The sequence below is a fragment of the Carcharodon carcharias genome, chromosome 10, assembly GCF_017639515.1.
Source record: "Carcharodon carcharias isolate sCarCar2 chromosome 10, sCarCar2.pri, whole genome shotgun sequence".
Lineage (NCBI taxonomy): Eukaryota > Metazoa > Chordata > Chondrichthyes > Lamniformes > Lamnidae > Carcharodon > Carcharodon carcharias.
Window position 1 is genome coordinate 43,532,092 of NC_054476.1, and position 576,716 is coordinate 44,108,807.

Genomic DNA, 576,716 nt, shown 5'->3' on the forward strand with positions numbered 1-576,716 from the left:
AAACATCATTTGTTTCCATCCTTTCTCATATTTCCCATTTTTGACTACCGCCTGTTTAAGTGGCCTCTTCACTTGTGTTAAATGGTAAGACTAGAATTGACATTGGGCCATGGGGGAGCTGAGAAAGATGCTAGGTTCTTTGCAAAACTGCTTTGCTTTGGAGGAAGGAGGAGTAGGATTTGGCTTTTACATGTTACTGACAGATGGATCTATTGATGGAATTGATGTGAACCTTACAAAAATGAGGGCATCCTGGGTAGTAATGTGCACTGTTGTCTGTGCCTTGACCATATCATGTTCTGCCTCCTTCTCCTTGGAGTCATCTGAAGAGGCTCCGTGCTTTGCATCTTGTTTCTTCTGCAGGTCCAAACCTCACAGCTGTGCAATGTTGTGCTGAGAGATACACAACTAAGCTATTCTGGAGACACTGACTAGTGCTTATGGAAGGCCACCTCTTCCCAAGCAGCTGAAGTGCATCTTCAGTGTGCTGATAACTGGCTCAGTGTCACATTTGGTTGTCATTTGCCTTTTAATGTATTGCTCCTTGGCTTCATTGGTTAGGTTTCTCCTGGGTGTCATCAGCAAGTTTTTAAGTTGTAATCCTTTGCCTCAAAGTCTCAAGCCATTAAGTCTGCTTTATGCAGCAAAGAGGTCAGGGAGGGTGGATTGGTGCAGGGTGAAAACATCATGGCATCTGCCTGAGCATCCTGTACACACCTGCATGAACATCATTTTGTAGTTGCATACCAGCTGCACAAGCCCATCACACATTCACTGGGGATGAAGATGTGAAAAGAAAATAGATCAATAAGTACTGAAACCTCACAGCTGCTTTCTTGCCTGCTTGTGTGACAGGTTTTGATCTCAGTACTTGTGCTGAGAGGTCACTTCAACAACTTTGGGGGTTTGTTAATTGGATCTCCACTTTGCTTGATATCTTATCAGATATTAAGACATTATCGTACTCCTAAATCCACATGCTTCTGCACATTAAAATTCAGCCCAAAGTACCACAAATGGGGTAATCAGGCAATAGTTGTTTTGTTTTAAAAGAGAATGTTATAGATAATTCTACAATAATGTCTTGATATCTGATAATATATCAACCAATATTGATATATATTATTAATAATAGATTATGAACATAATCCACCATACTTTGGTCCATTTGTAGGACTACCTACTGACCTATCATTGTCAGCACACTTACTACTCCCTCATTTATGATTTACCTGGCTGTAGAGTGCTTTCCTAAACTGTAGCCCATGCTGTTTCCTGTCCTCTCATTCACTAGAAGGTCATAAATGGAAGCACAGAGCCATAAGGAGCACTAAATGTGCTGAGGGGCAAGTTAATGCAGTTAAGAGGCAGACTTTCTCATTTATACAACTAATGAAAGGTCTTTATTTAAATGGAGCAGCTAGTTAAACTATTGGCTCTACAGGATTTTTGCCCACCCTTTTCTTATGAGGAAGAGCATGTGCACCCCTTCTCCCCCATTAAGATACTCCCCACAGTGGTATAAGTGCAGCCCTGAACCCATGCTGCTACCTCATGTGGCAGTATCCCATAGAGTAAGCCTTAAGCAAAATTTTGGTTGCAATTGTGGCCTTTGACGAAACAAAACTTACATAACACAGTATTAGTGTGTATTGATTCCATAAACAAAGCAAACAAAACCCACCCCAGTCCCCAGAAAACTGTCATTTTAACCTTTAAACTTGATATGAATTCACCAGAATTGGCTTTGTCAGAAATAATGTTTCATGGCGCATAGTCTCAGTCCAAATTTTACCTGGTTCTCAAAGCATTTTCACGTTCCCCCGACACATCCCTCAGACAGGTCAGCCTCTGAATAAAGGAAAGAACATATTGGGATCTCAGGTCAAAGCAACTGTGCGCCACTAATCTATATTATTAGCATGAAGGCACAAGGGAAATTGGAGATTCTTCTGCTTCTAGCCCACTCGCCCTTACAGTTCTTCATCTCAACCTCCTAAACTCCCACGGTGGTGCTTCTCCACATCTAAGTGTAAAATGTCACCACTTTAAAAAAACACTTACATGAACATAGATAATTGCAACAATGAATTAAATCAAACCTGAAATCAGTGTCCTTCCTTATGATCCTAAGATAAGCAGTATTTGCCAGCATGGCTGCATCAAATGTCTCCGTGTAATTGTTTCCAAATATTATTTTTATATATAAATCTAATTTTAATAAGCTAATCCTTTCATTGTCTGGTTCTGGATGAACACACATAAAAGCAAAATGAAGACTAATTAAAGTAGTTATGTGAGAGCTAATTTGTCAAACCCAGCAGCACAGTTCACAGATAAATGCTAATATTTGAAAGTCAAATTAAAGTTGAAAAGGGTTGTAATAACAGTTAATTAACTCTTGGTTTGTGTTTTTCTGCACAGGAATGGTGAACTAACTAAAATATTGCTGGGTCCGTCCTTAACATTTCTTACCAGAGAGATAAAATTCAAAGCTCTGAGAAAAACCTTTGATGTCAGTATTCTCTCCAGATTAGACATTATTTTAGGATCCCTTTGTTTAAAAATTCATTTTTATTATCCCTGCATGAAATGCATGGCAATTCCCCAAATAACTAACCATCAGGGCAATTAACATCTTCGATCGACACCATATTCCTGATAATTAAAACAGACTTTGTACCTCCCCTGTGATGACTGCAAAGGTTTGATTTTTTCAGAGCAACTGTTCATTTAAGGGATCAGCTTCACCCTAATGAAAATGGATTGTGAAACTTTAATGAACAAGACTGTGCTGTCATAATAATAAAGACTTGAAACAAAACCAAGTCCGACTTAACAAGCAGTTGACTAAACTTGTGTAGAAACATCAAACCAATTAGATTTTATGTTGAATATTTACACTGGCCTAAAAAGAACATGACTCGAATGTGGAATCTGGATAAGAGTTTTTTCTAAAATCTGTTGGTTAACACAAGTAAATACTGTCTGATGTTATACTGGAGGATTTGGGTGATTAATGTGCAGCCGCAAAGTTTCAGACTGAGAAGAGTGATTCATGATTGTTGAGAGCGCGTCAGCTTTCGCTTGTTTTAGCATTTCTGCTGTAATGTTCCACCTCCCTGTGATGTGCATTTTTCCAAGTACTTCTTGCCAGTGACAGTTTGTTCCATTCATCAAAAATTCAAATGGGCGTCGTTGTAGTTTTATACTTTGCCCTCAGTTTCTGAAGCCCAGCTCTATCCATGATTTGAGCTTACCTTCCATGTCATGTCCAGTTTAAACAGGATTTCAATCCAATTTGATTCAATAATACCCCATCCCGTCCCCGGTCTGATAGCTCAGATAGCAAATCCACTGTTTGGTGTGATACAAAGCCTTACAAAACAGGAAAATGCCTGTCTATATCCTTGGCCGAGCTAGATCATTAGACCAGCGTTCCAGGCTGGGAGGTGGGTGGAGTGGAGGGGCAGGATAATAGATATCACACCAGACTCCTCCACATTACGACTAGCCAGTGCCTTCTACTGGAAAGCATGCATATGTAGAAAAGGTTTACACTGATCTCCTCCATGGTCAAAGTAACTTATCTAGGTTCACAAGGGAAAAATAAACACTTGGGTAACTCATGTTGAGCAGTCAGCAACATTAGAAAAGTACCCCAGCTATAGTCAATAGTTTTTTGTGAGCAAGAAAGAAGCTTTGAAGGAAAATTAACAACAACATTTATCAAGTGCATTTGACAGAGTAAAACATGCCAAATCCCCTCTACAGAACCATTGTTACACAAAATTTGACACGAGGCTCATAAAGGGATATTAGAACAAGAGGTCAAAAACATGGGGCTGAATGAAACGGGGCCGCGGACAGCTCATCCACGACCACCCCCCACACCCTCAGCCCCCGTCCCCCAGAAGAAAGGTTGGCGTGGAAACAGCCCACTCCATGCCAGCCCGCCTTGCAGCCATAACGCGCTTCAGGCAGGCTAAACAGGGGCACGGTAATACTTCTGCCCCTTCCTGGGGAGGAAAGTCTCACCCTCAGGAGCTTCCATCAGTCCTGGCAGCACCTGGAGAACATTCATGGCCGCTGCCAGAACTGCAAGAAGAGGAGTATAAGAAGGCTCATGGATCCCCGTAGCCGGTAAGTCTGGGGTCTTAGGCAGGGAGGATTTCGGCTGGTCAGGGAGGGAGGCAGGAGGGTGGGGAAGTGTTGTGGGGATTATGAAGGCTGTGGGGTTTAGGAAGAAGTGGGGGTGTTCCATCTTAGTGGGGGGGCTGTCCCCGATCTTCAAAAGGCAGCTCCGAAGATCAAAACCTCCCTTCCTTCCAACACTTTGAAGAACAGAGTTTTAAGAAATCAGTCTGCCCACTTCACCCCGTTGCCCATGGCAAACATTTTATGGAGTGGGCAACATATTATCAGGGTCAATTGGCATGGTAACAAGCCTAATTGACACTTGATTGCTTATTTAAATATGGGCAGGTGGGCTGCTGATTTCAACGCCCGCCCAACTGCCTATTACTGGGGTGAGCTTGAGGGTGGGTGGGAAGGCGGTTGGGGTGGGAACCTGCCCTATGTGCCCCCCCCCCACCAGAAATACGCCTGACAGGGTCACATAAAATACAGCCCATTGTCAAAGAGGTATATTTTAAGGAATGTCATAATGGAGGAGAGAGGAGGGTGGTGAGGTTAAAGGAGTTTTTTAAAAAGTGTATGGTAGATTCATCAACAATCAAAAATACTCATGAATTGAAACTACTGTATATCTAATGGTTGCCTGCCTAATCAGGCCAATCTTAAAAGTGGCATCAATACAAGAAACCACAATAATATTTTACAGAGTCTCAAATATAGTGGCTACAAACAGCTTTCTTTCAGTGGCCAAATGTGGATGTCTGACAGACAAGTAGCTGTTTTATTGACCTTACACTGAGATGCATTGTGTGACATTTTGCTTGTTTTACTAAATGTGATCCATATCAAAATAATATTAAAAGAGTCCAAACCAACACATGATTCCCAAACAATGTAGAATACAGCTGTTTTTTGAAGAGGAGAAAATGGACCTGGATCAAAGGTGCCACTGTAATTTCCATTTATCACGGTGTTAACACATATACGTCAACTAAAATGTCCAGTGGCTAAATTTGATGAATTAAAAGAAAAAACAAAACACTGGACAAAAAGTACAGCAGATGGCCAATGTTTTACAAGAGAGAAGAAACACTCCAAACAATTGCAGATTCTTAAAACTTAAGCTTGCTGACATATTTAGATTACTGAGTAAATAGGTAAGTACTTTAGAGTTTAAAGATTATGGCAGCTCAGAAGGAATTGTTGGGTCCATATAACATAAAACAAAATCTAAAACTATATTCTTTTGCTATGTTTAAAATGAACCAAAAAATATGGCCGATACAAGTCATATGATCACAGGGTTGGACTTTTGTTCTGGGAGCTACCGCCAGGCATTACAAGAACAAAAGGATTCCTCTCTCAGCCTGTGGAATCTCACACCTCATTGTACAGGCCCTTTGTAATCAATGAAAGCAGAGGAAGTGCAGGCGAACTAGCTCCCCCAGTCGGAACTATCACAAGACAAGAGATCGAAACTCATGATATCAGAAGAGATGCTAATAACCACCTCATCTCTCTCTTAAGGAGGAACAATAAAATTCTGGCCAGAAGCACAGAACCTGATTGTTAAGTTGCAATTAACCATTAATGAACCATGTCACATGGCCCAAGCCTTTGACCTTTTGGATAGTTTTAACATTACACCTTTGAGCTTCACAGGCAGTCTGCTGTTTAACATCCAACTGGGGAATCCCCCAAGAAGCAGAACTCCAGGCAGAACAACAGCTTGCTCCTGGAAGCCTGTCATCATTTGCAGAACCAGCCTGGTCTCTATGTGCCTTCTTCACCCATGGTATTAGCACCAGCTCTAAAGTGAACTCTACAACTCCAGTCTTCAGCCAGCTGAACTCAAGCTCCTGCATGAAAGGATTCCTCCTTGGACTCTGACCCCGGACTCTGGAAATCATGTGAACTAATATCCATTTCTGTGGTTCTTGTACTGTTACTATCCATATTTGTAAAACTCCCTTTTGTGTGTGTGTGTGCATGCATGCGTGCGTGCTTGCTTGCTTGCTTACGTGCATGTGTGTGTGTGTATGTGTGTGCATGTATGTGTGTGCACGCATGTGTGTGTGTGCACGCGCGTGTGTGTGTGCGTGTGTGTGTGTGTGACGTGGAGTGCAAAGTTGCAAACGCTCCTCCCTGGCTTTTGAATGTGCAATAAATCAATCTTCTGGGTTAATCATAAAGCTAGTTTGCTTCGGGTTTGGGAAAAGTTGCCACCACATACTTTAAAAATAACTCAAAACACCTTCTGCTTACAGACAGGTGGTGAGATGAAATAAATACAGTTTGCCTGTCACCTTGCTGTCCGTAAGAGAATGTTATACTGCTCAATTCTTTAGATAGATGGTCGTTATATAATCCTAAGCAATTTCTGCTTCTGCCTCTTGTGATTTTTAAATGAATTTTTAATTGATATGTCAATGACAACAGGTGCAAATACAAAAAGTTCTGCGTATCAGCCAAATGAAGGAATTATTTGATAAGGTTTGTTCTAAATGCAAACCAATTTGCAGTAAACTTTCTATAATACATTATGATATATTTCCATGTGGATATCTATCTTGCCACCACAGCACGGTTTCTCTTCCCACAGCTCCCATAAAATTGACACCACCTTTTCTCCTTATAAATCCAATCCCACAGCCACTCCCGTCTATTCCTCCTCATCCTTACAGATTCAAACTACATTAAAATCTCACAAATACCACTTAGGGAAAATACTGGACATTTTTTCTTTGCGCTGTGGCTTTCTGTCCTCCTCCTCCTGGATCAACGACCGATGTTGGGGGTCCAGGTTCTCTAGGTACTGGCTACACATTTCTATCCACCAACTTCCCATTCGTCACATAGACATAAGACAGTGAATGCCAAAGGCTAGTTCAAACTTTCAGGATGTTGTAGTTGCTCTTGTCCTCATCATAAACTAACACAGAATAGAATGAAGACTGCAAACCCTATTTGATACTTTCCCTCCTCATTAACCCAAGGGCATTGAAACCAATCGTGGCACCTCTACGAGGCCTTGTACCTTTTATGCTCTGTAGCATTATATAGGAAAGTCAAGTTAGAGGCGTGTTGCAGAGGAAATTATCCACCACCACAACGTCCCTGCCTTCAGGATTCTAACTTGAAAATGCCTAAAGAAATATCAATTTTCAAACCTAAATTGAAAATTGTGTCCAAGAATGTATTAAGAGACTTCAAAAAATAAAGCATAAAATAAAATTTTACCTAGAACAAAGACTTTGAAACTATGCTGGGTGACATTAGAAGATGAAAAGTTTAATGTATATAGGTGAAATTGCTTTGCCTGTGATTTTAGTGGAGACGTCAATCCAGTTAATTTAAGTGGGTTAACAGCTCCATTAAAATAGGGGACAAAGAATTTGATACAAACAGATTAAGCATTCATTTGCTAATACTGCACAGTTTCAAGGTCAAATAACTTAATACAGAAGATAGATGTAAGTTAGAGTTTAACATTTCTTGTAAAGCCTAATGCACAGAGGCTATTCACCCTCTTGTGGATAAAACACAGCAATACAGTTTGTAAAACAGAGTGATGTTTCATTTGAAAAACAATATGAGCACTTACTTCAGTTTTTTAGGTTGTTTGCAAGTCTTTCAAAAATCACAGCAAATACTTGCAAAAATATGCTTTTGTAAATTTGATAAGAAGTTGAATATATTGCTCCTATTTGTAACTCAGAATATGGATAAAATATAAGAGAATAAATAAATCAAAATGGCAGTTAAAACACAGCTACGTTTAAATAAGAAAGGACCATTCTCTTGATTATATTTGTAAGTAAAAATGTTTTTTTTTCTGTTTAACAGTGGTTTAAACACAAATTTTATTCTCTACAAGATTTTTATTGAAATCATTATGCAAGGTACATTTGTAGGTGTACTTTGGAATTAGATTGGTTCTCGTATTTGTGGTTGAAACTTTGCGTGCTATAGGCAAACAGCAGGAGCTACGCCTTATTTCTCTTTAAGTATAATTATTAGAGATATACATTACCCTGCTCTTTCTATGGCTAAAATGGATACCGTGGTACAGATGCTGATATCTACTGTAATTAAATCTTGCTTTACCTGGTGTGTGTCAGGTACTTTGATAGGTTCAAAGAACTGCTTATGACACTTGCATACTAATGCCTTAAGCTTTGCAGTAATGCACTCACATACAAATTTAATGAAAATTACAGCTCCTTTTTTCTCTCCCTTTAGATAGATATGGTGTGTTTTTGTTAATGCACAAAATAAGAAAATAAATCTAATTTCAATGGTAAAACTAATCAACTCCAAGTATAAATTATTGTGAATGTGCAAAAGACAGGCTTGAAATCAGAAACATATTTCTGCTATACTGTAGGCTAATAGGAAAATACAATGGAAGAAAGTGTACCTACAGAGAAATGGAAAGCAGACATTTAATACAACATTGTAGCTTGGGAGGTTTCAAACCATCATCCAAACTCTGAGAAAATATTACAATCTTGAAATCACTCCCAGTTATTATTTATAATATCTACTCATTTCAACTTTATGTGGGAGTTTGGGAAATTTAGAACCTATTTTTGCTCTGGCAGCAGTCATCCGTGCCAATGTAAACTGTCCATTCGGGCAACAAAACATTAGTGCTCAGCAAGGCAGGTTTATTGTAGAATAGAGGGCAATTTTAACTACCCTCTCTCTCCCACATCCCCCTCCCACCCCGAAGATAGGCTGGAGAGGACAGTGTGCGGGGGTGTTTGGTGGCGGTTAAAACTCCTTCCCAACCATATCTGGTTTTAACCGAGGTGGGTTGGGAGGGAGTGCTAATTTGCTCTCCAGAGGCCAGTCCCTGATTTAAATATGTTTTTGAGGCTGCATGGCTCAAATTTTAACTGTGTTTTAATACCTGTGGGTCAGGTTTCACAGGGCTTGGATAACCTGACAGCTAAAGGACATGTCTGAACAAGTGTAATGTGCAGAAATCAGGACTTACCATAAGGGCCTTGTTCACATCACGGACATCCGAGGAGAAGCCGTGCTGGAGTCCTGCAGCTACCGGACCCTGAGAACATGTGCATCATATTCTGGGTGGATTCTCATGGACATGGCTCCACTGTGAGCAGCTCATGGAAGGTGGGAGGCCTCTGTTGATGTCTGCTTCAGGGCATCATGGTCTCGGCCATGGTTTGCTGCAGATGATCGGCAAGTTGGGGGATGAGGAAGATACAGCTGTGAGTGGGAAAAAAAGGTGTAGATTGGGGGGTGAGGTTGGGAGTGGGGGCGAACAAAGGTGCAGAGGCAAACATCAGCAGCCATGGGGCAGCATTTTCCTGTTGGTGAGCAGCCAGCATGTAAAATGATGTGCAGTGACATCGGGCGGGCGTCCCAACATCACCGCACATCATTTAGATTTTCAGTTCAGTGGGCACACAGCCGAGTTGGCTGCACGCCTGCCGAACTGTCAAAGGCCTATTAAGGCCTATTAAAAAGTAATTAAAGCATTTAAATGAGCTGCCTGTGCAACCTTAAGGTTAGCGGGCAGGCAAAGAGCCCTGGCGGCCTTCGCATATTTTATGGAACTTCATCCACAGGCGGGATGAGGTTTCATGAAGTGTATAAAAAAATCAGTAAGATTTTTTCCAAAATTTTATTATCATGTCCCAGCTCATGCGACACTGTCACATGAGGGGACATGTTTCAAAAGTTTAAAAATCCTTTATTTATAAGTTTAACACTGAAACAAATCTCCCTGAGGCACCTCTGTGCCTCTGGGAGATCTCTGCATCCTTTCGCGTGCATGCGCAAAAGAGCACAGGGAACCATTCAGGGAATCCCCCCAGCCCGCCAACATAAAATAGCGGCATAGACCCGATAGGAGGTACGATCAGGTTCGCACACCCCGCACCCCACCCCCCCCCACCAACCCCCGGCCATGGTCAAATGAAATAAAGTTCTATCTATCTATCACAGCCTTCACTATATATATAAAAAAACACTTTATTGATAAAAGCCCACTCAATATATTTAAAACCTATCAAGTAGTTATACCATTATAAAAACAAACATTTATATTCGTTGCCCCATATCAAAGACAGCTAATCTCTCAATATAATTTTGGAGCTATCAATCAAACTGTGAATTTATAGGCCATCTGCACTGTGATAATGATAGGTTGTGGAAGCAGTCATGCAGTTATCAAGCAATAGTCATACTTTTAGGCCCCAGGCTTATGTCAGCAAACAGCAATTGAAATTACAAGCACCATTTTTTTTCAACTGAGGGACACAGTGGGCTGTTTTTTTCCCTCAAAATTTAAAGAGAAGTGAATTTAAATAACTTGACAGTTTAACAGTTCCATAGACCTTCTCCACATTTTATACACATTCATGTCTACTCTTAAATATTGTAAGTCACACATTGCTGGAAATGGACCTTGCTCCAGCAAAAATTAGGTCTATTTGAACTCAGCTCTAAGTTCAAATGTCCCTGCTGGTTTTGGGTTTCCCATATGTGTGAATCACATCCTGCCTACTCTTTTCCCTACTGGTAAAAATATGATCTTTTGCGATGGGTGCTGGACTTTTGGATGGGTTCCCAATGCCATTTTAACTAAGGCACGGAGTCTCCACAACTCCTTGAAAAACCAAGATGGTCTTTTGGTGGCATATTATACAACACTATTGCAAATAATCTAAAACAAGGAAATAAATGTGATAAAAGGGCATCATTTTTCTAAAATGGTAAACTTATTGACCCAGATCTTCCACAGAGTGTCAGATTGCCATTCCGCTTGAACTTTTCTATGCCTTGCGATGCTCTGCATTTCTTGCCAGATCTACCAAGCACAGCTTCTCCAGAAATGCAGAAGTCCCTCAAAGAGCTGCATTGCAGCATGTAGTGTCATGGTGAAGGGAAGAGATAGGACTTCCTCCTTTTTATGGTGTCATGAAGATGTGCTTTATGCCAAATAATGATTTTTAAATCCACTGCCTGGAAACCTGAACTGACTTTTGAAAGCAGGCTTTTTTAAAACACTGAGGTTAAAGTGACTTCAACTCATATACAAAGATGACTAAACACAATTTGCATTACTGTGCATTCCACATTCCAATTCATTGGAGTGGAGCCAGACTATCTGCAAAACCTATCAAAGACAATGACTCCAGGACAATATGAAGGACTCACACCTCCTGTCTCATTAGCACATTTATGGTTATCATAATATGGCAATTATCTGAGCTATTCAACTGTTGGAGACAGGCCATTAAGACTAATCACTTGGATAATGGGACCCTGGCTAAGTTAGCTTCTAACATGGGATAATCAAACCATCTTTGTAAGAATGTCTTTTTTAAAATTCCCCTGGCAGTTAGGGATGGAAGGTCACGTGAGATGCCAATCCTTTGTATGTTTTAAGCATATGTTTTCTCAGCAGAACTGAGGACAAGCAGCTTAGGGAGAAGACCTAAGTGGGGTCCCTCCAGCCTCCTTTTTTCTCCAACCCACCTGGTAAGCTTTAAGCCCTGTTTGCTGACTGAGATCATCCAGGGACACCCTGTGGTAGATAGAGATTGTTTAAAAGAATCCAACCCAGCACTACCAACTCCCGAAGAACAACCAACTCAGTCATCTACAAGTTTAAATCGGAAGCATCAAGAACATTGAATTCAGCCTGAAGCCAGCCAAGTCATCAAACTACAGGCTGTATACTCTTTTACTTTGTTTGGATGGACTCTAATTTGGCCAACCTACCCTTCCTGACTATGTGCTCTGTATTTGTGTGTGTCTGAACTTGGAGTGTTTGTGCATGCAAAATTCAGTGTGTGTTTTATTATTTTGCTTAGATTAGTTTAAATATAATAAAATTAACCTTTTACTTTGCTAAACTCAAGATAACCTGTCCTACTGGCTCTTTTATGATCACAGCTCGTAAATAGTTAAGCATTCACTGAAATGGGAAGTATATCCTTTTCAAACAAAAAAATCTGTTGCAGCCACATGAGGAGAGGGCAAAGAGGGGAACCATTTGACCCCTCCCCACCTGATCATAACAGAAAGCTGGGGGCTGGGTCCATGATCAAGCCACAGGCAAATAAGAAATTGGGAGCGGTGAGCCAAATTGACCCCTAGAAGTAACCTCAATACAGGTTTTCCTGTGGTTTGCAATGCCAGAGTGCTAAAAATGTCTACAATTGGAGCCACAGCCTTCCTAGGACATAGTGAGGTAACCTGGGATAGTTTAAAAGACCTACCCATTGAAGAGTTAAGAGTATAGCTAGGCATTTAGAGATGGAGATCTGTCCAAAACCTAGGAAACCCAAAATCCTAAAACTTGTGGCCAACCATTCTGAAATTGAAACAAAAGCAAAAATGCTGGAAAAAACTCAGCCAGTCTAACAATCTGTGGAGCTGTGGAGCGAAAAACAGAGTTAACATTTCGAGTCCGTATGACTCTTCTTCAGAAAATGCTTCTTCTTCTGAAATTGAACTTGAAGAACAGGAGACAAGAGTAGAATCTGAAACAAAAAGGCTAGTACTAGCAAAAATACAGCTGGAAGAGCAGATACTAGCAGAGCTAGAATTTCAAAGACAGGAAAGTGAGGGAAGAGAGAGAAAAAAAAGAGAAGGAGGGACAAGAACGGACAGGGGAAAGAGAGACAGGAGAGAATGGAAAAGAAGGCAAGAGAATTCCAAAAAGAGAAGAGGGAGAAAGAAGGAGCTTTCCAGAGAGAGAAGCAAACATGGGATTTAAGGCATTTTGCCTTAAACTGAATAGAGAACGACCCATTGTACTGAGCAAAGGCTAATGAGGAAACTGCCCCTATTTCAGGACCGAGTGTTAAGATATTAAAGTTCTCCCAGTTGATACCATAGTTGGATGAGGGAACTGTTTCATCTCATTTGAAAAGCTTGCAAAGCAGCTGAAGTGGCCAGTGGAGGGCTGGACCCTGCTGCTGCAAGCAAATTAACAGGAAAGATTACTGGGGTTAAATCCCTATTGTCCGATGAGAGCTTGTCAAATTATGAGATGACCAAAGATGCTATTCTGGATGCATATGGGCTCGTACCAGAAGCGTACCGCCAAAACTTCTGAACTCTCCGAAAATGGCCTGAATAAACTTACATCGAGTTTGAAAAGATTAAGCAACTTGCATAGTATGGGCGCTTAAGATAGAGTCAATCTATGAAAGCCTCAGAGAGGTGATCCTCCTCGAGGAGTTCATGAACTTGCTTCCCCTTTCCATTAAAACCCATGTGGTGCAACAAAAAGCTTCAAAAGCCAGGCAGGCAGCCGCTCTGGCTGATGGTTATGAGCTTGTCCAGAAGCCCTTGCCCCAAGGGAAACACTCCCCTAGTCATGCCCCCACAAAACTTGAAAAGGATTGAAGGTGTGAGGGTGAAAGGAGGATAAGCAACCAAAAAGGGAAGGCTGGAAACAAAGGGGGCCTTTCTCAGGCCAAAAAGGAAGGTGTTAAGACTAGGAGTGAAGCCCAAAAGTCTGTGTATTTCCATTGCAACAAGGCAGGTCACATTCAAGCTGACTATTGGAAAAAATCATTGGATTTTTCAGAGTACTGCACATAAAAAAGGCGAAATGCATAGCAGATAGGGCTGTGGCCTTAACTACGGCAGTAAGTCCATGTTGACATGACACTGTGAGATCAGGAGAGTTTAACAAAATCTCTGAGAGTTACCAGGATTTTGTGTCTGAAGGAAAAGTAATCTCATAACCCTTGAGTGAGGCAAGTAAGACTATAGTCGTACTTAAGGATACAGGAGCCACCCAGTCCCTTCTGCTGGGGAAAGGCAAGACCTTTCCACCAGACAGTGAGTTGAATGCCAATATCTTAGTGAACAGTACTGGGGGAAGGTATATGCCCATGCCTTTATATCAGGTGCACCTGTAGTGCGATCTTATTTCAGGGCTGATAACTAAGAGGATTGCCCTGTATCTTCCTGTGGGAGGGGTTGACCCACTCCTTTGTAATGATCCAGCGGAGGCAAAGGTGGTAGCTTACCCAGTGGTCTTAGAGAGACCGAATGAAGCCAGGGAGACAGCACAGTTAGAGGAGAAAAATCACCTAAGAGTACAAAAAATTGGAGCTGGAGTAGATGATATGGCCCAATAAGCCTGATCCGTGCTATTCAATGTGGTCATGGCTGATCATAGGCTTCAAATCCATTTTTCCACCTGCCTTGAGAGGCCAAAAACCTGTCTATCACAGCTTTAAATATATTCAACGATGGGACATCCACAACCCTCTGGGTTAGAGAATTCCAAAGATTCACAACCCTTTGAGTGAAGTAATTGCTCCTCATATCAGTCCTAAATGATCGGCCCCTTATCCTGGGACTGTGCCCCTGTGTTTTAGATTCCCCGACCAATGGAAACAATTTCTTCGTGTCCACCCTGTCAAGCCCCTTCAGGATCTTGTAAGTTTCAATGAGAATGCCTCTCATTCTTCTAAACTCCAGAGAATATAAGCCCAATTTACTTAGCCTCTCATCATAGCACAACCCCCTCATCCCAGGGACCAATTTAGTGAACGTTCACTGTACCGCCTCCAATGCAAGTATGCCCGTTCTAAAACGTGGAGGTCAAAACTGCACTCAATATTCCAGATACAATCTCACCAAAGCCCTGTACAACTGTAGCAAGACATCCTTATTCTTGTACTCCAATCCTCTTGCAATAAAGGCCAACATGCCATTTACCTTCCTAATTGCTCAGAGGCAAAAAATAGTGAAAACTGGGAAATAAGAATACTGGTCCATACTGGTCTTGTATACCTTAAAATGGAACACCCGTAAAACTGGGAATTAAGAGTATTGGTCTGAAATATTTTTGCCTTCTGGGCTGCTGCTAACTTACTGCATTCCTTGTACAAGTGCATCCAAGTCTCTTTGAACATCAACACTTAAAAGTTTCTCACTTTTTAAAAAGCATTCTGCTTTTCTATTCTTGCAACCAAGGTGAATAATTTTATACATCCCTACAGTATGCTTCACCTGCCAACTTGTTGCCCACTCACTTAACCTTTCGATACCTTTTTTCAAACTCTCAGTGTCCCCCTCACAGATTACCTTCCCACCTAGCTTGGTATCATTAGCAAACCTTGATACATTACTCTCTGTCTCTTCAACTAAATTGTAAATAGCTGAGGTCTCAGTGCTGATCCGTGCGACAGTCCACTATTCACTGCCTGCCAACTTGAAAAAGCCCCAACTTGAAAATTCCAGGTCCCTGGCATTTTCCCCAACTGTGTGATGATCCGATTCATGGCCAAACAATTTCTGTCAAAGGAGGCTGAACTGGCACTGCACCCACCATCCAGTTATCTGAAACCTTCTTCGGAAATTTAGATGAGGCAAAGGAAGCGTTAATCAGATCTTCCTTGGTCGAGGCTCAACAAGCTGACTCAGTGTTAATAAAGTTAGCACAGACTTTCCAAACTGAGGCTGAAGCACAGGGAGCTCCAAACAGCTACTATTTAAAAAATGAGGTGCGGATGAGAAAGTGGAGACCTTTCTCACAGACCTGTGGATGAAGAGTGAACAATGGACCACCAGGTAGCAGTGCCGCCAAGGTGCCATAAGGAAAAAAGCAAATACTGTGGATGCTGGACACCTGAAACAAAAACAGAAAATGCTGGAAAAACTCAGCAGGTCTAACAGCATCTATGGAGAGAAAAAAGCAGGGTTAACGTTTTGAGTCTGTATGACTCTTCTTCTTCAGAAGAGTCACATGGACTCAAAATGTTAACTCTTTTTTAACTCTTTGGCTAACCCAAATCTTTACCTGATATGGGCTGCCTGCAAGATTCAGTCAGATCATGGCATGAATATAATGTGCAGTATTTTCAAAAGGTCATGGGTAATCTGGGCATAACCTAGCTAAAGTCCTTAGGCTACCACCAACAGGCCTTGGAATAGTGCCACCAAACATTAAAGACAATGATCATGGCACACTGCTATGAGCACCCTTATGGCTGGAACAAAGCGTGTTTACCATCAAAGACTCACCCAATGAGTCCACCAGCTTTAGACCCTTTGAATTAGTTTAAGGACACAAGGTGGGTCCTCTTAAACTAATCAAGGAGAGGTTTTTAGAGCAAAGGGAAGAATCTTCCATGTTAGACTACATATCCGTGTTCCGGGAGCAGCTCACGAGAGCCTGTGCTGTGGCTCAGGAGCACCACAAAACCTCCCAGACTATGGAAAGGCAGGCAGATAGATATGCCAAGGCCACAACATTTCAGCCAGGAGAGCATGTGTTAGTGTCACTACCAATACAATATATGGTGGTTTCAACGCTACCACATGCTCAGCACACTGCAACCACCACCCCACGACACCTCCGCCAGCCCCCCCGGAACCCAGTCTCACAGACTCAGCAACATCACCACCAACGCCCCCAACCCCCAACTCTGACAGACTCATCCCCACACACACTAGCTGCTGTATGGTAAGTTTAAAGGTCCAGCGCGAATGTTAGTGAATGGATAAATGGATGAATAAGTGAATGGGTAAGGTAGGTAGGTGGATGAGGTAAGTTAGAAAGTTGATATGTTGGGAGGTATGTGGATAGTTTGGCAAGTGGATTAGGTGGTAGTTGGGTATGGTGGCATGTGGGTAGGGTGGCAGATGTGTGAGGTGGCAAGCAGGTGAGGTTGCAGGTGGGTAGAATGGCATGTCAGTTGGGGTTGTCAGTTGGGGGCTAGTCAGGATAGGTCAGGGCACTCAGGTGGTGGGGGATGGTCAGATCTGGTTGGGGGGGTGTAGTCGGATAGTCAAAGGGGGTAGTCAGGCGGTCAGGAAGGGTAGTTGTGAGTGAAGGGGTCAGTGTGAGTGATTGGGGGTCAGTTTCATAATTACCCATGAGTTAGTCTAAGTTTTAATCTGTTTCACGCTTCCTGAGAAACTATCCAGGTAAGTACCACAGAAATGAAGCTCCGACTCTAACACAGAGTCGGAGATATTTGCAGAAGGTCCCGGGCAGCAGGTGAATTGCCCACCAGTGGTTCAAGCTTCATGGACAGTTCCCATGGAGATCAGCACGTTGTGACTTCTGCATGGTTCTAATGCCCATCACGGGTCATACATCCGGCTTCTGACGACCTGGAGACCGGAAGGTCTGGTCCATTGTTTCTTTGCATCTGAGAGCTGTATGGCAGCAAAATGTTGAGTTTTAGCTTATTTGTGTTTTGTCAGACTTTTTGGATTTTAGCTTTTTTAAAATGACATTGTTCAAGTAGGTTTGTAACTAAGAATCTAACTTTCTTTTGAAAAATAGTCCCTGCAAAAAAACCTTCTTAGAATTATTTTTTATGGCACAGTTTTAGCGAACGGAAATCAATTCTTATACACAATAACTCTGGCCCAGTATATAAATTTTTGGCTAGTTCCTGTCTAAAACTGAAGAACTAAAAGAAACCACACAAAGACTGACAGGAAGTCTGAGGGTCACAGAGAAGGCCCTACGAGAACTATTAACCTGTATTTGTCTTTCATGTGCTGACTGACCGACTGGGTAATTCCAATTTCATCGGTAACTTTATCTATTAATTTGAACTGAGTCTCTTTTGACTCCGGAGAAATTATTTATATTTTATGTGCAATCGGTAAAATTAAATGGAAAATGGTAGTCCCGGGAGATATCTATTTGGATTATTATTTTCATATAAAATGGATTGCATGCAACTTTTTTGTGTATATAATATAATTATATAATTATTTTAAAGAAATTAGATAAGAATTCACTCATTATCTTATTTAAAATTCAGCATATGCTCAGTTTGTGGTGGTGGGGGGGGGGTGGATTCTCACTTAGGCCGGAATCTTCAGGCCCTGTTGGCATCGGGCATCATGGCAGATCGGAGTGGGGGAGTACAATATGGCGAGAAGGCCAAAAATCGGTTTTACACCATCGTGAAACCAGTTTTCGATCATCCACTCCACCTTTCATTGACAGGCCACGTTTCCTGCCACTGCACCTTGGGTACATTTATTTAATATGTCTGTATCTAATCATAATCCCTGCTCGCTGGAATCAACCCCCCACGTCAAATTTACCGCCCACATCAATGTGACTTCAGAATGGTGTGCTTCACGACTGCCTTTAAAAAGCGTGCACCTGGCGAGCTGAGCTTCAGGGAGGACCTCGGAGGTGAATGCACACAACCTTGCACAGTGCTCATGAGCATCGCCTGTAGGACATCAAAGAAGAGGCGCTGTGCATTTGCAGGGGGCGCAAGCAAGTCGCTTTTTCCTGACTGACTTTCAGTACGGTGCCGGGATAAGGGCTGCAGTGCAGTGTGGGCGCAGGTGTTGGGGGTAAGGCAGCACACACACAGGCACATTCCATGGTTTGGGGGGAGGGGAAGGGGTGAGGGAAGCAGCCACACACTTGGAAAAGTTTGTCAAAAGTGAGCATTCTTCTGCAGTTGAGACCGTTCAGCAGAAGATCCACTGACATGCTTGGAGTCAGGCCTCTGAAGCTCTTTTGCCTACTCAAGCAACACAAAAGCATGAAAGTGCCATCAAATTCTCCAGAACATTTCAGCCCTCGGGCACAGGCTGTAATTTAATGTGCGTTTTAGGAGGCAGCAGGGCAATTGGCCAACTGGGCAAGTTGTAGAATCCTCTTGCAAAAGGTGGCCATGGCGCAGTTACTGGTGGAGGTGCTCACAGCCCCTTGCAATATCTTTATTAAGGTATGGACCAGTTTCCATTATGTTCAAAGTAACAGTGCAGCCTTGCAGTGCGGGTTAGGAGAATGCCTGTGCCTGAGCTGAGAGCACAGCAGTGGCCAAAGTTGCTGCCAATCAGTCAAGTGGAGTGGTGCAGAGGTGGATGGGATTTCGGACAGCCAATGAACGCACTACACGCTGGCTATCCAAGTGATGGCCAGAACTTTCCTGCATGCGTGAAGGGGTGTTAAGGCTTAAATAAAAGGGTTTCTTCATACACGCATAAGACCATTAGATATAGGAGCAGAAGTAGGCCATTCGGCCCACTGAGTCTACTCTGCCATTCATGGCTGGCCTGATAATCCTCAACTATACTTTTCAGCCTTGTCCCTATAACCCTTGATTCCCTTACTGATTAAAAATCTGTCTATCTCAGCCTTGAATACAATTAACCACCCAACCTCTACAGCGCTCTGTGGTAAAGAATTCTACAGATTCACTACCCACTGAGAGAAGAAATTCTTCCTTACCTCTGTTTTAAATGAGTGCCCCTTACTCTGAGATTATGCCCTCTGGTCCTAGACTCTCCCACAAGGGGGGACATCTACCAGCATCTATAGTTTTTAAACTCCATTCTGTTTGAAATAAAGGCCAACATTCCATTTGCCTTCCCTATTACCTGTTCAAATTATATGTTAGCCTTTTGGAATTCATGCACAAGGACTCCCAAGTCCCTCTGTGCTGCAACTTTCTGCAGTCTTTCTTCATTTAAATAATATTCAGCTCCTCTATTCTTCCCGCCAAAGTGCATAACCTCACATTTTCCTACATTATATTCCATCTGCCCAGTCTTTTCCCACTCACTTAACCTGTTTATATTCCTCTGTAGACTCTTTGTGTCATCCTCACCACTTGCTTTCCCACCTATTTTTGTCACCCGCAAACTTGGTTGTAGTACATTCACTTCCCTCATCTAAGTCATTAATATATATTGTAAATAATTGAGGCCCCAGTACTGATCCCTGTGGCACTCCACTAATTACAGGTTGCCATCCCAAAAATGCCCCGCTTATCCCAACTCTCTGTTTTCTATTAGTTAGCCAATCCTCTATCCATGTTAATATACTATCCCCAACACTATGGGCTCTTATCTTATTAAGTAGCCTTATGCGCGGTACCTTATCAAACACCTTTTGGAAATACAAATATATTACGTCTATTGGTTCCCCTTTATCTATCCTGCTTGTTACCTCCTCAGAATTCTAATAAATTTGTTAGGCATGATTTCCTTCATGAAGCCACGCTGACTCTGCTTGATTAGATTATGTATTTCTAAATGCTCTGCAATTACATCCTTTATAATAGACTCCAACATTTTCTCAATGGCAGATGTTAAGCTAACTGGCCTATAGTTACCTGTTTTTGTCTCCCTCCCTTTTTGAATAAGGGTATTACATTGGCAGTTCTCCAATCCTCAGGAACATTTCCAGAATTTAAGGGTTCTTGGAAGATTACTACCAGTGCATCCATTATCTCTGTAGTTACTTGCTTTAATAGCCTAGGGTGCAATCCATCAGATATAGGGGACCTACCGGCCTTAGCTCCATTAGTTACCCTAATACTTTTTCTCTAGTGATAGCTATTGTATTTATTTCCTCCCTGCTTTTTGCCCCTTGATTATTTAGTATTTTTGGAATGCCATTAGTATCTTCTACCATGAAGACTGATGCAAAGTATTTATTCAACTCCTCTGCCATTTCCTGGTTCCCCATTATTATTTCCCCAGCCTTGTTCTCTAAGGGGCCTATGTTCACTTTGGCCTCTCTCTTCCCTTTTATATATTTAAAGAAGATCTCACTGTCCGTTTTTACATTACTTGCTAGTTTACCCTCAAGGCTTATTGTCTCCCTTTATTTATTTTGGTCATCCTTTGTTGGCTTTTAAAACTTTCCCAATCCGCTGGCTTACCACTAATCTTTGCCACATTGTATGTTTTTTCTTTCAATTTGATACTGTTCTCAACTTCCTTGGTTAACCATGGTTGGTTTATCGCCTTCATTTAATCCTTTTTCCTCACTGGGTTATATCTTTGTTGAGAGTCATGAGCTATTTTCTTAAAAGTCTGCCATTGTTCATCAACCGTCTTTTCTGCTAAACTGCTTTCCCAGTCCACTCCAGTCAACTATGCCTTCATTCCTTTGTAATTACCCTTATTTAAGGTTAGCACAGTTGTTTCCACAAGTTTCTCATTCTCAAACTGAATGCTAAATTCTATCATATTATGGTCACTGTTTCCTTGGGGATCCTTTACTCTGAGCTAATTTATTAAACCTGCTTTATTACCAGATCCAAAATAACCTGATCCCTGGTTGTATTCCCAACATATTGTTCTAAGAAATTATCCCGAATACATTCTATGAGTTCTTGCTCGTCTTGCTTGTCTATACCTGCGAATTGAATTTTCCCAATCTACATGAAGATTAAAGTCACCCGTGATTAATGTACTGCCTTTTTTTACATGCCCTCATTATCTCCTGATTTATTCTCTGTCCTACAGTATAGCTACTGTCAGGGGGCCTATAGACTACTCCCACCAATGTCTTCTTCCCCTTGTTATTTCTTACCTCCACCCATAGGAATTCTATATCTTCCAATCCAAGATCCGTTCTTGCTATCATACATATTCCATCTCATACTAACAAAGCTACCCCAACACCTTCTCCTTCCCGCCTGTCCTTACATAAAGTCACATACACCTGAATGTTAAGTTCCCAGCTTTGATCTCCTTGTAACCATGTCTCCGTAACAGCCAAAAGATCATGCCCATTAACCTCTATTTGTGTTGTTAATTCATTTATTTTGGTCTGAATACAATGTGCATTTAAGTAAAGGTCCATTAGTTTTGCCTTTTTACCAATTTTCCCCCTTTGACCCTATTTGCTGCCTTTTTTTATATATGTTTGCCCTCTCTGTCCCTTCCTATCACACTCTGGGTATCATTACCTAAATAGCTGCCCTACTAGGCTGCCATATCCTTTCGCTTTGTAAGCCTGGATATCCCCTTTCCAGAATCTCCCCCCTTCTATTTAGTTTAAAGCCCTCTCTACAGCATTAGTTATTCAGTTTGCCAGGGCACTGGTTGTGGTATTGTTCAAGTGAAGCCCGTCCCCTCAGAACAGCTTCCTTCTACCCCAGTACTGAGATGCCAGTGCCCCATGAACTGAAACCCATTCCTCCCACACCAATCTCTGAGCCATGCATTTAACTCCTTGACTTTATTTACCCTATGCCAGTTTGCATGTGGCTCAGGTAGCAATCCCGAGATTATTACCTTGGAGGTTCTGCTTTTTAATTTAGCTTCTAACTGTTCAAATTCTTTCAGCAGAACCTCCTTTCTAGTCCTATCAATGTCATTGGTACCAACATGGATGATGACAACTGGATCCCTCCCCTCCCACTCCAATTTCCTCCCTAGCCCTGAGGAGATGTCCTTAACCTTGGCACCAGGCAGGCAACACAGCCTTCAGGACTCACGCTCACAGCTACAGAGAACAGTATCTATCCCCCTAATTATGCTATCTCCTACCAATAGTATGCTCCCATTCCCTCCCCCCACTTGAATGGCTCCCTGTACCATGGTGCCATGGTCAGTTTGCTCTTCCTCTCTGCAGTCCCCGCTCTCATCCACACAGCTCACAAGAACCTTGTAACTGTTGGACAGCTTCAGGGGTTGAGGCTCCTCAAACGCTACCCCCAGGTCCTCAAACCTGCTTACCTGCAGTCACATTTTCCTGTCCCTGATCACAGACCAAATTTGAATTACGTAATCTGAGATGTGTGACTGCCTCCTGGAACAAAATGTCCAGGTAGCTTTCCCCCTCCCTGATGTGGCCCAATGCATGCATCTCAGACTCCGGTTCCTTAACTTGAATCCGAAGTTCCTCGAGTTGCAAACACTTGGTACAGATGTGTTCACTCTGTATCACTTTGGCGTCCAGCAGCTCCCAGATGCTGCAGTAGCAACTCACTGTCCTGCCATCGCTATTGTATTTTATTCAATTAATTAATTAATTACTCTAGCAACCCCACTTTTTACACTTTATTATAATTATTTTTTTATACACACCAGTATCAATCTTATACTTAACAAGCTATCTTTAAGAAAAAGAGAAAAAAAGACTAGAATCCTAAACCCAAACTAAAGATATTACTTTGACTTTAAAGTGTAGAAATACTCACCAACCCCACTCACCAATCAGCCGCTTTCTGCCTTCTTTTCTCTCTCATGCTTTTTAATGGTCCCAAGCTCTTCTCCCACTCTCTCACTGTTAAAGGCTCGGCTCATGTTGCACTTGCTCCCTGTAAATGGCCCCGCTGCTTAACTCACATTCTCGCTAGAAATGGCCCTGCTGTTTCTCTCGCACTCTCTCACTGTAAATGACCCTGCTGTTTCTCTCACTCTCTCACTGTAAATGACCCTGCCGTTTCTCTCACACTCTCTTGCTGCAAATGACCCTGCTGTTTCTCTCACACTCTCTCACTGTAAATGACCCTGCTGTTTCTCTCAGACTCTCACTGTAAATGACCACACTGTTTCTCTCACACTTGCTCACTGTAAATGACCACACTGTTTCTCTCAAATTCTCTCACTGTAAATGACCACACTGTTTCTCTCACACTCTCTCACTGTAAATGACCACACTGTTTCTCTCACACTCTCTCGCTGTGCTAAACCACGTGTTTCTTTTTTTGATCCTGCAGGTGGAAAACATCAGGATCATGGAGCCTGGCGATTTAACGGTGTGCCTCATGGCTTACAGGGAGCAAAGAACAAGAAAACAGTGGAGGCACCTGGCTCGGTAAAGGGAGGAGCACCTTCCTCAAGATGAAGGGGCGTCAGGGCCTGCTGCACAAGCAGCTGAAGATCCAAAGCGAGCTGTCGTTCATAGGCACCTCGCTAGACCCAGGGTCTATAGATGGTGCCTGTCATTCCTGCAGATGTCTGAAAACCAGTGTCACCAAAGATTGCACATGTCTAGGGAACTGGTTGGTACGTATGCCACCTGCAGCAGGATTTGATGCCACAAGGACATGGAGGGCAACCACTGCCAGTGACCCTGAAAGTGACTGCCATGCTAAATGTTTATGCCAGTGGCTCCTTCCAGGGCTCCACAAGTGACAAGCGCGGCATCTCACAAGCCTCCACACACAAGTGTATCCAGAAATCATGGACGCTATCTTCATGAAGGCACAGAACTTTGTGCATTTTGCCCGGGATCAGGAAAGCCAGGAAGCAAGAATGCTGGGATCTGCGCAGATCTCAGGTTTCCCACAGGTACAGGGTGCCATCGACTGCATTCAGGTGGCACTTAGATCTCCATGGCAAAAGGCAGTCAACTACATCAACCGCAAAGGCTTGTACTCGCTGAATGTTCAGTTGGTGTGCTACCACCATGTGCCCATGATTCCCAGGAAGCATCCATGTCTCCTACATCCTTATTAGGTCTCAGATCCTTTACGTCTTCCAGGGTCCAGAGAGGCTGCAGTGTAGGCTCCTCAGGGACAAGGGCTACGCATGAAGGACATTGCAGCATCAAAGCTTGCTGCACACTCCACAGCCTGGCACTGCAAAGGGTGGAGACCTGGCTGAGGAGGAGATGGAGGAGCTGTACATATGATCTGATGAGGAGCACATCAAAGGGAACGACAGAGATGAGGTCCTCAAATGCAAGGATGCTGGCGATGAGGCCATCACATGGCTAGTTGAGGCAGGCACATTCGGGAGGCTCTCAGAGCCACAAGACTTGTGGAGGATGAAGACAAGCTGTAGTGAGGACAATCCTGATATCCTCACCTTGCATCTGTGAACATTTGACTCCTGTGTGGCTGATGGCAGCACACATACCCTCAGTGCTAGGCTTACGTCATGGAGATGCAGTGAAGGCCCTAATCGTAGCTAGATTCCAGGAGGATGATGACAACGTGCAGTGAGGATACACCATGGATCTTCACATTGCTTCTGTGAATGTCTGACTCCTGTCTGACCAAGGGCAGCTCGCTTGCATTCTGTGATCAGGGTCATATCATGGAAGCACAGTCTTGAAACTTTAAATGCACTTGATCCTTTGCCAGCCTTCAGCACCTGACCTGTTCAGGTGCACAGCGTAACCAATCACAGATGCTAAAGAGATGGGGGCCAATCCCACCTTAAAGGTGCTGAAAGCACACAGAGAGAATGGCAAAACTCTGCCCACAACATGCTGTCAGCAATGACAAGCACCATCGAGGTGCAGGCATCATTAATGTGTCCATTGAGTGTGAAGCCAGACCATCACTTTGGTCTGAAGGTTACACACTGCACAGGGAAGAGGCCCTGGACTGAGAAACCTGCCTTTATCTTGTGCAGGAGCCAAGGTTTCACATCTGAGTGACATGAACACTGCTCATCATAACAAGGAACCAAAGGCAGGGAGACATTCTTGGAATTATTTACAATAGTGAACATTATGTACAAGTGATTAACACCTGTGCCCAGGCTGTGCAACTACATCTTCTTAACGACAATGGCCATACTAGTCTGAAAACGCCCGATCTCGTCTGATCTCGGAAGCTAAGCAGACTTAGGCCTGGTTAGTACTTGGATGGGAGACTGCCTGGGAATACCAGGTGCAGTAGGCTTTAAGCTTGGCCTAAATAGCCAAGTGGTTATGGTACTGGGTTTGTAACCCCAAGATCAAGAGTTCAAATCTCACAATGGGAAACAATGTGACTTCATCTGAAACAGATGGGAACGGGTTTGTACTCGAAAGAGTTACATCTTCTTAACCTTTCTAATCCTCCCGCTACATCTTGGTGCTCCCCGGACATCCACAGTGGAGGTGGAGGCAGCCTGCTGAAAGCTACGCCCTGTCTATGATGACTTCTGGACGGCCAAGTCCTGGAGGGCCCCGGCCTGCTTTTGGGGCCCTGCTGTGTGGCAGTGGCCTCCTCCTCAGCCTGTGAAGCTGGAGCTGATGTGGTCATGGGAAGAGGGGATTTGGATGGGTCAGGCACTCACAGAGTCACCTGGATGGATGGCCCTGGGGTGTGCACCTGCTGATCCTCCTCCCTGCCCGAGGGACCCCAGCTGACTCCTTGAGGAGAAGGGAAAGCTGTAGTGAGATCAAGCTTCCCTGCACCCCTCTTGCATTGACACTGCTGGAGGTCAACTATGGCATCAGCAATGGAGTTCAGCCCATGCGGCAGCGCAAGACCGATGTCCTGGACCAAGCTCTGCATGGCGATCACTGTCCTACCAGTGTTGACCTTTATGCATTGGCATGCCAGCGCTTTCACCTCAGACTGAAGGCAAACAAACTCCTCCATCGTGCCTTGCAATCTGAGGAGTGTGGTGGTCATCCCTTCCTGATGTTCCCGATCTTGCCTTTGCAGCTCTAGCGACTAAGGTATGACTGAGTCCAGAGGATCCTCATTTGACTCAGACTCAGCAGATTTCTGGTCTCCAGGAATCTTCCAAGTGCCGAAAACCTGGGAAGTCCCTGCCTCTGCCTCTCTGCCTGCTGTAGATCAGACAGTGTGATGTGCTCACCAGATTGTGACCCCCGAGGCTACTCTAGAACTAGGTCCCACCGAGGTGTGTGCCTCTGCGCTGGTGGAGGGTGTGGGTGAGCGCTGTAACAGGATTTCAGTTAGGGTGTCATCAGATTCTTCTTCTGACATGTCTTCAGGGTTTGCAATCTGAGGAGTGTGGTGGTCATCCCTTCCTGATGTTCTCGATCTTGCCTTTGCAGTCGAGGACCTGGGTTATGGACACCCTCAGCTGCTTCCCAGGTGTGCGTGCAAAAGCAAAGCAAGGAGAGGTAATTTGTGCATGGCTGGGGGCTATGGAACAGGGGAACTGACTCAGAAGTGGATATTGGACTGCTGGATCCTCACCTGGGTGGGAACCATCGACCTGACCATCAGTACAGGAAAGGTCCAAATTGTCACTGGCCAGTTGGATGACTCTATTTTCAAAGTCTGTGAGGACCTTGATGTCAGGCATTCTTCCACTAGTCTGTAATCCCTCCCTTGTATTGTGTGCCAGCTTGTTCTGCATGAATACCGATGGAGAGAGTGTAAGCAGGACACATGCCAGGCCAGATGAGAAGGATGCCTGGCATCTGTGGGTGGTGAGTGCATTGATGGGATGAGGGGCGTGTGAGAGAGCAATGATGATGCCCCTTGAACTGGCAGCAATTGAGATCCCTGTGGATGTGCGATGGGTTTGTGAGTGTGTGAGTTGAGAGTGATGAGAAGAGTGACTTACCCTGTTGGAACCAAAGAGATCATTCATCCTCTTTCGTCACTGGGTGGCTGTCCTCTTTTGCAGGGCATTGGCGTCGACCACTGCTGCCACTACCTCCTATGCTGGATAGGTGACCTTGCTTGATGGTCTTTGCCCAGAGCGGGTGTAGAGGAATTCTTGGCGGCCTCCAAAATGTCCAGTAGGCGCCTGAGGGAGGTGTCGCTAAATTTGAGGGCAGCACGTTTCCTCCCTTTGGCAGCCATGACTTTGCAGCAGCTTCTGGTCCCTTCGAGAGATTACTAGATCTGTGAAGGCCAGGGCATCCTTTAAATATGGCACCCAGATTACTGAAGGCCTGAAGTGACAAGAGGGTGGGTGAACTAGAGGCCGCCCTGCCAGCGACCCAGTGTTTCCTAGAAATGCATTATTAATGAGGCGGCAGGCGCCAGGAATGGGATGATATGGCATGACAGGCCGCCATCGCAGCCGGCGGGTAAAACATCCTTTTTCCCGCCTTTCACCATACTTTGTGCAAATCTGGATGATTCCGCCCTTAAAAACATTCAGTCATAATCCCACAGATGGTAGCTTCACACCTTTGGCTCCTCAGCTAAGCACATGTAGCAAATGTCTCATACTGAGCAGGATTACTTTGAATCAATACAATCAGCAGTGGAGTAACAACTAACTGAATATATTACTGTCCCCGTTATGGCTAGCAATAGGAGACCCAGGGCTAGTAATAGTCAGAAATTTCTGAATAACATCATGTTGTTTTTATTTGATCGTTCATGGGATATGGGCATTGCTGGCCGGGCCAACATGTACTGCCCGTCCCTAGTTATAAAGGTAGACATTTTTAAATGTAGCCACTGCATGTAAACATGTTAGAGGGGAGAAATAGAATCTAGCCTTAGCATTTGATAAATAGTTGGAATGTTATTTACTAAGAAGGCAAATTTAGTTACTGAATTTAATTAAACTCACCGTGGAGAGTGTAAGTTAAGGCAAGCTGCAGTTATATTGGGAGATTTGTGTCAATGCTAAGCAGTTTTGTTTGTATGGCACAAAAATAGCAGCACATGATTCTGGCCCTGATTTGGTTCCGGAGAAAACTAAAACCAAGCAACATGAGATGGCACCATGAAGTATGGGTTAAAAAGTACTCAGGTGGTCTACTGCACCTCTTGAGGGCACTTTATCAACTTCCCACTCCATCTTTTTAATATTATAAGAAGGAAAACACTCCTAGTCACTCTCTGACATTAAAAAAAGCAATCAGATCAGAGTTTGTGCTCAACAGTGACTACAATTAATTGACAGTATAATAGTGCCATATAAGTACAAATTCTTTCGTTCGTGCTTGCTATAACTCTACATGCAGAGAGGTCTTTTCCGATGGAATGGTTTGGATATTAACCCTTCTATGACTACCAGTCAGGGTTCAGCCTAAAAATGCTGTGTAACTGCAAGTAAAGTGAATGGAAAAGCTGACTGTGTTGTGAAGTTGGCATTCCTAATGATGCATGGGTGTTTTTTTGCAAAATATTAACTTATGGCTGTTACTTATCTAACTGTGGATCAGCCTGGCTTTCAACTACCAGGAAATTACTGAAAGGGGAGCAGGACACATTTAAAATACTTACCCATTTCCATTCCTGCTTCTGGACCTCACAATTACTTAGGGATTAATTTTGAAGTTAAGAAAATTTCATCATCAGCCAAGGTAACCTCAGTATTAAAACTATGCCGTGTATCCTACTGCCTGCCTTCAGATGGTTTCATTCCATTGTAAAACACCCAAACCAGTGAAAAGTGAACAAGATTGTGTTGCTGGGAGGCAGATACTATATAACTGCTTTCTGATGCAAAGTTGCAGAATATTAGAAATCTTGCTGCCTCCAATAATCCAGGAATCAGCCACAACATTTTGGATCCTTCCCTTTAAACTGAACTATTTTGCGGTATCAGTGGAGAGACAGCCAAATGCTAGGCTGGATCGGCTTGGGGGGTGGCCCACGAAAGGCATACCTCTCTGGTGACTTCTTAAAAAGGGAACTCAGCTCTTTCAGCTGTTTTATTGGGACCACGTGCCAAACACATTGAAGAAAGCACACAGAACACAATGCAGCCTTTATTCAGTATACACTATTCCTTATTTTTAACAGATTTACATTAAAAAAAAGCCATGACTGAAAATAATACAAGGCTTGCTCAGCATCTGTTTGCACCTGAAAGGAAACTGGTGCATCTTAATAGAAATACTTTGTTGACTTTCCACCACCCTCCCCCCACCGCACAGCACTGGACACCACACCCTCCCCCACCCCCCCTCCAGCCCACGGCGCACCCCACCCCCCCCACCACCACTACCTTTCAATACTGCTTTGTTAATACCTCCAGTATATGCTGACAAAGATCACACTGAATTTTTAGGGGTTGACAACTTCCCTGGAATCTAAAAGAACAGGGTTTGTGAAGCAAAATACATCAGGCAGCAAAAGGTTTTACAAAGGGCCCTGTTCAAAGACAGTAAATTTGGGCTCACTCCAATGTAAGATGTTTGCAGAACTACACTGTAATATAGAATTTAAACTGAAGGCTCAGTAATATTTTTGGAGAATATGCCAAAATTGCAACACTTTGAAAAGGAATCTTATTTTCTAACTCTAAGGGACAAAACAGTTAGGTTGTTTTAAACTCTTATCAACTTTTTAGCTATTTCTGTGATGTTGTTATCACAATAAATGTGGTATGTCAGTACCAGTACTGCCTGCAGTAAGAGAGAAGTCTCCATTCATTAAAACTCTGGAAAACCCCACCTCCAATATTTGGTAAGGGATAACATTAGCATTAATACTGAGGTAATCAGGTGTAGCTTTAAATTATAAATAAATGCACAGCATGGAGAAAATGTATATAGGCACTGTTCATGTTGAAATAAAGACATATAATCGGTGATTTTAATTCTAGCTGCCAAGCAGAAGGTGGGAAGTTAAAATCCTTAAAGTTACTTACCCACGATGCTACCAGGAGCTATTGTCTTCAACAGAGAGCCAGGACAATTGGCCAAAGTTGGCAGCTGGGGCCTTTTTCAGCGTATCAGGCCCTGGTGATGTAATTCAGACCTCATTGCAATATTCACAAGGAGGCCTGGTTGGGAAGCAATAATCAGTTTCCAACCAGTGCAGAACTGGATCAGTGCCAGAGGAATCCCTTAAAGGTAAGTGATTGCATTTTTCCTTCATTTCCTTGTGGGTCCAGGAGGAGTAAGAGTTCCTGCAAATAAATCAGAAGCCTGAATTCATCGAAGATGACAATATCCTCATATCTTCTCACATCTCATTTCCTCCTCATCCCACAGCCTATTCTGATTTACAAGCTCCAGATGCTGTAAGCACATACCTCCTACATTCCTCCCCTCCCACATACATGAACTACTTTTGTGCCTTTCAGGTAGCCAAGGTGGGCAAAATGGCCAGGTCATGGAAGAAGGCCAAGAAGACACTGCGATAATGAAAATACACCATCCCTTGACTTCACACTCACACTACAGCTAGGGCAGGGGGACAAGGATTGTGTAAATGCCAGTTCAACGGAGGTAGAGGCCACACACGAGTTCTGCTGCAGAGGATTTAGGAGATGGATAGAGACCGGTTACAGAAGACGGCTGAGATGTATACACAAAAAAAGCTTGGTGTATTGGGAAGCCTGGCTGAATAGAGGTGCCTGGTACCAACTTGGCAGAGGGCTTTGCACAGAGTGTGGATCCCATCCTTCGCAGCATGGGAGTGGCAGACAACTTCATCAACATACTTATGGAGCCAGCCATTATACAGCTTCTGCTGGCTGATATCACAGCTTCCATATTATAGCACCAGCAACTTCCACCAAAAGAAATTGGGATAAGACTGGATGGCTACATGTTGGCCTCTTCCATGCTGTAAATTTCAATCATTCTTTGATTCTGGCTCTGGGCATGACCATGTGTGAAAGTTTGGTGAGTTTGTGCTTCCAACAAGCCCACTGATTGCCTTGTAGCTCTCTCCTATGGATCCATTATGTCATATGTATTCTCTGTCAATGTAAATATTTAAATATCAATAGTGAAGGAGGCCTTCATTTAGCTCTAACAGAGGCTTAATGTTCAGCATTTACAATTCAAGCTGACAAACTAAACTGAGCAGTTACAACAATGAGGGTCTTTACATTATCATTTACAGATGAAACTGATTGTCTCTACATTGATGCCAGATTAAAGATTGAAATTAGGATATGTGACAGTTCTCATGGAGTCGGATTGAAATGCTTCTAAACTGAGTTGCTGGACACTCAACATGATCTCAGAAAAAGTGGAATGAAAGGTTGAAGTACCAATTAGTTGCCTTGTGACATGATGAGCAAATGCACCATCTAACGCCACATTGACCATAGAAATCAGGAAGGTCCCATGTCTGTTGTGAGTTGGTGACTTTAAAGTTATCACCACCTTTTGCCTTGCACCATTATCCCTTTTGTCATTTTATCATTCATACAAACACACAAACAAGGTGCAGGAGGAGGCCATTCAGCCCCTCGAGCCTGCTCCGCCATTTAATAAGATCATGGCTGATCTGATAGTAACCTGAAATATGCATCCCACCTAGCCCTGATAACCTATCACCCACTTGCTTACCAAGAATCTATCCATCTCTGCCTTAAAAATATTCAAAGACTCTACTTCCACCACCTTTTGAAGAAAAGTTCAAAGGCCCACGAATCTCTGAAAGAAAAATTTCACCTCATCTCTGTTGTAAATGGGTGACCCCATATTATTAAACAGTGACCCTTAGTTCTAGATTCTTCCTCAAGTGGAAACATCGTCTCCACATCCACCCTGTCAAGACCCCTCAGGATCTTAAATGTTTCAATCATGTCACCTCTTACTCTTCTAAACTCCAGTGGATACAAGCCTAACCTGTCCAACCTTTCGTCGTAAGGCATCCCACCCATTCCAGGAATTAGTCTGCTAAATCATCTCTGAACTGCTTCCAATGCATTTACATCTTTCCTTAAATAAGGTGACAAATACTGTACACAATACTCCATATGTGGTCTTACTGGTGCCCTGTACAATTGAAGCATAATCTCCCTACTTTTGTATTCAATTCCCCTCACAATAAATTATGGCATTTTATTACCTTTCCTACTTACTTGCTGTACCTGCATACTAGCTTTTTGTGAATCATGCAGCAGGACCCCCAGATCCCTCTGCACCTCAGAGCTCTGCAATCTCTCACCATTTAGATAATATGCTTCTCTTTTATTCTTCCTGCCAAAATGGACAATTTAACATTTTCCCACATTATACTCCATTTGCCAGGTCTTTGCTCACTCACTTAACCTATTTATATGTTTTTGTAGCCTCCTTATGCCCTCTTCACAACTTCCTTTCCTACATATCTTTGAGCCATAGGCAAATTTGACAACTATCTCATCCATCCCTTCATCAAGTCATTTATATAAACTAAACAGCTGAGGTCCTTGTGGCACACCACTTGCTACATCTTGCCAATCTGAAAAAAACCATTTATGCCTATTCTCTGCTTCCTGTTAGCCAGCCAAACTTCCCATCTTCTCTTTTGTTCTTTTTTCCACCACCCCCTGCCTTTGTACTTGCTTCAAACCTACAACATCTCTAATTTTTTGCCAGTTTTGTTGAAAGGATATTGGCCTGAAACATTGTGGGTAATTATAAGCCCTCAAAAAGAGATGGATTTGGGGTTTTCGGTTCAGGTAGAGGGTTTGAAACCTAAAAATCTGAAACTGGAGCCCAATTCCCCAGGAACCCACTTTCAGTTTTATCAGAATCAGAATGAGGGACAGGTGACTACTTCACTCTCAGGAGTCAGGTTGATCATTGAAATATTAAAATGAGGGCATGGGTTTTCATTTTAACAGTGAGTCTATTTTTAAGTCATGTCATCCAGATTTTCCTGGCCTCAGGAAACCCATTTGTTGTAAGGAGGCAATGAGAGCTGAATCTATTAGGTAGGTGCCTTGACAGCTTTGATAGGAATCAGGAGAAGTAGGAGCATTTTCTCCAAGTCCAACAAACTACCCAGTAAACACCCGCTGCAAAATGTCCACTTCTCCTCAATATCCAAGATTGGACTCCCCAGACCACAACCCATCCCTCTCCCTGACCACTATCTGCGTACTCTCCCCCACACCCCACCCCTCTACACCACTGCAATGTTACATCCTGGACCACCATCTGCCTTCTCCCTGCCTCACCCCCTCCCCCACCCCACAACCATTATATGTCCCCTCCCCCCCCCAACCCCTGCGATGTTATACCCTGGACCACTATCTGCCAGAAAATGCTGGAAAAACTCAGCAGGTCTGGCAGCATTTGTGGAGAGAGAAAAACAGAGTTAACACTTCAAGTCCAATATGAGTTCTTAGAGCCATATTGGATTTGAAACATTATCTCTGGCTGGGATCCTCCATGGCAGGGTCAGAAAATCCCAGCCAGAGATAATGTTTCAAATCCAATATGGCTCTAAGAAGTCATATTGGGCTCGAAACGTTAGCTCTGTTTCTTTCTTCAGAGGTGCTGCCTGTCCTGCTGAGTATTTCCAATATTTTCTGTTCCAGCCTCTGCAGCATTTTGCTTTTGTTATGGTTAAGCTCGTTACAATTACCTCAGGCCTGAAGGAAATAAAAAGCAGTTATTGATTAGTTTATGGCCATTCACAGCCCCATATGGTTGTGAACAATAGCTTTGGGTCAAACTTGGCTTCATTCACGCTCATTGTAAAATAGCCATGGTATGATGTGCTATGTCAGGTGCTTAACTCATTGTTTGCTGATGCTTCATCCCGAGCTCTTTTCCTGGGTAGTTCTTGTCAGTGGCAGTCTGCCATTGCCTTCTGCTCTAAGGGGCAGGTTGAGGAGGCAGGTCCCAAGTGTACCTCAGCCAGAATGGAAAACAAACCTGTGCTGTTGATGTTATTCTGAACCACATGCAAGCCACCTGGCCAACGGAGTTAACTGGCCCCCAAAATAGCCATCAGACTTTAAAAAAAGAACAATTGGACACAACATAAGAACACACGAACATATGTAATAAAAGCAGGAGTATGCTTGCTCCGCTGTTTGATTTTTTTATACGTTCACGAGATATGGGTGTTATGGCTAAGCCAGCATTTATTGCACATCCCTAATTGCCCTTGAGAAGGTAAAGGTGAGCCGCCTTCTTGAATGGCTGTAGTCCATGTGGTGCAGATACACCCACAATGCTGTTAGGAAGGGAGTTCCAGGATTTTGACCATTTTACAGTAAAGGAATGACAATATAGTTTCAAGTCAGGATGGTATGTGACTTGGAGGGTACCTTGCAGGCAGTGGTGTTCCCATGCATCTGCTGCCCGTGTCTTTCTAGGTGGTAAATGTCACAGGTTTGGAAGGTGCTATCAAAGGAGCCTTGGTGAGTTGCTTCATGATCATAAACAGAATTACCTGGAAAAACTCAGCAGGTCTGGCAGCATCGGCGGAGAAGAAAAGAGTTGACGTTTCGAGTCCTCATGACCAAGGGTCATGAGGACTCGAAACGTCAACTCTTTTCTTCTCCGCCGATGCTGCCAGACCTGCTGAGTTTTTCCAGGTAATTCTGTTTTTGTTTTGGATTTCCAGCATCCGCAGTTTTTTTGTTTTTATATTTTTGCTTCATGATCATGGTTGATCTGACCATGCATCCAACTCTACTTTCCTGCCTGACCCATATAACCCTTGACTCCCTTGTAGATCAAAAATCTGTCTAACTCAGTCTTGAATAAATTCAATGACCCAGCCTCCATTGCTTTCTGGGGCAGATAATTGCAAGGATTTATGACCCTTTGAGGGAACAAATTCCTCCTTATCTCTGTCTTAAATGGGACACCCTTATTCTTTAACTGTGCCTCTGTGTTCTGGTTCTCCCACAAGAGGAAATATGCTGTCAGCCTCTAACATGTCAAGCCTCCTCAGAATCTTATATGTTTCAATAAGATCATCTCTCATTCTTATAAACTTCAAAGAGTATAGGCCCAATCTGCTCTAGTTTTCCTCATAAGGTAACCACTTCATCCCAGGAATGAGTCGAGTAAACATTTTCTGAAATGACTCCAGTGCAAGTATATCCCTCCTTAAATAAGGAGACCAAAACTGTACACAGTACTCAGTGTGATCTAACCAAAGCACTGTACAATTGCAGAAAGACTTCACTGCTTATATACTCTATCCCCTTGCAATAAAGGCCAACTTCCCATTTGCCTTTCAAATTATTCGCTGTACCTGCATGCTAACTTTTTGTCAATCATGCACAAAGACACCCAAATCCCTCTATATTGCAGCATTCTGCAGTCTCTCTCCATTTAAATAATTTGCTTTTCTATTTTTCCTAATCAAGTGGGCAACTCACATTTTCTCACATTATACTCCCTCTGCCAAATGTTAACTGAGTCATTTAAACTATCTATATCTGTCTGCAGATTCTTTGGGCCAGATTTTCAAAAATAATTGGCTGCTATGTGGGGTGGCTCGTGGTTCTGCCTCCATTCGCACTCTTGACTACTTTCATGAGGGCAAGGGAGGGATCAGACCCCAGAACCCACCTGCTCCTATAAAGGATGTGACAGGATTGTGGATTAATTGAGACCCTGCCCCAGGTCAAGTTTTTTCTTCATTTTCATGGAGGCAGCCAGACTCTTGAAACTGTTGGATTTCACGCAAGCTGCATGGAGGAATTAATCATGGGTCTGAGGTGGGAAGAGTTTAAAAGGTAAGTAAAATGGTTTTGCCTCCTTTACAGTTAATCATGAAATGCTGTATCATGAGTTATCTGTGTTCAGTAAGGTGAGTTGTGACAGTGCCGTGATTGGAACTACCCCTTAAACAATGTGTTTGCCAGATTGTGACTTCTGCCAACTGGCAAGCTGTCAAGTAAAAGATCAATGTTGTAAATATGGAAAAGCCCCCAGATGAGTAAAAAAAAGTTAATCTAATGATAAAAAGATAGAGTACATTTCATACTATTGAAGGGGTAACCTAGTATGATAACCAATTGTAAATCCCTGAGGATACTGAGGATACCCTCCATCATGTTGTGTAATATGACGACTAAATTGGATAGATTTTGAACAGATCTAGTAAATCAAAACTGGGCATTCATAAGGTGCTGTGAGCCATCAGCAGCAACAGAATTGCATTCAACTACAATCTGTAACCTCATGGCCTGGCATATCCCTCTCTCTACCATTACCATCAAGCTGGTGGATCAACCCTGGTTCAATGAAGAGTGCAGGAGGCCATTCCAGGGCCAGCACCAGGCATACCTAAAAATTAGGTGTCAACCTGGTGAAACTACAACACAGGACTAGTTGCATGTCAAACAGCAGAAGCAGCATGCAATAGATAGGGCTAAGCAATTCCACAGCCAACAGATCAGATCTACGCTCTGAGGTCCTGCAATATCCAGTCATGAATGGTGGTGGACAATTGAACAACTAAATGGAGGAGGAGGAGGCTCCAGAATTATCCCCATCCTCAATGATGGGGGAATCCAGCACATCAGTACAAAAGCTGAAGCTTTTGAAACTATCCTGAGCCAGCAGTGCTGAGTGGATGATCCATCTCGGCCTCTTCCTGAGGTCCCCAGCATCACAGATGCCAGTCTTCAGTCAATTCAATTCACTCCATGTGATATCAAGAAATGCCCCATCAGTATATTCTCGATTGTCAGTAAAGTGATGGAAGGGGTCATTGACAAGGTATCAACCACCACCTACTCAGCAAAAACCTGCTCACTCATGCTCAGTTTTAGGTTCCACCAGGGCCATCCAGCTCCTGACATCACTACAGTCTTGGTCCAAACCTAGACAAAAGAGCTGAGCTCAAGAGATGAGTTGAGAGTCAAGGCGGCACTTGACCAAGTGTGGCATCAAGGACCCCTAGCAAAACTAAAGTCAATGGGAATCAGGGGGATAACCCTCCACTGGCTGGAGTTATATCTGGCCCAAAGGATGATGGTTGTGGTTGTTGGAGGTCAATCATCTCAATCCCAAGACATTGCTGCAGGAGTTCCTCAGGGTAGTGTCCTTGGACAACTATCTTCAGATGCTACATCAATCACCTTCTTTTCATCATAAAGTCAAAATTAGAGATATTCGTTGATGATTTCACAATGTTCAGCACCATCAATGACTCCTCAGATACTGAAGCAGTCCATATTCAAAAGTAGCAAGACCTGGACAATATCCAGGCTTGGGCTGATAAGCAGCAATGAACATTTGTGCCACACAAATGCCTTGCAATGACCAGCTCCAACAAGAGAGAATCCAATCATCTCCCTATGACATTCAATGGCATTGCCATCGTTGAATCCCCCACAATCAACATCCTGGAGTTACTATTGACCAGAAATTGAACTTTCCATGACATGGCAGATGGTGTTTGCCAGGCAGACCAAATCCACAAGGGAAAGCTGGCCAGGCTATCACAATGGTTTTGCAATTTGTGTTTATTACGAAAAAATTTTGCACTGAAGTCAGAAGTAATGATCCCACTAACACCTTTAAAGATTTTAAAAATTAAATTAAAACATTTATTAACAAAAAATGATTTCAAGCACCTACATAAATTACAGTTACTTAATACTACAACAAATCCCAAAATTTCTAATTAACCTGACCCCCAATTACATATCCCCTTTCAGGCAACAGTCCAAAATAGATTTCAAACTTAAATAGCAAGCCAGCAAATTTGCGACAGCACCCACTCGACAGCAGAATTCCAAATGTTTTCTTCCATCTTTGGTTATTGGACACCGCAGACTTCTGCTGAAGTAGCTGGAGGCTTCCCCAAGGTTGGCTTACATAGTCCTCTTAGATCTTACATGGTCTCCCAGCATAGCCTTTCATTCTCTTTATATATGCTTCTCTCCCTTTAAGCTGTAAATTCCATTGCTCCATATGTCTTTGGAAATTTATTTTTCCCATAATATAAAAACCTTGCATGTTGCCAATATGGTCTGTTCCTTGTAGATATCTTATCATCTCTTTGAAACCTAAACAACCCCTTCACTCATCTAAAATTGTAAATTTCCTTCAGACCCTACTTGCTAAGCCCTCATCCATGTTTATTCATTAGCATTTCAAATGCCATTTACCCCTAACTACTTTTGATAATGTCAAGCTTGCAGTCTATCTGACTCTAATTCAATTAAATCATACAGGCAGACCCACCCACACTCACACCCATAAACCTTCTTTACAATAAACTACAATAATATGAAAAAAATCTTAGTTTCATGACAAACTGGGCCAGCCATTTAAATACTGTGGCTACAGGAGTAGGTCATTCTGGGAATTCTGTGGAGAGTTCCTCACCTCCTGACTCCCCAAGGGCAGTCCACCATCTACAAGGCACAAGTCAGGAGTGTGATGGTGTACTCTCCACTTGCCTGTATGAGTTGTTATGATTCCAGCTGAAGTTACCACTGGACAAGCCTGATCCCGGGGTGAAACCCAGCTTGATAGGTCCTAAATTTTATTTGTGGAGAGGGGCTACTGAACAAAGTCACAGGAGTCAGCTGATGAACATTTAACAAAAGCATAAAACATTTATTAAACAACAAAAGATGAACTATATTACAATACTCCTTCACCCACAACTATACCTTTACAGATATATCCAGCTTTGTAAGGATAACACAAGTTACAAAAGCTATCTTATACTCTAATGTTCACAGTAAGTACATAGCCCATGTAAGCACACACACCACATTCTGAAACTAAGTGACAGTTGCCACCTCAACCAGATGTTATGGATCTCTCATCAACTCCCCCTCACACTGTGAGCCAACCAGTCTTACTGAACTCCATCTTTCACACAAGGGTTTCCAATCTGCACTCTCCAAGAACTCACTTTGGAATCTTCTCCCAAACCGATAGTTCTCTTAGATGCCCTCTGCAATCGTTCACCTCCATGGTTTTGAACTCTCCTTCCAATGTTCCTCTCCCCTCGGTCACCACATGCATTCAAGCTTTCCTCCATGCACTCTCTCTCATTGATTCAGCTGTCAACAGTATACCACTCCTTCTCATGCCCATACCAAAGAGTTACAGACCTTCAGTTGCCTGTTTGGACCTTTTGACTTCTCACAAGCCTTTTAGCGCTTTGACTCTGCTTCCTGCAGATTGGAGACTTAAGCTTGCAGTTTGGAGCCTTTTTCTGCTGCTCACTCTTAACTTTACTTAACAGGACCTTTTCTAAGTTCCTGTCCTTCCTTTGACTAGAAGGTCTACTTGGGATTTTCTCCTGTTTCACTCCCCTGGATTCTGGGACTTTGCATTTAGCTTGGGACTTGCTCCCTGTTGCCTTTGCTCCAGTCTCTCCTGGTAACTTTCAGCCAACTTTAGCTTACACCTGGCTAATTCAGCCTTCTAGGCTGCTTCTGTTAGCAGCTATCTGCAAAACCAATTGAATGCATACAGCTTCCAAAGCAAATTGTTGTTTCCTCTGTGTGTTTGTCTGTGGCAGGGACTTGCCTCTCTCGACCCCTGTTACTAGGCAACAGCCCAGTTTTTCTACTTTTGTGTTTACTTAACTTCTCTTACAGTCATAAACTCTCATTGGAAATGCAGGCACATTTTAAAGTGAAACGAAACTCAACTTGACCTTTTCTTAACACACAGGTACAGAAATACAAATCAAATGTCATGAAGAGATATTAGTGTCTATAATGTTACTGGAAATTATTTTCTTAAAATTGGGTTCTAGTGGGGTCTGTGCATATGTGTGTGCATGTCTTAATTGGATTAAAGCCAGCTGGTCTAGAGGCTTTGATGTATAGAAAGAAGTAGGTTTGAAATGTTAATTAGATGAGCATGGGGAAGTTTAGAAACATAGGTGTCAAGGGAGCAATTTGCATTTTTAAACAAACCATTCAAAAGAATGGGTGAAATTTTGCACCTAGCTAGAAGAAGCCAAACAATGTGTTTATTTTTTTTCAGCTTACTAATAAAATTGGTGGAATGGGAGGATGATATTGTTAGAAGAGGTGAAATTAAAAGCCTAGTGATAGAATGGAAAATTTACATTCAAAGAGAAAGATTTGTATAAAGGAAAAAGGAGATTGTGGGTAAGAAGAGGCATTTTAAGATTCAACAAGTGTGAGAAAAGCTGCTGTCTGCAAGGACCCAAAGCTGAAAGAAACTCATTTTGAATGCGACTGTCCAGGTTGTGCTTTGCTATATGTCTCTTTAAACCTATGAGATTTACTGTCGCCTTAACGGGGTTATAACTGAGAGTCAGATTAATTAGGAGCTTTTTGTTGTTACTATAGTAGTAATTATGTAGACATATGCATATGTTTACAATCTTTATTGTATTAATAAATGCTTCATTTAGTTTTATAAAAACCCTCGTGAGACTCAGTGGCCTTATTACTACTGAATTTAAAGCCTGTATCTCTAAACATACAAATTGCAAAAATGGGTTATAACAGTTCTTCAAGTTTCCCTCAGGGATTTGAACAACTCAGCCTTTACCATCGGCTGCATCATAATACAAACTTAAACATTAAGGCTAAAACTCAATCCTAACACCCATAAATACCAAAATAACTTACTTAAACTATTTCTATTTCCTAACAGAATGCAGCTCCAACAACAATCAAGAAGCTTGACACCATCCAGGACAAAACAGACCACTTGGTTGGCACCCTATCCAACACCTTCAACATCCACTCCTACCTTTGACAGCACCATCCAAACCCAGGACCTCTACCATCTAGATGGACAAGGTCAGCAGATCATGGGAACACTATCACCTGCAAGTTCCCTTCCAAGCCACGCACCATCTTGACTCAGAACTACATCACTGTTCTTTCACTGTTGCTGGGTCAAAATCCTCGAACTCCCTCCCTAACAGCATTTGAGTACACCTACACCATGTGATTTGCTGCAGTTCAAGGATGTGGCTCATCACCATCTTTTCAAGGGTAATTAGGGATATAAAGGCAATAGATGCTAGACCACACCCCATGAAAGAATTAAAAAAATGTTTAATATTTTCCCATTGTATTTAGTTTAGACATTTGTTGAAATAGCAGTTGTGAAGTCTATTTGCTTACTCTGGGAGTTTTATGGGCTTTTGGCTGCAATCTAACTGCCTAATCTTTATACAAGTGCTTGAGGAGGGTGAGGGGGTGAGGATGAGGCTGGTGAGGGGGTGAGGATGAGGATGGTGAGGGGCTGAGGGTTTAAATGGTCAGAAGACCAAGTGAGTTGCTGATTGCCTCAGAAGTACCAGGCTAAGGCTTTTTGGGAATGGAGGCAGGCATTTTAGCCTGTCAACTCTGGACACAGCTTATCCATTTCCACTTTGGCAGCAGTCCCAGTGGCCACTTAGGGCCTTGACCCCCCCCCACCCCCCGAAATATACCATCTGCTGGCAGTCTCAAGAAGGAGGCCACAGAAGCTGCAGGGTTGGCTCCTCGGGGACAAGGGCTAGCCGCAGAGGATGTGGCTGATGACACTTGTGCGGCGGCCTCAGACTGCAGCAGAGCAGCACTATAACGAAGCTCATGCTGCAGCTTGCACCTTGGTGGAGCAGAGGACGAGATGTTGAAGATGAAGTTCTGGTGTCTGGACCGGTCTGGTGGAGCCCTGCAACACAGCCTTTAGAGGTTGTCATCGTCTGCTGTGCCCTTTACAGCCTGACACTTTAAAGGGGAGGAGAAGATGGAGGAGCTGCGCATTAGCTCCAATGAGGAGGGCACAGACGGGGATAAGAGTGAGGAGGCCCTTGGAGGTGATGATGATGGGGATGAGGCCCTTGCACTGGCTAGATGTGGCAGGCGCTCTTGGGAGGCCCTAGCTGCTAGATTTGTGGAGGATGATGACGACATGTAGTGAGGTGACCCCATAGATCCTCACATTTCATTTGTGAACGTTTGACTCCAGTTTGGCTTATGGCAGTGCGAATACCCTCTGTGAGAATGCTCCTGTCATGCTGACACAATTGAGGCCCTAATAGGTGCTCGATTGCAGGAGAATGTTGATGACATGCAGTGAGGACACTCCATAAATCTTCACACAGCCTCTGAGAATATCTGACTCCTATCTGGCCGAGGGCAGCTCGCTTGCGCTCCGTGATCTGGGTTATATCATACAGATGCAGCCATGAAACTTTAGAAGCATCTGATGCTGTGTCCACCTTCAGGAGCTGGAGCACAGCATCAGTGGTCACAGATGCTGAAGAGATGAAGGCCAGCCACCTTTTAAAGGTGCTGAGAGCATATCGAGAGAATAAAAGAACTCTGTGACATCTGCCCACTACATTCTGGCAGCAATGAGCAACACCATCGATGTGCAGGAATCAGTAATGTCACCAGGGAGTGTGAGGCTGGACCATCACTTTGGTCTGAAGACTGCACAGAGCACAGAGAAGAGGCCCTGGACTGAGAACCTGCCTTTATCTTGTGCAGAAAGGTTTCACATTTGAGAGACAAGAACACTGCTCACCAGAACAAGGAGCCATAGACAGGTAGACATTCTTGGAAGTTTATTAACAATAGTGAACAGTATGTACAAGTGATTAACACCTGTATCCAAACTGTGCAACTAATTCTTCTTAACTATCCTAACTTTGACGCTACGTCTTGGTGCTCCCTGGCCATCCACAGAGAATGCTGAGGCAGCTGCTGACTGCAATGCTCTGAATGTGATGACTTTGGAGGGCCGAGACTTGGAGGGCCCCAGCCTGCTTTCGAGATCCTGCTGTATGGCAGTTCCACCCTCCTCGGCCTGTGGAGCTAGAGCTGCTGAGGTCACAGGAAGGGAGGAATCGGATTGGCCAGACATTCTTGGAGTCACCTCAATGGATGGGCCCGGAATGTGCACCTGTTGATCCTCCTCCCTCTGGATGATCAGGGGCCTCAGGCTGACTCCTTGAGGTGAAGGGGTAGCTGTAGTGAGATCGAGATGCAAAGCACCCCTCCTGTGTACACACTGTTGGAGGCCAACCTTGGCATCAGTGATGGATTTGAGCCCGCGCAGCAATGTAGGAGTGAAGTCCTGGGCCAAGGTCTCCATGGCGGCTGCCATCCTACCAGGGTTGACTTCAGTGTGTTGACCTGCCAGTGCTATCTCCTCAGCCTGAAGGGAGACAGAATCCTCCATCGTGCCTTGCAATCTGAGAAGTGCAGCAGCCATCACTTACTGATGTTCCTGAGCTTGCCTTTGCAGCTCCAGCAACTATAAGATGACCAAGTCCAGAGGCTCATCATCTGACTTGGACTCAGCAAATTTCTGGCCTCCAGCAGTCCTTCAAGTGCTAGACACCTGGGATGCCTCTGCCTCTGCCTGCTGTGGATCAGACAGTGTGGTGTGCTCACCAGATTGTGACCCCGGGGCTACTCTAAATCTTGGTCACACCAAGGTGTGTATCTTTGTGCTGGTGGAGGATGTGGGTGAGCGCTATGATGGGACTTCATGGAGGGTGACTTCAGATTCTTCTTCAGAGGTTTCTTCAGGGCTTGATTGGAGGCCCTGGGTCATGGACTCTGTTGACTGTTTCCCAGATGTGCCTGGGAAAGCAAGGGGAGATAATTAGTACATGGCAGTGGCCTGTGAAACAGGACACATCACTCACAGCGTGGTTGTCTGATGGATGTTGCACTGCTGGATCCTCACTTGGGTAGAGCAGCGCCGACCTCACCGTCAGCACAGGACTGGTCCAGTTCATTGCCGGCCAGCTGAATGGCTCTGTTTTCAAAATCCATGAGGATCTTGATTTTGGGCATTCTGCTGCTGGTCTGTGACCTCTCTCTCTTGTTTTGTGCCAGCTTGTCCTGCATCGATGGAGATGGAGAAAGTGTAAGCAGGATGCCCGCTGGGCCAGATGATAAATGTGCCTAGCCTGTGTGGGTGGTGAGTGTTCCCATGGATGGGATGAGGACATTGATGGTGAGTGTGAGAGAGTGAATGGTGATATCCCTTGAACTGGCAGTGAGTGAGGGCCCTGTGGATGTGTGCTGGGTTTGTGAGTGTCTGTGCTGAGAGTGATGCAAAGAGTGACTTACCCTGACAGAATGGCGGAGGTCATTAATCCTCTGGTGGAACTGAGGGGCTGTCCTCTTTTGGAGGGCGTTGGCGCTGACCACCGCTGCCATTGCCTCCAAAGCCCGATTAATCACATTGCTGCCCATCTTACGGCCAGAGCAGGGATAAAAGACATCCCAGCGGGCCTCCACAGCATCTAACAGTCGCTCGAGGGACCCGTCATTAAACTGAGGGGCTGCAGTCTTCTTGCCTTTGAGGGCCACATCTCCCAGATAGCAGTATTGAGCTGGAAGCAATGAGTGCTGTGCCTGCGGCGGGCCTTTAAACATGTGCCCAGTGTGATGCAATGGCGGAGTAATGGCTGGCGGGCGAATGAGGAGCCTGCCCACCATGGAAATGGCGTGTCTCTCAGGAGTGCATAAGTAATGACGCGGGTTCAGGATGATACAGCTTGAAAACCCACCATCGCTGTCGGCGGGCTGCAAGCCGTTTTACTTGCCCCCTACTGCACTTAGTGCAAATTTGGGAAAATTCCACCCCAAGCCAAACCAACTGCAAAACTGCCAAGGTCAGCTCTTCCAGAATCACCCAACTTAACAGCCACAATGTTTTGCCACCTACTCCTCATGGAAAAGCCAAAGACTGACTTGTATATATTTTTTAACTTTTATTTAGACTCAACTTCTCATTTCTGACCTGTGTGTACGTGTGTTGTGTTTTTATTATTTTTTCTCGGGTTTTTAGTAACTAATAAACTTACTCTTTCTTTGACTGAAGAAAGCGTGATTAAATTGACTCCTTCTAAACATAAATACACTTGGACTGGGAAAAGGTATCCACCGGGGAAGGTATCACTTTTAAATTAACCTTGTTGTGACCAACTGAGGGGGCTGAATAAAAAAGGAGAGCTAGCTCATTCCTCCTCCCCTGGGAGCATAACAAAATTGGAGTCCCATACAGGCAGTTAACAAATTGGGGGATCTCGTCCTTGGACCAGTCATAACAAATGGTCATAACTTAGGACACTATCCTGAGGAGCTCTTGCAATGAGGTCTAGTGGCTGAGATGATTTGCTTCCAACACCACAACCATTTTCCTTTGTGCTAGGTATTATTCCAAGCAGTGGAGAGTTTTCCCCTTAATTCACAGAATCACAGTGCAGAAGAGGCCATTTGGCCCATTGAGTCTGCACCGACACGTGAGAAATACCTGACCTATCTATCCACCTAATCCCATTTACCAGCACTTGGCTCATAGCCTTGAATGTTATGAAGTGCCAAGTGCTCATCCAGGTACTTTTTAAAGGATGTGAGCTAACCTGCCTCCACCACCCGCCCGGGCAGTGCATTCCAGACCATCACCACCCTCTGGGTAAAAAAGTTTTTCCTCACACCCTCCCTAAACCTCCTACCCCCCACCTTGAACTTATGCCCCCTTGTGACTGACCCTTGAACTAAGGGGAACAGCTGCTCCCTGTCCACCCTGTCCATGCCCCTCATAATCTTGTACGCCTAAATCAGGTCGTCGCTCAGTCTTCTCTGCTCCAACGAAAACAATTCAAGTCTATCCTACCTCTCTTCATATCTTAAATGTTTCATCCCAGGCAACATCCTGGTGAATCTCCTCTGCACCCCCTCCAGTGCAATCACTACCTTCCTATAATGTGGTGACCAGAACTGCACACAGTACTCCAGCTGTGGCCTTACCAAGGTTCTATGCAGCTCCAACAAGACCTCCCTATTTTTGTAATCTATGCCTCGATTGATAAAGGCAAATGTCCCATATGCCTTTTTCACCACCCCACTAATATGCCCCTCTGCCTTCAGAGATCTATGGACACACATGCCAAGGTCCCTTCATTCCTCAGAACTTCCTAGTGCCATGCCATTCATTGAATACTTCCTTGTCAAATTACTCCTTCCAAAGTGTATCACCTCACCGTTTTCAGGGTTAAATTCCATCTGCCACTTATCTGCCCATTTGACCATCCCACCTATACCTTCCTGTAGTCCAAGACTCTCAATCTCACTGTTAACCACCTGGCCAATCTTTGTGTCATCCACAAACTTACTAATCTTACCCCCCACATAGTCATCTATGTCGTTTATATAAATGACAAATAATAGGCGACCGAGCACAGATCCCTGTGGTATGCCACTGGACACTGGCTTCCAGTCACTAAAACATCCTTCTGTCTCCTATTGAATTAATGCCACACTTGTTCAAACGCTGCCTTGATGTCAAGGGCAGTCACTCTTAACTCATCTCTGGAATCCAATGCATTTGTCAATGCTTGGCCTGGCTGGAATGAAGTCTGGAGTGTGTTCTTCCGGTGGAATCTAAATGGAGCATTGTTGATACCATTTCCTGACCATTCCTTCATATGTCAAGCCAGAAATACAACTGAAAGACTAAAAGCCAATTTGTGAAGAGGACACTGTACTCTGTAAATCAGTATTTTAGTATACTTTTAAGTGTCTGCTTCAAGAGAATGGTTGTTGACTCTCTTTGTTATGGGAAGGAGCAGAAGAACATAGAGGAATAGTAGAGATAAAAGGGAACAAAACCCTTCCCCCCAAAAAATGACATGTTCCAGGAAACCACTGCCAAAAGACCTAGCAACGGTTCACATTGCATAAAAGTGTGCCTTGGGGTCTTGAGTTTACAGGAGATACAAATTATTGCAACAAACTTCAGTTTCTGGTAAAAGTTAACACAGATATGTGCTGTCCTTTCACTGAGAGGCATGTTAATGTATGTATTGAAAGAAATCAATCAAACTACCTTCAATAAAAGTATGTTTCTTAATGCGATTGAGAAACTTTGTGGTTTTAATTTAAAATCATAAATCCCTTTGGTATAGTAAAAAATACATACAGCGCTTGACCCTGGAGTGTGATATACTAGTCATTACATAACAGTCTAATGACTAAAAATGCATTAGAATTCATTGATCACTGACCACCCGCACCACCCCCTCTGCTCCCTTACTCCTGCAGTTTTCAGCGCCGCGATTTAAACATTAACTCAGGAGGCATTAGTCAAACTCAGAAATGAGGTCATTCTGCTGGAAAATTCAGGTTAACATCTCTGTACATTTTGTTTAAAACTTAAGTATAATCCTTTTATTTTCATGCAGGGAACAACTTGACATAATTATTTGTTTAATTAATTTAATTGAGGTTAAAATGTGAAAATTAAGTTGTTTCAATTTTAAATGAATAACCATGTGTTTGCATCAGCTACTGAAACAAAACATTCAGGCTCAATTCATCTAAGGTTAATTTGACCTTCTTCCTTATCTTCTTATACCTCTATGACAAATAGCTTGCTGTGACATCTTTGGTAATATGTTGCAGCACAGCCTATATTCCTGAAATTTCCCACCTTGCTGGTTTGGTTTCCACTTTAAATATGATTTGGATCTCTCTTTGCGTAATTGGGGCCTGCTCTAGATTGGGAAGATCACTTATGAGTGATTTAGTTACTCCGATAGATTTCTTCAAAAACTCCTTTGTTTACACTACAGTATATACTAAGTTACTAGGTAAGTATGTCTCTCTTTTGTACAGGCTATTCCATCAGATCTACTCAGTCTCTTGCACATGACTGCTGATGTCACTGTTGCAGCATGGTACACATCACTATCTCATTACCATAGCTATAAACCCATTATTCTATACTTGTCACCAGCCAAGATTGTGTATCAAACACAACATGAGCTCCCCCTACAGTGTGGCCAGCTTATCCAGTGTGTGTATGGCCCAAACAGATGAGGCCAGTCCTAAGTTTCATCCGCAGTCTTATTTTGGTTATCTACTCTCAGTCAGGTAGAGGCAGTCACACCTGACAGGTATGACAATTGTGCTCAGCATCCCTGAACCAGCGATAGAAAAATGGCCTAGGACTCATGCTTCTGTTCATTAACTGGTAACCATTGCTGAAAGCATGCACACGAGAAGGCAGAGATGAATGAGGCTGTAATTTCCCAAACAGTTCAATATGTTATTGACTCTCCTGATTAAGGTTCACTTGGGCAAGGTCATGGAGGATCCAAAGAAAAGAGAAATGGAGAGAAATAACAAGAGATGTGGGAAGAAAAAAAACACACAATCATGGCTTGATTTTTAAAAATTTGTATGCAAAGAAACATTAGGATATTCAAGATATCCATAGAAATCCACACTGATGTCTTGTTAACTAAAGGATTAAAAGGTGAAGATTTTAAAATGTTAATTACAGGCACTGAAGACTTAATGCCAAGACTTAGTCTCGTTCATCGCACATCAGGACAAAGGCTTAATGTTTAAACAGATGTTTTCATTGGATGTCAGGGACAAATATATCTAACTTGCTCCTGTATGCCTGTATTATACAATCCTGGAGTCTGGCGTGAAAGATTAATTGGTTCTAATATCTCATTGGCTTTCTAACATAGAAGAAAATACCAATGATAGGTTTAATAAATATTCATTAAGCCCCTAAGAAAAGGGCTAAAACATACAGGTACAGAAAGGAGGGGGATTAATTTAAACAGCCTTGATTTCTCATCTCATACCCGTCTATAAACAGAGAGGTGTTTTTCATTTACTTCCCTCTTTATAAGCATTGACGTATTTTTCACACCTTGGTTTTGGTGTGATCCAATTTCCATTAACAGCCCCACAGTAAACACATGATGGAAAGAACTCAAGGTGTTAGTTTGTTCGCACATATTCAAACATGGGAGGGGAGTCACAATGTAGCCCCTGTGTACTCAGACAGTAAAAGAGGGATAGAGAAAATAAAGATTTACAGGGCAAAGATCACAGAGAAAATAATTATTCTTTCACGTGGGTCCAGAGTGAAAGTCCAATGAGGTATTCCTTCATGGAGGTCAACAGGCTTAAAACTGATGCTATATAATTCACTTTTCCAGTGGAGTTGATTTCACATGATAAGATAGGTGCACAAAGATGAATCAGTTTTATAGGTGATGGTACAGAAGTTCCAGTAGAAACAGTGTAGATGGGGTCAGGTATTCATAAGATGGCAAAATGGCAGGCTGAGTTTGCAGTACAGCAAGGCAAGTTAACTGGGTCCACCAGCTAGAGGTTCATGTCACATGACTCCGACCTCTCCACATTATGTTTGACAAGGGATATCCTTGTCTGGTTCCCCGAGGTGTTTAATTGTCTCAACCCTGAAGAATTGAAAGGAAGATTGCGGGGTCCTTTGTCCTAGCAGCTGAATAGACTCCAGTTGGTCAGCCTAGTTTATGAAATGCAGATGGCTTTTGCATGGTTCTCTTTGAATTTGGTCTCTGCAGCCCACACTGTGTCATTAGTGTTTATTCAGGGATAACGAGTTATAAGTTTCTTCAAAAACTGCCAGATTGCTCCTTTTGTTCAGGAGTCACAGGCAGACATTGCTTAAGCCATTTTAAAATTTTAGAAATAGCCATGAGGATATCTATACCTGGTTTATAAAAAATATACAGGGTGCAGTCTTAGCCCCTCCGATAGCTATTTCAGGACAAGAAGGAAGTTCAATGAAATCACTGACACAGTCTGATAATCCTTTTATATTGTTCAAAGTTTGAAATCTGCCTGATCCCACTCACCCACTATTAAAATCATCTCATTGTCATATTTCTGGACAGGAAAATGCTCATCATCTAATACGCAATTTCTCATTTCCAGCCCCAACTTGCCAGCCCTCCTGGAGTCTCCTAAAGTGGACAGTTGAGCTGCTAGCGGCCTGGCAAAAGTGCTTCTGCTTCCCGGATAACACATGCGTGCCTCAACAGCTCATCTCGGCAATTCCCAAGAAATCCAGCTGATGTGCATATATGGAGGCCAGCTCTAGGCCCAATTTGAGTAGTGAGAGGCTAGTAGAGTTATATCAGTCACATACAGTGATCCATATTCAGTAGGTTTATTAGGGTACATTTGTTCTTGTTTTCCTACGATATTAATCAATGTTGTAGTTCAATAAACTGAGAAGAAAAGAGCTTTTCTGTTACCCAGCAGGCACTATGTCCACTTGAAAGGTATCTGAAGGTTGGTTTTACTGGTGATATTATAAAAGTAGAGATGTAATAAACTGCCATGCTTCAGACTGTTGTGAATTGTGTTGCAAGAGATCACCTTCATTGTCTGTCTGTTTTTTCCTACCGTTTCCACAGTAACTTATAAGCGCACGCAGTTTGAGGCGACATACCTGGTCTCAGAAACTTGGCCCAGGCCTCTGCAAGTGGTGCTCTATTACCAAATAGGTTACCAAATCTTCTTGGCTTCTCAGATGCCCCAGAATAGATAACCAATCAGCATCCCTGGAGCAAAAGACACCTGCTTTTGTTTTGCTGTAGGGTTCTCCTTGTAGGTTGAACAAGAAATGGTGGCACAGCAGAGCAAAACCAATTATGTTGTGTCAGGATAAATTTCCTCAGGGCATAGAGACTTGACTTATGGTGTTAGAATTGTGAATACAATTCTAACAGATGTGTTACTGGCTCCCTGTTAAATGTTTAGTTTGTAGTCATCTTACAAGTGCTTTCTTTTTGAACTTTTCTGCAGACCGACAATGCTTCGGATCATCTTTTCAGAAGTTTTCAGTGGTGTATCATGACTCTCTTACTGCAGGATAAAATTAAATTCAAACCACGCATTGGGAATACCAATAGAACCAATGAGTAACAGTTTTCATGTAATAAATCAGTGGAAGATGCTTGAGTGTTTGAGGCTATCTGAGCTGTATGCAAATTATTTCATTGTCTTCTGTTGACCCTCTCATGACTGAAGAGTCCGTGACAGGATCAGCATGGACATCTAGAGAACTGGCAGTTCGTATTGTCATTGTTGGTGCTTGAGGAAACTTTTACAGCTCTGGCCAATTTGGATGTTGCAGCTCTGACTTAGATGATCCTCAAAACAATGCTGAACCAAGGGAAAAATAGTCCCCCCTGTCGGGGGGTAAGTATGGGAGCGGGCATGGGAGGCGCGCCTCCGATCGGCGCCCCTGATCGGGGGCGCGCTGCCATTTTACGTGGGGCGGGCCAATTAAGGCCCGCCCAGCGTGACATCTGCCAGGAAGCGCTATACGCTCCCTGTGCGGGCGGGAGGGGAATTCCCTCAGCTGGGAGTGCATGTGCAAAAGAGCGTATTGATCTCCCTCATTGCTGCCTTAGGGAGACAAGCTCCGAATTAAAATTTGCAATACAAACGATGGAAGAATTTCCCTGACATGTCTCATCATGTGACACTGTCACATGAGTTGGGACACGTCCATAACTTTAACTGAAACCTTTATTAAAAATTTAAATACCCTCATGAAACCTCATCCCGTCCATGGATGAGGTTTCATGCTTTTTCTGAAGCCCGCCAGGTCTCCCGGCCTGCCTGCCAACCTTAAGGTTGGGAGTGCCACCCAACGTCATCCTGCATCATTTTATGTGTCAGTGCGGGGGCCCCACCCTCACTCGGAAGATCCCGCCCCAAGTTTCAGTGATTGCCTCCACGTGGGCTGGTTAGCTGCAGACTTTTCCCAAGAGAGATGGTCTGCAATGCAAAAGATCGTAAGGCTTTTTTTAGGCTGTCCTCATATTGTTTGTACTACCTTGGTGTCATTTGCACTGAGGCAGTTGCCTATAAAAGGATTCTACAGTCACCCATATGAAAGACATGGCCTGCCCATCTAAGCTGACTTTTCTGGAGGGTAGTCACCATGCTGTTGAGCCCAGTATGATGAAGGACCTCATTATTTGTGATTTTGCCCAGCCATCAAATTGTCATGATGTTCCTCAGGTTTGTTTGGTGGAAGTGTTCTGGAGCTTTGATGTGGCATCTTTGGCAGGCCCAGGATTCTGTGCCATACAGCAGGTTGGTAAGCATAATAGCCTGGTAAAGTTGGATTTTAGTCTTCTGCTTAATGCCATGCTGCTTCCAGACATCATTATGGAGTCAGCCATAGGCAGAATTTGCTTTCTGGATGCGTGCATAGATATTTTCATCAATAGTGAGATCACTAGAGAGTATACTGCCAAGGTATGAGAATCTTTCTACAGCCTTGAGACTGGTGATGTCAACAGTTATGTCTGGTGCTTCATATGGCACACCTGGTATTGGCTGAAACATAACTGGTTTTGGAGACACTGATCTGGAAACCAAAGTTTTTGGCAGCATTCGAGAATTTATTTGCTTTAATCTGAATGGCTTCCTCACTGTACTCAGCTAGGCCACAGTCACCTGCATACAGAAAACTCTCTGATTACAGCCTTTGTGACTTTGGTGGAGGCACACAGTCTAGAGAGATTGAAGAGCTTCCCTGAATGGAATCTAATGTTGATGCCTGCAGGTATGTCTCCAGTGACATCCTTAAGCATTGCAGAACAGAAGAGGTTGAAGAGTTGGGAAGCCACAGCACATCCCTGCTTTATGCCATTGGTTACCACAGCATTGGACATCTCACCAACAGGCACTGGACATCTCACCAAACATGTTCAACCATGCCAACATGCAGTAGGCACAGGATTTTGACAAGCTTGTTCAGACATCCTAGTTTGAAGAAAAAGTGCTATAGGCAGGTCAACTCATACTGTCAAAACTTAAGAACAGAAGAAAAAGGAGTAGGAGTGGGCCATTTGGCCAATCAAGCCTGCTTCACCATTCAATCACATCATGATTGCTCTGATTGTGGCCTTCACTTTCCTGCCCGCCTCCCATAACCAATGACTACTTTGTAGAGAAACAAAATCGTGTCTAACTCAGTCTTAGATTTCGAATCATAGAGTTGCACAGCACAGGAGGAGGCCATTTGACCTATTGTACCTGTGTCGGCTCTTTGGAAGGGCATTCCAATTAGTCCCATGCTCTTTCTCTGTAGTTCTGAAAAACTTCCATTTTAATTGAATAGCAGAAAAGACTCGCAGGGCTGAATGATGGATATATTCAATGACCCAGCCTTAACTGCTTTTAGTCAAAGAGAATTTCAAAGACTAATGACCGTCTAAGAGAAGAAATACTCCTCATCTCTATTTTAAATGGGTGAGCCCTTATTTTAAACTGTTTCCCCACGTTCTAGGTTCCCCAACAAGAGGAAAAATCCTCTCAGCATCTACTAGGTCAAGTCCCCTCAGAATCTTATATGTTTAAATAAGATCATCTCTCATTCTTCTAAACTCCAATAACTATAGGCCCAATCTGTTCATCCTCTCTTCATAGGGTAACTTTAGTTAGGGCTATCAACAGCATATGTAGATCCTGCAGTAGGTCCCTGCACTTTACCTGTCGTTGTTTTGCTCCAAACACCATATTAGCTGTCCCATAATTAGCCTTAAAGCTACACTGTAATTCTGGGAGAACATCTACAAGGCTGTCTAGTAGACTCTTGTGAGGGTCATTCCTGGATTGAGGGAAGACTTATTCCTCGAAAGTTGCTGCATACATTTTTGGATCCTTTCCATTTCCAGGTGCTGACTATATTGGTATATTGGATGTCCTTGAACTTTTTCCTGATCCCACATAGTCTTGAAGATGGCTGTAAGTTTGATAACAAGCTCTGTATTGTTACACTTTCAAATCTGTGTTGGAATGCTGTCTGGCAAGGGCTTTGCCTTGTTCGGTTGATTTGCATGCCTTAATCACTTCTTCAGTGAAAGGAGGAAGAGGCAGGCTTTCTCTTCCAGGCAACTGCTCAATTTGATGCAGAGAACCTGCTGGGATGTGGGAATCTCTGATGATGAGCTCAGTGCTCACACCATCTTTCCATTGCAGCTTATCAATGATTAGTTCATTTCCATCCATTGTTAGGATAGAGCAAACATCGGGGTGGGTGGGGCCATGTACAGCCTTCATTGTAAAAACACGGATCATGCCTCTCAGTTAGATGTTGCAGCTCATCAGCTTCTGTGTTCCACCAATCATTCTGCATTTCTCTTAAAGCGCACAGGAGCTTGTGTTTAGTATTTTTACAGGCTTGATAGGGATATTGACTGTGGAGCTGCTAGAAGACTTGCATGTATAAGCTGTTTCTGTTTAAGAAGGTGAGAGATGTTTAATAGTTCTCATCAAACCAGTCTTAGTGCTTGCGCTTGCAGTACCCCAGGACATCTATTGAAGTCTTGATCACAAAGCTGTTTCCATTCATCTTAAATACCTACTGATTAAATATCAGGACAGTCACTTGGTGGTTTGGGCATATTTTCATTAAGGTATTCTTTTAGAAATGCATGGAGAGGAAAGATATGGCACTTTCAGACATCTAACCTCTTTAATATAAGTGCAACAACATTTGAAAATTACTGGCAAGTATTATATGACCAAAGCTCTAGGGATATGTCCAAGCAGAGTTGGCAACCTATTCCAGTCTTCAACTTCTTTATAGATATTTTTACTTTGTTTTGAAGCATTGCATCTTGTGGGGGGGGGGGGGGGAGGGTGACAAAATTCCCTGGACTGGGAAAGGTTCCATGTGCTGCTCTCTCATTCGACACATGGGCTGGATTTTCCTCGCTATTCCATCCTGTAACAGAAAGGGGGAAAACGTGGGCAGTGAGGCCTATCGTTCCTTCACCATCCTAAATACATTTCTACATGTCCCTCCATGCCACAGTACCATCTTTGGATATTTCCCCTCATGCAGGGATCTAGAACTAGGGGGCAAAGTTTCAATTTAAGACAGGGAAAAGGAAACATTTCTTCTCTGAGCAGGTAGTTAGTGTTTGGAATTCTCTCCTACAGGGAGCGGTGGAGGCTAGGTCATGGAATATATTCCATGCTGAGTTTGACAGGTTTTTCAATGTCAAGGATTGACAAAGATTTTGGGGGGCAGGCAGGCAGGGGTTAAGGCCACAATCAGATCGCCCATGATCTTATTGAATGGGGGGAGCAGGCTCGAGGGGCTGAATGGCCTACTCTGGCTCCTGTTTCTTATGTACTTCATGAGAGACCATAAGAGTCTCGGAAGAGTGCCCTCTGCAGTCACTGTCGCCGTGAAGCAATCTGGGAAAAGTGTCCTCTGCAGTCATCATCGCCGTGAAGCAGTCTGGGAGGAGTGTCCTCTGCAGTCGCTGCTGGCGAGTGAAAAAAAACAAAGAGTGATATCACAGGAAAACTGTAGGTTCATTGATTGGTAACTAACTGCTGGTTTGAACAACCTATTCTAGGTTGGCTTCAGATTAAAGGTGAGTACTGGGGCCCAGGATCAGAGGCCTAACACTTCAGCTTCAGTTCAGCAGACAGAGCGAGTCCCAATTGATTTTAAAAAGCGTATTTTGAATCTCTATTCTAACTTGCTTTTAGAGTAAAGGTAAATAAGAGAAACATTTTACAGATTGATAAACTGATTGATAAAGACTAGTAGGAAACTTAAAAACAAATTGAAATTCACTACCTCAGAGTGCAGTGGATGCCAGGATGCTGAATAAATTTAAGAAGGAGATAGGCAGATTTTTAATTAGTAACAGGTTGAAAGGTTATCGGGGAAAGGGCGGGAAATTGGTGTTGAGGCCAAAATTAGATCAGCCATGATCGAATTGAATTGCAGGGCAGGCACGAGGGGCTGAATTGCCTATTCCTGCTCCTAGTTCGTATGTTCTTACTTGCTAATAGGAACCCCACCACCACCGCCCCCCCCCATCCCTCCCCACCTCCCCTCCATGAACATATCATCATTTGCTTATTGATCCTCGAGCCAGAAAACTGGGTCACGATAATCGTGGAGTTGAGGCACTGGACAAATATCCCATATCAATCCTTCCAGGCAGGTCGAGCAAAATTCAATCTAGGAGACAATCTCTGTAGGTGGCTTCCACTATTAATAGAGAGAGCAAAACAGCAAATTAAACAGATTGGCTTTGCACATTCACAATTACCTGTGTTTTATTTCAATGGTGATGGTGTTGGCACCTGGACCTAAGCTTCTTTGCACTGCTGAATGTTGCTGTGATGGGGGTGGCATAAAAGAACCTTCTCTTTTCCCTTCTAACCTTTACTGTTACTTTTATTTTTAAAAAAACTAATATGGCCATTGTTCCTTCAATTTGTAACCTCGAATTATGCCCACCTTCCTCTTTATATTCTCAGTGGTAAAATCAGAACTCACTGCAGTACCTCCTGCTCAAATTCATTCTTTATCAGAACTTAAAAATTGGAACTTCTCACCTTCCTTAGCCTTTGTTTCCGCATGGAATCTATAAACTTGTCTCAGCCAACCAGCATTATTTATTTTCTACACTTTAAAACTTCACTGCTATTCTGTACTGTTGTTCTAGGCTTTTTCATCTATGCTTTTCAATAAACTAAAAAAAAGCTTGCACTTACACTCAGCAATCCTTAAGGTTTACATTTTATTGCACCTGTCCAAAATATTCTACAAAAGAGCCTTGTGACCATTCCAATCAAATGAGGGTTTTGAAATATCAGCAAATTTATTGAAAATGCTCAAGAAATGTGTACATTGCAACTATTTATTGCTGAACAGTGCTTTGAGGAATCTAAATTAAGACAATAATAAAGCCATGTTATATGTGTACGCAGCCACTTTTTATCAATGGCAAGGATGTGGCAAGCTGCCATAGCCTCCACCACAGAGGCAAACATAGTTTTTGGTAAAGACAGTGATTTTTATTCGAAGTAATTAAAATCATGGCCAAGATCACATTCACTGTTTTTACTTTGAATATAAATTGATTTATATGACATACCTTCTTGCAGTTATTATTGTAGCACTTAAACTGCTTCTTCAGAATAATTATTACAAATGTACTTCCTTTGAGTGGTTTGGTCAATTTAATGGCACCATTGAAAAGCCTAAGGTAACATTACAGCTCAGACGAATGACTATCATCACTGCTTATGAGTGGAACAGGGAACTTCAAGATTGCTAATTCCATACTTCTCATAATTGGCAATAGTTAGTTAACAGCTTCAAAAACCATATGCCAGACTTTTGCAGTAAGATTCTTTTCTATGCTTTAATACCTCACTGCAATCCTGTACTGTTGTTCTAGCCTTTTTTATCTATGTTTTTCAATAAACCAGAAAAAAGGTTGCACTTGCACTCAGCAATCCTTCAGGTTTACATATTATTGCAGTGTGGGAGAGATCCAACAAGAATACTGTTGATTCTTAGTAATTTTCTTGCTTGGTGCATTTATGTCTCAATAAAGATTCATAGCAATTTCTCCAGTAATCTCTTGTGACAGTTCATTAAATGAGAAATGGGCTGAGTTGAAGAACCACAAAACTATTGAGGATAATGAGACGGTTACACCTTTCTTTATGGTTAGTGAGGATCTGCAAGATTTCACCTCTCCCCAAACACATATGCTGCTTCTGAATAGTGGTCATTGTTATTGAAGCAATACCATCCAATTCCACAAAGGTATTGGATGAGTGCTGTACTTTGACATTGGTGTGCTTATCTAATCTTCCAAATGATAATTTCATTTATCAAAACTGATGTGAATTGCATAGCGTTTGCTTAAATTTAGATTTTGAAATGATTGCAGATATTTAAGATGAAGCGCCTGTATATGTGAATCTAATGGAGTTAATCATTTAAAGGGAGAACAAGTTTTGTTTTCATTGTTTGCAAACACACAACACACCACTCATTGAAACACAACATTGCAGTCTTCTACATTACATATAATTGACGGAAAAAGCACACAGTTCTTCCAACTTCTTTCCTGCCCTTTTTTTAAAAAGTGGTTCCAAACTCTCTCACAACATGGTATTCTGTTGAATAGAATATTCCCGCATTCATACTTATCTGTTCATCTTTTGGCACAATTAATGAATGTTACTGCACTGTAAGTTGGTTTCACACAAAAAAGCTAGTTGTATCTGGTGGGTATCCTTACATTAGATATTCATCTCTAAATTTCTCCAAAACAGTCTTTTAGTTATACATTAACAGCTTCCTATGAAATTAAATTAGTCAGTATTACAGTATAATTTCCTATTCAATTGCTTCTTTCATCTGATTATGCTTCTGTTCTTGACTCTTGTTTAACTTGATATTGTGCAATGTCATTAAACCTTATAGTGTGATATCTTACTCATTTCCCTCAGCTACCTCGATTTTGTACAGATGTCTCATGTGGTTATATTTCCTGGGTCACTGTATATGCTTATTACCTTACTGAATCATTCAACAATACATTCATACCTTAGGAATAATTTCTTTTGGGATTTTACATCATACAAATACAAAACTGTATCTTAGCAATATTGTTTTATTTAAGAATCCATTTTGTGTAGAACTATTGCCTCATGTGTCCTTTCCATAATCTTTCAGAAACATTGTAATTCTTGAAACCGATTTCAGTTTACGAGTTTGGTTGAACTGTTTCATGGTTTGTTTCATGTGACAATGCGAGCAATTGATCATTTGTTTTGGTCAGTATGTCACAAAATAGATTTGGTCAAAGATCTTCCAGTCAATTTGATTTCATCCTTCCAGAGTAGTGCCTTCTTATTATGGTATTCCTCTGTTTCTAAATAAGTCCTTCATTATCTCACCAAGTGTCATTCTTCCTATGTGAGCTTTGACAAAGAACGTTTGCAGGCTATTTGCCAGTGGTAATCATCGCAGCTGAACCCAATCATGTCATAGAATCATGGAATAATACAGCACAGGAGGAGCCAATACGACCTATCTAGACTGCTCTGGCTCATTCAAAGAACAAGCAAGTTAGTACCACTCCCCCACTCTTTCCCCATGTCCCTGCAATATTGTTTTTCCCTATCAGACAGGGCAATCCAAATCCTAACTATTAGTTGTGTAAAAAAGTTTTCCAAATATCGTCTATTATCCTTTTGCCAATCACCTTAAATCTATGCCCTCTGGTTATCAATCCTTCAGCCACTGGAACAGTTTATTTTTATTTACCCTATCTAAATGCTTCATGATTTTAAAACCTATATTAAATTTATTAATTTTCTCTGCTCTAAGGAGAACCCCAGCTTCTCCACTGTACCCAAGCAACTATAAATCCTCATCCTTAGAAACGTTGTAGTAAATCTCATTTATACCCTCTCCAAAGCCTTTACATCCTTCCAAAAGTGTGATGCCCAGAATTGGGCACCAAACCCCACATGGGGCTGAACTAATGTTTTATGTAGGTTATAACTTCCTGGCTTTTGTGCTCTATGTCTCTATTGCAAATCCCAGGGTCCCATATGTTTTTATAACTGCTTTGTTAACAGGCTACCTTCAAACACTTGTGCACAAACACCCCCAAGTCTCACTCATCTTTCACCCCTTTAAAATTGTACCGTTTATCTTGTATGGCCACTCCTTATTCTTCCTATCGAAATGTATCACCTCACACTTTCCTGCATTAAATGTCACCTGCCATGTCTATCCATTCCACCATCCTACATGTTCTTGAAGTCAACTATCTTCCTCAATGTTTACTAAACTTTTAAATTTTTTGTCATCTGCAAATTTCAGAATTGTCCCCTATACCACAGTCAAAAACTTTAATATATATCACAGTCTTAATACCACTGTATCACCTGGGGGACTCCACTGCACACTTCACTATAACTCCACTCCATTATATACCTCTTTCCAGGTTGAAAAACAACCATTCACCACAACTGCATGACCTATCCGTTAGACAATTTTGTATACATGCTGCTACTTCCCCTCTTATTCCATTGTTATGGTCCTCATCTGATATCCATATACATGAACTTGGTCAGTAGACTGCTTGGGCCAACTGTTGCTAGATCAACTAAGTTACCAGAGAGCGGAGATTCCCTGATGTTCCTGGTTCAGTTCAGTACACTAGGCAGTACACTTACCAACTGAGCTATGGGAATGGTGACCCTATTAAGAGAGAAATCAATATGCATAATAATCCCAACATTTTATTTGAATGTGAACATATTTCAAATAAATTGCTGTCAAAGCAGATAAGGCTATCATGTGAAACAGCTTTCATTTCTGAAGATATGTAACTACAGGTAAGATTCATTCATGACTGCCCAATGCTAATCAGTGATTTTAATCTCTCAGGGAGATTGTTGGAATTGCTCACATTATAAACATTACTACACATCATTTTAAATATAGAAAATTAAAAGTAAATTATATTCATTTAATACTTCCACTACATTGGTTATGTTCATCTAGAGTGCATGTTTATATCAGCATAATTAACTAAATGTAATCTATTTTTGTCTGAAAAGAAATTTCTGCAGCAAATTAAAGAAAATCACAAATTAAGTTGTTAAGTGTAATAATTTTCCCATATCCAATAAGATGAAGATGAGGGTTTAAAAACGTGTATATACAGCTCTGTCAATCCATTAATATAATTTGTAATACATACTCAGCAATGAACAACAGTGCCAAACTGCAATATAAAAATTTATCACTCTGGTACAAGTCACATGATATGTTAATCACTTCAGTAATGAGGTCACAGCACAGTAACAGTGAATGTGTTCCCAGATGAAGACAAGAGTCAGTTTTTTCTCCTCCACTCAGGTGCTTCTCAGAGATCCTCTACCATATTCACCATGAAATAAAAAAATATGCTCCAGAACTAGATAGAATGAGTTCTCCAGGCTCTACTTTTAATGAATTAGCTGCTGCATTTTGGATGAAATTCTTGTGTGTGTCTTTTCATTGAATCTGCCAACCCATAAAGAACACTTTAACCACTTAATTAAAATAGCAAAAAAGGCTTTGCTAAAAATAATTTGGAGAATAATTTCTGTCCCTTAATGTTTTATCGATCTCAGCTGAAATCATTACACATTTCCCTCATAACTAATGACATAACCAGGCTTATGGCATAATAAGGTGCAGATATCTGTGCATATTTTTCATGATATTACTACTGGCATGGGTTAAGATAAGCTGATTGCAAGAATGTACATTTCATAATATGAGCAGAAGGGTACCAGAGAATTGGTATTTAAACACAGAGAACGTAAGAATAGTTTTTTGGGTCAATCAGGTGCCTGAAATGCACAGAAACGTGTTGACATATTTGTGATTCTATAACATTTATATAAGTGATTTGTATTTGCCTGATATGTACATTCAATAATTATACACCCAATTTACCTAATTGCAAAGAAGTTAGGTGCATGTTGGCAAATGCCACCTCTTTGAGATGAACAGAGTACTGGTAAATCTTTGTACAGCATATCATTCAAAAATCACCCTATCCATTAGAGCATCGAGTTGAAGGGTTATCTGGAGCTAGGCCTCTGTGATAAATGTGCTCTTCCATGTACCATCAATTTTGTCAGGTTGGGCTGATCAACCAGTTTGGATTCATTGCAGACTGGATAAGTTTCTGAGAAAGGAGAACGTTTCAAGCTATGCAAAGTAAATTGTAGAGTGGCTGAAAATGGGGAGACTCAAAAGTTATCTCTGTCTCTGAGGGTTATGGGGTGGGGTGGAGTGGAATTTCCCCACATCCACAAAGGAATAATGGTTGGCTGATAGATAAGAGCCTGAATTGGTGCACTCCCATCTATTCTAGCCACTGGGAGTCAGATTCATGCATGTAACACTCCGATGCAATCCCAAATAATCAATTGGGATTTGTCAGCTCTAATTAGATGGTTATTCGATTTGTTCTGTTTCATTGATGTCACTTTCAATGTTATGGGAAGCAAAAGTTGGTTGCATTTCAATTTTAACTAGATGACTTCACCTGATGACAGAGGTTATACCAGGCATGGGTGTCATAATGTATCAGTGTCCTTTCAGCACTGGAAATTTGATTCTTATCCAGCTCAGTCAAACAGAATTAAACTCCTCTCTCTTTAATGGTGCTCAGTGCAGCAGTGAGGTTGGCTGATTCCAATCCAGTTGCCAAGACACAAGACTGCAACACTAAATTACTTTCAGTGCATTGCAAACTTTCTGTAAGTAACTTAGTACTTCTTTCAGCGGGATCATCAGGACACAGCAGATGAATGATAAAGTTATTATATTCCATTAAGGAACCATGGTCAGGACAGTAACTCACATACAGTTGTCTGCTGACATTTTGTGCAAGTAATTCATTTCTCCTTTTCCAGGTACAAATGTGAACATTTCCACAAATTGGTTTTGGCTGAACAAACATTGTCTGTAGGCAGTTGTGTATTATTGGTAAATTGTGTGAAGGAACAGTATACTAAAAAGGTGAAATTAATTTTCCAGAAATTAAAAATATTAAGATGAATTAAAATTGAAGACAGACATTACTCTGTAAGAATCAAAAGCCATCGAAATCATAGGCATTCCATTAATGTGCTAATCTGATAGATGCACAGTTAAAGCCAATTGTATGTATTAAATTCCCCCAGAGCTACTTGCTGACAATAAAACTTGAGGAAAATCCGATAGCAGGAATAATATAACAGAATATCCAGTACCTTAAAGAGGCACCCCTCCCCTTGCTTACAACACATGCTCACACTTGTAAGACAATATTCTTTTCTTCATTGTAGTTCAATTTTATACACTCCAAACTGGATTCTGTACAATAAAGGTAACCTTTTTTAAATTAAATTTCTAAGTGTGTATCACCTGTTGGTTAAGATTAACCTTTGATGGCTGAGGCTGAAAAGGGCCTCAAACATTTCCTTCAAGACAGAAATCAGAAGAGTAAAATCCACCTAGTGGACAAATTTAGCAACCACCTTGCACCATAGAAAATACATCCACTGAAGAAGAGTCATTCGGACTCGAAACGTTAACTCTATCTTTCTCTTCACAGATGCTATTAGACCTGCTGAGTTTTTCCAGCCTTTTCTGTTTTTGTTTCAGATTTCCAGCATCCGCAGTATTTTGCTTTTAAATACATTCTCTATTTGGACACACAAAGAACGAAATAGCATATTTATACAGAATGTTTTTGGGTCTTCAGGATGTTACAACATGTTTCATAATCAAGAATTACTTTTGAAGTGTCATTATTGTTATGCAAACACAACAACCAATTTGTACAAAGCAATGTTTCACAAGCAGCAAATTAGATCAAAATCAGAGGCTCTGAAAAGGACCATTAATGCTGAAATCTACAATTACATACATATTTCCTATGCATGATGTTAGATTTTGTTTCTCCTATAGCTAGGTACAATGGGAATATAATAGGGGTGATAATACAAACAGTTCTGACTCAATCCCAGTGAATGACATGAATGACTGGTTAATATGTTTTTTTGTGCAGTGGTGTCCAAGACATTAGTTGGGAGAACCTCCTGTTCCTTTTAAATAATGCTCTGGAATCATTTAAACTCACCTGAATAGGCAGATATGGACTATATAAAATGGCTGCTTACTTCTCTTCTCAGGTAATCTTTAGCCAAGAAATATTCTGATCCTGCAACAGCGCACTTAAGCTGTCAGCTTTAATTGGTTGTACTCTTGCCCGAGTCACAAGATAGTGCATGTGAGACCCACTCCAGGGCATGAACAGACATTCAAGGCTGACATTTAAGTATAGTGCTGAAGGAGTGCTACATGGTCTGTGATGCTGTATTTCAGATGACAATTTAAAGTAAAGCCTTAAATGCCCTATTAGGTAGGTGTAAAAGGTCCTATGAAAATTAAGCAGTTCTGGCTCCATTCTGTGTAATCTCTGCATTGCAAATACAATGTTTGTCTTATAGCACAAAATGCATTTGTCTAAACTGGAGCAACACTATCAAAATGAAAGCTATGAATGATTTTCTTTTTAAAATTCGTTCACAGGATGTTGGTGTCATTGGCAAGGCCACTATTTACAACGCATCCTTAACTGCCCTCAAGAAGGTGGTGGTGCGTCATCTTCTTGAACCGTTGCAATCTGTGGTGAAGGTACTCCCACTCTGATGTTAGGTAGGGAGTTTTCCAAAATTTTGGCCCAGTGATAATGAAAAACAGTGATATAGTTCTGAGTCAGATGGTGTGTGACTTGCAGTAGATGATGTTCCCACATGCTTGCTGCCCTTGTCCGGCTGGATGATGGAAGTTGCAGGTTTGGATGGTGCTGTGAAGAAGCCTTGGCAAGTTCCTGTCATGCATCTTATAGATGGTTTACCCTACAGCCACAGTGTGCCGGTGGTGGGGGACTGCATGTTTAAAGTGTTGGATGGGTTGCCAATCAAGTGGGCTGCTTTGCCTTGCAATTGTTGGCTTTTTTGACTATTGTTAAAATGGCGTTCATCCAGTAAGTGGAGAGTACCCCTTCACACTCCTGAATACATTGTGTTTCATGGCACAGGTGTTTCATGATGCGAACACTGGATATGTGAACAATGCCAGTGTGACCAGGAACTGAAAGATAAAGAGTCTGTGCATTGACTTCTTAGATAACTAAATGTAAAAGAAAATAGCTCTGCATGTACTGTGATTGCAAATAAACAACACCAGAAGTGGCCAAAATGGTTAACTACACCAAAGCTTATCTGCGATAGACAAACAAAATCATGGCTGATGCACACAAGTACCATCAATGATTCCAACATAAACTGTGCAACCAATTTGGAGCCTGTACCAATTGGTTCTAAAGTATTTTCCTACCATTTCAATATTAAAAAGCTGACAACTCAGAATTATGTCAAAAAAAAACTCAAGTTGGATTTTGGGCTTACTCTTGGAATAACAAAATTCATCTTAAAACCTTGGTTGAGTTCCAAATGCATGCCAAATAAAAAGTAACCAAAATGAACTCAGTTGGATTAGTATGCTAGGAAAAGGGCTTAACCCCAGTAGCAATTGGAATGAAGTTTCATGAATGCATTGACCATAGGTTTATGGCAGAGTAATGATAAAACTCAAGCCCAAAGGGTTACACTGATCGGAGTTGCAACCTAACACAACATATATCTACAACATTTTAATCAGTGACCTGTTATTTTATATAAAATATAAGATGCACTGACAGCTTCAGAAGAGCAGCTATGAATGGACAGCATTTTACAGTTTGTGCTACGTACAATTGTGATGAAACACGATACTACTTTTAAATCGGCAGTCAGAGCTTAGGGCCTTCTGCCCATGTGCAGGCTGGGAAGAGGCCGCATGTTTGTACAGTTCGAGTCTTTCATTGTTTTCGTGTTTTCTACACTTGCACCAGTTGGAGAATGGCCGCATGTGCACAGTTTGTTGATTTCACCATCTTCAGGCTGTGGACTGGTCCTGCACACATGCACAGAAGAAAAAGAAAAGTGAAACAGTGCAAAACTGCAGGTCAGGTGACCTGCAGGTGTAGAGAAGTCGTCCCAGGGAGCAGGCAATGCAGAGGGGGACAGCGAAAAGGTCCCAAATAAAGACGACAACTCCACATCAGGATGTGCAGCAAAAACAGCTCCAAGAAGAAAGTTCCAGATAAAGGACAAGGACAGAGATCAGAAACAGATCCTGTTAAGTAAAGTTTAGAAAAAGGAGCAGAGCAATAGGCTCTGAATTAAAGAAAGAAAGCTTTGGGGAGCAGACTTGAAGCAAAGTGGGCTTGAAAGAAGCCTGAAGATCCAAGAGGGCAGCCAAAGATTGGTAACTCTGTGCTGGGGGCTGTAAGTGCAAAGGTACCATTTTGGAACCGTGGTGTTCTGCTTGGCACAGTTGAAGATCCGAAAGTGTGCTTGGAAGGTGAAACATGAGTGTATGCGGAGATCCAGAGGAAAGGAATCTCAGAAGGCAAAATTGAAACCCTGGAGGTGGAACATGGCTGCAGCCATCCGAGTGGGAATGAAGAGAATTTTGAAGAGAATTTCAAGGTGAGTTCTTCAGATGTGGAGATCGGAAACCCTCATAAGACAGAGTTTCAGTGAGACTGGTTGGCTCAGGGTGTGACAAATGTCTGGGTGGATTGTTGAAAAGTCCATAGAATCTGCTTTGGTCGCATTTGTCATTTACTTTGGAGTGTGGAATGTCTGACCACAGTTCGCCAGTTGATTCACATGTACCACATACTACCCTGAATATTAGAGTATACGATAGATATGGTACATTGTTTTATCTTCCTGAATTTGTACGTGTCTGTAAAGATATAGCTGGAGTGAGGGAATAGTGAATATTTGAATTATTTTCATGCGTTTGTATTGAGATCTTTTCAATCCTTTTTCTGGTGTAATATAGTTCATTTCTCTTGTTTAATTATTGTTTTATTCTTTGTGTGAAAAGTTCATCAGCAGACTCCTGTGAATTTATTCAGTACCTTACCTCAATGGTTTCTAAACAAAATAAAAGCTTGGATCTATCAAGCCAGATATTGTCCAGTATTAACATCAGCTGGGATCATATTACTATAAAGGGGAAAAAAGCATTCTTTTCTTTTATAATTTAATTAATGAAAGACTATGGCATGATGTCACTGGCAGTAAGTTATGCATTGGATTATACAGTTCTTCATTACACAAAATACGATTTTAAAATTGGATAATTGGATTGGATAGGCAGTACATTCATACTTTTGGTTATGTTTGCTTTCACCAGATTAAAGAATAAAGATTGCATGTAATTACTTCAACAGTGTTAGGGTACATAAAATGTCTAAAAATATTGTACTAACTGGATTTTAAAGTAAATCAGAGGGATTAACAGATGCAGACACTTTAAAGGGTGAATGGAAACTACTTACAATATATTCTCACCATCAATCCCACCACTATAGTGAAAATCCAGCAGATGTCACTGCACACCCTACAGCATAACCTAAAGGCTAAACCAAGCATTCTCCAGTACACATATATTCCCAAGTTACTGCTGCCAATGGACTAGAAATCATTTAGACATCTGTCTTTAAATGCAATACCACAAAGAGAATATTGCTGCATTTCAGCTGAAACTCTACCACATTCATCGAAGGTTTATTCAACAACTTGTCCACAATAATTAACTCTATGAAAACCACATGATAAAGCATCCAAATTTGTAATTATATAGAAATATGGTTACAGCTGTTGCTTGGAATATATTATCTTCACACTGGAGCTCAGTAAAGTAGAAGAAAGAAATGATTTACAATGAAGTGCTCCACATAGACTTCTATATAAATTATACATAGACTTACTTACAAATTATACTGAATCCTCTGTACAAATTACACAATGACCTCCGTACAAAATCCGCACAGATTTACATATAATTTATGCACAAGCTGCTTTACAAATTTACACTGATATCTATACAAGTTCTATCAAATTCTACACAGACTTCTGTACAAGTCCTGCACAGGCTTCTCCATAAGACATGCACAGACTTCTACATAAATTATTCATAGATATACATACTAATACTACACAGATTTCAACAGAAATTCAATACAAATTCTACACAGGTTTCTATCCAAACTCAACAGAGGCTTCTATATAACTCGACACATACTTCTATACAAATTATACTGAGATCTTTATACATATTCTAAACAGGCTTCTGCAGAAATTATGCAAACTATACACTCTGCACTGACTTCTCTACAAAATTTACACACACATCTTTACATTTTTGCTGTGGACTTCTGTACAAATTTTACACAGACTTTCATATAAATTCTACACAAACTTTTATATTATTCTACATAACCTTCTATGCAAGTTCTGCAGAGACCTCCATAAACACTTTACACAATAAACATTAAATTATGCTCAAACTTCTATACAAAATATATGCAGACTGCCATACAAATTCAAAGCAGAATTCTGTACCAGTTCTATACAAATTTCTATACAGTTTCTGCACAGATTCCAATATAAATTCTACACGGTCTTCTCTACAAATTCTACATTTGCATCTACACAAATTCTATACAGGATTCTATAGAAATTAAGGTCAAACTTCTATACTTCTATACAAGGTATACAAAGACTTCCACACAAATTCTATGCTTACTTCTATATAACTTCTACACAGACCTTAACACAAAATCTTCACAGAAATCTGCATAAAATCTACACAGAGTTTTACAGAAATTATGTACTTTCTGTACAAATTATTTACATACTATGTAAGTTAAGTGCTGAATTCTATATGCATGCACAGACTTCTATGCAAATTCTACACAGAATTCTATGCAAATAGTACGCATACTTCAATACAAGTTATATGCAGATGTCAATACAAATGCCACAGGACTTCTATAGAAATTATGCAGAGACTTCTATACAAATTATACATAGACTCTAAAGTAAATCCTATACAGACTTCTACATAAATTCTGCACAGGTTTCCATGAAAATTTTCCACAGACTGCTATAAAAATAGAACAAAGGAGGCTTCTATAAAAATTATGCACAGGTGTCTATACAAATCCACACCGAATTCAATACAAATTCTACACACACATATCTATACAAAGTTCTTCACAGACATCTGCACAAACACTGCACCAACTTCTATAGTAATTCTGCACAGAGTTCGATGAAAAATCTACATAGGCTTCTTTGTCTTGTGGTAGAATAGATAAACCCAATTAATGGGAGTTCTGCAAGAAGCAATCCGACAAATGAAAAACAACTGTCTGTAGCCCATATGGAATCCCAGCTGAGGTCTTCAAAGTTGGTGAACATTTACTCATACCAAGACTCCATACATTCATCTCACAAATGTGGGCGAAAAATAATTCCCTCTCCGCCCTCCTTCCTGCCCACCAAAACGCCACCCACCCCCCACCCCACCTCACCCCCCACCCACCCCCAGCGAGTTCAGGAATACAACAATTGTATCTATCTGCAAGAAGAGAGATAAATAATGCTGCAGAAACTATGGGTTATTTCCATCTTGTCCGTAGCAGGAAAAACCCTGACATGCATTCTCCTGATCACACTTACTTCTTACGGCTGAGGAAATCTTGCCAGAGACAGTGTAACTTTAGAGCTTCCAGAGGAACCTCTGACATGGTCTTTATTGCCAGACAAATCCAAGAAAAATGTCACAAACAACACCAGGAACTCTTCATTGCGTTCATCAGCTAAACCAAAGTATTTGATTCAGTAAATCACGAGGCTCTGTGGATTGTGCTCCAATGATTTGGAGGCCAAGAAACTTCACCGCAATTCTGAAACTGCTTCATGATGTGGCTGCAACTGTCTTAAGTGGGAGATTTGAAGCAGATGCCTTCATAATCCAAACAGGGTCAGGCAAGGCTGTTGATAGCCTCCATATTGTTTGCAGTCCTGATAGTGGCTATTCAGCTCATCAATCACAGAATCACAGAGTTGTCACAGTGCAGAAGGAAGCCATTCAGCCCATCATGTTTGCACCAGCTCTGATGTGCATTATGACTCAGTGCCATTCTCCTGCCTTTTCCAGTAACTCTGCACATTGTTCCTATTTAAATAATCATCGAATGCCCTCTTGAATGCCTCAATTCAACCTGCTTCCACCACATCTCCAAGCAGTGCATTCCAGACCCAAACCACTCATGGCGTGAAAGAGTTTTTTCTCGCATCGCATTTACTTCATTTGCAAATCACTTTAAATCTGTGCCCTCTCATTCTTGATCCTTTTACGAGCAGGAACAGCTTCTCCCTATCTACTCTGTCCAGCCCCCTTATGATTTTGAATACTTCTATCAAATCTCCTCTTAGTCTACTCTTCTGCAAAGAGAACAGTCCCAACTTCTCCAATTTATCTTCATAACTGAAGTTTCTCACCCCTGGAACCATTTCTGTAAACCTCTTCTGCACTCTCTCCAATGCATTCACATCCTTCTTAAAGTGTGACACCCAGAACTGTACATAATTCTCCAGCTGTCTAACTAGTGTCCTATAGAAGTTCAGCATAGCCTCCTTGCTCTTGTACTCTATGTCCTTATTAATAAAGCCTACGATACCCATAAGCTTTAATAACCACTCGCTCCACCTATCCTGCCACTTTCATTGATCTATGCACATATACACCTAGGTCCCTCTGATCCTGCACACCTTTTAGAGTTGTACCCCTTATTTTATTGTCTCTCCATGTTCTTCTTACCAAAATGAATCACCTCACACTTCCCTGCATTGAACTTCATTTGCCACCTATCTGTCCACTCCACCAACTTGTCTATGTCCTTTTGAAGTTCTACACTCTCTTCCTCAGGTTACAACACTTCCAAGTTTTGTATCATCTGCAAACTGTGAAATTGTCCCCTGCACACCAAGATCTAGATCATTAATATGTATTAGGAAAAGCAAGGGTCCCAACACCGATCTCTGGGGAACTCCACTACAAACCTTCCTCCAGCCTGAAAAATATCTATTAACCGGTACTTGCTGTTTCCTATTACTCAGCCAATTTTGTTTCCACATTGCTACTACCCCTTTTATTCCATGAGCTATAACTTTTCTCACAAGTCTGTTGTGTGGTATTGTGTCGAATGTCTTCTGGAAGTCCATGTACACCACATCAACAGCATTACCCTCATCAACCCTCTCTGTTACCTCTTCAAAAAACTCTAAGAAGTTAGTTAAACACGGTTTTTCCTTAAGAAATCTATGCTGGCTCTTCCTAATTAACCCATATTTTTCCATGTGACCAATAATTCTATTCCAAACAACTGTTTCTAGAAACTTCTCCACTGCTGAAGTTAAACTAACTGGTCTGTAATTGCTGGGCTTATCCTTACAAGCTTTTTTGAATGAGGGCGTAATGTTTGCAATTCTCCAGTCCTCTGGTACCTCCACTGAGTCTAGGGAAGACTGAAAGATTATGGCCAGTGCCCCTGCAATTTCCACTCTCACTTCCTTCAATATCCTTGGATGCAGCTCATTCTATCGCGCTGCCTTGTCAACTTTAAGTACCAACTGTTTATCCAATACCTCCTTCTTATCAATTTTGAACACTTCTAGTGGCAGAGTTTCCTCCTCTGTCACCATGACCTGAGAGAAACTGCTTCCTTGGTAAAGACAGATGCAAGGTATTCATTTAATACCTCAGCCATGACCCCTGCCTCCATGTGTAAATCCTCATTTTGGTCCCTAAACAGCCCTACTCCTCCTTTTACCACCATCAAAGATCAACAATCCTCTGCTGTGAGTATTAAATACCTAATAGATCAAAAACTCTTTAACCTCAGTTGCCTCTTTATCAAAACTAAACTGACCCCCATAGGTATACATGATCTGCATTTTCATGATGACTGCAGTGTCACTGCCCACTCTGTGCCAGATTTGCAAGTCACTGTTAATCTCCTCAACTCTGCATGGAAGAAAATCAGTCTGTCCTTGAATGTTGCCAAAATTGACCCACACCTGATCAACCAAATGTTTCACCTCCCATATATGTTGAAGGGGAGGCTCTGGAATACGTTGAGCACTTTCATACCTTGGCAGCTACCTCTCTCAAAAGTCACCATTGAAAAGGAGATCCAACACCAATTATAGTATAAAAGGTTAATAACTATTAGGCTAATAGCCAATATACAATGGGCAGGATTTTTCAGTCGGTGTGCGTGGGCGGGCCCTGCACACCGACGCGTAAAATGACTCGCGATGACAATGGGCGTGCGTCCTGATATAAAAGCGCTGTCTCATGATGTTTCATTCTGCGGGCGCGCGCCGGAGTTGGCTACGCGCCCACCGATATGTAAATGGCCTATTAAGGAAGTGATGAAAGGAATTGTTAACGCTGCCTGTCCAACCTTATGGTTGGCGGGCAGGCAAAAAGCCAAGTGGCCTTTGTGTTCTTTAGGAAGCCTCATCCACAAGCAGGATGAGGTTTCCTAAATCTTTTATTAATTAAATTTTTTAAATTTCCAAAATATAAAAACATGTCCCATCTCATGTGACACAGTCACATGAGGGGACATGTTTAATAAAATTTTTAAACCATTTATTTAATAATTTCAGTAGGGATTCAATCTCCCTGAGGCAGCTCTGATAATGCTGAGCGCTGTGGCTCACGTCTTACACTGGGCAGTCCTAAATTGGCCCACCCACGTAAAATAGCGGCGTGGAGCTGATTGGGGACGGCAATCGGCTCCACAACTGTCCCCGCCCACTCCTGCTGAGCCTGCCCGCCACCTGAAAAATTCAGGCTAACTGCTAAAAACAGAATTCTATGCAAATTATACACAGACTTACAAACAATTCATGATCAGACTTTTGTGCAAATATTGCTCACTTTTATACAAAATCTACACTGGCTTAACTACAAATGTTATGCAGGCTTCAATGCAAATTCGACATAAATGTTTATACAAACTCTGCACTGACATCTATACAAATTATGCAAAGACTGCTCTAAAAATTCTATACAAACTACTATACAAAATCCATGCAGACCTACAAACAAAGTTATACAGGCTTCTATGCAAATTCTACACAAACATCCAGCACAGGCACAGAGGAGATTGGTGTTTTCCTCCATCAATTGATTTCCTCAGATCTGGGGGCTCATCAATTACACCCATGTAGTCATCGAAGCATCGACGGACCAGCCAGCCAGATTGCAGAACAGAAAAGGCTTCTGCGAACTGAATGTCCAGTAGGAAGTACATCTTACAAGTATGCACTGAGTTCCCTGGGCAGCTTTCATGATTCCTTCATCACTCGTGAGTCCCAAGTGCCGGACATCTTCAGGCCAACATCCAGACTCAGTGGGTAGCTTCTGAGAGCTAAAGGTTATCCTCTGAAGAGATGGTTCCTGTTGCCCATCCAACATTCAGACATGAATGGAGATTGGTGTTATGCCCAGGACCATCTACTAACACAAACCTGCATTAAACAGGCACCTTGAAGATGTGCTTCTATTGCTTTGACCAGTCGGGTGGTATCCTCCAGTCAGACAGGGTGGCTTGTATCGTGCTCACTTGCTGCGCGCTCCACAACTGACTATACAAAGAGGCCTGGAGCTTGATGAAGAGAAGGACCTGGAATGCTAAGATAAAAGCAAAAAACTGCAGATGCTGGAAATCCAAAACAAAAACAAAAATACCTCGAAAAACTCAGCAGGTCTGGCAGCATCTGCGGAGAGGAGCATTGTTAACGTTTTGAGTCCAAATGACCCTTCAACAGAACAGATACGTTAACTGTGCTCCTCTCCGCAGATGCTGCCAGACCTGCTGAATTTTTCGAGGTATTTTTGTTTTTGACCTGGAATGCTACTCTTCTATGAAGGATGATGGAGAGGTGAAAGAAGAAGAGGAAGAGGATGATGAAGGGGTGCAGCAGAGGAGCCTGGGCAATGAAGGAAGACCACTTAGGCTGTCCCAGACCACATGGTGATCAGTAGGTTGGAATGACAGCTAGGACCACACTACTTCAGCAACATTTCACTTGACTGCCTCTCAGCCCAACGACAGATTATTCTGCAAATCACCTGCCAACAGATAAAGAAATTATCCGACAAGCACACCCATTGTGAAGAATCCCATTGCCACCCAAAAACATGAGAATGAGGTCTCCATCACCAACACTCTTCAACATCATAGACCATGAAACCCACCTAGGCACCCCCCCAACAACCCCCCACCACTTAACAATGAACCTGCTGTTCACTTTTGACATCAAGCATTCAAAACACACAAGTCTAATCAAGGTCATAAGCAATTATTATTATTAAAGGAGAAATAAATGACCAAACAAATTCAGAAAACTTCACCCAGGACTCCAGTGCATCTAATGATGTGGCACCTTGCGTTCATGCCCACTCCTATGTGGTGCTTGCCCTGTGGCTGAGGTTGAGGTGGAGGCAGCTTGCTCAATTATGTCATCATTTGGCTGAGATGCCCATGGCTTCTTCATCATGGAGGTGCCCATGGGGTCTGCTCCACAGGATGCTGCGCCTGGATCATTGCAGTGGTGACCTCTGTGACAGGGCTTTGCAGCATGGATGGTTCCTGAGTTGGAGGGGTCGCTGAAGTAAGTGATGACAACGGTGTCCTCTCATCCTCTTACACTGCCTCAGCTCTTTCATGGCACTCTTGCATGTGGCATTAGGCCACAGTCTAGAACACAGCTTGCATCCACTCCTTGCGTCTCTGCTCCATCCATGCTACAGAGAGACTGTTGTACTGGCAGCAATGTCCCTCTGTGCAGATGGCCGCAGCAGGTGGCCATATCCACTGGCTGCAGTGAATGCATGTCCCAACTCAGGAGTTCAGCTGACATTGGAATGAGTGAAAGTTGATTGCATTTTAACAAAGCAAGTCTTTTTGTTAAGATTAGAACTGGATTCAAGCACCAGGTTTAAGTACTGATACTTTGGGAACATGCTAAATGGAATCAACGTACATTCCCATAGGGAAGAATAATTAGATAGCCTTTTTTCTTTTCCTATACTGTAACAATTCCACAAATAATGACATAATGGGAATAATGATATGTTAAAGTAAATGGTCCCGACTCTGAAACCTGGCTGCTGTCCCAAATTCAACAAAGCACCTAGACACAGCATACTAATTGGCTACCTCCAGGGAGATCTACTCGATGGGCACAGCAGTGCCAATGCACGCATTCACCCTCCCAGGCCTTGCCAGCCCTCCTGCTGTGTCATAGTGTCAAGTTTGAACGTTGGTAAATCTAATTCTGGGGGCGACGATATGAGGAGGTTGAGACAAGTGAGAATAGTCTATGATGGTTTCAGCATGAAGCTCAAACTATTATGGATCCTCGTCTCCTCAGATGGACCTCTGTATGAACCTGGCAGAGCACCAAGGAGGCTGGAGTGCAGGAACAATCTCTGGCACTAAGATAAGTGATTAGAGGTGGGTTTCCAGGCTTCATCACAGTCAGTGGAGACAGGGGAGGGTGCATGGGGAAGCTGGTGTAAGGTTTGCTTATGGGGTCTGGAAAAGCACTCCTGCTCCTCCTGGTTCACAAGACAACCCTCAAAAAGATAAATATTTGAACTTTTATGACCCTTTTCTGGCTCATCTGTCTCTGCCTCTCTAGCTCTGCTTCTTAAGCAAAAGGCAACAATGGCTTTATTAGTAAGTTCCATGATTGGCACTTTTTAAATGTCATTTTTATGAATTACTTATTTTTAAATTATCAATTTATTTCTTTGACATCGATTTTTTTTGGCTCAGCAAGTTCTCGATATTTTCTTCGTACTTTAATTTATAACTTGAAATTTATGTACAATGTTGTGCCAAACCCGATCTCAGGCAGCTACTGCGGTGGGAAAAAACTTTTTCACACAGCGAGCAGTTAGGGTTTGGAATGCACTGTCTGGAAGTTCAATTGAAGCATTCAAGAGGGCACTGGATGATTATTTAAATAGAAACAATGTGCAGAGTTATGGGGAAAAGCAGGCGATTGGCACTAAGTTAAAATGCTCAGAGAGCCAGTGTACACATGATGGGCCAAATGGCCTCCTTCTACACTGTAACAATTCTGATTGCTTTTTGGAAGGCTGGCAAAAGGAGTTATTTTTGCTCCAATAAAAACAGGAAACGTTGGAAAAGCTCAGCACATCTGGCAGCATCTGTGCAGAGAGCAACAGAGGTCAGTGACCCATCATCAGAACTAGTGAAGATCATGGATCTGAAGCATTGACTCTGTTTTTCCCTCTCCACAGATGCTGCCAGATGTGCTGAGTATTTCGAGCATTTTCAGTTTATATTTGAGATTTCCAAAATCTGCAGTACTCTGCTCTCCTATTATGTGCTTGATGCTGGGCATTTGTAAGTAAGGTTAGTTTCAATTTAAAATGAGAAAGTATTCATCACTCAATGCAAAGTAATCTTTCTGTTAACAAAGACTTATGTGGATAGATATAGCACATTGTTGCAGGCGAATTTGTTGGTGATAATTTACTGGAAGGTTTTGTCATTTTTAAACTTGGAAGTGAAACTAGGGGCTAATCATTCCATTTTGCATTAATGCAGTGGTGGGTGGGAAAAAGGACTTTGTACTCACCGGGTATAATGGTGGCTCTTCACGCCATATTGTCTCATTCTTGGTGGGTCTTGCCTCATTAATTATGCATTCCCAGGAAACATACCAGGTCATTGTAGGGATGGCCTCTGATTCGCCCACTCCACCATCAATTCAGGCCTTTAGTAAACCAGGCACCATATTTAAAGGCCGCCCATGCACAGAGCTAGCATTCCTCAAGGGATAGGAAGCTGCTGGGAAATGATAGCTGCCAAAGGGAGGAAACATGCTGCCCCTTGATTTAGCAATTTATCTCTTGAGCACCCACTGGACGCACTGGAGGCTTGCCGTGAAGTCCTCTATCCCAGCTGTGGGCGAAGACCAGCAAGAAAGGTCATCAATCCAGCATGGGAGGTGATGGCAGTGGTGGTCAGCACCAATGCCCCGCAAAAGAGGGCAGCCATCCAGTGCAGAAAGAGGATGAATGATCTCCTCTGTTCCGCAAGGGTAAGTCACTCTTCTCATCAATTTCAACTAACTCTCTCACAAGCTCATCACACATCAACAGGGGTCTCAATCACTGCCAATTCAAGGGATATCACCATTCACTCTATAACACACCTTCATTTGTCCTGCGGATTGTGTCCTCATCCCATCCATGGCACCACTCACCACCCACACATGCCAGGCATCCTTATTATCTGGCCTGCCAGGTATCGTGCTCACACTTTCTCCATCTGTATTCATGGCAGGACAAGCTGGCCCACAAAAACAGGGAGAGGTCACAGACTACTGGAGGAATACCTGACACCAAGCCTTTGAAAATAGAGTCATCCAGCTGGCTGGCAACAATTTGGACCATTCCTGTGTTGACAATGGGGTCGGCAGTGCTCAACCAAGTGAGGATCCAGCAGTGCAACATCTATCAGACAACCATGTTGTGAATCAGTTCCCTTGTTCCACAGTCCCATCCATACATTAATTATCTCTCCTTGCTTTCGCAGGCACATCTGGGAAGCAGCCAAGAGGGTCCACAAGACAGGTCTTCAATTGAAGCCTTAAAGACACTTTGGAAGAAGAAACTGATGACACCCAAATTGAAGATCCATCACAGTGCTCACCCACACCCTCCACCAGTGCAGAGACGTGCAGCTTGGTGGGACCTCGCTACAGAATAGCCTCAGGGTGAGCACATCACACCACCTGATCCACAGCAGGCGGCAGTAGGGTTTTCTTAGGTTTCAGGCACTCAGAGGACTGCTGGAGGCCAAAAATCTGCTGAGTCTGAGTCAAATGAGAAGCCTCTGGACTCGGTCATACCTCTGTTGTTGGAGCTGCAAAGGCACAGGAACATCAGGACAGGATGTCCACTGAACTCTGGAGGAGTCCGTCCGCCTTCAGTCTGAGGTGATAGCGCCAACATGACAATGCATCGAGGATGCGTGACACCCTCTGTGGACTGTATTGCAGAGCTCCACCAGATCAGTCCAGGCACTGAAACCTCATTTTTTGCATCCCAATGGTTTGCTCTACCAAAGTGCAAGTTGCAGCTTGAGCCTCATTATACCTTCTCTATGATGCACTATAAAGTTGCCACATTGGTATCATCAGCTGTGCCCTCTGTGTGTAGCCCTTGGTCCCCGAGAGGCAACCCTGCATCCTCTGTGGATCCTGGAAGATGTCAGGGATCTGAGGCCTGCTAAGGATGTAAGAGCTGTGGACACTCCTTGGGAACCATGCACAGACCTGTGGGATGAGTTTGTGGTGGTCACACACCAGCTGAACATTCAGTGACTAGAAGGCCTTTCCTGTTGACGTAGTTGACTGCTTGTTGCCATGGAGATCTAAGCACCATGTAGGTGTAGTCAATGGCACCCTGCACCTGTGGGAAACTTGAGTTCTGCTCAAATCCCAGCGTTCTTGCTTCCTGTCTTTCCTGATCTTGGGTGAAATGCACAAAGTTGTGTACCTTCGTGAACATGGCATCCGTGACCTCCTGGATGCACTTGTGTGTGGAGGCTTGCAAAATCCCGCAGAGGTCACCTGTGGAGCCCTGGAAGGAGCCACTGACATAGAAAGTGAGCGCTGTTGTCACTTTCACAGGGACTTGGATGCCCTCCAAGTCCCCGTGGTGCCAAATTCTGCAGCAGATGGCTGATGTGACCAAACAGTTTCCTGGACATGTGCAGTCTTCAGTAACACAGTTTCTAGGTCATCTGCATGAATGACGAAAGCCACTTGTAGACCTTGGGTCTAGCTAGGTGCTGGCCCGGGACGGCTCGCTGTGGCTTTTCAGCAGCATGCGCAGGAGCCTCAATTGCCACTTCTTCCTGAGGTTGCTGCTCCTCCCTCTGCCCAGCCAGGCACCTCCACCACTCTCTTCTCCTTTGTCTCTGCTCCCTGTAAGCCATGAGGCATACAGCTAAGTCACCAGGCTACATTCTCCTGATGCTTTCCTCCCACAGGATGAAAGAGAGAGATGAGTGGGTTAGCATGGGTGTACTAAGAACCTCCCTTCGTTAAGCCTGAAGTCCCCTTAACGAATTCCAGAGAGTGCTGGCCACCACTTGGATGGCCAGAGTTTATGAGCTGCATGTCTGCCCGAGACCCTGCCCACCTCCACCCCAATCCACCTGACCAATTGGCAGCAGCTTTGCCCATTGGACTGTATGCTGTGCTCTCAGCTCAGGCACAGGCATTCTCCCAACCCAAGCTGCAAGGCTGCACTGTTAGCTTGAACCATGGGGGAGACCGGTCCAAACCTGAATGATGACATTGCAAGGGACTGTGAGTGTCTCCATCAGTGACTGCTCCGTGGCCAGCTTTTGCAAGGAGATTGTACAACGTGCCCAGACGTCCAACTTTTCTGTGGTTCACTAAAGCGCTCATTAATTTGCAGTCTGTGCCTGAGGGGTGAAAAGTTCTGGAGCATTTGGTGGCATTTCCATGCTTCCATGTTGCTTGAGTTTCCCTGAATCTGCCAGAGAGCTCCTTTTGTTTGAGGGCCACAGGCAGGCAAACATAGCTTCAGCCATTTTAATAGGTCTTTGTCTGGTTTTTAACATTTTAGAAATAGTCATGAGGATATATAGATATGTTTTATAAAAATTTACAGAATGAGATCTTAGTCCCCTCACACAAATTATACACATATGTGTATACAAATTATACACCTATGTCTATACAAACTATACACAGACATGTAGGCAAATCCTGCACAGCCTTCTAGATAAATTCTGCATTTACCTCTATACAAGTCATTGGGCCTTTCTAGCCCTTCAGCTTCAACAATTCCATGGAAAAAATGGGTTTCTATCCAAATTCTGCATTTTTAAATATTGTGAATTTGCGTCTGTTTCTGTTTAATATTATTTCATAATGGAAGCGAACAAAAACATTTCCCATAAGTTTAGAAAGCAAATGTCTATTTGCACAAACCAAGTGTGTTCACTAATCAGAGAAATAAACAAATTCATAGCTTCTTCCTCTCCTCTTTTGCATTATTTAAATAGGAACATGGAAGTTCAACACCATTTTTGGCACCTTTCCAAAACCAGGCTATCTTTTTCTTTCAGGCAACAAAATAGGGTTGATGCCTTTCCCACTGATTTTCTCCCTGCACAGAACCCCATCCAGAGATTTCCACAGTAATTTGTCTCTTCCTGCAACCAGCCTAACCCTTATCATGCTCCTTTGTCACAGTTTAAAGAAAATCAGAAAATTAGATTGGTAAGACCTGCCCTTCATGAACACATATTGACTATTCTTTAGGGTTTTATTTCTATTCAGGTGCTCCATGATCTTATCTTTAGTAAGGGCTTCCATGAATTAATCCACAATGGATATCAAACTCACTGATCTTGTTCTTCCCTGGGTCATTTTTGCTACCTTATTCAAAAATAGGAATAACATCTGCCTTTCACCAGTCCCCAGGCATCGCTCCAGCATTCAGTGATTTCTCAAAGATTTGTGCCAGAGTTCCAGCAATTTTCTTCCTTCGTTCCTTAAGAATTGTCAGATGCATTTTATTCAGCCCTCGAGATTTACTTACCTTATGTTTGCACAGCTGTTCAGCAACCATGCTGGCAGTACTTTAAATGGACTCTCAATGTTTCTGCAACACTCCCAGTTCCCCTTCAAAATCAAATAAGTTACCTTTCTCTTTAATGATAAAAGATTCATTTGACACTTTTGCAGCACGTACAGCACCAGTTATCCAGTCCCCATCCAAGTCCAGAATCCCTCATTTTTCACTTTCGCTGAAAATTCCTTTTATTATTAAACTTCACTTTTCTTGTCATATTAAATTCAACATTTTTCTTTGCTATTCTAAACCCTTGTTTTACATTCTTGGCATCCTTTCAGAAGTGAGTCTGCCTTAATTCTATGCCAATTTTCTTCATGACCTTAAATGCTTCTTTTTTTACCCTTTACAAGTTAACCCAGGCAGGTATGCCTTTAAGTTTGGTATCTTTGCCTTGCATGGGTTCACATTGACCCATTACCTTCAGAATTACCTCTCTGAAGGAACTCCATAATTGTGCCACTCCCCGAGACATATTCAAACTTGACAAGACTTCTCAAATACATAAAGCTGACCTTCTTAAAATTCGGCAATTTTGCTTGGGGTCTTTATAACCACTCCAGCTGTTTTCATGAAAAAGGTAATCACATTATGATCACTGGTACTTAAAGCTTCAATTGCCTTTGTGCTGCAGGTTTGCCCCCCTATTACTCAGAATCAAAATCCAAGGACTGAAAAATTTGATATAGCTCATTTGTGGGTGCAGGGAATATAAGGTGTGATCACTCTGCACCCGATCAAGGTGATGCAGGCAGTACGCAAACCTAATGTTGCCTGCTCATCTCCATGATTGTGGCATACGGCCCAGCACTAAATGTGCTGCTCATTGGCAATGCATTCAGCAGGAGGCCCAAGCTTGTGCAAGGCTAGGACAAGTTAAAGCTAGCCTACGCTTCTTAAAGACATCTGCACTTCTTAAAGGGGAGGTGCATTTTTAAAAATTAATTCATGGGATGTGGGCTTCACTGGCTGGACCAGCATTTATTGACCAGCCCTAGTTGCCCTTGAGCAGGTGGTGGTGAGCTGCCTTCTTGAACCGCTGCAGTTCACGTGGTGTAAGTACACCCACAGTGCTGTTAGGAAGGGAGTTCCAGCAACAATGAAGGAATGGTGATATATTTCCAAGTCGGGATGGTGAGCGACTTGGAAGGGAATTTCCAGCTGGTGGTGTTCCCATCTATCTGCTGCCCTTGTCCTTCTAGATGGTAGTGGTCATAGGTTTGGAAGGTGCTGTCTAAGGAGCCTTGATGAATTCCTGCATGTAGATTGTAGATTGTATACACTGCTCCCACTGTGTGTCAGTGGTGGAGGGATTGAATGTTTGTGGATGTGGTGCCAATCAAGCGAGCTGCTTTGTCCTGGATGGTGTCGAGCTTCTTGAGTGTTGTTGCAGCTGCACTCTCCAGGCAAGTGGGGAGTATTCCATCACACTCCTGACTGGTGCCTTGTAGATGGTGGACAGGCTTTGGAGAGTCAGGAGGTGAGTTACTCGTCACATGATTCCTAGCCTCTGACCTGCTCTTGTAGCCACAGTATTTATATGGCCAGTCCAGTTCAGTTTCTGGTCAATGGTAACACCCAGGTTGTTGATAGTGGGGGATTCAGTGATGGTAATGCCATTGAACATCAAGGGGCGATGGTTAGATTCTCACTTGTTGGAGATGGGCATTGCCTGGCACTTCTGTGGCACAAATGTTACTTGCCACTTGTCAGCCCAAGCCTAGATATTGCCCAGGCCTTGCTGCTTTTGGACATGGACTGCTTCAGTATCTGAGGAGTCATGAATGGTGCTGAACATTGTGCAATCATCAGCAAACAACCCCACTTCTGACCTTATGATGGAAGGACGGTCATTGATGAAGCAGCTGAAGATGGCTGGGCCAAGGACACTACTCTGAGGAACTCCTGCAGTGATGTCCTAGAGCCGAGATGATTGATCTCCAAAAATCACAACCATCTTTGTTTGTGCTAGGTATGACTCTAACTAATGGTGAGTTTGCCCCCTGATTCCCATTGACTTCAGTTTTTCTAGGGCTCCTGGATGCTACAATCAGTCAAATGCGGCCTTGATGTCATGCTGAACATTCATAAGGTTCACCTCACACTCATATACTTAACTCTACTGCAAGCCTCACACCCACATCTCACAGCTTCCATGTACTTCCAGCTTTTTGGTCGTGACAGGCTCATCATTCAGACACATTTAAACACACTCACGGCCACTCCACTCCTCCTCACAGATATAGAAGAGAGCGGCAACAGACCAACAGGGGAGAGGTAAGGCTCCACCTCCTGAGTCATTTGGAGCAGATGGTGCTCTGAATTATTGATACAGCTGTCACTGAGGCCATTGCAACTAGCATCACTGAAACCATTCAGGATGACGGTATGTTCCTGCCTTATTCACCTTCTCAAATCCCACTTTATGCTCATCTTGCAATCTAGTCTGATGTACAAAATACAGATGATGTGGCCATGGACCATTTGCTTTTCACCGCAACTTGTTTCCCTCGCCCCAATCCTCCCCTTTTCCATTTGTGCTTTTAGATACCTAAGAAACGCTGCCTGGTCAGCCAGTGCAGCCTGATGATGAAGGGCAAGAAGAAGATCACATGTCTGGTAAACAAATACTGTAACTTGATTTGACACCCGTAGTTACCTCAGATACTGGCACTGTACATATTTTAGATGGTGGTATAGAGGTGGAATCAGCACATGATGAGTCACTGAAAATGAGTGGACTGCAGCAAGGCCAGGGCGGAAGGATAGTGTGTGTGATAACTCCCCAGACAGAAAGGTCTCAGAACAGGACATTGATGGTGAGACTTATCAATAGTGGATGGGCATACACACAGAAATGCTTGGTGCAGTACAGGTCTTCCACAGAGCCTCTCGGCACTCTCAAGGAGAATGCAGGAGTCTTGGCACATAGCTTAATGCCCATCTGGGAGCCCATCCTTCCCAGCATAGAACTGATGACCAACTGCATGGCAGCATCCAAATATCATGCCTCGGTGTCCATTGCAGCACAGGCAGAAGCCACCCAACATCTGACTGCTACAGCAGAAGCTCAGAATGAGCCATGGGATTGTTGTCGTGCAAGGCCAGCTTGGTGTCACGCAGGCTTAGACCAGCTGCAGCTATAAGCGCTCAAAGCAGCTTGAAGGGCATCTGTGTCCCAGCAGATTAATAGGATTGCTGAGGCCTTGAGGAAGCGGCAGCAGCTCTGTGGAGCACAAGCCTGCTGCCCGCTCTCAGGATGACAGCATTCATGCTCTCAACACTGCCGCTCCATCAATGCCCTTGCTCTTGCCTCTCAGCCAGCCAGCCTGGACTGCTGCCACTCAAACCAAGGTGGTGCAACCCAAAGACAAGCTCTCAAGACCCAGTGACCCTTGAGGTTGTCCTGCAAGGCCATCGGCAGCCTTCCATCAGTCATGTTGCAATTGCTAAGGTAGCACTGCATAGGAGCACGAGGGCAGGTAAAGGCAGCTGGAAGATAGGCACAAAGGAAAAGCACAAAAGTGAATATTTAAATTTTGTGTGGATGATTGGAAGTGTTGTCAGATAAAGCTGTAATTGAATTGGCCAAGTTTGTAAATTGTGCATCAAAACAGCTTGAATGGCCCTTCAATGTCACAATCTGGCCAACTGGGAAGTGTACATATGACATGCCCCTGTGAGCGTACCCTCGACATGCCCGTGTCAGCGTACGCTCCACATGCCCATGTCAGCGTACACTCGACATGCCCGTGTCAGCGTACCCTCAACATGCCCCTGTCAGCGTACCCTCAACATGCCCGTGTCAGCATATCCTCGACATGCCCGTGTCAGTGTGTGGCTGACATGCCCTTGTCAGCGTACCCTCAACATGCCCGTGTCAGCATACACTCCACATGCCCGTGTCAGCGTACACTCCACATGCCCCTGTCAGCGTACCCTCAACATGCCCGTGTCAGCATACACTCCACATGCCCGTGTCAGCGTACACTCCACATGCCCCTGTCAGCGTACACTCGACATGCCCCTGTCAGCGTACCCTCAACATGCCCGTGTCAGCATATCCTCGACATGCCCGTGTCAGCGGTGGCTGACACGCCTGTGTCAGCGTACACTCCACATGCCCGTGTCAGCGTACCCTCAACATGCCCGTGTCAGCGTACGCTCCACATGCCTGTTTCAGCATACGCTCCACATGCCCGTGTCAGCGTACACTCGACATGCCCCTGTCAGCGTATCCTCAACACGCCCGTGTCAGCATATCTTCGACATGCCCGTGTCAGTGTATCCTCAACATGCCTGTGTCAGTGTGCGGCTGACATGCCCGTGTCAGCGTACGCTCAACATGCCCGTGTCAGCATATCCTCGACATGCCCGTGTCAGCGTACGCTCCACATGCCCATCAGCGTACCCTCAACATGCCCGTGTCAGCATACACTCCACATGCCCGTGCCAGAGTACACTCCACATGCCCCTGTCAGCGTACACTCGACATGCCCGTCAGCGTACCCTCAACATGCCCGTGTGAGCATATCCTCGACATGCCCATGTCAGCGTGTGGCTGACATGCCTGTGTCAGCGTACACTCCACATGCCCGTGTCAGCGTACCCTCAACATGCCCGTGTCAGCGTACGCTCCACATGCCTGTGTCAGCATACGCTCCACATGCCCGTGTCAGCGTACACTCGACATGCCCCTTCAGCGTACCCTCAACACGCCCGTGTCAGCATATCCTCGACATGCCCGTGTCAGTGTACCCTCAACATGCCTGTGTCAATGTGCGGCTGACATGCCCGTGTCAGCGTACGCTCAACATGCCCGTGTCAGCATATCCTCGACATGCCCCCGTCAGCGTACGCTCCACATGCCCGTGTCAGCGTACACTCGACATGCTCCTGTCAGCGTACCCTCAACATGCCCGTGTCAGCATATCCTCGACATGCCCATGTCAGCGTACCCTCAACATGCCTGTGTCAGTGTGCGGCTGACATGCCCGTGTCAGCGTACGCTCCACACGCCCGTGTCAGCGTGTGGCTGACATGCCCGTGTCATTGTATGCTCCACATGCCCTTGTCAGCGTACGCTCGACAACACTGAAGCTGACTCTATGGCAGCTGCAAGTCCTCCAAATTGGGGGTGCTGCACTTCCAGCTGCTTTCAGTGCAGCCCATGTGGTGCCCAATGCTGGCAGTGGTGCTTGCACAGCTATGTCGAGCTTTTGTGCTTTTCCTCTGTGCCTATCTTCCAGCTGCCTTTACCTGCCCTCGTGCTCCCATGCAGTGCTACCTTAGTAACTGCAACATGACTGATGGAAATTTCATGGCCTCTTATGTTTAGCTTGCACATGTAGAATGGCTGGAATTTGCATTTGCATTCAGAAGGAGCAGATTATCCTGAGGGTTGTTAATTAGAGGTGAATGGAGTATCATGTTTAGCATTAATGTAGATAGAATTAAATTTGACTTGAGTTTCACCACAGAATGGCTTGGTATAGGAAGGGCAACTGGCCAGTATCAATATTTTCAGGAAAGAAAGAAATATGATTGGAGGGGGGAAAATAGAACCGAAGGAATATAAATCATACTGTACTCTGAAAAATTGCTGTATGAGTACTTTTAGCCTGTTCTTATTGAATTCCTCTAACTACTATTTTAATGGAAGTTTTAACTCATTTGTCTTCATGTGCTGATATTATACAGCATAATTTCCATGTTTAAGAGTCATTCAGTGCCCAAAAGGTTAATGACATGTGTAAATAATTCAACTATGTACATTTTTAATTGCTTAATTCTATGCCTATACCTGATACACCTGGCAGTGATTTGCAGCAGAATTTATGCTTGGATCCAGCAATAACATTTTAATAATGTGTAATAAGATGTTGAGTGTATGCTAAACAGTCTTAACTTAGCATTTACCTGAGACACAGAGCCTCATAAAACAGTCTCAGTGTACAGAACAATAAATGTGTAGGAATAATTCTTAGAATGCTTATTTTTGGTTACTTAAAGTTGAATGTAGAAAACAAATATGATAGGCAAACCGATAAAGATGTTACATATCAAAATTTAAAGTTTGGTGAAACTCAAGTCAAATTTAATCCTATCTACATTAATGCTAAACATGATACTCCATGCACTTCTAATTAACAACCCTCAGGATAACCTGCTTCTTCTGAATGCAAATGCAACATTTTCCACTTGTTTTAATTGCCAGCAATAGGAACACTAATCTGAATAGAAATCTGATCAAAAGGGTGAATTTATACAAAAAAGATTTACTTATTCAACATGAATTGATCCATTTTGATAAAATGACTGAACCAAAAAAGCCTTAAAAAGGGCAAGTGCTGAAATTTCTGGCAGGCATGGGCTAACTTTTATTGCAAGGGGATTGGAGTATAGCAGTAAGGCCGCCTCAGTGCAATTATACAGGGATTTGGAGAGACCACACCTGGGGTACCGTTTTTGAGATGGCTTCCTTATCTAAAGCAGTATATATTTGCCTCAGCAGGGGTGCATTGAAAGGTTCACTAGATTGATTCCTGGGATGAGAGCATTGTCCGATGAGCACATATCAAGGAAAATGAGCCAATATTCTCTGGAGTTTAGAAGGACGAGAGGTGACCTGATTGAAATGTATGGAGAGAATTTTCTGCATGTTGGGAGCGGGTGCGGAGCCGATAGCCGCCATTTTAAGTGGGCGGGCCAATTAAGGCTCACCCAGTGTGATGCACCGTTGGTAGTGCTCAGAGCTACCTGTGCGGGCAGGGGGAGGAGGGAGAGTCTGGGCCTGCACTCTTTCGCGCACGCCTACAAAAGAGCGCAGAAATCTCCCTCAAGCACGGAGCTGCCTCAGAGTGATTAAGCCCATAATAAAAGTTCATAAATAATGAAGTTAAAAATGATTTAGACCTGTGGCAGTGTCACATGAGCATGTTTATGAGTTGCGCTAAAATTATTTATTTATTTAATAAAACCTTCAGGAAACCTCATTCCGCCTGTGGATGAGGTTTCCTAAAAACACGAAGGCCGCTTGGGCTCTTCGCCTGCCCGCCAACCTTACGGTTGGATGGGCAGTGTTGATAACTACTTTAATTGTTTTTTTTAATGGCCTTAATAGGCCGTTGACAGTTTGGCAGGCGCCCAGCCGCCTCTGGCGCGCGGCTGCCAAACGTAATATCTAAATGATGTGCACTGATGTCGGGACACACGCCCAACGTCACCGGGCGTCATTTAACGCGTTGGCATGCCAGGACTGCCCCCGCATGCCCACGCCAAAATTCTGGCCATAAATTTCTTAGGGAACTTGAAAGTTTAGATGCTGAGAGGCTGCGATTTTATTGAAAGATGGGGGAGGCTCGGGAAGGAGCGGGGGGCAGATGAACCCCCTCCTGCTCCTATTTCTTTGCCTGAATCTTCTGATGTCCAGAGCAATGAAATCTAGACTTAAGTCTGTGTTGCACATTGGAACCCTGTGGAAATCCTGGTGTGCACGCATGTGCTGTAATTGCCTGGCAAGTTGAAACTTCCAATGGGCTAAACTGTGTTGCCCAGGACCATCTGCAAATATCTCAAGATGCTGAGCTCAGGGTCAGGCCAGATACATGAGACTTACCTAGATACTTACCCTGGAAATGGTTCTAGCTTGGAGATTAACCAACTTAACTGAACTGAGCACCATAAACAACCTCAAAATCACCCTCTAAGACCTGACCCAATTACCCCTCCAACTGACCTAACTACCACTCCAACCCCTTACTCCCACTCCCGTGACCCAACTTGACTATGCCCCCGATCCAACTATATCCCCCGACCCAACTACAGTTTGTCACTGTTGGAAGGGAAAATTTTCATATTCCCTGGTTTACAGTGAATGTGGCAATCCTGAAATTTGTTGAACATTTTGTCTCCTATGACATTGACAGATGCCTCTGTACCTATGAGAGCATCTACATCTGAGCAACCAATGGTCACTGTCACACATGGCTGGCTGCGTTGGCCGAAAGGGAGCGCAAAGGTATATTGAGGGTCATCCACCTCTGCACTGGCAACATACTCTCAATCTTTTGCAGTGGTACGCACACATGGCACCCTTCTGTTGGTATTGGTCTTAGTAGTTGATTTTGCTGATGAGTGACAAACATGAGCAAAGCAGTTGCTTTCCACAAACTTACCAGTAACAGGATACTCTGTTCAGTGTGGATAAGCTCAGTGGAAGCGTTCTTTGGACAAGTTGCAACTCTGTTGTGAAACTAATGTTGTTGCCTTGCAGGTGGTTTCCTGGCACCTGAGTGATGAACAGTGTTCACTGGAGTTGAACTTGGAGTGTAATAGTTATTGTTGGCTAATAGTTATTGTTGGCAGCCTCAACTTCAGTAACTTTGGACTCCGAAAGGGATAGTGATCTTGCTAACTCCAGCAGCTCTGACAGCCTTCTGTTTTTCTTGAGTGCTTTTCAGTGCAGTTGATTAGAAAGACAATCTTGAATTCCCATTTAACATGTTCAACATCACCAAATTCACATTTGGCTGCTAGTTGTGTGCAATATCAGTCAATTGACTTGTTTGCTTCTTGCTTAGGACGTTGGGAGACAATTATTACATATATTGTATATTCCTTGGACATGAAATGTTTTATTCATGCATTTGTTCCTGGAGTTTCAAAAATGGCTTCCAATTCCTCACCTCACAGCAAAGCAAGGACTTTTTGATCCTTTGTTCATCTGTGATTGCAAAACCTGTCATCGCACCTTTGAAAGGTCGCAGCCATATTTGCCAATATTGGAATACAGACGCAAATTAAAACATGGTGGATTGGGCATAGACGCAACCATCGTGCAATGCACAGATAGTGTGTGGCCAAGGATCTGGTATCGTCCCTTTTGAAGAAAATCTTCCTTATAATCCTTACTTCTTTCTGCTTGAATAGTTATTTTTGCAAGATCAGTGTATGTATGTACACTGTAAAGGCCTTCCTGTTGCTAATCCACACTGAAATGCCTCCTAACACAGCTTCAATGTGTTCCATAATCCCCAGTTTAAAATGCTGTCTGCAGGAAGTAGACAAAGACCTTCCAAAAGTTTCATACCTGAAAACAATGTTTCCTATTTTTTACCCTCTTTGTCGTCATTGTGAAGGCCTTGAGAAGAAACAGAATGATTCAGCAAAATGCATTCAGAATCAGAACTGTAGCTGCAGTTAAAACATCGATTCCTTTAATCCTCTTCTGCTGGTATGGCAACCTTAAGTGGACAAAATGCACTAACACAATTTTCAATACACTACATTTGCATTTCTCCAGAGAGGTTGTGACACTCTTCTCAATGAAGCCCTGCAGCCAATACCAATCCAGAGGCATGCATTGCCAGTAACATTGAAGGTCACCATGGCCCTTAAATTCCTTGCCACTAGCTCATTCCAGGGTTCTACAGCCAGTTTGTATGGGATCTCCCAGTCAACTGCACCAGCTGTAAACACACTATGGCCAATGACATTTTCTTTGGAGTCAATAAATTCATTTCCTACAACCGATCTGACCTATCAAACTCAGAGGATGACAGGATTTGTTTCCGTAGCTGGGTTCCCATAGGTCCAGGGCTTGGTTGACTGCATGCATGTTGCAAGAAGGGCTCCCATGTAGAATCCAGAATGTTACATCAACAGGAAGGGCTACCACTCTTTGAATGTTCAGCTGCTTTGCAACCACCACAAGAGGTTCCTTCATGTATGCACCTATTACTCTGGCAATGCCATGATTCTTTGACTCTTTGGGATTTAGGGCTGCTGCTTGGTGAGTTATACAGCTGTGACAGTGTATTCTTGGTCATGTATCCCTCCTCCTGGTGTTCGAGGTTGCTCCAGGGGGTGGGACTGCAATGTCAGGACCTGTAAAAGAAGCACAAGGCAGTCATGTGATGCAGTAATGCAGTGTATCCTCATTCTTACTTGCTCTCCTCCAAAGCTATCCCTATACTCGGTCTGCAGACAGTTGTTGCCTTTCTGGCAGCACACAATCAGACCTTTGAATTACTCAACGGCAGAACCACCCAAGATGCCATCACCCAGTCGCACCCATCCTGTTACCCCAGCAGCCTTCGCCACCATTTGTTTGTGCAATTACTTCAACACCACATTCTTGTGCACCCCTGGGAGGGGGTAATTGGCCATCGCCCACAGATTCCAACAATGGCACTCTCACAATTTGCATTTCCCCCTATTTCTCAGGTTTAATGTCATGGAGCTGTGGGGTCCCAATCCCAGTCTTCTAGAGCTCTCGGGCATTGTGTACCCTCTTCTCTTGAAAGAGCAAGAGGAAAAGGGTGATGTGTGTCTCAGTGAGGCATGGAGATGGGAGAATCCTCCAGGATATCTCCAGGAACATCTCCTCATTGACATCCTTTATCATTCACAATGCTTTCTGTGCCATTGATCTTGGCACATGCCCCGCAATGTTGCTTATAAGTATGCACTCTGTGTCCACCCAAAACCTGACTTGCAGCACGCAGTGATGCCAGACTCCACACTCACCTTGCCGGAGCAGAGGTCATTGATGTCGCAAACAATCACCAACTGAGCTGACCACCTCAGCAACCTGGACCCAGGTGCTTTTTGTGGTGACTGGGGGCAGATTGTGGCCTCTAGGGAAGAGAATATTGTTCCACTTGAACACTTTGCTCACCAGTATATCCAGGCCAAGGCCTGTGAAACGATTCACTGCTGCCTCCCTGGCGTCGCTAGAGGCATCATCCTGAGATAAGAGTAGAAGAGGTATATGGGTCCATCTGTGTGATGCTCATGGTGTGTTTTATCATTAGATTCATGGGATGAAATGCCAGTGATGGGATGGTCTTGCACAGGGTGACATATGAGGGAAGAGTTCACCTTGGACAGGCTTGGTGGCCTCAGCATTGCATGACAAGTGGCAGGGTTGCAAACCATGTTCCACTTTGCCAATGCTTTCAGGGCTTGAGGTCTTGAGGAGCATTCATGCCTTGGTTTGAGGTGTGGCTGGGGGTAAATATGGGAGTGCTCTATATGCTGCCTCTGTGGGGCCATTTGCATTTAGACAGGGGTTGTGAGTGGCAGAGGGTTTGAAATCTGAGGGTGCAGCAGCTGGGCTGTGCTGCAGTACCCACTTGCAGAGCTGTGAGTGCTGTTACATGATGATCTTTTAAAATGCAGGAACTTGCCAGGGTGTGTAGCAAAAGACTGGTGCAACAGAGTGCTCAATGGTAGGAGTAGATTGGCATCATTGGATTTCAACAGTGGACACAACAATGGGTTAGTGAATACATCTCCTCACTGTCCAAGGGCCCAAACACTCCTTTCAAGTGAAGCAGCATTTCACTTGCATTTCCCCCAACTTAGTCTACTGCATTCATTGCTCCCAATGCAGTCTCCTCTACATTGGAGAGACCAGATGTAAACTGGGCGACCGCTTTGCAGAACACCTGTGGTCTGTCCGCAGGAATGACCCAAACTTCCCTGTCGCTTGCCATTTTAACACTCCACCCTGCTTTCTTGCCCACATGTCTGTCCTTGGCTTGCTGCATTGTTCCAGTGAAGCCCAACGCAAACTGGAGGAACAGCACCTCATCTTCCGACTAGGCACTTTACAGCCTTCCGGACTGAATATTGAATTCAACACTTTAGATCTTGAGCTCCCTCCTCCATCCTCACCCCTTCCTGTTTCTTCCCCCTTCCTTTTGTTTTTTTCTAATAATTTATATAGATTTTTCTATTCCCACCTATTTCCATTATTTTTAAATCTTTTATGCCCCCCCACCCCCACTAGAGCTATACCTTGAGTGCCCTACCATCCATTCTTAATTAGCACATTCATTTAGATAATATCACCAACTTCAACACCTCTGTGTTCTTTTGTTTGTGACATCTTTTGATGATCTGCTCCTATCACTGCTTGCTTGTCCCTACAACCACAGCCCCCCCCCCCCACCCCCCCACCCCCGACCTTAAACCACCTTATATTTCACTCCTCTCCTTGGATTCACCTAGTTCTGTTGAAGGATCATGAGGACTCGAAACGTCAACTCTTTTCTTTTTCGCCAATGCTGCCAGACCTGCTGAGTTTTTCCAGGTAATTCTGCTTTTGTTTTGGATTTCCAGCATCCGCAGTTTTTTGTTTTTACATCAAGGAGTGTTCCTAATTGGCCATTTTTCATAGGGCAACAATGTTGCAGCCATCAATGACAGCAACAGTGAGTACTTACAGTGCAAAGGTCAGAGTTCTCTTCCATTGGTCACTCTGGGGTCGTCGCCAGGCAGGTCATTGTAAAAGACGCCATTAACTCCCCTTCTGTTGGGCCCAGGGCGGGAAATGCTCGCCTCCATACTCGACCTCTTCCAGGCATGAACCTGACCCTGCACCCAATCTGAAGATGCCAAATTTGAACCTAGCCTGCCCGTGTCGCTCGGAGATGAAAATAAGGTGCGAATGGGAGGATGTGATGGGTGTGGGTTAGCAAAGTCAGGAACTGCCCACACTCGCATTTCCTGAACTCGAAGTGAAGATCTGACCATCACCTCAATTATCTCTGGGAAGAAAATGTAGCCTTCTGAGTCAATGATAGAGAAATGTAAATAATTCCTTCTCAATCTGTGGCTCCTGGTAAGTGGTATGAGCATGTAGGGAAGAGAAACCATCTATGAAATATGGCTCCAAAAGCTTCCAAACAAACCTCTTCCATGTCTTCATCCTCCTTCACATCATTAGATAAAAATACAGGAATACCTATTGGAAAATCCATATCTCTGATGCATACTAGTGCTTGAGCAGCAAAAGTCCAACCTGAACCACCAAAGCGATTGATATGCTAACAAAATCACACTAACCCTCAATGTCAACAAAAATGGCCTTCTCAATTTGGTTTTCATCTCAAGCATACTTACTTCCAATCATCACTTTAATGTTTGGTGTGGAAGTTGAGAGAAATGAGTCAGATGGTTAGAAACACCCTCTTGACTCCACTTATATGATGGGGAGAGGGGATGATGCAGAATTTTTGAAGTGGATATCAATTCGCAGTCTCCAGGAGCCAATTCCACACAGTTTTATTTCCCAAACTCTGCTTCAAAATCGCAGCACAGAGGAATTCCGAGCTTTGTCTCAGCAAATTCTCAACATTATTTCGTTGTCACTGAGCCAAAGTCCTGAAACTCCCCAAATAACAGCATTCTGCAAGCACCTTTACCACACTTTCATCATGAGGACTGCAACAGTTCAAGATGGACGCCCAATGCCGCCCTCTCCAGGGCAACATAGGAACAGCTGTACATACAAGCTTTGGTGATTTACTGGTCCCTTTACATTGAGATCTTCCAGCATTATAAAGACAACAATCATAGAAATTTCATCCATCAAATAGCCTGCTAATATGCATTTAACTGGCCATGTTGAATTGGGCATGTGGAGGAGGTACCAAAAGATAGTTGGCACTGGTGGGCCTCTGCTCTAGTCAAAAGAGGGAAATAGAGAAAAGGAAATACATACTGTAAATAACCTCAATGTTGGATATAAAAGCAGCATTATAAAGATTGCTGATGATTCCAAGCATGATAAAGTAGTAGATCATGATGGATAGTTCTAGGCTTCAGGATGACATAAACATGATGGTGAAATGGGCAGAACCATAGCAGATGGAGTTCAATGTAGGGAAGTGTGACATGATGCACTTTGGGAAGACTAATATAGAAAGACAGTATTCCATAATGGGCATGATTTTGAAAAGTGTAAATGAGCAGAGTGACCTTGATATGCGTATACACAAATCCTCAAAGGTGTCACCGCAAACTGATAAGATGCTTAAAAAAGCATAAGGGTTACCTGGATTTATAAATAGAGGAATAGAATATAAAGGCCAAGAGGTCATCCTGTAACTGGTTAAGCCTCAGCTAGAGTATCGTGGACAATTTTGGGCACTGCAATTCAGGAACGAAATGTAAAGGCCTTAGAAAGGGATAGAGAGTAAGGTTATTGGGATATTAAGATCAGGGCCTGCAGCTATTAGAAGTTGAAAAGGATGGGACTGCTCTTGCAACAGAGGTGAAGCGGCTTTCGTAAGTAGAGGTTTTCAAAATGATGAGAAAATTTGATAGAGTAATTTTGGCCAGGCCAAAGATTTAAAATCATTTGCAAAAGGTCTAAATTGGGAGAGGAAGAGAATTTTTTTCATTCAGTGAGTTGTCAGGATCTGGAACACTCTACATGAAAAGGTGGAGGATACTGATTCCATAAATAATTTTAAAAGGGAATTGGGCAGGCATTTGAAGATGAGAAACTTACAGGGTTGTAAAGAAAAAGCGGAGACGTGAGACTGAGCACAACTGCTCTTTCAAAGAGTCAGCACAGATTCGATAGACAGAATGACCTCCTTCTATGCTGTAAGTTTCTATGATTCTACATAACTTGCAAAAGCATTGAAACAGGTTCCTTAATCACAGGACTTGGACTATTATAAGAGCTTTGACAAAAGTCCAATTGGAAGAATTATGTTTGAAATGCCGTTCACAATAACCATTCTTACATTAATCACTACAATATGTTATTTTTTTAATATGGTTTTATATCTGAAGGTTAATGAAGCTTTGTAAGTTGACTCTTCCACCATTTACACATGAGCACAAGTCATTAAACTAACTTCCCACACAAATAACAATCTGAATCAAGCATGATTAAAATTCAAGTCAGTGGTTTTATGTTAATGATAAGCTATACTTAACATTAACCTCCTAAAAGGATGGCACAGTAGGGGAACAATGTGAGTGCTCAGCCTTGAGAGAGCACTTGTTAATTATTAACTGTGAACATTGCAGAGATGCAGTGGGATATCATGTGAAGTATCTACAGACTACCAAGAGAGGAAAAAAGTTTTCTCATCAGATAAGATATTACTTATGGTGGATTTTAATTTTTTATCTTGAGATACATGTGATAAAAATGAACCTAAACAAACGGAACAATATTAGCATAAGAAAGATAGAGGACACCAACAATCTTCGCTGGGCCAGGGTTGCAAATCGAAGGGAGGAAAAACAAAATGCTCAGGTACTGAGAGTCACCCAGAGAACTGCTGCTGCTAACTGCTGCGATATAGATAGAGAAAAGAAGGCACTTCAGAGGTTCTTAGAGAAGGTGAAGACAACTAAAGGCTACCTGCAAGAAGAGCTGCACAATGAAATGAGTTCTGATGAAAAGCATTAAGATAACCGTTGGAAGTCACTATTCCATAAATCATTTTAAAAGGGAATTGGACAGTTATTTGAAGATGAGAAATTTACAGGTTTGTAAAGAAAAAGTGGGGTTGTGAGACTGAGCATAACTGCTCTTTTAAAGCACAGATAATGATAACCAGAATGACCTCCTTCTATGCTGTAAGTCTCTGTCATTCTAGGTAACCTGCAAAAGCATTCAAACAGGTTCCTTATTCACAGAACTTGGACTATAATAAGTGCTTTGCCAAAAGTCCAATTGGCAGAATTATGTTTGAAATTCTTGACTTTTCCTCATAATATTGCTGAAAATATAGACATGTTGCTGAAGCTTTGCACCTTGCACTTATCAGAACAAATGTTTTTTATATTCCGACATGAATTATTGCCTCATAAGTGTTGCTTGCTGTTGCTTAACCACTGCTTCTTGATTTATTGTGTCTTGTCTACATTTTGCCTTGGTGATATTCTTCTGCACAAAGACTAGACCCTCAGTCTTCTCAATCAATTATGGAACACAGGAATAGCTCCCAGTGTTACTTGCTGATACAACTTTACTGGGTTAAAGGGCCTGAACGCAAACAATATGTCAGAATGAAAAGGAGCATTTTAATTACTATTAGAATTTTTTTCTTTCTATAGCTTCACGTTCTCACCAAAAATGCTTTTATTAAAAAGAAATTGGAAACATTAAATCAGTTGTGTGCTTTTGCTTTACAGCTGTGTTCATACTGACAATCAGCAGTCTGCTTTGTAGCCCTAGTCTGCAGCCACATTATTAACTGAAGCTCTGGTGAGTTTGGACCTCCACCCACCCAACCCAGTCCATTTGGCTTAGCTTTTAACTTTGTTCAGACCCTCCTTATTCATAATAAACTTCAGCCCTACATTTGGTCTTCATGAGATTTTGTTTTCTTACCTACACAGAAGTATGCAGTTTGTACGAATGGAACTGATGTCCTGCTGACATGCTGCTGATAATGTGCATGACACAAATTAAACTCACCACCCTTTTTTGGAAGGAAGAACCTTGAAGAACTCAGCATGATCAGCTATGATGATTTGGTGACACTGTTATGGTCAGCCTTCATTTGTACATTATTAAAATATGTTAGGAAATAGAAAGAAGCTATCTGATTCAACTCTATTTTGAAGAAAAACTATTCAGTTTCTGTCGATGTTCAGCCATAGTTTTTTTTATTTTGACCATTGTTCATCCTTGGGTGTTTGAGTAATCATGTTTTAAATATAGTTAGTCAGCTGTCAATAAATGAATAATGTTTGATAAGTAACATGGGTCACTATATGGTTTAGAAAAAAATAAGTCTTTAATCAGCTAAGAACCTAATTAGTACAAGGTTTTGAGTGGAGTAACTTAAAGTGATCTATCAGTTTGTTAGATGACAAAAAAGGTAAAAGACAGATATTCCTCCTCACAGAACGTGACAAACTCATTTCCACTGTGTTAAGGAGGGAAAAAAATAGTTGAAGGCCTGCAATATCAGATCTTTACACACTTGACTTTTCCTCATAATATTGCTAAAAAGAGAAGCATGTTGCTGAAGCTTTACACCTTGCACTCGTCAGGACAAATGGAAGAATGCCAAATTTCAAATGATCACGTCAATTTATACTACAGGAGGAAAGGGCACTGATTGTTTGGCAAGTCAATTCTGATTGGCTGGGGCATTGTATGGAGAAAGCAGCAGGGAACAACTAGAGGCTCCCTAAGCTCCTGGGTAATTCAAAAAAGGTGCAAGGCTTGAACATATTCCTTTTGCTTGCTGAGAATGAATCCCGGCATATGAATGTGTGTTGCTTCTAGCAAGCGTAAATGAGCCATGTTATGACCTCAACTGAATATTTTAAATTGGTTGTTAGCACAGTTATTAACACACTCAAGATTGTTCAGCAAATGCTGCCCAATAGCAGAATCACATCTACCAGCTGACGTTTTGTTTTGGGGTTTGCAAGCATGGGCAAGTTGAGCGCAGTCTAAGCTCTGCCTAATAGAAACAACCGGAGGAACATGCTGTTTGATTTCATCAGCCAATCATTGGGACTATGGCCTATGTAGCTCGCATTGTACCGGCACTGAAATTCATGAAATTGTGCAGTAGGAAAAGCATCCTTTTGGACTGAGGGCTGCACCCTGTTAGTGGGAAATATCACTTGCAAAGCCACTGCATAGTAGCAGTGTGAAATGGCTTCCTTAACCTGTTCAAATTTTTGAGATACTTTGCCTTTCCAAGGTAATTTGAGGTAATTGCATAAAATCATGGGCTTTCACCATTAGGCAGATTCTGCATATCCTGGTAAATGAAGCAACAGGTTGTTCCCAAGTCCCTTGCCTCAAAGTCTCCTTGATACAACTATGTGATACCTATTCTTAATGGCATCCCAACGAGCTAGCGATTGGGTTTGTGCCTGGGAACTCTTCAGGTTGAGAGAATTGAGAGAGTAACATAGCAATTTGAAAATGATCCAAAAGGTGCATTTTATCTTTTCTTTTCAAGGATTTACTAGATGCTTGGGTCTGGGGTACTTCTTTTATGCAAAGACAGGCAGAAAATTCTGAGGTTGGTAGTCAGTTCTGCCAGGACTGTGACTGATAGTGCTATTGGTTCACCTTGCCATCTCTGCCAACATGGCATCTTGGAGGGACACCCAGCACTTCTGGTGCACTCTTCCTGCCCATAGCTTGAATAAAGGAGAAGCAATACCTGGACACAGGCCACAAAGTTTGCAAGTTTAACCTGCAATCTGAATTAGCTGATCACAGGTGGATGTAGTAGGATTGCTGTAAGATTTCCCACTCCTGATCACGTTCCAGCAATGCCTGCCAGAAAGTGTCTGTAAGTGGACATCAAAAAACTTTGCTGTGTTGTTCTATGCACTTGAGTAGGTTGCTGATGCTCACTATCAGAGCATACATATAAAAAGGTAACTTAGCAAGGAACCGAATGCAGCCCTTGCTTGTGGAACCAATGGGGGAAAAAGAACATCTTAAGGGGAGGAGGAGGAGGAAGGTAGGAAGCAAAAAGGAGAAAATTGAAAATTTATCTGAAAAAATAGCTAACCATGCAAACGTGATTTTCCTTAAGAAAATGAGATCAAAAGAAATAATTTAACATGGAGCAGAAGATTAGTTGACTGTGGTGCATTCATGTAAAAGAGCCAGTGTTTAATTAGCTTTTAAAGACCTGTGCTTTTGTATTATTTATAAGCAAGCCTTAATCGGCTGAACACAGGAATTGTGATACCACCTGCCGTCAAACAGGTTAATGATAACATTAAATCCTTTTTAAATTTTTAATAGTGTTTTCTTTCAGTTGTCAATCATTTAATGATGTCTACAAATTAACATTGGACAATATATTAAATATATTTTCAATTACATATGGTCACATTTATGCTTTAATCACAGTCAATTATGATACAGTATATGCTTAAATATTAGTCCTGAGCCAATGGGGATTTGAACGCTAGCCAAGAAAACATTAATTTGTATGAATATTTCTGCAGCAATTTAACATCATGCTACCAATGTACCTCACACAGAGCGTGAGAGTGTCAAAGAAATCTTTGAATTTAGATTTTTGGGATTTTTTTAATGATCCTTGGATAAAGGGTTATTGTCCATGTTGGAGAATTTAACTCTTTTATTACTTATTGCATCCACAATCAGCATCAAATGCTCACAGGTGATTGGCAGCATTATATGGTGTAAAGTTGTCTCGCTGGCTCAAGTACAAACTTAGGAGACCCTTCTATAAAATTAGCAAGAACTTTTCAATTATCACTGCAACCATCATTATGGGTTCACTCAGTGAGGAACTCATTTGATGCAGCCAGATGTACACACTATTTGCATCTTCACATGCTTTTTAATTTTCTGGAGCATCAGTGCTGCTCCTCCTGTTCTGGGGGAGGAAACATTCTACTGGGAATTCTTGGCTTTACGAGATCAGGAATGCCAATCTCTCTGAATGATCATGAGAATTCCCACCCACAACTGCGTTTCATCCCTCCAACCTGCGGGAGTGAGGAGCAATGTTTAGAGATGGAATGACAGAAGGGAGATGGGAGGAAAGTGCTAAAATAAACTGAAGGAAGCAGCAAAACACTGATGTTATCTGCTGATCTCAATGTTAACTGCAGGGAGGGAAACAAAGGGCAAAATTTTAACTGCCAGGGGAGGTGATTAAATTCTGAAAAATCCTGTCTGGTCAGAAACCCGCCAGGATCCCATTCACTTTCCTGTTTTATCAGAGTGAGTTCCCAGGCAAGTGGCAACTCCCTGTGTCGGATCTCAGTGATTTAAATATTCAAACAAGCGATTAATTGTGGTCTTAACTCAAGTTTCTGGCTTTAAGAGGCAGTGCATGGATTTTCCAAGCTGCATGGAATTTGCCAGGTGAGATCACAATGGGGAGTCATTGATCAATGAAACAGACAGGCTAGAAAGTCTTTAAGCAGTGAAACTGCATAGAAACTGGCCTGCTTAAGTAAAGGCTTGTGCTTACCACACCTAAGGTCCCACACAGGTTAGTAAATAAAATTAGAGCACTTGGGGTTGGGGGAAATGTACTGGTACGGATTGGGAGTTGGTTAACAGACAGAAAGTAGAGAATGGGATGAAACGGATCATTCTCAGGGTGGCAGAATGTTTCTAGTGGAGCACTGATGCTCAGTCCACAGCTGTTCACAATCTATATAAATGATTTGGATGTGGGGACCAATTGCAATATTTCCAAATTTACTGCTAACACCAAACTGGGCAGGGACTTAAGTTGCAAGGAGGATGCAAGGAGACTTCAAGAGGACTTGGACGGTCTAAGTGAATGGGCTAGAACATGGCAGATGGAATATAATGTGAATAAGTGTGAAGTTATTCGCTTTGGGAGAAAAGACAGAAAGGCAGAATATTTCTTAAATGACGAGAGATTGTGAACTGCAAGTCTCCAAAGGGATCTGGGTGTCCTTGTTCATGAGTCACTAGAAGTTAGTGTGCAGGTGCAGCAAGCAATTAGGATTCATCGGAAGGGGATTTGAGTACATGAGTGAAGATGTCTTGCTGCAGTTGTGTAGAGCCTTGGTGAAACCTCACCTGGAGTATTGTGTACAGTTTTGGTCTTGTTATCTAAGGAGGGATATACTTGCCATAGAGGGAGTGCAATGGAGGTTCACCAGATCAATCCCTGGGATGGTGGGATTGTTTCAATGAGGAGATATTGAGGAGACTGGGTCTATATTCCCTAGAGTTTCAACGAATTAGGGATGACCTCATTGAAAACTACAAAATTCTTACAGGGCATGACCGGGCGGATGTAGATGCTTCCCTTGGTTGGTGAGTCTAAAACCAGGGGAACATATACTCAGGATAGCGTTAGACCATTTAAGAGTGAAATGAGGAGGAATTTCTTCACCCTGAGTGTGGTGAATCTTTGGAACTCTCTACCCCAGAGAGCTGTGGAAGATCAATCATTGAGCATGTTCAAAATTGATAGATTTTGGGAGACTAATGGCGTCAAGGGAAATGAAGGTAGTGCAGGAAAGTTGCATTGAGGTAGAAGAACAGCCATGATCTAATTGGATGGTGGAGCATGCTCAATGGGCTGAATGGCCTACTTCTGTTCCTATGTTCCTTTGTTCTGAGTCTTCAGTACTTCACAGGTGATCTTCAACTTTTGTGAAGTCATTTCAAAGGTAGATATTTTGGACCAAAACATCATCCATGTGGCAGATGACACGTTCCAGGCCTCGCAAAATGGCCAATATCATGTGTTGAAAAATCTTGGGTGCCAAGGTAATGTCAAATGGCAAGCAGTTGAAACTGAATCTGCCAAATGGGGTATTAAATGTAGTCAGCACTCTGGATTTCCTGAGGTTCCAGAAGTTGCTGTTAGCATTGAGCTTTGAAAACATTGTGCTTTTGCACAATTGGTCAGGCTGTCACCCACCAAGGACATTGGGTGGACTTCTCTCACCACAGTCTTATTGAGTTGTGTCAGCTCCACACAGATACAGATGGACCCGTTTGACTTCAGAACTAATACCATCCTGGAACACCATTCAATCGTCTGAGTGACGGGGAGGTGACCTCCATTTTGGTCATCTTGTCCAGTTGTTGCTGCACTTGCTCCATGAGCAGGTGTGGTATTTTCCACAGCGTGAGCAGGCACATGGGCTTAGCACCCTCCTTTAATGTAATATTGTATGTGGCCCTCAGTCGCCCACCATCCAGTGAAGAGTTTGGGAAACTCTTTTTTAAATTTGGAACCAGACCATTGCTGGTTGACCTCGACAACTTTCTGAAGGAGACTGATGTTGACACAGATCTTTCTGCTTAAAGGGAAATTTCTTGATTGTGAACTACAAACAATGTCTCCCCTTCGTTTATATTTGTATTGGTGTATCACTTGCAATGTACCTTTAACTGGGAGCTTGATGCCACCTGGTCCGTACAGCTGTATTGTGGGTGGCATCAGACATTGTGTCACCAGCCATGGTTCCTTGTCTGAGAGCACCATAACACTGGCTCGCGTGTCCAATTTGAAGTTGGTGAAGTGATTGTTTACTGAGATGTCTGCATTCCAAAAGGCAAATCCAGGATCCTTGAACTCACCCAAGAAGCATTGTTGAGTCTCTTCCTGATGTGGTATCTCAATCTCATGGAATGTCTTCAACAGTTGAGGTTGCTCTGTACCACAGCTTGCTTTCACCATGTAAAATGGATTGGTGCAGTTGGCAGATTTTGGACTGTCTAACTATTTGGGTGGCCTTTTCTAGGGTCAGATCTTCCTTAGTCTGTAGTATTTTCTTTAATTTCTTCATGGGATGTGGGCATCAATGGCTAGGCTAGCATTTATTACCTATCCCCAATTTGCCCTTCTGCAGAGGGTATTTAAGGGTCAACCACATTGTTGTGGGTCTGGAGTCACATGTAGGACAGACCAGGTAAGGACAGCAGCAGATTTCCTTCCCTAAAAGACATTAGTGAACCAGATAGGTTTTTACAACAAATGGCAATGGCTTTGTGGTCATCATCACACTTAGATTTTTATTAAATTCAAATTTCACCATCTGCCATGGTGGGATTCACATCCGGATCCCCAGAGCATTACCCTGGGTCTCTGGAATACTTGTCCAGTGATAATACCACTATATCACCGCCTCTCCACTAGTATATCCGAAAGGGTATTGTCAGCCACTCCAACAACAATTCTATCTCTTTTGAGTTTTGACTTAAGGTCACCATAGTCACTGGCTTCACCCAATCTGTATAATTTTTTTTTTAAAGAATCAACCGGTTCTCCAGGTTGTTGGACACATTTGTTGAATTTCACTCTAAAATGTTGTTGCTTCTTTGATTAAAATATCTATCAAATGATTTTAGAGCTTCATCAAATTTATCTGAGGATTTGTTAATTCCTTGCCTTGCAATAATATCATCGGCTATCGGACCTACCGAATAAAGTAATGTGTTCACTTGTTCAGCTTCTGTCTTTTAATCTAATTCTGAAGATATCATGTATCTTAAGAATCTTTTCATCCCAAGTCCACAATATTGTGTTTGGTCTGGCCCTTGGGTCAGTCCAAATTGGTCTGGTAATGTTGAATTGTTTTTTAGCCCATGGTTACTTTAAAGGTCAGGTAGGTATGCCTTTAAACGCCTTGCAGGCTTTAAAGATGGCACTGCAGTAACCATTTCTTCAAAGAGTCTTCCCATGCTTCTCACCTTTTGGCGGGCTTCTGTGGCGATGACAATCCCAACCTCTTTGAAGTTTATTATTTCGCAACGATTTGTTACATCAACGAATTGGGATGGTCCCTGTGACAGAGGATTTTCAAGTGTTTTACAGTTGATTCTCGGTTCTGGCTGAGGTTTTTAAACCTTCCACTTCTATTTTTTCTCACAATGGGTTTGGCAGCCCACATAGTGGCCAATTCTGAACGCGGCTAGCTGTGGCGATTTGCGAAATAGGTTGCCCTATTTTCTTTTCTTTTACACCACTGAAGCTTTTAAAGCTGGCTTAGAACTGAATTTTTTGCTCACCCCTGCTAGGTCCTTTGACTCTGCACTCTGTGGGCATTCACAATGGACCTCCACGAGATTTTGTGGAGTCTTTAGTTGCACAGTGGAGATTTTCCTCTGCCTTTCTGTTTCCAATTGTGCAAAAGAGCTTTTTTCAGATAATCTCCCTTGATGTCTTCACTTCAGGTGATTTTAATCAGGTCAGAATGCTGTTCCTTTGGTTTTCCAGCATTTGAATTTCTGCTCCAGCTCCTCGAAGTGCTGGGTTTTTCCATTAGCTGCCACCATGTTGTATGTTCAATTCAGTAGGTCTCACAAAGAGGTTCTGAGTCTTGTATAGTTGAGCATTAAAGTGTTTATTGATAACACAATACTATGTACATATATACAAGGTATCACCCAAGCTCTGAGCTAACTCCTGTGCTTACTTATACACATGTCTCTGTCCAGTCCACCATTGAGTCTAGTCTCAGATCATATGCCTCTCTATGTCACACTACGGGCAATACTGTTTCCCAGTCCCACATTAACTCTTGCTATACCAGATAGCCTTATACTACAACCACCACCTTCTCAGGGGCAATTAGGAAAGGGCAATAAATGCTGACCTAGCAGCGACACCTTCTTCCCGTGAAAGAATTAAAGAAAATTGGTGGAGCCGGGAATGCTGTGGGGTGTTCGCATGCCACCCTCCCACCTAATTAAATGCCCTCCCCACCAACAAACACGCCACGAGAGAGGCCATAAAATTACCCCTCGTTTTCCATTTCCATTTCTTGTTTTCCATTTTCATAAACTTACACATTCACAAAGCTATCACACATTTACTGGCACCTCACTCACTGCCAGCTCATGGGACATCACCTCTCACTCTCACACACACCCTCACATCCCCATCTGGCCTCATCTCGTCTGGAGACTGCCTCCTTAGCCCTCACCATCTTGAGGCCACTTGCACAGATCAAAATGTGCCTCCACACGCACCCTGTGATACCTCCCTTCCCCAAGCAAGCCTTAGCCCTGCAACTTTTGAAAAGCCATCCCTACCTTACAGCTGGTCTGTTAGATAGAGACCTACCCATGAGCTCGCTAAAGGTGATGTGGTGCTGCCTTCAGAGCCTGGAGCTGAAGACCATGAGTGCTACCCAAAAAAAGATAGGCAACAAACCTCAAAGTCCCGAGCGAAGTGCAGCTCGCAAGGTGCACGTTACTTATGTACAGTTGTGAAACACGTTGGTGTGATTGTCTAGATGATCCAGAGTGGGGGGGATGATCCCGGTGAGCAGAGCTTATAATGAGATGCTAAAGTATTGAAATTTGGCTCCTGACATGCGCCGGCGGGAAACACAGCCCGCTATTGATAGGTGGAGCAGACGGTCGCAAACTGGTTTCACGATGGCATGAAACCAATTTTTGGCCTTCTCGCCATATTGCTCCCCCCAACCCACCATGATGCCCACACCAGTGAGGCTGGAAAATTCCGGCCATTGAATATGTTTCCACCAGCCCTTCTGGCAGCACTTCCTAACCATAGCAATTGCTGCATTAAAAAAAAATGTCTGGTTCTTTGGCCCAATTACTTTAATTTTCATTTAGCAATGCTTCTCACCGGGCACTGCTCTCCACCACCGCCCCCAGCCCCCCTCCCACCCCCCACCACCCCAACTGACCCCCACCCCCCACAATCTTCCCAGCTGTTCTAATGCAAGGGTGACAACCTTTTCGCAAGAGTGGCCACATTTCAATATTTTTCTCACTCAGAGCTGGTGAGAAAATTTCAGAAAGATAAGGCATTAGAAATGTATCTCAACACCCAAAACAACAAATAAGGCGCATTTTTAAAACAAGTTTTAAAACAATGAGAAGACTTATTTATTAGCTTATTTGATGAGAATTTTGAAATCCAGCAGATGCTTGAATGGGAGCCAATGTACGTCAGCGAGTGCAGGAGGTGATGGGTGAATTGGACACGTGCAAGTTAGTCCTAAGATGATGAAAGACATTGTAATTCAAGTTCTTTATTTTTCTTGGCTTTTCCCTTTTTCTGGCGCTGTCCTCTGAGGACTGGGCCAATCTAACGCTCGAACGGAATCCAACTCCATTGGAACATTAATTCTTTAAGAGCGTTTAAAACGGAACAAAGCACCCAGCCAAATGCTGCCATTTCCGTGTTAATGCCCTACTCACAGCTGCCAAGTCCAGCACTTGAACTAACTGTCCACAGTGAGCCTTGAAGGCTGATTTAAGACTTGACCTATCACTGACAGCCCAGACTGACGGTCAGTGATGGTCAGGGAACTCCAGGCTTGCAGCTGTCCACAAAGAAAGGTGCATCTCATGCGCAAATCCGTCACAAACAACAAAGAAACACAGCAGCAATTTGGAAACAAATCTTTGGGCAGAATTTTTAGCTCGGCGTGCGGGCGCGCACCCGACCTGCTCAGGTGTAAAATAGCGTGTGATGACGTCGGGCGAGGTCCCGACATCGTCCCGCACTTGCGCGATATTTCGGTCGGCGGGCACACGCAAAAGTCAGAAGTGAGCCCGCCAACAATTAAGAGGGCAATTAAGTCCGTTAAAGTTCCAATTGACTCTGACTTTTCGTGCTCTATCCAACCTTATGATTGGCAGAAGGGCAAACCTGCCAGGGGGACTTGCATTTTTGATGAAACTTCATCGAAGGGCTGGCTGAGGTTTCTGTTATTAAATTTTCAAAAATAAAAATATGTTCAGGTGACGGATTCTGATGCGTGGACATTTTTTTCTGGATTTTAAAATTTTTATTGATCGATTTTAAATTCTTCAGCTCTCTGCCTTCAGGGAGCTTTCATTCCGTGCTCCCCCGTGCCCACACTTACGTCAGTGCCCACCCTCCTCCCGTAGCGCTGAGCATTTCAGTGCACATTTCACACTAGCTAGCCATTAATTAGCCAGCCAGCATGAAATCGGGGTCGGGGGCAGACTGTGGTCAGCAGTCCATTCCCCAGCCACTCTTGGGCCTGCCAATTGCACACACCCACCGAACTAAAAATGTTGCCCTATGAATTTGCTACTGTCCTGAAACTTGACATTTCCGTTCAGTGCTTGTCCCTCACAGGAAATCAGCAGAATAATTTGAGATTTGTCAGAGCAATTACTTATCAGTTTTAATTCATTCCTAGCAGGCAGACACGCCCTCGTAGCCTCTCTCCCCACCCCCTGTCAGATAGACACTCCCTTGCAGCCTCTCGCACCCATTAGTCTCCCCCGCAAAACTCATTGCTACTGCCAATGCTGATGCTCTGATCTTCAGGTCTCAGGCTGAGCACTGCCACTTCCCACTGCTCACTTCACCTCCAATCACAGATAGGCTTCAGCAGCAAACGCGGGAGGAAAACAGCCTGTGAATGGAGGAGCAGCACCTTACAGAATCTATTACTTCCACTTACGTATATTTTGAACATTTGTTGGCGGAAACCTTTGGCGAACCAGACTCTGGCTCCTGGGCCGTATGTCGGTCAAGCCAGTCTAATGAATGGGTATGTGCAAAGATTGTGAATCAAACCTGTAATTTTCTGATATTCACTGGCTGGATGTAAAATGTGGCCTCAAGTGTTTGTGCTTAATGGATTGTGTTCTAGTGATTGGACACGTGACAAATAAGCATTTGTAAAGATTCAAAGGAATAGCATTCCATTTAAAAATGAACACAACAGAAACCACAGGCCATTAAGCCTTTGCAATTAAAGGGCAGCTTTAAATTTCTAGACTTTATAGATAAAATTTAGAAAGTATGTGGAACTGTTAGTGCATCACCCGTTAAAACACAACTAGCAGCTGTTCATGGCATATTTTCTTCCACTTTAATCATAATTCCACTGGAGATAATTAATGGTTTAAACCAACAGTTCATAGTTCAGTGCGATAAATATCAGCATGTACAGTATCACTGATTACTATCGAGAAACATTGCAACTAATTGCTCTGCTAAATACCACATACTGATAATTTCAGGACAACAGTAGTTGGTGAGACTTCCTTCCTGTACTGATGAGCCATGATCTCACCATATTGCAAAAGCCTTTTCTATTACACATCGCAGCTGATATGCTGCTCTTCCAAAACCGTCACTCAACCCAATTCAACAGTTCCGAGACCCCTGCAAGATTGTGACTAACTGAAACTGCTGAGGGCGCTTGGAGGTGCAAGTGAAACCCTGCTCGTGCAGAAACTTTCAGTGATGAACAGATCGATATTTGTGTTCACCTACACACAGAGTTCCCGCACTCCAAAAAATAATGAGTGCATGCAAGGCTTTGAGCTGAATCACAGTGGTATAAAGCTAAGTAAATGATACCTTATTGTTGTTACTGATATCTGCTATTAATTATTTAACAGATAACCAAGGTGATGGGTCCAGTCCATCAAGGCAGGACACCTGACCAGGTAAAAAAGATTGGGTGAGATGATGAGGTAAATTAAGAAGCAGATTGCTTATGAAACCAAGAATTGTGGGTGGTAAAGAGCCCTACAATTTTAAAGGTCCTGCAAAATAGAACAAATACATAACAAAACTTCTACTTTGAAAGCAACTCACTGAGGCTCTCGAACACCTCAAGTTCTTCACATAGGATGAATTCATTTGAAATGGAGTACGTATCATCACACAGGCAGATATAACAGCCATTTTAGTCACAGCAGGATCCCACAAATGACCACGAGATAAGTGACCAGTTATTCTAGTTTTGAATGGCTTAAAGTGGGTGATAATGCAGCAACCCTTAACGTCACCATGAGGGAGTGGATATAAATAAAGTTTATCAATAAATTCAGATTCTAAATAACCTTCCAGATTTACTCTCAAGTGAATTGTCAAATTAAAAATTCAATTGTCAAATTAAACTGGGATATATCTACGTTAACACAAGTATGTGAATCTGTTTTATAAAATACTCACTGCATTAATTGTCTCTTTTATTTAAGCAATTTTAATAACAGGCAAGAGCAAAAATCTATTTTACATTTTCATTCCCCTTTAACCCATTTGTATTCCATATTATTTTACTGTAAGCCTAAAAGAATGCCATTTTCATTAAAACACCAATGGCCCAAACTTCAAAACAACCCCAGCAAGAAGGAGAGAAATTTGCATGTTGTCCTTTTGGGGATAGGGGCTGTGCCTTTCCACATTCTATGCACTGATATAAGTGTAAAATGCAACTGTGACAATTCCAGTCCAGGGCATGGACAGATGATAGATAAAAATTAGTTCCTTTTCCATCTTTCTCTGCAAAAATCACAGAATTGCATTCTTTTACATGTATATTTGACTATAAGTGAAAGGAACCTGATCTACAGACGGAAAATAGCCCAGAAAGGCCCAATAAAACATGACTCACAATAAAAAATATAAGCAGAGAATATAAGCAATAAGGTCTGTAGTGGACAAACAGTACAAGATCCTAATGGTTCATATACTGAATTAGAAATCCAGGTGATCAAAAGTGTATAAGTCGCACTCATGGCAAGTTGTGAAATTGAGTTCAATAACTCATGGACTAGTACCTGAAAAATAACCCTGAAAGTTACTGGATTTTCATAAAATCCTAACTAGTTCACTAATGTGTCAGCCTGCCACCATACCTACTCTGGCCTACACGTGTCTTGAGGCATATGGCATATGTTTCATATTTAAAGCCAGCAGAGCTTCTCAGTGCTTTCTCATTGTAGATCTTTATCAAACTGAACTTAAGATGGCAGCCTCCACAGAGCTGCCTTATGGTTGAGGTGGGTGGCGGGTCGTCACATGACTATGGACTGTAGGGCATGTAGAACTGATTGTATTTCAACCCCAAATATCCCCCTTTCATACCAAAGATATAAACATCCCCTTTTCCTAGCAAACAAAAGACCAATTTGCATGCACAATCATGTGTAACTGAGAATTATCCAAGTTACCCACTATACACCCACTGTTCTCATGCATTAATAACAGCTTGTTCTACTAGTCAGTCTCTGCATCTGCATTGCATGCATATGTGCAAACCTGGAATGATTCTGCCCAAAGTGCAGTAGCAGGTGGAAAAAAGAACGTTTTACCTGCCCGCCGCAATGGCGGCTTTTCATATCGTATCATAAGAAATAGGAACAGGAGTAGACCATTCGGCCCCTTGAGCCTACTCCACCATTCAATAAGATGATGGCTGATCTTCTTGTGTGTCAATTTCCACACTCCCATCGAACCCGGATAACCTTTGATTCCCTTGCCTAACAAGAATCTACCTCCCTTTGCCTTAAAAATATTCAATGACCCCGCCTCCACTACCCTCTGAAGCAGAGAATTCCAAAGTCACACAGCCCTTAGAGAAAAAAATTCTCCTCATCTCTGTCCTAAAAGGGCGACCCCTAATTTTAAAACACTGCCCCCTCGTTCTGGACTCACTCACAAGAGGAAACATCCTTTCCACATCCACCTTGTCAAGGCCGTTCAGGATCTTCTATATTTCAATCAAATCATCCCTCACTCTTCTAAACTCCAGTGGAAACATGCCCAGTCTGTCCAGCCTTTCCTTATCATTCCGATCCCGTCTCATTAATCAAGCAATCCCAGAAAACCATTTCAATGGTGGGTGAGCTTTCATTAGCCTGCCATGTAGTCACCTCGTTGCTTCCTCACGCCAGGCGCCATATGTAAAGTGCAGCTGCCTAAACACCTCTCAGTGCTTCTAGCCCAGGACTGCTGCACAGAACACAAGGCCCCAAAATGCAGGAAAACTGCAGCCCCCTGATTCAGTGACATATCCTGGGGCACTTTCTGGACACCGTTGGAGCCCGCCGCGATGTCCTCTACCCCCGCTCTGGCCGCTGGAGGCCTTTCAGTGTCACCACTCTGGCTTGGGAGGTGGTCAGTGCCAAAGCTGCACAGAAGAGGTCGGCTGTCCAATGCAGAAAGAAGATGAATGATCTCATCCATGTTGCCATTAGGTTAAGGCAACCATCTCATCACTCTAAACTCACACACTCACAAGCCCATCACACATTCACTGGCACCGCACTCACTGCCAGCTCAAGGGACATCACCATTCACCCTCTCACACAAACTGTCACATCTTCATCCGGCCTCATTTCCTCTGGAGACTGCCTCCTAAGCCCTCACCTTCTTGAGGCCTCTTGCACAAATCCACGTGTCCCCACACATACCCTGAGATACCCCCTTCCCCAGTAATGCCCTAGCCCTGTAGCGTCTTCTCTTTGCCAGTATCCAATTCTCTTCCTTCCCCAGGCAAGCCATAACCCTACCGATGTTGAAAAGCCAACCCCGCCTTACACCTGGTCTCGTAAGTAGAGACCTGCCCGTGAGCCCCCTAAAGGTGATGTATTGCTGCCTGCAAAGCCTGGCACTGAAGATCGCAAATGCTGCACAAAGCAAAGTAGGCAAACAAATCTCAAAATCCCGAGTGAATTACAGCTCACCAAGTGCACATCGTTTCTGTTCAATTGTGAAACACGTCAGCGTGCTTGGATGATCCAGCGCGGAGGGATGATTCCAGCAAGCTAGGCTTATAAAGATATGCAGGTGTATTACAATAATGTTCCTGATGTGCAGCGGCGAGAAACGCTGCCAACCATTGATGAGCACACATTGTTGTGAAACCGATTGTTGGCGTTCCCACCATATTGTCCACTCACACCACCAAACATGCCCTCCACCACTGGGCACTGAAAACTTCACTTTAAATCATTCAGATCCCTTAATGGTATGTGTGCATGTTGACACTGGCTGTTCATCTGGGTGATGTTCCCTCTCTGGGGAGTGTTGTTCCCGTGGCACTTGTTGCCGTGGCAACTATTATGGTTCCTTTGCCGTTCTTGGGGACACTTGGACCTCTGGGATTGATGGTAGTTCTGTACTCATTACAGCTGGTGAGATCCCTTCTTCCTGACTGGCTGATTGCTGTGGAGGAATAGCTTCGCTAGTTTTGTGAATATGCCTCTGGTTGTGCTGGTATATTTGATTGTTAACTTCCACCGTGTACAATCAAGGTGACAATTTCTATTTGTTTGTCCCAAGTTTCCATGTGGGCTGAGTCCTGTTGAGAACGTTGAAGGTTTGCATCCTGATTGGCTCTCCAATGCTCAGCTCTGGCAGTCTTGTCAAACTGAAATTTGGCTTTCTGCCATTTCACATTGATTTTTTTTCAATCATGCTTATTACTACTTCGGGTTTCAATAGTTTTTTTTTGCTATTGGAAGGGTAGTTCGCATGTGTCATGACCTTAGTCTTTAGACTGGAATAATTCCATGCCTTCAGGTGGTGTGTTTTTCCACTCAAGAATTGCCTTATATACAACTGTGCTGGATTTGCTTGATTTCTTGATGATTTCTTTGGCGATTTTCACTGCTGCCTCAGCCTTTCCATTTGACTGGTGATAGTGCGGAGATGATGTGTGGTGTTGAATTTCCCAATTCTTTGTGAAGTGGCCGAATTCTTCACTTGTGAACTGAGGACCATTGTCACTAATCACAATGTCTGGAATGCCATAATGACTAAAGTGTGCTTTCAGGCATTCTACTATTTCTCCTAAGTTAAAAGCAAAACACTGCGGATGCTGGAACTCAGAGCTGAAGAAGGGTCATATGGACTCGAAACATTAACTTTGTTTTTCTCTCCCCCGGATGCTGTCAAACCTGCTGAGTTTTTCCAGCATTTTCTGTTTTTGCTACTATTTCTCCTGTCATTGTTGAAGTCAGCTGGTCTAACTCCCAGTAGTCAGAATATTAATCTACAGTGACAGGATAATCAGTTCCTGCTGTAGTTAGATGGTCTACCTCCAGCTTCATTCATGGTCTGTCTGAGATGTCATGCAGCATCAACAGCTCTCTAGCTTGTTTAGCTTGGTACTCATTCCAAAATTGCACTGGCCAATGTAGTCTTTAATGTAATTGCTCATGTTTGGCCACTAAAGCTGGGGGTTGGAGTTAGAGTTGGGGGAGGCAGCGCCACGGTGGAATTGTCATTGGACGAGTAATCCAGAGACCCAGGATAATGCTTCGGAGACCCGGGTTCAACCTGGGGTCAAATCCCCGGGTTTGAATTCAATAAAAATCTGGAATTAAAAGTCTAATGATGACCATGAAACCATTGTTGATTGTCCTAAAACCCATCTGGTTCACTAATGTCCTTAAGGGAAGGAAATCTGCTGTCCTCGCCTGGTCTGGGCTACATATGAATCCAGACTCACAGCTCTCTGAAACGTGCTAGCAAGCCATGCAGTTGTATCAAATCGCTTTGCAGTCTATAAGAAATGAAACCAGGTAGACCACTCAGCATTGACTTAAACACCGGAAATGACAAAGGCAAACTCAGCCTTGTTGACCCTGCAAAATCCTCCTTACTAACATCTGGGGGCTTGTGCCAAAATTGAGAGAGCTGTCCCACAGACTAGTCTTACCTAGTCATACTCACAGGATCATATCTTACAGATAATGTCCCAGACACCACCATCACCTTCCCTGGGTATGTCCTGTCCCACTAGCAGGACAGACCCAGCAGAGGTGCGACACAGTCAGGAGGGAGTTGCCCTGGGAGTCCTCAACATTGACTCCAGACCCCCTGAAGTCTCATGGCATCTGATCAAACATGGGCAAGGAAACCTCCTGCTGATTACCACATACCGCCCTCCCACTGATGAATCAGTGCTCCCCTATGTCGAACACCACATGGAGGAAGCACTGAGGGTGGCAACAGTGCAGAATGTACTCTGGGTGGGGGACTTCAATGTCCACCACCAAGAGTGGCCCGGTAGCACCACTATTGACTGAGTTGGCCAAGTCCTATAGGACATAGTTGCTAGACTGTAGCAGGTAGTGAGGTGAGGTATCCATCAAGAGGGAAAAACATACTTGACCTCATCCTCAACAACCTGCCTCCCACAGATGCATCTGTCCATGATAGTATCGTTAGGAGTGACCACCACACAGTCACTGTGGAGGCGAAGTCCCGCCTTCAAATTAAGGATACCCTCCATCATGTTCTGTGGCATGACCACTGTGCAAATTGGGATAGGTTTTGAATAGATTGAGTAACTCAAGACTGGGTATCCATGAGGCGCTGTGGGCCATCAGCAGCAGCAGAATTGTACTCAAACACAATCTGAAACCTCATAGCCCGACATATCCCCATTTACCAATACCATTAAGCCAGGAGGGCATGCCAGGTGCAGCATCAGGCATATCTAAAAACGAGGTCTGCACCTAGTGAAGCTACAGCTTAGGACTACTTGCATGCCAAAGAGCATAAGCAGCATACGATAGACAGAGCTAAGTGATTCCACAACCAACGGATCAAATCTATGCTCTGCAGTCCTGCCACATCCAGTCGTGAATGGTGGTGGACAATTAAACAACACACTGGAGGAGGAAGCTCCACAAATGTCCCCATCCTCAATGATGGAGGAGGCCAACATGTCAGTGTAAAACATAAGGCTGAAGCATTTGCAACGATCTTCAGCCAGAAGTGCTGAGTGGATGATCCATCTCAGCCTCCTCCAGAGTCCACAGTATCACAGATGCCAGTATTTAGCAAAATTGATTCACTCCAGGTGATATTAAGAAATGGCTGAAGGCACTGGATACTGCAAAGGCTATGAGCCCTGACAATATTTTGGCAATAATACTGAAGATTTGTGTTCCAGAGCCTGCCACGCTCCTAGCCAAGCTGTTCCAGTACAGCGACAACACTGGCATCTACCCAGCTATGTGGAAAATTGCCCAGGTATGTCCTGTACACAAAAAGCAGGACAAATCCAACCTGGTCAATTACCACCCAATTAGTCTACACTCGATCATTTGTAAAGTGATGGAAGGGGTCATCAACAGGTGCTAACAAGTGGCAGTTGCTTAGAAATAACCTGCTCACTGACGCTCAGTTTGGGTTCCACCAGGATGACTCAGCTTCTGACCTCATTACAGCCTTGGTTCAAACATGGACGAAAGAGCTGAACTCCAGAGGTGAGGTGAGAGTGATTACATTTGACATCAAGGCAGCATTTGACCAGGTGTGGCATCAAGGAGCCCCAGCAAACCTGGAGTCAATGGGAATCAGGGGGAAATCTCTCCACTAGTTGGCGTCATACCTAGCACAAAGAAAGGTGGTTGTGATTGTTGAAAGTCAATCATCTCAGCTCCAGGGTATCATTGCAGGAGTTCCTCAGGGTAGTGTCCTCAGTCCAACCATCTTCAGCTGCTTTGTCAATGACCTTCCTTCCATCATTAAGTCAGAAGTGGGGATGTTTGCTGATGGTTGCACAACGTTCAGCACCATTCGCGACTCCTCATAAGCAGTCCATGTCCAAATGCAACAATATCCAGGCTTGAGTGACAAGTGACAAGTAACATTCACGCCACACAAGCAAGAATCGCCCCTTGGCATTCAATCACATTACCATTGCTGAATCCCCTACTAACAATACCCTGGGGGTTACGATTGACCAGAAACTGAACTGGATCAGCCATATAAATACTGTGGTTCCAAGAGCAGGTCAGAGGCTAGAAATCCTGTGGTGAGTAACTCATCTCCAGACTCCCCAAAGCCTGTCCACTATCTGCAAGTCAAAAGTCAGACATGTGATGGGATGCTCTCCATTGGCCTGGATAAGTATAGCTCCAACAACACACAAGAAGCACGACCCAATCCAGGACAAAGTGGTCTGCTTGATTGGCAGCCCTTCCATAAACATTCACACCCTCCACCACCAATGCACAGTAACAGCATGGTGTACCATCTACAAGATGCACTGCAGGAGCTCACATAGGCTCCTTAGGCAGCACCTTCCAAACCCACCACCGCTACTGTCCAGAATGACAAAGGCAGCAGATGCATAGGAACACCACCACCTGCAAATTGCCCTCCATGCCACTCACAATCCTGACTTGGAAATATATCACCGTTCCTTCACTGTCGCTGGGTCAAAATCCTGGAATTCCCTCCCTAACAGAAGTGTGTGTGTACCTACACCACATGGACTGAGTGGTTCAAGAGGGCAGCCCGACACCACCTTCTCAAGGGCAACTAGGGATAGGCAATGCTGGTCTAGCCAGCGACGTCCACATCCTATGATTGAATTGAAAATATGCACTTCCCTTGCATTTCTTAGACTCGATTCAATTATTTGGTGGCTTACATGGATGCGCTTCAGCATCTCTCCTCTCATCTCCTTAGGGACGATGACTCTATTTCCTTTGTACAAGATGCCATCTTGGGCTGTCAATTCATCTCAGTATGCACAGTATACACAATATGCTCTTGTGACCACAGATGTGCCCTGGATGCTCTCAGGCCTTCTTTTCATCACTACTGCTTGTAGTGCTTGGGGAGTTGCACCTCATTGGGTAGTTCACTTGATCTGAGCAAGGCGCTTGTCCATCAGATTCAATGTCTCTGATGTGTTGATGACTTCCAGAGCATGTTGAGCTGCTTCTTCACATTGAATCTGGAATATTTTTCATTCTGTTGTAGCATTCTCAACTTTCTTCATGGAGATCGCTGCTCTCAACAGCATGTCAGTGATGTACATCTGTTTCCCCTGTTGTATGTTATGTCCAGGTTATATCTTTGTGAATGAAGTAAGATCCTTTGCTGATGCTTTGGAGCAGATACTAGCGGTTTGAAAAAAATGCTTTGAAGTGGCTTGTGGTCAGACTCCACAGTTACTTTGTCTATCCCAAGCAGGCATTGATGAAAATGCTCACAAGCAAAAACAATAGCCATGCACTCTTTCTCAAACTGAGCAAAGTGTCACTGCATTTGCATTAGTGCCCTGGATGCTAAATGCAGCTGGTTGTTGTTGCTGCGTTAGGTTTGCTCCCAGACCTATCTCGTTGGCGTTACACTGCAAGGTGATTTCATCACTGATGTCATTATACTTCAGCACTGGCATTGTTGTCACTAGTCATTTGATTTTAGTGAACACCATTTGCTGTTTTGTTCCCCAATACCACTGCATCTCTTGGCAATGAGCCCGTGTAATTGTTCACGCTCTGATGTCAAATTAGGTAAAAAAATTTGCTATATAGTTTACAAATCCAACAAATTGTTGCACTTCTTTCACACCTGTTGGTTGCTGCATCACTATCACCTCGTCTGGATCTGGGCAAAGACCTTTTGTTGTCAATACATGACTTGTGTACTTGACTCCAGGCATCTTCAGTTGCAATTTTTTCTTGTTCAGCTTCAGGTTCATCTGGTGAGCTCTCTCTAGCAGTCGTATTAAATACTAATCATGGTCAGCTATGGCTACTTCTATTGTACCTCTACATCCACAGACTAGCAGGTCATTGATATGGTTTCCACTCTAGGGAGATCACTGACTATCTCATGCCAGCTGCACTGATACTCTTTTGGAGCCATGGTAATGCCAAACGACATGCACAACTATCTTGTAAATCTCTGTTGGCACGTTCAGGGTTATTAGTCCAAGCATTAGACTTGCTCCAACTGAAATGAGTGGCCACTGCATCCCATCGAAGATCTGAAACTCTAGATCTTCCTTCTTGCCATTGCATTGGGCTCTCAGACTAATTTGTCTTCTCAGTATGAGTAACATGCCATCATATAGCCTCAACCTTACTTTCAAGGGCTTCATTTTTGGATCGCTATGTTGAGCCACTTCACACAGGTCTGTGAAGGCCATGATGTTGCATAACGCACCAGTGTCTATCTGACACTTCTTGTTCACCTGACAATCTCCTTCTGCGGCCATCATAGTAACAGTCACAAACCATTTCCCACCTATAGGCTTGAGGGAAGCAACCTGTTGTATGGTGTATGGTGCTTCATCAGACTCTTCTGCTGATATCTCTCCCATGGCCAGCTGTATAGGCTTATTTTACTTCTTTCTTGCCAAACATTTGGGTGCAAAATTATTCTGTTTCTTGCTGTTAAATCATGGCTTTCCCCATGCTGGGCAATCCTCCTTTTCCTTTGTATGATGTCAACTCGAGTATTTGCATCCTGCCCTTTGCGACTGTTCTGCTTTTTCAGCCTGGAGTCTTTCAGCATAATGTACCCCCTGGTCTGCTCTTCCAAACAAGTGCTCTAACTGACGTTTTACAAGCTCTGCATTTCTACACATGTCTATCACTTTCCTGAGTGCAAATTGTTCCTCTTTAAGTAGATTTGCTCTCACTGAGGAGTCCCTAAGACCTAAAACTATTCCATCTTTAGTCAAATCATCTTTTAGCTATCTGAATTCATGTGATTCTGCAAGCTGTATTACTGCAGTCACATACTGTTCAGTGGTTTACTTTGCGCCTTGGGCTCTAATGCTGAATACATAGCGTTCATATGTAACATTCAGTCAGAGTTCAAAGCGTTCATTCAAGACTTTCAAAATCTCTGCCATCTGTTTTCTTTGTTCTTCGGTTAGATTTAGAGTGGCATACACTTTGTAGCAGTCCCTCCCCAACAGTGTTAGAAGTGTGGCTACTCTTCTTGTTTCTGGCTTGTTAATTAAGTCTGTTGCAATCGCATAGTTTTGCCTTTTCAAGTGGAAAACCTGCCAATTCTACCATGCACCATCTTTCAATTCAACAGGAGCTGGAATTGGAAAGTTTCATGCCATATTCACTTACCTAGTATTTTACTTGCAGCTTTCAGTTTGTTGTTTTTCCTTGTCCTTTCATAGCAGCTTTTAGCAGATTTTAACATTCTTGAGTGCCGGGGTTCTCAGTGTCTTCTCTGCAGCATTTGCAGGATTTCACATCTCTAGTTTAGCTCCACTTCCTGACACCATGTTTTGTTTTTTAAGACAGCAGAGCTTCTCAATGCTTTCTCATTGTAGGTCTTTATTAAACAAAACTTAAGATGGCAGCCTCCAGAGAGCTGCCTCATGGTAGAAGCCACATGAATATGGAAAGCCAGATGGGACTTGTAGAACTGATTGCATTTCAAACCCAAACAGCATACATTATGTGGTTGACTCTTAGAACTGATTGCATTTCAAATCCAAACAGCATACATTATGTGGTTGACTCTTAAAACTGTCTGAAGTTCAATGATAATAATTATAAAATTGGACGAACTAATGTCCCAGACATTTTTCAAGATAAGACTTTGTCAATCTCAACCCAGTCAGCCTTGTAAAGGTTTCTCACTAAAACTTCAGGAAGGACACCCATATTGGGAGAGAGTAATCAAATTACTAAAAGTCCATTAAAACTCATCCATTATTTGATGTATTCTCCTTTCCTGCAGGACTATCATAGCAACAGGAACAGAAGGAAGATGATTGTGATGATGCGGAAGAGCAGGAGGGCAGAAACTTTCTCATCAGCTATACTGATGACAATGAAGTGAAGAAGAGAAGGAAGAAAATTAAGTTGACCAAAGTACACAAGTGTCCTGAGGACAACCCCAGTCCAATTTCCATCTGTGACAAACTGTCCAGTATTACTTCCTGCATTACTTGTTTCCCACTCCTATGTAGAATCTCAAATAATGTCACCCAGAATGTGGTTCGGGGGGAGTCGAGTAGGGTGTCTGCTGCAGGGGTTAAAGAGGAAGTGGCACTGGGTAATTCACAGAGCTTGCAGAAAAAGGAGGATGGGAAAGAAAAATTAAATTACAAAGCAATTATACATGAAGGGTAATTAAAAACCCTATCAGCTAAAACAAGATAAATCACATAATTTTACCCTTAGACATTCTTTGGAATTTGATTTAACTGCTAAATCAGCCTTCCTGGATTGTTCCAATGCACTGCCATTGCAGCATTAGGTGAAATGCATCTTTGGTGGTGCCACAGAACAGCTGTAAATCAACAACTCATTTTATGTTCTACACAATTTTATTTTTCAAATGGGCATCTTGCAGGGTCACTTGTGTAGGCTTTTAAAAGATCATAAAGGCATGGCTGAAGAGCTGAACAGATTCTTTGTTTCTGTTTTCAACTATGAGTAGATTTGAATTGCCTATTCCCTTACAGACAGGGCTATAACCCAGAAATATTGTTTGCAAGTAACAAGAGAAATAGTGTTAACTAATTCAAAAGAGTTCATGGTAATAGATGTAGGCAAGGTTAGATTTAATTTTTCCAATGCTGCTCAAGAAGCCAAGTGCTGCGAGTGTTGTACGATATACTGGCAGATATAGCTTAATTAGAACCAGGGTAGTGCAAGATGATTAAAGGAAAGCACATAAAAGGGAAGAATTGTCTCTGCTCATTCTTTGTTCCCCCTTCGAGGTGCTGCCCCAGTGGCATCAGCAGAGCTATTAATTATTAGGGGGCCCTTGAAATTCTTGTAACTGGTGATTTCTGGAAGTTCAAACTTCTACAGGCTCAGCCAATGGCTGGGGTAAGGGAAAATGGGACAGGTTAGTGTCTGTTTAGCATGATAATGGAAAATGGTATAATGAAGCCTTCTGGTGGGTACGGAGGATGTGATGGAAGGGGGGGAATTATTGAGACTGGTAGGAGCAGGAGGAAAGTACTTCTACAGTGTGCTGTTGAGAGAGCTAGAGAAAATGAAGAGTGTTGCTACCCTTGTGAGGTGATGGAAGCACTTCCTACATTGAATTTAGGTTGCAGGGGAAATGCCCCCAGAACTGACCACCTCAGCAGTCTTACCCTTCCAGGGTAATCTGGGGTAGACTGGGCACTTTTCAGGACTGAAGGTGGTGGCCTTAGGCCCATTCATGACTTTGTGCGAAACACAGCGAGAAATGATCTGATCAGGGTAGCCATTATCCTGCAGGGTGGCTTTGGTATACCCTATTTCTGCATCAAGCTTGCACTGTGACCAAATGGCTCGGGCCCTATTCACAAGGTTGCTGATAAGGCCAATCTTATAGCGCATGGAACTGTAGGAATCTCAAAGCGTGTATTGAACAGTGAAGTTAGCTTGTGCTAGATGGTAGTAGACAGCCCACTGGCAGATTTCTCAATGAGCACATCAGCAAACAGGTGCTCATTTGACTGCCCCATTTCAAAGGTGAATTCAAGCACAGGATGGAGCCCGTTAAAGTGTGTAAGGAAATTCTTACATGCAGCTGTGGATTCAAATATAGCAAATACATTATCTACATATCGGAAATATGTGAGGGGAGGAGATTAGATGTCATTCCATTGAAGGCATCCAACAAAGATATTTGTGAGAGCTAATCCTAGAGGGGACCCCATGGCAACACCATCCATTTGAGCATACATGGTGTTGTTAAAGCTGAACTCAGCTGCGTGAGTTGCTGAGTTCATAAGTTCAATGAATATTAGTTCAGACAATGGCAGCGGATCTAGATCTCCATGATATAGTGCAGCAGTGCAAATGTCTATGGCTTCCTTGAGTGGCACATTGATGAATAGGCTAGTAATGTCAAATGAGCACATGGACACAGCATCGCTATTGATATGAAAGGCCTGTATGGTCTTTGCAAATGTGAAGGAATCTTCACCTTGCATGTGGAAAACTTGCTCAAAACTGGCTGTAGCAACTTGCCCAACCATTTGGCCAATTCATGTTGTGCAGAATCGATCATAGGCAAGATAGGGCATAAAGGACTTTTGTGTGACTTGGGCAGCCATACATACGCGGCTGGAGTGAGTCGTGAGGACGAATCCTCGTTGCTCTTATGCAATGTCAACAAGTGCTTTTTTTAGCTTGCTTTCAAGTAAGACTGTCAAGTCACACTGAAAGGCAGGTCCATGGGTACAAATGTGGATCCATCATTAAGAATGGTGTTCATTTTGCTGATATAGTCACGCTTGTTAAGGGATGATTATTCTAGTTCCTTTGTTGGATTTACATTAATGTATGTGAATTGTGGTTCCCTTTATAATTTGATATTCTTGCGAATTAGCCATGAGTGCAAGATGAAAAGTTTTGGCAGCATGTGACTTTTTTCAGCAATACCCAAGCTCATTACTGCTCCATTGGCAGCTTTTCCCGGCTACTGCTATGGCAGCAGCATGCATGCTGCATTAAAAAATATCAAAAATGGTAACTCTAGTCATATGACCTCTTTCCCAATAATGTGTTCAGAAGGTATTTGCTTAGCTGCTGGCTTTTGTTTCATGGCTGAGGCGATTAGATTCTGTAACATGCCAGCCACTAACTCCTGAATATCCATTATCCATCTTGAGATAGGAAGAATGCCTTTCCATGTAGCTATTGTTCTAATAGACTTTCTGACTTCACTTGAGAGGTGGCCTTATAGAAATGCAAATGTGAGGTCCAGTGCAGCTTCAAAAAATCTCTTGACACTAGCAGGTGTGAAATTCCATAGAAGGATGTTGTGACATATATGAATTCACATTGGAACATTCCAGAAACTTCTCAATTTACAAACCAGATGTTTGGTGACTTTTGGCAGCCACCTTAAGTCAGTGTCTTTCCTTGCTTTTAAAAAGTCCTTGTTAAACAATATATGTTTTATCAACCTATGAACTTAGAGATACCCCTCATGCACAAGTCACATCTTGGTGACACCTTGCATTAGGAGAGTCCAAGCCTCTGCTGGCTACTTTAACTGACCTGCCAGCTCCTGAAAAACTATGAAGGTTTCCACATGAAGAAAAGAGTTGACGTTTCGAGTCCTCATGACCCTTCAACAGAACTGAGTTCTGCTGAAGGGTCATGAGGACTCGAAACGTCAACTCTTTTCTTCTCCGCCGATGCTGCCAGACCTGCTGAGTTTTTCCAGGTAATTCTGTTTTTGTTTTGGATTTCCAGCATCCGCAGTTTTTTGTTTTTATCTCAAGGTTTCCACATCATCATCTTCAAACTTAGGGGCTAATTGGGAATCATTTAAGAAATCAAAGCTGGTCTCGGAGCTTGGGGCAGTTGAATTATTAGCGGCTTCCCCAAAAGGTAAAGACAATTTCTGCCCAGCTGCTTCAATCTGCCTTAGTTCCTTATCCTCTTGTGCTTGCAATTCCTTCTCAAGCCTCTTCAGCTGTAAGACTCACTCCTGCCACTTGTTCCTGAAATTCTCTTTCCTCCCTTTCCTTCTGGCATTCCCATTCTCTTTCTTTTTCCCTTGTCTGAAACTCTAACTCCAGCCTCCTGCTCTTTTAGGTGAATTTTGGCTAAGGTAACCTGCTCAGCTTCAGATTCTATATCTTCTGCCTGTTCCTAATTTGGGGTGAGGCCAAAATGCTCAGCCAGCTTCTTTAGTGCCACAGTGATGCCCGTTTTCTCACCTGATCAGCTATTGCTTTAAAACTGCTATTGCCCTTGTCTCTATTGTCTATTGTTAGGGCTGCTAACTTCTACCATGATAAATCCTCCTGTTAACAAATAGTTTCACAATGAAACTAGCCATTCTGCCTTCTAGTGTTAATACACAAAACCTGCTGCTATAGTCTTTTGTTTTAAAGAAACAACTTCAGCTATTGGACTTTCTCTTCTTATTTCCAATTCATTTTTTAATGTTAGATTCAGCTCATTTTAGTTCAATTGATTAACATCCTGGATGCAGCACCTAATTCCATTATGGATAGGAGAGGAGAAATAACATGAAACGCACAATTCCCTTCCCTTACAGTTCATAATCAGTATTTTCTTTTTGATTTGGAAAGGTAGGTACATGTGATTCTTAACCCCTGGAGGTGTGGTCAATTTAAATAAGAGCAGCAGGCTTTCATGGGTTTAAATAAAGAGGATCATTTATTCACACACTCACCCTAAAAATCTAAACACTACCTCAATCTCACACACAGCACACACTCAAGAAAGATACAGTTAAAGAAGATGGTGCACTTCTACAAAGATTAAACCAAAACAGTAGCGGGAAGTTCATGATTTTAGCTCATTGTAGGAAAAAAAATCATCTTTGCAAGCGTTTTCCACTCTTGAGTTGTAGTTTGGATGACTCCAGATAGCTGGATCAGATGTCAGGAATACTGTAGGTTTCCTTTGAAGAAATGAATGTAAGAAGCTCATGAAGTTATACACTCATAGCTTTTGTATCAGGAGGTCCAATTTCTTTACAGTTGGACTTGGGATTTTGGAATCAGGCTGGGGGGCTTTTAAAAACACTTTACAGCAACCTTGCCCCACTCCCTCCATTTCTTAAAAGGCAAATGACACTGCCTTTTCTGTAGTTGCGGTCTTCTTGAGTGTTTTTCTGAAGACTCCTAAGTTTCTCCCTGGGTCCTTAGATAATTCTTTACCTCAAGCCAGTTTCAATCACATGACCAATACTGTTGTCATCCAACAAGAATGGTTTGGAAGTCCAAAACTATCATTACACAATTGGAGGTGGTCTTTCACACTTAATTTGTGGATAACTGGAATCATTAGCTTTCTTTTCTTAACTTGCCAATTTGGAGGCACAGGATAGGATTTTCTGGTCCTGCCCATGATGATTCCCAGCTGTGGACAGGACAGAAAGTTTGATGGACCAGTCAAAGGCAGGAACAGAAATTCCTAGTCATAGAGATCTATGAGTCTATTGATTTTGAGTTAACTTCAAACAATGGCAGGTGTGAATTCCATATATAACCTTCATCTTGTTATGTCCATTCCTGGGGGAGGAACTCCTACCGAGGGTGATTTGATTGGAACTCTCTGGAAGCATGATAGCTTGTGTTCAATAAGCAAAGGTCACTTGATCCTTTGACAGCTATTTTAACAGTTCATTCTAAACAGATAAAACAGTTCCAGAAGCTCCCATATGAGCTGACATACTGGGCATGACAGGGAACAGATTAGAATCAGATTTACAATGCGAGCAAAAGGCAGAATAAATGGTTAAACATTCACAAACAGTCTTTTACATAACTTCTTTATTACGATTCTTTATGAAAGGCACACACATTGTCATTACACTTGCAGTACTGGAAATAAGGCAAGAATAGACCACTCAGGATGAAAACACCATTACTTGTAAAACTTGTTGAACTTTCAGTTTTTTCTCGTCACACCACTTCAGAACATGAACTTCTGAAAATTTGCCTGTTTAGACAAAGTGGGCAAAATATTAGAAAAGCAAAGATGACAATCATTTTATACACATTCCAGCAGGTGCTTTGGAATAAAGTATAGTGAATTGTTTTAAAAACTGCAAAGCCGTTTAAAAACAAACTATTGGACCTATTGGTAAGGGGTGTGATTGTAGTGTAAACTGACATAATTGCTAGTTTTCAAAGCTGTTATTTTAGAAGTTGTGCCTGGTTCTGAAAAAAAATGAAAAAGCCAGTTTGTATGAAACTCATCTTCTGTTTTTTGAAGCTGTACTTTAATGAATCATCTTTACGATTTTCACCTGTGCCACACATGTTCAAATCTCCCAGTAGATTTTTTTAAGGGACGAGATAGTTCCCTCCTCCTGTATTGTGCACCATCCATGAATGAAAAATATGTGGGTGGCCAGCTACTCCTACTTTTTCATGGATACCTCTCTGCTGCAGGTCAGGTGCGTGCATGTGATCTAGGGACTTTTGTTTAAATTCCCCTTCCCTCCCTATCAGAGGAGCCTGCCTCTGTTTCATATCTCTCTGTGCCACAACAGCTCAAACAGCTCAACCCCTGAGGGATTCTGAGAACTAAACTACAATGGAGCATACTATGGCACATAATAAGTATGGTGCTTCAACTGGTTGTGCCACTATCCCACCCCAAATCTTCAAGCTTCTACCTTTTACATATATCATTGTAAGAACTACAATCAATGCAAACTAACTACATTAAACAACTTCATTTTCTTAAATACCAACAAAGACCTCTGCATGTGTAAACTCTAAAATGTGCTCATTTTTCATATTGTAATAAAATATTGTTATTTGAATGTTGCATATTGTTGAGAAAAAATTGTTGCATTGCCTTAATTGATTTGTTAAAAACTTTGGAATTCATCGAAGTGAAGATATAGTGGTTGTTCATTCATGTACGTTCTAAGTAGAATTGCAGAAATCCACAATTTATGAAGACACTACAGAAAATTGTGCTTTTCCTATAGACTCAAAGCTCCACCAGTACATGCCCAGAAATTTTAGACTGTATGCATACAATAAGTAGATTGCGAGGATACAAACAACTAGCAAGATCATCAAAGCTATTACAAGTTTAATTTTAAAATATTAAGTACAGAAAAACATGTTTCTGTCAGGTAGAAACTTGGACAAAAGGAGAATGTTTTCGTACAGATCATCTTTAGACAGGCTAACCTATTCCCTCTAATAGAATTATTGCTGAGCTTAATACTGTCGAATATCAACCCACCCAGAATCAGGTTGGGAGCTCATCATGCATCGAACGCGACAAGCAAACTTGTGCGGGTTCTTTTTGGTCTCCCCAGCTGGGGGATTGGAGGGATGGGGGGAGGGGGCTCTTCATTCAAAGTCACTCAGTGCCTGATTGAGTGACCCAGCACTGGGATGTGGGGGCCCGCTGAGATCCATCTCCCTGCGCTTGCTGCCAAACCCCCTACACTGCTCTCCCCACAATCCCCACCCTGCAAAACCCATCCCACCATCTCTCACCACCTGACTCCCCAAAGCCTGTCCACCATCTACAAGGCACAGGTCAGGAGTGTGATGCAATACTTTCCACTTGTCTGGATGAGTACAGTTCCAACAACACTCAAGTAGCTTGACACCATCCAGGACAAAGCAACCTGCTTGATTGGCACCCATCCACAAACATCCACTTTCTTTACCACTGATGCACAGCAGCAGCAGTGTGTGCCATCTACAAGATGCACTGCAAGAATTCACCAAGGCTCCTTAGACATCACCTTCCAAACGCATGACCACTACCATCTAGAAGGACAAAGGCAGCAAGTAGATGGGAAAACCACCACCTGCAAATTCCCCTCCTAGTCACTCACCATCCTGACTTGGAAATATATCACAGTTCCTTCGCTGTCTCTGGGTCAAAATCCTGGAACTCCATAACAGCACTGTGGGTATGCCTACACCACATGGACTGCAGCAGTTCAAGAAAGCAGCTCACCACCACCTTCTCAAGGGCAGTTAGGGATGGGCAATAAATGCTGGCCTAGCTAGTGATGCCCACATCCCATGAATGAATAAAGAAAAAGAATAGCCTCTGATCTGGGTCACTCTGCAATCCTGGGCATCATGGGATATTTTTCCAGCAGCAGACACTACTTCTCCAGTGGCGCTGCTGAGCAAAAGAACTGCTGGCTTCTGATTGGTCGGCAGCTCTCAGCAGTTGGAACATCCTGCCCGGGGTCCTTGATCCCATGGAACATCTGCTGATGGCTTGTTAATTGCCTGATTTTGGCAGGCTTTCCCCAAAGGGGGCAACGTAGGTATCTTGCCAGCTCTCCAGCCACTGGCCAAGACCCCTGTTGCTTTCACAAACCACCCCCCCCACTGTAACTACTCTTGTGCCTGCCCTACTATCATGAATATAATGAAGAATTGGCTCACCTTGGTCCCTCTCACATAGTTAGTGTTGGGATTGCCCTAGTCTGGCTGATACGATTACTGCTGGGCAGTACACAGTGTTTCCAATATAGTTAATGTTGGGCTTACTACAGTCATCTTGATATAGCTACTCACTCATCTCTCAATATGGTATTGGGCTTATCTTAGTCTCTCTGTATAGTTACTGCTGGGCAAGCTTAACAGTTACTACATCAGAGTTCCAAACAAACAAAATGGGAGTTTGGTATTTTTCTTTAATTATAATGCAAATGTTTGTTAGTGCATAGAATGCTTTACCAAAAGCATTGGTAGAAGCAAGATCATAGTAGTTTTAAAAAGGAAGGAGAAAATCTGAAAAGTTTATCATGATAAAGCTGGAGAATGGGGCTGTTCAGTGGGGCTAACATGGAGACAATGGATCAAATTTTTCCTCTTATGCCGTGAAAATTGCTTTTACAAGTAAATATTTCCAAAAATATTAAAATGCAGCCTGACCACTGAGGAGGTCCTGCAGTTTTTTGATATTGTCATCCTCACTCTGTCACTTTATTACCAAGAAAAGCTAATGCACAAAATAAAAATTGGCATTTTAAGCTTATACTTGCTTGCCAAGTCTTTGACTACTTCAACCCCTGCCTAGCAAATCAATTTCAGCTAATTATTGATAAGCAAATATTCTGGCAGCCAGATAAACAAGTCCTTTTATTTAATATTGCTGCTTATTAACCATCATTCCCGTTCCCACAAACTCAACCGTCCGCCGCGTTCTCCCCACTTTCTTGTAGTATTCTTTAGGTACAGTTTCAGCAAACTTTCAAGTTAATTTAACTTTTTGTGTCATGGACAGCAATGCTTTAAAGAATAAACGATTGAAAGTATTTGTCATGATAGGTAAAGAGAAAAGGTCGCTGATTCCTGCCCCCTCACTAAAAGAGCCAGTTAAAAGATCACAGATAATTTTTGGCTAGGTATACTGGAAAAGCATTCTATGTGAGCTTGGACTTTATTTTATATAGATATATTTCTTTAATTCTTTTAGTTCCAAATGTTGTTGGTTCTCATTTTGGAAAACTTGCTATTACCATGTGACAATCTTTGACCTGGAAGCAGCACGGTAAAGAAAATTTGTAATTTCTTGAAAAGGTCTGTGGAAGCTGTAATTGTTTTAAGAATGTTTGAAAAAGATGTTTAAGAATTTGCATCAATTGTAAAGGGATCACTTGTAATTGTCTTGGATGATAAGAAAAATTTGTTCACATAACCTGATGACCCTTGACCTGGAAGCAGTACAAACAGGAAGGAAGTTAAGAAAGAAACCATGTGCCTGGCAGACACAAAGGAGAGCTACAAACAGAGGAGCTGCAGGGTGAAGGCCCAGTTGCAGACACAAAGAGAAAGCAGACAGAGACACAAAGAGGGACACATTGAATTCTTTTCAGGAGAAGAAGGAAGAGGTCAGTTTTTGTGTTAGGCCGAAAAGGAGACAGGAGCTCTTGGAGGCAATATGTGAATTGTCTAAAAAGGTTAGAAAGCTGTGTGAATAGTTCAGAGATCCTACAGAGCTGGGTATTTCCCCAGAACTGTAAACCAGGGTGTTCTTGGTTGGTCAGTTAGAAAGGAACATTGGAAAGCCATGCCATCAGGATTGTCATGACCCAAGGGAGAGAGGGTTCATAGAAGTGTGCTTTGCTGATGATCATCATACCTGTGAAACTTGAAGGTGAAAGCTGTCATTGGATAAGACTTCTGACCAGTGCCATATATGCTGAAGGGGAATACTTGTCGTGTGTAAAACTCTACTGTATCGACTATTTAAAGTGAAATTTACCTTTGGAAGTGTCATTCACCTGTTAATTCATGTTTAATCTCTGTTGATTCTGAATCATGTTAATAACTATTACAAAAAGTGAAATCTTGTTGGTAATTTCTTCCTTGGAGGTCATTTGGTAAATTCAGTTATTTTGGTTTAAGTTTTCCTCATGGGGATTGTAACAACAGCTCTTTCGTATAATACATAATTCCACTGCTCCCATTATAGAGGGAATTGTACTGTAATATTTTATGCATGAGATAACTTCCAAAAATAAAGAATCTTTGAAGGATCAATGGGGTATTTTTTAACCTCACAGCCTGGGCGGTAACATGGCAGAGTGAATCATCCATTCGTCTATTCAAGAAGCAGCCCAATTCTCCTTCCATTGAGGCCAATGGAAGTTGAAAATTACACCAGTATATTTTTCTTAATTGTTTATCCCCAAACAACAGTTTTCTTTATGTGATAGCGGTAGTGACTGTGGAAACCCAATATAGGGAATGATTTTATTGCACCTAATGCAGTCAAGGGATGTTCCATACAAGCATATGAATGCTAAGTCAGTCTCTGGTCATTATGTACTAACTTTTAGTCCACTGGGAAACAAATTATGGAAACAATTTTTTTACAATTTTAAATGTCGATGTCATATTGCAGAAGTGAACAGTACTGTATAGTATTGAGCCTTTGAATGAGGTTTGACTGCAGATACATTCTTTGAAGATGTTCAACAGTGTGAAGCATTGCAGCATCTCCCATTGATGTGCAATAGCTTTTGCTTCATGTTTTATGAATGAAAGTATTAAAACATAGCACTTTCCTTCAGCACTGGTGATTAAGTCCAGGGTCTCATGTGCTCTTCAGACTTTTCAGATAATTTTCAGACAAAACTTTCTTCCATATTTGAGCAGAGTAGGAAAGAATCTACAAGCCGAGGTTTAATTAACTGTTGGTAATCTGTGTCCGTAAAGCTTTGTGGACAGGAAGCTGCCAGTCTCCTCAATGCTGCCTAGAATAGACAGAGAGCTATGGATCAGAAAAAATCATATTGGCATACCAACAGAATCAATGAAGTGCTAATACATGTCAGAACCTCTGAACCAAAGTAAAGGGAATTGTACTTCCCAGTGCTTAACCTACACTTCTTTATTTATTATAAATTTATTTGTTCTGAAGAGTGAGGCATTTGATGTTTGGTGTTACATTTCTTTTATGTTAACCTTATCCCTTTAACTATTCCATTTGTGAAACTACGTTCTTAATATTTTAATAATATCATATATTGCCAATTCTATTTTTACATTTATTTCTCATGCCATATTTTTTTTTACCTTTGATGGTTCTAAGAGATGCGAAAGATCCAACTGCATGATTAATAGCAAAACAGGAATTTCCCATGGTGCCCAGGGTAACATTCTTTCCCCTAGTCTTTTTTTAATTCTTTCATGGAATGTGGGTGTTGCTGGCCAGGCCAGTATTTGTTGCCCATCCCTAACTGCATTTGAACGGAATGGCTTGACAGACCATTTCAGAGGGCAGTTAAGAGTCAACCACATTGCTGTGGCTCTGGAGTCACATGTTGGCCAGGCCAGGTAAGCATGGCAGATCTCCTTTCCTAAAAGATATTAGTGAACCAGATGGGTTTTTACAACAATTGATGATGGTTTCATGGTGACCATTACCGAGACTAGGGGCGGAATTTACCGGTCCCGTTTCAGCGGGGACGGGGCCATAAAACCGTTATAAATCCCAATGATGACAGCAGGAACGTAAAATCCCGCTGTCATAAAATTCCACCCTAGCTTTCAGTTCCAGATTTTATTAATTGGATTTAACTTAATTATTTTGGTGTGATTTGAACCCAGGTCCCCAGGCCCTTGGATGACTCATCTAGTGACATTACCACTACACCACCATCTTCCCCTAATTTCATTTAATTTGCTGGCTGCTGTGCACAAACTGATTGCTGCTTTAAAAGTTATTCAGTAAAAGTAAAAGCAATTCTGAAATCTTGACGTCGGGAAAGGCACCACATGAGTACGAGTTCTTTCTTCTTCTTCTTGACCAATTTTCTCTCTTTTTTTCTGAAAGGCATCGATTCATGCTTGAATATAGTTCAAAATTTGCCAGCAGCTCTCATTACAAGGCATCCAAATAGCTATTTACATGTAAGCCTTCACAATGAGTGGCTGCAGGCTTTTTGGCGAATACATTTTCCAATTTGCATCACTGTTTAGGAGTGGGAACCCTTAATCATTTTTTCCCACTGGAACAAAGGCAATAAAACTTTTCATACTGTGAAGCATTCATCTGTATCAGTTTTGAAAATCCTGGTGCTTACTATGCTACTACTATGTTATTATCTATGATATATCATATTACATATCTTGTAAATGCCTGTGCTTCCTGCCTGAAAAGTATGGTTTTGAATGCTGTTTTTGTGAGAACAAAATCAGCTTTTAAAATGGGAATTCATTGTGAAATGTGATAACAATGGGCTTTCCTAATTCAAGTTTCGAGCCAGTAGCTGCTGTCCATCTCAGTAATTTTGCTTTTTAGCACCAACGCTTCTCAAGCTTGTCAAAGCTGACTGTAGCTTTTTCTTTTGAAGTTCCTGTAAGTTATGAAAGTTTAGGATGATTGCTTGAACTTTTTATGGCTAATTATTACTATAGAACTACGTAAGTTTACAATCATAGAAGGAGGCCATATAGCCTTTTGTATCTGCATCCAACAGAGGTGAGAAGTGACTGAAGCATTCTGGGAGCAGTCACTACAGCCACCGCAACTCAGGAGGGAATTGAGGAGGACCCACTGTCAAAGAACGGAATAGCCACAAACATTACATTGCTGTAGTGTTTCCGTCCCTCCCTCCTCCTCAAACCTAAAAAATAAGAGAGGAAGAGGCAGTGCTTCAGGAGTGCACCAGACCTGCGAGGAACACTCTTCTGAAAGTGGAATTTAAAGAAAAAGCAGCTGATTGGTGAGTAAATCCTGGGAGCAGACTCGGAGGGAGGAGCACTGGTGTTGGTGAGTATAAATCTAGCTTACCTCGGGGATTGGCGGCCTTGTCTCCAGGGAGCAGACTCAGAAGGAGGAGCAGTGACCTCGGGGCACAGAGTAACTGAAGCCAAAACTGGAAATGTGACATCACAGGAAAGCTGTGACCTGATTGGTTGGTAGGAAATCTGCACCAAATTTGAAAGAAAACACTGCAAAGCTAATTATTAAATTAATTATCTAAGTCAAGATGGCTGGGCAGGTGATGTGCTGTAGCTGTAAGCTATGGGAGCTAGCAGATCCCATTGCGAGCCACAGTGACCACATCTGCAGCAAGTGTTGGATGCTGGAGGAACTCCAGCTCAGAATTGATGAGCAGGAGCCCGAGCTCCAGACGCTGCGGCACATCCGAGAGGGGGAGAGTTACCTGGACGCTTTGTTTCAGGAGGCGGTCACACCCGGTAGATTAAGTACCTCAAGTTCGGTCAGGGTCAGCAGGTGTGACTCTGCAAGTGAGGCAGGTAGAGGGATCCTGTGTTCAGGAACAGAGGAGCCTCAGCTCTTGACCTTGTCCAACAGGTACGAGGTACTTGCTTCCTGTGTGGATGAGGAACAGGGCTGTAGGGAGAATGAGCCTGCTGACCACCGCACCGTGGCACAGGAAGCCATTCAACAGGGGGGAGCAAAAAGACAAGTAGTAGTTGTAGGAGATTCTATAATTAGGAGAATTGATAGCATCCTTTGTAAGCAGGATCGAGAGTCCCGCATGGTATGTTGCCTGCCTGATGCAAGGGTGAGGGACATCTCTGACCGGCTTGAAAGGATATTGGAGAGGGAGGGGCAGAATCTGGTTGTTGTGGTCCACGTGGGGACAAATAACATAGGTAAGACTAGGAAAGAGGACCTGTTTGGGGTTTATCAGGAACTAGGAACTAAATTAAAGAACAGGTCCTCAAGGGTTATAGTCTCCAGATTACTACCCGAGCCATGTGCAAATTGGCATAGGGACGCAAGAATAAGGGAAGTAAACACGTGGCTAAAGGGGTGGTGCGGGAAAGAGGGGTTCCATTTCGTGGGGCATTGGCATCAGTATTGGAACAGGAGGGATCTGTACCATTGGGACGATCTCCACCTGAACAGATCTGGGACCAATGTTCTAGCAAAAAGGGTGGTCAACAGGACTTTAAACAAGAAAGTGGGGGGGGAGGGGGTAAAGGGTAAAACTTCAAGAAGTATGACTAATGGGAAACAAAGCAGCAGGTTAGCGTGTGGGGGGATGGATTCAACTTCATAGAAAATTATGAAAAATCTGAAAAGAAAGGAGAGCCCAGGAGAGGCTACTAAAGTCCCCAGAACACAAAATAGGACAGAGTGTTTGGAAAGGGCTAGGTATCTAACTTCAAGCACATCAGATAAAGGGAAGACAATGAGAAAGGGGAAGGGAAATACAGGACTGAAGGTGTTGTATCTGAATGCACGCAGTATACGAAATAAGGTAAATGAGCTTGTGGCGCAGATTGAAATTGGCAGGTATGATTTGTTGGGCATCACGGAGACATGGCTGCAAGGGGATCAGGACTGGGAGCTAAATATCCAAGGATATACATCCTATCGAAAAGATAGGCAGGTTGGCAGAGGGGGTGGGGTTGCTTTGTTAGTAAGAAATGAAATTAAATCGATAGCAAGAAATGACATAGGGTCAAATGATGTAGAATCTGTGTGGGTAGAATTGAGGAACTGCACAGGTAAAAAATCCATAATGGGAGTTATGTTCAGGCCTCCAAACAGTAGTCAGGATGTGGGGCACAAGATACACCAGGAGATAGAAAAGGCGTGTAAGAAAGGCAAGGTTACAGTGATCATGGGGGATTTCAATATGCAGGTAGGCTGGGAAAATCAGGTTGGTAGTGGATCCCAAGAAAAGGAATTTGTGGAATGTCTACGAGATGGCTTTTCAGAGCAGCTTGTGGTGGAACCCACTAGGGAACAGGCAATTCTAGATTTAGTGATGTGTATTGAGGCAGATTTGATAAGGGAGCTTAAGATGAAGGAACGCTTAGGAGGAAGTGACCATAATATGATAGAATTTACCCTGCAATTTGAGAGGAAAAAGCTGGAATCAGATGTAATGATATTACAATTGAATAAAGGCAACTACAGAGGCATGAGGGAGGAGCTGGCCAGAATTGACTGGGAAATGAGCCTAACAGGAAAGACAGTGGAACAGCAATGGCAGGAGTTTCTGGGAGTAATTTGGGAGACACAGCAAAAATTCATCCCTAGGAAGAAGAAGAATACTAAAGGGAGGACGAGGCAACTATGACTGACAGGGGAAGTCAGGGACAGCATAAAAGCTAAAGAGAAAGCATACAATGCAGCGAAGAGCAGTGGGAAACCAGGGGATTGGGAAGCCTACAAAGACCAACAGAGGACAAATAAAAAAGAAATAAGGAGGGAGAAGATTAAATATGAGGGTAAACTAGCCAGTAATATAAAAGAAGATTGCACGAGTTTTTGTAGAAAAATAAAAGGTAAGAGAGAGGCAAAAGTGGACATTGGGCCACTGGAAAATGACGCTGGAGAAGTAGTAGTGGGGAACAAAGAAATGGCAGAGGAACTGAATAGGTGAAAGACACGAGTAACATCGCCAAAGTTCAAGAAAGTTGGGGGGCAGAGGTGAGTATGGTGGCCATTACCAAGGAGAAGGTGCTAGGAAAACTGAAAGGTCTGAAGGTGGATAAATCACCTGGACCAGATGGATTACACCCCAGAGTTCTGAAGGAGATAGTTGAAGAGATAGTGGAGGCATTAGTGGTGATCTTTCAGGAATCACTTGAGTCAGGGAGGGTCCCAGAGGACTGGAAAATCGCTAATGTAACCCCCCTGTTTAAGAAGGGAGTGAGGCAAAAGACGGGAAATTACAGGCCAATTAGCCTGACCTCGGTCGTTGGTAAGATTTTAGAGTCCATTATTAAGGATGAAATTTCAGAATACTTTGGAAGTGCATGGTAAAATAGGGCAAAGTCAGCATGGTTTCATCAAAGGGAGGTCATGCCTGACAAATCTGTTAGAATTCTTTGAGGAGGTAACGAGCAGTTTAGACATAGGAGAGTCAATGGATGTTATCTATTTGGACTTCCAGAAGGCCTTTGACAAGGTGCCACACAGGAGGCTGCTCAGTAAGATAAGAGCCCATGGTGTTAGAGGCAAGGTACCAGCACGGATAGAAGATTGGCTGTCTGGCAGGAGACAGAGAGTGGGGATAAGGGGGTCCTTCTCAGGATGGCGGCCGGTGACTAGTGGAGTTCTGCAGGGGTCAGTTTTGGGACCACAACTTTTCACTTTATACATTAATGATCTAGATGAAGGAACTGAGGGCATCCTGGCTAAGTTTGCAGATGATACAAAGATAGGTGGAGGGACAGGTAGTATTGAGGAGGTGGGGACGCTGCAGAAGGATTTGGACAGGTTAGGAGAATGGGCAAAGAAGTGGCAGATGGAATACAACGTGGGCAAGTGTGAGGTCATGCACTTTGGTAGGAAAAATAGAGGCATAGACTATTTTCTAAATGGGGAGAGAATTCAGAAATCTGGAGTGCAAAGGGACTTGGGAGTCCTAGTCCAGGATTCTCTTAAGGTTGACTTGCAGGTTGAGTCAGTTGTTAGGAAGGCAAATGCAATGTTGGCATTTATTTCGAGAGGACTAGAATATAAAAGCAGGGATGTGCTGCTGAGGCTTTATAAGATTCTGGTCAGAGCACATTTAGAATATTGTGAGCAATTTTGGGCCCCATATCTCAGGAAGGATGTTCTGGCCCTGGAGAGGGTCCAGAGGAGGTTCACGAAAACGATCTCAGGAATAAAAAGCTTAACATATGAGGAACGTTTGAGGACTCTGGGTCTATACTTGATGGAGTTTAGAAGGATGAGGGGAGATATGATTGAAACTTACAAAATACTGAAAGGCCTGGATAAAACGGACGTGGGGAAGATGTTTCCATTAGTAGGAGAGACTAGGACCCGAGGGCACAGCCTCAGAGTAAAGGGAAGACCTTTTAGAACAAAGATGAGGAGCAACTTCTTTAGCCAGAGAGTGGTGAATCTATGGAATTCATTGCCATAGAAGGCTGTGGAGGACAGGTCATTGAGTGTATCTAAGACCGAGATAGACAGGTTCTTGATTGGTAAGGGGATCAAAGGTTACGGGGAGAAGGCGGGAGAATGGGGTTGAGAAACTTATCAGCCATGATTGAATGACAGAGCAGACTCGATGGGCCGAATGGCCTAATTTCTGTTCCTATGTCTTATGGTCTTATGTGCTGATGCTTGGCTTGAACAAACTGAAACTAATCCCACTGCTCCACACACTCCTCATTTCTCAAATATTTATCCAATTTTTCTTTAAAAGATGCAATGGTGTCTGCCTAATTAATTATTCTTCTGGAAAAGCATTCAATATGCCAATAATCTGCTCTACAAAGTAACTTCTCCTAACCCCGCTTCCTCACTCTCACAGTGACAACTTTAAATTGATGGTTCCTCATCACTGACTCCCCATCCAGAAAAAATTGTCTTTTCTTACTCACTCTATCATGTCAAAACTGTACAATATTTTACAGACCTCTACTAAATTATTCCTTGCCTTTCCTGCACTGGTGGAATTTAAAAAGTGGGTGAAATCTTTCATTCTGGAGACTAAGTTCAGTGTCCGACAGGAAACTGGGCGTGATTCCCTCTAGGTGGTGGGACAGCTGAATATGCGTGGTCTTCCGTTTGTCAGCTCATTAATTGTGCATCAATGAATCTTATGGCTGGGCTGGCAAGAAGTCACCTGCCCAGCCGAAGATCCTGGCGCCATATCTAAATGGCACCCAGATAACCACTGATTCACTGCAGGCCAGGCGCTGTGGATAAGATGTACGTGAGGGCACCGAAATGTAAGAAACCTTCAGCCCCATGGTTCAGCTAAGCCTCCCTGGGAATCTCCTCCAGGTTGTCCAGGGAAGGCAGAACGTCCTCCTTCCTCAGGATAGAAGCAGGAGACCCGCCCACCTGACCACGCCCACCTGGGTGGAGGTCACCAGGGAGGTTAGCGCCTGTGGAGCCCAAAAAAGTACCAGCCTGCTGTGCAGGAAATGCACAGATGGTCTGCTGCACTCCGCCAGGGTTAAGTGTAACGTCTACTCACTGCAAACGTATACTCTCATAAGGGCATCAGGCAATCTAAGGGTTAGAGTACACAGGGTTGTCACACACGACTGGCAGATGGGACATCAGCAATGAATGTGTGCCAGCCACTTTATGCTCACCATCTCTTGTAAGGTCCTGGACAAACGGCATCTTCATCCCTCACTGGGGAGGGCTCAGCAAAGACAATAGGCATGCATGCTTCAGAACTGCTCATTTATCCATAGGGTTCACAATCAATCCTTCCATCTTTATGCAGGACAAGGTTGCCCATAACTAAAGATAGCCTGCAAAGACCAGAGGGGGTGCCCTTGAGATCCGGGCCCTATCAAATTTTGAAGAGCAGGTCACGGAGCTTACAGGAGAGGAGAGACATCATTCCTGCATGGAAGATGAGATCAGCCTCCCTTATCAAGCCTGTGAGGATGCATCCTGTATCCATCTACAAAATGCAAGCAATGGCTGTGAGTGATCTTAGATGAATGAGCCTGCTTAGTCAATCACTAATTCTCTCTTCTCTCTATTCCAGGTACCAGCAAGAAAGGGGGAGGACGTCATCCTCCGTACACCACAGACCCAGCCCCCAGACCACCTCTGAAGCCGAAGCAGCAGTATCCTTAGAGGAAGGACCATCATTTGTTCATCTGCACCCTCCACTTGCACAGATACATACACCTTGGTGGGACCTGGTTCTAGAGTAGGCTCGAGTTCACCATCTGGTCAGCACCAGTCCACAGCTGGCAGAGGCAGTGACAACTGAGGTCTCTGACAATTGGAGCACTGCTGGAGACCAGGTCCCTGCTGAGACCGAGTCTGATGACCAGCCTCTGGATTTGGCCCTAGCAGACTTTTTGGAGATACAGAGACAGGCAGGGGAACATCAGGCAGAACTGTCAAAGGCTGTTCACAGACTGGGCTGAGTCTATCTGCAGTTGTGGCTCTGGAATGCGAGTGCATCAAAGCCTCCATTGGAAGGATGGCAGCTGCCTTGGAGGCCCAAGACCAGCAGTTTCTCTTGGATTTGCTCTCAGACCGGTGCACCATTGGTGCTTTTCAGAAGCAGCTAGTTGTGAGGGGACGAGCCACCTTGACCTCCATTCCAGGTGCCCCCTCTCCTCAAGGAGTCGGTGTGGGGCCATCAGGAATAAAAAAGGAGCAGAAGTGCCAGCCAGGCACCCACACCCACCCAGGGCACTCAAAGGGTGACCTGCCGCTCCAACTCCCTTCTGTCAGTGACCCCATCAACTGCAGCAGATCAGGCTGAGCAGGGTGTACCTGCACCTGAGCAGGAAACTCATAGGCAGGGTGGCGCCCTTAAGACCTCGGGCCATCAGAGGAGACCAGGCAAAGTTATCTCAGGCAACAGGGCATTGCAGTCAACAGGCTGCCTCCACCTCAACTTTGGATATCAGGGCTGCACCCAAACATAGCGGTAGGGTTAGAAAGATTAAGAAATTACTCATTGCGTAGACTTTTCACTTTTATAAATATATTTTGAATCTATCCTTCTCCAAGTTCCATGGATTCAATTTATACTTAATTTGCTTCTACATTTCGCTGTGATTTAAGGTCCAAAATTTACCCCTCACCAATGAAACCCCATCTGTATTTTCAGTTGCATAAATTCTCTCACACTTTCAGCATGGTGAGCAACCTTTAATTTCACATCCACGACATCAGGAATTATCATTTATGACACTGATGCCCGGCCAATATACCTGTCAGCCTCTATTCTCAGCCAAATATGCCTTGAGGTTGGGAGAAGTGCTCATCAAGCTTATTGACTTAACTGCTGCTGTTGCACTGATATCTGTTGCTTGTGGATGGCACAATTACTCATCGCAACTCATGTTATAATTGTATGTCCAATGTGTTGTTTACATTAGCCAATGTGTCATTTACAATGGCAGCTAATTTATGAGAACCAGTTTATGAAAAATGTACTGGAAACTCGAAACCCATAGACTTCCATGCTTCTCTGCAGGAAGATGTAGTGTCCGCATTTAAAGTTGAACATTATTCCTTACTGAGTTCCTACTCTCTTCATGCATGACACTGAACTAGGCAAGTAAGGATCCATTAGGAATCTTATGCTTGACTGCAGGAGCGGTTAGAGTGTGCAATGTAAGAGGTGTGTTCATCTTGATGAAGCCATTTCCTTAACTCCAACGATCTTTAATTGGACTGGCACAGCTTCACATGCTCCTTGAGTAAAGGCACAAGCACACAACTCATCTGGAATTCATTGCATGACAGTGCTATCATCGACTGAGGGTATGTAGACTGGAATAGGCTTTGGGAACTGTACCGTGTTGAGGATTGTGATACTCCCAAAACAATGCATATGCAACTCTCCTAAGGCCTCAGCAGGGTCTATGAAGGAAAGATTTAGTCATTGGCTGTTGTATCAATAATGACTGTTCAAGGTTTTGCCCTAATGCAAAGGTCATTTAGGCCAGAGACTTGTCAGGCTTCTGGCTATGGCAGAGTCCCGAGTGGTTGCACCTCAGCAAACCATTGTCCTGGTGAATTACTCTCAGTGAGGACGACACAAACAAACTCGAAACTTTACTGCATGATCAACATGTTAATGATTACTGCTTCATGTTGTGCAAATGGCGATTGGCAGGCAGTAGTAAGATGATGCCTCAGCATTCTGCATTGAGGATGCTGTGGAGCTTTCATGATGCTGCTCCCCATTCAGCCATATAAGCGGTAATGCACGCAAGAGTGAAATGTGTATTCGGGCCACCTTATTGAGCTGGTGTCAAACTGACATGATTGTATCCCCGTGTAATTTGGATTTGCAGTTGCTTCTAAGATGGCATGTGCACTGACTTGTTGAGGTCATGAGTGAAAGGACTATACTATGTGGAGTTGCTTAAGTACGTGCACGAAGGGAGTACTAATCAGATTCCACAGTGATCATATGTTGCCAAGGCTACTCATTAAGGTGTGGTTTAATCCTTTCCAAGGATGATCCCATCTTGAGGGCATACGATGAGTACTGATATTTCCATAATCGTTATGAGAGCATTGAAATGTCGAGAGATTTTCTCACTGAGATTGAAGGTGATGGAGAATTACATGCAGCAAAGGCTGAAGAAAATATCTATTGTGAGAACTGGTTAGCACTTTACTCCTTCTGGAATCTTGTAGCTATCAGGTTTATATGCACGTCTGCTGCCTCATTCCAGTGCAATGGCCTCCTTGTGTGGCTTGTTTTAATTCTCGGCCATTTCAGATCTATCCCCTTCAACATCCTCCTTGTGTGAGGAGACAGCTCACTCCTCTTATTACTTCCTCAGTTCATGACCATAATCAGCAAGACCTGGACAATATCCAGGCTTTGGATGATAAGCCACAAGGAATATTCATGTCAAACAAGTGCCAGGCAATGATCAATTCCAACAAAAGACAATCCATCTATCACCTTTTGATGTTCAATGGCATTACCATCGATGAATCACCCACTATCAAAATCATGGGAGTTATCATTGACCAGAAACTGAACTGGATCAGCCATATAAATACTGTGACTACAATAGCAGGTCAGAGGTTGGGATTTCTGTGGAAGGGAGCTCAACTCCTTTCTCCCCAAAGCCTGTCCATCATCTACAACGCACAAGTCAGGAGCGTGATGTAATACTCTCCAGTTGCCTGGATGAGCGCGGCTCCAATAACACACATGAAGCATGATACCATCGAGGTCAAAGTAACCTGCTTAATTGGCCCATCATCTACCAACTTCAACATCCGCTCCCTCCACCAACGACACACAGTGACAAAAGTATGTACTATCTACAAAATGCACAGTAGCAACTCACGAAAGCTCCTCCGACAGCACCTTCCAAACACGCAACATTTTTAAAAATGTATTCATCCATGGAGTGTGGGTGTTGCTGGCTGGGCCAGCATTTATTGCCCATCCCTAATTGCCCTTGAGAAAGTGGTAGTGAGCTGCCTTCTTGAATTGCTGCAGTACATGTGGTGTAGGTACAACCACAGTGCTGTTAGGAAGGGAATTCCAGGATTTTGACCCAGTGACAGTGAAGGAATGGCGATATGTTTCCATATGGTGAGTGACTTGGAGAAGAAATTCCAGATTGGCAGGGGGATGTTCCCATGTGCCTGCTGCCCTTGGCCTTCTAGATGGCAGCGGTCATGGGTTAGGAAGGTGCTGTTTAAGGAGCCTTGATGAGTTCCTGCAGTGCTATAAATGGTACACACTACTACCACTGTGCATCAGTGGTGGAAGGAATGAATGTTTGTAGATGGGGTGCTAATCAAGTGGGCTGCTTTGTCCTGGATGGTGTCAAGCTTCTTAAGTGTTGTTGCAGCTGCACTCATCCAGGCAAGTGGGGAGTATTCCATCACACTCCAGACCTGTGCCTTGTAGATGGTGGACAGGCTTTGGGGAGTCAGGAGGATTCCTAGCCTCTGACCTGCTCTTGTAACCACAGTTTATATAGCTAGTCCAATTCAGTTTCTGGTCAATGGTAACCCCCAGGATGTTGCTGGTGGGGGATTCAGTGATGGTAATGCAATTGAATGTCAAGTAGTGATTATTAGGTTCTCTTTTGTTGGAGATGGTCATTGCCTGGCACTTGTGTGGCGTGAATGTTACTTGCCACTTGTCAGCCCAAGCCTGGACTTGTCCAGGTTTTGCTACATTTGGAGATGGATTGCTTTAGTATCTGAGGAGTTGCAAGTGATGCTGAACATTGTGCAATCATCAGCAACATCCCCATTCCTGATCATATGATGGAAGGAAGGTCATTGATGAAGCAACTGAAGATGGTTGGGCTGAGGACACTACCCTGAGGAATTCTTGCAGTGATGTCCTGGAGCTGAGATGATTGACCTCCAACAACCACAACCATCTTCCTTTGTGCTAGTTATGACTCCAACTAGCGCAGAGTTTTTCCCCTGATTTCAATTGACTCCAGTTTTGTTAGGGTTCCTTGATGCCACACTCGGTCAAATGTGGCCTTGATGTCAAGCGCTGTCACTCCCACCTCACCTCTAGAGTTCAGCTCTTTTGGCCATGTTTAAACCAAGGCTGTAATGAGGGCAGGAGCTGAATGGCACTGGCAGAACCCAAACTGAGCATCAGTGAGCAGGTTATTGCTAAGTGCCTTGATAGCACTGTTGATGATCCCTTCCATCACTTTACTGATGATTAAGAGTAGACTGATGGGCGCTAATTGACCGGATTGGATTTGTCCTGCTTTTGTGTGTGTACAGGACATACCTGGGCAATTTTCCACATAGCCAGGTAGATGTCAATGTTGTACTGGAACAGTTTGGCTCAGGATGTGGCAAGTTCTGGAGCAGAAGTCTTCAGTACTCTTTTCAAAATATTTTCAGGGCCCATAGCCTTTGTTGTGTCCAGTGCCTTCAGCAGTTCCTTGATATCATGTGAAGTGAATCAAATTGGCTGAAAATTGGTATCTGTGATGCTGGGGACCTCCAGAGGAGGCCAAGATGGATCATCCACTCGGCACGTCTGGCTGAAGATTGTTGCAAATGCTTCAGCCTTATTTTTTGCACTGATATGCTGGGCTCCCCCATCATTGAGGATGGGGATATTTGTGGAGCCTCCTCCTCCAGTGAGTCATTTAATTGTTCACCACCATTTGCGAATAGATGTGGCAGGACTGCAGACCTTAGATCTGATCTGTTGGTTCTGGAATTGTTTAGCTCTGTCCATCACTTGCTGCTAATACTGTTTGGCATGCAAGTAGTCCTGTGTTGTAATTTCACCAGGTTGAGGTCTCAATTTTAGTTATGCCTGGTGCTGCTCCTGGCATGCCCTCCTGCACTCTTCATTGAACCAGGGTTGATCTCCTGGCTTGGCGGCAATGGTAGGGCCAGGCCACGCAGATTGTTCAAGTATAGTTATGCTATTGCTAATAGCCCACAGCTCAATCTGTTCAAAACCTATCCCATTTAGCATAGTGGTAGTACCACACCAGATAATGGAGGGTATCCGCAACGTGAAAACGGGACTTCATCTCCACAACAGCAGTGCATGGCCACTCCTACCAATACTGTCATGGACAGGTGCATCTGTGGCAGGCAGGTTGGTGAGGATGAGGTCAAGTATGTTTTTCCCTCTTGTTGGTTCCCTCACCACCTGCCGCAGACCCAGTCTAGCATCTATGTCCTTTAGGACTCGACCAGATTAGTCTGTAGTGGTGCTACTGAGCCACTCTTGGTGATGGACATTGAAGTCCCCTGCCCAGGGTGCATTCTGTGCCCTTGCTTCCTCCAAGTGGTGTTCAACACAGAGGAGTTCTGATTCATCAGCTGAGGCCGTGGTTTGGGGGGGGAGGGGGGTGGTCAGTATGTGGTAATCAAAAAAAGGTTTCCTTGCCCATGTTTAACCTGATGCCATGAGACCTCATGGGGTCTGGAATCGACGTTGAGGACTCCCAGGGCAACTCCCGCTTGACTGTATACCACTGTGCCCCCACAGTTCTGGGTCTGTCCTGCCGGTGGGACAGTGATGGTGATGGTAATGCCTGGGACACTGTAAGGTATGATTCCTTGAGTATGAGTATTCCAGGCTGTTTGCTTGACTAGTCTGTGAAACAGCTCTCCTAATTTTGGCACTAGCCCCCAGATGTTAGTGAGAAGGGCTTTGCAGGGTCAAAAGTGCTGAGTTTGGTGTTGTTGTTTCCAGTGCCTTGGTTGATGCCAGGTGCTCCCTCTGGTTCCAATCTTCTTAGGCTTTCTAACAGTTTGATATGACTGAGTGGCTTGCTAGGCCATTTCAGAGGGCATTGAAGAGTAAACCACATTTCTGTGGACCTGGAGTCACATGTAGGCCAGACCAGGTAAGGATGGCAGATTTCCTTCCTTCAAGAACATCAGTGAACCAGATGGGTTTATATGACAATCGATAATGGTTTCGTGGTGGTCATTAGACTTTGAATTCCAGATTTTTACTGAATGCAAATTTCATCATGGTGGGATTTGAACCCAGGTCCCCAGATCATTACACTTGGTCTCTGGATTACTGATCCAGCGATAATACCACACCACCGCCCCTTCCCCCCACCTAGAAGGACAAAGACAACAGATGCAAAGGAATATCATCACACGCAAATTCCCCTCCAAGACACATACCATCCTGACTTGGTACTATATAGCCGTTCCTTCACTGTTGCTGGGTCAATATCCTGGAACTCCCTCCCTAACAGCACTGTGGGTGTACCTACACCCCATGCATTGAGGCAGTTCAAGAAAGCGGCTCACCACCACCATCTCAAGGGCAATTAGGGATGGCAATATGTGACACCCATGTCCTGTGAATGAATAATTTTAAAAAGCCCCCATTTGCAGCACTATGTTGTACAGGGCACAGCAGACAATGATGATGGGTGACTCCAAGGTGAGTCCTGAAAAGCCCTGCCTGACCGGTCTAAACATCGGAAATGCATCTTCAGAAGGCCAATCGTTTGCTCTATCAAGGACCTTGTGATGGAAGGTGCAGTTTTGAATCTCTCTTCAGCAGCACTGTGTAGACGGCGAATGGGCATTGTCAGTCAGATCTGAGGGTACCCTTTGTCCCTGAGGAACCAGCCCTGCAAACGCTAACGTCCTTCAAAGACCTCTGGGACTTGCAAATGCATCAACATGTAAAAGTTGTGAGAGTTACTTGGTACCTGGCACAAACTTGGAGGATCTGCTTTCTGTGATCACAAATTAACTGAATGTTCAGAGAGTGAAATACTCTTTGACTCATAAATCTCACTGGCTGCTGCCAGGGAGCTCTCAAGGCCACATGTCTGCAATTGATTGCACCCTGCACTTGTGGGAGACCTGAGATCACTGTGAATCTAACAGCTCTGGCAGCTTGGTTTGCAGCATCCATGAGGAACTGGATGCAATGGTGAGCTTTTTGAAAATGGCATCTGTCACTTCCCTTCTGCATTTGTGATTGCTGATTGTGATATTCCGCAAAGGACTTGCTGACAAAAAAGTTCAGTGCATCAATCGCCTTCAAAGCCACCAGCAGGGAATGCCCTCCAATTCCTTGCGGCATTAGTTCTTCACGGAGAAGGTGGCAAATGTGAGTTACCCTTGACAAGCAAATGCGCCCATGGCATTGTCTTTTACTCATCTCCATATATGAGCTGTGACATCCATATATCCTTAGTTGCGCCATACAGCTTAGTGTATTTTGCCCTGCTTCGAGAGCATCCAGAACTTCCTGGGGCCCTGCTCCCTCTTGCTACTCAGGCTGATGCTCCTGCCAGACCTGTGCCAATCAATGATGGGGCCCTTCTTCTCCTAATTCAAATTACAGCAAGCAACAAGACAGTGTTGCCTGCAGCTTGCATTCTCCACTTCTCCTTGTATCTGCAAACAAATAGATTTGAGATGCATTGCAACTTCCCCTTAAATACTCTCCCTCCATTTCCAAGCCAGAAAACCAGTGTCAAGCCCTTGGTCTGCCATCAGTCTAGACATGGCAACCCCAGGCTACATCTTGCAGATGAAGCACATCCTGGAGGTCCACAGGTAGCTTAGCATCCTCCTCAGACATGATTGTGCATTCATAATGAGTGTCTTGATCAAGGTGAATACAGCCATGTGCTATGACCCTTAGTCAGGTTATTGTCAGCTTGCCTCCGTTAGCCCAGAAATTATCGATATCCTAGCCTTAAACTAATGCCATGACTGTAAGCATGGTGTCTAGTAAGCCATAACCTTACAATAGGAATATTGAAGCTTGTATAGCACACGTAGATTCTGTCCAGCAGCCATGGCCCTTGATTGTTTGATCCTCTTTCCCTTTTTACACACCTCTGTAAGGAACAGATGGCCATTCAAGCCAACTCAAATGTAGCCCCAAAACCTAATGGATTCTCGCATGAATGCACACCTTTGGTAAAGGAACAATGCTCCTTCAAGGGGTATTTGACCCTTGAAACCAGTACTCAGCTTGTGTCCCGTCTCCGATTCACCACTCCCCTCTGGTCCTTGTCCCTCCCCAATCCTGCCACTGTCTCACCCCTCCATTTTCATCTTTAACCTCCTTGGTCCTGCCACCATCTCACCCCTCCCGTCTGGTCTTGGCCACCCCATCCCCAGTCCTGCCTCCGCATCACCCCTCCCCGCTGTTCATGCCTCCTGCACCTGGCCTTGATGCAATTTGTGCCTCAGGCACCTGATATGTTTCAGTGACGGTCTGAAAGGAAGGTGAAAGCAGTGTCTACAGATCTCCAAGTCATGGATTAAGTTAAGCTGGCCAGGTGCGCACCGCTTGTATACAGTCATAAAACAAAACATTCTAAACAGCCGCAGACAGGACACTTAATTTGTGGGGGGAAACGCGATTCCGACAAGCTGGCCTTTTAATGAGCATTCACGAGATGCTAACAAATGCAAATGGGAATCCTGACATTGTTTGGCAGGAAACTTGATCCACCTTTAACCTGCCTTGAAAGTCAGGATAGCAAAATTCCAAACTATTTTTCAGCTGGTGGGAAACGGATTTTATTCATTCGCATCAAATTAAATGCCCCCCACCCACCATGATTCCCGCTGCGAGTGGGAGCAGAAGATTCCACCCAGTATCTCACATTGCTCCTCAAACTATAATTGCCCATCTCAGGTTTCATTTTAGTGACTCTTTCTTCTAATTTTTATATGCCAGCATTATTTCCTTTTGTATTATTCAGTAGCCTTTTCTCAGATTCTGTTTTAAACTTCTAATCGTGCTCTAGACTTTAATCATTATCATGAGTTTCTTTAGCATTGTTAGTCCTAATTTCATCACATATCTCTTAAGTTTTATTTTACCTCCTTCTATTTATCCACAGAACTCTGTTCCTTGATGCACTGACTTTTTATCATGGTAGAATATATTTATTTTATACGCCATCTATCTCATATTTGAAGATTTTCCACTGCTGATCCATTGATGTGTTCTTCTGCCCCATTTACTTTAGATCAGATCATTTCTTATCTCACCGAACTTCATTTCTCTTATAGTCCAGCAAGCTTATTGTTGACTCTTTGCTCTATTCTTACATTGAAATGTTATGGTCAATGGTTCTACAAATTTAACATTGGTTATTTGACCCATTTCGTTCCCAGAATTAAATCAAACAACAATTCTTCCATTGTTGGGATCAGGGCAACAATAACTTGTATTTATGCAGTACTTATAGTAAAACATTCCAAGGTGTTTCACAAGAGTATTGTCAAATAAGATCTGACATTGATTCATATAAGGAGATATAGGACAGATGACCAACAGCTTGGCCAAAGAAGTAGCCTTTAAGGAACCTCTTGAAAGAAGAGAGGCTGAGAGGTTTCGTGAGGGAATTCCTGAGCATGTGGTCCAGGTAGCTGAAGACACGGTTGCCAATGGTGGAGTGATTAAAATTGCAGGATACACAAGAGGCCAGAATTGGGTGAGTGCAGAGATCTCCAATGTTAGTAGGGCTGGAGAAAGTTACGGACATAGAGAGAGACAAATAACTCTTTTCTTCTCCGCCGATGCTGCCAGACCTGCTGAGTTTTTCCAGGTAATTCTGTTTTTGTTTTAGGGAGAGACAAGGCCTGGATGGATACGAAGACAAGGATGAAAATTTATAATTGAGGTGTTGCTGGACGTGGAACCATTGTAAATACAAGGATGGGCTGAAAGGCGAATGGGACTTGGTTCAGAAACCCAACTGAAGGGATTCAAACATGATGCCGTGGGAAAGATGCACACAGGTTTGAGAGGTGACAGCATGTTCAAGGATTTTGAGGAGGAAAGGGAAGATGTAGGTGGGGCAACAGTTTATAAGGACAGAGCATACTGATGTAGGAAGCTGTCCTGGATGAATTCTAAAAAGAGTTTCTCACATTGAACACATGCATTACCTTTATTCCAATCAATATTGGGACAGTTAAAAAATTGTCCGGTATTATTGTCCTGTTGTTCTTACGCTCTTCTCACCTACCTGATTTTCACTGGGATCCACTTTAGGCTGAGTAATGTGCAATTTCCTCTCCTATTTCTTAATTCAATTGGAATCTATTATAATCCAACTCCTAATTTTTTGGCGTGCACATTTAAATTTTGATATTCTATACTCCTGTAGTAATGTTGTTAAACTCTAACTATCTCCGAGCTTCCAATTGGCATTTCCTCTGCTCCCTGGATCCCTCCGCAAATGTCTCCAACTCTCAGCTAGAGTTGGAGACTTTGGACAGTTCAGACTTACTTACCTGGATAGTTACCCAGGAAATGGTAGGCTGAAAAATCTTAGTCTAACTCCTCCTCCTCACATAATGATCCACCCCTTGACTACCCAGCCTGGCACCCCACCTCACCTGACGACACCCCCATCAGACCCAGATAGCACTCCCCCTGCCCCGCACCCCCCGCCCCACCTGCCCCCTCCCCCTCCACGACAACCCCCCCCGCAAAGGCTACCCCCACTACCCATCCCCCACTCAACCTGACTAGCCCCGACCTGACTTCTCCCAACCTCAATGTGAAGGCAGGACTTGGTCTCCACAAGGACTACGCGGTGGTCACTGCCACCAATACTGTCATGGACAGATGTATCTGCAGCAGGCAGGTTGGTGAGGATGAGATCAACTACACTTTCCCCTCTTGTTGGTTCCCTCATCACCTGCCGCTGACCCAGTCTAGCAGCTACGTCATTTAGGACTTGGCTATCTCGGTCAGTAGTGGTGCTACCGAGCCACTCTTGGTGACTTACATTGAAGTCCCCCAACCAGAGTACATTCTGTGTCCTTGCTACCCTTAATGCTTCCTCCAAATGGTGTTCAACATGGAGGAGCACTGATTCATCAGCTGAGGGAGGGCAGTATGTGGTAATCAGCAGGATGTTTCCTTGCCCATGTTTGACCTGATGCCATGAGACTTGATGGGAGTCCGGAGTCGATGTTCAGGAGTCCCACGGCAACTCCCCCCTGACTGTGTACCACTGTGCTGCCACCTCTGCTGGGCCTGTCCTGCCGGTGGGACAGGGCATACTCAGGGATGGTGTTGGTGGCATCTGGGACATTAACTGTAAGGTTTGATTCCGTGAGGATGACTAGGTCTGGCTGTTGCTTGACTAGTCTGTGAGTCAGCTCTCCCAATTTTGTCACTAGCCCCTAGATGTTAGTAAAGAGAACTTGGCAGGATCGACAGGGCTGAGATTGTCATTGTCCTTTCTGATGCCTAGGTCAATGCCAGGTGGTCCATCCGGTTTCACTCCTTTTTTGTGATTTTGTAGCGGTTTGTTACAACTGAGCGGCTTGCTGAATGCATTTCCACAAATAAACCAGTGAAGGGGTAAGATTAACAAAATAAATTTAACATCCAACATCAAAAGTCACTCATCAAAAAAAAAGGCTCACACTAAATAAGGAAGTAAAGATGAGCAGGAAGTCAGATTCCATCAATTACAATCTTAGAGTGTCTTATGGAAAAAATAGTACCGGTTAAGAACTTCCACAAAGACACAAGATCACGAATAATGCAGCATTTTTTAAATGGAGCTTACCTGAATACCTGCAGCCTCACAACCACTCCCATTTCTTCTTCCCCAAATTCCATATTTGATTTTCAAGCAAGGTACTTTCTCACCTCCCCATCCTCAGGCTATTTCCCAGCACTTACCCATATTGTTCACTCGACCTTTCTACCTGCTGAGGTAGTTTATTTGCTGTGCCCTCTCTGAAGTCTTTATTTTCTTCCTCCTAACTTTAACCCCCTAAAGGATTATGCCTGAAGCCTGTTTCTTCCTTTCCTCTCCCACTGAATTGGTTTTCTTGCCTCCCTTCATCACTGAGGGCAGTGTATCACTCCCCACTGCTGAGAGTATTTGGACCTCCCTGTTGAGAAAGAACACCATTTTCTCCCTCCCTACCTCCACACCATCCGTTGAGAGTACCCTTGAGGTACTTTGTGTTGTGTTTTATGTCTTAGAGATATGCAGAAATGACACACCAGCTTCTATAGCTAAACAGGAGCTTTATTTACAGTGTTTTCAAAATGTCTGCATATAAGCTTCCAGCTGTTTGCTTTCAGTTTAGTTTCTGCTTCTCTCTATAACCACTCCCGGGCTTGACTAACAACATAGAGATCAGTCAACAGACACACACAATCAAACACCGAACAACTGAACACTATACTTTCCTTCTCTTTCCACTGAGTTGGTTTACTTGCACCTCTTTTGCAATTCTCACTGCCAGTTGAGATAGTTTCCTTGCCCCACAGCACAGTTATTTCCCTAATTTATAGCTGTGGTGGTTTCCTTGCTTCCCACCCTCAGCTGACTTATGTCTTTGGCTTACTTTTGCTTTTCAAATTAATTTGCCAGAACAGTTAGGAAAAGGGGATAAAGGAAAGGATTTCTTACAAGGTGTACAGAGCTCCTTTCTAACCCAATACGTAAATAGCACAACAATGAAGGATTGGCTACTGAATCTAGTAGTGGGGAATGAGACAGATCAGCTAAAATAAGTAAAAATAGACAAACATCTAGGCAATAGTGACCATAATAGTGCTTGAAGATAAAGATTGATAAGGACATATTGACAAAGTAAAATATTGGAGAAAAACCAGTTTTGAGAGACTGAGAATTGAACTTGGATAAATAGAATAGACAGCGATATTAGCAAATCATGATGTACAACAGCAATGGGAAATATTTAAAATGTTGTTCTGGAAAAATATATTTCACTAACAACAAGAACAAGCTAAACAACACTAATGAGTCACCATGAATAAATAAAGATAAAAGGGAAAAACTCAGGGTTAGAAACGAGGCAAATGCTAAGTACACGGACAGCAGGGGAGAACATGACAAGGGAGAATACAAAGAGATTAAAAGAGAAGAAAAAACAACAATTAGGAGGGCAAAGAAGAACTATGGAATTAAACTATCAAGAAAAATAAGACGAAATAGTAAAATATCTTTCAGGCACATAGAAAAAGGAAAGTTGTGATGGGAATAGAGCCACCTAATGACAGACAATATAATATCACAGGCAACAATAGAGAAATGGCAGAAATATAAGTAATTACTTTGCTTCAGCATTTACCAGGGAAGCAGAGCGGTAATCATGATATTGCATTTTAAAAAAAAAGAGGCAAAATATCAAATAAATTAATCAAACTTAAAGAGGATAAAATCCCTGGTCTGGATGGATCGCATCCACACATTTTAAAATAATCTAGGGAAGTGACAGCAGAGACATTGCTGTGCATTTTTACTAATTTGTTAATGAAAGTTGTTGTGCCAGAAGACTTGCAGATAACTGACGTTATACCTATATTTAAGAAGGGAAATAGAGCATGTTCAAGGAACCATAGACCATCAGCTTAACATCAATGGTAGGAAAAATAATGGGATCCCTACTAAAGAAGAAAATAGAAGAACATCTAGAAATCAAAAATATAATAATAGACAGTGTGGATTTCAAAAGGGAAGTTTTGTTTGATTAGCCGTATTGAATTTTTTGAAGAGGTAACACAGAGAGTAGGCAAGAGTAGTACAGCAGATGTAATCTATCTAGATTTTCAATATGCTTTTAAGGTACCACATAACAAACTAGAATAAGGACAGAAAATGTGAAGAGTGGGGACAGTCCATGTCCACATACAGCAAGACTTAGACAACATGTAGGCTTGGGCTAATAAATGCCAAGGAACAGTCCAACCACAGAAGTGTTAGCCAATGACCTAGCACGTCAACTTTCCAACAAGAGAGAATCTAATCATCTCCCCTTGACATTCAATGGTATTACCATCACTGAATCCCCCAATAACAACTTCATGGCGGGGGGGTTATCATTGACCAGACTCTGAACTGGATTAGTCATGTAAATACTGTGGCTACAAGAGTAAGCTAGGAATTCTGCAGCGAATAACTTATCTCCTGACTCCCCAAAAGCTGTCCACCATTTACAAGGCACAAGTCAGGAATATGATGGAATACTCTCCACTTGCCTGAATGAGTGTGATTCCAACAACACTTGACACCATCCAGAACAAAGCAGCCGCTTAATTGGCACGCCATTCACCACCTTAAACATTCATTGCCACCACCATCAATGCACAGTGGCAACAATGTGTGCACCATCTACAAGATGCACTGCAGCAACTCAGCAAGTCATCTTCGACCTTCCAAACCCGCGACCTCTAGCACCTAGAAGGACAAGGGTAGCAGATGCATGGGAACACCACCACCTGCAAGTTTCCCTTCAAGCCACACACCATCCTGACTTGGAAATACATCACCGTTTCTTCACTAGATCAAAATCCTGGAACTCCCTTTCCAACAGCACTATAGGTGTACATACGCTGGATGGACTACAGCGGTTTAAGAAGGCGGCTTACCACCATCTTCTTAAGGGCAATTAGGGATGACCAATGATGCTCACATCCCGCAAATGAATAAAAAGTCAGCCAGTCCGCTGTCTTTCAGCCATCATCATGAACCAGAGATTGGTTGCTTAGAGATGAGGAATTTCCCCTGTACATATGGATTATGACTTCCCTGTGAGGACAATGTATCTATTGCAAGAGCTATGCAACCACAAGAAACATTGTGGAGCAGAACTTCTCCATCCTTAATCAATGGTTCCGCTGCTCAGGTACTCATCAGAGCCCATGTCTAAGTTTGTGGAAGTCTGCTGTGTTCTCTACAACATTGCATATCATGAGGTCACATCCCCTACCAACAGGCATCAGAAAGCCACCTCAGAGGAAGAGGAAGGAGGAAGTGGAGGAGGAAGCAAGGAGGTGGCAGCCAAAATCCCTTGGCGTCTGACCGGCTGTCCGTGACTGCCTACTGAGGCTTCATTATCTTGAAGAATTCATGCCATCATCCCATTGCCCTTGACCAAAATCCTGAAATAAAAGTCGCCAAAGAAAAAACTTTCCATTACAACTTTATCCATCAATACATCCTAAGATACGTACACAACTGATCTATTCACTCTTGCACATCCCCTTAGTGCCTCCCTTGCATGTGTCTAAGTGCTCCTTCATAGTGCTGTCCCAGTGGCTGCAACATGGCTGCCAACTTTCACTGAGGGAGACTGCAAATGACCTTGCAGGATGACCTCAAGTAGCTCTGGGCCTTGAGGGATCAGCATTGGGGGAAGAAGTCTGGACTGGCTTAATAAGAGCACTGGTGGAGTGGCAGTGGTGGGAGCAAAAACACTGTCATCATAAGAAAGGACAACAGGTGTGTACACCTCACTGCTACTCCCCAGGACGGCACCTCAGCAATCCTAGCAATCTGCTGCAGGACAAATTGTTGGAATGCTGTGAGAGCATGCCTGTTCCTCTGAGTACTGAGATCTTGGCAACAGTCTGAACCTGCGCAGCAGCAAGCATGGATCTCATAATCCCAGCCTGAGCTTCCAGTATGGCATTGAGATGGTGGGTGCCTTCCGCCTACTGCTGTGGAAGCTGAGACAGCAGCCATCACACTCTTCATCATGGCTGGGTCCACAAGGACTGTCACAAAGCTGGTCACCACTTCCATGTTAAAAAGGTGAGCTCCAAACTCTGTATGATGCCCTGTGAATGATGGAACTGGATTCCTCCAGGCATGACAGTAACAACAGGCTGTCTCCTGCTGCAGAACTCTATTGCAAACTCATCCTCCAGAGTGTTTGCACATGAATGATCATTTCCCCGGGCATGGCTGCAGGCCACATGCAGATTCTCGGTCTACTCTAGCCTTTAACGTACAGACCATCCCAATATCTGAGCTGGTGGCTGCAAGGATCAGATCAAATGATGGTGCTTCTTCCTCAGAGATCTGTAGCAGCTCTCCCCTTCCTAATCAGAATGAAGTGACTGCCCAAGCAACAGTTTTTGACTTCCAAAAATAATAAATGCAGATGGAGAATTAGAGTGAGGGGAGGGGTGTGAGATGAAAAGCACTACGGTCACACAATCCACAGTTTATAGTTCATGCTAGATCACAGGATGAGGATGAGGTGGGAGTTGAGAACAGGCGGAAAACAGGAACATACTGCGATTTTGAATATTCATGGCAATGCCAGGTTCAATGGGCTTGGTCACAGCCATCCACACGATGTGAAGCATCATCTCCTCCAGAAGGATCAGATGATCAAACTTGTCCGTGCCCTTCCATTTCTGGTCTATTCCCTCCTGTTATGGGCCACCTTTTAAGGGAGAAAGTCAGTGGCTGTGTTCAGGTGATGTGCCTGCCGTAGTTGAATAGCTGGAGGTACGTGGAAGCAGGGAATGAGCCTGGCAGCATTAGAAGATGTGTGAGGGTAAGGTGGAGTACATAGGACTGAGTCTATGAGTGCCAGGCACTGCTGCTGGGTGAGCGATGGGGGTGTGGTGCATTGAGCAGTGTGAGATGTTGGTGGTCTGGTGGGTAGGGCATGTCCTTTTGAAAATGCATTCACTGACCTTCACCATTCCTGTGAAGTCATTAAAATTCTTACTGCACTACAGCCAGGCCCTTGAGCATGACTCCAGCAACTGACCTCCTTGACACCTGCTCCCATTCCCTTAGGAGGGTTTCCTTTGAAGGCCTTCCGGTCTCCCGAGGAAACATTGCTTCTCTCCCCCTTTTGACCTTGCGTGCTAATGCCTCCAGTGCCACATCAAAAAACCTGGGAACCGCTTCTCTTGGCTGTTGCTGCAATTGGGGTATTTCTCCTTGCAGTCACTTCATGCACGGACAGCCAGCAGCAGCTTCCTTGTGACAAATGCAGCTCCCCCTTTATGAGGGGCAGGCTGCCTTTAAGAGGCGTTCGTTCGCTTAAACACATGCGAGCCCTGAGCCCCTGTTGAGCACTAAACCATCCAGCAGCATGATTCACATTTAGAGTAACACCACAACCGTTCAAATGAGGAGGCAGTGCAAAACTTATCTGCTACCTGTCTCAACGGGACCGGGCACAGGCTAATCGTGAATCACGACTCCTGCACCCAAAAATGGAGGCAATCCAATTTTCCTTCCTACAGGTCTTGGGATTAGCTAAATAAAAGTGAAGTTAGATGGTACTGTGTAATCGGTAGGGATTTTAAATATGATTAGCTTTGCTGCTTTCTATATTTGGAAAGAAAACTGTCCTCTAAAAAAAAGTGACATCCAAAATAGACTTCTTACTGTAGCTTCAAAACATCACACATATCCTTCTGCAATTTACATCAAAACACAGGGGGGACAATGGATCAGCATTCACATCGCGCACCATGTTTAATACACAGGCACCCCCGGAAGCTAATGATTCTGCCAGCAGACTGCATTCCAAGAGAAAATTAAAGGACTCTGAAAAAGGCCCCTTGCAGAATCCCAGACTCCCCTGAGCCTCCAGAGCAGCCCTCTGGCTTTATGGCAATAGGGAATACTCTCCGAATCTTACAACTTAATGTTGAGGGCCTGTCGGCCATCAAACGAAACCTCATTGGATGTCTTACCATCCTACACTCCACTGATATTGTTTGCCTACAAGAGACCCATATTGGAACCAAAGAAGCAGGTCGCTATTATATCAAAGACTTTGACCTACTGAACTACTCCCCTCATTACAAAACACAGTCATGCCCCCTATGTCCAGTCTGACAGTGCCAATGCAGCCACCTTGTCATCAAACAGATTCTGTGACACAATTTGGGCTGGTGGTTTCCATATTGCAAATGTGTATAAGCCTCCAAGTGCCAACTGGGAACAGCAAATCCTGCCAATATTGCCTCATCTAGCCACCCGCATGTGAGACTTCACCAGCCACCACTCTGACTGGGAGTAATCAGCACCAGACAGTGATGATGAACAGCTCCTAGAGTGGGCCTCCAGAAATGGCCTCACCCTGATAAACAACCCCCAGTAATAAGGAATGTTCAGCCAGATGGAATCAATAATACTCACCTGACCTGTGCTGGATCAGTTTCCTTGATGGTCACTCCCAACCAGCACTGTCAACACAGGCTATTGCTCATTCACATTGGCATTTGCTTTCCCATCATCAACAGTGCAAAGAAATTGTGATGGAATTTCCGTTAGGCAGATAAGCCAAAATGCAGTGAGACCTTGAACTGCATCATTGCAACCATACCTATTCATAATATATTTGTGGAGGAATCATATAACCGTTTTTGTGGCGCCATTGGCAAAGCTGCTTGCACAGCCATCCCTTATGGCTGTTGACTGGTCTATATCCCATGCCTTGATACAGAGTGTGCAGCACTCCTAAAGGAATATGAATCATCCGGCGACCCTGATATAGCAGACCACCTCATCGAATCTCTCAATGCGCCATTGCACCAGATGGGAGGAAACGACAGCAGGGCTCAATTTCAGTCATTCAAGTCAGAAGTGCTGGAGCCTGATTCGCCACTTTACAGCAGCGCAAAAATCATCTACACTAAATCGCCCATCAGTTACCCCAAACCAAATTGCCAGTTGATAAAAACAAAAAACTGCGGATGCTGGAAATCCAAAACAAAAACAGAATTACCTGGAAAAACTCAGCAGGTCTGGCAGCATCGGCAGAGAAGAAAAGAGTTGATGTTTCGAGTCCTCATGACCCTTCAGCAGAACCAGTTGGCTGCTCCATGTAGTGAGGACACCGTTGGAAAAGAAAATAAAACGCATCACCCAAAATGAACTGAGAAAACAAAACACCAACAACATGCAGAACATGGCAGTCCTGATCCCTTCAACACCACAGAACTGGAGAAAGCATTTAGGTACCTGAAAGCAATGGAATAGGACAACATCGCATCTGAATTCCTGAAACAACTTGCTTCCTGCTTGTGCCTGGCTGACTCAGTTCTACACAAGAATCATCAGCTCAAACTAGCTTCCGAAAGTATGGCTTATGGCAAAATCATTGCTACTCCAAAATCTAGAGAAGATCTCATATTGGCGACTAGCTATCAATCAATTTCTCTACTTTTTGTGTGATTTAAGATTTTCAAGTGTCCCATCCTGCAACGTACATCCCTGGAAGTAGAGACCATCCTTAATGTCAACCAAGTTGGTTTCCAACTTGGTTGACATTAGGATCACAGCACATGATCAAATTCTGGCACTCACCACCTACATTGCAAATGGCTTCCAAAAGAATCTGAAGACAGGCATTGTGCTACTGGACCTCACAGCTGCCTACGATACAGTGTGGCACACTGGCCTGCTCCTAAAGTTGTCCATAGTGCTTCCAGTCTGGGTTGGAACACCTGTTGAAGCACTCCATCACAACAGGTGATTCAAAGTCCTCCTTAGGCAAGGGGGGAGTGCATGGAGAAGATAGGCCAATGCACTACCACAGGGTTTAGTGCTAGCCCCAACCCTGTTCAACATATATACAAATCACCCGTCAACATCGACATCCCACAAGTTCACCTATGCTAATGACATCTTTTGGGCCACCCAAGCTCCATCCTTCTGCACGCTGGACCAGGTCCTTAATGAAGACGTTACAAAGTCAATTGACTACTGCAGCACATGGCATCTCATGCCAAATCCCTCTAAAGCCATAAACAGTGTATCCTACCTCCCTGCCGGTGGCAAAATATAATTGCATATCTACATGGATGGCCAGAGATTAAAGCATGATCCCAACCCAACATAATTGGGAGTGACACTAGACAAGACTCTGTCCTTCTGGGAACATTAGAAGAAAACAGCAGCAAAGGTCAAAATCAGAAACAACCTGCTGACCAAACTTTCTGGACCTATGTGTGGTGCTGCTGCCACAACACTCTGGACCTCAGCACTTGCCCTATCATACTCGGCAGCAGAGTACTGTGCACCTGTCTGGCAAAGGTCATCACACACGTATCTTGTTCACATTCAACTGAATGCAACAATGTGCATCAAAACTGGAACTCTCCGCCCAACACCCTCAACACCCAACCGCCGGCTTCTTGTCCTTGCAAACATCACTCCCCACACATCTGCCGACTGACAAAAACCTACAAGCTGGCTGGAACCATCTGTGCTGCACTTCACTTTTCACGCCTTGAAAATCTGTTCAACACACCTACTGCCCACCTTCAAACTCAGCCTTCCCTTCCTGAGCAAGATCTATCAGCAGACATTCTTTGGATCAAAGAATGTGAAACACAGGAAGTCACTAACAAGTTCCTTGTGACAAACCACATCTGTCGAATGGCAGGCTTTGAACTACCACTGTGCGAGTGGTCCTTGCCAAACAGGCTCAAGACAGGCGAGGACCCCAAGTACAGCCAACCTCCACCACTGGGGCCTCAGCACAAACTCCTTACAGATACAAGCAATGCTGCACATTGCCGACTAGTCCCCTCTACAGACAAAGTGATGGACTACTCACCTTAAACTCAGCAAATGAGGAAGCAATCACATATCTTCAGGGATTTACATTCACTAAATAAAATAATCAAAAAACTTTTTTCATTTATTTCAAGTTTCTGCCCCATGTAAACTCAATATTGTTTGTTAATCCATTAGGAAATTAAACTTAAAGCCAACTAAAGTTTGGGCCACCAATCATATACTGTGAAGAACTAATTCATTAAAATGATATTCCAACAGACCAATAATTTCTCCATTAGAAAGGTTTTGGAAAGTTTGAAATTTTACTGTGGCCCATTAATAGAGAAGCCATCACAAATCATCAAAATAACCAATTGTGTTACTAAAATTATCACTCACCAGACATGCCACTAATACTGAATCACTGTTGTTCCGCTCAGAGGGGGATCGGCAGAGTTCGATCAGACGAGGAATACCTACATACCAGATTAATAGAAAACCATGCGATATTTTAAAACACCATAAGAGCAACAATTAATATATTTCTAATTCCCATGTTCTCTATAAATCTCAAGCCTATGTTTTTGAGCAAGTTTTAAATATTGTAAAACAATTCATACATCTTTTATTTCCCTTCTTTTTCACTCCTGTTTTCAAGATGTTAACTCTTCTTGTGATACATTTCCACAAGTGGTGCCAACTCCACAGCACTTTGCCTAAGTGGCCATTCTTCATTTCTGAGACTGACACTAAGAGTTGACAAATTATTGAATTGTGAAAGGTGATACAACTGAGTCCTATCCCGGGTTCACTCTCTGTCCACATATCGATACTTTCAAGCAAGATTCACAAATTAGTGAGCAGGAACTGGGACCATGACTGAGATCTAGCTTGTCAAAAGTACTTAGACCAACTTTTGGGCCTGAGTGAGATCAGTTGGTTCAGTGCAGGCCAATTTTGATCCTTGGCTCAATGCCATACTGAATATTCATTTACCCATCGGCATGGTGGAGTTGTTGTAGTTTTTCCAATCAATTGGATTTACAGGACTACCTAGCAAAGTATGTCTATTACATAAAACACTATCCAGTGAATTACAAAATGTGTCAACACATTGTAGGAAACATATATTATGTTTCAATGCATGTTGCTCTTACAGTTCAGGCTTGTGGCAATTTGGGTTATGTCCGGCTCTCTGCTTAGACGGGCTAATGTCACTGCAGACTTCTGTAACACTCTTTCCAATGCTGCACCCTCTGCAGAAATTCCAGGTGAGATTTTCTCATGGAGAAATTCCAGCAAAAGCTCCACACCTTAAAATAATACAAACAAAATCTCAAATTTTTAAAATATGTAATAACCCAGTCCAACTTTCTCTCTCTGTAACAACGCAGTCTGAAAGCTAGCATGCAGGTGCAGCAAGCAATTAAGAAGACAAATGGTATATTGGCCTTTATTCCAAAAGGATTTGAGTACAGGTATAAAGAAGTCTTGCTGCAATTGTATAGAGTCTTGGTGAGACTGCAACTTTTGAGTATTGTGTATAGTTTTAATCCCCTTACTTAAGACAGGATATACTTGTCATAGAGGGGGTGCAACAAAGGTTTACCAGACTTATCCCTGGGGTGGCAGGACTGTCCTATGAGGAGCGATTGAGGAGACTGGGCCTACATTCTCTAGAGTTTAGAAGAATGAGAGGTGAGCTCATTGGAACTTACAAAATTCTTACAGGGCAGAATTTTACAACAGCGAGATTTTACGTTCCCGCTGTCATCAATGGGATTTATAACGGCTTGCCACATTTTACGGCCCTGTCCCCGCCAAAACAGGGCCATAAAATTCTACCCACAGGGTTCAACAGGGTAGATGCTGGAAGGATGTTACCTTGGCTGGTGGTGTTTAGAATCAGGGGACACAGCCTCAGAATAAGAAGTAGGCCATTTCTTCACTCAGAGGTGGTGAAACTTTGGAACTCTCTACCCCAGATAGAGAGTGGAGGTTCAGTCATTGAATATATTCAGTACAGAGATTCACATATTTCCAGATATTAAAAATATCAAGGGAGATGGGGATAGTGTGGGAAAATGGTGTTGAGGTGGAAGATTAATCATGATCTACTTGAATGGTGGTGCAGGCTCGACGAGTGAAATGGCCTTCCCCTGCTCATATTTCCTATGTTCCTATATCACTTTTATACATTCTGTAGGCATTACGTCCATCATTCTGGTTTAACTTTGACAAACTTTGATCTACTTTTCATCAGAATTTAAATAATCCTGCTTCACATGCATTATAGCCAACATTGATGCTTCATGCAGTGGTAAAAGGGCACTGTGCTATGAGAATCATCATCATTTTGAGGAGATGTTCAACTGGGGTCCCCTCTACCTAATATGATAGATACTATGAAAAGGGGGCTGTTGCCCCAGTGCCAAAAGATAACATTCCTGCTATTTGTTTTCCTCAGAACTCCCAGCACAAATTGCTGTTAGTGGCATCGCAAGGTCCACTCTGTGACACCTAATGCCATTTGATCCGAATGTCTAGTCGCAAGCATTCAACTCAACATTAACAATGGTGAGACTGGGCAAAGCTGTAGGCCAGATGCACTGTAAATTACTAGTAACATATTGCCATGAATCAGAAATTGCACTCAAGGCAGAAAGATAAAAGGTAGGGTTCAGTGATCACCCACACAGAGTACAGATGACTAACTGAGTGAAGAGTTTGATGAGGGGGGAGTTTTAAGTGTTAATTTTGCTCATAAATTTTGCTCTTAAAATCTAATCCAGTCTGTAATTAGTAGTAACTGGAAAGTACTCTGAATGCAGGCTAAGTTCTTTCTTTCTTGCAGTTTCGACAGGGTAAACTCACTCTCAGTTGAAGGAGCTAAGTGGTTAATTAGCTAACTGGTTGAATCTGGTTACTGTAGCCCCAGTTCAGTTCACAATAAATTCAGGGTCCTTTAGTGCAGCCATGGCAAATGGAGTACAGCTGATTAACTGAGCAAAGACTTAGAGTTTGGTGAGAGGATAGTTGTTTGTTTCCTCTTTCTAACCCCCATACAAATTGGTTCTTGCTCTACTACAGGGAAAGGAGCTAGCTGTTTTGCGATTATCTGGTAAGTTCTATTCTATCCCTAAGGTTTAAAATAGTACACAATTTGATGGTAAAGTTAATAAAATATATAAGAAAGCAACATAAATAAGTGATTAATATGATTAAGTAATGAATATAATTAAGTAATTATTTAAAACACATTAAGGATGGCAGGACAGGTCAAGACTGCAGCATGTGGGAGCTCCTGGATAACATTGTGATCCAGGGCAAACACGTCTGCAGTAAGTGTTTGCAGCTTGAGGAACTTCAGCTCAGAGTCATTGAGCTGGAGTCTGAGCTGCAGACTCTGTGACATGTCAGGGAGGGGGAAAGTTCCCTGGATGCTTTATACTTGGAGGCAGTCACACCACTTAGGACAAGGTTTTCTGATTTGGTCATGTGCCAGGGACAGGATGCGAGTGAGGTGTGATTGCAAGTGAGACAGGTAAGGGGACCCAGAGGGCAGGAGTGTGAGCCTCTGCAATTGTCCAACAGGTTTGAGATTCTCTTAGCTTGTTTGGATGAAAGTGAGGGCTGCAGAGTGGATGTGCAAACTGACCATGGCACCTTGGACAGGAAGCCATCAATGTGGGGGGAGCATAAAGGAATGTGGTGGTAGTAGGGGACATTGTAGTGAGGGGGATTGACGCTGTTCTCTGTAGCAAAGAGCGAGAGTCCAGATGGCTTTGTTGCCTGCCTGCTGCCAGGATTCAGGACATCTGCTCAGGGCTGGAGAGGAATTTGCAGTGGGAGGGGGAGGACCAGTGGTCATGGTCCATGTAGGTACAACGACATAGGCAGGATGAAGAAGGAGGCTCTGCATAGTCAGTATGAGGAGTTAGGCACCAAATTAATAAGCTAAACCTCAAAGGTAGTAATTTTTGGATTATTACCTGAGCCACGTCCAAATTGGCATAGGACAAATAAGATTAGAGAAATGAATGCATGGCACCAAGACTGGTGTGAGAGAAGTGGGTTCCAGTTTGTGGGGCACTGGCATCAGTATTGGGGAAAGTGGGACCTGTATTGTTCAGATGATTTACATTTAAACTGTTCTGGGGCTGGTGCCCTCATGAGCCACCTAACTAGAAATGGAGAAGGTTTTAAACTGAATAGTGCGGGGAAGGGATCAAATTTGGGAAGGTGTGGTAAACAAAGAGTAGAGACAAGGCAAGTGAGACAGGTATAAATATGGGAAATGATAGCAGACTGTGACAGGAAGGGACCGATACAAACCTAAGAGTCAATCAGCAGATAAGGCTAGACGCTACAAAAATAACAAAAGGACAAAACTAAAGGCGCTGTATCTAAATGTACGTAGCATTCGAAACAAAACAGATGAACTGATAGCACAAATAGAAAAAAATAAGTATAATCTGATGGCCATTACAGAGACAAGGCTACAGGATGAGATAGATTGGAACCTGAATATTGAAGGGTATGTGACATTTAGGAAAGACAGGAAATGAGGAAAAGGTGGAGGGGTGGCTCTGTCAATTAATGATGGTATTAGCACATTAGAGACGGTTGACCTAAGTTCAGGAAACCAAGATGTAGAAGTGGTTTGGATTGAAATGAAGAATGATAAAGGCAAGAAGTTACTTGTGGGAGTGCTGTTCAGGTCCCTAATTGTAACTACACAGAAGGACAGAGTATAAGAGAAGAGATAATGGGAGCTTGCCAGAAAGGTACAGCAATAATCATGGGTGATTTTAATCTACTAGTCCAAGACTAGTATTTTAAACTTAAATAAGGACAATTATGAGGGCATGAAAGCAGATCTAGCTAAAGTGAGCTAGTAAATGAGATTAAGGGATATGTCACTAGATGTTCAGTGGGAGACATTTAAAGGGATATCTCAGAATACACAGAATATTTACATTCCAATGTGAAAAATTCCAAGGGGAGGGCCCACCATCCGTGGTTAACTAAAAATGTTAAAAGTAGTATCAACTTAAAGAAAAAGTATATAAAGGCGAGTGGCAGCTCAGGAGATTGGAAAGAATATGCATGAATCACAAAGTTAGTATGCAGGTACAGCAGGTAATTAGAAAAGCTAATAGAACGTTATAATTTACTGTGAGGGGAATTAGTTACAAAAGTAGGGAGGTTATGCTTCAGTTGTACAGGACATTGGAGAGACAACATCTAGAGTATTGTGTACAGTACTGGTCTCCTCATTAAAAGAAAAATGTAAATGCGTTAGAAGTAGTCCCAGAGGAGGTTTACTAGACTAATACCAGGAATGGGTGGGCTGTCTTATGAGGAAAGGCTGGGCTGGTTAGGCTTGTATCCACTGGAATTTAGACGAGTAAGAGATGGCAATTGAAACCTTTTAAGATGCTGAGGGGTCTTGACAGGGTGCATGTGGAGAGGATGTTTCCTCTTGTGGGAGAATCTAGAACTAGGGGTCACTGTTTAAAAATAAAGGGTCACTCACTTAACACAGAGATGAGGACAAATGTTTTCTGAGTTGAGTTTTTGAATCTCTCTTCCTCAAAAGGTGGTGGAAGTAGAGTTGTTGAATATTTTTAAGGCACAGCTAGATATATTCTTGATCAACAAGGGGGTGAAGGTTTATCAGTGGTAGACAGGAATGTGGGGTTGAGGTTACATTCAAATCAGCCATGATCTTATTGAATGACGAAGCAGGCCCGAGGGGCTGAGCGGCCTATTCCTGTTCCTAACTCGTATGTATGTACATATTCAGTCTCATTTAACAACTTATGGAAGCATATTCTACTTTTGTATCAATCTGTGTAAAATAAAAAGTAGAAATGAAGATAGAAAGATTTGCATTAATGTAATGTCTTTCACAACCTCAGGATATTCCTAAACACTTCCACAGACAATAAAGTAATTTTGAAGTGTAGTCACTGTTCTTATGTAAGAAAGTAAAAGGTAGGCAGGTATATTAAGGTATAAATTAGGACAGTTATTAAACTGTTAAAATTTCTATAAGCAGCCAGTTTTAACACAAATGGGTTATGCACAACATATACATCAAATACAGTATGTTTGTATGATATTCCTCTCAACTATTTATTCAAGGATTAGCCTTTTTTAAATGAATAGGTTAATGGATTAATGGGAATAGTTAATAATTGGCAGTATTATATAGTATTATACAGAGCAATTTTGAACCTAGAGAAGGTAATGTCTTATTTCATGTCCATATTCTTGTGAGTAGTTCTTCTGTGTCTGATGAAGTTCAGACTTCAAGAAATCAAAAAGCACCCAGAACCCTCTACAGCTTGCCTGAGGCACAAATATAGTTATGATATTCACAGATGTGGACATATCTGATCTGTGGTTGGGAAAAAAAGAAATTTGCGAAGTAGCTTCTGGAGACCATTTGCTAAAGTTACTGGCATAGAAGAGAAATAAAATTTTGAACAATAAGAGATAAAAGAGGAATTGTGAAAAGGAAAAAAATTGAACAAAGAGGGAAGAAAGCTATAAAAATCCAGAAATGCATAGCGTGTCCAACAGTGTATCAAAAGAGGAAAACGACAGGTTAATGTTTCAAGTACAGGTCCTTCTTTAGGATTCTGGAGGAAAATGAGAAAAGTACACAGAGGGAAAGATCTTATAGGTAGGAGTTGAGGAGGAGCAACAGGGGCAAAAAGCATGGGAAGTAACGAACAGCCAAAGCAGAGATACCAGAAAAATGACTGCAGGTCAAAAATGGGCCTTGGCACTGAAAGAACGAGACTAAGAATTACTGAGAATAACAAGTGTTGAGTTGTAGCATTGAAAATTATGTTTGAGCACGGAAAATTATTTTTAGAGAACAGGTGAAGAGGTTGACAGAATGCAATGGATAATTGTCAATGTTCAGCCCAACTGCTGAAGGAAAGAAATTGTCCTTGATAGTGAAGTGATTCTGAAATTAAGGCTGCCTTGGCCTTACTCAGCATCTACCCGGCTATGAAAAATTGCCTAGGAATGTTCTGTCCACAAAGCAGGACAAATCCAACACGGACAATTACCACCCCATCAGTCTACTCTCGATCATTAGTAAAGTGATGGAAGGGGTAATCAACAGTGCTATCACGCAGCACTTGCTTAGCAATAACCTGCTCACTGACGTTCAGTTTGGGTTCTGACAGGGTCACTCAGCTTCTGACCTCATTACAGCCTTGACTCAAACATGGAAAAAAGAGCTGAACTCCAGGTGAGGTGAGAGTGACTGCCCTTGACATCAAGGCTGCATTTGACCGAGTGTGGCATCAAGGAGCCTGAGCAAAACTGGAGTCAATGGGAATCAGAGGGAAAGCTCTCTGCTGGTGGGAGTCATACCTAGCACAAAGGAAGATGGTTGTGGTCGTTGGAGGTCAATCATCTCCGCTCCAGGGCAACACTGCAGGAGTTCTTCAGGGTAGTGTCCTTGGCCCAGCCATCTTAGCTGCTTCATCAATGACCTTCCTTCCATCATATGGTCAGAAGTGTGGATGTTTGCTGATTTGCAAATGGTGCTGATCATTGCGCACTCCTCTGATACTGAAGCGGTCTATTACTAAATGTAGCAAGACCTGGACAATATCTAGGCTTGGGTTGACAAGTGGCAAGTAACATTTGTGCCACACAAATGCCAGGCAATGACTATCTCCAACAAGACAGAATCTAAAAATTGCCCTTTGACACTTATTGGCATTACCATCACTGAATCCCCCACTATCAACATGCTGGGGGTTACCATTGACCACAAACTGAATTGGACTAGCCATATAAATACTGTGGCTACAAGAGCAGGTCAGAGGCTAGGAATTCTGTGGCGAGTAACTCATCCCCTGACTCCCCAAAACCTGTCCACCATCTACAATGCACAAGTCACAAGTGTGATGGAATACTCTCCACTTGCCTGGTAGGTACAGCTACAACAACACTCAAAAAGCTTGACACCATCCAGGACAAAGCAACCCGATTGATTTTTCCTCATACAGAAATATTCACTCCCTTGACCACTGAAGCACAGTGGCAGCAGTGTGTACGAGGTGCACTGCAGGAACTCACCAATGCTCCCTAAACAGCACCTTCCAAACCCACGACCACTACAATCTAGAAGGACAAGGGCAGCAGATGCAGAGTAACACCATCAGCTGGAAGGTTCCCTCCCAGCCACTCACCATCCTGACTTGGAAATATATCACTGTTCCTTCACTGTCGCTGGGTCAAAATACTGGAACTCCCTTCCTAACAGCACTGTGGATGTATCTACACCATGTGGACTGCAGTGGTTCAAAAAGGCAGCTCACCATCACCTTCTCAAGGGCAGTCAGGGATGGGCAATAAATGCTGGCCTAGCCAGCGCTGCCCAAATCCCATCAATGAATTGGAAAAAAAAGGATAAAATGCTTGAATGACAGGTGATACATTTTAGTTTAATCTCAAGCCTTGAAGAAGGAAGGTAAATAACCAGTTTTGGCTTAACAACTTTATGCAAAGGGGAGTGGTCAGGCTGTTTAAAGAGACATAATGAGACATAAGAAGTCAGATAATGTGGAAGAATTTAAGGTTGAATTGATATTTGAAACTATTAAATGGATGGTTTTTGGGGTTGGCTTGATGCACTGCGGAAACTTTTTCAGTCTTGTACTTTTCTGTTCCCACGACCCTGCTAATTATAAAAGAACACATTGATTTGAGTGAAATCAAGGCCCTTTTACAACCAGCTATGGAACTCAAGGGGTGTTCAAGCCAATAACAATACTGGAGGGGTTTTTGGATTAGTAGAGGTTTTGAAAGTCACGGGCATGTTCTTCCATCTCCACTGCCATTTCCTTGTTGAGAAAATATTTGCAACAACAATTCTATTTCATTTTTTTCAGGGGAGAAAGGGAGAACTGAGCATAAGCAGGCACTGAAACACAAATAATAGAAATTCAAAGAGGCACTTCTGTACTCGTGGTATTTGCAAGAGAAGAACTGACTGTAACAACCACCCAGAAAATGTTACGGAACAACAGTGGCTTTATGTGGAAAGGTCAGGCAAAACAAATTCATTGCACATAAGAAATGACTAGATGTCATGCATGCAAGTGAAACCGGGTGTATACTGAGGCAAACGTAATCTGACAGAGAACAGGCACTTTCATCTAATAACATGTATTTTTAGACACAATCTAATTCACCTTATTTTATGTTAGAAAAAAGACTCTGCAATGGCTGCATTTATTTCATGTATGAATGTTATAATTTTATTTTTCAAAAATAAATGGATATTTAATTCATAAGAATTTAATCCATTTTAAATCCTTTTGATCAGAAGCAATTACATAATGGATTTTTTCAGTCACTGCTGTTAGTTCATTAACATTTGATTCAAAGCTTCTTGCCCCTGCTCTGCTCTGGTGATGTTTATTGGCTCTTTGTCACCACCATTAGGTTGTTGCTGTTACTACCTCAGTGGCTAAATTTGAGTAACAGTTTCTCTTTTCACAATTCAATTTGTTACCATTCATGCAATCAACAGGTAGTAAATGTGACTGTTAAAATGTCACACAATTTACAATAATTTTCAGTAAAAAGAATTATGGGCACATGCATTACACTGCACCAGTGCAAATATTTTCTGTGTAAAAGAAAGCTCTAGTGACATTAGGATTAGAAGAAAGGCAAGGGTGTGAGTGATTAAAGGCAAACCATTATCATTAATTTGACATGTTAAGATATTAGATGCAGAGCCATTGCTATGAAACTTTTGCTATTTTTACATCATTCTAGCTGGCTGACAAAATACTTCTACCAGCAAGATCTAACCACAAGTTTGAGTTCAACATCTGGCCTTTTATTACCCAGTACCAGGGAAGGTGTATGTATTTCTTCAATGAACCTATAGCCCTGTTATATCAACGAATGCAGTATCAGCATTGCTTGTATTTAAAAGATTATCAGCATTGCTTGTAGAAGAATGTGCCCAATTATACTGGTCACCTACATCACTGTGAAAGGGGGACAATGCCAGAGCTTTTTGCATCTGTGCTCAAGTGCCTGGAATATAATTTAGCAAATCACTGTTCATGATTGCTTTTTAATTTATTGATCAGCTTGATGATCAGTTCTCTTCAATTGTGTCAATAAAGGCAATCAAGGAAGTTGGCAATGAAGAGAATAAGTTCGGAGGTTGGAGAATCACAGAATCTTAATGACACACAAGAAGGCCATTTGGCCCATCATATCTGCACTGGCTCTCCAAATGAGCATCATGATCTACTGCCATTGCATTGCCCTGCCCTTTCCCCGTTCCCCTGCACATTGTTTCTATTCAAATAATCATCTAATGCCCTCTTGAATGCCTCGATTGAATCTGCCTGCACCACACTTCCAGGCGGTGCATTTCAAACCCAAACCATTCATTGTGTGAAAAAGTTTTTTCTCATGTCACATTTGCTTCTTTTGCAAATCACTTTAAATCAGTGTCCTCTCGTTCTTGATCCTTTTATGAGTGAGAACAGCTTCTCCCTATCTACTCTGTCCAGCCCTCTCATGATTTTGAACATCTCTATCAAATTTCCTCTTAACCTTCTAATCTCCAAGGAGAACAGTCCCAACCTCTCCAATCTATCCTCATAGCTGAAGTTTCTCATTCCTGGAATCTTTCCTATAAACCTCTTCAGCACTCTCTCCAATATGTTCACATCCTTCCTATAATGTGGGTTGAATGTCTTATATAAATTCACCATAACCTCTTTGCTCTTGTACTCTATGTCCCTATTAACAAAGCCCAGGATGCTATATGCTTTATTAACTAGTCTCTCCACCTGTCCTGCCACCTTCAATGATCTATACACCTATACGTCCAGGTCTTTCTGCTCCTGCACCCCATTCAAAATTTCATCCCTTATTTTATATTGTCTGTCCATATTCTTCCTATCAAAATGCATCACCTCACACTTCTCCACATTGAACTTCATCTGCCACCTATCTGTCCACTCCACATACTTGTCTACGTCCTCTTGTAGTTCTACATTGTCTTCCTCGCAGTTTACAACACTCCCAAGCCTCATATCATCCGCAAACTTTGAAATTGTCCCCTGAACACCAAGATCTAGATCGTTACTATATATCGGGGAAAAGCAAGGGTTCCAATACCAACCCCTCGGGTACTCCACTACAAATCTTCCTCCAGCCCGAAAAATATCCATTGGCCATTACTCTCTACTTCCTATTTTTCAGCCAATTTTGTATCCGAATAAAAAACTATCAGATATTAAACCTTTTTTTTTGCATCTTGCCCAGGGGAATTAAAAAAACCTCCACAGACATGACAGCAATCAAAAGTCATGTCTTAAATAGACTTGGTCTTGACAGAAAGTCAAGTGGTGTTGAGGGAGATGATGTGTCCCAGCCAGGGCGGTCCCGAGTGGGGTTCGGGGCCCAGGGAAATTCACACTGTTTGGGCCTCCCATAACATTTTTAGACAAGTTTCCTCTGATGGCTGGACCGCTGAGTGTGTGTGTGAAAAGAAGCACCAGCAGCATCCCAGCTACCGAACACTCGGTTACAAGCACTTACAGCACTATTGACTGTGATAACTGTGTCACACTTAAAACTACTCCTTGTTGACTCTCCTTTTGTTAAGGAGAAATCCACAGGTCAGGATATTGAGATCGGCGAGCGGAGGGGGGGGGCCTGCTCGCCAACGCGTAAAATGACGCGGGATGACGTCGGGCAGAACTCCTGATGTCACCCCGCGTCATTTCAATTTTCAGGTTGGTGGGGGCACAACCGAATCAGCTGTGCGCCCATTGACATGTCAACAGTCAAAAGAGGCCATTTAAGAACAAATTCAAGTAGTTAACGGACCTGCCCACCCAACCTTAAGGTTGGCGGGCAGGCCGGGAACCCTGGCGGGCTTGAGAAGAAGCATGAAACCTCACCCAGGGCGGGATGAGGTTTCATGAAGGTTTTTAAAAATTTAGTAAAAGTTTGAATAAAAGTGATGGACATGTCTCAGCTCATGTGACAGTGTCATGGGACATGTCAGGGAATTTTTATTTTTGTCCATTGACCATTTTTAAATTTGACACCGATTTTCTTGAGGCAGCGCTTAGCCTCAGGGAGATGAGTGCACTCTTACGTGCACTCCTGGCTTAGGGATCCCTCCCCCACCGCCCGCACAGGGAGCGCATAGCGCTTCCTGGCAGACGTCATGCTAGGTGGGCCTTAATTGGCCCGCCCACGTAAAATGGCGGCGCGCATCCGATCGGGGGTGCGCCTGCATGCGCCCACTCCCGAATCTCCCCCCCCTAACGGGTGGAAAATTCTTCCCGTGATCTCTATGGGATTCCATTATAATGTTCTTACCAACACATTCCACATCCCAACTGGAGACAACTTCAAGGCCAGAATTTTCCAGCCCCTCATGCCGGTGGTACCTTCCAGATCCGCCGATGTGGACGGGGATTTCAATGGCTCACTGGCCCCTGCCGCAGTTGGGTGGGGGTGGGGGGGAAGGGGTTGGAAAATTCCAGCCCAAACGTCAAAGTGAGGATATTCACTGCATTCAAAAATTTTTTTTAATTACAAACACGATGCAATAAGTAATTCGGCTTAAAAAAAAATGGCTGCCTATCTTCCAACGTTAAGCAAATGTTAGTTGCCAATGCTCACTGAAGGAAAAATGAAATAAGAAGCAGAGAGTTTCAGTTGCCCGGGACCAAAAATAAACCCAGCTAATGAGTGACTTACCTTGCAGGTTGGATGCTATGCGCTATGTGCTGGGTTTAAAGACGTTAACTCGTTCAGAATAGTTCATCCTGTCCCTCTGCAGTGAATGAGAGCTGGAATAAAATCCGCTCTGCCGCTGCTGCCGAGGTCAACGCTGCCATCTCCAAGGCTGAGGGATGATGCTGAGCCTGCACCGCACTCTCAGCAGGAATTCATCTCAGTTCATATGGTTTTAATCTACTTTCTCTTCTGCCCTTTTTGAGTTTTGGAGAGGGGGATACCTGCTTCATTTATTCGCTTATATCCACCAGTAAACACTCAATTTGAGTTTAGGGTGCGAGAGACAGTGAATCAGCCGGTATGTACAACAGGCTGTATTACATCTGATGCCACGATGTTGAAGTACAGGGGCCCCCACAAAGCGCAGGACCTGGGACAGTCGCCCCGATTCACCATGCCCTAGGGACAGCTCTAGCCTCAGCTTCCAGGAGTGGGCCGCATAAAAGGAAGGGATAAAGCCTGGAATGAGTGCAAAGAAAGGAGGTTTTTTAAAAATTGTTGTTGTTACCATCATGAAAGAGTTGCAGGAGATCTGCATAATACTCCACCCATCAGCAGGAAGGTGCCTTCTGGCAGGTGGGTATCAGACATGCCCATAATGGAATAAGGACCCATTGGTTCCATGCAATAAGGTATCCTACCGCTGGCACTGCAAATTCTGCCGGATCAATGCTGGGGCAGGGGCATCAGCATGCACAATCACACTGGAACTGAATTCAGTCATTGCCCTACAACAGAGGATGTTCAATCGGAACAAAATTGATTGGTGAGTGTAGAATGGTGCAAAAGATATTGAGTGGAGCAAGTTATTAACATGAAAAAGGGGAAGAGAAAGGAGTTCCAATTAAACCCCTCATGGAAAGACCAATTTGTCAGAGAATTTGTTAACCATGACCGTAACTTTGGTGAAATGTCATACAGTGATAATATTTACAACTGCAAAATGCCAGAGCCTGTCAAAGATTTTAGAGGTGTTGAAGGCAATAATAGATGAGTCACCAAAATTTTTAAGATCACAGGCCCAGGCAGGAAACAAAGGATTTGGGTTATTGATAATTACTTGAATTAGATTGGGGTTGAAAGTGATATATTCGAGGACTCAATATTGATCTTGCTATATATAATGATTTGGGCTTGGATACAGTGGGGTATAATATTGATATTTGGGATAGAATGGAAATCGCCTCAAAAACTACTACTTGCCTCAAAAGGCATTTTTGATAGGTCAACATTTCCTAAGTGCTTTCGTTTTTTTGGACTGTGCAATATAAGGAACAAAAACATTAACGTGTTTACATAAAATTCCTCTACCCACCTTAGTAAAAACAACAGATGAAAGAATTTCTAAGAAACACATTAATTACTGACTTCACAGAGCTTGATTTCAATCTGCAAATCTCTCAATATCTCCTCTCCTAGGAAATTGGTCAGTAGCATAAAATGGGCTGATAATAAATTGGCATCCTGTTTTACATTGCACCTGTTTACCTATTCCATTGAAGCGCACTGTTGACGATGATCAATTTCATCCCTATTTAATTGTCTTATGAACCCATTCACATTGTTTTCATCATTCCCAGGTGTTTTCTTCCTTAAGTCTATTGTGCTTTGAATTAAAACATTCTGCCTAATCTCCATTCTTATTGCCAATTGTCAACTAGTAATTTATTTTGAAAGGAAATCCATATTACTCGAAACTTATTACTGTATCTAGATGCATACAGTTAACGTGTTTAATCCATCATTCTGGTAGGCCTATGAATTGACCACAAAATGCAATGTATAAATGTACAGTTGAACCTGTATATTATAAGTATACTGGTGTCACACTTTAAAACAGAGAAAGTGAAGCAAATGCTTACCATTTTCCTGTATCATCTCAGAAGCACATTGGTCTAATACAGCCATATTTGCCAGTATTGTCACTACCTGTATTGGGTGCAGTACATAAACAAACATCACAATTTGTGCAATTCACAAGATTTGTACAGTAATACCTGACACAACTTTAACATTCTCAGGCTGCAATTTTCCTTCCAGCTTTCCTCCCCTTTTGTCCTAAAAGTGATGCTACCTGGTGCCTTGGCCAATGTTTATCCCTCAACCAACAATGGCAACAAGGTATTATGAGGTTGTGTTTTTGGGACCTTGCTGTGCACAATCTGGCTGCTGTGTTTCTCTATATTATAATAGTCATTATATTTTACAATAACAGTAACAACTTGTATTTATATTACACCTTTAACATTATAAAAAGTCCCAAGGCACTTCACAGAGGCATTAAAATAAAATACACCACCGAGCTGGATGATGTGATACTAGTGTATGTGGCCAAAAGCTTGGTCAAAAGTAGGTTTTAAAATGCTCTTAAAGAAGGAAAGTGAGGTAGAGAGGCAGAGAGATCTAGGAGGGAACTCCAAACCTTATGGCCTAGAGAACTGAAAGCACTTCCAATAATAATTAAAATCAGGGATGCACAAGAGGCCAGAATTAGGGGAGCACAGATATCTGAGGGTTGTAAGGCTGGAGGGGATTACAGAGATAGGGAGGAGGAAGGACATGGAGAGATTTGAAAACAAGGATGAGAATTTTAAAATCAAAGGGTTGCTTAACTGGGAGCCAGTGTAGGTCAGAGCACAGGGGTGATGGTGAAGGGAATTTGGTGTGACTACGACATGGGCAACAGAGTTTTGGATGACCTCAAGTTTACTTACAATGTGGGAGACCAGCCAGGAGTGCGTTATATAGTCAAGTCTAGAGGTGACAATGGCATGGATGAGGGTTTCAATGGCAGCTGCCTCTCCGGGTGGAATTTTACGACAGCGGGATTTTACAGTCCCACCGAAGTCAATAAAGTTTAGAACGGCTCGCCGCATTTTACAGTCCCATTCCTGCTATGACAGGGCTGTAAAATTCCGGCCAGGGTAAAATTGTGCAATGTCATGGAGTGCAAATAGGTAGTGTTAGTGATGGTATGGATGTGTGGTCGGAAGCTCACCGAGGAGTCAAATATCACACAGAGGTTGAGAACCATCTGGTGTAAATTGCTAATGGAGGCTGTAACACGATTAGAAGGTAACATGATGAAAGAATAAAACACTGCATTGGGTGCTAAAATTTGCACTTTAGTGGGCTAGACACAGTATGAGTGGAATTGCTGGATAATCTCATTACAATCTTAATCTCAAATTTAGATGACTGCCCTTCAATTCCAAGTGGCAATTGATCCTCTCCTACTCCCAGTGACCTACATCTCAGAAGGCTAAGATTAGCTCATGAAATTGTCCACTGTTTATCTTAATATTAATCCTAAATGACTGCACAAGCTCTCGATTAGGACTTGTGGCCTTTGAAATTCAGTCAAAGTGTATCAATGCTTAAATTCCCTTCTTCAGATTAAATAACATAAAGTAAATTCTCAATTTTTCAAAAAGCAGGAAAGTAATAGAATTTAACTGCGGTAACTGAGTAATTAGTAAGGGTTAGAATGTTTGCCTCAGTTGACGTTGCCTGTGAGTTGGAAAGTTGTAGACTTAAGATCTGGTTTCAGCACATATTCTAGGCTGACATGGTAGCTTCATGCTCAGGGAGCAGTACATTGCTGGAGTGCATTACATTGTCAGAGTGAAATGTTAAACTGAGACTCTGTCCAAGTGATTGTTCAAGATCTTTCATCACTATTTGAAAAAGGATAACAAGTTCTCTTATTGTCCTGGCAAATTGCCCTTTCCTTCCCAAAAATAGATTAACTGTCATTTGTCTTACATTTTTGGGGATCTCTATTTATGCTTGGCATGAATACTTACATAACAAGCACTGCACTTCAAAGTACAATAAAGTATTGTCTCTGAAGTGCCATGAGACAATTCCGAAAGGCAACAAGCCACACCAAAAAAAGTCTTTCCTTAAAATTCCAGCAATATTTAGTTAAAACAATAAGATACCTGTAGAACAGTGGTGTGTTATAGTTCTCTCTTTTATTCTGGCTCCTGTCCCCATTGCTGGATCCAGTAAAACCTCACAAAGTTACACCAACATTGTCTTCATTAAACTGTAGTCTTGCATAAGTGCAGATTAGCACCTCATGAACAACCTCTAATGCTTCAAATCAGTGGAGGAGGTGAGTGCTAACCTCCAGCATAAATTCAAATCATTTGACCACCTTTGTTAAAATAACAAGGCAACAAAAGACAACTTTAAGCATATGGAGATAAAGGAAGATGAAACTGGCATTGCAACTGTTGATTTGTAATACTGAGGAAAGAAGTTTTACTTGTGTTATTTTCTTCAGTTCTCTGCCTGAAGGCAAGTCTGATCCAGAGTGACACAACCTCCCCCACAGGTAGGGCAAAGAGACAAGCTCCTGAATCCAGCACAGCTAGAACAGGAATTGAACCCTGTACTGTTGGCAACATCTGATCCCACATGGCCATCCAGCCAACTGAGCTAACCAGCACCCCCAAGGAGTCTGAGCTGCTGTGGCAACATACAATTTTACATGTTGCAGTCTAGAACTATGGATAGTGATGGTAGAGGCTCCAATTTCTTTCCATCATAGGGCTGCCCAGTTATCTCTCCCGCTCTTACCACCTGCCATTGGTGTTTGGAGGAATGATTTATAAGTTGATGCTCAACCTGTTTAGCCACGTTATGAATGCACCTTCCTTGGCTATCAAGTCCTGGACTAGGGCTTGAACCCAGAGCTCAGAAGCAGGGGTGATACCCAAGGCACCACAAGACCTCCTTGTGTTATTTTAAAGATGAATAATTCTTGAACATTCACTTATAAGTTCCCCCCCGCCCCTTTCCAGAAGGCTACTGAGTCTCACTGGGGACAGTTACCCAGAACTGGTTGCTGTGGGACAACTTGCTGGAATGACTGTCCTTCATGTGGGACTTCCATGGACTCATTGACCTAATCTCTTCAGTAAAAATTAACCCTCTGCCCACACACCAAGTCCAGAGCTTAACATGTAAATTTGGACACCACGGCGCCAGCGCTCTCTCTATCACCCACCTGCGTCTGTTGGGATTGTATCGGCGGGGGGGGGGCATCACGCAGTCCGCTCTCCCATGGGCCAATTGAGGCCCTTAAGTTGCCAATTAATAGCATGTTAAATGCTTCCTCCCACTACTGCTGGGATTTTACTCAAGGCAAGAGATGTCCACATCATGTGGCAAGGTCACCAGATAAAACTGTGAAGGGATGCAACTATAAATACAGAGTTATAAGAGAGTCCAACTATGAAGTAGGGATTAAAAATTAAAAGCAGAGTTCACCTGCTGGACAAAGTTCAGACGTTTAGAAACATACCTGGGCATAATTGTTTACTTAAAGACAACCACATCATGTGGCAAAGAATAGGGTATATCCTCTAACACAAGGCAACCTGAGAAAACAGGAACGAGCCTCTACATCACCTCAGCAAGCCATTGATAACTTGTAAGATGTACAATCAAACAATGGATAGCCTTAAGAGTGACCTTAAATAACTTATCTGAGTCCTGGGGCAGGATTTTCTGCTCGTTGGGTTGCGCGCACTCAACCCAAGCGAGCATAAAATGACATCGGGTGAGCGTCCCAATGTCATCGGGCATTTGCATGATATTTCGGTTGGCAGGCATCCACGGGAGCCGGCAGCGCATCCACTGACAATTAACAGGCCTATTAAGGCCATTAAAGTAATAATTCACTTAAATTTTTCACTGCCCGTCCAACCTCACGGTTGGTGGGCAGGCGAAAAGGCCAAGCGGCCTTTGGGTTTTTTTTAGGAAACCTCATCCACGGGCGGGATTTAATTAAAAATTAAATAAAGATGTTTAAATTTCATTCATAACATGTCCCTGCTCATGTGACAGAGTCACATGAGGGGTCATGTTTTAAACATTTTTAAAATCTTCCTTTTTTATTTTCAAAAATCTTCATCTCCCTGAGGCAGCTCTGTGCCTCAGAGCTTTTCCTGTGCACACCCACGCAATGCGTGTACTTCCGCTCTCTCCCTCCTACATTGGGAGCGCTACAAGTGTGCATTTCAAGCTGGGCAGGCCTTAATTGGCCTGCCAGTGTGAAGTTGCAGTCAGGCCCCAATCGCGGGCAGCTCCCACTGGCCTCCACTGAGCCCGCCTGACTAGGGCAAAATTCTGCCCCTGTAAACTAACTGTAGTGACCACCATCTGGGTCTCTCAGTATCATGTTTGCTTGAAGGATGTTGACGAAAATGAAGAATGTTGGCAAAAACAAAGGGTGGAATCATCTCAAGTTTGCACTAAGTGCAGTAGCGGGTGTGAAAAAAGGCATTTCACCCACCGGCCGTAATGGCGGTTTTTCGTGCCTTATTGTCCCCTTCCTGCCTCATAAATTATGCAGTGATGAGGCCGTCTCACTGGCGGCCGGCCTCTGATTTACCTGCCATGCCGTTACCTGGCCGCTTCCTCATGCTGGGCACCATATTTAAACTTGCGCTGCGTGCACAGTTCTCAATACTTGCGGCCCAGGACTGTGCCGGTGAAGACATGGCCCCAAAAGCCAGGAAGACTGCAGCCCCCCCGCCAATTCAGTGACACATCCCTGGGATGCCTTCTGGATGCCTTGGAGGCTCGCCACAATGTTCTCTACCCCATGAGCTGGCGGCAGAAGGCCCATCATTCTCAGCGCTCTGGCTTCGGAGGCTGTGACAGTGCCAATTCTGCACACAAGACATCGGCCATCCAGTGCAGAAAAAGGATGAATGATCTCATCCGTGCTGCCAGGGTAAGTCAACCATCATATCACTCTCAACTCACACACTCACAAGCCCATCACATATTCACTGGTATCTCACCCATTGTCAGCTCAAAGGACATCCCCACTCATTCTCTCTCACACACCCTCCTGCCGCCATCTGGCCTCATCTCCACTGGAAATAGCCTCCTAATTGCATCCATGGCTCCATTCAGCACACACGCATACCTGGCATCCATCTCGTTTGGCCTGGCATGCATCTTGCTCATATTTTCTCCATGTGTCTTTATGCAGGACAAGATCATGCACAATCACCAGGAGAGGTCCCAGACTGGGGAGGGGAGTTCCAGATATCAAGGTCCTCACTTCATTTGAGAGTCACACTTTGGAGCTGGACCCCACACCCTCCAGCAGCACAGTGACACACACCTTGGTGGGACTTAGATGTGCAGCAGCCTTGAGATCACAACCTGCTGAGCACAGCACACAATCTGCTCCACAGCAGGCTGAGGCAGTGGTGTCCTTGGTCACTGACACCCGGAGGGTTGCTGGAGGCAAAGAATCTGCTAAGTCAGATGATCAGCCTCTGGACTCGGTCCTCAATCAGTTGTTGGAACTGCAAAGACAATCACAGGAACATCAGATTGCAAGGGACAATGGAGGAGTTCGTCTGTCCGAGGTAATAGCGCCGGCATGCCGATGTACCAAGGTCACACTGGCAGGAATAGCAGCTGCCGTGGTGACATTGGTCCAGGACATTGGTTCTGCACTGCTGCACGGGTTGAACTCCATCGCCAACGTCATAGTTGGCCTCCAACAGTGTCAACGTGAGAGGCAGCTCAAACTCACTCCAGCTACCCGTTCAACTCAAGGAGTCAGACAGGGCCCGTCGGGAACCCATAGGGTGGAGGACCATCAGCTCAACACCCTGGGGCCACCCACCCAGGTGACTCCAGGAATGTCCGGCCGATCCAAATCCCCTCTTCCTGTGACCCCATTGCTCCAGCGACACTGGCCGAGGAGGGTGCATCTAGCCCACAACAGGACACCCAAAGCAGGCTGGAGCCCTCCAGGTCTCAGCCCTCCAAAGGGCACCTGTCAAGGTCATCACAGACAGGGTGTGGCAATCAGCAGGCTACCTCCACCTCCGCTGTTGATGTCGGGGGGCATCAAGATGTAGCAGCAGGGTTAGGAAGGTAAAGAAGATGAAGTTGCACAGCGAGGGCATGGGTGTTAATCACTTGTATGTAATGTTCATTAATGTAAATAAATTCCCAATGTCTCCTTGCCTATGGCTCCTCATTATAATGAGCAGTGGTCATGTCATTCAGATGTGAAACCTTGGTCCATGCACAAGATAAAGGCAGGTATCTCAGTCCAGGGCCTCTTCCCTGTGCAGTGGGTAACCTTCAGACCAAAGTGATGGTCCAGCTTCATACTCCCTGGAGACATTATGGATGCCTGGCCCTCGATGGTTTTTGCCATTGCAGCCAGAATGTCATGGGCAGGCATCACAGAGTTCCATCATTCTTATGTGTGCTCTCAGTACCTTTGAGTTGGGGCTGGTCCTCCATCTCTTCAACATCTGTGACTGGTGATGCTGTGCTCCTGAAGAGGTCAGGTGCTGAAGGCCAACAAAGGATCAGGTGCATTTAAAATTTCACAGCTGCATTTCCATGATATGACCCTGATCACAGAGCACAAGTGAGCTGCCCTCAGCCAGACAGGAGTCAGACATTCACAGAGGCCATGTGAAGATTTTTGGGAGTGTCCTCACTGCATGTTGTCATCATAATCCTCCATGAATCTTGCCTCTATGAGGGTCTCACGAGTGAGCCTGCCTCGTCTGGCCAGCACAATGGCCTCATCGCCGGCATCCTTGATTTTGAGGACCTCATCACCATCATCCCCTTTGATATCCTTCTCATCGGATGAGACGTGCATCTCTGCCACCTCCTCCTCAGCCAACTCCTTCCCCCCGTTGCAGCACCATGCTGTGTAGCGTGTAGCAAGCAACAATAATGCACGACGCCCTCTGGGGACTGTATTGCAGTGCTCCACCAGATCTGTTGAGGCACTGGAACCTCATTTTCAAATGCCTATCGTTTGCTCCACCATATTCCGAGTTGCAGCTTGAAGCCCTTTGTACAGTCATTCTGCTGCAGTCTGTGGCCACTGCACAGACATCATCAGCCACATCCCCTGTGGGTGGCCCTTGTCCCTGAGGAGCCAACCCTGCAGCCTCTGTGGACCCTGGAAGATGTTAGCGACCTGAGACCTGCTAAGGATGTAGGAATCATGGACGCTCCCTGGGAATCATGCGCTGACCTCTAGGATGTATTCGTGGTGGGCGCAGACCAGCTGAACATTCAGCAAGTGGAGGCCCTTGCAGTTGACATAATTGACTGATTGTTCCCATGGAGATCTAAGTGCCACATGAGTGTAGTTGATGGCATCCTGCACCTGTGGAAAACCAGAGATCTGTGCAAATCCCAGACCACTTGCTTCCTGGCTTTCCTGATCGCAGGCGAAATGCACAAAGTTCTGTGCCTTTGCGAAGATGGTGTCCATGACCTCTTGGATACACTTGTGGGTGGATGCTTGCGAGATCCCACACATATCACCTGTGGACCTCTGGAAGGAGCCACTGGCATAAAAATTGAGCGCCGTGGTCACTTTCACAGCCAGTAGCAGTGGATGACTTCCATGTCCCTGTGGTGCCAAATCCTGCAGCAGGTGGCATATGTGACCAACCAGCTTCCTAGGCAATGCGCAGTCTTTGCAATCAGTGACACGGATTGGTAGCAGCTTCGGCCGCTGGACTCCATGCTGTGCTCTTAACTCAGACACAGGCATTCTCCTAACCCGCACTGCAAGTGTGCGCTGTTAGCTTGAACCATGACTGATACTGGTCCAAACCTGAATAAAGACACTGCATGGGACTCTGAGCACCTCGACCAGCGATTGTGCCTGGCCACCTTTCGCAAGGGGTTCCACTACTTGCCCAGTCATCTAATTGTTCTGCTGCCCCCTAAAACGCACATTAATTTCCAGTCGGTGCCCGAGGGGTGAACATTTCTGGAGCATTTGGTGGCACTTCCATACTTAAGTGGGCAGTAAAGCTTCAGGCCCAACTCCAAGCAGGTCAACGGAGTTGCAGCTGAACAGTCTTAGCTGCAGAAGAATGCTCAGCTTTGACAACCTTTTCTAAGTGCATGGCTGCTTCCCTCACCCATTCTCCCCTCCAGCCCCAACCCGGTATGTGCTTGTGTGCTTCCTTCAGGCTGTCATGCCTTGCACTGCCACGCCATCTCCCCTGCCCTCGCTGTCTTACCCGCACTGGAACCCTTGCCCTGGCACTGCACTGAAAGCCAGGCAGGAAGTAGCAACTTGCCTGTGCTCCCCCTCACCGCTGCCAAATGCATAGCACCTCTTGCTTGATGTCCCACGCGTGATGTTCACAAGCACTGTGCAATTTTGTGTGCACTCACCTCCGGGTTCCCCTCAAAGTTCTGCCCGTCGGGTGCACACCTTCTAAAGGCAGTCGTGAATCACGCCGTCCTGAAGTCGCACCGACATAAGTTTGACACGGAGGGATGATTCCATTGTGGGGGAAGAATAATAAGATTAAAATCAAGTTACCAACATTGGATGGTGGGAAATGCGACCCGCTATTGACGGGTGGAATGGACAATCGCAAATTAGTTTCATTACAGCGTGAAACTGGTTTTTGATCTTCTCGCCATATTGTCCATTAACATCCTCCATGTCGCCTGCTGCCAAAGGATGTTGTCCAGCACAAGTGCTCAACATGCTTCCTGCTGGTTCAGCTTTTATGGTCCAAATATTGAACCACACAGTAGGATTTTTAGATTCATTCTAGCATCTGTCAAGGTTAAGGCAATGCTGCTGTAGTATAGTGATGATAGTTCTTTCATTGATTGGAATATAGGTATCCTTGTTGGACTCGGTAGCTTTCTATTCAGGAATTTAAGGTGAATGCTACTTCAGATATTGATGGCTATCTTAAATATCCCCCTGTAACATTTAATGAGACTTCGATTCTCTAATAGAAACAAAATTATACTTTCTATTCCAAGAACTATCAATGTTGCGATTACCATCAAAAGTGAATTGCATGTTTGGTATTTTAATTAAATTTTATATAATTTAGAAAGTATATTGTCTCATATGGTCTTCTGTATCCAAACTAGAAAACCCATCTCTGTATACTCTTCAGTGGAAAGGTATATTGTTCAGGAGTGATGCCCAAGCCCCAGGTTGTTAAGATAGCAAAAACATGTTTAAAAATGACTATCTGGAGGACAGCAATATTGTCTGGTGGTTCCTTTCCTCTGGGGAGAGTTGGATCAATTCTTCAGACCCACTTAATTGTCTGTGGGGCATGTCTCCCTCAACCTTAAGTGAGAGTGATCACCCGAGGATTATGCTTGATCTGGAATAGCCCCAAAAAGGGGCTAGGATTATAATCCACTTCAAAACCTGGCGGCCTTTTTGCAGGCCAGTCGGGAGGGTCCCTCCAGTTCAGGCACTCTGTACCACAGAACTATAGAAAAGCTATGGTGCAGAAAGAGGCCATTCAGCCCATCGTGTCTATGGAGGTCTCCCGCCAAGGTAGTTCCCCACACTCCCACATTCCCTCCCCACACTGATGATCTTAATTCCTCTTCTGCTCCCGCTCCCTCACTTTGCCAGGGGCTGCCTCCGCTTGGCTGGGTCGTGTAGCAGCCTTTTTTGGCAGTCAAGTTGTTTATTAGCTCAAGGTAGGACTTCCGCACACTCTGAAAGGAAGTCCTGTCTTGGAGAGTTGCCAGCCAATCAAATGGCTGATAGCCGCGTAGTCCTAACAGCGCCACCAAGAACAGTGGCCACTGAGAGGACTACAGGTATTTTCCGAACATGAGATGCCACAGGCTTGTACATGCAGGTTAGTCAGGTGTCTTGCCGGGGTCAGGCTGGCAGGCCCTGGCAAGGGTTGTGAGGTTTTGGCTTGGACCCCCTCCTTAGAAAGGCCACCACGTTTCATTTGGGGACTTTTCCACATGGTGTGGACACCTCCTGCTGGGGGTACAATCCCAGTGGCAATGGGAAGAGGCCATTAATTGGCCACTTAAGGGCTTCAACTTGCCTACAAGCATACAGGCTGCCCGACTCCTCACCCCCACCACGGGCATTCAAGTGGAGGCAGCTGGGTGATAGGCAGAGTGGCTCTGACATAGCATCCAATTTTATGCCCTCCGCCTGCACTAGGGGACCATAAAATTCCAGCCCAAGTGTTAGTAGTTTTGTTTATCATGAGGAGGAAAATTACAGCTAACCCCAAACCTGCCTTTACCTGCTGTCCAGAAGCATGCACTTTTGCCTCTTTACCCTAGGACTAAAGAGGTCAATTCCTGAGCACTTGGTGCTGCTCCAGCTAACTCAGTACATATTAGCGATTGAACGTCTTGATCTATATGACTTAGTAATGTAAGAGGTCATGGCTTTAACTATTTGCTTTCTTGTAGACAGTTCCAGCTCACCTAGCATTCTCCCTTGTCTTTCAAATCTGGCATCATCTCTTCCGTCCTGAAAAGAAAAACCTATTAGCTTTCTCTCCCTGCTAACCAAGGCTCCATCTCCAAATTGTCTTTCCTATAAAAAGCCAAAAAAAGTGTTGTGGCATACGAGGTCCATGCCTCAGATTCCCATTGCTCTCGATTTCATTTAACCAAATGGACTGCACTGGTTCAAGAAGGCAGTTCACCATCACCTTCTCAAGGGCAATTCAGAATGGGCAACAAATGCTGGACTTGCCAGCGATGATTACATCTCATGAAAGAATAAAAGAATCCCTCCAACTGAATGCACTCTCCTATAGCACCAAACGGTCCTTATGACAGACACAAATGATGTTCTCTGTGACTCTGATAATATTGCAATATTCCTCTTTGCAGCGTTCAATATAAAGGCCAAACCATCCTGTCCCAATGAGTTTCTAAAATTGTCCACCTCGGTGAGACTGCCCTTAATTTTTTCCACTCTTATCTCAAGTCATAGCCAGAGCGTCTTTAGCAATGGCCTCCTTTGCCATCTCTGCACTGTCACCTTTGAAAACCTCCAAGGATTCATTCCATCCTCTCCCTCATCCAAATGCTGGTGGCATCCAGCACCAACCCTTCTCCACAATTACAAGTGACATTTCTCATCCTTATTACAGGAAGCTTTAGTTTGAGCTCTGTGTCTGTCACATGACAATGCAGTGGGCTTGGACTGAACACAGACGGTTTTATACTATTTAAAAATTCTAAATCTGAGCTTCAATATAATTTTTGTACAAAATCAGTCATGCTCAGTGACATAAACCAATAAAATATTTCAGTGAAGTTGGCTTCAAAACTATGGGTAGATTTTTCAGGTTGGCGGGCAGCTGCGATCGGCAGGCCCGAGAGCAGCCAGCAATCAGCTCCCAACCATAATTTCATGCTGGCTGGCCAATCAATGGCGAGTCAGCATGACATGCGTGCTGAGAAGCTCAGCGCTGCCGGGGTGGGGGCAGGAAGAGGGTGAGCGCTGAGGTCAGCACAGGCGCAGGGGAGTGCTGAAGGAAAGCAGCCTCAGGGAGCTGACAAATTTAAAATCAATCAAGACAGGATTTAAAATCCGGAAAAAATGTCCACGCATCAGAATGAGTCACCTGTGCTTGGACGTTATAAACATTCTGTGCATAGATTTTATTTTTTTAATTTAATTATGGAAACCTCATCCTGCCCTTGGAAAAGGTTTCCTGAAAAATGCAAAGGACACCGGCTGATTGGCCCACCAACCAACCCTAAGGCTGGACAGGCAGCAAAAAATACCTGTTAACTGATGCTTTAATGGCCTTAATAGATCTCTTAACTGTCAGTGGGCGAGCTGGCAACTCCTGCGCGCGCCCGCCAACTGAAATATCGCGCAAGTGCATGATGTCATTGGGATGCTCCCATGACATCATCACGTGCTATTTCACGCTCGAGCATGTCGGGTGCATGCCCGCATGCTGAGTGGAAAATTCAGCCCTATGTTACATATCTAGTCAGTTTTAGAAAAGCATAAATCAGAATTATCTCAAGGGTTTTGCTTTGCAGTTGCTGGCCAAATCAATTAATCTGCCTTGAATGCCTCAATAAACTAATGCTTGCTTATTTCACCAGTATGATTTGGGCATCTTACAAAAATCATTCAGCTCTATTTATAGTGACTGGTTCAAATGCCTGACCTTTCAAAGGAAAAGCTCCCAGTAGTAATAAAAAAAAAAATCATTTGACAGTATGGTGGGCACATAAACTTTATATATGGGAGGTGCTTGAAAAATTCTAAATTTTTTAATTCTGGTGTGCAATGCAATTCATCCACATTGATCACATGTATTATATGCAACTAGTCTGTTTTTTAAAAATAAATTATTTGATGATTATACACTCAGATTCAAAAAGCTAAACAAAAAATGTTTAAACGGTCAAGTTTCACAATGAAACACATCATTTTTTCAATGAAGAGTCTGGTGTGTCTGCTGCATTTTGGTGATCAGATGAAGGTGATGGTTTTAAACAAGTCTCATTTCCCACTGAGGTAGACGTACAACTGTCTCATTATCAATATCATTCACTTAAATATCACTAAATAACAAGAAGCAATTATTCAGCATTTTAAATATAGAAAATATTCCGAGGCGCTTCACAAAGTCATTGGGAAAACAGATGCTGACTTCAAGGGATTTAATAGCTGTGGCCAAAGAGATGGGCTTTAAGAAGTGGTGCAAGTAGAGGAGCAGAAAAGTTTGAGGGAATTGCAGAGCATGGGGCCTAGGCATGGCCTCCAAAGCTTGGGGTGAAAGGTGGAGCAAATAGGTAAGAGGCAAAAATCAGAGGGATGGATCAGGAAGGTGTTGTAGAGCTGGAGGAGGTTATGGAGATAGGTAGGGGCACTGTCGTTATGAACAGTCTGGTTAGGTCTTAAGCAGTGGCTAGGAAGGTTGCAGTATTATCAGAGTGGGAACAGAATCTACTGCATGTCTCAAGCAGGTTGCAAGTTTACCAATGTCTAACTAAGGGAAGTTAAGGTTCATCCAAGACTGAATGACAGGCTAACAGTTTGATGGTGTAATATCCATAAATAAACAAAATGAGAGCGATCCATTACTCAGACATGGCTGTAGATGATAGGCAACAAGAACGATATGTAATGAGGAAACAACATAGGAAAATATCTGTTCTAAGCGACATGAAGCTAAGCCACGGGACAGTGTTGAGAAAGTGTTTCATTGTCAGTGATGCTAAATCTCAGATGATACATTAAAACTATATAGATCCTTGGCATCTGTCTAGTCTAGAGGTTTAAGTGGTTGCTAAAAATACCAAAGCATTATTCAAAGAAGAGCATTCTTCCAGTGATTCTCGTCAAGAATCCTCCTGCAACAATCCTCCCTCACCTAATATTAATACAAACAGATTAGCTGGCCATTCAATTCATTGCTATTTGTGGGATCTTGCTCGTTGCAAAATGGCTGCTCAAATAGCAACAGTCATTACTTTCAGAATAAATAATTATAAGTGATTTGCTTTGAATTATTTCAAACAGATCAGGTAAGATGCAATACAAATACAAGACTATTTTTCTATTGTGATATGGTCCAGAGCAAGAGGATATATTATTGAAGGGCTCCCTCTGTCATTTCTGTAGCATCAGCTACATATATTGTCATGACTTGCTGGGGATAATGCACTGTAATATCAAGCCCCACTGTTCCCCGAGCTGCGACAAATGTGAAAAGTTTGACCAAATCACCAGATTGCCCTAATTCTAGCTAACTGTTTAATTTAGATTAACAGAATACGAACACCAGGTTTGTAAACATAATAAGTAAATAACTGGTTATTGAACTAGTGGTCTTTGACTAGTGGCAAAAGAAAGAAATATGAACTGCTAACTTCTAACTCAATAACTTAAACTCTACCCCTTCTTAAACCCCTACACACACACAGAGACACGATACAGAAAACATGGATTTTAAGGGTGAGATAAAACAGTTCAGTAGTACCAATCTGGAGTACAGGGTTAGATAGGTTGATTTTTAATGAAGAGTTCCAAATTCCTTGCAGTTTGTTGTTCATGACATGAGGTGGTCTCCCAGCACTTTCAGTCTGTGGTTCACTTGTTGAAAAACTTGCTTTTCATCATCTCTACTGGTGATTTTCTCTCTTTTCCTCTTGACAGGGGTTTTCAGAGAAAGCAGGTTACAGAAATGTGGGAGACAGCCAGTTAGCCATTATGGCAGAATTGCTGGAATCTTACAAACACAGGAGAGGTCTTCCCTCTTTGCAGACTAGCAGCTGTTCTGCCTGCACTCTTACCACACAAAACCCTGGTCACCTGGTCAGGAGCCTATTAAAATACTGACGTTAGGCACTTCCCCCTTGTCCAAAACCCCTTTCCAGCACCATCCTGTTGTCTTCTGGCATCCTATGTCCCAGGCAACATTGTAGATATTCCTCATCCTGCTCCAGTGAACAGCTTTAAGCTGCAGCCATGGTGGTTTTTTAAAGCCACAGTCCAAAAAAATAAAAATGGTTTGTTCTTTACAACAGTCCAACAGAAATAAAAAGATATGTTCCTTACAATATAAATATGTTCTATGTTTCAATTTTAGCTTCCTTATAGTGTAATAATTAACAAATATATAATTTCTTATAAAATTTCTTCAGTCAGATCTGCAATGATAGGAACCCTTGTGGTTTATTTACAAAATCCTTGCATTTTCAAATTTAACATTATGGTGGCATAATAGTATTGTCACTGACTAATGGCCCAATGACCCTTGGTAATACTCCAGGGACCAGGGTTCAAATCCCACCATGGCAGATGGTGAAGCTTGAATTCAGTAAAAATCTGGAATTAAGTCTGATGATGACCATGAAACCATTGCCAATTGTTGTTAAAACCTACCTCGTTCACTAATGCCCCTTAGGGAAGGAAATCTGCCATCCTTAACTGAGACTCCAAACCCACAGCAATGCAGTTGACTCTTAAATGCCCTCTGAACAAGGGCAATTAAGGATTGGCAAAAATTGTCCAAGGCTTGCAGTAATGGGTGGGTAAAACAATGTTTTACTCGCTGGCCACAATGGTGGGTTTTTACAACACATCATCCCAAACCTGCTTCAGTGATGCATCTTTGGAATGCCTTTTGGGTGCAATGGAGACTTGCTGGGATGCCCTATACCCCTACTCTGGCTGCAGGATGGGCAGCGGCATTACCAACCAGACTAGGGAGGTGGTGGCATCAGTGGACATCGCCAACGCCCTTCAAAAAAGGACAGCCACCCAGTACCACAAAAGGATGAATTATCTCCTCTGTTCTGCCAGGGTAAGTCACTTTTCTCATCACTCAACTCACACACTCACAAACCCATCACACATCCACAGGGTCCTCAGTCACTGCCAGTTCAAGGGACATCACCATTCATTCTCCCACACACATCTTCATTGTCCTCACCCCATGCGTGGGACCACTCACCACCCGCACAAGCTAGGCATACTTATCATCTGGCCTGGCAGGTATTCTGCTTACACTCTATCACTATTCATGCAGGACAAGCTGGCACACAACAAGAGGAAGAGGTTGCAGACCAGTGGAGGAAGGCCTGAGATCAAGGTCCTCACCGGCTTTGAAAACAGAGCCATCCAGCTGGCCAGTGATGACCTGGACTGGTCCTGAGCTGATGGTTAGGTTGGCAGTGCTCCACCAAGTGAGGGTCCAGCAGTGCAACATCCACCAGACAACCATGCTGTGAGTGATGTGTCCTGTTTAACAGGCCACTGCCATGCACTAATTATCTCCCCTTGCTTTCCCAGGCACATCTGGGAAACAGCCAAGACTCCATGATCCAGGGCCTCCTGTCAAGACCCGAAGATACCTTGGAAGAGGAATTTGAAAGCACCCTCCTTGAAGTCCCATCACAGCGCTCACCCACACCCTCTAACAGTGCAGAGACACACACCTTGGTGGAACCTAGCTTTAGAATTGCCTCAGGATCATAATCTGGTGAGCACATCGCACTGTCTGATCCACAGCAGGCGGCGGCAGGGACTTCCCAGCTCTCCAGCATTCAGAGGACTGCCAGGGGCTTGAAATTTGCTGAGTCCGAGTCAGATGATGAACTTCTGGACTTGGTCATGTGACAGTTGCTGGACTTGCAAAGGCAAGCTCGGGAACATCAGGAATAGGTGTCCACTGCACTCCTCAGATTGCAAGGGACGATGGAGGAGTCCATCTGCCTTCAGACTGAGGTGATGCTGCAGGCATTGCAACGCACTGAGGTCAACACTGGTAAGTTGGCAACCACCGTGGAGACCTTGGTCCAGGACGTCGCTCCTGCACTGCTGCGCAGGCTGAACTCCATCACTAAGGCCATAGTTTGCCTCCAACAATGTCAACACAAGAGGGGTACAGGGCAGCCCAATCTCACTCCAACTACACCTTCTCCTCAATGAGTCAGCCTGGGGCCCTCAGGCACCCATTAAAGAGTGCACACTCTGGAGCCATCTATCCAGCTGACTCGCTCTGATTCAGAGCATCCTGCCCATCCTGTTCTCAGCAGCTCCAGCTCCACAGGCCGAGGAGGGTTTCACTGCCACACAGCAGGGCCCCAACAGCAGGCCAGGGCCCTCCAAGTCTCAGACCTCCAGAAGACGCCCACCAATGTCATCACAGACAGGGCATTGCAGTCAGCGGGCTGCCTCCACCTCCACTGTGGATGTCCGAGGAGCACCAGGATGTAGCAGCAGGGTTAGGACAGTTAAGGAGAATTAGTTGCACAATCTGGGCATGAGTGTTAATCACATGTACATGCTGTTCACTATTGTCAATAAACTCCCAAGAATGTCTCCCAGCCTGTGGCTCCTTGTTCTGATGAGCAGTGTCCTTGTCACTCAAATGTGAAACCTTTCAGCACAAGATAAAGGCAGGTGTCTTAGTCTGGAGCCTCTCTCCTGTGCAGCCTCTGGACCAGATGGTGCGGCCTCACACTCCCTGGAAACATTACTGATGCCTGCACCTCGGCGGTGCTGGTCATTGCTGCCAGAATGTCATGGGCAGGTGCTACAGAGTTCTCTCATGTGTGCTCTCAGCATCTTTAAGATGGGGCTGGCCTCCATCTCTTCAGCATCTGTGACCAGTGATGCTGTGCTCCTGAAGGACTCAGGTTCTGAAGGCGGACAAAGGATCAGATGCTTTTAAAGTTTCATGGCTGTGTCTGTATGATATGACCCTGACCACAGAGTGCAAGTGAGCTGCCCTCGGCCAGACAGGAGTCAGACATTCTCAGAGGTTGTGTGAAGATTCATGGAGTGTCCTCACTGCATATTGTCATCATCCTCCTGCACTCGAATGACTATTAGCACCTCCACTGCATCTCCATGACAGGAGCATTCTCAGAAGGGGTATTCACGCTGCCATAAGCCAGACTGGGGTCAAACGTTCACAGGTGCAACGTGAGGATCTATGGGGTCACCTCAATGCATGTCATCATCACCCTCCACAAATCTAGCAGCTATGGGGGCCTCCTGAGCATGCCTGCCTCGTCTAGCCAGTGTGAGGGCCTCATCCCCATCATCGTTGCCTCCAAGGACCCCCTCACCCTCATCCCCATTGGCGTCCTCCTCATTGGAGGCGACCTCCAGCTCCTCCATCTCCTCCCCAGCCAGCTCCTCTCCCCATTGCAACGCCAGATTGTAAAGGGCACAGCAGATGACGATGATGCGTGACACTCTCTGTGGACTGTATTGCAGGGCTCCACCAGACCAGTCCAGGCACCGGAACCTCATCTTCAGCATCCTGATGGTGTGCTCCATCAAGGTCCGAGCTGCAACATGAGCCTCATTATAGCATCGCTCTGCTGCAGTCTGAGGCCGTCACACAGATCTCATCAGCCATGTCCTCTGTGGGTAGCTCTTGTCCCCGAGGAGCCATCCCTGCAGGTTCTGTGGACCCTGGAAGACTCCAGGGATCTGTGAACGACTGAGGATGTAGGTGCTATGCACACTCCCTGGAAACCGTGCACACACCTGCAGGATGCATTTCTCGTGTTGCACACCAGTTGCATATTCACCAATGAATCCCTTGCGACTGATATAGTCCACCGTGTGTTGCGATGGAGATCTGAGCACCATGTGAGTGCAGTCGATCGCACCCTGAGTCTGTGGGAAACCCGAGATCTGGGCAAATCCAATCGCTCCTGCATCCTGGCTGTCCTGGTTCTGGGCGAAATGCACAAGGTTTTGTGCCCTTGTGAAGAAGGCATCCGTGACCTCATGGATGTATTTGTGGGTGGAGGCTTGAGAGATCTCATAGGGGCCGCCTGTAGAGCCCTGAAAGGAGCCACTGACATAGAAATTGAGTGCCCTGATCACTTTCAGGGCCACAGGCAGTGGATGCCCTCCATGTCCTCGTTATACCAAAATTTTGAAGCAGGTGACAGATATGAGCGACCAATTCGCTAGACATGCGCAGTCTTCGGCGACACTGATTCTTGGTCGTCTGCAGGAATGACATGCGGCGTCTATAGACTGTATGTGTCGCCAGGCGCTGACCAGCGATGGCCTGCTGCGACTCTTCGATTGCTTGTGCGGGAGCTCCAGCTGCCCCTTCTACCTGAGGTTGATGCCCCTGCTTCTGCACAGCCAGGAGCCTCAGTCTCTCTCTCCTCCATCGTCTTCGCTCTCTTTATGCCACAAGGCATACAGCTAGTTCATCAGGCTCCATGATCCTGATGTACTCCTCCTCCAGGATGGAAGAGACAGACATGTGGTTAGCATGGTTGTACTAAGAACCTGTCCTGGTTAAATTTGAATGCCCTTAATGATTCCTGGAGAGTGCTGGCCATCACTTGGATGGCCAGAGATTAGTGTGCTGCACGGTTGCCCGAACCCCCACCCATCTCTGCCCCAGTCCACTCAACCGATTGGTGGCAGCTTTGCCCATTGGATTGCATGCTGTGCCCTCAGCTCAGATGCAGGCATTCTCCTAACCTGCACTGCAAGGCTTCACTGTTAGCCTGAACCATGGGGGAGATTGGTCCAAACCAGGATGCTGATATTGCAAAGGGCTGTGAGCATCTCCAGCAGTGACTGCTCCATGGCATGCTTTAGCGAGGAGATTGTACAATGTGTGCAGCCATCCAACTGTGGGGGTGTGAGCAGGGTAGGGGGTGGAGGGTGGTGGTGAAAAGCTTTGGAGCACTTGGTGGCACTTTGATTCCTCTGTATTGCTTGAGTAGACAGATAAGCTAGAAGCCTGACTCGAATCACATCAACGTGGCTGTGCCTGAACTGTCTCAGCTGCAGCAGAATGGTCATTTTATACAGATTTCCCGAAAACATGGCCGCTTCCCTCATCCATCCTACACCTCAAATGCTTGTGCGCTATATTCAACGGCAGGCCCTTGCCCCTCCTAACAGGCTGCCTCAATGGCAGGGCTGCACTTGCCCCACTCCCCCTTACAAGTCTCCTCAACAGCAGGGCTGCCCTTAACCCTGAACCCCCCCCACCCAGCGCCCCTGAAGCTTGAAGTCCAACGTTACTGTGTATTCACCTCTGAGTTCCCCTCAAAGTGCAGGCTGCCAAGTGCACGTCACTTATATACTGTTGTGATGGACGATCCAGCGAGGGGGGGCGAATCCGGCAGGCTGGCCTGATAATGGTATGCTGATGTATTACAATGAGTTCCAATGGCAGAAAATGCAGTCGGCCATCGGCAGGCTGAGCGGACGATCACAAACTGGTTTCCCACCGTTGTAAAACCATTGCGCCATATTGTCCGCTCACGCCATCGATCATGCCCAACACCCACGGAAAATCCCGCCTAATATTTTTCATCACAGCAGTGATCTTCTAATAGAGCTGTGTCCCCTCTTTCTGTTCTCCTTAAATACTCCACTAAATATTTAAAATAATCAGCACTTAATTTCATGTATAATGAATTCCCAATAAACACAAAAAACTGGAAATATTAGGCTTGGATAAAATTATTCTTTGACCCACGTGCCAAAAGTAATTAATTTGCAAATCCCTGCATTGTAGTCTGTGAAATCTTTAATTCAGATATTATAGATAAACAAAAGTAGCAAAAAATACTTTAGATAAATTACATTCACAGACATTCAAAGACCCCTGAGGCCATGTTTGATCATGTCCTCACCCAACTTACTCATGCCCAAGAAATTCTGGAATGATTTTTCCTGAGATGTTGAGAACAATGGTGATACTCAATCAACTCAGTAAAAACCAAGAGCACAGTCTTACTTCAAGTGTCATTGGCCTTTAGTCAACAATATAAAGTTTTATATTGCTACCTCAGACGGCCCGCTTCTACCTCCTACCCAAAATCCACAAACAGGACTGTCCCGGCAGACCGATCGTGTCAGCCTGTTCCTGCCCCATGGAACTCATTTCTTGCTATCTTGACTTCAATCTCTCTCCCCTTGTCCAGTCCCTTCCCACCTACATCCGTGATTCCTCTGATACCCTAAATCATATCAACAATTTCCAGTTCCCTGGCCCCAACTGCCTCCTCTTCACCATGGACGTCCAATCCCTCTACACCTCCATCCCCCACCAGGATGGTCTGATGGCTTTCCACTTCTTCCTCAAACAGAGGCCCGAACAATCCCCATCCACCACTACTCTCCTCCGTCTGGCTGAACTTGTTCTCACACTGAACAATTTCTCCTTCAACTTCTCTCACTTCCTCCAAATGAAAGATGTGGCTATGGGTACCCGCATGGGCCCCAGCTATACCTGTCTCTTTATGGGGTATGTGGAACATTCCTTGTTCCAGTCCTACTCCGGCCCCCTTCCACAAGTCTTTCTCCAGTACATCGATGATTACTTTGGTGCTGCTTTATGCTCTAGTCTGGACCTGGAAAAATTTATTAATTTTGCTTCCAATTTCCACCCCTCCATTATTTTCACATGGTCCATCTCTGACACTTCCCTTGCCTTCCTTGATCTCTCTGTCTCAATTTCTGGTGATAGACTGTCCACCAATATCCATTACAAGCCTACTGACTCTCACAGCTACCTCGACTACAGCTCCTCACACCCCGCTTCCTGTAAGGACTCCATCCCATTCTCTCAGTTCCTTCGCCTCTGTCACATCTGTTCTGATGATGCCACTTTCAAAAGCAGTTCCTCTGACATGTCTTCCTTCTTCCTTAACCGAGGTTTTCCACCCACGGTGGTTGACAGGGCCCTCAACCGTGTCCGATCCATTTCCCGCGCATGCGCCCTCACACCTTCCTTTCCCTCCAAGAAACATGATAGGGTCCCCCTTGTCCTCACTTATAACCGCACCAGCCTCCGCATTCAAAGGATCATCCTCCGCCATTTCTGCCAACTCCAGCATGATGCCACCACCAAACACATCTGCCCTTCACCCCCCCCACCCCCGGCAGCATTCCGCAGGGATAATTCCCTCTGGTACACCCTGGTCCACTCCTCCATCACCCCCTACACCTCAACCCCCTCCCATGGCACCTTCCCATGCAACCGCAGAAGATGCAACACCTGCCCCTTTACTTCCCCTCTCCTCACCGTCCAAGGGCCCAAACACTCCTTTCAAGTGAAGCAGCATTTCACTTCCACTTCCCTCAATTTAGTCTACTGCATTCGTTGCTCCCAATGCGGTTTCCTCTACATTGGAGAGACCAAATGCAGACTGGGTGACCGCTTTGCAGAACACCTTCGGTCTGTCCACAAGCATTACCCAGACCTCCTTGTCGCTTGCCATTTCAACACTCCACCCTGCTTTTATGCCCACATGTCCGTCCTTGGCCAGCTGCATTGTTCCAGTAAATCTTAACGCAAACTGGAGGAACAGCACCTCATCTTCTGATTAGGCACTTTACAGCCTTCCGGACTGAATATTGAGTTCAACAATTTTAGATCATGAACTCTCTCCTCCATCCCCACCTCTTTTCTGATCCCCCCCATTTTTTTCCAATAATTAAATAGATTTTTCTTTTCCCACCTATTTCCATTATTTTTAAATGTATTTCCATCCATTGTTTTATCTCTACCTTTTAGCCTTTTTCGATTCCTTCACCTCACCCCACCCCCTCTGGAGCTATCTGACCCTTGCTTGTCCTGCTTTCTAACCTTAATTAGCACATTCCTTAGATAATATCACCACCTTCAACACCTCTTTGTCCTTTTGTCTGTGACATCTTTTGGTTATCTCCACCTATCACTGGCCCTCTATCCAGCTCTACTTGTCCCACCACCCCCCTTAAACCAGCTTATATTTCACCTCTCTTCTACTTTTACTTAGTTCTGTTGAAGGGTCATTCGGACTTGAAACATTAACTGTGTTCCTCTCCGCAGATGCTGCCAGACCTGCTGAGTTTTTCCAGGTATTTTTGTTTTTATTAAAGTTTTCTGCAATGGACATTAACTTTAAAAGAGGATGAATGGCACAAAGAAGTAAAATCAGCACTGTTATTTTTACACAGGAACAAAGGCCCCAATACACTCTATCCAAACTAAAATAGAAAAGCATGATTTGTACAGCTAGATTTGCAAAAGGTTAGTGACACCTTAATTCTGACCTGCAGAATGCAATGTTGCTGAAAATTGGTTTTGCTGAGCAATGTGCTACCAAGTGAGGTAAAGTTCCTGATTTCTGTCCCTTTTGGCTATTTAGCCCTTTAGATCGACAACAAGTCTGTAGTAATTAAGGTTTTATTTAGTGTATAATGTACCTTTAAAAATAATGCTTGTTAAGGAAGATCACATGATCTGTGGTAACCAATAGGAGAGTAGCGCAGGCTACCTCCTCTGTCAGTGCAGAGATAGAGTTGGAGTTGAAAGCACACGTGTAGTTGCTGCTGAGTATATAAAGTTAATGTTCTCAACCAAGAAGTTTCTAGAAATCAATTCTATCATTAATAGTACAACTTGGTCACCCTACAACAAACTGGCTACAAGGTTAAAACAGGATTGAACAGCAAAAATCAAGTTAGAAAGAAATTGGCACTGTACCTTACCCAGTGATTGTAAATAGTAAGCTCTGTTAGAATTGAAAAAGTTATCCCCTCTCAAAATGCCACAGTTTGGGAGAATTGATCCTTTTGAACCAGCACAGATGATTGGTCTCAATACATAGAATGCCTCATGTTCTTTTTTCAAGTGAACAAGATTAAGGGGGAAGAGAAGAGGCAAATGATCCTCTTAAGTACTTGTGGCAGCAAAAACCTATGGTTTGATTTGAAGTTTGACAGCACCCAGTGCCCCGGATTCAAAGAATTTCGATCAATTGGTAGACCTCATGAAGGGTCATTTTCAACCCAACCCTCAGTCACAATGCAGAGGATCAGAGTTAATTCATGAAATAGAGCCCAGGGTGAGACAATTGCATGCTATGTGGCAAATTTGAAGCAGTTAACAGAATTTTGTGAGATCTGTAGGACTGAAGGACATGCTCAGAGGTCGTTTAGTATGTGGTGTGATAGTGGACATTATTCAGGAAAGATTATTGTCCGAAGTGAATATGGATTTCAAGAAGGCATTGGAGATAGCACTGGCCATGGAAAGTGCCGTAGGAGGTTCAAAAGCAATACAGGGTGCGCAAAATGGCACCGTCCTCCACATCGGATGGGAAACCTCAGCCAAAAGTGGTGCGAAAAAGCAAGACTCTGTTGATAAGTGGGAAATAGCCCTCACTAGCCGAAGAATAAAGAAAAATAATTTAGCAGTGAAATTGAAGAATAAACTTAAGAGAGGTGGAAACAACCAATCTTTTAGCGATTGGCAGTTTAAAAAAATCGAATGTTATTATTGTCACAGAGATGGACTTATAATGAGACAGTGCAAGGAAAGATTCAAGCAGGCTTGTAAACAAAAGAAGAAGCCCAATGAAATCCATAATGTGGAAGAGTCTGAAACAACAAATTCAGACATTTACTCATTGTTTCATCTGAAAGCTAGAAAGACAGAACCAATATTTGACACAGTGAAAGTCAATGGCAAACTTGTCAAAATGGAAGTGGACACGGGAGCTTCCACTATAGTAATTTGGGAACATATCTTCAGGTATTTGAATAATGGTGAACATCAATTAAGCTTAGAACAAACTGCTGTCAAACTAAAAACTTACACAGGTGAAGACAAAGTAAAAGGCATAAGCAGGGTAACTGTCCATTATGGAAGCCAATCAGCACAGCTACACATGATAGCGGTAGCAGGTGAAGGGCCAAGTCTCCTGGGGCGAAATTGGTTAAAGGGGATTAAGTTAGAATGGGCTGAAATTTTTGGTTTGAGAGCAAGTGGGCTACCAGAGCAACTTAGAAAGTACACCACCGTCGTCAAGGACGAACTGGTGAAAATCCAGGGCCCGCAGGCTAAGACTTATATGGATCCTGAAGCAACCCCTTGTTTTATGAAGGCGAGACCAGTACCAGACACTTTGAGAGAAACTGAACAGGCTAGAGTAACTTTGTGTTATACAAGTTCTTCAGGTCTCAGAATGGGCAGCGCCCATAGTCCCCATCCTTAAACCCAACCAAAGTGTCCGAATTTGTGAGGACTATAAACTGACGTTTAACGAAGTAGCCAAACTGGACAGGTACCCCACTCCAAAAATTGAAGACCTGTATGCCAAGCTGGCAGGAGGGACGATGTACACAAAGCTTGACATGAGTCATACCTATCAACAACTACAGTTGGATAATGCCTTCTGGGAATTTGTCACAATTAATACCCATAAAGGGTAGTACCAATATATTGCCTTTCAGTGTCTCCTCAGCTTGTACTCTTTTCAGAGAACAATGGAAAGTTTACTGCAGAGACTGCCCCAGATTGTAGTCTATTTAGACGATGTATTGGTGACAGGATTCACAGAAAAAGAGCATTTGGCAAACTTTGAAGAAGTCTTAAAACATTTCTTGCAAGCTGGAGTGTGTCTAAATAAAAGAAAAGTGAACATTCCAAGCAAGGGAGGTAATCTATTAGGTCTCCAGTAGAGGAGAAAGTGAGAGCCATAAGAGGGGCGCCGGCACCAAAGAATGCTTCAGAGCTCAAATCATTCCGATGAATGATCAACTATTATGGGTGGTTCTTACCCAATTTGTCTACAGGGCTGCCCCTCCCCTGCATTCTCTACTCAAAAAGAACCAATGTTGGTCTTGGGAGGTGCCCCAGAAAGAAGCTTTCATAAAGGTGAAACAATTGTTGCACCTGCCCAATCTGTTAGCGTATTATGGTCAGACGAAAGAATTGGTGCTGACATGTGACGCATCTCCCTACTGAGTGGGAGCAGTGTTCTCTCATCGGATGAACGATGGAATGGAATAGCCTATAGGTTACATTTCAAGAATGCTCACCACAGCAGAAAAGGGATACTCACAGATAGAAAAAGAAGGCCTGTCCATCATCTTTGGTGTCAAGAAATTTCACCAGACGTAGACGGCCGCCATTTTTCAATCATTTCAGACCACAAACCATTGCTCAGATTATTTAGTGAGGACAAAGCTATACCACCCATTGCCTCTGCAAGAATACAATGATGGGCCTTAATTCTGATAGCATAGATACACTTTCGTACAAAGGCCTGGTAATCAAATCGCAAACGCCGATGCTCTTAGTCATTTACCTTTACAAGAAAACGATGAGCACACCCCAGTTCCACAGGAAATTGTTCTACTGTTAAACTTCTTAGATTCCTTGCTGGTATGTGCTCGACAGATCAGAGACTGGACAAGTCGGGACCCAGTCCAATCTCAAGTACGAGAACAAGTGCTACATGGTTGGTCAAAGGAGCCTCTATCTGATGAAATGAAACCATACTTCAATAAAAGACATGAAATAACCAGCCAGGATGGCATCTTATTGTGGGGAACATGAGTGATAGTTCCTCCAAAGGGAAGGGAGCCATTTTTAATTGAACTACACAGTGCCCATCCAGGAATTCTCGAATGAAGACCATAGCATGCAGCTATCTGTGGTGGCCTGGGATGGATGGTGAAATACAGAGTTTAGTAAAGCATTGTGTGCAATGTCAGCAACTGCAAAAGTTGCCAGTGACAGCTCCATTACACTCATGGGAATGGCCAGGTAGACCCTGGGTGTGGTTACACATTGTCTAGGTTGGACCTTTCCTGGGAAAAATGTTACTGCTCATTGTCGATGTCCATTCAAAATGGTTAAACGTTTATGAGATGAAGTCACCAACGCGTACTACAATTGAGGAACTACATCAGAATTTTGTCTTTCACAAACTGCCAGAAGTAGCTGTTTACGAAAGTGGCATGGTATTAATGAGTGCTGAGTTTCAACTGTTTATCAGCCTCAACAGTATCACTCATGTAAAAACTGCACTGTCCCACCCTTCCTCAAACGGACTGGCTGAATGAGCGATTGAAACGTTCAAGGCAGGCATAAAAAAGCTAACTCGTAATTCCTTGGCAACCAAGCTAGTGCACTTTCTTTTTTATTACAGGACTACCTCTCACACAACAACAGGTGTCACACCTGCGGAGTTATTGTTGAAACACCGTCTCAGGACAAGATTGAGCTTAATAATGCCGAATTTAGAGGGGAAGGTGGAAAGGAGTCAGAGAAGCCAGAAAACTAGACACGACTGGTATTGTCGAGAGAGGAAATTTACCGTGGGAGACCATATATATGAAAAACTTTGGGGAAGGACCAACGTGGTTACCAGGTAAAATAAGTGTGGTGACTGGATCTCTATCTTACCATGTGGAAGTGGAAGGCTGGATCACCTGTAACTATGTGGACCATTTAAGGAAAAGCAAGATAAATCATCAAGATTTTGTTCCACCAGTGACCATGACCGGGTCTGCGTTTCCTGTTGAGGATATTCAACCCAGGACAGACATGTCTGATGTTCCTGTAAGGGTTGAGGATACAGAACTGCAAGTGCCCTCCGAAGCACCTCTTGTTCAGGCAACTCCAGAAAAGAAAGTTCCTGATAAAGAATCTGAAGTTGTGGAGCGGCGACATTCCACATATACCAGTAAACCACCTGAAAGACTGAGCTTGTAAATTCCTTACTTAGTATAAATATTATGTTGTCTTGAAAAATATGTACTTGTAAATATAATATGTATAGCCAAGTTAAAGGGGGAGGAATGTAGTAATTATGGTTTTATTTAGTGTGCAATGTACCTTTAAGAATAATACTTGTTAAGGAAGATCACATGATCTGTAGTAACCAATAGGAGAGTAGCGCAGGGTACATCTGCAATCAGAGATAGAGTTGGAGTTGAAAGCACACGTGTAGTTGCTGCCGAGTATATTGTAAATAAACTTAATGTTTCCATCCAAGAAGTTTCTGCAGATCAACTCTATCATTAATAGTACAATGCGGCCACCCTGCAACAAAGTCCCTGTTGTAAAATTCATTCTGTTGCAGGGAACGCTGACTCCTTTGAACTGTTCTTCTTTGTAAGTTAACATAACCAATAGTTGGCAGGGCATGATCCCTTGGTCTTCCAGTGCTTTTTCCAGATGGCTGCTACTTATGCAAATCCTCCAGATTCACAGCAGGTCACCACTCCTACAACTTGCCACTCAGTCTATCCTGTTTTCCTTCAAAGTACTTTGAATCACACAATTGGTATGACTTGCACTTCACTAATAATTTCACAATTCCATAGGGGTAACACTGTTAGAACATTGTAATTAAAAATGGTAACTTTTCCACAGCACAAAGGAAAAACGCAGGGCAGTTGAGATAAGATAATATTTAGATTTTTAAAGTACTGCCCCATTATTAAAGCAAGTGGCAGGAGTACAAATGTGAATTCTGCGAATTCAATTCTGTGAATTCTGTGATTCTGAAATGTGCTTTTGCTTATACATATGTGTGTCAGTGAAAATGAGGGTGGGAAAAACATTTACAATTTATTTTGTTCATTTGACAATGGCTGCATTATTGATATTGCATCTGATCGGCAGTCAAAGCTAAGTCTCCACACCATATCTTCAAATTTGCAGAAAAAATTGGAATCATTTTTCAGAAGTGAATTTTCATGTGCATTTTTGTTGGTTCATATTCTACCTTTAGCTCTTTAACGAGAATAAGGCTTCAAATACATTCCATTATTGCATGTATGATATGATATCTAAACATAATAACCTGATCTTTGGAGTAAGGAGTGTCAACTCTCTGTGGATCACGACAGGCTTCGATAAGAACTTTTGTTGCATTCAGCTGCAACAAAATCTCACAGGCCATTGAATCAAAGAACGTGATGTTGGCAAGAGCAGCAGAAGCCAGCAGGAACACTTCACTCGATGAGGCATCTTTGCATAAATCTATGAGAAAAGAATGAACGTTTCATACAATAGAGACTTCAGTGGAACTAAATAGACCTTTTCCATTTCGTATTTAACCAATTTCAAAGAAAATAGTTATGCACAGTCATTATATCAGCTCTATTCTTTGGCATAACATTTGGTATAACATTTAAATTAAATAGAAAATCTGACATGGAAATGTATTAATTTATACTGCCAAAAGCCTCTCGAGTTTTGTACTTTCAAAAATTAAAGCTTATTAAAGCTTATTATTAAAAGCTTCATGTAGTACAGTTAGTAAAACACATAATGCAGATTAACATTGATTACGTTATTCACATTATTTTATCTTCCACAGTAGTGAGATTTCTTGTTAAGTAGATGCTTTGGAAATAGGATTTAGCACTGTGCAGTTGGTAAGTAAAGCACCTGGGGATTTATGCAATCACTAAGCTAGCAATAAGTTATTTTTAAAATTCTTCCAGGACAAGTGATAATCCCAGCAGAGAAGGATGTGGCTGTGTGACAGCTGGGGGTTTATTAGTACAGTAAATTACTGTAAAATGTGGGATTAATGCATACTAATTTAAAATACTAATTGAAAATATTTTGTATTCTATTATTGCTCTTCCGAAACTGGCCAGTTTGTCTTGCACAGGAACAACACTGACAAATAATGCCATCTGCAGGAATATTACATGTTTTACCATGTTCAACAATTCTGCTACAAGAATGGTCTTCTTTATTGGGATGAAAGCATCCCTTATTTGATGGATGCAAGACTTTGTGGAAATAGTTATAGCAGTCTCACCCCATTTCCTTGTAGGTTTGAATCAACAGCGTAAAACTAAACTTAATTTGGTACTAACTGATGCTAAATTGGCAGTTTCACTCGAAGATTGGTGTTGGAAATGGAAACACATCATACTGGCACAGTAAAGTCCTCTTCTGAGGTTGGAGTGAAGGTATATGGCTGGAGCAAGTACAGGGTGCTTTGCTGTACATCTAATAGATCACGTGGGAAAACTTGGGTTGAATTTTATGGCCCACCCTCAGGCTGGGTTGGTAGGCTGGGCGGGCGGGAGACCATAAAACGGGCCTTGCCATTGTGCTGTTCCCAGTACCTACCTATTTGCCCCCATCCTCATTGCAATTTTACCAGCAGTGGGAGGAGATGTCAGGAGGCCCACCTGCCTGAGGGCAAATTGAGGCCCTTAAGTGGCCAGATAATAGCCAGTTAAGGGCTGCTTACCATTGTCGCGGGGTTTTAAACTGTGGCCGGAGAGGGCCATGCCAAATGTGCAGCCTGGCAGCTTTTGCTGGAAGGGCTGGTGACCGGTCAGGTGTGGGGAGTAGAGGGGTTGAAGAGGCCTCTTTTATGAGCCCCCGTACCCATCTGAAGCCCCACCCCAAGATTTCCCACACGCTCCCCAATGTTTCCTTTCCCTCTTGCCATGTCCACTCAGTCTCCCCAACCCCCTTGTCAGAGACTGCCAGCTTGGTCCAGGTGATAACCCACCAGTACCAATGACAGCTGGCACCAGACAGCTGCCAGCCATTTAATTGGCTGGCAGCTGTGCGAGGTGGGACTTCCTCCTAAGTTGGCCATTAATTGGCTGTGAGGCAAGCCAGCCAAGTGGGGGTGAGCTCACTCCCAGCTTTACGCTGGAGGGTGGGGACCCCACACCCCTCCCCTGTGAAATCCAGACCATGCAGTCTTACTTCCCATGCTTCAGCTGTCATCTCTCCCTCCCAGGACCACAATACCTCTAGCATGATGTGACCACCAAACACATCTGCCCCTCTCCTCTCTTGTCAGCATTCTGAAAGGACTTTTCGCTCCACAACACCGTGGTGCACTCCTCAAGTGTTCCCAAGACCCCCTTCCCTACCCATAACAAGTACAAGAGGTACAACACTTACCCTTTCACTTCCTCTCTTCCCACTGTCGAGAGCCCAGATGAAACAGCGAGTCACTCTTTTGTTTAGTATAGTAAACATTCAGTTTAGTATATCATATTTACTGCTCATGATGCTGTTTCGTCTTGTCACGGGAGGCCAATTACAGCCACTAACTGCTTACGGTCATATTGAACTTTTTAAGGAAAACTTGTGTGTTTTTAAAGAAATACAAGCAAGGACACGGAGCAAAAGATGGCTGTTAATGTAAACTGACCAGTTTCTGGAAAAGTCCTATGTGGATTATACTGACTGGCTGTCCTGAGAGAACAGGGAATGTCACACCTGAAAAGGTGTCATGGCCTTCTTCAAGCAAAGACACTTAAAATGGAGATAGGAAAGATGCAAAAGACTGAACTTTAATCTCCTGTGGTTACGGAGACGAGGACTGATTACCACGTCTCAGCAGTCATCTAAAATCCATCTCCTTTGTTGGTTTATATCTCAGAATATGTAAAATGGTCTGAGATGAAAGAAAACAGACTCTGGGCACAAGGCATGGATTTTTTTTCCATTTTAGGAATACACAGGGAAAAATGGGTTAAAAAGCTAGTTGCAGAGCAATGTAGTGTATGCTCGTATGCTATGTGTGTGACAGCAAGAAGAAGACCAACTAGTCACCCTGCAGTTCCAGATGAAGTCTCTCTCTCTCTCTTTGTTGCTGGAGGCAAGGCTCAGCAGAAGCCACAATCAAAAAGGAAATCGGACAGCTTCTTTAGCCAACCTACAGAAGCAATTGTCTCCAAACCAACTATGAAACTGCCAAAGTTAGCTCTACCAGAATCACTCAACTTAACGGCTGCAATGTTTCGCCATCTACACCTCACGGACAAGCTAAAGACTGATTCATATATCCTTTTCAACTTTTATTTGGACTCAACTTCTCATTTCTGATCTGTGTGTACCTGTGTTGTATTTTTATTATTTTTTTCTCAGGGTTTTGTAACCAAGAAACTTACTCTTTCTTTGACTCAAGAAAGGCTGGTTAAATTGGCTCCTTCTAAAAAAAATACATTTGAAATGGGAAAAGATATCCATGGGGGAAGGGATCCCTCTTAAATTAACCTTGTTGTGACCAACTGGGGGGAGGGGTGAATAAAGAAGGGGAGCCAGCACATTCCTCCTCACCCGGGAGCATAACAAAATTGTGGTCCCATCTGGGAAGTTAACAAATTGGGGGGCCTTGCCTGGGGACCAGTCTTAACAATCTATATTGGAGAAGCTTGATTTGCTTTGCTGAACACCTCTATTCAGTCTACAAGCATGACCCTGAGCTTCTGGTTATTTGCCACTTTAACTCTGTCACATTCCAACACAATCTTCTGCCTCTTACACTGTTTGCATGAAGCTCAACAGAAGTTCGAGGAACAGCATCTCATCTTTCAACTGGACACATTGCAGCTTTCCAGACTCAATATCACCTTCAACAATTTCATAACCACTGCTCCCAATTTTTCAGACAGCAAATGCAGGTAATAATTCTTTACAAGTTCTGGTAATAATTCTGCTGTTTATTAACATCAACACAAAAACAAAATACTGTGGATGCTAGAAATCTGGAATAAAAACAGAAAATGCTGGAAATACTCAGCAGGCCAGGCAGCATCAGGGGAGAGAAACAAAGTTAACATTTCCCGTTTTGGTCATTTCAGTTCAGTTCATTTACTCATTTCTGTCTTTCACGCTATCACAAACCTTCACTCTTGTTCTTTCCCCCATTCCCCCACCTTCCCCATTCTGTCTTTGCTTAAAACCTGTAATATCTGTAACTATTTCCGATTCTGATGATAGTTTATTGACCTGAAATATCAATTCTGTTTCTCTCTCCACAGATGCTGCCTGGCCTGCTGAGTTATTCCAGCAATTTTTGTTAATATATTGTGGAATGTAGGTTCCAGTTCCAGTACAAATATCCCTCACCCTAATGAGCATAAAATTCATTGAACAAAATGTTTTTAAAATTATCTTTGTTCCTCTCTCAGGTTCCATTCCATGGATTGCCTGTCTCTTAACTTGGTTTCAATTTCATTTCTTGGGTCACCGACAAGCATCTTGGCTGGAGTGATGGACTTGAAGGATGATAATTGAGTTCAATGCCACTTGTACAGTCTATACTAAGCTACTTGGGGTGTGGGAGAAAAATTTGCCAAGGTTGGTGAACTCCCCACATTTTCAGAAGACTCTTAAGAGGTTGGCCAAGATGTTCACAACTCGCTTGGGCTTCTCCTTATGAATTGAGGATAGTGTGGAGGAGCGTTCAAAATACATGTGGGCAGCGGGCGAATTAGCCCCCGAAGCTCCCAAAATGTGGGTGACCAGAAAAAATTCATTCCCATACATGAAATTGATGGATTCTGTAACAGCTGATCTTCCCATCACAGGCTGTTTCACTTCCATGCATACTGCTGATAGGCTCACTAGTGATCCTATCAGCAGCAAACGTGGGAGAGAAACAAGCTGTAATTGGAGGAGCAGTGAGCCCTGGGATGGTGATTGCCAGGGTTCAGCTTGAGGCCTTAGCACCATAACAGCAGTGGTGAGAAAGGCTGCAAGGGGAGACAGGCAGCGAGGAAGCGGCTGCAGGATGGGGGAGTTAGCGAGGAAGCAGCTGGGGGGGGGGGAAGGCAGGAAGTGAGTGGCTGCAGAGAGAAAGGTGGTGAGGGAACAGCTGTAGGGGGGAGAGGCAGCAAGGGAGTGGCTGCAGGGGACAGAGGTGGTGAGGGAGAGGCTGCAAAGGGGGAGCAATGTGGAAAAAGGCTGCAAAGGGGGAGAAAGGCTGCAGTGCAGTGGGGAGAGTGCAGGGTGAAGTCTGTGAGGGAGATAGAACAGTTTCAAACCTGTCAATACAGGGATGCTCAGCTAATTGGGAGGCAGGAAAACCTGAAGTAATTGAGGTAATAAATTCCTTGGAAATGAATGTGTGGGGTTTCTAGCTTAAGCCTGCATAAGTTCAGGAACTATTGCTACTGTATGGAAAAAATGTAGCAGATGCTATTGTAATAATTACAGTATTAATTGGATAAATTAATACTGAACAGTTTTATTTCAGAAGAAAGATTTGCATTTCTGTGTTATCATATCTCAAAGCATTTTGCATATTGTGAATTACTTGAGCTGTAGTGGCTGTGTTAGCGACAACATGCAAAAATTTTGTATATACTAAGAACCCAAACAATAATGAATGAATTGCATTTTTGTGGTGTTTTTTATGACCTCAGGATATCCCAGGGTGCTTTACAGCCATATTTTGGAAGTATAGTCACTGTTGTAATGAAGGAAATGTAATGGGTTAAACGATCGATTAATTTAGGGGAGTCTTGGACTAGGGAGCATAATCTAAAAATCAGAGCCAGATCTTTCAGGAGTGAAATTAGGAAATACTTCTACTTACACAGAGTGGTAGAAATTTGGAACTCTCTTCTGCAGATAGTAATTGATGCTCAATCAATGTCACTACTAAACCAATTGTTAAACTTAAATCTGAGATTGAGATCTGTGATGCAGTAAATAAGGTAGGTTAAAATCTTGAAGCTTTGTGCATATGTGAAGAAAACATATTAGTTGTGACCTCACCAGTTGGCAGAAGGTATGTTTAGGAGATTTTTGTAGAAGTGTGGGTTAGTTATTTTGAAAAAAATTTTGTTGCTAACTTTTCTTGAGCCAATTTAAATATTGTGTTGTCTTGAAAGTTAATGCCTTGCTTGTGTGTTGTGGCTTTAAATTTAATGGACAGTTGATGAATAATAAAGGCTATTGACGAATTCTTCTAATTCTGCTTCTGTACAAGTCCAAGTACCCCATATGTCAACACTAATGCAGGCGGTAATGTTACTATGTGACTGTATCACCTAATAGAGGAGTTAGTGAGAATGAAAAAGGACCCCCTGAAATTCAAAAAGTAGTCCTCTAGAAAATCTCAAGATGATCCCTCGAAAAAGAATATTTTGACCCCTAGTGTGGAAGTGGGTTTAAGCAATGAGAAAGGAGGAGGAAATGTTGGAGATAAAACTTACAAAATAAGTGAATAAAGTAATTTTCTGCAATGCTAATCCTGGCTCATAGGTGCCATAGCTTGCTATAATTGGATGCTCCATGCTGGGGAAAAAAATGGCAAATTCATCGTAATGATACCTTCAGCTGATGATGTATTGATATTGACAGATTTTCAATGCATCTCCAAGGATTATCCAGCCCTTCCCGATGTAGGGTGATGTGTAAGAATATCACTGACTCTTTTAAAGAAAGATACCAGTGAGAATTTTGTTGTGTTCTACCAGTTTCCAGGTAAAGCACAATCAAATTGTCTTCATATAGCACCCTTAATATTTGTTTTAAAAAAGTCGCAAGGTGCTTCACAAGAATGTGATAAGTCAGAAAATTGACACCAAGGCACAGGAGTAAACATTAAGACAAGTGACCGAAAAGTTGGTCAAAAAGCTAAGTTTAAAGGAATGTTCGAAGGTAGGAAAGATGGAGGGGAGGAGTTTAGGGAGATAATTCCAGAGTTTCAAGGCTAGAATTGAACGTGGGGCCAAGGAATTTGGGATGTCTCACATAAGAGCATAAAATTGTTCAGGGATACACTCTACTGAATCTCCAATCTTTCCTAATAATCTACTTCAATCTAAACATAATGAGATGTAACCAAATGAGCCAATAACAACAGAGTGACTTTATCCAATTTCTATCATTACTACCTTAGTACTGCTGTACATTAGCAAAGCTTTTGTGCTCAGAAACCCTATGCTACAGAAACCAACAGAGGTTGTGGCAGCACTTTGCGATGGACATATCTGAGATCTATACATTTTCAACTAATACAAACAAAATTAATAATTTTCTTAGCTTCGCAAATAGTCTTTAGCCTACATGATGTTACCTTATTAAAATTGTCTTTGATAATCAAATGAAGAGAGCAATGAGGGGGAAATGATATGGTTGGGTGGACTGTGGTTAAAAAAATGGTTTGGAAGATCTAGATAGAATTGAAAATGTTCTTTAATTGGTATAGTACTGATTTTGCTGCAGATTTATGTTTGTGTTAAAGTAAGTGATATTTGTAAAGATTTCCACGTTAATTGTTTGGAACCAGTTGCCACTAGGCACCCTGGAAAAGGTTCCCAGAATGTTAGGTTGGCAGATGTTAACAGATAGAGATCAGGTCCAAATAACAGAAAACTTACCAGAGACAAAGACATGGATATCAAGGATTAAAGAAATGGTTCTTCCAGCTTAAAGGCTGAGTGAGAGGTGACAAGAGAGACAGGGAGAGTGCTGGGGTTTAAAGATGAGAAATGAGAAAAGCTGAAATTTTAAAAATATATATTATAAACTAGCATAGGGGTTGAAATAGAGCTGTGCAATATTAACTTAAGAGCCCAAATTCTGTTATTTTTACAAAGCTGCTAACCCAGTTGAAATAAGTTGTCAAAACGGCAGACATGATCGGGCAGGATTTTACGTCCCTGTTGGGGTGGGAGTGGGGCTGTAAAATGCAGCGAGCCATTCAAAAGTCCATTGACTTCGGCGGGACTGTAAAATCCCTCTGGTGTAAAATTCCACCCCATAAACAGAGAAAGAGCTGAATCAGGAGCAATATAAGAAGAAGGAAGACAGAGTTATAAAAATGAAGTACTGAGATTAAGAGGTGACCATGGTGAAATGTCTGAAGATACATTAAAAAAAATTGTAATTCACCTTGAATCTTCTGGAACATTATGCAGCTTCAGTCATGATGCTTTAATTCAATACACTATGGCTTGTGTGTCAGTACAAATGTTCACAACTGTCAGTGTAGATACGGTAAAGCAGTTGGCAAACACAGTTCTATGCAAAATTAATGGCTAGGGACCAGGCTTCACTCATTTCAAAACTCCATTCAGTAGTTAAAGGAGAGAATCAAAATCAATGAAAGTGCAAACATATTGACCTAGAAATTTGATCGTGGACAATTTTGGTGGCTGGGGGGACAGGGTATTCACTGTCCACACCTGTTCACTAGGACAGAGGGACCAGGTGAAAGTGGTGCCGGCAGGTGATTACCATGGGTCAGGCGTACAGTCAGCACTACCCATGCTGCTTTCTGGCTGCCTGCCTGCCGGCTGACTGGGAAGAAACCAAGTGGTTCTGACACTATTTAAAGGAAGTCACCAACCTTTAAAGGTGGGGAACACTAAGGCTGGCCACAGCTGGAAAGCTTCATAAAGGTGCAAAATAGTTCTAACAAGTCTAGGCCATAAATTCTCTCTCTGATAATGCAACCCTCCATAGCCAGCAAGAGAAAACATAAACGTGGAAGAGTTTCATGGAACTTTCCCAGTGAATTTTGCCATTGACAAGTTTATTTCCTAGAGCAAATGGACACTCAAGGTAATCAGAAGTTGCAAATTCAAAGCAGGGAATAATGGACCATGTTATTTGAGTTCAGCTCTGCTAGAAGCCACTTTTTAGCTATACATGTTAAGGTCACAGCAACATTGACCTTTTTTTGTTTATGGCTCATTTCAGATGCCTGGAGGGTAACAATTCCGGCATCAACCAGGCATCCATGTTACATTGTCTATTCCAGGTAGTCACTGCCCCTGTCAGAACAGATCAATGTATTTGCTTCTGTTGGACAGCCCAGCAGCAACAGTATAGTCAAAAATAACTGCATCTAATACCAAGCTTTCCAAATGATCAATAAGGTCATGAATTGCATACACCTAGCCAAGGGACTATCTGCATGCAAGAAGGGCAGCTTTTGCTACACTATTCTTTGAATATACGTGTTTCCATTATCCCAATTGTAAATTTCATTGCTTGTTGTTTTAATACACTGTATATGGCAGATTCCAAGGAGTTAGAAAGGAGGAATAGGGAAATGACTTATGTTTTTTTTATGGTACTATAAATGCTTTGTTACCTACATTGGTTATGACTGCTTTAAAGAAAAGTACCAATGGGAGCTGCAATGCTTTTCTTTGCTCAATACCTTGACTAAAATCCTACATAAACTTTGACCCCATTTCCACTATGGCTGGATTCGTCCCAAATTTGTACTGAGTGCAATAGTAGGCCAGTAAAACAACATTTTACCCACTGGCCGTGATGGCAGATTTTCACGGCGTATCGTCCCAAACCCACCACATTATTTATGCATTCCAGGAAACATGCCATTTCCATGACAGGTGGGTGAAGAGAGCCCGCCTACCATCACCTCCCCGCTTCATCATGCCAGGCTCTGTATATAAAGTTCAGCTGCACGCATAATCTCAGTGCTTCCTGCCCACGACTACTGCAGGGATGATGTCCATGAAAGGCATGAAGACTACAGCCCCCAGGTTTAGCAAAGTGTCACTGGAACACTTTTTCGCTGTGGAGGCCCGCCGTGATGTCCTCTACCTCCACTCTGGCTGCAGGATGGGCAGTGGCGTTACCAATCAGACTTGGGAGGCAGTGGCAGCGGTGATCAGTGCCAATGCTGCACAGAAGAGGTTGGCCATCCAATGCAGATAGAGGATGAATGACTCATCCATGCTGCCAGGGTATGGCAACCATCTCATCACTCTAAACGCACGCACTCAAGCACATCACACATTCACTGTCATCTCATTCACTGCCAGCTCAAGGGACATCACCACTCACACTCTCACACAAACCCTTACATGTCCATCTGGCCTCATCTCCTCTGGAGACTGTCTCCTCAGCCCTCATCATCTTGAGGCCACTTGCACAGATCAACATGTGTCCCCACACACACCCTGGGTTACCCTCCTTCCCCAGTACAGCCCTCATCCTGAAGCCTCTTCCCTTGCCTGAGGCCACTTCTCCCCTTTCCCCAAGCAAAACCTTACTCTCCAGCCATTGAAAAGCCACCCACATATGGCTGATCTGGTAGGTAGAGACCTGCCCCTGATCTCCCCTAAAAGTGATGTGGGGCTATGTCTGATAACTGAGTGCCGACTGCAACAAGGTAGGCAAACAAACCTTGAAGTCCCGAGCGAAGTACAGCCCTCCAGGTGCATGTCACTTATGTGATGTTGCGAAACATGTCGGCATGCTTTCCCGCTGATGTGGACAGTCAATCCAGTGGTGGGGGGGGTGAGTCCAGCGAGCTGGCCTTATAATGGATTCGCTGATGTATTACAATGAGGTTCCCAACGTCCGATGGTGGGAAACGTGGACCACCATCGGCAGCTGAGCGGATGATCACAAACTGGTTTCACGCCATCTTGAAAGTGATTGTGCCATATTGTCCGCTTATGCCACCGAACACGCCCGCGCTGGCAGGCATGGAAAATCCTGCCAATGGGCTGGATTTTATGTCCCACGAGCAGGCGCACACCTGACCCGATTAGGCATAAAATAGCGCACAATGACTTGGGGCGCGCATCCAAATGTCATTGTGCACTCACGCAATATTTTGGTCGGCGGGCATGCGTGAGAGTCGGCCGCACACCTGACGACAATTAAGAGGCCTATTAAGACCATTAAAGTTTCAATTAACTGCCATTTTCCACTGCTCATCCAACTTTACGGTTGGTGGTTGGGCAAATCAGCCAGGCGGCCTTTAGATTCTTTTAGGAAATCTCATCCATGGGTGGGATGAGGTTTCCAACATTAATTTTTTTTAAAATTAAAATTATGTCAAAACATTTTTATGTTTATGTTCATGCACGTGAGTCCTATGTGGGGACATTTTTTTCCGATTTTCAAAAGCTTTATTTTATTATCTCTGCCTTCAGGGAGCTTTCAATGCGTGCTCCCCCGCGCATGTGCAGACCTTTGCACTCACACTCCTCCTGCCCCCACCCGAAAATCCTGCCCTATGTCTTATGTGACTATGAAGAAGCAATAATATTTTCCTGGCTTGTGGTATCTGCTAAATATTACTATTGGAGAGATATTGCCACATAGATAGATATGCAGCAGGATTAATACAAACGTGTAGCCTCATAAAAATGTGTTGCATCTATATATATGATCAGTAATTATTGACCTAGAGAAATATAGAAAAGATACATCACTCATGTATTTCCATCATACTTCAAGTGTTACACTCTAATTTCTGTCTGACTTCAGAAAAGCTATAAAGAAACAAAGGCACTAATTTAAGACTTAGGGCGTGATTTTTGTCATAAGTCCTATTTTCAACAATGAAAGGGACAGTAGGAAGACAGAAACTAAAAGAAGACACACCCATTGCAGTTTTCTTGCTGGGCTCAGTTCAATGTAGACATCAGCCAAATGTAATGTAAATTAATGTTCAATATGCATTTAGTAAGTGAATCTTCACCTAATTTGCTACTGCCCATTCCTAAGACCTTCCACAGACATTTCCAGCTGCTGTCAGAAAAACACTAGAAAGTTTTGGGAGGCATTTTGCTTCTATTACCATATATTTATTTTTGTCTAATATACTTATTTCAAAGTGCTTGCAGTATTGATAGGATGTTCTCAACTCTTAAGGCATTGCTGGCAATTGGCTCTTTCTTGTCATGAATGGCCCTCTGGCCATCCAGCATCTTTAGGAGAGGCAACAATAAAGTAGAAAGGAAATAAACTTATGCTGCTGAGGCAACAATAATGCTTTCCAGTAAACGTATTCAATTCCATTAAATGATTTTCACTTAGCTATTTGCTTTGTATGTACTTCCATTTGGCCCTCACCAAACAAAACAGATATATCTTTACAACATGAGTTGATTAAATGTCTATTTTCAATAACAAATAAAAATCACAGTGAGTGTAATTGTATTATTTATTACCACAGAATTGTCGAAGACATTACTTAATCCTTTCAGAAAAGGACCATCACCTACCTCGCATGTGGCAGGGTCTGCAGTTCGTACATTGGACTTATCAACCATCTCTGAACCTATCAAACCTGAGTGGAAACAAGTCATTCTCAATCCCAAGAGGCTTGCATCTTATAGTTCATAGATCTATAATTCATAAGAAAGAGTTTTAAATCAAATTGTTATTTTAAATAACAATGGAGCTGGCCAGGCTCACCTGATGGTTCAATGGATAATTGTACCAATATTTCTTAGACAGCCCCTTGGGATTGAGGATGACTTGTTTCCACTCAAGTTCGATAGGTTCAAGAGATGGCTGATAAGTCCAATATACGAACTGCAGTCTCTAGCACATGTGGGGCAGGTGGCAGTGCTTGAAGGGTTGAGTGGATGAATTGTTTGGAGGTTTGTGCACTCTCTCCAAAGCTTCAACATCACCACTCATGTTCCTCACCAAGTCTCTTGATGCGTTCGGTGCCTTCCCAAATTAAACTTCTCCATTTTGGTCAGACACAAACCAGGGACCGCCCCCCCCACCCCCCCCATGAGTCAGCTGGTATTTTGACCTCTTTTGGGATACTTTGAGAACACCTCTAAAGCATTCCCACTGTCCTTCTGGGAGTCTCCTACTGTGACTGAGTTCTGAGTAGATTTGTTGCTTCTGATGCCTAGTGTCAGGCATACAAGTGACATGTCCTTCCCAGCAGAGCTAGTTTTTAGTGATTAGCACCTCAAAACTGGGTATATTAGCTTGGGAGAGGACACTTTGTTGGACCTCCTTTCTTGCTGCTGGATTTGGAGGATCTTGCAAAGGCACTGCTGATGTTATTTCTCCAGGGCTTCAAGGTGCCTGCATTAGGTTGTCCAAGACTCCGAAGCATATAGAAGTGTGAGGACCACTGCTGCCTGCAGGCTAAACCATGATCTTAGTCTCCAAAGCATTCAGGAAAATGGGCCTTTCACTAAACACTTGGAAAACTGATCCTCTCCCAACCATATCCAACAGCACAGCACCAACCCCCATCCCCACCCTCACCTAGATTAAGATCAACAGTGAGATCCTATAAAAATGTGGATCATTTTCCATGCCTTGGGAGCCTCCTCTTGACAAAGGCGGACATTGATAATGAGATTGATAATCATTTCCAATGTTCTGGCTCCGCCTTTGGTTGACTGATGAAAAGAGTATTTGAGGACCAGGATCTCAAACCCAGACTAACGTCATGTACCAATAGGTGATGTACTGAGCCGTACAGATGGTCAGATTTTGAGATTTATGATATGTTGTTTACCCTCACAAAAAAACTCAATGTAGCAAATTAAGTATTGCATTTTAAAATAAAGAGAATTCACAATTTTTTTCAAAAGCCACAAGCTTCATGAAGTCAAGATGTATATTAAAGATGTGTATTCGAGCCAGAAAGTCCAGTTTGTGGTTCAGCATGTACAGCTTTCCATCTATTCCAAACCAGTAGAATGAGAGTTAATTGTCTCATTCCAGGCTGCATTAGCCAGAAAAGACCCCTTTCATCTTAAACTCAGCAGGAGACTTTTTTAAGCCCACACCAGGGGCTGAATTTTATGAGGGTAACAGACAGCCTGCCCCAGACCCAGAAAGAAAGTCAACTGGATACCGAGACACTTCATGCAAGCCTGCCCTGCAGCCATAACATGCTGAGGGCGGACTAAGTTGTCTAACAGTGGAACTCCCGCCCTTCACTGCGGAGGATGTCCTGCCCTCGGGAGCTGCCAGCTAATCCGATTGGCTGGTAGCTCCAGAGGTTCCAGCAGCACCAAGAGTTCAGTAGTGGGTGCTGTTGAGACTTCAACAAGTCCCAAGAAGGTGGCCCAATGGATCTCGGAGTGAGGTAAGACCAGGGTATTGGGTGGGGAGGGTTTGGCCAGCTCAGGGGGGGGCAGTGATGAGGTTTGGAGATTTGGAGAGCAGGCATGTAGGAAGGAAGGTGGGGTATTATCTTTGGCAGGGTTCCCCAATGCGCAAAGGGCACCCCCCTGAAGATAGTGCCCCCTTCCTTCCCACCCTTGAAAAAACAGCCTGCCCGCTCTCACCTGCACGCCCATGCCAACCATATTATGGTGTAGGCAGCGTATAATTAGGGTCAATTTGCTTGTTAACAAGTTCAATTGATCCTTAATTGTTTTTTTAAAAATATGGTGGGCCATGTGCTGATTTCGGCACCTGCCCACCTTCTATTAATGGGGGTGAGCACAGGAGTGAGTGGGAATGTGGTGGATTGGGCACCTACCCGATTTTACTTGTATTCACACTGTAAACACACCCAGCGGGAGCATTTAAAATCCAGCCCCAGAACTGAGAGGAGATATAGCTGGGTATATTGGCAGCCCTAAAGGTGAATCATTGACTGGAGAAGAACAGAGAGAGAGAAGGGCAAAGGACCCAATCAGTCGGGTTTCAAGCAAATGCTGCAAGGGACATTCTTTACTGGAGACTAAAATGTGCAAGAGATCAGATTTTTGCAGTTATCAGTTGATTAGAAAGATATGTCAAAGCAAGTAAGTCAGCCCACAGTGTGGAGAGATATTGGGTGGAATTTTATGCCAGTGGGATTTTACGGCTCTGCCCCCGCCACAATGTGGCTGTAAAATTCCACCCGATGGGTGGAATGGAACATTGCTCCTGGAGGACTTTGGCAGCTGTAGCAACTTTAAAGGGCTGGTTGCCGCAGGATATACTGATAAGGGAGGCAGAATCACTTGTTCCATGATTTACACTTCCTATGTTGGACCATTTCATTCTTAAGTCGCTTCCACAAGTCATTAGCAATACTGGATGCCTGTTACTATGACAGGATCACATTGCTCTATCTATTACTATTGAACTTGAGTAAGTTCATGCATATTTAGCTGTGTGTTTCTGGGGAGTTGCTGCCTGCACTGGACGATTTGACAGGCAGGAATCTGGTGTAATCTGGCAGCTCGATCTTTCCCCAGTCCACTAACATTGCTGTAGTATTTGCAGTGGATGAAGGGAATCCTGCTTTCACTGTCTTGGCTTATATTTGATTAAAAGTCACTTAGGGAAAGAAGGTTTTCAGCAGTCATGAAATTTTATTTGTGTAATAGCCAAACAGGTTTGACATGACAGATCCCTCTGGGTATCACTACAAACAGCATGAGAGGAAAATTTTACATTTTTGAGCTTTGTTGCAGTGTGCTTACCAGAAAAGTCTTTTATATTGAATCAAGAGTATCTGATTCTTTCAGTTTATATGGAATAGGATCAGTGAACAGAGGATGTACTTATGTTCTTTAAGATATTGAGAAATATATTAGTGCTTTTGATGAATCAGTTTTCTGGCATATAGCCACCTCATAGAGCTGAAATGTCCTTTCTAATATGCCACAGATTTCTGATAGGGTTGAGGAAACTCTTTGAAAACAAGAATGCCCTCTAGTGTACGTTTACCCACTTGCTGGTTGTACATCATCCTGCCCCATTTTAAAACGATCACAAGAAACAAATAGCTTAAATCTTTGTTATGTTAATTTTCCATAGTTTTTATATGAACAGTGGAAAATATAAATTGAAACTTGAGGTGCTATACCTAAAGATTATACCATAACAGCTGGTATGAACAATATTAATATAGACTACATTATGCATTACTCTGATCAGAGGACGTATGTCTATTGTAAAATTGGGCTTAGAAAAAGACACAGAACAATGGCAACAGCTGATCACTTTGGGGGATAAAAAAGCTTTTAACAGCAGACGATTGCAGGAATGGGAAGCCATCACAGGATCAGCAAAAGAACTGATACGCAATTTGAGTGCATATAATCTTGCAAGCAATATCCTGATATCGGCATCATCTTACAGGGATCTTCTATATTGTTGACTTGCTACTTTACAAAGCTTGCACAGACGAAGGTCGGAATTTTCCAGCCCCCCTCATTCCAGCGGGGTCTTCTGGTCCCAACAGTGTGAATGGAGATTTCAATGGTTTGCCGCACCCCCCCACCCCCCACCCGCCCACACCCGGGGGGAGGGGTGGGGTGGAAAATCCCGGCCAGGTGTGTATTCTCTTGAATGTAGAAGCTTAAGGGGTGGGGGATTTCTAACTGAGGTGTTTGAGGTAATCAAAGGAGTTTTTAGAATAGAGGAAGAGAAACTAGTTCCTCTCTTGGGAGGGTCCAGGACAAGCTGGGGCAGAGTCTTAAAATTTGAGATAGGCCTTTCAGGGCTGATGGCAGAAAGCACTTCCTTACACTAAAGAGTTGTGAAAATCTCTTTCGATAAGCTGTTGATGCTAGGTCCACTGAAAATTTCAAAACTGAAATCGATCTTTTTTGGTTCAGTAAGGATCGAGGGTTATGGAACCAACCAAGCAAATGCTGAAGGCAGCAAGGACCCAGGCCCAGGGGAAATATATATTTTTTTAATTATAAGTACTATTTGAGCCAGGAGGAATAGAAATGCTCCTTACGACCCCTCAAGGATAAGATGGGCCTCCTCTTTCCCAAGTTTACTCCCTCTGTGCCTCCTCAATTGCTGATAAACAGATCCCTAATCCCTCGCCCGAATCCAAATTTATTTTGCAGGGGGTCGTTTCAATGGTGGTGCCATTTCAGGTAGGAGCCAGAGTTGAGAAATAAACATGAAGCCCGGGAGTTAACATCCCCTAGCTGGGCCTGGTGTTTCAAGGAGCCAGACAGTTTGCCGCCTGCTTTGGCCCTCACACCTCAATTCCCGCCCTAATCTAACAGCCCTTATGTGTCCAGATAGCCCATTGATCTATTATTAATGATTTAAAACGCAGGTGGGTTTCGGTTTTAATGCATGATTGTTTAAATAAGAGGGCTCTTGATTGTTACAACCATGAAACGTGCTCACCATGTAATCCACCACCCTGGAATTTCTTTTGATAATAGCGTCAAATTACATTATCTGTTATGACATCACAGAAGCAGTTCAAACTATAAGTGCTTGTTACCCCACAGATGCTATTCAAGCATTGCAGCAATGGCATGATTTGTCTAATTAACTGTAGAATTAGGTTTCTGAACTAAATAGAAGAAATGCATTGGGAAATAAAGTAATGCAAACTCTAATCCAAAATCCCTAAAGATGTTCCTTGGTTGGAATAATGGACAGGTGAATTATGATATTTGAAATGTACTATTTTAAGCTTTATTGATTTTTTTTTTCATTTATGTTTAATGCTAATTTCAACAGTGGCCTTTTTCACTACATTATAACCGTCATTGCACTTGAATAAATAACTTGATGTGTAAAGTGCTTTGAGATGTTTCAAAGTGAAAGACACTATACAAATGCAAATGTAAATATTAATATTGCATAGCAGCCCAATCCAAAGGTGGATAATGAGGATGAATTCGCATAGTTTCTTTCAATGAATATTTCCAGTTTTACCACTTGCTGAAAATTCCAGTGTTCCCTCAAAATCCTCCCCAACTTTTCGTTCCTATACAAAAGCACTTAACTATTCTTGTGTGTCAAGTAAACTGTGTCATTATCTCTTTGAAGATGCGATTAATCTGGGCCATTATCAAGGAATTTTGAATAATTAGCTCCCTGCATGATGCTGCATACTCAAATGCAATTTCAAATTACTAATGCAGTGAACATAAAGAAATGACGCTATATCTTCTTGTTGTGTCACTACGCCTTCCCTCGTCACTGTTCTACGCAGGCTCTACAGGCGCCATGGAAGGAGCATTCAAATCACTGGCCCTGACAGGCTTTGTTTAATCTACAACCCTAAACCCAACAGTATTGATAATTCAAGTTTATTGATGTAAAAATTTTGAATATGAAAGATTTATCATATTATTCATGTCATGATAATAATGCACCAGCTTTAATTTTCCTCCAAGTTGCCTCTTGTTTTGGGATGGAATTGGGACAATAAATGGAGTAAATTGGGTTCTTAGAGGCTTCTGTTTCAAACCCCTCCAACACATTTCCTCCAATGCCATCACAAACTGATTTTAAATCAAGATCCTGAAGGGTGGACAGTATAAACAGTGAGAAACTGTTCCCACTCAAGAGAGCATCAAAAACTAGAGGGCACAGATTCAAAATAATTGACAAATGGAGTAAATGTGATGCGAGGAATTTTTTTTTTCACCAGAGGACGGTTGGAGTCTGGAACAAACTTCCTGAAAGGGTGTTGGCGGCAGGTTTCATCGAGGTATTCAAGGGGGAATTGGATTGCTACTTGAACAGAAAGAATGTGCAAGGTTACAGGGATAAGGCAAGGGAGTGGGACTAAGTGGACTGCTTTTTCAAAGAGCCAGTGCAATCTCGATGGTTTGAATGGCCTCCTTCTGCACTGCAAAGATACTGTGATACTGTGAAATACTTACCACAGCTACATTAGTGGTAGAAGGAGCTACAGGAATGTATCCCCGATGTGACACTCTATCTTAGAGAAACAGCTGGAACCTTTCTGTTGGGTAACAAGGAGGGTCAGGCACATGTCTGAAGCTCTCTCATATGTAGGCATTGGAGTTGGCTTTAAGGGAACAGACATGGAGTTACATAAGGAAATATTAGAGCTGATGACCAATAGCTTGGTCAAGCAAGTAGATTTTAAGGAGTGTCATGAAGGTGAACAGAGGAGAAGGTAGTGGAAAAGATTAGGGAGAGAATTCCAGGATTTAGGGCCTTGGCAGTTGAAGGCACGGCTGCCTACGGTGGAACAATTAAAATCAGGGATGTGCAACAACTCAGAATTTGAGGAGCTCAGATAGTTCAGAGGGTTGTTGGGCTGTACTAGATTACAGAGATAGGGAGGGGTGAGGTGATGGAGGGATTTGAAAACAAGGATGAGAATTTTAAATTCAAAATATTTTCCTTTGAAAAGCAACATTGGTAGTTTTTAAAAGTCATCATTATTCAAAAATGCGGACCATATAGTAGCATTATAAGTGATCTATCTACCAAACTCTTTCATAGTATTAATTTTCCCATATGATATTTATCCCTTTGCCATCAGGAAGTCCAGAAATAATAATTTTGATTTCACAGCTTGTGTTATGCACTATCTCTAGCTCAAAAGACATGCAAAATGAGTATGGATTGGGTTAATACTGATCAACAAACTAGAAAGGTAAAATGTTTTTAAAAACCCCCGAGTCATACACCTTTATGCATGCCAGCAAGATATGTGATAAAGAACCTTCTGTTTTGTGACCTTTCTAGTACAGACCTCCCTTATGTCTTTCATGGGACCTAGTCTACTAAGGATAGAATAGTATTAACATTTTTATTTGAAGCAGATGTAAACACACTTCTAAAGCCTAATTTATCCCCCATCAATATATTTTCAAGCTTACTGATTGTACGGTTCTAAAAATTGGCACCCCAAACTCCCCATCCTACTGGGAGATGTATGTTTTCTCCTAGGAAGATGTCAGGTGGAAAAGTAAATAATTTATCAGACTAGTTCAATTTTCCAGCCTGTGCCGCTTAATATGAGTCAAACTTTCACCAGCCCTCTTCAACAGACATGTTGGTAATTGAAATTATCTTTAGAACTGGGCTTATGCCAAACCATATGTTTCTTTCAAATAAGCAAAGAAACCGAACATATGTTCAGAATATAGTTTCATAATGATGTGAATATTAATTTGTTCCAAAGCACCCAGACAAATCGATCAACTACCTCTATCCTTCTCTTCCCCTTCCCATCCCACACACTCAAATTAAAGAATTGTGGTAACCAATCTCAGTCTTACAAAGTTGATCAGTTTCAAAACAATCCCACAGTGTCTACAAATGGGACACTCCATCTGTCATTGGTAGAATAGGAAAGTGCATGAAGTTCAAGTTTGAACACACAGGGCAGAATCGTCCCAGATTTGCACTAAGCATGGTAACGGGCGGGAAAAAGTACATTTTACCCACTGGCCGCAACGGCGGTTTTTCATGCCATGTTGTCCCAATCCCTCCTCATTGATCATGCATTCCCAGAAATCATGCTGTTTCAATGGCGGGCCAGCTCTCATTTGGTTGCCCGCCATCACCTCGCCACTTCATCATGCCGGCACCATATTTAAAGTGGAGCCATGCGAACACCTCTCAGTGCTTCCAGGGAAGGACTGCAGCAAAGAAGGCATGGCCCGAAAAGGCAAGAAGACTGCAGTCTCCCAGTTTAATGATGCGTCCCTTGAGTGCCTTTTTGGATGCAGTGGGGACCTGGCATGATGTCCACTACCCCTGCTGAGGCCGCAGGAGGATAGCAACCTCAATAACCCAACCTGGGAGGTGGTGGCAGCTGTGATCAGCGTCAATACCCTGCAAAAGAGGACAGCCACCCAGTGCCACAAGAGAATGAATGGTCTCATCTGTTCTGCCAGGGTAAATCACTCTTTTCATCATTCTCAACTCGCTCACTCACAAACCCATCACACATCCACAGGGATCTCACACCTCAAGGGACAACACCGCTAACTCTCACACACACTCACATCTCTATCAGGCTCATATCCTCTGGAGCTTGCATCCTCATTCCATCCATGGCTCCATCACCACACAAACATTCTACGCAGTGCCATGTGTCCTGCTCACACGCACTCCATTTGTTTTCATGCAGGAGAAGCTGGCTTACAGCTGCAGGGAGAGGTCCCAGTCTGAGGGTGGAGTGGCCCACATTAGGCCCCTCACTCACTTTGAGGAGTATGCCATCACACTGACAGGTGAGGCCCTGAACTGTGTCTGCAGCGACGATGAGGTCGGTGGCGAAAACCCACCTGAAGATTCTGCACCACATCATCCCTCACGCAATGCAAATGTGAGTGCTCTCTCTCCTGCTTTTGACTGTGCTGATATGCACTACTTATCTCTACTTTGGTTCTCAGGGAGCTCTGCCAAGCGACTGACACCCTCAGCCAGCCAGTCCCTCAACTCCATCCACGTCCTCACTTCCAGCCAAGAGGACACACTCCTCCATTGAAGAGCTGGAAATAAGCAGCCTAGAAGACCCATCACAGGGCTTACCCACACCCTGCACCAGCACAGAGAGAAACACCGTGGTAGGACCTAGATCTAGAACAAGCTCAGGTTCACAATCTAGTGGTCACCACATGGACACGTGTCCGCAACAGGAGGAGGCAGGTTCAGTCAAGCTTCCTGGCACTCAGAGGACTGCTGGGGAAGAGGCATCTGTGAGGTCCAAGTCAGATGATGAACCTCTGGCACAGAATGGCACACGAGTTGGAGCAGCGTGTCCGCCTGCTGTCTGATGAAGTGGTGCCCACATGTGCATGCGTGGAGATTTCTATGGGAAGGATGGCGGACATCATGGAGACCCTGGTCCTGCAGAATGCAGAGATGTGCACAGACCTGTACCCCATCACAGTAACAATGGGGGCTTGCTGCAGTGGCAACGCAAGAAAGAAACGGGGCACCTCGACGTTCCCCTAAGTGCTCCTTCCCCTTAAGAAGTTGGGCCGGGGCCCTAGGGCACCCAAAACGAGAAGAAGCGGCAGCTGGACATCCTGGATCATCCACTCACAGGTTGTTCACTCCCTCTGACTCCCCTTTGCCTGTGACCCCCTCAACCTCATCCTCTGTCACCGCAGAGGGATCAGCTGGCCCACAGGAGGACAACCAAAGTAAGCCAGGGCCCCCAATGCCTCGGGTCTCCAGAGGACCCACGCCAAAGGCATCAGAGGCAACAGGGCCAACTATTGCACAGGCTGTCTCTAACCCTGTTGCGGATGTCAGAGCAGCACCTAGAAGTCAACAGTCTTCATAAGTTAAGAAATCCTGGTCACAGTTGTTGGCACGGCTGAACACATTTTGTCACTTCACAATCTGAAAATATATTCAATTTCACTGAATAATGTGTAATAGTGTCTTTCAGCTTCATTTACATGCTTTGCGAGTCTTCCCACTGCATACCCACCTCCCTCAACTTGCAGTTCAGCTGCACGCAGCTGGAACACGAGTGATTCTGAAGTATCTACATGGCCTTTTGGAACCACACGCAAACGCTCTCCCACATATGTGGATCCTTCCTCCCTCACACTCATCTCAATGTCATGAGCATTTTCAATGCTGCCTGCTGGGGTTCGCTTTCTGCTGTCCATCGGAGCTGCATCTCCACCCACCCACTGATCACACTCCCATGCAGCACCTGTTCTCACCCACCATGATTCTTGTTTCAGTTTTGATTTAGCAAGCATGGTAGCGCCACAGTTTTTCTTGAGGTCCCTCATCCTTTCTCCTCCCCCAGTCATCCATTTCCTTCCCCCCATTACTGTTGTCTCCCTGGCATCACCTTCCACCTCCCCATCATCATCTACCTGCCACAACCCTTTTCTTTCAGACATGTCCATGTGAACATTCCCTTCCTTCCTGAGAATCTCATCCCCATCCACATTGACTCCCTGATCTCCTCCTTCCCATCCCCAGCGTCCGCGTCTGCCTCCGAGTCCCCAACAATCACGCTCGCCGTCCATTCTACCGATAGAGTCGCACCCTCACCCTCCCACCCTACTGCCTCACTCTGCCCTTGGTCATACTCACCATTCCCTCCTACCACACTCACCCTCAGTTCACTCCCCAGGAGGCAGTCATCGACTCCACAGACCCCTCCCTTGCATGTTCACCTGGACTTCAACCCCTCCGGGATCCTCCCCCGCTTACAACTCCTTCCCTACCCGCCCTCGGTACCTCACCGCACCCACCCCCAGAACTCCTTCACCACCCCCCGCCACCACCAACACATTCCCCCCCACTGTCCCCCCCAATTCTTAGCCCTTCTCCCTTCTTGACCCCTTCCTCCAGCCTTACTTCTTCCTTCAGGCTCACTCCTTCCCCCTTCCCAACTCCTTCCTCCACCCTTACGTCTTTCACCATCCTTACTCGTTCCCCTCTCCAGGTTCCTTCCTCCCCCAGGACTCCTTCCTCCCTCTTGACTCCTTCCTCCTCCTGGACTCCTTCCCTCGGATTCCTTCCTCCCCCTGGATTCCTTCCACTCTCCAGACTCCTTCTCAGCTCCGAACTCCTTCCCTTCTCCAGACTCCTTCTCCGCTCCAAACTCCTCCTCTTACACCTTCACCGCCCTGCATCTCCTGCCCAGTTGCCACCTTCTCCCCAGTTAACCCCCTTCTCCTCCACCAACCTCCCACCCAACATTTTTGATCCCCCTACTCCCAACCTGACCCCCCAACACCTTCGTTCCCCCCTCCCAATCTTACCCCCGACCCCTCAACACATCTTCCTCTCCCAGTGGAAACTAGACCTTCCCCTCCTACCCCCCAGTACATCTTCCTCTCCCAAAGTTCTGACTGATTTTTGACCTTCTCACCATATTGTCTACTCATGCTGTCAAACATGCCCAGTGGCAGCTGGCACAGAAAATTCCACCCACAATGTCCTACTTAGCATTTTCAAATCAGCAGGGCACTTGAGAGGATAAAGTGATTTTTCTCACACAACAATTGAACTAGTCAGATAAATGCTTCTCCATCTGACATCATCCTAAATGTCCTCAATGCCCATAACACTGTTATTGTGCCATTCACAAATAGAGAAATAGCACAGAGCTTTCCTGCATGGGTAATTCATTTGTTAATACAGTGGCATGAGTTGTGGTGTAATAGTGTTCTAAATGTACTATGAGCAGCACAGACTCCCAGGAAATTTCAGTGCAGAGATGTTGCAGCCTTTGTCAATTCTGTATTCGTTATCAGGCCACTTGGGACAACAACAGGAGGCTGCAGAGATTCTTTCCTTAACCCCTCAGCATTTATCCATTGAGGGTATCTCCCACCTTCGCCTGAAATGTTTCTTGCCAGAAACGTGAGCAGTCATAAGCCAGGCTGTACCCACAGGTTACTATGTCAGGACAACAAGTCACCGAAAGGCTGTGCATTCATCTCAAGACCTACAAGCTCTTCGAGAAATATAGAGGGGTAGTCTCCTAGATGTATCAAGCAGCAAGCCATCCAGGAGTGCAGCTTGACACTGAAGGGAATGAGCTATGCAGTGGAGGTCATCTCTGTAGTACGTAGGACTGCACACCATGTAGAAATCTAATTAACCAGCACAGGCAAAGTAGATCCAAGGCACACTGCATTCTTGCTTGCCCACATGGAGTACCTTCGCATTCTTGATCATCTTAAAGTAACACACACAACTTGCCCTCCACGCACGACTCTGCTTGAGGGTACCTATCTTGAACTATGACCACACTCCCCTCATAAAGAACATAATACCAGTACACCTTCCTCCCCTCAGACATACTGAAAACCATTTATCTCTCATCTTTCATTATCTTCCTATTACTCTTGACACACATCACACATTTGTAAACTGTAAGCTTAACCTTCATTTACTTATCACATTTCATGAGAGGTTGGCATATAATACAGACTTCTAATCACTCTCCCACACTGCTTCCCCCAACCCAGACCACAATGGTGCAGCCCTAACCCATCCACCACCAGAATCTGAAGGTCTAAGACATGCTGGGCATGAGCTACAGCTGTAGGAGATGAGTAAGGATGTGTTCTCTTCCCAGTGCAGCCTTAGGCAAAGGCTGACAAAGACTTAATAGTCATAGGACCCAGAACTTAAGGCCCCTCATCTCTGATAAACATGCCAAGTATTTTAAATAGGAAATCCATTTTTTATTACCACATGCATTTTTGCACTTACCTTGTACCTTGTTGTTCATATTCGAAAGGGAGAATTTGACAGGACAGTGCATTTATACTCAAATGATGATTATCGGCATACTTCTATTGGAAGGATTTATCATGATCTCTTTGGGATGAAGGTGAAATGGAAAAGGAGCCTAAAAAGTTTGTGCAGTTGTGTTGGGGGCTACCATTGTGAAAGTGTGCGCTGTTGTGACCAGGTGAAAAGGGGTGAACTGGCTCCCCTCTATTTAACCTCCTCGGTTGGTCACAACAAAGATTTAAGCTTCTTTTTCAGGAGGATATGCATTTTCCAAATCATAATGTATTTAATTATTTATACAGTGAGCAATAAGGACTCAACAAAACAAGGTTTTCTTGAGTCAAAAAAGAGTAAATTTATTAACCATTAAACCCAAGAAATAGAATTAAAACGAGAGGTCACGCATTCTATAAACATACACACACACGCACACACGCACACACATACACTAGAAATAAGGGCAGTTGGAGGCCAATAAAAATAAAGGTAAAGAATATATGGTTAAGTGTCCTTTGGTTGTTCTTGAGGTGTAGATTTTAAGTGTTGTGCCTGATTTATGTTAGCTGGTTTCTTGGATGCGGTCAGATGTAAAAGATGTTGCAGTTATTGCAAGATCTCAGTTCACTGGTAGGTTTCTGGTAGATTTGGCTTCGCAGACCGAGCAACACGCTTATTCTAAAAGGAGAGGGGGAGAGAGAGCAGCCCTCATCTTGTTTCCTCTGAAGACTTTCTTGACACTGCCTATGTCACTTGCAACAGCTCTCTAGTGGCTGGCAGACTTGCCTTGAAATATTTCACCCATTGTGTACTTTCAAGGCTTTTTGGGTGGGTCTGTCTGTGGCAGCCATTGTTTCAATATCCGGTATTTTGCATTTTTAATATCTCTTTCTGAGATAGTTATGAGTTTCAATGGGTATCTGGATTATAGGAAATGTCTCTCTCTTCACATTCCCCTGAGGGTGATTTGTAGGTTTCTCAACTCCATCTTGGAATGTGGCCTTCCATTTTTTAAGCAGTTTGCTCTGTCTCAGTTCAAATTGCAAAAGTTCCAATCAGTTGAAAGTTGAAAAGTCATATTTTCATTAATAAAGGGGCATGGCCTCATGACAACATGCTCAGGAGCTATATGCTAAGGTTGTTAGTTGTTTCAAGGAAGATCGCTTTATAGGCAACTGGCACCAAGGTAAGTTAGAGTGCAATATGATGTCACAGCCAATCAGTGGATAAACACCTGCACAACCTGACTTCATATGGCTCTTACAGCAACTCAGGATGATCCCTCTGAATGTTTATCCTTTGAGGTCCTGGAATCTGCAACTTTGGGCAGAATTTTGCCCTTGTCAAGCGGGCTCGGTGGGGTCGAGCAAAGGCGGTTGGGAAGCTGACTGCTGCCCAAGATTGGGGCGCGACCACGATTTCACTCTGGTGGGCCAATTAAGACCCACCAACGTGAAATGCACGCTGCAGCGCTCAGCGCTGCCTGTGTGGGGGAGGGAAGAGGGCAAGCGGGGAACTTCACACATGTGCGCAGGTGCACGCGGGAAAAGCTCCCTCAGGCACAGAGCTGCCTCAGGGGAATGAAGATTTAAAAAATTAAAAATAAAGAATTTTAAAATGTTAAAAAAACATGTTCCCTCATGTGACTCTGTCACATAAGCAGGGACATGTTATTAATGAAATGTTAACATTTTAATTTAATTTTTAATAGCTGTTGGAAACCTCATCACACCCGTGGATGAGGTTTCCTTAAAAATCCAAAGGCCGCTTGGTTTTTTTGCCTGTCAGCCAACTATAAGGTTGGGCTGGCAGTGAAAAATTTAATTCAATTGGTACTTTAATAGCCTTAATAGGCCTGTTAATTGTCGACGGGTGCACTGCCGACTCCTGTGCACACCCACTGACCGAAATATCGCACGATGACGTTGGGATGCTCGCCCAACATCATTGCGTGTTATTTTACGTTCGTTCGGGTCAGGTGCGCGCCTACCCAACAAGCGAAATATTCTGGCCTTTCTTTTCTCAGGCAATATAGGCTCCTCTTCATCAAAACCGAGCTGATCGCTTTCCTTCAGTGTAAAATTATGCAGACTGCACCAAGGTATGGTGAACCTTGACTTTTGGGGCAGGTACTGCAGTTCTACCAGACCTGCCCAGGCACAAAAATCTTCTCTTCTCAGCCCTTGGCCCTCTCCACCAGTGTTCTTGTTGCAGCATGGCCTAGTTCAACATATCCTACGACTGTATTCTCTGTTTCTTCCAAAGAGCCACCTTGGACATGGTGGTCCTCATGGAAGAGGTCAGCAAATGTAAAGTGGTTCAGAATGAAGGAATCATGGCAACTGCCAGCATGTCTGGTATTCAAATGAAAAATCTTCTGGTTGGCATTGCAAACCATCTGAATGTTTAGTGAATGAAATTTTTCCTGTTCACAAGTATCAATGGATATTTGTTTGTGCCTTCTGTGCAATGTGTGTGTTATTTATAACATGTTATTCCTGAGGAATTCTGCAATGCACCAGAACTCCCTGGTTCTCCACATCTGCTGCAGAGTGTGAAGACAAACTGGATAAACTCTGCAGCTCCACCAACCAACACATCCATGACATACTGAATGCCTGTTGGAACTGCTCTTTTGCTCATATTGCACAGGCGCCCTATGGCACATTAAAGAATCTTGTGTCAAAACATTTAACACAGTGATCACTGTCATGGTGACAGATAGGGCAATGAGCATGGCTGAAGATCTTCACAAGACCTTTGCTGTGATATGCAATAACTGCCTCATACAATCAAAACTTCTGAAAACAGGGTTCCTCTGAGAAGCTCTTGAAGGATCTGCACAGCTTATGTAGTGTCAAGAGTAGTACCTAATGGGATGATGTCTTCTTCCACGTTCTCTTATTCTCCTTAACTCCACGCACTGCTGTTATTCCAGTCCCTGCATAATGATGGTGTAAAGAAGTATGCAATGGGACCAAGGTTCCCAAACTGGGAAGGGCATGCTAACTGTAACTCACTAACAGTTAATTTCTGAAATATAGAATTTTCTTCTCTATTGATGTTGCTGCAGCCATCCTCTCAACTCTCTCGGGCTGATTCCTGGCTCTGCTCAAAGCTTACGTGGCCCCTGAAAACAATTCCTCCTCATAGGAATTTTCAAAACTCCTCAGTTTAAACATGTTTTTTTGAGTTAAAAATAGTTGTTTGTCATCTGTTCTGTATACCTGGGCAGGATATATTTCTGTTTTGAAGTGCTCATGAGCCCCAGGGACCCTGCGATTGTAGAGAAATAAATAAATAACAGTAATCGGTACCATGCACTTCACCCACAATCCACTTTAGAAGTTTATTTAAAGATTTCGAGTTCTGCAGCTCTGTAGACCATCTTTTTTTTTGATTCCTGCACCAAGGTCCTTGTGTGTTTCTGCAATGTTTAGAAGAAATAGATAATAGCCCTCCTTATACTTCACTATCCAAAGTTACCAGGAAATTCCCCAGCTGTTCTTAAGCTTCACTGGTGTCACCACTAGTACAGTGGAAACCCCACTCACTTGTAACTGGGACTTCCACCTGACTTCTGACAAAGAAGCAGCAGTAAAAAAGGAACAGGTTCAAGGAATTTCCCGGCCACCAGTGAGTTCTAATCACATGATTCAACTTCATATCCAAACCAAAGAGTGTAAGGAAACAGAATTAAAACGGCTAAAATTACAAATAGTTATTTAGTAGTACAGAACTTGAATATTGCTGAAAAAAGAGACATGTCTAAGCTTTTCGCCTTGCACTCACAAGAATGCTAATATAAGGGGGAAAACAATTTATACTGTATGTGGAGAGAGTGCTGATTGCTTGGCAAGTGGTGTTGCCTTGGAAAATGCGTCACTGATAGTGATTGACAGTTAACTGCCAAGCACTGTTTGAAATTTAAACCAGGCAGCTTGACCCTGGCTGGTGTGACAGAAATCTCAGACAGAATGACTTGGGAATCCATGGGGTAATCCCACACATGGGCAGTGTGAGTCTAGAATGGGAAGAAGTGAAGTGCAGCCTCAGGGAGCAAAAACTGAAGATCAATAAAACAATTTTGAAACTGGAATTCAGCAAAGAAAGTTTATGAATTCTTCAAAACTCTCATAATACTCAGCAGCGCATTATTGGTGACTGAGGAATCAGCTGTACCCAGCTTAGGTGGGCATAATTTACCCAAAGGGCAGTTGTGTCATCAAAACAGGGAATTCTTGAGCACAGTGCCACCAGGCGATTGGCACTCCTCTGAAAATGAGCCCTTTGGCACTTGAATGGATGGATTCTCAAAGCTGGTAGAAAGACTGATGAAATTTATGTTTAGTGCAAAAAGAATTGTGAACACTTGCAGTATAATGCAGTGAAACACAAATTGCCTCGGACTTTTCATCACTATAATGGTATAGGAAGGGCATTACTGCCAAAGATTACAAAGAATTTTTTCAGTTGATTAGGACTGAAATCATCCTGTCCACAGTAATGTCATCAGCCAATCACCATCTATGGTTCTTTTGCGCAATAGCTGCTCACTAACACATTCTGCAATACTTTCAGCAAACTTACAACAATATTTATATTTGTACTATTGCCAAGTCACACTGTTAAATGTTCTAAATGGTGCTCTAAATCAATGGTGCAAGCTGCAGTATTTAGAGTTGAGACAGCCTGTGAACACATACCAAACTCCCCCCAAAGGAGTTTTATATGGCAAACATACATTTATGATGTAGAAATGGAGGCAATGCACACAGTGTAATGAGATTCATTAAAACGCCTCCTATGTTTACATTAGTGTTCAAGAAACTAAGTAAGACTTTATTATTTTTAAATATAACCACATATTGTAGAAATGGAATTGACAATAGGGTTGTATTCTTCACTAAGTGCCCTTTTATAGCATGCAATATATTGTCAAAGCAAAAGTCACTATTTTTGTCAATTAGCGTAATTATTTTAATGCTAAGATTGTCCATCACGAATAAATCCATTGTCACGCTTACTAATCTGAAACACATTAAACATGATCATTGAGGATTATGGTGAAAACCAGATAAATGCCAAGATCCAGTGGATGCTTTGTACAGAATGTACTTTTGACACTGAAAAAGCACTACTTTGCTTCTACCTTACTTTCCTAGGTCCTTGATAACATTCAGGAAACCTGAAAAAAAGCAGGTGACCTTTAAGGACCAAATTTCTTCTCACTTAAGCTTGATTGGAAACAAAACTAGACAAATGAAATCTCTTATCCCCTGCTGAAAAGCATAGAGTTCAACTTGCTCCTCTCAGATTAGCTTCTCATTAATCAAGCTGTGCTCGAGACATACTCACTGATAAGTGCTGTTACAATGTCCTCCATATTCTCTAAGAAGCTGCTGAGATGCTGTGTGAAGGTGAGGTGTGGAGAGGTAATCTGTGACACCACTGCTGCAGCTTCTGCACGAGTTGCTTCAGAGTTTGTTTCATTAGTGAGGAGATCAGCCAAGCACAGCACGCCATCCACCTGAAAGAAGAGCATCATTGCAAAAAAAATTAAAAGGTAACATTTTAAGCCATAATCAGTATTCCTATTTTCATCAGTCATGGCAGAGAGTAAATAGTAAGTTGTTGTTCAAGCCCACACACGGTCTTTATTAACTTCTGAAGGAATATAGTCAATAGCAACAGGGACATTGAAATACACAGAAGGCTTTACAGTACACCTTGATTTTCACCTCTGGACATTGCCTCAAATCTAAACCAGAATGGTGGGTTAAACGACTGCTTCACACAAACAGTCCTAAATATTTGGTACTAAATTATCAGATTCACTCAGAAAATTTACAAAGATAGAAAGAAACAGAGGAACAGGAGTATGCTATTTAAGCCCTTGAATCTGTTCCACCATTCTAATGAAGCTTGGCTGATCTGTAACCCAATCCCATTACCTGCCTTTGCCCCATATCTCTAAATACTCTTCTTTCTAGGAATAATCTATTGAACTCAACCTTGAACATCTCAATTGACCCATCACCCACAGCTTTCTGGCGAAGATAGTTCAAGGTTTCCACTATTCTTTGTGTAAGAAAATGCTGTCTGATTTAACTTCTAACTCTAATTTAATAGTTATGCTATAAAAAAATAGGCAGAATGAAACAGATGGCAGGGGAGAGGGGTGGAGTTTTACAGGCAAGGGTAGGCAGGACTCGGTGCTGCTGGGTGTTATATCCCCTAAAGGTGCCGTCAGTTTGAGATCCCAACATCATTTCACCCACTTGCAGATTTCATCCGGGCAAGTTTGGAGGTGAGCAGGAAACCCCCATGTTGCTATCAGGTAAGTCATTTAAATGTTCTAATAGGTAATTTAGTTCTGTTTCAACCAAGGATTCTACATTTAACAGCTAGTGAACCTATTTCCTGAGCTGTCAACTACTCGCCAGGGTCACCAAGATGGGTGCAAAGCAACAGGTGCTCCTTCAATGAAACTGACAAGCTGGGGAGGCTTTGTTCAGTGAAACTGAAGAACTCCAGCCATGGCCAGGTGAGAGTCTACACTTACCGCACTTCTTCTGAGAATGGTCTTATAGCTGATTGCCAACTTCTTCTAAGACACTTCACCTGTCTTGCACCTCACTCACCTTCAGCTGTCTTTCCCTGCTGTCAACCTTCCCCACGACATAGGACCAGGTTATGCAGCTGCACCTTGCACCTCTGGTATGGAACAGAAGGAGAAGCTCCAGCAGGAGCAACACCTCCTTCCTCCTTAGCCACACGCCGCTCCACAGGTAAGGAGATAGACACACAGATCCAGCTCCACTGAGGCAGGACCCCCAACAGAGGGTCTACATCCAGAGGATCACCTCTCCCAACATGTTGGAGCGCCTGCACCTTAGGGGCTTTGGCTTTCATGGCAGATCATTGCTGATATCTGTAGCTTCTTTGACCAGGACCTCCTTCTCCGTGGAGCAGGTAGTGGACCATCAAGGTGCCTGTCATTCTAGCACCACTAGAGGGTCTGTACCTCTCCCCGAGGTTGTGTGCTCCTGTGAGGAGAGAAAGCAGAAGGAGTGTCAGTGTTTCTAATAGCTTGTGTGGTTAGGAGGGAATGACACCATTTATGGAAATCACTGTGAGGCATGGGTGTGAGAGGGAAATAGGATGAGGGTGTGTATGAGTGTTGGCTGCTCAGATGGGGATGCGAAGTGGCACCTGGAGGGAGAGGGAGAATACCAGATAAGTCAGAGTATGGGGCTTGGCACCTGAAATATTATGCCACCACCTATCCTGGCCTCCTGAGGCATAGGATCCGCTTTGTGCACTGTCTCCAGGTTGGAAGGTCCACACTTCTGCTGCAGACTTCCTCGATACTTCCATCCATGCCTGCTTAGTTTGAAAGGTTGTCTTCTTCTTCCTGTCCTTGGCAAGCATCATCTCACTGCAACCCCTCAGATCCCTCAGTAGTGAGAGGCAGAGGGAGTAGCCTTCTCTCTAGGTCTTCTCTCAATTGGTGGTTGCAGCAGTTTCAAGATCTTTGTGCAGTTGAAGCCTTTCTGACCCATGTTGGGGTCTTCCTTTGGCAGACCTGTTGGGTTATCCTGCCCACTTTCTCTGATTGACTGAAACTGAACAGTTATCTGGATGAGGGTTTGACCAAGGCTGATTTATGTGAGAAAGAACAAAAAGGAAAAGCCACACTGGTGCATCATATCCTCTTGATTTTGATGTTGGTCCCAGAACGATCAACCTTATTCCAGCACTGGTTTTAAAGCTGCTGTTGTCAATATCTTAGCAGAGCCGCTTTCTTTCATACAGGCTCTATCTCAGCCATTTCCTGTGCATTATCTCTTTAGCAGAATCCATCACGTGTGTCGACTTCTGTGATTTCTGATGGTGCTAAAAGGTTTTAATTGTTGTGACCATTCATCAGATCTATCCAATGAAATCTGGCTGCTTTGTCTTAATTTTGCAACCAGTCTGTTGATTTCATTATTGTTATGGTCAGCTCATACCCAATATGGTCTGCACGCGGAACAATTCGAAACTGAGAACCATAAGCAATATTAAAATGTAACCTTAGATTGATCTGATTTTGAAGTTTATGATGAAACACTAAAGAATCTGAGCTGGATTTGCCCAATCTTGGCAACATCCTTATTTTGGGACTATTTCCACTGGAGGGTAGAGTGCACAGAATGACAGCCTTCTCCGGGAAATGCCTCCAATGATATCCATCTAATGGTGAACAGTGGGAGTTAGAAGTAGCGCACCCTGCTTAAAGGGCCCATTTCAATTCAATGAATAAGAAGCCAAAGAGAATCAGCCCTCTGAGGAAACAGTCTATCAGCGCAGTGACATGGCAGTCTCTACTGGTAAGGTGGCTCCCAAGTTCATAGATACCTCTCTGGAGGTCATGCTAGTTGAGGTCCAAGCCAGGAAGAATATTTTGTTGCCCCCAGAACAGCAGAAAGATGCCTGCCAGACAAACAAAGGAGACATGGCTGGAGGTCACCAGAGAGGTCAGCTGCCACAGCATGCACAGCAGAACTTGGGTTCAATACAGGAAGGGCTTTGAAGGCCTTCTGCATTCTGGCAACAAAGTCAAGATGTTGGCCTGAGCATCTTACAGGGATGGCACATCTCTGAGCATGAGGCCCCAAGGCAGTCAGTGATTAGGTACCCTGAGGAGATCACTGCCCATTGACAAACCTCACATGAGACAAATGAACAGAGCAATGTAAGGTTAGGAGGCTGGTAATCCAAGCCTTGGGAAAATAGAATGATAGCGAATCAGGTGGGCAAATGGGAAGGTTAAGTGTAACTGACCTCTCCATCCTCACATTGCAAGGGAAATGAGCACACAGTGCCTGCGGGGAAGATTGGTGAGGGGGAGGGGGTGTGAGGTGGAGTGGCTCTGGCAACCTTGACGCTCATAGGGGAGGAGGAGACCCTTGATATTAGCAGGGTGGCTGCAGTGGATGCAGTTAGCAATGGCAAGACTGGTGTGCAGAAGAGAGAGAGTGATAGTATATTGAATGATCCATGGAAGAAGCACTTTAGAGCAGTTTCCAACTCAAAGTCATGTCCAGCAGATACCACTTGATGTGCTGAAAAATGTCTGCTGTAGGATCTGCTGAGACAAAGGACAGAGAGTAACTGATGTTTTCTCTCTCACACCGGGCCAATGCCATAGGATCAGCAGCAGTGAGTGAGGAGGCCACAGTCGCCTCTGAGGTTGACTCGCACTCTGGGGAACCACTGACATAGGAATCAAGCATCCCCTCCACCTGCGCAGATACACACACCTCAGTGTGGCCTCAGGTGACATTAGAACCAGTGGCTCAAGGTCAGCATCATATCACATGTGAGCAGGAGCAGGGGTTGGAGGCAGGGGCAGCCCCCATCAGAGGAGGAGTACAGCTCCAACCAGAGATGCAGAACCTCAAAACTGGGTGCTTGTGGATTAGCAACTGACAGAGTTTTCTGAGACAGTGCGGTCCCTTGCGATGAAAATGGAGACCATTCATGGCATTGGCAACACAATGTAACATAGGAACACAAGAAATTAGAGCAGGAGCAGAAGCAGTCCATTCAGCATTGGTGAATCCATTGCAGTGATGGCACATGGATCACTGTATATCCAATCAGGTGTTCTCCCACACATGGTAATTGTGACCATGCAGATGGACCATAAAAGGGCTGAGGCAGGAAGGGACGATGCAGATGGTGCCACCACCCTAGGGAACTCATCTTCTGAATTCGCCATCACCACCCCTCTGACTGTGACACAAGATAAGGCTTTTCCCCCATTACCGATTTCATACCTGCACAAATATACTGATGCAGTCTATCACCGTGATCTCATGTACACCATGACCCTGAGGAAGGAATCCACAGGCATCTCAGCTGCCCAGGAAAACCATTCGAGTAGCCTGCCTCCATATCCGCACCCCGCCCCCCCCCCCACCTCCCCCCAACACAGGGGGAAAATCATCCAGGAACTCTCACAAGAGGGCAGAGAAGTGGCGATAGCATCACCAAGGGGTTCGCCTGGGTTCACATTGTGAAGCTTCTGTTAAGTCCATGAACTTCAATATGAGTAAAATGTGTGGGTTGGAAAAGTGACACTTTTCATACCATTTGTTATGGGGTATAGCAATGTTGTCACTAAATCCTGCCTGTGTGTGGTCTGAGAATGATATGTGGCCACATGTTTTTGCAGACTTGCTGCATCATGAATGCTAAACCCGATTAAAAATGCATCCATCCTTGCACTCTGGAGAGGGGCTGATTTTTTTTAAAATGGCAGGTTGATTTAGAGTTTTCCATTGGAGGATCTGCCATGCTTATGAAAAGCATTCCTGGATCAGACCTTCCAGGGCTTTCCTGCCATCGTGGTCAGGAAGTCCCTACATGATCTCTTGGTGGTCTTGATGGCAGCTCAGGTTGATCCTCCTCAAGATCTTGATCCTTCGAAGAGGTGGCCTCCTGCAGGTCCACTCCTCACTGAATGGCAGAGCACAACAGACCACAACAATGCAGGAAACCCTTGAAAGGGGGAAATGTAGGGCACCACCGCCAACACCCCCACCCCCCATCAAAGCACCAGAACTGCATCCTTAGGATGCCAATTTCCTCCTCAGTGGTGGCCCTTGTGCTGAAATGGCAATGGTTATATCGTTCCTGTTGTGGGGTTTCGCACAGAGGTCAGCAGCCACCTCTTTACCAGGTACCTCTTGTCCACCAGGAACCATTCACAGAGGCTGTGTGGTGGAACAAACAGCAGCGACGCCTGAGACTATCTTGGAATGAATCAGTGCAACTGCTGGGAAACCTTGCATGTACATGAAGGAAGCTTTATCATTGGTCGCATACAAATCATGTTTATGAGTGGAAACCCTTCCTATTGACGAATGCTCTGGAATGAGATGATGGGGCTTTGATGGCAACAATATTTGCAGTCGATCATGACCTCCACCTGAGGGAATCATAGGATTCTCGGCATAACTGTCACTGAGGCAAACCCCATGGCCTTCTGTGTATGACTGGCCTTATCTGTGCTGAAGGCGATGTCAAAGCCTTCAGAAAGCCTCGCAAAAAGTGATCTGTCCCCTGAGATATGGAGCTGTGGGCTGCCAGTTGTGAGATCCCAGATAGGTTAAGCTGCCAACTCCTGAAAAGAGCCCAAAGCTAGAAAATTCAAGGTTACTGTCAGCTCGACAGCTACTGGCATAGGCCCTGCACCTTGAGGCATTAGGAGAATTGATAACAGAAAACAAAGAGATGGCAGATGAATTGAACAGGTATTTTGCATCAGTTTTCACTATAGAAGATACAAGTCTAGGCTTGTATCTAGGCTTGTATCTGCCAGAGTTTAGAAGAGTGACTTGATAGAAGGGTGACTTGATTGAAACATAGAAGATTCTGAGGGGCCTTGCCAGGGTGGATGGGGACAGGGTGTCTCCTCTTGTGGAAAAATCTAGAACTAGGGGTGACTTTTTAAAATCAGGGGTCGCCCATTTAAAACTGAGATGAGGTGAAATTTTTCCACTCAGAGGGTCGTGGGTCTTTGGAACTCTCTTCCTGAAAAGGTGGTGGTAGCAGAGTCTTTGAATTTTTTAAGGCAGAGGTGGATAGATTCTTGTAAGCAAAGAGGTAATAGGTTATCAGGATTAGGTGGGATGCAGATTTCGGGTTACTATCAGATCAGCCATGATCTTATTAAATGGCAGAGCAGGCTCAAGCGGCTGAATGGCCCACACCTGCTCCTTGTTTGTATGTTCTTGAGGAGTGCACACAGCTCAGACACTGTCTGCCTTGAAAGGTGCAGAGGTTTGCAGCTCTGCTGCTCTGACATGCTCAGGAAGTTGATCCTCTTGTGGTACACTCAATTTTGCAGGTTTCATCTTCTGGCCCCTCCTGCCTCTCAATGAGTATCTCTGCATCCGTGAACACCATGGCCTGAATTTTGGGCATGTTGGGCACACGTGGTTGGCAGTCCCAGAAGCAGACTTGATATCCGCTTCCAGCCGTGATAGTATTTGACACATGATTTCACACTGGCTAGCCAATTAAGGGCCAGCCAGAGTAAAACACACACACGGACATTGCCGCAGCACTACCAGTGAGGGTGGGAACATGGTGGGCGCTGGGTCAAATGGTGACCTGAAGGGGTTATAAAAACAGCCCAGGCAGCTCCCTCAAGGCTGTCAGGAGTTGGGGAGGAGCCTGAGGGAGTTGTCCAAAAGAGACTCAAATATTTGGCAGCAGCGATGGCCTCAGCACACAGTGGGCTCGGCAGACGGGAGGGCAATGCCAGTGGGCACTCGGCCCCATGATTCTTAGATGAGTGCCTGCATGCTCTAGTGGCCCAGTGACTGCCTGGCATGAAATACTCATGCCACGGGGTGGCAAGAGGAGGCCACCATACCAGGCAAAAAAGGTCTGGATGGAGGTGGCTGCCCAGGTGAGCGGGCACCCAGAATGATTCAATGATCTTCTGCGCTCAGCAAGGGTTAGCACCAAGTTGGCATGGAGGTGATTATAAATGTCTTGAAGGGTGGCCGTTAATCATGGCGTTCAGGGGTGTGAGAAGCATAGTGCCAAATTGTACCCTTGGCCTGCCAAGGGTGGGAGATGTGCCACTTTACCTTGTTTGTATAGAAGGGTGACGAGTGCCAATGTGATGGGCACCTCAACTCAAGCTGGCTCATCTGGGGGATGGGTTGCGAGGCCGGAATGGTGCTGCAGTTAGTGGATGGTCTAATGAATGCACTTGTGTCCGTACAGGAGAAAAAAAGCCAAAATGCACTGGAGCACTCACGAACAGATGGTGGGGTGCCCAGCATCCTGACCCTCTTCAGGTTTGAGATGACCTCAGCAGGCCTCTGCCAGTGTGAGATATGGATTAGGCACCTAGACACTCTGCTAGGTGCCCGTCCATCAATGATGAGCAGGGAGGATCAAACCAACCTCATGCTGGCGGACCAACTGCATGTCGCATCTGCAGACTTCTCTCAGGGCGCTCGAGATGAAGACAGCAACTCCTCTGCCCCTCTGCCAGTGCCCATGGCATTTAATGAGACAGTGATAACTGAGGGAGTGCCCAGTCATGGTGCTAGACACCCCCTCCCAGGCGGGGCCTGCACAGGTTCCGCCAGCCAGAGGATGTCTGCCAGAGTCATGAGGGCCGACAGGCCATCAGAGTCAGCAGGCTGCCTCTAATAACACTGCCAGAGAGGGGAGAGGGCACCCAGACGTGGCACTCGCAAGCAGTAGTTTAAGGTAGTATAAACACAAGAGGGCTTGTCACGGGTGATATAACTTTAGTTGAAACATGTTCAATGTTCAGATTGTGCAAACATGACCCCAGTTAAAGATGTTAGTGTGTTTCATGGTCTGAATGAGCTTTATGTTTCTCATAGGTGTTGGGCATGAAGTAGCTTGTGACCGACGAGAAGAGCTGCATACGTTATTTCAGAGGCAGTTAGTTGACAAAAGGGTCACAGGAAGGCCGCATCAGGAATGTTCAGTAAGGGGTCATCACCCTTGCCCTCACTTTCAAGCCATGCCTGGGATGCCTAAATGAATGAATGGAGAGTCAAGGCATCCCTGGTCTCCCTGCCTTCCGCAAGGTTCATCACTTCTGCAGCCACACCCTCACTCTGGGCCTCCTTTAGCTCCTCATCAGACCCATCAGTTGAGTCGTCCTCTGAGGCCTGGGGAGCTGCCTCACTGTCTTCATCCTCCAATAGGTTACCCCGCTTGAGAGAGCCAGATTGTCCAGAGTGCAGCACACAATGACACTAAGCGAGACGTGCTCTGGAGGATATTACAGTGTTCCCCGATTTGTCCAGGTAGCGGGGCCTCATCTTGAGCAGGCCAATGACCCTCTCAATTACTGCCCTTGTAAAGGCATGACTTGTATTGTACCACTCATCTGCTTCTCTCCTTGGGTGTCAGAGTGGTGGCATGAGCCACCTTTTCAGGCGATAGCCTTTGTTACCTAGGAGCCAACCATCCAACCAAGCTGGAGCACTGAAAAGACTTGGCATCTGGGAGTGCCGCAGGATGTATGTTTCATGGGAGCTGCCTGGGTACCTGGCGCACAACTGCAAAATCTGTATCCCTGTGGTTGCACACAATCTGGACATTGATGGAATGGAAGCCCTTTCCATTGCGGAGGCACCCAGCTCACCCGCTGGCACCTTTTACGGCCACATGAGTGCAAACTCTGGCATCCTGGATGCGGGGGAAGCCATCAAATGCAACAAAGCCTCTAGCTGGCATCATCAGTCTGGAAATGAATGAAATTCATCACCCATCTGAACAGAGAGTCAGTGACTAGCTTGATGCAGCTGTAGGCAGTAGATTGGGAGACACTGCATAGATCTTCCGCTGACCTTTGAAAGGAACTGGAGGCAAAGAAGGTCAGGGCCACTGTCACTTTCAAAGCCACTGGAATCGGGTGGCCACCGACACAGTTTGAGATGATCTCAGGGCCAATCATATAGCATATGTAGGTTACAGTCTCCTTAGAGAGGTGGAGCCTCTTTGGGCACTGGACTTCTGACATGTTTAGGTAGCTGAGGTGTTTCCTGTAGACTCTCGCTGCAGGATAACAGCATCTTCTGCGGACCTTTCCAACTTGCCCTGCACCCCATCTGGCTGCGCCTCTCTTTCCGCTGGTCACTCTCTGGGACACTGCCGGCAGACATCAGCCCTGCTCTGCCTTCTGGCCCTCTCCTCCTCAGAGGAGGAGGTCCCTCCAGCGGAGTAGACAATCCCCATTAGCTGGAATACAGATGACACAGGATAGTGTACCTGGGAGAAAACCCCTAAGATAGCTTGTAAGCCAAATGGTCCTCCAGAAAACAGAAAATGCAAATAACTGTCAGGAGAGCACCTACAAGGAACTCTCGCCTAAACTCCTACCTACTCGCATTGCCACGGCTCTGGTCGCCTTTTATTCTGCCCGGGATGGCCGCCTGTCTGTGTGGCCTGTGCACTGACCGCAAAATCACACGGGCCACGTAAAATTGTAAATAATTGGCTTTTTAATTGCCTTAATTGTCGATTGGTGCGCTTCCGACTCCCACGCGCACCCGCCAACCGTAACATCGCTCAGCAGCACGGTGACGTCGGGACACGTGGCTGACATTTTCTCACGCGTTCAGGCCATATAAACCTCTGGCCCATCGACTGCTTTTGTTGCTGGGTCTGCTGCTCCTCCCTATTGTTCCAGCACACCACTGAGTAGATCGCTCCACTGTCAGAAAATGTGTCAGGCACTGGGACCTCAGCTGCCAAACTTCCCTTGCATCTTTAATAAAGTGACGTTCTCCAAAACCCTCTCTCTCCATCACTAATCTCATGGCTCAGCTCCGCTTCAAATATGGCAAGTTAGTGGATGTGCATCCGCTTCTGCTGAATGATTACTCTTTTTATACATAATTTTAAATGGCTGTCGCTTTAGTCAACGGTTTTCCGTTGTGCAGCCACCTCATTTGCTTGGACGAGGTGCTAACAAGGTTTGGGGTCTGGTAAAACCTCAATTCTTCAAGCACTTCTCAACTGCTGCCTTAATGAACAATATTTCCTGCCTGCTGCTACTGGGCAAGTAGTTGTCCTCCCCGAGAAGCTGCCTATGAAAATTCATGCGGAGGTGCTTCACCTAGGGCAGCTGACATGTTGCAGCGCAAATTTGCCCACTCCCCTGCCCTCTAATCCACCTCTGCCATCCTCTCAAAGTTGAGCCCTTTGTCCCAGCATAGGGAGCCATTAGAATACCACTCTCCAACCAAGGAAAACCTCCTTGACATAAAACCAATATCAGGTTTGAAAAAAGGAACCAAAAATATACAATAACAGAAAGATGCTCAAATCAAGCCATAGTTGTAGATGTGGGATGTCAAAAATCACACACTTCACATTCAGATACATTATTCTCTTACAGGAAAAGTTGAAAAGATGTAAGACAGTGACAGAATATGATATGAACAGCATCAGCCTGGGTTAATAAGAAGATTCCCTTACGCCAGGACTTGCCTCTCAGACACATTTCATCCAATTTCTGTTTATTTGCAACACTGATTCAAATGATGTTAAGTTTTTTTCTCTAGGAAATATCCTTTTGATCATCCGTATGCAATAAGTGTGTCAGCTATAGCTCAAGTTGGTAGCATTCTAGTCTGAGTCAGAATGTTGCAGGCTTAAGTGGCACTCCAGGACATGAACATAAAATCTAGCCTCACACACTAGTGCAGTACTGAGGGAATGGGACAGTGTCAAAGGTGCTGTTAAACTGAGGACCTGTCTGCCCTCTCAGGTGGACTTAAAAGATCAAATGACAGTATTTGAAGACAGGCCGGGGAAGTGTCCCGGCCGACATTTATGCTCAATGAGTATCACAAAAGCTGATTATCTGGTCATGATCATGTTGCTGTTTGTGGGAGCTTGCTGTGCACATATTGGCTTTCCTGTTCCCTACATTACAACAGTGACCAAATTTCAAAGAGTACTTCATTGGGTGATAAAGTGCTTTGGGATTTGTGGTGGTCTTGAATTGCAGGCCTTTCTTTCCTAATGCACATGTGCATGTGTAAATAAGAATAAGGAAACCAAAATAAATGTAACGTGAAATTTACCACTTAAGTACAGATCTTTTGGGACCTCGAAAGTGCCCAATAAAGTTGGGCATCCTCTTACCTACTGATAGAATTCAACAGTAACTTTATCCTCGTGTTCTCATAGATATATGAATGTAACAATCAGGCGATATTTCAAATCTGCAATCTATGTCTAAACTCTCTTGAAAGGTTTATGGTGATTTGATCAGGAATGTGCAGACCACCCAAGTCTCATTTGATGCGATAACTGAAGGGGTAAGTAGGTGAGGTAGGTTTAACATATCATATTTATCAATCAGCTAATGCTTCATAAATTCACAATTGACAAAAAATTCACTCAGAGAAAAATGAAATGGTACAACACAACCTCTTGATCATAGTATACCTCATTATTGCAACAGTGGCGTGTGTTGGAATAAAATAAATCAAATTGAAGTCCATTTATAATGTTGTCACCGTTGTTTTGTAGATAAACATGGCAGCCTATATGCTCACAGAAAGGTCCATAAACAGCATTGAGAATAATGATTTAATTTGTTTCAATGATGTTGGTTTCGTGATGAATGTTGGCCAGGAGACTGTGAGAAATTGCTGCTCTTTGCATATTGCGATTGATTTGTTTTACATCCACATGAACTGCCAGGAGCAATGGTTTAACATCTAATCTGAAAGAAGTACACCTCCAACAGTGCAGCAGTCCCTCAGTAACGTGTTGAAATGTCAGCCTAGATCACGTGCTCAAGGCCTGACCTGTTCGCTTGTCGGGCGATCGGCTGGCCCAGGAATGGATGGGAGATGGACTCCCGACCACGATTTCACTTTGGCTGGCCAATTAATGGCCAGCCAGCGTGAAACCTGCTCTGAGAAAGGCTCAGCACTGCCAGTGGGGGCAGGAAGCGGGTGGGCACCGATGTCACCGCGGGTGCTGGCGAGCGCTCCACTGAGCTCCCTGAAGGTAGACAGTTGCCTTAGGGGAGCTGCAGACCTCCACAGCATAAATGAACCAACAAAAATGCTGCAAAATATGTCCATGCAGCACAATCAAGCACCTGAAAGCATACCTCATAAAAAAACAGTCCCCAGGTATCTCTTTTTATTTTATTTCCCCACAGGCATTTCAACCCACCCTGGATTGAGGTTTGAGCAAAAACGTAAAGACCACCTGGCCAGTTGGCCCATCTGCCAACCGCAAAAGTGGACAGGCCACGAAAAATTGCTTTCAATTGCCCCCTTAATGGGCTAATTGTCAACAGGCACGCTTCTGGCTGTCGCGCGTGCCTACCAAACAAGGTATCACGGGAGTGCACGATGATGTCGGGACACTCACCTGACGTCATCTTGCACTATTTCGCAGCCAGACGGGTCAACTCTCTGACTAAGAGGTAAGAGTGCTGACAATACACACAATCAAATATAAAACAAGGACGCACACAGCTAATTCATCAGCAAGCTACATAGAAATGACCCCTATTTTAGTAATATTTCAAGAAGTTACAATTTTATGGGGTGAGCATTCAGGTTTAACATGTAAATAAGTTGACAAAAAATGGCCAGCACACAACTGTCAAAAAGTTTCCTGTATCAACAATGAGATACCAAAGAGTTTATCAATTAAAAATAAATTTCCATGTTAAAAAATACTTTATAAAAACACGCTTGTAAATTGTAATCCAGGTAATATGACTTCTAACCAAATTGTAAAATGACTAAGTTTAATTACCAGCGACATACAAGGCTATACCTTTTCACTGGAGGATTGTGTAAGATAAAACAATTTCATCCAAGCAAATTGCATCTCATGCCTGGGAGGCATTTTAGAAAATATGTTTTCTAATAACTGAGTCACAGTTCAGGTGATAACACAATATCTTAATGAAGATCTCTCTGAGCAAATTTCACAATTGATCAGGTCATTACCAGAAAGCTTCACAGATGGAATTGACCGACAGCCTTGTATCTTTTTAAGCCCACGACAATTTTTGGTTTGCAAAATAAGGTCCAATCACTTTGACAGAGAATACTTTAATTTTATACAAGTTAATAGTCTGCAGCAAGGTCCAAAACAGTAACTCATTCAAGCATTTTCAATGGTGCCACAAATGCTTGAATGGTTTATGAACATCATCCAAGCAATAAGCTTGAACCACCCGTTCCAGGATTGTTTCTTTACACAAAACATTTATTTTCAATTTAACATTGTCCAACAGGCATGTTGAGCTCAGTCATAATGTAGATTGAAGGAGAACAAAAATGACAGTGATTCTGGGAACAATGGATAAATACTACTAGTGATTTGCCATGGAAATGTTTGTCAGAAATCATGGACAGTTGGGCTAAAAACCAAAATAATTCTGCTCCATAAAGTTATGTTGATTGAATGGTAATTCACTCCACTCTCGGCCTGTGCTGTTTTGAACTTACTCTCACAATCAAACAGGCATGGTTGCTCTCTCTCCCTCAATCCCAGCACTATCTCACCTTTGTTATTACAACCAATTCATAATTTTAGTTTTGATTCCCATTGCTCCTCTTCACTCAACTTACAACTCTCACCCATCAATCTTCCAACTTTGTATTGGCTATCACCATTTTCATTCAACCAACTCCTGGCATTAAGTCCTAAAACCAGCAGCTTTCTCCAACACACTTTGGGTTGAATAGCATGATAACTAATTAGCATAATTGTTAAAAATCTGGTTATGTTTGGCAAAAAACATATTGGTTACGGCAGATTGTAAAGATCACAGGGTCTGCCACATACCATGGCATACCATGACAAATTACAAGCATTAGCAATAATTAAGTGGCCAATAAGGCATATGTGATCCTGTGCTTTATAAATAGAGTAAAAAAAAGCAAGGAAGTTATGGTGAACCTTTATAAAACACTGGTTCAACCTCAACTGGAGTATTGTGTCCAGTTCTGGGTATCACACTTTCGGGAGGATGTGAAGGCGTTGGAAAGAGTGCAAAAAAGGTTTACAAGAATGGTTCCAGGAATGACAGGAATCAGTTATGTGGAGAGATTGGCAAAGTTGCGAGTTTGGTGAGACTCTGAATGACATGCTCAGAGATCATTCAGTGTGTGGTGTGAAAGAAGACACTATTCAGAGAAGATTGTTATCTGAAGTGAAACTGGATTTTAAGAAGGCGTTAGAAATAGTGTGGTCTTGGAAAGAACTGTAAGAGATTCACAAGCAAGAGAAGGGGTGCAAAATGGCACTGTACGCCAAATCGGATGGGAACAGTCAGCCGAAAGTGGCGCGACAAAACGAGACTCCAGCGCAAAGTGGGAACCAGCTCCCGTTAACCAAAAAATAATTTAGCAGTTAAGTCAAAGAACAACTTTAATTGACATGGAAACAATCAGTACTTTAGTGATTGGCAGTTTAAAAAAGTAGGATGTTACTTTTATCACAAAAGTGGACATATAATGAGACAATGCAAAGAGAGATTTAAACAGGCTTGCAAACCACAGGAGAAGCCCAGTGAAATCTACAGAATGGAAGAGCCTGAAACAATAAACTCTGACATCTATTCATTGTTTGACATGAAAGTTGGGAAGACAGAGCCAATATTTGTTAAAGTACAAGTGAATGGTAAACCAGTAAAAATGGAAGTAGACACAGGAGCTCCCACTACTGTAATTGGAGAACACACATTCAGATATTTAAATATAGGTGAACATCAATTAAATCTGGAACAAACATCTGACAAACTGAAAACATACACAGGTGAAAAAATCCAAGTAAAAGGTATCAGCAGGGCAACTGTCCATTACAGAAACCAATCAGTGCAGCTACCCGTGATGGTGGTAGTAGGTCAAGGGCCAAACCTTCTTGGGCGGGATTGGTTAAAGGAGATTAAATTAAGCTGGTCTGAAATCTTCCAGTTGAGAGCAAGTGGGCTACCAGAGCTGGTTAAAAACTATTCCACCATCTTCAAGGAGGAACTGGGAAAAATTCAAGGCCTGCAGGCCAAGATTTACGTGGATCCAGAAGCAATCCCTCACTTCATGAACGCAAGACCGGTGCCATACGTCCAGTGAGAGAAGGTTGACACTGAGCTGAACCAGCTAGACAGGTTGAGTGTCATAAAAGCAGTTCAGTTCTCAGAATGGGCAGCACCCATAATCCCTGTCCTTAAACCAGGCCAAAGCGTCCTAATTTGTGGAGACTATAAACTAATGGTCAACAGAGCAACCAAACTGGACAGGTACCCCATTCCAAAAATCAAAGACCTATATGCCAAGCTAGCAGGAAGGAACATATACGAAGCTTGACATGAGTCACGCATAACAGCTATTAGAGTTGGATGATGCCTCCTGGGAATTTGTCACAATTAAGACCCACAAAGGGTTGCACCAATATACACGCTTGCCTTTCGGTGTTTCCTCAGCCTGTGCCATCTTTCAGAGAACAATGGAAAGCTTACTGCAGGAACTACCTTAGGTTGTAGTCTACTTAGACAATGTGCTGATAACCGGATTCACTGAGAAGGACATCCTAGAGGATGTCCCAGAATGCTTTTTATAAGCAGGAATGTGACTGAAAAAGGAAAATGCACTGTTCAAGCAAAGTAATCTATTTGGGCCATCGAGTGGATTCTCAGGGGTTACACCCGATGGAAGAGAAGGTTAAAGTAATAAGACAGGCACCTGCACCCAAGAACATCTCTGAACTTAAATCATTTTTAGGAATGATAAATTATTATGGGCAATTTTAACCTAATTAATCTACAGTTCTGGCCCCTTTGCATTCACCGCCAAGAAGGAACCAATATTGGTCTTGGGAGGTACCCCAAAAAGAAGCTTTCATGAAAATGAAACAGCTGTTACAGTCATCCAATCTGTTAATATATTCTGACCAGCCAAAAGACCTGCTGCTAACATGGGGGTTGCGAGCGGTACTAGAGCAGCCAATAGGCTTTGTATCCAGGAGACTTACCAGAGCTGAAAAAGGATATTCTCAGATTGAAAAGGTGTAAAAAATTTCACCAATACGTGCACAGCCGGCATTTCATGATTGTATCAGACCACAAACCACTTTTGGGTTTGTTTAGTGAGGAAAAGGCTATATCACCCATAGCCTCAGCAAGAATATAACAATGGACCCTAATTTTGGCTTATGAATACACCTTTGTGCATAGGCCTGGCATTCACATCGCAAATGCTGATGCCCTGAGTTGCTTCACAATTAAATTTACTAGATTCCTCGCCAGTATGTGATAGACAGATCCGAGACTGGGCGAGTCGGAACCCAGTCCTATCTCGAGTGTGAGACCAAGTGTTACATGGTTGGTCCCAGGAGCCAGCCTCTGATGAAATGAAACCATTCTTCAACCGAGATGAGCAGTCAAGATGGCATCCTAATGCGGGGTGCATGGATAATAATTCCTCCAAAGGGAAGGAAGCCACCTTTAGTTGAACTCCACAGTGCCCATCCAAAGATCTCCCAAATGAAGACCATAGCATGCAGCTACCCATGGTGGCCGGGGATGAATAGCGATATTGAAAATATGGTAAAGCACTGTGTGCAATGTCAGCAGTTGCAAAAGTTGCTGGTGGCAGCTCCATTGCACCCATGGGAGTGGCCTGGTAGACCCTATGTGCAGTTACACATTGACTAAATCGGACCCTTCTTTGGAACCATGTTTCTACTGATTATAAGTGGTTAGGTGTTTATGAGGTGAAGTCACCAACTTCGGGCGCTACAATAGAGAAACAACACCAGAGCTTCACCATCCACAGACTACCAGAAGCAGTTGTATCCGATTATAGCACTGCGAGTGCTGAGTTCCAACGATTTATCAACCTCAACAGTATCACCCATGTGAAGACCACACCATACTATCCATCATCAAACGGACTGGCTGAAAGGGCAGTTCAAGCTTTTAAGGCGGGCATGAAGAAGTTAACAGGTGATTCATGGGAGACAAAGATTGCACGCTTTCTTTTTCACTACAGAACAACCCCTGCCGCCCCACCACATGACGACAGGAGGAGCACCTGCAGAATTGTTAAAGAGGTGCTGTCTTAGGACAAGACTGAGCCTAATATTTCCAAATTTGGAGGGGAAGGTAGAGATGAGTCAAGGAAACCAAAAAAGCTGCACATGACTTGCATAGTCGTGAGAGACAATTTACTGTTGGAGAAGCAGTAAATGTAAAGAATTTAGGTGGAGGACCAAAGTAGTTACCGGGTGAAGTAAGTTCAGTGACCAGACCATTATCATACCATGTGGATGTGGAAGGCCGGACCACCTGTAAGCATGTGGATCACTTAAGAAAAAGAGAGATTTCATAACAAGATATGGTTTCACCTGTAACCATTACTGAACCAGCGTTTCATGTTGAAGATAATCAACCAAGGACTGACATGTCTGATGTCTCTATCAGAGTGGAAGACACTGAACTGCAAGCACCCACTGAGGTACCTGATGTTCATGCAGTTCCTGAAAATGTGGATCCTGAAAAAGAATCTGAAGTCATGGAGCTGTGATGTTCCACAGGAATACGGAAACCACCTGAAAGACTGAAATTGTAAATTTCATGACCTGTATAAATATTATAATGTCATGAGATAAATATACTTGTAAATACAATATCTACAGCAAAGTTAAAGGGGGAGGAATGTGGTAATTATGGTTTTGATAAAATTGGGCTGTACCTTTAAGAATAGTCCTGTGATGTAAGATCACATGATCTGTGTAAACCAATGCGTTAGCAGTGTGGGTTACCCTCACAGTCAGTGTAGAGTTGGAAAAGGAGTTGAAAGCACATGTGTAGTTGCTGCTGGCTGTATCGTAACTAAACTTAATGTTTAAGAAAGCTATCTGCAGATTACCTCTATTACAAATAAGTGACAAGGCCACACTACAACACTTACTCAAGTAGTTATCTGAGAGGTGGTTCCTTTCTCACCCAACGTTTTACATTTTAATCAATAATCACATGATTATTTCTGCTCTGAACCTTATCCTGAGCTCCAAATATGCCTCCCAATTTCTCATCTTCCTTCCTGCATCTTAACTTCATTGAAATCAAGAATCATTACTTTGCTTCCTACTCTAAGGTCTTCTTTCCCAAACTTCAAAAATGATGGAACCTCTTGTTTACTTCAGCCTTCCTTTCTTCCCACTGATTTTTGAACTCCAAACTCAGTGGGCAGAATTTTCTGCCTGTCGGGCAGGCCGGTCGGGAGTGGGCGTGGGCAGGAGCGGAGCCGATTGCCCCCCACAATTGGCTGCGCTCCGCCATTTTATGTGGGCAGGCAATTAAGGCCCGCCCTGCGTGACACACGGCCGTTAACACTCAGCGCTGTGCAGGCAGGGGGAGGAGGGAGAAACGGGGTCTGCACTCCTTTTATGAATTGTGAAAAAAATATTTATTTATTTAATAAAACCTTCAGGAAACCTCATCCCACCTGTGGATGAGATTTCCTGATAAATGCGAAGGCCACTTGAGCTCTTCGCCTGCCCGTCAACCTTAAGGTTGGATGGGCAGTCCTGTTAACTATCTAAATTAGTTTCCTAATGGCCTTAACAGGCCTTTGACTGTTCGGCAGGTGCTCAGCTGCCTCCGGTGCATGCCTGCCGAACGATAGATCAGAATGATGCGCGATGACGTTGGGACAAACGCCCGACATCGCCACATGTCATTTTATGCATTGGCGTGCCGGGCCCACCCTGCACACCAATGTGAAAATTCTGGCCCAAGTGATTCGTGAGTTACCTTATCTTCTCTTCTGGACCATTTAGCTCTCAGTCATCTCCTGTATTGAGTCTTTGTCCTTTCTCCAAGTTTCTCAATTTAAAAATAACTATTCCAATTATAGACTATAATACACCCATCCTGGAGCACACTGGCCTCCCACTATGTGCCCACACATATGGGCGAAATGTTATGGCAGCCGAAGCCAATGAGGTTTAGAATGTCTTGCCGCATTTTATGGCCCCATCCCCGCCAAAACGGGGCTGTAAAATTCTGCCCATATTGTTGTGATCCACTGAAAATCTAGCCAATAACATTTTGAAACATTTTTATTCTAGTTCATAAACAAAGCAGAGTAGCGGTGAAATCAGGCATTCGGTTCAGTACTGTATTTGAGAAAATTATATAAACTTGAACACAATTCAATCATACATTAAACAGAGAGCAATACTCATGAGTTCAATATCCATAAATTTCTTAAACACAATTTGATCAGCTTAGCACATCCTAAATTGAACAATACAATATTCTGGGGATATACCCAAATGGATTTTTGTTCAGCTATCAGATACCATGAACTCAAAGCAAAATCTCAGTCTAATCTAATCCAGTCAACAGTCACTTTTATAACCCCAGATAAATGATTGCCTACATAGTGCACTTATATAATTAGCTCTTTCATTGGCAAACTCTGGATAGGTGCCATATTTTCATCTCAGTTCTGATTAAACCATCATTTAAACTGTCAACGTTGGTGCTAACTTTGCAATGGCTAGACTAAGATGACAGTTTGAAACAAAATAGCAAAAAATTCTCTTCCAGCAACATCAGACACTCACGACTTATCAATAATCGCACAATTGCAGACTAGATCACAGATATTTGTGTTCCAGAGGACCAATAAAAACGGGAGGGAAATCAACATTTATTGCCAATACAAAAACTATCTGATTTACTCATTTATGACACAGAAACAGGAGCATTTGGAAGGAGGAGGCAGAGACAGAATATCGACATCCTGTCCCACATTAAGCAGCAATGGTTGGGATGTTATCTGCTTTGCACTGAAGTGATTCCTCATATCAAAACCAGACTATCATGCTGCACTGTCGCCTCCCTGCTGTAGAACAGGCATCAAGAAGTATATCAGTTCTGAGTTAAGCAACACATTGACTTTAAAATTTTCATCCTAATTTTCAAATTGCTCCAAATTGTCTCTCCCAACTCTAACCTCCTCCAGTCCTGCTGCTGCGTTTTAGGCCTCAGAGATATGCAGAGATGATGCAACAGGTTCTGTATGTGCAGGAGCTTTATTGACAATACTTTAAAATATCTGCTCCCATACATACAGCTGCTAGCCTCAGTTCAGTCTCACTCTCTCTAAGTAACCACAGCCAGGGTTAACTCAATCATACACAGTGAGCAGTAAACAGACACACAATCAAACACCAAAACAACTGAACATTACATCTTTTCTCCCATGTAAAACAAAATACCTTATTTTAAATTAAACAATCCTGAACAAGACATATCTACATTTGAGTCATTTCTTAGAGTTCAGCTTGCCTATTTTCTCTAAACACAGAAATAGTCTTTATATGAAGGTCTCCGATGATGGCACTGAGACCTATGAACCTGAGGTTGTGGTTTTGCATGATGAACTCAGTTGCATGAACCTGCAAGATACTCAACCTCAAAGTTGCATTGATGAAGACAATCTTACTATCTGCAGGTGCATAGAGGTTGATGACCAGAACCTGATATGGCAAACAATGTAGTCAGTGCCTGGTGATCAGTGTGGAGAGTGAACTTTCTACCATGTGCCAATGTTCACAAGCATAGATTCAGGCTAATGCCTCCCGCTCTCCAGTAGAGAGTTTGCATTGTTTCCCACAACAGGCACGATGTGTAAGTGATTGGTTGTTCACTTCACTCAATGTACTGAGAGTACAGCTCCTATCACATTTCTTGATGTATGTGTTGTGACATATGTTTCCACATGTGGGTTGAAATGAGCGAGGATTGGTGGAGATGCTGTCTTCACCTTTAATGTGTCAAATGTTGTTTGCTGTATGATTGTCCATATCCACTGTGAGTCTTTATGCAGTAGCTACCAAAGAGGGTCAGCGATCTCTGCATACTTAGGAAATTCTTTGTGATAAAAGCTAGTAGTGCCAAAGAACGATGGCAACTCTTTCACATTAGACAGGGTCAGGAATGCGTGAATGGCTTGATGTTGTCATGTGTAGGCTTTATCCTAACTGCAGTCACTCTGTACCCCAGAAAGTCAATCTTGGGTGCCGAGAACATGCACTTGTCCTTGTTTAGCATCAAATGGTGTTGTTAGAGTTGAGCGAACACGTTGATAATAACTGTTCATGTTTTGTTTTGCTCCTTCCATGGACAACAATGTTGTTAAGTACTTACATCTGAAAAGACTGAAGAAACGATCTTCTGGAATGCGCTAGATGCTGCACTTGGTTCATAGGTTTGTGTACTGAAACACGCCCTCATTGGTAACAAAAACCAGAAGATATTGGCTTTTCTCCGCTAGTGGCATCAGGAGGCAGACCTGATTCATCTTAAGCATCGTGAAGGCTACGGAGTCATGAAATGATGCTAATAGTTCTTGGATTGTAGGAACTGGATACTTATCTGGAATGATAGCTTTGTTGACTGCCTTAAGCCATTTTTGAGTTACGCAATAACTAGGGTTTGATTTCCATGGCGATAAGGGGGTGGTGGTGACATCAGTGGAAGCAGGCCCACTCAATCCTACGGTCCCACCGCAATCATGCACTGCATAGCTAATTAATGGCGAATGGCGGGAATGCCAACAAATAGGAGGCCCAGGATGGGATGTGACGGGATGGGCACTGACCAGGGAGGAGCTGCTGTCAGGCAGGTAAAGGACCACTAAAAGCATGCAGCAGGCCAAGAAAGGAGTTGCATCAGGAGTGCAGCAAGCAGTACCAGGGTACTCAGTAAAATCTTCTGCAGACAGGACTACGTCTATCCTTGCCAGTCTAAGCCGTCCTGAGAAGCTCACAATGACTGTTGACTGTCTCCACTTCTTCACCTACTGGTACAGATTGTGAGAAGGCCATACAGTTATCTACCTGGAATAATGGCAGAGGCACGGGCACAGGCAGTCCCACGGTTCGATGATGAATCCTTTCGTGCTCTCCTCGATGCTGTGATCAAATGGCAGGAGGGTCTCCTCCCGCCGGATAGAAGAGGAGACATCCCCACCTGACCAAGCTGCTCTGGATGGAGGCCTGCAGAGGAGGTCAGTAGCCATGGGTCTTCTGTAGGACTTGGCTACAGTGCTGCAAAGGACTGAAGAACCTTCTCTGTGCTCCAAGACCGAGTGAGGATTCTAACTCTTGAAGTGGGCACACCCCTATGAGGTTATGCATGTGGAGTGCATGGGCGGAGTTAGGCAGGGGAGTGGATGAGTGCTCTGCACATGCACACAATGACTACTCCAGGAGCCTGGGCATCCTGCCAGGCTCTTAAGGGCTAGGGTGTGCACTGAGGGTTTGATCCCTCAAGATATGGAACTCATCATTATCCTGCTGTCTTGGCAGGAGCTGGGCCTTGAGAGCTGACAGTGCTGACAAAATGGACAAAGACATCCTGGACCTGGCTGTGCAAGAGGTTTGGTGGGGGCGGGGGGGGAGGTGTCAGCTGAACAAGGAGAGACCAGAGGTGGTACCGGGGGTAGAAAGCATCAAAAGGAATCTTAATTGGCCCTGGGGGCGAGGGAGGACTCTGAGATGGGGGGAGCAAAGCTTGTATGTGTGGCAATGACTGGAGATGAACACCTCAGTGACAAGAATCATTTGTGGAAATCCTCTATGAGAGATGCAGTGATGAAATGTTCACCTGCAGTGCTGAGTGTTACTCATCGTTGTGCTCTCTTCAAAAGGTCAGTTATCGTCCCCAGCAGCCTCCAGCCCTGAAGGACCAGCATTGACCGCTGAAGAAGAGGAGGGGATCTCAAGGTGCGCACCGCTTCTTGCTCTGCACCTTCCACCAGCCACCTTGCACCTTGGTGGGAATACGTGCGTCAGCCAACACGGTAGTACCAACTGACTTGAGCAACATACGAACACCAAACTGGCTGTTGGAGGCTGGGACAGTCCAGGACTCCAGTACTAGGTGGAATGCAGGAGACCAGGAAGATGATGAGCCCCATGCAGATGACGAGCCTCGGGATGTCCAAAAAGAGATGCATGAATATCTGGCGGACCCTTCCAGAGGTATATATATCCTGGTAAGGACAGTGGAGGAGTCCATCCAGGTCATGAGTTTCTGTGATCTCTCTCTCTCATCAGCTTCCCCCATTGATAGATTGGTGACTCTCATGGAGATCCAGAAACAGAAGTACATTCAGAGGGTGCTGGGCATACATGCAGACCTGTAAACCATTGCAATGAGCCTGTGCTCAATCAGGCAGTGCCAATGCGAGAGGGCGCAGGACACTTAGAGTCTCCACCCTCATCCCTGTCATGTAAACAGGGAGATAAACATGGACCTAAGGATGGTGAGCAATAGTCTCCATCTGGGGTTTCCTCTCAGGGTGCTCCTGATGGTGAGAGCATTTCCTTTACCCATCTGCCGGTGACACCAGCACCTCGGGGTGCCTTAGTGACAGAGGAGATTCCTGCCACCAGGCAAGGCTCTCCTAAAAGGCTAGGGTTCTCACAGCCTTGGGTGATGAGAGGTCACCTGCTAAGGTGATCCAGGCCAATGAGATATTGAGGCCTGCCTCCAGCACAGCTGACAGCGATGGGCAGCACCGTGGTACAGTGCATGTTGAAAAAATAAGAAATCACTGTAGACATACATGGATCATCATAGGTGCTCATTCGTTGTAGTTTGCTGACTGTTATGTTGTTGTCATCCACTTTATTAAATGATTGTCACCTGTTAAGATTGTGTCATTTTTGTGAGAGGTCTTGCAGCTGCACGGTAGTGAAGAGGGAAGCAAGCCCGTGGGCGCATCCAATGGACCTCAGGGACTGCTTTGATGAGAGACGTGGTGATGCAGGCCTTTGGGATGTTGCCAGTGTTCTTGCCAATTGAAGTTGATGGATGAAAGATGGCGTTTCATTACTGCTGGTAGTAATAGGCCTCCAGATTGAGGGAGCCTGTGTCTCCCTTTTCTTTTTACCTTTCACGGGATGTGGGTGTCACTGGCTAGGCCAACATTTGTTAGCCATCCCTAATTGCCCTTGAGAAGGTGGTGGTGAGCCACTTTATTGAACCGTTACAGTGCACGTGGTGTAGGTACACCCATAGTGCTGTTGGAAGGGAGTTCCAGAATTTTGACCAAGTGACAATGAACAAACAGGGATGTAATTCCAAGCCAGGACAGTGTGTGCCCTGGAGGGGAATTTGCAGGTGGTGGTGTTCCCATGCATCTGCTGTCCTTGTCCTTCCAGGTGGTAGAGGTCGTAAGTTTGGAAGGCGCTGTCAAAGGAGCCTTGGTGAGCTGCTACAGTCTATCTTGTAGGTAGTGCACACTGCTGCCACTGCACATCGGCGGTGAACGGTGTGCTGATCAAGCGGGCTGCTTTTTTCCTGTATGGTGTCAAGCTTCTTGAGTGTTATTGGAGCTGCACTCATGCAGACAAGCGGAGAGTATTCCATCACAATTCTGTACTGTGCTTTGTAGGTGGTGGACAGGCTTTGGGGAGTCAGGAGGTGAGTTACTCTCTGCAGAATTCCCAGCCTCTGACCTACTCTTGTAGCCACGGCTGTCCCAGTTCTGTTTCTGGTCAATGGTAATCCCCAGGATGTTGATTGTGGGTGATTCGGCAATGGTAATGATACTGAACGGCAAGAGGAGATGGTAAGATTCTCACGTTGGAGATGGTCATTGCCTGGCATATGTGCGGCACAAATGTAACTTGCCCCTTGTCAGCCCAAACCTGAATGTTGTCCAGGTCATGCATTTGGACACGGACTACTTCATTATCTGAGGAAGCGCAAATGCTGCTAAACATTGTGGAATCGTCAGCGAACATCCCTATTTCAGACCTTATAATTAAAGAAGGTCATTGATGAAGCAGCTCAAGGTGGCTGGGTCTAGGACACTACCCTGAGGAACTTCTACAGCAATGTCCTACGCCTGAGATGATTTACAAGCACAATCACCTTCCTTGGTGCTAGGTATGACTCCAATCAGCAGAGAGTTTTCTCCCTGATTCTCATTGACTTCAGTTTTGCTCGGGATCCTTGATGCCACACTCAGTCAAATGCTACCTTCATGTCACCTTTTGAGTTTAGCTCTTTTAGCCTTGTCTGGATCAAGACTGTGATTAGGTAAGGAGTTGAGTGATCCTGGCGGAGACCAAATTGAGCATCAGTGAGCAGGTTATTGCTGTGTAAGTGCCACTTAAGAGCATTGTCACTGACACCTTCCATCACTTTGTTGGTGATTAAGAGTAGACAGATGGGTGGTAATTGGCCGGGTTGGATTTGCCCTGTTTTAAGTGCACAGGACATACCTGGGCAATTTTCCACATTGCCAGGTAGATGCCAGAGTTGTAGCTGCGCTGGAACAGCTTGGTTAGGGGCGTGGCTAGTTCTGAAACACAAGTCTTCAGTACTATTGGCGGAAAGGTGTCAGGGCCCATAGCCTTTGTTGTATCCAGTGCCTTCAGCCATTTGATATCACGTGGAGTCAATTGAATTGGTTGAAGACTGGTATCTGTGATGCTGGGGACCTCCAGAGGAGGCTGAGATGGATCATCTACTTGGCACTTCTGGCTGAAGACTGTTGCAAATGCTTCAAACTTATCTTTTGCACTGTTGTTCTGGGCTCCCCCATCATTGAGGAGGGGATAGTCGTGGTGGTTTCTCTTCCAGTGACTTGTTTTGCTGTCCGCCACCATTCATGACTGGATGAGGCAGGACTGCAGAGCTTAGATCTGATCTTTTGATTGTGGGAGGGCGTAGCTCTGTCCACCACTTGCTGCTTATGCTGTTTGGCACACAAGTAGTCCTGTGTTGTAGCTTCGCCAGGCTGACACTTCATTTTTAGGTATGCCTGGTGTTGCTCCTGGCCTGCCCTCCTGCCCTCTTCACTGAACCAAAGTTGACCCCCTGGCTTGGTGATAATGCAAGAGTTGGAGATATACCAGGTCATGAGGTTACAGATTGTGCTCGAGTACAATTCTGCTGCTGCTGATGGCCCACAGTGCCTTATGGATGCCCAGTCTTGAGTTGCTGGATCTGTTTGAACCTATTCGATTTAGCACGATGTGAGTGCCACACAACACAATGCAAGGTGTCCTCAATGTGAAGATGGGACTTCATGTCCACAACGATGTGCAGATGTACAAAGATACTGTCATGGACACAGACGCATCTGTGACAGAAATATTGGTGACAATGAGGTCAAACAGGTTTTCCCCCCTTGTTTGTTTCCTCACCACCTGCTGCAGACCCAGTCTATGTCCTTTAGAATTTGGCCAGCTTGGTCAGTAGTGATGCTACCAAGCCAGTCTTGGTGATGGGCATTGAAGTCCCCCACCCAGAGTACATTCTGCACTTTGCCACACTCAGTGTTTCTTCCAAGTGGTGTTCAAATGGAGGAGATAAGGGGGACAGTGGTAATCAGCAGGGGGTCCATAGTCAATGTTGAGGGCTCTCAGGGTAACTCCCTCCCAAATGCATACCACTGTGCCACCACCTCTGCTGGGTCTGTCCTGTTGGTGTGACAGGACATACCCAGGGATGGTGATGGTGGTGTCTAAGACATTGCCTATAAGGTATGATTCCTTGAATATGACTATGTCAAAGCTGTTGCTTGACTAGTCTGTGTGACAGCTCTAATCCAGTTTTGGCACAAGATGTTAGTAAGGAGGAGTTTGCAGAGTCGATAGGGCTGGGTTTGCCGTTGTCATTTCCGGTGCCTGGTGTTCCATTCGGTTTCATTCCTTATTAACTTTTCTGTAGCGATTTGGTACAACTGAGTGTCTTACTAGGCCATTTCAGAGGCATTTAAGAGTCAGCCACATTGCTGTGGGTCTAGAGTCACATATAGGGCAGACCAACAAGGACAGCAGATTTGCCTCCAGGTAAAGGTGGCAGACATAAATGAACCAAATGGGTTTTTATGACAATCGACAAGTCACCATTACTGAGACCAACTTTTAGTTCCAAATATATTCATTGAATTCAAATTCCAGCAGCTGCCGTAGTAGGATTTGAAATCCAAGCATTAGCCTGGGCCTCTGGATCACTAGTCCAGTGACATGACTACTACACCACAGTCTTCCATGGCAGCCACTCTCTGCTGACCCTCATGTGGTGCAGCAAGCTGGTCTGGAGCATGATGTCCCTCAACTAAATCATTGTTTGAATTCAAATTCGAAACACAAATAGATCGGCCACGATCTTATTGAATGGCAGAACAGGCTCAAGGGGCCGAATGGCCGACTTCTGCTCCTTTTTCATATATTCATACGATTCCTTATCTGAGGATTCTGGATGATGAAGGATGTCCTCATCTGCCAGTTTTCCCCCCTCTGCAGCGTCAAGTTGTGCAGAGCACCGCAAACAACGATGATCAGGGAAACCTGGGCCAGTCCACACTGCAGGGAGCCAGGAGATGGGCCTAGACATTGGAATCTCATTTTCAGAAGACCAATGCTCCTCTCAATAGCCACCTAGGTGGAAGCATGCCTCATGGTATATCATTCCTCTGCATCAGAACGCAGATGCCCAATCGGCATCATGAGTCACCTCTTTAACGGAAAGCCCATTTTTTCAAGTATCCAACCATCCAGTTGCATTGGTGCTGCAAAGAGTTGTGACACCTGGGAGTCCCTGAGGATACAAGCATCATGGCTACTCCCAGGGTACCATACACACATCTGCTGGAGTCACATACGATCTGCACATTGAGGAAATTATATCCCTTCCAGTTGACGAATGCCCTTGGCTAACCCACGGGTGCCTTGATGGAGAACTGGGTGCAATTGACTGCGCCTTGCACTTTAAGGAATCCCCAAAGGGATGGCTGCAAAACCTCTTTCTCTCTTCTCCTGGCTGTCCTCATCAGTGGTGAGATTGATGAAATTGTCCACTCTCCTGAACAATGCATCAGTTACAAGCCTAATGCAATGATGGGCTGCTGATTATGATGTATGACAGAAATTTCAGATTGATCCTTAAAAAGATCCCAAAGCATAAACATTCAATGCAACCTTCAGTGCCACAGGCATTGGATGACCGCCCACACAACTGGGATTATTTCCCCTGTAAGTGTGTTGCAAATAGATGTGACTGTCACCCTGGAGAGCAGTAGCCATCTGAGATACTAGCGCTCAGACATGTGCACATAATTTGAGCACTGCCTGAACTTCCTTCTTTCAGGATAAATTCATCTCCATGGGCAGAGCTGTCCATGGCCCTGTTTGCATCCTTCTCAGTCACCAAGCACACAATTGGCTCACCAGCAGGTTGCTGCTGCCCCTAACCAGATACCCTCCTCTCTCTCCTTCTCCTTCTCTCCTCCTTACTTGAGGAGCCTCCACTGAAGTGCACTATCCCCATGGCCCCTACTTCCTGTGACCCCTTTCTGTCACCCAGCCCTTAAGGATCTCTCTGTGGCTGTAGCCCCTCTTCCAAATCACTCCCATTCAGATGAATCTTATGGTGGTTCTCCTTCAGAAGTGTGCAGAAAGTGACCTGAGACCAATTCACTCATTCCCTCACCTCTCATACTGTCTCAAATGCAGCCTCCCAACTTTTCACTGTCTTCTTCTCATCAGCCCTTATATCCCTCCTTTGTGTTGCTGAATCAGCCCTGCCATGATTCTTTCCACCTGCCCTGAAGCCTGTGCAACCTGTGCACAAAAACGAGCAGCAAAAAAAATCACGGTCAATTAACTACTTAATTGCCTTTACTGTACATCAATTGGTCTTAAATGGAAGGCGGACAGCCTTCCAACTTTTTGTCTCGCTCACCTTCCATATTATTCCAGTCAAGCATGATGGCATTCGGACTGTGTTGTCATGATCCCCAATTTTACAGAGGAGCGGGGAGGACAGCTGTCCAAAGGCAAGCATAATATTTTACCCATTGTTTTCCAACGTTAAAAGACATCTGACACAGCAGGCCCATTTCCCAAACTTTGTCAAGATTGACCTGAAATCTTTGGTTTAATTTGGTTTAAATTACTGACTCTGTTTACACAGTTCCATATCACCTGTTAATTAAAGAACGGTAACATTTATTTCGTTATCTAAGTCATTAATGAAAATTATATATAGCAATGGGCCCATGGGCTGGGATTTTCCATGTCGGGTGTGTTTGGTGGAGTGAGTAAACAACATGGCAAGAAGGCCAAAGCTCGGTTTCATCTGCTCTATCTTCATTTGATGGCCAACCCCTTCTGTGAAGCATTGGCACTGATCACTGCTGCTATCGCCTACCCAGCCAAAGTGCTAATGTAGCTGCCACTCCTGCAGCCAGAGCAGGGTACAGGACATCACAGCAAGCCCCCATGGCATCCAAAAGGTGCTCAAGGGCTGCAGTCTTCTTGCCTTTTGGAGCAATGTTTTCTTTGCTGCAGTCCTGGGCTGGAAGCACTGAGTGCGGCTGTACTTGAAATGTGGTGCCTGGCGTGATGAAACGAGAGGTGATGCTGTGGCAGGCGAATCGGAGTCCGCCCACTACCGAAATGGTGTGTACCCCGGGAATGCATAATTAATGCGACCGGTTTGGGATGACACAATGCGGAAAGCCGCCATTGCGGCCAGCGGGTAAAATGCTGACTTTCCCACCTGCTACCGCCCTTGATGCAAATCTGGGACAATTCCGCCCGGGGTCTTTTGGAATTGCATTGCTGAGGAAACCCCATCCATCAAGCCTCCATTAATGACAACTCTACTGAGATCCCAACCAAGACAACAACAACAATGGCTAGCATTTGTATAGTGGCTTTAATGGAATAAAATGTCCCAAGGCACTTCCAAGGAGCAACTAAAATTGGGAATGCACAAGAGGGCAGGATTAGAACAGCACAGATATCTTGAGGACAAAAACAGAATTACCTAGAAAAACTCAGCAGGTATGGCAACATCGGCAGAGAAGAAAAAAGTTGACGTTTCGAGTCTTCGTGACCCTTCCACAGAGAGATTGTATGGTTGGAAACGATTACAGAGGTAGGGAAAGGTGAGGCCAGATAGGGATTTGAAAGAACAATGAGAATTTGAAAATTGAGGATTTGCCAGACGAGAAGCCAATGTACGTCAGTGAGCACAGTGTTAATAGGTGAATGCGACCTGGGGCAGAATTTTCCGCTCAGCATGCGGGTGCGCGCCTGACATGCTTGAGCGTGAGATAGCACACGATGATGTAATATTTCAGTCAACAGGCATGGGTGAGAGTCAGCAGCGCGCCCACCGACAAATAAGAGGCCTATTATAGCCATTGAAGTAGCAATTGGTGGCGGTTTTCCCCTACCCGTCCAACGTTACAGTTGGCGGGTGGACGAATCGGCCTTTGCATATTTGAGGAAACCTCATCCAAGGGCAGGCTAAGGTTTCCGTGATTAATTTAAAAAAAGATTAAAATATTTTGAAAACATTTTCATCATCTGTATGTTGAGGTGACTCATACTGATGCGTGGACATTTTTTTAGGATTTTAAATTCTGCTTATATTGATTTTAAATTTGTCAGCTCCCTGAGGCAGCTCTCTGCCTTGAGAGCTCTCCTTCTGCGCTCCCCCACGGTTGCACTGAGCCTCTCAGCACGCATTCCACGCTGGCTGGCTCTTAATTGGCATGAAATCGTGGTCAGGGGCCGATTGCAGTCGGTGGTCCGTTCCCTGGCTGCTCCCAGACCCGCCGACTGCGACTGCCTGCCGACCCAAAAACTCTGCCCTCAGCGTAATTTAGGATATGGCCAGCAGAGTTTTTGACGAGCTTAAGGTTTTGGAGGATAGAAGATGGCAAGCCAGGTAATATTTGAAATAAAACAAGAATTGTTAGAAATACTCAGTTGGCCAGGCAGCATCCATGGAGAGAAACAGAGTTAATGTTTTAGCTTGATGACCTATTATGGGATAAGATAGAAATGTAAGTGTTTTTAAGCCAGTAGAAGGGGGAAGCGGGCGGGAAGAGCAAAAGGAAGGTCTGTGATAGGGTGGAGGGCAGGAGAGATTAAATAACAAAATATTTCATAATGCAAAGGTCAAAGAGATTGGTGATGGGTACAGTAAAGAAACAAAGGTTGTTCCCAGATGAAGAGTGAATGCCTATATAACAACCAGCTGATTGCAGCATGAAGGGATAAAGAAAGAAACAAGCCAAAAAAAAAATCAACAAGTAAAGAACAAGATGGAGGCAGAGGTTACAATCTAAAGTTGTTGAATTCAATATTTTGCGTCCAGAAGGCTGTAGAGTGCCAAGCTGAAAGATAAGATCGAGCTTGCATTGAGCTTCACTGGAACACTGTTGCAGGCCAAGGACTGAAAGGTCAGGGTGGGAACTAGGTGGAGAATTAAAATTACAAATTTCAGGAAGCTTGAGGTCATGCTTTTGGACTGAACGGATGTGTTCCACAAAGCAGTCTCCCAGCCTACATTTGATTCCCCAGTGTAGAGGAGACCACATTGTGAATACAGTGTACTAAATTGAAAGAAACACAAGTAAATTGCAGTTTCACTTGGGAACAGCATTTGGGACCCTGGACGGTGAGAAGGGAGGAAGTGAAAGGAAAGATGCTGCACTTCCTGCACTTGCACGGGAAAGTGCTGGAGGGAAGAAAGTGAGTGTTAGAGGTGACTGAGGATTGCACCAGGGTGTTGTGGGGGGAATGGTCCCTTCAGAATACTGAAAGGGGGGTGCAGGGAAGATGTGCTTGGTGAAGGATGATCCATTGAATTCCGAAGCTGCTGTGGTGAAAGGTGAAGATGAGAGGAACACTATTATGACTCTGGAAGGGGAGGGAAGGGGTTTGTGAAATGGATCAGACATGGTGGAAGGCCCTGGCAATCATGCTGGTTGGGAATGCTCAGGTGAGGAAATTAGAAGACGTTGCAGAAGTGTCCAGCATTCGAATCAATGGGGTTTTTGCCAAAATCATGGAAGTTGATCAGGAGAACCCACAAAGAAATTCCTGGCAGTTACTTTAACAACTTTAGGCTGGTGCATGCAATCATGTGGCAATGCACAGATCAGGTCACTGATACAAATCATTTTACTTTTTAAAAAATTCTTAAAGCAAGCACAATTTGTATTGGAGGGGCTAAAAAACACCCGGCAAGTCAACTCATTTTTAAAAAATCATTTACGTGATGTGAGCGTCACTGGCTAGGTCAGCATTCATTGCCCATGCCTAATTACCCTTGAGAAGGTGGTGGTGAGCTGCCTTCTTGAACCACTGCAGTCCATGTGGTGTAGGTACATCCACAGTGCTGTTCGGAAAGAAGTTCCAGGATTTTGAACCAGTGACAGTGAAATATATTTCCAAGTCAGGGTGGTGAGTGGCTTAGAGGGGAACTTCCAGGTGGTGGTGTTCCCATATATCTGCTGCCCTTGTCCTTCTAGATGGTAGTGGTTGTGGGTTTGGAAGGTGCTGTCTAAAGACCCTTGGTGAGTTTCTATCGTGCACCTTGTAGATGGTACACACTGCTGCTATTGTACGTCGGTGGTGGAGGGAGTGAATGTTTGTGGATTGCACCAGGGTGTTGTGGGGGGAATGGTCCCTTCAGAATACTGAAAGGGGAGTGCAGGGAAGATGTGCTTGGTGAAGGATGATCCATTGAATACGAAGCTGCTGTGGTGAAAGGTGAAGATGAGAGGAACACTATTATGACTCTGGAAGGGGAGGGAAGGGGTGTGTGAAATGGATCAGACATGGTGGAAGGCCCTGGCAATCATGCTGGATGGGAATGCTCAGGTGAGGAAATTAGAAGACGTTGCAGAAGTGTCCAGCATTCGAATCAATGGGGTTTTTTGCCAAAGTCACGGAGGTTGATCAGGAGAACCCACAAAGAAATTCCTGGCAGTTACTTTAACAACTTTAGGCTGGTGCATGCAATCATGTGGCAATGCACAGATCAATCTGTGTCAATCAAGTGGGGCTGCTTTGTCCTAGATGGTGTCAAGCTTCTTGAGTGTTGTTGGAGCTGCACTCATCCAGACAAGTGAAGAGTATTTTATCACACTCCTGACCTGTGCCTAATAGATAGTGAACAGACTTTGGGGAGTCAATAGGTCAGTTACTCGCTGCAGAATTCACAGCTTCTGGCCTGCTCTTGTGGCCACAGTATTTATGTAGCTAGCCCAGCTCAGTTTCTAGTCAATGGTGACCTCCCAGGATGTTGATAGTGGGGGATTCAATTATGTAACGCCATTGAATATCAAGGGGCGATGGTTAGATTCTCTCTTGTTGGAGATGGAGAAAATTACAGCAAAGAATGACAGATCCATACATTGTTTATAAGGAAATCACTAAGTAATATAACAGAAAACATGATACCTAGCAATTAAGTAAGTGTGAACAGGTTTAAGAATTGGGTCATTGTTGCTGTGGTATGATGTACATGTACATTTAAGGGAGCATTTCTTAAACTGTTGTCAATCACTTCCACCAAGACAGGATGTGATGTAGTGGTTCCATGACTCTGAACTCAGTTTACAGCAGCAGCAGTCAAGGTCAGATGTTTTCCAATTAACACTATGAACATAGTCCTAAAGAACTCGCATGATTGTTTTACCAATGCTTGTTGTACAATTGGTACATTTATGTCGAATAGAAGAACATAACAATTGTAACTTCATTAAAATGTTAGAAATCTCTTGGTAACATTGTAGCTTTTCCTGTAACTGATATACTATATCCTAGAAGATCATGAGGGGTACCCTTAAGTAACTGAAGGGAACAGCAAGAAATGAGTCTACTCTGGCGATGGAATGTTTGTCAAGTTCCTAGCTATGGATTATTTGAGTCATAATTGTGTTTCAGGCATTTATTAGATATTTTGAAAATGTCACTGTAAGTCGATAATGGTGCTGTCAGTTGAAATAGCGGTCCCGATTAATGGAGAGCTGAGAAGGGTTTGTGCGAATGTATTACTGCAGGGAAACACCAGGTAAGCCGCGGACATGGAAATCTGGCAATCTCAAATGACCTGCAGCCTTCTCCCACCTGACACCTAGACAAATTAATAGCCTCATTGTAGCAGGAGAGGAAATTTGTGACACACTGACCTGTGCCTTCAGGAAGAGCCGATACTGCATACATGTCAAACTTAACTAGACCACAATGATGACTGTATAGAACATATAACTATAAGTAAGAAGTTTTGTGAGTGAAGTTTTCCATTTAATTGTGGTAATTGTAAAATGATTGAAATTTGGCTCTTTTTCAGGGACAATTTTCACTTTGCTATTTCCTTGCTCTCTCCATGTGCTCTTTCATATGTTCTTTATGTAATTATCATTTTGAATGCTGTAACTGTTTTGGCATTGAGTGGCACTTGGAACAAAGTATTTTACATGGCTTGCGTGAACAAGTTTCTTCCAGTCCATCTTTATGTACTTAATGTTTATCTCTAGGTGACTTACTCTTGTTTTTGATTCACCAGTAGTAATAATCCATCAATGTTTACCTTGTCTATTTCTTTTGTCATTTTGCACAACTCCTGCAAATTACCCTCAATCCTCTCAGGTTAAGAGAATGCAACCTCAGTTGCTTGAGCTGTTGCTCATAGTTCAGATTCTTCATCCCTGGGATAATCTGATAAATGTGTGTTGCAGAATCTTGTTATACCTCCCATAAAACAGAGCCCAAAACTGCACAACAGTATTGCAGATATGGACTAACCAAAATTTTGTCAAGAACCATTGTAAGCTTGTTGCTTTTATATTCAATCCCTTTCAATTAAAACTCAATTAGTTTTCTTATTTTAAAAAAAACCTGTTCATCCACTCAAAGGAATATGTATCTGCACATTCTGCATTGCACTGAGAAAATTAATATTTATAATATTTCTATTCTTTATTCTTGTTTCCAAAATATATTGCTCTCATCTTCTGTATTGAACTACATAATGGCACTTATCTTCCCAGTCTCCAAGCTTGCTTATGTCTTGTGTTCTCCTGCATTCTTCCTGGAAATTTTTCCACAATTCCTGATTTTGTGTCAGTGGCAAGCTGTGATTTGTCAGATCATGAACTCTGGGCCAATTTTTTCTGGCTTACATCTAAGTAATTAGCAATTATTTTTCTTAACTGCATAATGAGTAATTTATCTACCATGGTGAGGTCATTCTTCAACTACCATTTTCTAGATTGTAGAATAGGAGCTTCTCTATTCTTTCATCAAAGTTTATCATTTTAAATTGGTGATCATTCTTGTTCTTCTCTGTACTTTCTCTCATGCATCTATGCTTCTTGTGGCACAGAACTGAACATCAATGTACCTAGTTCTTTTTTTAAAAAAGTATCATACTATTACACAGGGTCACAGCAAAATTCAGCACATATACATTGCAATTTTCTTTGTAGTACCCAAATTGTTTTCTCTCTCGTAGGTAGAAGTGGGATCTGTGAGTGACAACACCACAGGCTGATGTGTTGGCCTTACTTGTTCTATGATTTATTGGTTCAACCATGTGATTTCCATTACAAACTGTTTTTTGCAGTTATGTGTTCATGCTGTTCTTGCTAAGTTGATTCTGTTCACTTGTGAAATAACATCAGTAACTCTCTACCAATGTCATACATCATTTATGTATCCACCACATGAGGTCACTGCTGTATAGTTTGAGCATTCCATTCCCTACCACAATCCTTGGTAACTAATGTTGCTGTGATGCATACTACTTGCCACTTGCAGCTGTAACTATACATAAGTAGCACGCTTAAAATTTATGATAGAAAAGCATAATTAAACAAACTTCACTGTTTACTAAATTTCACTTATTTTACCAAATCTCCCCTCTAAACATTTCTCCCCTTCTCGAAGTGCCAACATAGCAAGGATGCAGTCCTGAATGCCTGTTATCCTTCACGAAGTCTTCAATCTTCTTGTGTGAAGCTACAGGGTGAATGGAATTCAGAAGCAATTTGGCCATGGAAATCAAGGGAGCATCACACCCAAGCCTGATCTTCACCTGAACCAACACACAGGCATACAAGTGATCAGGGATTACTGGATTATAATCAGGATCAGGAACACTGGCTGATTTTTTCACACACTAGCTCATAGCTACAGACACGGGCTGTAGCGTCCTTAATGTCGATCCAGCTGAGATCACATAATTGAGAAGAGGCTCGTGATCAAAACTAAAAGCTATTTGGTCCACACGTTCCTGTTTCACACTGCTTTGTGCCTTTATCAAATGAGCTATTGAGGAGACGAAATTGTCAATAACACAGAAATAAAAGCCACAGTCAAAAAGGGTTCCACGCAATCAGAACTTTGTTCTACACTTGGGCACAATCAGAAGAGGCCTCTGAAAGGGTTATAAACAAGCACTGACCACTTTATTGAAACTCACCACTGAACGTAGCATTGGAATATCTTCTGAAAAAAAATCTGTTAACAATTTAAATGTTATTTTTGATAACTTTCTTATTTACAGAGAAGTAATGTTAGGCATGTGACTGGATCTCTTTCCATAATGTTATTTCTGTTGGCTCCTCTGAACAGAGTGTAACAAAGTTATATCATGAATAACAGGCTGCAATTTGAAAAATATGTATATTAACTGTACCACTGGAAGTTCAAATCAGTACATTTCCATTTGGATGCTCCAAAAATCAATTTGAATCAGATACTTTTGCTGTGATTACACTATTTTTTCCAAGCATTTCCCCATACCACAGAGAGTCTGGACAATGAGTGTCAGCATGCTATTTGACCATGCAGCCATTACAGCCAAACCCAATCCAGGTCTGAATTGATGTCTACACACATATATGTATTTTCCAACAGCAGTCACTGGACAGTAATCAAACCCTGGTTGATTTCAGTTATTTGAGTGATCTTTGGAATGCATAGTAATGTCCCAGTGAATCAGTAAATGCGTAATTTAGTTTGAGAATCTGATTCCTCCAATAACGTTGTTAAAAATTATCCATGAAGGCAGCCATTAGACTGTCCAGGCATAATATGGATCTGCTGCTGCATGGATATGCATTCTAGTAAACATATAATTCTGTGCATCTTTAATGAATTTTTAATTATAGGTCAGGAGTATCTGTAATCGAGAAGGCATGAAAAGTGTAAAACCTTTCTCTGAGCTGTACTATGGGGCGTAATAAATGAGGTAAACTTCAACATATATAGCAGGAGTACTGCACTCTGTACAGTGTATGAGTGCTTCAGCTGCATTACTTCAAAACTGTATAAACTGAGAGAGTCATGCAATATATCCTAACTTGAAAGTTAAAGCTACCAACCATATAAACTCATCAGGAAAATCTTTAGTATTTATATGCACAATTACATATATTGAAACCCTGGGTTTTACATCTTTACATCATACAGAGAGTAGCACTGAAAGAATCTGGTATTCAACTACAGAAAAGAATATTGTGAGGAATGAATAAAGTTGATAAAAATAGTTAGACATGAGCTCTAAACTAGAACACGAGTTATTTAAAAATCCTCAAGCAACACTCTTGTCTTTTTACCCACAAAGACTTATGAATATTTATCTTCGATGTAAAATCAAGGTACAGGTCCAAAGGGAAAGGCACTACCAAATTTGAAAAGTAGAAAAGGTGAAAACTGGTAAGGTCTTGATTAATGTCTTTAAGAAAGATGTGGTTACATTTCCAGTCAGTAAAAAGATTTAAAGTAAAAAACTGTAGAACACAAAGTGGGTAATATTAAATTCCAACAACAGATGAGTTTGGGTCAGGTGAGAAGATAAAATTTGAAAAATTCTAAATAACCTCGAAACTGCCCACTTCCAGTTTTAATGGATGTGAGTTGGGGTTAAGGAGACTAATCTGTTCTCAGGAGGCGGGTCAGTTTTTAAGGAGGCTGTGAGCCCTCATGTAATGTGCTTTAAGTTTTTAAATAATAAGAACATAAGAATTAGGAGCATGAGCAGGCAATTCAGCCCTTCGAGCCTGCCCCGCCATTCATTACAATCATGGCTGATCTAATTTTGGCCTCAACTCCAATTTCCTGCCCTCTCCCCAGAACCTTTCAACCCATTACTAATTAAAAATCTGTCTATCTCCTCCTTAATTTATTCAGCATCCACTGCACTCTGAGGTAGTGAATTCCACAGGTTCACCACCTTTTGAGAAAAATAATTCCTCCTCATCTCTGATTTAAACCACCATACCTTAGCCTGAAACTATGGCCTCTCATTCTAGAATGTTCCACAAAGGGAAACATCCATGTCTACTTTGTCTATCCCCTTTAGCATCTTATATACCTCAATTAGATCTCCTCCCATCCTACTAAACTCTAGCGAGTATGGGCCTAAACTGCTCAATCTCTCCTCAAAAGACAAGGCCCGCATCTCTGGAATCAATGTAGTGAACCTCCTCTGAACCGCCTCCAGTGCAACTACATCCTTCCTCAAGTAAGGGGACCAAAACTGCGCACAGTACTCCAGGTGCGGTCTCACCAATGCCTTGTACAGTTGCAACAACACTTCCCTATTTTTATACTCTATTCCTTTAGCAATAAATGCCACAATTCCATTTGCCTTCTTTATTACCTGCTGTACCTGCATACTAGCTTTCAGTGATTCATGCACGAGGACACCCAGATCCCTCTGCACTGAAGCATTCTGACGTTTCTCTCCATTTAAACAATAAGTCACCTCTTTATTCTTCTGAACAAAATTTAGCCATAGTACCTTCTATCCCTGAATCCAAGTCATTAATATAGATTGTACACAGTTGGGGGGACCGAACCCTGTGGCACCCCACTAGTTACAGCTTGCCATCCAGAAAAAGACCCATTTATCCCGACTCTCTGCTTTCTGTTGGTTAGCCAATCCTCTATCCAAGCTAATATATTACCCCTAACTCCGTGTGATCTTATCTTGTGTACTAATCTTTTGTGCGGCATCTTATCAAAGGTCTTCTGGAAGTCCAGATTTACTACATCTACAGGGTCCCTATTATCCACTTTGCTTGTCACATCTTCAAAGAACTCTAGCAAATTAGGCAAACACAATTTACTCTTCATAAAACCATGCTGACTCTGATGGATTGCATTTTTGACTTTCCAAGTGCCCCATTACTACTTCCTTAATAACGGATTCCCACAATTTCCCAAAGACAGACATTAAACTAACTGCTCCATAGTTTCCTACTTTCTGCCTCCCCACCTTTTTGAATAGGGGCATTAAATTAGCATTTTTGCAATCCACTGGACTCTTTCCAGAATCCAGAGAATTTTGGAATATTATAGCCAATGCATCCACTATCTCCGCTACCACTTCCTTTAATGGGATGTAGGCCATCAGGTCCTGGGGACTTGTCACCCTTTAATCCCAATAGTTTGCTCAGTACTTTTTCTCTAGTGATGGTGATTGTTCTAAGCTCCTCCTTCTCTATATCCTCTTGCACTACCTGTTACTATTGGGGTAGTACTAATGTCCTCCACCGTGAAAACTGAGGCAAAATATTGATTAAGCGTCTCTGTCATTTCTGCGTTCCCCACTATTAAATCCCCAGTCTCATCCTCCAAGGGACCAACATTCACTTTAGCTACTCGCTTTCCTTTTATATGCTTGTAGAAGCTATTGCTATCAGTTTTCACATTTTGCACTAGTTTTCTTCCATAATTTACCTTTGCTCTTATTATTATTATTTTTAGTAACCCTTTGTTGATCTTTAAAAGTTTCCCAATCTTCCAGCCTGCCACTGACCTTTACGATTTGGTATGCCTTTGTTTTTGCCTTTCAGTTTTCTTTAACTTCCTTGCTTAGCCATGGATGCTTTTCCCCCCTCTTACCATCTTTCTTCCTCATTGGGATATATTTTACTTGGGAGGAATTGAATACCTCCTTAAATATCTGCCACTGTTCATCAACTGTCCTACCTTGTAGTCTTCCTGCTCAGTCCGCTAGGGCCAAATCTGCACTCATACCTATCTAGTTGCCTTCGTTTAACTCCAGAACACTGGTGTGGGACTCAAGTTTCTTGCTCTCAAACTGAACCTGAAATTCTATCATGCTATGATCACTCATCCCTAGAGGATCCTTTACTATAAGGTCATTAATTAATCCCATCTCATTACACAAAACCAAATCCAGAATAGCCTGCTCCCTGGTTGGTTCCACAACATACTGCTCCAAGAAACAACCTTTAATACACTCTATGAACTCTCCCTCAAGGCTACCTTTGCCAATTTGATTAGGCTATACTATATGCATATTAAAATCACCCATGATTATTGCTTTGCCTTTCTTACATGCTCCCAGTATTTCTTGGTTTATACTGTGCCCTACTACTAAACTATTGTTTGGGGACCAATAGATTACTCCCACCAAGGACTTCTTTTCCTTGCTACTTCTTATTTTTACCCAGACTTGACTCTATATCTTGCTCTCCAGTTACTATATCATTCCTCATTTTATTTGTTTACTAACAAAGCTACACCACCTCCTTTTCTTTCCTGCCTTTCCTTCAGAAACACTGAGTACCCTTGGATATTCAACTCCCAAACCTGTTCTCTCTGTAACCACAATATCAACTGGTTTTCCTACTGAAAGAAGATGAGAATGGCTGTATGCATAAGGTAACTGCTTTACAGCACCTCAGTGTGAGCCAGTAGGAACAAATATGTTTTCCCCTTGCCCAACAAGCTTACCTCCTTACAGTGCTATAATTGCCAACTTCCTTATTATGCCCCCACCAACCACACTGTCCCATATCTGTCCACGTTCTTCCCCCTTCTCCACAAGATCCACTTAACCACAATCTCTCACAGTTTCCCTGCCTGCTCTTTGTCCAGATGCTGCCTTGTGCTGCGGGCTTTCCCACCCAACTGGCAGCCAGCCTGTCAATCAAGTTGTTTTTATATTCTTTCATGGGATGTGGACGCACTTGCTAGGCCAGCATTTTTATTGCCCATCCCTAATTGCCCTTGAGAAGGGGATGGCAAGCCACCTTCTTTAACTGCTGGAGTCCATGTGGTGTAGGTACACCCACAGTGCTGTTAGGGAGGCAGTTTCAGGATTTTGAATCAGCAACAGTGAAGGAACAGTGATATAGTTCAAATTCAGGATGGTGAGTGGCTTGGATGGGAATGTCGAAGTGGTGGTGTTCCCATGCATCTACTGTCCTTGCCCTACTAGATGGTAGAGGTCGCAGGTTTGGAAAGTGCTTTTGAAGGAGCCTTGATGAGCTGCTGCTGTGCATCTTGTAGATGGAAGACACAGCTGCCACTGTAACATCAATGGTAGAGGGGGTGGATGTTGAAGGTGATGCATGGGCTGCCAATCAAGCAGGCTGCTTTTTCCTGGATGTTGTCTAGCCTTTTGAGTGTTGTTGGAGCTTCATTCAGCCAGGCAAGTGGAGAGTGTTCCATCACACTCCTGACCTGTGCTTTGTGAATGGTGGACAGACTTTGGAGAGTCAGGATGTGAGTTATTCTTGGCAGAATTCCCAGCCTCTGACATGCTTCAGTACCTATATGGCTGGTCCAATTCAGTTTCTGGTCAATGGTAACCCCCAGTATGTTGATAGTGGGGGATTCAGTGACAGTAATGCCATTGAATGTCAAGGGACGATGAAAGAAAAACATAAAATGCTGGAAAAACTCAGCAGCTCTGACTGCATCTGTGGAGAGAGAAATAAGGTTGACGGTTCAAGTCCATATGACTCTCCTTCAGAGCTAAAGAGAAGTAGAAATGTGATGGATTTTATACTCTTTAAGAGGGAGTGGAGCAGGTGAAGCAAGATTGAAGGTCAGGGATAGGTTGGAGCTAAGGCGAGATCGGCAAAGATGTCATAGACACAAGACAAAGGGACTGTGAATGGTAGTGATAAAGACTAAAGAAGGTACTGATAGTGGCAGAATGTGTTAATAGCAGAACAAGGGTGAGCACTGTGTGAAAGCACAACACAAAGACAAGTGACAGATGGCCCTGTGGGGGTGGGGGCGCAGGGAGGGGCGTTGGGTGATTGGGGAAAAAGGATAAAAAAATGAATAAATAAAAATAAATGAATAATAAAAATGAACATAAATTATAAAATTAAAATTGGAATTAAAAAAATTGGATTAAAAAAGGAGTAGGGATGGAGGAGAGAGTTCATAGTCGGAAATTGTTGAACTCAATGTTAAATTCGGGAGACTGTAAAGTTCCTAATCGGAAGATGAGGTGCTGTTCCTCTAGTTTGTGTTGGGCTTCACTAGAACATTGCAGCAGGCCAAGGACAGATATGTGGACATTTCAGCAGGACAGTGTGTTGAAATGGTAAACAACAGGAATGTCTGGGTCATGCCTGCGGACTAAGCGAAGGTGTTCTGCAAAGCAGTCACCCAGTCTGTGTTTATATTCCCCAATGTAGCGGACACCACATTGGAAGCAGCGAAAAACCAGGGAAGATGATTGGATTCACTCTTATTGGAGATGGTCATTGCCTGGCACTTGTGTGGCGCAAATGATAATTACCACTAATCAGCCCAAACCTGATAAACAGATAAAGGTTTGGAAAAAATTCAGAAGGTCCAAAGAGACAACTGAAGGTCCATAACTCTTTGTTATGGGCATGTGAAGCAGTGATGTGCTGTTGATCGCTGAGTCAGTGAGAGAGAGTGCATAGAGGAAAGCATGAATGCATGTGACGACCCACAGGAGAGGAACATCAGAAGGAGAGTTCGAAACCCTGGGGGTGAACCGTTGTGGAAGGCGTCTGAGAGAAAGCATCAACTTGGGAGAAGATTCCTGGTGAATCCTTAGAGAGTGGAGATTGGAAACCTGAGTGTGAAAGTCAGAGTTCGGTGAGACTGGTTGGCTCACGGTGTGACAAGTGTCTTAGGGGAGTTGAGAAGAGATCAAGAGCATCTGTCTGGGGTGTTCAGGTCTTGCTGCATATGGACAAGGGCTGCTTCAGTATCTAAGAGTTGTGAATGGTGCTGAACATTGTGAAATCATCAGCAACCATTCCCATTTCTGACCTTATGATGGACGGGAGGCCTTTGGTGTGTTATGGTCCCCAGTTGAGGTTACCACTGGACAAGCCTGATCCCAGGGTGGAACCCAGCTTGATAGACCCTAACTTTTATTTGTTTGTTTAGATACATGGTGAGGGGCTACTGAACAGAGTCACCAGAGTCAACTAATGAACTTTTAACAAAACATAAAACATTTATTAAACAAGAAAAGATGAACTATATTATAATATTCCTTCATCAGCAACCATGCCTTTACAGGTATATAAAGGTTTGTAAGGATAACACAAGTTACAAAAGCTATCATATACTCTAATGTTCACAGCAAGTACACAATCCATGTAAACCAATTGGCGACCTGTGGTCAGATGCACCACACTCTGAAACCAAGTGACAGATGCCACCCCAGACAGATGCTCTTGATCTCTTCTCAACTCCCCTCAGACGCTTGTCACACTGTGAGCCAACCAGTCTCACCGAACTCTGTCTTTCACACTCAGGTTTCCAATCTCCATTCTCTAAGGATTCACCAGGAATCTTCTCCCAAGTTGACGCTTTCTCTCAGACGCCTTCCACAAGGGTTCACCCCCAGGGTTTCAAACTCTCCTTCTGATGTTCCTCTCCTGTGGGTCACCACATGCATTCAAGCCTTCCTCTATGCACTCTCTCTCACTGACTCAGCTGTCAACAGTACACCACTGCTTCACATGCCCATAGCAAAGAGTTATGGACCTCCAGTTGTCTCTTTGGACCTTCTGAATTTTTTCCAAACCTTTATCTCCTTAAGCTTGAAGCATTTCTCTCTGCCCTTTACTTTCACTTCCACATAACAGGACCTTTTCCAGGTCCCTGTCCTTCCTTTGACTAGGTGGTCTGCTTGGGTCTTTCTCCTGTTTCACTCCTTGTGATTTTTGGGTATTTCTTCTTTAGCTTGGAGCTGTCTATCTGTCCATTTTGCTCCAGTCTCTCTCTGGCAGTTACTTTCAACCAACTTTAGCTTGGGACTAGCTATCTGCCCTTTCTAGGCTGCTTCTGCTTGGCAGCTGTCATAAAAACCAACTGAACTCAAACAGCTTCCAAATCAAACTGCTGTTTGTAGTTTCTTGTGTGTGTCTCTGTGGGAGGGATCTGCTTCTCTAGACCCCTGTTCTAGGCAACAGCCCAGTTTTTTCTACTCTGTGTTTGCTTAACTTCTCTTATAGTCACAAATTTTCATTAGAAGTGCAGACACCTTTTGAAGTGAAACTAAATCTCAACTTGACATTTTCTTAACACACAGACACAGAAATGCAAATCAAACGTAAACTTTAAAACTAAAACACAGTACTAACACCCACAAATACAAATATAACTTGCTTAAACTATCTCTATTTCCTGACAGACGAAGCAGCTGAAGTTGGATGGGCCTAGGACATTACCCTGAGCAACCCCTGCAGTGTTGTCCTGGCACTGAGATGATTGACCTCCAACACCATAACCATCTTCCTTTGTGCTAGGTATGACTTCAACCAGCAAAGAGTTTCCCCCTTGATTCCCATTGACTCCAGTTTTGCTAGGGCTCTTGGTGCCATACTCGGTCAAATGCTGCCTTGATGTCAAGGGCAGTCAGTCTCACCTCACCTCCGGAGTTCAGCTCTTTTGTCCATGTTTGGACTAATGTTGTAATGAGGCCAAGAGCAGAGTGGCCCTCGTGGAACCCAAACTGAACGTCAGTGAGAAGTATATTGCTGAGTAAGTGCTGCTTAAGTAAGTGTGGCAGTAATTGCCTGGGTTGGATTTGTACTGCTTATTGTGGACAGGACATACCTGAGCAATTTTCCACTTTGCTGGGTAGATGCTAGTGTTGCAGCTGTACTGGAGCAGTTTGGCTAGGGGCGCAGCTAGTTCTGAAGCACAAGTCTTCAGTACCATCGTTGGAATATTGTCAGGGCCCATTGCCTTTGTAGTATCCAGTGCCTTCAGCCGTTTCTTGGTATCATGTGGTTTGAACTGAATTGGTCGAGGGCAGGAACAAAAACAAAAAATGCTGGAAAAACTCAGCAAGTCTGACAGCATCTGTGGAGAGAAAGAGAGAGTTAACATTTTGATTCCGTATATCTCTTCTTCAGACTCAAAACGTTAACTCTGTCTTTCTCTCCACAGATGCTGTCAGACCTGCTGAGTTTTCCAGCATTTTTTGTTTTTGTTTCAGAATTCCAGCATCCGCAGTATTTTGCCTTTATATTATGGTTGAGGACTGGCTTCTGTGATGATGGGGACCTCAGGAAGAGGCCATGATGGATCATCCACTCGGCACTTCTGGCTGAAGATTGTTGCAAATGCTTCATCCTTATCTTTTGTACTGATGTGCTGGGCTTCCCAATCAGTGAGGATGGAAATATTTGTGGAGCTTGTGAGTTGTTTAATTGCCCACCACCATTCATGACTGGATGTGGCAGGTCTTGAGGGCTTAGATTTATGAAATTGCTTAGCTATTGCAGGCTGCTCCCGCTTTTTGACATGCAAATAGCCCCGTGTTGTAGCTTCACCAGGTTGACAGCTATAATTTTTCAGTATGCCTGGTGCTGCTTTTGACTTGTCCTCCTGCACTCTTGATCCAGGGTTGATCCCCTGCCTTCATGGTAAAGGGGGTATGGTGGGCCATGAGGTTACAGAAAGCACTTGAATAAATTCTGCTGCTGATGGCCCTCAATGCCACATGTGGACCCAGTTTTATATTGCTAAATCTGTTCAAAATCTATCCCATTTAGCACTGCGGGAGTGCCACACAACATAATGGAGGGGTATCCTCAATGTGAAGACAGGACTTCTTCTCCATAAGGAATGTGCGGTGGTTATTCCTACCAATACTGTCATGGACAGAGGCATCAGCGACAGATATATTGGCAACAATGAGGTCAAGTATGTTTTTTCCTTTTGTTGGTTCCCTCACTGCCTGCAGCAGACCCAGCCTAGCAGCTATATCCTTAGGACTCAACTAGCTTGGTCAGTAGTTGTGCTTCCCAGCCACTCTTGGTGATGGACATTGAAGTTCCCCACCCAGAGTGAAATCTGTGCCCTAGCCACCCTCAGTGCTTTCTCCAAGTGGTGTTCAACATGCAGGAGCACTGATTCATCAGCTGAGGGGCTCAGGGAAGTAGTACGTGGTAATCAGCAGAGGGTTTCCTTACCCATGTTTGACCTGATGCCATGAGGCTCAATGAGATCAAGAGTCGATGTTGAGAACTCCCAGGGCAACTCCTCCTGACTGTATACCACTGTGCTGCCACCTCTGGTGGGTTTGTCCTGTCGGTGGAACAAGACATACCCAGGAATGGTGGTGTCTGGGATTTTTATGTAAGGTATGATTCCATGAGGATGGCTATGTCAGGCTGTTTCTTGACTAGTCTGTGAGACAGCTCTCCCAATTTTGGCACAAGCCCCCAGACGTTAGTAAGAAGGACTTTGCAGAATCAACAGGGCTGGGTTTGCCGTTGTCATTTCCAGTGCCTGGGTTGATGCTGAATTATCCATCCAGTTTCATTCCATTTTGTAAACTTTATAGCAGTTGTAGAACTGAGTGGCTTGCTAGGCCATTTCAGAGGGCATTTAGGAGTGTGGGTCTGGAGTCACACGCAGGCCAGAACAGATAAGGACAGCAGATTTCCTTCCATAAAGGACATTAATGAACCAGATGGGTATTTATGACAATTGACAATGTTTCCATGTTCATTAGCTTAGCTTTCTAATTCCAGATTTATTAACTGAATTTAAATTCCACCAGCCTTGGTGGGACTCAAACCTTTTGTCCACAGAGCATTAGCCTGGGCCTCAGGATTACTCGCCTGGTGACATTATAACTATACCACCGCCTCCCCCTAAGTTGGCTGGTGGGTAGGAAATCTGCAGAAAACAATTAAAAGTAAATCCATATTTCTTAGGTTTCCCATCCATTTTCCAATTTTCTTCCTCAGGCTGATCACAATAGTTTGCAACCTTGGTGTTTTGTCTTATCTTGAGTTAAACTTGAAACTCCATATCCTATTAATCACCTACTTCAATCTCTGTAATGTTGTCTGCTTCAATCCTCATCTCATCCTCAATGAAGCTGAATCTTTTGTCTTTGGTATCATTACCTCCAGGAATAACTTCTCCAATGCCCCACTCACTGAACTCCTGAAACAAACTCCATCATTGTCAAAGCTTTCATCCACATCATATCCTGCACCAAGTCATTCTTATGCATCTTCCCTGCCCTAATGAGGTCTGCTGGTTTCCCATTCCTGGCTAGCAAAATGGCGGGAGAAGTTGGCAAGAGTGAAGCCAATAGCTACCTACCGCCATGCCTTATTGCCAATGGTGGGAAACATGGTGGCTCAGCTGCTCACCAACCATTTAATCAACCAGTTGAGGACACTTCCCACCACCACAAGCATTTTGTCTGCATGGAGAAGGCCTGCTGCATGTGGGTAAAACCCTGGTGGCCTCCCAATGGGGACTGGGTGGCCTTTCTCAGGTGCTCCATGGCCCACAGAAGCCTCTCCATCTGCAAACCCCACCCCTGGCAGCAATGACCATCCTTACAGCAATGGCTCCACTAGTGCTCCACAAATGTCCCCCTCCCCTCCGCCCTCAAAGCCAATTGCCAGGCCCTGGCTTCCCTCAATCTTAGTCTTTGCCATTGAGGTGCCCTCAACTTACACCTGCAGCCTCAGCATTTGCCTCCGCTAGTGGTCACTAGCTATGATTTCTGAGTTTCAGGCCCTCTGACTGGGCCAGCAGCTCTTGGGCGTGGGCTGCCATCTTTAATTGAAGTCTGGTCGCTGCTAACAATATGCTGCCCCAGGTTCTGCCACCTGCCAAATCAGGATTGTCTCTCACTTTCCGTCCCAGACACCAGACTTCCAAGAATACAGCAAAATTATGCTCATTGATTGCTCAGGTTTCATCCTCATTTGCAAATCCTTTCAAAACCTCTCATCTTACATCTGTAACCTCTTCTATGTCCCAGCATGCAACCTCCACTCTTCTGTGGAAGTGCACAAACCATTATTTGTCACTTTGCTCCACCATTGATAGAACAGCCTTCAGCTCTCATGGCTCCTCACTCTACAATTATAAAATAGGGCAAAACAAGAAAGATTATAGTCGAGGAAATACAGTTTTATATAGTGCTTGTTTTAGAGACAAGAGTTAATGTAATTAACAGTAAGAATAATGCTGATGTAAACTAAAAGGAAAAATAATGCCTAAGTATTAAAACTGCCAAGGTCCTTTGAGTCTAGAGGAATAATGGTCATTTGTTCATATACAGCTGTTGTTCTGAAAACTCTCCAAATGCCAAAATAAATGTTGTCAGAGTCATGAGATTGAACCATGACCTCCCACATGCGACTGGAGAACCTCTGTGCCTGTGAAAGTCCTGTGTTTGGAAAAGGAAAGAGGTGTAGGTGGGCATAAGAAGCTGATTGGGACAGCTATGACACAAATCTGACGAGGTATAAAATAAGGAACTCCAAGTAGATTAGGTGTGGAAGACTTTGGGAAGAACTCAGGAGACACTAAGGACACTGACCAGAAGCAAGCAGCAAGGGATGTGAACATGTGCAGTCACAACAGGTAACGTAAGTCTCAATTGTATTCTGGAAACCATGGTCTCACACCATTGTGTATAAGTCTTGCTTGGACCAAATAAAGTTAAATTGCTGTCATCAATTATGGGCCAACACCCACTGGGATCATTGGAAATTAAGGCCTAAAGAGGACTCCACTTGTAAAGTCAGGTTCTAGGCACCAATATCTGTGAGCCAAAATTTACATTACTAATTCCAGCTTCCTCAACAGGATTCTGTGGCTAGGACAGGGGAGCCAGAAAATGACCTAAAGAAATTTTAGTATAAAATAGACTTGAGAGATGCTAGTGCCAGCAATGTTGGTAAACATTGCTTTAAAAATAGCAGATTGATTTGAAAGAGAAAGATAGGGTGGCTCGCCAACAGAGCTGGATGACACTGCTTATGGTGACTATAATTTTAATGAATCTGTATAATAATTGGATTGACATCTAGTATCCATCAGATTGTAGTTACAGGCACACACTTCCTTTAGTAAATGCAGCATGGTGGTTAGCAAAGGAAGTACACTGATTCCTGCATCAACAGGCATGATTTAGTGAATCGCCACAATGCTTTGCTGGAGGTGTAATTGAAATACTTACACTATTTGGCACAGCAAGTTCACTGCTAATTAATTAAAAGAGTCTTTGTCAAAAAGTGAAATTCACTACATCAGACTTAAGGGCCTCAAAGTGGGTACTACTTAATCATTCTAAACAACCAACAAATTAATCAAACAAATGCAAAGAAATAATGGACAGAGAAGTATACTATTTCAGTTTTGAATACTGTCCCCTTTTTTTTGTTCAGCAAGCAATCAGAATATGTCTCACAAATTGTGACCCACAAAGGCCTATAGTGACGTCGGAGTTACATGTCACCCACTGCAGTGACTGCAATTATAGCAGAGGTCAGTAGATTTTAGATCAATAAATAAAAGTCTAGCTATTATCCTTCATCAGGTAAGTGATTTCTCCCAAGCAAAGACTGGTGTGAATCCAACAGTCCTGAAGTCATGGTAAACTAATTGGTGCATTTCATCCCCATTTAAATGACAGTAATTTGTTTTCCTCTTTGTGTATTAATAGATTTTATTGTGCTTGTGCTCATACTCCTCATTATTTTATTATTAGATTTTTGGAAACAATAGTTTGTATGGCTTCCTTTATCGTAAAAGCTTTTTAATACAGTTTCCTCTTTTATTCCTATGGCTGGGGAAGCAGTTATAAGAACATAAGAAATAATAGCATGAATAGGCCATTTGGCCCCTCGAGCCCCATCTCGCATTCAATAAGCTCGTGGGTGATCTGATTGTAGCCATAACAATGCTTTCTTGCCTGCCTCCATTAACTCCCTTGTAGATCAAAAATTTGTCTAACTCAGCCTTGAACATATATGATGACCCAGACTCCATTGGTCTCTGTGCAAAAGAATTCCAAAGACTAGATACCCTTGAGAGAAGAAATATCTCCTCACCCCAATCTTAAATGGGAGACACCTTATTTTTAACCTGTTCCTCCTAGTTCTAAATTCCTCTCAGCATCTAACCTATCAAGCTATCCTCAAAATTTTTTGTTTTATGAATGAGATCACCTCTCATTCTTAGAAACCCCAATGAGTATAGACCCAACCTCCTCAAACTTTCTTCATAAGACAGCCCATTCATCCTAATATCAGCCTAATGAACCTTCTCTGAACTGCTTTCAATGCAAGTTTACGCTTCCTTAAATAAGGATACCAAAAGTGCACATGATACACCAAGTGTGGTCTCACTAATGCCCTGTACAGTTGTAGCAAGACTTCCCTACATTTATACAAGAACATAAGGAGGACAGGAGTAGACCATATTGTCCATGAGCCTGCTCCGCCATTCAATATGATCACAGCTGATTATGGGCTTCAACTCTACTTTCTGCTTGTTCCCCATATCCCTTGATTCCCTCAGAGATCAAAAATCTGTCTATCCCATCGTTAAATGTATTCAATGACAGATAATCCATGACCCTCTGAGGTAGAGAATTCCAAAGATTCAGAACCCTTTGAGTGAAATAATTTCTCCTCATCTTATTGATAAATAATTAGCCTCTTATCCTGAGACTGTATTAGATTCCCTGACCAGTGGGAATAACCTCATAGCATCCGCCCTATCAAGCCTCTTCAGAGTCTTGTTTTTTCAATGAGATCAACTCTCATTCTTCTAAACTCCAGAGAGTATCTGGGTTCCACCACTGCCACTCAGCTCGTGACCTCATCACAATCTTGGTCTAAACATGGACAAAAGAGCTGAACTCAAGGTGAAGGTGAGAGTGATTGCTTTGACATCAAGGCAGCATTTGAATGCATATAGCATCAAGGAGCCCTAGAAAAACTGAAGTCAATGAGAATCAGGGAAAAAACTCTCCATGGGCAGAGTCATATCTAGCACAAGTTGCACTAGTTGGTAGTGGTTGTTGGAGGTCAATCATCTCAGTCCCAGGATATTGCTGCAGGAGTTCCTCAGAATAGTGTCCCATCTTCAGCTGCTTCATCAATGACCTTCCCTCCATCATAAGGTCAGAAGTGGGAATGTTTTCAGATGATTGCACAATGTTCAGTACCATTCATCATTCCTCAGGCAAGAAGCAGTCCATGTTCATTGGCAGCAAGACCTAGACAATATTCAGGCTTAGGCTGATAGGTGGCAAGCAACATTAGTGCCACACAAGTGCCAAACAATGACCGTCACCAACAAGAGAGAATCTAACCATCTCCCCTTGATATTCAATGGCATTATCATCGCTGAATCCCCCACTATCAACATCCTGGAAATTACGATTGACCAGAAACTGAGCTGGACCAGCCACGTAAATATTGTGGCTACAAGAGCAGGTCAGAGGTTGGGAATTCTGTAGTGAGCAATGCCTCCTGGCTTCTTAAAGCCTGTCCACCATCTACAAGGCTCAAATCAGGAGTGTGATGGAATTCTCCCCACTTGCCTGGATGAGAGCAGTTCCAACAACACTCAAGAAGCTCAATACAATGCAGGACAAAGCAGCCCACTATATTGGTACCCCATCCACACCTTAAACATTCACTACCTCTACCATCAACACACAGTAGCATTAGTGAGTATTATATACAAGACTTTCTGCAGCAACCCACCAAGTTTCCTTCAACAGCACCTTCCAAATCTGCAACCACCTAGAAGGACAAAGGCAGCAGATGCATGGGAACACCACCACCTGCAAATTGCCCTCCAAGCCAGACACCATTCTGATTTAGAACTCTGTCACCATTCCTTCACTGTCATTGGGTCAAATTCCTGGAACTCCCTTCCTAATAGCACCTTGGGTATTATTTGCACAATATTGCACTATCTCAGCCATTCCATCATTGAAATCCTTAACTATGCTTTTGTCAAATCTATGCTTAATAATTTCTTTTCTCTGGCTTCCAATTCTCCACAATCCCCAATTTGTCCAAAATGCAGTTATCTACATCCTATCCTGGACTGTATTGTTTCTGTTTGTCCAGCATCCTGGGACTCAATGACCAGTATAAAGATACACTCAAGGTTGCCCTAAAGCTAGGAGGCATTAACACCACTGACTGGGAAGAGAATGCTGCCAATCGCTCAGTATGGCACCACCTGGTCCATCAAGGCACAAGCCACTTCAAAGCTTAACGACTCGACAGCAAGGCAAAACGACGGTGTTAGAGGGAGCAGAAGGAAGCCAACCTGGGGCTGCGATTTCCACTCCCCTGCGCAACACCATGCCCCCACTGTGGAAGAACATGTGGATCCAGAATTGGGCTCCTCAGTCATCTGAAGTTTCACTAAGCCTGATGGACATCATCCTCGATTCCAAGGGACCGCTGACGACAACTCAATGACCCCTGGATATTCATTAGTCTAGCTTTGCAATCTTTTCCAGTCTCCCCCTCCCACAATCTTCAGTTCACTCACACTGGTCTTTTGCAGATCCCTATGCCAGCCCCTCACCCACCATTGGTGGCTGAACCAATGGTTACTTAAAATTTAATTTCTAGCTGTATTGCTGGAATGAGATTCTTCAAATTTATAATTGTTTCTGTATTGTTAAATTCTGTATTTTGGTTTAGCATTTATGTTAACGGAGATAGAACCAACAGGTTGCCGTAATAACTTGAAGTGTGAATTTGCTATCCAAAGGGAGTTTTATGATGGAGACATGATAGCAACTAAACTATTTGTTTGTGAAAGTTTCTGTAGCTAGGAATTAGGATGTTAATCAGTTAAGATGATCAATCATGTCAAGCAATTTAGACTATCAGCTCTCATTCAATGTTGAAAACCTCCTGTTCTAGGTTAATTAAAAGATGTCCATAGTCCTAACAGAGAGTCCAATTTTGCCAAAACATCTGACATCTCAGTCCTAAGGGACAGGCTGTTCCTCTTTCTTTCTCTCAAAAAAAAAATACCAGCTTTGAAATAGTTTAGCTCAAAAGCAAACATATCTTTTTTACTATCAATAAAATCACAACTTTGTTATATTCATTAAAAGGAGGAATGTAGGATATTGACTGATTTCACTGTAAAAACAGTTCATGCTATATGAAGCAAGTTTCTTGGTTTGTGTTAATGTCTTGCTTTGATATCTTCTATTTCACAACCAACCACAAGTCATGAAGGTATTAGAGAAATACAAGTCTCTCTTCTTCTGTAAAGAAAACACTTACAACCTTTCAGTAATATATACACAGCAAGAGTTCTATATAACAAATGCTTGGGCACATTCCCATTTAACTAGATTTTGAGCAGAAAATAGTGCATTTGCATTTGTAAGGGATGTAAGGTCTGCTTACAGGAAAGCTGATGGGCGGAATGTTACCACAGTTTCCAAACCCCGATGTTGGGACCAAATGGCGATCCCCGAGCTCGTGTTGGCTGTGAGACTAACACAGGGATATTTCAAAAGCATAACTTCTAGATCAGCATCCAATTAAGGGTGCAGGAGGCCCCCCCACCGATGTTGACAGCCGAATCCGAAGGCTGGCAGCTCTGGAACCTTGGCAGCCCCACTGGGCAACTCCACATTCCACCTACCACCTTTGACTCCCTTGTTAGTCAAGAATCTATCTACCTCTGCTTTAAAAATATTCATTCTGGGGATGAGAGTTCCAAAGATTCATGACCCTTAGAGAAAAAATTTCTTCCGTTTTCCATCTTAAATGTGAGATCCCTTATTTTTAAACTGTGCCCCATAGTTCTAGTCTCTCCAACAATGGGAAACATCCTTTCGGCTGCTATCCTATCAAGTCCCCACAGGGATCTTATATGTTTCAATAAGATCACCTCTCATTTTTCTAAACTCCAATGGATGCAGGCCCAGCCTGTCCAGCCTTTCCTTATAAGGTAACCCCCCATCCCAGGTATCAGTCAGGTGAACCTTCTCAGAACTGCTTCCAATACATTTATATCCTCTCTTAAATAAGGAAACCAAAATTTTGCACAGTACTCTAGATGTGGTCTCACCAATGCCCTGTACAACCGTAGCAAAGCATCCCTCTAATGGGACCAGCTTTTCTTTGTCTACTCTCTATAAACCTGTTACAGTCTTGTACACCTCGATCAAATCTCCCTGTATCGCCTTTCTCCAGGTAGAACAATTCCAGCTTGTCCAGCCTAACCTTGCAGCTAAAATCACTCATCCATGAAAGGTAAATCTTCTCTACATCCTCTCAAGGACCCTCATAGCGTTCCTAAATGTGGAGGCCAGAACTGTACATAATACTCTAGTTGTAGCTTAATGACAGCATTATAAAGATCCAGTACAACTTCCCAGCTTTCGTACTCAATATCTCTATTTATGGAGCCTGCGATCCCATATGCTTTGCTAACGACTCTCTCAATGTATCCTTCCGCCTACAGGTGGGGTGACCATTTTGGACAGAACCTAAAAATAACTCTTGCACTCCAGGATACAAGGTCAAAAAATGAAGACCAAAATCCTGGAATCGTTGATAAAACATTTTGATTGGGGATTGTAGGGGTTTTGTGGATGAAAGAGCTAAGATGAGCCAATTGTCCTGCCTCATATGTACCTATCTGGTGACAGCAAACAGGCAATCAGACAATACATCAACAGTCATGGCATCAAGAATGGTGGTGGAAAAGTAAAACTGTGTGGCATTAGCATATGTATGGAAGTTGACCCTATGAATAAAAAGCAAGTTACAATTTCAGTAAGTAAGTGGGCTCCATGGGTAATTTGAACTCAATTCTTATTAGCTTCTTTTGTTGAAGAGTTATGCAGTGGGTTTAGCAAGTCTCATCAGTGTCAGCCTTTTCTCAGTCCATCTTCCATCTTAGTCAAAAGGTTGTGAGCATTATTATAAAATAAACGCAAAATACTGCAGATGTTGGAGATCTGAAATGAAAAACAAGATCATAGCTGATCCGGATGTGGCCTCAACTCAACTCTCATGTCAGTGAGTTTTTGTGTCCCTATATTTTTATAAAACTCTCTTCATAATCAGACCAATGCCAGACATCACCTTCCCAGCACTTGGGGCCAAGCACCTCCCAAAGCAACATTTATCAATTAATAAGACAAACTATTGAATTGATTATTATCTTCAGTCTTTGGGGAAGTAACTTAAATACTATTAACATTTCACCCACCTTTCATATCAGTTCTTTTTCTTTAATTTGTCTGAGGACACTTTGCTTCATATATCCAATGACTGACAACTTCCAAACCAGGTGAAAAAGGGCATGGGCAGCGGAGACCAGTGTTCCACAGCTCACTAACTCTCTCACTTATGACTCCAAGTAGCTGGTTGTGCAAACCAGTGGTCAAACCCGGAATCTTGATTCAGAAGTCTAGCAAAAGTTAAGTCAGGGGCCCATCAGCTTCAGCCGGTGTGGTGTGGGAATGTTACCCTTTCTAATGTGAAAGATGTCTGAGAATGGTGGAAGAGGCAGAAGATCCTAACAAGTCAGTAGCACAATGGCTCAGAAGGCAGGGACCAGCAAGGACACAGTCATGACGCTTAGTAAGGCAATGTGGCCAGACACCTGTGAAGAGTCTGGGATCTCACACAGAATAAGCCCCATAGTTAGTCATGGAAAGTCATAGTCAAAGAATAGGCAATACAAAGAGGTCAGGCCCCTGCAACTGATTCTGTTGTAAATAGTGACAGGGAAAGAGAAGCCCTTGCCCAATGAAGTAACCCACAGATTTATGACAAAGTTCACCTAAACTCTCTTCTGAGTCCGTTACACTCTGGAATATAAGGACCAGAAAGTTTGATAACTGCATACAGGTAATGGATTGACACTAAATTGACTTACTAGGACTTACAGAAGTAAGTTAATTAGAATCTGGTCAGATGGAGAGAAAAATGATGTGCCTTACTTTTCAGGAAGTGAGAAGCATAGTTACTTGGATTCCTATTCCATTCCTATAAGATACAAGAGATCAGTTCAAGGTTACTGGCAATTTCTAAAAGATGATCATGATTAAGGTCGAAGGAAAGCCTTTTGATGTGGTCGTCACACAAGTTTATGCCCATCACAAGATCACTGAGCAGGCAATAGAGGGATTTTATGGTAACATCCAGAAGTGTTAAAGTTAAATCAACTGCTGTAATTGTAATGGGCGACTTAAACATTAAAATTGGCGAAGGAACATCAGGAACGCATGTCAGTCAATATGGCCTCGGATCAAGAAATGAAAGAGGAGAGAGACTGACACAATTTTATCAAGAAAATCATCTGATGGTTGCAAACACCTTCATTAAGCAACCAAGAAGAAAACTGTACACTTGTACACAAAAAGATGGTTAGGATATGTAAGTGAATTGTACGATGATCCAAATCAAGGGAACCCCCAAGATATAAAGGCAAACGATAGACCAAACATTATGACATCAGAGGTAAAGAATGTTTTGAAACTTTGAGTACAGGAAAAGCTCCAGGCATAGATGAAGTAACAATGGAACATATAAAAGCCCTGGGAGAAACAGTATTAGAAGTGATAACAGAAATTTGTGATCAAAGAATATATTGCAAGTAGCTTGAGACATTCATTATTCGTTAAGATCCCTAAGAAACCTAAAGCGCTGGAGTATAATCATTTAAGAACTATGAGCTTAACGAGTCAGCTCATTAAAGTGATCCTGAAAATCATAATAGAAATAAATAATAACATATTTGAAGCAGAAATTGGTGAAACGCAGTCTGGATTTAAACCTGGAGTAGGAACAATAGAGGAAATATTTTAACCTAAGAACAATCTTCAATAAATATTTAAACAAGAACATTTACATATGTATCATGGACAATGAAAAAGCGTTCAATCACGTTTATCGCCAAAAGTTAATAGATGTGTTGCTGAAATGCGACATTGACAGTAATGATGTGAGATTTATCCAGAATCTATATTGGGACCAATAAGTGAGTATCAGGCTGGAAGAGGGACAATGAGATATGTTTCCAGTGAAGAGAGGAATATGACAAGGCTGTGTGCTGTTTCCAAAATTATTCAATCTGTACACAGAACAAAAATTCAGAGAATTAGATGCACTTCCAGGGGTAACAATTGGAGGGAAGAACATAACAAACTTGCTGATAAAACACCGCTACTTGCAGAATCAGAAGAGGTCCTACAAAATATCATAGGTTAAGTTTAGAATATGGATTGAGTATGAACACCAAAAAGACAAAAACATTGGTAGCTATAAGAAGTATATTAGAAGAAACTAGAGTGAAGATTTGAAGTGGATGGTGCCACACTGTAACAAGTAGATAAGTTTGTCAATTTAGTACAAATGATAACAAAAGATGGAACAATATAAATGTGATAGAAGCAGTTCAGAGAAGGTTTACCAGGCTAATACCTGGAATGGGTAGTTGTCTTATGAGGAAAGGTTGGACGAACTAGGCTTGTACTCTCTGGAGTTTAGAAGAGTAAGAGGCAACTTGATTGAAACATATAAGATCCTGAGAAGTCTTGACAGGGTGGATATGGAGACGATGTTTCCTCTTGTGGTAGAATCTAGGACTAGGGGTCACTGTTTAAAAATAAGAGGTCAGCCATTTAAATAAAGATGAGGTGAAATGTTTTCACTCAAAGGGTCGTGAGTCTTTGGAGCTCTCTTCCTGAAAAGATGGTGGAAGCAGAGTCTTTGAATATTTTTAAGGCAGAGATGGATAGATTCTTGGTAAGCAAGGGGGTGATTAGTTATCGGGGGTAGGTGGGATGCAGATTTCAGGTTACTATCAAACCAACCATGATCTTAATAAATGGTGGAGCAGGCTCAAAGGGCTGAATGGCCAACTCCTGCTCCTTGTTCATATGTTCGTATGGCAGATGTGGTGCAGAAATTAGAAGGATAGAAATAGGCAGAGATAATTTTGTGAAGATGAAGGATGCGTTAACAAGAAATGAGGAAAAAACTCATAAGATACTACATTCTATTCACTCTCCTGTATGTCTTGGAAACCTGAACAAGGAATAAAGTTCTGTTGAAGAAAATAGAGGCCTTTGAAATGGGGTGCTAAGGCATTTGCTAAAAATTCCACATACAGACCATAAGACAAATGAAGAGGTACCTGAAATTGCAAGAGCAAAAAGAACTTAAAAACTAACATCCAGAAGAGAAAATGTCGGTATTTCGGCCAGCGATCTCTGCTCGAGGGCAAAGTGGAGGGCAGCAGAAAGGGGGATCGACCTAGGCGTAGTTGGATGATGGATGTCACAGAGTGTGTTGCAGATGAACTATAGTGTATATGTGAGGATGGCGCAAGACAGACAAGCGTGATATACCATGACAGCAGATCTCCTGGCAGGAGTAGCTACAAGCAGCAGCAGCAGTAAGCACTATTACAAGAATAAAAACAAAATTTAAAATTTATACAAAAGTTAGTGCACACTTTTAAGATAGCTTTTAATCTTGCATAAGCTTGAATAACATTATATTATTTAAGAATTCTGCAATGAATTAGTAGGTTACACTCATTGAATGAGTTGCCCTATCCTATCAAGTTCATAGTAGATGGCCTTGAACTATTTGAAGACTGCACTCTCATCTTGGGGTTAATATGATTGTTATAAACAACTTGATTTGTATTGTAATCTGAATCCTCTATCAAATTATTGCCCATTTTCAATCACTTACAGGGGGTAACTTTGACTACAGGTGATAGTGCAAAATGGGCAGTATTGATTCAGCTGCCCACAATTAAACTGTATCTCGCCTGATACCCATTTCAATTGAAGTTAATGGAATTGAATGTCTTGCCTGGGGGTTTAAGGCAAATTACAGGATTTATAATTCCATTAACACCATTAGAGCTTGGTAATGGTCTTTAATTAGAGAGTGTTAAAATGAAATGATACTGCTAAATTTGAGCTTAATTCTGAGAATGGACAAACTTCGAATGGGGGACTTGATACACAGCAGCAAATTTGTCAAGGGCCGCAAACAATTGGCAGGTTGTCCCCCAGGGTATGTTTTGAATACCTCTGATGTATAATTCATGAAATGATATGTACACAATAACTAATGTCTGTTTATGACTATTACTGTAATGAAATAAAACATTAGATTTGTGCATGTTGATCAAAACAAAAATGTGGTTGCAGCTATAAACATTTACAATATAATAAGTATCTTGGCTTTGTTAAACCTTCATTAACGTCCTATTAATCACGGTAGTTGAATGCACCAATGCAGACAGCACAGTATAATGCTTATATATACACACAGATAAAGGGATTTCTTGCCTCCATTAATCTGAAGAATTAAATAAATAATTTATTGCTTTCTATTTTAAACCTTATTGCTATTGCTTGCAGTGGAAGAAAAGTAACTGTAAGGAAAGTTAGACTAAGAGACTTGTGGGGAAGAAAATCTGTACAATTAGAAATGTGGAGCAAACTCCCCATCAAATAAGGATACCTTGTGTATCTTGTGACAGGATCAGCAAATGAAGACAGCCTTGGTTGCAGCAAACCTCAGCCCCCTGCAAAAGCTGAGAATATTAAAGCTGCTTGGCTAGAGATTGCAGATAAATAAAGTCAGACTTGGTGATCAGCAATAAAAATCTTTTGTGGTATTAGATGGATTGTCCAGCATAGTGAGCCCACCACTGGACAAACTGTTTGACTTTTGGGGTCCTCTTTTTCACATGGTCCAATAGAATGAAACAGATCAGAAGAAGCACACTCAGCTCATCATGGCTATGCCAGCTTTTTGAAAAAAACTAGCCAATTTGTTCCAATCTCCTGCTCTTTCCCCATTGCCCTGCAATTTTCCCCTATAAGTATTATACAATTACCTATCTGTTAGATCCAGTGCCCTTTGGTTTGTTGGGGCTAAAGGATCCACGTTGCACGCTTGATTCAGGGTGACCGATTTGATACAGAGACAGAGAACATCAGGAGATTGTTGTTAGAAAAAACGCATGCTGCTTATTTACAAACTAAACTCAGCAGCTACATTTGTGTGGTCACAACTCAAAACCCTGTCATCACTCTTCAGTGTCTCACTGAAGACTCTCTCAAAGGGGTAGCGTGCGCTACTCTGCTGTTGGGTATTAAGATCAAGTGATCTTACATTACAACGCTTGTCTTAAAGGTATATTACATATCAGATTACTACACTATCTTCTGAAAGTTATTTTTGAATCTGCTTCCCCTGTTAATGGTTTAATTGAAGAAAACTAAATAGGCCGTGTAAGTACTTACCCATAACACTGTCTGCACTAGGAAATCAATGCAGTCTTTGTAGAGCCAGAAGAAGTAGTGCCACATGAGCAAATTTATTTCCCATTATATTCTATAACTCTGCCCGATTGCACTGCCTGCCAGCAGATTTTGCAATCAGTGATATGCAAATGAGTTGGAGTAGAAATGTGACAAAAAATCTTGTTCAAAACAGACCTGATTTTGGGCAAAATGTGTGTCAGAAAGCGTGGCACCCCAAGCAGAAACTTTACTCCATGCAATTAACTTGAAGTATTTTATTTCTCCTTAGTGTGTGTAGTTTTTTGGTGGGTACAGCTGTGTTACAGTAATACCTTATGGTAAGGCGAAATGAGATACAATAGGTAGATGAATATATACCTCTTGATATTTATGGAAACACTGTGTCACGTTTCATCCCTCTGCAATACATACGTCAGGCTGAATGTGAGAATGGCTCAGAAACAATTATCAATCATTGACTTTCATATAAAGTCTTGCAGGTTCATTAATGTCCTTTTGGGAAGGAAATTTGCCATCCTTACGCAGTCTAGTCTATATGTGACTCCAGATCCAACAACGTTGTTGACTTGTTACTGCTCTCTACCATGACCTAGCAGGCCATTCAGTTCAAGGGCAATTTGGAATGGGCAACAATTGTTGACCCTGACAATAACGCCCACATCCTATAAAAGAAAAAAAGAAAATGGCTCTACCATACCTTCCTCTTCTGCTTCTGCTAAAACATGGAGCAACTCTTCACGTAATCTCACTCTTTTTATTGCAAGTTCTTTGTAGCATTCAGCAGATTAATGCTAGACCATAGAGAAGCACTTTGCATGCGGGCCATATTTCCTGCCATCAGATATTGGGAACCTCATTGTAATACATCAGCATATCATTATAAGGCTAGCCCACTGGGCTAATCCTACCCCACTGGATCGTTCGCCCATGTCAGCGTGATTGCACACCGACGTGTTTCACAACAGCTTATAAAAGGCATGTATTTGGCAGGCTGCATTTTGAGGGGAACTCGGAGGTGAGTGCACCATAATTTTGTGGATTGCTCACGAGAGGCGCCTGTTGGACTTCAAGGTTGAAGCGCGTTGGGACGGGAGGGTACAAAGGCTGCCCTGCAGTCGAGGCAACTTTGGGGGGCGCGGAAAAAGACTGCCCTGCGGTTGAGGTGACTTTGTGGATGAGGGGCAAAGGCTGCCCTGCGGTTGAAGGTAGCACACAAACACTTGCAGGGTGGGTGTAGGGCGGCGGTGGTGGGGTATGCAGATGGGCAAGGGAAGCGGCCAGGCACTTGGGACACCTTGTATAAAGTGACCAATCCTCTGCAGCTGAGACAGTTCAGGCACAGCCACATTGATATGATTGGAGTCGGGCCTCTAGCTTCTCTGCCCACTCAAGCAATGCAGAGGCATCAAAGTGTCACCAAATGCTCCAGAACTTTTCACCCTTCATGCACAGACTGCAAACTAATGAGCGTTTTAGTGGACTGCAGAACAGTAGGATGACAGGGCACATTGTACAATCTCCTTGCTAAAGCTGACTGTGGAGCAGTAACTGGTGGAGGCGCTCACAGCCCCTTGCAATGTCATCATCCCGGTTCGGACTAGTCTCCCCCATGGATCATGCTAACAGTACAGCCTTGCAGCATGGATTAGGAGAATGTCTGCACCTGAGCTGAGGGCAGAGCATGCAGTCCAATGGGCAAAGCTGCTGCCAATCGGTCAGGTGGAGTGGGCGGAGGAGCGTGGGGTTTCGGACAGCCATGCAGTGCACTAATCTCTGTCCATCCAGGTGGTGCCAGCACTCTCCGAGATGCATTAAGGGGCCTTCAGACTTAACCAAGGGAGGTTCTTAGTACACATAAGCTAACCCACGCATCTCTCTCTTTCAGCTGCGTGAGTACAACATCAGGATCATGGAGCCTGGTGAACTAGATGTATGCCTTGTGGTGTACAGAGAGTGAAGACGACTGAGAAGAGAGTGACTGAGGTGCCTGTGCAGAGGGATGGGCAGCATCCTTAGGAAGAAGGGGTGTCTGGGGCTCCTGCACGCGCTGCCAAAGAGCCACAGCGAGCCATCACTAGTCAGCGCCTAACTAGACCCAGGGATTATAGCTGCCACATTTGATTCCTTCAGATGACCAAGAACCAGTGTCGCTGAAGACTGCGCATGTCTAGGGAACTGGTCAGTCACATCTGTCACCTGCTGCAGGATTTGGCGCCACGGGGACATGAAGGGCATCCACTGTCAGTGGCCGTGAAAGTGACTGCAGTGCTAAATTTCTACACCAGTGGCTTCTTTCAGGGCTCCATAGGTGACCTGTGTGGGATATCACACCTTCCACTCACAAATACACCCATGAGGTCACGGATGTCATCTTCACGAGGGCACACAACTTTGTGCATTTTGCCCGGGATCAGGAGAGCCAGGATGCAAGAGTGATTGGATTTGCCCAGATCTCGGGTTCACCAGAGATGCAAGGTGTGATCAAATGCACTCACATGACACTTGGATCTCCATTGCAACAAGCGGTCAACTATGTCAACCGCAAGGGATTCCATTCGCTGAATGTTTAGCTGGTGTGCGAATGACCACAAACGCAGCTCTGCGCATGGTTTCCAGAGAGTGTCCATGACTCCTACATTCTAAGTCAGTCACAGATCCCTGGTGCCTTCGATGGTTCACAGAAGCTGCAGGATAACTCCTTGGTGATAAGGGCTACCCACAGGGGATGTGGCTGATAACATCCATGTGGTGGCCTCAGACTGCAGCAGAGCAAAGGTACTATGAGGTTCATGCTGCAACTCACAACTTGGTGGAGTAAACCATTGAGCTGCTGAAAATGAGGCTCCACTGTCTGCACAGGTCTGGTGGAACCCTGCAATAGAGTCATCAGAGGGCGTCACACATCGCCGTTACCTGCTGCACCCTTTACAACCTGGCGCTGCAATGGGGAGAGGAGCTGGCTGAGAAGGAGATGGAGGAGCTGGAGGTCTCCTCTGATGAGAAGGATGTCAACAGGGATGAGGGTGAGGAGATCCTCGAAGGCGATGATGATGGCGATGAGGATCTCGCACTGGCCAGACAAGGTAGGCGCGCTCGGGAGACCCTCTTTGCTGCTAGACATGTGGAGGATGATGACAACATGCAGTGAGGAGATACCATAAGATCTTCACATTGCATCTATGAACTTTTGACTCCAGTCTGGCTTAAGGTAGCGCACATAACCTCTGTTATTATGCTCCTGTCATGGAGACACAGTGGAGGCCTAATAGTTGCTCAATTGCAGTGAGGAGATAATACCCTCACACAGCCTCTGAGAACGTCTGACACCTGTCTGGCCAAGGGCAGCTCACTTGTGGTCTGCAAGCAGGGTCATGTCATAGCAATGCAGCCATGAAACTTTAGAAGCATCTGATTCTCTGTCCATCTTCAGCATCTGACCCCTTCAGGAGCACAGCGTGACTGGTCACAGATGCTGAAGAGATGGGAGCCAGCCCCACCTTAAAGGTGCTGAGAGCGCACAGAGGGAATGATAGAACTCTGAGATGCCTGCCCTACATTCTGGCAGCAATGACAAGTACCGTCGGGGTGCAGCTATCAGTAATGCATCCAGGGAGTGTGAGGCCAGACCATTACTTTGGTCTGAAGGCTGCACAAAGCACAGGGAAGGGGCCCTGGACTAAGACACCTGCCTTTATGCTGTGCAGCAAGGTTTAAAATCTGAGTGACATGAACACTGCTCATCAGAACAAGGAGCCATAGGCAGGGAGACATTCCTGGGAGTTTATTGACAACAGTGAACATTATGTACAAGTGATTAATACCCATGCCCAGGCTGTGCAACTACATCTTCTTAATGGGCTTGGCCTAAATAGCCAAGTGGTTATGGTACTGGGTTTGTAACCCCAAGATCAAGAGTTCAAATCTCACAATGGCAAACTATGTAACTTCATCTGAAACAGATGGAAACGGGTTTGTACTCGAAAGAGTTACATCTTCTTAATGGGCTTGGCCTAAATAGCCAAGTGGTTATGGTACTGGGTTTGTAACCCCAAGATCAAGAGTTCAAATCTCACAATGGCAAACTATGAAACAATGTAACTTCATCTGAAACAGATGGAAATGGGTTTGTACTCGAAAGAGTTACATCTTCTTAATGGGCTTGGCCTAAATAGCCAAGTGGTTACGGTACTGCGCTTGTAACCCCAAGATCAAGAGTTCAAATCTCACAATGGCAAACTATGAAACAGTGTAACTTCATCTGAAACAGATGGAAACGGGTTTGTACTCGAAAGAGTTACATCTTCTTGCTTGGCCTAAATAGCCAAGTGGTTATGGTACTGGGTATGTAACCCTAAGATCAAGAGTTCAAATCTCACAATGGCAAACTATGAAACAATGTAACTTCATCTGTATAAACAGATGGAAATAGGTTTGTACTGGGAAGAGTTACTGCCTGTGCCAATTTGGCTTAAATAGCCAAGTGGTTATGGTACTGGGTTTGTAACCCCAAGATCAAGAGTTCAAATCTCACAATGGCGAACTATGAAACAGATGGAAAACGGGTTTGTACTCGAAAGAGTTTTAGCTTGGCCTAAATAGCCAAGTGGTTATGGTACTGGGTTTGTAACCCTGAGATCAAGAGTTCAAATCTCACAATGGCAAACTGTGAAACATGTAACTTCATCTGAAACAGATGGAAACAGGTTTGTACTCAAAAGAGTATCAAGGGTTCAAATCTCACAATGGCAAACAATGTAACTTCATCTGAAACAGATGGAAATGTGTTTGTACTTGAAAGAGTTACATCTTCTTAATGGGCTTGGCCTAAATAGCCAAGTGGTTACGGTACTGCGCTTGTAACCCCAAGATCAAGGGTTCAAATCTCACAATGGCAAACAATGTAACTTCATCTGAAACAGATGGAAATGTGTTTGTACTTGAAAGAGTTACATCTTCTTAATGGGCTTGGCCTAAATAGCCAAGTGGTTACGGTACTGCGCTTGTAACCCCAAGATCAAGAGTTCAAATCTCACAATGGCAAACTATGAAACAGTGTAACTTCATCTGAAACAGATGGAAACGGGTTTGTACTCGAAAGAGTTACATCTTCTTGCTTGGCCTAAATAGCCAAGTGATTATGGTACTGGGTATGTAACCCTAAGATCAAGAGTTCAAATCTCACAATGGCAAACTATGAAACAATGTAACTTCATCTGTATAAACAGATGGAAATAGGTTTGTACTGGGAAGAGTTACTGCCTGTGCCAATTTGGCTTAAATAGCCAAGTGGTTATGGTACTGGGTTTGTAACCCCAAGATCAAGGGTTCAAATCTCACAATGGCAAACAATGTAACTTCATCTGAAACAGATGGAAATGTGTTTGTACTTGAAAGAGTTACATCTTCTTAATGGGCTTGGCCTAAATAGCCAAGTGGTTATGGTACTGGGTTTGTAACCCCAAGATCAAGAGTTCAAATCTCACAATGTCAAACTATGAAACAATGTAACTTCATCTGAATAAACAGATGGAAACGGGTTTGTACTCGAAAGAGTTACATCTTCTTAATGGGCTTGGCCTAAATAGCCAAGTGGTTATGGTACTGGGTTTGTAACCCCAAGGTCAAGAGTTCAAATCTCACAATAGCAAACTATGAAACAACGTAACTTCATCTGAAACAGATGGAAATGGGTTTGTACTCGAAAGAGTTACTTACACTGTTAAGTACCCTTTGGCTTGGCCTAAATAGCCAAGTGGTTATGGTACTGGGTTTGTAACCCCAAGATCAAAAGTTCAAATCTCACAATGGCAAACTATGAAACAATGTAACTTTATCTGAAACAGATGGAAACGGGTTTGTACTCGAAAGAGTTACATCTTCTTAATTCCCTCTTCCGCGGCTACGTTCGCTGCCGGATGCCCTTGGAAAGGGAGCACGCGGTGTCTGTCGACACTCTCGAGGCCTTCCGTGCTCAGTGGGCACCGCGGGCACTGGGGTGCTTTATTGACCCCTTTAATCACATTTTAGTTTAAAGTTTGTAAGTTTCCTTTAAACTTTGTTCTTGGTTTTACAGCTGACCTGAATTAGGGGCTGTGCTTGATTTGTCCTTCATTTTGTTAATTTAGTTTAATTGTTTTAACTCTAAAAGAGTTACATCTTCTTAATCCTCCTTCCAGTCCTGGTGCTCCCCGGACATCCACAGCGGAGGTGGAGACAGTCTGTCTGTGATGATCTTTACGGGCGTCTTTTGGAAGGCTGACACCTGGAGGGCCCGGACTGCTTTCAGGGACCTGCTGTGTGGCAATGGCACCCACCTCGAGCTGTGGAGCTGGAGCTGCTGGGGTCACAGGAAGAGAGGATTTGGATTGGCTGGACACTCCCAGAGCCACCTGGGTGGATGGCCCCAGGGTGTGCGTCTGCTTATCCTGCGCTCTATGGGTGCCCATGTGCCTCTGGCTGACTCCTTGAGGAACAGGGGTAGCTGGAGTGAGATGGAGCTGCCCTGCACCCCTCTCGCATGCACACTGTTGGAGGCTAACTATGGCCTCAGTGATGGAGTTCCGTCCGCACAGCAGTGCAGGAGTGACATCCGGGACCAAGATTTCCATGGCAGCTGCCATTCTACCAATGTAGACCTTGGTGCGTTGGCATGCCAGCGCTATCACCTCAGCCTGAAGGCAGATGGACTCCTACATTGTGCCTTGGGGGCTGAGGACATCCCATCTTGATGTTCCCAAGCTTTCCTTTGCAGCTCCAGCACTGTGGCATAATCGAGTCCAGAGGTTCATCATCTCCCTCAGACTCAGTAAATTTCTGGAGTCCAGAAATCCTCTGAGTGCTGGACACCTGGGAAGTCCCTGCCGCCGCCCGCTGTGGATCAGGCAGTACGATGTGCTCACCAGATTGTGATCCTGAGGCTACTCTAAAGCTAAGTTCCACCGAGGTGTGTGTCTTTGCTTTGGTGAAGGGTTTGGGTGAGCGCTGTGATGGGACTTCAAGGAGGGTGTCTTCAGATTCCTCTTCTTCAGAGGTTTCTTCAGGGCTTGATTGGAGGCCCTGGGTCATGGGCTCCATCGGCTATTTGGCAGATGTGCCTGGGAAAGCAAGGGGAGATAATTAGTGCATGGCAGTGGCCTGTGAAACAGGACACATCACTCATGGCATGGTTGTCTGATGGATGTTGCACTGCTGGATCCTCACTTGGTAGAGCACTGCCGACCCCACCGATAGCACAGGACCGATCCCAGTCATTGCCGGCCAGCTGGATGACTCTATTTTCAAAGTCCGTGAAGACCTTGATTTCAGACATTCCTCCACTGGTCTGCAACCTCTCCCTGTTGTTGTGTGCCAGCTTGTCCTGCATGAATGGAGATGGAGAGAGAATAAGCAGAACACATGCCAGGCCAGGTGATAAGTGTGCCTAACATGTGTGTGTGCTGAGTGGTCCCACTGGATAGGATGAGGACAATGAAAGTGTGTATGAGATAGTGAATGGTGATGTCCCTTGAACTGGCAGTGAGTGAGGGTCCTGTCGATTTGTGATGCGTTTGTGAGTGTCTACGTTGAGAGTTGAGAGAAGAGTGTCTTATCCTGGCAGAACGGAGGAGATCATTCATCCCCTTGTGGCGCTGGGTGGCTGTCCTCTTTTGCAGGGCATTGTAGCTGATCACTGCTGTCACTGTCTCCCAAGCCGGATGAATGAGTTCGCTGCCCACCGTATGGTCAGAGCGGGGGTAGAGGACATCACGGCGAGCCTCCACTGCATTAAAAAGGCGCTCGAAGGACGCATCAATAAACCTGGGGGCTGCAGTTTTTCTTGCCTTTCAGGGCCATGTCATCTTTGCAGTAGCCGTGGGCTGGGAGCACTGGGAGGTGTGTGCGTGTGGCTGCACTTTAAATACTGCGCCCAGCGTGATGAAGCAGTGAGGTGATGGCATGGCGGGCAAAAAGGAGCCCGCCCACCATGGAAATGGCGTGTTTCCTGGGAATGCATAATTAATACGGTGGGTTTGCAATGATACAGCGTGAAAAGCAGCCATTGGTGTCATTTTACATGCCCGCTACAGCACTTAGTGCAAATCTGGGATGATTCCACCCACTGCGAACTGGTGAAAGTTTTGTGATCTACAGAACCCTTTTCTCCACAATGAAAGAAATAATTATGTTGTAACCTGCCTGAAACAGCACCTTCCAAATCCACGACCGTTACCATCTAGAAGGACAAAGGCAGTAGACACATGGGAATACCAACCAAGTTCCCCACCAAGCTACACACCATCATGACTTGGAAATATATCACTGTTCCTTCACTGTCGGTGGATCAAAATCCTGTAACTCCCTCCCTATCAACACTGTGGGTATACCTACGCCACAGGGACTGCAGCAGTTCAAGAAGGCAGCTCACCACCAACTTCTCAAGGGCATTTAGGGATGGGCAAAAAATGCCGGCCTAACCAGTGATGCCCACATCCCATGAATGAATAAAAAAAAAGGTTTTGCTTGGTTCCCTTTTGAAATTAAGCAGAACATTCCACAGGAATTGAATTACTGAAGTAGAATCCATAGCAGGGTAGCTTGTAGTTCATCTACGAAAGCATTTTACAGAATTACAGAATCACAGAATTTTAATGGCACAGAAGGAGGCCATTTGGCCCAACATGTCTGCATTGGCTCTCCAAATGAGCATTATGACCTCGTGCCTTTGCCCTGCCTTTTCCCCATACCCCTGCACATTGTTTCTATTCAAATAATCATCTAATGTCCTCTTAATGCTTCGATTGAACCAGCTTCCACCACACTTCCAGGCAATGCATTTCAGACACGAACCACTTGCTGTGTGAAAAAGTTTTTTCTCACGTCACATTGGCTTCATTTGCAAATCACTTTAAATCAGTGCCCTCTCATTCTTGATCATTTTATGAGTGGGAGCAGCTTCTCCCTATTTACTCTGTCTAGCCCCCTCATGATTTTGAACAGGTCTATCAAATTTCCTCTTGGCCCTCTTCTCTCCAAGATGAACAGTCCCAACCTCTCCAATCTATCTTCGTAACTGAAGTTTCTCATCCCTGGAATCATTCTTGTAAACCTCTTCTGCAATCTCTCCAATGTGTTCACATCCTTCATATAATGTGGTGCTCAAAACTGTACACAATACTCCAGCTGAGGTTGAACAAGTGTCTTATATAACTTCAGCATAACCTCCTTGCTCTTGCCGCTATTAATAAAGCCCAGAATACTGTATGCCTTATTAACTTCTCTCTCCACCTGTCCTGCCACCTTCAATGATCAATGCACATATACACCCAGGTCTCTCTGCTCCTGCACCCCCATCAAAATTTCACCCCTTATTTTATATTGTCTGTCCATGTTCTTCCTACCAAAATACAACACCTCACACTTCTCCGCATTGAACTTCATCTGCCACCTATCTGCCCACTCCACCAACTTGTCTATGTCTTTTTGAAGTTCTGCACTGTCCTCCTTGCAGTTTATAACGCTCCCAAGCTTGGCATCATCAGTAAATTTTGAAATTGTCCTCTGCACACCAAGTTCCAGATGATTAATATATATCAGGAAAAGCAAGGGTCCCAATACCAAGCCCTCGGGTACTCCACTACAAACCTTCCTCCAGCCCGAAAAATATCCATTGACCATTACTCTCTGCTTCCTATTTTTCAGCCAATTTTGTATCCACATTACTACTGTCCCTTTTATTCCATGAACAATAACTTTTCTCACAAGTCTGTTGTGTGGCTGTATCAAAGGCCTTTTGAAAGTCCATGTACACTACATCAACAGCATTACCTTCATCGACTTTTTCTGTTACCTCTTCAAAAAACTCCAGTAGGTGAGTTAAAGATAATATTCCCTTTAGAAATCCATGCTGGCTCTTCCTTATCAACCAATTTATTTCCATGTGACTACTAAGCCTATCCCGAATAATTGTTTCTAGATTCTTGTCCACCACTGAAGTTAAACTGACTGGTCTGGAATTGCTGGCCTTATCCTTACAATCTTTTTTGAACAAGGGTGTAATGTTTGCAATTCTTCAGTCCTCTGGCACCTCCCCTTATGGCCAATGCCCCTGCAATTTCTACTCTCACATCCTTCAATATTCTTGGATGCATCTCGTCTGGTCCCGGTGCCTTGTCAACTTTAAGTACCGACAGTCTATTCAACACTTTCTCCTTAACAAGTTTCCTCCTCTGTCATCATGGCCTGGGTAGCATCTACCTCCTTGGTAAAGACAGATGCAAAGTATTCATTTAATACCTCAGCCATGACCCCTTCGTGCATGTGTAAATTCCTGCCAGTCTTTTCTCATAATTTGTCTTCGCTTCTCTAATATGCTTTTTCACCTCCTCTCTGAACCTTCTATATTCCTCTTGGTTTTCAATTGTATTTTCTACCTGACACCTGTCATAAGCACATTTTATTTTCTTTATCTTAATTTCTATCTTCTTTTTCATCCAGGGAGCTCTGGATTTGTTTGCCCTACCTTTCCCTTTCAATGGAATATACCTTGACTGTTCCCAAACCAATTATTTTTTGAAGGTAGCCCATTGTTCAGCTACAGTTTTCCCGTCAATATTTTGTTCCAGTCCATCTGGCCCAGCTCCATTCTTGCCCCATCTAGTTCGGCTCTCATCCAGTTAATTATTCTTACCCTGGATTGCCTTTTGACCTTTTCTATCCTAAAACATACTATACAATGGTTACTGTCTCTTAAATGTTCCCCCACTGACACTTGATCTACCTGGCCCACCTCATTCCAAGAACAAGGTCCAACAGTATGTCTTTTCTTGTTGGATTGGACACATACTGCCATAGAAAACTTTCCTGAACACAATCTGAGAACTTTTTCCCCTCTCCGCCCTTTGCACTACCACTGTCCCAGTTTACATTTGGGTAACTAAAGTCCCCCATTATAACTACTCTATAATGCTTGTATCTCTCTGCAGATTTGCTCTTCTAAGTCCTTCTCACAATTTGGCAGTCTATAGACTACACCAAGCAATGTAATTGTACCCTTTTTGTCCCTTAGCTCTAGCCAAATGAACGCTCTCGGACATCCTCTTTCTCCAGCACTGCATTGCTCTCCTTAACCAATACCGCCATCCCTCCTCCTTTCCTTCCTTTCCTTATTTTTTGATCACCTTGTACCCGGGAATATTTAACACCCAGTTCTGCCCTTCCTTAAACCAGGTTTCTGTCATCGCCACAAAATCATATTTCCACGTGGCAATCTGCTCCTGTAACTCCCCAATCTTATTTACTATACCTACTATACCATTTCTTTTTCATCTTTTCTTACATAATTTGCTTTCGAATACCATGTACAAACAATTCAACTCTGAAGAGGCCTGTGTTTTTGTTAAGCAGAAAGTGATCACCAGAGGAAAATTACTAAATTATGTGTTAAAGCAAGTGGAATATATCCAAATGGTACTCTGGAATAATGCTGATTGCTGATGAAGTACATCAATTGGTAGCTTTTTCTTACTCAGCAATATATGAGTCCTACTACGGTATTTGGAGGACCTGAAGGATATAGGTACTTGTAAGCCATGCATCACTGCTTTTATATGAAACTCCACGTGGCATTTAACCAGTTTATTGCCCAGATTATCTCAGACAGATTCATAAATAGGAACACAGGAGCAGGAGTAGACCATTCAGTCCATCAAGCCTGCTCCACCATTCCATCTGATCATAGCTGATCATCCACCTCAATGCCTTTTTCACATACTATCCCCATGTCCCTTTATGCCATTGGTATTTAGAAATCTGACTCTCTGCTTTAAATATGCTCAATAAGTGTGCATTCACAGCCCTCTGGGGTAGAGAATTCCAAAGATTCACAACCCTCTGAGTAAAACAAATCAGCTGACCACCAGCCGCGATCAAAAGCGCACCGCGCTTTCATGCGAGTGGGCCAGTTAAGGTCCGCCCAGCGTGATACAGGAGCGCTGCCTGTGCAGGCGGACGGAGGAGGGCAAGCAGACCTAGCGTGACCTTTGAGTATGCGTGAGAAAGGGCGCTCAATAATCTCCCTGAAGCACAGAGCTGGGAGATAGCCACAGTATTTATATGGCTAGTCCAGTTCAGTTTCTGGTCAATGGTAGCCCCCAGGATGTTGATAGTATGGGATTCAGTGATGGTAATGCCATTGAACGTCAAAGGACGAGATTGGATTCTCTCTGTTGAAGATGGTCATTACCTGACACTTGTGTGGCGCGAATGTTACTTGCCATTTGTCAGCCCAAGCCTGGATATTGTCCAGGTCTTGCTGCATTTGGACATGGACTGCTTCAGTTTCTGAGGAGTCATGAATGGTGCTGAACATTGTGCAATCATCAGTGAACATCCCCACTTCTGACCTTATGATGGAAGGAAGGTCATTGATGAAGCAGTTGAAGATGAGTAGGCAAAGGACACTACCCTGAGGAACTCCTGCAGTGATGTCCTGGAGCTGAGATGATTGACCTCCAACAACCACAACCATCTTCCTTTGTGCTAGGTATGACTCCAACCAGCGGAGAGTTTTCCCTCGATTCCCATTGACTCCAGTTTTGCTCAGGCTCCTTGATGCCACATTCAGTCAAACGCTGCCTTGATGTCAAGGGCAGTCACTCTCACCTTACCTCAGGAGTTCAGCCCTTTTGTCCATGTTTGAACCAATGCCGTAATGAGGTCAGGGGCTGAGTGACCCTGGCAGAACCCAAACTTGGCGTCAGTGAGCAGGTTATTGCTAAGCAAGTGCCACTTGATAACACTGTCGATGACCCTTTCCATTAATTTACTGATGATCAGGAGTATACTGATGGGGTGGTAATTGGCCAGGATGGATTTGTCCTGCTTTTTGTGTATAGGACACACCTGGGCAATTTTCCACATAGCCGGGTAGATGCCAGTGCTGTACTGGAACAGCTTGGCTAAGGGCATAGCAAGTTCTGGAGCACAAGTCTTCAGTACTATTGCCAGAATATTGTCAAGGCCCATAGCTTTTGCAGTATCCAGTGCCTTCAGCCGTTTCTTGATATCACGTTGAGCGAATTGAATTGGCCGAAGACTGGCATCTGTGATGATGGGGGCCTCCTGAGGAGACCGAGATTGATCATTCACTCGGCACTTCCGGCTGAAGACTGTAGCAAATGCTTCAGCCTTATCTTTTGCACTGATGTGCTGGGCTTCTCCATCATTGAGGATGGAGATATTTGTGGAGCATCCTCCTCTAGTGAATTGTTTAATTGTCCACCACGATTTACACTGAATGTGGCAGGGCTGCAGAGCTTAGATCTGATCCGTTGGTTGTGGGATCGTTTAGCTCTGTCTATAACTTGCTACTAATGCTGTTTGGCACTCAAGTAGTCCTGTATTATAGCTTCACCAAATTGACACCTCTTTTTTAGGTATGCCTGGTGCTGCTCCTAGCATGCCTTCCTGCACTCTTCATTGAACCAGTGTTGATCCCCTGGCTTGATGGTAATGGCAGAGTGGCGAATATGCCAGGCCATGATGTTATTATGTTCAGGTACAATTCTGTTGCCACAGAGCCTCATGGATACCCAATCTTGAGTTCCTAGATCTGTTTGAAATCTATCCCATTTAGCATGGCAGTAGTGCCACACAACACAAGAGAGAGTATCCTCAATGTGAAGGTGGGACTTTGTCTCCACAAGGACTGTGTGGTGGTCACTCCTATCAATACTCTCATGGACAGAAGCATCTGCAGAAAGCATGTTGGTGAGGATGAGGTTAAGCATGTTTCTCCTTCTTGTTGGTTCCCTCACCGCAGGCCCAGTCTAGCAGCTATGTCATTTAGGACCTGGCTAGCTCAGTCAGTAGTGATGCTACTGAGCCATTTTTGGTGGTAAACATTGAAGGCCCCCACTTTCTGAGCCTTTGCCACCCTAAGTGCTTCCTCCAATGGTATTCAACATGGAGGAGCACTGATTCATCAGCTGAGGGAGGGCAGTGCGTGGTAATCAGCAGGAGGTTTCCTTGCCCATGTTTGACCTGATGCCATGAGACCTCATGGAGTCCGGAGTCAATGTTGGGGACTCCTAGGGAATTTCCCAAAAATACCACTGCGCATCCCCGCCCCCCAACGGCAATGCGCCCACCCCCACCCCCACCCCACCCCCCCACATGTTGTCTCCCATATTCCAAAAACCATTGATATGAAGATATAGTGATGCAAATGTCCAGCCATCTTTGACTCTGATCCTAAGTCTCTGGAATGTGGCTCTAGTCTTTTTAAAAAATATAAATAGGGGTTTCCAGCCAGTAAATGCAAAAATGACTTTTTTGATCTAAAGCGTGGCTTCACAACAATGTCTACAGAAAATCTTTGGTTTCCCTTTTATGTTAGACTTCAACCTATTCTTGTACTGTCTCTGCCTCTTTCATCTCCTTTTTCACTTCTCCTTTTATATTCAGCCTGATTCTCCCTTTTATTGTCAAGTTGACATCTGTCCCTTTTCCTGTTTAATCCTACACTCTAGATTCTTCGTCATTCAGGGAGCTCTGGCTTTGTTTTCCCTCCCTATCTTCCTTCTTGGAATGCACATGGGCTATAACTGAACTATTTCCTCTTTAAGGCTGCCCATTGCTCCCTTGTATCCTGCCAGTAGTCTTATGACTTAAATTTATCTGGAGCAGATCTACCCTCAATTCACTGAAATTAGCCCTCTTCCTGTTAAACATTTTTCTTCTAGATTGTTCCCTCCCTTCTCCATAACTAATCTAAACATTATAACACAATGATCATGATTCCTGCAATGCTGCGTGACCGTGACATTCTCCACCTGAATCACTTCATTCCCCAGGACTGGATCCGGCAATGCTTCCTTCCTCATTGGGCAGGAAACAAGTTGATCAAGAAAATTTTCCTCAATATACTTCAGTAATTCCTCTCCTTCTCAGCCCTTAACACAATTTCTGCCCAATTCAACATTGGGATAATTAAAGATTCCCATTATCAGTACGCTCTAGTTCTTGGGTCTCTCAGTAATTTCTTTGCAAATCTATTCCTCTATCTCCTTTCTACTATCTGTTCATCTATAAAATACACCAAGTAGTGTAATACTTCCTTTATTGTTTATACAACTCCAACCAAGTCTCCCTTTCAAGCACTTTATTATTTTCACAATCAAAATGCTAACCTTCCTCCTTTTATTTCCATTCCTGTGCTATACTGTGCCCGTGAATATTAAGCATCCAACTATCTCTTTGATTTCACTTTTAAAAATTACATCTTGGTGCCCAACCTCCTGCTGAATTAATTTAAAACTATCCCCCATGGAAATAGCAGGGGTATTGGTCCCAGTTCCGTTCAGGTGCAAGCTGTGCATCTTGAACAGACCCCTCCTGCCACAGAACTGGTTCGACTGTCCCAGAAATCTGAAGCTTTTCCTCCTGCACCATGTCTCTAGCCATGCATTAGCCTGTCATATCCTATTTCTACTGTCATTAGTGTGTAGCACTAAGAATAATCCAAAGAATCACTACCTTTGAGGTCCTGTTTCCTCCAAGCTCTTAAACTTGGTCTGCAACAATCCACTTATTCCCTGTGTCATTGATTCTGAAATGGACCATGGCTTCTGGCTGTTTCCCTTCCTCATGCAGAATTTTCTACACCGTCATTGTGATGTCTCCTAAGCTGGCACCCGGGAAGCAACTGTCTTCATATCGACGGCAGCAGGAGTGCATGTTTATCAAATCCCAGTCATTACACTTTGCTTTACCCCACTGCGCAGTCCTTTGTTTCACATTTCCAAGCTCAGGACTACACTACTAGGAGGTGCCATCACCTTCATTGTGCATCTTTGTTCAATGCTGTATATTGGTTGGAAAGTGCCATAATCCCTGAGGGTTGCTGAACTCCCTTTCTCTATCCTTCCAGGTGATATTCTGAATACTTGGCTGTGAGGTAGCCACCTCTCTGTCTGTGGGCTGATCATTTCTTCTCCTTCTCAGAGCTGCATTGTCAATCACCTCGCCCTTAGCGCTCTAACCATTCTCTTATCACCACGGTTCAGTTCCTCCAAAGGTAGATGGTGAGAAGCCAGAGCCTACCTTACCCTAAACCTGTTTCTCACTTCCAAGCCTCTCCTAACTTCCCATCCTATCCATTTCCTTGTTTGCTTTCAAATTTCAATTTACTTATTATTTTAAAAAATGCAATCATGATGAACTATAATCTGCCTCTCTCTATCTGTTCCTTCGCTATAACTCATCCTCTTTATATCTATTTCATTGTCAGTAATTTGGATGCTTATATATTATAGCCATCAATAAAAAGCAGGTGATTGAAAGCTTCCCGTTTACTTTGAAATTCAATTCATTTTTTTGAACATTCGCTCAAATTGGGATGAGAAAACATCAGAAGTTTATAGAACACAAAGCAACACTGCAGCAGGTATATAATCAATGGAGTCTGTCACTTTTATCACACTCTTAATGTGCGTGTGCACACCCACACACACATCTATGTTTTAAAAAGGAAAGCACTGCTCTGAACTTGACCTGAATAAAACTTTCAAAATTTTCCCTTAGCTTTTCTTTAAATGATTTTGAAAACAACAGATGGAACAGTTAGGAGTCAAGAAAGAAAACATCAGCATTCAGTTTTATTAGTATTGAGGCATTGATTGAACTGAATGGGTTGAATTTTCTAAGGAGCAGCAATCACCATGGGCAGGATTTTTAGCTCAGCGGATGGGCGCACGCCCAACCCGACTGAGCACGAAATGACATGCAATGACATCAGCCGAGGGTGCTGACGCCAATGCACAGTCGCACAATAGTTCGGTCAGCGGGTGCGCTGCCAGGTCCAGCGCGTGCCCACCGACAATTAAAAGGCCTATTGAGGCCATTTAAGTTTTCAATTGTGCCTAATTTTTCACTGCCCGTTCAACCTAATGGTTGACAAGCAGGCAAAGAGGCCAAGCAGCCTTTGCAGTTTTTTGGAAACCTCATCCACAGGTGGGATGAGGTTTTCAAAATCAAATACAAGTGATATAAAATCTTTAATTTTTAATTAAAAACATGTCTTTGCTCATGTGACAGAGTCATGTGAGGGGACATGTTTCATTAATTTTTTCTGTTCTTTAATAATTTTTTCAAAACACTCAAGAAGCTTGACACCATCCAGGACAAAGCAGCCCACTTGATTGGCACCACATTCACAAACATTCACTCCCTCCAACACTGATACACAGTAGCAGCAGTGTGTACCATCCACAAGATTCACTGCAGGATTTAACCAAGGCTCCTTCGAAAGCACCTTCCAAACCCACAACCACTACCGTCTAGAAGAACAAGGGCAGCAGTTAGATGGGAACAACATCAGCTGGAAGTACCCCTCCAAGTCACTCACCCCCTTGACTTGGAAATATATCACTATTCCTTCGCTGTTGCTGGGTCAAAATTCTGAAACTCCCTTCCTAACAGCACTGTGGATGTACCTTCACCACATGGGCTGCAGCAAGTCAAGATGGCTCACCACCACCTTCTCAAGGGCAATTAGAGATGGGAAATAAATGCTGGCCCAGCCAGTGAAGCCCACATCCAGTAAATGAATAAAAAAATCCAGCTTGCAAGTTTTTGAACCCTATCTGCTGATTTTCATATCCAGATGCCACAGATATAGATTTTAAAAAGAACTCAACCCTGCGCTGTTGCCTCCAGAAGAACAGATAAATTGTCTGTCTACAACTTTAAACTGCCTCGGACGTAGCAAAACCACTGAGTGAAAGCAGCAGGACTGCAGAATTCAGCCTGAAGCCAGCCAACCTTCAAAAGTCAGATACACCTTTAATTTTACTGAACTCTAAATTACTTAATCTATCCTCCCACTCTATAATCTATTTGCGTGTGTGTGCACTTCAAGTTTTTGTGTGTGCACGTGTGCGGGTGTGTGTGTGTGCATTGAAGATCTTGTGATATAAAAATGCTAAAAATTCCATTTCTGTTATATTATTTAAATATAAAGTAGAATTGTAATTATGGCCCACAAGGTGGAATTTCCTGATTTGATATTAAAATAATTGATGGAACATAGTATCTACCTTGACGAAAACATTTCAGTGGACATGAAAAAGACCAGTAAAGGGAATGTGGTGATAGCAGGCACAAAGAGCTGAGTAGCCTACTCCTGCTCCTAATTCATATGTTTGTATGCTTGGTAAGTATTCTTCAAAATACTATTTTATCACGCACTATAGGTTTGATCAGTAGTCTTTTAAACGGCAGCTGGAGTGATTCATAATATATCCCCAAATCACCAACAAACATTCATAACAAAACAAAAATCATTTCTGGCCTGAACTCAGACAGACGAGTCACTGGTACAAATGTTTTGCAAAATGCCCCCTTACTCATTTACCAGTATAGTTTGCTAATATGCATTTATGCATTATTGGAGAACACTGCAGCCAGTTACATGCCACAGTCACAGAACATGGCACTCAATCAAGTGAATGCTCTTCAAATCAGGGTACCATTTCATAATACAATTCTTTAGCAGTACTTCCAACTTTAGATGTGTGCACAATCAAGTTTGGTTAATTATCACTCTTGCACTTAATACTTTCTTTTGAAATATTGAAAACAACATTGCTTACCAATATCAATTTAAAGACAAGAGTATTCACTGTCTTTTCTATTTAGCACTTAATGTCATACCTTCTCAAGTTCATTGATGCCTTCCTCCACGCTACATATTGATGCCAGTGCTCTAAGGGCATGCACATGCAAGCAGCTAGGAGCTTCTTGTTTGCAAAGTTTGAATAGGACTGCCACCCCTCCTTCCTGCAACAGAGAAAATGACTCAGAACTTTATAAAACATATACAAAGATTATTCCTCACAAACTTCTGTTCAGTCAATGAGGGCTGCAATCAATAATAATTTTTGGCTTTTGTTAAACATGAGGTGAAGAATTGGAAGAAACTGAACAAACCCATCCTTCTCTTCAGTTTCTGAATCAAATGTATTAATGTTAATGCATTTCTGCTTCAAAACACCACTCGATCTATTTCACAAAAATGGAGCAGCAAACTTTTCTATATTTTGTAGTTTTCTTTCTGTGACAACACATATGGAGTTGGAGCTAGTGCAAGCACATAAACTGACCTAACTTATTATGTGATAATCACTACAGTAATATTCTGGAATTTCAAGTACAATACTCTTACCATAAAAATCACATTGGCTCAAGAAGGTGGCTTACCACTATCTTTTCAGGGCAACCAGGAACATGCAATAAATTCTCCGTTGTCAGAATATAAACGTTGCTTCCAGCCACATAGCTGAGAGTGGAGCCAATAAATTCAATTTGCATATAGGTACACTGTGGTGTTCAAATGTTTATAGAGATATATTTGATTGATAGTTCTTTTTGAATCTGCTTGTCCCTATCATTTTTTAATCTTTATTTCTCAGCTTGCCTTATTCAAATTGAATAGATTCTGAAGCTGTTAGAGAGAGACACACAGGCCAGAGGAAGACACTGGACAATCAGCAACAAACATGAAAGTTAATATTCAGAGATCTTGTGTTTGGATGAGCTGGAGTTTACATGTTGATGAATTCAAAAATCTATTCAGAAGTACTAACCTAGGGCAGGATTTTCAGCTCAGCTTGCGGGCCTGCGCCCGATGTGCACAAGCGTGAAATAGCGCGCGATGACATCAGGTGAGCGTCCTGGCATCAATGCGCACTCACGCTATATTTCGATTGCTGGGCACACGCGAGAGTCAGCAGCGTGCCCGCTGACAATTAAGAGGGCTATTAAGCCCCTTAACCAATTAATTGAAATGAACTTTTCACAGCCCGTCCAACCTTACGGTTGGCGGGCGGGAGAATAGGCCAGGTGGCCTTTGCAATTTTTGCGAAACCTCATTCACAGGCGGGATGAGGTTTCGAGCAGTGACTAAAAAAAAAATAAAAAATTTTAAAACTCATTTTTCACACGTCCCTGCTCATGTGACAGAGTCACACGAGGGGACATGTTTTCCTTATGTTTAAAATCTTTATTTTTAATGTTAAAAATCTTCAGCTCCTTGAGGCAGCTCTGAGCCTTCAGGGAGCTTTCATTGAGCACGACACCGCGTATGAGCACACTTCAGCGCTCGCGCTCCCTCCACCCCCACCCCAGCAGCGCTGAGGTTATCAGTACACATTTCACGCTGGCTGGCCATTAATTGGCCGACCAACCTGAAATTGCAGTCGGGCCCAATTGCGGGCAGCAGACCGTTGTGTGGCCGCTCCTGGGCCCGCTCACTGCACACACCCAACAAGGGGAAAATCCTCCCCCTAAATAATGGAAATGTTTTGCCAGCAATGCCCACATTCCAAGAACAAATAAAAACAAGCATTTCAATGAAAATTATTACAACCTGATTAGATACGTTCCAGGTTATTATCCAAAAGTCATCCTCAATTACTTTGCCCATGGCAGAGCATGGCAAGAAATATAAATCAAGGTAACTTGCCAATGAAATGTTAACATGATACGGAATATTTCTTTCATTTACATAGTCACATAGTCCAGCTCTATTTTACTTCATTATCTGTTCAAAGGCCACTCAACCTTGCAAAAAACAGGATATCCTACAGATGTGGTAGGGAAATGTTGATTCCAAGTTTGAATGGAGAGAATGGCCACTAGGCCAGAGCATTAAGTAACAAAGTTAGATAAAGCAGAGTAGTTTGGTAGCTTAAAGCCCAACCAATAAGAATAATTGCTAAATTTCAAACAGTTTGATGGCCTGGAATTAAAAAAGAAATTAGTAACAAAGGATATGAAGTTAATGATGTTGCAATATATTTACAAGGAAAAGGCTTTATCATATATCTGGCTCCATTACAAAATAACTCATTTTGGGGTACTAAATAATCTTGCATCTAGAACGTAATAACTACCTTTTTTGCTGCAAGAATTGCTGGTCAATTTTGTAACTCTGTACAATACTGTGTTAACAATAAGACTCTTTCTAGAATTTATGATAATAATAAAGCGAATGAATTAACGGAAAGTCTGAAATCCAACATGTATGCTGAAGGAGCATGGTGCATTATATATTTTTAACAAGTTAGCAATGCCGATTGGTGCTGTCATATAACAGAACAGCTGCAGATCAGATAATTGTGCTCATCATGCAATAATTTGCTAAATACTAAAGTTTCCTGTTAAAGATATTAAAGATTTTAAATCTTTTAAAAGGACTAGGCAATTCGGAGGTGGAAAGGAATTACTTTTGTAGGTAATATATCTCAATAGCAAAGTCGATCATGCAGGAAGTGCTCAAATCCCCATAGGGATGTGAATTTGTACCATTTTTTAAAGCAGAAAGCAGTTAATATATACGCTGACAATCTAAGTGAAAACTGTAAAAAGTCCTCTTCTGCTTGATTTATTTATTTCAGGAGTATTAATTTAAACAAAAAAAATCAGGCTTAAGGGTATTCAATTTCAAATATATAAAGTGTAAATTTACAAAGTGCATTACTATTTTAAATTTTTCAACACAAAAGCTTTTGGTTTTTTAAAAAAGCATTTCTTTATTTCGACAATTACTGCTGCAAGATAAATATAAAAATCAGCAATGTTCTGGATCAACATGCCAAGCAAATTTATGCCTGTTCAGTGACTATGTTCATTCAGGGGCAGTAAAAGCACGGAGAGAGTTGATTATTATACCACTGATTTTAAATCCCTAAAATTGGATTGAGATTGTGCAAAATTATTTCGCATTGAAATCTTATAGTCACCTAAGAGCAGAAATTGCAATTCTTCAAGGGTTACAAGCCAGCATAATAGTGGTTTTGTTTTGGAACTAAGCCTGGATTGATGGTCTAGAGGCAAAGGTTGGCAGTGGATCCATTCCAACTGATGCCTGCTGCCCCACAATCATCTAACACTTTGAGGAGCATTAATTAGCTGGAGGCAAGTTTTCTGTCCCTCACTCAGGAGGAAATCCCGCCTCAAAGAGGTCAGTGTGATTAGCCGGCAGCTCTGCTGTTCCAACACCGCCACTGGGAGAACCATCCATGGATGGGACCACACGCAGGTCCCAGATTCCAAGTCCTGGAGTCAGGATGAAGATAAATGGGGTCTCATGATGGGGATGAGAGAGGAGGTGGGGAGAAGGGGGTGAGGGGTCTTGATGAAAAGGCCAGAAGGCAGGGAGGGGGTGGGGGGAAGAGATCTTGGAAGAGGTGCCCAATGTAGAAAATGGGCCACTGAGGGAGGCACCCACACCTTCCAGCCCGAGGCTCGAGCAGGGCGATCTGCTGGGCTTGCCACCCATCCCTGACCTCCTCCTGCCAGCTTCAAAATTGAGGCCAGGTAGAAAGCAGCCCTTATGTGACCATTAATTGTCCACTTGAGGGCCTGAATTGGGTGAGGGCGAGTGGACTATCATATGCCTCACCCACCCACCGTAAAACTGAGGACAGGTCGGAGGTGGGCGGGAGAGTGGTGGGAAAGCCAGACACCTGTAAAATCATTGGCCATAAAATACTGTCCATGGGTTCAAATCCCACCATAGCAATTGGGGAATTTAAACTCAGTTAATTAAGTAAATCTAGAATTAAAAAGCTAGTACCAGTTATGGTGACTATGAAACTACAGGGCTGTTCTAACACCCATCAGATTCACTTATGGTCGTCAGGGAAGGAAGTCTTTCCCAGTGTGAAACGTGGGTCATCACTGGTCGAGAAGGGCTGAGCAGGGACAAGGGCCTTTTGGCCACTGGGTCCAATGGTGACCCGGCAGCCAGTTTAAAAATGGCCCAGACAGCCCCTGGAAGGCTGACAGGGAAATACGTCTCCTCTGCATTCTCAATATCAAAGTAATAGAGTCCAGTGCAGCTGGACATGGCAGGCAGGAGAGCAGGTCAGGTGTGCACTTGGCCCCCCGCTTTTTGGATGAGGACCTTGCCATTCTGCTGGAACAGGTGGCGGCCAGGAGGGACACCATTGTCCCCAGAGATAGGAGGAGGCCACCACACCTCACTAAGAGGGCATGGGAGGAGGTGGCAGTGCTGGTTAGCAGCCGTGGTGTGGTATGGCGCACATGGGTGCAGTGCCAGAAGTGCTTCAATGACCTGCTGCGCTCAGGAAAGGTGAGTACCGTGTTGGCAGGGGTCAGCGTGCAGAAGTGTTACGGTGTGACCATCCCCACTGTGGACCTCAGGGGTGGTAGAGTCTGAGCGCCAACTGTTAATGACACCAGAGCTGGCCAAGGGGGTGAGCCCAGGCTGCTTGGGTTGAGTGCCTTGCGGATCAAAGGCCACGACTTGGATGTGCCCTGCCAGGTGTTCCTCAGCTGGGGTTGGCCAGGCTGCAATGGTGCTGCAGGTAGAGAGTGGACTAATCAATGCTCCTCTGTCCTTTCAGGAGAAGACAAGCCAGAACCAGGCAGAAAGGGCACGTACAGGGAGAAGCCCACCCAACCTCCTGCTGCTCAGCAGGTTTGAGCAAGGCTTCCTCGATCTTGAGAGCTAGCACACTCTCCATGCAACCGGGCATGGAGAGGTGGGGGTGCCAGACGAAGGTAAGAGCGCAGTGCACAAAGGTGAGACTTTTGGCTTGTGCAACCATGCTAGTGTAGTCTTTTCATTGGTGTGAGCCTCGAACCTGTATTCCCCATTGATCATTGAAAGACGATGGAACCATGATGCAGATCTCCATTGTCTTACTCGGGTGCCTGGCATGCACAGTGACAGTTTGGTGACTTTAAGTAATGAGACGTCCTTGTTCTCCCTTTTAGGTTCGCCAGCACACAATCGCACTGTGAACCCAGAAGGGCCACCCCTGACACCAGAGGACCACTGGGCTTCACTTGCACCTGCATCACACCCGCTCTCCGAAGCAGGCACCAGCGCAGATAATAGCACCTCAGTGGGCATTAGATGAGCGGCTAGTATCTCGGTGCACATTGGTGAGGGCACTTCACATTCGCTTGAGGTGCAGACAGAGGCAGAAAATGCCCAGGGTGCCAGCAGTCAGAGGGTTGCTGGGGACCAAGACAATGCTTGGTTGAAGGCAGATGATGAGCCTCTGCAATCATCCATTAAGTGGCAAATGCTGAATGTCCAGCAAGATGTGCAGGAGGGTCTGGTGGAGATCCATGAGGGTATGCATGCCATGGTCTCTGTTGTGGAGGAGTCCATGCAGAGCATGAGCACTGCATTGACTCTCATGGCCCAGCTCACTGCTTCTTCCATTGAGAGAGTGGCGACTCTCATGGAGAGGCAGCTCCAGCATCAGAATAAGGGGTTCCTGGGGTTGTGCTCGGACCTGCAAGCCCTCACGCAGGCAATATCCTCAGGTGGTCAGTGCTAATGTGGGGGATGGATGAGGCACCAGTATCCCAGCTAGGTGCCCGTTCATCAATGGTGAGCAGTGAGGTCCAGAACGGCCTCAAGTTGGCATACAAGCTGCTTGTCTCTGTGGGCTCCTCCCAGGACGCTCTGGATAACGGCAGCAGTTCCTCCACCTCTTCACCAGTGACTGTGGTATCTGATGAGGCTGCGATGACTGGGGAGATGCCAGCCCTGGCACTGGCTGCTCCCTTCCAGGCAGGGCCAGCACACGCTTCACTGACCAGAGGTCAACCACCAAGGTCATCAAGGCCAACAAGCCACTAGAATCAGCAGGCTGTCTCCAATGCCACTGCCAGTGAGGGGTGGAACAGCAAAATGTAGCACTCGAAAACATAAGTTAAAGGCACCATGAGCACAAGAGGGACAATTCATGGGTGTTTTTATGTTCACTTATGTTTGGTTTATTTATACTGGTCTGGGAATGAAGACCAGAGAAGGTTATGCAAATTGTTTGGAATTGTCATAATTAGATAAATTTTGTTTTTGTCATCATGGCCTGAGTATGCTTCACCTTTTTATTTTATTAGTGCAGGATACGCCAGTATGTAATGCTGGATGCAAGTGGTTCTGAACTTTATTGCACAGGTACTGAGTGTTCTTTGTGTTCAAATGAAAGGGTCCTTTCAGACATCTGGGATGGAGGTGGCAGCCCTGGTAGCCCAGCTGAAGGAGCGTTGGAGCAAAGCATCCCTGGTATCCCTGCCTCCCTGGAGGTTACTGAGGTCTGTGCTCCTCTTCTGACTCACTACTGGACTCATCATCTGTGGCCTGTGCAACTGCATCAAGGTCCTCTTCCTCCAGTGGGTCCCCTCTTGGCAGTGCTAGGTTGTGGAGAGCGCAGCATGCGACCACTATCAGTTGCATCCGTTCTGGGGGGTATTGTAGTACACTCCCTGAACAGTCCAGGTATCAGAAGCACATCTTTAAGTCTTCTTTACCACCGCCCTTCTCTACCACCGCCCTTGGGGAGACATGACTCATTTTGTAACGTTGCTCTGCCTCTGTTCTTGGGTGGCGGAGAGGCATCATAAGCCACCTCTTCAACGGATAGCCCTTGCCACCCAGCAGCCATCCATCCAATCGGGCTGGAGCACTGAAGAGTCTCGGCACCTGGGAGTGTCTCAGGATCTAAGTGTCATGGGAGCTACCAGGGTACCTTGCACAGACTTGCAGAATATGCATCCTGTGATCACAAACTATCTGCATGTCTATGGAGTGGAATCCTTTCCTGTTGATAAAGGCACCCGAATGACCCACTGATGCCTTGATGGCCACATGTGTGCAGTTGATGGCACCCTACATGCGGGAGAACCCAGCAATCGCTGAGAAGCCTCTGGCTCGCTCAGCCTGGTTGGCCTCGTCCGCGCTGTAAAGAATAAAGGTCAATATCCACCTGAACAGAGCTTCTGTCACCAGCTTGACACAACTATGGATAGCTGATTGGGACAGGGGAGATGGTGGCATAGTGGTATTGTCACTGGACTAGCATTCCAGGCACCCAGGGTAACGCTCTGGTGATCTGACTTTGAATCCCACCAAGGCAGATGGTGAAATTTGAATTCAATAAAAATCTGGAATTAAAATTCTGATGATGACCAAGAAACCATTGCCGATTGTCATAAAAACCCATCTAATTCACTAATGTCCCTTTAGGGAAGGAAATCTGCTGTACTTACCTAGTCTGGCCTACATGTGATTCCTGACCCAAGTTGACTCTTAAAATGCCCCCTGAACAAGGGCAATTAGGGAGAGGCAATAAATGCTGGCCTAGCTAACAACCCCCACATCCTGTGAATGAGTAAGAAAGAACACTCCACAAAGTTCTCCCACTGAGCCCTGGAAAGAGCTGGAGGCATAGAAGTTGAGGGCCATTGTGACCTTCAGAGCCACTGGCATGGGCTGTCCACCCACACAGTTGGAGCTGATCTCAGGCCCAATCATCTGACAAATGGAGGTCACTGGAGAATCAGAGCCTCCTTTGGCATTGCACCTCGGAAATATTGAGGTTGCTGCCTGTAAACCCTGGCAGCAGGATTGTGGCGTCTTCTGCGGGTGCTCCCAACGTGGACTACCTGCTGGCCCTGCGCCTCTCAAGGTCACTCCAGTGAAGACCACAATCCCCATTACCAGGGTGACGGAAGGCTGTCTGATACCTGGAAGGGTCCACACAGTCTGAATCCTCTGGGGTCCTTGGAGTCACCAATGATTCCTGAAAAGAAACCTGGAAATGCTAAGAATAAAGCCCTGAGCAGAGATGAAGCTGCCAAGTAGCAATAAATCACCAGCAAAAAAACTATGTACCAAACTCCCCACTACAGATATAAAAGCAAGGTACTGCAGATGCTGGGAGTCTGAAACAAAAACAAAAATTGCTGGAGAAAACTCAGCAGGTCTGACAGCATCTGTAGAGAGGAATTAAAAGTCTACTACACTATCCCCACTACTGACACTGGCAATGCTGCTCACCCCTTTGACCCCACCCATGGATGAGGTTTTTGAAAATGTTGGTTGGCTGTCTGCCCACGTGACGAGCGCAAAATCACACTGGCAACAAAAAATCACTGTCAACTGGATTGTTAATGGCCTTAAGTGGCATCTTAATTTACGGGTGGGCACAACACCGGCACCCATTCGTGCTCACTGAGCGAAATATTGCGGGAGTGTGCGATGAAGTCGGGACTTTCACAAGTCATCCCGCGCACAATTTTATGCCTGATTGGGTCGGGTGTGTGCCCGCCCGCAGGATGTAAAATTCTGCCCATAGAGGTAATTGTAAACCCTGAAACAAGTGTATTTGGTATGCGTGAAAAGTTAAAGTACAAAAAAGTTCCAAACCCAAACCCAATTTGCCAATCTCAATTCTGGCTTGAACAGAGATGAATTGAGGTCAGGCAGCCATCTTTAATGAGGATGCCTTTGGAAGATTCTACCTGTGTTCCAGCTTTAATGCTGATTGACATAGCTTTACCAGCTTCAAGAAACCTGGCAGCTAAAGAGAGGCAAGAACAGCTGGATAGGAGAGATTTTCCAGCACTGCATGTGGGCCTGGACGTGTAGGGGTACTTCCCCCCCGCCTTCCAAACTAATCTAGTGTTCTCCACATCATTGGAAACCATCCCCTTCCCACGATGGAATACATTGGGAGGGTATTGTATGGCCTGTAATCACATCCATGACTTCCCCTGATTTCTTCATCCCTTCCAAAGAATGATACCCACGATCACCCCACCTTCAATCCCCCCCCTGATGTCTATGGGCCAACCCACAGATTGTCCCAAGAGCCTCAAACTCTTCCTCCATCCTTCCAACCTTTAAGCTCCAGGCTGTGGTCCGGTGCCTCAGACCAAAAAACCTGATGGCCAGCTAGCCTGGCTGCAACCAAGAAGCAGATTCCAAAATTGGTAATCAAGTCCTGCTGTTCAATTTGGCAGGGCCTGACGGAAACTCCTGCTTCTGAGCTTTCCGACCTGTGCATGTGATCTCTCCAGGAGACGAGCTCTTTGACATTCCAACAAAAGATGAAGGTAAAAGGTTCCCAATTAAACTCAAAGGCGCTGGCATCCAGGGAATGGGAAAGTCGCAGGATGGTACAAACAAAGGGATGATTTTCTAGGCTAGAAACCGTGGAGTAGAAAAGGCATGTGCACAAATCATTTAAAGTGAATAGACAAGCACAAGAAGACACAAAAAGCAAAAACTAATGCAATACAAAAACAGAATTACCTGGAAAAACTCAGCAAGTCTGGCAGCATCGGCGGAGAAGAAAAGAGTTGACGTTTCGAGTCCTCATGACCCTTCAACAGAACTGAGTGAATCTAAAAAGAGGGGTGAAATATAAGCTGGTTTAAGGTGGGGGGAGGGGGGTGGGGGGGGCGGGTGGGGGGGATAGAAGTGGGGGGTGGGTGGTGTGGTTGGGGGGACAAGCAAGCAGTGATAGGAGCACATAATCAAAAGATATCACAGACAAAAGAACACAGAGGCGATGAAGGTGGTGATATTATCTAAACAAATGTGCTAATTAAGAATGGATGGTAGGGCACTCAAGGTACAGCTCTAGTGGGGGTGGGGTGGAAAGGCTAGCAGGGCATAAAAGATTTAAAAATAATGGAAATAGGTGGGGAAAGAAAAATCTATATAAATTATTGGAAAAAACAAAAGGAAGGGGGAAGAAACAGAAAGGGGTTGGGGATGGAGGAGGGAGTTCAAGATCTAAAGTTGTTGAATTCAATATTCAGTCCGGAAGGCTGTAAGGTGCCTAGTCGAAAGATGAGGTGCTGTTCCTCCAATTTGCGTTGGACTTCACTGGAACAATGCAGCAAGCCAAGGACAGACATGTGGGCAAGAGAGCAGGGTGGAGTGTTAAAAAGGCAAGCGACAGGGAGGTTTGGGTCATTCTTGTGGACAGACCGCAGGTGTTCTGCAAAGCAGTTGCCCAGTTTACGTTTGGTCTCTCCAATGTAGAGGAGACCGCATTGGGAGCAACGAATGCAGTAGACTAAGTTGGGGGAAATGCAAGTGAAATGCTGCTTCACTTGAAAGGAGTGTTTGGGCCCTTGGACGGTGAGGAGAGAGGAAGTGAAGGGGCAGGTGTTGCATCTTTTGCGTGGGCATGGGGAGCTGCCATAGGTGGGGGTTGAGGAGTAGGGGGTGATGGAGGAGTGGACCAAGGTGTCCTGGAGGGAACGATCCCTACGGAAAGCCGCCGGGGGGAGTGAAGGGAAGATGTGTTTGGTGGTGCCATCATGCTGGAGTTGGCAGAAATGGCGGAGGATGATCCTTTGAATGCGGAAGCTGGTGGGGTGATAAGTGAGGACAAGGGGGACCTTATCATGTTTCTGGGAGGGAGGAGAAGGCGTGAGGGCGGATGCGCGGGAGATGGGCCGGACACGGTTGAGGGCCCTGTCAACAACCGTGAGTGGAAAACCTCGGTTAAGGAAGAAGGAGGACATATCAGAGGAACTGTTTTTGAAGGTAGCATCATCAGAACAGATGCGACGGAGGTGTAGGAACTGAGAGAATGGGATGGAGTCCTTACAGGAAGCGGGGTGTGAGCAACTGTAGTCGAGGTAGCTGTGGGAGTCGGTAGGCTTGTAATGGATATTGGTGGACAGTCTATCACCAGAGAATGAGACAGAGAGGTCAAGGAAGGAAGGGAAGTGTCAGAGATGGACCATGTGAAAACGATGGAGGGGTGGAGATTGGAAGCAAAACTAATAAATTTTTCCAAGTCCTGACGAAGCATGAAGCAATACCGAAGTAATCATCGATGTACCGGAGAAAGAGTTGTGGAAGGGGACCAGAGTAGGACTGGAACAAGGAATGTTCCACATACCCCATAAAGAGACAGGCATAGCTGGGGCCCATGCGGGTACCCATAGCCGTACCTTTTATTTGGAGGAAGGCTAATGCAATGTTGGCCTTTATCTCAAGGGGAGGAAGGGAGGTAGTTATGCTTCAGTTGCACATAGCCTTGGTCAGACCCTTGCAAGAGCACTTCATTCAGCTTCAGACATTGCACCTCAGGAGGATATATTAGCTTTGGGGGAGATGAAACACAGATTCACCAGAAAGATATCTGTGCTAAAAACATTAAATTATGAGGACAGGCTGCCTAGACATGGTTTGTCTTGAGTTTAAAGGATTGATGATTGATCTGATTAAGGTGTTTAAAATATTAAAGCAATTTGAGAAGTTTCTAAAAGCCATTTCCTCTGGTGGGGAAATCCAAAAGAGGGTGTAATCTTAAAATTCGAGCCAGGCCATTGGGGAATGATATCAGTAAGCACTTCTTCATACAGAAGATTTTATTGGGTGGGCAGAAATTACATTTTTGACTTCCTCAAGGTGGATAAGAAAGAAGTAATTTATATTTATTTTGCATTTTCCAAAATAGGTATCCTTTAGCTGGCAAATGCCCAGCTAATTTTGAGCAGTTCAACCACTGAGAATTGTTTTGAGGTAGTCCAAATATAGACCACTACAGATGAGAAACAGGCAAAACATTAGACCCATAAATTTGATTTGGATTCAAACCCAGAACACAAACCTACTGGTAGGTTCCAACATACCATTAGCATTCTTCCATCTACGTAAGATGATGGACATGCAGCAAATCTGTTGGGAATGTGATAGGTTCATATGGTGCACTTTTGCTGATAGCTGAAGAGCCAATCCATGATAGACAGATTCTGACACAAGTTTTTTTTTAATTCATTTATGGGTTGTGGTCATCACTGATTAGGCTGGCACTTATTACCCAACCCTAATTGCCCTGGGGAAGGTGTTGGTAAACTGTCATCTTGAACTGCTGCAGTCCATGTGGTGTAGGTACACCCACAGTGCTGTTAGGGAGGGAGTTCCAGGGTGGATAGGTGGGAATGTGGAGTTGAGGTTACAATCAGATAAGCCATGACCTTATTCAATGGCAGAGCAGGCTTGAGGGGCTGAGTGGCCTACTGTTGCTCCTAATTCATATGTTCATACGTTCGAAATATGGCAGCTAGTGCTGTTATGACCCAGCAACAGTGAAGGAATGGCGATTTTTTCCAAGTCAGGATGGTGAGTGGCTTGGAGGGGAACTTCCAGGTGGTGGTTTTGCCATGTGTCTGCTGTCCTTGTTCGTCTAGATGGTAGCTGTCATGGGTTTGGAAGGTGCTATCTAAGGAGCTTTGGTGAGTTCCTGCAGTGCATGTTGTGGATGGTACACACTGCGAGGGTAATTGGATACAAAAGTAGGAAGGTAATGCTTTAGTTATATAGGCCATTGGTGAGACCACATCTGGAATACTGTTACAGTATTGGTCTCCTTATTTAGGGAAGGATGTTAATGCATTGGAAGCAGTTCAGAGAAGGTTTACCAGACTAATACCAGGAATGGGTGGGTTGCCTAAGGAAGAGAGGTTAGACAGGCTAAGTTTGTATCCATTGGAGTTTAGAAGAATAAAAGCTGACTTGATTGGAACACAAGATCCTGAGGTGTCTTGACAAGGTGGATGTGAAGAGGATATTTCCTCTTGTGGAAGAACCTAAAACTAAGGGTCATTGTTTAAAAATAAGGGGTTGCTAATTTAAAACAGAGATGAGATGAGGAGAATTTTTTTCTGTCAGAAAAGTCTTTGGGACTCTCTCCCTCAAAAGGCAGTGGAAGCAGAATATTTTTAAGGCAGAGCTAGATAGATTATTGATAAGCAAGGGGGTGAAAGGTTATAGCGGGTAGGTGGGAATGTGGAGTTGAGATTACAATCAGATAAGCCATGATTTTATTCAACGGCAGAGCAGGCTCGAGGGGCCGTATGGCCTACTCCTGCTCCTAATTCATGTGTTCATGTGTTTGAAATACGGCAACTAGTGCTGTATAAAGGGGGAGTGGCTTTGTTTCCCCCGACACATCTTCCCTGCACTGAAGGACTCCAGGAGCAGCTACACTCCATAATTCTCAGCAGACCCAGGCCAGAAATGTGGAGCTCCAGACTAAGGTAAAAAATAGGAGCATAGTGACACTCCGACATTTATTGCCATTCCAAGCGTCACTCCGACATTTATTGCCATTCCAAGGAAAATTTGGCACATTAATTTTAACTTCTTCAACTACATGTGGCTTTTAGAATGTGTGCTGGAGTCAAAAAACCTGACTCTTTCAGTGCACTCCTGTACCTGCAGGTAAGTCTACGGCTTGGAAATGTCAGGTCCTGTCCTAATGCCAGAGATTCTGTGGGATGAGCTGCTCACTGAATAAATTCATTGAGCCGCCTGATGACAAAAATTGATCTCTGTACATTTCAAATTTTGTAAATGTTTTCACTTCTTTTCTTTATCTGCTGCTTTCAGTGGTATTGCTCTTAAACGTTTAACTGAGCTGTGTCAGATATTTAAAATTTACTCCTCCATGGTTTTATGATGCCTTAAATTACCATCTAAACGTGATCAACTACAAAACAAATGTCAAGAAGCAAAATAACCAAGCATTGAAGGGGAAAATAGAACCATCATGAATGGGAGTGTTACCATGCCAAAATCCATATTTTAAGAAATTTGCTTACAGGATTAAAGGGTTCTTCACAACCGATACCTTTTACCGAACACGAAGATCCAATCAGTCAATATGTTATGACACAGCCAATGGTAAATGTTGAGCTGCTGAAATCCCAAAGGGAAATTTGAAACAACTGCCACAGCTGTTTTGTAATTTGTAAAAGTTTCAAGATGTGTGCTTTGAATTCAGCAGCAATAAGACCACCAAGTCTTAAAGGTTTCTTACAAAACTAAATTAAACCTTTATTAATAGAACAATGGATTTTAAATACATACATAGATCTACAAATTACTACCATGATAACTTCCAAACCACGAGTTAATCTAACTTGTTAAGGCAACAGTAAGACACATAGATTTTAGAAGACCCAGACAAAGAAACATGATACCCTGAACAATCCAGCAGAGTGAGTTTTCTTAACTTCAGTTCATTGTAGACAGCAGTTTGAGGCATAGATGCTGAAGGATTTTCACACTTGTTAGATCTTAGAATTCCTACCTTTACACAGAGCCTTCTCTCTTTTATATATATTTTTCCTTTGATTGCAAATTCCCATTGTTTCACCAAGTCTTTGGACTTTATCTCCCTGATCATAAAAATTTATCAATTTTACCAGTAATCTTTGGGAAAAATAAACACATTGTTTCTGAACTTCACCTGGCTAGATGACACATTTAACCCCTCTTTTGAAAACAATCTAGTCTGGTTTATTTAAAAATGCAAATGTCCTTTTACATCTTATTTTCTAAACGTCCTCCATATTTACCTACTTAACATTTCAAACCTAGCTTTATCTTTTATTACATCAAAGCCTCCAGGCAGCTGTCGTTAACCCAATTAAGTCTCTGTCTCACACACACACACACACATATATATATTATATATATATATTTATATTAACACAGATACCACTATTTTCAATAAGTTCCAATAACATTATTGTATCTTCCTGACACAATATGTGTAATTTAACTTAACAGAACTAAATTGATATAGGTGTGTAAAGATCCTGGTTTAAAATCCTATCAGAAAGTAGATATTGCCATATTAATTTTTCAGGATAATGTTTAAAATCCTCCAAAACATATCAATACACTATAGAATATGAAGAAAGATAAGGAAATTCGAACAGTTAATGCAAACAAAGATTATTAGCTTTACAATAATCGCCCTGTTTCTTCACACCAATAAGATAAATATCAACAGTTTAAATTGTCTGTTTATATCTTATGTTCCCCTTGGACCATTTCCTGATATGAAGTGGCACCTGTGAAGTTTATAGACATGTTATAAACCCTGGGACAATAACGTATGACCACCACTGAGTTTCTGGATAATGACTGTAGATCTAAGTAAAGTAAAAAAAGATAGCTGGAGGCATGTTCTCACTTCTGCCAGATACCAAAAATTAATTCCCCCCACCCCCTTGTACATACAAAATATTCAGAATTCATTTAGACAGTCAATTACAGAACTATTGATTCCTTTACAGCGTTGGCAAATGAAAGGAAATTGATCTTTCCCTGCGTTGCCACTTTTGTTTATTTTCAGTTATCGATTGTGACACTTATATTACAGCTATTCATAACTTTATTTCTACAATATTAGCTCTAAACTAATAACTTAAACATCAATACACATTCTGTGCACTTTTGATTCACTTGTCTCTATGTTCCTTTCATTCTGACTTCTTCCTGACTGCAATTTTAATCTTAATTTCACTCTTTTCTGTCTCTTCTAACTTTTTTACTTTTAAGTTCATTTATATCACGTGGCTATCAAGACCCCAAATTGACATTGTCGCTAACATTGAGGCTCACCTTCCTGCAGGAGCAGCAGAAAGAACAAGCAGAAGGATACAGCTACACTGGAAAGGAGAGACTGACAAGCGACCCTCATGTCCACAGAATTCGTTTTGCCATCCAGAATAGGATCTTGGATGCATTGTTAGAACTCTTTAATTGTGTAAATGACACTTCACCTACAGCTCAGCTACAATCTACATGTCACCTTTGTTTTCTTTAATTCATTCACGGGATGTGGGCTTCGCTGGCTGGGCCAGCATTTATTGCCCATCCCTAAGTGCCCTTGAGAAGATGGTGGTGAGCTGCCTTCCTGCACCACTGCAGTCCATGTGGTGTAGGTACACCGACAGTGCCATTAGGAAGGAAGTTCTGGGATTTTGTCCCAGCAGCAGTGAAAGAACGGTGATAATATTTCCAAGTCAAGGTGGTGAGTGACTTGGGAGAGAACTTCCAGCTGATGTATTTCCCATCTATTTGCTACCCTTGTCCTTCTAGATGGGAGGTGGGTTTGGAAGGTGCTGTTGAAGTAGCCTTGGTGAATTCCGACAGTGCATCTTGTAGATGATACACACAGCTGCTACTGTGCATTAGTGGTGGAGGAAGTGAATGTTTGTGGTTGTGGTGCCAATCAAATGGACTGCTTTGTCCTGAAGTTGTCCAGCTTCTTGAGTGTTGTGGGAGCTGCACTCATCCAGGCAAGTGGGGAGTATTCCATCACACTCCTGACTTGTGCCAGGCTTTGGGGAGTCAGGAGCTGAGTTACTCATTGCATGATTCCTAGTCTCTGACTTGCTCTTGTAGCCAAAGTATTTCTATGGCTAGTCCAGTTCAGTTCCTGGTCAAAGGTAACCGCCAGGATGTTGATAAAGGGGGATTCAATAATGGTAATGCCATTGAACACCAAGGGGCAATTCTCTCTTGCTGGAGATAGTCATTGCCTGACACTTGTGTGGCGCAAATGTTACTTGCCACTTGTCAGCACAAGCCTGGATATTGTTCAGGTCTTGCTATATTTGGACATGGACTGCTTCAATATCTGAGGAGTCGCGAATGGTGCTGATTAGCAAACATCCCCACTTCGGATTTTATGATGGAAGGAAGGTCATTGATGAAGCAGCTGAAGATGGCTGGGCCTAGAACACTACCCTGAGGAACTCCTGCAGTGATGTCCTGAAGCTGAGATGACTGACCTCCAACAACCACAACCATTTTTCTTTGTGCTAGGTATGACTCCAACCAACGGAGAGTTTTCCCCCTGATTCCCATTGATTCCAGTTTTGCTCGGGCTCCTTGATGCCACACTCAGTCAAATGCTGCCATGATGTCAATGGCAGTCACTCTCACCTCACCTTGGGAGTTCGGCTCTTTTGTCCATGTTTGAACAAAGGTCAGGAGCAGAGTGGCCCTGGTGGAACCCAAACTGGGCATCAATAAGCAGGTTATTGCTAAGCAAGTGCCTCTTGATAGCACTGTTGATGACCCCTTCCATTACTTTACTGATTATTGCAAGTAGACTGATGGGGCGGTAATTCAATGGGTTAGATTTGTCTTGCTTTTTGTGTACAGGACATACCTGAGCAATTTTCCACATAGCCGGGTAGATGCCAGTGTTATAGCTGTACTGGAATACCTTGCCTAGGGGCGTGGCAAGTTCTGGAGCAAAAGTCTTCAGTACTATTGCTGGAATATTGTCACGGCCCATAGCCTTGCAATATCCAGTGCCTTCAACCATTTCTTGATATCACATGGAGTGAATCAAATTGGCTGAAGACTGGCATCTCTGATGCTGGGGACCTCCGGAGGAGGCCAAGATGGATCATCCACTCGGTACTTCTGGCTGAAGATTGTTGCGAATGCTTCAGCCTTATCTTTTGCACTGATGTGCTGGCTCCTCCATCATTGAGGATGGGAATATTTATGGAGCCACCTTCTCCAGTGAGTTGTTTAATTATCCACCACCATTCACGACTAGATGTGGCAGGACTGCAGACCTTAGGTCTGATCCATTGGTTGTGGTATCGCTTAGCTCTGTCTATCACTTGCTGCTTATGCTGTTTGGCATGCAAGTAGTCCTGTTTTATAGCTTCACCAGGTTGACACCTCATTTTAGGTGTGCCTGGTGCTGCTTCTGGCATGCCCTCCTGCACTCTTCATTGAACCAGGGTTGATCCCTTGACTTGATGGTAATGGTGGAGTGGTGAATATGCCGGGCCATGAGGTTACAGGTTGTGTTCGAGTACAATTCTACTGTTGCTGATGGCCCACAGCACCTCATGGATGCCCAGTCTTAAGTTGCTAGATCTGTTCAAAATCTATCCCATTTAGCACGACGGTAGCGCCACACAACACGATGGAGGGTATCCTCAATGTGAAGGCGGGTGTTCGTTTCCACAATGATTGTGCAGTGGTCACTCCTATCAATACTATCATGGACAGATGCACCTGCACCAGGCATGTTCGTGAGGATGGTGTCAAGCATGTTTTTCCCTCTTGTTGGTTCCCTCACCACCTGCTGCAGACCCAGTCTAGCAGCTAGGTCTTTTAGGAGTCAGCTAGCTCAGTCAGTAATGGTGCTACCAAGCTACTCACGGTGATGGACGTTGAAGTCCCTCACCCAGAGTACATTCTGCGCCCTTGCCACCCTCAAGTGATGCTCAACATGGAGGAGCACTGATTCATCAGCTGAGGGAGGGCAGTACGTGGTAATCAGCAGGAAGTTTCTTTGCCCATGTTTGACATGATGCCATGAGACTTCATGGGGTCCAGAGTCGATGTTGAGACTCCCAGGGCAACACCCTCCTGACTGTGTACCACTGCCGCCACCTCTGCTGGGTTTGTCCTGCCAGTGGGACAGGACAAATCCAGGGATGGTGATGGCAGTGTCTGGGACATTATCTGTAAGGTATGATTCCGTGAGGATGACTAAGTCAGGCTGTTGCTTGACTAGTCTGTGAGACAGCTCTCCCAATTTTGACACTAGCCCCCAGATGTTAGTAAGGAGGATTTTGCAGGGTTGACAGGGCTGCGATTGCTGCTGTTGTTTCCAGTGTCTAGGTCGATGCCGGGTGGTCCATCTGGTTTCATTCCTTTTTTGTGTCTTTGTAGTGGTTTGTTACAACTGAGTGGCTTGCTGGGCATTAAGGGTCAACCACATTGCTGTGGGTCTGGAGTCACATGGAGGCCAGACCAGGCAAGGACAACAAATTTTTTTCCCATTAGTGAACCAGACAGGTTTTTATAACAATCGACAATAGTTTCATGGTCATCATTGGACTTTTAATTCCAGATTTTTATTTAATTCAAATTCCACCATCTGCTGTGGCAGTATTCAAACCTGGGTTCCCACAGCATTATCCTGGGTCTCTGGATTACTAGTCCAGCGACAATACCACTACGCCATCGCCTCCCCATCAGAGCTTATGCCCTGATTTTTGACTCTCATGAAGATGTCATGGGAAAGTTCTATTCTGAGATTGATGAGGTTCCTATAACATCTCAAAAGAAGAAAAGAACAGCCTTCTGGGGACTTTAATGCCAGGATTGGCCATAATTCCCATGCCTAGAGAGGGACCATTGGGAAAAACAGGATGGGAAAATGCAATGCAAATGGCATCTTCCTGATGACAATGGCCGGGATTTTCCCGCCCCATCACGCGTGGGACCCGCCACGGGAGAGGCAGTGCCCTAGCCAGAAATTCATTCCCATCACAAGTGATGGGAAGGGAAAGCTCGAGAGAGCCAACAGAATGACATGCAATGCTATTTTGAAGCCACCAGGGCCATCTATAGACCAAAGTCAAATGAACAAAATCTCCTTTGCTCACAAGATGGTGTTTCTCTTCTTAAGGATGACATTGCCATCCGTCAACACTGGAAAGAACATTTCTAGTAATTCCTCAATAGTAAATCCACGGTGGCAGCTGATACTCTCCAGGCTCTCCCCCAGTACCCTGTGGGAGAATCCATGGGTGGACCACCATCGATGGGACAGCTGCAACAAGCAATTAAATGGATGAGAAGCAGCAAAGCCTGTGGCCCCAGTGGTATTCCAGCCGAGGTCTACAAAGCTGGTGGACTTTTGCTCACATCAAGACTCCACACACTCATCCTACCAATTTGGGAGGGAAAGGAACTCACCCCAACCTTTGGAATGCGACAAATGTAACTGTCTTCAAGAAGGGAGATAACTAATGCTGTGGAAACGATCAATGACCTTTATGGGCCTATACAAACGTCTTGTCCACAGCAGGGAAAATCCTGACACACATTTTCCTGAATCACCTACTTCCTGTGGCTGAGGAAGTCCTCCCAGAGACACAGTGTGGCTTTAGACCTTCCAGGTGGACCTCTTGCCTGACAAATCCAAGAGAAACTTTGAGAACAAGACTAGAAACTCTTCATTGCATTCATCAAATTGACCAAAGCATTTGATTCAGTAAATCGCGAGGCTCTGTGGATTGTGCTCCAGGGATTTGGATGTCCAAGAAACTTCATCACAATCCTGCAACTACTTCATAATGTTATGACTGCAACTGTCTTGAGTGGGAGATCTGAGGCAGTTCCCTTCAAAATCCAGACCAGTGTCAAGTGTGATAGCTCCCATACTATTTACAATCTGACAGTGGCTATTCACTTCAAAGATCAAATGGCCTCTGGTGTGAGTATTAACTGGAAAACTCTTTAACCTCAGTCACCTCTGCGCCAAACTGACTGCTATAGACATAGATGATCTACAGTTTGCCGATAACTCCAGTGACATTGCCCACTCTGCGCCAGATTTGAAAGCCACTCTCGATCTCTTCAATTCTGCATACAAGAGGCACGGCCTGCCCTTGAATGTTGCTAAAAAAAACTCATATATCACCCCAACCTGGTGAATCAAATAATTCATCTCCCATACGTTTTGAAAAAGAGGCTCTGGAGTATGTTGAGCACTTCCCATACTTTGACAGCCATCTCTCTCAAAAGCCCACCATTGACAAGGAGGTCCAACACCGAATCAACTGTGCCAGCTCAGCCTTCTACAAACTACGGCAATGAGTGTTTGACAACAAAGACCTCTGCAATTCAACAAACATCCTAGTGTACAGGAGTTGTCTTCACCACACGAGTGCAGTGAGACCTGGACTGTGCATCAGCGACACATACGAGCGAGAGAGAAATTCCATCAGCAATGCCTCTGCTGCATCCTCCAGATTCAATGGGACAACCATCAAACAAACACTAGTGTCCTTCTTGAAGCCAGCTCCACAAGCATTCACCCAGATCTCCTGCAAAATCAACTACAATGGGTTGGACATTGTATCCGGATGGTCGAGAAGTGTCTCCCTCACCAGGTCCTGTTTTCTCAACTTTCAAATGGCAGAGTTCTGGGGAGGACAAAGAAAATGTTACAAAGATACTCTGAAGCTCTCCTTGAAGTGCAGTGGCACTGACATTAATGACTGGGAGTAACTTGCTACGAATTGTTCAAAATGGCGACAGCTTGCCCATCAGGCTGCATCGTGTTTTAAACCCAAACGCCTTAATGATGAGACAGAGTGGCGGCAGGAGAAGGGAAGAAAAGGAAGCAAATCCTGCACTCCAGATCCCACCATCGAATGGGACATCCTGCCCCATGTGCCCAAAGATCTGTGGGCTGAGAACTGGCCTGCGCAGTCACATGAAGACCCATGAAGGAAACTCGTGACCATGAGTAGATGTCATCCTCGAACCAAGGGGCAGCCAGCGACAATGATGGAGGAGAGTAGAATCATTGACAGCAACTTCTGGATTTCAAAGACACATAGAATGGTTTCCATGCTATTCTGCACATATGCAGACTCCACAAGTTGGTGACAGTTTCAGTAGAGTAACGACAGCAAACGCTGACAGTTTCACTGTCGTTACCACTGCATAATCTGGGCCAAAGTTCAAATACCCACGGAGGATTACCCCCGGTCCAAAATAAACTGGACAGTGTACAGCAGCAATTAATTATCACCACTCCTATAGTTAAAAAAAACAACCAATTTAAATTTCCCAGAAATACCAAAGAAATAAGCCAAATTATACAGAGGTTGGAATCATAAAAGGTTATTACTTTCATATTAATCTGCTGGTGCACACAATAATTACATCCTAGTAATGGCAGAGATTACCTGAGGCCTGATGGATGATGTCATCCTGCCATTTCCACACACTCATCACTTTGCTTCTTATTTATGTCCCCACTTCCACCAGAACTTTTAGATAGAACTAAAGTTATGGGGCAGGGTGGGGGTGCGGGTGTTAGTATATCCAGGTCCCATTCTATTTCCTTACCATTCTCAAAATATTGCAACATTTTTTTAAGGATTTAGCTTACGCAATTTCTGGTAGTCATTCTCTACAGAAATTATGGAGTAACTTCAAGTTTTATAAAGCAAGTTATTTTATGGTTACTTCAATTAGCAGCCTAATTGTCCTGGGCCCAACCATTTTCTGCTGTTGCATCAATGCTCTTCTCTCTAACATAAGGTCAGAAGTGGGGGTGTTCACTGATGATTACAGAGTGTCAGTTCCAAGTGCAACCCTTTAGACAATAAAGTGGTCTGTGCCTACATGCAGCAAGACCTGCACAACATTCAGGCTTCAGCTGATAAGTGGCAAAAAACATTCATGCCACACAAGTGCCAGGCAACAAAAGAAAGTCTAACCGCCTTCCTTTGACATTCAACAGCATTATTCTTGTAGAATAAGAATAATCAGCATCCTAGTGGTCATCATTGTCCATTGACCAGAAACTTAACTGGATCAGTCACTTAAACACTATAGCTATATGAGCAGGTCAGAGACTGGGTATCTGTAGCAAGCAACTCACCTCCTGATTCCCAAAGCCTGCCCACCATCTACAAGGCACAAGTCCAGAATGTGATGGTACACTGTCTTTGCCTGGATGAGTTTGGTTGAACAACATGAAGCTCAAAACCATCAAGGAAAGACCAGCCCGCTTGATTGGCACCCCATCCCACACCTTAAATATTCAAAACAAAAACAGAATTACCTGGAAAAACTCAGCAGGTCTGGCAGCATCGGCGGAGAAGAAAAGAGTTGACGTTTCGAGTCCTCATGACCCTTCGACAGAACTTGCGTTCGAGTCCAAGAAAGAGTTGAAATATAAGCTGGTTTAAGGTGTGTATGGGGGGGGGGCGGAGAGATAGAGAGACAAAGAGGTGGAGGGGGGGGTCGGGGGTGTGTGGTTGTAGGGACAAACAAGCAGTGATAGAAGCAGATCATCAAAAGATGTCAACGACAATAGTACAATAGAACACATAGGTGTTAAAATTAAAGTTGGTGATATTATCTAAACGAATGTGCTAATTAAGAATGGATGGTAGGGCACTCAAGGTATAGCTCTAGTGGGTTTTTTTTTAATTTTAATATATAATGGGAATAGGTGGGAAAAGGAAAATCTTTATAATTTATTGGAAAAAAAAAGGGGAAGGGGGAAACAGAAAGGGAGTGGGGATGGGGGAGGGAGCTTACGACCTAAAGTTGTTGAATTCAATATTCAGTCCAGAAGGCTGTAAAGTCCCTAGTCGGAAGATGAGGTGTTGTTCCTCCAGTTTGCGTTGGGCTTCACTGGAACAATGCAGCAAGCCAAGGACAGACATGTGGGCAAGAGAGCAGGGTGGAGTGTTGAAATGGCAAGCGACAGGGAGGTTTGGGTCATTCTTGCGGACAGACCGCAGGTGTTCTGCAAAGCGGTCGCCCAGTTTACGTTTGGTCTCTCCAATATTCAGTTCTTCCATCACTCTGCGCTATAGCTGCAGTGTCTTTCAGTTACAAGTGGCGCTGCAGAAACTCACCAAGGCTTCCTAGATAGCAACTGCCAAAGCTGCAGCATCTACCATTTAGAAGGACAAGAGCACCAACTGCATGGGAACACCACCACCTGCAAGTTTTCTTCCAAGTCACACACCATTCCTGACTTGGAACTATATTGCTATTCCTTCATCGTTGCTGGATCAAAAACCTAGAAGGCCAACACAACAGCACTGTGGGTGTACCTACACTACATAGACTGCCGTGGTTCAAGAAGGTGACTCACCATCACCTTCTCAAGGAAATTTAGGGATAGGCAATAAAGGATGGCCTTGACAGCCTCATCCAGGGAAAATACAAAACTGTCTCTAAATAACAATACAGACAGGACTTCTTCATATCTGATACCATAAGTAAAAATAGTCAATTTATATGATCCAAAGCAGAACATACAAAAGCACTGAGCCACACAGATCAGGTGAACTTTTAGCCACTTATAAAGAGATGACAAAGTAAAATAATTTTAAAAATAGGAATTCTTTCACAGTATCAAATTGAAGTGAAAGCCACCTATTTTAGTTCTGTATAGCAGCTCAACTCTAATTTGTAGAACTATTCAACTGTTTTTTGTCTAGGCTGAGTCATGTACTCAAAACTTTATCCTCCACCATGACTCACTAATGCAGTATATTCTATTTCAGGCAGAAATGACACAGTGAATTTAATTCTTTGTACCCAATCTTTCTCATGACTCTAGGAGGAATTTATTGGCTTTTGAAGAGAACTTAAAGACAATTCACCTGATCGACCAAGAAATGACAAAGTACTATCTTTATTGATATTAAATCAAGAAGAATTTTGATTGAATGTATCCATACGTTATTACAATCTGTACACTTGTCACAACTTCCATTGGAGTGTTCTATATAAAAACATCCTTGTGAGATTTTTATGGTAATTGTGTTACACATGCTTGTTAGGCTTGCATTTAATCCTTCATGCTTCATGCTCTCGTCGGGACTTGGAAAAATTTATTAATTTTGCTTCCAATCTCCACCCCTCCATCATTTTCACATGGTCCATCTCTGACACTTCCCTTCCCTTCCTTGATCTCTCTGTCTCAATCTCTGGTGATAGACTGTCCACCAATATCCATTACAAGCCTACTGAGTCCCACAGCTACCTCGACTACAGCTCCTCACACCCCGCTTCCTGTAAGGACTCCATCCCATTCTCTCAGTTCCTTCACCTCCGTCGCATCTGTTCTGATGATGCTACCTTCAAAAACAGTTCCTCTGACATGTCCTCCTTCTTCCTTAACCAAGGTTTTCCACCCACGGTCGTTGACAGGGCCGTCAACTGTGTCCGGCCCATCTCACGCGCATCCGCCCTCACGCCTTCTCCTCCCTCCCAGAAACATGATAGGGTCCCCCTTGTCCTCACTTATCACCCCACCAGCCTCCGCATTCAAAGGATCATCCTCCGCCATTTCCGCCAACTCCAGCATGATGCCACCACCAAACACATCTTCCCTTCACTCCCCCCGGCGGCATTCTGTAGGGATCGTTCCCTCCGGGACACCCTGGTCCACTCCTCCATCACCCCCTACTCCTCAACCCCCACTTATGGCATCTCCCCATGCCCACGCAAAAGATGCAACACCTGCCCCTTCACTTCCTCTCTCCTCACTGTCCAAGGGCCCAAACACTCCTCTCAAGTGAAGCAGCATTTCACTTGCATTTCCCCCAACTTAGTCTACTGCATTCGTTGTTCCCAATGTAGTCTCCTCTACATTGGAGAGACCAAACGTAAACTGGGCAACTGCTTTGCAGAACATCTACGGTCTGTCCGCAAGAATGACCCAAACCTCCCTGTCGCTTGCCATTTTAACACTCCACCCTGCTCTCTTGCCCACATGTCTGTCCTTGGCTTGCTGCATTGTTCCAGTGAAGCCCAATGCAAACTGGAGGAACAGCACCTCATCTTTCGACTAGGCATCTTACAGCCTTCCGGACTGAATATTGAATTCAACAACTTTAGATCTTGAGCTCCTTCCTCCATCCCCAACCCCTTTCTGTTTCTTCCCCCCTCCTTTTGTTTTTTCCAATAATTTATATAGATTTTTCTTTCCCCACCTATTTCCATTAGTTTTAAATCTTTTATGCCCTGCTAGCCTTTCCAACTCTTTTCTTCTCCGCCGATGCTGCCAGACCTGCTGAGTTTTTCCAGGTAATTATGTTTTTGTTTTGCATTGAATCCTTTTGGCTGTGATTTCTCTCATGTTCTAATAGGGTTTTTCAATGTTAAGGCAGCACTTTTGATGAAAGAATACTTTAACTGTTTCAGTATGTATGCAATTATCGGGTGAGATCTTGTGCTCTCCTTTGTGGTGAGTTTGGTGGTAGGGGGTGAGGAGCATTTAATCAGGCAGGAGGATGGTGGTTAAGAACCCTGCCACCTTCTCATCTCTACCCTAATTAAGTGAGAAGGCCCATGGACAGCCATTCCCACACCCAACTCCCCACCCCCCCCCCCCCCCCACCCCATCACCACCCCACTGTTCCACCACCAATTGAGGCACCTAAGTGGCCATTTATGCCCACTTATGGGCCTCATCCTGCCACCGCTGCTGCTAACTTAACAAGGAATGGGAGGCTCATCATGCAGGGAGCATAACAACCAAACACATGGGCTCAGGGAGTTTGTTGGGGGGTGGGGGTGGGGGGGCGTGCAGTCCCTCGTATAAAGTTACAGTTCCTGATTAAAGGATCTGGCTTTAGGAAGAGGAGGGTGTGCCAAATGAGAGTCACTCCCCTTCCTTGCTGCTGAACCCCCTCCCTACCCTCCCCAAGACCCCGAACCCATTTTCCACCATCACTCACCTGTGCCTCCTCAAGAGGGTGTAGTGCTGGCCTCCCCAGTGGTGCTGCCAGTACAGAAAAGCTGCCGGCCTCTAATTTGCCTACAGCTCTTGGCAGGTGGGACTTTTGTCCCCCAGGGTCCTTAATCCCAGTCCACTGCTGGCCTGTCAAGCATATGAGTGGCAGCGGGACTTTCACAAAAAGAGGTGACGTGGTGGGGGGGAGGGGTCACCCACAAGCAGCCAAGACTCCTGTTGCCTCCACAAGATTCTGCCCATTGCTTCGGACAATCAGGTGGTACTGATGAACTAAAAATTATTTTTGGTAGTTGCGCTTTGTCAACCATTGTGCTTTTCCCATCTGTGAGATATATTCTCAAATTTTTTTTGATTTACCAATCTGTAAACATTTTTTAACCTGTTCCCATATGCAGATGATATTGGGCCACAAACTACTCATTCACGCTGCTGTCCCGATTGGCGTCACAATCCATTCATACTCATCTTTTTTTCCCAGACCTTTAACCACGCTCCCTCCTGATTGCTCCAGATACATTTTTGTTTGTTGCTTGCAAACCCTTGTGCTGAAAGCAACCTATGTTCCCTGTCTCCCACTGCAACTAATTCTTGCCCAGGATCTTGTTACTTCCAAAGATAAAAGCAAAGAACTGCGGATGCTGGAAATCCAAAACAAAAACAAAAATACCTGGAAAAACTCAGCAGGTCTGGCAACATCAGTGGAGAAGAGCACAGTCAATGTTTCGAGTCCTCATGACCCTTCAACAGAACTAAGTAAAAATAGGAAAGGGGTGAAATATAAGCTGGTTTAAGGTGGGGGGTTGGGACAAGAAGCAAAGGCACACTCCTCATACGTGACTTCAGCTAGTAACTCTGATGTTCTGTGATATGGCCCATGAACAATGGCAGCCCTCTGATATCTCAATCTATATGTCCATTTTTCATATCAAGCTTATAAAGTGAATAATGATGGCGTTACTCCTCCTTGGGCAAAAGGAGAAGAAAGTATGGCCAGTCCCAGTTCTGTCCTTGTGCCATGTCCAAGCAAGCATCCAGTGGGTGGCAATGTGAGACTGCAGTGGGACAGGGCAGAGGAAGTGCTCCTAATTTGTATGATTATGCAACTATTGCTTCTCGTGGTCATTTTGAGTTACCATAAAAAATGAATGAAGAGAGACAGAGAGAGAAAGAGCTTTCAAGGAAAAGAAGTTATACCCAAAAGGGTGCTTGATGCTAAGCACTTTGTGTTTATTTTTTCAGAATTTTTTTTATTGGCTTAAATAGATTTATTGCGTAAACACACAACATAAGCAATCTCACTTGTCAGCCAAGTCTGCATCCTGAATCACTGATATCATTTTTTAACTACCTGAATTATTTATAGGATGATTGATATATTCTTGCTAATCTTACCCAAATGTAATTTTGTCAAAAAAGTGAGCAATTATTTTTGATTTTAAGTTACTTTAACAGCCATGATAAATCAGATTTTATATGAAATAACACCTTGATACAGACATGGATTAGGAATCAGTCACCTATATTTCAGGGTACAGAACTCCTGATTGACAGCCAAAATTGAATTCTAAGTCTAGTCACCTGCCCTTTTCCTCTGGAAATGAAGTGAAAAATAATCAGGATAACTCAGAGAATTCATGCTGTTCAAAAGAGATATTGACCAACAAATCCCTTAAGAGATTGACATTTACTTCTACTTAAAGAGGAGAGATGCCAGTGAACTATTTGGTATTCTGTTATTGTGCTTAGGTGGCAAGACAGTAGATGTTTCCCAGATGAAAGAAGTGCATGTCATATTAGCAGTTTTTTTCAATAAAGACTTACATAGACTATCAATTTAGCAGAAACTGCAAAGCTTGAAATGAACAGTTGTTACCAAGAGATTTAACATGGTTAATCGCTAATAATTTGCAACACTGTTGAACAGATTCTGAGTTATGTCATGTTCATAGAACCATAGAACCATAGAACACTGCAGCACAGAAAAACAGGCCGTTCAGCCCTTCTAGTCTGTGCCAAAATATTATTCCGCTAGTCCCATTGACCTGCACCCAGTCCATAACCCTCCAGATCTCTCCCATCCATGTATCTATCCAATTTATTCTTAAAACTTAAGAGTGAGCCTGCATTTACCACGTCAGATGGCAGCTCGTTCCACACTCCCACCACTGTCTGAGTGAAGAAGTTCCCCCTAATGTTCCCCCTAAACCTTTCCCCTTTTGCCCTAAAGCCACGTCCTCTCATGTTTATCTCTCCTAATCTAAGGGGAAAGAGCCTACTCGCATTTAGTCTGTCTATACACCTCATAATTTTGTAAACTTCTATCAAATCTCCCCTCATTCTTCTACGCTCCAAGGAATAAAGTCCTAACCTGGTTTAGGTTGCTGATTTCTATTTAACATTGTATCAATATTTAACATTAAAATCGTATACAAATGTGATCAAAGCGATGCAGTCCTGTCACATCCAGCCATTAATGACAGTAAAAATTAAACAACTAAGGGAAGGAGCAGGTTCCATGAACATCCCCATCCTCAACGGTGACTTAGCCCAGCATTCGAGTGCAAAAAACATGGCGGAAGCAACTGCAACCACTTTCAGCCAGAAGTGCCAAGTAGATGATCCATGCTCGGCCTCCTCCTGAAAACCCGACCATAACAGTTGCAAATCTTCAACCAATTCGATTCACTCCACATGGTTGGGAGGGGGGAGGGAGTACAGGGGAGGAGGAGGTAACGGGGAGAAGATGGCAACTGGAAGGTAGGTGTATGGCTGCCTCCTGGGGAGCAAGCTGAGGGCGGGCGTGAAATGAGGGAATGGTGAAAATAACCGAGGATTGAGTGAGGCGGTAGGGTGGGAGGGTGACAGTGTGATGGTAGCAGTAGAAGGGACATTGAGGGTGGTTGGTGGGGGCTCGGAGGCAGACTCGGACCCTGGGGGTGGGAAGGAAGAGGTTGGGGAGGTGAATGTGGATGGGGGTATGATTTTCAGGAAAGAAGGGAACGTGCACATTCACCTGGACGTCCCCCAAGTAAATTGGTTGTGGCTGGTATGTCACAGAGCGGAGGTGGAGGGTGATGCGGGGGGTCAACAGTGATAGGGAAAGGACATGGGTGACTGGGGAAGGGGAGAAAACGAGGGAACGCACGGAAAACTGAATCCAGACCGTGCTGTCTAAATTGAAAGTGAACCAAGAGTCATGGTGGGTGAGATCATTTGCTGCGTGGGAGTGTGATCATTGGGTGGGCAGAGATGCAGGTCAGCTCAGCTAGACAACTGAAAGCGAACCCCAGCAGGCAGCATTGAAAATGCTCAGGCCAGTGAGAGGGGTGCGATACTTGAAGGATCCGTGTGCGTGGGCGAGTGCTTGCATGAGGCTCCGAAAGGCCCTACCACACAAACACTTCTCTCTCCAGAATCACTCGTTGGCCAGCTGCTCCTTCTGCGGTGACAGAGGGTGAAGTTGTGGGCTCACAGGTAAAGGGGACTCAGAGGAAGAGGACAACCTCTGAGATGCCCCACTGGATGACCCAGGGGTGTCCAACTGCCACTCCTCCTCCCTTTGGATGCCTGAGGGCCCTGGTCTGACTCCTTGAGGAGAAGGAGCACCTGCAGGGATGTCAAGGTGCCCTGTTTCCCTCTCGTCTCACGGCAGGGACTCAACCATGGCTCCCACGATGGAGTGCAGGTCTGCACATATCTCTATGTTCTGCTGGACCAGATCCTCCCTATGGAGACCTCCATACATGCACATGTGGGCACCACTTCATCAGAGAACAGTTGGACGCACTCCTCTGACTCATGTGCCACTCTGCTGAGGGCTTCCAACAGTTCTGGCTGATGTTCCCATGCCTTCTGACTCTCCACGATGAGTTGGAAGGCCAAATCCAAAGGCTCGTCATCTGACTCAGGCCTCACAGATGCATCTTCCCCAGAAGTCCTCCGAGTGCCGGGGAGCTCGGCCAAACATGCCTCCTCCTGCTGCAGACACGAGTCTGTCAGGTGACCACCAGATCGTGAACCTAAGCTTGCTCTAGATCTAGTTCCCACCGCGGCGTGTGTCTCCGTGCTGGTGCAGGGTGTGGGTGAGCATTATGATGGGTCTTCCAGGCTGCTTATTTTCAGCTCTTTAATGGAGGAGGAGCCCTCTTGGCTGGAGGTGAGGACATGGATGGAGCTGAGGGACTGGCTGGCTGAGGGTGTCAGTCACTTGCCAGAGCTCCCTGTGAACCAAAGTAGATATAAATAGTGCATGTCAGCACAGTCAAAAGCAGGAGAGAACTCACATTTGTGTTTAGAGATGGATGATGTGGTGCAGCATCCTCACAAGGATGTTCACCACCGACCTCACCATTGCCACAGGCACAGCCCATGTCCTCACCAGTCAGCACGATGGCACACTCCTCAAAGTGAGTGAGGACCCTAATGTGACCACTCCACCCCAGGTCTGGGACCACTCCCTGATGATGTGAGCAGGCTTTTCTTGTGTGGAAACAGTTGGAGAGAGTATGAGCAGGGCACATGGCACGGCGTGGAATGTTTGTGTGGTGAACGGAGACATGGACGGGATGAGGACGTGAGCTCAAGAGGGTATGAGCCTGATGGAGATGTGAGGGTGTGTGTGAGGGTGTTGTCCATTGAGGTGTGATGGGTTTGTGAGTGCGTGAGTTGAGTGATGAGAAGAGTGAGTTACCCTGGCAGAATGGATGAGACCATTCATCCTGTAGTGGCACTGGGTGTCTGTTTTCTTTTGCAGGGCATTGATGCTGACCACCGCTGCCACTGCCTTCCATGCTGGATTGGTGATGCAGCTGTCCATCCTGCAGCCAGAGTGAGGGTAGAGGATATCACGGCGGGCCTCCATGGCATTCAAAAGGTGCTCGAGGGATGCGTAACTGAAGTGGGACGCTGCATCCGGGCCATCCTGTCTACCATGCGGCATTCCTGGACTGGAAGCACTGAGAGGTGTGTGCGTGGCTGAACTTTAAATGTGACGCTCAATGTGATTAAGTGGCGAGGTGATGGCATGGCAGGCAAGTAAGAGCCCGCCTGCCACGGAAACGGTGTGTTTCCTGGGAAAGTATAATTAATACGGAGAGTTTGGGGCGATACGGTCTAAGAAGCTGCCATTGCTGCCTTCTCAAGAGTAATTAGGGATGGGTAATAATTGCTGGTCCTGCCAAAATGCTCATATCCTTTGAAGAAATGAGAAGAAAGTGCGTTTGGCAGAAATGGTTTGCTGTAGCTTAGATCAGTTTGTAAACTGTAAGAATTCATAATTCAAGGTTAAAATAGTGAGTGCTTAGTGGGGCATGGGCTGATCAAAGGCAGCGAATAAGGTTTGTTAAAGGGAGATCACAGTTGATAAATCTATTAATGTTTTTTGTTAGAGAAGTGGCTGGTTGAATAAGGAAAAAGAATGTAATAGACCTTTATGATGGAATTTGATAAAATGTCTCTTAAGAGATACATGACAAAAATTCAGGTTTATGCTCCAAGTGGAAATATGGCATCAGAGATAAAAAGTGATTAACATGATGTTGAGTTAGGGTTAACAGTTGTTCCTTGGCTAAAGAAGAATTGGAAGTGGTATACCCTAAGAGTCAGTGATAGATCCTGGTTTGTTTTTGCTATATAGATAAATTGCACTTGGATATTAGCAACATGAAATTGGAATGTCCTGATGGAACAATAGGAGGAGGTTTGAGAAACAGCATTGGAGGATTATTATAGACTTCAGGGGGACAAAGACCAGGTGCAGGCATAGAAAATCATTTTAAGAGCCATTAGCATTTGGATTTTACAAATAAAAGTATAGGCCTTGGCAGGTGCGCGAGATTGGCAGGCCTGGGAATGGTAAGGAAACAGGCCCCCAACGGCGATCAGCCCACGACTGTGATTTCACGCTGGCTGGCCAACTAAGACCTGCCCAGCGTGAAATGCGCCTTCTCAAAGGTGGGGAACAACCGAGTGGGAGCAGGGGTCTGTCAAGCGCCGGGTTCAATAGTGACCCATTGGCCAGTTTAAAAATGACAAAGGCAGCTCCCTGAAGGCTGCTAGGGAAAATCATATTCAGCAATCTGGAGACTGGAGCTATGCCCCAACAGCGGCTGGAGACATCTGGTGGGAGGGCAGGTAGGGTGGGCGCTCTGCCCCACCCCCACCGCTTTTCAGACATGTGCCTTGATGTCCTCCTGGAGGAGGTGGGTCACCCTTGTTCCCAGGGACGGGAGGAGGCGGCCACCGCACCAGACAAAAAATGGGAGGAGGTGGCCTCCGAGGTCAGCAGTCATGACGTTATGCGGCACACATGGGTACAGTGCCGCAAAAGGTTCAACGACCTGCTGTGCAGGGGAAGGGTGAGTACCGTGTTGGCATGGATTAGTGTGGAGAAGTGTTAAGGACGAGGCACCCAGTATCCCAGCTAGGCGCCCGTCCACCAATGGCGAACACGGAGGTCCAGAGTTACCTCACATTGGCACACAACCTGCTTGTCATCTCTGCAGGCTCCTCTCAGGGTGCTCTGGATGATGGCAGCAGCTCCTCCACCCCTCTGCCAGTGACCATGGCATCTGATGAGGCTGCGATGACTGGGGAGATGCCAGCTGTGGCACTGGCTGTTCCCTCCCAGGCGGGGCCAGCACAGGCTTCACTGGCCAGAGGACAACCTCCAAGGTCATCAAGTCCAATAAGATAGCAGAGTCAACGGGCTGTCTCCAATGCCGCTGCCAGTGAGGGGTGGAGGGCATTAAGATGCAGCCCTCGTAAACGTAAGTTTAAGGCACCATGAGCACAAGAGGGACTGGTCACCAGTGATCTTCCGTTCTGGAATGTTTTGTTCATATGTTTACTGGTGTGGGCATGAACACCAGAGATGATAATATTAATTTGTTTTGAGTGTGAAAATTATATAAATTTCGCTTTTGTCGTAATGACCTGAGTGTGCTTCACCTTTTTTTCTGGTGCAGGGTATGTCAGCATGTAATGCTGCATGTGTGTGGCTCTAAACTTTATTGCACAGGCACTGAGTGAACTTGGGATTCAAATGAAAGGGTCATTTCAGACATCCAGGATGGAGGTGGCAGCCCAGGCATGAGGTGGAAGCAGATCTTTGGTAGCCCAGCTGAAGGAGCGTTGAATCAATGCTTCCCTGGTGTCCCTGCCTCCCTGGAGGTTACCAAGGTCTGGCTCCACGCCCTCAGCATTCTCTTCACTGTGCTCCTCTTCTGACTCACTACTGGACTCATCATCTGTGGCCTGTGGAGCTGCGTCAAGATCCTCTTCCTCCAATGGGTCCCCTCTTGCCAATGCCAGATTGTGGAGAGCACAGCATGCAACCATGATCAGTGATGCCCACTCTGGGGGTATTGTAGTGCTCCCCCTGAACGGTCCAGGCATCGGAAGCGCATCTTCAGAAGACCTATGGTCCTCTCTGTCACTGCCCTTGTGGAGACATGACTCCTATTATAATGCTGCTCTGTCTCTGTTCTCGGGTGGCAGAGAGATGTCACCTTTTCAATGGAGAGCCCTTGTCACCCAGCAGCCATCCATCCAGTTGGGCTGGAGCACTGAATAGCCTTGGCACCTGGGAGTGTCTCAGGATATAAGCCGTCATGGGAGCTGCCACAGTACCTTGCACAGACTTGCAAGATCTGCATCTTGTGGTCACAAACTGTCTGGGTGTTCATCGAGTGGAATCCCTCCTGTTGACGAAGGCACTCGACTGACTTGCTGGCATCTTGATGGCCACATGTGTGTAGTCGATTGCACCTGGGAGGCAGGGGATCCTAGCAATTACTGCAAGCCCTGTGGCTTGCTCAGCCTGGCTGGCCTTGTCCATACAGAAGTGAATAAATGTCATTACCCACCTGAACAGAGCTTCTGTCACAAGCTTGACGCAACTGCGGACAGCTGATTGGGAAACTCCACACAGATACCCCACTGAGCCCTGGAAAGAGCCAGAAGCATAGGAGTTGAGGGCAGCTGTGACCTTCAGAGCTTCTGGCATGGGGTATCCACCCACACAGTTGGGGGTGATCTCAGGACCAATCGTTTTTTTCATTCATTCATGGGATTTGGGTGTCGCTGGCTAGGCCAGCATTTATTGCCATCTCTAATTGCCCTTGTTCAGAGGGCATTTAAGAGTCAACCACATTGCTGTGGGTCTGGAGTCACATGTAGGCCAGACCAGGTAAGGACAGCAGATTTCCTTCCCTGAAGGACATTAGTGAACCAGATAGGTTTTTACAACAATTGACAATGGTTTCATGGTCATCAGACTTTTAATTCCAGATTCTTATTGAATTCAAATTCCACCATCTGGCATGGCAGGATTCAAACCCAAGTCCCCAGAGCTTTACCCTGGGTCTCTGGATTACTAGTCCAGTGACAATACCACTACCCCATTGCCTCCCCCTAAATGACAAATGGAGGTCACAGTTTCCCTGGAAAGGCGGAGCCTTCTTTAGCATTGCACCTCAGGCATATTGAGGTAGCTGCATCGCTGCCTGTAAACCCTGGCAGCAGGATAATCTGGGGCCCCTTACGCCTTGGACTGCCTGCTGGCTCTGTGCCCTTTGTGCCTGTGTCTCTCCTCCCTCTGGTCACTCCGTGGAAGCTGCATTGGGGTACCTGGGCTCCTCTCACTTCTGCTCCTCTCTTCCTCCTCAGAGGAGGTATCTCCAGCAGCTACCACAATCCCCATTACCAGGCTTACAAAAGGCTGTCTGATACCTGGAAGGGTCACATGGTCAAAATTCTCCAAGGGCCTTGGAGACACCAATGAGCCCTGAAATGAAGCCTGGAAATGCAAACGATGAAGTACAGAACAGAGATGAAGCTGTCAAGTTCAAATAAGCAACCAGCAGCAAACCATCATCTCGACTCCTCACTACTCACATAGGCAATGCTGCTAACTCTTTTTATCCCACTCTTGGATGAGGTTTTACAAAAAGTGGTCCTGTTAAAAAGCCTGCCCGTTTTGCCCATGTGATGAGTGCGAAATTGTATAGGCAACATAAATCGGGATCAACTGGGATTTTAGTGGGCTTTTATTTGATAGTGGGCATGGTTCCAACACCCACGCGTGCCCGACAACCTGAAGATTGCACCCATGCGGGATGACGTCAAGACGCTCGCCTGACATCATAGAGTCATCGAGTCATAGAGGTCTTCATCTCACCTTCCTTTTACACCCGATCGGGTTGGGCATGTGCCCGCCCACAAGGCATAAAATTCTGCCCATAAATTCCAAAAGCAAAGGAGTTATGATAAAGTTTTATGACTGAAATAACAAACTTGTCTTTATATAACACTTTTCCCTGTTTCAACACATTCCCAAGTGTTATACAGACTATTAAGTATATTGAAACTGTAGTCACTTATAAAATGTTGGAAAGCACAAGCCAATTTGCATCAAGGTAAGGTTCCACAAAGAGGAATGAGATAAATGACCAGATGATGGTTGAGGGGAAAATACGGGCCAGAACATTGGAAGAATTCCTCTACTCTTCTTTGAACACTGCCAGAGGATCTCTTATGTCCACCTGACTTTGTTTAACATCTAATCTTACTCCTAAAGGTTACCTTAGCACTAAAAGCGATCAATTTCTCTCCCTATTGCATAGCCTGCACTTCCCCTGTACTTGCCATGTGTGAAATGGCATGGGCAACCAGCTGTGATTCACACAGATAAGTCAATACTTTTGGGGTCAGTTTCTGCTTGTCCATATTTGCTGGCAAAAAATAAGAGTACTTCTCAACTCTGACCTGCTAAATCTCCCCAACAGATTGAATGCAGCTGTGGATAGGAATTCACGTGACAGCTTTCCAATGCAAGAAATTTCCTCTCACAGCTTGCAGTAACTGGAAAGTGGAAGTTGCAATGAAGGGTGCAAGGAGGAGAGTACCAGCATGAAATGGAGGGTGAGCAAAACACTAGTAGTTTGAACAGGGGTTTGGGTAGGGGTGAGTGGGGGGTGGTATGGCCGGTTGAATTGAGGAAATGGGAAGAAGAGTACAAAAACTCAGAGGGGAATATATCCCAGGGATCCTCGAGCACTTAGATTTTGTTGGTAACATTGAGAGGCAGTAAAATCTTTATTACACTGAGGGAAATGCCTTAGTCTGGACATCAATGTAAAATGTGAGGGTGGAGTGGTGAAGATTCCTCAGTTTTATTGGATTCCTTCAGCTCATATTTAAATCAGAGCAGAAGTAAAAAACACCATTAAGACGAGTCTGCTTTACACTGTTTCTCACAATTACATTATAAATAAAATTTTGAACGATAACTAATTCTGGAATTGAGTTACTCAACAATGTGTGGTATATTGCAAAGCAAATGAGTGTGCACTTTAAATAGGAATCTGTACTGCACATTAAACTAGCAAAAGGACAGGTACATTTGAACAAAGCCAAGGCTTGACGACATAGACACCACTGAACATGAGAAATGGACTCGGAAGCATTTAATTAGTTATCCTTAATAGCTGACTCTTATAGTGTCAAATGTAATGTGATTATTAAAGCTGAGTCGATTTACAGGAGAATCCTGCAAGTGGTGTCTGAGGATTGATTTCATTGAGAAAATGAATAGTAGGTCTAGCAAGTAGGTACAACCTGAGCAACAGTATTAAAATAGTCAGGAGATTGATTAGTCACTTTGTTTGTACAATTTATCACCTAAGTTAATCAGTAATGATTTTGGTGATAGGTTGTGGCAGAAAGGTTAATTCATCTGCCTCTTTCAGAAACTGACTCTCAACATTTTCCGTGGGAGATTTTATTTGTGCACTATGTGTTAGAAAATCATAAATCTGTTTATAAAAAACAAGTTTATGATTTCATTACATATAGTGCACACAGGAAATCTTTCTGTTTTCATGTTGGTGCTGGTATGCATTCTCCTGAAATTCATCAATTTCAAGCAGACAAACTAGATAGAATCTTTCCCATTTCATAATGCGCTACTTTTGAACCCTTTGTAGGGAAGAAAGTACAAGTGCAGAACTGGGCAGTGAGGCAATGTTTAGCCAGTCTATCAAAATACTGCATGGGACAATTGGTGAATCAAGTGACAAGATTTTTTTCCCCTGATATCACAATATGTTCGGCATTCCTTCTCTCTCTTTTGGAAGATGTTAAAATCATGATACTTTTGTACTAAATTATTTTGGAGATCATTTTTTTATGTGGTGGCATTTCAATTGAGTCACCTGTGGATGAATTAAGGACTGTTGTGGTTGTCTACCGTTACATCTGCAAAGTCTCTCATTAAGCATTGGTATCATTTGGTATACAGTATTTACACCATGGATTCTCACACCAGAATCAAGATATAAATATCCAAAATTCTACATTAAAAGTATTAGAATGTCCTGAATTATTATTCTTTTCTGTGATTATGCTTAGTGGCTTCACAGGTGAGTCCCATAGGGTCTAACACAAAATATTTCATAGGGCACATATTAGAAAATTACACTTTATTTATAGGCATTAGAAGATAACCCCCAGATCCAACAACTTTACATATTTGCAAAATGTTACAACCCACTTCATCTCACCCTTTCAGCATAGCTTCCTATTCCTTTCTCCCTCATGTACGCATCTAGCTTCCCCTTAAGTGCATCACTGTTATTCACCTCAAATACTCGATGTGGTAACAGGTTTCCATACTGTAAAGAAGCTTCTTATGAATTTTGTATTAGATTTATTCATGACTATCTTGGCCCAGATTTTCTTCCCTCAATAGTGGCAAACACGACGAACTTTGCCGCTATGGAGGGACGCAACTGATCCGCAACATCTGACAATCTCACTTACACTCAAATCCAGGAGTTACCGTGTGCTTCCAAGGGCTCCAGAGGACTGTCCTGCTGGACGCTGTAATTTGGGAATTTGGGATGATTGCCCAGGAGTTACACTAATTTTTATAGTGATTTTTTTTATTTTCAGGGCTGATGCAAGCAGGTGCAGTGTCTGCTCAGGAGTGCATCTACCTTTCCGAAGGCACTGGAAACAAAAATTTGAGACTCATCATAAAGATCTTGCCCCAGAGCCCAGAAAGGGGTTAACTGAGTGGCAGCAGATATCAAGCTGACTGCAGCAGTGTTGGGTACATTTTAGTGTTAAAATTGAGTGACCTTGGGTGGAATCTTGTAGAGGTGACAGGGGCCTTGACCACTGACTAGGGAACTGGGAGAGCTTGTTTATTTTGTCTATTTTTGAGAAAGCCCACCACTGCCTGTGCCATTCAGGCATTTAACAGGGTAGCAGTGGACCTTACCCCGGAACCAAGAACCTGGAGTGGAATTATCGCCCCGCCTGCTGACAGCTGCAGGCCAATAAGGGAGGAGCTCTTCTGTACTCAGCAGTGCCACTGGGATGGTACTGGTCACTGCCCACCCGAGTCCTTGGATCGAGGAGGGGACCCAGGCACAGGTGAGTGATGTCAGGAAGGGAGTCGCGAGGGAAGGGGGTCAGAAGCAAGGACAGATGGGTAGTTCTCAGCGCCCATCTCCCTTTGCCAATGCTGGGACCCTCAATCAGGCACTGAACGTCTTTGAAAGAGGGACACAACCCCAGCCCCGCTTAGTAGCCCACAAGCAAACAAGACTTGCCTATTGTGCTCCCCATATGGTGCGACCCCACCCACCGCTGGGTTAATACCCAGCAATAATTGCCCACGTAAGGGCTTCAATTGGCGGTGGGGTGGGAATACTGTCCACAGGCCTTCCCGCCGCGGACTTAATTGGGGTGAAGGCGGGAATGTGGAAGGGTCCCTATCCGTCACCATCCAATCCAATGAAATGACCCCTCAGCTCCAAATTCACCAAGGCTGAGGACACAAGGTTCAGGCCCTTGAATCTACAGCACAGAAACAAGGTTCTTGTCACCATTTATGCTCCACACAAGCCTTCTCTCTCCCTCTTCATCTATCCTTATCCTTCTATTCCTTTCCCTATTTTTGTACTTATCTCACCTCTTAAATCCTTCTATGCTATTCATCTTAACTGCTCATTGTGGTGATGTGTTCGACATTCTTACCACTCTATGGGTAAAGAAGTTTCTCCTAATTTCCCTAATGGATTTATTCATGGCTGTTTTATATTTATGACCTCTTGTTTTGGACTTCAGCATCAGTAGAAATATTTTCTCTAAATCTACCCAAACAAAGACTAGGATTTTCCACTCCAGGCCTAAGTCCCATGGCAGGGATGGGAAGCCAGAGGGACTCCCACTGCAGAGCCTAGCGGGAAAATCCACCAAATTGCATGATGCTGGGCTGATTAATTTTGCAGCTGGGGGTTTTCCGAGGAATCGCGTGGCGGGGTGGGCAAGGAGCTGCACACCCTGCCATCATATCACGTGTTGGAGTTTGGAGCTGGACTTGGCAGGCAGGAGTCAACCAGAACATTTCTTCAAGCAGTGGAGTACAGGTCGGTCGTCCTTTATCTGAGAGATGGGAGGAGGAGGCCCACCCGTCTCACCACACCTGCATGGGAGAAGGCTAGGGTGGGGAATGACATTTCAACTCATTAGAGGACTGAACTGCATTGCAGGAAAAAGAATAAATGATTTCACCTGCGCCGTCTGGGTAAGTCAACCCTCCGTACCCCATACCCACCTCACTGAATGGGTACTGGGACATGGTCCTCAATGACAAAGCCACCATCTGTGCTGCCCATGCATAAAAGACCTTCGCAAGGTGCTGTGGTGCTGCCTCATAGCCCCGCTGCAGTCCATGTGGTCTGCAGGTAGGGGGGGTGATTTGGGGTCACCGACCCAAGCACACTAAAGGCACAAAATTAGGGGATGAGTGGGGTGCTGGTTGGCATAGGGGGCAACTGCAGACACTACTGCTGCCTTCATGTCTCTGTTGTCCTTGTCCTTCTCGTTGCTGGAGCTCATGGGTCTGGAGGGTGCTGCCGTAGTACCCTTAGGAACCAGCAACAGTGCATCTTTCATATGGCACACAGTTGCCAATGGGTTGGTGGTGAAGATTGGCAGCATGCGAATGTCACTTGCATCACAAGTGCTCACAAACCATCTTCTGTCTTTACGCAGGAGAAGTCAGCACACAACAGGTGCACGTGAGAGAAGATGGGAGGGAGCATGCTCAATTTGTGCCTCCTCATACCATATGAAGAGTGGGCTGCCGAGCTGGCAGGGGAGGACCGTAACCATTCCTGTGGCGACAGGGAGCCAGCCTCTCCGGGTCATCCAGTGAGGAGCTATGTTTAATCTCAGCACATAGAAACCAGAGGGTGATACTCACTGCAATGTAGGAGGCAGCCTATCTAGCCATTCATTCTCTCTGGTCTCCATTACAGACGCCAGCAGGAAGAAGGTGAGGCCAGACTCCAATCCTGAGCTCAGCCCCAGCCTGCAAAAGGATGATGACAATGATGACAACTTCTCACCTACAGAGCCATCACAGCATTCACCTGTACTCTCCACCAGCCCAGAGACACTCACCTCACTTGGTCAAAGATCTAGTTTAGGCTAGGCCTCACACTCTGGTGGTCACCACACAAACACATGTCCACGGCAGAAGGAGGCAGGGAAAGCCAAGACACCCGTCATTTGGAGGGCTCCTGGGGAAGAGGCCTCTGTTAAGCCTGAGTCAGATGATGAGCCTCTGAGAGCGGTCCTGGACAAGATGCTGGAGATGCAGCGAGAGGTGAGTGAACATCAGGCAGAGGTGTCAGAGGCCCTCAAAAGAGTGGCATGAAGGACAGAGGAGTCCATCCACCTTCTCTCAGATGAAGTAGCACCGACATGTGCATGCATCAAGATCTCCATGGGGAGGACAGCTGATGCCATTGAGAACCTGGTCCAACAGAACACCCAGCTTCTGCCAGAGATGCGCTCAGACCTGCGCCCCATCGCTGTAGCCATGGAGGACCTTTTGCAGTGGCTGCGCGAGAGGGGAACAGAGCACCTCGATCTCCCTCCAGGTGCCCCTTTCTCTCAAGGAGTCAGGGAGGGGCCCTCGGGCACCCAAATGTAGGAGGAGCATCAGGTGGACATCTCTGGGGTCTCCACTCAGAACTCGCCAAGGGTGTCCCAGTATTCCGAGTCCAGTCTGTCTATGACCACATCAGCTCCAGCCTCTGGGACCTCTGAGGGTGCACTTGCCTCAGAACAGGAGATCTGAAGAAAGCCGGGGCCCACCAGGCCTCAGGCCTCCAGAGCATGCCCGCCAAAGTCTTTGGAGAAGACATAGTGGTCAGCAGGCTTCCTCCATCTCTGCTGCGGATATTGGGAAAGCACCTAGACTTAGTGGTAGAGTAAGGAAAATTGAGAATTTCTAAGTTCGCTCTGGTAGCACAGTGTACAATCATTGTAAATAGCTCTTTCACACTTGTAAATACATGTATAGTTGCACTTAACAGAGGTCTCCTGGGTTTTTCTTGCTTCCTGCCTGTGTGTCACCCTCCTCAATTCAAGGGGCCAACCAAGGCTGGGTCTCTGTCACCCTGAATCATACCTGCTCATGGAGGCAACAGTCTTTGCCAAGGCCCTTGCGAGCCACATGCTATAAGCAGGACTTCAAAGGGGTGGACAGTGCCTCAGCAGCAAGATGTTTCATTTCAACACTTTCTACCCACCACATATAACCCACACCTTCCCCCTTATCACCACTAACCCACCCGATGTAACCTTTAGCCTTCTAACTGTCACCCTTGAATCCCTCCTCCTCCATAACCCTGCAACTCACCACCATCACCGTTCACACACCCTCCCTCCCCGATGAGCCCACCCCAGTCACGATCCCCATGCCCACCCTTATCCTGCCCACTCCTACAATCTGCATCAACCTCCGAATCCTCTCAACAACCCTAACAGGCCCTTCACCCACCACCAACGGACCCTCACCCTCCCACCCTACCGTAACCCACTTCCCTTTTAAGTGTAACAGTTCCCTCAATCCACCAGTACCCTCGGTTTGCCCCCCAGGATTCTGCAATTGACACCACAGACCCCTCCCTCTGACCCTTCCCTGTCCCCGAGTCCCCTGCTGTCCCCCATCCCTCACAATCCCCTGTTGTCCCACGGCCCTTGCAACCATGCCCCCACTAAGGCTGCATGCTCACACTACCCCCAGCATCCTCACCCTCTGCCCTCTCCTCCCCTCCCCATGTCCCATCAACCCGCTCCCCCAACCCATTTGCTGCGTGCCTTCCACCTGCATCAGCTGGCCATCCCAATAAGTCTTGACATGTGTGCGTCACTTTGGTTCAGTTGTGTTTCGGACTGGCATGTACTCCAGCTGGCAGGGTAGATGATCGGATGGGATGGGGGAGGGGGGAACAATTCCCGTTGGTTGGTAATTTGAATCCCACTAATGATATGTTAAACTGTTTCCCTGCGGCCTTTGCCGGGAATGGCAACCCACCATTATCCCACCATGATGGTTGGGGCCGCAAGTTCCCGGTGTCATTTCCTGTCATTGGGAAGCCGATCTTTTGAGTTGCACTATATTGTCCATCCCTGCATGCCACGAATCCCGCTACTGGTGGGAAGGGACAATTCCACCCAAACTCTTAACAACCTCTACTAGGTAAGTTCTCAGCTCTCTCTTTTCCAGATAAAAGTGCCCCAACCTGTTCAATCTTTCCTGATAAATATATTCTCTCAGGCCTGGTATCATCTTCGTGAATATTTTTGCACTTTCCAGTGTCTCGAAATCCTTTTTATCATGTGACAGCTAGAACTGTGCACGGTGCACCAAGTGTGCTCAGGCTTCGATACATGTGCAGCCCTAAATTCTCTGCTATTCAATCCTATAACTCTAGAAGTGAACCCTAAGTATTTGGTTTACTATTTTTATCACCTAGTTAACCTGTGTCACTTTTGTTAGCAATTTGAGATTGTATACCCCAGGTCTTTCTGCTCCTCGACCTTATTTAGACTCTCATTATTCAAGAGGTATGTGACCTCTCTATAGTTCTTACCGAAATGCACCACCTCACACTTTTCTATATTAAAATTCATTTTTCAGTACACAGTCCGTGGTTCAGGAATCAAGTATGAAAGAGAGGGGTTAATACTGACTAGACGGGAGAGAATATGTACTGCGAATGGTTCTATCCTCTCTAATAAATCCTCAATTAAATTCTCTTAGGAGCACGACTCTGGAAGGACAATTATTTGTGATTATTGGCGAGAATGATTTCTGGCCTATGTTTCTTTTACTGGAAATAATGCACATTACAAAATATAATCGTTAATAAACAAAAAGTGCACGCAAATGTGATTTCCAAGAACAAGCATGGAGTGCTCTCAATTGCAGCAGACAAATTGCCTCCAGTCTGGAGTTTACAATCTATTATATGTCTTATTGATTAAAATGTCTCCCCTATATTTTGCCAGGTCATTAACTAGTCTAATATAGGTGACACGGATCTTCTCCAGTTACTTAATTGTAACAAAGGAACCTTAATCCATACAAAAAAATTGAAAGCAGGTAAATTACAGAACATAACCAGGCCCTGCCAGTCTTTGCAAAATTCGTTAGATTCTAGAGCAGTCCCAGTGGATGGGGAGTTAGTAAATGTAACATTGCTATTCAAGGGAGGGTGGAAAGAGAAAATGGAGAACTACATTCCAGTTAGCCTGACATCAGTCGTCAAGAAGATGCTGGAATCTATTTTTAAGGAAGTCTTAACAAAGCGCTTAGAAAATCATAATATGATCAGACAGATCCAATATGGTTTTACGAAAGGGAAGTCATGTTTGAAAAATCTATTAGAGGTTGTTGAGGATGTAATTAGTAGGGTAAGCCAGTTAAAGCATTCAAACCAAAGATAGCTTCCGTATTTTAAAACAATGGCTACAATTAAACCTGAACTAATTAATGTTGGATGGTGTCCTCCCCAATACTGTTCCATTTGTTTTCAAAAGCAAACTGTGCACACAAATGTGATTTCCAAGAACAAGCAACTGTGCTCCTTTAAATCCACAACCTGTCCCCTCTGTCCTTCCAAACCCATTACCGATCTCCCCCTCCTCGCCAAAAAATACTGTCATCTAAATCTGTGCTCATTTTTTTTGCAATTCCGTTTGAAAACCTACAATCCATGTTGTACACTTCCCACAGGACTTCTCAGCTATATGCAAATAACATATTCTCCCACTGACTGTCAGGATCAGCACTGGGGCACTGGTGAGTGAAATCCCAATATGGCGATGTGGATTGCTGTTCATAGATTTTGGAGCACTGTTTTTAAACAACTAACGCAACTTGTGCACAATGCAAGTCTGATTCTTGTAACATTAATATATTGACAATCTTTCTGACCTTGTATATTATCCCATTTGTAAATAAATGTAAGTGGGCAACATGACATTTCTGACTTCTGAAGTGACATAAGAATATAATGGACATAATATATATTGTCCATCTTGTGACTTTGCAACTTTAGAATTAACTATTAGACCTGGTTTACACAAACTCAGTGTGGAAAAATTAGCTACTAGCCATATGTGGCAAATTGGTAATCCAGATTTGGCTAATTACATTTTGATTAGCAAATAAAAAATATAGGAATAGAATTGTTGTTGCGCATATAATCACAATACTCATATTCACATGGCATATGCATGCGTACTTTTACATTTTCTTGCATTTGTTGGTAAAATGGCAAGATGAAAAGAGTTTTTTAAATCAGTGTGTGTGCTTCACTTCTTTAGTTATCGGTCATCTATTGACGTGTTGTGCAGCCCAAATAGAAATGCCACACTTCAGCACATTGGCAGCATCATGTATAGAGAGGGGTAGGGTCATCATGGTCAGCTCAACTGATCAGTATAATCAGTTCAGGCCAGCAGAAGAAAGCAACCCCAACAATAACAGGTAACTGCAACTTCAGGGTAAATGGCAAGCAGTATTCAACCACGGTTGTCGGATGGCCAAGTTGTACTATTAATCATAGCGTTGATCTACAGATGCTTCTTGGGTGGAAACTTTAAGTTTATTCACAATATACTCAGCAGCAACTACACTTGTGCTTTCAACTCAACTCTATTTCCACACTGACTGCTGAGGTGGCCCGCGCTACTCTCCTTTTGGTTACTACAGCTCATGTGATCCTCCTTAACAAACATTATTCTTAAAGCTACATTACATATTAAATAAAACCATAATTACTACATTCCACCCCCTTTAACTTGGCTATACATATTATATTTACAAGTACATATTTTTCAAGACAACATAATATTTACACTGGGTAAGGAATTTACAAGTTCAGTCTTTCAGGTGGTTTCCTGGTACATGTGGAACTTCAGATTCTTTGTCAGGAGCTTCCTTTTCCGGAGTTGCCTGAACAAGAGGTTCTTCGGTGGGCACTTGCAGTTCTGTATCCTTAACCCTTACAGGAACATCAGACATGTCAGTCCTGGGTTGAGTATCCTCAATAGGAAATGCAGACCCAGTCATGATCACTGGTGGAACCAAATCTTGGTGATTTGTCTCTTTCTTCCATAAATGGTCCAGATGTTTATGAATGATTTGGCCTTCCACCTCCAAATGGTAAGATAGAGGTCCAGTCACCGCACTTATTTCACCCAGTAACCGCTTTGGACCTTCCCTGAAGTTCTTCACGTATACCATCTCTCCCACAGTAAATTTCCTCTCAGACTATGCCAGTCGTGTCTAGTTTTCTGGCTTAAAAGCAAAATACTGTGGATGCTGGAAACCTGAAACAAAAACAGAAAATGCTAGAAAAACTCAGCAGATCTAACAGCATCTTTGAAGAGAGAAGCAGAGCTGACGTTTTGAGTCTGTATTGCCTGAAGAATTTCACTTTTTTAGAAGGGTCATATGGACTGGAAACATCAACTCTGTTTCTCTCTCCACAGATGGTGTTAGACCTGCTGAGATTTTCCAGCATTTTCTGTTTTTGTTTTAGTTTTCTAGCTCCCCTGACTCCTTTCCACCTTCCCCTCTAAATTTGGCATTATTAAGCTTGAACTCATACTGAAAGAGCGTTTCAACAATAACTTTGCAGGTGTGACACCTGTTGTTATATGAGGGGTGGTCCTGTAATGAAAAGGAAAGCATATTGGTTGCTAAGAGGATCGGATGGATGATGGCACAGAACAGCCAATAGGTTAGGAATCAAGAACGCTCACCACAGCGGAAAAGGGATACTCGCAGATAGAAAAAGGTCTGTCCATCATCTTTGGTGTTAAGAAATTTTTTACATGATTGATACCGTTGAGGCTGATAAACATTTGAAAATCAGCACTCATAAATCCTGTGCTGTTATCGGAAATGACTACTTCTGGTAGTCCATGAATGGCAAACTCTGACATAATTTCTCAATTGTAATGGCTGTTGTTGGTGACTTCACCTCATATACATCCAACCTTTTTGAATAGGCATCAACGATGAGCAGAAACATTTTCCCCAAGCAAGGTCCAATGTGGTCAATGTGTAACCACACCCAGGGTCTACCTGGCCACACCCATGGGTGCAATGGAGCTATCACTGGCAACTTTTGCAGTTGCTGGAAATTGCACACAGTGCTTTACTAAACTCTCTATTTCACTATCAATCCCTGGCCACCATAGATAGCTGCGTGCTATGGTTTTCATTCGGGAAATTCTTGGGTGAGCACTGTGTAGTTCAATTTAAAGTGGCTCCCTTCCCTTTGGAGGAACTATCACTTGGGTCCCCACAATAAGATGCCATCCTGGCTGGTTATTTCATGTCTTCTGTTGGGGTACGGTTTCATTTCGTTAGATACGGGCTCCTATGACCAATCATGCAGCACTTGTTTTCGTACTTGAGATAGGACTGGGTCCTGACTTGTCCAGTCTCTGATCTGTCAAGCACATACCAGTGAGGAATCTAAGAAATTTAACAGTAAAACAAGTTCCTGTAGAACTGGGACCTACTCATCATTTTCTTGTAAAGGCAAATGACTAAGAGCATCGGCGTTTGCAATTTGATTGCCAGGCCTATGTGAGAAAGTGTATTCATATGCTGCCAGAATTAAGGCCCATCGTTGTATTCTTGCTGAGGCAATGGGTGGTATAGCCTTGTCCTCACTAAACAATCCTCGCAATGATTTGTGGCCTGAAACGATTGTAAAATGGTGGCCGTGTACATACTGGTGAAATTTCTTAACACCAATGATGATGGACAGACCTTTTTCTATCTGCGAGTATCCCTTTTCCACTGTGGTGAGTGTTCTTGATACCTAACCTATTGGCCGTTCTGTGCCATCATCCATCCGATGAGAGAGCACTGCTCCCACTCCGTAGAGAGATATGTCACGTGTCAGCACCAATTCTTTCGTCTGGTGATAATGCACAAATAGATTGGATGAGTGCAACAAATGTTTCACCTTTATGAAAGCTTCTTTCTGGGGCGCCTCCCAAGACATTGGTTCTTTTTGGTCGAGAATGCAGGGGGGCCAGCACTGTAGACAAATTGGGTATGAACCGCCCATAACAGTTGGTCATTCCTAGGAATGTTTTGAGCACTTAGGTGCCTCTCTTGTGGCTCTCGCTTTCTCCCTAACCTGTGAATCTACCCGGTGATCCAAATAGATTACCTCCCTCTCTTGGAACGTGCACTTTTCTTTTTTTAAATGCACTCCAGCTTGCAAGAAATGTTCTAAGTCTTCTCCTAAGTTTGCCAATGCTCTTTTTCAGTGAATCCTGTCACCATTACATCGTCTAAATAGACTATAACATGGGGCAGTCCCTGCAGTAAGCTTTCCATTGTTCTCTGAAAGATGGCACAAATGGAGGAGACTTTGAAAGACAATCATATATATTGGTACAACCCTTTGTCAATATTAATTATGACAAATTCCCGGAAGGCATTATCCAACTCTAGTTGTTGATAAGCATGACTCATGTCAAGCTTTGTGTACATTGTTCCTCCTGCCAGCTTGGCATACAGGTCTTCAATTTTTGAAATGGGGCACCTTAGCTACTTTATTAACCATCAGTTTGCTGTCTCCACAAATTCAGACACTTTGGTTGGGTTTAAGGATGGGGACTATGGGTGCTTCCTATTCTGAGAACTGCACAGGTTGTATAATGCCCAGTTTCTCTAGTCTGTTCAATTCAATGTCAACTTTTTCTCGCAGGGCATATGGTACCGGTCTCACCTTCCTGAAATGAGGGGCTGCTTCCGGATCCATGTGAACCTTGGCATCCATGCCCTGGATTTTCCCAGTTCATCCCTAAAGACAGTGACGCACCTTCTAAGTAACTCTGGTAGCCCACTTACTCTCAACTGGAAAATTTCAAACCATTCTAACTTAATCTCCTTTAACCAATTTCATCCCAGGAGGCTTGGCCCTTCACCTGCTACCAGCAAGAAGGGTAGCTTTGCCGATTGGCTTCCATTGTGGATAGTTACTCTGCTTATGCCTTTTACTTGAATTATTCACCCATTCATGTTTTTAGCTTGGCATCTGTTTCTTCTAAACTTAATTTGTGTTCACCATTATTCAAGTATCTAAAGATATGTTCCCCAATTACTGTAATGGAAGCTCCCATGTTCACTTCCATTTTAACAGGTTTGCCATTTACTTTCACTGCGACAATGATTGGTTCTGTCTTTCCAACTTTCAGATTAAACAAGTAAATGTCTGAATTTTTTAAAAAATGAAGGGTCATTCAGACTTTAAACGTTAACTGTGTTCCTCTCCGCAAATGCTGCCAGACTTGCTGAGTTTTTCCAGGTATTTTTGTTTTTGAAATGTCTGAATTTGTTGTTTCAGTCTCAACTACATTGTAGATTTCATTGGGCTTCTTTTTTGTTTACAAGCCTGCTTGAATCTTTCCTTGCACTGCTTCATCATATGTCCATTTCTATGACAATAGTAGCATTTGATTTTTTTAAGCTGCCAATCGCTACAAGGCTGATTGTTTCCAACTCAATTAGAAGTATTCTTTGATTTCACTGCTAAGTTATTTTTCTTTATTCTTCAGCTAACAGGGGCTGTTTCCCACTTCTCGGCAGACTCTCACTTTCTCGCGTCTCTTTCGGCTGAGATTTCCCGCCCGATATGGAGGACGGCACCATCTTGCGCACCCTGTAATGATTTTGAATCTCTTACTGCGCTTTTCATGGCCAGCACTATCTCTAGCTCCTTCTTGAAATCCAGGTTCACTTCGGACAATAATCTTTTCTGAATAGTGTCCTCTTTCACACCACACACTAAACGATGTCTGAGCATCTCGTTCAGAGTTGTACCGAACTCACAATGTTCCAATAGCTGCTTCAGGTTTGCCACTTAACATGCAATTGTCTCACCTGAGGCTCTATTTCGTGAATTAATCCTGAACCTCTGCATCATGTCTGAGGACCTGGTTTGAAAGTGACTTTTCACGACGTCCACCAATTCATAGAAATTCTTCGAATCTGGGGCACTGGGTGCAATCAAAATTCAAATCAGACCGTAGGTTTGCTCCCACAAGTGCTCAAAAGGATCGCTCGCCTTGTCTCTTGCCCCATAATCTCACTCGCTTGAAAAAAGAACGTGAGGCATTCTATGTATTAAGGCCAATTGTCTGTGGCTGGCTCAAAAGGATCAATTCTCCCAAATTGTGGCATTTTGAGAAGGGATAACTTTGTCAATTCTAATGGAGCTTACTACGTACAATCACTGGGCAAGGTGCTAATTTCTTTCTAACTTGGTTTCTTCTGTTCAGTCCTCTTTTATCCTTATCACCAGTTTGTTGTAGGGTGGCAAAGTTGTACTATTAATCATAGAGTTGATCTGCAGACACTTCTTGGGTGGAAACTTTAAGTTTATTTAAAATATACTCAACAGCAACCATACGTCTGCTTTCAACTCCAACTCTATCTTGATACTGCTGAAGTAGCCCATGCCATTCTCCTATTGGTTACTACAGGTTATGTGATCTTCCATAACAAATATTATTCTTAAAGGTACATTACACACTAAATAAACCCTTAATTACTACAATCACGTTCTGGATTGAGAGTAGGGATGGGCCTGCATGGTGCACCTCGCTGGGCAAATCAAGGTTCTCAGCATTCAGCCTGATAAAGTTAAAGTTCTACTCACAACTAATGGACAAAAGCCTAGAAGCTGTACTAAGTGTGCTACGTCTAGCCAGGTTTCAACTTCAGTGAAAGAGAAAGACTGCAAAGCTTTGAATTCAATGTTGGTAGATGCTTAAATAAATATACATGGGCTATACCTGTATATCACGCAAGACATTTTCTACTGATATAAAATGGTGTCACCATGACCATGAATGTGTATAAAAGATAAACTCACACAGATAGTTAAATAATATCTACTCAATTTTTACATGCTGTGTATATGCTTTGAAATAAGATGCCTGCTTTAAGACAAGGAAAAAACTGCACATGGAAAACTAAAACCTGTTCATTTGAAATCATGAATTATAGCAATTACATTCAGCATAGAAGCATTCTGAGAGCACAACAAATGGAGCCAAACAGTCCAAATGTCTTACTTTATTGTATGCATTTGTAAGCATCAGGGCACATTGATACAATTTCCTTCAATCTCATGTCTACATTCCAGCATCACTAACATCTCAGTGTGGGGTCAGGCCTGGTTGAAAATGAGGTTACTGCAATCAATATTGAACATCTCTAACAGTCATCAAAAAGCAAGGCTGCACCTAACCATCCTTTTTTGTGAGCAATTGCAGACTGAAAATGATACAATATCTGGGAGGCCAGATGCCTCAATTACAAAAATACGAATGAACTAAACTGATGCTGGATATCTGAGTACATCTGTCATAACAAACAGCTCATGTATCCTTCTGTTCCAATACTGGAAATAAAACTCAATTAACACGTATCTACAATATCAGAGAATGAATTATGATGCATTAAGGAGATCATTTTAGTCATAGCAATCAGTAAACTTTTACCTGCTGAACCTATGTATCCTGTAGTGTCTGCCATTAGCTCAATCTTTTCCGGTTTATAGGAGCTTTATGCTGAATTATGTAACAGGTTCAAGAGGCTAACAAACTGCAGGCTATACTAATGAGACCACTACCTTCTTGCATGCTTTACCTCTCTCAATTAAAAGGTACCTAGGTTGGCTGACAATGACCAAATGGTATAAAGTCCTTTGTTGTGATCTTAATTTAATTAAAGGTGTTGAATGCTCCTTTTTTGCGTGAGGCTCCTTGTGGAAGAGGATCCATTATAGAAAGCAAGACAATCATTTGTGTCTTTCACAGCTTCAGGCCATTCCAAAGTGGTTAACTCTCAACCAACAAAGTACTTTTGTAAAGTGCAGTCACTGTTGTAATGTAGGAAACAAAGCAGTCAATTTGTGCATTGCATCAACAATGGAATAATATAATTTTAGATGTTGGTTGAGAGTTAACCGATGGCAAGAATGTCAGGAAAACTCCTCTGCTGTTCTCTGCACAATTCCATGGGATATTTTACATCCATCTAAGAGGCAAAAATAGCATCTTTTTAACATCTCATCAACAAGGCAACACTTCTGATAGTGTAGCATTTGCTTAACCTTGCATTGGAATGTCAACCGAGATAATGTGCTCAAATTATTGCAGTGGGACATGAATTCAAAACTTTTAAATTTAGAGGTGAGAATGCTATCACTCTGCCACGGCTGACACATTCTGGGCAAAATTTTAACTCAAAACCTATTCATTTACACAGAGTTAAAATCAGGCTCGATAATTATGTAGATGACGGTGACTTGGTGAGAGGAAGCAATGCAAGAAGATTGCTAATTTATAAAGTAGTTCTATTGTAATTTCTGTAGGCTTCATTAAATGAACAGTAAAACTACAAGCCTTTAAATGATCAAAAGATTTATGGTTGTCAGTTTTTTTTTTATTCTTTCATGGGATATGGGTGTTGCTGACAAGGCCAGCATTTGTTGCCTACCCCTAATTGATCTTGAACTGAGTGATTTGCTAGACCATTTCAGAGTCAACCACATTGCTGTGGGTCTGGAGTCACATGTAGACCGGACCAGGTGAGAATGGCAGATTTCCTTCCCTAAAGGACATTAGTGAACCAGATGTGATTTTACGGCAATTGACGATGGTTTCAGAGTTAACATTACTGAGACTAGCTTTATATTCTAGATTTAATTAACTGAATTTAAATTCTACCAGCTGCCAGAGTGGGATCTGAACCCATGTCCCCAGAACATTAGCCTTGACCTCTGGATTACTATTCCAGTGACACCACCATCTCTCCCATCTTAGGTGTTATGTCCATAGCACTTGAAGAAGTGACTATTGGGAAGAAGAAATATTAAATGTGTCTCTAGATTGTAAAACTTGATGATTGGCTCAAATTTCACATTCTCTATAAAGTGACCATCTAAAAAGACTATTGCTTTAAAAGATTCTATTCATTAAAAGAAAACCAACGAATGAACAACCAAGAAGCATACAACCAAATTCCTTTAAAAAAGGCTTCTATGACTGGCCATCCTGGTTTCCCCAAGCAGCCCAAAATGTACCCCCAAAAATAAAAATTATTACATAATAATAAAAAATTAAAGAATGCTGAAAAAAAACCACTAAAGTTATTCACCCTATGTTACAAATCCATCCAACTCCCACTTCACACATACACCTAATGGTCTCCATTTCTTAGCGCTGTAGGCTTACTTTCTGATCCATTCCCAACATTTGGATTCTTCAGGTGGGCTTCAGGCTCAAAACTTTGTATTACATGTGTGATCTTTTTGACTTCTGCTCATGCATTAGAGAAATGTTGCTCAGAGGATCCCATGTCCTGCAGGCAGCACTTTTCTTCTGACCTCACTTAGGGTCTGATTTTCGCTCCCAAAGCTGGTAGAATGAGTCAGCAAATTTCCGAGCTCACTACATCTGCCCTGAGAGTAAGTGCTCTTTAGGCCCAATTTTCATTCCAGGGGGGTAGTGGGAGCGGGGGTGGGAGGGGGTAGTTGTGTGGATGCGGGAATCATTTGATCGGAGGAGATCACAGGAGCTGCCAAGTGTTGCAATGGGCTGTTTAAAAGGCCTGACTTGGTTCTTTGGGGTTTTGTCCCAGTTGTTTAAGGACCATATTTGATCAAACATAGAGCTAAATTGGTATATTTCATTATAACAAACTAAACAGGATGAATTTTCCTATTTGGGCTGTGATCTCGACATCGGCCTCAATTCCGGGTCAGAAACCCAGAAATTGCTGAGGCGGCTATTAGATGTAGTCTACCTGGAGGCAGCCAATTAAGAAGTTGCCTCTAGGAGCCCCATCCAGTTAAGGACATCAACTGCACTTGCCGTGTGGGCGCTGCTGAGGCCAGCAGCAGGAGTGTCAGTGGTGCCATGGAGGAGCCTTCAGAAAGAGGGGAGCAGCTGTCATTGCAGCAAAAGTGATTGGAGCGGAGACATCAGTCCCCATGGAATGGCTGCCATGGCATGCCTTCCGCTTGCGGAGAGCTGAGCACTGTGGTTTAATAATAGCAACTTAACAAAAGGTCGCGCATTGGGCTGAATTTTCCTGGGCCCACAGAGCCAGGACCAGAGCTAAGTTGCAAAATAGTGCATCAACCACCTGTCTGTGCCATCAGAAAAATTGAGAAACAATGGGGTTAATTTCCCCATTAAGTACCCTAATTGACTACTCACTGCTGATGGGCAGGTAGCTATTACTGCTGGGAACCCATCTCCAAGAAAGGTGCCCGGAGGTAGGAACATGTTGTGGAGCCAAGCCAAGAAGAGTCGATCATATTTTTGGCCTCCAAAGTCACCTCTGTGGATCTGGAAAAGTTCATCCCTATTGGAGCAAGAAATTTTGTTATGTATCCACTGAAAACGAATGGATTGAGAAGTATTCCTCCTTACCTTGGCTATGATGTGGCATAAGTGGGCACCTTCCTGTGTCAGGCCAATAAGGCTACTGACGGCTGTCTCAATGTTGTATATGTTGGTTGCTGAATCTAGTTGCCTCACCAGGTCCTGCAAAACAAGGCAATGTGTGTATAAATATCACCTCTGAATTTAATGGTGTGATATCTATGCATGACTTCTAGCTTCACACAGATATCAAATATAGAGAACATTTGACCTGTTTAAGTACTGTGTTACCATCTAGAAAAGACCACGCTGAGCAAAATGACACTGATTTCCTGCAAGGAAACAAATACTTGGTAACATTAAAAATGCTTTTGAAGTTGGCTGTTTTCATATGAATATTTTCACAATACTGTTATGCAATAATATGACAAAAAAGACCAAAATTCAAATTCATTAAAACAAACAAGCAAGAGCTTTATTTAACTCTTGAACAAACCCATAATAACAGGCAGAGATAGGGAAAGAGAAAGAGCCTGACAGAGAACAGTGCCAAATTTTCCACTTTAAAAAATGAATACCCATAATTTGACCTTGAAAGTTGTGACAAAAATGTTAAATGTATATGTTGCATAAATCCGTGACATTCAGGACACCATGCAAATAATATGAAATGAAATAAACTTGAATCATATCCCAAAGTAATCATTTGAATGAAAATAACTCCAAAAGGATGACCAGACAATGCTTCAAAAGGGAAATAGACAAGACCAGTTGGGAATTCACTTTTACTTCCAGCCAATCCTGATAATGGTTGTCAGACTGTAGGACACCAGCCACATTGTTGTTTTATCTGCCTTCTAAGGAATTATCTTGTTCATTGAAGTTCATTTTCAAATGTCACATATTGGTGTCCATTTTTGATGAAAGCTAGGTTGTATTTGAATCTTCACAAAGAGAATATGCACAATGTTATCTAGCTTATATCCATCCTATCAAATGATAAAACAATGCAAATCTTCTTTACTCCATTATTCATGTCAGGTCAATTTTAAACTAGCCGCTAAAATGTCTCCAGTATTTAATAAAATACTCATATGTTCACATTGTAAAAATGTAAAAGTTTATAGACACAAAAATTGTGGAGTTGTTTTGTCCCTATTTGTTCCTACACCAGGTTATCACAGGTAAGGTTTTCACAATCAAGTCCATTGCTAACTTCAACTAACATCCACACACTTTGGATAACCCAAGGCTGCTAAAACCAATATCAGCTTCAACACTACTATCTATTTCATGTGAGATGGACTGGTATTTAAAGTCAGGTATTTCACCAGTGGGCAGGGTATGCTCAGACCACATGAGCAATACAGGTGCGTATGGTGCCCGCCAACCGAAATATCATGCAAATGAGCAATGACGTTGGGACGTTCCCCCAATGTCATTCTAGTGCTATTTCACACTCGTGCATGTTGGGCGCACGTCCGCACGCCGAACTGAAACTCCTGCCCATTAAGTTTATTTACAACATACTCAGCAGCAACTACACGTGTGCTTTCAACTCTAACTCTATCTCTATACTGACTGCTGAGGTAGCCCACGCTACCTCTCCTTTTGGTTCCTACAGATCATGTGATTTTGCCCAACAAGTATTACTCTTAAAGGCACATTACACACTAAATAAAACCATAATTACTACACTTTCCAATGAAATTCACTGCCCCTGCTCATTCCGCCACTCCACCATCGCCCCCCCCACCCCCACCCCCCCACCCACCGATTGGCCCTGGTGAAACTTTGGTTGCCTGACTACAGAGATGATCCTCATGGGAGGCTGGCTGCAACCACTCACAGTAGTATTGCTGGGACTGGAGAGCTGCTGGCCATCTGAGTTCCTCCCAGATGGGGGTAGACATCTCACCCTGAGCCAGTTAGCAGGCAGCTGGCTGCGAACTCAGGTCGGGGTATCCTGGTCACACAGAGGTGGTGGGGGGGGTGCGAACCACTGTCTCCACGAAGGATTCCAGCCATGATTACAGGTGCAACTGAGGGAAGGTCTTCAATCCATCAGTTTAGACTAACTTCAAACCAGGCAGTGAAAAGATAGCATACTATACCATCATTGTCACTTAATTCCATTGCGGCTCATTAAATTCTTTTCTCCTCACATCGCTGCTTGTGAGATTAGATCCCATTTAAGTATGCCCCAGCCTTACACAGGGTTTGCTGAAAGTATCAAGCATATAGTTCTTAATACATTGGGTGGTTGTTCAAAATTTATCAAATAAAGGTAATGGGGATGCAAAAAATTCTGTGAGCCTTCTCAAAGGCTGTAGGGCAAAGAAATGAATTTCATTCCAAAAGCAAAATAACCCCACCCAAAATTATCAGCATGAAATGTGGAGTGCTAGTTGTTAGAGGTCCAGGCAGAGGCAGCAGGGAAGAGGAGTTCAAGGAAGAAAGTCAGCTGTGGAGTAAAGAAGTTGGACTAATTGTTATTCTTCAGGACAACCCAAGAGTAGTGGGCAGATTTGGAAGAGGAGAGTGCAGCCAGAGTTGATGTGGTCCAGCCAGATCTAGCAACGGATGGCTCCAAGTAAGTGGTGGAAGATGCCTTGTCAGTTCTCAAGAACGTAAGAGTAAAGAGACCACTGGAGATCAGGAGGTTGAAGGAGTTTCCAAGAGTTTGGAAAGAAGAATTAATATGGAGGGAGACAGATCAAAGGAATTTCATACAAATGCCCTAACACTTAACTGTAACTTCACACAACAATTACGATAAGCAGAATGGTCAACGCTTCTCTTTGAGATAAGTTTCATAGCTTCCACTTGTGAGACTGGCATGTACCTCACCCCATGATTAACTGAGGTGAGTTATTACAGGAACATAGGTGAGTATGCTTATTTATTATACAACTCAAAAATTACATTACACTAAAAATATCGCATAAAAACTTGGATATGGTGCTGAGCCATCTATCTGATTATCCCATGAAACACTTGCCTTTATCCAAAACCTAGCCACATTATATGAAGAATTAATGCACTCTGACTGGCTGCTAGAAGACTGTAAATCAAAGTAGCAGGGTACATGCTTGTCACACTGAAGTTAAAGCATTGATGGATTTTTATTATGCCTTATAAATTGATTACTCAAATGTCAAAAACAAGAAGTCTTTATCTATTGAATTTGGTCTGTCTGGTTCACTAAAACCTTTTGGCCTCAGCTCAGGTATGAACTATATACTAGAAATAACTAAAACCTGAAAATATGCAAATCCAACTGGTAAAAGATGGAGATGCCAAATGAGTGGGGAAAAAAAATAGAACATTTGTTCAATATTTCATACAGATCATGTTCGCAGAATGAAAAGGGAAAATATTTGCTAATGGTAGAATGCATTTGTAAGCACATTGCGTGGCCAAATATTGTTACGATCCCTGTGGGGAAACCCTAAACCAAAATAACCAAATTTACTGACTGAGCCCCCAAATGAAGAAATTACCAACAGGATTCCATTTTTTATAGCTTTTACTTTAACACAAATCAGAACCAATGCAAAATAAACATGAATTAACAGGCAAATGACACTTCAAATAAAAGGGAAAATTTAACTTTAAATAGTCAATACCACAAAGATGCATCTTACACAACCATAAGCATTCGCATCATTTCCCTGCACAAATGTGGCACTATGTAGCGACAGTGTTCTACAAGATGATGTTTTTTTATTCACACAGAGTAGGTCAGGAGTCCTATCCGACAACAGCTTTCACCTTCGTGTTTCACGGGAAAGATTATCATTAGTAAGCACACTTCTACAATTTTCTCTCCCTCGGGTCATGACAGTCTTGGTGGTGAAGCTATCCAGAGTTCCTTTTCAACCGTCGGCCAATAACACCCCAGTTTACGGTTCACTTTTGGGAAAACACCTAGCTCTTTATTGTCACTAAGCAATTAAAACAACCTTCCAGGTTTTTAACCTTTTGCATAGTACTTCAAGGGCTCCTGTCTCCATTTCTGCCAAACAGAAAAACTGACCTCTTCCTGAGACTGCTTTATTCTCCTCACAAAAATTATGTGTTCCTCTTTCTGACTCTATCTTCTTTCTTTTTCTACCTACATCTAAGCGCTGATCAACTTCACCCTCCAGCTCCTTTGCTTGTCGGTCTTCTTTATGCCTGCAGCTACATGTCTTCTTTCTTAACCTCATTCCTGTTGGTACTCCTTCCAGGACTAGGATCACCAGGTCACATGGACCAGTATTTATTATCCAAGAAAAGTACAGCTGATCCCTTTACAATTGATGCAAACTCCTTAAAGTGCTTTTGGATCATTCTTAAAAACAATTACAGATTTCAGACATTTTAAAGAAATTAAACATTTTCTTTACTGCTTCTGGGTCGAAGGTCATCATAAAATGTTGAAGCCATTAGTGTAACAGAAGAGAAGATACAATATTGTTACAAAGGAGAGTTCTCTTAAGTATACACCTTTGTTAAAACAGTGCTTCTCAATTTCCCTGTGAGCAGATTATTTATGGAATTGACAATTATTTTTAACCATTTTGACCAATATATTGCATCTTGCATTCTGTTTCATACTAAAAGATTGCATTTAACAAAAAGAAATTACTCTCAATACATTAAAAACCTCAAGTGACTAACACTATCAGGAAATGAAACCCAAAACCATTTCCAGAGGGCATCTGAAAAGGCAGCAACATTATATGTCATGCGTCACCTTCCTCTCACTTGCAGTCACTGAATAGCACATTCCATTTGAACTGGCAGATCGGAATCAGGTTCTTTTGACAAGCTGTGTAGTCTGATCCACAAAAAATAGTTTAATAGATTCTTATCTATACCTGTAAAAGCAAAATAAACAATTTACCCACTGCTTCTAAACAACAGATTAATCAATTCAACCCTTAGTTCACTTCTTTCCTTTTATAAAACAGATGGGCATTCATGATTATAGTGGCTGTGACTTACTGACATGCACTGCAGGTGGGAGAGGTATCCCTTTGCAGGCATGTACTTGGAAAATTACCCCAAAAGTATTATATTATAAATCTCTGGGAAAAAGAAAATGGAGTTCTGTTCCTGGTTCGGTGGCTTTGAGGCTCAATATGGACTACAGAAGTAAAATACTGCATATGCTGGAAAGCTGAAAAAAAACAAAAAATGCTGGAGATACTCAGCAGGTCTGGCAGGAGCTGTGGAGAGAGGAAAACAGAATTAATGGCCAGAGTTTCCCCTTTGGCAAGCAGGTGGGGTGGGGGGGGGGGGGGTGGCGGTGCTTGCCAACACGTAAAATGACACGGGATGATGTCGAGCAGAACTCTCGACGTCACCCCACCTCATTTCAATTTTAAGTCGGCGGGGGCTCAGCCGAATCAGCTGCGCACCCACCGACCTGTCAATGGCCAATTGAGGCCATTGACAAAGTAATTAAAGTAATTAGTGGACCTGCCCGTCCAACCTTAAGGTTGGGGGGGGTGGGGGGGGGGGGGCGGTGGTGGTGGGTGGGGGGCAGGCCGGGAGCCCTGGCAAGATGACGTTTCATGTAGGTTTTTAAAAATTTAAAGAAAGTGTATTTAAAAGTGATGGACATGTCCCAACTCATGTGACAGTATCACATGAGGGGACATGTCAGGGAAATTTGTTTTTTCTGTTTTTAAGATCTTTTATTGTGGAGCTGATCTCCTTGAGGCAGCGATTAGCCTCAGGGAGATGAATGCGCTCTTTCGCACGTGTGCGTGAAAAAGCGTACTCTCGGCTCAGGGAATCCTTCCCGCTTACACAGGGAGCGCATAGCATTTCCTTGTGGACGTCACGCTGAGCGGGCCTCAGTTGGCCCGCCCAAGTAAAATGGCGGCGTGCCCCCAATCAGAGTCGTGCCCTCTCCTGAACTTCCCCCCCAACGGGGGGAATATTCTGCCCAATATTTCAGGTCAACAGCCCTTGATAAGAACAGGTGAATTTTGCATGATTTCACACAGCTGTCAGAGACACGTTTATGTCTGGCACATATTGAAATTTCATTTGTGCACCGACAGTTCATTGATTTCAATTGATTTTCCAGTGTTCATTGGGCATGTGAGCCCCATCCCTGATAGTAGACAACACTAAATTTACTCCATTAGTCTTCTGACATGCCCAAAGCAATGTATTTGGCTTGCTACCAGAGTACACAGTACTTTAAAGTGCAGTGACTGTTAATATATAATCAAATGTGGCAGCCATTTTGTGACGCCATAAACAGCAATTGGATCAATGAACCATTCATCATTTTTTTAGACTGAGAAAGGAATGTCAGTCAGACATCAAAAGAAATGCTTTCTGTTTCATTAACGTGATTAAAAGTTTTGTAGCTACCTGAATAGACAGGTAGGACATCCATTTAAAAGCTCGCCTGAAACACAACATCTGCATTAATATAACACTTCCTTGGTGCTGAACTGGAGGTTGTCTACTGACAAATTCTGGATGGGGCCTGAGCTGAGAACTCAACAGCAAGAATAGTAACAACTGACATAAAACTGATGTGATTGGGACGGTCCTATAACCCTGCACTCCCAACAGGCAATCCTCCAAGTCACTCACCATCCTGACTTGGAAATATATCGCTGTTCCTGCACTGTCACTGGGTCAAAATCCTGGAATCCCTTCTAACAGCGCTTTGGGTGTACCTACACCATATAGACTGCAGCGGTTCAAGAAGGCAGCTCACCACCCACCTTCTCAAGGGCAACTAGGGATGGGCAATAAATGCTGGCCCAGCCAGTGAAGCCCACATTCCCTGAAGGAATACTATATATATATATATATATATAGGTTGGAGGTGAGGCACTAAGTCTGTAACCAGGATTTTACAGCCTCACTACACTGTGTCTCCCCACCCCAGTGGATGTGGCAAGCCACTTAAACCTTCATTCAGTTCAGCAGGACCGTGTTATGGCCGGGCAGGAGGGGCCATAAAATCCTGGCCTATGTGAACTATACAGCTTTCCAATGGGATCACAGGATTATCCATTACACATTCTGTATTGCAAAGCTACATTTCTAGTTCTGACGATGATATTTAGAATAAGTAGTTAACCAAAATCCTGCAGTCACCAAGGCAACAAAATTTACAAGGGAAAACATGGAGCTTTATATATACATGAATGCACAAATGTAATATAATGAAGTCCAACTTGTCATTCTCTTCAGGGACAGACAGGTGCTACTGAACATCCTAGCCTGTTTTTGACTCCGAGCATCAAGTCCCACACTTTCTTCTACTCCATAACACAAATCAAACTGGTCTGCAGGAGATTCAATGAATACAATGTTCCAGTCTGTGCCCTCATCTTTAAATACAAATAGTAGATAGGGACAACTTTGTAACAATTCCTAGAGAGCCTTAATCTTAAAACATAGCTCAATAAATGCAAGAAATAAAAGCCAGATAAACCTTTCTATGTACTAATGGTGGAGCAATTCCGAGGGGTAACATCACAAATAACCCTTAGGGGCATTTTACTGAGCTTCTGCAATTGTTGTCTATCACTCTCCATTTTGTAGAACTCTGTTCTGAGGCTATTTGTACCTTGATAATATTAGCAATTTTTAACCAGGAAAGCATAAAGTGGCCATAAAACTAAGCATATGTATTTACCTAAACATTAAAAAGAGCTAGATTAATTAGCTCAGTGTATAACTACACAAAACAAGGAAGAAAAACTATTAAATTTAAAATTAAGAACAATTATAAAAGGGGATAATAATTATTCACAACTTCATAACAGTTAAATATTAGCACAAACTAATTCATTTTCAAACAAATCACTGCTGGTTGAATCTTGCTATTCCCATCCCAACAGTTGGGAATGCACATCGTATGACAGACTTCAAGTTACCTACACAATATATTAGTTTTCTGAGGAAATAAATGAATCCTTAGCCCTGAAGAGATTAAGCTGCTGCAGGTGTCAAAAGTTCAATAATTCCTACAGCTGAATATAGACCTGCAAATGAATGGAAGAGAATTTCTTTTAGAAGTGACTAACTGAAGGAGATGCATGTTTTTTTTTAACTTCTTAAATGCCATCTGCTATTCATGGTTATGGTTAACTGAGACTCTGGTTGACAAGAATTATATTATTTTGTCTTTTTCATCTGAACCAACAGGACAAAAGCAAAATATTTCGGATGCTGGAAATCTAAAGCAAACGCAGAAAATGCTGGAAATAGTCAGCAGGTCTGGCAGCAGCTGAGGAGAGAGAAACAGGGTTAATGTTTCAAGTCAATGACCACTCATTAGAACTGGAAGTTATCATAGGGCAGAATTTTGCTGTCAGCGAGCAGGGGGCAGGGCCCGCTCGCCGACACGTAAACTGACGCGAAATGACTTTGGGCGGAACCCCTGATTTCATCCCAGTCCATTTAAATTTCCAGGAAGGTTGCGTGCCCGCCGATCTGTCAGTGGCCAATTGAGGCCATTGACACATCAATTAAATTAGTGTACCTGCCCATCCAACCTGAAGGTTGGCGGGCAAACAGATAAAACATGAAACCTCATCCACGGGCGGGATGAGGTTTCATGCAGGGTTTTAAAATTTTTAATAAAGTTATTATATTAATTATGAACATGTCCCATCTCATGTCACATTGTCACACGAGGGGGACATGTTAGGGAATTTTTTTTCTATTTTTAATATTTTTAAAAGTGTAAGCTATCTCCCTGAGGCAGCACTTAGCCTCAGGGAGATGTGCGTTCTTTCGTGCGCATGTGCGAAAGAGCGCACTTTCGCTTTTGGGGAAGCACATAGTGCTTCCCGCCAGAGGTCACGTTAAGGCCCGTCCACATAAAATGGCAGCACGACCCGCTTCTCCTATGGGGATCGTCTCCCCGCCTGCCGGAGATTGAGTCGGGCCCGCCCTCCTGACAGGCAGAAAATTCTGCCCATAGAGTCATTTACAGCACAGGAAGCCATTTGGCCCATCAGCTTTATTCCGGCTCTCTGTGGAGCAATCTAGTCAGTCCCATTCCCCCGCTCTATCCCTGTAACCGTGCATGTTTATTTCCTTCATGTGCCTATTCAATTTCCTTTGAAATGTTTGATTGCCTCTGCTTCTGCCATACTTGCAGACAGTGAGTTCTGGATCATTACCACTCGCTGTGTAAAAAAAGTTCTTCCTTACAAACCTTTCTGCATTTCTTGCTCAAAACCTTAAATCTGTATCCATTAGTCCTTGCAACGTAAGCTAATGGGAACAGTATTTCCATATCCAAAGCTTTCATAATCTTGTACACCTCTATCAAACCTCTCTGCAATCTCCATTGCTCCAAGAAAAACAACCCCAGCTTTTCCAGCCTAACCTTCTAGCTGAAATCCGCCATTCCAGGACTCAATCTGGTAAACCTCTATCATTGAAATGTAGTCTATTTGTCCCATTTCATTTCCCAGAACTAAATCCAGCACTACTTTCTTTTTTTCCAGGCTGGATACACACAGATCAAGAAAGTTCTTTTCTGTACATTTTAGGAATTCTTCCCCCACTTTGCACTTGGGTAGACAAGGGGCAGATGAAATTTAACACAGAGGAGTGTCAGATGATGAATTTTGGCAGTAGGGATAGAGAGAGGCAATATAAACATAATGGACTGAATTTTTCGCTCGTCAGGTGCACACGATTGGTGGGCTCGGGAGATGATGGGAAACAGGCCCCTGGTCGCGATCGGCCCCTGACCGCAATTTCATGCTGGCTGCCCAATTATCGGCCAGCCAGCGTGGAATGAACCCTAAGAGAGGCACATCACTACTGGTGGGGGCAGGAAGAGGTTGGGTACAGGCATCACCATGGGTGCGGGTGAGCGCTTCCAGTGAACTCGCTGAAGCCAGACAACTGCCTCAGGGAGCTGCAGACCTCCACAGAACAAACAAAACAACAAAAATACTGCGAAATATGTCTATGCAGCACAATCAAGTGCCTGAAAGCATACCTCTAAAAAACCAGTCCCCAGATATCTCTTTTTATTTTATGTCCCCATGGAGATTTCATCCCACCCTGGATCGAGGTTTGAGCAAAAATGGCCCGTCTGCCAAAAATAAAAGTGGTCGGACCATGAAAAATCACTTTCAGTTACCTCTTTAAGGAGCTTAATTTCCCAGTTAATTGTCAGTGGGCGTGCTTCTGACTGCCACATGCATCCACCGCGCTCGACATCGCACGAGTACGTCGAGACATTCGCCCGACATTATCTCGTGCTATTTCATGGCCAGACAAGCTGGGCGTGTGCCAATGGCCAATGGCACAGTTGTAAAGAGTGTAGAGACCTGCATAGATCATTGAAGGTGGCAGGACACATTAAGAGACCGATTAGCAAAGCATATGAGATCTTGGGCTTCATAAATAGAGGTATCAAGTAAAAAAGCAGAATATTACATCCAGCTCTGGTCATCACACTTTAGGAAGGATGTGAGGGCCCTTGAAAGGGTGTGCTGTACACATTACTAGCCCAGTCTATATCAGGATAATTGAAGTCCCACATTAACACTACTTTGTAGTTCTTGCATTTTTCTGTAATTTGCTTGTTCTTCTATCTCCTTCCCACTATTGGTGGCCTTTAGTGTGCACCTAGTAGCATAATAGCTCCTCTAGTGTTCTTTAATTCTAACCAAATAGATTCTCTCTTTGACCCCCTCAATTACATCATTGCTCTCCAGTACTATAATAGTTTATTTGATCAATACTGCCACCCACACTTCTGTTTTCTTCCTTATCTTTCCTGAATACTTTGTACTTAGGAATATAAAGTTCCTAATCTTCCATTTCTTTGAAGCAGGTACTTATTGCCACAATATCATTGTCCCAAGTGGGCAGCTTATGCCTGCAGTTCAGTAACTGCATTTACCACACTACATGCGTATACTTACACTAACTTTCCTGCAGAACATATTTGTCAATGGCAGAAAATAAAACCCAGGGTAAAATAAGTGTAAATGCAGCACCACGAATAAGGTGATAGGGAGTGGACGGTTGTCTTTTGCCATGGTGCTTGGCTCCCAGAGCCTCTTGCCTCAGTTGCTGCTTTTCCTCTTCCATTATTGAGCAGAACAGGAGTACTCTCTTTGTGAAGGCTATTCCAGCTGTTTAATCCTTCTAAATGTGTACAACCAATTTCAGGTGTACAGAGACTAGCAAGACATTGGTTAAGTATGGTGCAGAGCTCAATAAGGAACATTGAAAAAAATCATCTAATCAAAAATCAGCTAATAAACACCGGAAACCTCAGTTTTGCTGGTATCGGGTGGCTTTAAGTCTTGTTGCGCATATGTTTTGGGGAAATGATTCGAAGCCAGCACAATATCAGTGTAAATGCAGGACACTTGTGCAAACTGGTCTTTTCCATATGGCACGGAGCTAAGTAAATGAGTGGCAAAATGTTTCAATGGACATAGCTTGGAAGTAGCAGATATGATCAAAAATTTGTGTGTACTAATGGCTGCAGTACAGCCAGTGTAATTACCCTGGATTAAATTGACGCAGCAACATTCTTGTGCTGAAAAATTGTTGGAAATTTCAGGCTGTAGATTTAGTCTGGTAATTCTCCAAATGATAACCCTGGCTATTTTTACCTTTTACCTTACTGCAGCAGTGGAGATCCACCACAGGAAGGAGGACAAAGTGAGCAGTGATCCTAGATGCACACATGCACTTACAAGCAACCAGGTTAAAAGTTGCATTGATAATAATGAAGGAGCTTGTTACCTCACTGTCTTTTCAGCTGACAAGTGACGTTTGGCTCAGGGATGTTGTGGGGAGGTAGGGAGCGAAGGGGGAACATGTAACTACAATGGGAAGTTCCATGTTAACAGTGCATACATGAAAATGTCAACAGTTTTTTCACAGCCATTTACCAGGAGATGGAACTTTTTGTCTATTCTGGTTCCCATTTCCAAGAGAAACGTTTTCATTAGCCCATAGAATAATGATCTGGTCCAGTATAACTGCCAACTCTGCTACAAGAATTAATCCCTAAGCAAACATCAATTCAGCTGATACTGACACTTTGCCAGGCCAGGGTGAAAATAGAATCAACTGCACCACACATTGATAAGCTAATTAATGGGGTCTTACTGCGCTTTGACTGTATTTTGATTGAGTCCTCAACCTTAGTAATTAAATATCCACAGAGTTCAAGGAAAGAACTGCCAGTCAAGCATGGCATCTACCTCAGAGCTACACAATTTGGCATCTTGGTAATTGAGTCCTACATCTCAACGGATACTTGTTTAATGGAAAATCATATACATTAAACAGATTGTATAAACAGTTAAAACTCAAACTTCGTATCGCTATACCATTACTTCATGATTTACCTCATCTTCTGTCCTAGTCTTTTCAACATTGGTGTCCTGCAGGAGTTAGCCCATCATAGAATAGAGTCATAAGGAAACCATCGAGTGTGTGCTGGCCTTTTCCAGTTAGTCCCATTCTCCCACATTGCTGCAATGTTTTTCTCCTTCAAATACTTACCAAATTCTCTCTTGAAGGTTACTATTGAATTTGGGTCCACCAGGCAGTGCATTCGAAACCACTCACTGCCTGAAAATCATTTCCCTCATGTCACCTAAATCTGTGCCCTCTGGTTGTCAACCCTTCAGCCATTGGAAATAATTTGTCTTTATTTACTCTATCTAAACATATCATACAATCTACTCTTAGCCTTATCTGCTCCAAGCAGAATGACTTTAGATTCTCCAAGCTGGTGCTTTAACAGAAGGATGATATTTATTTCTTTATTTTAAGCATTCCCATTACCATATTCAGAGTTTGAAAATGCAATAGGGAGTTGGCTATGATAAATGTCACTAAACATCAAACACCACATTTGCCAAATCAAGATTTTATTTGTATGATCTAATGAACACAATTAGCCTGGTTGCCATGAATTCAGTTCTCAGTTCCAGTCTGTAACTTAGGAAGAGCCTTGTTATTTTTATTTAACTATTTTTGAAAAATTATTTTATTGTTTATTTATTAATTCATTTATTTATCCTTCTAGACATCCCCCCTCCCCCCACCCCACCACCAGCAAAAGGCCATCTGTCACTTGTTTCTATATTGTGCTTTCACAGAGTACTGGCCCTTGTTCTGCTATTACCACCTTCTGCTATCTTACCTTTATGCCTCTATCAGCACCTTCTTTACTGTTTACCATTACCATTAATACTCCCTTTCTCCTCTGTCCATGACATCTTTGTCAATCTCTCCTTAGTTGTCACCTATCCCGGACCTTTTATCTTGCTCTGCCTGCTCCACCCCCTTTTAAAATCCACCACATCACATTTCTACTTCTTTTTAGCTCTGAAGAAGAGTTAAATGGACTCATAACATTAACTCCGTTTCTCTCTCCACGGATACTGCCAGCCCTGCTGAGTTTTACCAGCATTTTCTGTTTTTATCTCCTATCATCTAATTAATGATTAATTGATTAATAACAATAAATGACAATAATTGTCATTGTTATCAGCAATAGGTATGAAATTTATATAAAATGGTCTTTCTCTTCTTGGATATTCTCAGCAATATGAAGAATAAGGAAATTCCTGTCATAAGGTGTTAGGTCTCTGACAATAGTTTTAATGAGCGTTGACTCTCTTAAAACGTCACTAAAGAAAATAGCAAACCTATTGTATAGGCACTTCCTGCTCACTGTATAAAATATTCACATATAGATAACACTAGCCATATTGCTCTTAGTAACAGAAATCATGCCATTAAAGCAGCAAAAAGATGTGCTGAATTAAACAAGGAATCATTTTATTTTCTGATGGAGTTCTGTGTTTTCAGAAATAATCAGATTATACACTGGATATATATTACGTTAGTCTCTTCAAAAATGGATTTTATCCTTTAAATTCTGCTCTTAAAAATAGCGATGAAGTGATCTATCACTGTTCTAATAATTCCTGTTCTTTGCTTTATCTTGTTCATGTCAATACAAGATACTTTAAAAAGTAATTGCATTCCTAAAAGATTACAGAAGGCTTTTTAATCACTGAACCAATTCTAATGAGCTGTCACATTCTCTATTTTTAATATAAAGGCTGCTTTGTTTAGCGATATTGATTGCTTTTTGTTCTTCTTATTCCTATTCTTATTTAGCATTCATAAATAAACATAACTGATTATTGAATAGAGAGAACATTTAAATTTATCTCATCAAATTTCCAATTCATGCTATTAACGTTAAAACTCCGTTGAAACAAGCTCTTATGTCACAAAATCTTTAGTCATTTCTAAGGTAATAACAATTCAAATTTTAATTATAAAGCTACTTTTCAAGGCCTTCATCAGGTGGGAATGAAGCCATATCGTGCTTCCAATTTATGGTGCTGAACTTATCACCCAATTCCTGCTACTGATTCACCCACCACAATTTTGTCTGGTCCTACTCAAGGGCAACCCAAGAACCTGGCTTCTTCAGGTGAGAGGCTTTGATGATACGCTTTAGACCCCTACACAGCTTTAACATACTCATAGAACTAGGCATAGAACATCCTGACCATACTCTGCCTTCTTTGGTTGTCTCTATCCCATTAACATGACTTTTGATTCGTAGAAGCCAGCTAATTTTGCACCCCTCCCCTAACGGTGTGCTGCCAGTGAGCCCTGGCTCAGTGCTTGCAGCTTTCCATTCACGTTGTGACATGTCCCAACCATTAACATGGCTTTAGCCTATCAGAGAGGACATCAGGCAGGTGTGCAGCTGCATCTCCAGTCATCTGCCCAATGTCTGCCCAAAGTTAAAATTAGGCCCTTTATATTCTAACACTTTCAAGATGTTTTGCTGCACCAACTAGAAAAGTAACCAACACATCTCTTATTGAACAATACAGGGTAAAGGTAGAGGAGTTATATTCACTGTTTTGCAATATCTGTGAAGAGAGAAAGAGCCCACATTTCGAGTCTTTATGACCCTATTTCAGAGCCCTGAGGAAGGGTCATATGGACTCAATACATTGGCTCTGTTTCTCTCTCCACAGATGCTGTTAGGCCTGCTGAGCTTTTTCCAGCATTTTCTGTTTTTGTTTCAGATTTCCAGCATCTTCAGTATTTTGCTTTTATATTCACTGTCTGCTGTTTCGACCAGCATTCCACTCCATCAGCAGCTTTACTTGCTGTTTTATGTTGCCCTCTCATTTATTTTATTGCGGTAAGGTTGTCACTAATAGTAATTCATCAAAATCAACTATCTACTCTCTTGTCTCATGTCAAATTGTTAACTGACTCACTAATGAAATGGACTCAGACCAGTGGCTGCTGACTCACTCCTCAATGTTCACCATCAATTTATTCAGACCTGGTCTATACTTGTACTCTATAGAATACATTTAAATGGCAAGTACATGGCTGTAAGAATAGTGAACTGAAGAAAAACTACCCTTGTTGGGCTTAAAGGGGAAGATTTCAGTCTGAAATTACAATTGACCACACTATAAGAAGTAAAATATAGGCTAATAAGTTGACATCGATGAATCAGTGAATTTCCTAATAATACCATTCTACAATGATTTTAACAAAATAAATGCTCTTCTCCAGAATGACAATAAAATTTTGATATAAACTAAGTTTTCTAAAAAGTAGCTTCCAATGCTTCTCCGTGGTATATTAGTATGGATGCTGGGTGTACTGAGGTAGTGTAAAGCAAATTTCCTTCAACGCACATATTCCACATCAGGGGAGCAACACTTACTGATTTCATGGAAACAATCAGGGCTGAGTTTTGTTTCTTGCATCGCCACCCACCCCACCCCAAGTACATTATTTGAGTGCACGGTTAATACCCTTGAGATGGGATGTCTTTTTTCCTTGCCCCCACTTTGATTGCTCTGTAATGAGACCAGGAAACATTGATCTGCTTCTGTTGTGTGTATGCGCTAACATTGATTTCTGTGCTCTGTGTCATTCCAAATGTGCTTGCTTCACCTATTTCTATACAAAATACCATTAGCTGCACATCAAAGAGGAGCTTTCTGCATGATGGTAATTCAGAAACTAAGCAACCTGGAAAGCAAACTCAAGATTTCTCAGGAACACCAATGGCTTTCTGTTAGCTCACATTTGATGAACAGAATGGGTTGGGGTAGAATTTACACTGATGTGGACTTCAGATGGCCAAGCAACAGAATGCCCCTAATGACTGCCTTGGTGAGTGCCCCAGTCCAGATTTGACTAGCAATTTACGAGCACAATAAAAACACCCCGCAATATCAGGAGGCCCTATTGGCTATGGACAAGTGCAACATCAGGCAGAGTCATTGGTTTCTAGGGCAAAAGTCGACAGGTCCAACCTCAGGACAGGAGGTGGAGAGGGGATATCCAGAGCAGCAGTGGCTCAAGCTGGTTTCTGAAGCTCAGGGGAACATTCCTTCTCCTTCTGGATCCACAATATTACAGTAAAATTTCTCTGTGGCTTCTCTTCAGCTTGACCACCAGTTGATTGCGTGCTCGCTCTACCCAGCATGCCTTAAAATGGCAAATTAACTACAATGTATATCATGAGAACCCAATTTGCACATTAAACAGGCCCAATAATCTACTCAAGCAGTTGCTCAGATGGAAGGCCAAGCAAAGATTGCAGCAGCCACTACCAGCAACGCAAGGAGGAATTACATGATGAACAAGCAGTTAATAACTTTCTTTCTACAGTGAGCTACATCAATCTACTGCATCTGTTGGGCACACCTGAATATTTCCTCAGCCATAACTTCTGATGGAAAGATGACAGGGATGGAATCGTCCCAGATTTTCACAAAGTGTGGTAGCAGGCGGGAAAAATGCCGTTTTGCCTACCAGCCGCAATGGCAGGTCATTGCGCCATATCATCCCATTCCCGCAACCATGCATTCATTTCTCAATGCTTACAGCCCGGGACTGTTCCAGTGAAGACATGGCCTCAAAAGCCAAGAAGAGTGCAGCACATCGATTCAGTGACACATCCCTGGGACACCTTCTGCATGCTTTGGGGGCCCTCTACCCCACTCAGGCCGCAGGAGGACCATCAGTCTCACTGCACTGGCTTAGGAGGTGGTGGCAGAGGTGGTCAATTCTGCATACAAAAGGTTGGCCATCCAGTGCAGAAAACAGATGAATGAGCTCATCCGTGTCACCAGGGTGAGGCAACCATCTCATCACTCTAAACCCACACACTCACAAGGCCATCACACTTTCACTGGCATCTCACTCACTGCCAGCTCAAGGGATATCACCACTCACTCTCTCACACACCCTCACATCTCCATCTGGCCTCATCTCCACTGGAGACTGCCTCCTCAGCCCTCACCATCTTGAGGCCACTTGCACAGATCAACTTGTGCCCCACGTACACCCTGGGAAACCCTCCTTCTGCAGTGCAGCCCTCACCCTGCAGCCGCTTCCCTTGCCTGAGGCCACTTCTCCCCCTTCCCCAAGCAAGCCCTGCAGCCATTGAAAAGCCACCCCCGCCTTACGGCTGGTCTGGTAAGTAGAGACCTGCCCGTGACCCCTCCCTAAAGGTTATGTGGTGCTGCCTGCGAAACCTGGCGCTGATGACCACGCCTGCTGCGAGGAGCAGAGGTAGGCAAATAAACCTCAAAGTCCGAGCAAAGCGCAGTTCACCATGTGCACATCACTTATGTACAGTTGTGAAACAAGTCAGCGTGCCTGGATGATCCAGCGCTGGGGGATGATTCCAGTGAGCAGGGCTTATAATGAGATGCTAAAGTATTGAAATTCAGTTCCTGATATGCAGCGGTAGGAAAAGCGGCCACCATTGACGGGTGGAGCGGACGATCGGCAACTGGTTTGACGATGGCATGAAACCGATTTTTGGCCTTCACACCATACTGTGCCAAACCCCGCCCACCATGCTGCCCGCTCCAACAGGGCCGGAAAATTCCAGCTAGGAAGAAAGAAAATAGTTTTCCATGTCTTCTGGCACTCTCCTACAATATAGTATTAGAGGTTAATTCCAATGGAATTTAAGAAATTATGCAAATACCTAAGGGCTTAATTGCTGGGCGCATGTAAATAAACCCCTCTTATATACAATTCGCACTTGCATCCTGCTGCACTGATATAAGCAGAAACCCTTCTCTTCCTGCAAATAACAGCAACTTCACTCTGAATGATGGGATCTTTCCTATGCTTTTATGGTGCTACCCCCACAAAGGAAATAAGGATATGATATCCTTAATTAGAATAACATCCCAAGGCATTGCACGGGAAGGATTAGCAAGCAAAAAAGGACAGATGACCTAAAGCTTGCTCATAAAGGTAAGTTTGTATCTTAAAGGAGGTGAGAACAGTAACAAAGAGAAGTTTGGGAAGGGAATTCGAGCTTAGGGCCTTGGTGTATTATTGCACAACTGCCAATGGTCAAGGGAGCAAACCAGGGGTGCGGAAGAGGCCAGGTACATTTCCTGTGAAAGTCAGCAAAAGCAGAGGAAGAAAGAGAAGCAAGACCTTTAATGGAAATTCATAGAGGTGCAATCAGTGCAGTGAAACTTCCATTCTAATGAAAATTGAGAATTCCTATCTTTCTTCATAATTTCTGTATTTAGTTAATAGGTTGCTCTGTCACTTTTCCATTAAATGAGAAATTTTACTGTTGGGAAATGTACTTACAAGTCAGTTTTCTCATAAAAGTGCACCACAGTGTTATTTCAATCATCATATACATGTGCTTATGCTGCTGAAATATAACACTCCATTGCAAACACTGTTTGATACTATAATGTAGTTTGCACATCAGTGGCAGCATTGAAAATACATGCTGCGGAGCTGGGACTGTACAAGTTCCACACTGTGACCATGACGTGTTTCTGATTCCAACCAAACCAAAATGATAAATTGTTTCGAAAAGTAAAAGCCCAGTAAGTTTTTTTTTCTGGAATTTGCAACATTGCACTCAAATAACAATCACATGACAAGCGGGCAATCGGAACTGTCTGAAGTTTTCTGTCCTTTTCATTTGCTTATGCCAGAACCCAACATAAAGGAACAATGCAGATACTTTGTAGTGAATGAAGGCTTTGTGGGGTAACACCATAAAAGCATGGGAAAGATCCCATCATTCAGAGTGAAGCTGCAGAGTAGAAAGGATTTGGTAAACTGCTTTTCCTCAATTTTTTTAAAGAAAAACTTTGAAGTTTTCCAGTGTCTCAATAAATTTTCCACATTCATAGACAGAAATGAGTAACTAAGAGATACCAAGCCAAGACAGTAGGACTAAATCCAACCCACTGTATGTATTGTGATTCTTTCATGCAATTTTACAAAATTGATACAAAATTCCAAAACTCTCAGTTTGATTATCATGAGCACACTGCTTTACAAATCACCTGCTTTAATACCTTTATTCTCTGATTTTTGTACTGGGAAGAAAGTAGGTACCATATTCTTGCTGCAACTTCTGAGGATTTTTGCTAACTTTTCCTAAAATCAGTTTACTTGCTGGAAGATTTAAAATCAACCCTGTAGTGTAAAGGGTGAATGGATGGGATAAGCTAATGCACGACTTAGGCGGTGATGTAGCACTGACATCAGTCAGTCATGTGTTAGACTCTCTCAACAGAGGTTGGGATCATGCTGAGTAGCAATATGCTGACTCTGTAACCTGTTTAGATGTAGTACTATAAATAAGTGTTAAGCAGGTACTGGAGTATGACTACAGTCTGTCTCCTAAACAAATCCTACACCTAGGCTGGAATTTTCCAAACCCTCACACCGGCGGGATATTCTGGTCCCGTCGCTATGAATGGAGATTTCAATGGTTCATCGGCCCTACTGCGGGTGAACCCACCGTGGGAGGGTTGGAAAATTCTGGCCCTAGAGTCCAAGATAGAAGGACCATCCCAGAACAAACCCTATTTATAAAAAAAAATGGCAGTTGTGTGGATCTCAACGCTGTATAGACTAACTTGGCCTGAAAGTAACAAGCCGAACTGTTAAGAAGTGGTCTCCTTTCACCAACCAACATGAAAACTGTCTTATATCGTTTCCTAAAGGGAATATATACCAAATATAAGGTATATTAAATTTATATGCAGTAAGGTCAAGAAAGAAACCATATTTGGATTAAATGAAATTGACTTTTGGTTGACATATTTCCATTGAATTGTTCCATGTAATTTCAACAATGAAATTAGTAATTGAAAAATAAAACGCAAATATCTGCACCATTGCACTCATTTCCCGTGATGCATCACAGTGAAGGGTTAGAGAATGCATGACTTTACTTCCTATTCTTTCACTTGTAAAAATAAACAAAGAAACACTTTCCAGAAATTTTCAGCTTCAAATGATTCATTCCATTAACAGACGAGGAGGAAAGTATCCACAAATTGGGCAGAACTTTTCGCTGGGCAGGCAGGTGCGCGCCCGGCTCGCTTGAGTGTAAAATAGCGCGAGTTGATTCGGGCGAGTGTCCCGACGTCATCGCGCACTTGCATGATATTTCGGTCAGCGGGCACACGCTAAACCCGGAAGCCTGCCCCCCCGGCTATTAAGAGGGCAATTAAGCCCATTAACGGCGCAATTAACAGATCTTTCATTGCCTGTCCAACAGTTGGCAGGCAGGTGAATCGGCCAGACGGCCTTTGCATTTTTCAGGGAACCTCATCCACGGGAGGAATGAGGTTTCTGTGATAAATTAAAATTAAAATAAATTTCAGTGGACAGCATTTTCGTTACCTGCATTTTCAGGTGACTGACTATGAAGCTTGGACACTTTTTTCCGGTTCCTGTGACCTTTATTTTAGGTTATTCAGGTCTTCAGCTCCCTGAGGCAGCTCTATGCCCATGTGCTCGCCCACGCCTGCGCTCACTTCAGCGTTCGCCCTCCCCCTGCCCCCACCCTGGCAGGGCTGAGCCCTTCAGTGCACGCTTCATGCTGGCTGGCCATTAATTGGCCAGTCAGCATGAATTTGCAGTCAGGGGCCTATCACGGTCGGCGGTCTGTTCCCCAGCCAATCCCGGACCCACCAATTGCACCCACCTGCCGACCTAAAGATTCTGCCCATTATTGCATTTCCTCCATGACTAAATGCAGGTAAGAATGGCTTTTGATAACATGATCCTACAAAAACTAAGTCAAAATATATTAAATTTTTAACAAAATATCCTCAAATTTGCATCATTAAAAATTGATAAAATTTCTGACTATCGTGCATTTGGTAATTCAACTGAGAACTAAAGAGACAACTAATCACAGAATAGGCAAATACTTAATGAAGAAAGAATTAGCTTGCGAGGAGGTTTTTAAATTGAATTTATCAATCTTTCTAGCCAGTCGAAAGGGGATTGTAGGAGAGCTATAATTTACATTGTGATACTGACCTGTATTTCATGGGTTAAAGCTAGTTCCACCATCTGACTGAAAGAATGACTAAACGATATCAGGGTTTCAACGATCTCAGCTTTCATAGAGGCTACTGTTGTTTCATCTTCATCATGCATACAGCTATAAGGAAGGAATTAAATTTAACCTTTGGGATTAATTTCCAATCTATTAGCATGTTCAAGAAAAATTGCAATCACACTGTTATTTATTTTTTAAATTGGAACAATACTAGTATTATAGTAACAAACTTATTCATGTTCACTTTATTACAATAAAATCCACCCAATAGAGCTAAAATAAGCAGCACTTTAAAAAAATGATAAAACACTACACTTATGTTCATCTGGCTTTTTTCCAACTTCTCTCCATTTTGGTACCCTTACTATTTTAGGATTTCACTTCCGTCTTTTAAAAAAAAGCCTCTTATTTTTTACCTTTCTTTCTAGCCCTGCCAAGTCCCACAATTTATTTTGAAGATTGGCCCCAAAGCAAAACAGTTGGCCGTATTATCTGAAAGCTAATTTTATAAAGGCAATTTCCTTTTTAGCTATTTGTTTTGCAGATGTGAACTGGTCACAATCTTGGATCAAACCAAAAGGGCTGCTGCAATGACCCAAGTGGATCTGGACCACTCATCCAAGGTACAGGAAAGGATAATAATGCTTACCTTTATATATTCCCTAAATGCATCTAAATATTTTAAAGACTTTCAAAATGCTCCAAAAACAATTAAATATTTGAAGTGCAATTCTGGATCTAATGGCAAAGTGCATCACTCCAGCATCTTCTCAGAAATAAGTTAAGACCTGATTTTAACTCTGTGCCAGTGAATAGATTTTGAGTGAATTAAAATCTTGCTCCTACTGTTAATAGTGAAACTGGTTGAGAAGCCAAAATTGTGACCAAGACACCAGAAGGACCTCATGCTTTTCTTTGAAAAGTATCATGGGGTTTTTATCATCCAGCTGAACCACAAGACGTAGATGGGAGCTGATTTGTAACACCTCACACCAAGGGTGGAACCTCCAGCAATGCAGCAGTATCTCATCATCATACTGGTGTGTCACCTTTAATAAGGGGCACAAACCCTTTGACAGGGATGTTCATTATTAGCTTTTGAGCCAAATTGACACATGGTTCTTCATTATAACCAATGATAAGGATTGGATTAAGACATTGTAATATTACTATTCAATATTCATGATCCAACTCAGTCAATAAAATCAAACGTGTGATTTTCACAATCAATACGTGATGATGTTGAATTATTTATTAAAGTGTTCCTCTATCAATAAATAGATTCAGATAATTTCATGCATTTTATATCAATTGTGGCTAAGTTGTAAAGTAGATCTGGTCTAAGAGTAACCTTGCTTTGTACTAAAACTGAGAATCATTGTAGTACTGCCACACTGAATGGTAGTCAAGGAATGATATATAGGGAGTTGGTATAGTTTCAGCTCAGTAAATTTTCATAGTTGTGTCTTAAATATTTTTTCCACTCATAATTTTCAGAATTTAAATTTAAATATTGAGCCAGATATATATTCCATGATTGTAAAATGCCTAAGATGTTTAAGATCATGAAAGGTTCAGATAGAGTAAATGAAGAGAAACTGATTCCAATATTGAAAGGTTGATGACCAGAGGGCATGGACTAAGAACATTGGCAAAATTACCAGAGGTGACACGAGGAAAATTGTTTTTATGCAACAAGTAGTTAGAATTTGGAATGGACTGCCTGATAGGACAGTGAATATAGATTCAATAGTAGACTTCAAAAGTAATTAGATTAATAATTAAAGGAGAAAAATGCAGGGATATTAGATCAGGGAGTAGACTAACTGGATTACTCTTTGAAAGAGCCAGGCAGTTTTGATGAGGCTTTAGTTGGTGGCCAGAGTTTAATCAGATTATGCTGTCTTGCTCTTGTTGCCCAGGTGTTGAGATCGGTGGTTTAGTTCTGGTCAAGTTTCTGGTCAATGCTGGCCCCAAGGTGTTGATGCTGCTGGGACAGATGTTGGAGGTCCTGTTGGGCTAAAGGGAGATGGTTGGTTTTTCTCTTGTTCAGGATGGCCATTACCTAGCACATACATTTTCTGCTACCTGTCAGCTCAGGTCTGGATGTTATCCAGGTCCTGCTGTAGGATGGCCTGGGCTGTTCTATTTTCAATTGTGAATATTGAACACTTTGGAATCTTTTATTGAGCCAAGGGTTGTTTGGCCTTCAACAAAATAAATGTCTTCCTTCGTCAGTTATGACATCAGCTAGGGCAATGTTTTTCCTTTTACTCCCCTTAGTTTTGTTCTGACTCCCTGGTCCTAAAGCCAGTTGAATGCTGCTTTGAAGTTGAGAGCAACTAATCTCACCACTTCTCAAGATTTAATTCTTGCTCTTTGGCTAGATCAAGGTTGCAATGAAGTCTGGAGGTGAACAGCTCTGGTGGAACCTGAACTAAGCAGGTTATTGGTGAATAGGAGTCGCTTGATGGCATTGCTAAATGGGAGGAGACTGACAGATTGCAAATTGATTGCAGAAGGATCTATCCTTTTCTTTTAGATAGGACATATCTAGGCAATTTTTCATATTGTCAGTCAGATGCCAATGTTATAGCTGTAACAAAAACTCTTTGGCTAAAGGAGTGGCTAACCATGGAGTACCACAATGTATTTGAAAGATCTTGGGTGGAATTTAATCCAAACAACAGGGATCTCACCCACCAGCTGGAGAACTGGCAAGAGACCACGTCGTCTCCTTTTGGTAAGGTCTGACAATCGGGCATTTAAGTGGCCAGCAACAAGCCTTCCCTGGGACCATGGACCCTGTGAGTGGAAATCCCACCTACCATGAGCTGCAAGCCAATCAGAGACCAGCAGCTGTCCACTGCAGGCAGTGCCAAGGGAGCAGAAGCCGCTGCTGTCAATGCACTCACCAGAGACCCCATATCAGTGAGGAACAAGGCCACAGGCAAATGAGGAAGGGATGGGGGTCACGCAGCAGAGGTTATGGGAGAGAGGAAGAGGGGTTAGCAGCATTTGGAGCGGGGTGGCTTTCAACAGCCCCCACTCCCCTTCCCGATGCCAGGTCCCTCGATCAGGCACCCTTTGTGTTGAAACTCATATCAGAACACTGCAGCAACTTTGTTAAAGCATGGTGCAAACTATCACATAGTTCTGGACACTGTTCTAATGATATGACCAAGGAAGGGTTAATGTCACCTTCTTCTTAGATTACAAAAGGGAGGGAGGTCATGCTGGAGTTGTATAGAACCTTGGCGAGGCCACAGTTGGAGTACTGTGTGCAATTCTGGTCGCCACATTATAGGAAGGATGTGATTGCACTGGATGGGGTGCAGAGGAGATTCACCAGGATGTTGCCTGGGATGAAACATTTAAGTTATGAAGAGAGGTTGGATAGACTTGGTTTGTTTTTGTTGGAGCAGAGAAGACTGAAGGGCGACCTGATTGAGGTTTATAAGATTATGAGGGGCATGGACAGGGTGGATAGGGAGCAGCTGTTCCCCTTAGTTGAAGGGTCAGTCACAAGGGGACATAAGCTCAAGGTGAAGGGCAGGAGGTTTAGGGGGATGTGAGGAAAAGCTTTTTTACCCAGAGGATGGTGACGGTCTGGAATGCGCTGGCTGGGAGGGTGGTGGAGGCGGGTTGCTCACATCCTTTAAAAGTACCAGGATGAGCACTTGGTACGTCATAACATTCAACGCTATTGGCCAAGTGCTGGTAAATGGGATTAGGTAGGTATGTCAGGTGTTTCTCACATGTCGGTGCAGACTCGATGGGCCGAAGGGCTTCTTCTACACTGTGTGATTCTGTGATTCTTTGGGGGCTAATTTCCAAACTTAAGTATTCATAAAGAACCAAGCAATTTATGGCCATGGGGACAAATTTCTGAATTAGTTTCTGAACGATTTAATTTGAAAAGGCTCTGTAGCTCCTCTCAGCTTTATGCTAAAATTAAAACTTTGATACAGTTTGATGTATTTAGTAGAAAATGAATGTCTTCTAACTCTCAAATCAAGTTTGAGACTAGAACAATTTTTTTTTATCCAATTTATATCTGAGATAGGAACTTTGGCATTGAGCAACGAAGCAGAAATGTCATATTCAACATGTCAAACAATGAAAGAGTTCAAAATAGAGAAATTCAGTATAGGCTGGGGAAACAGAAATTTACCTTTCGGTTATCTTAGTCAGTGCAGTGCATTTCTCTATTAAAATCTTCTCAAACTGCAGAGAAATACAAACAAATACATGATAATTGACAGTACAATAAGAATATTGTATGTACAGCATGATCGGTATTGAAGTTAAAGTCCAATCATATTTGTTGGTTTTTGGGCATTCCATTGTTGAACTTTGAGTAATGCTCACCATTAACTCAGCTAATCTAATAACAAAGTTACAGAAGTTACAATGTGCATAATCTGCACAAGATATTAGTCTCAGTTTTGTTTCTTATTCGAAATAGATTAAGTTATATGTCAGATATCATTTAGCATAATTTTCTTTCTTAAAATAACTCTCATTGTCTAGACAATCTGGTTAAAAAGCAAAGTCAGACTGGAATATCTCTTACTGCTGATGGTAAAACTCTTATGTGAAATGAATTTATACAATTGTCAGCCAGTTCCCAGCATGAAAGAATCTTCCAGCATAAAACTATTCATAATTCAAGAATATATGGCACTAATTTGGCAGAGAAGTCATTACATTTGCTATTGGAAAGAAAATATCATATTGAGACCACCACCTTTTGCAATTATGGTTAATGCACATCACTAGGGTAGTAGAGGAGGAAAATAACTTACAATAAATTTCAATTAAAAATTAGACTATCCAAAAGATCCATATAAAAAAATACATATATGGCATCTATTCAGTTGTACCACCTAAGCAGTTGCTGCCTTAATCTTCAGATAGCTACAGAATCCCCCTAAAGTCACAGGCAGTACAATACTGAGCCATATAGATCAAAACACTTCCAAGTTTCCTTGTGATTTAAGTGAACTTAGACAGGGAGACAGTCAATCTACACCACTGACGTAGGCACAACTTAGCTAAGGAAGAAAGGAAAATCACCCGAGATTCTCTCTTCTGACACTGAGTGGCTTATTGAAAAATGCACTTCTATGAATGTGAGGAAGGCAGATCAGACTTAGTTGTGATGCCCATCACAGCTGAGCAGAAAGTTGACATTCCTGGTCTGGGCTTATACACAATGACTTCCCACTTGGGCAGGGAAGAAGAGGGCTGCTGGCATTCATAAAGCCGTACCCTATGAACAGTAATGTCATTAGAAGAGCGGGGGGAAATGAGAGAAAACGTAAGATTGCAGTGTAATTGGTACAATATGATATATTACAAAAGATTGTCAACATATAATGAATCAGTAAGAGGATACAGTGCTACATTCCCTGATTTAAATTTGCTTCAAATTTTAATATCATGTTAGTTGTTTAATTACTGTTATGTCACTCAGTTAATTAAACTGTATGTTGAATCATTTCCTTCCTACACATAAAAAGCAATTATTAAGTGGGTAAGTCATGGCCGTGAATCTACTGAGTTTAAGTCTATGATGCTGACAACTGAATATCTGACCTTTTGAAGTGCATAATTATTTGTCTTTTCTACCAACAATAACAGAACATTTGTATTTGAAAATGCATTTGCATTTTTGTATTCCCAAGCTCAACAATAAATATTATTTACTAGTGCTTACAAATTCATGTCAAAAGTAATTTTGAAGTGAGACTTAAAAATATTCATACATTAGAGAAATAAAGAGAAAATGAAGACCAAACACAATCTTGTCAATCAATTCCTGTTATAAGCTATTTAATTGTCTCTTTGGATACAGAACCTTTTCCCTGATTTGGAAATGTTGTGTATTAAATTAATTATAATTTGCAAATAATAATGGGATGCATTCACCTTGAAAATAAAAATGTATATGGCAACAACAACTTGCATTTAGATGGCATCTTTAGCCTGGTTAAGCATCCCTAGGTGCTTCGTGGCACCATTTCAAATAGAATTCGACACTGAGCCACATAAGGTGATATTAAGACAGGTGTCCAAAAGCATGGTTAAACAGGAACGTTTTATGAAGTGTCTTAAAGGAGGAGAGGGAGGTAGTGAGACAGAGAATCCCAGAGTTTATAGGGCCCAGGCAGCTGAAGGTGGAGTGATTAAAATTGGGAATGTGCAAAACATCAGATTCAGAAGAGTTTAGAGATCTCAGAGGATTGTAGGGCTGAAGGCAGTTAGAGATAGGAAGGGGAGAAGCTATGGAGGGATTTGAAAAGGAGGATGAGAATTTTAAAGTTGAGGCATTGCCAAACTGAGTGTGAATGTAGGTCAGCGAGCTCTCTGATGGATACAACTGAACAGCAGTGATTTGGATTAAATCCAAGTGAATTGTTCCAATTGCATTCAGAACAGGTGAAGTCCATTAGATATAGTATACAAAAAACACAACAACCAGAACGGCTGGTCCTGATTGCCCACTCTAATCATTTCAGCACAGCATCGCTAATACAGCACTGAATCAAGCAACAGAAGAATATTTTAAAAGCTATTCAGCCCATTGAAGCCTAATCCTCTAGTCCCTAATTTTTTCAATATACCATGCAGCAATATTTTGAACCATGTCCCAATGTTTGTGCCTGCATTATCCTTTTTGGAAATTATTCCAAACATTATTATTTTTCTCAACTGTAGGTGTGTGACAACTTCAACTATTTTGATTTAAGTGCATGGAGATAACGTTCTATGCTATAATTTTAAGATCAATTGTCCTAAACCTATAGATGTGGTGTACTTGGATTTCCAGAAGGCATTTGACAAGGTGCCAAATTAAATGTTTACTTTAGGAAGTTGGAGTTGAGGCCACAGTCAGATCAGCCATGATCTTATCAAATGGGTGAGCAGGCTTGAGGGGCTGAATTGTTCACTCCTGCTCCTAATTCATATGTTCATCTATGTCAAAAGAATCTGTAATTTTTTCCATACCCTCGTTCATTTTTCCTAATTTCTTTCTTTGGAAACATTATTCACATATCTATCTTCAGAACAGACTTCAAAATAATCTTTGGTGACTGCACATTGATTGGTCTATAGAAACTCAATTAACAAAAGTATAAAGGATTATAATTGAGGTAAATAATTGGTTTTAATCATGCTCTCTTAATTTTACTTCTTCACAAAATGATTTGTAGCTTTTATTTTAAGTCCCTAAGTGTATCAGTATTTGATATTCATCTGAGATATAAGGGGCAGGAATTTCCCTCTTGGGGTGGGAAACAGCAAGCGGGACCTAGTCCTGAACTCGACCCCAGGGAGATGGGTGAAACAGTCACTGGCCTTGAGTTTCACAGGGATACCCTGTTAATTGACCTGAAGATGGGCTAAGCAGTCAATTTGCGACCAAAGCGGTGGGAACAGAGGCAAGACTGTGCAAGTGTGGACCTGATTTAAATAGACCATCGCAGCCAATAGCTGTTTCACTGCTGTACCCTCCGTTTGCAAGATCGTAGAGAAACTTGGAATGAGTCAGGAGAACCAAAAGCCTGGAATCTGGGGTGGTGCAGCCCCTTGATTCACTGATGTGGCCCTCCTCGAGTCTGTAAGGGTGAGGAGAAAGGTCCTCTTCTTTGGGGCTAAGCAGGCCCGACGGAGATAGCTAACACAATCATCAGGAGTGTGGTTCACAGAAACTGGATCCAATGCAGGAAGAGGTTCAATAACCTTATTCACTCTGGCAAGGGAGTGCAATCCCCAACCCTCAGGACAGATTTCTGGGCTTTCACCCTTCAAGAGACACATCAGTTGAGGAGACTTAGGGTACATGCTGCTCCTGATCATGGGAGGACTGCATATCCAAGGCACTTACTGACCCACCAGAATGGCTCAGAGCCATAGTGCTGCTGAGGACCTGCCAATGCTGAAACATACAGCTTCTAATGAATAGGAGCAGCTGGAAATGGCCATAGAGGCCAAAAATTTCTATCTTGCTTTCTTTTGTCCATGCAGGGGAAGCATGCTTATAATGTCTGTGAGACAGTCCAGGGGAGAGGAAGGGTTCCCTAACTTCATGTGATCACAGCCATGGAAGAGGGAGCTATGGACATCACAGGGTCGCAGACAATGAGGGAACTGGGCAAGGCAAAAATGAGCATCCATGGTGGAGATGGTGTTTAGAGAATGAAGCACCTTCATTAAGGGAATGCATTGTATTCCACCCCATCTGACAGAATGTTGAACACTGAGCTACATTGGGAAGCTTCAGCACTGCAGAGGCTTCTGCTCTCCAAGGCTAGTTCTCATGTTCTCTTCTTGTGTTTTCCACAGGTGCAGACATTGAGACAAGGAGGCATCTCCATCAGCATCAGCAGGTCAAGCATAGCTTAGAAGAAGCACTGTCACACCTTGCAAGCGTACCTCCCACCAGAGCAGATAAAATCACCTTGGTAGGTCCACATGCCAGCTTAGATGGGGTGACACTGGGTAATCAACTCAACATTAGCATGCAAGAGGGGCCAGAGGCAGCTTTGGGCAGACGCTTCAGAGGATGGGGGATCTCAGCTGGGTGGAGATACAAGCCCTCAGGGTTCATAGGAAAGAAGGCTTCATGGAGAACTTCACGTGCGGTACTTGGAGTACATGCAGGAACTGCACATTGATGTACATAGCATGCATGCCACGCTATCCAGAATGGACCGGTCAGTGGTGCTGATGGCACAGCGATGTCAGGGTGGGATGCTGGTTAATCCCCAGCTGGTGTTCCCCTCCAGGGCAGTAAAATCTGATCATGCAAACAAGAAACTAGAGAACAACTGGGTCAGGCAGCATCTTTAGAGAGTGAAACAAAGTTATGTTTCAGAATCTTCTTTTCAGGTCTGGCAAATGGCCAATAACCTGAAATGTTTGTTAACTCTGTTTCTCTCTCCGCAGATGCTGCCTGATCTGCTGAGATTTTCCAGCGTTTTCTCTTTTTATTTCAGATTTGTAGCATCTACAGAATTTTGCTTTTGAGTTACAGAAGGAACATGTTAAAATTTACGAATGAAAGAACAGGCAAATTAAATTCAATACAAATAAATGCAAGGTATTACACTCCAGAAGAAAGAATGACTGTCAAAAATATTCAATGAATGGTATTGAGCTAGCCAGGTGAGACTGAAAGAAATCCAGGAGAAACAGTAGATTACACACTTAGCACTTAGTCATTGCAAATCAGTAATCAATAATGCTAACAATCCAAATGCTAAATGTTTTCAGTGCAAGATTGGGACTATTACGCTGAGACTGCGCAGTGGTTCTTATCACACCTTGCATTCTAGACATACAAGACACAAGCAAAAATGATCGGAAAACTGAGTCATGCCAGATCCTGGACTCCTCAGCCCTGAACGGAGATGAATAAAGTAAGCACAATATCAAAGGTGGATCTGAAGCACTATCTTAAGTTAAACAATAATGCTGGACATAAGTTAACAAAAGGCAAGTTCATAACTAATGTCAGGAAGCACTTCATCATGAAAAGAGTAATCAATACTCATAATTGCTTTCTGGATAGTATAGTAGAGGCAAAATCATTAAAATCACTCAATAATCTGGGTGTTTCAACAGGGAAGAAACATAGAACTGTCTCCTCAATGATTCCATGGAAGGAGAAGTTAACTGGGGAAAATGACTTGACTAATCTTTGTTTAATTTCAGGGATCCTTCAATCCTGCATTCATATTTTACATCTTGTTGTACTTCATTTGATTACCAGCCAATATATATACTTGGTATCATTTAAGTATCGGGCAGATATTTACATTCGTCGGTCGATTGTCGCTGGCGAAACGGGCCACGCCACCATTTTCCGCAGGCAGGCCAATTAAGGTCCCCCCTCCCGCGGGTAAGCGACTCCCATGGAGAGCGGGAAAATATTCGCAAGGGTGGGCGGCCTCAGACTGCTGGTTCCAATGGGAAGCCGGCAGCCTGTTTAAAGAGTGGCCAGGCAGCCTGCTTGAAGCAGTGCACCATGGCCACTCAGGGAGGTAGAAATGCTCCAAGGAGGGCAGAGGAGGAGGTGGAGGAGGAGGGGGGCAGGCTGCAGGAGAGGCCAGCGGGGTTCACTGTGCACCCAGATTCTCGGACGCATGCCTTGCTGTCCTTCTGGAAGAGGTGGGCCAGCGACGTGATGTTTTGTATCCTGAGGATGGGAGGAAGAGAGCCCCCCCATGTTACTAGCCAGGCGTGGGAGGAGGTGGGTGAGGCTGTAAGTGCCCATGATGACGTCAGAAGCACTGGCAGACAGTGCAGAAAACACTTCAATGATTTTCTGCACTCCAAAAGGGTGAGTACCATGTCTGTCTAGGTCATTTGACCCAGAAGACAGCCTTAGCCTTTGACCACCACCACCACCACCACCACACCCCCCCCCAAAAAAAATAAATCCTCGTGTGTTTTGCAGGCAAAAAGTAACCACAATGCCCGGGAGCACCTGAGGATTGGTGGTGGGTGCGCTCTCCTCCAGCACCTCACCCCATTCGAGGAGCAGGCCATGGAGCTGGATAGGAGGCAGGAGGCCAGGGTGGTCGGAGGCAGCGAGGCTGGGTTCCAGCGGGCAAGCATTTGAGGTCTACAGTCCCACCCACTCTTTGTGCCCACCATCCAAATTGCTGATGGTTGCTGCAATTTTTAATGCTGCAACAATAATCATTCACTGACTGAGGCATTCTGACGTCTGGGTCATACAGGAGGGACCCTTGTCCCCTTGAGGAATAGCCTCTCCACCATCTTCCAAAGTCACCTTATCCCATTTGTGAACACTATCACCATGGTCTAACATGCCATTGGATTCCCTCTGCACAGCCAAAGACTTATTCCATTTTCAGGGGTTTGGGACCTCCTGCACCCTTTCAGCCAGTGCGCCCCACATTACTTTGTCCAGAAGGTCCTCAGCAATTCAACTGTGAACCCCATGGCACTCAATTTAGATGAATGCCACCACGTTACTCATCCCTGCGCCAAGGGGAAATGTTGCCTTCTGGCCACCCGGTCTATGCCCCTCCTTACAGAATGAAGGGCAATAATATGACCTCTGAATCTCCTGTGTTCGGCGGAAAATGACACAACTGTTTGAAATGTTTCCTCAGCCGCGCAACTATCCAGGCAACAATGCATCCACATCAGGTACCCCTGCACTCTCCCCACTCCCCTGGTTCATAACAAGCCATGTGGCATTCATGAGGCCATCTGACCAGCCTGTCTGCATGTGTGTTTAATGCCTGGGGCCCGGCTTGACTCATTTGGACCTCACCAATGTTCTTCTTTTAAGGGTCTTGAAGGGTGAGCTACTTATGAGGCTGGGGGGGGAACGGGATGAAAGGTTGAAGTGAATGAACACTAACTGATGCACTGTCCTTGTTAATTTCAGCATCACCACCAGAGCGACCCACACCTCCACCCCGCAGACCCACATCCACACCTGAGGGGAAACATGTGCAACCTGCGGCACATCATTTCAGCCAGCCAGGAACCAGCGCAGACACACACCTCGGTGGGGACTTTACCATCAGCCAGTGTCCCAGGTAACAGTGGAGAGGGCACATCACGATTGCTGGAGGAGATGGTAGGGACAGAGGGTGTGGAGGGCTGCAGGGGATGAAGCACATGCTGAGTCCAGCACTGATGACGTGACTCTGGAGTTGTCCCCGTTGCAGCAGCTTCAGGAAAGGCGGCAGGAAGTGTGTTTGCATCTGGCAGGGTTGCAGGAGGGAATGGTTCAGTTGCTCTCTGTGACAAAGGAGTCTAGGCAGAGTGCACACGAAGAATCCGCCCTCAGGGCAGAGCATCAGGATTCCTTCAATGAGAGATTGGCGACTCTCATAGAGAGGGGCGTCCACCAAATGGATCAAAATATGATTGGGATACGCTCTGACCTGCAAGCCCTCACAGTGGTACTGGCCACAGGTGGTGTTTTCCATTGTGGGAGATGTTGTGGACACCAAGCGCCGGAACTCGGTGCCCATGCATCTGCGGTGAGCAGGGAGGTAGATTTGGACCTCAAGTCGGCACAGCAGCTGCCTGCCGTCGCTGTGAGCTCCTCTCATGGTACTCCGGATAAGGGCAGCAGCTCCTCTGCCCCTCTGCCAGTCAATGTTGCTTCCGTTGAGGCTGCGACAACTGGGGAGGTGCCCGTTCCGGAACTGGCCACTCCCTCCCAGATGAGGCCATCACAGTCTCCACGGACCAGAGGATGCCCACCAAGGTCATCTAGGCCAATAGGACAACAGAGTCAGCAGGCTATCTCACAAGCCACTCAGAGTGATGGGGCGGCACCTAGATGTAGCACCTGGAAACGAACACATAAGGCACCTTAGGCACTCCACGGGTATGTCACTGGTGATTTTGGTTTTGGCCTTTGAATAGGGACCCCTTTTTGTAACATTGCCGAATAATCATGTGGGCTTTAATTTTGGACACAATAAAGTCCACCTTTGTTACCATGGCTGAGCGTCTTTTCATTGTGGTGCTTTTTTCATTTTCACATAATTATCATGTGTTTGAGTGGACATTGATGTTTCCGTAGTAAGGCCTTATTTGCAGCTGATAAGGAGGAAGATGTAGCACCTGAGTGCCACGTGTGGAAGTCCCAGGCAATGCTGTTCCTGCTGATCCATGTGTGTGGAGCTAGCTGAAGGTTCTTTGAATTAAATTGTCCCAGATGTCCCTGACTCCTTGGTGTAAATGCGCGTCATCATTGTGCCCCTCATCATTGCCCTGTGCTTCCTCATCCTCTGAGGCACTGCTGGATTCATCATGTGTAGCCTCATCCAGGGCGTCAAGGTCTTCATTGTCAATTCCATCCCCCCTTTCCAGCGCAAGATTGTGCAGAGTGCAGCAGACTACCACGATCAGAGGGGGGAGGGGGGCAATAAGTATGCCACCTGAGCAGTCCAGGCATTGGAAGAGCATCTTGAGAAGACCAATGGCTCTCTCCAACACAGCCCTTGTGGTGCCCTGGCTCCTATTTTACTGAAGCTCAGCTTCTGTTCTTGGATGGCATAGTGACATCATGAACCACCTTCGCAGGGGATAGCCCTTGTCACCCAGTAGCCAAGCATCCAGCCTAGCCAGAGCACTGAAGAGCCCCAGCACCTGGGAGTGTCTGAGGATGTAGGCATTGTGAGAGCTGTCTAGGAACTTGCACAGACTTGTAGAATCTGCATCCTGTGATCACACACTATCTGCACGTTCATGGAGTGGAAGCCCTTCCTGTTGACAAAGACACCGGGCTCACCTGCTGGCGCCTTGATGGTCACATGTGTGGAGTCTATTGCACCCTGGACACGGGGGAATCCAGTAATGGCTGTGAAGCCTCTGGTTTCCTGTGCCTGACTTGTGTGGTCGCAGCGGAAGTGGATAAAGGTGGATACCCGTCTGAACAGAGCATCTGTAATCTGCTTAACACAAGTGTGGACAGCTGATTGGGAGACACCACAAAGATCACCCACCAAGCCCTGGAAGGAGCCAGAGGCATAGAAGTGGAGGGCAACTGTGAGCTTCAGAGCCGCTGGCATGGGGTGTCCTCCCACACAGTTTGGGGAGATCTCAGGGCCAATCATCTGACAGATATAGTTGACTGTCTCCCTTGAGAGTCAAAGCCTCCTTTGGCACTGCACCTCAGTCATATTGAGGTTGCTGCTTCGCCGCCTGTATACCCTGGCAGCTGGATAGTGGTGTTGTCTGCAGCCCCTTGCACCTTTGACAACCTCTTGGCCCTGTGCCCCTTATGCCTGCGCCTAGACACCCAAAGGTGCCTCCCTTGGAGGCTGATTGTCCACTCCTGGCCTCCTCCTTATTCTATCCCTCCCTTCCTCCTCAGGGGAGCTGCCTCCACTGGAGAGGTCAGAGCCCATAGCCCCAGGCTAAATGGAGGCCTCGGAAAGCTACAAGGCCGTAAAAGATTACTGACTGCAAACTGGTTTCAAATTACACAAAAACCTCATGGACATCGATGAGAACTACTAACAATCACACAGATATGTTTTAAACATTTTCATCAATTATAACTTGGTGAAAAACATGAACAACCCCTCTGAGTCCACATATCCTGACATTGCAAAAGTTTTCTTAAATAATCTCCTACTCGCCTGCCTGTTGGGCCCGTGCGCTGACCCGAAGTTCGCACGGGCCCCTCAAAATCGTACACAATTGGCAAGTTAAGGGGCTTAACAAGCACGAGCCCTGCAATTAATGGCGGGCAAACTGATCGTGCCCGCCCACCGAAATATTACGATGCCATGTGCTGACGCCGGCGCGCTTGTGCGAGGTCAGCGCGTGTCATTTTACGCGCTGATGTGCGGGTTACGCCATCCGCACATCAGCTGGAAAATTCTGGCCATCCTCTCCAATCCAGCATAGAACAAGTCATTTTCAGCTGGCAGAGCTGACCTAATTTTAACCAAAAAACACCTACATACAGAATGATATCTGTTAATCTGTTAAAAAACTCAAATTAGTAATAACACATTGAACTTCATAGTACACCTTAACCCAATCTCAGACCTGAGTTATAATTCTGGGCAGTGTTCCTCTGAAGTAGTAGCCACATGATACTGGGAACAAAAATATAGCATTCTACCTGCAACTTTGGCCTCCAAAATCAGACTTTACTAAAACATCTTAAAATTCTATTAATCAGTTTCTCCTTCACTGCAAAAGGAGTAAAGATGTCTTGCTGCAGTTGTATCGAGCCTTGGTGAGACCTCACCTGGAGTATTGTGTACAGTTTTGGTCCCTTATCTAAGGAGGGATATACTTGCCAAAGGGAGGATCACCAGATTAATCCCTGGAATGGTGGGATTGTTTTACGAAGAGAGATTAGGGAGACTGGGTCTGTATTCCCTAGAGTTTCAAAGAATGAGGGGTGATCTCATTGAAACTTACAGAATTCTTACAGGCCATGACAGGGTAGATGTAGTTAAGACGTTTGTAGGAATCCCCTCCAACTGGGAAATTTCTGGAATATAAAAATCCAAACCCATGGACATGTTTTGACCTTGTGTTTGAACTATAAAAGGCAAAAGTCAAGTTGCAGCCTACAGCACAGGGCTGGGCAGCAAAGGGGCTAATTCAGACATATAGTAAAAGACAGTGGCTCATCAAAAGGATTTGGACATTGACTGTTTGCTACCATGGGACAATGATACCAGGGAGAAGCCATTACCTGTCATTGGCTAATGCAATTAAGAGACTGATTAACCTATACAATGGTCCAAGAAACATAACATTGATTATACAGTTAAGGAATTGTAATATAACTAAGGCCAACATCACAGACAATGGAAAAAAAAAACTGCGGATGCTGGAAATCCAAAACAAAAACAAAAACAGAATTACCTGCAAAAACTCAGCAGGTCTGGCAGCATCGGCGGAGAAGAACAAAGTTGACGTTTCAAATCCTCATGACCCTTCAACAGAACTAAGTAAATAGGGATATTGATGCTGCTTTAGATCTTGAGCTTCAAAGACCCAGAAATGCTTGTTTTTGAGAAAACTGTGTGCAGGGAGTTATAAGGTCTGTACAGGAGGGTTACTGCTGTTGCTGCTGCTGCACACTGACTCAGCGACATTTAGCAGCAGCAACGTGTGGCCTGGGACCCTGGACCTGGCCTTCCCTCTGCCACCTCTTAACCTCCCCAAGCTTCGGATTCACAGCCACACCGTGAGCTCTGGGCATTCCAGTCATATCTTACCATTTGGCCCGAACTCAAACTCCAGGAACTCGTGGCCAAGCTTGCCCTTGTGCCCCACATAATACTGCAGATAGAATTTACTCAACATGGTCCCCGTGCTGGCCGGCTCTGCGTTACACGTCATGCAGCTCCAACGGGTTGCGAGAGAACTTCCTCCAGTTCCGATTGTTGCCATCAATGAGCCCAATCCCTCTGCATGTGTTACTCCTGGAAACAAGTAGCTTCAACATTGGAGGCAGTGAGGATTAAAATCAACACCAGTCTTACAGATTGAAAATCCAGTCAGACAATTAATGGAGTGGATTTCACTGAGATCAGCGGAAAGCACAATCAAGTGGGGTGTATTACGGATGGCCAATCAGCAAAGGAGAGTTTACTATCCAGTGGAGAATATTAAAGACTTTAAATAGGAAGTGCTGGTGCGGTGCTCCAGTGCACTCCAGCAGCACATCCCTGCGATTATGCCATAGTTATACCTTTTGTGCTGGAAAATTACACTGTTCACCAGCAAAGTGAGTAACATATAATTTTCCTAGGTAGTTAACATAAATACTTTTGGTTCAACCCTGGTAAAACTTGATGTTTAAACTGTATAAGTTTATGAATTTACCCACCTACCCAGGAAAATTCCATGCAACACAGACCACTCTACAGATGCCCAGCAGATGGTAACAGAACACTGTCTGACAACGATTGATAAGTGGCTTCAAGGGCAATTTTCATCACATCTTTTGATGGCATCTCAGTCTCAACTGGCACCTCAGTTTCACCCATGCCCACTGGGAAGCACCTACAAGAAGCACAACTGGCTTCACCAAGGAAGACATCTGAGTCCTCTTCCAAGTCATACAAGGAGCCTCACATTCCTGGGCCTGTTTTTCTTCCAGCATGTTGTGCTGCTTGCAATGAAACATATTTGGTATTGAGTACCACAGTCAGGACTAATCAATGGGCATGGGCAAATGTAGCATGTTATCCATATTCTATAATTCCTTCCTGTGCATTCTGGGCAACACCACACTCTTGACCCTCTTAAAGCAGCACTCATGATGAAACTTTGACTTTACATCCTGAGTAAGGCACCTATAGCCCTCCTATACCTACCAACTGCCTTGCATAACCCCAAAACACCTTCATCCACTTAAACATCCTCACAGTCCCTAACCTCACACTTCACCTTTCCTAGCAGAATTGCCACAGAGGCGCATCCGCCCTCACGCCTTCTCCTCCCTCCCAGAAACATGATAGGGTCCCCCTTGTCCTCACTTATCACCCCACCAGCCTCCGCATTCAAAGGATCGTCCTCCGCCATTTCCGCCAACTCCAGCATGATGCCACCACCAAACACACCTTCCCTTCACCCCCCCATCGGCATTCCGTAGGGATCGCTCCCTCCGGGACACCCTGGTCCACTCCTCCATCACCCCCTACTCCTCAACCCCCTCCTATGGCACCACCCCATGCCCACGCAAAAGATGCAATACCTGCCCCTTCACTTTCTCTCTTCTCACCGTCCAAGGACCCAAACACTCCTTTCAAGTGAAGCAGCATTTCACTTGCATTTCCCCCAACTTGGTCTACTGCATTCGTTGCTCCCAATGTGGTCTCCTCTACATTGGAGAGACCAAATGTAAACTGGGCGACCGCTTTGCAGAAGACCTGCGGTCTGTCCACAAGAATGACCCAAACCTCCCTGTCGCTTGCCATTTTAACACTCCACCCTGCTCTCTTGCCCACATGTCTGTCTTTGACTTGCTGCATTGTTCCAGTGAAGCCCAACGCAAACTGGAGGAACAACACCTCATCTTCTGACTAGGCACTTTACAGCCATCCGGACTGAATATTGAATTCAACAACTTTAGGTCGTGAGCTCCCTCCCCCATCCCCACCCCCTTTCTGTTTCCCCCTTCCTTTTCTCCTTTTTTTTCCAATAAATTATATAGATTTTCCTTTTCCCACCTATTTCCATTATAAAAAGAAAAATTTATTTATTTATTTATTTATTTATTTATTTATTTACATCTTTTATGCTCTCCCCACCCCCACTAGAGCTATACCTTGAGTGCCCTACCATCCATTCTTAATTAGCACATTCGTTTAGATAATATCACCAACTTTAACTTTAACACCTATGTGTTCTTTTGTATTATTGTTGTTGACATCTTTTGATGATCTGCTTCTATCACTGCTTGTTTGTCCCTACAACCACACCCCCACTCCACCTCTCTCTCTCTCTCTCCGCCCCCCGCACACGCACCTTAAACCAGCTTATATTTCAACTCTTTCTTGGACTCGAACTCAAGTTCTGTCGAAGGGTCATGAGGACTCGAAACGTCAGCTCTTTTCTTCTCCGCCGATGCTGCCAGACCTGCTGAGTTTTTCCAGGTAATTCTGTTTTTGTTTTTATCATAGACAATGGTACTGGAATCTGGTCATTGTAACTATGATTGGACCCCCTCATGGACAGAAATGGATCATTCAAACCTTTATCAACCTCAGCCAGATGCTATTACTGTATTGCCTCAAAACAGCAAGAGAATTGTTTAACAATGTGAGAGCTGATCATATTCGCCTGGGATATATTTTCCATGGAATGACTTGTTTCAACCAGCATGAGCTGATCATATTTGTCTGAACTATGCATGAAATAAACTAAAAGCTGTTAACTACCTGACATTGGACCAGCATGAACAACAGGAAATATTTTTGATACATTGAGTTGAATCATTATAAAAAGAAGAGCATATCAGAGTGTGGGGACTGCAGTCAGAAGAAGAGTCAGGGCTGGTCATCTTGACTCAGGGTCTACAATCAACACTGGACAGACCAGCCATGTTGGGATTGTAAGTGTTTCAGCCAAATCGTGCAGATATTAGTCTGAGGGTTTCATAAGGTTTGGGGACAAAGGCGTAGTGTTTTTGTGTGTGGTTTGTCAGATTTAAACAAGTCATAGGGCTAAAGGGGGACAGTGGTCAACTCGCAGAAGAGAATTGAAGGTGTTAATTTCAGCTAGCCACACGAGGATTTAAACTGGGGTATTTGTGTCAGTTTTGGGGAACTTTTGTAAAAGGCCGAATTATTTTTTATGAGCTTGGGGTCTGTCAGTTAAACCTGAGGGCGTTGTGCACTAGGGATGGGTTGTTTGTTTTTTGGGGGGGATTTTCTGTGGAATTATAACTAATCACAGAGGTATCTGTACTGGGGATATTAGTGGGTACAATGAAACAACTAAGTTTTGGCTGAGCCAAACCCTGTGTCTGTGTATTTTTGTTCTTCATAAATCCTAAAGTCCAAGAACTGTTTGTAAGGGGTGGTGGGGGGAGGGGGGGTGAAACGGGGACCTCTTACATGCAAGTGGGTCTAAAACCAGGGGACATAATCTCAGGATAAGGGATAGGCCATTTAAAACTGAGATGAGGGGGAGTTTCTTCACTCAGAGGGTGGTGAATCTTTGAAATTTTCTACCCCAGAGGGTTGTGGAAATTCAATCATTGAGCATGTTCTAAAAAGAAATTGAAAGATTTCTGAAGACTAATGACAGCAAGGATTATGGAGATAGTTCAGGAAAGTGGTGTTGAGGTAGATGATCAGCCATGATTTAATTGAATGGGAGAGCAGGCTTGATGGGCTGAATGGCCTACTCCTGTTCCTATGTTCCAATGACTCTTTACTCTAAATTTATGACCATCCTGCCTTGTTAGGTAACTCAGTGGCATCACACAAACTAGTACATTAATTAATTAATTAATTTCCACACGATACAAAACAATACTCTTCTAGGTGAAATACATTCTTTACACCTGATATACATAAAACTGTGCAGTGTACTATGGTGCACTGTACAGTTTGCAGCCAAGCATACATAATGAAGCTTGGCTGAAAGCCCAGACATCTATTAGAATAACAGAACACTTGCTCACAGAGGAAACATTGTTTGATTGACATTTCGTTCTCTCTAGCTTCAATTTCGCAATGTTTATCCACACAAGTAAGTGATCTCAAGTGTTTGTGGTTGGTGGTTTTTGAAACAGCAAAGAGCCTGGATGATTGAAACTTTTATTAGCTTACCTGCAGACTTTTTTCATAGCAGAAAGTAAACAATCGATTACATTTTCCAGAGCCTTTTTTTGACACTCAACTTTATACTGTGGTGTTCGTTGGTTGTAGAAAGTGTACAGTGGGTCAATGGACATGGAAGTGCCAGTGCTTGGCATAGGAGTCATTTCAACCTACCTTTTAAAATGTCCCCTCATGCATACCAGGGTTCACGACTCCTTTAAGGGGCCATGAATCACGGCTCTTTAAAAACATGGCCCAACTCCATGAAAATTGCATAAGAGTAGGTGATACCTATCTCTGCAATGAAGCTGGCCAGGTCAGGGTGCCAACGTGGGCTATTGACAAGAAGCAGCCTGCATCCTTTAAAGGCATTCCCAAAAATTCCACAGCCCGGGAATGTGTTGGGAATCTAGAATTCGGGCCCCACCTGCCATTTGTAACCTGACTCAGAGAAAATCCAAGCCTGTTTGTTTTTTAGAGGGCAGCTGGAAGTGGGATGTGCATGTGGTGAGTCACCAGACATGACTGGCCTTTAACCAAGGCAGAGGGAAAGGGTCACACACGTGCCAGTTTCCCAGAGACCAAGGTTGTACATGGGTTATTCTGTAGAATACTTAGATAAGGACTTCAATGAGACAGAAAAGTAGGTGGACATGCATAATTAAGTATTGGCTGGCCATTGCTGTCAATGTCAAAGACCATAAGGAATCAGTCACCAACTGGCACTGGACTTTGTGCAAACATTGGATCCCATTCCTTCCAGCTGGAAAATGATGGCCAACTCTATGAGAACAGTTACAGACCAATCCATGATGCCATGTTTCATGGCCAATGTCTCAGCTTCCATTGCAGCACAAGCAGAAGCCACCCAATGTCTTAGGGCTGTCGTGGGAGCTCATATTGAGGCCATGCAAGTCCAGCTTGCTGCTATGAAGGCTCAGGCTGTTACCATCTTGGCTGCAGATGCTAGTGTGCAAAGACTTGCAGACTTGCAGGCCTTACATCAGTCCAGCAATCAATCCTCCAACAGACAACTAGGGTTGCTGAGGCCCAGGGGAGTGTTAGTTGCTCAGGGAAGCACAAGCCTGTTCTCTCTCATCTGAGAGCATTTGTCACCCTCTGCCAGTGCTCTTGCTGTTGCTTATCAACTAACAGCCACCCAGCCCAGATTGCTGCCCCCCATGCCAAGGTGGTGCAGTCTAAAGTCCGATCTTCTAGGGCCAGAGTTGCTCAAGAAGAGTCATACAGGCTCAAAATGTTAACTCTGTTTCTCTCCATAGATGCTGCCAGACCTACTGAGTTTTTCCAGCATTTTCTGTTTCAGATTTCCAGCATGTGCAGTATTTTGCTTTTATTTTGCTCAAGAGCATCCTGAAGGCCATCTGCAAACTCCCCCACTGAAAGTCAGCAACATTCCACCAACCATACCGCAGCCACTTGTATAGCACTGCATTGCAGCAGTAGGCCAGCAAAGGCACCTGCAAGACAGCCACAATGAGAATGCACAAGGACGCTTAGTTGACTTTTGTATAGAATATTGAATGAGTTGTTTGATAAAATTAGTTTGGAATTGTTGTTATCTAGTGGTTTTTAATCCAGCATTATGGCCAAGTGGTTGCAGTACGTCTCTGTGCCTGCACCATGGAGAAGCTTTCTATTCTGGCAAAACCATGTACACAGTCTGCCTGTTCTCTCTGGTCAGAGAGAATGCATAAAGAGACAGAGTCAGTCACCTCTCTTATACGTGAACTTGGAGCTGTAATAGATGTTACCTGTTCCAGCCCAGGGGGGGAAATTTAATTTTGAGTTAACTAAGACCAAGATGAATTCATAGAAAGTAACACAGGGAAAGAGCCTGCATAAACAAAAATGTTCTATTCTTCAGCCAGTCAGACATGGATTGAAACAAATATGATTTAGAATAAATGTCTCCTTTGAGGAGATTGATTAGGTTTGGATGCATGCAGCCAATAATGTGCATTGGTCATCATCAATGAAACAACTATATTACAAAACAAAAGGAACCTGAGCACAGCTCCCCTTTCTGAGAGGGCACAGATATAAAATAATTGGCAAAAGAAGCAAAAGCAACATGAGGAAAACCTTTATCAAGCAGCGAGTAGTTAAGGTCTGGAACGCACTGCCAGAGATAGAGAAGCTGGGGAGAGTGAGAGAGAGATTCTGAGGCGAGAGAGAGAGAGGGATGAATGAGAAAGTGAGAGATGAGAGCAAGAGACTGGAGGGAGTGAGACTGGGGAGAGGGAGAGAGAGAGAGGGAGACTGGGGAGACAGAGAGGGAGAGACTCTGGAAGACTGGGGAGAGAGAGACTGTGGAGAGACAGAGGGAGAGAATTGGGGGGGAAGAGAGAGAGAGATTGGAGGAGAGGGAGACTGGGGGAGAGAGAGACTGTGGTGGACGCAGGTTCAATTGAGGCATTCTGAAGGGAACTAGACTGTTATTTGAAAAATAAGCATGTGCTGGGTTACTCAAGGAGGAAGCAGGGGAATGACACTAGGTGAATTGTTCATTTGGAGAGCCGGTGCAGAGACAAAGGGCTGAATGACCTCCTTCTGTGCTGTAACATTTCTGTGATTCTGTGAAATAACTGAATGGTTTGAACAGAAACTGTCACATTGTTAACTTACCAGTCTTATCTTCAAATTCAGGCACACTTTCCCTGGTGCTATTTAGCGCTTATTCTACACAGACAGTGTCATAGTTATGATTTCCAAAAATGCAATATTGTGTCATGTTTTTCTGCTAGTGTTTTACATCAACCTATGATTGTAATGTTGTCTTCCTAGCTGTATTGGTTTAATGTTTGCGAGTAATGGATACGTTAACACAAAAGTAAAATATTGTGGACGCTGGAAGTCTGAAATAACAAGAGGAAATGCTGGAAATACTCAGCAGCTCTGGCAGCATCTGTGGACAGAGGGAGACAGAGTTAACATTCCAGGTCAATGCACTGTCATTAGGATATGTTAACTAGGCTCTCCCGAACCTGTGATTAGGTGCAACCCAGTGGAGGTGCTGAAATACAAATGCTGGGAACTTTGGTTAACAAACCTGGGAGATTTTCTGAGGTTGGGAAGAGATTTCTTATTTCCTTGCCAGCACTGGGTGCCCATTTCACTGTAGGTACATTTAGATGCTGGGGGGGGGGGGGGGGGGGGGGGGGGGGTGGAGTGGTGGATGTGGGGGAGGGGCAGTGGTGGGGGAGGTCATATATCTCCACTCCACAATTACTAAACATTTCCCATAGATTTTCTTTAATAGCCAGAATTATTGCACAGAAGGAAACAAAATGTTACTTTTGAACAAGAAAGTTATAGAAGTGTACTCTCCTAAAAAAATTAAAGCTTCAAACCTGAGAAATACAGTTACTCCTCCAGGAGATTGGAAAGAGGCTAATGTGATGCCCACATTAAAAAGGGTAATCTTATAAACACAAGCAGCATAGTTAAACAACAATAAAGACCCATTTGTCTCAACTTCCACTATGAGTAAAGTAAGGAGAATAATTATCAGGTGTGAACTTGAGACCTATCTGTAGAATGATAGCTTTGCAAACTGTAGTCGACGTGTATGCAGGAGGAGATGATTCTGCCTGACCGACTTCCTCAACTGACAACCTAAGTGAGCTCTGGAAAGCTCTATGGTGTGGTCTGCCTAGATTTCCAAAACGATTTTGATAAAGCTATGTGCCAAAACCTATTAGTGAAATTCAAAGCTATGGGAAGTCAGGCTAAAATTTGGAAATGGATAAAACCTGACTGAAGGTTAAAACAATGACTACTCGTTACAGTAGCTATGTTAGTGTGGGGGAATGGGGAATATGAATGGGTGCCCTAGGGTACAGTATTTATTTCCTATGTACATAATTGAGAGATTCTGAAACTCAATGCAAAGTGGTCAAATTCCAAATTTGGAATAGAATGGAATCAGAGAAAGGAGGCTAAGAAGTTACAGGATGACTTAGACAAAATACCTAATTAGACAGAACAACAGTTGATGAAATTTAAAGAAGCAAATGTTAAGTAGGTTAAAAGAGAACACAGATTCAAACCAGTAAAAGGAAAAGGTAAGGGGAAATTTTTCCTCTAAGATACAGCAATCTACGTGGAGAATAAATGGAGATAGAAAGCATGGACAAGAGACAACAGAAACAAATGAAAAGGAAGAAATACAGTAACATGACTACGCAATTAAAGCACACAGATGTGATATTTCAACTGATATTAAATTAGTCTCTCAGCTGGGCCTCAGGTGGCGCCGTAACACCAGCAACCACCACCTTCCCCCAGGGTGTTGCCGTTCAATAGAGTTGCAGTCTGTGATTCGCTGGCGGTTCTCAGTGGGCAGGACTTCCCCCCTCAGGGTCCATCATCGCAAGGAAGGCCAGTTGCTGTCCAGTTAAGTATCTGATTGATACTTAATTCAATGGACCTTCCTAAAAAGAGATGACATGGGGCTCTCACTATGCAAGGCCTCTATTAAGCCACCACCCTCAGTTTAAGATTACAATGATGATGGTTGGGATGACCGCTGGACAAGGGTGGTAATATTTAAGTTAATAAGTTTCCTTTTGTTTTACAGTTTAGTTATTTATTAGTTATGACTTTCTAGAAAAGGAGGCACCTTTTGTTTGATGGGAAGACCACAATAACTCCTTATTAGCTTAACGAAAAAGATCTCATGCAAATTGCAGCTACAGTAATCCAAGTTGCAACTTTGAGCACAGCAGGTATGTTGCCCTTTAAGAATCATAAAGTTGTGGGGAGAGGGACAAATTGAAACAAAACCAGGTGGGGCTAGCCTCATCTTCTTTTGGGCAGCCATTACTGATTGGTCGATGCAGACATCCGTCAAGGCATTCTGGTACTAGGTGATCAGTGACTAGCAAGCTTGGCTTCTGGTGAGGGAGGTGGACAAATGGACAGTGAAAGTATAAAAAGAAACCCTGAGATTTATTTTTTAAAAATCACAAGGTTAAAACAAGGCTTATTTTTACTTACAAATCACATTTCTCACAAGAGTTGGCATGTCAGTACTTACAGTGGGCAGATGATCACTACATCAAGATGAGCAATCCTATTAAAGTGAGGCACTCCATTTAACAACCAGGCTGAAAACTTCCCAATTCCCTCACAAATACACAACTTTGAACGAGAAACAATTTCTCTGCTTAGGTTCTGCTATAGTTATTAAAATCAGGCTGCATACTGTCTGTGTTGCAGGTCTCCCATTAAGTCGAATAATTGTGCCTTTACCACCATTAACATTACCTCCCAGTAATCTAGAAATACTCTTAAATGTAACTGAACAATGAAATATCTAAAAAAAAAGTTTCTGCAGTTATACAGTTTTTAATTAATCATACCTCAATTATATTGTTTAGTTCTTGTGTAATAATTAATAACTAAATCGGATCTGATCAACATTACCTGTTGTATCTCTGCTGAAGCGTTCCTAGTGTAACTGTTGTATTCATTTATCAAAGACCTGACGTGACAGTCCACCCTCACTGCAGCGCTGTGAATCCGTTGCCACCTATTTTTTTCAAGCTTGTAGAAAATGTTGGACAGTTCTGTAGTGATTGTCCATGCTCTCTTCAACAGTGCCTGCAAGCTGTCTTGTAAATTTTGCTGAGATGTTATGACAAGCTCATTGAGTCCATCGCCATCCACACTGATGGGCTTTGATTGAAGTATGCACATACACTCACATTCCGCCATCAATCTCAAGTCCTCCATCCAACGCTGCACAGAGTCCATTTGCATCAGATGCATGCTAGAAAAGGGATATCATGAAGTTATAAAACAGAACAGAATTAATGCTGGCACTGTAGAGTCTTTATGTCTTCCAAATGCACTACCCAACAACCCCACCCCCTGACTCCCCACCGCCCTTATACTGATGGTGCTGGCGGACTTGTGGTTACACAGGTTAAGCCAATCCTCCAATATTTTCTGAACTGCCTACTGTTTATCTGTGAGATTATTGTCCCGAATGCCTTTATTGATTTTCAATACTTATGCCATTAGTATACCATAATTCTGCCATAAAGATTAAAGAAACCTGTATTTCGGCACATTTAGGTGTAATAATGCTGTTATTACAGTAAACACGGTGTTCCTTGATTATTTTAACACTGCAAACTTTTGAGAAAGGCACATATCCAGGGACAAGTGTAGGATGCTTTGGAATGACATACACATTTCAGAGTGAACGCTGGCAAACGTGGATAGGAAGAGGATCCTAATCCCAGGAAGCCAAGCTCATCTGTGATGCAACCAAGGTCACACCTTCGCTCACCACTGCAAGAGGCATCAGAGGGCATCCTTACTGACTAATCAACTACAGTTGCAGAGCCTTAACAATGCTCTTTTTTTGCTGTGCAGCCTTCTAAACACACTAAAGCAGGAATAAAAACAAAAAAATGCTGGAAAAACTCAGCAGGTTTGGCAGCATCTGTGGAGAGAGAAACAGAGTTAACGGGCTGAATCACCCAGGTTTTCACAAAATGCAGTAGCGGGCATGAAAAACAACGTGATTTTCACACCGTATCACCCCCTTCCCTCCTCATAAATGATGCAGTCACAGGTAACACGCCGTGTTGGTGGCGGGCAGCTTCCGATTTGCCCGCCACGCCATTGCCTCACCGCTTCCTCACTCTGGGCACCATATTTAAACTGCAACCGCACACACACTTCTCAATATTTGCAGCTCCAGTGAAGACATGGACCCAAAAGCCAAGAAGAGTACAGCCCCCCCAAATCAGTGACACATCCCTGGGGCACCTTTTGGGCGTTGTTGAGGCCTGCTGCAATGTCCTCTACCCCAACTATTGCCACAGGAGGCCCATCAGTCTCGCCACTCCGGCTTGGGAGGTGGCAAAGGTGGTCAGTGCCAAGAGGTCGGCCATCCAGTGCATTAAAAGAATGAATAATCGCATTTGTGCAGCCATGGTAAGTCAACCATCTCATCACTCTCAACTTACACATTCGCCAGCCCATCACACATTTACTGGCATCTTGCTCACTGCCAGCTCAAGGAGTTAGCCAGGGGCCTTCGGGCACCCATAGGGAGGAGCTCAACAATCCTGGGCTATTCAGCCAGGTGGCCCCGGGAACGTCCGGCCGATCCAAATCCCCTCTTAATATGACCCCATCATCTCCAGCTCCATAGGCCGAGCAGGTGCACTTGACCCACAGCAGGATACCCAAAGCAGGCCAGGCCTTTCCAGGTCTCAGCCCTCCAGATGATGCCCATCAAGGTATCAAGTTTATCACAGGCAGGGTGTAGCAGTCAGCAGGCTGCCCACACTTCCACTGTGGATATCGGGGGAGCACCAAGGTGTAGTGGCAGGGTTAGGAAGGTTAAGAATTTGTAGTTTCACAGTGTGGTCACAGGTGTTAATCACTTGCACATAATGTTCACTATTGTAAATAAACTCCTAAGAATGTCTCCCTGCCTTTAGCTCCTTGTTCTGATGAGCAGCTTTTGTGTCACTCAGATGTGAAACCTTGTGAAACAAGATAAAGGCAGGTGTCTCAGTCCAGGGCCTCTTCCCTGTGCAGTGTGTAACCTTCAGACCAAAGTGATGGTCCAGCTTCACACTAACTGGACACATCAGTGATGCCTGCACCTCGATGGTGCTTATCATTGCTGCCAGAAGTTCGTGGGCAGACTCAGCAGAGTTCCGCCATTTTCTGTGTGCTCTCAGCACCTATGAGGTGGGGCTGGCCCCCATCTCTTCAATATCTGGTGACTGTGTGGTCCTGAAGAGTACAGGTGCTGAAGGCTGCCAAAGGATCAGGTGCACTTAAAGTTTCACAGCTGCATCTTCATGACATGACCCTGCTTACAGAGCGCAAGTGAGCTGCCCTCTGCCAGGCAGGAGTCAAACATTCACAGAGGCAATTTGGAGATCTATGAAGCGTCTTTACTGCATGTCGTCATCACCCTCCAGGAATTTTATGAGTATACAGGCCTCTGTTGCATCCCCATGAAATGAGATTGAGCACTGAGGGTAAGTGCGCTGCCATCAGCCACACAGGAGTCAAAGGTTCGCAGATGCAATGTGAGGATGTCAGGACTCTCCTTACTGTATATCATCATCATTTTCCATGAATCTTGCGGCTATGAGGGCATCCTGAGCACGCTTGCCTCATCTGCCAGTGGGATGGCCTCATCGCCGGCATCCTCGCCTTCCAGGACCTCATCACCTCATCCCCTTCGACATCCTCCTTATCAGAAGAGATGTACAGCTCTTCCATCTCCTCCTCAACCAGGTTCTCCCCCCATTGCAGCACCACATTCTGTAGTGTGCAGCAAGCTATGATGATGCGTGACACATAATGCAGTGCTCCACTGGACCTGTGAGGCACTGGAACCTCATTTTCAAAATTCCTATCCTTTGCTCCATCAAAGTCCGAGTTGCACCATCTCTCTGCTGCAGTCTGAGGCCGCCGCACGGGTGTCTTCAGCCACATCCTCTGTGGGTAGCCCTTGTCCCCGAGAAACCTGCAGCCTCTGTGGACCCTGGAAGATATCAGGGACCTGAGACCTTCTAAGGTGGGACTCTTGGACGCTCCCTTTGATTCATGTGCAGACCTGTTGGATGCGTTTGTGGTGGTCGCACACTAGCTGAACATTCAGCGAGTGGAAGCCCTTGCGGTTGATGTTGTTGACTGCTTGTTGAGGTCTAGACGCCACGAGTGCAGTTGATGGCACCCTGCAACTGTGTAAAACCAGAGATCACCACAAACCCCAGTGCTCTTGCTTCCTGGCTTGTCTGATCCTGGGCGAAATGCACAAAGTTCTATGCCTTTACAAAGATACACTTGTGTGTGGAAGCTTGCAAGATTCCACACAGGTCCCCTGTGAAGCCCTGGAAGGAGACACCGGTGTAAAAATTGAGTGCCTAGTCACTTTCATGGCCACAGGCAGTGGATGCCCTCCATGTCCCTGTGGCACCAAATCCTGCAACAGGTGGCAGATGTGACTGAATAGTGCCCTAAACATGCGCAGTCTTTGATGACATTAGTTCTCAGCCATCTGAAGGAATGACAAGCGCCATCTCTTGACCCTGGGTCTAGCAAGGCACCTATGAGCTATGGCTCGCTGTGGATATTCAGCTGTGTGTGCTGGAGACCCTGCCGCACCTTCAGCTTGAGGGTAGTGCTCCTCCCATTGGCGAGCCAGGCGCCTCTGTTGCACTTTTTTCCTTCTTCTCTGTTCCCTGTAAGCCATGAGGCATACTGCTAGATCACCAGGCTCCATGATCCGGATGTTCTCCTTCTGCAGAATCAAAGAGAGAGATACTTGGGTTAGCAAATGTGTCCTATGGGCCTCTCTTGGTTAAATCTCTGGCTCCAGCTGCGGCTCAAGGCCCCTTCACACATGCTGGAGAGTGCTGGCTACCACTTGGATGGCCAGCGTGTAGTGCGCTTCATGGCTGTCCAAAACCCCACCCATCTCCGCCCCACTCAACTTGATGATTGGCAGCAGCTTCAGCCACTGGATTCCATGCTGGGCTCTCAGCTCAGGCGTAGGCATTCTCTTAACCCGCACTGCAAAGCTGTGCTTTTAGCTTGAACCATCAGGGATACTGATCCAAATCTTAATAAAGACAGTGCAAGGGGCTGTGAGCACCTCCACCAGCGACTGTGCCATGGCCGCCTTTTGCGAGGGGATTCTACAACTTGCTCAGTCGTCCAATTGTTCTGCTGCCTCCTAAAAGGCATATTAATTTGCAGTCTGCGCCCAAGGGGTGAAAAATTCTGGAGCATTTGGTGACACTTTCACGCTTTTGTGTTGCTTGAGTGCGCAGAAATACTTCAGAAGCCCAACTCCAAGCATGTCAAAGGAGCTGCTGCTGAACAGTCTCAGCTGTGGAAGAATGCTCACTTTTGACAAGCTTTTCTAAGTGCATGGCTGCTTCCCTCACCCTCCACCTAACCTTCCCCCATCCCCACCCATTTGTTTGTGTACTTCCATCAGCCTGTGCGGCATTGGCACTCCCCCAACCTCACCTGCACTGGAGCCCTTGCCCCAGCACTGCACTGAAAGCCAGCCAGGAAGAGCGACTTGCCTGTGCTCCCCACAAAATGTGCAGCACCTCTTCCTTGATGTCCTAAGGGCGATCCTCACAAGCACTGTGCAAGGTTGTGTGCCCTCACCTCCGAGTTCCCCTCAAATTTCAGCTCGCCAGGCGCACGCCTTTTAATGGTGGTCGTAAATCACGCCGTTCTGAAGTCACATTGACCTGGGAGGTAAAATTGATGTGTGGGGATGATTCCGGCCTGCGGGCACAATGATGAGACGCAAATGCATTAAAATTAAGTTCCCGACATTGGACGATGGGAAACGCAGCCTGCCGTTGACGGGCGGAGCAGATGATCATAAACTGGATTCACGACGGCTTAAAACGGATTCTTGGCCTTCTCACATTATTGTCTATTCACGTCGCCAAACATGCCCATGGCCAACAGAAGTAGGAAAGTCTGGCCTACATTTTGAGTCTATATGTCATATGAGCTCAAAACATTAACTCTGTTTCTCTTTCCACAGATGCTGCCAGACCTGCTGAAGTTTTCCAGCATTTTCTGCTTTTATTTCATATTTCCAGCATTCACAGTATTTTGCTTTTAACTTAGACACCAAAGCAGGCCTCTTTCACCCTGCAGAACCTTACCTGGAATTCTCTCCTATATGAAGAGATCCAAACCTATTACATAATCCATTTCCTGGTTTATCATAATAGTTATAAGTAACAAGTCAAAATGCAACGGCTCAGTATATTTCAAAGCAAACATTTCCTTTATCACAATCTACGTGAGTAGAAGGCTACATGTCTGAGGATGAGGCTCAGCTAAGCTGTCTGTGGCAATTCTGCTAGGAAAGGTGAAGTGTGAGGTTAGGGACTGTGAGGATGTTTAAGTGGATGAAGGTGTTTTGGGGTTATGCAAGGCAGTTGGTAGGTATAGGAGGGCTATAGGTGCCTTACTCAGGATGTAAAGTCAAAGTTTCATCATGAGTGCTGCTTTAAGAGGGTCAAGAGTGTGGTGTTGCCCAGAATGCACAGGAAGGAATTATGGAATATGGATAACATGCTACATTTGCCCATGCCCATTGATTAGTCCTGACTGTGGTACTCAATACCAAATATGTTTCATTGCAAGCAGCACAACATGCTGGAAGAAAAACAGGCCCAGGAATGTGAGGCTCCTTGTACGACTTGGAAGAGGACTCAGATGTCTTCCTTGGTGAAGCCAGTTGTGCTTCTTGTAGGTGCTTCCCAGTGGGCATGGGTGAAACTGAGGTGCCAGTTGAGACTGAGATGCCATCAAGAGATGTGATGAAAATTGCCCTTGCAGCCACTTATCAACCGTTGTCAGACAGTGTTCTGTTACCACCTGCTGGGCATCTGTAGAGTGGTCTGTGTTGCATGGAATTTTCCTGGGTAGGTGGGTAAATTCATAAACTTATACAGTTTAAACATCAAGTTTTACCAGGGTTGAACCAAAAGTATTTATGTTAACTACCTAGGAAAATTATATGTTACTCACTTTGCTGGTGAACAGTGTAATTTTCCAGCACAAAAAGTATAACTATGGAATAATCGCAGGGATGTGCTGCTGGAGTGCACTGGAGCACCGCACCAGCACTTCCTATTTAAAGTCTTTAATATTCTCCACTGGATAGTAAACTCTCCTTTGCTGATTGGCCATCCGTAATACGCCCCACTTGATTGTGCTTTCCGCTGATCTCAGTGAAATCCACTCCATTAATTGTCTGACTGGATTTTCAATCTGTAAGACTGGTGTTGATTTTAATCCTCACTGCCTCCAATGTTGAAGCTACTTGTTTCCAGGAGTAACACATGCAGAGGGATTGGGCTCATTGATGGCAACAATCGGAACTGGAGGAAATTCTCTCGCAACCCGTTGGAGCTGCATGACGTGTAACGCAGAGCCGGCCAGCACGGGGACCATGTTAAGTAAATTCTATCTGCAGTATTATGTGGGGCACAAGGGCAAGCTTGGCCACGAGTTCCTGGAGTTTGAGTTCGGGCCAAATGGTAAGATATGACTGGAATGCCCAGAGCTCACGGTGTGGCTGTGAATCCGAAGCTTGGGGAAGTTAAGAGGTGGCAGAGGGAAGGCCAGGTCCAGGGTCCCAGGCCACACGTTGCTGCTGCTAAATGTCGCTGAGTCAGTGTGCAGCAGCAGCAACAGCAGTAACCCTCCTGTACAGACCTTATAACTCCCTGCACACAGTTTTCTCAAAAACAAGCATTTCTGGGTCTTTGAAGCTCAAGATCTAAAGCAGCATCAATATCCCTATTTACTTAGTTCTGTTGAAGGGTCATGAGGATTTGAAACGTCAACTTTGTTCTTCTCCGCCGATGCTGCCAGACCTGCTGAGTTTTTCCAGGTATTTCTGTTTTTGTTTTGGATTTCCAGCATCCGCAGTTTTTTGTTTTTATCACCCTGGCTGTGTTTGCTACTGAACATTAATTCCTTGGCTGTGATGGCCTTAGAATGTGAAACACGTAAAGCTGGCAGCTTTACATGAAATTTACAGCACCGAAACAAGCCATTTGGACCGCCTCATCTATGTTGATGTTTATGTTCCACACAAGCCTCCTCCCACCTTTCTTTATCACACTATCAGGGTAACCATCAGCTTCTTTCTTCCTCATGGCCAGAATTTTTCCGTCGGCAAGTTGGGGGTGGGGCCTGGTCGCTGACGCAAAAATGACACAGGATGACATTGGGAGGAACCCCCGACGTCATCTCACCCCATTTAAATATTCAGGAAGGCGGGCGGACAGCGAAATCAGCTGTCCGCCCGCCGACCTGTCAATGGCCAATTGAGGCCATTGACAGGATAATTAATCATAGAACACTACAGCATAGAAAAACAGGCCATTCGGCCCTTCTAGTCTGTGCCGAAATATTATTCCGCCAGTCCCATTGACCTGCACCTAGTCCATAACCCTCCAGACCTCTCCCATCCATGTATCTATCTAATTTATTCTTAAAACTTAAGAGTGAGCCCGCATTTACCACGTCACATGGTAGCTCATTCCACACTCACACCACTCTCTGAGTGAAGAAGTTCCCCCTAATGTTCCCCCTAAACCTTTCCCCTTTCACCCTAAATCCATGTCCTCTTGTGTTTATTTCTCCTAATCTAAGTGGAAAGAGCCTACTCGCATTTCCTCTGTCTTTACCCCCCATAATTTTGTAAACTTCTATCATATTTCCCCTCATTCTTCCTCGCTCCAAGGAATAAAGTCCTAACCTGTTTAATCTTTCCCTGTAACTCAACTCCTTAAGACCGGCAACATCCTAGTAAATCTTCTCTGCACTCTCTCAATCTTATTGATATCCTTCCTGTAGTTAGGCGACCAGGACTGCACACAATACTCCAAAGTTGTCCTCACCAATGTCTTATACAACCTTACCATAACATCCCAACTCCTATACTCAATACTTTGATTTATGAAGGCCAATATGCCAAAAGCTCTCTTTACAACCTTTTCTACCTGTGACGCCATTTTCAGGGAACTATGTATTTGAACTCCCAGATCCCTTTGTTCCTCCGCACTCCTCAATGCCCTACCATTTACTGTGTATGTCCTACCTTGACTTGACCTTCCAAAATGTAACACCTCACACTTTTCCGCATTAAATTCCATCTGCCATTTTTTGGCCCATTTTTCCAATTGGTCCAGATCTCTCTGCAAGCTTTGAAAGCCTTCCTCGCTGTCCACAACGCCTCCAATCTTAGTGTCATCAGCAAACTTGCTGATCCAATTCACCACATTATCATCCACATCATCGATATAAACAACAAACAACAATGGTCCCAGCACAGATCTCTGAGGCACACCATTAGTCACAGACCTCCAGTCTGAGAAACAATCATCCACTACCACTCTCTGTCTTCTCCCACACAGCCAATTTCGAATCCAGTTTACACCCTCTCCATGGATACCAAGTGTCTGAACCTTCTGAACTAACCTTCCATGTGGGACCTTGTCAAAGGCCTTACTAAAGTCCATGTAGACTACATCCACAGCCTTTCCTTCATCTACTTTCTTAGTAACCTCCTCGAAAAACTCTACAAGGTTCGTTAAACATGACCTACCACGCACAAAGCCATGCTGACGATCCTTAATCAGCCCTTGGCTGTCCAAATAATTATATATCCGATCTCTCAGAACACCTTCCAATAATCTACCTACTACTGACGTCAGGCTCACTGTCCTGTAATTACCTGGTTTACTTTTGGAGCCTTTTTTAAACAACGGAACAACATGAGCTACCCTCCAATTCTCCGGCACCTCACCCGTGCCTAAGGACATTTTAAATATTTCTGCCAGGGCCCCTGCAATTTCTACACTAGTCTCAATCAAGGTCCGAGGGAATATCATGTCAGGCCTGAGGAATTTATCTACCTTTGTTCGCTGTAAGGCAGCAAGCACCTCCTCCTCTTTAATCTCTATATTTTCCATGAAACTACTGCTTGTTTCCCTTCCTTCCTTATACACTATGCCAGTTTCCTGAGTAAATACTGATGCAAAAAAACTGTTTAAGATCTCCCCCCCATCTCGTGAGGCTCCACACATAGACAATCACTCTGATCTTCAAGGGGACCAATTGTGTCCCTTACTATCCTTTTACTCTTAATATACTTGTAGAAACGCTTCGAGTTTACCTTCATATTATCTGCCAAAGCAACCTCATATCTTCTTTTTGCCTTCCTGATTTCCTTTTTTAGTATTTTCTTACATTTTCTATACTCGACAAGTACCTCATTTGCTTTTTGTTGCCTATACCTGCTATACACCTCTCTCTTCTTCTTAACTAGATCGCCAATATCCCTTGAAAACCAAGGTTCCCTATGCCTGTTAACTTTGCCTTTAATCCTGACAGGAACATGCAAACTCTGCACTCTCAAAATGTCGCCTTTGAATGCCTTCCACTTACTGAACACATCCTTGCCAGAAAACAACTTATGCCAATCCACTAGATCCTTTCTCACTTCCACAAAATTGGCCTTTCTCCAATTTAGAATCTCAACTCGAGGACCAGTCCTATCCTTATCCATAATTAGCTTAAAACCAATGACATTGTAGTCACTGGACCCAAAATGTTCACCTACACATACTTCTGTCACCTGACTGTCTGGTTCCCTAATAGGAGATCAAGTATTGCATCCTCTCTCGTTAGTACCTCTATAAATTGATTTAGATAACTTTCCTGAACACATTTGACAAACTCCAAGCCATCCAGCCCTTTTACAGTATGGGAATCCCAGTCAATATGTGATAAGTTAAAATCTCCTACTATCACAACTTTCTGTTTCTTACATCGGTCTGCTATCTCTCTACAGATTTGCTCCTCCAATTCTCTCTGACTATTAGTGTGGTCACACCTTTCCCATTCCTCAGCTCCACCCATGTGGCCTCTGTAGACGAGCCCTCTGGGCTGTCCTGCTTACGCACAGCTGTGATATTTTCTCTGACTAGTAATGCCACTCCTCCCCCTTTCATCCCTCCACCTCTATTACATCTGAAACAACGGAACCCCAGAACATTGAGCTGCCAGTCCTGCCCCACCTGCAATCAAGTCTCACTAATAGCAATAATGTCGTAATCCCACCTGCCAATCCACGCCCTAAGCTCATCTGCCTTTCTGACAATACTCCTTGCATTGAAATAGATGCACCTGAGAACATTTCTATCACGTACGGATCCTTGATTTCTGTCTCTACATGCATTCCTCACTTGACCTTTATCCTCCTCCACCTCACTATCTGCTCTAACAATAAGGTTCCCCGCCCCCTGCAAATCTAGTTTAAACACCCCGGAGCAGCACTAGCAAACCTACCCGCAAGGATGTTAGTCCCCCTCCAGTTCAGGTGCAAACCGTCCTGTCGGAACTGGTCCCACCTTCCCTGGAACGTAGCCCAATTGTCAAGAAACATGAAGCCCTCCCTCCTGCACCATCTCCTTAGCCACGTATTTAGCTGCATTATCCTCCTATTTCTAGCCTCACTAGCACTTGGCACGGGTAGCACTCCTGAAATCGTAACCCTGGAGGTCCTGTCCATCAAGTTAGCACCTAACTCCCTAAACTCTCTTTGCAGGACCTCCTCCTCCTTCCTATCCATGTCATTGGTCCCTACATACTGAATACTAAGAACTCGATCCGAGATATCGCAGACGCTGGCACCAGGGAGGCAACAGACCATCCTGGATTCTCGATCTCTCCCACAGAACCTCCTGTCTGTCCCCCTAACTATCGAATCCCCTATCACTACTGCTCTCCTCTTTTCCCTCCCTCCTTTCTGAGCCGAGGGTCCAGCCTCGGTGCCAGAGACACGGCCACTACTGGTAGGTCGTCCCCACCAACAGTATCCAAAACGGTATACCTATTGTTGATGGGAACGGCCACAGGGGTGCTCTGCTCTTTCTATCTATTCCCCTTCCCTCTCCTGAAAGTCACCCAGCTGCCTGCCTCCTGACTTTTAGGGGTGACTGTCTCCCTGAAACTCCTGTCTATTACTGCCTCTGCCTCCCGTATGATCCGAAGTTCATCCAGCTCCAGCTCCAGTTCCCTAATTCGGCTTCTCAGGAGCTGCAGCTGGATGCACCTTTTGCAGATGTAGTCATCAGGAACAATTGTGCTGTCCATGACTTCCCACATGTTGCATTCGGAGCACTCGACTGCCCCAACTGCTGCCTCCATTACCTACTCCTAATTTACTTAAAGGACTTTACCCGGCCCTACCCCACTGGGAGCGAGCTCGTCCTCAGCCTCTGCTCGCCGAAGCCTCTCGACCCAAAGCTCCACTCCTTCACTGGGCCACTCACACACTGGCTACTCACATGCTGGTCATTCCTCTTCAGCTTCCCCTCCTTTTATTTTCAATCTCCGCGCTCTTTTACAACTGACCTGCCTTCAAGATTCGTGCTCTTTTTCAAATGTTGAGTGCAAGAGTCCTTCTCCTCGATTCCCTCCTGAGTCGTGGTGACTGCGCTGACTTCTCCCAGAATGCTTCAGTCACTTTTCACCAGAGCCCTCTGTTGGGCCACCCAATTAAAGGACCTGCCCATCTAACCTTAAGGCTGGCGGACAGGCCAGGAGTCCCAGCGGGTTTCTGAAAAAACATGAAACCTCATCCACTGGCAGGATGAGGTTTCATGTCTGTTTTTAAAAACTTTAATAAACTTTATGTAATATTTATTAACATGTCTCATCTCGTGTGACATTGTCACATGAGGGGGACATGTTAATAATTTTTTTATTTTGCTATTTTTTACGTTTATTAAACTTTCAGCGCTCTCTCTGAGACAGCACTTAGTCTCAGGGAAATGTGCGCTCTTTCGCATACATGAGCGCTTTGACAGTTGGGGAAGCCCTCCCCCCCTCACAGGAAGCGCATAGCATTTCCCGTTGGGCAGCCCGCTGGGCGGGCCTTAATTGGCCCGCCCACTCAAAATGGCGGTGGGGCCTGTTCCAGTGGCGGAATTCGGCTGCCCTCCTGCCGCCGAGCCGATGGGGCCCACCTGCCCATCGAGGGCTAAATTCTGCCCCATGTGTTTGTCAGGTTCCTTGAATGTATCTATACTAGAGTCATAGAATGGTTACAGAACAGAAGGAAGCCATTCAGTATTTTGTCCCTGTGTCAGTTCTCTGCAACAGCAACTCAGCTAGTCCCACTACTCAACCTTTTCACTCTAGCCCTGTAAAATCTTTTCTCTACAGGTAATTCTCCAGTTCACTTTTGAAAGCCACAGAAGTGGGGATGTTCGCTGATGATTTCACAATGTTCCATTCGCGACTCATCTAGATATTTAAGCAGTCCATGTCTAAATGCAGCAAGACGTGGACAATGTCCAGGCTTGGACTGACAAGTGGCAAGCAATGTTCATGCCATGCAAGTGTCAGCAATGACCGTCTCCAAGAAGAGAGAATCTAATCATCACCCCTTGATGTTCAATGGCATTACCATCACTGAATCCCCCACTATCAACATCCTGGGGATTACCGTTGATCAGAAACTGGACTAGACATATAAATACTGTGGCTACAAGAGCAGGTCAGAAGTTAGGAACCCAGTGATGATTAACTCACCTCCTGACTCCCCAAGGCCTGTCCACCATCTACAATGTCACGACTCACTGGGGATAGTGCACTGTAATATCAAACCCCACTGTTCCCCGAGCTGCAACAAATGTGAAAAGTTTGACCAAACCACTAGCTTGCCCCAATTCTACCTAACTGTTTAATTTAGGTTAACAGAATGCAAGCACTGGGTTTGTAAACTTAACTGTTGATTGAACAAACTGTCATTAAACATTGGCAAAAAAAGAAATATGAACTGCTAATTTCTAACTCTATAACCTAAACTCTACCCCTTCTTAAATCCCTATACACACATTACAAGACACGTAAGACACACAAAAACATGGATTTTAAGGGTGGGATGAAACAGTTAAATAGCATCAATTCCAGAGTACAGGGTTCGATGTGTTGATTTTGATCGATATCTTCCAAATTCCTTTCAGTTCTTGTTGATGACACGAGGTGGTCTTCCAGCACTTTCAGCATTTAGTTCACTGGCTGAGCACTTGCCTTTCAATTCAGTGATTTTCCTCTTTTGCTTCCTGACAGGGGTTTTCAGAGGTTATTGAGATATGAGAAGAAAAAGCCAGCTAGCTATTATTGTGGAATCACTGGACTCTTTCACACAGAGAAGAAAGAGGTTTTAGGTCTTGTTCCTTTCCGGCTAGGAGCTACTTTGCTGCATTGCTCTCACACAAAACCCGGTCACCTGGTTAGAAGCCAATTAAAATATTGTTGCTAGGCAGCTCCCTTGTTCCAGGACTCCTTTCCAACACCATCCTGTCTTTCATGGCAATGCAACACTGCATACATTTCTCATCCTGTTCCAGTGGACATGTCTTTCAACCTGCAGCCATTATAATTTTAATCCACAGCCCAATAGAAAGTAAAAAGATATGTTCTTTACAACAGTCCAACAGAAATAACAAGATATGTTCCTTACACAAGGCACAATTCAGGAGTGCGATGGAATACTCACCACTTGCCTGGATGAGTGCAGCTCCCACAACACTCAAGAAGTATGCCACCGTGCAGGACAAAGCAGCCCACTTGATTGGCACCACATCCACAAATATTTACTCAATCTACCACCAACGCACAGTAGCAACAATGTGTACCATCTACAAGATGCACTGCAGGAATTCATCAAAAATTCACTGAGACAGCACCTTCCAAACTCACGACTGCTGCCACCTAGAAAGATAAGGGCTGCAGATAGATGGGAACACCTCCACCTGGAAGTTCCCCTGCAAGTCGTTCACCATAATTTTACTGGCTTTTGGGGACTCAAATGATTAATACATAGAAAAACAAAGTAATAGCAGATTTACAAATGATATGGTCAACACATTTTCTTAGAGCCCCAGCACCTCAAAATTTGGCACTGCACCACTGCATAACTGACACGGAACAAAAGCAAGGAAAGTGCTAACAACCTACTCGGCTGTAAGGAGGATCACAGACCTATCCTGTTCTTGTTCTTAGTCAATACCCTCGTGCGTGTACTTTCTTTCAGGCGATACTGGATAATGACCAGAAAATCATACCTTTCTCATAGCTCAAAGATGTATGACCAAACGTAGTAACCCCACCCTTACTCCAACTGAGATGAACAAACCCAGTACAGATTGATAACTAAACTGGTATAGATCAGTTTTATCATGGGCAGTGAATTTATGAATAGAGTTTTTTGCCAAATTAGTTTGCGCTGCTTATATCTTAATATATAAAACATTGTCCATGTTGGTATCTGAATAAAAGAACAACATGAACAATACTGAACAAGATAAGAAGCAGAGTTAAGTTAGGCACTATATAAATGCAAGTTTTCTTGTTGTAAAGGATGGATTACTTTCAATTTACAGGTAAAATAATACTCAAGCTTAGTTATTTCTTTATTACGTACATTATCTAACAGTGTTTATGTTGGAATTGAGTTGACAGTCACAATGGGCTGCCTCTTCTTTCTTCCAACACGACTCATCTAGCTTTTCTTGCTGGGACTCACCATCAGAACAGCCTAAGACTTCAGTCAAGCCCTATGAGTATATATTTTTCAAGAATATTGACTAAGAAATGACAGAATGAGGGAATTGAATAAAAGATGAATAAAGTTTGGATGAATGTTACTTTCTTAGACAGTGGCCTTGGAGGATCAGAACTATCATATCTTGCTGGATTTCAAAAAATACTGGATTTTGCTGGAGAGGGTCATTTTGTGCTATGGTTAGTTGGTTAGACATTTTCCCTCATCATTCGGCTTGAAATGTTTTTGCGCTGTGAGTTGCTAAAAGCGTGAGCTGTTACTGGAGTGTTGAAGGCAACAGGGCATCTGGTGCCTGAGTAAACGATGCGACCCACAGTACATTTCCTTAACTGAGATTACGGATTAAGAAAGAAACAAAGGAACAATGGAGATGGAGGGTGAATTAAAGTGAATTAGAGTAAGAGAAATAGGGATTGGGTTAAAAGAAATAAAAAGAGGCAGAGAGGAAAATGAAATGTAATAAATACACATTTTAAAAATCTTTAACAACAATTTATTACGTGTAGGAATGACACACCATGGTTTAAATTGTTTCCTTTCTGAGTTACAATGGTTGAATATCATTTCAGGAACATAAATCTCCTCATTAGAAATAAACATATGGGGCAGAATTTTACAGCCTGCAGGGCCCAGTCGGGCGTAAAGTAGCACACGATGACATCAGGCAAGCATTCTGATGTCATTGCGCACTCGCACAATATTTCAGTTAGCGGATGCACGCAAGAGTCTGCAGCCCGCCTGCCAACAATTAAGAGGCCCATTAAGGCCATTGAAGTATTAATTAAAAGCAATTTTTCACTGCCTGTCCAACCTTATGGTTGGTGGGCGGGCGAATCGGCCACATGGCCTTTGCATTTTTAAGGAAACCTCATCTATGGGTGGGATGAGGTTTCCAACATTAACTTAAATAAAAAATGTTTTGACATCATTTTTATTACGTTCCTGTTCATGTGGGTGAGTCCTATGTAGGGACGTTTTTTTTCCGAATTTCAAAACCTTTATTTTTGTTTTTAAAATTCTTCAGCTCCCTGAGACAGCTCCCTGCCATCAGGGAGCTTTCAGTGTGCACTCCCCTGCACACGTGCAGACTTTTGCGCTCGCCCTCCTTCCGCCTCCACCCTGGCATTGCTGAGCCTCTCAGCGCACCTTTCACACTGGCTGGCCATTAATTGGCCAGCCAATGTAAAATCGCGGCCAGAGACTGATCGCAGGTGGCGGGCCGCTTCCCGGCCACTCCCAGGCCTGCCCACTGCACTCACCTGAAAATCCTGCCCATACTGTTAAATTCCAGCCCTAACTGCCTACCATGAGTTAACTTGGCTATTAATGTATAAGTGCAGCAATTACATGAAACTCATGCATAGGTTATGGTGGGGGCTGCTGTTTCCGTGAGACTAATAGTGGAATGATAGAAATCAATCAGCTATTTGTGTTAACTTGCAATTCATAGTGTATCTCTGCTTTGCCACAAGTTAGTAGACAATCAACACATGAGTAATGGTGAGCACCATTAAACTCACCATTATTTTGTCAGAAAATTCTGTGCTTATGTGCTAAATTTAAGCAGCAGAAACAGTGCTCACAACATTTTATTGGTTAGATTGTGGAAGGTTAATAATACAGATCAAATCAAGCTTGCAAATATAGTGCAGCATAAGTTGCATGTATGTTAAACCTCTGAAGAAAGTCTGCTTGTTTCTGCTGGAGCAGTTTCTCCCTGAATGCTCAAGGGTATAGTATGAGAAGTATGTGACTAGTAAAATGTGTATATACTGCGAGTCAAAATGATGCTCATTATAGAACAAATATGTTAAAAGACCAAAGGTTTATTAAATTTCCATACAATGTAAATTTAGGGATTTCCTGACCTGACCTTCTACCCCACCAGTCTCTATATTCAGTGGACCATCCTCGGCCATTTCCGCCATATCTGGTGTGGTGCTACCATCAAATACATTGCCCCTCCTGTCCCTGTTCAGCATTCCAAAGGAACCGTTGCTCGGCAATATCCTGGTCCAGTCAGCCCCAACACCCACTCCGTTTTCTGCGGCACCTTTACACGCTACCACAGCAGATACAACACCTGCCCTTTTATCTCCTCCCTTCTCACCATCCAAGGCCTCAAACACTCCTTCCAGCTGAAGTAGTGATTTATGTGTCCTGCTTTCAATTCAGTACAATGTACAATATATTGTATTCACCGCTCGTGATGTGGTCTCTACACTGGGGAGGCCAATGCAGACTAGATGACCACGTTGCAAAATAACTTAGTGCAGTCCGCAAATGTGACCCCATGCTTCCAGTCACCTGTCATTTTAATTTTCCACCTTGATCGCTAACTGGCCTCTCTGACCTTGGCATGCTACAGTGGTCCAATGAGGTTCAATGCTAGTTCAAGGAACAGTACCTTATCTTTCAACTGGGCACTTTATGACCTTCTGGTTAAATTGTTTTTGATCTTAGCTTCTGCGCCCATGCTGTTTTATCTTTCTTTGTTGGCTTTTTTTTCTAGTTTATCTCTTATCTCCTTTGCTTTCGGATGGCAGCTATTCAGGATCTTGCCAGGCCATTCACATTGCGTCTGGATGCTTCTTTTGTTACTTTATTTGTCCCATTATCACTTCCTTTGGCCTTGAATCATGAAACATTTTGTCATTTAATCCCTCCTGTCCCCCACTTTACACAGGCCTTCCCTATTGTTCTTCATCCCATCCTTCCCGCCCAAAACCTATTACATTTCTAACTTTCCACGTTCTGATAAAAAGATCACATACCCGAAATATTAAATCTGTTTCTCTCTTCACAGATGCTGCTTGGCCTGATGAGTATTTCCAACATTTTCTGTTTTTTTCCCTCAAATTTCTAGCATCCACAGTATTTTGCATTTGTAACTTGATTTTAACTTGACATTATTGCTTAAGCGAGGAAACACAACAGACAGAGAAATAAACATTTAAACATCATTATATGAGATGTTTCCCAAGTCCTAAAGAAAGCTTTACTCTGACCAGCAGTGGAGCTCACCAACTAAAAATGCCTGCAAATTTAATATTAAAGGTACAAGTACTTAGTTCATTGACAAACATCAAACTAAAACCCTGAGGCCAATTCTGTCCCATATATTGCATCATTATCAGCAGCAGTCGAAAGCTTCTGCTTGCTGCCTTCCCATGAGACATATTGTGCTCTCAGCAGTACTTCTAAATGTTCAAGTGTGGACAAATTCCTTTAATTGGTGTATGCATGACAACAGCCCTACTCTCTTCTTAGAAAATGGCAAAGAGGAAAATCAATATGTCAAATAAAAACAGCTCAAGAAAAAATACAAATCACAAATGCAGCAAAAGCTAATTAGGAAATCTTAACTCCATAAGCAGTTTCTTGGAATATCTGGAGTTATTCTACTTAATCTGCTCAAATGTCCCTGCGTTAACAAGTAATGACGAGCTTTCATTATAGAAAGCTCACAAAAAATTGTATGAAATGACAACCTGCTTTCTCTTTTAGGCTCTTGTTATTCAAGTTCTCCTAAAGGAATAATTTGACAGCGAATGCGTTACTGTACACTCTTAATATGTGAAAGGCATAAAATATCCTGGGAAATTACTGACTTCACTAATCTGTCTAATAACAAAAAAGTGGTACACAAACCAATGTGTATTTATGAAAATAACTTTTTATTGCATATTTTGTAGGCCTTTTAACATTTCAAAACATTGACAGCCTTTGGGCATGCATATATTTTCTGTGATTTTGAGACAGAAAATAAATTTGCTTTTCATTAGAAAAATACATCACACAGAAAGAAAGCTATAGCTTCAAATAAGTTGTCTGACAAAACAATCTCTTCAACAATGACAATGACATTAAACATGTTTTCCCATGAGCCCAATTTCCTGGATTGTGAGAAATATTAAGTTAGTATGATCTTTCTTCCTGGCAGCAAGCAGACATGCTGATGGATCAACCATAACTTCAGTAGTCCTAGGCACCAAGAGATGAAGGAAGGTCAAATATTTCTTTTTAAATAAACTTTGCATCCTGTATGGAGGACACCTGCTCTCTAAGAATCTCTTACTGTTTGAAAAGCCTTCAATGACAAAATCAATTATACTGTCTTCAGACATCAAAGTATTGTTTCTTCTACTTTTTACTGCCCTCACTTTCTTGAAACAGCATTCTAATTACAAATTTGGGGTTCCCACATCTAGTTCCCTGATATGCCTCCTTTTACCAGCTGCTTTGATTGATGATGGAACTGGTCGTTCATTTACAGCATCAAAGGATCAATGTTACTGTCAGTAAGTTACATTAATTTTAATTTGCCCATAATGACTGGTATTGTTGAAATTACAGCTTTAACTATATCTTTTTGTAACCCCAATTCTTTCAGGCTGTTACCTTGTTTAAGTTAAATTTAAAAAAAAAACTACAAATGCCTGAAATCTTAAATAAGTTCTGACAAAGGATTTGTACTCAAAATGTTAGCTAATCTTTTCTCTTTTCAGGCACTTTCAGGCTTGCAAAAGGAACTCAGTGTTGAGGATGACTGTACTGCTCCTGAGTAGGGGTGGGGGCGGGGGTGGGGAGTACATGAGAGGGGTGTGGAGAATAAAGGCATGGATGAAGAGGAGATTTTTAAAAGCAGGGAGGGAGGAAGGTGAAAAAGTGGAGGGAACTGCAAGAGAAATCTCAAGCAGTAAAATAGTGGTTTAATGAATGGCCAAGTACAGTAGCATAGAGGGAATGAGAGATGAGGAAGAGTCCACAATTAGAAGAGTAACAGGTCTATCAGTGTCTTAAAACAGTGTGTGAAACCAGATCTTGCAACCAGATCTTTGGAATGCAGTCACTGTGCTTTAGTTGTGAAACACTACAGCAAAAGTTGTTCATAGCAAGGTTACACAAACAACAATCTGTGGTTCTGTTTTCTAAAAAAAAGAGAAGGCTGAGGGGTGACCTTAACATGAGCATTATAAAATTATGATAGGGGTGATGTGGAGAACATGATGCAAATTTACCTGTTTCAGCATTACCGGTGCCGGTTTAGACCAAAATGGCATCTGCAGAGCGAACACATATTTCCATCATAGCATGTACCAAACACAATCTTGGTGAGAGTGTTAACATGAGCACTGGAAGTGTGCAATGCAGATTGTGGCATCAGTCAGCGTGTAATGCTGATTTGACACCAGCACTAGCTTTTTCAACATTGTCATTCTAAGTAACGTACTCTCTTAAATGTATATAGCTGAAAATGCATTCAGCAGCAGGAAAGACCATCTCACCCCATCAGTGCCATATGAAGGTATCATCACCAACATTCAGGTTAGCAGATGGTTAATCTTTACTGGCTCTGCTTGACTTTTCACAAGTGGTCATTTGAAGAGCTGGTTATTGTTGAAGTCTTCAAGAAGTGATGCTGCATGTGGAGAAGCCCTTGGTTCTAACTCCAAGGCCTTCGGGTGCACCACTTGCTCCCATTCATGTGAGAGAGAGTTGCAATTCCCCTTGGGCTGCAGAATGAGTGTGAATGGTGCAGTGGCATTAAAGAAAGGACAATCTGCTCACAGAGAGGAGAGAAGAATGGGGAGTAAGAAGCTCAGCAGGAGGCCTTATTCACCTAGGGTCTTTGAGGACCATTCCTCTTACCTCAGCCTAAACTAGGAGCAGTGTGTGCACTACCTGTGCTTTACTGAGGAGGTGCTCACAGAATTCTGACTCCTCTTGCAGCCCCAGAGCACAGCAAAAAGAGAATGCCACTAGATGGGAAGGTGACTGTGACCCTGAAATGCTTTGTGTCAGTATGCTTCCAGGTTGGAACAGGCAACTTCTGTAAAATCTCTCAGTCCACTGTTGCACTGGAAAGTGACAATGTCCAAGGAGGGGAGTTCCTGGTGTCTTCTCTGACCAGAGAGATGTAGGCACAATGCGCACATGGAGCATCCACAACCTCTGGGATACAGAATTCCAATGATGCACAGCCCCTTGAGTGAAGAAATTTCACTTAATCTCAGTCCTAAATGATTGACTTTTAACCTGAAACTGTGCCCCCTTGTTCTAGATTCCACAGCCAGGGGAACAAACATCTCTGTACCTACCCTGTCAAGTCCCTTCATAGTCTTGAATGTTTTAATGCAATCTGTTTTTATTCATTTATGGGATGTGAATGTCGCTGGCTAGGCCAGCATTTATTGCCCATCCCTAATTGCCCTTGAGAAGGTGGTGGTGAGCTGCCTTCTTGAACCACTGCAATCCATGTGGTGTAGGTATACCTACAACACTGTTAGGGAGGAGTTCCAGGATTTTGACCCAGCAACAGTGAAGGAATGGTGACATATTTTCAAGTCAGGATGGTGAGTGGCTTGGTGGGGAACTTCCAGATGGCGGTGCTCCCATGTATCTGCTGCCCTTATCCTTCGAGATGGTAGTGGGTTGTGGGTTTGGAAGGTGCTGCCTAAGAAGCCTTGTTGAGTTTCTGCAGTGCATCTTATAGATGGTACACACTGTTGCCTCTGTGCGTTGGTGGTGGAGTGGGTGAATGTTTGTGGATTTGGTGGTAATCAAGTGGGCTGCTTTGTCCTGGATGGTGTCAAGCTTCTTAAGTGTTGTGGGAGCTGCACTCATCCAGGCAAGCGGAGGGTGTTCCATCACACTCCTGACTTGTGCCTTGTAGATGGTGGACAGGCTTTGGGGAGTCAGGAGGTGAGTTATTCACCACAGGATTCCTAGCCTCTGACCAACTCTTGTATCCACAGTGTTTATATGGCTAGTTCAGTTCAGTTTCTGGTCAATGGTAACCCCCAGAATGTTGATAGTGAGGGATTCAGCGATTGTAATCCCATTGAATGGCAGGAGGTGATGGTTGGATCCTCTCTTTTTGGAGGTGGTCATTGCCTGATACTTGTGTGGCATGAATGTTACTTGTCACTTGTCAGCCCAACCCTGGATATTGTCCAGGTCTTGCTGCATTTGGACATAGACTGCTTCAGTATTTGAAGAGTTGCGAATGGTGCTGAACATTGTGCAATCGTCAGCAAACATCCCTGCTTCTGACCATATGTTGGAAGGAAGGCCATTGATAAAGCAGCTGAAGATGGTTGGGCCTAGGACACTATCCTGAGGAACTCCTACAGTGATGTCCTGGAACTGAGATGATTGACCTCCAACAACCACAACCATCTTTCTTTGTGCTAGGTATAACTCCAACCTGCAGAGAGTTTTCCCCCTGATTCCCATTGACTCCAGTTTTGCTCGAGCTCCTTGATGCCACACTCAGTCAAATGCTGCCTTGATGTCAAGGGCAGTCACTCTCACCTCACCTCTGGAGTTCAGCTGTTTTGTCCATGTTTGAACCAAGGCTGCAATGAGGTCAGAAGCTGAGTGGCCTTGGTGAAACCCAAACTGGGCATCAGTGAGCAGGTTAATGCTAAGCAAATGCCGCTTGATGACATTGTTGATGACCCCTTCCATTAATTAATTGATGATGGAGAGAAGACTGATAGAATGGTAATTGGCTGGGTTGGATTTGTCCTACATTTTGTATAAAGGACATATCTGGGCAATTTTCAACATTGCCAGGTAGATGCCAGTTTTGTAGCTGTACTGGAAAAGCTTGGCTAGGGGCTGGGCAAGTCTGGAGCACAAGTCTTCAGTACTATTACTGATTATTGTCAGGGCCCATAGCCTTTGCACTATCCAGTGCCTTCAGCTGTTTCTTGATATCACGTGGAGTGAATCGAATTGGCTGAAGACTGACATCTGTGATGCTGGGGACCTCTGGACGAGGCAGAGATGATTGTTGTGAGGAGATTGTGGGATGAAGGGGAAGTGGGTTGTGAGGAATATATCATCAGACTCTATGCTGGCCATAGCTTTCATCGTAGTCACATCAATGGTTGCCAGCACTGCCTCTCACATAGGGGTGAGTCTATGCAGCCGTGCATGTCCCCTACCGGTTAGGTGCTGCTGCCACTGCTTGTTGACCACCACCTCCTGCAAAAGAGTGAATCAATGTGGTGCAATGTGATTGGATGATGCGCCTGCCACAATTGAATAGCTGGCAGTGCAAGCTGTGAGCAAGCTGTGAGATATGAGTATGAGACTTGTTAAGTGTGTGAAAGTGAGGTAAGCTATAAATATTAGAGGCTGCTAGGTGAGTGAAGTGGAGGATTGTGAATTGGGCAGTATATGTGTCTAGTGGTTCTTCAGTAAGGAGGTCACATGTGAAGGTGCATTCACTGACCTTGTGTGAGGTCATTGGACTTTTTGCGGCTGTTGAATTATATGGCAGGAAAGAACAAATACTTGCAGAAGACAAGGAGTGAAAAATATGAAGAAAAGGGAAAGGAAGAAAAATATTAGAATTGCTTTTAGCGTTTTTATTCCTCCCTCAAGTCACCAATCACTTTCTCATCATTTCTCAAACAGGCAGAGCACCACATGCTGGTAATTGGGTCTCAGATCACTGTATAAATAAATTAAGATTTTGCTTTGTGGTTTACAACAGTTTCCGTCAACAAACATTACTTGCAGTCATTAGTTATGCCAAGATCACATAATAAATATTAACTTACATTCAATACAACACAAAGAAACATTCATGCTATTATCTTTAAAATATCCTCAAGGTAGTTGATACAAACTTGCTATAATATGCTCTGGCACTACGTACAAATTCGGAACTTAGGAATAAGTGTAGGCCTTTCTGCCCCTCAATCTTGATACATCACTGAATGAGATTGTGGCTGATCTCCAAGCTAACTCCATGGCCTAGATCTCCTGGTCTCTGGATTGTCGGAGACTGGACCGACAACCCAAGATGTGCGTTGGGATCCCACGGAAGTCCTGATGTGCTGACTTCCAAGGGAATAGTCCGGGATGTTTGAACTTCAGATAGGAAATTCCCCTGGCTCCCGGGACCCTTCATAAAAGTCTCAGACTTTTGAGTTAGAGTCAGGGACTTTAGACAATTCTGTGGTACTTACCTGGATAGTTACCCCAGAAATGTTAAACAGAAAAATCCTAGTCCAATTCCCCCTAATCACTCACACCAACCCCCGACTCACTTCTCAATCCCCTTTATTACCCCCTAACAACCCCCCCCGACCTGCCCCGACTACCCATCACAACCATGTTAGCTCCTGACCACCCAATAACCCCTCCCAACCAGATCCAACTAGCCCCTGGACCATACTTGAATACCCCCCCACCACCACTTCTGACACGACGTGACTAGCCTCAGACTCACTCTATCCACCTGCCACCCTACCCACCTGTCACTCTACCCACCTACCACTCCCCCACCTACCACCTCACCAAACTGCCACCCTACCCACTACCTCACCCACCCAACCCACTTACCCAATTACCTCATCCACCCTACCCAATTACCTCACCCACCTAACCACCCTACCCAACTGCCGCCCTACCCACCTGCCACCCTAACCACTTACCTCACTCCCCAAGCCACTTACGTCACCCACCCTACCCAGTTACCCACCTACCCATCCTACCCATTCATCCATTCACTCTCATTCACACTGGATATTTAAAATTACCATACGACAGCTAGAGTGGTAAAAAGGGGCCATGTCCAGTCTTCCCCCGACACTACATCTCTGTGATCGAGTTCTCCGGTGGACTGTAAGCTCCACATTTTTGGAGAAGCCCAGCTCGGAAGACCCGGCCAGAAATGCAGAGCTGTGTCAGGGTGCAGAAAGGTATGATCGGAGCAGGAATCCGATGGTGATTGCAGCTTCGCAATTCGGAAGATACGGGCCCCCGTTTTCTCCAATTGGGTTGGTTTTCCTTATATTTGCTTCATTTGCTTTGAAAAAGTTGCTGCATTTCAGGAAATATTGTCACTGTATAATGTTTACAAGATAGCTACATCTTGGTAAAGTAACCATTTTTGAGAAGCTGATTTTTTTCTTTAAGAATTGAAGCACTGATTAACTCAAATAGCAGTAAAGACTGGCCCTATTGAACAATGCCATTTCATATGTCCTGATGGAGCAGGAGTTGCTCAATACTACTGTATTTTATATCTAAAAACGTTCTTATCCATTATTGATTAGATTGAATACTTAGTGTTAACCAAAGGCAATAGAACATGTCCTGTGTAGTATAACTTCTATGTCCAGGCCTGTAAGTCATTTTTAAAAGATAGCAATGAGAAAAGATCAACCATCCTACTTGATGTATACTGTACTTCATTCATTTTTACTCCCTATTGAATTCAAGAATTTGTCTTTTTAAATGCCTCTATTCACTTTGTACAGTGTCTGTCTGTTTGAGTTGTAAAAGTGAAATAGTTACCTTGTATTTAAGTTTAGCTTAGTTTTCTTATCCTGTATTGCTATATGCAGTTCTCTTTTTCTGATTCTGTACTAAATACATGAAAAAAAAACTTTTCTATTGATTCTTTTTAAAATTGAACATCACCAATTTTCCTCCCCCAGTACTCTGTGGGAGCAATTTGGACATTGTGCATCAGAAGTGCACTCCACCAGGACTACAACATCAGTGTCGAAATTTCTCTTGGGACTAATTAGAATAAGGAAAGTATGTACCTAGGGCGATTATTGGATGCAGACATGAAGGGAAGAGAACGTTCGGGTAGCTCCTGGGCCTCAAAGGCAACAGAAGCCTTAAATGGTCTTGCACAGCAGAAACCTCACAGGAACATTTTTTTTTGTTTTTGGTGACTGGAACAGAAAATGCTAATTGGGTGAATTATTGATGAGTACTGGAAAGTGCTGAAATTCATTTTAAATAGCCAGAAGCTGAAGTTCACATCTTACTATGTGATCTTAACTTTAAAGAAAAAACATGTGCCAACCTATGTGAATTTGGGCATGCCACTATACCAGGGCTGGGACAGTGATAGCACCCTGTGCAGGAATCTGGGCAATCTACCTTGGAGGGAGTTAGTTAAAAGGCAGCACTGTAGTACCAAACAGTAAGTAGAAGAATAGGGAAAACAAGTGTTGGCATGAAGAATGGTGGGGCAGTCATAGGAGGAAGTTTAACTGTGAAGTTTCTTTTCTTATTCAAGGTGGTATTGAATAGTTGATCGGGCGTCAAGGGTCTTGTGGCTTTTCTTCTCTTCTACTTACTGTTTGGTATTACAGTGCTGTCTTTTTACTAACTCCCTCCAAGGTAGATTGTCCAGATTCCTGCACAGGGTGCTACCACTGCCCCAGCCATGGTATAGTGGCATGCCCAAATTCACATAGGTTGGCATATGTTTTTTCTTTAAAGTTAAGATCACATAATAAGATGTGCACTTCAGCTTCTGGCTATTTAAAATGAATTCATTGTGGCTGTTTCCCTTTGTCTTCCAAATGAGTTGTTATAGCATGGCAACACCCCTTCTCGATGCTATCCTATTGGAAGAAAGAGGGCTGGTGTTTGCTGCTGGATAGCTGTGAATGCTGTCAGGCTGATTCATAACTTCCCTCTGCAGTGTCATAAGAAGGGCCCTTACAAAATCAATTTGCATCCTTGTATCCTTTGTATATCTCATTTGTATTTCATTCCTATTAGAATTCTTGGATTATGCAGTGTTGTCATGAGCCATAATCTGAGAAAATGCCTCTGGTCACTGGCAAACCTACCGAATTGCCAAAAAAAGTTAAAGAACAAAAGTCCTCAAGGAACAACATTGTAAGACAGTGAAACTAGAATCTTTTTCTACAAAAAACAACAATAACAAGGTAAAGTTATTGGCACATTTACCTTAACATGAAGCAATCTTCCTGAATACAGTGGACGTTACAATATTGAAGGGATTGTTAGTTATCCAAATGAAAAATCAAATTTTAAACAATATCAAGTGTCAAAATCTAATCTTTATATTTTGTAATGTGTTTATAAATATGCTTTATGTTTATGTTACCTACTCAAAAATTACTGTTCATTTGAACTGGTGGCATGATTGGAAGAATTTACATGATTGGAAGAATTTACCTGATTGGAAGAATTCTTCTCAAGTTTTGAGGGACTTTCTGAATTTCAAATTCTGCTTTAAAATGTTACTGCAAAAGGTTCAGTTTAAACAGAATTTTCCTCTGATATTAAGCAGCGTACTGTCAGAAATGGTGGGAAAATGAGGCAGTAAGGTCCCCATGTTTCTCCATCCTGATCTCAATTTCCCTCTCCTTCTAATTCCACACATTGTAACATGACCCCTAGTGGCCACCATTTTCCAGCCCTGCACATAAATACTGTTGGTGTGTGGTGGAACTTGGCTTCCTGTCCAATTTTCTTCCCAGCTGCCTTCCCCATTACTTCCAGGAAATGCTGGTGAATGATGGAGAGGGAGTGGATCTGTACAGGCCTCCTCTCCCTTCAACTGTGCTCTCTCTCACTTGCCTTTGTAGGTCTCAGTCTCTGCCATGACCCACAGGCTGCAGTTCCTGTTCTTTTGGGGGAGGTTATAGACCTTTAAAGTTCCTTGCTGCCTCTTATAAACCTGCAGTGGATCAGAAAAATAGGTTGGAATTGTTGCAAACAGAGGGGAGTGTGGAAGTCATACCCTACAGGAACAATGTCGTGAAGAGGAGAATTCAGCTCACTAATACTGCTGCGGAGATATTAGGCCAAAGAGAGATATAAATGAAGAAATTTAAATCAAAGCTTTATATATTTATTGGTATTTGCTATAAATGGTCACATGTTAATAGACAGTAAAGGAAAGGAACTGCCTCCCCAACCAACCCGGCCATATTAGAATGTAAGTATGGCAAGGCAGGAAATATATTACTAAAATTATCTACCTCCAGTTGCTAAAATAAATATTAATTTATTACATTATTCATTTATTTTCTAAAAAAAAACTCTTCCTTCCCTTTTTGCACAACTTGTTGTCAAATTCTTGCAATGGTGATATGCTCCTCTTCATACTCCAGTACCCCTCCCCATTGCAAACTCATAGCCTCTGACTCACTGAACTGGTGCTATTATAAAGTATGATTCATATCAATTTCATGGTATACCTCAATAGAACAAATCAAATCAATAATTTAAATCCATCAATTTCCACTCCACTAATTATTGTATACATGCCAGTAACTATCAACCAATATGCTTTTCTTACTTTCTAAGATATGCAAGGAACTCAATGCTGTACTATTGCATATTGTTGCCATCATCTTTTGCATGAGATTTTAAACCAAGGCCATGTCTGCCTGCTCAAATGGATATAAAACATCTCACAGCTCTATTCCAAGAACAAGGGATTTCTCCTGTATTCTGGTCAGCATTTATCCCTCGATCAACATCACAAAAAGCAGATTAACAGGTCATCCATCTTCTCTGTTGTTTGCAGGACCTTGCTGTGCACAAATTCTGATGTGTTTGACCACATAACAACAGTGACTGCACTTCAGAAGTAACTTATTGGCTATAAAACACTCTGGGACATCCTAAGCTTGGGAAAGGCACTATGCAAATGAAAGTTTTTTATTCAGTATAAGTCTCACAAAACTTTTCATCAATAATTATAAATCTTTACTCCATGAGGTCAGACTGTAAAACTGCAAAGTGAAACTTGTGTGACTATTAGAAGATACCTGCCATCATTTTTTCTTTTCGCCGCTATTTTAAGATATTCTGAATGTGAGTGGCAAACAACTTACATAGTTTACAGTTACAGTAGTTTAACCAGGTACAATCATTTTCAAAACTAAAGATCTACAACAAGAGGTTTTACAGTGAAAATATTATTTTGATTTGTAAATGAGTTTCCCTTGTTAATTTATGTTATTGAACAATTACAGAAAACCTATTTAACATGAGGAATATTATAATGTCTGTGCTGAGACAAACAAATTCTGTTTGTTTTTTCTGTTACTTCAACAATAATCACTAAATGCTCGTGCAAGTTTATAGCTCTAATGCATCAATCACAAGAGAAAATCTGAAGTGGCAGATGACAGTTAATAGCACGGAAATTGTGTCGTAGTCCATAACTCATCCTACCCAGTACTAATGTTTTTAAGAGAAAATTTGATCATTTTCTTGGGGAGAAATGATTGCGGGAAATGGTGAGAATGTGGGTAAGTTGGGTTGATCTATCCAAAAGGGAGGGCTTGTTAGGTTTAATGTCATTTTTCTGTCCTGGTACTAATTTTGGCCGATCTCCAATTGATATTTTATATTAGTTACTCCTGAAAAAAATCAGCTGAGGCCGCAGTAAGATAAAAGGAAAAATAGATATTCCAATCAGATACGCTAGTCATGTAAGCATTTAATCAGGCATGCAGGAATTGAAGAATCAGATGAGTAACTTGTTCCACAGATCAGAAATTAGAGCAAAATAATCATTGGCATATTTATTTCCATGATAAATGCAATGTCCAGAGATGAAAAGGAATAAGATTTCTCATACTTTTGGTTTTGATTATCAACATGTACAAGGAATAGTCTAAACATGATCAAAATATTTTCATGTTTCCACCTACATCATTCATTTTCTAAGTAAGGCTCTTAAAACAAAGATCAGAGGATGTAACCTTGCTATCTAAATGACTGAATGCTCATTTCCCAAAGGGCACAGATTATCTCTGATTAAAGTTCCTGAGAATCACATACAATCATAGAAGTTTACAGCACAGAAGGAAGTGATTTGACCCAGTGTGTCTGTGCCTGCTGAAAAATATGTATCCAGCCTAATCCCACTTTCTAGCTCTTGGTCTGTAGCCTTATAGGTTATGACAATTCAAGTGCATTTCCATGTAGTTTTTGAAGATGATGAGGGTTTCTGCCTCTTCCATCCTTTCAGATATTGTGTTGCAGACACCCACCACCCTCTGGGTGAAACAATTCTCCTCAAATCCCCTCTAATCCTTCTCCTAATTATTTTAAATCTATGACCCCCTCGTTATTCTCCTCTCTGCTAAGGAAAATAGATTCTTGCTATCCAGTCTATCTAGGCTGCTCTTAATTTTATACACCCCATTTAAATCATCACTCAGTCGCCTCTGTTCCAAAGAAAAGAACTGAAGCCTATCCAATCTTGCCTCATAGCCAAAATTGTTAGTTTCTGGCAGCTTCTTCGCCAATCTTCTCTGCACCCAATGTGATCATATCCTTCCTGTAACACAGTGACTAGAACTGTACGCAGAACACTAACTAGCGTTTTATACAGTTTTAGCATAACCTCCCTACTCTTATATTTCATGCCTGGGTTAATAAAGGAAATGGTTCCACCTGCCTTCTTAATCACCTATCTACCATTTCGCTACCTTAGGGGATCTGTGGATATGTACTCCAAGGTCGCCCACACTTATAATGCCCTCCAAAGATACATAACTGCACACTTTCCTAGGTTGAATTCCATTTGCCACTTTCAAGTTATTGGAGAATGTGGGCAACAATTCTGTTAACTCACATTCTAAGTAAGCACTCCACAATTTAAGCAAATTCTATGCTAAGATAGCAATTGCAAAATAAACTTATTTAATAGATGTCAACCAGACTTGCTGTGCTTTTCACTGAGAAAAGGCTGATGCTGTTATACACCCTTATAAATTGGGGTGTAGTGAAAGTGCATTTGAACTCTTTGAAGATACTACTAGATACGTGACGATGTTTTCTCTTGCACTAACATGTAAAGAAGGAAGATGAGTTTCTGAGGTTGCATCAAAAGTAGGTGTGGTTATACCAGGGGTGGTATGCCTGTACTTGCTTGTACCATAGAAACAGGAGCATGAACAGAAGCATAAGTGCTTAGATTAACCAAAGGGGGTTTGTCTTCACCAACTACACTTCCTGAAGGAGTCAATAACTCAATCACCTCATCTCATTAGGCCAAACCTTGAGAGTTCTACCGCAGGAACAGTTGCTGTAATGGTGATAATAAGCTTGAATTCTATGCATTATCTAAAAGCCACCAGCAGTGCATTTGCCAAATAAGTCTGTCTGCAGTCACAATGCATCAAACAGGTAAGAAATGCTCTTACAGCACTTATAATGAGCATTAAGCACAAAGGATCTCATGGTACAGATACACAATTTCTACACCCCAATGGAGGCAGGATCATTGACAGTCATTGAGGGTCAATTTTTTAAGACGGAGTTAGAAGATTCTTGATTGACAAGGGAGTCAAAGGGTATTGGAGGTCGACAGGCCACTGGAGCTGAGGCCACGATTTTATCAAATGCAGAGCAGGTTCTGGGGCCAATTGACCTCCTCCTGCTCCTAATTCATATGTTTGTATGTTCATATGTGTATATGTATCTTCATATTAAAGTAGAAATGCACCTTAACAAAGACATTAAAAAGTACAGATGAAGCACTGGGGTTCATTTCTAGAGGAATAGAATTCAAGAGCATAAAAGTCATGTTAAACTTGTATGGAGCCTTAGAGCACATTTAAGATTTATTTGCACAGTTCTCCACCTTACAAAAATAGAAGCGCAGAAAGTGCAAAAACCATTTACAAGCACAATACCAGGACTAAGCTGGTCCAACTATCAGGAAAGACAATAGTTCTGGGCTTTTTTCTCTAGATAAAGGTCTTTAAAATTCTGAAAGGACTTGATAGGGAATAGATAGATGCTGCCACTTGTGAGACAGTCCAGAACTAGGGGCTAGGATAGTCACTAATAAAACCAATAAGAAATTCAGGAGAAGATTCCTTACTCAGAGAGTGGTAAGAATGGGGAACTCGTTACCATATTGAGTAGCTGAGGTGAATAGGATTTAAGGAGAATCTAGATAACTATACAAGGGAGAAAGGAATAGAAGGATATGCTGATAGCATGAGGTGAAGAAAATAGGTGGGAGGAGACTCGTGTGAGTTCCTTCTACGGGATTCCAAATTGCAGGTCATCATAAAGGGCACAAGTGTTCATCTCGGTTGCTACTATTCAATGCTATGCTATTCAAGAACAGAAAGCAATTTAATTCAATTAATGTGCAGTGGTGTGTGACCATAGGAGCTATTTAAGTCAATACAAATCAATGCCTGTCACCTGCCATCAGCCACAAAGCTTTCATTTTAAATAAATCCATTGTATTACCATTACTTAAAGACAGGCAAAAGTGGAAAGGTGGCTCCTTGGCAATTAAGGATACTCTCTAAACCCTGGCTAATGATTCCTTTGAATAACGGCAGAATTTCGATATAAAAAAGCATATTCCTCCATTACAGTTCAGATGGTACATGTAAATGTAAATTCCTGGATCCTTGAACAGATCAGATGTCCTGCACCATTGTCTAACCAACATCTTCAATATTTGAGCCCTCTTTCACACCTGATTCAGCTTCCTTATAAAGAGGAGTGCTACCAAGAAGGTACTGCTAAATATGTGGTACTGTTCCCTTTTTCATTAACATTTAAAGAAGGAAGAGGAATTTCTGAGGATAGATCACAAGTAGATGCAGTTACATCAGGGGTGGTATGCCTGTACCTGCCCGTAGCCCCAAAACTGGAGATGGATTGAGGGAGAAGTCCTTAGATCATCCATATCTTCCTTGAAGACATAGAGTTCAATGCCATTACCCTGTAGCAACATAGCCAGAGATTTGCATATGTGAAACAGCTGAACGGCAAACTCAATGTTTTCGTGTTGTCTCAAGGAGATTACAGCAGATTGAAAGGAAGCTCATTGTGCCATCCTCCCCGTGGCATAAACTTTCAGTGGGCACACTGTGCTTAGTCTTCCCTCAACTACCTTCCTGAGATCTGAAAATTTCTTCATGTTCTCCCGCAGCGCACGGACAAGGGAAGACTGTGTTCACTCATGCTAGACATTTCCACTCCAGGCTTCTTTTAATGATAGGACACTCGTCAGCTCTGAAGAGGGCAACCATCATTTGTTTTGGCTGCTGTATCATTACCTTGAGGTCAGTATCATTAGTTATACACCTTTGTCTTCATTCCTCCTTTGCTTTGTATCAATTTTCAGGGTCCCAAACACTCCATCAAGATGAAACAATGATTTATATACACTTCTTTTGATTTAGTATTCATTTCTCAAGATGCAGTCTCCTATACAATAGAGAGACCAAACCAACTCACTGATCACTTTGTGGAACACCTCTTCAGTCCTCAAATGTGACCCTGAGCTTCCAGTCACCTGTCATTTTAATTCTTTGCCCGACTCTCACTCTGGCCTATATATCCTTGAACTCTGATGCTATTCTAATGAAGCTCAATGTAAGCTTGAGGAATGACATTTTTGATGAGGCATTTTACAGTCTTACAGACTCAATACTGAGTTCAACAATTTCGATCGTAAACATTGCTCCCATTTTTTTTCGGAGAGCACCTGTTAGTAATGATTCTGCTATTGTCATTTACAGCTCCTCTAGACTCATCTTCTGTTTCTTTACTAGTCCCATTACCATCCCCTTTTGCCTTGTACCCTCATCCCTTTTGTCACATAATCTCTTCTGCCTTTCCTTCTATCACAGATCTTCCCTTTTGTTCTTTCCTCACCTGCTCCTTTTATACTTGTACTTGCTTAAAGCTGTTACAGTTCTATATCCAGTACTGATAAAGGGTCAATGACCTGAAACATTGACTCTGTTTCTCTCTCTACAGGTGTTGCCTGATGTGCTGCATATTTCCAGCATTTTCTGTTTTTATTCCAGCTCTTTTTGTCAGTCCAACCTGCTTGCTTTGATTTTTTAACAGTTCACTGCCAGACCTCTTCTCTACTTGGAAAACTGCATTGATGTGGCAGTGAGGGGGGAAGAAACAAAAATGGATTTTGTCCAAGTTGTCTATCTTAAATCATGTTCATTCCTGGGTTATTACACAATGTCATGAATGAAGTCATAAATATGCCTGCAGCTCTAACCACTGTACTTGCTATTTATTAACCATCACTTTTATTCATCACATAACTCATAGAAACAGACTATATAGCAGGGCTTGGTACCTTAATAAAAAAACAAGAGTGATGCTTGATTTTGTGAATCATAAGCTCAAAGGGCAAGTGAGTTATGTCAGGCCCACTCATTGGTACTGCCACATGCCTGTGCTGGGCCTTAAAAAGTAATAACTGCTTTCTGGTGCATAATCTATCAACTAGCATCGTGAGTGTTGCACTGATAGGCAAGTACATAAGCAGCACTGAGTAACCTCATGTCATGATTGCTAAATGATTCTGGGACTCAATTGCTATAGTTATTAGATCTCAGCTGACAAAATGCAAATTCATTGCCAAGATACCATCTTGGATTATTTTCTCTCCTCCCAGAATTGAGAGCAACTTCGTGCCAGCAGATCAACACTTCACTCTTAGTGTCTCACTTATGGGGCAGAATCTTGTTGAGGCATCGGGGGTCTCGCCTGCCAGTTGGAGAGCTGGCGAGAGATCCACGCTGCCTCTTTTCTGAAAGGCCTGCTGAATCACATGCCAGTCAGACATTGGTGAGGCTAACAGTGGGCCCTCCTCTAAATCTGGTCCCTGGAGTGGGGAGGTGGAGGGGAGCAGGTCTCACCTAGCAAGAGCTGCCGGCCAATCAGAGGCCAGCAGCTCTTGCACTCAACGACACTACGGAAGAGGCCATGGCTGCTGCCTGAGGACCCGGGTGGGAGTGTTTTATGGGGTGCTGGTCATTGGGAGAGAGGTGCACGGGGTTCGGAAGCAAGGGCCAGGGAGTAGCTCTCAGTAGGCCACCCTCCTTCCCGATGTCCAGTCCCTCAATCAAACACTGAGTGCCTTTGATCAAGGGACCCCCCCCACGGAGGTGACAAGCTGCCCACAGGATAGCAGCTGCTGTGCACGCTGCATGACAACAGGCCGGCCTACAGATAGGTTAATCCCAGCAGAGGTAGGATGAGGCCCTTAAGTGGTCATTAATGGTCACTTAAGGGCGTCAATTGGCACCGGATCAGGAATGTCGACCATGGACCTTCCCATCCAGAACTTAATTCTGGAGGAGGCAAGAAGGCAGTGGGGTTCCAGTACACCAGCATCCTGCCTAATTCCAGGCCCTTCCCCTGTCCAAGCTCGCCGCCAGCGAGAGCACAAGATTCCATCCATGATTTCAGGAGTAGGAATGTAGCACTAAAAGAGCAAATTGCATTTATACAAATGCCTTTCTTGATCTTAGAACATCCAAAAGCAACTCCGAACCAATTAAGTACTTTGAGCTGTGGTCACTGTTGCAGTCAAGGGAAAATTCAAGTAAAACAGGATTACAAGTGTAGTTACTGAATATGGTGATATGTTATTCAATGCCTATCTAGGGAAGACAATTAAATTAAATTTTGGTTAACCAGTTGGTCGAATCGAGTTCTGAGAATACTGTAACAAGTTTTCAGACTGGTTCTTAGTAGTGTCGTAAAAGAACTCCTGTCAGCTATTAAATGGAATGATCTCAAAGTTTCAATTTATTGATTCTCATTTACCAACAGCTTTATGTGATGACAATAGTATTCATCTTCAATAAACAATGTTTGATTTACTCAGCTTAAAATTCAAGCACTGAATAATAAAAGGAATTTTCATACAGCACTTAGAAAATTCTTCAAAAGGTTTCAAGTGCAATAAATTAATTTGAAGCAGTGTGACTTATTATGTTGCAAGGTTGCCACTTATTCTATATATAAAATGACTGCATAATAAATAAGGAAATGAATGAACAGTTAAAGAGAACATTTTGGTCAAGAAAATAGGAACAGCTTTCTCTTCAAGTAGTGCAATGTGGTCTTAACATCTGCTTGAACCATTGAAAATGTCAAACTTTTCATCCAAATGATGGCACATTTAATAATTGAGCATTCCCTTATTATTGCACAGAAATGGCACCCTAGGTAATATGCCAAGCTCCTGGCATCAGGCATGAACTCACAACTCGGTGACTCACGGTTATTGCAACCCACTTGTTGGGTCAAATGCTATTAAAGAGTTAATAGCCTCGATCTCTACCTTAGCCATTACACTTTGCATAACAATGGGGCTTGTACTCAATGCAAAGGTATGTCCCTGACCCTGGCTGAATTTCTAGCCCGAGGATCATTAATTTCAGTGGCCTCCAAGGCCTATCATAGCCAATCACTACCCCACTTCATTAACTTTGCCTGAAACATAGGTAGGGGTGTGTAAATGGATTGTACTGTACCTTGGAAGCCAGTTACATTTGGGTTGCAGTTTTAAATTGAGGAATTCAATTAACATCTTAATGCTAAATTACATAAAATACATTTAAAAAGTACATCATTGGCTCTGCAGTTCTTTTGAAAGTTCTGAGGTTATAAAAGGCATTGGGTGGAAGTTTCCGTGCCCACTGGAATTGGGCATGTTCGGTGGCTTGAGCAGACAATATCGTGAGAAGGCCAAAAATCAGTTTGTGATCTTCCACTCAGCCCGTTGATGGCGGGCCTCATTTCACCATCGGGTGTCGGGAACCTCACTGTAATACATTAACATATTGTTATAACGACAGCCCACCAGATGCATTCCCCCAGGCTGGATCGTCCGCCCACATTAGCAGGAAAGCACACTGGTGCAAAATACGTCTTGACAAGTGTGACATGCAGAAGTCGGGGCTTACCCACCAGAGCTTTGGCCACATCGTGGACATTCGAGGCGCCGATGATGCTGGAGCCCAACAGCAACGGCACACTGGAGGTCATTGGCATGCTGGGTGGATTCTCATAGACATGGCTCTGCTGTGAAAGGAGCACCTGGAGGGAGGTTGAGGTGCCCCGTTTCCCTCTCGCGTTGCCATTTCAGGAACTCGCCCATGGCTCTTGTGATGGAGGGCATGTCTGTGCTCATCTCCACATTCTGCTGGACCAGGATCTCCATGGCATCCACCATCTTCTCATGATACCTCCATATGCGCACATGTGGGCACCACTTCATCAGAGAGCAGGTGGACGCACTCCTCCAACTCGCGAGCCACCTTGTTGAGGGCTTCTAACAGCTCTGCCTACTCCCATGTGTTCCCATGCCTTCTGCCTACTCTCCGGGATGAGTTGAAGGCCAAATCCAGAGGTTCATCATCTGACTCGGATCTCACAAATGACTCTTCTGCAGCAGTCCTCCGAGTGCTGGGTAGCTAGGCAGAATCTGCCTCCTCCTGCTGCAGGTGCGCATTCATGATTGTGAACACAAGCCTTCTCTAGATCTAGGTTCCACTGAGGCGTCTGTCTCTGTGCTGGTGGAGGGTGTGGGTAAGCACTGTGATTGGTCTTCCAGGTTGCTTATTTCCAGCTCTTCAATGGAAGAGGTGGCTTCTTGGCTGGAGGCGAGGACATGAAGAGAGCTGAGGGACTGTCTGGTTGAGATGTGGGTCACTTGGCAGAACTCCCTGTGAGCTGAAGTAGAGATAATTATTGCATGGCAGCAGAGTCAAAAGCAGGAAAGAGAGCACTTGTAGTTGCGTCGAGAGAGGGATGATGCAGTGCAGGATCTTAAGACCTCACCATCGCCACAGGCTTGGTCTACATCCTCACCAGGCAGTGCAATGGCATGCTTTTCAAAGTGTGTGAGGAGCCTAATGTGGGCCACTCCACCCCCTGTCTAGGACCTCTCCCTACTGTTGCGAGCAGTCTTCTTCCGCATGGAAACAGATGGAGAGAGTGTGAGCAGGATGCATGGCACTGCGTGGATAGTTTGTGTGGTGAGCAAAGCCATAGACGGGATGAAGACACAAGCTCGAGAGGATATGAGCCTGATGGAGATGTGAAGGTGTGTGTGAGAGTTAGTGGTGTTGTCCCTTGAGGTGTGAGATCCCTGTGGATGTGTTTGTGAGTGCAAGAGTTGAGAGTGATGAGAAGAGTGAGTTACCTTGGTGGAACGGATGAGACCATTCATCCTGTAGAGGCATCGGATGGCTGTCTTCTTTTGCAGGGCATTGGCATTAACTACCACTGCCACCACCTCCCATGCTGGATTAGTGATGCAGCTGCCCATCCTGCGGCCAGAGCGGGGTTGGAGGACATCACGGCAGGCCTCCGTGGTATTCAAAAGGCAATCGAGGCATGCATCACTAAACCTGGGGGTTACATTCTTCTTGCCTTTCCGGGCCATGTCTTCCGTGCAGCAGTTGTGGGCTGGGAGCACTGAGGATTGTGCTTGTGGCTGGACTTTAAATATGGCTCCGGGTGTGGTGAAGCAGCGTGGCGGGCGAATGAGATCCCGTCCACCATGGAAACAGCGTGTTTCCCAGGAATGCGTAATTAATGGGGCAGGTTTGGGACAATGCGGCATGAAACGCCACCAATGCAGCCGGCAGATAACATGTCTTACCTGCCCACTATCACACAGTGCAAATCTGGAACAATTTTGCCCATTGTATAAACACAAATTTGTCAGTTCCTTTAGTGTCACATTCCTATTCCTCTAATTGCAAATGAGGCACCAACAATGAGGGCCAGATTTTCGATCTTGAGGCAGGTATCGCGAGTTGGGAAATTCCCCAGCTTGTTGCATTTGCCACGAAAGAAAGTTCCCCATCAGACCCAATTTCCTCTCCAGGCAGAATGGCGTGGGATGAGTCAAGCCCACTGCCCCTGTAAGTAGATTGAAGATGGCAACAAGGGCGGCTGAATGCTGAGGAAGGCTCTTTAAAAGGCCTGCCTTGGCTTTGACCCAGTTGTTTCCTTATGTTATGGGGCCTCTACCCCTTGCCCCTCACACCCCATCACTACCCCCCCCGCTCTACACCCATGCCACCTCCATGTCCCATGCCAACTTAATGCCAACCCATGCCAACACATGCCCCATCCAGCCACCATTCTTTGCCCTTACACTCTCCAAACCAACTTGTCCAGTATCCACCATGGGCAGATCTCAGGAGCCATGTTGTGATGAAGTAAAATAAAAGTCTAAATATATATTACAGCCTTTAATATAGAAAAAAGAAATTCCCGTTTATGAAAGCTCATTCAAAATTTTTTAAGCCACTCAGATACTTAATTCCTTACAAAAAGAAACAGACTTTTATTCAATAGTCAAAGACAATGAATCCTTTAACAACATCTTTAAGCTGTCAATCAAACTGTGAATTTAGGGCCCGCTGCTTGGATAATTATAGGTTGTGGAAAGCAGCCAAGCATTAATAATGACATAATGATAGCCCTTAGGGTAATGCCAACAATTATTGTAACAGCTAAAGAAGATTTATCTTACCTCTAACACAGGCAGCCTTTTTAAAAAACATTTATTGGGTTGGGAATTTAAATAATTTCACAGCTTGACAGTGCTACAGATTTTATCTGCCCTCAGAAGCATTCACATCTACTCCACAAATTTGTGATTCCCAGATTGTGGGTTAAGGCCTTTGCTACAGGGAAAATGAGGTCTGTTCAAACTCAGCACTGAGTTCAAAAGGCCCTGCTGATATTGATTTCCCTCATGTGTGGGGCAAATCCCACCTCCTTTTCCTGGTCTTCCAAATCTGGGTCCCACCTGCCATTTCTGCAGCATCCTATGACTCCATGAAAATCCTATGGTGTTGATTTGTTGATACAAAATTGTTCTTAAATCCAGTAAGAGAGAGAAAATTATCTATGGTGATGATTAGGTAGTGAATTTGTATTGTGTCAGCTGAGATCTAAGAACAAGAGCAACTGGAATCCCAGAATAAATTTCCCATTAGCAGTAAATATGCCTCAATCCTGCTTATATACTCACCTATCAGTAGAATCATAGGAAGTTTATGGCACAGAAAGAGGCCACTTGGCCCATTGTATCTGCACTGTCTGAAAAACGAGCCACCCAGACTAAACCCACTTTCCAGCATTTGGTCCATAGCCCTGCAGGTTACAACATTTTAGGTGCATATCCAGATGATTCTTAAATCTTCCAGTTGATAGACCATGCACCAGAAGGCAGTTATTACTTTTTAAGTCCAGCACAGTTATCAGTATTAACCTTAATGGTACATGGATATACAAAACTGATTAAAGAATGATTGATTACATAGGCTCTTTTCCCCTTTAAATTTTAAAGGCCTAAATTTTAAATGTTGGCCCCGAATTGACCAACTTTAAACAAGGCCACCCCACAGCCATGCTTCAGGCAACTTTAGGAGGTGAGGGTTGGACTCCCGCCCCTTAGTGGGACAAAGTCCTGGCCTCGGGAGCTGCTGGCCAATCTGATTTGCCGGCAGCTCTACCAGTCCCAGCAGCTTTAGAATCAAGTAGTGAGCATTACTAGGACTGCAAACGGCCCCTGGGATGAAGAGGGCGTTGCCACCAGATTCCAGGGTTTTAGAGAGGGAGGATTCAGGGAGCCTAGGGAGGGATGCGAGGGAGTTGGATGGGTGAGGGTGGCTTTTAAAGGCCAGACAGGAAGGTACAAAGTGGGGGTTAAGATCATAGGTGGGGTGCCCCTGATGCACATAGGGCACCACCCAAAAGAGGTAACCCCCTTCCTTCCCACCATTTTACCAAAACTGGTGAAGAAACAGCCTGCCCACTCTGGTCCGTCTTCCACCAGTCAGCAGTGAAGGCGGATTGAGGGCCTTAAGTAGGCAATAATTGGCCAATTAAGGGCCTCAGTAGGCCTAAGGGCAGGGGGGCCTAGTGGTTGCTTTACCCACCCCACTTCCCATATTATGGGAACCAGGTCAGGGGTGGGCGGGAAGGTGGTGAGCTAGCTACCCAATATATTTTATGTTCCCCACCTATTCAGCACAAGAGCAACCCTTAGCAATGTTAGACAGCAGAGATGAAAAAACATACCTTGCATGCAACTTTTCTATAGCACAAATGACTCAAAATATATCTAATGACTTATTTCTGTCATTTCCACAACATTTCAATGGCCCAAATCTTCCAGTCAGCATTGGAATTCCTGTGTTCGATGGTAATCAGGCAGAAAACTACCCATCTAACTGCATATGCTTTTTCTGTCCAAGTGTCCGATGGAGGAACCTGCAGAACTCTCTCAGCACAGGAATCCACAAAGAGAGCAGTGAAGAGAGCCTGCACATAGCTGCCGTATTCTAGTAAGTGCAAAAAGTTTCCACAAACCTCTCAATGTATTGGTGAATAAGTGGGTGAGTGTAGTATAAATGGGTTAATGTTAAAAATGTAAATATGTAGTCTACATTATCAGTGACATAGGATCATAAAATAACACAGCATGGAGAGAGATGGTTCTATGTAGAGCCTCATGCAGAGTCTGTCTTGTAAATAGTTAGCATAATGTTCAATAAATGATAGAACCTGCTACCAGTATCGCCTCCAGCATAGTCTGTAAGTCTAGATCCACGGCTACCACTTATAAGGCCAGAAACAACAATAACAAATGGTGACAGCAGTTAAACATGACAGAAGGAGCAACAACTGAAGAGCCCAGTGACTGGAAGGTGCAGCAAGAGAACTGCAGGACAAAGGCAGCACAAGAAAATCTTCAACAGAAGCCCAGAAGAAGCAACAGTGAAAGGAGTGGGTGGAAAATAATTCAACATTTACCAGAGTGCTTCTACCACGTGGAAGGCCTGAATCAAGCCAAGAAGTGGCATAACTGACGTTGCAGGTACTGAACAGCATTGGGTCTAGCAGGAAAGACTAGCAAGGAGCAGGTCAGTACCTTACACTACACTGTAAGCAGAAGTGCAGACAATGTAATGGTCAGACAAGGTGTAAACAAGACACAGCAACGTATAAAGAAGTTAAAGTTGAAGAGTCATGCAGACTTGAAACGTTAACTGTGCTCCCTTCCACAGATGCTGCCAGACCTGCTGAGTTTTTGCAGGTATTTTTGTTTTTGTTATCAAAGCCTTTGATATTTATCATGGCCTTCAGAAAAATACAATTATGGAACAAGTAAAATTCAATAGGCCAGGAGAGAGCATAAATTCCTTTATCAATGAGCTATATCTCTTAGCTGAAAATTGTGAGCCCTGTGAGCCCTGAAAGATTAATTAATTTGGGAACAAATTGTTGTGGGAACCTTAGAAGAAACAGTGTTGGATATTTTGCAGTCACAGGAAGACTTGACCCCATCAAAAGCACTACTGATAACGAGGCAGGCAGAAGAGAGAAAACAAAACAAACGTTTTATTTGAAGCAAAAAAGAAATCTCCTGGAGAAAACAGCTGATACAGCCTAATTTATAGCACAAAAAAATTGCAGCGCACCTAGCCCCAAACAGAGGAAAGGAAAAGAGGGCGTGGTAGCCACCATTATTCAGTGTTCACATTTAGGAAGGACAAGGCTGCATCGGTATGGAGAATGCCCCGCCAAAAATGCAAAGTGCCATTCCTGCAAGAAGTGAGGCTATTTTAAATCGGTTTGCTGCAGCAAACAGCTCTTCATCAAACAATTAAAGGAAAAACAGAAAATTGAAGATGTTCAAGAAGTTGAAGAAGAAAAAGAACCAGAAGAGCCATTCTTGGGAGAAGTCATAGGATCAAATGGAAACTATTGGAGCGCAGGTATTACGGTCGATGGACATAAAACAAACTTCAAGTTAGACAATGGAGCAGGAGCTTCAATTGTGTCTGACACAGAAAAGTGGTTAAAACCAGACCTACTCCAGCCATCAACCATAAGAATCCACAGTCCAGGAGGCATTCAGCTGAAAGTCAAGGGACAGTTGACTGCTAAACTCCAGCACAAAGGAAGAGAAATCACAGAAACTTTGTATGTGATTCACAATCAGGAATGCTCACAGTTGAGCTGGGAAGCTTGTACAGATTTACAACTCATCTACAAAGTTGATGAACTAGGAAGCTCAGATAAAGTAACAGAATTCAGTGCAGAATCCCCCAAAAATATTCAGAGGCCAGGGAAGCTGAAATCAACCACTCGCATCACGTTGAGACCCAATACAAAACCAATGTGCCTGGTCAGCACAAAGAAGGCTCCTCGCCCACTTTTACAGAAGGTGAAACAAGAAGTTAAGGCAATGCTCAATCAAGGAGTCATCCCACCCGTCACCAAACCCATAAACTGATGTTCATGCATGGTTCCTGTACCCAAAACCGAGTGGCTCCATACGCATCTGTGTTGACCTCACACACTAAACATTGCAGTGAAAAGGGACATCCATCCAATAGCAGCTGTGGATGAGATCCTGGCAAGGCTAGCAAAAAGTATCATTTTCACAAAGTTGGTGCTAACAGTGGCTTCTGGCAATTACCTTTGGATGAGGAATCCAAACTACTGAGTATATTTATCATACCCTTCGGGAGATATTGTTTTAATTACCTACCCTTTGAAATCATTTTGGCCCCATGGATTTTCTAGAGAATGATGACAGCCATTTTGGAGGGATTAGAAGATGCCATCTGCCACATTGGTGAGCTCCTGATCCACCACAATGGAAAATGGTACAAGAGTGAGAGTAATGTTACAACGCTTGGAAGAAGCCATGCTAACGCTTAACATTAAGTGTGAGTTTTCACAACCCACTACAAAGTTTTTGGGACACATCATTCACGCATCAGGCATCAGGGTTGTTCCCCTAAAGATCAAGGCATTACAGGTTTTCCACCACCCCGTGACGTTATGCAGCTCTTTTATAGGGATGGTCAATCAGGTAAGGAAGATCCTTCTTAACTTGGCACATGTGAACGAACCACTACGACAACTGCTCAGATAAGACCAGGCATGGTGTTGGGGAGGACATCAACAAATCTCATTCCAGAACTTCAAGAACATGCTTATTTCACCAGACACGTAGGTCTGGAACTGCCCACTGTAGGTGCTGGAGATGCATCAGCGACTGGACTACGAGAAGTACTCTTCAAATCCAGAAAGATGGAACCTCCAGACCCGTATATTCTGCATCTAGGTCACTGATCGAAATGGAACAAAGATACACTGTAATCGCAAAGGAGGCATTTGCAGTCACATGGGCCTGTGAGACGTTCGCCAACTACGCCTTAGGCCTCCGGTTAGAAACTGAAACAGGCCACAAGCCATTGGTCATCTTATTAAATACCAAGGAGTTAGCAAAGGTGCCACCTAGAGTCCAGAGATTCCAGCTGAGATTTATAAGGTTCACTGCCACAACCAAATATGTACAATGCAAGCAGCAGATGCATTTCTGTTGGGAAGCCTGAACAGGAAGGACATCAATCTTGTTGAAGAGGTAGAATCATATGGCTCACTGATAATGAAGATCTTACCACTAACCACATGGAGGCCGACAAAATAAGGCTAGCACAGAAAAAAGACAAAGGGTGGAATTTTCCCTGGCAGTGGGCATGATAGGTGGCTTGCGTGGACGATATGGTGCGATCGGTTTCGTGACGGTGGGAAGGCAGGTCGCCATCGTCTGCTCTGCCCGCCGATGGTGGGCCGCGTTTCCCACCAACGGTCATCGGGGAGCTCATTGTGATACATTAGCATCTCATTAAAAGGCCATCCTGCCAAGCTCTTAGTCCCCGCCGAATCATCCATCCATGTTGGGGGGAAGGCATGTCGGTGTGTTTCACAACAGCACACAGGCGACGTGCACTTGGCTGGCTTCACTTTGGGGGAGCTGAGGTGAATGAACAGCATCGTTTTCCATAGCACACCAGGGTCGCCTGTTGCTTTGCAGGCTTCAGGGGTGCAGGAGGGCCTGGATGAAGTGCTGCCCTGCCTCAGAGGTGACTGTTTCCGGAGGTGGGGGTGGGAGGGGGGGTGGGGGTGTGGGTGGCAGGGTACTGTCCGGAGGCAACTGCTGCCTTGCCACAGAGGTGACTGTTGCTGTTGTCGAGGGTGTGGGTGGGGAGGCAACTGCTGCTCTGATGTTGGATCCCATGCACAAGCAATCGAGGTGGGGCGGGGGGGCAGGGTCGGCGAAGGAAGTGGCCACGCAGTATGGACACCAGAATAAATTGACCATCCCTCTGCACCTGAGACAGTTCAGGAGCAGCCACAGTGATATGACTGGAGTCAGGCTCCTAGCCTGCCCACCCTTGTAAGCAACACAGATGCACCAAAAGGCTACCAAGCCCTCCAGAACTTACCCCCCCGACCCCAGCACAGGCTCCGAGTCTACGACCACTTTATTGGACCACGGAGCAGTTGGACTGCACATGTTGTACAAGCTCCTTGTCAACTCATGTCATGTAGCAGTCTCTGCTGGAGGCACTCACAGCCCCTTGCAATCTGAGCATCCCAGTTAGGAGCTGTCTCCCCATGTCACAGGCTGACAGGGCAGCCATGCAGTGCACTCATCTGTGGCCATCTGAGGGGTGGTTAGCGCTCTCCACGAAGGGTTAAGGGGCTGTCACACAGGGCCAGGAAGGGTGTAAGGTCACCCATGCCAACCACCTCTCTCTTTCATGCTGCAGGAGGAGCACATCAGGCGCATGGAGCCTGGTGACCTAGCTGTATGTTTGAAGGCCTACAGTGAGCGAAGAAGATGGAGGAGAAAGTGACAGAGGCTCCTGGCCGTGGGAAGGCAGGAGCAGAAACCTCAGGAAGAAGAGGTGGCTGAGGCTCCTGCACACACTGCCCAGGAGTGACAGCGAGCCGTGGCTAGTTGGCGCCTAGCGACACCCAGGGTCTATAGACGCCGCCTGTCATTCCTGCAGATGACTGAGAACCAGTGTCGCTGATGACTGTGCATGTCTAGGGACCTGGTCGCTCACATCTGGAACTTATTGCAGGACTTGGCACCAGGGGGACATGGAGGGAATCCACTGCCAGTGGCCGTGAAAGTGACCACTGTGCTCAAATTCTATGCCAGTGGCTCCTTTCAGGGCTCCACAGGTAACCTCTATGGGATTTCACAATCCGCTACCCACAAATGCATCCATGAGGTCATGGATGCCATCTTCTCCATGGCACACAACTTTGTGCATTTCGCTCAGGATCCGGACAGGTAGGATGTACGGGCCATTAGAATCGCCTGGATCGCAGGTTTCCCAAAGACACTGGCTGCGATCTACTGCACCATACGGTACTCAGGTCTCCGTCGCTGCACACGGTGGACTTCATCAACCGCATCCACTCACTGAATGCGCAGCTGGTGTGCGACCACTAGAAATGCATCCTGCAGGTGTGCGCATGGTTTCCAGGGAGTGTGCACGACGCCTACATTCTCAGTCGGTCACAGATCCCTGGAGTCTTCCAGGGTCTACAGAGGCTGCAGTATTGGGTCCTTGGGGACAAGGCTCTACTCGCAGAGGCTGTGGCTGATGACACCCGTGTGGTGGCCTCAGACTGCAGCAGAGCGATGTTATAATGAGGCGCAGGCAGCAGCTCACAACTTGGTGGAGCAGACCATCAGGATGCTGAAGATGAGGTTCCAGTGCCTGGACCGGTCTGGTGGAGTCCTGAAATACAGTCCACAGAGGGTGTCACGCATCATGGTCTGCTGTGCCCTTTACAATCTGGTGCTCCAACAGGGAGACAAGCTGGCTGAGGAGGAGATGGAGGAGCTGCACGTCTCCTCCGATGAGGAAGACACAGACGAGGATGAGAGTGAGGAGGTCCTCAGAAGTGATGATGACGGGGATGAAGCCCTCGCACTGGCCAGATGAGGCAGACGCGCCCGGGAGGCCCTCAGAGCTGCCAGATTTGTGGAGAATGATGACGACATGCAGTGAGGAGACACCATAGATCCTCACAGTGAATTTGTGAATGTTTGACTCCAGTCTGGCTTATGGCAGTGCGAATACCCTCTGTGAGAATGCTTCTGCCATGGAGACATGGTGGAGGCCTGAATCGTCACTCGGTTGCAGGAGGATGATGACAACATACAGTGAGGACACTCCATAGATCGTCACATAACCTCTGAGAATGTCTGACTCCTGTCTGGCCAAGGGCAGCTCGTTTGTGCTCCATGATCAGGGCCATCTCAGAGATGCAGCCATGAAACTTTAGATGCATCGGATGCTGTGTCTGCCTTCAGCACCTGAGCCCTTCAGGAGCTGGAGCTTAGCAACAATGGTGGCAGATGCTGCTGCAATGGGGGCCAGCCCCTCTTTAAAGGTACTGAGAGCACATCGAGAGAATGAGAGAACTCTGTGGCTCCTGCCCGCTACATTCTGGCAGCAATGACCAGCACCATCGAGCTGCAGGCATCAGTAATGTTTCCAGGGAGCATTCGGCCAGACCATCACTTTGGCCTGAAGCCTGCACAAAGCACAGGGAAGAGGCCCTAGACTGAGACACCTGCCTTTATCTTGTGCAGAAAGTTTTCACATCTAAGTGACAAGAACATTGCTCATCACAACAAGAAGCCATAGGCAGGGAGACATTCTTGAGAGTTTATTGACAATAGTGAACAGTATGTACAAGTGATTAACACCCAGGCACAGGATGTGCAACTAATTCTCCTCAACTTTCCTAACCTTGCCACCATGTCTTGGTGCTCCCCAGACATCCACAGTGGAGGCGGAGGCAGCCTGCTGACTGTGACGCCCTGTCTGTGATAACTTTGGCGGACGTCCTCTGAAGGGCCGAGACTTGGAGGGCTCCAGACTGCTTCTGCGGTCCTGCTGTGTGGCAGTGACACCCCCCCTTGGCCTGTGAAGCTGGAGCTGCGGAGGTCACACGAAGAGGGGATTCGGATGGGCTGGTCACTCCCAGAGTCGCCTGGATGGATGAGCCCGGCGTGTGCAGTTGCTGATCCTCCTCCCTATGGGTGCCCAGGGGCCCCAGACTGGCTCCTTGAGGGGAAGGGGTAGCTGGAGTGAGATCGAGCTGCCTGGCACCCATCTCACATACATACTGTTGGAGGCCAACTATGGCATCAGTGATGAAGTTGAGCCCACACAGCAATTCAGGAGCGACTTCCTGGGCCACGGTCTCCATGGCGGCAACCATCCTACCTGTGTTGACCTCGTGGCATTGGCATGCTGACGCTATCACCTCAGTCTGAAGGTGGATGGACTCCTCCATTGTGCATTGCAATCTGAGGAGTGCAGCGGACATCCCTTCCTGATGTTCCCGAGCTTGTCTTTACAGCTCCAGCAACTGTGACATGACCAAGTCCAGAGGGTCATCATCTGACTTGAACTTAGCAAATTTCTGGCCTCCAGCAATCCTCCAAGTGCCGGGGACCTGGGAAATCCCTGCCTCCACCTGCTGTGGATCAGACAGTGCAATGTGCTCACCGGATCGTGATCCCCTGTCTATTCTAAAGCTAGCTCTCACTGCAGTGTGTATCTCTGTGCTGGTGGAGGGTATAGGTGAGTGCTGTGATGGGACTTCAAGGAGGCTGCATTCAGATTCCCCTTCGAAGGTCTCTTTGAGGCTTGATTGGAGGCCCTGTGTCATGGACTCCGTCTGCTGATTCCCAGATGTGCCTGTGAAAGCAAGAACAGATAATTAGTGCATGGCAGTGGCCTGTGAAAGAGGACACATCACTCACGGCATGGTTGTCTGATGGATGTTGCACTGCTGGATCCTCATTTTGTAGAGCATCGCCAACCTCACCGTGAGCGTAGGTCCGGTCCCGGACATCACTGGCCGGCTGGATGGCTCTGTTTTCAAAGTCCATGATGACCTTGATTTCGAGCATTCTGCCACTGGTCTGAGATCTCTCTCTCTTGTTGTGTGCCAACTTGTCCTGCATGAATAGAGATGGAGAAAGTGTAAGTAGGATGCCTGCCGGACCAGATGATAAATGTGCCTGGCCTGTGCTGGTGGTGAGTGGTCCCATGGACGGACTGAGGACAATAATGGTGAGTGTGAAAGAGTGAATGGTGATGTTCCTTGAACTGGCAGTGAGTGTGGGCCCTGTGGGTTTCTGAGTGTGTGCATTGAGAGTGATGAAACTAGTGACTTACCCTGGCAGAACGGAGATCATCATTCATCCTCTTGAGGCACTGGGTGGCTGTCTTCTTCTGAAGGACGTTAGCGCTGACCACCACTCCCAAGCCGGATTGAACATGTTACTGCCCATCCTATGGCCAGAGTGGGGGTACAGAACATCCTGGCAGGCTTCCATGGCATCCAGCAGTCACTTGAGGGACCCGTCATTAAACTGGGGGGTGCTGTGGTCTTTTTTCCTTTGCTGGCCATGCCTCCCAGGCAGCCGTGGTGAGCTGGTAGCGATGAGCGCTGTGCTGGTGGCTGTCTTTTAAACATAGCGGCCGGTGTGATGCAACGGCAGGGTGATGGAATGGTGTGATGCAACGGCAGGGGAGGGCAAATGAGAGCCCGCCCGCCATGGAAACAGCATGTTTCCCAGGAATGCATAAATAATGAGGCGGGTTTGGCGCGATATGGTGTGAAAACCCAGCATCGCCGTTGGCTGGTCGGATGCCATTTTGCCCGCCCATTACTGCACTTTGTGGAAAATTCCATCCAAAGAAAGTGCTAAAATCAGAGAATACTGTAAAAAAGGATGACCAGATTGTGTTCCTAACAATCTCATCCTGAAACAGTACTTTGAGTGACACAAACATCTCAGTATTGTGGACGGCATATTAACCTACAATAAAAGGTTTGCCACACCAAGAGTCCTCAGGCTTAAAATCCTTCAAAAATACACCAGGGGCACCTAGGCATTACAAGTGTTGTGCTAAAGCTCGAAATTCAGTTTGGTAGCCAGGAATTTCAAAATCACTAGAGGACATAATTTCAAGCTGCATCACCTGCATCACCAAGCTGTTAAGTTTAGTGGTTGACACAAAAGCTTATTGGTGCTACAAAATCTTTTAGAATGTTCATGGACTAAGCAGTCCCTTTTACTGATCTTAGGCAGGTTCGGTGGTACTTTTAGGCTTTTAATATATCTGTTAGTAGATGTTGATAAAATGTTTCCCCTACAATTATTTGCCAAGATCAGAAGGAACCTTTGACAGTATCATAAGACGGAATTTTCCAGTCTTGCCCGCCACCGGAATCCCCCGGTCCTGCTGAAAGTCAATGAACATTTGACTGGGCTGCCGAATCTCCCTCTGCAGACCCCGCCACGATGGGTCCAGAAAATCCCAGCTACAGTTTCCACCCAGACCTTGGGAACATCTCGGAATGGACCTATGCATTCAGAGGGAGGGCATTCCTCATAGATGTTGACTGTTACTCCAGATGGATTGAGGTTAAGTGTCTTCATAGTACAACCCCAGAAGCAGATCATCGATTCACTAAAATAAATTTCTGTCACACATGGTATTCCAGATCTTGTCATTTCAGACAATGGTCCACACTTTGTGAATGAAGGGTTCAAGAAATACAGACGGTTATGGGTTTGTACACACAACTAGTTTGTCTAGATACCTACAAGCAAATGGTGAGACCAAGAGAGGAGTGAGAATAGTCAAAGCCTTGTTGAAAAAGAATGATGGTCTCAACTTAACACTGTTGAGCTATCATTCCACCCCACCAGAATGGGTTAACATTGTCAGAACTTCTGATGGGAAGAAGATTACATACTCAGCTTCCTGTCTTCCATATACACTCATGCCATGTCTAAAAACCTCTAACATCAAGAGAGTAAGGGAGAAGTAGGATGAGTTGTGTGTCAATCAGACAAAGAATGACGATCACCACCACAGAATGCAGGAGTTAGCAGAACTCCAATCAGGTGAACCAATCTCGATCAGAAACCAGAATAGAGAAGGCCAAATACTGGAAAAGTCTGAGATCTTGGCCCATAACTTCCGATGTCCAGGGCATCGTACCCAGGAGGGGGCTGGCAGGGGTACCCCAAAGATGCAGTGGGGGTCTCCCCCAGGTCTCCCCATGTAAGCATTATACGGCAAATGCCCATGCAGTTCAAACTTCTGTTTGGCAATTGCCCTGCACTGGGAACCATTCGAAACTCCGGTTTAAATCACAAACTTCAGAAGGTTCTGACTGTCTGACAGCAATAGTTACCAAGAAAAGGTTAGAAGAATTAAACGCACTTCTAACTACTGGGTAACTACAATACTGACCCACCCCGACCCCTCACGGGACTCCACCACCCCTCAAAACTCATGGGACCCCCCCACAACTACCGCCAACAACACCCCCCCGACTACCCTGCGAACCCCCAGGGGATTCCCCTCATCCCTGCAACCCCCACACTCCCCGAATGCCCTTTCCACCTCCCCAACTACCCACCCCACCGACGACCCTTCCCACCCTCCGACATTCCCCCCCCCATTACCATTCCGATTCCCGCTGACCATTCGATGCCACCCCACTGACCAACCCACCAACTGACTATCACCTACTCCCCTGACCCACCCTTCACCACACCCCCACCCAATCCTGCCCACATATCTTACACAGCTTTAAACTTCCATCTCAGGTATACAAATAGTCGTTTGGTAATACAAACTTGAGTATTGCTGAAAAAAAGAGACATGACGAAGGTTTGGTCTTACACTCATCAGGACACTTTACAAGAATACCAACATAAGGGAAAAACAACAATTTATACTGTATGAGAAGAGAGTGCTGATTGCAGAGTCCACTTGCTAACCAATCAGCACTTTCTTTTATACAGTATAAATTGTTGTTTTACCCATATGTTGGTATTCTTGCGAAGTATCCTGATGAGTGCAAGATGAAAAGCTTTGACATTTTTTTTCCAGCAATATCTTTAAATCTATCTGCTTTATGGCAGTTAGTGGTATAAAAAAGGGGGCGATTCTTCCTTACCTTCGACTCAGCTGCCCTTGACACAAGGCCTTGGGAAGCCACTGCACAATACCTTTCTCACCCAGCCCAAGTCAGAAAGTCGGGCAAGAAAGGTGTGGCTGCACTTCAGGGTAAGTAACTAGGAGCAGAGTGGCAATCCGACAGTGAATGCCACTCCACGGAAGTTACAGCATTTTATCTGGTTGAGAGTGAGAATAGGATAGTGGAAACAAATAGAAGCGTACTCACATCAACAAGAAGACTGCCATCAATAGAATGGACTATCTATCCATATGACCAGGAAGACAACCTGAAGAGAGAACCAATAGTCTCTGAAGATTCACAAGCTACTCCACAGATTTCACAAGAGAACATGGAGGACCTGAATCTTTAGCAACCTCCCAGAGAGATGCAAACAAGGCCGGGAAGATTGGTGAAACCACCACAACGCTTATCTCTGTGAACCAGAGATGAAGGATAATGTAACTAGCATTTATTGAGTCAGAGACTTGGGGGAGATGTAATATAAAGGGTTAATGTTAAATTTGTAAATATGTAGTCTATATCATCAGTGATGTAGCATCACATGATAACAGAAGGTGGAGAGAGATTTATGTTGAACCTCACACAGAGTCTACTTTGTAAATAGCATAATGTTCAATAAATTTAGAATTTGCAAACAGTATCACTTTTGGCATTGTCTGCAAGCCCACATCCATGACTACCATTTATAAGGCCAAAAACAAAAATGACATAGTGAGTGAATGGGTGACTGTGTAAGTGGGTAGGGTGGCAACTGGGTAGGGTGGGTGGAGGGAGGGATGAGTGAGCATGTGGGTCAGGGGGATTCAGGGAGTCAGGGTGTAGTCAGGCGGTTGATGGAGGAGTCGTAGAGGGTCAGTGTGAGTGATTGCCAATCAGTTGTATCATTACCCAGGAGTTAGACTAGGGTTTTTCTGTCCAACATTTCCAGGGTAACTATTCAGGTAAGTAAGCTGGGACTGACTGAAGCCTCCAACTCTAACTCAGAGTCAGACTTTTTAGAAGGGATCAGGGGAATTGCCCATTGCAAGTTTAAACTTTACGGGCAATTCCCATAGAGTCAGTGCGGTGGGACTTCTGTGGGGTCCTGACATGCATCTTGGGTCGCACGTCCAGTCTCCGACAATCCAGAGACCGGAAGATCTGGGACAATGTGTCTATCCACATATGGATGGCCATACTGTATTTATCCAGAAGGACATTTTTCATCGTAATGAAAGCCTTATAAGCAAAATTGCCTCTGTCTAGTTTAAAAGCAAATGAGAAGAGCCAGTTATAAATGGCTAGCTGAATCCTTGTTGGGGGTCCGTCAGAGATAATAGGATAATTTATAGGAGCATCCACTGTCCATTCTTCATATCAGCACATTGGTGAGGAAAGGTTAAAGGAAAATGAACATAAGAACATAAGATCTAGGAGCAGGAGTAGGCAATTCAGCCTCTCAATCCTGCCCCTCCATTCAATACAATCATGGCTGATCTCATTTTGGCCTCAACCCCAATTTCTCGCTCTCTCCCCATAACCTTTCAACCCATTACTAATTAAAAATCTGTCTATCTCCTCCTTAAATTTATTCAGTGTCCCAGCATCCACTGCACTTTAAGTAGTGAATTCCACAGATTCACAACCCTTTGAAAAAAGTAATTCCTCCTCATCTCTGATTTAAATTTACCACCTCTTAGCCTAAAACTGAAAATGAAAGGTTGATCAAATTGGGCATCTGAAAGTGAGCCATACTGTTGGTTTATAGAACAAATCACAGGACAACATAGCTTATTCACCAATTTTGCTAGCACATTTTAATGACATAGCTGTGGAAAAATTATGTTATAGAGGCATGGTAATAGTGTTGTCCCAGGTTGTATTTAATGTTGTAAAAGAAAGAACAAGCTTGCATTTATAAAGTGCCTTCCATGACCTCACAACATTGCAAAGCACTTTACAGCCAATTAGATGCTTTTTGAAGTGTCCTCACTATTGTGATGTAAGAAATATGGTAGCCAATTTACACACGGCAAAGTCCCACAAACAACATGAGACGATGACTGGATAACTTGTTTTAATTATCCTAGTTGAGGGATAAGTATTGGCCAGAACATTGAGGAGAATCCCCTACTTTTCTCTGAACAGTACCCTGGGATCTTATACATCACCTGAAAGGGCAGATGGGGCCTCGGTTTAACAGCTCATCAAAAAAACAGCACCTCCAAAGGTGCAGCGCTCCCTCCTTACTGCACTGAAGTATAAATTACAAATGCACAATATTTGTCTGGTCCAAACTGTTAATATACTGAAATATATTTAAATATGTACACTTGTTCTTTTTAATAAAACACAATTGAGTTAGCATTTAAGATACTTGAAAGTATTTTCAGTTGGACCAGCTTCTGTGATGACAAAAAGGCATACTAGCATAAGACTCTGAGACAAATTCAGACAGAATCATTGACAAATAGTGATAGATTTATCTCTACAAAGCTATAGATATCCAGTCAGAGAAAAGATAATTGTCTCCTCTGTTAAGAAAGGTTGACTGCATCCTATGAACTCTGAAGAAAAGCAATTGTGAAGTGCCAGCAGGATCTACCTGTATGAAATGACTGCATGTTGAACCATTACCTCTCAGCCTACAACACAGATTAATTACTTTATCAGATTGAATGATGCTAAAGTTCAAATGTTTTCATGATGAATAATTTGTAATACAAGCCCTACAAGAGAACCTCTCACCATCATGTCCACTAATAAATGACTTGAACAAAGCTTTGTCTGTATGGTATTTTCTGCTTATGTAAATGAGATTTGTGTCTGTAATGTAGAACAATTTTCCAAATGGATATTGAAATAGGAATGGCAGTTCTGTAGTAAGTACTCAAAGTAACAAAGGTTAACACCTCAATAATATTCTTCATTTCAAACTATCTAATGAAGAATTACTTGTACCTTTGAAGGGTATAACTGGAGATAAAGTAGATGTTTTACCCACCCCCTTAAACAGTATAAATTTCATCACATTTCCACTTCTCGTCAGCTCTGAAGAAGGGTCAAACGGACTTGAAACGTTAACTCTGTTTCTCTCTCCACAGATGCTGCTGGACCTGCTGAGTTTTTCCAGCATTTTCTGTTTTTGTTTCAGATTTCTAGCATCCGCAGTATTTTGATTTTATCTTAGTGTTTAATTCACCGCCACTTCTCTTCCAGGAATGCCTACCTTGAAGAAGTACTGCTCTTCTTGCTGACAGGATTTCTATTTGTCTCTTTCCCTTTGGCCTTTAGTTCATGACATCTTTGTCAATCTCTCCTTTGCCCCCACCTATTGCTGGCCTTCTATCCAGCTTCAACTGCTCCACCACCAACACCCCCCTTAAAAAGTATACATTTCATCACATTTCCACTTCTCTTCAGCTCCGAAGAAGGGTAATATGGACTCAAAACGTGAACTCTAGTTTCTCTCTCCACAGATGCTGCTAGATCTGCTGAGATTTTCCAACATTTTCTGTGTTTGTGTTATATATTTTATGAAAATGTGTAAGCATTTTAGTGAAAACTTCTTGTTGATGAAATTGGTGGTGGTTATAGGGACATGTTATTGGTGGTTACTTGCAGAGTAAGCATTATAGATTGTACTTCCCCTTTTCTTTGACTACTAGGTCCTTATTAATGTCATCCAATGAATTGGTCCTTCAATGAGATAGAACAGCCTGGGTTATTGTTGTGCCACAGTATTCTCCATGGTGATCTATGCTCTGTTCATTGCACATTTCATGGTAAATCTAGCATGCAGTCATAGAGTCAGAGAGTCATTTACAGCACAGAAAGAGGCCATTTGGCCCATCAATGCCATGCCAGCTCTCTGCAGAACAAATGTCAGTCCCCATCCCTCTGCTCTATCCCTGTAGTCCTACAAGTTTATTTCCTTCAAGTGAAATAATTGGTAATCTTTGCTTCCACCACCCTTGGGAAGCAATAAGTTCCTGGTCATTACCACTCACTGTGTAAAAAGTCCTTTCTCACATTCTCACAGATATACCTCAAATCCAACAGACCAGCTTTTCTTCCTGACATTATTCCAAAGTTTTCTGACTGACAGCTTAAAAAAAATATGTATGACTCAAGGTTAATCAGTCCTAGAGAAAAAGGAAAGGCCTAGTTTACAGAAGATTATTCTGCAATGGATTACTGCTTTGCTTTAGCATTTATAACAATTGATAAATATGTAACAACACTAAAATCTAATCGTTATACTCTTCCCATTGATTTGGATACAGCTTCTGGTAAAGAAAGTAGACAAGATTTGTTTAAGTCCAAAAAAATGATTATTTTAATGTCAACGTACTTGGATACAAAAGCTACAAATTGGGCACTTCCAAATGAACTTTCTGTATCTTCAATGATGCTGCCTAGCACTTTAATGCCTTCATGAACGATATATTATCATAATTAGAAGATTCTGGTAATTCAGGGTTGCTGCACTAGAACCTCTGGGAGTAGAGAAAAGGTGGGCTGCTGCTTAAGGTGAGGATCCCCTATTGGTACATCACCAGCAGGATATTCCATATTGGTGGGCCAACCTGTCTCTCTTCCTCCACATTCCCAGGTCATGAGAGCCTACTCTTCTTCACCATATTTTCCACGCTTCCCCACCCCACCACCCCCATGATTGCTATTTTGTTTTAACCATTTCCATCATTGCCTTCCACCCTATCACAGGCCATTCCCTTTTTTCTTCCTCCTTTTCCGTGAATTTGCTTAAAAGCTATTCATCTCTAACCTGAGGTGCTAACTGGTTCTCCTTCCACAGGTGTTGCCTGACCGGAAGTATTTCCTGTTTTTATGTTAATAATAAATTATTGTGGGTTTACTGCCAACAAAACACTGACCCCTGACAAAAGAAAGATTCAGTCCAGTGTACTATCCGGAAGTTTCTTCCAGTATTGTGCGACTTCAACAGGCCAATCTTCGAGGATATGCAGCAAGTGGCAGCTTTGGCTTGAGTCTAGAGCTGTCATATATGACAAGCTAAGGAAAGCTTTTCTGTCATTACTGGTACCAACTGGCATTTACATACTGCCTTGCCTGATCTCAGGATACCCCAAGGTACTTCACAACCAATGAAGTACTTTATGGAGTGTAGTTACTGTTATAATACAGGGTAATGGAGGAAAAGAATTGAAAACAGTATGCATCTCTTAGATCTTTCAGGTCTGGTAACTACCTTTAGACCTGCTATACCACTGATCAGTGGGAAAACGGAACTAAGACCCAGTGGAATGTTGACAGCCAGAGACCGCCTATCTAATGCTCCCAAATCTTATGACAGAAGCACATGCGGGGTCTGAATTCCTTCTCACAACATCATCCCAGTGGAATAGGGGATGCAACATCCAGCTTGCCCAGGAATAAGTTGAAGAGATGCAGCCAGCAGTGACTCCCTTTTGGGAACAAGCTGCCATGAAGGGATGGCCACCTTAGTCCCATGGCCTTTTTAAGCATATCCAACCAAATAACTTTCATGATCCTGGTCCTCAGAATGCACTCAGGAAAAACACAAGTAGCTGTTGAGGGGGAGCAAGATGTTAGGAAAGAGTGCATTGGTTTTTGTTCACTTTGGATTTCATTGTATTAAAATAGAACATGCACAAACATTGCATTGTTATTCATGGAAGTTAGCATCATATAGGAAAGGGTACACTTCTTTGGTATGGACTTTATCACCTGTAGTGTTTCTTCACATGGTCATGTAAGGGCAAAGAGGACTGAGTTGTTGTCATGTTTTAGGGTTGAGGGTACGTCCTTTTAGTCATGGAGAAAGAGATAAGGCTCATGTCAAAGGCTGTCTACAGTAAACAGAAGACTGTCATGATGAGATGCACTCCAGTGCAGTTTTCTCATGTGTCCTCCGCAGATCATCATGAAGATCTCCTCCATTTAGTTCTGGTTACAACAAAGCCAGATGCTCCTCAGGCTCTGTTGAATGTAAAGAACAAGGTAGGTTACAACTATTTGTGGAACATCTGCAGAGCTCATCCTGATCTAACCATCCAGTGAAAAGGTACCTTTAATAGTTGAGATGGTCCTTGTGATGGCAGCTTTAGAATAAACACTATGCTGCTGTCCAGAACAGTCTCAGAGGAAAAGAGGAGGTAGGCTTTGACAACCAGGAGCCAGCTGATTTCCCTTAGGGATGGCTAAATTTCAAAGAATGAATGCGTTGTGACAAATTTCCAAAATCTTGTATGTTGACATGTTGGATCCACAACATGTACATTCAGGGAGTAGACATTATTCCTGTTAATATAGTTAAGGGGTAGATTGTAGGAACATGCAAAACAACATGAGTGTGATTAACTGCATGCCAGCAATCCCATAAAATTGCTTGGTCTATCTCATTCTTGGCATGCTGTGATGCCAAAGATGATAAATTTCCCAGCTCTCCTATGAAGTGTATCAAGCACCTGACAAATGTGTGCACATGTTGTCTGGCTGATATTACAGAGGTCACTGTAGCTGCCAGTAAAGAACCTGTGCCATAAAAGTTGAGTGAGGTAATCAGCTTCATGACCACCAACGTAGTAGTGTAGTCAGATAAGCATGGCTGTAGGCCCTAAGTAAGTGACATATCTGCCTTCTTATCTCTTCGGTGAAGCGCACTCTTCTTATCCACAATAAGGCAAGGGCCTGATAAATGCTACCTGTAGATTCTATGGGGGAAACTGGGGGAGGGACGGTGCGGAGCAGGATAATACCTGGTGAACTCCATCCTCTTTAAAAGCTGTCCGACTCTCCTCTGCTCCTCCTTCTCCATTTATTGCGATACAAGGGCAGGGCTTACATACATACTCTGTGGGTTTGGGATGAGGTGGGAGAAGGCCAAAATCTGCTGGTGGTTTGACGCTGTCAGAAGCTGTGAGAGGCAAATGAAATATGTGTAGGCCAAATGGCAATAAAGAAAAAAAAGCATTGTCTTTCCCAGCTGCACAAATTGCTATAGTCAAACTCTCCAGACTTCAGGCTCAGAACGCCAATCTCTGCCTGTCTCCATTGATTCTGGCAACATCTACGCTTTATAAATCTGTCTGAATTACCAAGTACATTTTAAAGTGCAAAAGCTGTGAAACTCGGAACTGCAGCCTATTGGCCCTTAATACCATAAATCTAAAGGAGGACACCAGCAGGCAAGATCATGGGATGCACCAAAGCTTCCGCCTAATTTTCCTGACACTGAAATTTATTTGTCACAATTATGCACTGGAAATCTGCTGCCACTGACACATTCTAGACTACAATGCTACAGGAGGCAATAAGCCCCCTTATATTATGGGCAAAATTTTACGTCCCGTGGGCGGGCACGTGCCCGACCCGATCGAGGGTAAAATCGCGCAAGAAGACATCGGGTGACCGTTCCAGCAACATCGTACACTCGCGTGATAGTTCACTTGGTGGGTGTGTGCAAAAGTTGAAAGTGCGCCTGCTGACAATTAAGAGGGCAATTAAGCCCATTAACACCACAATCGACGACGATTTTTTTTTGCTCATCCAACCTTACAGGCAAATCGGTTAGATGGCCTTTGCATTTTTCATCAAACTTCATCCTAGAGTGGGATGAAATTTCCATGATGAAATAAAATGAAAATAAATTTCTGTGGGCAACATTTTTAGCAGCTAAATTTTCAGCTTTTAAAATCTTTACTTTTGCTTTATCAGGTCTGCAGCTCCCTGAAGCAGTCTGCCTTCAGGGAGCTTTCTCGCAGTGCTCACCTGCGCCCGTGGAAATGTCCTCGCCTGCCCTCTTCCCGCCCCCACCCTGGCAGTGTTGAACATTTCAGCCCGCGTTTCACACCAACTGGCCGTTAATTGGCCAGCCAGCGTGAAATCGTGGTTGGGGGCCAATCACGGTCGGTGGTCCGTTTCCCGACTGTTCCCAGGCCCACCGATCGGGCATGCCTGCCAAAGGTAAAATTCAGGGCTATGACTTACTTACTTAGACTTAGTTACTGTGGTCCCATGCGGGACAATGGGCAGCAAGACTCCGCCACTGCCTAGGTCCATCGCAATCCTTTTTGCTCAAACCCAGGTGCTGCCCTCCTCTTACAGGTCCTCCTTAAATGTACTTCGTTGGGTGTTATGAGGCCAGCCCCATCATCTTCTGTCTGGTGTTATCTATTCTATTGCCGCTCTGACAGAGCATACGTCCGGAAGGTGAAATAGGTCTCCTGCCAGCCTCATTCGTCTCTCTATCACAATGTCCCACAGGCACCTCATTCTCTGGTCGTGTTGATATTTCTTCATGCATGAACTTAGACATTGAGGGGTACCATCAACCTGGCTGGTGGGAAACTTACAAGATTGGATCAGCCATCCAATCTTTTATTTCAAACTTTCCATTCATTATACATTTTGGAGGGGATGTGGTGTATAACAGATAGCTGGTCCATTCCAGTCAGTTTCCCACCAGGCAAGTTAAGTTAAAATTAGCCCCACCCCCACCCCCAAGTCTACTGGATGGGAACATTAAAGTCTATGACAACAGAAGTGAACTTTCTATATGCAACACTGAATCGCAATCTGGAACAGGAAGCTTGACTTATTCTTTAAGTTTTCATGGCAAACATCCAGCCTGTTGTGATTAACTAACTCAGCACAGGTGAGAGGTCCAGCTTGGGAACTTCCTATTCCATATGCCTCATTACCATGTTGGGCAAGAGTTTACCCAATGAGCCATCAAAGCAGCCAGTGAATATTTTTAGGAATTATAATTGTCCATAATATACAGTTATATGATGAAGGAAACACTGCACTACAGTAAGAACATTCGTGTGTATTTACTGAACAGAAATTACTTTCACCAATTCTTCAACTTTCAATTTCAAATCAACCTTTCTTTGAAATTGTATTTTCCAGTTAAACCTTTAGATGGCGATGCAACCTACAATAGCAACCAGAAGCAGAAAGAAAAACAGCCTTTTAACTTCATGTGACAAACTTTAATTGGCTGAACTGAAACTAGCCCTAACTGAATTAATCTTTTCACCTTACAATCTCGATAACAATTGGAAAACAAGGAAAATGTCACCTGTTGAAATTATAAACTGTAATAATCATATATGTTAAAGTCATCTTCATTAACAGATGCTGGTTAATATTGTACAACTATTTTTAATATCAAAGCCATGATAAAATGTTATTAATAACAATTCAGTGATGTAGCTTAGCTGAAATCATTCTCTCTCATTGGTCCAGAGTTATTCTTCTCTAAATTCATACTGCATGCATTCAACAAAAAAAGAGTAATAATGGGCAGAATTTTCTCAGTCAAGTGGAGGGGGGTTTTGGTTCATGAAGGGAGGCAACTCCAGCCTTCAACACAGCATGGGAGCAACTTAGACAGCTCCATGTTCTACTTCTAAAGAGGGACAAGAGTAGAAGCCACACCACCACCAACAGCTCCTGCATTGCCGCAGCAGCAGCTGCAGCAAAACCTCTTCTCCTCAACCACATGGCCCTCCACAAGGCAGAAGGGATGAACACTGAGATCCAGCTGGAAGGAGGCAGAAGGAGGTAGGCCCTTAGCTCAGGGTCTACAGGCAGATGAACAGCTCGCTTGGTATGTGTGAGCACCAGTGCCTCAGTAGGCTGACATCTGCAGCCTCCTGGAACAAGACCTCTTTCCCAGGGGAGCAGGTGGGCACACACTGCCAGTGGCCAACAAGGTGTTTATTACTGGAAGGCCACATCCACCCCCCCCAACCCACGCAACCCCTCCACCCCTGACTCTCTGCCTCTCACCAAATTGTGTGCTCTTTCCTCCTGCAAAGAGAGAAAGCAGAGAGGTGTGAGTGCATATACTATCTTGTGTGGAGAGGAGGGAAGAACACCATTTGTGGAGGGTGGATGTGAGGCATGGGTATGAAAGGGCAAGAGGATAAGGGTAATTACGAGTTTTCGCTGCTCAGCTGGGAATGTGAGATGACTGGAGAGAGAGGAATGAGCGGAGCCGCAAGGTGTGTTTGCCTTGAGGAGTGCTGTCAGAATGTAGATGTGGGCATCTGACCTCTTTCAGTTATGCCACTCACCTTTAATGCCCTCTTGAGGTCCTCGATCCTCTTGATGCACAGTCTCTAGGTTGGAGGGGCCACACTTCTCCTGCTAACTTCCTCAGCCATTTCCATCCAGGCTTTCCTGATTGGAGAGGTTGTTCTCTTCTTCCAATCCATGGGTGAACTCAACTCACTGCAGCCCCTCAGGTCCCACAGCAGGGCCTACATGGAAAAGTGAGACACCTGGATGGCAGCCTTCCCAGGCCTCCATGCTATCCCTTTAGTTGAAACAGCTAGAAAATTCCAAATACCTCCGCGCCCTTGTAACCCATGTCCTGATCCTTTTAAACAGAAATTCTTCCTTTGACAGAACGGACATGTTATCCCACCCACCCTCCCTGATTGTTTGGGAGTCCGGAGCCGGAAGTTCATACTGTTGCAGTGGAAAAGAGCCTTGGCAGAACTTGTCCATTGAGAAATCAGTTTCCCAAACCTAAACTGGTCCCACCATTCCAGGAGAGATTAATCCTTCAAAATAGTTTTTTTTTTTGCTAAATCTCATTGGTAAGAATGTATTGCTGTTTCAAAGCCCCGGTTTAAAAAAGTAGTTGGAAACAAATAGGAAGATGTTTCTTTATTTATTCTTGTGATGTGGGTATATTGGCATTTATTGGCCAACCCTAGAGATATAAGTGAGTGGCTTATTAGGTCACTCCTGAGTCAACCACATTGGTATGGGTCAGAATTGCAATGATCAGGCACACGCCAGATCGAGCACAGATTGCTGGTTTCTTTCCCTAAAGGACATTAGTGAAATTTTTACAACAATCCATCAGATTCATGGTCACTTTTACTGAGAGCATTTTATTTCAAACTTTACAAAACTGAATTTAATCCTCAAAATGTTGTGGTGGTCTTTTAACTCAAATTCTCTGGATTATTAATCCAGAACGTGAGCTCAAATTCTTGAACTCTTGAGAATTTAAAATGGAGACAGCAAAAGATAAAAGTTCATACTTAAAAGGGTAGTTTCTAAGTGTCTATATGTTGTTGTGAAATATTTGTCTCATGCACTGAGCTGATGAAAAGGTTTCATACCATAGGTTTTGGCATTGCCATACTTTGTTTAAATCCTAAAAGTTCAGAACATAGATTTCTCAGTGGGACATTTGTATATTTATATTTATTGTAAGAGGAGGAAGAGAGGCAACTGAAGTATGCCAGGCAGGTTTATTCAGCCTGGGATAGGTATGATGGACTGAATGGCCTTATTTTTGTGAGTCTGCACCAGACAAGGACTGTGCCCACCAGATGTCAACCTCACAACTGCAGATGCAGGTAAAGAGTGGATTATCTGGATCAAAGGAAAAGCATAGGCTATGATTAGAAGGACATCTACATCAAATCTATGACAAAAGGATTGCCACTCTCAATAAGAGAGAAAATAATAGCTCATCCAAACGTTCTCCATGTTCTTCCAACTTTGTATATATAACATTCACTAAAGTGATGCCCATAGATGCATTGAGCAACTAACTGCTGCAATAACGATAGAACCAATGACTTTATCTGCTCACCTGCTGAGTAGAAATAGGAGTGTAACATTGCTGCCAAGTGTTACCATATCATTTCTCAATATACAGGGCACCTTCATGGCATCCAAAATGTCCTTTTCTGCATCCTTCTCTCCCATGTCCTATGCCACATGCATAATCTCCTAAATTTCATTAACAAGATCCTCTGGGTGTTTTTCTTAATGAATTCATGGAATGTGGACATCATTGGCAAGGCCTGCACTTACTGCTAACTTGTAATCGCACTCAAGAAAGTGATGGTGACCCACCTTCTTGAATACAACTGGGAGGCTTGCAGAGGGCAATTAAATCTCAACCATATTGTTGTGGGTCTAGAGCTACAAACACCATTCTGGCTAAGGATGGTAGACTTCCTTCTCTAAAACACTAGTGAATCAGTTGTGGTGCTGCTTGCAATAGTTAGTGAGAGTGATACAGGGTATTGTAAGGTTCTGTCTTACACGAGCTCACTATTGCAATACGCATCAGCCTTCCTAATATGTTAATATTGCACATACAATTTTTTTTAAACTTGCATTTACATCTGTTTCCTTTCAACCTGGGATTTGAAACAATACATTCTTATTAATGAGAATGTGGAATGGTTATTTCGGTTTTCCTTGAATGGGTGCAATATAAGTTTAGAGAAGACTAGTTCTAGTTCAAGTGACAGGCAAGTTACAAATATTAGAGTGCGGTCTCCAAGGCACATCTTCTAACACTGCTTTGCCCTTGTCTACTGTGTCTGTTACTTCTTCAAAGAATTATTTATTCTTTGGAATTCTCTTCCTCAGAGAATTGTAGAGACTGAGTCATTGAATATATTCAAGGCTGAGATAGACAGATCCTTGAACAATAGGGGAGTCAAGGGTTTTGGGGAACAGGCAGGAAAGTAGTTGAGGTCAAGATCAGATCAGCCCTAATCTCACTGAATGGCAGAGCTGGCTTGAAGCGATGAGTGGCCTACTCCTGCTCCTATTTCTTGTGTTCTTATTTCCAGGTTGGATAAGCATGACTTTTATTTTTTAAGCTTATGCTAACTATGTTATGTTCTTCTCTAGGTGTTTGGTTATCTTACCTTTTACGCAAAGCATATAATATCTTTCCTATTACTTATTCTAAACTACCTGGTCCAGAGAGTTTCCTGGTTTTGTTTTATCTCCCTTTCTGAAGATAGGAATTGCATTTGCTGCCTGCTAGTCCTCTGGCACTATTCCTTTCTCTATTGACTTTTTTTATATGGATACTCTGTCACATCTTCCTTAGCAGACAGATGGCACCGCTCTTTCAGTACTGCACTGAAAAGTTAGCCTGTATTTTCTTTATCAAAACTTTACAGTGGGGTGTGAACCTACCAGCACTTGACTCAGAAATGAATGCAATAGCGCTGAACTTAGGCCTGTGCGAGAGACAGAAGCATTGATTAATATTTACAGAATTAGAAGCAAGAAATGGCCTAGATTTTCCTGAAATAATGAGATTTATGAATTGGACTACAAATGTAGCCCTTTAGCATGCTGATCTCACTGCAGTAAGTTCCTCTGTATTTTCCTGCATTTGTAATTAAATACATGACACTTGAGGATGGCAGCGAATCAAAAGTAGTGCCACCATTTTTTCCAATAATTCCATGAATGCTGGATGTAATTTTTAAGTTTTAACATTATCTTTTAATATGGATCAGAAGTATGGCACTAATCCAAAATTCTTCCCTATCTTCTGAGTAGAATTGATCGGCCTGCTTCCATTTAAAGTGTGTCATGAGGGAGAGCCTACGGATGTGCTGCACCTGTTCTGTAACCTCTGACCAGCCGGTATTTAATCGTTTCAGCTATTTAATTTTATCAATTAGCTATAAAACATGATGCTATTAGGCCATCAGCACCATCATTTTTAAGCATAATTGGCAGCAGTGCTAAAGATGGCAAGAATCCAGCAAAATCACAATTGCCATATTTTTCAAAAGGGTCAGGGCTATGAACATTAGCTTTGCAGAACAGTTACAGGAAAATATGGGCACCATAAGTGATGTCACAAGTCACTTACCCTATAATTTCCTCTTTCTTTTGTGTCAGTAACAAGTCACTTACCCTATAATTTCCTCTTTCTTTTGTGTCAGTAAAAGGGGTTCAATGATCTAGGTGCTCCGGAAAAAGCTGGGCCAAAATCCATATTTAGAGAGATAAATCTGGCCCATCAAATGAAAGGCTATGGTTTATCATATGGTTTATTCAGATTTCCAAAAAATCCATTAGTGACCATAGGCATAAAGAAAGAACTTTATATAGTGCCTTTCACAACCTCAGGCCATTGCAAGACACTTTATTGCTAACAAAATGAATTGTAGCCACTGCTCTAATGCAGAAAACACAGCAGCATGTCACACAAGCAGAACTGAGGTTAATAATCCGATAATCTGTTATAGTGATGTTGGTTAAGGATAAATATTAGCCTGGAGACCAGGGAGAACTCCCCTACTCTTCTTCAAATAGTGCCACACAATCTGTTAAGTCCACCTGAGAGCACTTTAATGTCTCATGCAAAAGACAGCACCCACAACAGAGGAGCAATAATATGGCTGACAGCTTAGATTTTACACTGAAGTCTCTGGAGTGATGCTTGAACCCACAACTGGGGTCAGGTTGCTGACAGAGCCACAGCTGACAGACAAACAAAGTGCATGAAACTGGTAAGAAATAGTTTGAAAGATGTAAAGCAGCGAATACTTGAGAGCTACGGTATCAGCCCAAGGTGGGAGGTGTTGGAAGGAACACTGTGGATCTCAGTTTCTTCTTAGCAATATAAATGATCTCGATGTAGGAACCAATTATAAGTTACTAAATTTGTAAATCAACTGTAGTAAGGTCAGAGAATGCAATTTAACACTTTAGATTCAGATATGTTATGCAATTGGACAGACAAATGGCAAATGAAATTTAGCACTTGCAAATGGAAATTGTTGCTTATTAGGAGAGAAAAATATGCACAACGTTATATAATGGGAGGGACAGAATTAATGCAGAAGACTTTGACAGGGTGCTGGAAGTTATAGTATACTTCTTAGGTTCACTGTTCAGATGTAATAAAGCAGGTACATGGTCAGATCAATGAAGCATAAGTCTAAGGGTTGTGCTGAGGCTTTATAATGCACTGGTCAGAAAACACTTGAAGCAGGATGGGCAATTTTGGGTGCCACATTTTAAAAGCAACACAAATATGCTGAACTTAGTGCTGGGAAGAGCAACAAGAAAGCTCCCAATTCTAAGTAAAATATGTAATAAGGAAAAATTAAAGAAGCTTAAGCTCTATGGTTTGAAAAGGAGGTTTAGTAAGGGCTCTCTGAGCTATATAAAGGAATGCATGTTATAAATAAGATGAATTCAGACTCCAACATTGTTCAAGACAGTGGGACAAGAGGATATCAATCTAAATTATCTGAAAATACATTCAGTATATTCCTTAAGAGTTTCTTTACTCAAAGAGTGACAAACATTTCAAAGAGTATCAGGTAAGGTTGTGCAATTAATAACAAAAGAGGGGTTTAATATGCAATTAGATGCTAGGCCTGGTGATTTAGAGTACTAGATTGACCGGGCTTGGCCTAAATAGCCAAGTGGTTATGGTACTGGGCTTATAACCCCAAGATCAAGAGTTCAAATCTCACCATGGCAAACTATGAAACAATGTAACTTCATCTGAATAGGAACAGATGGAAATGTGTTTGTACTCAAGAGTTACTAGATTAACCAAATTGCCTTTTCTCACCTATGACTTTCTTAATAGTTGTGCAGCTGGATGGCCAGCATGCCAGTCTGGTGTAAATTAGATTCAAGGTCTAACATTGGACGGGCCTCAGCTGCCCATTCCAGTGTAGGGATTGCGTCTTCTGCCCAGTTTGCACCTGTAGCCGAGCATATAATAATTGCTAAACTATGACACCTTGAAGAAAAGAGGATGTTATCTAAGCCTTTTTCCACCAATGGCAGATGAGTCCCAATTACTAACTGCTGTGACTAAATCTAAGAGCCCTTGGTGGAATATAAATACAACTTTCAGTCTGAGATGAGAGGACTTTTGGATCAAATGCACTGAGAAATCTGTATATCACTCCAGAAACTACCACAGTGTGGGATTTATTGTGCTAAGGAAAGAAGGAAATGATGTGATTAACAGTGGGCGTCTATACTGATGTGTAAAAAAAGACACCTTGCATGAAAACATCAATCATTTTATTGAAATCTTAGACTTTCACATCTCTTAGATGCCTATTATAGTGTTATACTTATTTCTGTTTCAGGGATAGGTGAGTTGGATATGTAATACTCAATTAAATTGTATTGCAAGCTCCAAAGTTTGTAAATAGGTAATGTCTCAGGCAAATACAGATCTCTACATCTCTGTCCTATTAAGAGTAACCTGCCACCACTGTAAATGGAATTAAGCTTAAATTATTAATAAAAATAGATGTGAATGGAAAATATACAGCTATACCAGCGCACTCTTACCTAAAGTCTGATGAGGCAACAGTGGAATGCCAGGGTATTTGACTCAGCCCTCCCCTCCAATTGTTACAGGGTTTGTTTGAGGCAAAACCTCCTCCTACCCAACACAGGGATACCACAGGGGGCTGACTGACCAAGGGAGAGGTCCAAGGCTCAGTCTAGGAAAGGGTCAGCAGCTGTCACACCAAAAGAACAGGGGCATACCAGCCTGTTGACTGGTGGATGTGCTTTTCATTCAATATCCAGGTACCTGGCCTGGATACCCAATGATTTTGAATATTTTAAAGGTTTTTCAGTTCCCCTATAAAACACACTTCCAGGAGTCTCCTGGCAGGGATCCAGGCTTCCTCTCATCCAGACAAATGACAGCAAGAGCCTGCTCACTGGTGCTCACTTTGGGTTCTGGCAGGGTCACTCAGCTCCTGACCTCATTACAGCCTTTACCCAAACATGGACAAAAGGCCTGAACTCAAGAGGGAAAGCGAGAGTGACAGCCTCTGACATCATGGAGCCCTAGCAAAAATGAAGTCAATGCAAATCAGGGGCAAAGCTCTTCACTGGTCAGGGTCATACCTTTTTCTTTTACATGGCGTTAGGGGCAGAAGCAGCTGTCACAGTTTTAATATCAGGTTCTCTAACCAGTCCAATGCCCTGTTAGAGAACATGTGTAACTCCAGGATGTTGCCCTCAAAACTTTAGATGGGGACAAGATATTTTCAGTGCTCCACGGCTTGATGAGGGTTTCCCCAATTGCAGCCAGGCCAGGTTTTCAGGTGCCACATGTACAGCAGGTAACCACATGGGCCATGTCCAGCCCATATTCTATTCAGCGTTGTCCATATGCTCCGGGGCGGGGGGGTGGGGGGGGGATTGAAACCTGGTTATCTCTGTCCCAACATCTCAACAATGTGTTTATTTGGGAGGGTGTTTTCTGCCCAAGCTTTCCTCCAGATTTCATCAGTTTTATGGAGTTGGAGATGTTTGATTTGTGTCTAAAGGGGCTTTTGTGGACCCATGTGGCGAATTGGGGGGTCTTGAAGGTCCCTGTGGATGGTGAGGTCCAAACTACTGCTGATACAAGTTATTTCTCTGTGGGCAGAATTTTCCTGTTGGACGCCAGCGTGAAAAATGACATGCAGTGAACATTAGGTGAACATCCCGATGTCACCGTGCACCATCGCGATATTTCATTGGGCGGGCGTGCATTGATCTCTGATGCACGCCTGCCATTAATTTACGGGCCACTTAAGGCCCTTGAGGCACCAATCGACGGCGAATTTTGGGTGTCCGTGCAATCTTCGGGTGGGCACATGGGCGCAACGGGCAGGCAGGTAGGAAACATTTGTACAAACCTCATCCACGGGTGGGATAAGAGGGCTCAGTGGGGTTGTGAGTGTGCTCTGTCAAATATTGATGTTTCAAAGTTACTCATAATTGTATGTGTGATCTGCAATACTTCAAAAATGCATACCAGCTGCTTGGTCTGGACTCACAACATTCAGGTCAGTACTTTGCAGTGAGGAATCTTTTTTGGGTCTGCAGGTTTCAGGAAACCTTCCCTTTGCCTGGGAATGGGAGCTGAACTCTCCACTGGAGGCACCTCCTCTTAAGAGGCCAGGAGTGCACATTCTGCCTCCAGGGCAACCTCCTTTGGGAAGACAGGTGCAGTCACAAGGGGAGCAGGGCCAAGAGGTAGTCCAAAGAGAAAGAGGCTGCAGAAGAAGCCACTATCCTGCTGCCAGGGTATACAAGTGGTGAAGCAGCTACCTCAGTATGTCTGAGGTGCAGTGCCGAAGGAGGCTCCGTCTCTCAAGAGAGACAGTCAACTATATCTGTCAGATTATTGGGCCTGACATCTCGGCGAACTATGTTGGCAGGCACCCCATGCCAGTGGCTCTAAAGGTCACAGCTGCCCTCAACGTCTATATCTCTGGCTCCTTCCAGGCGTCGGTGGGTGATCTTTATAGCGTCTCCCAATCAGCTGTCCACACTTGTGTCAAGCAGGTTACAGACGCTCTGTTCAGGCATGCACTGAGCTTCATCCACTACCATTGGACCAGGCAAGCCAGACACAGTGAGCCAGAGGCTTTGTGGCCATTACTGGCTTCCCCCGTGTCCAGGGTGCAATAGACTGCACACATGTGGCTATCAAGGTGCCAGTAGGTGAGCCCGGTGCCTTCGTCAACAGGAAGGGCTTCCACCCCATGAATGTGCAGATAGTGTGTGATCACAGGATGCTGATTCTACAAGTCTGTGTAAGGTACCCAGGCAGCTCCCACAATGCCTACATCCTCAGACACTCCCAGGTGCCGGGGCTCTTCAGTGCTCCAGCTCAGCTGGATGGTTGGCTGCTGGGTGACAAAGGCTATCCCCTGCGAAGGTGGCTCATGATGCCACTCTGTCGTCCAAGAACAGAAGCTGAGCAGCGGTACAATAGGAGCCAGGGCACCACAAGGGCTGTGGTGGAGAGAGCCATTGGCCTTCTCAAGATGCACTTCCAATTCCTGGACCACTCAGGGGGCGCACTCCAGACCCCCCCCAGATTGTGTGTTGCTGATAGTAGTTGCATGCTACACTCTGCGCATGCTACACTCTGCACAAGCTAGCGCTGGAAAGGGGGGATGCTGTGGACAATGAAGACATTGACGCAGTGGCTGCAGCTGCACACGATGAGTCCAGCAGTGAGTCAGAGGATGAGCACACTCTGGGAAATGCTGAGGGGGTAGACGCTGACCCAGGCATACTCCAGGGTGGCAGGGACACCAGGGAGACTTTAATCAAATGATTCTTCAGCTAGCACACCACATATGAACCTCCAGGATAAGCCTGGGCTGTAGGCTCCATACTCGATACCCAAGTGCAAAATCTGCCTAGTTAGGACCATTAACTAATGGCCTTGTTAATAAAGCTGAATGTCCCAAAAATCACTCATAACATTATTGGTAACCATCAACCTGCAGAAGAAAAGAGGCACCCTCAGCCATGGTGACATGTCTGAATTTAATATTGTAACAAAAGGAACTTAAGGAAACAAAATGACAAAGGTGTTAAAAATTACACCTACTCATTAAGACCTTATTGTGGGCCGACACAAAAGCACCAGTGATAAACCCATTGTGTGCCTAAAGCGCCTTATGTTTATGTTTTCAGGTGCTACGTCTTGGTGCTGCTCCCTCGCAGGTACTGGGACCTGGGACAGCCTGCTCACTCTGCTGTCCTGTTGGCTTTGAAGACCTTGGCATGTGTCCGCTGGCCCTTGGAGGAGTGTGTGCTGGCCCTGCCTGGGAAGGAGCTGCCAGTTCCACAGTTGGCAACTCCCCAGTCGTCACAGCCTCACTGGATGGAACGGTCACTGGCGGAGAGGCGGAGGAGCTGCCGCCCTCATCCGGAGCGCCCTGGGAGGAGCCCGCAGAGATGACAGGCAGCTGCTGCGCTGACGTGATGTCAGCTCAGACCTCCCTACTCACCGTGGATGGATGGGCACCGAACTAGGAAACTTGGTGCCCAGACCATCTCCCACAAAGCACTGACCAGCTGAGGTCAATGCTGATGTGAGGGCTTGCTGATCTGAGCACATCCCCAGGAAGCCCTGATGGGTCTCCTGGAGGAGCCTCTCCACTAGAGTTGCCACTATCTCCATGGAGGACACATGGCACTCAGCCACGAGGCTCACTGCATCGGCGAGCGTCCGCGTAGACTCCTCCACCATGGACACCAAGCCAAGCATAGCCTCATGTATCTCCACCAGATGCTCCCACACACTCGACCGCATTTCTTGCGTTTGCTGCGTCGTGGACGACTCCAGAGGCACATCATCAGGTACCAACTGAGCATGTGCCTGGTCCCCTGCAGTCATCTGACTGCTGGCGCCGTGGGCACTCTGTCTCTGCCAGCTTCTCCAGCGACTGTGAAGTGCCCTCACGGCTGTGCCCCGGGACACTATCTGCTGGCCCACCCAGCAAAGGACACATGCCATCAATGATTCAATGCAGTCACTACACTCAGATTTGGGGGAGTGGAGGAGGGAGGGCACCAAGGGGGAAAGCCTATCTGCTGGGTTAAGCGACCAATGCCAACATGGTACTCACCCTTCCTGAGCGCGACAAGTCATTGAAGCGCTTGCGACACTGGATCCAGGTGCATCGCACCACGTCGCAGGAGCTCACTATCTCCACCACCTCCTCCCAGGCACATTTGGTCATGTTGGGGGGGGCCTCCTCCTCCTGTCCTGGAGTACCAGGACCTCCCGCCGTGCTGCCACCTCCTCAAGGAGGGCAGTAAGACAATCGTCAGAAAAACAAGGGGCACAGTGCCCCCCTGCCCTACCCTCCTGCCTGGCCTGCTCACCAGCAGCGCTCTGGGGAGCCCTTCCGCTGGCCATGATTCACAACCTTTGAAAGGCTGCAGCAGGTTTTTAAAAACAGGCCGCTGGGTCACCATTGGACCCGACAGTCATTGCAGTCCCGCCGCCGCCTGCCCACTCCTGCTGTCCTCGAGAGCCGCGATTCATGCTAGGCAGGCCTTAACTGGCCTGCCCGTGTAAAATGGCTACAAGGACGCGATCGCAGGCAGTGATCGGGTCCTTGCCCACCTGCGCCAACTCCTGCTCTGCCCGCCCCGACAGGAAGAAAGTTCTGCCCCGTGTGTTGCTGCATCCCATCAAATGAAAGGAGGTGCAATATTTGAGTGGATTGGTAACCACTGAACAGGAGTAGATCTCAGAGTTCCAGAGATTGTTCTCATTACTGTGTGAAGTTGTGTGTCAATGAGATTAGTGTGACAACTTGAAGCCCATACAGGTGCACAGTACTCAGCTGTTGAGAAGACCAGAGCTACTGCAGAAGTATGAAGGACAGTGCCTTTTGCACCTCAGCTTGTGCCAGAGAGCTTACGGATGATGTCCACTCGGGTTTTGGTGTTTTTGGCAGTCTTTTAGAGGTGGTGATGGTAAGCTAGGCAATGGTCAAAGGTCACTCCAACTTAGCTGGGAGTAGTATCATGCCACATTTTAAATGTCACTTTCTGTGGAAAAAGAGTGTTGTGTGCCTTGTGATTTTCAAGGTGGAATGAAGAGACAATGGATTTGGCTGACTTTTCTGAGCAGAAGGTTGAAGGTCTACCTACGAAATAAGGTCAGCACTCCAAGAATACTCAATAATGGTCTCGCACAGAACAGCACATTGACATTTTAACATCTATGTAAGTGACATGCACACTACATCATCATGAAAATGTATTTATAATGACGATATTGCCTTGGAAACTCAGGTAAAATCTTTCCAGGATATGGAAGCCACGCTAAACTCTGACCTGTCAAAAATAGCTGAGTGTTTCTACAAGTGGAATCATAGCTAACACGCAAGGAGATGGTTGTGGTTGTTGGAGGCCAAACAATCGGAGTTCCATTCAAACTGCAGGAGTTCGTCAGGGTAGTGTCCAAGCCCAACCATCTTCAACTGCTTTATTAACAACCTTCCCTCCATCACAAAGTCAGAAATGGGGATATTTGCTGATGATTGCACAATGTTCAATACCTTTCGTAACTCCTCAGATACTGAAGCAGCCCATGCTCTTATGCAGCAGCCAAACAAGTGCCAGGCAATGACCATCTCCAACAGGACAGAATCCAATCATCTCTCCAGGACATTCAATTCATTATCATTGCTGAATTTCACTTGCCTGGGTGAGTGCTGCTCCAACACTCACGAAGATCAACACCACCAGGTCAAAGCAGCCCGCTTGTTCAGAACCTCATCCACCTACTTAAACATTCACTCCCTCCACCACCAATGCACTGTGACAGGAGTAGTTACCATATACAAAATGCACTGCAACAACTCACCAAGCTCCTTTGACAGCACCATCCAAACCCAAGAACTCTATCATCTAGAAGGACAAAGGCAGCAGATACATGGGGGCACCATCATCTGCAAGTTCCTTTCAAGATCACACCATCCTGACTTGGAATTATATCACAGTTCCTTCACTGTTACCGCTTCAAAATCCTGGAACTCCCTTCCGACTAGCACTGTGGGTGTACCTACAACATGTACTACAGAGGTTCAAGAAGATGGCTCACCACCTTTTCAAGTGCAATTAGGGACGAGCAACAAATGTTGGCCTTGCCAGCGATGTCCACATCTCTTGAAAGAATTTCAAAAAATGAACCGGAACCCTTAGCTATATTTTGAAGTCTCTCTCTCTGGCTGAGATAGCACCACTGTATATTTGAATAAGGTGAATGCCCTCCAATATTTTGGCAGGGTTAACACAAGATGTTATAGATTGCCGGGACTGCCTCCAAAATTTATGGTGCCACTGATTTTTGGCTCCACCATATTGTTTTGTAGATTCAATATGGACCAAGAACAGAATTTACAGGCTGGATTTGAAACTTGCAGGAACACATGGGTTTGGGAATGGGGGAGGGGTTAAATCAAGCAAAGTTATCAATGCGTTGGGAAGTCAGCTCGCACTTCGAGCTTTCACTAGAGTGTTAGGCTGCATGCAAACGATTCCCTCGGGCAAAGTATCCGTCGTTTTAAAATATGTTAACTGCTCAATTTGAATAATACAGACATTGGGCAAGATATTCCTCCCTTTGCACTAAGTGCAGGAGCGGGCATGAAAAACAACGTTCTACCCATTGGTCGCAATGGTAGGTTTTCGCGCCTTATCCTCTGCTCCCTGTCTCATTAATTATCTGCACACAGGAAACATGCCAGGTCACTGGCAGGGGCCTCTGGTTCATCCTGCCCGCCACCAGCTCACTGCTTCCTCACTCTGGGCACCATATTTAAAGTGCAGCTGCACACAGACTTCTCAATGTTGTCAGCCCAGGACTGCTCCACTGAAGACCTGGCCCCGAAACCCAAGAAGACGGCAGACCCCAAATTCAGTGACACATTATTGGAGTGCCTTCTGGACACAGTCAAGGCACACCATCATGTCCTCTACCCCCACTCTGGCTGCAGGAGATCCAGCAAGGTGACCAATATGGCTTGGGGGGAGAGCAATAGACAATGCCAACGCAGTTCAGAAAAGGTCGGCCACCCAGTGCAGAAAGAGGATGAATGATCTCATCCATTATGCCAGGGTGAGGCAACCATCTCATCACTCTTTACTCACACACTCACAAGCCCATTACACATTCACAGACATCTCACTCACTGCCAGCTCAAGGGACATCACTACTCACTCTCTCACACATACCCTCACATCTCCATCTGGGCTCATCTACTCTAGAGATCTTGTCCTCATTCCATCCATGGTTCCCCTCACAATACACACATGCCAGACATCCTTATCATCTGGGATAAAAGCAAAATACTGCAGATGCTGGAAATCTGAAATAAAAACAGAAGATGCTGGAAAAACTCAGCAGATCTGACAGTATTTGTGGAGAGAGAAACAGAGTTAACATTTCAAGTCATATGACCCTTCTTCAGAGCCCTGGTATGTGTCTTGCTCACACTCTGTCTGTCTGTCTTTATGCAGGACAAGCTCGTAAACAAAAGGGAGAGGTATCAGATGTTGGGTGTGGTACCCAACATCAAGATCCTCACAGAGCTCGAGAATCGAGCTGGCTGGACAGGGCATCAACCATGCCTGCGCTGACATTGAGGTTGGCAGCACATACCCAAGTGAGGATCCTGCACCAGTTCATCCCTCAGACAGCCATATTATGAGTGCTTTGTCCTGTTTTATAGTCACCTGCCATGTACTAATTATCCCCACTTTCTCTCATAGACACATCTGGAAAGCGTCTGATGGCATCCGCAAGCCTCATCTCCAGACCCGAAGACATCTCGGATGAGAAACCAGGAGGACAGCACCATAGAAGACCCATCACAGCACTCACTTATACCCCCCACTATTGCAGAGATACACACCTCGATGGGACATAGTTCTAGAGCAGGTTCGGGGTCTTGATCTGGTGAGCACAGCATACAGTCTAGTCCGCAGCAGGTGGAGGCAGGGACAGCTAAGGTTGCCGGCACTCAGAGGGCTGCTGGAGGCCACAATTCTGCTGAGCCCGAGTCTGATGACGAGCCTCAGGACTCGGTCCTAAATCAGTTGCTGGAGCTGCAGCGACAGTCTAGGGGATATCAGGAAGGAATGTCAGCTGCGTTCCTCAAATTGCAACATCTAATAGAGGAGTCCGTACGCCTTCAGTCTGAGGTGACAGTGGTGGTAAGCCAACGCACTGGCAGGTTGACGGCCGCAGTGGAGACCTTGGTCCAGAACATTGGTCTTACATTGCTGCGTGGGCTAAACTCTTTCGCCCAATTGCTCTGGCGTTCATTATTACTTTGGGGAATTTCCATGCTGCAAACAAGAGGTTAAAACAAGGAGATCAATTAGTGCCACTTTGTGGAATTAGTCTCGCATGAATGGGTATCATTGCTTCCCTGATTCCCTGCACTGTCATTGAAAGGTTCCTAACATGTTTCAGCTGTGCCTCTCTCCTCATTTGGGATTGTACAGTTCAGTTGTGTGCCAATGAAATCAGCGCCTCCCCCACCGCCCCCCAGTGCATGCAACTGCCCTCCAATTCATCTGCAGAGCTGTCAGCACCACAGCTTCTCCTCATTTTGATTTAGCACTGCACCATTGCTACAGGTTGGAAGATGGTGGTGCAGAACTCTCACTGGCAGCCCCAGCTTGGGCCTTTCCTTTGTGAATATGGAAAGCCCTCCCATCATCCCAGAGGAGCTTAATGTTGAGGTTTCCCTCCCTCACAGACCTCCCCATCCACCCATTGTTTTCCTTGATCCCACTTGTGCTTCTGGTGCATGTGTGTGTGTGTTAGCCCCTGAACATTTTCAAGTGGATGTGCCTATGGCCCAAGTGGACCTTACCCATCCCCACCTTTAGACCACTCACACTGCTCAACTTTCCCCCGGCCACTCGCACCCTCCTCCCAGCCATGTGTGAGTGCAACCTTCCCCACTCGTTACCCCAGTATAGCCCTAGCCCTGCAGCCCCTTCCCCCGCCTGAGGTAAATTGCCCTCTTCCCTAATACAGCCCTAGCCCTGCAGCGCCTTCCCCTGCCTGAGACCACGCACCTCCCTCCCCAGTACAGCCCTAGCCCTGTAGCCTCTTCTCCTGTGAGAGGCCACTTGACCCCTTCCCCAGTACAGGCCTAGCACTGCAGCCCAGGAGAAGCCACCCCTGCCTTACCACTGGTCTGGTAGGTAAAGACTTGCTTGTGACAACCCCTGAAAGCGAAGTGATATTGCCTGCAAAACCTGGCGCTGATTCCTGCGAAAGCTACATGATGCAAGGTAGGCAAACTAACCTCGAAGTGAGGAGCAAAGTGCAGGTCGCCAGGTGCACGTTGTGAAGCTTCTCATTCTAATTGCGTATATTTGCCCAGGTGATCCAGCGTGGGGGAATGATTCCAGTGAGGAGCCCTTATAATGAGGTGCAGCCTGCCATTGATGACTGGAGCGCATTATCATTTACAATGCTGTAAAACCAAGTTTTGGCTTTCTGGTGATATTTTCCACTCCTGCCTGCCATGACGCCTCCTGTGAACAGGAGTGGAAAATCCTGGCCATCGTTTTATCAGTTTAACTTTGGGTCCGTGGGTTCCCCATCACCAGTGAAAGCAATGGCAGTTCTCAGCAATCTCAACTAAAGTGCCAATAATGGCTCAAAAAAGGAGAGGACTGGGCAATAATTATTCCTGAATACAATGAAGTGTTCAGGCAAGATGAGGAGGGAAGGAAAGTAGGGGGGATGTCAGTATTGATTAAGGAGAATATAACAGTCTTGGAGAGAGAGGATGTCCTAGAGGAGTTGAGAACAGAATCTATCCGCGTTAGAGTTAAGAAACAGTAGAGGTACCATTACAGCACTGGTTGTATTTGACAGGCCATCAGCTAATGGGAAAGATATAGTAGAGCAAATTTTCAGGGCAATTACAGAAAGGTGCTAAACTATAGAGTAGTGATAATGGGGCACTTAAATTACCAACTGTGTTCAGCAGAATTTCAGTATGTTTCAGGCCCAACGAGGAAGGAGGCATTTCTGGATTTGATTCTGGGGAATGGATCAAGTGTCAGTAGGAGAACATTTAGGGAACAGTGATCTTAGTATCATAAGGCTTAGATTAGCTGTGGAAAAGGACAAGCAATCCAGAGTAAAAATACTTAATTGGAGGAGGGCCAATTTCAATGGCTTCAGAACAGATCTGGCCCAGGTAAGTTAGTATCAAAGATTCAAAAACTATAATGGAACAATGAGCTGCCTTTAAAGAGTTGACGACTCACAGACAGTCGAGGTGCATTCCCAAGTGGGGGAAAGGTAGGGCGGCCAAAGTCCTGGATGATAGAAGAAATGGAGAGTAAGATGAAGCACTAAAAGGGTGCATACAACAGATGTCAGGTTGATAAAACAAATGAGGTGCAGGATGAATTGTAGCTTTCAAAAGAGAATTGGACAAGCACCTGAAGAAAAACATTTATAGGGTTACGAGGAAAGGGCGAGGGAAATGCACTTGCGGAGAGTCGGCATGGGCATGATGAGTCAAACGACCTCCTGTGCTATAACCCCTCTATGACACTAAATACTTAATGCTCACAAACGCTTTCTTTCCTGCTTGTGGGAAAGAGTTTCTCAAGGTACTTATGCTGAGAGCGTGCTTTACGCACTTGAGATTTCTTCAACACTTTGGAGATATCATCTACAGTTCAATGGTTTAGAAATCTGATCTACCACATCAGATTGAGTCCCACTTATGCCATCTCAGATTGGACCTCAGATAAGGACCAATAATAGCAGCAGTATCAGTGGCAGCACCAGGAGCAGAAACAGCCTGCTGGTCACAGACCCATAGCTCAAAGTTACCTCTGCCCTCAACTTTATTGCCTCTGACTCCTTCCAGGGCTCTGCTGGAGACATTTATATGATCATGAATGCATAAGTCAGGTCATTAATGGCTTGATTGCTAGGGCAGGCAATTATGTCAACTTCTCCTGCAAAGACACCAGTCAGAATGAGCGGGCACTCAGGTTTTCAGATCTGGTTGGCTTCCCACAGATGCAGGGATACATAAATTGCGCCGGTGGCAATTAAGGCATCCACATGCTAGTTGCATGAAGGCCCTGTGGGAGATAAAAGTCATGAATGGATACTGACAAGGTAAGAATGCTTGAAGATCTTACTATGAACAAGAATGTTCATTAAGGGTTTCCACCCCATCAATGTGCATCTTGTGTGCACCCAGGAAAAGATGTTTCTGTAGGTGTGTACAAGATTCCCAGGCAACTGCCATGATGCTTTTGTCCTGTGGCTGTCAACCCACCCAAACATCTTCACACTAGAATCAGAATTACCAGCTGGCTGTTCAAGAGATATCCACTTAAAACGTGGCTTATAATACCTCTCAAAACCCAAGGAACAAAACACAAGAGTGATACATTGCATTCCTATAACCACCAGATATGGCCACTTTAGGAAAGCCATCGACATGATGGAGATGCACTACAAGTGCCTGGACAAATCTGGAAGCGCTCTTTAGTACATGCCAGGATCTTTAGAATGATTGTAGTGTGCTGCGCTCTTCATAACATTGTGCAGCAGCAAGGTTTGGACCTGAAGGAAAACCAAGGTGCAGAGCACAGAGCCTCTTGGGAGGATTCTGAGGAAGAGAAAAATGAAGAGGTGGAAAGTGATAAGTGTAATGTATCCCCAGTGGTGCACATTGCTGTTCAGGATGCTCCCTATTGTGATGTTCGCTTAGGTTCCATAAGTGTTTCCATGTCATATCCTCATACAAAAGACACTTCCCTGCACCGCCCTCCCAACCCCCACCAACCCCTACATGTTCCCAACACCCAAATGTCCAAATGCCACAATAAAAAAAAAACAGGCCTGCAAAAAAAAACAGCCATCCTTATCATATCTGCCCAATAGATCACCTTCAGTTCAGATCTCCTATTAACCATCAAATAACAGAAAAGGCCAGTTGCCAACTAGCAACCAATGGTGGGAAAAATAGGAAAGTGATGCAAAATGCTAATATTTATATACATCGAATGAAAAGACACTTAACAGTACAAAATTTATAACAGCCAAATATATATCCTCATGCACATACAAATCTTTACACTTCCTTTCCTTAGTGCTCCTGCACAGATCAACACCTATGGTTTCAGAAAAGACAAGCTGTTCACATCTCTGATCTGACAGCTGAGTTGTTCTTGGCCTATGTCAAAGGGTTTTGGAGACAAGGAGGACCCCAACTGCACTGATGCATGGGCAGATTCGGCCTTCAGACCATGAGACAGCATATGGGGTACTGACTGAAGGGATGGCAACAGCTGACAAGTGCTTTGAGTGGGGTCCCCACTATCATGTTCTCTTCCACCGTCATTCCTTTTGCAGCCCAACTGTACTTCCCCGCAACCACTGTGCTGGCGAGCAATATGCTACATTGGTGTGATGGAATATATTTAAGGTGGCATACAGAGTCTACAAGCCCTTGCTGAAGGCCTGCATGCACTCATTCTCTGCTGCATTTGATGCTCTATGCAGTTGGCCACTCTATCCATTGAGGAAGACATTGTTGCAATGGACTGTGACAGCATCTCACTCAAGTTTGAGGTGGGCTCCTCTAATTTCTCTGCAGTTGTGGACAGTGTACTTGGAGTATGGGTGAATGCATTACACTGCTCTCCCTGACTGCACCATCTCCTGCTCACTTGTGAAATTCACGTCACCGGGTAAGAATCCAATTATCTCTGTAAGTGGTTCCGCTGAAATATAAGATTTGAACTAATGTATGGTTTGCATAAATCATGTGATGATGCATCTTAGAGGCATTGTTCTCCTCTGATGCTCCATCATCAGCGACATCAACCAGCTCATGCTAGTTGCATGAAGGCCCTGTGGGAGATAAAAGTCATGAATGGATAATGACAAGGTAAGAATGCTTGACGATCTTACTATGAACATGAACGTATTTCATTCACTGTTGACACCAAGTCAACATGAGTGAGTGTTGTATGCCATATAGCTGACTGATATTTAAATATGTCACCAGAGAGCTGGAACTTCTGTATCTCTCCATCTCCAATGGCCAGGCACACAGACTCTACTGATTTCTCTGCCTCTCCCTGCTGCTTACTGCTCTCTTCACCTGCAGAGAGGGAAAGAAAAAAGCCTATGAGAAAGAGTAATAGAATGTGTTCACCCAGTAGATAGAGGACATTTATAGAGGGTGAATATGAAGGAGAGGCATGACACCACATCAGGAATGATGAGGGCGAGTGTCATAGAACCTACTGTTACAAAAAGAGGCCTTCAGTACGACCAGTCAATGCTGGTGTCTATACAAGCCTCCTCCACTCTAATTACCTCTTCCCACCTTGCCCCAAATCCATCTATTTCCTGTTCCCTCATGTATACATCAAGCCTCCTCTTAAATATGTCAGTGCTTACTGCTTCAATCTCCACATGGGCCTCAAGACAGCAGCAGATGGACAGATGGGGATATGAGGAAATGCATAAACAGAAAGAGATGAGTGAACCTGCAAGATATGTGTGAGGAGTAATGTGGTGCAATAAGCTTGAGAAGGCAGAGTGAGGAGGTTGTAGTAATAAGCATATCTCAATGTAGGTAAATGTTGCCGCAGCATTAACCTTCCTTGCCCTGCTTAACGCATCCAATTGCTTCCTGCATTGGATCCAGGTACACCATGCACCTACTGCTGATGTCTTCTGGCATTTATAACCCCACCTTCTTGATTTCTCTAGAAGGCTTCTTCCTTCTGTTGGGAGAGAATCACCCTGTGGGTCCTTCCAGTCCCCAGCAACACATCCAGGGAGGCTGCCATGAAGCAGATGCAGCTCTTGACTGTCTAGTTTCTGACCTTCCTTCTCTCTTCTTTCTGACTCCAAATGCTTCAATTTGCACGCTTGAATTGTTCCTTTAAATACTGGAGTTGAGATTACATCGTGTGGGGCGTCACCACACTTGGTGATTGGACGGAAACCCAGAAATCGGATGTTAATAAATTGGCTGTGGTAAAAGCCATTGACAGACGTATTCAACATATTTCTGGGTTTTCCACATGCTATTGACCCAACCCTGCTCCCAACTCATCAGCACTGTAAAATCCAGCCTGGCATCTTCACAGCACCTAGTAATTTTTATAAATTGACAAGTCATTGATGAAATTTTATCAAATTATTGTATTCCAAGCGATATTGTTTCATCTTTATCTTGGCAAAAGAATGTAGGGTAAATCAGTGAAATGATAAATGACATTAAAATATTCAGTAATTTATTAATAAGAACATCTATAAAGATTTAAATAAAATCAAAATCAAGTCAACTTTGCCTTAACTCCATTCCATGAATCCACAAATACAGTACCTCTGCATTAAACAGGTTTAAGGCCAAAGTTTCCATTTCATTTAGAATGAAGGTGACTCAGAGAGATGGTAATAATGAGAAAATTTGTCTTTTAGTACCATTGATGTCTCATTTGTATAGGGCTCAATAAATACATTTTCTGAGCAAAAGCTAATTTTACCATGAATTTGCCAAGTTGACAAAAAAAAACATTAATACAGTAGGTCTCTGCTGAGGTTACAGTATTGACTTTTTGGGTATTTACAAATTCATCACTAAATTAACTCAACTTTCACAACTTTTGGTTTACAAATTTATTTGTTACAAGTCTGCTTTCAATTGTGTCAAGTCATCTTTACCATTTAGTCAGTTAGAATATTGCAATTATGAAACTGGCAATGGTAAGTAGCATAAAGGCCAATTTTGTGAAACCACATTTGCTATTAGGAGTATGGGGCTATCCCCTGCAACCATGGGAAACACCCTAACATCAACCCATGTGCCTCATCATCTTTTTAACTGATTAGCAAAAACAACTCACATGTATATTGCATATTTAATTTGATGAAAACACCCCCAAGTGCTTCAAAGGAGCAGTTAACATGCAAAATATGACACCCAGCCAAATTGGAGATTAGATTGGTGACTAAAAACTTGGTCAAAGAGATAGGTTTTAAGCACCATCTTACAGGAGGCATAGTAGAGAGGGATTAGGGCCATAGCAGGATACCAGAGGCCTTAGAAGCTGAAGACACAGTTGCTGATGGTGGAGCAATGAAAATCATGGCTGTGCAGGGAACTAGAATTTGAGGAACGCAGATATCTCAGGGAGTCACAGGGCTAGAAAAGCTTATAGAGATTGGGAGAGATGAGGCCATGGAGGTATTTGAAAACAAGAGTAAGAAGTTAAAAATCAGGATGTTGCTAAACTGGGATCCAATATAGGTCAGTGAGCACAGGGGTGATGGGTGAATAGACATTTGTGCAATTGAGGAGTCAGGCAGCAAGTTTTTTGGATGAGCTCAAGTTTATAAAGATCACAAGATGGGAGACTAGCCAGGAGAACATTGGAATAGTCAATCTAGAGGTAACAAAGCATGGATAGGTTTGAGCAGCAGATGAGCTGAGGCAGAGGTATTAGTGGGTGATGTTATGGAGGTGGAAGTAGGCAGTCTTTGCAATCGAGAGGATATTGTTTTATTCCAGAAAGCCAGGTGGTGAAGAATAGAACCAGAGCCTAATCTTTACATATTTTATAAACTTTTACTTACAGAAACACATTACAAACATGTACCTCCAAGCTGAAACACCACAGTTTCAGATTGCTCCTACATGAATGAGCACAAGTGAATCCCCAGTTAACAACACCACCTGAATAAAAAAAGACCCAAATTTTTTAGAATTGACAGATAAGGAGAGAAAAGCTGAGCTGAGGGTCAAAAAGGACGTCAAGGTTGCAAACAATCTGGTTCAGCCTTATATGGTGGCCAGGAAGTGGAACTGCATCAGTGTCCAGGGCATTGAGCTTGCACTGGGGACAAAAGGCAGTGATATCGTTCTTCCCAATACTTAAGTGGAAGAAGCTTCTGCTCATCTAATAATGCCTGTCAGACTAGCAGAATAGCAAAATCAGGGAGAGGAGAGTAATTGAGAGTTGTAGTGATAACACAGAGCTAGGTATCATCAGCATACATGTGGAACCTGACATTGTGTTTTTAGATGATATCACAAGGGGTAGCATATAGATGAGAAATAAGAGAAACCATTGTCTGGGAGGCTCAGAGGTCAGCAATGTCAGAGGAGGAACAGAAGCCATTGCTCCATGCAGTTGGCCACTCTATCCATTGAGGAAGACATTGTCTCAATGGACTATGACAGCATCTCACTCATGTTTGAGGTAGGCTCCTCTAATTTCTCTGCAGTTGTGGACAGTGTACTTGGAATATGTTTGAGTGCATTGCACTGCTCTCCCTGACTGCACCATCTCCTCCTGCTGACATGTGAAATTCATGTCACCGGGTAAGAATCCAATTATCTCTGTAACTGGTTCCACTGAGGTATAAGATTTGAACTAATATATGGTTTGCATAAATCGTGTGATGGTGCACCTTAGAGGCATTGTTCTCCACTGAGGCTCCATCATCAGCAACATCAACCAGATTATGCTAGTTGCATGAAGGCCCTGTGGGAGATAAAAGTCATGAATGGATACTGACTATGAACATGAACGTATTTCATTCATTGTTGACACCAAGTCAACATGAGTGAGTGTTGTATGCCATGTAGCTGACTGATATTTAAATATGTCACCAGTGAGCTGGAACTTCTGTATCTCTCCATCTCCAATGGCCAGGCACACAGACTCTACTGATTTCTCTGCCTCTCCCTGCTGCTTACTGCTCTCTTCACCTGCAGAGGGGGAAGAAAAAAGCCTATGAGAAAGAGTAATAGAATGTGTTCACCCAGTAGATAGAGGACATTTATAGAGGGTGACTATGAAGGAGAGGCATGACACCACGACAGGAATGATGAGGGCGAGTGTCATAGAACCTACTGTTACAAAAAAAGGCCTTCAGTACGACCAGTCAATGCTGGTGTCTATAGTCTACACGAGCCTCCTCCACTGTAATTACCTCTTCCCACCTTGCCCCAAATCCATCTATTTCCTGTTCCCTCATGTATACATCAAGCCTCCTCTTAAATATGTCAGTGCTTACTGCTTCAATCTCCACATTGGCCTCAAGACAACAGCAGATGGACAATGGGGATATGAGGAAATGCATAAACAGAAAGAGATGAGTGAACCTGCAAGATATGTGTGAGGAGTAATGTGGTGTAATAAGCTTGAGAAGGCAGAGTGAGGAGGTTGTAGTAATAAGCACATCGCAATGTAGGTAAATGTTGCCGCAGCATTAACCTTCCTTGCCCTGCTTAATCCATCCAATTGCTTCCTGCATTGGATCCAGGTACACCATGCACCTACTGCTAATGTCTTCTGGCATTTATAACCCCACCTTCTTGATTTCTCTAGAAGGCTTCTTCCTTCTGTTGGGAGAGAATCACCCTGTGGGTCCTTCCAGTCCCCAGCAACACATCCAGGGAGGTTGCCATGAAGCAGGTGCAACTCTTGACTGTCTAGTTTCTGACCTTCCTTCTCTCTTCTTTCTGACTCCAAATGCTTCAATTTGCATGCTTGAATTGTTCCTTTAAATACTGGAGTTGAGATTACATCGTGTGGGGCGTCACCACACTTGGTGACACTGATTGGACGGAAACCCAGAAATCGGATGTTAATAAATTGGCTGTGGTAAAAGCCATTGACAGACATATTCAACATATTTCTGGGTTTTCCACATGCTATTGACCCAACCCTGCTCCCAACTCATCAGCACTGTAAAATCCAGCCTGGCATCTTCACAGCACCTAGTAATTTTTATAAATTGACAAGTCATTGATGAAATTTTATCAAATTATTGTATTCCAATGGATATTGTTTCATCTTTATCTTGGCAAAAGAATGTAGGGTAAATCAGTGAAATGATAAATGACATTAAAATATTCAGTAATTTATTAATAAGAACATTTATAAAGATTTAAATAAAATCAAAATCAAGTCAACTTTGCCTTAACTCCATTCCATGAATCCACAAATACAGTACTTCGGCATTAATCTGGTTTAAGGCCAAAGTTTCCATTTCATTTAGAATGAAGGTGACTCAGAGAGATGGTAATAATGAGAAAATCTGTCTTTTAGTACCATTGATGTCTCATTCATATAGGGCTCAATAAATACATTTTCTGTGCAAAAGCTAATTTTACCATGAATTTGCCAAGTTGACAAAAGAAACATTAATGCAGTAGGTCTCTGCTGAGGTTACAGTATTGACTTTTTGGGTATTTACAAATTCATCACTAAATTAACTCAAAACTTTCACAACTTTTAATTTACAAATTTATTTGTTACATGTCCGCTTTCAATCGTGTCAAGTCATCTATACCTTTTAGTTAGTTAAATTATTGCAATTATGAAACTGGCAATGGTAAGTAGCATAAAGGCCAATTTTGTGAAGCCACCCTTGCTATTAGGAGTATGGGGCTATCCCCTGCAACCATGGGAAACACCCTAACATCAACCCATGTGCCTCATCATCTTTTTAACTGATTAGCAAAAACAACTCACATGTATATTGCATATTTAATTTAATGAAAACACCCCCAAGTGCTTCATAGGAGCAGTTATCAAGCAAAATATGACACCCAGCCAAATTGGAGATTAGGATTGCTGACTAAAAACTTGGTCAAAGAGATAGGTTTTAAGCACCATCTTACAGGAGGCATAGTAGATGTGCAGAGAGGGATTTTAGAGATGGATTAGGGACATAGCAGGATACCAGAGGCCTTAGAAGCTGAAGACACAGTTGCTGAAGGTGGAGCAATGAAAATCATGGCTGTGCAGGGAACTAGAATTTGAGGAACGCAGATATCTCAGGGAGTCACAGGGCTAGAAAAGCTTATAGAAATTGGGAGAGATGAGGCCATGGAGGGATTTGAAAACAAGAGTAAGAAGTTAAAAATCAGGATGTTGCTAAACTGGGATCCAATATAGGTCAGTGAGCACAGGGGTGATGGGTGAATAGACATTTGTGCAATTGAGGAGTCAGGCAGCAAGTTTTTGGATGAGCTCAAGTTTATAAAGATCACAAGATGGGAGACTAGCCAGGAGAACATTGGAATAGTCAATCTAGAGGTAATAAAGCATGGATAGGTTTGAGCAGCAGATGAGCTGAGGCAGAGGTATTAGTGGGTGATGTTATGGAGGTGGAAGTAGGCAGTCTTTGCAATCGAGAGGATATTGTTTTATTCCAGAAAGCCAGGTGGTGAAGAATAGAACCAGAGCCTAATCTTTACATATTTTATAAACTTTTACTTACAGAAACACATTACAAACATGTACCTCCAAGCTGAAACACCACAGTTTCAGACTGCTCCTACATGAATGAGCACAAGTGAATCCCCAGTTAACAACACCACCTGAATAAAAATAAAAGACCCAAATTTTTTAGAATTGACAGATAAGGAGACAAAAGATGAGCTCAGGATCAAAAAGGACGTCAAGGTTGCAAACAATCTGGTTCAGCCTCATATGGTGGCCAGGAAGTGTCCAGGGGATTAAGCTTGCAGCACGGACAAAAGACAGTGATATTGTTCTTCCCAATATTTAAGTGAAGGAAACTTCGGCTCATCTAATAGCTCATCTGTCAGACTAGCAGAATAGCAAAATCAGGGAGAGGAGAGTAATTGAGAGGTGTAGTGATAACACAGAGCTAGGTGTCATCAGCATACATGTGGAACCTGACATTGTGTTTTTAGATGATATCACAAGGGGCAGCATATAGATGAGAAATAAGAGAAACCAAGATGCCTGGGAGGCTCAGAGGTCAGCAATGTCAGTGGAGGAACAGAAGCCATTGCAGATGATTCTCTGGCTATGACTGGATAGATGGGAATGGAACCAAGTGAGGGTAGTCCCACCCAGCTCCCAGCTTGACAACTAAGGAGGCATGTCGAAGAAGGATAGCGTGGACAGCCACATCAAAAGCTTCTGAAAAGTCGAGAAAGATGAGAAAGGATAGTTTACTGTGGTCAGGCACAAAGAATGTCATTTGTGACTCTGATAAGTGTTGTTTCAGTGCTGTGACAGGGAAGGCAACCTGACTAGAGGATGTAAACATGAAATTGTGAGAAAGTTGGGCTCAGGTTTGGAAGAAAACAACACATCCAAGGACTTTGGGGAGGGAAGAGGGGATGGAGATGAAACAGTAGTATGCAAGGCCATAGGGGTCTAGGTTGGGTTTTTGAGAGGGTATGATGATGGCAGATTTGATTAGTTTATAAGACATTAAAAGACATAAGATTAAAAGGAAAGCACCATTTAGTTTTGTTGTTCTGAAATCCACACTTATATTGGTCATTTGTGTCTCCCTTATCTGCAAAATATAAGTTACCTAGTTAAGTGGAAAAGTGTCAGAGAGGAAGTAGAGGTGAATTTTCAACCTATGTAATCTCTTTCCTGCATTACTGCAGAAAAATGGTAATAAAATACCACTTTATTCAATAGCCAAACATGAAATGATGTTTACAATACACTTCAGTGCAAACTGAATAAATAAAACCCAAGTTGAAACATTATCAAGTCAATGTAAATACTATCCATCATTTATCCTTCATTATATTACAATCCTTAAAATTCAGCTTGGATAAATTATGTATCACAACATAAGCATGTCATGAAACTGATAAGCATTGTTTCATAGCCCTCAGTGCACTCCTTACAATTGTAAATATCAATTTCAGTGTTGCAAGGGAAAAGGAAGAATTCATTCTATAATGCACAATAATTGCAAATCACTTCTCCTTCAATAAAGAGCAAACAGCCACTAGCAATCCAGTGTAGCATTGACTAAATCATTTAAACTGAATTCTAATCATTAAAAGAAATAAAGGGCCTCAAAGACTGTATGCAGTGGATTCATTTTCTGTATTCTATGCTCCTATACAGCCACACAAAGCAATTTCAATCCTCCAAAGTGGCTTATAAATCTCTTATCGAACTATGGAGATTCCTGCAATCTTTTTTAATAGTGAGGTGGGTTGGCAAGTTGCAGAGGTGGCATTTTGCCTTTTCATTGAAAATGCAAAGATTGTGTTGTCAGAGAGCACTGAAATGTTTCCATCATGTCCTGATCACTTATTTTAATCACAGTGGCCTAGAAAATTGACTTGTATTTCAGATGAAACAGCCCTCCAAATGGAAGGTGGGAAGTGCATACTGAAATGGAAAAAAGGAAATACATGATTATTGCAAGCCAGAAGATCACTGTCCTCCATATTTGTATCAGCAACAAAAAAAAAAACTGCCTCCAGGGCCCATGTTTGAAGCAGACATTGGGCCCCATATCTGCATACACAAAGGACCCAATGTCTGTTTGAAATCTCCTGTGGAATGCAGCGTGAGCCAGGACTCCAAACCTAGTCTCTGTCTACTACCCATCCTTCTCGCTCACTGTTACTTAGCCCCTCCCCACATAGCTTGCGCTACCTTCCCAACCTGATCACTCTCCTCTTGAACCAGTTGCATCCCCTCTGCCCAACCCAATTGCTTTCCCGCCCAACCAAGTCACCATCTTTTCTGACTTAATTGTTTTCCACCCTAATTGTCTCCTTTCCTGGTCCCCTTCAACACCTTGCCTGAGGGTCACTGCTGGCACTGCAGTGGTCCAATCTTCAATTCCTCTTTGCTAGCAAGTTGCCGGCGCACACATTACACATCATAGCTTGTTGGCTTTGTAATAATGAGGCGCAAGATCCAATTTCAAATGCTCCCCAAGCCTCTCCATTTAAGCACGGGGATCATTCTTTGTGCCACATATCACAGCAAAGAAGGCGGCCCATCATACCTATGTGGAATCTTTGGTAGAGCTATTCAATTAGTCCCTTCCTCCTGCTTTATCCCCATAGTCCGTCCTCTGTTTTTTCCTCAGTCCTGCAAATATTTTCATCTCAAGTATACATCCAATTTCCTTTTGAGATCTATTGAATCTGCTTCCACAAGGCTTTCAGGCAGCACATTCCAGGTAATAGCATTTCACTGCGTAAAAATTCTTTCACCATGTTGCCTCTGGTTCTTTTACCAAGTACATTAAGTGGTCGAGGTGGTAATGATTGACAGCAGTTAAGGCTGCATGTCATCATATCACATCAGCCCCCACACACCCACTTCCACTGGAGGTGTGAAGTGCACTGGCTGACACAAAACAAAATGTTTCAGGATGGCTCAAGAACTGAAGGAGAGAGTGCAAAGTTTCCCTGACACAGCACTGGAGGGCCTGGTGGAGGAGATCCAGCGAAGGAGGGGTGACCTGTATCAGTAGGGCAGGGGGGAGGGGTGGGGAAGGAGTCCATCTCACCCACCTGTCTCTCTTTCCTGCAGCAGCTGGTACTCCTCTGCTTGACCTCTTGCCTTTCTCCAATTCCTCCTTCAGACCAAGGGGGCCCCCCCAAGTAAGATATCAATAATCACCACGCACTGATTCCTATAAGGTTGAGAAGCATAGCACTCTTTTTTTTAGGTAAAGCACACATAGAATTTGTACAATAAATGCTGATGTGGTGTTGGTGAAGTCTTGATAACTGTCCCAGAAAGCCTCCCAAATGTATTTAAAAGGTCATCTTCAAACCATCAGCAGCAAGTGGACTGTGAGAGCTGAGCATAGCTTTAAGTAATGCTTGTAAACTCCTGTTCAGCTGGTCGGTGTTAGAAGGTGTTCATTGAAGCACCAGATAGCAAGCAGTTTAATTGTCAATCAGACCCAAAATGATCATCTAGGCAATCCTTCCTAGAAGGCACTTCAACTCCTCCAAAGTTTAATACATTTCAGAGCTTTGTTTGGCCTGCAACTTTTGAAATTGTACTCCATGTACTCAACAAATGAACAGGTAAAACTTAAACAAAAACAGAAAATGCTGGAAAATATCAGCAGGTCGAACAGCATCTATGGAGAGAAAAACAGAGTTAACGTTTCAAATCCGTATGACTCTCCTTCAGAGCATTCCAGCATCCGCAGTATTTTGCTTTTATCTTAGTTAAAACTTAATCAAGGAGAAGATGGTAAAATTGAACATGGGTACACAGAGACATCCAATATTGCATCAGCTGCCTGTTTTCCACCCCGCCCAATATTCTGCTCTATTTAACACAATTGAATTTTGGGTGTGTCCTATAACAGGTGACAAAAGCAAATTGTGTTTTTAATTTGTTCATGGGATGTGTGTGTGTGTCACTGGCAAGCATTAATTGCCCATCCCTAATTATCCAATAAGGTGGTGAACAGATTCTTAAAGCCCTGTTGTCCATGCATTGATGATACTCACAATGTTGATAATAGGGAGCTTCAGGATTTCCAACATAATGAAGGAACAGTGATGTATTTCTAAATCAGGTTGCTGTGTGACTTGGAAGGGGACTTGCAGGTGGTGATGTTCCCATGCACCTGCTGCCCTTGTATGTCTACATGGAGAGGTCATGGGTTTGGGAGGTGCTTTGCTGCAATGCATCTTGTAGATGGTACACCCTGTAGCCATGGTGCACCAGTGGAGGAAAGGGTGTCAATCAAGCGGGCTGCTTGTCCTGGATGGTGTCGAGCTTCTTGGGTGTTGTTGGAACTGCACTCATCCAGTTAAGCGGGGAGTATTACATCACACTCTTGCCTTGTGCTTTGCATGTGGTGGAATACCTTTGGAAATTTACGATGTGAGTCACTCGTCACAGAATAAACAGCCTCTGACCTGCTCATGCGGTCACAATACTTATGTGGCTGGTTCAGTTAGATTTTTGATCACTCTTGATTCCCAGGATGCTGATGGTGGTTGATTTGGTGATGGTAATGTTGTTGAATATCAAGTGGAGGTGGTTTTGACTTTCTCTTGTTGGAGATGGTCATAGCTAGTACTTGTACAGCGTGAATGTTACTTGCCATTTATACACCTAGGCCTGAATATTGTCCAGATCTTGCTACATGCAGGCACAGACTGCTTCAGTATCTAAGGAGATGTGATAGAACTGAACACAATCATTAACGAACTTCCCCTCTCTAGCCTTCTGATGGGGGAGATCATCTTGAAGCAACTGAAAATGGCTGGACCTAGGACATTACCCTAAGGAATTCCTGCAGCAATGTCCTGGAGTCGAGACGATTGGCCTCCAACAACCACAACCATCATCCTTTATTCTAGGTATGATTCCAGCCAGCAAAGAGTTATCCCCTCCTATGCTCCTCAGTAAACCAGTGTTGGTCCCCTGTCTTGATGGTAATGGTGAAGTGAGGGATATGCTGGGTCATGGTGGTACAGATTATGATGGAATACAATTCTCATGGTTACCCCATTTTGAGTTGCCAGATCTGTTCCAAAACTAAGCCTATTTAGCTCTGTGATAGTGCCTCACAACACATGGAGGCAGTTCTCAGTATGAAGTCAGGAATTTCCACAAGGAGTGTGCATTCATTACTCTTACCAAATACTGTCATGGATAAGTGCAACTCTGATGGCTAGATTAGTGAGGCAAGGTCAAGTAAACTTTTCCCTCTGTGGATTCTCACACCAGCTGTCAAAGGCCCAGCCTGGCAGCATGTCCTTCAGGACCCCACCAAAACGGTGCTACCAAACCACTCTTGGTGATATACATTGAAGTCTCACATCCACAGTACACTCTGTGCTTTGCTACACTCTGTGACTCTTCCACATTGTGTTCATGAGCTGGGGGATGGTGGTAAGTGGTATTCAGCAGGAGTTTTCCTTGCCCACGTTTGACCTGATGCCATGAGACTTTACTGGATTCAGAGTTGAGGACTCCCAGGCCAATTACGTCCTGACTGAATACCATTGTGCCACCACTTCTGGTCAATCTGTCCTGCTGGTGGGACAGGAATTACCCAGGGATAGTGATAGAGGAGTCTGGGACATTGGCTGTAAAACATGATTCTGTGAGTATGTCTATGTCAGGCTATTGCTCAGCTAGTCTGCTTATTATCAGCAACAACAATTCCTATGCTGAAATGCACAGAATGTCACATCCAGTAAACAGATATATTTTCTAAAAGTCTATGGATAGGATATAAAAATTTGCATTTATCTGATCTGTATTAGATAAAGTAAAGTTCGCAAACAACATTACAGCTCCTGTTTCAGCCAAGCTTTTCTTTCAATTTCCAGTTAAGGTTTTGATAATATTATGTTGCCTTTAGTCTAAATTTTGTAAGATCCCATGTTGTTGGCAAAACGTCATGCACAATATAAAATTGCTGGCATATTCACTGCTGTTTTCCTTCCGTTGACTATAATGCTGAATAATCAGTCAGCAAACCCACAGATTTCTAATATGTGCTGCACATAAACCAGTTAACAAATGTGTCTCTTAGGGCACAATGTTGGAATAATAAAGCTATGTTCCTGAATGGAATAGGTGGATGGTTGACTGAGAAAAAACCTTCACAAAGAGTGCAAATATGCATGCTACCCCACTTGCTGTTTCAAGCAGCTTCTTCATCAAATCCTAGAAAACTATCAATACGCAAACTGTCATCGGATTATCCAATTTGACGGATGGAGAAGAATTTGACTTGTTGCGATAGGATGGTTCTGAAGCCGAAGGTGCCAAATCTGATCCAGGGTGGGATCTTTATGATGATGCTATAGCCAATGAACTTTTTGCATCGAATGCTAAAGACAATGAATTTGACAGTTTTTAAAACATCTTGATTGTGGTTAAAGGTATCCTTGAGAATTCATTCATTCAATCAAATGTGCCACATTGGTTTAATTTGAATTACCGTTTCTTTACATTTCAAAATGACAATGACCTACATTAATACTGGCAGTTCACATTTTGTATGCAGTGTATAAGTTGACCCCTGTTTTTGGAAGTATTTTTCAAAGCTCCAAAGATTAACTTAAAAGCCGCCATCTACGGTAATTTATGTTGAAATTATGCTGTTAAGTTAAACTCAGCTCACTAAGGGTTAATTCCACACAACATACAAGCATCTGAAAAGAGGGATTAAACTAAGATGAAACATGAATAAAAATGGTGTTTTTCAAAGACATATCAATCTGTGATAAAGGGGTTCATTAATACATTCACATTTAGTATGCTGAGACTCATTGGAGGGAGATAGCTGACAGACCAACCCAGATTTGCAAAGGGAAATAGCAGGTTTCATTAGCACTGAGAACTACATTCTATTCATTTATTCACATACTGTGTGTAAAATAAATCAACTTCTTGTCTTACAATTGGCCTCCTGATACTACAGCACTTATCAGTCCATCTTCTAAAAGATAGAGAAGTTCAAATGGGGCACATGCAATATTTCAAAAATAGTTCATAAAAAAAGTTTTATTGTTATGCCAATTACCCCACCTCCCAAACGTCATCCCAAGTCAAACTATTGCGTGACTAAATTGGTCAGTAAAGGTAAACTTCTGATCGTAAAATCAGGAGATTTTAAAATCATTGATTATCTATCTGGGACTATCTATCTAAACCTGAAATTTACATTACATTGAATTAACAAATAAAAACATTTTTTTTTGCAGCAAGCTTTAAAAAAAGACAATTACATTATAGTTAGCATGAATCTGATGTGGGATTCAAATTTTACATAAAACATTCCAACAGTATAGACTGTGATTATATAAAATTAACATTATTAAACACCTTTGAAGAAAATTACATTGTATTTTTAAGGCCATCAAAATATTACCTTACACATCATCCACTAGGATAAATTATTTACATGGACACCATCTTATGTTTTTCTTCCATTAAGTATGCTTTTTGATTTTATGACTTCTTTCTGCTGCAATCCTTCTGCAAATAGATTTCATATCTTTCACAGCCAGAATAAATAGAACATCCACATCAAGTCTATTCTATACAAACTATTATAATTCATTGTCATTCTTAGAAAAAGATACCTGTGACTTCAAATGCCTGCAAGAACACAGTGAGACCAAACATTGTGCATTGCTTTATATAACTACATCTGACACATCTGTATCTAAATGAAAACTGCAATTTAAGAAGCAGGGCATTTGAAGGACAGATGTAAGTTTATGCTCCCCATTAAATGAGATTTAGATGAATTTCAGGTACAAGATACTGGCAAAGCAGCAAAGATCTTAAGATTTTATACTTTCAGTAATGTATTGGGAAAGTGTGTTTCATGAATATCCTTACTTTCTAATTTGAAATTGCATTCACACAAGCAACAGTTACAATAAATACAAAATGTCACAGTGAGATAATTCCGAGAAAGTTGCTATGATTTAAATAGGAACAGGAGTAGGCCATTCAGCCCCTCAAGGCCATTCCTCCAATCAATTAGATCATGGCTCCTCTGCCCATGTTGGGTCCATGAACCTTAATACACTTGACTAACAAAAATCTATTAATCTAAGTTTTGAAGTTTTCAGTTGACCCAAATTCAGCAGCTTTTGGAGGAGAGAGTTCCAGATTTCCAGTAGCCCTTGTGTGAAGGAATATTTTCTGTCATCACTTCTGAACAGCCTAGCTAAAATTATGCCTCTAGTTCTCCGGACAGCCCCACCTCGGGAAGAAGTTTAGACCATAAGACATAGGAGCAGAAGTAGGCTATCTGACTCATCAAGTGTGCTCTGCCATTCAATGAGATCATAGCTGATGTGATAATCCTCAACTCCACTTTCTTGCCTTTTCCCCATAACTCTTGATTCCCTTACTGATTAAAGATCTGTCTATCTCCACCTTGAATATACTTAATGAACCAACCTCTACTGCCCTCTGCAGTAAGGAATTCCACAGATTCACTACCCTCTGAGGGAAGAAATTCCTCCTCATCTCTGTCTTAAATGGGCGATCCATTACTCTGAGATTATGCCCTCTGGTTCTAGACTCTCCCACAAGGGGAAACAACCTCTCAGCATCTACACTGTCAAGCCCCCTAAGAATCTCATATGTCACCTCTCATTCTTCTAAACTCCAATGAGTTTAATCAACCTCTCCTCATAAGAGAATCCCTCCATACCCAGGATCAACCTTCTCTGGACTGCCTCCAATGCCAGTATATCTTTCCTTAGATAAGGGGACCAAAACTGTTCACAGTATTCTAGGTCTAACTAGCGCCTTGTATAGTTTTAGCAAGTGTTCCCTATTTTTATATGCCATCCCCTTTGAAATAAAGGCCAACATTCCATTTGCCTTCCCTATTGCCTGTTGAACTTGTATGTTAGTTTTTTGGGATTCATGCACAAGGGCTCCCAAATCTCTCTGTGCTGCAGCCTTCTACAGTCTTTCTCTGTTTAAATAATATTCAGCTCCTCTATTCTTCCTGCCAAAGTGCATAACCTCACATTTTCCTAGATTTTGCACTTACGTGTTGAGTATAGCACCTGCAGCCCAGGCTTGTCCTGGAGGTCTTTCTGTGGTGTGCTAGCTGAAGGTTCATTGGATTAAAGCCTTCCAGGTGTCCCTGCCTCCCTGGAATAGTCCCGGGTCAGCGTCTACCCTCTCAGCATTTCTCTGTGCATGCTCATCCTCGGACTAACTGCTGGACTCAACTTGTGCAGCCGTAGACACTGCGTCGACGTCTTCATCATCCATAACATCCCCTCCTTTCCAGCGCAAGAATGTGGAGAGTGCAACAGGGAATGACTATCAGCAACACACGATCTGGGGTGTACTGGAGTCCGCCCCCTGAGCGGTCCAGGCATTGGAAGCACATCTTGAGAAGACCGATGGTTCTCTCCACCACAGCCCTTGTGGAGGCGCGACTCCTATTATACCACTGCTCAGCTTCTGTTCTTGGATTGCAGAGAGGCATCATAAGCCACACTCTGAAAGGATAGCCCTTGTCACGCAGCTGCCATTTTAAGTGGGCAGGCCAAAGGGCGCAGAAATCGCCCTGAGGCACAGAGGTGCCTCTGAGATTACTTTCACATTACTTATACATTGATTAAAAGGTAAAAAAAATTTAAGGACATGTCCTCTCATAAGAAACTGTCACATGAGCTGGGACATGTGCATTAATTTTATTTAAAAATTTTCAAGCACTTTAAAAATGTTCATGAAACCTCATCCCACCTTAAGGTTGGACAGGCAGCTCAGGCCACCGAACTGAAAATCTAAGTGGCGCATTATGATGTTGGGACGCACACCCAACGTCACTGCAGGTCATTTTGCGCCTTGGCGAGCTGGGCCCACCCCCGCTCGCTGAGCCGAAGGTTCTGCCCTATGTTCCATCTGCCAAGTTTTTGCCACTCACTTCACCTGTCTATATCCCTCTGTAGACTTTGTGTCATCCTCACTATTTGCCTTCCTACCTATTTTTGTGCCATCCACAAACTTGGCGATGGTACATTCACCTCCCTCATCCAAGGCATTAGTATATATTGTAAATAATTTTGGCCCCAGCACTGATCCCTGTGGTACTCCACTGGCTACAGGTTGCCATCCTGAAAACGCCCCCTTATCCCAACTCTCTGTTTTCTATTAGTTAGCCAATCCTCTATCCATGCTAATATACTACCCCCCAATACCATGGGCTCTTGACTTATTAAGTAGCCTTATGTGTGGTACCTTATCAAAAACCTTTTGGACATCCAAATATATTACATCTACTGGCTCCCCTTTATCTAGCCTGCTTGTTACCTCCTTCAAGAATTCTAATAAATTTGTCAGGCATGATTTCCCCTTCATGAAGCCATGCTGACTCTGCTTGATTATATTATGCATTTCTAAATGCTCTGCTATTACATCCTTTATAATAGACTCTAACATTTTCTCAATGACGGATATTAAGCTAACTATGGTTACCTGTTTTTTTGTCTCTCTCCCTTTATGAATGAGGGTTCTACATTGGCAATTTTCCAATCCTCTGGGACATTTCCAGAATCTAAGGATTCTTGGAAGATTGCTACCGGTGCATGCACTATCTCTGTAGCTACTTCCTTTAATAGCCTTTGAAAAATTTTCACCAATAAATACTTCACAGAGCAGATTCACGACCCCACTGAGCCCTCTTATCCCACCCATGGATGAGGGTAGTACAAATGTGTCCTGCATGCCTGCCCTTTGCGCCCGTGCGCCAACTCAAACATTGCACAGGTGCCAAAAAATCGGCATCGATTGAAGACTAAAGGGCCTGATGTTGCCCGTTAATTAATAGGAGGCACACATTGGACTTCATTGCGAGCCCACCCAGCAATATGCAGGGGCGGGCCCCGCATGTCCGCACGTAAAATGACATGCGGTGACGTCGAGTGAGCGTCCTGACTTCACTGCGCGCTATCGCAATATTTCGCTGGGCGGGCATGCGATGAAGTCCAACACGCGCCCACCGTTAATTAATGGGCCACATCAGGCCCTTTAGTCTTCAACTGACACCGATTTTTTTGGCACCCTTGCAATCTTTGGGTCAGCACACGGGCACAACGGGCAAGTGGCTAGGAGAGATTTGTATTAACCTCATCCATGGGCGAGATTAGAGGGCTCAGTGGGTGAATATGCTCTGTGAAATATTTATTGGTGAAAGTTTTTCAAAGTTGCCTGTGTGATCTGCAGTACTTCAGAGCACATCCCAGCACCTTTTCCTGGACTCTTAACCTACAGGTCAGCACTCTGAAGTGAGAAATCTTTTCCGGGCCTTCAGGTTTCAGGATGCCTTCCATTAGCCTGAGTATGGGATCTAATCTGTCCACTGGAGGCAGCTCCATTGAGGAGGAAGGGAGGGCTAGAAGGGGGAGGACGCCAGGAGTGCACATTCAACCTCCAGGGGAGCCACCTTTGGGAGGACAGGCGCAGGCACAAGGGGCTCAGGGCCAAGAAGTAGCCCAAGGTAAAAGGGGCTGCAGAAAATGCCACTCCTGCTGCCAGGGTATACAGGCGGCGAAGCGGCTATCTCAATATGTCTGAGGTGCAGTGCCGAAGGAGGCTCTGACTCTCAAGGGAGACAGTCAACTATATCTGTCAGATGATTGGGTCTGAGATCTCTGCTAACTGTGTGGGCAGACACCCTATGCCAGTGGCCCTGAAGGTCACAGCTACCTTCAACTTCTATGCCTCTGGCTCGTTCCAGGAGTTGATGGGTGATCTTTGTGGTGTCTCCCGATCAGCTATCCACACTTGTGTCAAGCAGGTTACAGACACTCTGTTCAGGCGTGCATTCACCTTCTTCCACTTCCGCTGGGACCAGGCAAGTCAGGCACAGCGAACCAGAGGCTTTACAGCTATTGCTGGCTTCCCCCGTGTCCAGAGTGCAATAGACTGCACACATTTGGCCATCAAGGCACCAGCAGGTGAGCCTGGTGACTTCATCAACAGGAAGGGCTTCCACTCCATGAACGTGCAGATAGTGTGTGATCACAGGATGCTGATTCTACAAATCTGTGCAAGGTTCCCAGGCAGCTCCCGCGATGCCTACATCCTCAGAAACTCACAGGTGCCGGGGCTCTTCAGTGCTCCAGCCCGGCTGGATAGTTGGCTGCTGGGTGACAAGGGCTATCATCTCAGAGGGTGGCTTATGACGCCTCTCTGCCATCCAAGAACAGAACCTGAGCAGTGGAATAATAGGGGTCGCGCCTCCACAAGGGTTGTGGTGAAGAGAACCATCGGTCTTCTCAAGATGTGCTTCCAATGCCTGCACTGCTCAGGGGGCGCACTCCAGTACCCCCCAGATCGTGTGTTGTTGATAGTGGTTCCCTGTTGCACTCTCCACATTCTTGCGCTGGAAAGGAGGGGACACTGTGGACGATGAAGACGTCGACGCAGTGTCTGCGGCTGCACAAGATGAGTCCAGCAATGAGTCCAAGGATGAGCATGCACAGAGAAATGCTGAGGGGGTAGATGCTGACCCAGGACTACTCCAGGGAGGCAGGGACACCTGGAAGGCTTTAATCCAATGAACCTTCAGCTAGCACACCACAGAAAGACCTCCAGGACAAGCCTGGGCTGTAGGCTCGACACTCAACACCTAAGTGCAAAATCTGCCAGGTCAGCAGCACTAACTAAGGGCCTTGTACATAAAGTTGTATGTCCAACAAATCACTCATTAGACTTTTCTTAAAAATACACATGCAGAAGAAACGAGGCACCCTCAGCCATGGTCACACATCTGGCATTTAATGTGTAAAGCAGAAGTTATCGCAAATGGAAAACAATAGTGTAAACAATCAGAAATAAATCATAAGGACCTAATCTCGGGCCAACACAAAAGCACCAGTGAGAAATCTGTGGTGTGCCTAAGGTGCCTTATGCTTTCGTTTACAGGTGCTACATCTTGGTGCTGCCCCATCGCTCAGAGTGGCATCTGAGACAGCCTGCTGACACTGCTGTCCTGTTGGCCTTGATGAACTTGGCGGTCGTCCTCTGGCCCGTGGAGTCTCTGCTGGCCCAGCCTGGGAGCCTGTTCCACAGCTGGCATCTCCCCAGTTGTCGCAGCCTCACCGGATGATATGGTCACTGGCAGAGGGGCGGAGGAGCTGCCGCCTTCATCCGGTGCGTCCTGAAAGGAGCCTGCAGAGATGACAGGCAGCTGCTGCACCAACTTGAGGTCGCCTCGGACCTCCCTGCTCACCGTGGATGGATGTGCAACAAGCTGGGTGGCTTATGACTTGATGCCTGCACCATCTCCCACACTGGCACTGACCAGCTGAGGTCAATGCCGATGTGAGGATTTGCTGGTCAGAGCACATCCCCAAGAAGTCCTGTTGGGTCTCCAGGAGTAGCCTCTCCACGAGAGTCGCCACTGTCTCCATGGAGGACACTTGGAGCTCGGCCATGAGGCTCATTACTTCAGTGAGCGTCTGCATGGACTCCTCCACCACAGACAGCATGCCAAGCATAGCCTCATGTATCTTCCCCAGATGCTCCCACACACCCGGTTGTATTTCCTGCACCAGCTGTGTCACAGACAACTCCAGAGGCACATCATCAGGCACCAACTGAGCATGTGCCTGGTCCCCTGCAGTCCTCTGACTGTTGGCACCATGGGCACTCTCTGTCTCTGCCAGCTCCTCCAGCAACTTTGAAGTGCCATGACCACGGTGCCCTGGGACACTAGCCATTGTTCTAATTCTTACCAAGGTGCTAGTTTGTGCACAGGTGCCTGCCTTGCAGAAACAGTGTGACGCTGGTGAGACTTCAGGTCCCTCGGTTGTGAGAGGGGGCATCTATTGCTCCTCCTCCTGGCTGTGCTCTGATGATGCTGAAAGGAAGAACAAGGACCGTGGATCAGTTAGCATGCACACACTGTCAAATCTCATCCCTGCCCCCTGGTTCATTATGCACTCAACCTTCCAGAACCAATGGTCCAGCAATGTTATAACAATAATTAATGTAACATTCAGCAGTGCTATGGTTGTTGGGAGGACAATGCGGACCTCGCTGTCGGCCTTAAATACCTGCCATGTCACCCCAGCCTCACCGACATCAATAGACCTGGGTGCATGGTGCCTCTCCAGTTCAAGGGCCTCCTACTCGAAGTGGCTTAATATGGAGAGTAGTGCCTGGCCACCTCCAGTCCTCACATGGTTGGCTGCATTATGAGCATTATTCTCCAGAAAAAGATAGAAGAGCATTGACTAGGGCAAATTGCTCATGGACTCTGCTTGCGCACGCCCCACCCCAACCTGAGTGGGACATATCCGGCCTCCAGTGCCTCCTCACCCCATTGCTGTCGAGCATTCACACAAAGATGCTAGGCCTGCTCCCCACACCCCCACCGCCCCCTTGGACATACGCTGCCTACATTACATTAGGAACCACATGGTATATCCTCCCATAGCAAGGAGGTGCAAGCACGTGCAGCATAGAGAGCAGCAAATGGTTCATTGACAGGCTGTCTTGAAGCTCCCCTTCCACCATCTCATTACCCTGAATTGGACATGCCCTGGAGTTCTGAGTCTGCTCCTAGGTGCAGCTCCTCCAGGTTGCCCCTAAACCAGTCATGTGGGACTCAGATCAACATATGCTGCGGGAGAAAACTCATCTCCTCATGACCCACTCAGGCTGACCTCAACATGGGCACTATCTGCTTGCCCACCCAGCAAAGAAAAAATGCCCTCAATGATTCAATGCAATCACAATACTAAGACTTGGGGTTGGGGTGGGGGGAGATGCAGCAGAAGGTAAGGCTACTTGCTGGGTTAAATGCCCAATGCCAACATGGTACTCACCCTGCCAGAACGCAACAAATCATTGAAGCGCTTGCAGCACCGGATCAAGGTGCACCGCACCACGTCGCAGGAGCTCACCACCCCCGCCACCTCCTCCCAGGCACGCTTCGTCATGTGGGAGGGGCCTCCTCCTCCTCCTTCCATCCTGGGGGACCAACAACTCCCGCCGTGTTGTCACCTCCTCAAGGAGGGCAGCAAGGCAGTCATCAGAAAAACGAGGGGTGTATTGGCCCCCCACTGGCCTACCCTCCAGCTTGGCCTGCTCACCTGAACCCCTCTGCTGTAGCCTGGAACTGGCCATTGTGAGCAGCCTACAAAAGGCTGCCAGGCCTTCTTTTAAGCAGACTGTCAGGTCACCATTGGACCTGGTGGTCTGTGCACGCCCGCCGCCGCCCGCACACTATACATGGGAGTCGGGAAATACGCTGGGCAGGCCTTAATTGGCCCACCCACGTAAAATGGTGGTGCAGACCTGATCGAGGGTGGCAATCTGGTCTACACCCGCCCACTCCCGCTCCTTTCCCCGCCAAACAGAAAATCCTGGCCATTGTATTTATTTCCTCCCCCACCTTTTGCCTCTTGATTATTTAGTATTTTTGGAATGCTATTAGTGTCCATGAAGACTGATGCAAAGTACTTATTCAATTACTCTGCCATTTCCTGGCTCCCTATTATTACTTTCCCAGCTTCATTCTCTAAGGGGCCTATGTTCGCTTTGGCCTCTATCTTCCTTTTAATATATTTAAAGAAGCTCTTATTGTCCGTTTTTATATTACTTGCTAGTTTACCCTCAAAGTTTATTTTCTCCCTTTTTATTATTTTTTTGTTCATCTTTTGCTGGTTTTTAAAACTTTCCTAATCCCCTGGCTTACCACAAACCTTGGCCATGTTGTATGTTTTTTCCTTCAATTTGATACCAACCTTAACTTCCTTGGTTAACCATGGTTGGTTTATCCCTTCCTAGAGCTCTTCCTTCCTCACTGGGATATATCTTTGTTGTGAGTCATGAACTACTTTCTCAAATGTCGGCCATTTCTTTTCTGCAAGCCCCTTTCCCAGTCCACTCCAGCCAGCTCTGCCCTCATTCCTTTGTAATTACCCTTATTTGAATTTAGCACAGTTGTTTCCAACCCAAGTTTCTCACTCTCAAATTGGATGCTAAATTCTACCATGTTATTGTTATTGTTTCCTAGGGGATCTTTTACTCTGAGATTATTTATTAAACCTGCTTCATTATACATTACCAGATCCAAAATAGCCTGATCCCTGATTGGATCCATAGCGTATTATTCTAGGAAACTGTTCTGAATACACTCTATGAATTCTTGCTGTGGCTACCTCTGCCAATTTGATTTTCCCAATCTACATGGAGATTAAAGTCACCCACAATTAATGTACTGCCTTTTTTACATGCGCTCATTATCTCCTGATTTATTCTCTGCCCTACAGCATAGCCACTGTTAGGGGGCCTATAGACTCCTTCCACCAGTGTTTTCTTCCCCTTGTTATTTGTTACCTCCACACATTTGGATTTTACATCTTTCAATCCAAGATCATTTCTTGCTATTGTACTTATTTCATCTCATACTAACAAAGCTACCCCACCAGCCTTTTCTTCCTGTCTGTCTTTTTGAAAAGTCACATACCCCTGAATATTTAGTTCCCAGCTTTGATCTCCTTGTAACCATGCCTCTGTAATGGCCTTAAGATCATGCCCATTAAACACTACTTGTGCCGTTAATTCATTTATTTTGTTCTGAATACTATGTGCATTTAAGTAAAGAGCCATTAAATTTGCCTTTTTACCATTTTCCCCCTTTGACCCTATTTGCTACTTTTTTAATGTTTGTACACTCTGTCCCTTCCTGTCACACTCTGGATATCATCATCCAAATAGCTGCCCTGCAAGGCTGCCATATCCTTTTGCATTGTAAGTGCCCCCTACATTTACTTTAAAGCCCTTTCTACAGCCCTAGTTATTCGATTCACCAGGACACTGGTCCCAGCATGGTTCAAGTGAAGCCTGTCCCACCAGAACAGCGCCCTTGCACAGCAGTATTGGTGCCAGTTCCCCATGAACTGAATCCCATTCCTCCCACACCAATCTTTGAGCCATGCATTTAACTCCTTGACTTTATTTACCCTATGGCAGTTTGCCTGTGGCTCAGGTAGTAATCCCGAGATTATTACCTTGGAGGTTCAGCTTTTTAATTTAGCTCCTAACTGTTCAAATTCTTTCAGCAGAACCTCCTTTCTTGTCCTATCAATGTTGTTGGTACCAACATGGACAATGACAACTGGATCCCTCCTTTCCCACTCCAATTCCTCTCCAGCCCTGAGGAGATGTCCTTAACCTGGCATGGGGCAGGCAATACAGCCTTCAGGACTCACGCTTGTGGCTGCAGAGAACAGTATCTATCCCCCTAATTATACTGTCCCCCACCACTACCACATTCCTATTTCCTTCCCCCACTTGAATGTCTCCCTGTACCACAGTGCAGTGGTCCGTTTGCTCATCCTTCCTGCAGTCCCCGCTCTTGTCCACACAGCTTGCAAGAACTTTGTAAGTGTTGGACAATTGCAGGGGCCGAGGATCCTTGAATGCTACTCCCTGGGTCCTCATATCTGCCTCACCGCAGTCACACCCTCCTGTCTCTGAACACAGACCAAATTGGAATACCTAATCTAAGGGGTGTGACCGCCTCCTGGAGCAAAGTGTCCAGGTAACTTTCCCCCTCCCTGATGTGATGTAATGTCTGCAGCTCAGACTCCAGTTCCTCAACTTGGATCTGAAGTTCCTCGAGCTGCAAACATTTACTACAAACATGTTCACCCTGGATCACCCTGGTGTCCAGCAGCTTCCACATGCTGCAGCAGCAACACATCACCCATCCTGCCATCACTATCATATTTAATTTAATTTATTAATTAATTACTCTAGTATCCCCACTCTCTACACTTGAAGAATCCCCTGCTCTTTACACTTTATTGTAATTAATTTTTTTACACCATTATCAATCTTATACTTAACAAGCTATTTTTAAGAAAAAGAGAGAAAAAAAAGACTAGAGGCCTAAACACAAGCTAAAGACCTTACATTTACTTTAAAGACTAGAAATACTCACCAATCAGCTGCTTTCCACTGGTCTCATTGAACTCTGCCTGCTCTTTTTAAACTGAGGTCTCTGCACCCTTTTTAAAATGAAGTCTCCATGCTCTTTTTAAAATGAAGTCATCCCACTCTTGGCACTTTTTTTTAAACTGAAGTCTCCCCACTCTCCACTGTCTTTTTAAAATAAAGTCTCCTCACTCTCCCTGTGTTTTTTAAAAAGTAAAGTTTCCCGCTCTTTTTAAAATTACGTCTCCCAGCTCTCCACGCTCTTTTTAAATGGAGTCTCCCAGCTCTCCACACTCTTTTTAAATGGAGTCTCCCAGCTTTCCACACTCTTTTTAAATGGAGTCTCCCAGCTTTCCACACTCTTTTTAAATGGAGTCTCCCAGCTTTCCACACTCTTTTTAAAATGGAGTCTTCATGCTCTTTTTAAAATGAAGTCTTCACGCTCTTTTTAAAATTAGTTTTTGAATAGTTTATCATTATCTGCTCAACTATAAATAGCTAGTTGGTGAAGGAAAAATTGAAAGCCAGTCTTTACTTGGAATAGATTTATTCAGAGTGAAACATTATTAGGTATATACATCCTGAGTTCACTCAGCTTTTATGTCAGTAAGTGTCTCTTTACATGTGTTCAAGTAACCATCCAATCAATGCCTTACATTTGTATGCACTTAACTTCAATTGATACAGGTAAGATATACCTTTCTCTTGAAATAAAACTTAATAGTTAAGATGCACAAAAAGTATTTCAAAACAACTCACAGAAAATATTTTTCCATATTCTGCACAAAGCATTGCATTATGAGACGTCCCTTTTCTAGGACCCCAATAATTTCTTGGTACGAGTACTTCTTTTTGAAACAATCAGATAATTGATGACTTGCATCACCCATTTAATCTGAGAGATTTATTTTCTCTCCAACATTTGTTTCAAACCAGCAAGGTCAGTCTATAATCTTTTATTCACTCACACTTTTCACAGGATGTATGTTATTTCTTAAAGAACGATCATGTTATATTCAATGGGCAAAATACCTTCAGTATACACATTGTTTAGAATTTCCCTAAAAAACTGAAACTTTGACGAATAGAATCCCATATCCACTGCTTCTACAAGACCCAGTGTTTCCGTAGCTAAAGTACATTTAACAACCCTTTTTATTTTCTTAGGGCAGAATTTTCCATGCCCGCTGATGTTGGGCTTGCTCGGCGGCGTGAGTGGACAATATGACAAGAAGGCCAAAAATTGGTTCCACGACATCATGAAACCAGTTTGCAATTGTCCACTCTGCCCGTCAATAGCGGGCCATGTTTCCCACCATCGGACATCAGGAACATCATTGTAATACATCTGCATATCATTCCAGAATCATTCCCCCACGCCGGATTGTCCGAGCACGTCAGCATGATTGCACGCCGACGTGTTTCACAACAGCATATATGAGGTGTGCACTTGACGGGCTGCACTTTGAGGGGAACTTGGAGGTGAATGCACAGACGTTGTGCAGCACTTGCAAGGGTCACCTGTTGGACTTCAGGGTTGAGCCAAGTTTGGGGGTGGCAGGCGCTGCATTGCGGTTGAGACGACTTGGGGCAGGAGCAAGGGCAAGGGTTGCCCTGCAGTTGAGATGACTGGAGGGAGGAGACAAGGGCTGTACTGCGATTGATGGTAGTGCACAAGCACGAACAGGGTTGCAGGGGAGGGGAGTGGTCACACAGTAGGGAAACCTTATATAAAGTGACCATTCCTCTGCACTTGAGACAGTCCAGGCACAGCCACATTGACATGCTTGGAGTCAGGCCTCTAGCATATCTGCCCCCTCAAGTAACAGAGAGGCATGAAAGTACCACCAAGTGCTCCAGAGCTTTTCACCATTTGGGCACAGACTGCAAACTAATGACTGGACTGCACATGTTGTACAAACTCTTTGTGAAAGTTGGCCATGGACTAGTCACTGGTGGAGGTGCTCACAGCCCCTTGAAAAGTCATCATTCCCGTTTAGTCCAGTATCCTCAATGGTTCAAGCTAACAGCACAGCCTTGCAACACAGGTTAGGAGAATGACTGCGCCTGAGCTGACAGCACAGCATGCAGTCCAATAAACAAAGTTGCCACTAATAGGTCAGGTACGGTGGGGTGGAGGAGGGTGGGATTTTGGACAGCCATGCGGCGCACTAATCTCTGGCCATCCAGGATGCCTTAAGGGGCCTTCAGAATTAACCAAGAGAGGTTCTTAGAACACCCCATCTAACTCACATGTTTCTCTCTTTCATCCAGCAGCAAGAGTACATCAGGAGCATGGAGCTTGGTGACCGAGCTGTACGCCTCATGGTGTACAGAGAGCAGAGACAAAGGAGAAGACAGTGATGGAGGTGCCTGGCTGCACAGAACAAGGAGCATCACCCTCAGAAAGAAGAGGCGGCTGAAGAGCCACAGCGAGTCATCACTAGTCGGTGCCTAGCTAGACCCAGAGTCTATAAACGCTGCCTTTCATTCCTGCAGATGACCGAGAACCAGGGTCACCAAGGATTGTGTATGTCTAGGGAACTGGTCAGTCACATCTGTCACCTGCTGCAGGATTTGGCGTCACGGGGACATGGAGGGCATCAAACCCCAGTAGCCGTGAAAGTGAGCATAGTGCTCAATTTCTATGCCAGTGGCTTCTTTCAGGGCTGCACAGGTGACCTCTGTGGGATATCACAAGCCTCTACCCACAAATATGTCCATAAGGTTACGGATGCCATCTTTGTGAAGGCACAAAACTTTTTGCTTTCACCCAGGACCAGTACAAGCAGGGAACAAGAGGGATTGGATTCACCCAGACCTTGGGTTTTCCACAGGTGCAGACTACACTCATGTGGCGCTCATATCTCGATGGCAACAAGCAGTCAACTATGCCAACTGCAAGGGGTTCCATTCGCTGAATGTGCAGCTGGTGTGTGACCACCACAAACGCATCCTGCAGGTCTGTGCACGGTTTCCAGGGAGTGTGCATGACTCCTACATTCTCAGTCAGTCACAGATCCCTGACGTCTTCCAGGGTCCACAAAGACTTCAGGGCTGGCTCCTCGGGGACAAAGGCTACCCGCAGAGGATGTGGCTGATGACATCCGTGCGGCAGCTTCAGACTGTAACAGAGCGACGGTATAATGAAGTTCATGCTGCAACTCACATCTTGGGGAAGCAGACCATCGGGATGCTGAAAATGAGGTTCTGGTGCCTGGACGGTCTGGTGGAGCCCTGAAATATATTCCACAGGGGGTGTCATGCATCATTGTCACCTGCTGCACCTTTTACAACCTGGCGCTGCAACGGGGAGAGGGGCTGGCTGAGGAGGAGTTGCAGGAACTGAGGTCCCCTCCCATAAGGAAGACATCGACAGGGATGAGGGTGAGGAAGTCTTCAAAGGCTCGATGAAGTAGGCGTGCTCGGGAGGCCCTCATAGCTGCAAAATTTGTGGAGGATGATGGCAACATGCAGTGAGGAGACACCATAGATCCTCACATTGCATCAGTGAATGTTTGACTCCAGTCTGGCTGACAGCAGCGCACATACCCTCTGTGATGATGCTCCTGTCATGGAGATGCAGTGAAAGCCTTATTAGTCACTCGATTCCAGGGGGTGATGATGACATGCAGTGAAGACACTCCATAGGCCTTCAAGTAGCTTCTGTGAATATCTAACCCCTGTCTGGCTGAGGGCAGCTCGCTTGCGCTCTGTGATCAGGGTCGTATTATGGAGACGCAGCTGTGAAACTTTAAATGCACCTGATCCTTTGTCAGCTTTCAGCACCTGACCCCTTCAGGAGCACAGCATCACCAGTCACAGATGCTGACAAGATGGGAGCCAGCCACACCTGAAAGGTGCTGAGAGCACACAGAGGGAATGATGATATTTTGTGATGCCTGCCCACGACATTCTGGCCACAATGACAAGCATCATTGAGGTGCAGGCCACACTGACGTGTCCAGGGGGTGTGAAGCTAGACCATCACTTTGGTCTGAAGGCTGCACGAAGCACAGGGAAGAGGACTTGGACTAAGACATCTGCCTTTATCTTGTGCAGCACAAACACTGCTCATCATAACAAGGAGCCATAGGCAGGGAGACATTCTTGGGAGTTTATTGACAATAGTGAACAGTATGTACAAGTGATTAACACCTGTGCCCAGGCTGTGCAACTATATCTTCTTAGCCTTCCTTCCAGTCTTGGTGCTGCCTAGACACCCACAGTGCAGGTGGAGGCAGTCTGCTGACTGCTATGCCCTGTCTATGATTACCTTAACCAGCATCCTCTGGAGGGCCGAAACCTGGAGGACCCTGGCCTGCTTTCAGTGTCCTGCTGTGTGGGTCACAGGAAGAGGCGATTCGGATGTGCTGGACACTTACGGAGTTACCTAGGAGCGTTGTCCTGGACCAAGGTCTCCATGGTGGCGGCCATCCTTCCAGCGTTGACCTTGGTGCATTGGCATGCCGGTGCTATCACCTCAGCCTGAAGGCAGATGGACTCTTCCATCCTGCCTTGCAATCTGAGAAGTGCAGCAGACATCCCTTCCTGATGTTCCCGAGCTTGCCTTTGCAGCTCCAGTAGCTGAAAAAAGACCAAGTTCAGAGGCTCGTCATCTGACTCAGAATCAGCAGATTTCTGGTCTCCAACAGTCCTCCGAGTGCTGGAGACCTGGGAAGTCCCTGCCACCGCCTGCTATGTATCTTACAGTGTGATGTGCTGACCAGATTGTGATCCTGTGCCTATTCTAAACCTAGGTCCCGCCAAGGTACATATCTCTGCACTGGTAGAGGGTACAGGTGAGTGCTGTGACCGGTCTTCAATGAAGGTGCCTTTAGATTTCTCTTCAGAGGTTTCTTCGGGGCTTGAGTCGAGGACCTTGGTCATGGATCCCTCAGCTGTTTCCCAGATGTGCCTGCAAAAGCAAGGAAAGATAATTAGTCTGAGGCAGTGGCCTGTGAAGCCAACCTCACCATCAGCACGGAACGGTCCAGATCCTCACCAGCCAGCTGGATGGCTCTATTTTCAAAGTCTGTGAGGACCTTGATTTCAGGCATTTCTCCACCAGTCTGCAACCTCTCCCTCTTGTTGTGTAGCAGCTTGTCCTACATGAATAGAGATGGAGAAAGTGTAAGCAGGATGCCTGCCAGGCCAGATGATAAGTATGCCTGGAATGTGTGGGTGGTGAGTGGTCCCACGGATGGGATGAGGATAATGAAGGCATGTATGAGAGTGTGAATGGTGATGCGCCTTGAACTGGCAGTGAGTGAGATCCCTGTGGATGTGTGATGGGGTTGTGAGTGTGTCAGTTGAGAGTGATGAGAACAGTGACTAACCCTGGTGAAACAGAGGAAATCATTCATCCTTTGTTGGCATTGGATGGCTGTCTTCTTTTGCAAAGCATTGGCTCTGACCACTGCTGCTACCACCTCCCATGCTGCATTAGTGATGTTGCTGCCCTGCCTGCAGCCAGCACAGGGGTAGAGGACATCATGGCGGGCTTCCACTGCATCCAAGAGGCACTCAAGGGACATGTCATTAAGTCTGGGGCTGCAGACTTCTTGCCTTTCAGGACCATGCCTTCCGTGCAGCAGTCGCGGGCTTGAAGCATTGACTGGTATGTACGCGGATAAACTTAAAATATGGTGCCCGGTGTGAGGAAGCAGCGAGGTGATGGCATGGTGGGAAAATGAGAGCTTGCTGCCATTGAAACAGCGTGTTTTCCGGGAATGCATAAATAATTTGGCGGGACTGGGACAATATGACGTGTAAAGCTGCCATTGTGGCCAGCAGGTAAAATGTCATTTTTTTTCCCCGCCCGCTACCGCACTTAATGTAAATATGGGACAATTCCTTTTGTTTAATGTCTTATTTGCCCTTAAAACATCCTCAGCTTTAGGGAGTTTCATCACAGTACTTAATTCAATCTGTCAAAACTAGCATCCAATCTTGGCTGAATGCAGAACCAATTCAACTGACCAAATCACCAAGCTCTACAACTGCTTTTGCCTCTTCTTTAGCTGTAACTTCCAGTTTGATGTAGTAGTACGATTAGCTGGGCTAGGAATAACATTCCCTAAACAGGATTGCAGATTTAAAGTTATTCCAGAACTACACTGCTTAAGAACTAAACCAATATATCTTAAAGCCCCAGAAGCTTGGCTCCCAATCTGAAATTCTTCTTTCATCCTATTAATAACACGTATCAAATTCTGCAGTACCATCCCATATGAAATCGCCCTGAAGCTAAAACAGCTAAAAAAAATATGAATCATGAAGATACCTGAAAATTTCCCTCTATGATACCAGTAAAACATTACAGGACCTGCTTCTGGTTGAACGCAGCCTATTTTCAGCAAAACAGATCTGACCGAAAAATACCACAACCTCGAAGCATCATTCAGGCCACAAACACATTAGTTTCCATAGTTTCTCTTTTGCATCACTTGCCTCTTCAGATAATTTTAGAAACACTTCTGTTTGAAAGTTATCACCCTGCAGAATTGTAGCTTTTATGCCAAGTGATCTATACTCCAATGAATATGTGGCCAAAGGAGCTAAAAATATTTTCAGGATTATATTTCCCACTGTTGGAGAATCAACTCTAACATCTGTGTCATCTAGTCTCTCTTCAAAACTCTGAACAATTAGCTTTGCTTTAGACTTATAAGTCCCATCTGCAAGGGCTTGTTCAGCACAAATCCATCTGTGTGACAAGACTGGCTGTCCCTTTTCTGGTGCTTTAGAAGAAACTCCAAATTCCTTCCAACTATTTAATTCTTTTAGTTTTGCCTTGCTTATTAATTTATCCTCAAGTTTTTTGGCAGCCAAAGCTTCATGTCCATGAGGACCTCTGATTCTAGCCCTATCTCGAGAGTGTTCTGTAGCCCTCATTTCATTGTGTAATCTATTCAAACTGCTACCTCCACTTGCATTACTACTGTAAGATCTCTCTTGTTCACTGTTGGAGACTCTCTGGTACGTGATCATTTTCTAACACAAGAGTCGCTCTCAGACCCACTATTAGAACTCGCGCTGCGCTTTCTTACATTCCATTCTTTTACCCATTCTGCCAGTACATGAACATCACTCCTTGCCATCATCCTGAACATTCAACTAATATTTAAACTTGCTAGTAACTTTTCCTGCACGTCCCACAATTGTTGCAATCCTCCAATCACTCGACCTCTCTGGAATGTATGTCATCCGAGTTCCTACTATTGGCCTTTGGATGTGATAGCCCTGCCCTGCATGTCACAATCACTCCACTTAGCACCATCCAGCCCTTGATCAATCATATACTGTTCCTCTGCACAATTATGACAAAATGCATGTGAGGTACAGGGTGCCTCAGCGCCTTCAATTATCTGCTCTGTAATCAATCTCATTAACCATGAGGAATAAACCTTAACCATTTGATTGCCATTGTTGTATAACCACAATCTTACCATCATGAGCTATTATCTTGCCAGGGCCTTTCCATTCCTTATTGCCCCTGTCTTTTGTAATACGCCGAACCTCCTGAGTTGAAGTCTACTTCGAATGTCCTTATAAGAAGCCTTAGAGCTCTCTGAATTTTTTCTGAGACCTCAGCCTTGATGAAAGCCCTTCTCCCTGCATGTAAAGCATTCAAATGTGCAGAAGAAACAGAACTCAGTGCAACACATTCTAGGATAGAATGACTATAGCCCAGCACAGAAGGAAATTTTTTGGGATTTCTTCCATAGACCAATTGATAGGGGCTATACCCTCCAAACAACTGAAGCAAATTCGTTGCATGAGCCTCCCATGCCACTGCATGCAGTTCGGTTGATCTGTTAAGATTTTATGCAGCATTTCATTGATCGCCACGTGACTCCTTTCACAGGAAAGGACTTTCAGCTGCGATATTCATGACCATAATGTTCATGTTTTCACACATATCTCTAATCTCATCATTAGCAAATTCACCTCCATTACCACTTAGCTGGTGCCACAAGTCTGGTCCCTATCCATTTCTCCATGACTTTGTCTACTGTCACCCATTTGTCCTTGCCTTGTACAATTGTTGTGATGTCTGTAAAGTGTAGATTGAAAATATCTCTGTGTTTGTCTCATACTTTTAGATCCATGGCAATTAACTCACTAAAGTTACATGCCAATGGAAGGTTTGCAATAGGACCTGGTCTGATAATTTTTTGCAGAACTTACATTTTGCACTAGAATCACAGAATCATAGAAAGTCTACGGCACAGAAAGAAACCTTGGCCCATCATGTCTGCACTGGCTGAGAAACGAGCCACCCAGGTTAGTCCCATTTTCCAGCATTTGGTCCATAGCCCTGCAGGTTATAGCATTTCAGACGCATATCCAGACACCTTTTAAATGAGTTGAGGGTTTCAGCCTCTGCCACCCTTTCAGACAATGAATTCAAGATGCCCACAACCCTCTGGATGAAAAAGCATTTCCTCATCTCCCCTCTAATCCTTCTACCAATCACTTAAAATCTATGCCTGCTACTCACTTACCTCTCTCCTAAAGTAAATAGGCCCTTCCCATCCACTCTATGCGGGCTCCTCACAATTTTTACATCTCAGTCAAATCTCCCCTCGGCGTCCAGTGTTCCAAGGAGAACAACACCAGCCTATCCAATCTTTCCACATAGCTGCAATTTTCCAGTCCTGGCAACATCCTCGTAAATCTCGCCTGCAACTTCTCTAATTCAATTACATCCTTTCAGTAATGATGTGACCAGAACTGCAAATAGTACTCGAGTTGTGACCAAACTAATGTTTTATATAGTTTCAGAATAACCTCCCTGCTCTTGTATTCTATGCCTCAGCTAATAAAAGAAAGGGTTCCAATATGCTTTCTTAACCACCTTATCAGTCTGTCCTGTTACCTCCAGGGATCTGTGGACATTAATTCCGAGGTCCCTCGCTTCCTCTACACCTCTCAGTATCCTCCCGTTTAATGTGAATTCCCCTGCCTTGTTTGACCTCCCCAAATGCATCACCTCACATTTCTCTGGGTTGAATTTCATTTGCTACTTTTCTGCCCACCTGACCAGCCATTGATATCTTCCTGCAGTCTACAGCAATCCTCCTTGCTATCAGCTGCGCAGCCAATTTTTGTATCATCTGCAAACTGTAGTTGAAGGATCTGTTACATTAAGGGTTGACATGGGACTAACTTCAGCATTGCCCACCGGTGATGTAAGAAGGCACCTGACCTAGCGCTTAGGTCAGCAGTGTAGAGCTAGGTAGCAACATATGAGGACATGCCATGGAGACCTCTCCATACCTCCACCCTCTACTGTAAATATGTACATAGTTCAGTGATGTTAATAAGACTTCTTGGTAACTTCTACAAGACTGCTTGATGGCGTCTAAGCAGAACACACCATGGGTAGCGACAACGCAACAAAACATGGCAGCAGCTGCAGATCAAAATCCACATCCTCTGTAAAAAGACTGAAGAAATCAAGAAAAGGACGCCAGCCATGAATCTCTGCTCTGAATAAAGCTCATTCAAGAAGCAAGAAGCTGGGAAAGCTCACTTGAAAAGCTCTAGGGACAGAAGATCCTGGCAGCAGAAAAAAAGGCAGAAGTTATACTCAAGCTAAAGTCTCCATTGGATCCCTGTGGACGTAGCTTTAACAAAGCTGAGCCAGCAGCCTACAGAGTGAGATACAACCTTTTCAAAATTCCAGAAAAGCCAGTCTTGTGAACTATTTCTTTTAAAAATCAGTCAGGCAGAGAATTCAGTTGAACCTTCATCGCTAGCCTGACCTCTGACTTGGTGCCCCCTACAAGTGGCCCCCAAGTCTGGAGTGCAACAAAAGAAAAAAACATTGAACACGCAGAAACCCCCATTTAAACAAAAGCCCAGGTTCCTCGCAAAATTTTCGGCCTCCCAGCCAGCAAAACTTCTGTCCTCTTGACCCAGATCAGGACCCAACCCACAGCCATTTCGCGGCTTCTTCCTCCTCCCGGTCAAATTGTGTCAAAATTCCAAAGCGCTCATGCGAAAATCTTCTCCTCAGCAATACTGGTGGCATCATTTTAAAATCCTCCGATCGCTTAAAGGGACACCCACACTTAAAAATTTTTTAAGCATGTATCTCAATTCATCATTGCCACCTCCAATACCTATGGTCCAGACCAATCTCACTATTGCACTTATTGGAGAAAAAGGTTCCTCAGATAAAGCATAGCTGCAGAATTAACTAAAAAATCAGAGGTAGAACGGGTCAGCGCATTATTCAATTGGGCCGAATGCAGGTGTTATTATCACCAGGCAAGTCATAGTTGAATCATCTGCTAAGTTTTGAGCTGTTTCAAAATCTTTTGACCTCTTTTGCCATCTGCGATCCAACAAGATCATGGAACACGACAAATTTAACAGGGGAGTCCAGTAGCCTGGCGAGCCTGTCGATTCATTTATCAATGACCTCTACCGCATGGCAGAAGAATGTGAATATAGAGATCTGTATTCAGAACTCATCAGAGACAGAGTCATGATGGGTGTCACAGACGTTTCACTCTTAAACCTTCTCCAAGTCAAGGAAGACCTCACTCTCGACAAGGCTGTCCAGCTAGTCAGGCTGTCTGAGCTGTGAGACCAACATCAGATTCTTCTTAAAGGTGAGAGCACTTCATGGGGCAGAAGCCACACCTTGGTCCACCACATCTGGTCACAGAAGTACAGAGACCGTCCAAGCCACAGTAACCCTGTCGAATGACCGTGCCAGCGCTGCGGGATGAAGTGCACCCACTGGAAGGACCAATGTCCAGCCATTGCTACGCTGCTAAATGTTTCCACTGTCACAAACAGGGGCACTTCAGCAGGCTATGCCAGTCGTCTCCCCGCACTGCACAGACAATCCACGAGCCATCCCTGAAATTGAGGCCACTGACCCAGAAGACAGAGCCCTTCATCCAGGGTGACATCAGATAATGCGGCTCCTCCTTCTAGAATGTGGACTTCTCAGTAAACAGCCATCTAACCAATTTCAAGTTAGATTCTGGCGCTGGAGTGACCGTCTTTTCAGATGAAGAACCATGGCCACAGATACCCCACTCTACGGTGCAGTGGGAGTTCAACTCCCGCTCATTGGAACGATTCAAGAGTTATTAAGGTACGGTGACAAACAGATCACAGAAGTTATGTACATCATACGAGGTCAGCCCTTTTCCCTCCATAGTACAGACACCTGAATAGCCCTGAATAGACAACCAGGGCCCCCATGCGGCCAGAAACCTGTCCTCCTGAAAGCCCACTACAAAGCAGCAACTTGTTGACTTTGTTTATAGCCTCTCTTCCCTATTCATGGAGCAGGTCTGCTCTCCTTTTCAGGTCCCTGAACCAAACCCAAGGGTCAGACCAACCCAAAGCACAGGAGGTTACCACAGGACCCCCAGTGGAGGTGATGCCAGACCCAGAACAACTTCTAGAACAGCCCCTGCCTCCACCAGTGACCATGGTGCAGTTAGTTGAGATGGTGACCTACACATGGCCCCTGCAACTACCAGCCAGTATGGTGAAACCACGGAGTCCACTGGAACCAGGTAGCAGCCTGATGCAAATACTACTCAACACGGGTGAGCCAACTCTATGCTCTCCTTCCATTCACAGGATGGCTCCCCCTCAACCCCTGAAGGCATCCAGTCACTAGAATAGGTGGAAGAGGAAGAAGGGATGCAAGTAGCAGCTGGATGAATACCATTCCCATCCGCCGAGAAAGTGATGTCGTCCACTCACGGTACCAACCCACTGCCGCAGCAACCCAACCAAGCAGGCATGGTGCAGCACTCACCCATGGAAAAAGCACATGAAGCCATGCCTGCACTTGGTTCCAACCAACCATCCACCACCAAGATCAACAGCTCCTAGATCTCACCACTCCCCTGACCGAACAGCAAATGAGACCTGGCAGGGGTACAAGACATCCAGACCGCTTCAAATCCTGATTTCAAAGACTTGAAGGGGGTAGATGGGTAGCATGAACTCTGTTAATGCATACTGTTAATGTTGTAATGTTCATCACAAAGTAGTTTAGAGTTAGAGTAGTTATAGTTACAATATTGAAATTAAGTACGCAAGCCTTATGACAACACACAACTTGAATCAAACTGTAAGTAACTATCATCAGTCTATATCCAGGGATTAAGGCTTGGGAGGGAGGGTGTAGCCGAAGTATCCGGTACATTACGTGTTAACCTGAGACTAAGTTCAGTACCGCCCACTGGTGATGTAAGAAGGCACCGAGTCCAGAGCTTAGGTCAGCTGTGTAGAGCGAGGTAGCAACATGTAAGGACATGCCAGGGAGTCTTCTGTACCTGTACCCTCTACTGTACATATGTACATTGTTCTAATGTTAATAGAGACTTCTTAGTAACTTCAACAAAACTGCTTAATGGTGTCTAAGCAGTACACACGGGTAGCGACAAAACACAAACTTCTTGATTATTCCCCCTATATTTACACCTTCTAACCTCTTCTATGAGCCTCATATACTGTTCACCAACCACAAACCTACATCTTTGAGCAGGATTGTTAATCCTTGATAAGAGAAGTGAGAAAGTTGTCTGTGTGAACTTTAAGAAAATTTGCTTTTATTCTCTCTGATTCTTATCACCTGATGCCACTAATACCTCTTTAACACACTGATTAGAAAGATCAGGTACTGTTAGGGAAATGCAATATTGCCCGGATTGAGTAAACTGCAGATCCACCAGCTTTCCAAAAAGAATTTCCTTATGCTGCATGTCCAGTTTCATTTGTGCCTTTAACAATACTGATAAAATGGCTTACTCCAGCTACTTTGCATGGAATCACCACTCTTTTTATTGGCCTCAATGTGTTGTCATCTCCAAACCTAAAATAAATAGGACATTCATACCCATAGCCTTGCAATGATTCTCACTACTAAAATGTAAATAACATTTTAACTTAAAACAAAACTCTATGGAAATCTGACATAAAACTAGAAAATGCTGGAAGTACCCAGCAGGATTAACATCAGCGGTGAAGAGAGAAACAGAGTTAAAATTTCAGAACAAAAACAGAAACAGAAATACCTGGAAAAACTCAGCAGGTCTGGCAACATCGGCGGAGAAGAGCAGAGTTGACGTTTCGAGTCCTCATGACCCTTCAACAGAACTAAGTAAAAATAGGAAAGGGGTAAAATATAATCCCTTCCCCCCTTAAACCAGCTTATATTTCACCCCTTTCAACATCCGCAGTTTTTTGTTTTTATCTCTGTGTTTAATTGACTGCCTACCTTGAAGAAGTTTTGTTCTACTCTCCGTCAGGATTTTCGAATATCTCCTCCTATCGCTAGCTGCTTGTTCCAACACTCCCATCCCACATCCCCCCCTTAAACCAGCCTATATTTCACCCCTTTCCTATTTTTACTTAGTTCTGTTGAAGGATCATGAGGACTCGAAACGTCAACTGTGCTCTTCTCCGCCAATGCTGCCAGACCTGCTGAGTTTTTCCAGGTATTTCTGTTTCTGTTTTTGTTTTGGATTTCCAGCATCCAGTTTTTTGTTTTTAAAATTTCAGGTCTAGGTTTGACCTGAAACTTTAACTCTGTTTCTCTCTCCACAGATGCTGCCAGCCTTTTTTCTTTTTATTTAACAATTAACCTATCTGTTCCACATACTGCTGAGGTGCAACCACTACCTAGCATAACACAGCTGAACACGTCCACAGCTAATACGTTCATCACCAGACTAAAGCTTCTTGTGACTTGTACAATTTCTTCTGTCATGTGTCAATTCAAAACCTTGCTTTTTCACTTTGGGCAGTTCATTGAACAATGATATTTTGAGACACACCTGAAGCACCTATTAATTGTTCCTCAAGAGTTCCTGGGGCTCATTCAATTCACCTATTATTGCTATTCAAATCCTGACTTCTGCTGTGATATCTAGATCTACTAAAGATGCTTTGATCCTCTTTCTCCTGTCTGTAACTCTTTTGCACGGATGACTGCTATCAATATCAAAATGTGGTAATCTTTGACCCTCTATTCTTTGTGACACTGCGGAATGTGTCATTTGTTCCACCAAGACTGCTGGAAATCACTTTTCCCCAGGCATTTATTTTAAGGCAGCACACATCTGATCCAACAGGGAATCTCTCTCTCTGAGAACTGAACCTCAGTTAGAACCAGGAGTCTGCCCATATGTCACACCCTAGTTCAATCCAGCAATTTATATGCTAACTTTAAATTGAATTTCTTCAATCTTTATAAATCCATTAAAGTCCATTATATTCCTCCATGCAATGACCTCTGTCATTCAAAATCTATCAAAGTCTGACCATGCCCCGTAGATATCCAATAAATCATCTTTCTTGTAACTTTTGAGTAGAATGAGGAATTCTCTGCACAACATCCAGTGCAGCAGAGAAACACTCTCTCCCGAGAATAGAGCCAATGCAAACAGTCAATCCCAAAGATAGAGTGGTTTCTTTGCCACTATACATACCAAGTAAAGAGTTCCCGATTCCACACAAGCTACTTCATTCACAAAACCCACTGAATGGCACACATTGATTTCACAAGTATTTGCAAGCAAAAAGAAATCAAGCTGTAAGAGGACATGCCAATGATCGCCACTCAAGTGAAAGCCACAGATACAGCAACTCTGAAGGCTGTCTGTAGTTTTGGAATTTGAGTGTGGTTTCAAACTGCCTCTTGTGTATTTCACCATGAAATAAGTGTCTGTTTTTTTTTACAGGTGCCCATTTTTGGGTGTGCCCATTTATACTTATTTCACTGTGCCCAGAATTACATGAAATGCACAGCACAAATACAGGCCAAAACAAAACAAAAACAGAATTACCTGGAAAAACTCAGCAGGTCTGGCAGCATCGGCGGAGAAGAAAAGAGTTGACGTTTCGAGTCCTCATGACCCTTCAACAGAACTGATTTTTCTTTACAACGAGAGGGGTGAAATATAAGCTTGTTTAAGGTGGGGGGGGGGAGAGAGAGAGAAGTGGAAGGGGGGTGTTGTAGGGACAAGCAAGCAGTGATAGGAGCAGATCATCAAAAGATGTCACAGACAAAGGAACAAAAGAACACAGAGGTGTTGAAATTGGTGATATTATCTAAACGAATGTGCTAATTAAGAATGGATGGTAAGGCACTCAAGATACAGCTCTAGTGGGGGTGGGGGGGCATAAAAGATTTAAAAATAATGGAAATAGGTGGGAAAAGAAAAATCTATATAAATTATTGGGAAAAAAAACAAAAGGAAGGGGGAAGAAACTGAAAGGGGGTGGGGATGGAGGAGGGAGGTCAAGACCTAAAGTTGTTGAATTCTATATTCAGTCCGGAAGGCTGTAAAGTGCCAAGTCAGAAGATGAGGTGCTGTTCCTCCAGTTTGCGTTGGGCTTCACTGGAACAATGCAGCAGGCCAAGGACAGACATGTGGGCAAGAGATCAGGGTGGAGTGTTAAATGGCAAGCGACAGGGAGGTTTGGGTCATTCTTGCGGACAGACCAGGTGTCAGCTTTAGCTCAGTAGTTACTTCGATTGTCATTTATCGAAACGTCAACTCTTTTCTTCTCCGCCGATGCTGCCAGACCTGCTGAGTTTTTCCAGGTAATTCTGTTTTTGTTTTGTTTTGGATTTCCAGCATCCGCAGTTTTTTGTTTTTAACAAATACAGGCCAGTCAGCCCAACAGGTCTGTGCCACCTGAGCCTCTGCTCATTCCAGTTCATTGAACCTTATCAGTATATTCTTCTACTCCTTTCCCCCTTACGCATGCAAAGTCAGTTCCTGAACCTATGTGTGCCCTGCTCTACAAGAACTTTTAACAGGAGTTGAAGTATGGATGAAGATATGCACTTGTGGTGGGACTCACTGACTGATTATTGAAATGCATTGGAATAGTTTTATAATACATATTTTAATTAAAATAAGATCTCTATGAAAGGGTAATTTTCTTTCTTTTGTTGATAACATTCATTTATATGTAATTTTTTAAATGAACAAGCAATGTACCTGAAATTAATTTCCATATGGACAATAAAGTGAAATTGAAATTGAAATCTGATTTCCTCTTAAGTGCATTTACGCTATTTGCCTCAACGGCTCCATTTTGTAGCAAGTTCCACATTCTCACCACTCTTTGAGTAAAGTGGTTAGTCAAACATTACACTATACAAAAATGGCCTTATTCTCACACACGTACAGTCAAACCGACTGGATTTGATGCTATCTGTAATGTTCAATAGGGCTGAAATTGGTCATGAGCAGTAGCGGAAAACAGACAATAGTAAATCACAGCTCATGTTACACTCTGCCCTATTTTCCATTCCACTGGTGATGCAGCCTTATGGTAGGATATAGTTGCATAGAGGTTAGTTCCCTCTCCTATCTTGTCCAATGAGCACTCATCATGTTATAGTAGACAATTGTTGTCACCAAGCTATTTGACTACGTGAGGCATTAAAGCCGAGTCTGACCTGGTCCTTCCCCCACAAAAACTTTCCAGAAGTGGGTTATCTGGTTTAGGAGTGTCAGCCTCTCTACATCTAATCAATTCCAGTACCCAAGCTGGCTATAATCGATCAACTCAGAAAAGAGTTTGAACTGAGGCGTCATGTTAAGAGAGGTCTCAGTACCTCACTGAGTAGTGGGATAAAGTCTTTGGCTTAGCAGTTGCATTCTTTCATCTAAAATCAGACTTGTAGGCTTTAGACAGTCCCAGCCAGTGGAAACCAGAGCTCTGGCTCTGGATTCTCAGTTGACATCCAGTTGGAAATGGTGTGTCTCCTCAGTGACCTCATTGCTCATCATATGAGTTCAAACACTTCCATGATATGGAAATGAATCATCCAATCGACAGGCATGATGACAGTTACTGCCATGGAAAGAGTGCTTGACCTCCGAATACTTGCTCCACCCCAAGGAAAAAATGTGAAAATATGAAAACAGCAACTGGTTATGTGCACTTGCTGACTGAACCAATTTGGGAACACCAACGTATTTTCGAAAAATTACTGTGAATTACAGCATTTCAAAATAAATACAGAAAAAAATTAAGGACCGCAATATGGTGCAACATAATTTGAACAACGCAGCATCAACTTCAGCCAATATCTTATTAATGTTAGATGTTACTAATTTCACCCTGAATGGTAGTCTTCAGTCATATAATGACTGCACTGACAAGAAACTTGCGATCTTTTTTTGAAAAGGATGCTCTAATTTCCAATTTGAAAAAATGCTGAACTGCTTCTTAGCAGTTTAAGCTCAAACTTTAAAAAGCAGCATTTTTCTATCAAGCTAAGGTCACAACGCTTCAATCTGCCTGAATGTTTCAGACATGTGTCTAATATTGCTGACACCAGTATATTTCCGGCATACTGCCATGAAAGCTTTTTCTCATATATTGCATCAGAATCCATTTTCAGCCAGCAACTTGTTGTACGTCAAAGCAATTAATTAACAGAACGAGCCCTGTACTTACCGCTGAACAGACGATGAGAGAGATTCGGAAAGACTACTGCCTCCAGAAGCCATGTTCAATAGTCAGCAGCAGGTAAAATCTTCCATAGACAATACCTAAAACAGGATTTTTTTGTATCATTACCATTAATTTCATGAAGACCAATCACAGCTAATCAACTTCAGTTCATCTGTTGTAACAAAATAAAAAGCTATTGCATATTTGCATGTGCATACTGTTGAAGTTTAAAACATTTTGTAAAACTATATTTTCGGGGTGGTACATGATATTAAAATTCTATTGCACTGAAAAGCAATTTATTGAAATGGAGTGACACTTTACTGCTAACTTACTGGGTGGAATTTAATGCCCTGCCCCCATGGTGAGATTGATGGTGAGGTACATTCAATCGGTCGGAAGGGTGGCAGGTGGGGATGCTGCTGCCGTCCCTCCACTGCTCCGATTAAGTCCGTGGTGGGATGACCCTTGGATGGCCTTCCTATGCCGCCACCGATTGCTTTTGTCATGTGTTCAAGGTCTAGATGGGGTTCTTTAGGGTTTGTCTACTTTCCTTAAATAAGTTGCTCAAGACTGTACTTTGTTAAAACCACTATCATTTATTTACAGCTCTACTTACACCTTAGGAACTCTGCACAAGATTGGACTTCTCCTCCCTCCATATCTCTGTTACTTATTCATGTGATGTTACATCAGCATCATGTGCTTCTGATGTTAACCCTTTACACTAGTTGAGGCACTTATATCTTAAGTGGGAAAAGAATGCCCACTTAGGGGCCTCACATGCCATTGCTCATATTCACCCAGTGGTGGGCAAGGGGGACTTGCCATGTGGGAAGCCCAAAAATCAAACCCTGTCAGTGTTGGTTGCATGTTCCCCGGGTGGAGGGTGGAGCGAGGAGGGGTGTCGAGGGACCTGATCGAAGGTCCTAGCATTGGGAAGCGAGGAGCCCCAGTGGGAACCGCCACCCTGCTCTTGCAGAAGATCACCTCCCCTTCCTCCCCTTTTCTGCAATCTCCACCCCATGAGCCCCTTCTGCTACCACTCAGTTGAGTTTGGGTCCAGTGACAATCCTAGGCCTCAGCTGGGTGTGGTACCAGCAGCAGCCACTGCCGCCCAATGATACTACCAAGCAATGATGAGCTGCTGGCCTCTGATTGGCCGACAGCTCTCTGCAGCCAGGACCTCTGCTCCCAAGGTCCTTGATCCTAGCGAAAGCATTGGCAGTTAATTTGGCATGCCTTCTCCAGCCAGCGGTGAGACTCCCGTCACCTCCATTAAGCAGCTCCCAGTGTCTTGTGCTGCATTGCACCCACCCTTCACTGAATTACAGTGGCCCACCCCAACCAACACATTAAATCTAAAAACATCATGCTTGTTCTCAAACACCTCCACAACCTCAGCGCGCTCCATCCTTAGTCATACGTCTCCTGCATCTCCAAACCAGGGCCTACCTCTTATTCATGCTGCATTAATGAAACAAACTGCCATGTACATGTCAAGCCAAAGGTGCAGAAAATAAGAGCAGACTTCCTGCTTATGATACACGTGATTGCATTACTGTTTTGCAAACAATTATTCACGTTTCAGAGCAACACCATGCAGCTCTGTTAACACGTGAGGAGGAGAAAGAGGCGTCTAATGTCTCTATTCTGTGTCAATGGATATATGCACATTTATGGTTATAGTCCTGATAAGAGTTTAGGTATAGCTTCGGCAATCTTTTAAGTAAGTTCCTTTTGATCATCTGCATAACTGATTGGTGCAGTAATTCATTCAAATGCTTAATGGTCTGCAAAATAACCCACCAGCTGCTATAGATTTTTCTCTTTTATTGTATTGGAATCCATTTTCAGCCAGCAACTTGTACATCAAAGAAAGGTGAGTTTGTCCATTTTGAAATGCATATTTTTTCAATGTAAGGATGGAAGCTGCTTTACAAAATCTAGAGAATTTAGATACAAGTCAGCAAGTGCCATGACTCAGGGATACCCAAATGTACATAAAAATATAACAATGCTTTGCAGCAAAGGGCACTAGTAAACTTCTTACAGCTTTTCCCATTAGGTAATTTTGTTGCATGGTTACCTGACAGTAAATTCAAAGAGCTCCAGTCCCTAATAATGTAAGCCTCTAGGTCATGTTAATGAATCAGAGTGATTGATCAACAGAATTACAGTTTGGCCTCACCCAGATATCCAATTACTAAGTTTGTCAAAAAGGATCTTCCTTCATGGACATGCCATCGTGGAGTCAATTCAGCACACCTCTGCCCTAAAACCTCTGCCATAAAGAGGATCACCACTAGTTAGCCATTTAGCAACAGACAAAACAGACAGGCACTCTAGTCATACAGAAAATAGAATCATAAAAAAATGCAGCTCAGAAGGTCTTTCAGCCCATAGTGTTTCTGTCGACCCTTTCAAGATCTATAGTCCTACTCCCCTGTAGTTCTCCCTATAAATATTTTCCCTTTCGAAGTTATTACTGAATCCACTTTCACCACTGTTTCAGACAGTCCATTGCAAAGCGTAACAACTCACTGAGTAATTTTTTTAAGAACATAAAAAATAAGAACAAGGCTAGACCATATGGTCCCTAAAGCCTGCTCCACCATTCAAGATGGTCCATGGTCCAGTATATTATGACTTTCCAGACAATACTTTAAAAACTTTGGACACAGTCTATTAAAATATCATTGCAAATGATGTGACCTTTGACATTTTGGGTTCCAGACAGTCCTGAGTCTCAGGGAAATGCCTAATTAAGTATGGACATTCACAGCCAGCCAGGAAATTCACACATCTCTTTGTTGAAAGCTGGACCATCAACAATAGAACTAAAGCATTCCAGCTGACTCATCTTTCTGTTTCACCATGGACAAAAGAATCATCAAAACTCAACGTGTGGTAGATGAATGTGCAATGGATCCTATCAACCCTCCATTGTATTATAATGGTTTCTCATACAAACCAGACAACATGAATTTCAAAGGACTGAATTTTCACACAGATGGAGAGGCTCTCCGTCTTTGCGAAAATGTTGTCAAAGGCCCAAATCCAGAAGTCGAGCCCCAGATCACAGCCCCAACCATTTTCACAGGGATGGGGAATATGAGCAGGTAAGGCTTTTGACATCTATATTTCACAGAGGCAGCTGTACATGTTAAGGTGCAGCTACCTTCAGTCTGACCTGATTTTCACAAGGAGGGAGTGGGAAATAGATGTGGTAGGAGAGGGTCTAAACTTATTAGAGTTCTTTGGAAAGGTAGGGTACCCATTGAAGAAGTAAAGTACCCTTAGGGAAATGATCCTATGACACCTTTGAGAGAGGTAAGTAACCTTTGGGAAAGGTAAGGTGCCCTTTGGGATTATCAAAAAAATAGTCATGAATGTGCTTAACCAGTGGATAAACTCACTGGAATTGTCCAGCTCATTGGACTTGTCAAAGGGAACTGTCAAGCTCTCAATGCATTTAAATCTCTTGCCCTTTAAATATTTGAAAAAAAAACTGTCTGCAGAATTGAAAAAATCCATGCTTGCTATTTCCTCTGCTATTGAAATAAGCCTGAGGGTTACCATTACAGGATTAGTGCTGATTTCAGAACCTATCATTATCACACTAGGGTACCTGCCAGTTCACAGTTTGATTGATAGCTCCAACTGCTTATAAAGTCTTTTAAGTGGGACTATGAACACCAATGCTTGTTCTTATATGAGGATTAAAGGAGGTTAGGTGTAGTGAATGGGCTTTTGTCAATGAGAGTACTTTTTAAAACATAGTGAGTTCATCAATAGACACTTAAAAATGTTATTTAATCTCAGCATGTGTCCTGATGTCTGCCCATGGTAGATACTGGGTGAGTGGGCATAGAGGGTGTAAAGACAATGGGTGGTGGCATGGCTTGGCATAAGTTGGCACTAAATTAGCATTGGGGCTATAAAGGGCCATGGGGCTTGATGGAGGGTCATAGGTTGGCATGGAGGGTAGAAGGAGCCATGTGGGGTAGGTGGAGTGTTATAGTGGAGGTGGAGGATATGAATGACTATGGGGTGAGTGGGGGGTATAGTTTGGCATGAAAGGTATGAAGGACTAGGGGGTGGGGACATGGGGTGGCATTGGTTGGAATGGGAGGGCATAGGGATGTGTGGGGTGTGAGCAGTGACAGTAGAGGGTTGTTTTTTGTTTTAATCTTCTTTTTACAGGTGGGATAAAGAGCTGGATCACTGAGGCCAGCTTTATGCCCAAAGGAAAGTCCAAACCTCCAAGGTTGTTTTCTGTCTGCCTTTAAAACAGCAAAAGCTGCTTGCAGGTAGACAGTTCCTCAAAGTCCATCAGAGAAGTCATCTAACCAGCCAAAAGTCAACTACACAGCCAAGGCAATAAATAGCAATACCTTGAAAGCAGAAGAAATACTCTCCCCATCCAGTTCCAAATTCAAGTTCAATTGAGAACCAACCTTCTGGAAATTCAACTAGAAGGAGCCTCACAGTCTACTGAGAATCCTCTGCCTACAAGACCTTCACTTTAACTAAAAGCGTCAACTCATCTAAGAAATGATAGGCCTTCCACGAAAGAGAGACTGAGACAATTATACTTTGTAATCATATTGTTTTTTCTTCATCTGTGTCTAATCTTCCTGTGACTGATAGAGGGTGTGTGTGAGACAAGTGAGTGAGACATCACATTTTGTAAACCCCTGGGGCAAGTGTTGGACAATAAATAACCTTTATTTTTAAACTCACAAAAAAGCTTGCTGCTGTAATTACTTAAATTGGGACAATCACTCTGAAGGTAATAAAATACACACATCTCACATGCAAAACATATTAATCTCAGACAGTAAGAAAACACATAAATTTTGTCAGTGACAATATGATCATGGCTAATCTTCTGCTTCAACTTCACTTTCCCCAACTTGATTCCCTCGGCGACCAAAAATCTGTCTATTCCAGCCATGAGAATACTTAACGATGCAGCATCCACAAAGCTCTGGGATAGGGAATTCCAAAGATTCAGAACCCAGAAAGATTCACGGTCTTAAATAATCAACCCCTTATCCTGAGGCTGTTGCCCCATGTTCTAGATTCCCCGGTCAGAGGAAACAACTTCTGAACTTCTACCCTGTCAAGTCCCTTCAGAATCTTGTATGCTTCAGTGAAACCAACTCTCATTCTCCTAAATTCCAGAGAGTTTAGGCCCAATGCACTCAGCCCTCATCATAGGACACCCCTACCATTCCAGCAACCAATCTAGTGAACCTTCGCTGTACTACCTCCAAGGCAAGTAAATCCTTTTCCCGTCATATCACCTCTGGTTCTATTACCAATTACTTTAAATCTGTGTCCTCTGGTTACTATGCCACCACTTTCCAAGAGCAATCAAAAACTAAAATATCTACCTCAACCAATACCCCCATTAATCATTCAATGCTTAATTAGTTTTATTACTTTTTTTCTTTCTGTAAATGGAAATTTAGAAATTGACGACCCTTCATCACCGATTCCCCAGGAGAAGAAATATTGCTTCTTTATTCACCCTGTCAAAGCCTTTCAACATTGCAAATCTATATTAAATCTTTTCTTAGCTTTCTCTGTTTCAATGGAAATAGTCTGAGTGTTACATATCTGTCCTTCTCATTTTTGGTATGAAGCCATTGAATCCCTAGCACCATCCTGGTTTTGTCTATACTATCTTCTCTCTGTAGCTTTATTGTTCTCTAGATCACAGTGCACCAAAAGCTACATGCTATAGTTCAACTGTAGCCTTACGGTTGCATTGTGACAAAATTTTCAGTGCCACTTTTGTATTCTTTATCCCCATTTATAAAACCCAAAAGCTATCAGCCTTTTTAATGGTTTTATCTAGCAACACTTGCACCTTCAAGAAATTCCAGAAACTTTATGGTGAGTGGCACAGCTCCTCAAATGGCATGTGAGCACATTTCCACCATCCTTCTGACCACAGTATGGATAAATGTCATATTCCATGTACTAATGTTTTCACGAGTTGGGAATGCTTAACTTTGGCAACAGTTGTAAACCAGAAGGAAGTAATTTGGACTCTTAGCTCATAAGCTTAACCATCAACATTGAATACAGGTTTGATTTTGCTTTAAAACTGAGAGAGTAAGGCAATGCACCTAATGTAGGCTCACACTAATAATTGAAATGAAAGGTGATAAGCTAAATCCAATAGTGATGATTAGGTAATCCTAAACGTGTATATCAAAAAGTCCATTGATTGTAAGAGAAAGGAAAGACTAAAGGGAGATAAAATTGAACATATTGGGGCACAAAATGGGAAGCAATGGATTGGCTGCCTGTTATACACATCACATGACTTTCCTTTCCTGACAGAAGTGGAAAGGGCAATCAGCAGAGGAGGCCACACTGTAGGTCCCACAAAGGAAAGCAAACCCCTTGCCTGTCTGGGATTTTTCATCTTCTGGGCAGGTCCCAGTTTCTGTTGAATGGGTCGGGTTAAAATTGCCTTCCTTGTATCCATACAAGTTTACATTGTGGTTTAGCACAACAGAGCAACTGCTTGTAATGTTCTAACTCCCCAGAAGAAACAGTGAATCCTGTAATACTGAACATCTACATTCTGGAACTGCTTCTGTTCACATCCATTTATTTTTCTGTTTGATCCTTTGTGGTTGAAGTTTACAATTCCCGCCTGCCACGTGCGTGCCAATATCTTTAACAGCCTTGGGACATTTTATGACATTAAAGATGCGATATCAGTACATGTTGTTGCCATTTAATAAATTTGCATATAATTTTATAGTCTGAGCAACAGTCTCCAGAATTTTTTATTTTACCTCCTTGTCAAATCAAGGAAGTTAATGTGAAGGCACATGATATAATCAGTAAACCAAAATAATTGAGTGAATTTTTCTGTCAGATTCCTGAGATCACTCGTAATGTTTGGCTATTGAGCTGATAAAGGCACTCCCTTGCACAAAAGGACTGAGGGTTCAACAGCAGGAATTGTTTGACATGCTGAAACTGAGAAAAAAATACCTACCATTAAAATGCCGAAGACATAATGTCTACAATTACTGAAATCAACCTTTCCATTTTTAACCCACTGCGTCAACTTGCCTTTAAGAAAGTAAAATTTCCCAATGCACTTCACAGAAGCATTATCGAACAATATTTGACACTAACCCACATAAAGAAGATATTAGGACAGGCAAAGGAGGTATGTTTTATGGAGCATTTCATTGGAGGAAATAGGGGTAAAGATGTGGAAAGGCTTAGGGAGAGAATTCCAGAGTTTAGGGCCCAGGCAGCTGAAGCCATGGCCGCTTATGGCAGAGTGATTAAAATCAGAGATGCACAAGAGGCTAAAATTCAAGGAGTTCAAAGATCTCAGAGGGTTGTAAGGCTGGAGGAGGTTACAGATATGTGTTCAGTGGGACCATTGAGGGATAAGGATCAGAGCTATAAAATCAATTCATTACTCAACCAGGGACAAATGTAGGTCAGCGAGCACAGGGGTGATGAGTAAACAGAACTTGGTGTGAGTTAGAATACAGGCAAAAGCATTTCAGATAAATTAAAAGGTAGTGAGAGTGGAAGATGAGAGGCCAGCCAGGAGTGCATTGAAGTAGTCAAGTCTAGAGGTAACAAAGGCATGGATGACTGTTTCAGCAGCAGACGAGCTGAGGGAGACAGAGACAAGCAATGTTACAAAAGTGGGATTAGGCAGTCTTGGTAACGGAATAGATGTGTGTTTGGAAGCTCGTCTCAAGGTTAAATAAAGTGCCAAATGTGCAAGTAGTTTTGTTCAGCCTCAGATAATGAGCAGGGAGGAGCATGAAGTTTGTGCTTTATTTGTATCAAAGAAGGAATCATTACATATTGTTAAAACGGTAATTCACTGAACAGACTAAAAGTCCAATAGCATCCTCCTCGGTTCAATGAAAATATTAAAATTTACATTCCCAGGAAGATTTAGAAACTGAACTGATAACATTGAAAAGGCCAAATAGACCCAAAGTCTCTTCCAATTAGGAATGCAGGATGTTTCCCAATTAACACCTTCTTTAATTAAGTTGACTATAACATGTGCCAAAGTAGGAGTCAGCTTCAGCGATTCATCCCTTAAGAAAATGAGAATGCAACAAAATATATTGATGCTAATCATTATTTTACAAATAATGCCCGAAATTAAATCTGCTCACCAGAATGCTGTTGTGACATTGCTTAAGAGTAGATGTGGACTGCCTCACTTAGCTCAATCCAAATGGCATTACTATTCAAGAAGAAGTGACTCATTAACAACCACAACCTAAATATTCAGAGGGCATCTTTTCCAAAGTGAATTTTTGCTTTGCAGTACGGGCAGGTTAATTGGAGACTAAATTCAAATCTTGAGAACTGGAAGCCAAAATAACAAAGTGCACGATGTTGGCAAAAGTTAAAAACTGCTTCTGTAAAATACTTCCATAGAATATGTGAGAATATTTCTTGGGATCTCATATAAAAGCCTGCTCTCTGATAATGATGCGCGATATTTTTCTTTACCCCAAGGATGTATCACAAAAAATAAATACAACTTTACATTAACAAGTCCCTCCATTTTACTTTGAGATGTAATTCAGGTGTACCACTGTTTTTTTTTATACTGTTTTCCATTCCACTGAGCTTTATTAGCTTTTTACATAAATCTAAAATTTAACACTTTTTCAACAATTCTGGGGCATTTCTGGCGTACTTCATATGATAGTGATGCTGTTGCAAGCTTATAATATGCCCCATGTTAGACAACAACAACAACTTGCATTGGTAAAGTACCGTTAATGTGGTAAAATATCTCAAAGCACTTCACAGCTTATCAAACAAAATTTGGCATTGAGACATATAAGAAGATATTAGGGCAAATGACAAAAAGCTTGGTCTAAGATTTAGGTTTTAAGGACCATCTTAAAAGGAGGTAAAAGAGATAGAAAGGTGGACATATTTAAGCAAGGGTTACCAGCGTGAAGACCGAGGCAGCTGAAGTCATAACCACCAGTGAATTACCGTTTTAACAATATGTAATGATTCCTTCTTTGATACAAATAAAGCACAAACTTCATGCTCCTCCCTGCTCATTATCTGAGGCTGAACAAAACTACTTGCACATTTGGCACTTTATTTAAAATTGAGGACGCAAAGGGGACAGAATCGGAGGAGCATGAATGTGGATTCTGGGGCCGAAGGAAGTTGTTGAGATAGGGAAGGATAAATAGAGGGATTTGAAAACAAGCTTGAGAATTTTAAAATCGTGATGTTAGTCAACTGGGACCCAATGTCACCCAGTGAGCACAACAGCGCTGGGTAAACGGAATTTTGTGCAAGTTAGCACATGGCTCCAGAGTTTTAGATGATGTCAAGTTTATGGAGGGTATAATGTGGGCAATCTGGCAGAAGTGCATTGGAATAGTCAAACTTAGAGGTTACAGAAGCATGAATGTCGGTTTCATCAACAGATGAGCTGAGGCAGGGCTGATTCAGGCAATGTTACAGAGGCGGAAGTAGGCAGTCTTGGTGATGGAACAGTTACATGATTGGAAGCTCATCTCATGGCCAAATATGACACCAAAATTTCAAACTGGTTCAGTCTGGTTCAGCCTCAGGCAGCTGCCATAGAGAGGGGTAAAGCTGGTGGGTCGGCCACTGAGTTTGTGGCAAGAACAGAAGGGAATTTTCTGTGATAAACATGATGGTGTAGTGAGGGCACATGAAATGATAAGGTCAAGGATTTGACCATAAGCATGGATGAGGGAGCTCACATGAAGGGAGAGATTAAGGGAGGGTAGGAGGGCAGTAAGCTCAGAGGAGAGGGCGCACAATGAATTGAGAGGAAAATTGAAATCACTGAGGATGAGAAGTTGCTCGATGCAAAGGTTGAGAGAGAAAAGTAGTGATGATATCGGTGAGAAAATTGGCGTGGTACTTAGATGAATTCACAAAATTCACATGAATTGGCAGAATTTACTTCCTTAGTCAAGAATCCTTTCCATAAGTTCTTTACTCTGGGAGAGAAAAAAATACCTCTTCTCATCACGAGTTGTATTTGAGGTTTGTTATTATATACTCATCTTTTGATCCGTGACTAAAATCCAAATTCACCTATATTATATATTCTTAACTAGAAACAAAAGCTTTTAATGAATACCACCACATCCCAACTGTTGCTTGGAAACACATTACTTACATTCCAGTTAATCACGGCTAGCCATGAGTAGAGAAAGAAGATTTTAAATGAGAGGCGAGAGGGATGGAACAAGGTGAGATGCTCAGAATAACATCATGAACCAAATCATGAACCATAATATTGCCAAAAAAATTCCAGGTGGCTATGAATACACCCAATCCTACTCCATACTCCATTAATCCTCTAATCTGCTCATTTTACTCACTGTCCTGAGCCTGCACTCATGTGAACATACATATGAACATACAAAATAGGAGCAGAGGTAGGCCAATCGGTCCCTCGAGCTTGCTCCACCATTCAATATAATCATGGCTGACCTGTTTGCATTTTGAATTCCACATTCCCATCTACCCCTGATAATCTTTGATTCCTTGTCTAACAGGAATCCATCCCCGCCTCCACCACCTTCGGAGGCAGAGAATTCCAAAATCACACAACTCTCAGAAAAAAGATTCCGCCTCCTCATCTCTGTCCTAAAAGGGCAACCTCTAATTTTAAAACAGTGCCCCCTGGCTCTGGACTCACCCACCAAAAGAAGCATCCTTTCCATTTTCAACTTGTCAATACCATTCAGGATCTTATACACTTTCAATCAAGTCACCCCTCCAACTCTTCTAAACTTCAATGGAAACAAGCTCAGTCTGTCCAACCTATCCTCATAAGACAACCCATTCATTCCATGTGTCAATCTAGTAAACCTCCTCTGAACTGCCTCCAATGCATTTACATCCCTCCTTAAATAAGGATACCAAAACTGCACACTGTATTCAAGATGTGGTCTCACCAATGCCCTGTATAACTGAAGCATAACATCCTTACTGAAATATAGTAAAAAGTACAGAATGGATAGGTGGCAAAGAGAGGGGACTAATGGAGGGACAATCAGAGATACGGAGACAACAACAGAAAACATGCAAGATAATCAAAGTGAGACAAAAAGAGGCACCAGTGAAGAGAATTAGAGAGTGGGATATCAGCCAGAAGACAATAACAGCAAGGGAATTTTATAGGAGATAAACTGCTAGTAATAAGGTTCACATAGAGGCTGGCTTTAAGCAAATGAGGTAGTTGAAGAGGGTTTATTACTTTCGTCTGTAAGACATTGTTGAAGCTTTGTCTTCAACATGGCAATACCATGGCAACATGTTCATAAGGAAAGATGACAGAGGAGGTTTTTCATCAAGTTTGCTCCCCCCACAGGTCATATATAATCTACTGTGCCAGGGTATCCACCAAACCATTTTAATAGTTAATAGAAAGTTTCTCTCTGTTCTTTAAAAATTAAACCAAACAAATCAACAAAACCCTAGAATAGCCATTACCTTAATTGTGTTCTATATTATTTGCCTTCAAATGCTTGCTTTCCTTGCTGTGACATTTCCACTACTCCAGCAGCCCAAGAACCATCAGCTCATACGCATCAATTCCAGTGCTTATCCTTAGAAGACCTAATGCTCACTCAAACCATATCTGCATCCAGCTTTTCTGGTAATATCAATAAGGACAGAATTCACTCCTTTAGCCAAGAATCTTTTCCATAAATGCATTACTCTGAGGGAGAAAAAAGTATCTCTACTCGTCGCAAGTTTTGTTTGAAATTTGTTATTATTATATGTTTACCCTTTGTTCTGTAACTATAATCAAAATTCAGCTACATTATCTATTCCTATCTAGAGACCAAAGCTTTTAATGAATACCACCACACCCCCAACTGTTGCTTGGGAGCACATTACTTATATTCCAGTTAATTACTGCTAGCCAAAAAATAATAGCTTACAAAAGACTTAAAATCCAACATTTTTGCCTTCATCTGTGGTGACTGCTAGCAGTAATGGAATACATTGAAAACAGACTCAGTTAGCTCCAGTGGCAAGCCAACATCTCGGAACAAATCCAGTTCACAGTTTAGTGAAAAAAATAGAATACAGGATATTCATGATCAGGAATACACTTTTGCTAGGTCTGTCATGACACTTATAGCTTTTGCTGTAAGTCAACTAGGAAATCTTGAACATAGCAATGTTGTAAATATCTGAGCAGAAAAAAAATCTCCATTTAAGTAACTGGGGATATATTTTGAAATCAGAAAGGAACAAGCATCCAATGAAATGTGAAACCTTCCAGCTTCCATGCATTTCCAACCTTTCTTTTCACCTGAGTAGCTATCATAAGCTAGAACTAGAAGTAAATAGACCCAATCCTAAATGAAATTAAGCCCCACCACACAATTATCAATTATCAAAATTATTGGATCAATATTCCTGGCACATGTTTCTATCCTACTACTTTAACTCATTCCATTTCATGATCATTTTAATTTATTCAAACGCAAACCTGAGGATTCATCTTGCTTTACCACATTCAGTTACTACTCTGGTACTTCCCTGCAACACTTTTTAAATAACTCTGTCGTTATTTCATTATTATATTAGGTTGGTACTCCTTCCAGAAAATGACATTTGTCTAAATTGCTTATTAAATCTTTCCTTCAGTACCTTGTTAAAAAAAACCTAAGTGCCCTCAGGCTAGAACGCTGGTATTTAGAACTGGACCCTGGTTAGAGCAACTATCAACCACAGTCACAAGTACATATCACTATGGTTTTGAGTGCATACAGGATTTAGTTGAAACTGAAGTCTTATTCCTCTCTTACACACACATGATAAAGATTAATCATTACTGCCATCTGTATCATCTGCATCTTTCTGAGAGTCATTTCTCCACACTCTTTGCTAACTCTAATTGAAATACTGGAAAGGTACCAAGAACTGCAAGGTGCCAAACCTCATAATACCTGAATGTAGCTGCCGCAAGCATTTATAGTTATTTAAAGTAAGGGGAAAGCAGTTAAGTCAAACAAGACCAGACTGTATATTCAAACAAATTGCTTTTCATGCCACTCTTACTTTTTGACAGGAAGAGGAAGAGAGCTGTTTACCTGAATCAAGATCAATTTACTGATCAAGGTAAAGGATATTAATACTAGGGAATGAAGCCCTTTCCCTTTGGACCATCGCCGCCAAACATTCCTAGCTGATGTAAAGCAGCAACTCATCAAGAAAACATCTGCCCAAAATGTGTCAACCTCAGGAAGGTACTTTTTACTTTGCCAGTGTGATATTTCAATTGCCCATATTAGCCATCAATATAACCTCTTTGAGCAAGCTTGTGAATTAAAATGACTAACATTCATTTAACACATCTCTCAAAAGTATCAATGCACTGTACATAGGATAAATTCCTTAGGAATTTAGGTGACTGTAACAGCTATTTTCCACACAGCAAGAGACCACTAACACCAATGAGGTGGATGATAATCTGTTTTGTTACTGGAAATGGTTGAGGTAAATGTTGATTAGGAGAACAGGAGAACTTGTTTTTTTTAAATGGTGCCATTGAATCTTTACCATCTATGCCGTGCAATTAAGAAAAAGCAGGGTAAATGGTCAAAATTGCTAAAACTGCAAGGCGAATTGTCAAAGCCTCTGACGCCATAGGCAGAATGCCTGTGGTGCTTTCCATCTAAAACTGTGAGCTGGTCAGTTTCCAAGTTCCTGATCTGTTGCTGCCACTTTTGTAAATGCCTTTCAAAAATTAACATGGAGGCTTCATCCACCAGTTAATAATGTGGTGAGGCAATACATGCAGCTGGTTATTTAATTCTATTAACACCCTCTTTTCATATTTCAGCTTAGAATGTGTAACATGAAACATTATGGTCATATTGCATTCTGACTTACTGACCAGAATATTAGATTGCCTGATTCCAACTTATGAATGAGGGGCATATCATGGCCAGTATGGTCACATTATAAACATCTCTATAAACAAGGTCAATAATCCTACAAGTAATTGCTGCCTGAATCATACTGAAGGTCACAACATTTAGAGGGTGTCTGTAGTTATGGCAGTTTGGCAGGTGAATAACATTTCGAGGGAATTACAGGAATTTGGTGCCAAGGGTGCACAGATTGGGAAGTTTAAACATGCACTTCCCATTTCAATTTTTTTGGAAAAGTTAACAAGAAGCATGAGGAAAACCTAACAGAAAATCTAGCAGCGCAGACAGAAAGGCAAGCAGATATATTATTTTTAATGTATTCTAGATATAGATGTATGCTGTGCTTGGTTTTTACATTTTGGGGGTAAATTTAGACAAAGTTTTGCTAAGGAATTTAAATGATTTAGGTAGGATTCATGATAAGTTGAATTGTACATAGTGTATTAAAAGAGAAAACTGAAATGGCCTTTTGAATCATAGAAACTATAACAGGAGAAGAGTATTCAGTATTATCTCTCAAATGATACTTATGTAAAACTAAGTCCCATTTCTAATACATAAGGAAACAGTTAATGACCTTCCTTCCATCATAAGGCCAGAGGTGGCGATGTTCACTGATGGTTGCACAATATTCAGCACCATTCGTGAAGCAGTCCATGTCCAAAAGCAGCAAGACCTGGACAATATCCAGACTTGGGCTCATAAGTGGCAAGTAATATTCTTGCCGAAGAAGTGTCAGGCAATGACCATCTCCAACAAGCAAGAATCTAGCCATCACCCCTTGACATTCAATGGCATTATCATTGCTGAATCATTCACTATCAACATTCTGGGGGTTACTGAACTGGACTAGCCATATAAATACTGTGATTACTAGAGCAGGTCAGAGGCTAGGAGTCCTGCAGCGAGTAACTCACCTCCTGACTCCCCCAAGCCTGTTCACCAGCTACAAGGCACAAGTCAGGAATATGATGGAATACTCTCCACTTGCCTGGATCAGTACAGCTCCAACAATACTCAAGAAGCTTGACACCATCCAAGACAAAGCAGCCCACTTGACTTCCACCCCATCCACATTCACCCCTCCCACCACCAACGGACCGTGGCAGCAGTGTGTACCATCTGCAAGATGCACTGCAGGAACTCACCAAGGCTCCTTAGACAGCACCTTCCAAACCCACGACCACTACCATCTGGAAGGACAAAGGCAGCAGATACATGGGAACACCACCACCTGTAAGTTCCCCTCCAAGCCACTCACCATCCTGACTTGGAAATGTATTGCCATTCCTTCACTGTCGCTGGGTCAAAATCCTGGAATTCCCTCCCTAATAGCACTGTGGTTGTACCTCTGCTCATGGACTGCAGCAGTTCAATAAGACAGCTCACCACCACCTTCTCAAGGGCAATTAGAGATGGGCAATAAATGCTGGCTGAGCCAGCAATGCCCAACATCCCATGAATGAAATTTAAAAAATGAAGTGATAGCAATTAATTGAGATATAAAATTTAGAGATAAAATTGAGGAGAAAAAGATCTAAAATTAGTCTTTCCTTCATGCCAGATTGGGCAAGGTTCACCAACCAATCAAGCATGAATTTGATTTACATTCCTGCTCGAATCTATAGAAACCAAATAAGTTTGTTCCATATGGGAAACCAAAGGCAAGAAGTCCAAAGTAGCTTGTTGCAAAGGCACTAGTGCTCGAGGGAGACACTCGCAGTCTGACAGAAATTTCACCAGAAGCATGCCAGAAACTCTATCTCCGCTGTACTTCTGGCAAAATTAAGCAGCAGCAGCTCCACGGACATTAAGACCTTAATAAGTTTAACCCATAAGGAATGCCCCTTTAGCTTTAGCAGTTTTCTTTCAAAGCCAAATTGTGGAAATACTGGATAGATTCCAACATCAGCAGAATCTTGCACGGCACAGGATTAATGTTTTGAATTTGGCACTAAAGGGCAAATTTCTTTCAATCAATCTTGCTTTCTAAGCCCTATTTGTAGATGCCTTCCTGGAAGTTGTTAGTGCACCCACTAATTAAGATGGAAATATTTTTTTAATTTGCAATTTATTTGCCAGACTAAGTCAAAAACTGGGAACATTTAGTAAATTCGGCCCTATTAGTCTAACCAGCTTGCTTTTCTGCTGTGTAAGTGATGTCTAAGAATACAGCTTTCAGGAGTAATAGGAAAAATAGCTGTTGTGCAATAAGACAAAGACCGCTTTTGTCTATTGCTTCCTCACTTCCCCTTTGCTATTCAAAGCACCACATATTTTGAAATACAACCCATTATGCAGGCAAATATAACAGCCATGTTGGCTGAAGCAAAATCCTGGAAATAGAAATGGACAGTTATATGGTTTTGATTAAAGGGAAAGTCCTGATCATGATACCGAAAGAACTGGCTCTTTCCCATCTTCTCTCATTTTGTCCTAAATGTCAATCAGGGCGTATTATACCTTCTTGTAAGGCTATGGGGAAATAGCAAGGGAGTGAGATTAATTGAATAACTCTTTGAAAGAGCTGGCACAGGCACAACGAGCTGGCCTCCTTTATGCTGTATGATTACAGCTAGAATAAAGACTATAGGGGTTATTTTGGCCAAAGGGTGAAAATAGACACTAAATGGATGCTATGTTATTAAGAGAGTCTGTTTGAAAGTTTGGATTTGGGAAACAATTTTCAACCTAATTGATGATTCCAATATTTCAATGTGCCTGCCGTCTAACTAACCGGCAACTTCAGGTTGAGCACTGAAGCTCTGATTAAGTGCAACTTTATTGGAGGCAGATGTAGCATGCTGAAGGTACGGAGTATGATGGCTGGGAGTAGATGGATGACTCAAGGAGCACGACATGGAGTGGCCATGTTCTCTGATGCTGCACTAGAGGTCCTGGTGGAGAAGATAGAGAGGAGGAGGGATGTCCTCTACTGTCAGGGGAGAATTGGGGGCCGTCGAGGGAGCTGATGCACTGCATGTGGGATAAGATCCCCCAGGAGTGAAAGCCAGGTGCCCTATCCACAGTACATGGCTCCAGGGCTGCATGTAATGTACTGACTTGACATGAGTAGACAAACACTTCTCAATAACTGCACCACCACCACCACCGCAACTCCTGCACATTCCATCTACCATCTAACTATACACTGAACTTCACACGCCCTACATTATTGCATCCTTCACAGGCACATCTCATAGCTCTTCCATTATGCAAATCATCGCACACACACAAATACATCTGCCATTCACAATCATCAGCAATTAGCTCTAGCTGGACCAGATCCGAGGCCGGGCGGGGGGGGAGGGTTTTAGTGGGGATCATATAGGAACATAGGAGCAGGAATATGCCATTCTGCCCTTCAGGCCTGCTCTGCCATTCAAAAAGATCATGACTGATTATCCACCTCAGCGCCACTTTCCCATGTGATAAGCCCATATCCCTCTTGTCATTAGTTTCCAGAAATCTACTGATTTCTGTCTTGAAGATGCTCAATGATTGAGCTTCCACAGCCCTCTGGGGTAGAGAATCCAAAGATTCACCACCCTCTGAGTGAACAAACTCCTCGTCATCTCAGTCTTAAATGGCCTGCCCATCATTCTGAGATTGTGTCCCCTGGTTCTAGGCTCACCAGCCAGGGGAAACATCCTATCCACACCTACCCTGTCATTCCTTGGAAGAATTCTGTAAGCTTCAATGAGATCACCTTTGATGCTTCACAACTTTAGAGAATACAGGCCCAGATTCCTCAGTCTCTCCTCATAAGCCAATTCTGCCATCCCAGGGATTAGTCCGGTGAACCTCCATTGCGCTCTCTCTATGGCAAGCATATCCTTCCTTATAAGGCATAAGGAGACCAAAGCTGTAAGCAATACTCCTGGTGTGGTATCACAAGGCTCTATACAATTGCAGAAGGAGATCTTTACTCCTGGACTCAAATCCCCATGTAATGAAGGCCAACTTACCATTTGCCTTCCTAATTACCTGCTGCACCTACATGCTGATTTTTGGTGAACATTCGAACACATGAACAAGGAGCAGGGATAGGCCATTCAGCCCCTCGAGCCCGTTACACCATTTAATAAGAACATGGCTGATCTGAGAGTAACCTGGAATCTACATCCCATCTACCACTGATAACCTATCACCCCCTTGTTACTGAGAATCTATGCACCTCTGCCTTAAAAATATTTAAAGACTCTATTTCCACCACCTTTTCAGGAAGAGAATTCCAAAGACTCATGAGGTAGGTAAATGATATGTTGGCCTTCATCGCAAGGGAATTTGAGTACAGGATTAAAGATATTTTCTGCAATTGTATAGAGCCTTCATGATGCTGCACCTGGAGTATTGTGTACAGCTTTGGTCTCCTAATATCTAAGGAAGGATATGCTTGCCATGGAGGGAGTGCAATGGAAGTTGACCAGATTAATCCCTGGGATGGTGGGATTGTCTTATGAGGAGAGATTGAGGAATCTGGACCTCTGTTCTGCTTTTTTCTACCAAGGTGTATAACTTCACACTTATTCATATTATATTCCATCTGCCATGTGCTTGCCTGTTGACTTAGCCTGTCCAAGTTCCCTTGAAGCCTGCTTGCATCCTTCTCATTACTTATATTCCCATCTAGTTGTGTGTCATCAGCAAATTCGGAAATATTACATTTGGTCCCCACATCCAAATCATTTATGTAGATTGTGAACAGCTGTGGCCCTAGCACTAATCCTTGCAGTACCCCACTAGTAACAGCCTGCCATCCTGAGAATGAACCATTTATTCCCACTCCTTGGTTTCTGTCTTGTTAGCCAATCCTCAATCCATACCAGTATATTATCCCCAATCCCATGTGCTCTAATTTTGTTTACTAACCTCCTGAGTGGGATCTTATCAAAAGCCTTCTGAAAATCCAAATACACCACATCCACTGGTTCTCCTTTACCTATGCCACAAGTAACATCCTCAAAAAACTCCAACAGGTTTGCCAACCTTCAATCCAATTAATTTTTCAAGTACTACCTCTTTATTAATATTATTTTCTTTCAGCTCCTCATTTTTACAAGCCCTTTGGCTCCCTGGTATTTCTGCGAGATTTCCTCCGTGAAGACAGATACAAAGTTATTGTTTAGTTTCTCCACCAGTTTCCTATTCTGCATTATAAATTCTCCTGTCTCCACCTGTAATGGACCATGTATGTCCTTGATAATCTTTTCTTTTCATATACCTAAAAATGCTTTTACAGTCCACCTTTATATTTCTGGCTAGCTTGCTTTCATATTCTCTTTTCCCTTTCTTTATCAGTTTCTTGCTCCTCCTTTGCTGGATTCTAAATTGCTCCCAATCCTCAGGCTTACCACTTTTCCCAGCAACCTTGTAAGCCACTTCCATGATTTAATGGAATCTTTAACTTCCTTTGTTAGCCATGGTTGATGCACCTTTCCTGTTGGGTTTCATAGAAGAATGTATATTTGTTAACCCTGGTGCCAGGGACGCAACATACCATTCTAGAGTCATGGCTATGGTCACAGAATCCTTTAACTAATTAACCCCCTATCACTATTGCTCTTCCACTCTTCTTTCTTCCCTCCTGTGCAGCTGAGCCACCCGTGATGCCACAAACCTGGCTCTTGCTGAACTCCTCTGAAGAACTATCACACTCACCAGTATCCAAAGTGGAAAACTGCTTACTAAATGAGATTGACTCAGAGGACTCCTGCACTACCTGCCTGACTCCCTTAGGCTATCTCGCAATCACCCATTCCGTCTCTGCCTGCATGCTCCTAACCTGTGATGTGAGCACTTCCCTAAACATGCTATCCATGTAGTTATCTGTTTTGCGGATGAACCACAGTGACTCCAGCGCTACTCAGGTTCCGAAACCCAAACCTTAATCTTCTGCAGCAGTGACACTTTCTGCAGATGTGTTTCTCTAAGAAATATGGCATGCCCATGGCTTCCCCCATATGCCACAGAATGCACATTCCACTCAGCCAAGCTGCCCTGCCACCTCCTTAACCTTACAAACTATTTATTATAAGTAGAAAAAGTTGAAGAGCCTATCAGTTACTCACTAATCAGCTTCTTCCTCTGTACTGATGTAAGAGCCAAATACTGGAGGCTGAAAAACATAGAAAAAGAAAGGAGCATTTCCTTTCCCTCTTCACTGAACCCCTCACTCACCAAACCCCCAGCTCCTCACCCCAGGAGCACAACTCCATTAGGTCACTTCACTTGAGAAGGCAGCGCTGTCCATGATCAGAAGGGTGGGGGGGTCATCCTGGCCAGAGGCAAAACAAGGGAAACCTCACCGAGATGTATGTGACCACTGCAGCTTCCTTGTAGAAGCACCTTGCCCAGTGAAGCAGGTTCAGGAAGAGCAACAGTCATCTTGCACCTAACCCCTATCTCAGAGGAAGAAAGGAGGAGAAATGGAGATGAATGCAATGCATCAATGGCTCTTGCTGCCACAAACACCAACCAGCTCAGAGATTGGCACTATGGCGACTTAAAGACTAGCTTAGAAGAGGAGTCCTCACAGTGGGTGCACTGGGCATTAAAAAACAGCAGCCAGCAGTATAGATGGGTCACCTTGGGTATTATCTTTCCTGAGGGCAAGGTCACATACTAGTTATGCTGCAGAAGAGTCAAATGAGGGTCACACAGGCTCAATCTTCGGAATAAGTATAAAGGATGTGAGAAACAAATTGCTGGGTGCAATGAAAGCCTGCCTCATTGTCTACAGGTCTTGTCTAGCGGTACAGAGGAGTCTGCTTCCAGTGTGGAGACGGTAGTGAATTCCAGCTAGCAACCTATAAGCCCGACATCACATCGAGTATGATGACTGAGGTTACAGTTTCAACTGTAGTCACTGCAGATTGCATTGAAGAGCAAACTGCTGAAATGGAAGGTCAAGCAGCTGCCATGAGCTTGCACAGTGTGATCAATGCCCACAGATGTGTTCTTCACCAGATCACGGACAGGCAAGACACAAACCCCGAGGTAGTGGCATGAGAGTCAAGGAGCAGCTCTGCTGGCCTTTCTTCAAAAGGCAGCCTTATTGTTCCCCACCACCCCCACCCTCCCCACCACACTAAACAATGCCCTTGCCCTTGATTCTCAACCAGAAGCTTTCCATCCCAGAGTTTTAAAGGAAGCAGGTGAGAACGTTGCACAAACTTGGGCTGAAATCCTGGAAATTAGATGGTTAAGAGATGATTTAATTGAACTCCTAAGGCTAGAGGGCATACTCTGAAAATTAGAACCAGGCCTCTCAGGAGTGGAATTAAAAAACACTTCTACGTGCAAAGGTTGATGGAAGTTTCGAACTCCCTTCTGCAAACAGCAATTGATTCAGATGAATTGTTAATTTTAAAGCTGCAACTGATAGATTTTTGTTAAGCAACTGTATTAAGGGATATGGGGCAAATGCATGCTGAGTCAGGTCACGGATTAGCTATGGTCTAACTGAATGGCGGAAGCAGCTTAAAAGGTTAAATGGCTTCCTCCTGATCTTATGGTCTTCAGCCCACGCTGAGATTGTGCAGTCTAAGACAGATTATCGCTAATGATGAGTGAAAAATGTAATACTTGTTCGTGAAGTTGGCTCTGTCATGTTTATATGGTTTGTTTTTGATGTATATAAACAACGACTATGCTACTTAGATGTTGTTGGAATTTGTGGTCTTTTTATTATAATAATCACAGACAAGGGGTTGAAAGGATTGAGCAGAGATGGTGGACCTTAAGTTATGGAAGGTGCACCATGTGGCAGTAGTGCTCTGGAGTCTGATGGTGGACCACGTCTCTCAAAGGCACTCTTCACTTAGATGACGGTGAGCTAGGTGAAGCCTGTCTATCTGGAAGCCTCTGGTGCTCCCCCTCGTCTTCCTCATTTGGCTCCTGAACTTGACCCTCTGACACCACTGCTGGTGGCAAATGATGGCTCTCATGATCGCCAAATTGTGGAACATGCAGCAAATCTCCACTAATGTGGACATGTTCTAGGCTGACCACTGCTGGGCACCTCCTGACTGGTCAAGGCAGTTAGAACCTCTGCTTGAGGACCCCTTTGATCTGCGCAGTGATATTCTTGGTGACTGAGTGGCTCTCATTGTATGAGTGCTGGGCTGGTGAGTGGGAATTTCTTGCAGGAGCCATGAGCCATAGTATCAAAAGATATACTATGCTGCTTAGTAGCCAGTCATGAGCATTGTGTTAGGACTTTAAGATCAGTGGGACGGATGCCTGTCTCATTATAAATCAGTTGTGGCAGCTCCCTGGTTAGTAGGTATTTGCTGCTGGTAGTCACAGACAAACTGCACATTGAGGTTTCTGAACAAGTCCAAGTTTAAATGAGGGACTTGCATGACTGCATGATTACTGTCAATAGCTTGGATCATGGGCCGTGAGCAATCCTGTTGAATCCGAGTACTTTCTGTCTTTGGTCTTCTCTGGCAACAGAAAATGATATATAGTCATTCCTCAGAGTGTACTGAGTCACTGAGAGCTCTGTTATGCAGAAATGCATTGAGGATTCAGAGGTATGACTTATATTGAATGTACCAGCCTGGAAGGCTCCGATAGCATAAAAGTGGAGTGTGTTACAAAAGAAAAATAATTTGCAAAATATTTGTCTGGTTTATTGTAAAATAGATTTATGGGGGTGAGTATAGTTGGTTCTGTCTGTGTAATTTAATTACATTCAAAATCTGGTCGACTGCAAGCTTGGAATTATCAAAAGAAGCTAGTTGTAGAAATGTGCATGAAATGCTAATGGGTAAACGTGAATGCTGGCTTAGTGTGTAAGGTGTGAAGGGAATTTGCATAAATAAGTGAAGGGGTTGTTTGGATTTCAAAGGGATGTTAGTCTGTTTATAACTAGCCAGATAAGCAAGGCTAAGGAGTGTGTTTATTTTTCCAAAGGTTACTGACAATATTGGCAACATTAAAGTTTTCATAATATGGGAAAGGTACCACTCCAATGATATATGGAACAATAGAATTTACAAATTAAATAGAGAGAAACATATATAAAGGAGAATGAAAGGCTATGTGAGAGAGGGCCATTAAGATCTAAGAGGAGTGTGTGAAACAGCCTTCAAGAAGCCTCCATGCATTTGTGCATAAGTTGGCTGTGTCCAGTAACTAAAGTTGGGGAAAACCATTTGAAATTCCACTGTCAAGTGGATACTGTGTTAATTTGCTGGTTTTGTTTTTAAATCTAAAATCTATTTTGGACTGTTGCCTTAAAGTGAGTGTGTAACTTGGAGTCAGATTAATTAGGAATTTTAGGAGTTGTTACAGTAGTAAGTAATGGTAGTCTTATGTATGTGCTTGAAATCTTTCATTTTGTTAATAAATATTTTAATTTAATTTTTAAAATCTCTAAAGGTCTTGGTGGATTCATAACTTCTGAATTCAGTGCACAAATCTCATAATAAATACAAATTGCAAAACCGTTGTGATGGGGGGGGGGCAAGTTTCCTTTGTGGATTTGGTCCACCAGGCACACATTATCTGCCATGTCATAACAAGTGCCACTGTGATCTTGACTGCCACAGGCAATGCAGTCCTGCCTGTGCTGCAACATCTAAGTCTTCGCTTCAAGAAACCACAGATCTCTTAAATAACTTCCTTGATAAAGCATAGTCTCCTCATGTGCTTGTTTTGGGTCATGTGGATGTGGGAGTACTGTACTCTGAATACTTTTGGTGGATAGGGCCTCCTGCAGAGAAGCTTCCTCACTCTCTTTTCCTTCTATCCTACTGTAGCTGGTGCTTCTCTGCCAAGTCTCATCTCCTCCCCCAATTCATCATGCTGAGCCAAGGGGATGCCTGGCAATTTGCCCACAGCCATCCAGTCCCTTTCTTCTCGTGACACCCGTAAGATGCCCAATAAATAGAGTGGAATAGTAATTTCTCTTTTTTGGGTGATGTATTAAGGCAATATCTGGGAGATATGTTAATAGAATGTTGGTGAAGTCTCAAAATGCCCCAGAAAGTGGCCTGATGTGTCTCAAAAGTCCTTTTCAAATGCAATGTAGTTAGTCAATCGCAAATCAGCAAGTGAATAGCTCTAACCCACACTTAAAATACTCAGCAAGAATTCATTTACTCCTTTTCAGCTGACTGCTGTTGGAAAAGGCTGTTAAATGAACCATTATCAATCAAAATGGTGTGCAGCCTCTTAAATGAACACTAGCAGATAGTTTAGTTATCAATCAGCCCCTTACTGATCCTCCAGGCAGCTGTTCTTACCATCCCTTCAAATCTGTACCAAGATGGCATCTTGCACTAAATTTGGGGTCAACTAGCATTGCATCTTAGGATCCCATCTTGACCACCTCATGACCATTGTATGTATTCAGCCAGAATTGTCCCCAAATACATTAATGGGGTTTCTGCCACATATCCAGAAGGCTGGTGGAATCCAAAAATCCCTATAGAATCTGATTCCATTACCATTTCAATTTGTGCATTCCAGATCTTACTAACACTCTGTAAAATAGTTTCTCCTCATTTCGTCTTTAGTTCTGTCAGCAATTATCTTAAATCTATGACCTCAGGTACATTTCTCACTTGCCAGAAGAAAGTTTCTTCCTATTTGATTCATGAAAAAACACTCTCAATTTTGAATATCTCTAGCAGGTAGAACATAGCTTCTCCAATATCTCCACAAAACTGAAGTTATTTGTTTCTGCTATCATCCTGGTATATCTTCTCCATACCGTCTCCAAGGACATCCTTCCTAGTGTACAGCGCCCAGAATTGTACATAGTATTCCAAATGAGGCCTGACCTGATTTGTAATGATTTTCTATCTTGCTTTTGTATTCAATATCCCTATTTACAAAGCAAAGTGCACCACACTCTTTAACTGCTATATCAATGTGCTCTGTGACCTTCAAGGACTTGGGGTGTTGTACTTTATCAAATAACTTTTGAAAGCCCATTTTATTTTATTCATGGAATGGGGGCATCACTGGCTGGGCCAGCATTTACTGCCCATCCCTAATTGTCCTTGAAAACTGAGTGGCTTGCTATTTCAGAGGGCAGTTAAAAGTCAACCATATTACTGTGGGTCTGGAGTCACATGTAGGCCAGACCATGTAAGGATGGCAGATTCCCATCCCTAAAGGGCATTAGTGAACCAGATGGCCTTTTACAACAATCAGCAATGGTGTCATGGTCATCATTAGACTGTTAATGCCAGATTTTTATTGAATTTAAATTCCACCCTCTGCCATTGTGGGATTTAAACCAAGGTCCCCAAAGCATTACCTTGCGCTTCTGAATTACTAGTCTGATAGCAATACCACGACATCACTGCTTTCCTGTGATTTACATCTATTGCATTATCGTCATCAAGCGTTTCTAGTACTTGTTCAAAGAATTCAATCAGATTGATCAAATACAACTTGATTGTAACAAATCTATGATATGCCAAGTGATAACAAATATATTTTGCCTTTGATAATGGTCCCTAGTAAGTTTTCCACTTTTGACATTAGACTAATTGGCCTCTAGTTACCAAACTTATCTCTCTCACCTTTTCTGAACAGAGGTCTAACATGTGCAATCCTCCAGCCATCCTTTCCCTTGAATTATTTTTCGTTGTGTGCAGCCTGTTTATTTCAATGCACGGACAGCTTTTTGACCGACTGCACACAAATGTTGTCTTAAACGGGACAACTTCTGAGCAGCCTGCACAGCTTCTTTCGGGCTGCTATACATTCATGCACACCTGCAACTGAAAGAAACCATTGCCTCAAGTCCAATGGCACTACACCCTTATCCAAGGAAGATTGAAAGATTGCGATCAGAGTTGTTACTAATGCCACTCCAAATTCCCTCAGCAATCTAACATGCATCCCACTCGGTAACTTAATTGAGGGATGTACTTCCTTCTGTTTTTATGCTTTTTTAATATCTCTATTTCCTCTACCTCTACTGCAACATTAACTTCATCCAGATGCAAAGTACTTAGCAACTGAGTTATCCCCTCTCCCTCACAAGAAGATTTTCTTTATTTATCCATAATTTGCCCCACTATTCCTTCAACTATTATTTTAGTCTTTATATATTTTTAAAGATTTTTTGTGTTTCCATTTTGTTACTGCTAATCTTTTCTCATATGCTGTCTTTGCCCTTGGGCGGAATTTTCCCTGCCCGCTGGTGGCAGTCATGATAGGTGGTGTGAGCGAACAATATGGCGTGATTGGTTTCACAACAGCAGGAAGGCAGGTTTTGATTGCCCGCTCAGCCCACCAACAGTTGTCGGGAACATCATTGTAATACATCGGGCGAATCTTGCCCTTGGATGGCTGGCTGGCCCCACCAGCTTGGTGGTGGGTGGGCAGCCGACCCCCGCTACTGAAATGGGGCCTGCTGCCATTTTAAGTGGGCGGGCCAATTAAGGCCTGACCAGTGGCATCCCCAATGGGAAGCGCTAGGGGCTTCATGTGCGGGGGGGGGAAGGGATTAAGGGATTCCCCATCTGTCAAAGTGCGCACTTTAGCACATGCGCACGAATGAGCGCACTTCTCCCTGAGGCCAAGTCCTAACTCAGGGAGATCACTGAACGTGGTAAAAACTTTAAAAATGGAAACGTTAAAAACTATTACCATGTCCCCCTCATGTGACAATGTCACACGAGATGGGACATGTTAATAAAGAACACATAAACTTTATTATTTTTGTACAAAACGGACATGAAACTTCATCCCGCCAGTGGATGAAGTTTCATGAATAATCTGGAGCCCGCTGGGACTCCTGGCCTGCCCGCCAGCCTTAAGGTTGGCCGGGCAGGTCTTTAAGTACTTTAACTAGCCTGTCAATGGCCTCAGTTGGCCATTGACATGTCGGCGGGTGGACAGCTGATTTCACTGTCCGCCCACCTTCCTAAAAATTTTAATGACCCAGGATGACGTCAGGGATTCCTCCAGACATCATCCGGCATCATTTTTCCCTTGGCGAGCGGGCCCCGCCCCCAAATCGCCGAGAGGAAAATCCTGGCCATCAGCACATCATTATCAGGCCATCCTGCCAGGGTCTTGCACCCCTGCTGGATTGTCCATCCAAGTCAGCAGGAAAGCACAGCGCCGTTTTCACAACAGCACAGAGGCCTGCACTTTGGGCGAACTGGAGGTGAGTGCATGGCAAAGTTCTGCAGAGCTCAGCAGGGTCGACTGTTGCTTTGCAGGCTTTGGGGAGCTGGGAGGTCGGGGTTAAGTACCACCCTGTCTCAGAGGCAACTTTTCAGGGTGACGGGGAGCACGGGTCAAGTGCAGCCTGGCCTCTGAGGCGGCTTTTGATGGGGGCTAGTGCAGCCTTGCCGTTGAGGTGACTGGTGGCGGGGGTGGGGACAAGGGCAGCCCTGCTATTGAATATAGCGCACAAGCATTCAGGGTGCAGGGGTAGGGTGGGTGAGGGAGGTGGCCACGCATTCGGGAAACCTGAAAATGACCCTTCCTCTGCAACTAAGACAGTTCAGGCACAGCCACACTGATATCATTGGAATTGGGGCTCTAGCTTCTCTGCCCCCTCAAGCAACCCAGAGGCATCAAAGGACCACCAAGTTCTCCAGAGCTCACCACTGTCCCCCCTCCTGGCAGCCCCCCACCGGCCACCCCCCCCCCCCCCCCCCCCCCCCCACGCCCCAAATGTGGCACAGAAGGCAAATTCATGAGCAGTTGGACTGCACACGTTGTACAATCTCCTCAATAATGCTGGCTCACAGCCCCTTGCAATGTCAGCATCTTGGTTTGGACCAGTCTCCTCCATATCCAAGCTAACAGGGCAGCCATGCAGCGCACTAATCTCTGGCCATCCAAGTAGTGGCCAGCACTCACTGGGAAACGTTAAGATCACACTTAACCAGGACAGGTTCTTAGTCCACACATGCTAACCACATATCTCTATCTTTCATTCTGCGGGAGGAGTACATCAGGATCATGGAGCCTGGTGAACTAGCTGTATGCCTGATGTCCTACAGAGCGTGAAGAAGATGGAGGAGAGAGCAGCTTAGGCTCCTGGCTGCACAGAGGTAGGAGCAGCAATGTCAGGAAGAAGAGGCAGCTGGGGCTCCCACACATGCCGCCCAACAGCCACAGCGAGCCATTGCAGGTCGGCGCCTAGCGACACCCAGGGTTTATAGACGCCACCTTTCATTCCTGCGGATGACTGAGAATCAGGGTTGCGGAAGACTGTGAATGTCTAGGCAGAAATGAGCGACCAGATCCCAGGTACTGCAGGATTTGGATCCACAGGGACATGGAGGGCATCCACTGCCAGTGGCTGTGAAAGTGACAGCAGTGCTCAATTCCTATGCCAGAATTTTCTTTCAAGGCTCCAGAGGTGACCCCTGTGTGATCTCTCAAGCCTCCACCCACAAATGCATTCATGAGGCCATCGATGCCCTCTTTGCGAGGGTACACAACTTTGTACATTTTTCCCGGGACAGGACAGCCAGGGTGCAAGAGCGATTGGATTCACCCAGATCTCCGGATTCCCACAGGCGCAGGATGCGATTGACTGCACTCATGAGGTACTCAGATCTCTGACACAACACACGATGGACTTTATCAACCGCAAGGGCTTCCATTCGCTGGACGTGCACCTGGTGTGCGACCACCAGAAACGCATCCTGCAGGTGTGCACATGGTTTCCATGGAGTGTGCACGCGCCTACATTCTCAGTCGGTCACAGATCCCTGGAGTCTTCCAGGGTCCACAGAAGCTGCAGGGATGGCTCCTTGGGGACAAGAGCTACCCGCAGAGGCCATGGCTGATGATACCCATGCAGCAACCTCAGACTGCAGCAGAGCAATGGTATAATGAGGCTCATGCTGCAGCTCACACCTTGGTGGAGCAGACCATCGGGATGCTGAAGATGAGGTCCCGGTGCCTGGACTGGCCTGGTGAAGCCCTGCAATACAGCCCACAGAGAGTGTCATGCATCATTGTCGTCTGCTGCACCCTTCACAACCTGGCACTCCAACAGGGAGACACACTGGCTGAGGAGGAGATGGAGGAGCTGCATGTCTCCTCCGATGAGGAGGACATGGATGGGGATAAGGCTGAGGTGGTCCTCGGAGGTGACGAGAATGGGGATGAGGCCCTCACAATGGCTAAACGAGGCAGGGGCGCTCGGGAGGCCCTCATAGCTACTAGATTTCTGGTGGGTGATGACGACATGGAGTGAGGCAACCCCATGGTTTCTCACATCGCATTTCAGAGCGTTTTACTCTTATCTGGCTTATGGCAGCGTGAATATCCTCTGTGAGAATGCTTCTGTCATGGAGATGCGGTACAGGTCCTAATGGTCACTCAGTTGCAGGAGGATGATGACAACATACAGTGAGGACACTCCATAGATCTTCACATAACCTCTGAGAATGTCTGACTCCTGTCTGGCCAAGGACAGCTCGCTGCGCTCCGTGATCAGGGTCATATCATAGAGATGCGGCCATGGAACTTTAGAAGCATCTGATGCTGTGTCCACCTTCAGCACCTGAGCCCTTCAGGAGCTGGGGCACAGCATCAGTGGGCACAGATGCTGAAGAGATGAGGGCCAGCCACCTTTTAAAGGTGCTGAGAGCACACAGAGAGAATGAGAGAACTCTGTGGTGCCTGCCCACTACATTCTGGCAGCAATGACCAGCACCATCGAAGTGCAGGCATCAGTAATGTCACCAGGGAGTGTGAGGCTGGACCATCACTTTGGTCTGAAGGCTGCACAGAGCACAGAGAAGAGGCCCTAGACTGAGACACCTGATTTTATCTTGAGCAGAAAGGTTTCACATCTGAGTGACAAGAACATTGCTCACCAGAACAAGGAGCCACAGGCAGGGAGACATTCTTGGGAGTTTATTGACAATAATGAACAGTACGTCGAAGTGATTAACACCTATACCCAGGCTGTGCAATTAATTCTCCTTAACTTTCCTAACCCTGTCTTGTTGCTCCCCGGACATCCACAGTGGAGATGGAGGCTGCCTGCTGACTGCTACGCCCTGTTTGTGATGACCTTGGTGGGTGTCCTCCGGAGGGTCAAGACTTGGAGGGCCCCAGCCTTCCTTCAAGGCCCTTGGCCTGTGGAACTAGAGCCACTGAGGTCACAGAAAGATGGGAGTCAGATGGGCCAGACATTCTCGGAGTCATCTGGATGGATGGGCCCAGAGTGTGCACCTGCTGATCCTCCTCCCTATGGGTGCCTGAGGGCCCCAGACTGATTCCTTGAGGGGGAGGGGTAGCTGGAGTGACATCAAGCTGCTCAGCACCCCTCTCAAGTACACACAGTTGGAGACCAACTATAGAGTTGAGCCCGCGCAGCAGTGCAGGAGCGACGTCCTGGACCAAGGTTTCCACTGCAGCTGCCATCCTACCAGTGTTGACCTCGGTGTATTGCCATGCCGGTGCTATCACCTCATCCTGAAGGCAGATGGACTCCTCCATCGTGCCTTACAATCTGAGGAGTGCAGCAGACATCCCTTCCTGATGCTCCCGAGCTTGCCTTTGCAGCTCCAGCAACTGTGACCATGACCAAGTCCAGAGGATCAGCATCTGACTCGGACTCAGCAAATTTCTGGCCTCCAGCAGTCCTCCGAGTGTCGGACACATGGAAAGTCCCTGAGATGTGCTCACCAGATTGTGATCCCAGGGCTACTCCAAAGCTTGGTCCCACAGAGGTATGTGTCCCTGCACTGGTGGAAGGTGTGGCTGAGCACTGTGACGGGACTTCAGGAAGGGTGCCTCCAGATTCCTCTTCAGAGGTTTCTTCGGGGCGTGATTGGAGGCCCTGAGTCATGGACTCCATTGGCTGTTTCCTAGATGTGCCTGCGAAAGCAAGGAGAGATAATTAGTGCATGTCAGTGGCCTGGGAAACAGGACACATCACTCACAGCATGGTTGTCTGATGGATGTTGCACTGCTGGATACTCACTTGGTAGAGCAGTGCCGACCTCACCATCAGCACAGGACCGGTCCCGGTCATCGCCAGCCAGCTGGATGGCTCTGTTTTCAAAGTCTGTGAGGACCTTGATTTTGGGCATTCTGCTACCAGTCTGCAACCCCTCTCTCTTGTCTGCCAGCTTGTCCTGCATGAATAGAGATGGAAAAAGTGTAAGCAGGGCGCCTGCCGGGCCAGATGATAAATGTGCCTGACCTGTGTGGGTGGTAAGTGGTCCCATGGTCGGGGTGAGGACAATGATAGCGAGTGTGAGAGAGTGAATGGTGACGTCCGTTGAACTGGCAGTGAGTGAGGGCCCTGTGGATGTTTGTTGGGTTTGTGAGTGTTTGCGTTGAGAGTGATGAAAACTGTGACTTACCCTGGCGGAACAGAGGAGATCATTCATCCTCTTGAGGCACTGGGTGGCTGTCCACTTCTGAAGGGCGTTGGTGCTGATCATCTCTGCCACTGCCTCCCAAGCCAGATTGGTCACATTGCTGCCCATCCTGCAGCCAGAGCAGGGGTACAGCACATCCCAGCGGGCCTCCACAGCATCCAGCAGTCGCTCGAGGGACCCATCTTTGAACCGAGGGGCTGCCTTTGAAGGCCATGTCTCCCGGGCAGCAATGGTGAGCTGGAAGCAATGAGCACTGTGCTTGCTGCTGGCCTTTAAACATGGCGCCCGGCGGGATGATGTCGGGAGGGTGAATGAGACCCCACCATGAAACGGCGTGTTTCCCGGGAGTACATAAATATTGAAGTAGGCTTTTGACGATACAGCGTGAAAACCCGCCTTTGCCACGCCGTTCTACCGACCCACGACCACACTTAGTGCAAATCCTTCTTCAGTTTCTCTGTGCAGAATCTGTAATCTATCTGCTTTTTGACAGTATTCTATAACCGGCAGTTAGCTATTTTTGTTTTTTTTTTCACCTCCATTTCCTTTGTTATTCAGGGTGTTGTAGCTTTTGATACCTTCTTTCTTCCTTATTCTTGGTCTGTACTGAAAGTATTGCCATCCTGAAAGCCTGCCAATGCTTATTTACTGATTTAGTGGGCAACCTTTGTTTTCACTCCACCTAATGAAAACATGGTCAAGGTCTATTGGAGCCAGCCTGGCACCAAAACGTATGAACAAATCTAACAGCAACCTTGGCTGGATATTAGGAAATGTTATTCTGGTTAGCACGTATATTTAAAAAAACACACAATAAAAAACGTCCTTGGCTGACAGGTGCTTTGTATTTCATTTCTACACTTTATTAAATTTTTATAAAATCATATATTAAAATCAAAGTAAACACTTACAGGTGATATTTCAACTACTGCTCTTTGCAAGTTTTAATTATAAAATTGTCATTACAATTTGCATTAATAATCAGTTCTTGTCGCCAATCAGCTATTTTCATCTCTTCCTTTATTCAGTCTGATAGTGATAAACCTGGGATCATAACGATGACAATCAGCATACATAAACCTTAATCCATTGAAATAACCATAGGCAATATCGATATCACATTACATGACCAAGAAAATCATCAGATAATAAGCATTAGAAAAACATGGATGAGTCGTTTGACTAAGAATTCCTTTATGCACTACCGTCAGGTAATCAATCCGCCACAAATATAATCTTCCAACGCACTTAAATATAGCAACCCTATTATCCATGTCTCTTGTAGCTGGTTGACCTTTTCTCAAATATCCATTCATCCTTCATTCCTTGCCTTAAAACTAATTAGTTAAATCTCCAGTGCAATACTTGAAAAAGACCCATTCTGTCTCCTTGCTACTACCTACCAACCATACCTATACACAATCTAAATTATCTGGAGTGAGCCTTTGGCTTAACAGTAAAATGGTCCAAACTGAGTCAGAAGGTGTAGGGTTTAACCCTCACATCAGACAGACCTGGCAAGTAAGAGGCCAGGACTCTAGTTCTGAACCCTGGGTTGAGATTAGCAGTACATGCAGAGTGCCCCCTGCCACTGCCCCATCATCATCGCTCCTGCAATTCCCCCTCTTCTGGCACAGGCATGAAAGCCCATGAACCTATATAAATGCAAATCATTCTTTCTATAAAACCATTCACCCTTACAGGACTAACCACCCTATTGGTTGGTATAAATATAGTTACAGCTTGTCAAACGATTTATCACTACTTTACATTGCTCTCCAAAAAGAGATTGTAAAAATACAAAAAGCAGCAACAACCTCAAATACCTATACTTTATTCATTCATATGATATGGACATCGGTAGCAAGGGCATCATTTATTGCCCAGACATATTTGCCTTTGAGAAGGTGATGGCAAGCTGCCATCTTGAACCACTGCAGTACAGGTGCTGTAGATATATCCACAGTGCTGTTGGTAAGAGGTTCCAAGGTGTTGACCCAGTGACGATGAAGGGTTGGCAATATATTTTCAAGTCAGGATGGTGTGTGACTTGGAGGAGGACTTGCTTGTGGTCTTCCCATGCACCTACTTCCTACCTGCTTCTCAGTGGCAAGTTTCTACAGTGCACTTTGTAGATTATACATACTGCAGCCAAGGTGGTGGAGGGAGTGAAGGTTTAAGGCGGTGGATGGGATGCCAGTCAAACAGGCCCCTGAATGGTGTCGAGCTCCTTCAGTGTTATTAAAGCAGGCATTGAGAGTATTCCATCACACTCCTGACTTATGCCTAGTAGATAATGGAAAGGCTTTTTGGGGAGTCAGCAAGTCTGTTATGCACCATAGAATACCCAATCTCTAACCTGCTCTTAAAGCCACAGTATTTAAGTGGCTGTTACAGTTAAGTTTCTGTTCAGGTCTTATTACACCTTCATTATCTGGAGAGTTGTGACTGGAACTGAACACTGTTCAATCATCAGCAAACACCCCACACCTTATTGTTGAAGGGAAAGTTCTTGATAAAGCAGCTGAAGATGCTTCGGCCTAGGACACTGACCAGAGGAACTACTGTAATTATGTCCTTGGGCTGAGATGATTGGTCTCCAATGACCACAACCATTTTCCTTTCTGTTAGGAATACTTCCAGTCAGTAGAGAGTTTTCCCCTGATTTCCACTGACTTCAATTTTACCAGACCCCGTGATGCCCCAATTGGTCAAGTGGTGCTTTGTTGTCAAGGTAACTCTCAACTGAAATTCAACTCTTGATCGTTTGGACCAAGGCTGTAATGAGGTCTGCAATTGAATGGTCCTGGCAGAACCAAGCTGAGTATTAGTCATCAGGCTATTGCTGAGTAAGTGCTGCTTGATAGTACTGTTGATGACACCTTCCACCACTTTGCTGACGATCAAGATTAGGCTGAGGGGGGCAATTATTGCCCAGATTCAATTTGTCCTGCTTTCTGTGCACATGGCATGCCTGGGCAATTTTCCACTTTGCAGGTAGATGCCACCATTGTAGCTGTACTTCTTTAGATGCTGCAGCTGTATTTGGCTAGTTTTGGAGTCTTCAGCATTACAACTGGGATAGCATCAATGCCCATAGCCTTTGTCTCCATTCATTCAACTATTTCTTGATATCATGTAGAGCTAATCGGATTGGCTGAAGATGAGCACCTTTGATGCTAGGGACCTTGAAGAAGAGGCCAAGATGGGCCATCCATGACCCTTCTAGATGGTTGCAAACACTCCAGCCTTGTCTTTGGCAATAATGTGCTGGGCTCCCCCATCATTGAGGACGGGATGTTTATGGAGTTGCCTTCTCCGGTTAGCTGTTTAACCGTCCACCACCATTCACAACTGGATGTGGCAGCACTGCAGGGATCTGATCTGATCCATTGCTTGTGGGATCACTTAGTCCTGTTTATACTTCCAATGTTCAGCATGCATCTAGTTCTGTTTTGTAGCTTCATCTGGTTGCTATCTCATTTTTAGCCATGCCTGGTGCTGCTCTGGGCAAGCTCTCCTACATCTCATTGAACCAAAGTTGATCCCTTGTTTGATTATAACGGTTGAGCAAGTGATATGCTGGGCCATGAGGTAACAGCCTGTGGTTGAATGCAATTCCACTGCTGCTGATGGCCCACAGTGCTTCATGGTTGCCCAATTTTAAGCTGCTAGATCTGTTCTGCATCTACCACATTTAGCACTGTTGCTGTGTGAAATGATGAAGGGTGTCTTCAGTGTGAAGATGGAACTCCGACTTCACAAGGACTATACAGTGGCCAATTCTACTAATATTGTCACAGAAAGCTGCATCTGCAAGAGGTGATTGGTTGATTGGTGAAGACGAGGTCATGTAGCTTTTATGCTCATGTTGATTCTCTCACCATCTGCCACAGGTTCAGTCTGGCAAATTTGTCCCTCAGGGCTCAGCCACTTTACAGTGTCACCTGAGCAGGGTTTGACTTTGGCAGGTCTGGTGCCTATGTCTACATATTCATTATTCATTCATCCAATTATCTGTTAAAGTTTTTGTGGTATTAATAGTTAAATGTTAATTATCTCCCATTTTCCATTGCCATCATGGAAGGGACATTTCATTATATCGAGCAATGAGGTTCTGACTATTCCTCAGTCCTATTGTCACTCATTTATTCTGTTCATTATTTTATCAGATAATTTTTGCTAATCAAGATGTGTTCTAGGAATTGATTATTTTAATTTTGGACATTCAATGTCTACATCTAATTATGCTCTGCCTGACCCAAGAATGCTTAATGCTCAGCAAATTCCTCTCTACTCTGTCTTAACAATTCACCCAGAAAAGGAGAACTTCCTACTGCACCAACATGACACTTCGTTCTTCCAATAGCATCTGTGCGATTAGCAACATTAGTTGTTGTGGACCATGCTTAACAAGAAATGAACGGTGATATAACGTGGCAGGTGATGTGTGCCAGGTGGGCCAAATCCACGAGAAGTTTGGCCAGGCTATCATAACAGTTCTGCAATTTGTATTTATTACAAGATGATTTGTGCACTGAATTCATTTTTAATGAGCCCGCTAACACTGTCAGGGATTTTAAAATGTTAAATTAAAACATTTATTAACAAAAGAAAAGATTTTAAGCACATGCATAAGATTACAGTTACTTAATACTATAACAAAGCCCAAAATTCTTAATTAATCTGACTACTGACACCCTCTTTAAGGCAACAGTCCAAAATAGATTTTAAATTTAGGTAGGCAATCCAGCAAGTTTACTACAGCACCCACTCGACAGTGGAATTCCAAAGGCATTTCTCCAGCTTTGGTCACTGGACACAGCAGACTTCTGCAAAAGTGGCTGGAGGCTTTTTTCCCAAGGATGTTTTACATGGTCCTTTTAGATCTTACATGGCTCTCAACATAGCTTTCCATCCTTTTATATATATATGTTTCTCTCTCTTTAATCTGTAAATTCTATTGCTCTATATGTATTTGGAAATTTACTTCTCCCATAATCTAAACATCTTTCATGTTGCTAATATGGTCAGTACCTTTGGGAAAAATAAACATACTGCTTGGCCTTGCTTATCTGGTTAGTTGTAGGCATCCTATAATCCCTTTGAAACCTAAACTACATTTATCTAAAAATGCAAACTTCCTTCACACCCTACAAGCTGTCCTCATCCATGTTTACTCATTAGCATTCCAAATGCCTTTTACACCTAACTTCTTTTGATAATTTTAACCTTGCAGTCTATCTGACTCCAATTCAATTAAATCACGCAGACAGAGCTGCACACACTCAAACTCATAAACCTACTTTACAATAAACCACAATAATATTATGAAAAATATGATAGTTTCATGACAATGGAGACAACCAAAGGCAATTCACATAGCACCTTTACAGCCAGTACCAGCTTCAAAATCAAAATCAACCCAGAAAACAACTGCACACATTCTCAGTTTGTGGGTGAGCTGAAACAATTAGTCTCCCTACATATTCAGAAACAGTCCTCTCTGCATCCTCTGAAACAATTTTCTTGCACTGTATGCATTTTAAGACACTTCCTCCTATTCTTCCCTCTTTCTGTATTTCAATTTTTCTCTATCTGTCTCACAGCTTTGAACAGGGATTGCTGATTAACAATCATAGTAGGAATGCTGGTCAATTATTCCCTTCCCTAACCAACAGCATAGAGATGAGTTATAACCCCTCCCCCATTCACTGTACCAGCTGAGATCATTTAACTCAACACAGGCCAGGTATCGAACAGAGACCTTCCTCATAAATATGACTCAGTATCACATTGCCCAGTCCATTTTCTCCACTGAATCATTGAGAGAATGGGGACATTTTTAAAAAACTGTTAATTATACTTGCTATACTGTAAGTGGGATCAGAGTTTACTTGAACTGTGAATATTAAATCAAATCACAAAGAGTTGCAAGAAGGCAGGCACGGAAAATACAACAACCTTCCTCACTTTCTACTAAATTACTGACAAGAAATGAATACAGTTTCCCAAGCAACTTCAACAATTATTAGAAGTGCTTAACATTTAATCAAATGTGAACATATCTATTATAATTAATCCTCACAGGAAAAACACATTCATTAAAAATAATTGGTAGAAAAAAATTGAAGTTGTTGTTAGTTCTGTATATGGGAGTTCATCCCAGCATGTTTCTCAGGCAAGAAAACATTTCCTCACATGAAACAAGTCTCCTTGCCTTTAAATATCTTCAGCTTCCTTCCCATATCACTTCTCCTTCTCATGCCTCTCCAAACTCTGTCTGCATCTGTTGCTCCTTCACTATCCCATTACTCATTCTCCTTCCTAACACCCTCTGATCCCATAACTACCACTATCCCTTTGAGTTACCCCTGCTATTTTCCCCTCCACCTTGCTCCACTGTCACCCATATGGGGGCTGGTGAGAATCTGGAGGCTGCCCAGATTCTAAACTATAGAAGCAGGATAAAGGAGTCTGAAGGAAAGCTCCTTGAGTTCAGTAGGACTGGTGATGTGGTTTCAGAGCATTAGGTGGGCCAAGAGACTGGCAGTAAAGGACTGTTGCAACTATTTGTCAGTACTGGAGGGGAGCATGGTCAAAACAGTATGAGATAGGAAAGAATGGGACCTGAAATGTCTTTGGCCATCTGGAACATCAGGCACAATCCCCAATAATGTTTCTAACTGCCAGCACATTGATGAACTATCCACATCCCCCATTTGTATCCTCATGTGACCTCAAATGCCACATAATATCCCCACCTACTGCCAACCACTTCCCCTGTTGATAGCCAGTTCCTAGATTTGCATTCTTGCCCAAAGGGTAAATTTTCTGCCACAAACGGGAAAATGCCTAATTGCCCTTGAGAAGGTGGTGGTGAGCTTCCTTCTTGAATCGCTGAGCTGTTAGGGAGGGAGTTCCAGGATTTTGACCCAGCAACAGTGAAGGAATGATGATATATTTCCAGATCAGGATGGTGAGTGATTGGAGGGGAACTTGCAGGTGGTGGTGTTCCTTTCTATCTGCTGCTCTTGTCCTTCTACATGGTAGTGGTCATGGGTTTGGAAGGTGCTGTCTAAGGAGCCTTGGTGAGTTCCTGCAGTGCATCTTGTAGATGGTACACACTATGCCAATGTGTGCTGCTGGTGGAGGGAGTTTGTGGATGTGATGCCAATCAAGTGGGCTGCTTTGCCCTGGGTGGTGTCAAGATTTTGAGTGTTGTTGGAGTTGCACTCATCCAGACAAATGGAGAGTATTCCATCACACTCCTGACATATGCCTTTTGGATGGTGGACAGGCTTTGGGGAGACAGGAGGTGAGTTACTTGCTACAGGATTCCTAGCCTCTGACCTGCTCTTGTAGCCAAAGCATTCATATGGCTATTCCAGTTCTGTTTCTGGTCAATGGTAACCCCCAGGATGTTGATGGTGTGGGATTCAGTGATGGTAATGCCATTGAACATCAAGGAGCAATGGTTAGATTCCCTCTTGCTGGAGATGGTCATTGCCTGGCACTTCTGTGGCGTGAATGTTACTTGCAATGTTCTTTTCAGCCCAAGCTTGAACATTGCCCAGGTCTTGCTGCATTTGGGCATGGACTGCTTCAAGACCTGAGGAATGGTATGGAACATTGTGAACATCCCCACATGACTTTATGATTGAAGGTCATTGATGAAACATTTGAAGATGGTTGGGCCTAGGATACTGCCCTGAGGAACTCCTGCAGTGATGTCCTGGAACTGAGATGATTGACCTCCAACAACCACAACTATCTTCCTTTATGCTAGGTATGGCTCCAACCAGCGGAAAGTTTTGCTCCTGATTCGCATTGACTCCAGTTTTGCTGGGGCTCCTTGATGCACACTTGGTCAAATGCTACCTTCATGTCACGTGCAGTCACCCTCACCTCACCTCTAGAGTTCAGCTCTTTTATCCATGTTTGAACCAAGGCCGTAATGAGGCAGGAGCTGACTGATCTTGGTGGAACCCAAATTAAGCATCAGGAAGCAAGCTATTACAAAGCAAGTGCTTGATAGCACTGTTGATGACCCCTCCCATCACTTTACTGATTATGCAGAGTAGACCAATTGGCTGGGTTGGGTTTGTCCTGCTTTTTGTGTACAGGACATATCTGGGCAATTTTCCACATAGCTGGGTAGATACCAGTGTTGTAACTATACTGGAACAGCTTGGCTAAGGGGTGCAGCAAGTTTTGAGGACAAGTCTTCAGTACTATTGCCAAAATATTGTCACAGCCCATAGCCTTTGCAGTATTCAGTGCTTTCAGCCATTTCTTGATATCACATGGAGTAAATTCAATTGGCTGAAGACTGGCATCTGTGATACTGAGGCCAAGATGGATCGTTCACTCAGCACTTCTGGCTGAAGATTGTTGCAGTTGCTTCAGCCTTATCTCTTGTACTGATGCCCTGGGCTCCCCCAGCATTGAGGATGGGGATATTTGTAGAGCCCCCTCCTCCAGTGAGTTGTTTAATTGTTCACCACCATTCACGGCTGGATGTGGCAGGACTGCAGAGCTTAGATCTGATCTGTTGGTCGTGGAATCACTTAGCTCTGTCTATCACTTGCTGCTAATGCTTTTTGGCATGCAAGTAGTCCTGTGCTGTAGCTTCACCAGGTTGACACCTCATTTTTAGGTCTGCCTGGTGCTGCTCCTGGCATTCCCTCCTGCACTCTTCATTGAACCATGGTTGACTCCGTAGCTTGGCATAATGGTAGAGTGGGGGATATGCTCGACCATTAGGTTACAGATTATGGTTGAATAAAATTCTGCTGCTGCTGATGGCACACAGCACCTCATGGTTGCCCAGTCTTGAGTTGCTAGATCTGTTCAAAATCTATCCCATTTAGCTTGGTAGTAGTGCCACACGACACAATAGAGGGTGTCCTCAATGTGAAAACAGGACTTCGTCTCCACAAGGACTCTGTGGTGATCACTCCTACCAATACTCTCATGGGCAGATGCATCTGCGGTAGGCAGGCTCGTGAGGATGAGGTCAAGCATGATTTTCCCTCTTGTTGGTTCTTTCACCACCTGCTGAGGTCCAATATAGAAGCTTTTTCCTTTAGGGCTTGACCAGCTCCATCTGCAGTGGTGCTACTGAGCCACACTTAGTGATGGACATTGAGGTCCCCCACCCAGAGTACATTCTGTGCCCTTACCACCCTCACTGCTTCCTCCAAGTAGTGTTCAACATGGAGGAGTGCTGATTCATCAGTTGAAGGGTGGGGGTGGGGGTGGCCGTATGTGGCAATCAGCAGGAGGCTTCCTTGCCCATGTTTGACCTGATGCCATGAGACTTCATGGGGTCTGAAGTCAATGTAGAGTACTCCCAGTGCAACTGACTGTATACCACTGTGCCTCCACCTCTGCTGTATCTGTCCTGCCAGTGGGATAGATCATACCTAGGGATAGCGATGATGGTGTCTGAGACTTTATCTGTAAGGTATGATTCTGTAAGTATGACCATGTCAGGCTCCAGCGCATAATTGTCCTTAAAATTAAAAGGAATGTATTTGTGATTCCAACCAGTAATATTTTTCTTACAAGCTGCTGCTTCATTTTTTTTCAGTGACACTGATGCATTGTAGCATTTAAGAATAATTTATCACTATACTTGTTTTATTTTCCTACTGACTGGGGTATTTGAGCACCAGTTCAACACTCCTATTCCTTGACTGAACTATTGAAATGATCTCCAGAATTGTGCTGTTTAATTTGAGTAGAAAAATCTTATGCATTGAAATGTTTGGCCCTCATACAAGGTTGTTTCTGTAAAATATATAATTGTGCATCCAGTCTGCTTCTGCACAATGTATGTTTGAATGATTGAGTTCATTTCTATCATTGTGGTTGTTTTCATTTATAATTCACAACAAGTGTTGGTATTTTCTAGCTGTATTATACGGCATCACCTCTTTGAAACAATAAACTGAGTGCAAGTTTTGAGACAACAACAAAAGTGATTTCAGCTCCAGGGCAAAGAGCTTAAACCTTGTGCAACTCTAAATGAAAAATTACCGAGAACACAGACAGTTTAGACTGGAGACAGATTCCACAGGAGACAGATCCTAGCTTGAACCCTTTACTGCATATATGTACATAGTTCTTGTAGTTAATAAACACATACAGTTAACCTAATGAAGGTTAATGAAGACAACAAAGACTTCATTAAGACCTACCGAGCGGTATCCAACATCCGGCAACAGAAAGTAGGGTTCACAGCTTCTTCTGTCCTTTTCTTGAAAATATATGGACAGAATCGTTCCAGATTTGCGCTAAATGCGGTAGCGGGTGTGACAAAAGATATTTTACCCTCAGGCCGCAATGACGGGTTTTCCTGCCTCTTGAGTTATGCGGTCACGGGAAACACACCAGATTGCTGGCGGCAGGCCTTCGGTTGGCCTGTCACGCCGTTACCTCGCTGCATCCTCACGCCAGGCACCAAATTTAAAATGCAGCTGCACGCACACTAAGCAATGCTTGCAGCCCATGGCTGCTCCAGTGAAGACATGGCTCCAGAAACCAGGGAGATTGCAGCCTCCCCTGATTCAGTGACGCACCTTAGGGACACCTTCTGGATGCCATGGAGGCCCGCCATGAAGTCCTCTACTTCCGGACTTTCCGCTGGAGGCCCATCAGTCTCACCACTCTGGCTTGAGCGGTGGCGGCAGAAGTGGTCAGTGCCAATGCTGCACACAGGAGGTCTGTCATCCAGTGCAGAAAATGGATGAATGATCTCATCATGCCGACAGGGTAATTCAACCATCTCGTCAATCTCAACTCACCCTCTCACAAGCCCATCACACATTCACTGGCATCTGACTCATTGCAAACTCAAAGGACATCAGCACTTACTCTTTCAGACATACCTTCCATCTCCATCTGGCCTCAGTTCCTCAAGAGACTGCCTCCTCATCCCATCCATGGCTCCACTCAGCACATATACATGCCGGCCATCCTTCGCATTTGGCCTGGCATGTGCCTTGCTCATATTCTCTCCATCTATCTTTACGTAGGACAAGATCGTGCACAATCACCGGGAGAGGTCCCAGACAAGGGGTGAAGTGCCAGACATCAAGGTCCTCACTCTGTTGGAGGGTCAAGCGTTGGAGCTGGCCGGTGGGGATGTCGACTGTTCCTTTAGCAATGCTGATGTCGGTGGCGAACACCCACGTGAGGATCCTGTACCATATGATCCCTCTCTTAATGCACCTCTGAGTCCACTGTTCTGTGTTCAACACGGCCACCAAACACTAATGATCACCACTTTCTGTCCTAGGCACATCTGACATGTTGCTCTCAGGCAACCTTGTCCCCGGCCCCAGCACCGCGAACACCTCAGATGAGGACACTGAAGGCAGCAGCATTGAAGATCCATCATGGCACTCACCCACACCTTCCACCAGTGCAGCGACACACACCTTGGTGGAAACTAGATGTAGCACAGTCTCAGGATCACAATCTGATGGGCACAGCACACAATCTGTTCCACAGCAGGTGAAGGCAGGGACAGCCTTGGTCGCTGACACCCAGAGAACTGCTGGAAGCAAGGAATCTTCTAAGTCCGAGTCAGGTGATGAGTCTTTGGATTCAGTCCTCAATCAGTTGGTGCTGCTGCAAAGACGATCACAGGAACAGCAGAAAGGGATGCCTGGTGCTCTCCTCAGATTGCAAGGGATAATGGAGGAGTCTGTCCACCTTCAGTCCGAGGTGATAGCGCTGGCATGCCGATGCATCAAGGTCAACAATGGCACCATGGAGACATTGGTCCAGGACATCGGTCCTGCACTACTGTGTGGGCTGGACTCCTTCACTGACGCCATAGTTGGCCTACAACCGTGTCAACATGAGAGGTATGTTGGGTAGCACGATCTCACTCCAGCTACCCCTTTTCCTCAAGGAGTCAGCCAGGGGCCAGTGGGCCCCCATAGGGAGGACCAGCAGCTCCACACCCTGGGACCATCCACACAGGTGACACCGTAAATGCCAGGCCCATCCAAATCTGCTCTATGACCCCTGCAGCTCCAGCTCCACAAGTCAAGGAGAGTGCAGCAGACCAGCAGCTGGACACCCAGAGCAGTCCGGGGCCCACCAGATCTTGGCCCTCCAGAGGATGCCCGCCAAGGTCATCATAGACAGGGCGTGGCAGTCAGCCAGGCTGCCTCCGTCTCCGCTGTGGATGTCCGGGGAGCACCAAGGCTGGAAGAAAGATTAAGAAGGTGTAGTTGCACAGCCTGGGCGCAATGTTCACTATTGTTCGTAAACTCCCAAGAATGTTTCCTTGCCTATGGCTCCTTGTTATGTGAGCAGTGTCCATGTCACTCAGATGTGAAACCTTGGTTCCTGCACAAGATAAAGGCAGGTGTCTCAGTCCAGGGCCTCTTCCCTGTGCAGTGTGAAACCTTCAGACCAAAGTGATGGTCCAGCTTCATATTCACTGGATGCATTAGTGATGCCTGCACCTTGATGGTGCTTGTCAATGCTGCCAGAATGTCATCGGCAGGCTTCACAGAATTCTCTCATTCTCTCTGTGTGTTCTCAGTACCTTTGAGGTGGGTCTGGCCCCCATTTCTTCAGCATCTGTAACTGGTGATGGTGTACTCCTGAAGGGGATGGGTGCTGAAGGCTGACAAAAGATCAGATGCATTTAAAGTTCCACAGCTGCATCTCCATGATATGACCCTGATCACAGAGCACATGCGAGCTGTCCTCAGCCAGACAGGAATCATTCACAGAGGCAGTGTGAAGATCTATGGAGTGTCCTCACTGCATGTCATCATCATCATCCTAGAATCTAGCAACTATTAGGGCCTCTGCTGCATCTCCATAATAGGAGCCTGA

The 576,716-nt window shown here is 43.8% G+C and overlaps 1 protein-coding gene and 1 non-coding gene across 2 annotated transcripts; one reads left to right on the forward strand and one right to left on the reverse strand.

The window, feature by feature from the left end:
* The first annotated feature begins 25,395 nt into the window (after positions 1–25,395).
* Positions 25,396–25,514, forward strand: LOC121283707. The gene has a single exon (XR_005944353.1). It is a non-coding gene; the product is annotated as a 5S ribosomal RNA (ribosomal RNA).
* Positions 25,515–129,348: 103,834 nt separating this feature from the next.
* Positions 129,349–410,787, reverse strand: LOC121283523 (protein inscuteable homolog). Its single transcript, XM_041198199.1, has 11 exons — positions 410,443–410,787; positions 389,352–389,404; positions 385,156–385,279; positions 363,829–363,942; positions 309,749–309,874; positions 230,617–230,788; positions 200,663–200,841; positions 172,612–172,678; positions 159,076–159,231; positions 158,318–158,394; positions 129,349–129,477 (listed from the first exon to the last, which is right to left on the reverse strand). The coding sequence occupies exons 1-11, from the start codon at positions 410,785–410,787 to the stop codon at positions 129,349–129,351; spliced, it is 1,542 nt and encodes a 513-aa protein (XP_041054133.1).
* Positions 410,788–576,716: the final 165,929 nt, after the last annotated feature.

Excerpts from the sequence above, each read along its gene's own strand:
- LOC121283523 (XM_041198199.1), bottom strand. The coding sequence starts at position 410,787 with ATGCATCTGATGCAAATGGACTCTGTGCAGCGTTGGATGGAGGACTTG. Across the intron at positions 389,405-410,442 it reads CTTCAGCAGAGATACAACAG|TTTGAGAAGATTTTAATAGA; the intron begins GTAATGTTGATC and ends ATTTCTCTGCAG. Across the intron at positions 200,842-230,616 it reads CATTGTAACAGCACTTATCA|ATTTATGCAAAGATGCCTCA; the intron begins GTGAGTATGTCT and ends CTTTTCTCATAG.